The sequence below is a fragment of the Pavona decussata genome, unplaced genomic scaffold, assembly GCF_977016875.1.
Source record: "Pavona decussata unplaced genomic scaffold, jaPavDecu1.1 SCAFFOLD_386, whole genome shotgun sequence".
Taxonomy (NCBI): Eukaryota; Metazoa; Cnidaria; class Anthozoa; order Scleractinia; family Agariciidae; genus Pavona; species Pavona decussata.
The window spans coordinates 2,612,501-3,060,000 of NW_028145758.1; the positions used below are offsets into that span (position 1 = coordinate 2,612,501).

General features: G+C 38.2%; 42 protein-coding genes, 1 long non-coding RNA gene and 2 pseudogenes across 55 annotated transcripts in view; 19 read left to right on the forward strand and 26 right to left on the reverse strand.

Moving 5' to 3' along the window:
• LOC146451649 (uncharacterized) overlaps positions 1 to 615 on the forward strand; it is a 41,762-nt gene extending 41,147 nt beyond the window's left edge. The window contains exon 26 of the mRNA XM_085098919.1: positions 1 to 615. This exon is cut by the window's left edge and continues 566 nt beyond it. The gene's annotated coding sequence lies outside the window, so the exon portion shown is untranslated.
• Positions 616 to 7,320: 6,705 nt separating this feature from the next.
• Positions 7,321 to 8,248, reverse strand: LOC146451651 (2-oxo-4-hydroxy-4-carboxy-5-ureidoimidazoline decarboxylase-like). The gene has a single exon (XM_085098836.1). It carries the CDS (start codon positions 8,215 to 8,217, stop codon positions 7,690 to 7,692), a length of 528 nt encoding a protein of 175 aa, XP_084954962.1. The 5' UTR covers positions 8,218 to 8,248; the 3' UTR covers positions 7,321 to 7,689.
• Positions 8,249 to 8,322: 74 nt separating this feature from the next.
• Positions 8,323 to 23,265, forward strand: LOC146451652 (sodium-coupled monocarboxylate transporter 1-like). 4 transcript variants are annotated; one of them, XM_085098832.1, is made up of 15 exons: positions 8,323 to 8,707; positions 9,840 to 9,905; positions 10,788 to 10,839; positions 11,474 to 11,541; positions 11,920 to 12,071; positions 13,191 to 13,331; positions 14,169 to 14,298; positions 15,044 to 15,132; positions 16,230 to 16,342; positions 17,539 to 17,606; positions 18,074 to 18,321; positions 18,973 to 19,073; positions 20,863 to 20,999; positions 22,167 to 22,196; positions 22,610 to 22,799. In XM_085098832.1, exons 1-15 carry the CDS (start codon positions 8,366 to 8,368, stop codon positions 22,658 to 22,660), a joined length of 1,788 nt encoding a protein of 595 aa, XP_084954958.1. In that variant the 5' UTR covers positions 8,323 to 8,365; the 3' UTR covers positions 22,661 to 22,799. The 4 variants fall into 4 exon arrangements, with proteins under 4 accessions (XP_084954958.1, XP_084954959.1, XP_084954960.1 ...); XM_085098833.1 differs by having other exon boundaries at positions 22,170 to 22,196; XM_085098834.1 differs by lacking the exon at positions 22,167 to 22,196 and having other exon boundaries at positions 22,610 to 23,265.
• A 622-nt stretch (positions 23,266 to 23,887) lies between these two features.
• On the reverse strand, positions 23,888 to 28,960 carry LOC146451653 (proteasome maturation protein-like). The gene is made up of 6 exons (XM_085098959.1): positions 28,940 to 28,960; positions 28,311 to 28,396; positions 27,613 to 27,673; positions 27,009 to 27,110; positions 26,476 to 26,569; positions 23,888 to 24,541 (listed from the first exon to the last, which is right to left on the reverse strand). Exons 1-6 carry the CDS (start codon positions 28,949 to 28,951, stop codon positions 24,474 to 24,476), a joined length of 423 nt encoding a protein of 140 aa, XP_084955085.1. The 5' UTR covers positions 28,952 to 28,960; the 3' UTR covers positions 23,888 to 24,473.
• Positions 28,961 to 31,479: 2,519 nt separating this feature from the next.
• On the reverse strand, positions 31,480 to 34,013 carry LOC146451654 (uncharacterized). Its single transcript, XM_085098967.1, has 2 exons — positions 33,881 to 34,013; positions 31,480 to 32,552 (listed from the first exon to the last, which is right to left on the reverse strand). The coding sequence occupies exons 1-2, from the start codon at positions 33,909 to 33,911 to the stop codon at positions 32,047 to 32,049; spliced, it is 537 nt and encodes a 178-aa protein (XP_084955093.1). The 5' UTR covers positions 33,912 to 34,013; the 3' UTR covers positions 31,480 to 32,046.
• Positions 34,014 to 48,752: 14,739 nt separating this feature from the next.
• Positions 48,753 to 50,883, reverse strand: LOC146451655 (homeobox protein Hox-C4-like). Of its 2 annotated transcripts, XM_085098796.1 has the most exons (3): positions 50,265 to 50,883; positions 49,725 to 50,146; positions 48,753 to 49,492 (listed from the first exon to the last, which is right to left on the reverse strand). In XM_085098796.1, exons 2-3 carry the CDS (start codon positions 50,038 to 50,040, stop codon positions 49,209 to 49,211), a joined length of 600 nt encoding a protein of 199 aa, XP_084954922.1. In that variant the 5' UTR covers positions 50,041 to 50,146; positions 50,265 to 50,883; the 3' UTR covers positions 48,753 to 49,208. The 2 variants fall into 2 exon arrangements, with proteins under 2 accessions (XP_084954922.1, XP_084954921.1); XM_085098795.1 differs by having other exon boundaries at positions 49,725 to 50,883.
• Positions 50,884 to 62,028: 11,145 nt separating this feature from the next.
• On the forward strand, positions 62,029 to 67,392 carry LOC146451656 (uncharacterized). 3 transcript variants are annotated; one of them, XM_085098907.1, is made up of 2 exons: positions 62,029 to 63,051; positions 65,168 to 67,392. In XM_085098907.1, exons 1-2 carry the CDS (start codon positions 62,685 to 62,687, stop codon positions 65,467 to 65,469), a joined length of 669 nt encoding a protein of 222 aa, XP_084955033.1. In that variant the 5' UTR covers positions 62,029 to 62,684; the 3' UTR covers positions 65,470 to 67,392. The 3 variants fall into 3 exon arrangements, 1 of the variants encoding a protein (XP_084955033.1); XR_014859986.1 differs by lacking the exon at positions 62,029 to 63,051 and adding an exon at positions 63,060 to 63,916 and having other exon boundaries at positions 65,168 to 65,307; XR_014859987.1 differs by lacking the exon at positions 62,029 to 63,051 and adding an exon at positions 63,923 to 64,239 and having other exon boundaries at positions 65,168 to 65,305.
• A 4,248-nt stretch (positions 67,393 to 71,640) lies between these two features.
• Positions 71,641 to 76,426, reverse strand: LOC146451657 (histone PARylation factor 1-like). The gene is made up of 6 exons (XM_085098805.1): positions 76,264 to 76,426; positions 75,911 to 76,036; positions 75,252 to 75,441; positions 74,312 to 74,410; positions 73,279 to 73,517; positions 71,641 to 72,683 (listed from the first exon to the last, which is right to left on the reverse strand). Exons 1-6 carry the CDS (start codon positions 76,370 to 76,372, stop codon positions 72,379 to 72,381), a joined length of 1,068 nt encoding a protein of 355 aa, XP_084954931.1. The 5' UTR covers positions 76,373 to 76,426; the 3' UTR covers positions 71,641 to 72,378.
• Positions 76,427 to 77,587: 1,161 nt separating this feature from the next.
• On the reverse strand, positions 77,588 to 84,929 carry LOC146451658 (cysteine-rich hydrophobic domain-containing protein 2-like). Its single transcript, XM_085098896.1, has 6 exons — positions 84,738 to 84,929; positions 84,526 to 84,580; positions 81,889 to 82,044; positions 81,565 to 81,621; positions 81,414 to 81,473; positions 77,588 to 80,371 (listed from the first exon to the last, which is right to left on the reverse strand). Exons 1-6 carry the CDS (start codon positions 84,863 to 84,865, stop codon positions 80,321 to 80,323), a joined length of 507 nt encoding a protein of 168 aa, XP_084955022.1. The 5' UTR covers positions 84,866 to 84,929; the 3' UTR covers positions 77,588 to 80,320.
• Positions 84,930 to 88,813: 3,884 nt separating this feature from the next.
• LOC146451659 (melanopsin-like) lies at positions 88,814 to 92,246 on the reverse strand. Its single transcript, XM_085098810.1, has one exon. The coding sequence runs from the start codon at positions 90,667 to 90,669 to the stop codon at positions 89,773 to 89,775; it is 897 nt and encodes a 298-aa protein (XP_084954936.1). The 5' UTR covers positions 90,670 to 92,246; the 3' UTR covers positions 88,814 to 89,772.
• Positions 92,247 to 94,276: 2,030 nt separating this feature from the next.
• Positions 94,277 to 102,221, forward strand: LOC146451660 (spermatogenesis-associated protein 4-like). Its single transcript, XM_085098939.1, has 7 exons — positions 94,277 to 94,438; positions 94,563 to 94,692; positions 96,108 to 96,226; positions 96,891 to 97,053; positions 97,918 to 97,978; positions 99,524 to 99,640; positions 101,675 to 102,221. Exons 1-7 carry the CDS (start codon positions 94,362 to 94,364, stop codon positions 101,794 to 101,796), a joined length of 789 nt encoding a protein of 262 aa, XP_084955065.1. The 5' UTR covers positions 94,277 to 94,361; the 3' UTR covers positions 101,797 to 102,221.
• A 1,396-nt stretch (positions 102,222 to 103,617) lies between these two features.
• LOC146451661 (arf-GAP with Rho-GAP domain, ANK repeat and PH domain-containing protein 1-like) lies at positions 103,618 to 145,404 on the reverse strand. Of its 3 annotated transcripts, XR_014859957.1 has the most exons (46): positions 143,782 to 145,404; positions 142,763 to 142,944; positions 141,247 to 141,318; positions 140,218 to 140,255; positions 139,302 to 139,377; positions 138,774 to 138,842; positions 138,363 to 138,429; positions 137,048 to 137,100; positions 136,068 to 136,121; positions 134,846 to 134,895; positions 133,147 to 133,195; positions 132,927 to 133,039; positions 131,907 to 131,991; positions 130,119 to 130,179; positions 129,026 to 129,079; positions 127,963 to 128,048; positions 127,164 to 127,252; positions 126,451 to 126,544; positions 126,172 to 126,240; positions 125,751 to 125,790; positions 124,106 to 124,146; positions 123,882 to 123,909; positions 123,728 to 123,774; positions 123,056 to 123,124; positions 122,139 to 122,195; positions 121,620 to 121,726; positions 120,033 to 120,102; positions 119,349 to 119,439; positions 118,960 to 119,040; positions 118,289 to 118,423; positions 117,285 to 117,390; positions 117,063 to 117,147; positions 116,382 to 116,465; positions 114,775 to 114,804; positions 114,632 to 114,679; positions 114,160 to 114,240; positions 113,526 to 113,637; positions 113,052 to 113,158; positions 112,859 to 112,972; positions 112,651 to 112,751; positions 111,890 to 111,937; positions 109,045 to 109,108; positions 108,170 to 108,211; positions 107,060 to 107,086; positions 106,705 to 106,746; positions 105,945 to 106,092 (listed from the first exon to the last, which is right to left on the reverse strand). XR_014859957.1 is itself a non-coding variant. In XM_085098717.1 (45 exons), the coding sequence occupies exons 1-45, from the start codon at positions 145,229 to 145,231 to the stop codon at positions 105,988 to 105,990; spliced, it is 4,731 nt and encodes a 1,576-aa protein (XP_084954843.1). In that variant the 5' UTR covers positions 145,232 to 145,404; the 3' UTR covers positions 103,618 to 105,987. The 3 variants fall into 3 exon arrangements, 2 of the variants coding, with proteins under 2 accessions (XP_084954843.1, XP_084954842.1); XM_085098717.1 differs by lacking the exon at positions 107,060 to 107,086 and having other exon boundaries at positions 103,618 to 106,092; positions 143,797 to 145,404; XM_085098716.1 differs by lacking the exon at positions 107,060 to 107,086 and having other exon boundaries at positions 103,618 to 106,092.
• A 2,776-nt stretch (positions 145,405 to 148,180) lies between these two features.
• LOC146451662 (ubiquitin-like protein 3) lies at positions 148,181 to 156,091 on the forward strand. Its single transcript, XM_085098785.1, has 5 exons — positions 148,181 to 148,435; positions 151,233 to 151,341; positions 153,050 to 153,136; positions 153,744 to 153,821; positions 155,616 to 156,091. Exons 1-5 carry the CDS (start codon positions 148,385 to 148,387, stop codon positions 155,669 to 155,671), a joined length of 381 nt encoding a protein of 126 aa, XP_084954911.1. The 5' UTR covers positions 148,181 to 148,384; the 3' UTR covers positions 155,672 to 156,091.
• LOC146451663 (uncharacterized) lies at positions 152,018 to 152,849 on the forward strand. The gene has a single exon (XM_085098784.1). It carries the CDS (start codon positions 152,154 to 152,156, stop codon positions 152,724 to 152,726), a length of 573 nt encoding a protein of 190 aa, XP_084954910.1. The 5' UTR covers positions 152,018 to 152,153; the 3' UTR covers positions 152,727 to 152,849.
• A 5,090-nt stretch (positions 156,092 to 161,181) lies between the features above and the next one.
• On the reverse strand, positions 161,182 to 164,234 carry LOC146451664 (ras-related protein Rab-9A-like). The gene has a single exon (XM_085098928.1). It carries the CDS (start codon positions 164,128 to 164,130, stop codon positions 163,513 to 163,515), a length of 618 nt encoding a protein of 205 aa, XP_084955054.1. The 5' UTR covers positions 164,131 to 164,234; the 3' UTR covers positions 161,182 to 163,512.
• Positions 164,235 to 167,610: 3,376 nt separating this feature from the next.
• Positions 167,611 to 168,300, reverse strand: LOC146451665 (histone H2B.1). The gene has a single exon (XM_085098823.1). It carries the CDS (start codon positions 168,293 to 168,295, stop codon positions 167,924 to 167,926), a length of 372 nt encoding a protein of 123 aa, XP_084954949.1. The 5' UTR covers positions 168,296 to 168,300; the 3' UTR covers positions 167,611 to 167,923.
• Positions 168,301 to 168,610: 310 nt separating this feature from the next.
• Positions 168,611 to 169,020, forward strand: LOC146451666 (histone H2A pseudogene; annotated as a pseudogene).
• A 1,515-nt stretch (positions 169,021 to 170,535) lies between these two features.
• Positions 170,536 to 170,982, reverse strand: LOC146451667 (histone H4). The gene has a single exon (XM_085098906.1). The coding sequence runs from the start codon at positions 170,845 to 170,847 to the stop codon at positions 170,536 to 170,538; it is 312 nt and encodes a 103-aa protein (XP_084955032.1). The 5' UTR covers positions 170,848 to 170,982.
• Positions 170,983 to 171,384: 402 nt separating this feature from the next.
• Positions 171,385 to 172,474, forward strand: LOC146451668 (histone H3). The gene has a single exon (XM_085098831.1). It carries the CDS (start codon positions 171,395 to 171,397, stop codon positions 171,803 to 171,805), a length of 411 nt encoding a protein of 136 aa, XP_084954957.1. The 5' UTR covers positions 171,385 to 171,394; the 3' UTR covers positions 171,806 to 172,474.
• Positions 172,475 to 175,639: 3,165 nt separating this feature from the next.
• On the reverse strand, positions 175,640 to 181,149 carry LOC146451669 (protein THEM6-like). The gene is made up of 2 exons (XM_085098899.1): positions 180,648 to 181,149; positions 175,640 to 177,764 (listed from the first exon to the last, which is right to left on the reverse strand). The coding sequence occupies exons 1-2, from the start codon at positions 180,962 to 180,964 to the stop codon at positions 177,353 to 177,355; spliced, it is 729 nt and encodes a 242-aa protein (XP_084955025.1). The 5' UTR covers positions 180,965 to 181,149; the 3' UTR covers positions 175,640 to 177,352.
• Positions 181,150 to 182,264: 1,115 nt separating this feature from the next.
• LOC146451670 (protein THEM6-like) lies at positions 182,265 to 185,207 on the reverse strand. The gene is made up of 2 exons (XM_085098900.1): positions 184,895 to 185,207; positions 182,265 to 184,048 (listed from the first exon to the last, which is right to left on the reverse strand). The coding sequence occupies exons 1-2, from the start codon at positions 185,164 to 185,166 to the stop codon at positions 183,610 to 183,612; spliced, it is 711 nt and encodes a 236-aa protein (XP_084955026.1). The 5' UTR covers positions 185,167 to 185,207; the 3' UTR covers positions 182,265 to 183,609.
• A 1,666-nt stretch (positions 185,208 to 186,873) lies between these two features.
• Positions 186,874 to 190,825, reverse strand: LOC146451671 (DNA-directed RNA polymerases I and III subunit RPAC2-like). The gene is made up of 5 exons (XM_085098751.1): positions 190,670 to 190,825; positions 190,482 to 190,582; positions 189,904 to 189,980; positions 187,626 to 187,705; positions 186,874 to 187,491 (listed from the first exon to the last, which is right to left on the reverse strand). Exons 1-5 carry the CDS (start codon positions 190,763 to 190,765, stop codon positions 187,423 to 187,425), a joined length of 423 nt encoding a protein of 140 aa, XP_084954877.1. The 5' UTR covers positions 190,766 to 190,825; the 3' UTR covers positions 186,874 to 187,422.
• On the forward strand, positions 190,732 to 201,112 carry LOC146451672 (vesicle-associated membrane protein 7-like). The gene is made up of 9 exons (XM_085098749.1): positions 190,732 to 190,854; positions 192,617 to 192,771; positions 193,190 to 193,247; positions 193,803 to 193,852; positions 195,524 to 195,611; positions 196,606 to 196,699; positions 197,334 to 197,401; positions 198,902 to 198,994; positions 200,087 to 201,112. Exons 2-9 carry the CDS (start codon positions 192,626 to 192,628, stop codon positions 200,159 to 200,161), a joined length of 672 nt encoding a protein of 223 aa, XP_084954875.1. The 5' UTR covers positions 190,732 to 190,854; positions 192,617 to 192,625; the 3' UTR covers positions 200,162 to 201,112.
• A 529-nt stretch (positions 201,113 to 201,641) lies between these two features.
• On the reverse strand, positions 201,642 to 207,969 carry LOC146451673 (cyclic GMP-AMP synthase-like receptor; the record flags this gene model as incomplete). The annotated part of the gene is made up of 3 exons (XM_085098748.1): positions 201,642 to 206,114; positions 206,826 to 207,019; positions 207,821 to 207,969. Coding segments are annotated over 3 exons (1,311 nt in total), but the record flags the coding sequence as incomplete, so codon positions are not given.
• A 4,509-nt stretch (positions 207,970 to 212,478) lies between these two features.
• Positions 212,479 to 213,638, forward strand: LOC146451674 (histone H2A pseudogene; annotated as a pseudogene).
• Positions 213,639 to 213,882: 244 nt separating this feature from the next.
• On the reverse strand, positions 213,883 to 218,902 carry LOC146451675 (anaphase-promoting complex subunit 15B-like). 2 transcript variants are annotated; one of them, XR_014859981.1, is made up of 5 exons: positions 218,726 to 218,902; positions 216,915 to 216,986; positions 216,639 to 216,758; positions 213,963 to 214,687; positions 213,883 to 213,920 (listed from the first exon to the last, which is right to left on the reverse strand). XR_014859981.1 is itself a non-coding variant. In XM_085098883.1 (4 exons), exons 1-4 carry the CDS (start codon positions 218,852 to 218,854, stop codon positions 214,661 to 214,663), a joined length of 348 nt encoding a protein of 115 aa, XP_084955009.1. In that variant the 5' UTR covers positions 218,855 to 218,902; the 3' UTR covers positions 213,883 to 214,660. The 2 variants fall into 2 exon arrangements, 1 of the variants encoding a protein (XP_084955009.1); XM_085098883.1 differs by having other exon boundaries at positions 213,883 to 214,687.
• Positions 218,903 to 220,722: 1,820 nt separating this feature from the next.
• LOC146451676 (uncharacterized) lies at positions 220,723 to 228,669 on the reverse strand. The gene is made up of 4 exons (XM_085098897.1): positions 225,938 to 228,669; positions 224,954 to 225,052; positions 223,756 to 224,448; positions 220,723 to 223,383 (listed from the first exon to the last, which is right to left on the reverse strand). The coding sequence occupies exons 1-4, from the start codon at positions 228,246 to 228,248 to the stop codon at positions 222,686 to 222,688; spliced, it is 3,801 nt and encodes a 1,266-aa protein (XP_084955023.1). The 5' UTR covers positions 228,249 to 228,669; the 3' UTR covers positions 220,723 to 222,685.
• A 2,348-nt stretch (positions 228,670 to 231,017) lies between these two features.
• LOC146451677 (ubiquitin carboxyl-terminal hydrolase 38-like) lies at positions 231,018 to 243,008 on the forward strand. Its single transcript, XM_085098889.1, has 7 exons — positions 231,018 to 232,019; positions 235,151 to 235,252; positions 235,991 to 236,149; positions 237,300 to 237,487; positions 238,272 to 238,365; positions 239,470 to 240,873; positions 241,222 to 243,008. The coding sequence occupies exons 1-7, from the start codon at positions 231,090 to 231,092 to the stop codon at positions 241,378 to 241,380; spliced, it is 3,036 nt and encodes a 1,011-aa protein (XP_084955015.1). The 5' UTR covers positions 231,018 to 231,089; the 3' UTR covers positions 241,381 to 243,008.
• A 3,180-nt stretch (positions 243,009 to 246,188) lies between these two features.
• Positions 246,189 to 256,440, forward strand: LOC146451678 (PC3-like endoprotease variant B). Of its 2 annotated transcripts, none has more exons than XM_085098878.1 (5): positions 246,189 to 247,175; positions 252,098 to 252,501; positions 252,951 to 253,130; positions 254,444 to 254,705; positions 255,701 to 256,440. In XM_085098878.1, the coding sequence occupies exons 1-5, from the start codon at positions 246,257 to 246,259 to the stop codon at positions 256,042 to 256,044; spliced, it is 2,109 nt and encodes a 702-aa protein (XP_084955004.1). In that variant the 5' UTR covers positions 246,189 to 246,256; the 3' UTR covers positions 256,045 to 256,440. The 2 variants fall into 2 exon arrangements, with proteins under 2 accessions (XP_084955004.1, XP_084955005.1); XM_085098879.1 differs by having other exon boundaries at positions 246,191 to 247,175; positions 254,444 to 254,689; positions 255,688 to 256,440.
• A 6,146-nt stretch (positions 256,441 to 262,586) lies between these two features.
• LOC146451679 (PC3-like endoprotease variant B) lies at positions 262,587 to 268,933 on the forward strand. Its single transcript, XM_085098830.1, has 2 exons — positions 262,587 to 263,676; positions 265,859 to 268,933. Exons 1-2 carry the CDS (start codon positions 262,692 to 262,694, stop codon positions 267,004 to 267,006), a joined length of 2,133 nt encoding a protein of 710 aa, XP_084954956.1. The 5' UTR covers positions 262,587 to 262,691; the 3' UTR covers positions 267,007 to 268,933.
• Positions 268,934 to 270,332: 1,399 nt separating this feature from the next.
• Positions 270,333 to 277,200, reverse strand: LOC146451680 (uncharacterized). The gene is made up of 7 exons (XM_085098947.1): positions 276,964 to 277,200; positions 276,694 to 276,720; positions 274,485 to 274,681; positions 274,213 to 274,297; positions 273,809 to 273,874; positions 273,117 to 273,262; positions 270,333 to 272,159 (listed from the first exon to the last, which is right to left on the reverse strand). The coding sequence occupies exons 1-7, from the start codon at positions 277,177 to 277,179 to the stop codon at positions 272,060 to 272,062; spliced, it is 837 nt and encodes a 278-aa protein (XP_084955073.1). The 5' UTR covers positions 277,180 to 277,200; the 3' UTR covers positions 270,333 to 272,059.
• Positions 277,201 to 277,289: 89 nt separating this feature from the next.
• On the forward strand, positions 277,290 to 288,917 carry LOC146451681 (DNA-directed RNA polymerase I subunit RPA49-like). The gene is made up of 12 exons (XM_085098817.1): positions 277,290 to 277,435; positions 277,755 to 277,879; positions 278,899 to 278,972; positions 280,625 to 280,710; positions 282,201 to 282,268; positions 282,498 to 282,645; positions 283,038 to 283,121; positions 284,181 to 284,277; positions 286,434 to 286,573; positions 286,968 to 287,043; positions 287,792 to 287,914; positions 288,640 to 288,917. The coding sequence occupies exons 1-12, from the start codon at positions 277,366 to 277,368 to the stop codon at positions 288,797 to 288,799; spliced, it is 1,251 nt and encodes a 416-aa protein (XP_084954943.1). The 5' UTR covers positions 277,290 to 277,365; the 3' UTR covers positions 288,800 to 288,917.
• Positions 288,918 to 290,230: 1,313 nt separating this feature from the next.
• Positions 290,231 to 293,093, reverse strand: LOC146451682 (telomerase RNA component interacting RNase-like). Its single transcript, XM_085098818.1, has 3 exons — positions 292,782 to 293,093; positions 292,100 to 292,213; positions 290,231 to 290,926 (listed from the first exon to the last, which is right to left on the reverse strand). Exons 1-3 carry the CDS (start codon positions 293,055 to 293,057, stop codon positions 290,819 to 290,821), a joined length of 498 nt encoding a protein of 165 aa, XP_084954944.1. The 5' UTR covers positions 293,058 to 293,093; the 3' UTR covers positions 290,231 to 290,818.
• A 986-nt stretch (positions 293,094 to 294,079) lies between these two features.
• Positions 294,080 to 306,521, reverse strand: LOC146451683 (scaffold protein ILK-like). Its single transcript, XM_085098997.1, has 13 exons — positions 305,968 to 306,521; positions 305,434 to 305,599; positions 302,638 to 302,733; positions 301,685 to 301,781; positions 301,058 to 301,105; positions 300,909 to 300,938; positions 300,200 to 300,288; positions 299,359 to 299,468; positions 297,789 to 297,910; positions 297,096 to 297,217; positions 296,494 to 296,593; positions 295,766 to 295,896; positions 294,080 to 294,993 (listed from the first exon to the last, which is right to left on the reverse strand). The coding sequence occupies exons 1-13, from the start codon at positions 306,054 to 306,056 to the stop codon at positions 294,847 to 294,849; spliced, it is 1,347 nt and encodes a 448-aa protein (XP_084955123.1). The 5' UTR covers positions 306,057 to 306,521; the 3' UTR covers positions 294,080 to 294,846.
• A 450-nt stretch (positions 306,522 to 306,971) lies between these two features.
• Positions 306,972 to 311,206, reverse strand: LOC146451684 (methylmalonic aciduria type A protein, mitochondrial-like). The gene is made up of 3 exons (XM_085098998.1): positions 310,548 to 311,206; positions 308,718 to 309,034; positions 306,972 to 308,237 (listed from the first exon to the last, which is right to left on the reverse strand). Exons 1-3 carry the CDS (start codon positions 311,077 to 311,079, stop codon positions 307,920 to 307,922), a joined length of 1,167 nt encoding a protein of 388 aa, XP_084955124.1. The 5' UTR covers positions 311,080 to 311,206; the 3' UTR covers positions 306,972 to 307,919.
• An 84-nt stretch (positions 311,207 to 311,290) lies between these two features.
• On the forward strand, positions 311,291 to 318,797 carry LOC146451685 (kelch-like protein 5). Of its 2 annotated transcripts, none has more exons than XM_085098994.1 (4): positions 311,291 to 312,194; positions 314,296 to 314,635; positions 315,042 to 315,241; positions 315,814 to 318,797. In XM_085098994.1, the coding sequence occupies exons 1-4, from the start codon at positions 311,333 to 311,335 to the stop codon at positions 316,170 to 316,172; spliced, it is 1,761 nt and encodes a 586-aa protein (XP_084955120.1). In that variant the 5' UTR covers positions 311,291 to 311,332; the 3' UTR covers positions 316,173 to 318,797. The 2 variants fall into 2 exon arrangements, with proteins under 2 accessions (XP_084955120.1, XP_084955122.1); XM_085098996.1 differs by having other exon boundaries at positions 314,317 to 314,635.
• Positions 318,798 to 321,354: 2,557 nt separating this feature from the next.
• On the reverse strand, positions 321,355 to 324,233 carry LOC146451686 (uncharacterized). The gene is made up of 2 exons (XM_085098999.1): positions 324,017 to 324,233; positions 321,355 to 323,921 (listed from the first exon to the last, which is right to left on the reverse strand). The coding sequence occupies exon 2, from the start codon at positions 323,878 to 323,880 to the stop codon at positions 323,176 to 323,178; it is 705 nt and encodes a 234-aa protein (XP_084955125.1). The 5' UTR covers positions 323,881 to 323,921; positions 324,017 to 324,233; the 3' UTR covers positions 321,355 to 323,175.
• A 1,589-nt stretch (positions 324,234 to 325,822) lies between these two features.
• LOC146451687 (uncharacterized) lies at positions 325,823 to 334,318 on the forward strand. The gene is made up of 7 exons (XM_085098756.1): positions 325,823 to 326,229; positions 328,811 to 328,940; positions 329,070 to 329,150; positions 330,659 to 330,768; positions 331,901 to 331,947; positions 332,313 to 332,418; positions 333,438 to 334,318. The coding sequence occupies exons 1-7, from the start codon at positions 325,876 to 325,878 to the stop codon at positions 333,540 to 333,542; spliced, it is 933 nt and encodes a 310-aa protein (XP_084954882.1). The 5' UTR covers positions 325,823 to 325,875; the 3' UTR covers positions 333,543 to 334,318.
• Positions 334,319 to 337,238: 2,920 nt separating this feature from the next.
• On the reverse strand, positions 337,239 to 344,826 carry LOC146451688 (uncharacterized). The gene is made up of 2 exons (XM_085098754.1): positions 339,751 to 344,826; positions 337,239 to 338,194 (listed from the first exon to the last, which is right to left on the reverse strand). The coding sequence occupies exons 1-2, from the start codon at positions 344,645 to 344,647 to the stop codon at positions 338,172 to 338,174; spliced, it is 4,920 nt and encodes a 1,639-aa protein (XP_084954880.1). The 5' UTR covers positions 344,648 to 344,826; the 3' UTR covers positions 337,239 to 338,171.
• A 14-nt stretch (positions 344,827 to 344,840) lies between these two features.
• LOC146451689 (major facilitator superfamily domain-containing protein 8-like) lies at positions 344,841 to 366,343 on the forward strand. The gene is made up of 13 exons (XM_085098755.1): positions 344,841 to 345,060; positions 346,804 to 346,992; positions 355,677 to 355,739; positions 356,226 to 356,345; positions 356,939 to 357,018; positions 358,519 to 358,786; positions 360,081 to 360,154; positions 360,472 to 360,555; positions 360,789 to 360,841; positions 362,021 to 362,100; positions 362,987 to 363,106; positions 364,494 to 364,624; positions 365,442 to 366,343. Exons 1-13 carry the CDS (start codon positions 344,985 to 344,987, stop codon positions 365,547 to 365,549), a joined length of 1,446 nt encoding a protein of 481 aa, XP_084954881.1. The 5' UTR covers positions 344,841 to 344,984; the 3' UTR covers positions 365,550 to 366,343.
• A 1,800-nt stretch (positions 366,344 to 368,143) lies between these two features.
• LOC146451690 (syntaxin-binding protein 4-like) lies at positions 368,144 to 391,869 on the forward strand. Its single transcript, XM_085098720.1, has 22 exons — positions 368,144 to 368,381; positions 370,101 to 370,176; positions 373,668 to 373,738; positions 373,861 to 373,953; positions 374,434 to 374,503; positions 374,700 to 374,774; positions 375,181 to 375,317; positions 376,004 to 376,183; positions 376,278 to 376,648; positions 379,367 to 379,473; positions 381,230 to 381,903; positions 384,035 to 384,345; positions 385,104 to 385,200; positions 385,580 to 385,713; positions 386,594 to 386,776; positions 387,158 to 387,262; positions 388,000 to 388,068; positions 388,305 to 388,421; positions 388,552 to 388,589; positions 389,304 to 389,464; positions 389,774 to 389,831; positions 390,265 to 391,869. The coding sequence occupies exons 2-22, from the start codon at positions 370,130 to 370,132 to the stop codon at positions 390,365 to 390,367; spliced, it is 3,201 nt and encodes a 1,066-aa protein (XP_084954846.1). The 5' UTR covers positions 368,144 to 368,381; positions 370,101 to 370,129; the 3' UTR covers positions 390,368 to 391,869.
• Positions 391,870 to 395,557: 3,688 nt separating this feature from the next.
• Positions 395,558 to 397,021, forward strand: LOC146451691 (uncharacterized). The gene is made up of 2 exons (XR_014859962.1): positions 395,558 to 395,695; positions 396,346 to 397,021. It is a non-coding gene; the product is annotated as an uncharacterized LOC146451691 (long non-coding RNA).
• A 527-nt stretch (positions 397,022 to 397,548) lies between these two features.
• LOC146451692 (uncharacterized) lies at positions 397,549 to 398,214 on the reverse strand. Its single transcript, XM_085098769.1, has one exon. The coding sequence runs from the start codon at positions 398,212 to 398,214 to the stop codon at positions 397,549 to 397,551; it is 666 nt and encodes a 221-aa protein (XP_084954895.1).
• An 11,448-nt stretch (positions 398,215 to 409,662) lies between these two features.
• On the reverse strand, positions 409,663 to 437,903 carry LOC146451693 (rho GTPase-activating protein 26-like). Of its 2 annotated transcripts, XM_085098752.1 has the most exons (27): positions 437,623 to 437,903; positions 433,550 to 433,645; positions 430,823 to 430,884; positions 430,655 to 430,726; positions 429,356 to 429,457; positions 428,933 to 429,043; positions 427,521 to 427,563; positions 427,352 to 427,413; positions 426,461 to 426,523; positions 425,901 to 425,973; positions 424,846 to 424,943; positions 424,255 to 424,295; positions 422,558 to 422,614; positions 421,664 to 421,742; positions 421,374 to 421,413; positions 421,193 to 421,255; positions 420,366 to 420,531; positions 418,959 to 419,017; positions 417,841 to 417,946; positions 417,192 to 417,351; positions 416,440 to 416,749; positions 415,138 to 415,248; positions 414,697 to 414,736; positions 412,889 to 412,954; positions 412,028 to 412,186; positions 411,160 to 411,239; positions 409,663 to 410,121 (listed from the first exon to the last, which is right to left on the reverse strand). In XM_085098752.1, the coding sequence occupies exons 1-27, from the start codon at positions 437,774 to 437,776 to the stop codon at positions 410,030 to 410,032; spliced, it is 2,565 nt and encodes an 854-aa protein (XP_084954878.1). In that variant the 5' UTR covers positions 437,777 to 437,903; the 3' UTR covers positions 409,663 to 410,029. The 2 variants fall into 2 exon arrangements, with proteins under 2 accessions (XP_084954878.1, XP_084954879.1); XM_085098753.1 differs by lacking the exon at positions 412,889 to 412,954.
• A 9,554-nt stretch (positions 437,904 to 447,457) lies between these two features.
• The window catches only part of LOC146451694 (uncharacterized), a 2,857-nt gene continuing 2,814 nt past the window's right edge, over positions 447,458 to 447,500 (reverse strand). The window contains exon 3 of the mRNA XM_085098887.1: positions 447,458 to 447,500. This exon is cut by the window's right edge and continues 1,027 nt beyond it. The gene's annotated coding sequence lies outside the window, so the exon portion shown is untranslated.

Genomic DNA, 447,500 nt, shown 5'->3' on the forward strand with positions numbered 1-447,500 from the left:
TATTTTGAGTTGAGTTTTCCCACGCCCTACCCCCCCCCCCCCCTCCCCTCCACAACCTAGACGATCAGGGTTTTTCTTTCATTCAGGGGCAGGAGCATTCTGCGTTTCGTCTAACCTCGTTACCAGGCCGTCACCTTTTACTACTGTCGCTCACTGCAGTACGATATGAAGGATATGTGACGAAAGATGACGTCACTGGCAAGGCCTAGCTCGCACAGAACTTAAGAAAAGGACGGGAATGATCACATTCAGATGCGTGAAAGCATGTCAACAGGATGATTTTAATGAAAAATAACCACTTCATTAGGAAAACAGACGGTAATTACGAAGCCAAAAGCCGTCTTCCTAAATGCTTAGAACGGTTGACCGTTCAAAGCGGCTTTTGTGGTCAAAGAGGAAAAAGATGAAACTGGTTTTATGGCTTATTTAAATTCCGTCTTGCTTAATTTTGCGTAGAGTTAAAGAAAAGTACTGGCTCCAGTTGTTCCACTTTATCCAGTGGATGAATCGCTGGTTGTAATTGAATACACAGTAATGTAACTTGCTACTCTCTAAATTCGAGTTAAAATAAATATGATAAAGTCTAAACAAAGAAACAATACAATGATTGCTTCACTCAGTCGCAGGAGTGCTCGATGCAAAAACATGCAGAGCGAAATATAAATTTAAGATAGAAAATGTAACAGAGTTACTCGAGTTTCACGCACTAAGCGATCATCAGATCATGCCTGCATTTTGTAATTAACTCAGGACCATTTGATCGTGTAACCGGTGCCATTATCCTTCTGGTCCCAGATGTATTTGGAGAGAACAGTGACACTGCAACCTATCTGCTGACAAATCTACCCTCCTCAATAAACGATCTGAGTTAATTACAAAATGCAGGCATGAAAATAAATTCTACGCAGCCAATCAGAAGCAAGATCGCTCCAACCGCCCTCCTTAAATTATAACTCTAGAAACTCCAACGGTACAGTCTGATGATCGCTTAGTGCGTGAAACTCGAGTAACTCTGTTACATTTTCTATCTTAAATTTATATGATAAAGTCTATGTATGTATGTATCCATTGGATAAAATGCATTAGTATATACCAACTCAACGACCTTGGCATTTTACGCATTCTGATTTGGACCACTCACCCTCGAGCTCGAAACATTCACTCCGGGCCGGAATTGTCCACCTCCTAGGAGGAGGGTAGCCAATAGGGTTCTTCAATCGCGCCATCCCGGACAAAATTTCCCCTCAATCTCGTAATCTCGACCGCTGTTTGAGCCCAATCCCGATCCCGGTCAGGTCATAATTTTTGTCAAGCCCCTTTCCTCGACGAAAAATGGCATTTTTAGTTGGATGTAAATTTCCACTGCAAATCTGAGCACTGATCTTTGTACTGGTCTTTGGTCACGCGAGAAATTAGCTGTAAGATTATTTCTTCTATTTTTTCTACCATATCGACGACATCGTTCATTTAAGGACGGTGCCTACTATTGTTGCGGCGCATACGTTCTGCACATCTCGAGATACTCGGGTTTCCTGTGGGTAGTGCTCACTGAATACAGGGATATTTTGCGCGGTTTAAAACTATGCGGAGAAAGCAGAACTTAGCAAGTGCTCTTGGTATCCAAAAAGAAAATTTGGGGTAACCAAATTTTCGCAATATAAGTAATAAATATATTTTTTTTTTCAGAGATAATTAAGCTTCTATCTAGGAAAGACCGCCATACATTGCTTTATATTTTGGCACTTTTTGGAAATATTGTTGCTTAATTATCTCTAAAAAAAATGCGTGGTTTCAAGAGCCCTTGCTACGATCTGCTTTTCCTGCATAGTCATAAACTGCACAAAAATACTTCTGTATTAGTAGGCACCGTCCTTACGACTTTTTCAAAGTTTCCCACGAATCACGTCAGTCAAAAAGTCGTTAGCAATTTCTTTTAGAGCTTGCTCTTCTTTTTTCCTAATTGAATGGTGAGGGCTGTCTTTCTCATCACATTGATCCTGGGAAAACGTTTCAGTCAGGCATAATGGCCATCAAAGTCTGAAGAGCATTGCTACTCACGTAACACAACGTAGGACTGCAACAGATATTTGAAAAGGTGACAGGCCAAACACGACTCTCGCTGGTTGCTTAATGTACCTTAGACTTTTGGATTAAGCGCTTTCCTGAGTACGTTTCTGAGAGATTTTTTCTTTTCGATCAAGATGTGGTGAGGTCTCTCTGTTGACCTTTTGATTTTGATCATGAAGGAAACTACTCAAATTTACCGAATGGAGGTTTTCTTATCATCCGGAGCCGTTTGAATTAGTTCCTTTCTGCCGTTGTGTACGCTAGCTCTGTCGCATTTGTTTAGATCTATCGGCTCAAGTTAACTGCAAGGTCTCAGGGAGCACAAAGAAATTTTATCTGTAAAGACATAGGACCTGTAAATTTATTTTCTCGTCCAGGACGGTGACAACTAGATTTTCATTGTACATTTTTGACACTGGACTTCCCGGATCTCGTTTCTTTGTAGTAATATTTCCCGCATCCCGCTTCTTAAAATCGTCAAATCCCGCGTCCCGTCCTTAATTCTAATCCCGAATATCGTCGCTCTTTTCCGCTAAAATCCCGAATCCCGATCTTTAAAAATGCCAAATCCCGGATCCCGAAAAACCTATTGGGGACCCTCTAGGAGGTGAATAATGCTTTTAAATTTGCTCACGTTTCTGTCGCACAAATCACTAAAATTGAAGAAGAAGGCACTCCTAAGATACAAAGAGACAACTATCTTTTAGCAGCTTTTACCAGAAAGATCTTAGTCACTATTTTCCGAAGAAAATCGGCCATTCTGTTAAGGGACCGTTCATTTTTTATGAGCATGGGGGGGCTGGTGGGATTTGGTTAATTGCCACTACGAAACTGTATGACCCCCCCCCAAGCATGCAATTTTTTTCCACATGGCTCCCCCCTAGCAGAACTATTTTTTTCTGATGACCCCCCCCCCCCTCCCACCCAATCAGAAACAAATCATACTCCTAACTTTAACAAAACGCTTATGTGCTGTTTATATCAAAGATAAACGTAATTGTTACTGTGATTTCTTTACAGTACTATTAACAAGTAACCGTTCTCTACTTAATTAAAGATTTCTCTTGTTCAAAAAAACGTTTTATAGATAGAAACACGTTTACGGCAACGACAAACCCTAAATTTCCATTTAGATTCTCAAAGAAACTATAAAAATTAATCAAGCAAATGGTTAACGTGAAATTACTCCCCTTCGAGTAGAAACAATTAATACACGTACAGATCTGACTAACAAAATACGGATCAAAGCATACCAATCAACGATTACGAGTCATATTAAACAGAAAAAAACAGCGGACGCACAGATATCAGTCGCGTAGGTAGGGATTAGATAGGGATGTTCGTTGAGCCCCAAATCTTGCTTACTAGGGGGGTCCGGGGGCATGTTCCCCCCGAAATTTTTGAAAATCTAGGTTCCCAGAAACCTCATTTCCTGCATTTTGAGACCTATTTTAGGCAAATCACAAATTTGTTTTACAGCAGCTTTTTGAGCTATATACATCATTCCTACGGCATAATTGTTTCAACTTAAACAAGAAAGTTCAATGTACATTCCGCGCCCTGTCGAGTTCTGATAGCTATTCGATCTACTGATAGTCATACACCAAGCTGGTAAACTGCATCATTCTCGGGTGTAGGCCTTCGAACAAATTGACTATCTCGTCAAAATTGACAGGCATATCATATTTGATATGCATTAGAACCAGGGCAGACATTCTACTCTCTCGCATGGTACACCTCATGTAATTGTTCAACCTCCTCATTAAGTGCTTTCTCTTCCGCCATTACTGATCTGTAAAGGGGGTTCGTTCGAACCCCTCGAACCCCCCCTCCTACGCGCCTAGATATTAAAGTACTGCTATTAAAAATGACAGTTACAAGCTTTTCTGAAGATGGCTTACGGCTCAGATTTACCGTCAACTGAAGTCACCAACAACAGTTCTATTATTAAAACTAATCTGGATGTTCACACTAGGCATACTACTGAGTCTACTGATACTCCTGGGTTCAAATAATTTACTAATCAACAGTCTTTATAAAAGTGAGTACTATTAAAAAAAACATTAAACAATCTATTGATATAGTTCAGAGTACAACCACTTTGTAGAAAACTACTCCCCCAAGGATGATTCAATAGTGAGACTGATACGTTTTTATATTAATTTGAACTTGTACAAACATAGGTGTCTACCTCAGTTTATATTCATTATTGCTTTTCCAACAGATATGCTTCATTTCCTCAGTTGTTTTTAATATAAAATGCAGATTTCGACCTCAGTATGTAAACAATAAAAGTGGTTAGGAAAATCGCATTAAATAAAATTGAAATAATATTCAATTTCTTCATCTGTTTCTGTGTTGAGCCACTTTCAATTTCCCCTACTAGCCAATTATTTCTGGTGACCCCCCCCCCCCCCCCTCTTTCACTCATTTTTTTTTTGGTAGCCCCCCCCCCCCCTTTAGTGCCATTTTTTTCTCGTGGTCCCCCCTAAATCCCACCAGCCCCCCCATGCTCATAAAAAATGAACAGTCCCTAAGTATAAACGAACTAAAAGCATCCGTACGAGGTTTAACAAGGTTTGATTAAGTATTTTCCAGGAAAATTAAACTTAAAACTTGTCTTAACTACTGTTAAGTACGAGGAACATGACGATGGATGAACTCGAAGAAGAAGAAGAAATGTTGGCAACCACAACTGTGTTTCATAAATCAAACTTGCTCGATGTCAGTGAAAGCACCATTTATAAATTACTGGCCATAAAGTCAAGTATCAATGACGGTGGCTATTTATGTGTACTTTCCGTTAAAGACATCCTGTAACTTGTGTCTCATCCGTGATCAAAGTGAAAAACAGTTGTTTACCGGGCACAAATAAACGCAGCATCGGCCTCCATAACGGTCAACTAGCTGTATTAAAAAAAACTTCTTCTTGTGCGCGCTCGCTTGGTTTGCTTGTTTTATGAACCCAAAGAAAAATAAAGGACCGCTCATAGTCTACTATACGCTGGGCATCAGAAGTTTCTCTTGCGTACGTACGTAGAAAAGTCCTTGGCCGATGGCATGCTAGGATTGCACCAAGTCATTGGGTTTCTTTCTTGAAGACGAAAGCAATATTTTTCACGAGGACGCGCGCCCTGAGGGCCACATTCACCAAGCTTTCCAAAGTTGAGATGTATTCTAAGTATTCTTAACAATAGTCTATTGTCATCATAACAGTAGTCTATTGTCATGTCATTAAAACAATAGTCCATTGTCATTATAACAACTATTGTTAATAAGCAATACTTATGATACATCAGAACTAAAAATCTGGTCCCAGGATCGGAACCCGCTATCATTTGAAGAGCATTATTTGCTGCAATGTGGTATCAAGGTACCTGTGACATGTCTGTACCGTTTACTCTAATGTTACATGCAAGATACAAGCCAACTATCGGCATTTTGGTTAATTGAACTGAATAGAAACTTAAGTTTTACATTTTTATTTTACCTACATTCATAGTGTTCATTTAAAATCAAAGCGCTCCGTGAGCGAGTCAGAGCGAACTCGTCCGAATTAAACAGGTGAATGAAATGATAATTCGGATCATGGTTTTTGCTTCTTTGATTTTTATACCTAAGTATGAGCAGCAGTATTGCCATTCAATTGTTCGCCAATGTAGCAAAGAAACTTTGCTTTGGCCGAGCTCGATTGCTCGAAATTTCGTTAATCCTGCTTTGCAGTTATTTTTTATACATATATAAACGATAAATCAGTTAAAAACAAAAAGGTTGAAACATCCTTACCCTCTGGCTTCAGTCTTTCTTCAACAGTCCAGCCGGTAACTGTTTTGGAGGCGCTGTATGTATTATCGGGAAAACGCACGAAGCTCTATGACAAGCATTTCATTGTACTTGCTCCAATTTGTTAACTGACTTGCTGACAAATTAATCACGTGCAAGGACCTTTATACCGAGGGATTTGAATTCAGTCTTCGGGAAAATGCGGCGGAATGCTAATTAGGATTGAACATTTTACATAAAAACTGCTAATGAACATCCTAATGAGCAAATTCAGAGAGCCCAAAAAAAAGGAAGAAACCAACAGAATGCAATGCAAAAGTCAACCACAAATTCAGCGATTCTGCAGTCATGTTGACGATTTTTGTGTCCAAACTCTGCACTTTTTCTTTGTCAATTGCGAATGAGCAGCTCTCTCTGAGAAGTTGTGTCTTTGTTGATTCTCCCAATTTGCCACTCCTTCGCTCCTTAAAAATTGTAAAGGTCCATTTAGAAGCACTTTGGGTGGATTTGGGGACACTTTCCTCAAGCATCTTTCGTTCTTCTTCTACAGTTTTAACGGGCCGAAAACGTCTTTTAGCTGGCGGCATCTTGGAATACAATTTTCCAAACCGCTTGACGTGACTGCTTGGTGTTCTAGAATCTTTTGCACAACTATAGTTCACCATCCTTTGTTATTTTGACTGCTTTTCTTTAGCATTTTTCCATCAATCACGTTTTAAAACAAAATTACATGAATAAACAATGCAATGGAAAGAAAATACTCAGGGAGTAGTCATTAAAGCTGTTGAAAACACTCACAGCAAGTGTTTTATCAAGCCTAAAAATTATCGCGCATTGTGCTCGAATTTTTAAACTTGATAAAATACAGCTGTTCGTACATTTTTTTTTCTTTTAGCACAAATGTATTGCCAAACTAACATTGCTACCAAAGTAAAGGAATTCTAGACCAAGATATTAAAAAGGATCGTGTATACAAATGCAGTGATGTTAAGGTTCAAAACGTTGACTTTCCTCAATGTATTTTTTGAAAAGAGCTGGAGACTGTGGAATATCTATTCTTCTGTAGTACAGAAGTGTGTGGGTTTTGGGACGAATTAAATGAGTTACATAATTTGTTGAGTAAAGCTGTTATATTAGACCATTTGGTATCAATGAACCTTACTCAGTTTCAAACACTACAAGAGTCCTGCTCCACTATATTATCCTTGAGAATGATGTATTATTCAGCGAGTGACACCAGCATACTCAGAGAAAAGGAAATCTGAGTGCTCCTATCAGGAGTCGAACGTAAGACCTTCAGATTACTAGTTCAGATGCTCTACCACTGAGCTACAGGAGACTTGTGGAAGCTAAGGCCATTATTCACTTGGTTCTTACGGAAGGTTTTTTTTTCAGTTGTGCTTTGTACACGTATCACATTAACCTTTAACCATACGAAAGTAAAAGAGGCAAGATACATCTAACGTTAGAGTTTCGAGTCATTATATTCAACCATTCACTGAATTCCAGCTGTCAAATAAAGTTCTGTTATTCGGATACAAACACCTTTTTGCTAATACAATTATGAGATGTGAATAATCAAAACAAGACCTGCCCCTAATGCAGTGCATTGTATTTCCTGACCCACCCTTTTTGATATGTTGAAAAATAGTGACCCACCCCCAATTTTTCATAGCCCCCCCCCCCCCTAAACTTTATACGTGCAAACTCTCCTCATCCCCATTGATTTTTGTTCATTTGTGTCCCTGCGGGAGGATTTTTTTCAGTTGTGCTTTGTGTACCTATCATATTCATCTCGATCGTGCACAGGGAAAAATAACAGAGGCGAGATGTAGAATGTTAGAGTTTTGAATCATCACATTCAACCAAATCTTTCATCCTGAGATGCATTATCTTTTTAACCTCTTCAATCCCGCACTTTAACTCTTGATCACCAGAATTGCTCAGGCGCGCTCTGATCCCTGATAAAATTGCATCCTTGTTATTCAATCGAGCACATATCACAAAAGGAAACCCAAACTTCTCCTTGTAAAGTTTGTTGTAATGCTTCAGCTGTTGAATTTCCCCAGCGTTGAGTGTTGTGATTCCAGCTTGTGTCTGTTCTCTTTGGGATTCGGGTGTTAGCGACTCCAAGCGATCTGCGAGATCTGGATGACTTCGCAGTATCTGCGTCCTTCCATCCTCGGGAAGATTGTCAATAAACTGGCACATCGCTGCGACGAAACCATCAAAGGATGCAAATGGCCTTTCAGAGAATACACCAGCCGCACAAGAGGGCGTCATCTCGACAACATTGCCAAAGTTCTGGACAAATTGATCATAGTCGAGCTTATTAACAGCAGACATACTAACCTTTGAAGCAGCCATCTTGAATCCGCGCAACCTCGTTTCCAGGGTCCTCTCTTCCTCCCTCGACGGGGAAAGAGAGAGGATCCTGGGAACGAGGTAATATGGTACGCTGACAACGGGAGAAGGAAGGCTCAAAAAGGAAAAAAAAACAAAATCTTTGTTCAACATGGCACTTCACGCACATTTCACTGCCGTGGATTTCGTTGTATTTTCTTTAACCTTGCTGGCTTCCATGGGTATTGGAATATTTTATTCTAGATCCGGAGGAGCACAGCAAAATAATAACGAATATCTAATGGCTGGTAGAAGTATGGCAAGTCTTCCAGTGGCGGTCTCTGTTCTCGCATCGTTTGTGTCATCAATCGCGATTCTTGGAAATCCAGCCGAAGTTTACACGTTTGGATTTCAGTACTGGACGCAGTGTTTTACGAACTTTGTTTCTGTGCCTCTTATGGCATGTTTGTTTTTACCCGTGTATTATAACCTTCGTTTGACGAGCAGTTACGAGGTAGGTGAGATGAGAACGAATGAGTCAATATTATATAAGAAGATTTATATCTAGTCCCGTGGGTCGATTTTCTTTGTTTTTTTTTTTTGTTTTTTTTTTTTGTTTTTTTTAAGCTAATGTGAGAGAAAAAGGTTCAGATACTTTATTTCGTCCTCTCAAAAGTGGGTTGATCGAGTCGATTCGACGATATCGGTCATAAGCTTAAAATCATTAACTTTTAAGACCTAATCATTTAATCATTTAACCTTTAAATAATGCTTATTTAGTCAGCTACTCGTTTTTGAAATAAAATGTCTCGGCACTCATATCTTCAAATAAAGTATTTGTCATTTACAAGACCATATAGGAAATTTTGATTGCAAGCAATTGTGGAAATATTGAATTAATTGCTGCCATTTTTTATTGATACCCCACAAGGAGGGTTCTTTAGTCATCAAACGTACCAATGGGCGAATCGGTAACCTTGAAAGGCTACCATCCAGTTAAAAAGCACTGTTGTTGTTGTCAACTTTGGTTGGGAACAGATCAAAGAATCTCAGAGATGTTTGTCAGAGGTTACATACCAAATTGTATACACCTGGTACACATACCAGAACCCAGTTGTTCCTGGGTGAACGTGAACTTTTATTCGAGTTTAAAAATTTACAAATCAATAAATTTCCTTCAAATTTTATTTTATCCCCCAGTTAACATTAGCCTTTAAAGACAATGTTAACGAGTGAGATGAACACCTTGGTTAACAAGTTATCATGGATAATTACTGTTAATCAGCTTTCAAGCAACCCGGACCATTATAGCACCTGAGTAACCTCTGATCACTGAGTACAGGATAGATACAATCCAACCAAAGATTGTTCAAGTGATTATGCAAATTGGCAGATTAAACTGGTTGTTAATAAAACAGGTGAAGGTGCTCTGTTTTATCATTTTATGCTTCTTCCAAAAACTGTAGAGATAGCATAAAACTATATCAATGTTTTTTTACATGTTGTTTTTTATTTATTTATTTATTTGTTGTATTTATGGTATTGATTCTAACAGTGGAAATTAATGGCCAATAAGACTTTAATTGCAGAAATTCCCCATTATTCATATAAAACTATTTTTTAAATCATACATTTATACCTTGCAGTATTTGGAAAGAAGATTTTCCTTTAGTGTACGGATGTTAGGCTCTGTAGTATTCGTAATACAAACGGTAGGTATAATTTTAAGAGAGCCTTTTGCATTAACACGATCAGATGGATATTCTGAGAGACTGCATGTATGTTTTTGGTTCTGATTTTTTATTTTCTTTTGTTTGAGATTATAGTAAATGAATCTGAGATGAAAAGAAACAAATTTGAATGACAACATCCATGCCCTCTGTACTACAGGACACAAAAAAACCTTTCAGTGATTTTATTAGTAGCTAAAAATTTAGCACTGTTGTGAAAAAAGGCTAAAACAGGGTTCATTGGGGTCATGGAAAACCTGGAAAGTCATGGAATTTATAATTTCAATTTCCAGGCCTGGAAAGTCATGGAATTTAATTGAGGGTCATGGGAAGTAATGGAAAAGCAATATGCCTTGTGAGAATAAAATTTAAGAAAACGAAACTGATAAGAAACTGAAAAAAATAACACGAGTTGGAAACAGACTTTAATTTCAGTAGAAAAAAACACAAGCACACATTTTATGCATTTTAATGTCAGAAAATACTTTAAATAAATGATTGTTTTGACAATACTGTGAGAACAACTACATGCTGTACTTAACTTAGGTTGTGGAAAACTCGGAAAGGTCATGGAAAAGGTCCTGGAAAGTCATGGAATTTTAAAAGCTCAAAAGAGTATGAACTCTGTAAAACAAATAACCAGGTTTGATTAAGACAACAAGTACTGTAATAGTTATAGTACTTGTAACCAAACGAACAACCCAAAAAATTGCTATTAATAATAACCAAAAAAGATGCCTGATGTGCACATACATAGTTCTCTGCAATTAATAAAATGTAACAAAAATTAACTCTTTTAATTTCCCATGTTTTATGAATGAAAAATCTCGCAATAAAAATTTTATGTTCCCTGTCTATTTTCAGGTCCTCTACACTGCTATTGTTTTGTATGGTCCTTCTCTAACATTAGAGTCAGGTAAGAAATAAAAAGGCATGTTACATGTATATAGCAAGGTTATACAACAGAAATTTTAATAATTTGTAGCCCTTGTTAGATTTTAATTCCAGGGGGGAACTTGACTTATGTTTGGATGTAGGGGGGCCACTGGGGGTTTAAAACCCTGACCCAAAATACATGTACCTTCCCTGTGTAGGACAACATGCTTGGTTTTATGACCCTGTTTGGGATAAAGGACAAAATACAGGTACAGTAGGTATCCTGTGATGGACTAGCATCCCATCTAGGAGGGAGTACTGTAATAGCTCCAAGGTACTTCTTGTTGGTACATGCTGTGATAGACTAGCATCCCATCCAGGGGAGAGTTGTAATACTATTTCTAGTCACTTCATGCAGGGTATCCTGTGATGAACTAGCATTCCATCCAGGGGGGATGGGGAGGGCAGAGTAGCAACATTCCTAGTCACTTCATTCTGGGTATCCTGTGATGGACTAGCATTCCATCCAGGGGATTGCTGGGTAGGAGTAACAATACTCCTAGTTGCTCCATGTTATAAAACTGTGCTACGTTCCAACAGTGTGGGCTGCCTGTGGTTCATGTGGAACTTACACATTATTGTATTGTTTAACATGCTATATTTTTACTCTTCAGTGACAGAGTTTCCACTATGGCTGTCCACAGTTGTAACAGGACTCGTTTGCACTTTTTACACCACAGTGGTAAATATAGCAATTTAATAATTATTGTTGATAAAAATGTTTAGTTTAAATAGCCAATTGGTAGTCTGGTGGTACTTTTTTTTTTTTTTTGCAGTACAAAAGTGCAAGAGTTTTAGTCATTTAGAAGTTCTTTTAATATTACATGTATAAACAATCCAGCTTGAATTTGTATTATGATAATGGTGTTGTAGACAGTGGAGAATTCCCAGATTTGTTATTCAAAATTTCTACATGACTGTACACTGATCAAACAATTTATTAAAATCCTTCTCCCCATGCCACCTGCTACACTTGATTGACTTTACAGTTACTGAAAGAATACAATGCTAGTGTAGTGATTAAATTAGATGTTACTAACAGTGCACTGTATCTCCTCAGGGTGGAATGAAAGCTGTCATTTGGACAGATGTGTTCCAAGGTGTCGTTATGCTGGTAGGCATGACAACAATAATTATCGTTGGGACTGTGAAGGTTGGCAGCTTTGGCAAAGTGTTTGATATCGCATCCAAGGGACACAGACTTGACGTTGAGTAAGTTTGCTAACATGCACTGTGACATGTTTCTTAATTATACAGCAGTGTAAACATCTATATGCTGATGAAGCTAAAAAGGCACTAAAGGGTGCTATAGCGTAACCTAAAGGATGTTGGGAAATTTCTCCAGTGAAAAATTTAAAATTACTTGATAGATAAAATCAACCCAAAACCTAATAATTGGTTTAAAAAAAGTCCTTGTAGCACATGAAATTTATAAAATGCTAAAACAATAATAGTCCCATCCCTAGTTAAAATAGTTGTATCATTGTTTCTGACTAGGGATCTGCTGTTTATGGGATAAAAGTATTATTATTTTTATTTTTTATTTTTATACAACTTGCAAACTGTCCTGTTACTGATGTAGATGTTAGATGAAAGGCTTGTTACATAACCAACATATAATAATAATATTAATCTTTGTCATCTTGTCTTTTCATTTGTACACATTGTCTCCCTCCACCCAATACATGTACATAGGAACTAGCAAACTTTAGGGGAGCATGATAAAATGATAGGGAAGTTTGTGATGGATTTACCAACATCCAGTGGAAGTGCTAATAAAATGCATCTTAGTCACATCAATTCATCCAGAAGATCTGATTAATCCTAATAGATTTTATACTAGATCGATATCACATGATTGTACAATTAGAGTTATTTTTCAGCGATAGGATTGGCCACTTTAATTTAACAAAATTGTGTTTGAATCTAGTCCAAGTTACAAATTTTCAGCATAACCTAAACTGCGTGTAAATGTGTGTAAAATTCTTTTCTTCAGAGAAAAAGGTTTTAAATTTAATTTGGAGCTTTTATTTCTATCACAGAAGCCTCATCAGTGAAATGAAATGTACAAACACGGCTTTAATTTTTTATATCCTACGTCTCAGTTCAGTTCACATTGTTTTGTCCTAATTAAGATCACTTCTTTAACTAAATGCACTTGAAATAAGTAGGCTCTCTGTCGAGGGTAGATGTCTGTTCCCAGCAAACTGAGTATCCCATCCTGTCCAGGTGTTCGTGAACTGCCAAAGAAAGAATTTACACACGTTGATATATATACATTCCATAGATAAGAATGAATTTTGCCGCTCTAATAACTGTGTTTGTTTGTAGTCTCTCCATAGATCCAACTCATAGAGCAACGTTGTGGACATTTTTAATCGGTGGTGTATTTCAAATGCTGCCAGTTTATGCAACCAACCAGACAGCTGTTCAAAGATTTTTGACAACTAGATCTTTCAAATCAGCAAAGAGGTAAACTTTAACTCAAAACCCATGATTATTACATGTAAATTAAGTGTTAGAAACCTGCTGAACCCTTCAGAATGTTTTAAAGTAAGGAAAACATGGTGTTCTGCACATTGTTCCAAGAGAAAACACTCCAAGTGTAATTTTGGATAAAATGGAAACCAGTCGCAGATCAAAGTATAGGGTTTTTTCATACCTGACTGTTGTTAACTGTATATTTGAGCCTTGTAAAAACTTAAGCGTTTTATTTCCAACTCAATCCAAAAGCAGTTTTCCATGCTTTGTTCCATTACAAAATGCAACTCTAGGTAATTTAAAAGTGTCCTCTGATGGTTTGAGTTAGGCATAAGCAATATTTTATTGTTGGGATTCTGTTGACTATGTACATTGTTGTGGTTGAATGACTTGTGTGTCCTGTAGACAGCGAGAGTTCTTATGCTGGGCTTTGACTAGTTATCATGTAAGTTTCAGGGTGAGGGGCCAAGTGCCACGAAGGATCTAATAAACTTTACTGTGGTCTCCTTGTGCTCCATATTGGGTGTCCTGTGGTGGGTATTGCTACGGGAACCAAAATGGGATTACTGTAGCTATACATGTACCTTCAAGATCTCATGGCAATTCCAGCTAGAACTCTAGTTGTGGCAGTACATATGGGTCTAATATGGACAGAAACCACCCAAGGATGGTGAAAGGTTGCACAGCAACTCCTTGTGGCTTTGAAACAAAGATGATTGTGTTTACTTAGCTTAAGCATACTACTTTTAACGTAGTTTGGCATTCTTATGAGAATCTACTGGTACATGATGTTATGGATACTAATATGTATGTGGTGATTTCTTTCAGGGCTGTATGGATGAATATCCCACTTAACATCTTCAGCACAACTCTTACAGTTTTAACAGGATTAGTTATCTATGCATTCTACGCATCCTGTGACCCTCTGAGCACTGGAGAGATAAGCACAGATGACGAGGTACATCATGTGATAAGAGAGATCAGCATCTTGTTCGTCTTTGTGATTTAAATACAAGATCAAAATTTTAATATACAATTCATGAGAATAAAGGGAAATTCTTCGTCAACTAAAGTAAATTGTTTTTAGTTGATTTTTAAAGAGCTTCTCTCAACTGCAGCTTTAAATATTTAAAATCAGGAGAATTTATATGATGACATTGAGACTTCAAGCATTGCTTCATTCTGGGAAAAAGAGAAACTTAATTATTAAAACTTTTTTTACCCTGCTTCAGGAAGCTGGGATAAGCTGTTTCAAGGGTTGTTTAATACTGTTAATATTTAGTATTTCAAATGGTTTTAAACTGTTTTATGGTCAAGCCCAACCAAAAAAATAAATATAGATCCGGAAGGGGTTCCCCCCCCCCCCCCCCCTCAAGACCATGAAAGCCTGCACGATTTGCAGGGCAGTGGCAGATTCAGGGAGAATTTTAAGTCAGTTTCCATGATTTAAAACCTACTTCATCAAATGTTTCTGTTGTTGCATGTCCCTTAGTCTCCATGAAAGCTCACTTCAGCTGATACCCCCCACCCCTCTCTCCTCTCTCTCCCCCACCCCCCCCCCCTCACAAAAATCCTTGATCCGCTCCATAGAGCGCATAATAGTTTCTGCGGCATACTTTGTGGTTAATGTATTGGACTCAGCATTGCGGCTGTGCTTCCTTTAAATTTCAACTTACAGAAGTCCTGACGCTGTTTTTCTGCAGATCTTACCATACTTTGTTATGGAGGTTCTAGGCAAGTTCCATGGGGTGCCTGGAGTATTTGTGGCTTCCCTGTTCTGTGGCACTTTAAGGTAATAGTTGGTAACTCATTCAAATATTATTGTCCTAAGTGATCTTAACCAATTGGTAAAATCAAAAATATCTGATGTGTATGAGGCTGCTGCATAAGAGAGTTCAACATTGATGACGTCGCAATTGTGGGATTTGTTGAGATATTCGAAAAGAGTTTGATGGAAAATGTCCACCTGCCAAAAATCAGCATCTTATTTCAATGTGCGGTTCCAGAAAATATCCATACTCCCCCTATGGAAGGTGTTTTTGTTTTGCATCCCCCCCCCCCCCAGGAAATTCGAGTTTAGCTTCATACTTTGCTTCTAAAATTTTGACTTTTAAGACTCCCCTCCCTGTTGGAATTTCCAATGACCTTCCATGGGGTTGGTGTGGATTTTTTCTGGAACTGCGCAATTTGGGAGTGAGATGTTGCACTTGATACAGATCTCTCTAATTTTTTCTCTTAGAAAAATGAGACAAAATTGGAATGATTTGTATGGAGTGATTTAGAGCAGAAAGGTGCCAATATCTCACCCCCAAATTGCAATAAGATGCTGATTTTTGGCAGGTAGGCATTTTTGATCAAGATCTTTCCAAACGTTTTAATAAATGCCGTAATTTCAAAAATTGGAATGTTTGTGATGTCACACTTTAGGACTCAATGTTTGAACCATCTTATATCAGCTGACATATGGGTCCTTTCATGTTGTACATGTGGCTTCCACACTTTTCCCTGAGGGTCAACAATATACACTTAATGTATGGTCCTGAGGGAAACAGTTACTTTTGTTTTCCCGAGAGTCCATCAGGGCTTGAGGGAAAACAAAACTAACTAGTTTCCAGAGGGACCATAATTTATATTACGTGCTTTGTTATATATTTAGACTTTCCCTTCAACAATCACAGCAAAACAAGCAAACAAACAACTGAGAGGACAACAACTGCGGAATTGTATCCCGGTCGGGATACATTTGTATTTGATCAGGGGCACGTGACCAAGAATCAACCAATCACAGTGCTTATTTTGTTGAGTCTAGGTATATAACAATGTACATAATTTGTATGATTGTACACTGCTGTAATTAATATTATGATTTATTTCTCCTTTTGTCCTTAGTACTGTGGCATCAGGACTTAATGCTCTGGCGGCAGTTACAGTGGAAGACTTTGCTCCTTTAGTGGTGCGGCACATCCCAACTGAAAGGGAGGCACTGGTGTCCAAATTGCTGGGTAATAGTTTGAGAAATACAATCAATCATTTTATTTCAATAATTTAAAATTTAACAAATTAGAAAAATGTACAACCCGCATATAGCAAAGCTAATCGAGGCGGGTTGTATAACTTAAACTAAATTAAGCAAAACAGCTTATTAGTAAAACCAAGTAAATAAATAGAATAAATAGGTATACACATGCGTTCAGAGATAGTTACTAAGTATTTACATGAAAAGGACGTAATAGTTATAATAGGTAGAGTTTGGTTAATAATAATTAGTAATTTTTAACATTAACGTAGAGACATCAACATAATCATCCTCATTATCAAGTATAGCAAGTAAAAATTGGTGAATTTTTAAGTTTACGTAGATCATGCTTCAGGGAATTCCACAACCTAGCTCCAAAATGGAAACTGAATTAACTTGAATACTCAGTCTTGATTTATTGACATATAGATTGCCAGCATCAGAAAATCTAGTGTTATATGTATGAACGTCAGATGAACAGGTAAAAAGATCACAGATAATCATATTCTGAGGCGCATTACCTATTATCATTTCAATGAGCAATGCAGAAAGACATGGAAATTGTTAATGCTTAATTGACAAGTAACTGACCTAGTTGATATACTAAACTTTGATGTACAGTAATACCAAACACCAGGAAGAGTTTTTCATTCTATTTCCAAACACCGAGAAGTGATTTTTAAGGGGTTTTTTTTAATCAACTTTGAGTTGTTTGGAAATCAGATGAGATGCTCTTTAAGTGTTGAATAAACATGAATTGTTTCCAGCCATCAATAATTCTTGGAAAAATTCAAAAGAAAAAATTCACCAGATTTTATGACAATTAAGATCATGTTCCCAACAGCTCATTTGCGTTAGTGATTTCCTTTGTCTTTCTCTTCATGAATTGTTAATGAGTTAATTGCCTAATGGCAATTTCCTTTCCCTGTTCAAAACAGTTTATCATCACAGGACTCATGTACAGTTAATACTGACTAGATGCATGGTAAAAGTGTCAAAATAAACTAGATTAAAATTATTAATATAATTATTTACAGTCAATTATCTAGTATAAATTTATAGTCAGTGTGCATGTCAAAGTTTATCACATTTTCTCTGGTGGCTTGGACACCTCCATTTCTACTTCCACAGTTCAGTGAAAATACATGTCAAATTAACATCTTACTTTGCTGAAATTCACAGTGTGTGTTTATGGACTCATTTCTCTTGGACTGGCTTTTGTGGTGTCAAAACTTGGGATGATATTACAGGTTTGTATCATTATATATTAAATAGATATTAGATTTATAAATGGGAATTTCACTGGCTTCTGCAGAGTGGCTCTTTCATCCACTGTTTCCAGGTCAAATTGGAATTTGGGAATGTTGTTTTTTTGTGGAGGGAGGAAAACCATTAGTACCTGGACAAAAACCCTTGGAGCAGGGAGGAGAAGCAACAACAAACTCAACCAACATTTGGCATCATGCAACACTAGGAATCTAACCCAGGACACTTTAGTGGGACGTGAATACTCTCAACACTAGTACTGCGCCATCCCTGCTCCTTTGTAGTAAGCTCTCTCCCAAACTAAGTTGCTAAAAGAAAGTCCAAGGACCTAGTATATTATTTTGGAATTTATGGTTACAGCATTTTAACAGTAGACAGCAGTCCTCCTATCTATTTAAGTTTTAAAGTTGTTGGTATTTTAAATAGCTACATTCTTGTAAACACTTTTCAGATGAGTGCAACCATGTTTGGGACCACAGGAGGCCCAATGTTGGCTCTCTTCTCGCTTGGTATTTTAACAACCCGTGCTAATGCAAAGGGTGTATGGATTGGAGTTGTTATTGGCTTTTGGACAGTCACTTGGATCAGTATAGGAGCAATGGTACATCCTCCCAAATATCCCACTCAGCCGATGTCAATATCTGGGTGTCCCAGCAATGTAACAAATTTTAACATGTCTTCAATACAACCTGCAAGATAGTAAGTTAATGTATGACTGACGTTTGTGTTCAAAAATATATGAACAAGAATATAATTTTGTGGTAAACAATCAATTAAAGGTCTACCTCTACTTAAGAGGGTAGTGATACTGTGCATTTTTGGTCTTGAAAACTGAATTCTTCCAGATCAGCTCTTTTTTTTTAACTAGCAGACTTTGCATCCTCGCTTGACACACATTTACACCCCTTGTATGTGCTGTAAGCCTTCAATGAAAAATGGCGGCCCAGCATTTTCAAGTTTATCTCAATTTGCATGAAAGTGTGATCTGTAATGTTCAGAATTCATCTTTATTTCTTAACATGTGGCCTTGATTTCATCAATTTTATTAAGGAATTTTGCATCGCCATTTTCACCTTTAGAGCCCATAATTAATGAAAATGCACACAATTGCCCAAAATACCATACCAACGACCTAGCCCCTTTAAGGGATGGCGTCACAATCAAAATCAGGGACAATGATGCCACATTATATGTATATCTCAAAAAATTCAAATTTCAATAAATTTTGTACTCATTTTGGACTGTCTTAAAACCCTTATGGGCCCACCCTGATTGGTGAGTTCTCTGGCAAACCAAGACCTTACAAACAGTGACATGTTGTTCATAGTTGCAGTGTTGTTCTTTCCTTAGCGCTGCACCTCATTCTGTGTACGCCATTTCATTCTTTTGGTATGGACTAATTGGCTTTGTTATCACCTACGTCATTGGTTACTTCTCTAGTTTTGTTTTCGGTGAGTATTGTATTTGCTGCGCTGCATTTTGTGTGCATTATATAATCATGGTATTTCGCATGCAGAGTTTAAGAAAATTAAACAAAACTTCCAGAGTAACCTTGAATTTTATCCAATCCAAAATTGTGGATTGATGAAACATTATTTTGGTCATGGCATGCATGCATGTGCATGTGCGCAAACGTCCCAAAAACCCCTCAAAGCCCTGATATCGGATTCACTGTAAGTTGTCTTTGTATTTCTCGTGATACTAATGTACACCCAACTTATACCTGCCAACTTTTTCTGAGTCAAACGCGTGAGATTTTTGTCTCGTCATGACTGGGATTTCCGAAAAAGTCTCAGCCACTTCTGAAGATTTTCGACGATTTTAAATTAAATTTTGAAATAAATTCCCGCTATCACGGACTCTCAATATCAAGGACACTAACTTACGGTCCCGAGGTTGTCCGCAAATGGGAGTTGACTGTAGTTGGAAGAATCACCAGCATAGACCCCAAGTAACTTGAGAACTCGAAATGCTGGTCATATGTGTTGTTAAGAGTGCCACAGGCGCAAGCAGCGAGCGCCAAAGGCGCAAGCTTCTAGGGGGGTCTGGGGGCATGCCCCCGCAGCAATTTTTGAAAATTAGGGTCTCTAAAATGGCCATTTCGTGCAATTTGTGTAGTTTTTCAACATGTTTTACGAGCCATTTATTTGTTATTTGTAGGAATCACGGCATGAAAATTAAGATTCTTTTAGGAATTGGCTGATTTTATCAAAAATTGAACACAAATGCGGGTTTTTACTCAGTCGCGGCGGGTCAGCGGGTTTACACATTCAAATGCGGGCCAGACCAGCCTGGCGCGGGTCACTTGGGGTCTATGCACCAGCGCCGGTCAGCCATACTCAGAGTTATAAGCACATGCTCTGTGAGCCCGAGCTTTTGGCCTTTTCCCATGTGTTAGATTTCGCTTGTTTGTACTGGTTGTATCGCAGATCATGTCATCAATTTACCGAGCTTTTGCCTAACTGGCGAAATTTGTTCAAAAATCAAGAAATTTCATCTTTGGTGACAATCATTTCCTTTATTCTTTGATCAAGTAGTGATATAATTGTAAGGAGAAATTACATGTATGCTGGTCGCTAATGGGGCTTATTAAAAGAATATTTATTTAAACATTCAAATGATAAAATTGAACGGCATTTCAGAGTACAGGTGTATGACACCCTCTTCAAGTTCAAAATGATAAAAATAAACTGGCTGTCATAAATAGTGCAATGAAGATTAACTATCATTAATAATTATAAGCAACATTAATGTTGCTAGTTAGAGAATTGACAACGTCTCTTAATGTCTTGGAAACTATTTTTGACATTCTATTCTTATCATTTTGGACTTGAAAAGGGTGTCATGACAACTTCTTTGTGAGGTCGTTCGATTTTATAGTTGATTTTGTACTTGCTTAGTATGTATCACCAAACCTTTGCTTATAAAACTAAACGTAAATTCCACAAAACCAAAACATCATACCAGCAAGATAAAATAAGCCTGTAATGTTTTGAACCAATTATTTAACTATTACTATAACTTAGGGAAATAATTGCTAGGAAACAAAAAGCAAAACTTGCTGGGTAAACTTGCTCACATAAGCTAATTAAAAACCCTACCTTAATCCTTATTCTATATTTATGATTTTTACCAAAGGTGGCTTTAGCTTCTCATTTTTGTATAGTTCCTCTTTACCAAAAAAAAATCACTTACATTGTAGCTATTGAAAATTCAAGGTTTTTTTGTCTTTTTTCTCAGCAAAACATGACAGCGAGAGAATAGACCCTGGTTTGTTGTTTGACTATTCCAAGGTGTCAGAATGGTGTAGACGGTGTATCGGCAGATCACCCAGTTATGTGACGCTTAGCAGTCACAGCCAAACAGATACCGCAGAGGTAATTGGCTTACTGTATGAAAGTTTAGATTTTTAATTTTAGGGATTTCAACACCAAATGTTACTTTAACCCCCCCCCCCCCCCCCCCCCAACTCTGGAAGAAGTTCTAACTCAAATACCATACACGCTAGTATCACTTTTTTAAGTCTTTTAACATTGACATCTCACCTTTAAGCGGGAAAAATCAGCAACACAAAGTAAAGATGAATGTATAATATTAGGTTTTTTTAACATATTTTGCTTAAGGTTTACTTTTAATTAATAATATATTAACACCTGTAAGATTGAACGAGTTTTTCACAGTGATTCTAGTTTTTTTTTACTTTAGTTATTAATTGCAATGAAAAGTCACAGCAATTCAGGTTTGCTGCACTGAACACAAATTTGTACAAGAGCACTCTCTTCAACTGTATTTTACAGTAGTTAAATCATTTTTAAGACTTGGATTTTGTCTACTTCACAGAACAAACAAGAACACAACACCCAAACTGAGACAGACTGACTGATTAGACTCAACAGTTAAAGCAAAATATGACAATAAGAAAAGGTTGATTGAACCTACATGTTAATATAAATGGGCAAATCAGTGACATACCACAGTTCTGAGTTACTAACAATAAGACTTATTTGTATGTAGATATATAATAATTATAATTAATTTTATTAATATAACATTTACAATAAGACATACATGTAGAAATAATAATTGATCAATTTTATACAACACAGTAATAATAATAATAATAATAATAATAATAACAATAATAACAATAATTATAATGATTATTAATTTTATGAACATCACACTTTACCAGCTATATATGTACTAATAATTTTATTAGTAATAATGGGTGTCTTTCCAGAGAATATAAAACTTTTAAACTTGCAAGTAGTGTTTTGCTGTCAACATTGTCATTTTTACATTTAAGATGATTTTTTTTTACCACACAATAACACATTCTGATTGATCATAAAACAAATTACGCATGATCATGCGAACATGCACATAGATCTTGACAATTGTTTATTTATGCCCCAAGAAAAAAGAACAAACAAACGTGATACCAAGCGACAAAATTATTGAATTTATTGTTAACTTGCTTTGAGCCTAAACGATGTAAAGCTGTTCTCTAATGTAAGTGTTATCACTTTTCTCATAATTGACAGCAGTTTTTCGCTCTACAAGACTTAAATCAGGTCAGTGAGACTCACCTCAGAAACACCATAAATTGAAAGAAAAAAACTTAATAAAGGCGATAAATACTGATGGAACTAGTTAAGGGGAATCATGTTAGGTGAAATGCCCACATAAGTGGGTCAGTCCAAGTATATCAGTATTAAACATTCTTCATTATTTGTTAAAAAGTTTGTAACATTAAAGCAACTCGTGGCTTTTGGGTATCTGATGTTAATAGTAGGCCTGTATTATCCACCCAGAAATCCTCGGGTTCCTTATCATTTCATTTTTATCAAACTGGCTTTTCGTTTTTGTGGACAGAGTAAATGTATGATGTCCCAGCCCCAGTGTAACATTGTCAACATTATTTCAGGATTTATCTTTGAGCCCAGTCTAAGATTGTTGTTTATTGTTTGTTTGTGTTTTTTGTCAGGAGCACACCCCATTTATTTCAAACCAAGATGGACAAATCCAAGAGACTTAAAGAGTTCACAGGAATGAAAGATTATTTTTACACATTTAAAGACAAATGCCTTATAGTATATTTTACTGTAGTGGGTATATCAAACCCCTTGTTATCCCAAGCCTGTTTTCCATGGATGATAAGGAACAGTAATTTACTGAAAGGCTATCTGATCAATGAACATTTCCATTTAGCATCTGAGATAGCAAGAGTGTGCTATTTAACAAATTGACGTCAGTCTGTCCTGTTACTGATCATGAATTTTGTCATAACATTGTCAAAGTAGCTGTATCTGCAGCTACTTTGATCAATAACAGGACAGACAATGAAAAACTGACATCAATTTGTTAATTTACTATAACAAAAAGCCAGAAGGGACAAAATGACGTCAAAACATGGCATAAAAATGCAACAAACTTAAATTTTATTAAATCTGACGCGACCAAAATCAAAGACTTGTCTCGCTAAAGCTATTATTGGTTAATGGAAAAAGGGAGACTTCCTATTGGTTGAAAAGTGACAGATTAATGTTGTTTTCAAATTCCCTGTTCTCGTTCATTGCGTCAACATCACATAAATTATAAATTCATCTGAATCTGAATTTGTAAATAAATTGTTGTTGTTGTTGTTTTGTTGTTTGTAAATTCACATGTCTGTCCACTTACTGACAATTAAAACTAGCCAATGAGTGCACAAGAATTTCTGCAGTTATTGTAAAAATAGCATTCCATGTGTCCAGATAAATGAGGTTCAACAGCATTTACTTTTAGATAAGGGGGCCAGTTTCTAATTAAAAGCAACTGTGATGCTGCTCCGGTTGGGGGGTGAAAGCGAATGGGCTGATTTATTTGAGGACGTGAGAGCGCACGGAATAGTCTGGATGCGAGTTTATTTCGACTCTATATGAGCATTCTTGATGCGTGGGCCGTTGTCATATGACGTTCCCGTTCTGTTGCTAAATCAGCCGAATATTTGGCGTTATCAACAAGGTCAACAACACAATTTTGAAAGAGATTTGAGGGCTGACGTTTCAAGTGTTTCACACAGAACCTCTTTATAGTGTCCTAATTCCCTTATCGACGTAGTTGGTAAAACAAAATGTTGTGTTTACTTTTAGATCATATCAAAAGATGAAAACTAACTCAAGGCCAATTTACGAGCTTTGATTTGTCACGCACACAACACTGACAACAGTCTTCACCTAACACCTTAAATTATGGAGATGAAACATGAGTTGTCCAGCCTTGATGACACTTTATAAATATTTTATTTATTTCAAGTGCCTAGAAACATTCTTTTCAGTCTCTATCATACATGTACCGAATCATTCTCTAAGTGCTGTCTTGACTATACGTGTACACAATACACTCGATTTCTGTTTTACAAAAAAGGAAAAAAAAAGATGATTCATGCAGAGCACTCTCAATCTGCTGCTGGGAGCATTATGACATAAACAAAACTGGGGTTTTCTTATCTGGAAAGCTCACAAGAGAGGCATGAAATTCTACTACTCCTGCTAATCTCACTCTTTGTAGTCACAGTCACTCTACAGTTTATGTTTATAAAATGCAGAACTAATAAACTATTCATATTCTCAGAATTGAACTGAAACCAGCTTGCACAGGAGGCTTAAGTAAGGGAATCACTTCTCATGCAAAAATGTTTAATATAATTCCCCGCAAGAGCCTCCATTGCAAGCTATATCCAGTTCAATGTTCACACAGAAACAGAGACTGCCCCTTCTCTCTGCCTCCCACAAATGCTCACAGTATCAGTTTGGGTTGCCTGATATTCGTGCTTAGAAAACAACGGAGATAAATAGAAAAGTGGCAACTTAATGGAGGCCAAGTTTGTGTTCCATAGTGAGATGTGGATCACAGGTGGTCTCTGTATCTCCAGCAACTGAAATACAACGAAAACAAAATAAGCCTTATGTCACAGTTTACATGTACCAACATTTTTTCCCAACCCCTCCCAAGTAACGTATCAAACACAGGGAAGTGTTTCATTGGATTTCCAAACACTAAGAATGGATTGAAAAACAAGGCACAGCCAAGTTCATTTATCCAACTTAGAGGTGTTCTGTAACTTGGATGAAACACTATTAATAATAAGCTTTTATTACCAAGAGAAAAATTTAAAATCTTAATTTACAACATAATTTACTAAATACAAAAATAGGTAAATTTACTCAGTATAACTAAAAAGCTAATCAAGCTGTGTAATAAATAATAAACAATAAATACTTTATTAATACTGCAACGATAGATCAGTTAAATTAAAAGAAAAACAACTGGTATGAACCTATGTGCAGATAATAAAATACTCTGTACTCTCAAACACTCTGTTGAGTGATTATTATCTTCTCAAACCATAAATAATTCTTGGAGAAATTCAAAGCAAACATTCACCATGCTTATGTCAAGTCTAGCACAATCTGACCAAATCACTGAATTTCTTCACAGTCATGTTCAATTACATTACAGTAACAAAAAGAATAGTCTGTACTGAATCTGGAAGCAATCTTATAGTCAAGAGAAATCAAAGCTTTAGTATATATGCTGGTGGGTTTTTAGGCTTGGTTGTCAAGGCTAGAGGGTTTTTAGATACCATTAAACAATTTATCCATTTATTCCTTTGTAAAAGATGCATACAGCACAGAAAAATATAATTTTATATAATTATTAGGAAGACTGTGTTTTGATTTTTCCGCATTACAGTGCCCGATACATAAAAGTAGAGCGTAGTACATGTATATTGAAAATATCGAAAAAACTACACTTTCATCCCGACAAGCCTGTTTTGTGACTTCTCACTCTTCAGGGGATTTTAGAGTATGAAGAGCGAGAATGAAGAGTGAGAGATCACGAAGAGAGAGAGAGAGAGAGATCATGAAGAGTATGAAGAGTAAGAGATCACGAAACAGGCTTGTCGGGATGAAAGTGTAGTTTTTTTCTATATTTGCAATATAATTTTATATATTATATAAATCTATACATCATGCATTTTCCTTAACTTTATTTTATTCCTCAGGCATCGCCAATGCACATAGTATACATACATTATGTTAGTATAAGCACTGTTCAATGTTACAAGTATTTTTAATAAAAACTGGGTTTCCAACAAACTGTTTTCATCTTAGTGTCTTCACAATGAATTAATTTAACTGGCCAATTTCTTACCGTGTATCAACTCAAAAAAGTGCCATAGTCCACATTAAATTTTGGAATTTTTTCATACAATGCTCATTCGGGAAGGCCTTTAGTAAAACTGGTTGAATCTATTAAATGAAACAAGACTAATCTTTTTTTTACTACAGCTTAACAACTCTAAACACAGTTTAAAATGTCAAAATCTCACCATCCCTTTTGAACTTTCAGAAAAACCATACCATTTTACACTTTCACTTGGAAAAACTTCAAACAAACATTGGTCTAGAGCTAAAATGATTGCAGCACTTTTTCACAGGTGGTGCTAATTAGTAGTCTTCTCATGGGAGGCTTATATCGAGCAGGACTTTATCAGGGGAGGCACTTGTTTGACTAAATACAGTTATCGGGATTTTCAGTCCAAAAAATTGACATCAAATTACACATTGGCTAAAACTGATGGACGCTTAATAAGTTAAAAAAATAACTCATTGGCATAACAATAGAATGCATAGTGAATTTAGCAACTACACATTACAATAGACAGCTAAGCATTGTACAATTTATCTCTAGCAGAAACAATTTTTTAAACCTTGTGTAGTGAGGGCCTTTGCCACCCATACAATCTTAACAAGAAGACTACAGGAAGTAAATTTTGCGTGAAAATAAATTGTGTCAGTGACATACCGTTCAAAAAGTCTTCAAATCCTATACTCTCATCTGTACCCATTAGAGTATCTAGGGCAACCATGGAGCTTGGCAGACAGGGTAACCGCTGGATCTGCAAGAAGAGAGGGGTTTGAATAAATGTTACACTTATTGTGTTTGAGGTAGAAATAACACACTCCTAACAAAGATTGGAGTCAAGATTGTATGGGACAATCAATCAACAAATGAATGGATCTTGCGATGCGTATCTGGCATTCCCTGGAGATTTTGCAGGGGCGGATGACATCAATCATCACCAACTTGGCAAAGGAGAAAGCCTGGGATCAAGATCATCGAACACACTCCCTGATCTTTGGTTATTACTAGTCTATTCAGAGTAAGGATGAAATTCTAAAGCGAGACCATTCAAATGAAAGCTACTGAGCAGTTATGTACAGTTCCTGTGGTGCTGACGATTACACTTTACAGGTCATTTACATGTACTGTGAGACATATCACTTTTCCTGTATAATTTGACAGAATGCATGACCATAAGAGCATTTCCTATTTACCTTGGATGTAACAGCTCGTTCCATCTGCAGTTTGAGTGGAGCCTGTAGTCCTTGGGTATTTCTAAGCATCTTGAAGTCAAGCATTTCTTGATTTTTTAGAAACTATAATGTCAACACAGTGTTAGTGATCCAATACTGCAGTTATGTAACTCATGACAAGACTGTTCATAGAAAACCAGCTAGTTAGTTAATATTTGAGAGCACATTTGCAATGATAGTCATGGTTGAAGAGGAATTTCTTTGCAATGGAGGTTCACGCAATCTAGAGGAAGAATATTGGTTTTAAAAATGGAAAAAAGTACTCTGACTGCTCTCAATAACTTTCTTATCCTCTGTTACATTACTGTACACAGGTGTAACAAGATGGTGCATGGCCTAGGAGAATTCTTTTCAATTTGTTACACTACATATTGCACAGCATCAAAAGTCACCAGTGGCATCTCATTCAAGTGCAATGGGTATTATATTTAACTGAGAACATGTCTGACCATCAATCCCAGAATTCAAGCAAATACCAATAACTCAATAAAATAAAATGGGGGCTTGTTTCATAGTTGCAATAAGAATGCTGTGCAGTGACCTCCGAACACAAAAGGAGACTTACATTTTGCTCAGTTGCTTGTAGAGGATGACTTGATGTTAATCCACTTTTGACATTAGAAAACCTATACCACACAAATTTACAAAGCAGAATTTAATTAAGATAATTTTATCACCAAAATAGACTTTTGTTTCTAACAATCATAACCATTCTTCACAGATCAAAATGAATTTTTTTGCACTGAAACATACTCACATTGCCATATTCCAACACACGATTGACAACAATTTAGAACATGATGTTTAGTTGGCTTTTGTGCATCTTATGTCGGCAGCATTACTCAATATTTTATTATGCAAAACCAAGCTCTTACACATATGATTAGTGTACGTGCAGGTGCATGCCGAATGTGCAAATTATTACACGTGCAACAACACCATGAATTAAATTGTTTGCACAACTTGTATCAATGCCTTTAAAGGTTGCGTGATATATTGCACAGTTTAACATGCTTGGCAACAGATCAACCTGCTGGGAGTCACGTCACCACAATGGTTAAGGCAAGCTGCAATGATTTCTACAACTCATCTCATACCGGTAACTGATATTTCTATTACAAGGTATGTTACATTGCATACTGTACAATGTAACATACAACTTGTGTATCAATGTCATTACAAGACAAACGTCACAAAATATTGTGAAAATATTGCACTGTCAGTAAGCACTGTACTTTGAGTGCCAAGTTGTTAAAAACTTACCCTGTCCTCATGTGGTCGGGAACACCATAATGACCCACAGCAGAACTCACTTCAGTCACAGGCTGAACTTTACCAGGAAGTGCAGACTAGAAAAAGACATTAAAGTTTGATGTTGTATAATTTCACACTACTATTGGTTTATGCTAGTTTTCTTTTCTTTCATGCAAAAAATTGCAACTTTACTACAAGTTAAGTAAAATACAAACGCTATAAGGTTTCGGATAACAGATCACAAGAAACATGTGTCTAAATGGTCATAAAAGTGAAAAGAATTGGGAAAACACTAAATTAATATTCAAGACTTGTTCTCGTAAAGATTCAGTTGGACGTTAACAGTTATTACCCGCTTTCCCCATGGTTCAAACTCCCTTTTTTGTACAACTTCGATCGCAAGTATTCAACCAGCTTTATCTTTTTGTTCGCAAAACTTGCGGTTCCTGACAGCACATGACACAGCAAAATACATAACGGATCAACAAAACACAGCATAAAGAAGCCTCATAAAAGTCTGATACATTGAGATACGTTAACAAGTATTTCTTTGCTCTATGGAATTCATTAAAAACATGATTTAGAACTACCAAGAGCAAAGCTAGAATGAGAAAATATCGCAGCGAAATTTTACTTACAAAGTCGGCCATCTTGATTCTGCTAATGAGTGCGCATGCTCAATACGTACAAGACCGCACGACCAAAGGAACGTCAAACACGGGAGATGCACGGCTTTTATTTTTGTTTTTGATTGTTTGTTTGTTTGTTGATTTGTTTTTCTTCTTTCTGTTAGGACCCAAACAAGGGCTTTAATATAGAGTAATTTTTACCTCAAAAATTCTGCCTAGGGCGCAATATTTGAGAAAGGCTCCACTAAACAGATAAACACAGCCCCCTGACACAGCCCCATCCGCGCGCAATGTTCAGCTAACGGTCACGTGATTACAAAATCCACCATGCTGGAGGAAAAGCTACGCACTGGTACATTTAAAACAAAGGAAATTCAAGTTCGATTGTCACTTTGAAAGTAACTTTGTTTTTGATGTGCCAGTTCGCAACTGGCTATCCAACATGGCGGATTCTGTACCATGTCACCGTTAGCTGCAAAGTGCTCATTGCACAATCTTTGAAAGAAGTAAAGCGCATCTCGTCTGTTTTCTTGGTTTTTGTTTCAACTGTACTCTATGATGTTGTTATGAAAGTAACTTCTGACGGTTGTCATAATTTTGAGCTGTAATCAATTCACAAAGTTCTTCATCGTTAGTCCTAGATTTGTTGAAGCAATTATTTTTCGTTCAAACTTGCATTTCAATACTGATCGCATTATTTCCCTTTCTGTGTTCGAATCTTGCGACAAATATGCGAAGGGCATTCCATTAGCAAGCTGTCTTTTTTCATGCCGTTGTCACAACATTTCGCTAAAATGAAAGTTTTTACTTCATAATCAGCTTATGAATATTTTTTTTGAAAACAAAATTTAGTGAAATGAGTTGGTGAGCGGTTCTACCCATTTTTCAATCTCGTACCCAGAGTCTTCAGGCTTTTTGGTCATGATTTCAAAAAGAATTTGGGTACATACTTATCAAAAGAAAAAGTGGGTACATACTTATCAAAATAAAAAGTGAGGACATAATAATTACCATATATGAAGTACCTACCCGGGAAGACTCTGGGGACATCGAATTTTATTACCGCAGGATTTCTGCGGTAAAACAATGGAAACCGTTACGGAACAGCCAATCAAAAAAATTGAAATTTTTCGATGTCCCCAGAGTCTTCCCGGCGTTGCCCCGCTGACCAAAAAGCCTGAAGACTCTGGGTACGAGATTGCCCTTTTTTTTTCTCTTGGCTGTTCAGGTATGTTAGCAGTTAGTGTAACTAGCTAAACTTTGGATCTGTTTAAGAACCATGCAGTCAGAAGTATTCTTTTCATCGCTTTTAACACTCTCGGGGAATAGAAAAGTGGCCGCATAATAGCAAGCTTGCAAAAACAAAATTACTTTAAAAGGCGTGGTGGAAACTTCACTTTACTTCATTAAGTAAATTTAAGACAAGGACTTGTATTTTCTTTACTAACACAAAAACTACAGGAACTATCGCTAATCTTGGTATAAAAACGATTGTTCTGTTGGTTTTTTAAAGTAAGTGTTTTAATGTTGTGCCGGTAGCACTAAAAACACCAATGATGGATCAAAGAATTAACTCTACAGTGTATGTTAAAGTGCTAAAGTGAACCCATGCGTTCACTTTAGCATGCAGAGAATTCATCTTTTGTGCCATTAGCCATTTGCTAGCGGCACAACATTCGTTCGTTTTAATAATGTACCCATTTAAAGGTAACATCCCCAGCTACCCGTTCCATGTTTTAATTTAATAAATGCGCATTTGACATCAATGCATTTATTTACACTTGAGTCTTAATTATGGCTTATATCTGCACGGACGTCTTTCATTCGAAAGAGTGCAAATGAATCTTGTGTCGCTAGCACTTAAAGGACACAACGATGGATCAGATAATTAACTCTGCACTAAATGTTAAAGTGTTAAAGTGGACCCATGAATTTCCTACTGAGTGTGTAAGGTGGATTTCCACTGTTGCGTAAATTTTGCGTGCGTATGGACATCAGTACACTGGGCTGCTTTACCTACGTAAACAAAAGAAGAAGCGACGAATGAACGGCTTGCGTAAATGTAAAAAGTTTAGCACTGTTCAACTTTTTACGTTTGGCACACAGTTCGCATAGCTCAATCCACAACCTTACGCACGTAAAGTTATTTGCGCGACACTGGAAATCACCCCTTATCCCTAGTGAGGAGAATGGGAGATCAAACGAGGCAAAGAAGAAATCCTCCTAGCTCGGCGGGAATCTTTCATTTGGTCGAAAAGTCAAATTCAGTTCTTGCTTGCTGTTTAATGTCAAAGAGGTTTTGTTTACTGTTAACGCACTGACAATGTCTTCGTGACTCTGGCAACTGACCGATTAAAAGAAGGTGGTCGTTTAATAATTATAGTAGAACCCGCCAAGTCAAGGAGACCAAAGAAGTGCAAGAAGTACTGACAAGACGCATTGCATTTTTGCAATTCGGTTACAACGTTTTGGCAATGTTGCTAATGGCTTAAAATTTGACCTGCACACAGCCGAATACATCCACAACGCTCCCTTTCAACACAAACCAGTTTGGTTCTTGTGCTTTTCCAGCCAGAGGGGAAGGGGTGTTGGTAAATATAGACGCTTATAGACCGACTGGTCACCCACACCTGTGCTTCAAGGATGCATACGTCTGCAAGCGTGACCTCAAGGCAATAGACATTGGGTTCGACTCTTGGGAACACCTTCTCGCAGACCACAGCAGCTAGCGAATGACCGTCCGAAAAGGGATCACCGTTGCTGAGGAAACCCGACAAGAGCGCTTAGAACGAAGCTGAGTAGCCAGCGAAAGGAGAGAGCATCAGACCCCCAGACCTAGAGTTTCATTTCACAGATGCCTTCTATCATAGATGTGCGCCATACGTCCTTGCATAGTCCCCTTACCGCGCGGCTTTCTCACAGGCTGTCACGATCAATTCGTTTCGGTGACGTAACTGAGCCAAACGGGTTTTTTTACACTCGGATCACGTGGTCCGAAACGATTTGACCGAGATGAAAGACAGAAAGAGGCCTAGGAACTAGGCAAATATGCCCTGCGTTGGAGCAAGCAGTATCTATCATCTCCTGATTGGGGGAGTTTTGCATTGTTCACTTTTTTATCCCTGGCAATACTTTCCAAGGTGCATTCTACAAAGCGGGCATACATGAATCACATCCTTGAATGAGTTTAAAAAGAAAGGTATCAAACAACATCCAAAATGACATCCAAATGCACAAAGCAACCCTGCTAGTGCCCAGTTCACGCTGCTAACGCGATATTCGATGCACGTCAAAACCTGGGTACCACAGTAGTTACAATTTACCAAGGTGGGGACATTTTGTAGAGTGGCTGCAATTGGTTGTGAATCAAAGATTCTGAAACTGGTTTCTCGAGAGCTGCTGCTATTACTCGCCACTGAATTCGAGGGCAAACAAATTATTTCTGGTGTAGTCCTCTTGAAGCCCAGTCTACACTTTTTCACACAACGCTCCTTATCATGGTCAGATAGGTTGGCAAATCCGCTATCAATCCCAGCTGAAATACTGATTTCAGAAATGCTTGAATCAGAAGTACGGCCTGCTGTTGGTAGGTACCTAATGGGCGTTTCCTTGGGTTTAGGCCCTAGTGATAAGAAATTAATTAGTACGATACGTTAAAATATTTCCCACTCGTAGCGTTACATGTTTCTGGCACTTAAGGACGTTCGTGTCAATTGTTTTTTGGGTGGCTGTTCAGATCTCCTATCCCCGAAACGAAGTCGGAGATCCCCACCCCCCACCCCTTTTTTTCCCCTTTTTTTTGAGGGGGGGGGGGGGGTTTCTCAGACACGAATAACTCATTACCGAGCGTTTGTTATATTCCTTTTACAATTTCCCAGTAATGTTATTTCTTCTACATGAAACAACGATATGACAATTGAGAATTTTATGTGGACTTGGTATGGGAGACTAGCATCCCTCGTGTACTTTCCATTTGCCAGGACTGGCCCGCCAGAGCAGCCACTCTGTAAATCGAACGAGGCATTTTGAAGAGATGGTGTTGCAATTCTTGAAGATACCTATGTTGACGTGCCTACCTTGATCTCTAAACAGTTGCAATATTCATAACTTACAACCACAAACCACCCGTGTATATCATATACAGATAGTGGTATTTACTTTTATTTATTTATTTATTTATTTATTTACTTATTTATTTATTTATTTATTTATTTATTTATTTATTTATTTAAGTAACCACTTTATTCTCTTAATATATTCTACTCCCTTATTTCTTTTAGTGTCTCTTTAAAATATTGTATATCTTCTTCTTGTCTTACTCTTCCTAGTCTGTGACGACCCTAATAACGGCTGCGAAGGAGACTATACTCTGCCCGCTTCGATTAGTTTTCGCTACCCGCGGTCCAGTGTATTTAGAAAAAGAAGTTGCATTTCTCTGTATTTATACATTTAACTTATTTATAAATTTAATGTAAACTGAATGATGAAATAATAAAGATGCTGATTATTTGAAAAAAAATCACTACGAAACTGGTACGCGCTATTTTGAAGAAATTCGAATGACTACGATAAAACTCATCCTTCAAATTGGTACATACGCTTTAAGTCTGCTTACGAACTGATGGTCTGGCAGGTCATTTCTGACAAATGGAAAGAATCCTTCGATTCATTCTGTGCTAAGCTAAAGAAAAGTGTCCTAGACAGTTCACACATTAACGTTCATACTTGGCAGTCTAAAATATCGGGATATATCGATGTACAAAGCCAATAAAACTGGTGTATATTTAGATTTAATACTCCCATCTCGTGATCTAATGCCGAAAAGTTATTTAAGAGTTAAGTAAAACGCAAGTAGCAAATGCGATTCAGTTTGTAGGCGGGTACTAGCGAGTTATAACACTCAACAATTCGCTTATTAAAACAACAACTCGTTAAACGCAATGTCCTTACCGTCAAATGAACATCCCTGGAACTCGTCCATTAGCCAAAAAAAAAAATGAAATTCAGCAGGTTAATTGTTGGAAAAAATGAAAAAACGGATATCTTCTAAATTTTCTTTTAAACGCGAGCTAACGAACTTGGAAAATATTTTTATCTGATCACTAAAAAATTAACTCCCTTATTCCCGTCAGTTCACTTTGTAGATACCGTGTTCGGTATGCTAATTTTTGAGATTCTCGTATGCATTTGACGCGTCGTTTCATTGGATTACAATAACCACAGGTAGCCCAAGCTCGAAATATGAGCGCTAGTTACGCAACGGTTGAAAAATATAAGGATTTGTATGGGAAATAAACGGTTTATTTCAGAGGCTAAAAATATGTACGAATTTTTAAATAAAAATCACCCACTTTATTTCTCTTATGTATGTCTTGCCTGCTATGTGGTTTTTAGGGCGATTTAGCGCGATTCCAGTGAGTTTTACTACCATCGCTCTCTGTCTATATATAGAGAGAGAGCGATGGAACTAAAACTCACTGGAATCGCGCTAAATCGCCCTAAAAACCACATAGCAGGCAAGACATACACAAGAGAAATAAAGTGGGTGATTTTTATTTAAGAATTCGTTCATATTTTTAGCCTCTGAAATAAACCGTTTATTTCCCATACAAATCCTTATATTTTTCAACCGTTGCGTAACTTCGAGCTTGGGCTACCTGTGCAATAACAATGCCTGATACAAAATGCAGCTAGTATGTTGCTAGTTTCAATCCGAGTTTTTAGCGGCCAAATAATTAGAGTTTTTACCCGTCAAAAACTGTAGATCAGGTAATTGAAAGCTTAGGATTTTATTTATAAACTTTTTTTTTCCCAACCGGAGGGAATTTCAAATTTTATTATGACTCGTGCGGGCTTCGGTCCTCTTATATTTACAAAATATGTTAATTAGTAATTAATGCATAAAATGAAACATTTCGCTAATCGCGCAAAGTAGCAAAAATTAATTATAACTAAAGGACGGTGCCTGCTATTACAGAAGTATTTTGCGCGGTCTATGAATATGCGGGAAAAGCAGATCTTAGCAAGGGTTATTGGAATCTAAAAAGAAAATTGGGGATAACCACGCATTTTTTAGAGATAATTAAGCAATAATAATTCTAAAAAGCTATAAAAAATGTATGGCATTTTTTCCAAATTGAAGCTTTATTATCTCTGAAAAATGCATGGTTACCCCCAATTTTCTTTTTGGATACCAAGAGCGCTTTCTAAGTTCTACTTTCTCCGCATAGTTTTTAACCGCGCAAAAATATCCCCTGTATTGGTCTTTATTAGTAGGCACCACCCTGACCAAAAGACCGTAGGCTCTGGGAACGAGGATGGCACCACCCTATTCTCGACTCCATAGCTCTTCTTTTTTGCGCATGACTGACGACAGGAAGGGCTCTGGGAAACTCTGACGACGATTCCTTGCACTGATTGGTTTTTGGTTAAAAAATAACGAAAACCTTTCTAATTGGTCAATTCATAACGCGAGGAAATTTGAATTTACGGTGCGCGTTGATGGTGCCTTCATTTTGTCCAATCATTTGACACTTCGACAATGGTAATGGCTGTCGGGTTTTGTTCCTTGTAAATAGAGGAAACTTCATTCTGCTTCGATCGATTTCTTCCTTTTAAAGAGCAATCCAGTTCATCATTTTCAGAAATCGATAAGAGGACTACCAAAGCAAAACATGATCCTAAGCGAGAGGAAAAGTTCAGGTGAGCCGTGAATGGCACGTACGAGCTGAGCTGATAAAGATAATACAGGTAGACGGAGATAGGGCTTCTCCATTTCATTTTGAGCAAATACCTGAGGTCTTTATTGTAGAAGTGCCATATTCCCAGGAATGTTACCTTAAATGTTTTGATTGAAAATATTAAAATATACTAAAAACTGCTCAGTTCAATCAGCTGTGCTTCAAATTTAAAAATAATCTTAATTTATTTATGTAATCTCCGTTGTTCATTTGTTTTAGTGACTATGATAAATGCGTTCACTGCGTGAAAAACGAAAGTGGCACCTTTACGGTTGACCGCGTATCGTTTTAGCGTTATTCAGTCGTGGACGATCTTCGAGTGCGAAAGTAGTGATCGATTGATGGTTTTGAGACAAGAAAAATCCCTTTTTTAAGTCCTAAAAACAAGAAATTTCCCGAAGTCTGTGAGTACAATACATCCTTCTTTCCGGAACCATAGCTCTCATGATCACCCTCCTTTCTGATTTCGTCTGAAAGTTCGAATGTTTTGCACCAAATTCTGTTCCTCCTTCTAGTAGCTCCGCCATTTTTGTTTGGTTCTGACGAGCATGCGCCCTGAGACTCAAATAGCCAGATTATGGCTACGACTGCGTAGAGTTTCCCAGAGCCCCTGCGCGTACGACGTAGTCAAGCCGAGAGGCTCTGGGGTCGAGAATAGCACCACCCATAGGAAACCCGAGTATTTCTCGAAATGCGCAGAACGTATGCGCAGTATTAAAACGGCCAAATAAAGAAATATCAGGACGGAACATTTTGGCAAAAAAAAATTATCCGGTGGATTTTCGCAAATCTCCCGCAGATACTCTTTCATGTACGCGGCACCTAATTCCACGTCATGAAGTTTGACATGTTGCCTAGTAACGACTCTGTCGAAAACCGCTGGCTCTGCAATTCGAGAAGCTATCTATATCTTGTACAGTTGACAGTAGCACTCAGGAGCATTGTTGTGATATTTTCAACCAACTGTAGTTTTTATCCCTTAGTTTTAAGGTGATGCATATCCAAAAGAAAGGCGACATTTCCGTTATTTAATTAGGGAACTTAAGCAGCGATGACGGCGACGGCAACGAAAACCTCACCTGAAAATATAACTTCATTTCATATGTGCAGAATTCGCGATCATTACAGCTCGTTCAACTTCTACAGAAACAGCGAACTACCCAGGCACTAAATTGAGTAGAGGCGTTCATGGTAAGAAAGAATTGAAAAGTTCACAGTCGCGATCGTGTGTTCACGTTCTCCACAAAACCTTGAATTTCGTCACTTTCACGTTGATGTTTTGCCGAGGACGGCAAAGAAATGTACCAAAAATTTAAAACGAACGTGCAGAGCGATTGTTCTTGGTCATCAGTTCAGTTAAACCTGTTATTTTGCGGCGTTGTCGTTGCCGTCGCCGTCGTCGTTGGTTTAAGCTCCCTTAAAATTAAGTGAAAGAAGCACACGATACCAATTCAATTCAATTCAATTTTATTTACACTTATTACAACGAAATACAATATATTTTACAGTAAGAAAAAAATTAAACGTACAGAGCAATTTACTTGATGATTTTACTTTCTACGGAAGAAGTGCGTAGTGGCCAAAGGAGCAAGGCTTTCGTGTTGGCCACTACCTCTGTGCAGTTGCTCACATATATACTACTAACATTTTCCTTAGGTTTCAGTGGTTTCCATGGCATGAAGTGAAGTAGGTCCGACACCCCGTACAGAGGGGATGCGAGTTTGTAACAGGTTTACCCCTCCCCTCTGAACTTAGTTGAGCAGTGTGAGCACCAAGCGACGTCTAGGTAAGCAATTTCGCCGAAAATATTGCGAAATTAAGTGAAGAGCGCGAGTATTATCTCAAGAATGTTTGGTTTATCAACAGAGTAGATGACTCACAGCGGATTACCCGAATCTCTTTACAGTGTGGCCAGTTTACCTTTACCGTGGGACCCCGATTTTACGATCGTCGATCTAACGATATTCCCGATTTAACGATCAACATTCTGTGTCCCGGCAAAAGTTATTTTTAAAACGGGAGTTCGTTTACAATGATATCCCGATTTGACGATATGATTTTGCTGTCCCCTTCCCATATCGTAAAATCGAGGTTCCACGGTAGTTGTCAACTCTGTTTATAAACCAAACATTCGTTTCTCTGACTCCCCAGTCCTCCACCGACGCAGCGCCGCAGTTTCTATAGAAACTAACTCCCTTCTCCATTAATTATCTCAAGAGCAATAAGGCGAGTGGGTCGGAGCCTGGGCAGTGTGTTTATTGTCCATTCCCAAAGCTTGACTTGGAAATTTATTAACTTGATGACGAAACGTGTTCCTGCCCATATATGTCAAAATCCTAAAGCGTGGACACTAGTATTAACGAAGTCTACTCAACAGTATTAGATAGCCTGAATTTCAGCCGCCTCCTCCGCTCGCTAAGTCACTCGGCAAGAGAGGCGTCTGAATGCTAGTATTAAACTGCAAAATAGTCCGAATTTCGTTCAGTTCGGAAAACATGGCTGCCAGAAAAGAGCGAAAAGTTATACATAAGCAGTGGGCCTTCCTGTGGTACTCAGTTTTACTATAGAGATGTTTATTACACCGTTTGGAGGTAACGATGCTAACATGTGCATTTGTAGATGACATTTACAGCGGAACCCTGATTCAAATAAACCTATTAAGCAGCATTTGTTTGCAGTCATTTTTGCAACTATTAATTACATTGACAGCGGAAATAAACCTACTGAGCATCATTTTGTTTGCAGTCATTTCTGTTTGCACAACTGTTAATTGACAAAATCGCGAAGTGCAACCATTCAAATGAGTGCATACTGATCTTATACTTTCCTGAAATGTCGTTTGCTTTTTAACCATTTTGCTAAATATCACGAGGCACTTTGTTTTGATCCAGAACACAGTTTGCAAGTTAACGGAACTCTGGGCATACAACAGCACGTGCCAGCAGGTACCAGAGGAACTTTGCTCACATTTATTTATCACATTGTTTAATCCTCGTTACTAACTGATACTGGGTGTCCTCGCTAATAGCTGATCGCTCGCTCCTACACGTGTCTGCTTTAACACCAGTCAATTTGAAGAATGTTCTAGCTCGTGTTCTGTTGTTGCGCGTCAACAACACTTGTTCCTAATAATCCGTGAGACGTTAAACAACCCGCACACTGTTTGAAAAAAATAGGGGACGTTGTCCCCGGTGTGGTGGTCTATCTCTATCTCTAATTTCATCTTTCTTTCACATTCATGAGTGGGTTGGGTGGTTGGGTGAGATCAAACTATGCGGGACTGATAGCGGCTGCCAGTGGCGCCTTTATATGCTGATGTCCGATCTCACCGCTTCACAGAAGAATTGTAAACCATGCACCACGAGACTGTGTGCAGTATATAAATACATTACAATTAATCTTTTCAATCTCACGAGGAGAAAGATCAAAGTATTAAAACCCGAACAATACGGTGACCAGAAGAAAGAACTGCTAAACGGCAATTGTTTAATTTTAAATGGTCACACTTTGGGATCTTCTCGAAAAACCTACGACACCAGGCTTGCAGGAAAGTAATGCCTGATAGCCTTCAATGGGAAAATCGCGTTGCGATCCTCACAAGTGAAAACCAACCTGCACAGCAGAATTAACAGCGCCAAAGGAAAGTACAGCTCCGTAGCTTTTAAATGTTCACGCATCAGGATCCACAGTCTCAAAGGTTAGAATCTCGTTGTACAGCGTAATAAACTGCACCGAAGGAAATCCGGAAGAAAGTTCTAGTTCTTTGACAAACCTCCCAAGTTGTCTCTAGAGTTTATCACGGATTGAAATCGGCAGCCAGCTAGTCTACCCTCGCTAGTAATTTCATTGTAATGGTGATAATTTCTTGATTAAAAACAAAGCTTTTATTTATATCTTCTACAAATTGCCGTTCTATTCCGAAGCTCTTTATCCCTTGGGAAGCATAGTAAAAATAGCCCTTTCCTTGTTGACATGGCTCCTGAAATTAATTAGAATTTGTTTTTTTTCCTCACACAAAAGTTATCCATTAATCTTCCTGTCAGTGAAACTACAAAAACACTAACTTTTTCGCCAGAAAAATTTTGAAAAAGTTTGCAAACGAATTGGGGTTTTGTATCTCAAAGAAAGCAAAGTAAAATGGAGCGATCCCAATTGAGCACGTGGTCATGACGTCACGGTTACTGAACGGGAACATAACAAACACGTGCGGTCACATGTTATCATAACAGATGCAAGATAACATCGTGTATTTAATTGTGTTTTTACGAACGATCAGTCACTGAATACACAAATCAAAAGACTAATTGTTGCAAAACGTCCACGAGTTCAATCATTCACATTCTAAAGCAACAAACGCCGGGAAAACATGCCCTAAACTTTAAAAGATCAACTGCCTAATACAAGGGGTCAAACGCGTTTTTGTGTTATTTTAAGTTTTTTTGTTTTCTTTTCTACTGAATTAACGGAAACAATTAACGAGTGGAACTGCGAAAAAAAATACGGTATTCTTTTTATCGGACGGCTTTCGTGATAGTAGTTGAAAGGATGAAGAATGGAAGCCTACAGCAACAGCGCTAGAGACTTTGAGTCACCTGGGTGTATCTTGTGTTTGCGATCAACCCCTAGACTTTACGTCGCCTTAGTTTGAATCTCGCTCGCGAAACAATTGTTCTTTTTCAAGCGTTAGGCGCCTTGTTCTAAGGTTCTTTTGTCCAGTTTTGTACCACTTTTCACACCTTACTGTCGCAGTCATTTCAATACAAAAGTGTTAAGATACGGGTTTAATCTCAAGGGTATCGCATTTGAAAGGTTTTTAACCAATTTAAGAACTTTTGAGTTCAAATTTCTTGTGATTTTAGCAAAGAATATATCTTTTTAACCACGATCATGAACTTATTAGGAGATAGATGTCCAAAAAAGATACCTTTCTAGACGAATTCTTCTTGTACAATTATCACTTCAGCCTTAAAAATCGTACGTTGTACAGCCATCTTAAAGTGTATTTTCTTTTTTAAGATAGAGATTTCTCCCAATTTTTACTTTTAAGTGTGAAATCACTTAACACAAGGAAACGAAAAGACCTGTTAATTGCACAGATCCGCGAGTACACTAAAGCTAAGCTCCGGGGCTTGAGAGGTGTTAACCAAGTTAAAAGTTTTAGACAGACTGGCTATAGGAAGATAACAGGTGCTCCCAAGGTAATGCTTGACTAATATTCACTGTTGTTTGAAGCTCGAACATGTGTGAAACAGCTACAAACTACTGATTTTGCCGGTAATTAACAGTCAGGAAATGTTTATTTTTCTTCCTTCCTACCTGGTCTCTTGTTCTGCGCCACATGACGATCAACCGAGAAAGCGACGAGGCAACTTTAGACGTACTCTGACACAGCGTACAATAGTACAATGTTTGCATAACTTTTATACACTTTCGGTTAAACCACGAGGATAGTTCACAACAGGAGCAGGCGATCACAAGTTATGTTTTTAAAATAAAACAAAACCGTCCAGCTAAATCTTCTGAACCGCCCGCTCGCCCTCCCGTATAAATTATAATCTCAGTTTGGAATCCTCCTCATAAAAATTTTTCCCTTAAGCGTGGATTCTCCCCTCTTTGATAAGTTTTCTTTATTCGGTAGTGTACGCAGCCCAACTATCCGTAACCTTGCTTCGAAGTGTGCTCGTGATTTTGAATGAAACCAAAACAGCAGCCATAAAAGAGTAAGATCTTCATCCGGCGCGAAAAAGACGGAGTAAATCTTCAGAAGTCGATTCCTCATGCTGAAATCGGGCAAAAGTCGAACTTCGCTCATACAGACGTCCGCAGACTTTCTTTCAGTCAACAGTGTGCATTTTCAAGGAGAGGGCCTACTATTATTTGCACATTGTTAACGAATTGCAACAATTAAACTACGCAAAAATAAATTCACGGCAAGGAAATGCACTCAAGTGCTAATTGTTTGCAAGTCATAACACAAATGTAGGGCAGTAACAATGTCGATAAAGATTTGCTCCCACATCCTGTTTTTGGTCATTGTGTGTGTCTACTGGGCGATAAAATTACATGTTTTGTGCTAGATGTTTTTTCATTTCTCAGTTTCTTGTACTATTATCAACGCATGGTGCCGAAAAATTTAACCGGCCAATTTTTCACGTTCAGTTTGTGAATTCTAAACCTTGCGGTGAAAATAACCGTCAACTTGCATATCCTCGTCAATGTCCGCCACATATTCCTTGCTTCTCATGATTTTACCTGGCTGTTTAATCAACCACTGATATTGTTAGGAGAATTTAAATACTAGTCACTGTTGAAGTTTAAGGGTTAAAGGCATTAGAGTAACTTAAGTAATCATTTGTCTGCGAATCCAATGTACTAAACAAGCCAGCGAAAGCTCAAGGCAAAAACTTAACTTAATTCGTCAGTTTTCTGGCATGAAACGACTTGTAGCTTTACTAACTCACTGGATGGATTGCGAGGGCTATTCCTTACTCCCCCCCCCCCCCCCCCCTAGGAGCATACGAATTCATTCTGTAAACAAATTATCCTATTTTATATCCTTGTACAATCTCGTATTTGATTGGATGATGACAAAGTTTCTACACCCTTACCAGCCAATGCAAAGCCAAGAAGCTCGCAAGAAAAGGAGTCGGTTTGAAATTATCGCAACGCTGAAGTCGGTTTCGATTGTCAATCAGTTTTTGTTTCCAAACCAGGTGAGAAAGAAACAAGAGTTTGCGTCATATGAAATCCAGCGAACCAAGCCGAGCATAAGCGCCACTCAAGTAAAATAATTTATCCTCGTCGGCCGAGTTTTGAGCTTTTTAATTGAGTCCTCCCCGTCTTCACAAGGACTCTTGTTCTCATAAAGGCTTTTAGCCTGCTAAGCGCAGTTCAAATTGCTAGTCAAATATTTTTTCATACAACGGCGTTAATACTAATACCCAACGGACAATGGACAAGTTATAGTAATTCATAACTGATAAATCCCTTGTAAATATTAAATGGAAATCTGAATTTACAGCGGTCGACCTGGATCAGCGCAATCGTTCGGTCGAACGTGAAATCATAGCCTCGACACAAACCGGGTTATAACCACGCGAGACACACTTCCACTGGAAAAAAACAACAAAAATTAAGTTTATGAATGTGTAATTTAATTTCTAATGCTGTTAATCCTGACTGACACGGTCGAAAATAGACTTACAGAGAATGGAAACACTAGTGGAAACATATGCGATCTTTAGCAACTGAAAGATATTTTTAAACACCATCTCAGTTTTTGCTTTTCATTATCTATCTCTTCGAACCAAATGCGGCTCTTGACGTTTTTCCAAAACTTAATTAACTTTATTACATGATAATTCTAACTGACAAAGTTAGTCAACGAACGGCTTTCTTGTTTATCTCAGTCAAGAGGTAATTTGGCTTCGTCGCCGGCCATTCGTGTGTTTTTGTTTGAGCGCAAGATTGATACCTTAACTTAGAGCTACGTTTTGTTTACAATCCCAGACTCGATTTAACCATTAAGATTCATCGATTCAAGTTCAGAAGTTGCATCGCTTTCAGGACAACGTTGCAAAAAATCTGTGGAATCGTTATTCGGTATAGAAGCGAAAAAAGTAAACGCAAATTACTTCACAACAATATGCCATACAATATGTTGTACATTTGGGCCGTAGCGCTGTTTGCGAACAACACCAACAATCATTAAAAATAACAAAGTGTTTAAAAACGGTTTTTGCTAGTCGCTATGGAACAATCAGCTTTATTGGTTTTGCTCACTTTTTTCGGGTCTTAGAAACAAAGAAAGACAACCGTCAAACAGAGCGCTCGCGAGCTTACATCTGTTTCGTAACAAATGCTACCGTGTGTTTATTTTGTGTTGTTTTTTTTGTTTCATTCTTCGTATGTTTCTTTCCAAGATTTCCTTTCTACTACAAAGGGCGGTGCTAACAACAAACAGTGAAAGAATGAAGTTATTCACGAAGGCAAAAGAGCTGTTTCTTTGTGACTGATCCGAACGAATTGTCGAGTAAAACACAAAGATTATAATTAAAACAAGCCGTGAAGAGGAGCGATGCAACTGAAATGAAAACAACATGTTGAAGGGCAGAATTGCTCATTGTTTTAATTCCACCTGCTTGGAGCTCGCCTTTTGAATTAAATCTCAACCATGACACAAATAATGATATTTTTCCTTCGAAAGAAACAGAACTTTGAAACTGAGACAACAGCGTTTACATCAAAACACATATCTCTGTGGTCAGTTTTTTGTCCAAGTAAGTGGAGCAAACGGCTTAGGTTTGCTCGCTTTATTTGTGCCATTTACCATCGATCAGTTCATTTGTTAACACGGCTAACTGTTTGTCCTTCAATGACGGTTGCGCGGTATTGGCAGAAAAAAGAGTAAACAGAATTACTAAAAACGATTTCAGCCAGTGCACACGAACAAATGTCAGGCTAACCTCATTTTAAAATTGCGTACAGCTTCGCCATTCAATTAGCGTGAGTAACATCTCTTGAAGGAAAGAAATAAAACACGCGAGAGGCGTGGAATCTTGTTCGTGGCTATCGCGTGTCTCGTGCAGGCGCGAGGCGTGCGCCAAAGTAATCAGTAATGTACTAAATAGCCATTATAACTGTTACCATGGTTACACCAGGAGATTTTTGTTAGTTTCCTTTATTTTTTTCCTCGTCGGCATTTAAAGTAAGATAATTGTTAGAAGCGCCTTCTAGCTTATTTTAGTCTGAATGGTTGATTGATTCAAGAATCATTCTTCGAGTCAACACGCCGGACTTTTTTCGCAAACAAAAAAGGAACTTAGCATCCAAAGCAAATGATTTCCGTAAAAGCTATCGCTTGTTATATTACTCATCTATTTTTAACAAATTTGCTCTAATGTAGTTGAAAGCCTGTGTGCCCGAAGGCGTCTTAAACTTTCAATCATTATTCCGATAAGGGCGGATTTACCTATGACACAGGAAGCTTGTGCCGGCTTCTTAAATACAAACAAAAAAGGATACAAATTAATTTTCTCAAATTACCAAATTAAATAAATGTTCTTTGATAGCGTAAATGGCCCTCAAAGATGCAAATTTGATACCTTTTTAACTCGAACAATGCGCAGTTTTTAAAAGGAGGTTGTTTTGAGGCCTTCCGAAAGGACGCACATTTTGCTATTTGATATAATCACACCAGCCGACATATTTCAATGGATTTGGCACTTAAATTCATTTCCGATTGAACATCATTCTATAATTAAAATCTTGAATTTTCATAAGCAGTTTCGAGCCAAAAACGAATTTGTTTGCCAAGGAGGAATAGTTATTTTACCGGAAATTAATATGTTCACATTTATTAGTCTTCTTTTGCGAATTAGAAGCCGATTCACCTGTCGCAAGCGCTTGCTCGACGCTCATAAGCAATTCATTTATTTCGAATGAATCCTCCACTACTAACGATGTTCACTTTCAATTGATATATTCTTGTTTTACCAGTGATGCGATATATTATCGCTGTTTGATCGCTAGAAAACAGACATGGCATAACCGGAATGAGGAGATAAATTGAAGATGGCTTTTGTTTGGGCAAAATAATAGCATACGCCCCTCGTCTTTCTTGAAAGACCGTGCACAATCACGAACGGCCCATGTAGATTTGTGATTCATTACCCAAGAATATGGTAAAAAAAATAGTAATAATAATAATAAAAAGATGAGCTTAAAAGTTGAATCAGGGAAGGATTAACGTTTTTTAAAAGTTACAGCTTGACAAAGGGAAGTGTTTAGCAGATTCAAAAATGATTTTTACATGGTTCTGAGAATTGACTAAACCTGTGGCCCGGCTTCTCTGCCATTTGAACGTTTAACTGGTTAATTATAGCAAAAACATGATTGAGAGTTGAAGGTGCTATTTTTCGCTGTTACTAAACCGTGAGAGAGAACGATTTCAGTAAAAAAATCGCCAGTAGATCACGAGCGAGGAAAAAAATTGCGCATTCACAGGGTCCAAATCACTCGTTTTGGGTGTTAAAATTGATTCGAATATCTTCCAGGCCCGAAATATTGTCTGTTAAGTGTATGCTAAAATCAGAAAATAGCTTTTCTTTTAGTGAACAATACGGAAATTAAATAATTACTACCAGAATTAAAGGTCTTTAGTACTATTCTTTTTCTGTGCCTTTTACAAAACATAGAGCTGGCTAATTTGAATTGCGTCTGGCCGTACCGGTAATTCGTGACTACAAGGTCAAAACACGCTTTCAAAACATCCAAAGCTGTTTCCAAATTAATTATCAATATTTAAACACGGAGATTCGCTGTACGATACCTACAGTGTAAAATAATGACACGAAGCTGAGTTAAAATGCTGAACGATGAGTTTTTAATATTCACTGCCATTTTACTTCTTAAAATACATCGATCATGAATTAACATTTAAAAGCCATTTTTTGTCATGAAAAATTTCCATAGAAAGCGCAATTTTGGTTAACATTCGCTCGATGAGCTTTTTTAAAGGATAACTTTCTTCCAACAAATTCGTAGAATGAACGAACTAACACGAAAATTCTGGTGTAAATACATAGCGAACCGTTTTCGTTTCATAAATGAACTTTAAATTAATGACTTCAAGTTTGACAGTAAGTAATAAGGCAGGTGTGACGCATTTTCTTTGCCAAAGCTTGAGCTTAAAATACAGGCTATACTTTGTATCATTTTGCGGCAGACCTTGTCAAGTGTAATTACCTTAAAAGATACCATCTATATACAGGCGTGTTTTTATCAGTTTTTTTTTTTCTCTGCATGTTTGAAATGACAAAAAAATCCGCCTGAGCGCACGCAATGAAAAAACCAAGCGATTTTCCACTAGCAATTTTCTCCCGAAATGACTGCACCTATCCTCATTTCTTTGAAACGAGATACTTTTCTCCATTAATATCAATTTTCTAATCCGCAGAGGATTCGGTAGTTGATACAATAATATAAAACCGTGGTATTTTAATTTTTTCATGTTTGTAAAATTTCAAGGGCCTTTCTGACTGTTGGCAAACAGCCTTGAAACTTGAACTGGGTTTTCGCTCTGTATTGGCTTACAGTCTCAATAGCTTAACAAGTCGACGTTTGCGGCGAATGTCAAGGATCTTTTTCAAGGAAATGTTTTATCCCAAATCCAAGGAATTCATTGTGAGTAAGGCTGAAGGATGAATGAAGATTATTCGGGATTTATCCTGTAACTCGTTCGGCTCGAATAAACCGACTGACGATGGCTAGAAAACGCACTAACTATTCTATCAAAAATTGGAAAGTTTGTTCACACCTCAAGGTGAAACTATGAGGTATGTTTTCTTTTGGAGCGGGGAATTTTAGTTAACTTAAACAGAATAAGGTAATAATGTTTTCAAATTAAAATTAAAATAAGAGGGCGGCTTGAAATATGCCTGCTACGATATGCTAATTTGTTTTACAAAATCTTAATAAAATAAAAATACACTACTCCTTTCAAGTCTCTGGAGTTTTATTCTCAACATTTATCTTCGATGTTCCAGTAACCTTTGCCATAAAAATCTCTAGCCATGGACTCAAAATGAAACGCCTACTTTCAAGAGAAGATTATAAACCTTGCATGACACGGTAACGATTCTTCGAGATATTTGAATCGGGTACGGAAAACCAAAAATCAATATTTCCTGGGTTTAAAACCTTTTTTGTGTATCCTTGCCAACCGAGTACCTGAAGGAAGTTATACATCTTTTACGGTCACGTTCGCGAAAAGTCAGGACGAATTTTGAGGTTGTTCAAACAAGCGTTTAACAGGAAACATGTTTGTCTGTCATTTCGAACAAGACGTTTGCAATTTCAAGCGAGTTTAAAGCAATTTGGTAAATTCAATATTTCCCATGATTTGAGCTCCCCTAAAAACCCATATTGCCTGCCTGGGAGTTAACAATGTTATCTGCTCAGTGGGGCGTCTTTAGTAGCGTCAGAACTGAAGAATTAAAACTGCTGTTTCACTCTTGACATTGTTCCCATACCCTCGCTGAGCCAGAAGACTGATTCGTAAAAATTGTATCCTTTATTATGGAACATGGAACGTGGTCAGTTTGAACTAACTGGAATTGTCAAGACGTACGAACGCCGAGAAAAGATTAGCGAAGCACAATACTTGCCTTACAACCGCATTTCATTCGTCACCATCAAAGTACCAGCCCGTAAACAATCTTTGTGGGCCATTAAATTGATATTTAAATGCGCGCAAACGTTGCCCACGCTTATAAAATGTCATTTAGGCAATGCCAATTGTCCAAGATACGATATTGATGAATTACCGAAAGCGAATTGTCGTTTCATATCCTAATAAAGAAAAAATAAAAACTGCGAAGTGACAACACGCACAACGAAAATTTGAATTCAGGTTTGCTTTCTTGGCAAGCGAACACACTGGATTAACAACTTAAGATACATTTTCTGTCCAAAAAGAAGGAAATCCATATCTTAGTAATGAAACCGATACATACAATTGCGGTTTCAAAATCTACAGGTGGAAATGTTAACAGTTTGACTTCGCGAAATAATTATGTTTCTTTCGAAGAAAAAAATATTTCCTCCTCGAATAAACGCATAAGAGCTATCTTCGGAATTCTTGGGAATTTCTTTTCCTTCTGTATTACTTTTATGAAAATAATAAAAATAAATTTCCGTTTAAAAAAAGTGTCTCGACGGAGCGATGTATAAATGATGATAAATGAAATCGCCATTTTGCGTTATGCTCAAACATGAGATACAACAAGTTTGGTTGATTTGATCACTCCGGGCGTGCGGTCTCGGAAAGTCAAACTAATTTCTGCTAATTTTCGTCGCATAATTAAGTCCTGTACACAAAAAGTTATTTTCGCCCTTAAAAAGCTTTTTAACTTTTTAACAAAATCGGTCGCTGCTATCCGCCAATTGCGACAAATTAACCCTAATTTAAGACTTCAAGTTCAGTGCCAAATTTACGGCAAAAATTAATACCGATAAAAACGAAGTGAATAAAATTTCGAGAACACGATGCACAAAACCTTTAAGAGTAGCACACCTCTCACTTTCTTTTTCAATTATTTCTTTATTTATTTGAACCAACGGTCTTTCTTAAAACCTTCGTATTTTTTTACAACAATTAAGAAGAGCATATGTTTCAAACTAAGTACTTTGTACAAGCTTTGCTTGGCGATATACCAATGAATACAGCTACTAAAAGAAGCTAAGATTACTCGTTCATATATTTACAAGTTCTACCTCAAGTCTCGATCGACCATACTTCGCATCGACATTTCATTTCTAAATCTCAATCGTTTCGTGTTGCGGCTGAGAATTATGCGATGAATTAGCCAAGAAATTAATTAGCCTTATAATGAATTATCCGATTAACGCGGCCATTTTGGCCACCCTTTTTGTTTGGCACAACTATTGTACAAAAAATCTATTCCTTATTCTACAATTCTCTACATACTAAATGTACAAGGTTTGTTCTTGACAATAAATAAGCATTTACAGGTTCTCTAACTTGAAGGAGAGAGGGGGCTTTGCGCGCTGTCCGTCACCTGATGTTGGGCAGCTTTTTTATCCTTTTTCCATTTAACTCGTCGATTCTGGAACCAAATCTTAACTTGCTTCTCGGATAAATCCAACAGCGCGGCGATCTGTATTCTGCGAAGTCGAGAAAGATATCTGTTCTGGCTAAATTCCTTCTCCAGCTCTAATAACTGCATGCTCGTGTAAGCGGTTCTGATGCGCTTTGACCTCGAATTGCCTCTGTTGACGTTGTTAGGTTCGGCACGGGACACTGTTGAATAAAGATTGAAATACATAGAGGTGAGTTTTAATAGTTTTATCGCCAAACAACATCAGGGGTTTACACAGATAAGAAATGAAGTTTCAAGATTCGAAAGTCGGGGAGCGTTGCAGCCTTGTCAAAACACCTGTCGTTATGTGGAGATTAGATAATGTGGCTTCTCCTTACGTTTCCTGACTTTAAAAGGTATCAAGTTGAGAATAAAAAAATTAAAGGTAATTACCGTATGACACTAAACGTAGCCGATCCTCCTCAGTACTTGGGTAGTGCGAGGTTAAATGAGCGTGTTCAGCTTTCAAGAATTCCTTGGAGTACAAGCTGCTGGCATCAGGAATAGTCGCGCCACGAACGTGTAAAAACGGGTGGACGGCGCTACTAGGAGGGATGCATAACTGACATAATCCCGAAGCTTCAGATTGGGAAGGCGTCCAACAGCAAGAACATGGCACTGCAGGTTCGAAGCTGTGTCTTGTCTCAGCAATTGTAGTTTTAGGCTTGGTGCTTTGGATTAGCGACTCGATGTAAAACGACGAGCTCATGGTGATGTGAGCGGGTTGAGATCTGGCGAGTTGTGTCACTGGCTGGGATATAATAACTCATATATAGTGTTACGCGCACGTGGCCTGTATTGCCAAATTATGTTCACTATTGTGTGAAACATAAAGGAATATCATAAATAATGGACGAATTTTAAAGCTTTAGAAAAACAGTTTAAAGCACGCTTAATTACTGATACAGCCATTCAAACGCGACCAATAAGTACCTTGACGGGGGCGGGGTGGTTCCGATGCTATTTTCTACTCGTCTTGTTTATTTTCCCAAGCAAAAGATTTCCCTTCTAAAAAGCTCAATCTTTGATCGACAAGCGGTGTTCACCTTGGCTAGACGCGCGCCTGCTAACGTCCACCGGCAAATTAATCACAAGAACGACCCCATAATGTTCTTTTTAAAGCAGCCTTTTGCCAGTGTATCACCTGCGAGCCCATGATGACATTTCTATTTCCAATTGTTAACCATTCACTCGGCCTTTTTGGTGTCATTGTAATTAACTTTTCATCTATGCTCTTGCAAGCACCATTGTGGCAAAGTTTAGCTTTTCCCGATTGACGTTCGCATATCCTGTATAATAGCAAACAAGAGCTTTTTTCTGAGAGTAAGGTTCCGGCTTTTGAATTAAGCCTAGCGTAGGAAGGCAAACAACTCGAATTCATTTATTCTTGGATATTCCCTGTGTTTTGCTTCGACCAAATGACTAATGATTACTGTTGCCGAAAAATAAAACGCATTGCGCCACTCAATTTAATCAAAATTGTTTTTCAAATCCTTGCTTGTATCAATCATTTCACCCGGAATTATTTGCTTAACATTCGCAAAATAAATTGAATTTTTTCAAATAAAGTTCCGAGCACAGTAATTGTTTAGCAAGCCTTTATTTTGTAGTGCTGGAGGCGAAAAAGTTAACTTTGTTTTCGCGTTAAGTGTTTTAATTTCTTGAGCGCATCGAAATTGCTTTTCTTTTCACTTTGATGTAATATTTCGGGTGCTAATCTTTCCCGCAGTTGCAAATGTAAATTTAAATTGCAAAAATTCTAACTCGCAGAAAGCAAACGCTGTTTAATAGACCTGGCAATTATATTTCTGGCAAAATTAAAAAATCAACCTGCACCTTGCGAGGGCAAAATGAATATTAAAAATGAGGTATGAAAAATTGGGGGCTGGCTTTCGCGTTAATCGAAGTAAATAACATCCGTAAATAAAGCTACGCGCGCTAAATTAACATAAGATTTTTGTTTGGGACCAAAAGTTTGCGATGTTTTTCAAAACGCTAAGCAAACTACCTGTAAAACAAAAAACAAAAAGTTCCCCACTGGTTTGGTTTATAGGGGCTTAGCTCGGAATAATAGCGAAAGATGAGGTTGTAAGCTTGTGGTTATTAGAGCTAACAAGTGCGCAAAGCCGTTCCTAATAAAATGCCTAAAAGACTACACGCTGTTTAAACAGATAGAATCAAATAAACTTGCACGGCTTATTATCCCGTATTAATCATTCAATGAGCTATACTGTATTTTATACCACAATGAGTTTTCAGTATCACTTTACGCGCTAGCTTATATTCAGTCACCCCAGTTGTACAAGTGATTTCCAAAAGTACAAAAATATCGCAGGGTGAAATTCGCCAAAATTTAATTTTGTTGGGTACATAAGTCATTAGTTTCTCTGTTTACCCATTTAATTACCTTTAGTCTATCCGGAAACTCGTTTTTCGCGCTAACTACAGGGAAATAAAGTCAGATTTTGCTTCCCTCTTTAAAGACAAGTTTCACAGGAAATTAGCTTAGTTAGTGTAAACAATATTTAGATAGAGACTTCGGCTTCTAGTAACACAGGAATTGTCGATTATATAAAAAAAGTAAATACAGCGGATAATAATCTACGACTGAGGCAAATAGAAAACGTTATTTTTTTTTTTGTTCGCGAGCCCCATGTAAAGCAAGTGCATTCAGTTTCGGCCGAAAACTAGCCATAAACTCAGTTGCCATGGTTGTTGAACAAGTTGTACCATGGAAGCAAAATCAGAGAAGTGGAAGCACTGACCCGGCGGGAGAAAAAGTTTTGAGTTTCCGTGACTGCCGCGCGTAAAAGTAATTATTCGTGGATGGGACCGAGTGATTTACGGTTTCCATGCGGCCTTTTCTAAACATGTCCCACAGTAATTAGTTTGCAAAGTGTGCCCGAAGCGTGCGGAGTTAAATCATTTGCTCGCTAATAAAAACACATATTGAATCACGTTGTTATTGCCAACTGAGAGAGACTCCCCTTTACCAGAACAACGTCAATAGACAAAATATAACGATGATGAACAGCAGAGAGAAAATTGCTTTAAAAAGGTATAATCTTTAATTCACTGTCAACAGTTAGACTTTATTTGTGGCCTGTGGGGTCAAAAGAAAATATTTGGAAACGCTCACCTCACTTGGAGTCGAAACCCTGACAATAACCCACTAAAAGAGAGATCAAAAATTCTTTAAATATCCCGGTTATGGTTTTAGGGCAATTTGAGCTTAAAATCGGTGGCATAAAACTTCTTAATTAAGGGATTGTTTTTTCACGCTGGTCGATAAAAACAACTTGACACAAACTTAAAAAACTACATGCCGTTTGATTCAAATTCTAATTGCACTGACCGTGTAAACTTACGAAGGCAAACCGTTAATTAAAGTTGGTTATTTTGCTATCCGCCTTCAATTTTCTCGTTGAAAAAAACTTACAGGCCAGTACAGGATAATTTGCAAACTTATTTTTCACGCAGATATCTTTCATACATCTGTCGGTCTGACGTTAACTTCAAAATATCCCGAAATATTGACCTACTTAACTTAGCTACAAAATGTCGAGCGCAAGGCAGATGGTGATTACACCTTTTCAATGGAATCGCGATTGAAAGTATTCATACATGAGAAAAAGCTATAGAATAACTCAATTATCTGAAGTAATTACCAACACAGCTTGTTAAATTGCCTAATCTACTCCGAAACTGATTTTTTTTCTCAAAGTTCATCGCGCGTGCATCTTTCGTGTTCAAACTGAAAAGAAGGCTTTAATATAAGTTCAGCAATGTTTAATTCCGTTTTCCGTCTGTTGTTTTCTCGAGGTGCTTGTGCCTGCCGAAATGACAGGTATAATTGTATTTTTAATAAATGCAAGGAACGATTATTTAGTTGAAAGTTTATAAACGCCAATTCAATTAAATTCAGAAGGGAGAGTAGATTTTTATTACTCACGGCTCGTGCGCTGCGCACACCTAGCTCATTAAATGAAATTGTTTCTTTTGAATGGGGCTAAAGAATAAACCAAAAATTGAGTAATATAGAATTTAATTGAAGCTGGACGAAGCAATTGACAACCTTTGAGTAAAAGCATAATGAATCATCCTTCACTGCACCGATTCATCAGTGAAACATGAAGTGAGTTAAAAGCGCAAGAAATATTTGATGAAAAACTCATCCTTTGCCTTCAATTTCTGTTTTGACAGACATTTGAAGCTATGTCCTGTCGGAGAAAAACAAATTGTGTAAACAACGGAAATTTGGCTCTCAGTAGTAGCTTTCTACCATTTAGCAGGTGATATTAGAAGTGTGTTATGAATCTCAGGGCAAAGCCAGTCCACGAACTGTACATTACGTTTTCAAGCGAGTACAATTCAAGCGACTAAAATGATTTTGGCGTCCGCCGCAAACAAAGGAATCAGCGTGCAAATTACACTTTCAATAAACTACTTAATGAAATTTTATCAAGAATTTCACCATCATGCTTGTGTTCAACAAGAAATGGAAGCGATATTAATATTTTAATAAGTGCTGATGAGAGTAAATTCACAAATAGCCGCAGAATTAAAACTTTATCATCTTTCTTCAAGGGAGGGTTAAAGAACTTGTGAAAATTCTTTTTTGGTCTTAAAAAAAGCTGCATCGGGTTTGTTCAAAGTGAGTTAATTTTTGAAGAGCTAAAACTAAACGTAAAGAAACAACTTATCTTATGAGTTCGCTAACTTCAACAACTGATATCTTAAATATTAATGAACAGACGGTAAGACTCGTTGAGAATAATTAAGGGAACTTTGAAAAAACAGAATAAAAATGGAACTCAAGCTGTTGAATATTTTGGCACCATAGAAGATTTAAGAATGAATTTCCTAACTTGAACGCGAACGAACCGTGTAAAAACCGCTAAGGGTATTAAAAAAAAAGAGCCATTTAGGAGAGTTGTTAACACACGGCTTTAAATCTGAATTTTTGTCGTTCATGTATATAACAAATAATTCAGTGAGAAAAATCGTAACCCCATTTAATGAACAAAGTAGCACAAGATTTATCATTTATCGTTAATTTGAGGTCTATAACAATAAAGGAAAAATGCTGTATAAATTGAATGTGAACCTCATCATATAATATCTTGACTCATTCGTCTTATAAATTAAATAAGTACCCTGCTGATCGATCTTGGGGTAAAATGTATTTTCAATTTAAAAGGGAGCATCGTTCACGGATACTTGTTGTCAACGAAGACATTTTGGAGACACTTTTAAATATCCCGGCATTGAAATATAGGAAAGTAACCTGAACTGATTTTAGCATCTTTGGGAGGAAGATGTATGTAAAATGTCTGCGGAAAGGGAGGGGATGACAAAACAAATCTAACATAGAAGAAACGGAATCTATCTTTCATTCGAATCAAAGACGAAGGGATCAGAGAGAAAACGCAAAATAAAAAGATGATTCCTTGAACAAACTCTTAAAATAACCCGAAACAGTTTCAGGATGCGAAGGTTGTCAAAGCTGACAACAACTGAATCGAAACAAAAAATAAAGCAGGAAAACAGGAAGGAAGGAAGGAAAAAGCGACAAAAATTAGGTAAATAAAATAACAATTTTTAACCATACAAATCAAACGAGGATGATTCGAGTTGTGCAACTGCGAAAAAGCTAATTCGGAGACGAAAATATCCTACAAACCGTAAATAAATTGAATGGCGTATTAGGCCGCTTACAGTCATTGTCATCACAACTTAGAAAGACTTCACTCTGTCGTTTCAAACGCGTTTTACTACAAATTTCAGTCGTCAACGAGCGGAAAGTTCAGCTTAAGTAAAAAAACAAAACAAAACAAAACAAAAACAGCCCATGAGGTGATTCCATATTCATAGTTGTTATGACCTAAATAATAGGCGATAAAATTACCTTGTTGGGAATTATAATAAACCAACGTTCAAGTTCATCTCTGCCATTTCGAGGAAATCAACTACTCTTTATTCAACACAAAAGAGCAAACAAGGTTTAGTCTTATGTTGAAAAACTAAACCTGTGTCAAGACAGTTTTCAGTCGTCGCTAATCCACTGAAGCTTCTTTGTGTACAGAACGAAAACAAAACAGTGTTTTACCCGCCGCGGCGCGGGATGCCTCGAGCGTACCTGCCAGTAATCGCTTGATTCCACGTGTGAAGCTTATCAGCGATCAAAAGTCGTGAAGCTAAATTAGCGGGGTTAAGTTTGTACCTGTAAAGAATTGTACTAGATTTGGCTACTGACCATCACAACAATTGTACACTTAATTACCCGTGTTTGAATAAAACCGTTTGCTCTTAGAAGACGAAAATCGTAGCTCGCCGGCGAATGGTTGAGACCGTGCGCTTAACCGCAGGTCCGTTAAAATCAAACACGGCCAATCTCCGCGATCAACGTTTTAAATTATACCATTCTATAGTTTGAAACATTTGCGGTAGATTACAGCTCACAATCGCAATCAAATGTCTTTGTTTTTTGAATGCTTTTTGAAGGCGCAAAAAGAATATCCCGCAAGAAAAAGAATCGGAAGCACTGGGATGGATAAAAGGTTTTCCATTTCATTGAGCCAGTAAATTGTCTAATATTCTTTTGTTCCTTGTTTTGTATCTAAAGGCGCCGCGGATCAGAAACGTGTTTTTTGTTTTGGCCACAAAACACAAGTCACACGCGATGTGCTTTTTGTTGGTTGTACCGCGTTATTAGCTGGTAGAAAATGGAACAAAACTAACTGAATTACATCAGTCTTAATGCGTTTATGCCAGCACGTGCCACAGATATAAACTGGCTATTCGCAAATGCTAAAAGAAAATTAAAACGAGCGGAATATTCACACTTCTTTCAAATGTATCCGTTTTGTTAAAAACTAATTTCTCTGACAACTGTAGAAGAATGAAGATTCCGAATGCTCCCTCCAGCCATTTGAAGGCAGCGAAAAAATTATTTTTCAAGCGCTGGATCAGTGAACTAGCTCGTATATTTTAAACTTTGTGGCTCTGTTGAAAATATCGCTAATCCTTTGTATTTACAACTAGCAGTGAAACAAGTACTGTTCAGAAAAGATGTTCAAATTTAAATACCAAATATTGACCTTATGAAATGTGTGATGATATGAAGCAGCTTGTTTGACCAGGCGCCTGAAAGCAAATATTGGCGAAAGGCACATCAATTTAATCACGGCCGACGCACTGCAGTAACTAAAACGGCACTGCCAAAAAAACCTCGTTCTTTGCAATGTTTTCTTGTGAAAAGTAATGACACCACAACACTGGTAATGATAAATTAGGTGATCGCAAACAAGAATTATACAAAGGTGACAAACGATTTTCCTTTCATTAAAAACTTCATTGAGAGCTGAACTCTCGTTTTACACGCGGTCCAATAATTAGCGCGGACAATGGTACACACACACTCTCTCTTCTCGCTGCCAAGCTTTTCAAATTCTTTTAAGAAGCCATCTGCTTTGATTTGCTGGTGTGTGCTCTAGCGGCTGAACGGCAAAAACAACCGAACAAACATTACCCGCCATAAGTTAACACTGCCGTGACGAGAATGAATTGTTTAAAGAACGGATTATACTGTGACCTGCTGTAGACATCTGCTATGACAAAAAAACCTGTTTGAAAACCCCTTCAAAACACACTTCTATGTTTAGCCGAGTTGCCCTGGCTCAATTTGTTCGCAAAAACATGAACAACGCAGATCATGTATTAGCAAAAAAGGCAAATGATGTGAATAGAATGCACACCTTTCCTTGTTACAAATTCTTTCATTTGAATTTTTGTTTGGCCCGACTCGATTTACCAGAAACTTTTGGACGCCATTTTTTCAAAAACTAAACTCTTAAATTTTATACTTGCGCATGGTAAATGTACACAAATGTCTTTACTCTTTTCACGTTTAATATTCAAATCATTTAAGAATCCTTTTACACGTTCAAGTATAAACTCAGTGGAAAACCTTTCAGACAAAGCAACTGTATTCTGATGAGAGAAAGCAGAACAATTTACTGACATGTTGCTTATCACCAGGTACGAAGGCGATCAGAGTCCGTGTCTAATAGCGGAAAAACTCGCCTTTTCTATTTCTCTTCTACTTAGAGTAGCAAAGACAATATATAAAATTACTTTCAGTCAATGCGCGCTCTGATTGGTTAAAAGTAATTTTTGGACGCGCTATTATACATTTAAAAAATTAGAAAGCATTTTGTCCGTGTTTCCGTAAAAGTAGTCGAAACCCTCGTAAAAGTTTAGCTTCACCGAAGCAGGTAGTAGCGCCTACGACTCGAGTCTTCACACAGGTCGTCATTCTCCCAAATTAGTACAAGAACTTCTCTCTAACATGGGTCTTACGGCCGGATGCGGGAATCAAACAAGACATGGTGTTTGGCCGGGTCAAGAAAAGGAACCATTCCTACCTAAAAAGGCGAACAATAAAATCATATATTTTGTCTGAAGTCTGCTGACAGCGTTGCATTGGAGCATTTGTCAGCCTCAAAAGTTTCCAATGTGCTTGTTGTCCCATGAATTTACGGCTGAAAATGGTGTAGGTAAACTTTAGGTATCCTTGGAAAGATAAAAGATAGTTCCGTTGGCTTAGAATCTTATCAAGTGTGCCACTATACCACTGAAGATAACAAATGTATTCTGTTCAACTGTTGTCACCGTATACTCAGTTAAACTTTGTCCTTACAGAGCTGGGCGGTTAGTAAATGGGTCTTGATCGCCGCAATAATGCTGCCAAAGATCTAGAATTTCGTCTAGATCCACTGGCGCCCTTGGCATTAGCGTGGTTAGTCATAGTGAGCATGTTCGGTTGACGTCCCTCTTTATGTCAAACCCCGAGCCAAGGAGTTTATCCAGTCGCCTTTTCTACCTTTGAGCAAGTTCTTCGCATTTAGAGCCCTGAGCTACTGAACGAGTTTATCTTCATTATCGTACTGAACATTTTCTGAGAAACAGAAGCTATAGTCGGTTTAACAATGATCACTGGCTTTGCCGCTAATACCACTTGACTTGTAATGTTTTTTGACTGTAGAAAGGTTATTTCAGTAGAGGCTCTTTTTCTTGATCTAATTACAATCTGCACTAAAAGAAATTAACACTTTTTGTTATCACTCGGACTAAGAAAATTTACACTCTGTACTGTTTCTTCAGTGCCAAATGTCTTTCATCTCCTTCTAGAGTTCATGGCACGGTCAAGTTGTTTTGTGTCCCTATGGCATGGGAACGTGAGGGGGTGAAGTGAAGTGGAAATCATGTCGGAATGACAGGGTAGGAGATTTGACGGTAGTCTGATTCCAGGGGGGTACTCGGGTATAAACGTGACAGGGGGGTCCGACGGAGCCTAATATTTTGCACCCAAAAAAATACAAGACAGGAAATCACGCTTTCGGATCTTGCGGGAACTTTGGCTTGAATTGTGTAAGAACTATTAGCTTGGGAGAAATTCAAACCCAAAAAAGTACGCGCAGATTTTTCAGGCCCAAAAAAATACACGGTTAAATCTTCAATCTTCAACCCAAAAAAATACAGGAGTTGAAAATTTTAGACCCAAAAAAATACGTCGGACTCCCCCCCCCCCCCCCCCCGTCACATTTATACCCGAGTATTCCCCCAGGGAGTCTGATGCCAAAAAAAGTGGTTCTAACTTTATTTTTGAGTCTGTAGACAAAATTCTTAAGTTTATCCATTCAAATGAAAGCTAGCTTGGTGACCCCCATTTTTACCGTCCAATTGGAATGAGCTATAATCACTTAAGCTAAATTTAGGGCTGTTCTTAACAGGTTTTATTGTTGCTATGGTAACCTATAAAGTCGAGAAATCAACTCAGTATCACTTGTTCATTAATGTTTAGTTATTTGTTTGACATCATTATTGTAGCATCTACTGAGACGAAAGTGGTAGTGATGATCGATCAAATTGTAACTGAAAGAACCACCTTAAGTATAAAGTTAGACAATTGTTTGACCGAAAAATGGGATAGACTACGTTGCACTACCCGTTTTAAGTCGATCACAAGTTCCCAATGTGGGGTTCGACTGTATACATGTAAGCATATCAATTTGTGATGACCTTTAGGGGGTAGTTTTCTAACAGGTTTCCTCGAGTTTGGAATAGGATAAAAGATATACAGAGGATGGCTTTCACTTTCACAAACCTGTTACTATGCCGAGCAGAAAATTGTGTCAGTTCCGTAAAGTAATGGTGACGTATAATAGTTTAATACTGCCCGGCTGCATCGAGCTTCCACATTCAGGTTGAAGTTCAGTGTTTGAAGTAACGCAGCAGCAAGGCACTGAGAAGAAATGTACTGTAGGTATAAAACCAAACTAAACTCAAGAAGACTTTCTCTGGATGGGATAATTTGGAAAAATGCTTTTAACTTTAATTTAATTGTCGCGAGCGGTGGCGACCTGCCTTGAGGGCAAACCAGTAATCAGACTAGACCAGGACTGTAGGTATTTTATTTTCCGTCTGATATCTTGTGATATAGGGTAATATGAGATGGTATCTGTCTTGATGTGAGCCTTTAACTCGCCTAGGCAAGCTCACCCGAACGATTGCACGATACAGACTCAAGAGACCATTAAGACTAAATTTAGTTTGTAAACTCTTTTAAAATTGTAAGGCATGCAAAAGAGAGCTCGGTGACCCCCCATTTTTTACCATCGAATTGTGCGAATTGTAATGAGTTACAATCACTTAGAGCTAAATTTAGGGCTGTTTTTAAACAGATTCTATTGTTGCTATGGTAACCTTTCATCATACCTTGTTAGCAATATTGTAACCGTTTGTTTCCATTTTCACATAGCATTTCTGGCCCTTGATGAAGGTTAGTTTTGTCTTACCGAAATATTAGGCAATTTTATAAAATACTAGCTGTTCATTCAAGTTGATACATAAATGGTCAGTTTGCTTGAAAGAAAGTTACATACTTCTCTTTTACTGCCTTATCCGTGAGGGTAATGTACTGCATTTCGGAAACCCCGCGGTTAATACGCACGGTAAACTCAAGCCTACTTCGTAAAACATTGAAGTGGGACCAGCTATCATTAAGAAGAAGAAGGCAAAAAGCTATGATGATGTTTAAGTCCCTCAACGGGTTAGCCCCAGTGTGCTTGCATGAATTATTCAGTGAGCGACACACAGACTATGACTTGCGTGATTCTTTCCGTAAGTTAAACTTACCCAAGCCGCGTCGTAACTATTTGAAACGTAGCTTTAGCTATAGCGGTGTCTTACTGTGAAATTCTCTTCCTGAAAGTATAAGGGCGATCAGATCAATTGGGCAGTTTAAGAAGGAAATCAAACGCGCACTTGAAACATTCGATTCCCACTCGGCAATCTTGTAAATCAGTTTTTATAGTTATTTTAATTTTTACAAACGATTGTAATTAAAATACTATTGTCATTACTGAAGATTTTTAACCGAGTTTAAATAAAGAACTACTACTACTACGGTCTGTAGCCGCTATGATATCCGTCAGAGTTTTGCTGTATAGGGAAGTGGCCCCTTCCCCCTTCCCTTTTACGCATGCGTTGTTATCTGTACAAGAGGTTTTTTCACTAACGGAAGATAATTTGCTCATGGCTGGCTCACACAGTTATCGCCAGACACCAGCCTCGAGTTCGTTAATCATTGTTTATACTGTGCTGATGATAAATGCTGTGACTGTAATGTTAGATAAAAATCATATCAGATTAAAGTTACCGCGGCAATATTCTACTGCCAATTACAGAATTATTTATTTTTGTTCGATTTTGTAGACATTATATTGCAGGGCGTGCCATCGCGCACTTTTCAACACACATCTTTATTACTGGAAAAACTGTCAACCGTGACATCATAGGACAAACCAACACCCCATGAATTATCCCTCATAAAATTCGCGATTCACACCGGAAAATAGCCGCCTCTTCCAAAGATAAATTGATGAATCGAATCCTGATGAAATGAAAGGAAAAAGAAAAATTCACGGCGCAAGAGTTTAGGGATTAGAAAAATGCGGACTAAAATTCGCTAAAATTTGTTAGTAAGATACGGTAAACAGTGCCTAGTGCTTCAAGCAAAGTGGTTTATTAATATACCTCTTAGGCCAATTTTTGTGCCTAAAGTGGAAACGCTTCTGCACTACACTACGCGCCATTTGGTAAGTTTCCCTCCTAACTCACCAGCAACCAGTTACGCAACGGAGTGGAAGAAGACATTATGGAATATAGGATTCATGCCCAAGGAATCAACGCTATCAGAGAGTAAACCACAACACCATGCACCAATTTGCTGAGCTTGAAACCATGCACCAATCAACTGAGTTTTAGACCCACGCTGGATATTTTTCGTTACTTGCGCTAAAGTCACGTTAAATTTCTACAGAAACGTCAAAAAAAGTTAAAACAAATCAAACTCATTAATTCTTTGCGCTTGTGACGGAACAGGAAGTGCTGGAATTATGGCAAATTAAACGTTGTTTTTCAGCGCTTTTTTCTAAAAATAAAATAACTTATTCACGGAAGCTCCAAGAGAAAGAAAATATATTTTAAAAGTACATAGTTAGTATTTATGAATATTTTGAGATCCTTAAGGCAAAGAATGGCAACCAAAATGAAATAAGAGTGAAAGAAAGCGTAAAAACTCTTCCAAAAATTATCCACGTTTCTCATCTGTAATTCATTCTCGTATAAGCTGTCAAAGAGAATAATTAATGTCCTATGTTGGATTCCACGAGACACCACTATAGAAAAAAACACTGTATAAATTTGTAGAAGAGAAATTCAATGATTAGTTACTTTATTCAAGGAAGGATGTACTGAAAAGTAACCAAGTGTTAATTCTAATTGTTTTTGTAAATCCAAATGACCACTTTTTCACACCATTTTGTTTTTGAATCGCTCTGTTCCACAAACACTTGTACGCCCCCTTCTAAAGACTGCTATCTTGCTGTGCAATCAGAAAAAAACGTTAGAAATTTCATCACCCGGTGTTTTTTTCCCCGAGCCGGTTAAAATGCATTTAACCTTGTTGATGTTGAATATGACGATATTCACCGAAAACATTGTTTTTGGCAGAAAGTTTGCGGAAACAAATCGTTCAAGCAAGGCGCGTCTACCTGCAAGGCCCGCCCGCACTTCAGACTTCTGAAGTGTTTCAGGAAGCAGAGTTTATTTTAAAATATCATGTTCTCCGGCGGCATTTTAGAGTCACTTGGCGGATTATTATCACTTCATTATTTCTAACGTCTGAGACGATTCACGTAATTGGATAACAAAGTGTGACACGTGACCAACCCCTGAAAGCAAATAAAAAATTGCTGTAGTTCAATTCAAGAAGGACAATGTCATGCCATGTACAACGTATCCGTAACAAAAAACATGGACCGGCTCTGCAACAATGGCCTTACTTATCCGATAAACTCTCAGTCCGCGCTGAGAAGGAACAAGTCGTATTCTCAGATCTGCAGCAACGGAATCAGCCCTGCAACGAATCAGCATATTCCTATTCCTCGCCATGGCCAAACTTCGTGCCCGGAACAGGTCCCTTTTGACTGGAACATCCCATTTCTCCCCGAGCTTTCCAATAGGTACTCCGTTACCCCTCAATCTTACTTCCAGGATCTGAACGCAGCTCTGCCATCGCACACCACAAGAGCAATCCAGACCAGTGCGCAAACAGTCCCAGGAATGGATCCACTATCCCGCAGAAATGTCGCAGGTGAGTTTTACACATTTAGCCCTCCACCTACACAACAGAGTGACATTTCACGTTTGCGTGTGTTTTCACACGCGCTTATAATAAGTCCACTCGATCGTTACGAGAAATGTTCTGGGTGGCGCTCACATCGTTTGTTTAAAAAAAAATGGAAAACTTGCAAATTAAGTGCCTTGCCCTTTGCTCCTGTCGTAAAAAAATTCGAGTCTTCCTGTCACTCCTAAGATAAATAATAAAGCTGATCTGTGCGTAACTAATATATAAATTAGCACTTTACACATACACTAGCTTGTTTGCCTCTTGTTTTGAGGCGGTAAGGCCCGCCATGCAGGACTGAAAACTGTTAACACGCGTTTGTTGACAGAGCTGGGTGCAGGGAGCGGCGCCCGTTGAGCTCTTTTACACGAGACAAACAAAAAACAACCATGAAACAAATCCCACGGAATTTGTGATCACCGCGTGAGGCTCGCTCACTCTTCAGCATAGTATGCGTGAAATCTTCCCCGAAGAACGCCGGTTATACTGAACGGATTGGGTATACGCCAAGATCACTTAACTCAAGTCGGAGCTTTTAACGGATGCCTCCTGTGTACGTTCTGGTACGAGCTTGCTGTATTCTACTGATTTGAAATCCCGGCAGAGAAAAGTTGGAGACGTTCCCAATTTACACCATATTTCCCCGCTGTATTCCGTTTGAGAGTTCCATTCCGTTCCTTCTTCTTGCCCAGCCCTGGTGTTTCAATGGTAGTTCGAAGAAACGATACACGATTTCGTCCGCCGCTTGTCAGGCACCTACTTCAAAGTTCATTTTTCAATATCAATAGACTTTGTTGACAAAGGAAAGAAGCAAAAAGGATCGTAATTGGAGGTTTGTATTAAGTCCTATTAGAAGCCCTTCTCGATTTCTGTCACTAGAAGCGCGCAATTGGGTGTGACTTAGTCATGTAGTGAACGGCCGAAACTCTGGCTCACCAACTTATTGAGATAGAAAATTTCAACGATGTTTGTTGTTCCGATCAACGCTTTAGAATTAATCGCAACAAGTGAAGGTACCGATCCTGCTTGAAGCGTTTAACGATGATTGTTGAGCGAGATTAGTCTCCCAGCATCACTTCACTGTTGATGAAGAAGCGATCTGTTTCACACATGATTTATGGTTTTTTGGATTGATTTACGTTCGTTTAAATAGAGGTATGCTGTCTTCTTATGTAAGAGCTTAGCTACTTTAGAACTAACAGCAAACATCCTGTCGGAGAAGCCTTGTTAGTGCACTCGATACAGCAACGAGAAGACCACAAATCCTTCCGTAGATTTACACTCTTAGCTTCCATGAATACTGAATCAATCAAGGCCATACCTATGATGTTTCAGCGCGAATTAAAACTATGCGTTCAACTAATCATTTCAGCTAACTTAAAACCCGCTTTTGAAGAGAAGAAATCTGCAACTACGTCACTCTTTCAAAAGAAAACGAATGGATTTATCAAGTTTAATGAAACAACAATTTACTTCCATGACACAAATAGAGAGTGAAAACACAAAATGGAGGACAAATTGCGTTAAAAACTAACCATTGTTTTAACTCGTCAGGAAGTCTTTAATAGTGGGCTCAGTGAACAATGTAAAGATGGTAATGTTCGTTTATAACTAAACAGAAAGCTTCTAATTAAATTAATTAGCCCGAGAGAGGCGGTTTAGGGCGCGTTTTTGCAAATTTTTCAGAAGAGCTATTCCTGCTGGGAAAACGATTGGAAGGGTTGCAACAGATGTGAAGCGATAAACAAGCGCCTTGAACAAGCGTTTCTTCAACTGGCTCTTAACTGTTGATTTAGACTTGGTATTTTAATCCCCGATTGATTTACGATCCGTCAGAAACTGAACCGAACGGATATGCTTTGTCAGGGAAATTTCTTTTAGCGATTTTAGTCATCTCTTGATCGTTGTTTTTTCGTGAATTAAACGGCGACACGATGATTGAAAATGCTAGTGCGCGGAGTGCCAGGTTTCACGTCAAAGGCATGCAACTTCCAATTAATTTGTGGCAGTTTGTTCTTTATAGTCTTGTATTTAAAATTAACTCTTAGAAAATTATTTCAATGATTTTTTTTTTCTTTTCCAGCTGAAGAAAGGCCCAGAGGTCGTGGACGAGAATCTTGGAGTTCTGCGAAGGTTCGTTCGCGAGCGAGGACAGCGTACACAACCAGACAACAAGTGGAGTTGGAAAAGGAGTTTTTGTTCAGTCGCTACATCACTAGAGCACGCAGAATAGAGCTGGCAAAGTCGTTAGGTCTTTCAGAGAAACACATCAAGATATGGTTCCAAAACAGAAGAATGAAAATGAAGAAAAGCGAAGCATCATTCGAGAGTGGAAAAACAAGCCCCAATGAAATACGAAGACTGTACAACATGGCGGACGATTGAGTAATCTTTGACACTTTCTTAACGTATATATTTGTATCATTGTATCGAACATTTGAACTACTGTATATTGAAGTTGTATAGTTATTTGGAGAAAGCTTGAATCTTATTAGACTCCGATACATTAGTATTTATATCTTTCGCCCAAACTCGAATTTCATCTCAACGGATTTAGCAACTCGTTCCAGTTTTACAGTCAAGCACATTTTTTTCTTGTAGACAGCTTTTCCAGCAAAATCGCTCCAATTTTTGCATGACTTTTAGGAATTTCTATTGAAAATGTCTTGTGGGATTTTAAGAGTATTCTTACAAACCCTTAGGAATTAGATCTCTCGTTCGCGCGCACTACAGCGTTAGTTTGTTGTATATTTTGTAATTATTCAATTAGTTGATGGTTGACGATTACTCCTCTAAGCAGGGTGCTAGTTTTTATTTTTTTACTAAACAAGTTTTTCATCACCACGAATTTTACATTTTCTCTTTCTCCCCTGGACACAGAATTTTGCTACATCGAAAATACTTTGTAACAATCTCAGTGTGGTCTTAATTATATTTTAAAACTGTTTGGTATAAATCACAATTCAAGTCAAAATTCAAATGGTTTCAGTTATTGAAATATCATTTTATCATTATGGCAATGTATAACGAAGCAAAGTTTCTGAATTTTACACAATTAAGAAACTGAAAATGAGCAACGAACAGTGCCATAGGAATTCTGAATAATGAAAATTTTTCATCAGTTTGAGTGGACGCCTCATTATAACTTTAAGATTTCATCCGGCCACAAATCAGCTGACAAAATCATAGGTTACAAACCACCTTGAATTGCTCGGAAAGTGCAGCACAGCAGCTCTCATTTAAATCAGTATGGTTCCACTTAAGAATCTCATCCAAACACTAAAATGTGAGAATTACCTTGTGCAGCATAATCTGAACAGCAATACAAGAACGTAGAGATCAGCAGCTTTCATCATTTAGGATTTCGTCTTCAGAGGCTCAAAACTATAAACCGCCTTTTAGAGCAGAATAAACAGCACCGTATGAAAGAATTACTCAGTAGCTTCAGATAGCTCGTTTCATTCGGATCGTTAAACCTTAAGATTTTATCAACACAAAAATCAAACGAAGACATTTTAGATTGTATGTCTCGTTATTTTAACAAGTAAGAGGAGAAAGGGATTTCTAAGAAACGTGCGGTTGGAGGGGAGAGTAATTTGCAGGAATGTATAAAATTGAAAATATATGAAACTCCACTCATTTTGTACGTTTGACTCCTTGCAGAAAAGGTAAAAATAATGCCGTTTGATGTGATTTCTTTCTAAAATGCAAACTGTACAGTAGATCAACTCTTTCATGTCTAGGTGACTACACTTTCTTATAAATTTAAACCGGCTTACCACGACGTTGAAAAACCACTGTTTATGTAAATTATCCAACACTCGAGAAAGTTCATTTATACAGATGCGCTTGTGAGCCTTCTTCATTAACCTTTCCTATTTTAACTTGTAAGAAGCTTATTTCTCTCATGTTCAATTCCTAAGGCAATATTGGTTTAAGCTTGAACAACACTGTGCTTGGCACAGATAGCACTACCAGTCTTCAGCTTGAAATATTTTAAATTTCTTTGGTGCGATGTTAAGTATTGCACGGTCTACAGTGTTTTTTTTGCGAGCCATTTGTTCAGCATTTGTTTAACTGGAATCAAATCGTAAGATAAAAAATTGTTATTGAAATTATGAACAGTATGGCCTCAGCATCAATAAATTCGTTTCCATCCTTTTATAACTTGAATTTGACACACATCATATTCATCTAGACATGTAGAGTCTGCGACATGTTTGAGCTCACTGGATTAAGTTTGATTTGTAATAAGGTGCGATTCATGTATTAAGGAATACATACACATACATAGTTTGGTCTGCAGTACACTTTCGCACAAGGATAAGTTTCATCATTAATTAAACACCTTGTTCGATCGACTCGTCAGAACCTAATGCGTCCTCACAGAATTTAACTGTCACAACAAAGGGCGCATTCATATCTTGCGGCCCAGAAGACGTCCTCGGTGGCTTGCACGACTCTTGCCTGACTTTACAAATGTAATTAAAAGGAAAACTGGATAATTAAATACCAGTTACGCAGCCACTTCCGCCCGACCTACTTCCGGAATTCATAAGTCTAGTCGGGAGTATCATTTGACAAAAGAAAGAATGTCTCCTTGATGCTGTTCATTAGACAAAGCTGGGGTGGGGAGGGGATGCGTGTGCAGTTTAGGGGGGGGGGGGGGAGACGTGCGCCTTCGAAGTTCACGACAAGCTCATTACCCACTATAGAGTGATGCATTACTAGCTACTTCATGGCGTCCAAAACACCTGAACATTTTGCTAACTTTCCCTACCGGCCAACTGGTGCCCTGTTATCGGATAATACATCTGCATTGAGAGAGGCTGTTTGCTTTGTCTAAAGAGACGTCACAACTGCAGCCTTCAGATCTATTGAACGAAGAGAAAGTAGACTTGGGTGGGATTGAATTAGGGTATGGTTTCAGAGACCAAATATGAAAGTGGGGTTAAAGTTACCTGAACGTTTTTAATATAGGTCTAAATGTTAGTGAGTCGGACGGACTTAAATGATCATCGGACTTTCGGTCGAAAGATCGAAGGGCCAGTGGTTCCGACTTTACGGCCTCCCTATTGGTTTGCTTCCTTATAGTCTCTGTTCACCCTGGTGAATAAACCGACGATATGCTGTTGAGCGTCAGCCCGCGATGGAGTAGCACATAGCATCCCCTCCAAGGGGAGGGGGGGGGGGGGTAGTAATATTCTTAAATGCCCCATGCCACAGAGACCGGTTTAAGCTCTGTCGTGCGACTTTTAACATGGCCAGGTGCAACATCCCACACCCCTCCCCTCCCCCTCTGGGTGAAGCAAGTATATCGCTTAGCGCGTGAACCTAAACCAACAAGATTGGTCTTTTTTCCCCCATTTTAAATATTCGCTTTAACATGCTTGAAGAAATCATCACTCTTTCCGATTATTTTCTGGAACGGATTATCTCATACATGAGCTAAAGCTCTATTCAATTTGAACAACATATAACCGACTTATACGTTATATATACCTAAGGAATTAATTTTTTCCGCTGTAAGTTAAATAAATGGTGACTTGTTTAAACTCGCTATGAGCCTAAGAAGTTTTGGTTCTGTTTTGTCTAGCGTGTGTTTATCAAGCTTTGAACTTTTATCTCCACCAACACACCGTCTTGTAGGAGTCTCATCGACGCCACTTTAAGCCTTTCGCGGCGGGCCATACTAAGTAACTCGACCCAACTGTCAATGACAATAGCAATTAATAACTGTCTACTTAACAAATCTCTTCACCTTTTGTGATCCTTTGTAAACCGTGAGGTCTCAATAGTGAGCCTCTGCCCCAGTCCCTCACTGCTGCGCTTCAATCGAGAAAACCTCGTAAACGTCGAAAACACTTAACAGCGCTCAGAACTGATACGTCTGAAAATAGTCACCATCTTTCAACCAGAAGTTTCACGTGCTAAAACAAGGCGTAAACATATAGCTTGGTTTTCCCAGTAGTTTTCGCATAAGTGGCGCTCGTGTATTTAATTTGCTTCCAACGAGAATAACTGAATAGTAAATGAATGGTCATGAATAGGCAAGACGCTATTTCAAGCACTATAAAAGTTAGTTCTATATACCTCTTACTAACCTCGTTTTCTCGGTCCGTACAGTAAGTCACGGACCGAGTTTTTTCCCGTTGATTTACGCGGCCCAAGCGCGTAAATCAACGGGAAAAAAACGAGCATCCGTAACTTACAGTACGAACCAAGAAAACGAAATTAGTAAGATATTTATTATATCTATGAGGCTAATCGGGCTCGCGGGGAAAGGAAACTTTTAAATTTAGTGGGCCGTACAGTGAAATACAGCCAGCAAAATTGACCAATCACATTGCGCTTACTAACTGAGAGAAGTGATAAATCTGTATATTCTGTATTCTTCTTTTGTGTATTGCAATTTTGTTTTCATTTAGTACTGCCATACAGGACTTCATTTAAATTAGCACTCTAGTAAACTGGATGTTCCTGTTAAAATATTAAATGAAATGAAATAAAATTAAAACTTTTTGTTGAAGACCACCAGGGTTTCCTGTCTATCGTGAAATGCTGATTTGAACACATCTTCTAATAGTCAGCATAAGGGAATAGAGTAGGCGTCAAACCAACTCACTCCTACCACTTGTCAAGCGATCTTTTACCGTCTGAGGATGATCTTTTTGCCGTAAACCACTCGAGGAGGGATAAAAGTCGATAGCCGTGAGAACGAATTGCGCCTAGGTACACTGATGTCCAAACAAAGATCGGACTAATTGCCTCAATTTAACAGAAAATGACATTTCCGGCCATGTCGAAAATGATGCTTTTGATTATTTTGCTGCAATTTGCCAAGATAATGGCCAAAAGACGACATCGGTTACTCTAAATTGTCATTTTTGGAAAAAAAAAAAGTCACTGAGGTGTAAATGGGCCCCCACACAGATGCATTTTCGTTTGAAAACGCAAAATGAAGTTCTTTTCCCGTTTTCAGACTATTCATGTTTCGTTCACACGAAAACGCTTCAAAAAAGCAAAAATTCGGAAACAGGCTGCAGCAATCTTTTAAAAACGGCAGCTTTTGAAAGCACACCCGTGGGGACAGCGCGAAAGCACAAACTTTTTGAAAACGTGTTTTCGTTTTTCATCCATACATAACACGCTTCGAAAATGGCCCGTTCAAGCCCGATTTTTGTTTTCAGGCTTTCTTCTTGCAACTGCTTAAGTTACGTACTAACTGCGAGGATCTTTCATCTAATTAAGTGTAGCCACTTTTGAAAATGCGTCCGTGTGGGCAACAAAAACACAAACGATTGGTAACGAGTTTTTACCGTGACATAATGAAAATGTGCGTTATTGGAGTAGACTGCAAGCAGTCCCTTTCTGGATAGTCGAGAGGTCGCGCGAAATAGCAGAGCGAGCGGAGGGGGCTTCTCCCCCAGTCTCTTCTCGTTTATTTCTCCTCGCTCCAGTCTCTCTGCGCTGTGAGCGCATCCTCTCGACTGACCAGAAAGGGACTGCTTGCAGTCTATTATTGGAGAGATTTAAAGTTACATGTACGTTCACGACAACTGCGTCAAACGGCAGAAATGGCCACGTGACCATGTTTATCTTTCATTTGCCGCTCATTGCTTTCAGTTTCTCAGTAAAATTGAGTAGTTTTGCTTGTACCATTCTCATCTATGTATGTTTTTTCACGAAAACATATCGCGAACCTCACGTTTGCCGTTTGACGAAAACGACTCTCTATTGATTTCATCTAAGTCGCGGGAAAACGCAATGGATGTCGGGCAGGTTGGTCTACATTTTTTCCAGAAAATCACGATCATGAGTGGCACACGTCTGTATAAACTTTTTAGAAATAAGACTTTGGAGAGTATGTTCAAATATCTTATCAGTCAGTTCAGAGATTTTGGCACAAAACGTAAGTGACTACGTGCAATCACTGGTGAGATAGATTAACTAAAACTTCCTTAACCTCTTGATTCCGCTGATGCTTTATTACAAAGAGTATAGAGTTAAAATGGTTTGAATCTCTAATGGAACTCTGCTTTTTCAACTGTTTGGGAGACCAACCGACTCCCAAGTTAGAAAGATCAGTACAGCTTCGCATGACCATACGAGGTAAACTTTGTGTTTGTATGCGTTGATATTTCTGTTAACTATTATGTGCTATTTTTTGTGCACAAACGCACGATTTTCGAATAAAGCTTTGAAAGTTCCTTTCTGCTGGAGCCTTACACTTGTTAACTCGTTGAGGGAACATCAGTTGGAAAGTGCCAAAGTATGGCAGGAAAGAACTGGAAAATACCGCCCTGATCATCCATTTGTTCTTCATCACTAAATTTTCAACTCATATATACTGATGTAACCTTAAATGGAAAGCAATCCAAAAACACTGGTGTTTCTGTTAACTTGAGCCGCAAAAAAAATGTCTTTACAGTGCGACGCGCCTTACCGTGGCCACCCAACAAGGCCACGGTAAGGCGCGTCGCACTGTGAAAACACCGTTAACTAGCATTACACAGTATTTGCAATACCCTGTTACCATGAAACAGAAACAGATCGTTCGTTACTCCATAGACAGCAGCGTGCAGTCTCTTTCTTCTCTTAATAATTTTAACTGAGTACAAGCGTCGGCTACATTAGATTGAGTGAGCAGTGTCAATTTACATGATTTTTACACTTCTGCTCAAGTTCAGGATCTGAGAAAAAAGGCTGACAGCTTAAAGTCCTTCAGTTCATGACCTACTATGCAGACCTTTGGGGGCAACACTGTAGGGGGGGTACTCTAAGAATTGATGGGTGGGGAGGTGTCCACTGGGACTGTGAAACCCTTACCCTAAGCCAGACCAAGTTCAGCTACATTTTGTAACCCTATAATAGACTTAAGACCAAAATTCCCTACCCTATGCCAGACTCGCTATTTTCCAGAAACTCGGTCACTATAACAGTCTAGCCAAAAAAAATCTATGTGTATAACAACAACCAAAACACGCTTTGTAAGTCATCAATTCCCAGGAAACCTAGTGTAGACCAAATTCTTCAAGCAATTGATCAGTTTCCTGGAAAATGATACCCTATTCTAGCCCAAAACCCTCAGATTTCTATACCCTCTACAGTCCCCAGACTAAACTGCTTGAAAACCACACCCTTCAAAGCGGCACATACCCATATAGCTTATATATGGGAGTACCCTACCTGGGGGAGGGGGTGGTACATCACACCCTCCATCCTCTCAAGTGCAAAACGAAGCCAAGAACAATAACAAAGGAGACTAGTCAAATGTCTGTCCTTATCACACACTTAAGATGGCAGCTGGGCAAGCTGTGCTCTAGTTCGGTTATTCACATGAATCTCTACTATCTCTGCAAAGAGGTCCCTACCAAGCAGCCTGTAAGCGAGCGGCATCAGTTGTAAGATGGCATTATGGAATCGCTCGCTTCCAAAACAGAACAGATCCAGGCCTAATTCAAGCCCCATCCCATAGTCACACTCATCATTAGCAAACTGAATCAGTGTCATGATTTCCTGAAGATCTTCTGATGCTTGCTCCTTAACTTTTTCATTTTTCCCTTCTGTAATCTGCTTCAGGATTTTCTTCAGTTCACCTACAGTATCATTTTGGAGCGAAAAAAAAAATAGGCATGAGGAATCTTAAGGGAATCTTGGGGAAGTGCGACCTCTTTAAAATAAACTCATATAGTTATTTTCCTGGAGACAGAACTCAACGATACATGTAGCTTTCAGGAAATTTCAGATCAAATTATATGGCTTCCATTTCCTCCATTATAGTGATATAATTTGATCTGAAATTAGTGGAAAAGCTACATATTTTGGTCTAAAATAGGGTCAGAGTTTGGAGGATCAGGTGACACCCCCACCCCCCCCCCCCCACGCCAAAAATTCTGAGGAGTATCCCCCTCCCCCAGGTAGCCCAGTATCCACCCTTAAATAACCTGCAGAACTGGCACTTTATGTTTTTCAGCTGAGCAGAGGCAAGGGCAAGGTGAGTGCGGAGCGCAAGCGACATGCAGTGGGTGTCTTTTTTTTTGTGCCCCTCCTATCATGCATGACTTTCACTGTGTCATCATCTCGCACTTGCCTCCACTTGCCTGAAAAATGCAAAAAAAAAATAACATCTGTTTTGCAGGCTACCCTTAAATTATATGCAATAAGGCAAGCTAAGTTCCATTTTTCACTCACTGTCAGTAACTGTAAGAGGGCGGTATCCAACATCATTCGCATCCACCGGAACAACAATTCCAGCTTTGTGAAATGTCTTGCTCACAACCTTCTTGTTTCTGGCCTTGATGGCTGGTGTTCCTGTGTCAAGACTGTATTTCAACTCCTTTGCATTAGAAACAAGGAAAGTTTGAAGAGTCTTCAAAGCTTTCTGTTTAGATTTGCCACTTGATGTCTTCATGAAATCACCAAGAAATTTGCTAAAATTAAACAAAAATGATTGTTATGTTACATTTTGAAAACAAAAACCTTAGCAGAAGGAAAAATTAATGGATGACAATAAACAACTATCAACTCAGTACTGGTGACAGATATATGTGTGTACAAACAAGTTAAAGCAAGCCTCCTTACCACTACATGTATTTTAAAGTTTAGTATGTTTGTACAAGTGGCAATGTAAGTAAAGGAAGGAAGTAAAATAAATAGATAAGACCATTTTGGTCTGAGCTTGGACCAGCAGCCCCCCCACACAAATTACCAACGATTCTGAAGATGGATTGAAGGAGGTTCCACATATGGTGGAGGGACTGTGGAACAAGATACTAGGCTGGCTAGAGTTGAACAGGACTTGGAGTACTTGGAATTAGCCAGATCACACTATTATGGTGGGTCATGTTCCCATGATGACAATAACGACAATGATGATGATGATGATGATGGATGATGATGATGATGATGATGATGATGGATATGATATTAGTCACTTGGGGGGTTCACTGTAGATCTGTGATCAAATTTAAGGAATTATAGATATTTTGCATAACAGGATTTTAGAATGCCAGCAGATGAACCAAAATGAGTGTACATATGAGACAACATTACAGACCACATAGAACAAATACTATGCAAAGCCAAAAATGAAGGATGGCACATCCTACATACAATAAACAATTCATCCAACAGAAGGTTGTGTAATATAGCTTGGTATTTTTATGAGTCAGTTTGATGGTTTTACAAGTTTCGAAGCCTTTGACAACCTTTTTAAATTCCTTACTTGACTGCAGCAAAGAGGTTTTCCCCAAGCACTGTCAATTCACAACTCTTCTCAGCCTGGTTAGATGCCACAAATACTGGAGGACTTTTGGGGTCATCCCTGTAAAATACAAATTTTTTTAATCCTTTCAACTAACAGTATACATGTAGGACTCTGGTTATTCCCAGCCACCAATGACTCCTCAAGGGAGTTGTGAAAGCATATTAGCCAGTCAAACTTTTGGTCTAACAATCAGTGGTTCGGTCCTGGTTTCTGGGTATTTCCCAAGACAAGAAACCTAATCATTGTTGTTTTTCTTCATCCAAGTCAGCGGCAGATGCAAACCTTTGTTAGAGGTAGGATCCAGTGAAAAAATTGTAAGCCCAAATAGAAAATGTATCAGAACTTTAACAATTTTGGCCTGCTGGGCCAAAACTTTTCTGGCAAAAAAAGAGGCAAGGGTTGGCTCACTGAAATCTCACTGCAAGTATATAAATGGGTTCTGGGGAATCTTTAGGAAAACCTAACAGGGGAAGCAGTAATACTTCCTAAGTTAAATTAACATACAGTACTGGCAAAAGGAATAGCAGCACCTACAGGCACATAAAATGCATGCAATATGGCAAATTTACACACATGATATGAGTATGTAATGCTGTTATTCGTTTGGCCAGTACTGTAGACCATGTGGGCTGGCCACCTAGAAATTATGAGAAATTGGTGTGCAATCTCTCAAACAACTGTAGAAGGTGATATGCCTGCTGACATAGTATTTCATTCAGCTATGTACAAAGTCTGTTGCAGGACCCTTTATGATAAAGAATATGGAGTATTGAATTATCAGCCACATAGCAGGCTCACTGGGCAACTGTTTTATTTTCTTGATTCATCAACAGTACACACATGGACATGCTTTTAAATTGCAGTACAGCAAGATGACTTGAAGATAATTTGAATTTACCTGTAGTATCCCAAGTGGTTTCCTGTCTTGTCATCTCCTTTTATGACCGTTAGGAACTCTGGAGGATCATAGAAATATCTCCAATGCAGGTGATATGAGGTGATATCTGACTCACTGACATCATCAAAACTTCCTGATAAAATGTCATATGGTCCAACTAACTTTAAGCCAAGGGATTCATTCAAGGCCTCTAAAGGCGAAATCAAAATAAAAAAAATACAGCAAGTGTTACTTCTTTCAGCTCTAACCTCAAAATGCTCATTTGTCTTACGAACCAGTCAATGTAAATCATCTGTTCCAGTTCTTGACCACAAGTAGCCAAGCACTTGAATGAGATTTCACTTCCTCTGTGTTCCGTCTGGAAGAACACTTTCTAGAACCTTGGAACACAGCAGAACAGAAGCAATCAGTGACATAGGGCAATAAAACATTCACCCAGCTGAGGACTGAGAAGAGTATTGCTCAGCTTTGACTAATATGCCAAATGACCCCACCTACCCCCACCCTCTTTTATTTGGTCGAGGATGGGGGGTGGTGATGAATTTACATTGATTGATTAATGCACTGCTGACAAACAACTCACATCAAATAATAATATTTCAAAAAACAATAATTAAAACAATAAGTGAAAATGCAACACACAATTCAGATCTACTTACCACAAGGATTTCGATCATTTAGCTTCTTGCAAAATTCCCAAAAGTCGAAAAAGTCTTGAGGAAGATCGACTTTGAAAGTTTCTGCCAGTTTCTCCTTTACAGCTTTGTCACCGTAATTATCTTTGGCTGCAAAAAGGCAACATCGTAAAGTTAGGCTTTTGGAGATGCTTGGTCAATAAAGCAGATCGCCACCGCAGATCTTAACGTTCGCCTTTTACAAGAGAAATTAACGCCAATCCAAGGTCTTCCAGGAGCACACCGTACCATCCAAACATTTAGACAATAATTTATGCAAGAATTATTGCTTCTTGGCGGCTGATTCACGCGAATACTGGTTAGCTTGTTAATCTTACCTTTTGATTTCACCGATTGCTGTTGTGTGTCAGACTCTTCCTTCTGATCTAGGCCTGTTTTATCTGTCTTTATTCGCTTTTTCGCAGGAGAACGAGCTTCGTCCGCCATTTTGAAACAACGATTTCGCCGATTTCGCGGGAAATTATTTTCGTTTCCAGACTTTTCACGGTCACATAGTTTTTACCGATACATACATGTATACTTGTGATTTCTTACTGGCGAGAATTTGCTGAATGTGAAAATGCAGTATGATGTCCAAAACAGTCAAGAAGAAACTGGACGTTTGATTTCGTGTGCAAATCCCAGCCTGCTTCTTTGTTGTTGAAGCCGTTGGTGTGTTTACTTGCTTTTCTGTTGTTATTATAAAGTTCTTATAAAAGGCAGTGTAAACTTCTGGATGCTCAGAACCTAAGCAAAAGATGGTTGGGCGGCCAACCGTAGCCAACCTCGCGAAGACTAAAACCGTAACAACTTAGTCACTAACTTCTAATCAAACCTCTAAATAATTATCCAAATGTTCACTTAGAAAAATCATATACACTGAAGTTCTAAAAATAATAGTGATGATGATGATGATAACTATTATTATGACAGTTGTAAAAACTTATGTATGCCATAAGATTAATTATACATAGACTGGGGCGTTAAACATGGCCCAAACTCAAGTAGGAATAGCGAATCTCTCTAGACTTTGTACAAAATATATAATAAAAGCTAAATAAACAAATAAAACTTAGTGACTAATAATCTCTAAAAATCATGAATGTGAGTTCCTTAAAAATTTATTATTATTATTATTATTATTATTATTATTATTATTATTATTATTATTATTATTATTATTATTATTATTATTATTATTATTATTATTTGTGTAGCGAGTCTCAACTTTCCTGTGCTCAACTAAATTCGCTAATTAAGTTTACTTCGCCTAGCTTCTTCCAATTTCCGTGTCCAATTGATTATAAAAGTGACCGAAAACTATTGCACATTTTTGGGAGAAATAAAATTTAGCCCGAAAACATTGGTAAAAATTGGACAGCAAAATGTCCTACTGCACCGTGGCAAGACCCTTTCAAACGGTCTCAAAACTTAACAAATGTCAGTTGAGTGAATGATAACGTGAAAGTTGATGCTGTAACTCTACACATCATGTAAGAGGCAACAAAATTAACTCCGGAGAAAATTTCGATGTTTTCAAAGTCATTTTCATTGCCTGGGGTTTTTGTTTTTTTGCATTTCTTGTCAAATGTTAAAACAAGTTATTACTGTGAAGGCCATTTAACAAGAAGTCAATAAAGAAACAAAAATTAACAAGAAAAATTATTTTCTGACCACTTTATTAAAACCAACGCAACAACCAAGTCATAACCACAAGCCATAAATTAATATCAAAACCTTACCAGTTTAGAAATAAATTGAATCTAATTTAAAATAACTTAATGCATTTTTCCATTACTGGTGCCTGCACCGATTAACACATGCCTGCACGTGCGAAGGGAAATATGAACTGAAATAAAAACAATGGTAGAGCTTTCTCGTAACAAAGTTGTACAGTAAAGATAAACACAATCAAGATTTAATTTATGAGTGAAAAAGTTAATTCCTTATTTATTTTTGTCCAGTGATCATTCCTCTCTCTCTTTACTTAAGAATTCAATTATCATACTGGGTAAAAAAGAGAAGACATAAAATAAAGCGATGAAGTTTGTAAGTTGTACAAAAGCTACTATTTTAAAACTGATTCTGATTCTTACAGAAAAGAACCAGGTTTAACATAGCAAAACTGAGAAGAAAAGATTATAGTAAAAATCTTTGTCAGGTGTGACTAAAACAATACCTAACCAGGAATCGGGTTAGCCATTCTAAAATTTGTCTTAGAAAAAAAATTCTTAAGTTTTATTAAAGGAGAACAGTGGTCTGGAGTCACTTCACATCTGACAGAATTTTGAAAAATTCAAAACTACAGTGGAATGTACCAAAAAATCATAAGGGGTTGAAAAGCGTATCCCTCGCTTTGAAACATGTAACCTTCGCTTGCAGGTCTTGAAATCTGGTATTTGGAAAAAATGAATATTCGTACGCTGTGAGCACACGTTACGTGTTTCAACCCCTTATCAGTTTATGGTGAAATGAAATGAAACATTACTACTTCAGCAAAACAAAATATATAAATAAATAGAGTATTATTTACTATTTTGAGCCTCAATTGACTGTGATTTGTACATGAAAAAAAAGCATGCAATAATTTTTTAGTCATATTGATGGCACTTTACATATCTTGATTGAAAAACCAAAAATACTGGAAATAACATGAACTAAAATCGAGCAAAATATAACTAAAGAATCTTTTATATGACAACAACTGAGCCTCAAACATACTCACACCCAGTGGAAAAATATTTTCAAGTTATGTTTAACCACTTTTGTTATTAATTTTGTCTGGAAAAAAACCAACAGTTCACGTACAAATTGGAGAAATTATAGTGAAATTTGGGGAATACAAAATTACTAAGGGCAGGTAGGTGGGGATGAGCATGGCCATTCCTTCACGCTCCCTCTATTGTCGAACTCCATTAAAGTGAAGGAAAACTAGAGGGTTTTGAAGTAACCCTATTCTGGTATTCTTTACATGATTGTGAGCATTATGGCCAAACAGTAACATGAAAATATTCTCAATGCAGCATAACTTTTAGTATCCTTTATAAAATGTAATTTTAATTTAACCTTAACAGAAATTGTTACAACTTGCATCATGAAATCTTGTGTGTTTCTGTATCACTAGGAATATTGGACTGCAAGCTTTATCTGGTTTCTTTTAATAGCCATTAAGTGAGTAGTAGCAGATACGAGACCAACTTCTAATCCAGTCTTGTTTTCAACAAACAGTCTGTAGTATAGTTCTTTAGTTCATTGCTACCCCTTGCCAATACTATTTTGAGGAAACTAGGAAACTGTTCACAACCTTCTTCTAATCCTGGGGCCACATTCACACTAAGCCTTCCTTAGTTAAAATGTACAGTCTCTTAATATTGTTTCTTACAATGGCCTATTGTTGGAGTAACAATAGACTATTGCACGATACTGAAACAAGAAGTTCCGCTATAAAAGGGCACGCTTCTCCTTCATTTCACACTTTTGTGGGCGTGAGATGCAAATTTAGACGCTGTTCAGTCATGGCAAGTTGTTGACTCAAAAGTCCTCTGAAAAATATGCCTCAAAATATTTTAATATCACTACAGCAATATAAGATATCAAGTTCTGATATGTTTAACAAAGGTTATTCTGAAAACTAGGCTGATTTTATCAATAAAAGCTGAAGAAAAAAAAGTGTTGTTTGTCAGTTGTTTATGCTGATGGTTGATTGACAACTGAAGGCGAGAATGGCCAGGCCAGGCACCTTTTATACCAGAACTTCCTGATCAAGATATATTTTATCTCAGCTGGGCTTTGTGAATCTGGCCGCTAGATATCCTTTGAAATTATCTAAACCTCAACCAAATTCACGCACTGGTGATTGTGTTACTAGAACAGGGCAAAAAAGGAATGTTATCCACAGAAGCCATCATCTCAAACTGGAAGGTAGTACTGACGCTTGACAAGATGCAACTGTGAGATGAAATTATGACTGATCACTGTAATCTCAACTTTCGCAGTGACATGCTCAAAGATATGGTGATCACATGAGAATTTTTGAAAACTGTGGAATGAAAGCAACAGCAGTGACGTAAAGTGGACTGAATTTCAAGCAACTTCAAAGGACGTCTGGAATCATCAGTAAAGACCCCTATGGCTAATTTGTTTTGGTATAAAAATAAAGTCATTTAAAATTCACATACTGGTGGTATTCATCCACATCAGTGACAGTGACATCAGGCTTGCAAAAAAGACCTGAAATCACTCATAACAAAGCATGCAGGAGTTCAATACTATTATCTTAAATTTGCATTTTACAACCGTGTATCTTACAGAAGTGTTTTCTAATTTTCAATACAAATTATCTTAAGAACTATACAATAATACATTTTCTATACACAGTAATGAAGCATCCAGATATCAGTCAGGGCGTAAAATTTGTTCCTTGGGCAAGAACTCTACAATTAAAACCTAAAGAAAAGAATAACAACAAACAACTTTAAAAAAGCAGCTATTAGGACAGTACTTCCTAATACAGAAGTATTTTGCACAGTTAATGACTATGCGGGAAAGCAGATCTTATTATGGGCTACTGGAATCCAGAGAGAAAACTGGGGGTAGTGGGGCATATTTAAGAGATAATTAAGCAACAATTATTCTAGAAAGCAGTAAAATACAAAGCAGTGCACAGCGTTTTTTTTCCAAATTGAAGCTTTATTATCTCTTTAAAATGCATGGTTACCACCGGATTTTCTTTTTGGATACCAAGAGTACTTGCTAAGTTCTGCTTTCTCCGTATACTGTAGTTTTAAACCGCCCAAAAATATTCCCGTATTAGCAGGCACCACCCATAGGAAACCCGAGTATCTTGAGGTCCGCAGAACGTATATGCATAGTAACAAAATTAGGCACTGTCATTAAATTGTGAGAAAAACAATCAACTAAGCTATCATAGTAAATTATCCACAATGACTAACACTTTTTATGAAATATAACGTCTCGAACAGTACACTGTACCACTCAAAGGTAAGCTACCAGTCTCATCCCATTTCTCAGGAGAAAGGATTCATGTCTCAAGAAACGCAACTCTCTTATGGAGAGACAAAAGTTGCATCTCTTAAAACAAGACTTGAACTTGTGTCTTAAAAGAATCATAAGTTATCGGGACATTCTAGAAACAGGCCCCTAAGCAAAGAGATTTCTTTCTTGACTTGTAAATCTATTAACAGTGCTCCATGGATGACTATCCAGTGTTGACAACATAGTGTCCAGAATGAAATGACTGGCACCTAAAGCCTTTCATAGTGTGGATCCATAGATTTGTCATGCAACATGACTCATCGAGTTGAACAGCAAGACAAATTTGTGGTACAAGTTAAGGGTTAAAAAATTAACTTGAACAACAAGCCCACCTGATATTACATGGAATGTTAAACTCTTGTAAAGCAACTACTAGTAAGACCTTTCCTTGTTCAAAGTAGTTAATGACCAGTCAAGTAATATTTGTACTTACATATTCCATCATGTTACTGGAATTGCATCGCTGTTTGTTTAAGCGCCAATGTAGCCCAAGCTGTGAATGAAAAATAAAACTTTATTGTCTGTACTTTTTTAATATAATTCGCTGTCCAAATAAAAATGTGTTATGAATACTTTGCCTGTACCTTATGATATAGGTGGCAGTTTTCAGCATCTAATACCTTGTTAATTGAATGTCTTGTCTGTGAAAAGAGAAAAAATATTAATAACCCACTAAGGAGCCTGTTCAAAGGCTAAGGCTATTAGGCACACAAAACATTGAGTCAAATCAGAGAAAAAATTAAAAACAAGCTAAACTCAAAGTAAGATGGCTACTGTTATTGTTCATACTTTCCACTGTCATTATGTACATATCCGGGTGGTTTGCGTAAATGGTAAGCACCCCAGTTGAACTAGAGACCACAAGATTTTGCAAGGTGTTCTATAGGACAACCAAGAGCTCTACTCACCCTCTTATTGAGACAAACAACAGGCCACATAGACATGCCAAGAGTGCAACAACAACAGAGACAGCCACAGAGTAACCAGCGCACATTAACTGGCATCGTTTTACTGAGCACTCTGTTAACTCTTGTGACAGTCGCTTTGTACTCTTCAGGGGCTACCTGTGCACAGGACAGGAGAATAACTTTTTAGCAACAAAGAGACTAGTATGTTTGCTGTAAAGAATAAAGAAAGACATTGTAAAAAGGGGTCCAGAGCCATCTTTAATTTTCACAAATTTAAGGTGGCTCTGAACCCCTTTAACTTGTTTTTTAAACTTTGCAAAAAGTTGTATCTGAACATGCTGATTACAGTTCCATAATAAATAATGGGGTCACCAAGCTCATTCTTGAGTTATAACCACTTAAAGGTAAAATTAGAGGTGTTTTTAACAGGTTGTACTGTTAAAAACACCTCTCACTGCATCAACATTTTTCATAAATCTACAACTGCTCTTTATCAGTTGATACAACAAGAATGGTATCAGAAACATGCCGAAGCATTGGTGAACAAGGTATGATGTCACCAGGACTCACATGTAGTTTCATGAATGATGTGTGAAAAAATGTGGTTTGTTTTTGTGGGTAGTGCACTGTATAGCTGGTGCTCTACCCACTATGTCGTCAGGCATGTAAGAGTGAGTGAGTGAGTGAGTGTCCGTAAACAAACAGGTCTGCAGCTCGTGCACAGCACTACCCACATGTACACAAATATGTGTACCTATTTTTAGTACTATGCAATAAGCCACTGATGATGTAGTGTCGAGTAGATCAATAGACAATGTTTCAATGCTGGAGATTGTGATAGTTAATAATACAGCCATAAAAATGCGTGAAAGAACTACAATCTCCTTCCTCTCTCTGTTGTACGATCCCTTTCCTTGTAAACATGGGTATTCTTTTCCATTTTCTGATTGGCAAAACAATTTAGTTCACTATTTTCTTGTGTAATAGGCGTTCTCAAGCCTAACTGACAAAACAGATTATGCCTCCATTTTCTATGGATAGTGACAACTCAAGGCAGAATGCGTTAAAATATAACTTTCAACTTTTTCGACAAAATTCTAAGAAGAGATAAAGTACTTTTGGCATGAAGATGAACGACTCCTGATAGGAGCACTCGGAATTTCTTTTTCCGAGTTTGCTTGTGTCATTACTGAATAATACATCATTCTCAATTGTTCACCAGCTGACTTAAAATATTACATCACATCTCCTTTCATTGTGCATATGCCACTCATTGACATTCCAATCCTAGCAGTATGCAGGATGTTTGTTCCATGAACCTAGTTTAATGGCCTTAGCTCCCACGAGTCTCCTGTAGCTCAGTGGTAGAGCATCCGAACTAGTAATCGAAGGGTCTTAGGTTCGACTTCTGATAAGAGCACTTGGAATTTCTTTTTCCAAGTTTGCCTGTGTCGTTACTGAATAATACATCATTCTCAAGATGTCATTATCTTTAAAGGGGAAGTGAGACAGGGATTTATTTGCCCTTTTTTACTTCAGGAGACTATACAAGGATGGATAACATGAAAGATATAAGCCCTAGACTGATCTCCACGACAACTTTGAAAATTACAGGCTAAACTTAAAATTTTAAAATCACTGAGTGGCATGATGGGGTGCTCTGCACATGACTGTGTCCCATTAAATTAACGAAAAAAATACAGAGCAATGTTTTCCCATTAATTTGAAGGCCACATGCAAAAATTCAGGCACTTTTGACAAAAAAAAAAATTTCAAGCAAATTTTCCACTTAGCATAGTTTTCCACCAAGCCCTTCAATTATAAAACACCCAAAGAAAGAAATCACTTGAATTTTTGAAAGGTACAACTCATGATCTGTTCAAGCGCATTTTGGAGATGATGAAAATGCAAGAACTTGAAAAAGGTAGCCTAACATTTTTCAAGAAGTAATCCATGCCAATCCAGTCCATCTATGGCCAAAGACAATCAGGACAGTTTTAGTACCCTGGGATGGTTATTTATAGCAAAACTGTCCAGATCATTTGTAATATTTTTAGGTTCACGTTGTGGGGTTTTTGAAATGACACCAAATCTCTATGGCACATCCTCTTTAATTACAGAACTCAATAGCTTACAATAGTTCCCCAAGCTAAGAGAGTTGTTTACAAAATTGTGTGACTGCTGGTGGTTACTTTATCAAAGGAATTAAGCGAAATTAAAATTAACGAATATTCATCATAAAAAAACGTTCCTAAGCTAAGTTAGCTCGTGGTTTTCGCATGAAATTATAAATAGAAAGTCAAAACAAGGCAGATATTATGAAAAAAGTCCTGTTTTTTTAGGACGGAGAGGTGGTCAGTGAACAATGAAAGATCACGACTTCATACAAGGATAACGTTGATATATATAAACAAAGAAAAACTGAAACATATCATAATAGAAAGAATTATTGTTCTATAATTTAATACTTTTCCTCAAGAAAAAATTTGCCCGCAGTCCTTGAACCCTAAATCTTTTGTAAATAAAGACGGGAAATACATTGAAAAGCAAAATAAACCACACAGACAAGTACAGTCCCTTACAAAACGATCGACCACACGATTTCCTCGTGTGTTCGCTATGAAGTAACACGCTTACCTTAGCGCTCAAGCCTTGCTGAAATTCTACATCAAATTTGCTATTTAGACCGAACCTACAAGCCACAAAAAAGCAACAAGAAAAGGCGATCAATTCCTGAAGTTCTCATATACAAAGCGATTAGTTGGCAACAACGAAAGCGACTTGTAAAAGAGCCGCCAATGTGAGCTATTCGGATGAGAGAGCTTTTAAAAATCGTAAACACAACTCACACAGTCATGTGTCCAACACCGCGTATGACCACCGGTTCTGGGGTCACTCGAACATGTTCGTCAGAAGCACGCGAACCTCGCTCGTCTTCTTGAAGATTTTCATCAAAAATAGCGTCAAAATTCGCCATTCACAGCACGTTTTCGAAGAAATTTTACTGCAGAGAAAGAAAATCGGAAGTGAAGAGATATTTACTACGACCCGCAAAGGCCATTGGGAAGGAAAGAAGAGGGAAGTCTGGTTAAGAGTTCTGTATCTTTCGTCACCAGTCTCTCGCTGTAAATATGAAAAACAGACAGCCAGGTCCTACAAAATAATAAGAATAAAAAAATGGAAATGGGAATGGCCAAGATGCAGGCAGTTGGCAGTTGACCATAAGGAAAAAACAATTAAAATTTCCTGCGATTTAATGATTACTGTGTGAAATAAACACAGAATTCAGTTACCTGGCTGGCAGGCTATTACTGACAGTGGTTTCCTCTTACAAAGTGACTGTTTAAAATTAGGGCAATTAAAGACATTAAAGGAAGTAATTTTGGGACTTTAGAGGCAAATAACTTGTTTAGGAGATCTAAAACTCCAAAAATCCCACTGGAAATACACAGTCCGTCTGCTTTCCAAATCATAGCTGCTAGACTTGCAATCACGATCGCAATAGCATCAACATGGCAGAATTCAGGGCCAGCGATTTAGCCTCGATTCACGGCGATTGTCCGACCCGATTGTCCGCAAGGCCGTAGCTCGCGGAGGGGCAAGGGGGACAGTTGCCCCCCCCCCCCCTACCCCCCCCTCCAAACAAAAATGGAGATCGTTTTAACTTTTTCACTTTAATAATAATAATAATAATAATAATAATAATAATAATAATTTGTTACTTATATAGCGCGCGAATCATAAACAGATGCTCTCGCGCACTTTACAATATAGATAGCCTTAATAAATATAATTTAATGTTACAATGGAATTACAAGGTCAATGGCTAAAATACAATGATCAACTTCATTCATAAGGAAATAAGCTATGAATAAAATATTTATAGATGATTCCTAATAGATAATTATAATTTTGATAAAGGTCAAAGGCTTGTCGAAATAAATTAGTTTTCAACCTGTCCTTGAAAGATTGAACCGCTTTGTGCGCAGCGAACTGCGTTGGGTAAATCGTTCCAGAGCGCTGGTGCGGCTACGGTAAAGCTACGATCACCCAGCGTACGCAGAGTCTTGATTCTGGGCGGTTGAATGAGCCGGACTTCGCCGGACGATCTAAGACTATATCTAGATACGGTCTTTAGGGTGACTTTCTGAAGTGTTAAGTGTAGATAGTTTAAACGTTACTGTGATTAGTTTACCTTTGCAACTTTCCACAACTGACTCGCTCGAGCTTGATGAAACAGCAAACAAAAGGAAAGCGATTCAAAGACAAAAGCCCGTTTACAGCCCCCTATTTTTCTCCTTGTGATTGTCAAGTTGTGGGAGAGTTTATGGTTCCAGATAGAGACAATTGCTCAGGCTTTGGGAACCAAGATCATAAAATCACGTACTGCCAATATCCAGCATCATCGTTCTAATGCAGGGTGCAGCTCTAACCAGATTACAAATAATTACCAAAAAGTGAATGTGCTCTTTCTTTCTTTCTCTTTTGTTGACCATGTAAAACAAGAAATTTAGGCCAGATTCTGACGATGTCATCAAGGCTTGATGCTTGCAGACAGGCTATCAATGGCAATGAGCATAGCCGGACCCGTGATCAAAACTGAAATACTAAAATTTTACAAAAAGTTATTCACCTTTACGAATCAACCTATTTCTCAGTAGAGATTGCAAAGTGGAATTGTACTATGAAAACATACCGTTTGAAGAAAGACCTGCAAAGGTAAATTCAGCTTTGTCTGCCTGTGACCCTCAGACATTTCCAGCCATTCACAAGATCCTCGCCATTCTTCTTACTTCACCCGCGGGAAGTATCAGTTGTGGCGGTGAAATTCCACAATGAGTGAGGAATGATTTTAAAGTGGCCTAGAGATGCTACTTATTCATCGTGGAACAGATTATAGCCTGAACCTGAGGTTATTTATCATATGAAACAAAACTGGGGAAAGTGGCGGGACTTAATAAATACGTTTAGTCTGAGTTAGGGCATTTAAAAAAATGCTTTTTTGTTCGGTACAAGACTAACTGGAAATTTACGAAGGCTTGAAAAAGATTTTTTTGAACGAAATTCAACTGAAGACATCTTTTACACACGGAATATATAGATTAATTTGGTTAGTTAGCGATACTTGTTTTCGGTGTACCGAGGCCGAGATATGTGTATCAACTTAACAAAACCTCGGAAATATTGCTGTATACTCTAAAATTACCTGTCATTTTACACTTGATCGAGATTGATTTTTTTCACGAAATATCTCGTGGAGAATGCTGAAAATAGCTTTTCCGAACGTCTAGATTTCAGACCTCCAGACCTCCACCACCCCCCCCCCCCCCCCCCCAAGACGCTCGCTTGCCTGAATGTTACTTGTGATTTACTATGTCTAAGGACAGCTCCTGCTAAGGAAGACAAAAATGAGATGGTAGATCCATAATACAAAAGGTCAGAAATAAGACTTATCTGAATTAGCTTTGATTAGAATGATGGAAATTATAAGGTCCAGAAAGGAAGACTCGCGTGTACCCGCTGTATAGATCAGAAAGACGTACGAAAGTTTATGTTATTTTAAGGACGGTGGCTCCTTTTACTACTGCGCATGCGTTTTGCACATCTCGGGATGTTCTAATAACACTAGATACAAAGGATATACAAAGCTGTCTTTGGGCGGCTTATGACTATGCGTGAAAAGAAGATCTTACAAAGGTTATTGAAATATAAAACGAAAATTGGGGGTAACCACTTTTGTTGCAGGGATACTTAAAAATGCCATACATTGCTTTGCATTTTAACGCTTTCTAGAACATTGCTGTTTAATTATCTCTGAAAAATTCATGGCTACTCACAACCTCGTTCCTAGGGCCTCTCCTCTTCTCTCGCTCCCTGGGACGTGAAGAGGAGAGACCCTGGGGGACGAGATTGGGCTACTCACAATTACTTTTTTCGATTTGAACAGCCATGCTAAGATCTTCTTTTTCCGCCGGCATGGTCATAAACTAGGAAAAAGTACCTTTGTATTACATGTAAAAGGGACCGTCCTTAGCCTATCCTGTTGCAATGAAAAACGCGAAATACACGGCTGACCTTCAAAATATTTACAGCTACCCATACTACATTTTGGTCCCATCGCGTAAGGTCGAGGCTTTGATTGAAATAGCACTATGCCGGTCGACGAGCCCGGGAATTTTTTCCAACCGAGGGCAAACGAATTGATGCTGAGGCGAGTGCTCTGACTACTGCGACTCCCTGCTCTCCGATGACACCGTAAGACCAGGGTTTTCAGTTGAGACCGGAGGCCAGACGAAAATTCCGGTTGCTTGCTATGCTATATGATGTCCAGTACTTTGGTGTGATGATTCAGCCTTTGAGACTGACGAGGACCTTGATGAAGTCCCAGCACACCAGATTTACAGTATTCGCTCTTCACTAACGTGCAATCAGAAAAACATTTCGTTATCTCTCACACAACCGAATGATATAGTTTAAAACATGGCTAACAAAAAGGATTTCTTATCATAAATTATTTCAAGAAATGACCAGAGCTAGGGATAGAAAACTACTTCTCCGATCCCAGGAACGTCGAAAACAATGTTTGAGAGCATGGGTGCAATCGCAGCACTTCCCAGGAGAGCATGCGCCCGAACCTCCCAAGCAAGCTCCGCACGCCTTCGGCGCTCGCTTCACGCTTGGGCCCCACGACGTGAACGTCTATGTCCGAGGATTTTCAGGATAGATCCGGTACTCTCAAATACTACCGAAAGCTCTGTAGGACCCCCGCTACTCTAATTAAAGGAAAAAATGGGAGAAAAACATACCAGCCGATTAATTAGTGTAAGTCGTGGACTAAGCCTGCGTAGCAGGCGTGCATATGATCGGGGAGGGAGGCAGGCGGGGGGAGGGTGAGCGAGAAAAAGTGAGCTACCTTGGATTCTAAAATATTAATCTGTTATTTTAATCAGTATTCTTTCATTTACAAACTGAGAGGCAAATTATGAAACGACGGACAACCAAGCCGTGCAACAAATACGTACTTGACAATATGTTCGGCGTTAAGACAAATTATGCCAAGCCAAAAAAAAATCTTACTTAATTCCTACTTTTTCCGAGTACAATTCTCCAATTCCTACAGGATGTCTTGATCAACTGTGGCAAAACTGATCATATTATTTGCGTGAAGAACACATTATGAGATCATTAAGACCCGTTAAGCTATTGGCAACTCTCTCCTTGTGCTATGTTGTCAATTAAAACTGAACTATTGGATATCCAAAAATATTATTTGACACCTGTGTTAGCGACATGACGCTTTATCTGCACAGTCTCGTTTAGTTTCTCCTGACCAATATCCTATCGTATCTCTGGCGGTGACAATTTTATACAATAAATTAAATATATTTCCCATTTGAAATGATGAACCAATGGTGATCATCTTGAAAATTCAATTTATTTGACGAAAAGTAAAATATATTTTACATAAGAGTAAGATCGATAGAATTCTTTTTAATTAGAAAGAAAATTCATTGCGTTCTGACTAACTCTTTCCGCGCTCTTTTGTGCCTCCTGCCCTTAAACGCTATTAATTCCTTTGTTTCTATATTTTTTACATTTTAATAACCTGCATGAGCAGACAAATAATTCCGTCTTGTCGTTGAGAAAATATAAAATTTAAATTTATTACACTGTAACAATTAGCAGTAGGGATAATTAACATTTCTTGGCCAAAAATTATCCATCTGAACAAGTCAAGCCGCGCTTGTAGTTCTTTCAATAATGCTTGCGTTTAAATCCTCCAGAGGACCACTTACAAGAAAGCTTTTGACCAGTACTTTCCAGGAGTGCTGGATCCACAATATTTTGCAAAATGAAAACTGTTTGTGGAAGTAAGCGAAAGATTTAGCAATTCTGAACGTACGAAACAGCAGGGTATAGTCTATCTGCTTCCTTCTTCCACTTAATGTACCACAGGGGAATAAGTGTGGTGGTTACGATTGGAATAAAAGCGCACACAACTCCGACGATGTTTGGGACTTCGGATGAGTACGTGAAAAAACTTTCGACCACGTACGGTGACCAAGTGAGCAAGAACACTGTGATGGCGAGCTGCAGACGGCAGTGGGCTTTGTCTTCATCGCTTTCCTCTTCTCCGCTTTCCATCTTGGCCAACTTCTCCTTTTCGCTGGAGATTTTCTCCTCGGCGTCATTTCCAAAGAAATTGTATATCAACAGCGAGACGGGGATGAGAAAAATGCAAGATGTCACCAGGGTGAAACTCAACCCGGAAGGTGGCCAATCAACTTCGCAGAAGGCTTTTCTGCTGATAAACACGTACTTGCTCCATAACAAAGACAGCGAGTAGGAGAGAGTCGTGTGCGCGATGATATAACCCAAAGGAATTGAACGAGGAGACCTTCCCGGGCCTTTCTGTACCTCGGTCATTCGGAAATATTGTTCGGTTGTGATTGTCACGAGCGTTGAAATCGAAACGATGATGTAGATGACATTTGTGAGTCCATAGCTCCGGCACCAGTGCTCTTCAAAGTACCACCTTCCACTTGTGCTCACAGAGATCAAGAGAGGCAAATCCTTGATTGAAACCAAAACATCCACAGCGGCTAAGTTTGCCACGATTAGTGCGGTGCAGGACGTTCGTAGACTCCTTTTGCGGTAAATGAAGTAGCAGACGAAAATATTTATCCCAATGGTCATAAGGCAGTAAAGTGCTATCACTGAGGCTACCGGCGAGTAGGAAGTAATTTCCAGGCTTATTTTTGCTTCACCACTCAAATCCATTTTCACTGCTTGATGTGTTCAATTGATGTTTCTTTGAGATCGAAATGATTGTGGATTGCGAAGGTTGTTTCCCTTTCGTCCCCTGCCTTTTCAATCTGTGTTGCGCACTTCTTTGCCAATAATAAGTCAATAATACGAAGTTATTTCCCAGCGGAAACAATGCGCTTTTCTACTGTGATGAAGAAAAGAAGTGGGAAATAGTCTCACCAGAAATATCAGAGGAAATCTTCTTTGCAAACTTGCGATCCAGCACCTCCACTCCGGAGAAACGTTTTAGCTAAAACAAAGTTTGATTCTTTGAATTAATTTGCCTGCCCAACAAAGAACCTTTCTGACAGCGAGATTACAAAAGACTTTTTTATCACTGCAGAACCTGTTACTTAGGCAGAAATAATGTTAAATTTATGATCAAATCTTTGACTGTAGTCCACCTGTTAAAGGGCGATACAAACTACGTTTTGATTGGCTAGCAGGTGGTTTACTTTCTTTTCCGCAAAGTGATTGGCTTAAGTCTTGGGGGATTTAATATTTCGCGCGAAAACCACATATTTCCTGAGTATGACATGTTGCCTCGAAACCGCTTATTTCAGTTCGATTTTGATGTAAAATTTCGGCACTGCAAGCACAAATACAAGTTTATTTTGTACTCCTTCACAAATAAGTTGTTGTTTAAACTGGTCTCATTTTGCACCTTGCCTTTTAGAAGGCTTTTCATTGACAAATGTAAAAGGGTTTTGAGCCTTTTTGTGCGTTTCACGCCTGAGTTAACAGCTAACAACTGAGCAACGACGAAACAATAGCAAAGAACAAAGCAAGAACTGTCCAAACATGTGCGACCCCTAGCAAACCACGTGTTTAAACGCCATAATGAATTCACTTTAAAATTCATAACGACAAACTTTTAAATCTTTTGTCTGCATTGCCCTACCGCGGTGAGCAAATAAAGAAAGCTAAAAGGCCGTATAGCTGCCTCACAATAAGGTGCTCATGTTGCCAAGATCAGGAGTCTCGTCAGAAATATGAAATTGCACTTTTGATGGCACGTGCAGCGCTACTGGGTTTTTTACTGTTCGTTCCAAGACAGCGATTCCAGCTGAGGTTAATGTTTATCTTGAAAGGATCTCGGCCGGCGATTATAACCTTCCAAGAGCGAGCGCAGGTAGTTTACTGGTGGCTTAAGTTTTAATTCGCCCAAATGTTTTGATCACTGAGGTCATCTAAAAACAGAACGGCTTGTCAGTAGAGTGCGCGCGAGCAGTCTCTCATTTGCTCGAAAATCTGCGAGGAAGAACGAAAAAAACTGAGTGAGCACAATATTCGAGGGGCGAGCGCTTTGCCGCTCGCCCCTCGAATATTGTGCTCGCTTTGCAAGAAATGCGTTCTTCTCCGCGGGTTTTCGAGCAAAAGAATGACTCTCGCAGTCTAGGCTGCCTGCTTCTAAAATTAATTTCTAATTTGATTGAACGGTGCTCGATTGTTTGCCTTAAACAAGTAAAAAGTCTCGATGTATTTCCTTCCTTGCTCAGTGATTTTTACGAGCAAAGTAACTAACAACCTAACGTGGAAAGCATCGCTATATAAGCGCGCGAATTTGTGGCGGACATTTGCAAACTTTTCAAGTGAATCGTCTACAGAGCAGCTTTCTGATCTTCTTAGAATTCAACAAAATCCTCTAAGTTTATCACGGAAAAAAGAAGATACAGATGGATGTGCCTGGGAAGAACTTCTGTTTTTATATCCTGACTTTCAATACTTGTAACACCTCCTTTGTTCTTTTGTAAATAGTTATAAAACTTGACTTGACATCAAATAAGTTGTCTTTTCCGGATTCGGATACATCGCAGAACAAGTTACCAAGCGCTTCGAACGTAAACACATAATTTCGCGCAGTCGGCTACTCATCGATCGGCTGTCCATGAATCTTCGATTCAAGACACAACTTCAGTTCTCATTCAAACAAACTTTGGAAAACTGGGGCTGAACAGAGAGCTACATTGTGTAGTTTAACTGGAAAAGACAGAGAGGTTGCTGTAAAAACAAACAAACTCCGTTTAGATCCGTTTGTAAGCAGAGTTTCATTTCCAAATTCACGCATTTACTAACAATGGACTGCCTGACTTTTCGAACAAATATGTCAGCAATTCTAAATCTTTGAACAAAGCATTTAAAAAAACTAAAGGCAAATGTTTCACATCTGCCGACTCCCATCTCCCCTCCAGTGTGTTACCTGTTCCCTTTCCTTACCACTAGCCCCTCAGGACAAACCTTCCCCCACCCCCACAACAAGGAACAGTTTGCGGGGTTGCCGAACCGTGCGCTGTGCTTCTGCGTGGTATTATGTAGCCACTCGTATTACCTCCTCCCCACAAACGCCTGCTTACCCAAGCGCCACATTCCTTTCCCATTGTTTTACTCCCCAAGCACCCTAGCCAATCACCATCGAGTCATTGTCTGATGATATCAAATCAAATTGCTGGTTACAATGGCCGCTTCCGTTTACCGCGAGCTTTGTACAGTCTCTGGTACATGTGAGTCTTGAGAGATGAGGGAACCAAGTTGGAATATATATATTTTTTTCAGTTCTGAAATGGCTGGTCATGACTGAAACGCCAAAACAAAGATCGAATTTGAATACAAGCGCTTCTTGTGCGACGTGTTCTCCTGGGAGACTCAAAATCTTGGGGAAAGTGTAATCGATCTCCCCCGACTGATTGAGTTGACAATCGGTGAAGATATCGCCTCTTACGGGTGCGGAAACTCTGGAGCAGATTTGTTTGTTTGTACGAAGTGCCACGAGAGACTTACCTGATTCGAGAAAGCAAAGAAGAATGTAGAAGGTATCAAGGCGAGATCTGCAGTATTTTAATATCAGTCCATTAAAGACTATTAAACGGAAAGTTAAACGACAAAGAGCCGATCAACTTGTGGTCTGGTCCTTGTGGAAAATGTCGCACGTGCCCCCGAACAAATTGCTACAACAAAGCGAGTTTCAACTGCCAAATCTTCAAAGTTTACCGACATATCGGGTAATATTTCGGTTTCCTCCACACCGACAAGGTCGATAAGATTGAAGGCAAAGCGTGATAAATATTAAAGCGACTTGGCGTAACCAGTCGGCAAATTGACCAAAATAAAGCTAATTCCCGTCCTAAATTATTTGATTGCAGTCAGTTTATAGGCATTTAAACGAAAAATTTTGAACGTGTACTCAAAGCTTACGTAAGCTCGGTCAAGTTCTGTCTCCGCCGTGATGTTTTTCACTGTTCCCGCGAGAGGCGTTCTGACCTTCCAGATTTTAGAAGGTTCACTGTGATTGGCTTAGCGGCGGAAAGGAATTTGGCGCTTGGGTAAGCAGGCGTTTGTGGGGAGGAGGTAATACGAGTCCCTTAAAAACGACTGCGTGGGAGGCTAGGTATTATGGCGCTGATCGTTTATCGTCTACAAAAGAAACTGTACTTAAGCAACTATTTAACTAATTCATCTATAAAGGAATCAAAATTTTGTTTTTCTGGGTATTGAAAATTTTTACAACAGATCCCAACCACCCCTCCCTCCCCATCACTCTCTTGCCTGTGCGCGCCCGCGATTGTACAAGAAAACGAGAATCATGGGTAATCATTCCCTTGGAAACGTAAACCTTCGGTTCTTGTCTACTTCGATATAGCTCGAGTTTACTTGCATTTTACACAAAAATGAGCGGTCTACCAAGGGAAATATTGAAATGGATACAAAGCTTGGACCTTTCTCATCCTGTTAGGAATACTAGGAGGTAAAGCTTACGAGCATTTTGTTTTCCCCGAAGGGATTTTTGATGTTCGATCTTTTACACTCACCGAAAGTCATGATCTCCTCAGATCAGCTCAAGGTTACATTTCTGTTTATATTTCAAACAGGGATTTCTCAAATGGATATCTCGTGGCAGAGATATTCTCTTGGTATTTTCCACAGGAAATTGAAATGCATTCTTACGATAACGGAACATCATTACCTAGCAGACAGGGAAACTGGTCTCAACTTCAAAGGGTTGGTGTTATTAAGTATATTTTCAATTCAGCTCAGACAAATATATCACGTTTATCTAGCAAAGAGTTGTGGATACAGTTTAAATTCATGAATAGGGAGACTACAAAACTAATAGATTTATTCGTATTAAGGATCTAATTCTCGCTATTCTGATCACTTTGGTCAGAAAAATAGTACAATTGTTGCCAAACAGACTCAAACCTCAGCACAAATTCCACAATTTTGGAACCGTAGAGGTGTTTGGTCTACTGCAACCAAGGCAGCACAAGTTGATGTTAGTTTTGCCTACTTTCATTACATGACCTTGCATCTGAAGCCACAATGAAATTCAATTTTGTAAATATTTTTACCAGTATATTATCTGTATTAGTGTCTCCTCAAATCCTTGATTTAATTCAGAATTAATTTGTCACTTTTATTCTTTGGGCATTTGATTTTGAGATTTTCCTTTTTAAAGTAAGTTTTATTTGATCAATCATGCTATAAAGATAAAAATATGCTGGAATCTGATTTGCTATCAGCAGCCATGATATGAGCGTTAGTATATGTGTCATGACTTTAAAAAGTAATCATGTGTGTTTCCAGAGAATATCCTTACCTCCCCCATGAACATCATTATAAATTCTACTAGGGAGGGGGGCTTGAAAGGCAAGTACTATTAAAGGAAAGTAGGCAGTTGATTTGGAATTACCAGGGGGTGGAAGATGTATGGATGCTTTCTGGAAGTGTAACACAATTGGGCAGTTTATGCGTCACTTGACTGTAGTTGCTTTACGCGACATGTCTCACCTTTTCATTCTCCAAAAAGTTTTCAATGATTAATTGGTAAATTATATAATATAATTTCAGTTCTTGTCAACCAGTTTAATATGTCTTTAATCATACTTGTGATTTAAGATAAATCAGACTTGCACTATATACAGATGTGGTCATCTGATTGTGTTAACACTAGATCACCCATCAGATTACATACCAACTGCACTCTATTCAGTCCTACTGCCATTACAATCATTGCTCCAGTCCAGTATTTGACTTGCATATTTTGTTTACAGTTTAACTATTGGGTTTGAGGGAGGCTCCACTTGTGGACAAGGAAACAAAATAAAATGAATGTTTGGTTTAGTAATAAATGGCCATCTTAAAGGGATTCCAAGTGCTGACGTTTGCAGTAGTAGTCCTTCATCAGAACAAAGGGCTAACACTTAAACCGTCAGAACTTGAATCTCATATTAACAGCAGGCCAAATAGCCTTTGTTATATTTTCTGTTGATAAAACCAAACATTTGTTTCTATTTCCCCACTGGCACAGTACCACATTTTCTTTAGAAATGAACCCCCTTATCCAAATAAAATAAAACTTGTCTTGGAAATTTATCTCGTATGTGGCCTAATATTAGTACATATTTGCGAATTAGTTTTTTCAGCGACATGAATTTGACATTCCTAAAGAGGTTATAGAGGGCACCATTCACTGCAAGCCAAATGCAGCATCCCTGTTGATGGAAAGGATTTACAGTCTTTTAACAAATAGGGAGTAAGTAAGACCTTTAAAATTTGATTTGAGGCGTTGTAATCTCTAACTAGATCTTGTTGTTTTTTGCTGGAAATATTTTTTTGTTAATGATTAATACTAAAATTAAATTCTAATGAAAATCTTCATCACCACTGAAAGTTCACAAAAATAGATGTTTTCATTTATATTTGTCTTTGTTTTAAAAATCTTTTAACAAGTTTTATGTCCTTTTTTCTATGTCTCATTTATTTCATTACTAAAATCTGGTATAAAGGAAAATAAAAATAGAACTGTTTGGAAAATTTCGGACTAACAGAGTGCAAAGAAAATTTTTAGTTTTGAAGAAAGTAATAAATTATTACTTTCTAACGGCTGTTGACAATTGTTTCCAGACAATAACCTAATGTTCTGCAACTATACTTACAGGTTCCTGTAATCTTAACATGATTAATGCAACCCAGTAGGGTGCCTAAGGGCCTAAGTCGACGCACTAAAATATTCTATTACTACTAGTTATAATATTATTCCTTTTTCCCTTCATTTGAAAAACAAAATGGATGAATGAATGAGTTAATAAATAGGCAAATAAAGAAAAAGTTGCATCTTCTGAGCTTCCCTTGCCTGTAGCCCATCAAATTCCTTAATTAAAAAGTACTATTAATTTTCAATTTTATTCATGATGTAGAATTAAAAGTTCACCTGTAGAAGAAGAGTTTGACTTCACTGACAGCAGCTATCAAGAGCAGCTGCCTGCGCATGCAAGATCCACAGCATCAATGGCCATCAAAAATAATATTGCAAGTACAGAGCTATCAACTGATCCTGATCGCATTCTATGCCGACAGAAGGTAACGAACATGTTGTTATACAAATGTGTCTAAAGAAACTGTGGCGCTGCGTCGGTGGGGAGCAGAAACAAATGTTTGGTTTATCAACAGAGTTGTTAACTGAAGGTAAATTTGTCACCGTAAAGAGATCTGTTTATGGTGGCCAATTTACCTTTAATTTACTCTTTGATAAACCAAACATGTTGTTATACAGTCAAACACCTGCTTGCACACACCTTCCTTAGGTGGATGATTCTCCTTAGTAGACATGCAGTCACAGTCCCAGACACACAGAAAAACTAAAAAAATTGTGGTCCCCAAGATCATTCACTTATTAAATTTTAACTTTGTTCTATTCATTGTCATTACATGATAAGTTGCAGGCAATTTGCTTAACCCTTTAACCCCTAATATCAAAGAAATCCACCAATCAATCAATGAATTTTTTTAATGCGGGTTACTCTTACAATGTAACAGTCTGCTGCAAGTGACAAACCTGTGGCCCTCAGATGCTGGATTGAATTGGAATTTGGAAATGCTGGTTTTTGAGGAGAGGGGGCTTCACTGTAAATTGTGACTCCTTCTGCTTTGCAATTATTACTTGAAATTAGCAGTGGAAGTGATTTTCAACAACATAAACAGGCAGCACTTGTTGACGTTTAATTCTTAGCCTGTGAACAGGCTCCCAAGTAGGGTATAGGGTGAAGAGCCAAGCTCATTTTGCCAATTTTTAATCTTTGCCCATACCCCATTGGGAAGGCTGTTCACAGACCATTAATTCTGGGTTAATGTTAACTATCTTTCAAACAACGATAAAATTATCTTTTTTTCTTCTTTTTTTCAATACTTATAAATGCTGATGACAAAGTTTTATTTTTCTGTTAGGCTCAAAATATCATAAATGTTCATTTGGAGCATCGGCGACAAGAAAGAGTCGAAGATCCACGTGAGTAAAATAAAAACATACTTTTTTTACCTCATAAAAAAAGAGAAACAATAATAAATAGTCAACTCTCTCCTTGCGGACACCTCGCTAAATTTACGGACACCCCGATTTAAACGGACGCCAACTTATCCCCGGCCCAAAAATAATTACAGACGTTTGACTGAAAGGAATTCCTGCTATTACGGACTCTCGCTATTGAGGACACTAACTCGCGGTCCCAATGGTGTCCCCGATAAAGGGAGTTGACTGTTCGAAGAAGAGAGAGAAAGGAAAGAAAGAAAGAAAAACTGGAAACAAACGAAAGAAAGAGCAGAAACATGAAATGTTGAAACCTACCAAGAATCGAGCCCTCAACTCATCTGTGCCAGAAGTCTAAATTTTTAAAACAAGAATGGCATCACAGATGCCTTAATCGATTGACTTGTGCACGTGACAGTAATTAATTGATCATCATCAGCAATGCTAAATTTAGGTTCGCCTGCATAACTAGCTGGGAACAGTGAAGCCGCGATACGAGTGACTAGGAAAAAGGCGATTTCTTGCAACTTGCGCTGTTCATTATTGTGGCTTATACTGGTCATAGCGGCTCTACCGCGAAAACCTAACATTCGCGCACGGACAATAACACCAGCTACATAGGCTAAATTTTTGTAGGCTTGGTGGTCAAGTAGATAGCGTTTTAAGTGGTTCAACTTTGAGTCCTGGCCTTTGCGGTCATATTGTTTACCACACATTTTCCTTCTTTATCTTAGAAACCGAACCTGTGATGCATGATTTAGCCTCTTATTCTAGTCACTATTGTAGAGTTGACTCGGTTTCCTTTGTAGCCTTAACATAAGATATTGCTGGTACAGTCAGGGTAGTGCCGTGTGTGATGGTGTGTTATGAAAAAGGAATGTTTTGAAAAGGAAGATGCCGACTTGATACGTGTTTGTTTATTTTTTGAATATGGTGCGTTCTGAAAAGGGATTTTATTGAAAGGAAGATTGCAACGTGATACGTGTTTTGATGGTTTGTTATGACTAAGGAATGGCGACTTGATGGGTGATCGTGGTGAACAAAACCTTTCACCGCAGAACCAGCCTTGCAATAAGTTTGGTTTGTTTCCATGTGAAGCGACGTTTGCCACGTGCATCTCTACAGATCCGGCATGCAGCAAAGTATACAGAACAGTATATTTGTACGTTGTGTGGTCCGGGTGTGGTCCTCTACATTCAAACGTTTTGATTTGAAACATGTCGTGATCGCCTGTCATTGAAAGGAAGCGTTGTTAAAAGGAAGCTGATAACTTAAAACCTCTTTCTGATAGCTCGTTATTAAAAGGAAGTGTAATTAAAAAGGAAGGTGGGAACTGGATACTTGTTTGTGTTTTTTCGTGTTAGAATTCAGTCGCAACGAGAAGTGGGAATTTTTTTGAATACGCCCATGTGCTGACTCTTCCTTCCCGTGTCTGTCCTGTCCCGTGTTTGTCCTGTCCCGTGTCTATCCCGATCCCGTTTTTGTCCTCTCCCGGGTCCTAACTGGATTTGTTCATTTATTTTCCAGGTCGTTTTGGAATTCGCCCAACCCTCGGCCAGTTGTGTCCAAGAAAAGTTCCTCCATCAAACTACAATGAAGAAGGATCTTTACAAAGACATCGAACACAAGTAACCGGACATAACGGTCAGTAGACAATTCTAGTTTATCAGGTTTCATTGGTCTGTGCTGTCTGTAAACGGCCTATTCTACTGGAAACTTGCGACAACTTACGACTTTGTCTGTCACGGAATTGTATGATTTGGGTTTACTACTCTATGTCTTATGTTCACTTTCATAAAATACACGCGAAAGTTTGCGGAAGCCGGCTCATCGCTATTTGGCCGCCCTATAATCCAATCTAATCTGATTAACAAAGATAGGACAGATAGAGTGCTATCGAAAGCTCATAATCTTTTACAAATCATTTCAACCAGAGACCACTAGTCTATCTTTGTTATTATGAATCCTAGTTACGGTTCTTCTATTTTCTTACTAATCTGATTAGTTTATCTGCAAAGATCATAGGACCAAACAATGTCGTTTTCTACGGTTTAAGCCGACAAGGTTGCATTGAAAATCACTTTTTGTAAATTATGTCCAGCTTCAAATGAATCTTGTGCCGCTAGCACTAATAACACAAATGATGGATCAGAGAATTTACTCTGCAGTGTGTGTAAAAGTGTTAAGTGAGTAAGGAAATGGGAGACCACCACGTTTACCACCATAATAACATCCATTTTGAAATCACTGGTGATCCTTGGAATCTGATTGGTCCAAAATGGTGCAATTTATTCCCAAATTGCACCATTTTTTGCTCTAAATCGCATCCTTTCTTTAGCCTATCAAAATGGAAATGAAGTAACACAAATAGAATATTAATATTGACAATGATACTCTGTGATTTCAAAATGGATGTAATTAAGTGGTAATTGAACTTCGTGTCGTGCAATTTTGGTCTGAAATCATACTTGCGATTTCAAATCAAACTCGCGCTGCGCGCTCGTTTGATTTTGAAATCACGCGTATTATTTCAGACCAAATTGCACTCCACTCAGTTCAATTACCAATATTTATCACCTAAAACTTACTCCCGACAGGCCTCGTAACTCAGTCGGTCGACAGTCTCATTCTCGGCGTATGAAGAATGAAAAGTTTCATTTATACGTGTATGTATGCTTTCTGTCGGTAGACTACGAACAGTTTCTTCTGTCAACCAAAAGAAAAACACGTAAATTGCCCGCAACGCGGAAACTCAGCGCGCGTTGAACGATTTCACGGGCTTGCGTGTTTACCCGCGCGCCCAACTATTTCTGAGCGAAACCAAGCTAGGCCTAGTCAAAGTCCAGAAGCAAGGTAATTCATGGCTTCACTTTAGCACTTGAAGGATGGTGCCTACTTTTGTTACTGCGCATCTCGAGATACTCGGGTTTCCTATGGGTGGTGCCCACTAATACAGGGATATTTTTGCGTGGTTTAAAACTATACGGAGAAAGCAGAACTTAGCAGGTGCTCTTGGTATCCAAAAAGAAAATTTGGGGTTTTCCGAGATAATAAAGCTTCAATTTGGGGAAAAAACGCCATACATTCCTTTGTGTTTCACTGTTTTTTAGAATAATTGTTGCTTTATTATCTCTAAAAAATGCGTGGTTACCCCCAATTTTCTTTTTGGATTTCAATAGCCCTTGCTAAGATCTGTTGTCCCCGTATAGATATAAACCACACAAAAATACTTCCTCATTAGTAGGCACCATCCTTAACTTACACACTGCAGAGTTAATTCTCTGATCCACTGTTCATTTGTGTCCTTAATACTAGCGGCACAACATTCATTCATTTGTACCCTTTACATTCACATTGCCGCAAATACCACCATAATCATCCACCACTTGCTCCCTTCTGGCTTCGTAAGTCAGTCGGTAGAGAAACGGACGATCATCTCCGGAGGTCGTGGGTTTGATTCCCGCCATGATCGGATAGTTTTTTTCTTTTCCTCGTGCGATCTCCCATTTCCTTACTAGGGCCAACGCTCAGTGGGAGATTCATGAGTTCACTTTAGTACTTTAACATACACTGCAGAGTTAATTCTCTGATCCCATCATTTGTGTAATTATGGATGCTGTGTCTTCTGTTTCCGTTTTTCTTAGATCAAAAGTTAATTCGAACTTTTTAAACTTTCAGATGAAGTTGAAGCCCAGCCAGCTCATTACACAGAAATACAAGTAAACCAGCTTTCAGACGCAGGGGATGGCTTTCTTCCACCCTTACACACTACAGGGATGTACTCGATGGTGCATTCATGAAAAAGAAAACTTGGATTTTATTTCAAATTTAGTCAACTATCCTCGCCGTCACAGTACTTTAGATTTTTCGGTCTCCATGACGATTTTCTGTTCAGCCGTTTCTGCGCTTTTATATCTAATTTATTAATCATTTAGATTAATATTTGAAGGCTTTTGTCTGCCTTAAAAACACAGAAATCTAAGAACGTAAGAACTCGTAAATGCAGTGGATAAAAGACAAATTAGTAGAGCAAACCAGAGTAAGATTGATGGTAGAACAAGTCCTTGTTTCCACCTGTCAGAAACTACTGTGCAGATTTGCTTGGAAAGATTCGCCTTTTCGTCGTTAACCCGACAAGACTAAAATGTTTGAAAAATTTATCATATATGGATGGGTTTTAGTTTAGTATAATCAAAAGTATCATGTAAATAAAAAGTTAAACCTATCTACTTGGGCTGTTTGCTTTCAACGGCTGTGAGGTAAATATCCATCATTGTCTACCTCCTGTTCGGTGGATTATTATACACTTAATGTATGGTCCCGAGGGAAACAGTTAGTTTCGTCTCGGGAAACATCAGGACTCTCGGGAAAACAAAACCAACTAGTTTCCCGAGGGACCATACATTAAGTGCTTTGTTATATATTTAGGCTTTTCCTTCAACAATCACAGCAAAACAAACAAACAAACAACTGAGAGGGCAACAACTGCGGAATTGTATCCTGGTCGGGATACATTTCTATTTAATCAGGGGCACGTGACCAAGAATCGACCAATCACAGTGCTCGTTTTGTTGAATGAAAGTCTAGGTATATAACAATGTTAATTATCCGATGGCTGAATAACGTATCAGAGCACACGGCGAAAAACACGTTCCACCGTTTCGTATACAGCTATTTCAATAGACCATCTTCGTATTCTGGGTATTGAACTGGATCTAACTTGCAGTGGAGGCTTGCGAGGAAAGATCAATATTTGCATGCCCATTTCAATATTGAGAATATTTCTGAACCTCAAGAGATGGTATCTTTATTGGCTAGCCACCCCTCTATCCAGCAGTAAAAAATGACAATGAGATTCAAACCTCACTTTTCTTGTTTATCTAGCTGAATGCTAACTCTTGCTAGCTGAATTTTAAAGCCACTCAAATTATGTCGGTAATGTTCACGAGATAGGTAGCGTCTTCTTCTCCCTGCCTACGCTAGACAAGGTGGGTCCTCTTGGAACGGGCCACGAGCTTACGAGACAAGACCGAAAAGTAACATGAGTAGTTTTTAATCTTTGTAATTCGACTGTAATTTCACGGTTGTCAGGAACTCAGGATGGGTCAAAATATCACATTTTTTTTTCTGTTCCCGTGATTTCTTTTCTGCAGGGGTGAGCTACAGTTGAGTTTGGTAAATATATTAATAGACTACCCATATCCTTTTGCGGTCTTGTCGCGTAGACTTTCTGGACAACGTTAATAGCCCATTTCCGAGTTGTTTTGAACCTCGATATGAAACCAGGCTAAGTGCAAAGCGTTTCACATGAAAATAGACCCTTATAACTCGGCGGCCATGTTGAGTCTCGGGGGAATAAAAAGCTTTGTTTTCGTACGGCAAGCCTCGGCCTGACGTGAATTCAGTGCGAGGCTTGCCGTGCAAAAACAAAGCTTTTTATTCTCCTGAGACTCAACATGGCCGCCGAGTGATAAAGGTCTATTAGTTTCGTTTGCATATGACTGAAAACTAATTTTCACAATAAAAAAATGCACGAAGCCTCGCTTTCATAAGCAACTCGGGATGGCTGTGTGGTCGTTCTTGCTGAGAGCGTTTACTTATGGACACAACAAACTGGTCAATTTTAAAATATTTCAGTCATCTAGCATTTATTGCAATTTGGAGAATATACAGTAAAATAAGCTAACCATTGACGGATACAAATCCTTTTCATTTATCTTTTAAATTACTCATTAAAATTTTTGTACAAAAATATCCAAAAATATAACAAAATAACCAGACGAAATGTCCAAACTTTTAACCTATTTAACAGCTAACAAACAACATAAAATTGGATTAATGTTCGTCAAAGATGGTACTCAAAAGCTATCTACTTAATTCACGTTTCTCCAGATTTCTAAACATTCCTCGATTGTGCTGATAATTAACCTTTCGTCTGCTTTCTTTGATGTTCTTTAATCTTTGATTCAAGTTAGGTGGCTTTACTTTTTTGAGTCTGGATGAAACGTTTAAGTTTGGCAGTTCATGTCAAACCTATCCTAAAACATCAAGCTTAAAGCTTCATTAGGCATCCTTGTCACTTTTACTGATACGTAATAAACAACGATTCTTGTTCGACCTGTTTTATATGCTGTTTTGTGTGGGTAACTAAATAAAATAAAATTTTAAAAAAGCTACGGGGTGGTACTTTCCTGTGGTTCTAACTGTGTCCAAGGTGGTTCTAACTTTTGAGTCTGTGAATGAAATCCTAAAGTTTGACCATTCAAATGAAAGCAGGACTTTCCAAAGAAGCTGTTTGTTGTGAAAATTAGTCCATGTTGTACTTTAGCGCTCTCTGGAGACAAAGGATTACCTTTTATCGATTTTTAAGCAGTCGCTATGAAAAATGGGTAATCCGAGTTATATCTTTACAACCGGTCTTCAATTGAGTGTCAAAAGTAATTCCGTGTTTGCTTTGGCTTTACTTTGCTACACTGTGATTGGTTGGTAAAACTCGCGCTACTTTCACAACCAATAAGAATTAAAACCAATCGTGACTTGTTCGCATGCGCTTTCCCGCGCTTGACGCCACTTGTAATTGGTTAACGTGATGTTTACGTTCGCTGTGATTGGTTGGAGCGATAACTTTGATTTTGGTTTTAAGACACTCAACTGAAACCGCTCTAACTAAGTAAGGTTATTAATGAATTTATTTTTTTTACTATTCATCTTATCATCTCCTAGACCTATTAAATTGCCTCTTAGTAACAAGAAGTATCTATCTTCTAGCTAAATAAAATATGTTTCAGTAAAAACATACTCCTGCTTCAAGGTCTCTACAAAACGGTGCCAGCAATTGCACCGAAGCCCACCTTAAGAGGTGCGACACAAAACCTAGAAGTACGTCATTTGACGGCGCTAAGTGTTTTGCAGAAATCGACTAAGAAATTTTCCGGGCGATGTAGCAGCTCTCCTAAGTCTTAGTGATTGGCTTGTAACCCTTCTAGAAAACAATAGAACAAAAACGCTTGCGAGAGCTGCTACACCACTGAATTTCCTGAGATATATGAACCACATATAGAGCCATTATGCTGCTCATATGACCCTTTGTTCTGGTCGCTGTGGTGGTTGTTTAAATGTGCTATTAATTTCCAGGTAGTTGTGAGAAAATCGAACTATAAAATTTGTTTTAATCTATTCTATATACATCGCGCACTTTAGTGTTGCAAAATGATATGATTGGCCGCTTAAACCCAAACTATTACTTTTTTATGACATTCTTACAATAAAATCCATGATGAAATTTGCTAAGTGATGCTAATTAAGAAAATATTTTTAATTATGAAAAATTGGCACGCATGGCGTGCAAAGTCATTCGCTTCCACCCCCTTCCCCCCTCCCCCCCCCCCCCCCCCTTCCCTTCTCACAAAAAAAATTGAATTCAATGACAATTTTTACTGGTTTCTTCCAAATATATCTTCCGTTTTATTTGTGAGAATATTTTGTTCCGACAAGAGAAGTTCAGTTCTATTTCGGTCGTAAATTCTTATTGTTGTAAGTTTTGCTACTGTTACAGCACAAAGCGCCAAAATGCGATCAATTCCGCTACTTTCATGCGAATTAACTATCCAATCAGATTACGGAGAAGAACTCAAGACTCAACTGAACCAACTCAGGATTCCCTTGGACCATGCAGCCAAGAAACATGAACAGAAGTTGTCAAAATATGGCACTTTCCGTTTTAATGTGCTGCAAGGTTTCATCAAAACATACCTTCTGCTACACTCGACAGCCAATGAACGCAGCGAGTCAGAAAAGTCTGGACTATTTTAGCTTACTCCATTGAACATCTTAAAATTCTCAACCGAAATGTTCTAACTTTAGGCAAAGTTCTTTGCATTGCAATTCATCACATAATGTATTTTACAATTAACTCCTTATTTTTATACTAATGATAATATTATTCCTCTTTCTTTTAAACGTAAACCAACAGCACAAAGACTCCTTGTGTCTTATCTTTTAGGATCTCGGTGCATAGATCGTCTTAAAGATTTCTGCTTTACTTTCAGTTCCTCCATAATCCCTTTTGAGGAGCCTTTTCGTCGAAGAATCGTTGACTGTTAATGTAAACAAAGTGACATACTGTAATTTGCTGCAAATAAACCTACAGCACATGAGAATGCTTGTGTGAACTTCAAAAATGCATTAATAATTCATAAGCCCATTGACCTATCAAATGGTCGATAAAACATCACGTGCAGTGGTTTTAAAACCTGATAAAACCTCCTCCTTATTAGTATGCGGTGTTTAATGTTTTTCTCGTATGCTAATTTCCAACGTTCACAAAAGCATCATTGTTATTAACTCTCTTGACACACGCTTTTCCAGGAATGTTTTTGAAGCCGTTCAAAAAACTCACAGCTCGTCTTTTATCGGGTCTAAATCCCGATAAAACACTGCTGCTCGTGTTTTAAACATTACATAAATTTTAGATATTATATTTGATGGTGCAACACAGTTCCCCTGAAAAGCTCGAGCGTTTCCATCATACACAACCAACATATCACAAAAGGTTGTAGACAAAAACGTGAAAAAAAAGTATGCTGGAAAGTTCATTCAACCAAATAATCGGATTGCATCAAAAAAGCGAGATTAAAGGAATATGGTGGTTGCACTTTAAACTATATAGTCATTAAACAACTAGACGACGAAACGGTTTAGCAACACACCTGTCTGCCAAGATACATTGGTAACTCTTCCGCTTGATGTCCCTGTTGAGAAAAATCGGCAATATGCGCGCAATTAACGAAAGAAAAGGGAAATCTACTGCAAGTAATGTCATTTTTGTTCTGGGCCAGTTGTCGGTATTTTCGGTTTTAGAAGTTTTGATTTGAAATCAACATATTTTCCAATTACATAAACATGGTGCAACCCACTGGCCAAAACAGCTTAACGAAATCTGAAAAACATATACTTTTTTTTAATTCTTTTTTTTTTTTTAATTGAACTATTTGTATACAATACAGCCAGCCACATAACTTACACTACGGATACTTACACAACTAGAATACAAAGAATTTTTAACTTTCTATACATTGTTTTTCAACGGGGCTAGTATACATACAAGAGTGAGAAATTATAACTAATAAGCAAGACAAATAACATGAAAAAGGAAAGTAAAATAGGAATGGCACATCCCTCGAGACGAACATATTTATCGCAGCTCACGCGCATAGTGCTGTCCATTTTGCTGTGAACTTCCTCAGTGTGTTATTGTTAAAAGCAATTGTCCATCCACAAAGGATCTTCTCATTAAGCAACAAGCTGAAGATTTCAAAACTGGGGTAGGCTTTGTTTAACCACGAAAGAAAGACGTGATATTTTGCAATGATGACATAATGATTGAGAACTAGACAAATATTTAATTCTGGCTTATAGCTATATAGAATATCCGTAGCGTTTAAGGTGACATTTTCCGATCTCTTTTCGTTCCACCAACTGATTACCATTTGCCAACAAATTTGAGTACTGGGGCATTCATATAGAACGTGAAGTAAATTTTCATGGGGGTGGCTACAACGATCACAGCTCGGAGATGTTCTCAGCTTCATTTTGTTAAATTAAAATATTTGATAGCTAGGGTTTGACCGACCAATGCACACTTGCATCGCAAGTTTAAACCTCTCCTCAATTAAGGACGGTGCCTACTATTGTTACTGTGCATACGTTCTGCACATCGCGAGATACTCGGGTTTCCTATGGGTGGTGCCTACTAATACAGGAATATTTTTGCGCGGTGTAAAACTATACGGAGAAAGAAGAACTTACCAAATGCTTTTGGTATCTCAAAAAAAATTGGGGGTAGCCATGCGTTTTTCAGAGATAATTACGCTTCAATTTAGGAAAAAATCCCATACATTGCTTTATATTTTGGCGTTTTTTAGAGATATTAATGTTTAATTATCTCTGAAAAATGCGTGGTTACCCCCAATTTTCTTTTTGGATTCCAATAGCCCTTGCTAAGATCTGCTTTTCCTGCATAGTCATAAACCGCACAAAAATACTTCGGTATTAGTAGGCACCGTCCTTAAGAATGTGAGTCAACAAAATGGTTTCCATGATTAATATTTCTACTTCGCTTAAATAGTCTTACGGAAAAGAAGTAAAAGAAAAAGAAGAAAAACATCCTGTTACCTTAGCTTCCTGCGTAGGGTCAGACCAAATGCCTTCAGGGTGCTAAAATAAACATTTTAGTTTCAATTTATCCGCTGGATAGCGACTTAGCCGCGGAATAAAGTTATCCGCTCTTTAAACGACCAGGGGCCCGTTTCTCGAAAGTCCCGGTAACTTACCGGGCCCGATAAGCGTCTTTGGTGAAAAATGTTTCTTAATTTAAGTCATTTTATGTTAGCTTTTAATACTAAATTTTAAAATCTCATAATTCTGTGAAAACATTGGCCAAGTACCACGTCTGTAATCACTGTGTAATCGGCGAAAAAACATTTCAAAATATACTTATCGGGCCCGGTAAGTTACCGGGACTTTCGAGAAACGGGCCCCAGGGCCCTAAAATGCAGGACCCATGCAGTTGTTCATAGCATTAAGATAAACCCACGATTAGTGAGAATTTTTATTCCAGTTAAACTACATCATTGAAGTTTTTGTTAAAAAGATGTTTGTGCTTCAATTTTGAAACAGACTTCCCTCTATTTTCAGCTTAAAATATGCCTTCAAAGTTATTTTCAAAGAGCGAGATAAAAAGCTCAGTTAACTTTTAATAGTGGATTAGCGTTTAGCAGCTTCCGAATAACCTGGCCCAGGTCGCGATGTTAGTTTATATTACCCTTACACAGTCATACCAAAATAAAACAACACTTAGGTCAAATTATGTCGTCTTGAGTTGAACGACTAAACTTTAGAAACTTGCATCTCGTTGTGCCTACACGTGAATTTAATCAAGAGTACGTGCGTCACGAAAAGAACACGAGTCGACGCGAGCTCAGAAATGGCGTCGTATTTGCGTCCGTTACTAAGTCATATAGAATAAAAACAACGATCATATTGTTTACCTTCATGTTAAGTATTGCTGCCAACCACCGATGCATATCTCTCTTTTCTTTTACGCAGAAATACCTATTCACACAACCAAAAGGATATCAGTGACTGAGTGGGTACAAACGCGAGGAGAATAATTGTTTTATTAACAAAACAAAAAAAAAACAACAACAACAACAAGAAATTGCTCGATCTTGATGATTTTTGCTTTGCAAGAACAACCGGAAGACATTATCATGGCAACGGTCTCTTTTTCTCCGGCATGGTATAATGGCTCATATACCATGGCCGCTAAGCCAATCCAATCTTTGGAATTGTATTTTACAACGATTCAGTTTTTAGTAATTAACAGCGCGCGTTGGATATGAGATGGTAAATAGCCAACGAGGCGCGAAGCGCCGAGTTGGCTATAACCAATCTTATATCCGACAAGCGCGAATGGAAAAATTGTTTTATTAAATTCTCCCCGTTTGGATATTGCTGTTGAAGTTTACTGAATTTTAAGTAAAAATTTCTTTCAAATTAAAACGACCGGATGTTGAGGCAACTTCCGACCAAAGCGCGCGAAACGTAATGATCACATGACACGCGCAGCTCTTTACGAACGGAGTTGAATGAAAAATCGAAAGCGAAGTAGATCGGACACAGCCGGACATTTCAAATTCAAGAAACGTTCAAGTGTACGAGTAACAACCTTTCTGAGACAAGCATTCAAGTGCTTTTGAAGTTTCCGCTCATCGAGAAGCGTAATAGCTGTGCGCATTTTAGCAAATGTTTTGCTGTGTGGTGCCGAGCGAAGGAACGGATCAAGGGCGGCTTTTTTTATGCTGAACTGAATTCCTCGCAGACGTTTTAACACACTCAACGCAAGCCGAGTCCAAGTGTACGAGGTACAATCTCACTGAGACAAGCATTCAGTGCAAGTTTTTAAACTTTAAGCTTATCAAGAAGCGTAAGAGCTGTGCTCATTTGTACAAATGTTTTGCTGAGTGGTGCCGAGCGACGGAAACGAACATTATGGCCGCCGCTCGTACGGATTTCATAGATGAACTTTTGTAACTGGAGTCCTCGTACACGCGTACAAACAGAAAGGCAGGCATTAAGCTCTTCTTGAGAAATTTCTTCGATCGAGTTTAACCTCTTACCACCACTGAGGATTTGCAAGCCATCCTGAAATTTTTGAAGGTAACCGGTTGTTATTGTTGTTGTTGTTATGTGATCTAAATCGTAAAATCGTGCAATTTTTTCTGATTTTAAAGGAAACTTCAGAGATACGTACCATTAAATAGTGTCATACCGAACTTTGTGGCTTTTATTGTTGTTATATTGAGATGGCATTGTCTGGTATTTCTTTCTTTTCTTTTCTTTTCTTTTTTCTCCATTTTTCCGAAGAAACTTTCGCTTTCCGCCGAAAACATTTTTTAGCTTAGCGACACCTGGGGCAATCGTTTTCCATATAAGGTCAAACTACAGTATATGAGCTGATAACCGGGATTTAGTGAACCAATCAGAACGCTGGAAATGCAATATCCGAGGCTGAGAATTTAATAATACATGTTATTACACGACATCGACCCTTGGTTGCGACTCAGCTTAACATACAAGTTTCAACTATCGGCATGATAAACAAAAATTAGGAGAACGGAAAAACCCGCAAGGGGATTGCCTGTACCCTCGCAGCGGAGAACAATCTCCCGGAATGGCAGCTTGTTCACAGACAAGCAAGAGGTGCTTCATTTCCCTAAGGCACCCCCACCCCCCCCCCCCCCCCAACCTCGTATCCAATTGTGTTGGTATGTATGCAACACTGAATTTTGAGTCCGTGGATGAACCTGTAAAGTGTGATCATCATTCAAACGAAAGCTTCTGAGCAAAACTTTCCAGTAGTTTATCATGCTGCACAAAATGGTTCTATCGCTTCAGTCTGTGAATAAAAATCATTAAGTGCGGACACTTAAATTAAAGCTACTGAGCAGTACTTTCCTGTGGTGCTGTTTATTATGTTGTACTAGGTGGTTCTAAGTTTTGAGTCTGTGGAAGAAACCCTAAAGTGTGATCATTCAAATGAAAGCTACCGAGCAGTACTTTCCTGTGGTGCTGTTTATTATGTTGTACTAGGTGGTTCTAAGTTTTGAGTATGTGGATGAAATCCTAAAGTGTGATCATTCAAATGAAAGCTACCGAGCAGTACTTTCCTGTGGTGCTGTTTATTATATTATACTAGGTGGTTCTAAGTTTTGAGTCTGTGGAAGAAACCCTAAAGTGTGATCATTCAAATGAAAGCTATCGAGCAGTACTTTCCTGTGGTGCTGTTTATTATGCTGTACAAGGTGGTTCTTACTTTTGAGTCTGTGGACGAAACCCTTAAGTGTGATCATTCAAATGAAAGCTACTGAGTAGTAATTTCCTGGGGTACTGTTTATTATGCTGTACAAGGTGGTTCTTACTTTTGAGTCTGTGGACGAAACCCTTAAGTGTGATCATTCAAATGAAAGCTACTGAGTAGTAATTTCCTGGGGTACTGTTTATTATGCTGTACAAGGTGGTTCTTACTTTTGAGTCTGTGGATGAAATCCTAAAGTGTGACCATTCAAATGAAAGCTACTGAATAGTTCTTTCCTGTGGTGCTGTTTAATATGCTGTACAAGGTGGTTCTAAGTTTTGAGTCTGTGGATGAAATCCCAAAGTGTGATCATTCAAATGAAAGCTACTGAGCAGTAATTTCAACTGATAACTGCCAAGATTATAAGTCAATATTTCATCACTAAGTAATAAAGTCGAAACCTGTATTTAGCGGTCACTTAGCCATTCCCCGAGGGTGACCACTTAACACAAGTTAGACTGTTTTTCATCACTAACCTGATGATTTCTTCTTGGTCTGTTTTCACAACAACAGTGAAACCGCAACTGGCAAAAATAAGACGACGAAACGTTAAAGAGAGGGAGAATAAAAAAATAAAGAGAAACGCAACTTAACCACCATACCCTCCTTTTTAAATTGAAACAAGCATTAGGAGGACGGAAGCATAAGTGGTAACACTGGTAGAAATCAGAGATTAGGGGAGCGCGTTTGACGACACGTACGACTTGTTGACACAAATGCAAGCGTTACACGAGTCAAAGCCTTGGCGATTGCGTGACTCTGCCCCTGCAAACAACAAAAGAATCTTCCAGGCGGGGGAGAGAAGGGGGGACAGTTCCGACAACAAAAACTTTCAATTTCTTGTGCATGAAAGACACAAAGCAACCAACACGCATTTAGGATTGCGTTCTTTGAACGCAATTATTTTCACATCAAAAGAACTAAATTCCTAGGATGCATACAATTGTCAGACAAACTGGCAACACCACTCAGTTCAGTTGCCATTTGGAAACCAAAGAAAAAATAAAATTTGATCATAGATTGAAAAGGTGGTGTAGCATGAGGGAAATCGAAGCAAACCTTTTATGCGAAAGCTTAATTTGAAAAGATCCACTCTAAGGCCAAAAAAACTGTTGCCAGCCTCCTTAAAATAATGCATGCAGGAGCACGCCGGCTATTTTAAAACTGACAAGTCTAGTCAGCCAGTCCTGGCAAACTCTCGTAGTGTAAAATTATGTAGGTAAAAAAGGCCGGCTACCTTGTGTCCACTCCCTTGGTAGCTTTCTCGGCTGGTACACCCACGTATAAAGTGAGCTTATGTAGCGGCCATTGTTCTGCTTTGGTAGCCTTCGAAATCAACTGATAAACAAAACAGAAACAACTTTTAGTTGAAACAAAAGTTTGTAACACTGCATCAATAAGTAGGGTTTCTCTGAGGAAACCAGCCGAAAAGAAAGTGTTGATACCCCTCTCTCCTTATTCACCAACAGATAACCATTCTTCAAACAAACGTGGGACTGCTTCCAACTTTTTTTAGGTTCCCGGATGTGCAGTGTGCCTTCCATCGAGAGCCAGCCGACCTGGAACGAGATCAAATATTCACATCACCAACTGCAAAATCCCTTTTGTAAAAAGAAAAACGAGTATCATTATATTTACATGTGGCGCAATCTGCTCCGCTATGTAGTTCTCTTTGACGACAAGGTAGTTTAAGCTTCCAAACTTGGCAGCTGTCAGGACTTTCTCACGGACTTGGAATGCACGTTCTAAAAAGAAGATATTTTACAAATAAACACACACATACTGAAAGATAGGATGGGAAGGTTTACAAGACCCCATCAAAGGCATCAGCCAAACTCTGAAAATAAACAATGACTGACCGACCGACCGACCGACCGACCGACCGATCTCACTCCACAGAAGAATTGTAAACCGCCACGAGACTATGCGATATTTGCGGTATAATTACATCTTCATTTATTAAGCTGTACAAAGGTCTTTGAGTATGTGGATCAAATTATTAGGTGTGACCAATCAAAAGGAAAGCTCTTAAGAAGTACGTTTCTGTGCTTGCTTGTTTTCTGGTATGTTGAAGATTTTTCATTTTTTGTGGTAGCGAGCTGCAGCACTCACCCATAGCTCCATCATCAATTACTTCATACAAAACCCAGTCAATGTTACGAGGTAACTTCATCTGCGATACTATCTCTGCACACACCCTTCCTGCCGTCATCTCATCAGAAACCTGGCATTGAAAAGAAAATGAGAAGCTTTTTATAAGAGCTGTTTTCTGGCTCTGTTTTCTATCGACTTCTTAAAATCACCCCTGATTAATCATAACACACGCAGCTAACGCGGTGAACCAATCAGAATTCAAAGCAAATGCTTGCAGGCGTTGTTAAGGGCGGGAAACACAAAACTGAGGCAAACGCGGGAAACAGGTCACCGGTGGCAAGCGCAGGGAAATGTGCAACCGGTGTCAAGCGCGGGAAAACGAGAGTCACGGCTGGTTGTGGTTTTACTTCCGATGGGTTAAAAAGGACATGCTTGTCGCAGGGTTTTTTTAAACCAACCACATTACTGAACAAGCGCCAAAACGTAAACTAAACCTTAAGATAATCTTTCAATAAAACCGTAACTAAAACTCTAAAACCGATATAAAACCTGTCAGTCCCAATTCAAAGAAATTATTTTCCTTTCATTCACTTGACAAAACAAAAAAAATCTAGACAACAGAACAGAAACAGCAAAAAGTGGTAAGAATTACCTTCAGTCGACAAGGATTGTCATTTTTTTCTTTGACGTATATATCCAGGGTGAATTCTCCCCCTGTGCTACTATTGTTTTCCTGTAAAGAAAGATAAATTTATTGGAAAAAGATGCTTTCACCGCCCCCAAGATAAAATTACTGCGCCAGGGCTACATGCCCAAAACAAATCCAAAGTCTCTATAGGGGCAGTGTCACCTATTTTTTGTGTCACTTTGAATAGGAGGAAAACATATTTGAATCTATGGAATCAGTAAAATGATGGTTCAGTCTTGATAACAATAATTCTACTAATGCACTGAAGATAGTATTAATTATGTTCAGCAACGGATGGCTAAGATGATAATGGATTGCAACTTGAAAAAATTGGTAGGATAAACATGGTTATGTGACGTGGTCGCCTCTGCAGTTTGCCACTCTAAATCTCTCTATTGAGGTCACTGCCGTTATTCTACTTAAACGCCAACTGCACCTTTGCCTCATTCAGTTCTCTTAACTTCTTCTTGGCTAATTGGAGAGCCTAAACAACAGGAAAACAGAAGTTACGTTACTCTCAGCAACAAACAACGAAGGTAATTCAGAATATAAAGAAAACAATCAACCACCAATTTGTACCTGGTCTTTCCGGAGGTCTTCCTCGCCAACCTAGTAAGATAAAAAAAAAAAAGACACATTAAGGACGGTGCCTACTAATAACGAAGTATTTTTGCGCAGTTTATCACTTTGCGGGAAAAGCAGATCTTGGTAGCGCCTAATGAAATCCAAAAAGAAAATTGGGGGTAACCACGCATTTTTTAGAGATAATTAAGCAACAATAATTCAAAAAACCAGTAAAATACAAAGCGATGTATGGCGCTTTTTTTCCAAATTGAAGCTATATTATCTCTGAAAAATGCATGCTTACCCCCACTTTTCTTTTTGGATACCAAAATCACTTGCTAAGTTCTGCTTTCTCCGCATAGTTTTAAAGTGCGCAAAAATATCCCTGTATTAGTAAGCACCACCCATAGTATCTCGAGATGCGCAGAACGTATGCGCAGTAACAATAGTAGGCACCGTCCTTAAGGCTACGTTTCTAGGCACTTGTCAAACTTGTGCTAAATTTGTCTCACAGAACAATATAGGGACAGGAGTTGAAAAAAAATACTCTGGCGTAGAACACTCTACAATGGAGATTTGCAGCAAATTTCTTTCGACAAGACTGTTGAAAGAAGCACAAATCGGCTTTACTTTTTCGCGACATTTCAGGCAACAGAAAATTACGCTACGAATGCAGAATCAGCCAAGACAGTATAATTAATAATAAATTAATAACCACATATTATTACTGATATAATTAATATATTAATAATATTATTGATATAATTAAGAAATTACCATAAACAATAAAAGAAGCAACGTCGCTATCTAATTTTAAGAACCCTCTTAAACAACGTTTTACTAGATTTTGTCGTTAGTTTTAATCCTTCATCACAATAATTAAGTTACTGTTTTCAGTAACATGTAATGTTTAACTATTATTTGCTTTTTACTTTTATTGTACATAATTTAACCTTTTACAGTCAAACCTGTATTAAGCGGTCACCCTTGGGAATGGCTAAGTGACCGCTTAATACAGGTTGCACAGAATACATGTCAAACACAATAAAAACATTTTATATATTATTTGATAACTTGGTGTACAGTTTATGCACCAAAGCGCTCAAAAAAAGCCCCTTACTTGGTTAAGAAAGTTCGGCGATAAAATGGTATGACAAAGGAGATCATGGTACAGAAACGGACTAAGAAAACATTAACGCCACGATTGTGCAGCTCATTAGAAACTCAATTGCCTGGCACGCTATTTGTTACCATATTTAAGTGGTTTGCTTTGTCAAAGTGACTGTTTAAAACAGGTCAAGACAATAGAAACAGCTTGTTGGGACCTTGTATAGGGTGACCGCGACCGCTTAATAGAGGTCAGGATTACAGTAATTAAGGGAAGTAATTTTCGGGACTTTGACAACTGACCACTAATATAGTGCCGCTTGATACAGGTTCGACTGTATTTTGTAGTAGTCATAAATTACACAGGGCCCCTGTGGATACCCGCCTAGTACAGAAAGGGCCGCCCTGCTTAAATAAAGCCGGATGACTTGACTTGAGTTGGTTAGCCGTTTGAAGGCCACAATCGCCAAATGTTCCCAGCACCAAACTCAGTCTGTAATCAATTCTGTACTTACATCAAAGAGCCAATGATAATTCTCGATCATCTCTCCAATTATAGAGAATTCTTGATTGATTGAAGCGTCATCCATTCTGCCAGTCTGTTTAAAATAAAAATTTTAAATATGGAATCTGTTAGAAAGCTATCGTATTTTTCATGGAATTCGTTCTATTACTACCCAACGAAACAAATCACCTTCGATTGTGAAAAGAATCTGACAAATCTTTGAGACCCCCCCCCCCCCCCCCCCCCGCCCCTACAGCTTAGCGAGGGTTTGAGTGGGGTTTCAAAGAACAAGGATCTTTCATGTTCTGTACTGGACCTACACTGTATGCCTGTTTACCGAGTCTCCAAACACTGACAATTCATCCCTCGCGCGAAGTTGGGGGTATGCTTCCCCCCAAAACCTTTTTTATTTGACCCTTAACATACCATTAATATTTTGCAAGGCTCGTAGGACCAGAAAATAAGTTGCCAACAACAGAACATAACATCTATTTGCATTGTTAGCACATCGTTAGGTCCAAGATTTTATAACATAACTTAATTGAATAGACTGTCAATGCCGAACACTACATCGCTGGAAAACAACAAGACATTTAAGGTCGGTCTCCAGCTTTGAACAAACTCGTGCTCTTAAGAGCTCATACATTGTATATACTGACACGGTAATGTAAAAGAATGATTGAGTGTTTACGTTTTCATTGGACATCAGAGTTGGTCCAAATATCATGGCAACATTAGGCACTCCCATCTTATTCACAGACACTTGCTCTACCACCCTGAAAAAGAGACAAGGGAAAGCTCTCAAAAAAAATGCAAGGTAAAATAATAAAATTGCACCAAGCGCAAATGCCAGCCGTGCCTAGCGCGGGAAATCATGCCAACCGTGCCTAAGCAAAAGAAAGCCCGTGCATACTTGGTCAAATGAAAGATGATTTCTTTCAGTGTATCGTGGTTCACTTTGGGAAGTTGGTTGGTCAGATCTTTCATTGCCATCAGTCTCGTGTCACGGTCTTGATTCACTAACAATAAACAAAACAAGAAGCGTTCAAAAACTCATCAATAATTCATAAGACCATTGACCTATCAAATGGTTGATAAAACATCACGTGTAGTGGTTTTAAAACCCGATAAAACCTCCTCCTTATTAGTATGCGGTGGTTAATGTTTTTCTTGTATGCTAATTTCCAACGTTCACAAAAGCATCATTGTTATAAATACTCTTTGACACACGCTTTTCCAGGAATGTTTTTAAAGCCGTTCAAAAAACTCGCAACTCGGTCTCTTTTGTCTGTGCTCTTTATGAGCATAGGTTTTGGCCATTTTATCGAGATCGTGTGTCATCGGGATCTTCACCACCTCAAATTTCTTTAAATAAAATCAACACGCGTCGCTTTGTCAACTGTCTTGTTGGTGATGGCACACGCTCTCTCTCTCTTGTTTGATATGGTACTTTGAAAAGCAGAGGCCAATTACAGAAATACAAGGGTGTGAAGGGATGCCTTGTAAAATAAATATGTCTTTTCTTAAGCACCCACAAAATGTCTCACGATTTTTGATAACTGCAAAATTAATAATGGTATTTTTTTTTTTATTTGACTTATTTTTGCACTGTAAAGTGCATTGCATGGATCATTTCAGTTATGGTTAATGCGCTATATAAGTATTTTATTATTTATTTATCTTGTTTCATAAATGTCCTGTAATAGGGAAATGCTCAAAGTCGTAGGAATTCAAGAGAGTGATTTACGCTGTTGTAATTGAAAAAGACAGTTCTAAGGTAACAGAACAAATGCATAGAATTTATAGATTAAATATGTGGGCATCTGAAACATGAACAGGATTAATAGTTTTGAATTTTATCCAACATACTCTTCGTACAACGTGAAAGCTGATTTTGGACACTGAAACGGTACTCACTGCTAGCTGCAATGAAATGTCTGTACATGTGACCGGGGATGACTGGGTCGGGAAGCTGTCTGAGGTACTGCTTCAGCACTCCTGTGACGTCATGAACACCACACTCGTCCACACTCAGCAGGACTCTGCCGGCATCTGAAAAAAGACAAGTGTTAATTGATTGGTAACTGTTGACTGTAATATGCATCTTGGGATGCACGCGCGCAAGTCAAAAGTTTGCTTGTGTATTTATTTTGCCGGGTGTAGAATCCGCTAAAATAGTACCAAATTGGACAGTACGATTTTCGTAAAAATATTGAGAGGCCGTGGCCAGGATGAAACATAGTTAAAATTTCAGAAAGCGATCTCTCGCTTAAATGATTAAAAACTACGAGCTTTCCACTGCCCGAACTGCAGTCTTCAACGGGTAAAAATGGGTTTTTAGATTTTCGCTGCTCGATTTGTTTTGCTATTGGATCTATGCCTCGGACATTAAAAATTAATCCAGTGTTTTTCGAGTGGGGCCGATACATGTAAAACAAGCATATTTTCCGGATTGTTATCTATTGATGATTCCCTCTGTAAATTAAGATAATTATCACGATTTTGGTTCATTTGAGAGCAAAGAATCAAAGACAAAAATGACCCAAAATACCTTGATAAAAGAATCTAAAAGCATCTAATGGATTTACCTTGATCAAAGGAAGTTTTAAGTTTCTTCATAGTCAGCTGTCCTCCATTCACTCGATAAACTCCTTCCATCTCAAGACCACCTTAAAATGACCAGTAATATGTGAACATATAAAAAAAAGTCACAAATAACATTGGTTGTCAACATGGTTCTCTCTCTTTTTATTAAAAACCTGAACATTTTGATGAGAAATGCATGTTGTTAGAGAATGAAATGTCAGTCTAACTGGGGTCACCATTACTCAGAAAGGAAGAGCGCCAATGTACACATTTAGCAGCAAAAAGATCCATACAGAATGACGTGCTTACACTATAGTTGCCTTGAAAACACGTTTCTTGGAGGGGGAACTTTAACTTGAGATTTCACGGAATGTACACTATTTTAACATACCATAGGTTTCGACAAACTGCAGGCATTTTGCCACAAGATGAGGAATACCATCTGATCCTAACTCCTGCTGACTCAGCAAAACTCCAAATACCTTGAAAGAGAAAACACAGAACACATGTGTCAAGGATTCGGGACTCAGCAGGAACACATCTGGCCCCAGTTGTTCAAAGAGCGGATAATAAAATTATCCACTGGATAGGTTGCTATGCGACCGATAAAATGCGTGCAAGAATTTCCTTATAGCTCTATAATTTGTGAATAGAGTAGACGCGTGTGTCTAATTTAAGTTTGGGATTGTGTGGAAAACTTGCCAAACACGTTTGTTGGAGTACATTTGCACCGCTGGATAGAGTTATCCGCTCTTTGAACAACTGGGGTCTGGCTAACTCTGATGACTGTAGCATGAAATCCCCAGAGGAATGCTAGTTCATTTCCGTCACCCCTAACACCGTTAGCTTTCCTTCATGGAGGGACAGAAAGGACAGGATCGTTGAGACTAAGTTTCAAAGCATCAAACTTCAGTTCTGCATAAGTCTGATTCTGACCCACTATGCTAACTATACGTTGTTGTGACTACAGCAATTACTGTGAGTGAAGTGAAGCGAAGACTTTAATTACACAGTGACAAACATGGTACACTTTAGTGAATTCACCGAATCCATTGATTCACAACCAAACTTATACCTGTTTGTTTCTCAGAGCCGAGTACCAGGCCTCGAGTTCCCCCTCTGTATCTGCCTTGAGACTGTGTGTTCTAAAGATAAAAACAATACATTTACTTCAGCCATTAAATTGACAGTGATAAAAACAATAACCTTGCAGCCTATAGATTCAGCTTTTCTGAAACAGAGCAAAGCATATGTGCATATGTGAGAATCTCAAGTAGTTAGAGTCTAACCAAATGCCTGCCCCCACCCCCTCCCCCCACTTTGAGTGGGATGATAAGTTTCTCTGAAGGTTTGTCAATACACATTTGGTTCCCAGTTACGTATAGGATACGTTTTAAAATTCTACTTTTAACTTTTAAAGTACTAAATGGTATGGCACCGGCTTAAATTAGCAATTTAATTAATGTAAGAAAGCACGCACGCCATTCACTGCGCTCTAATTCAGGCACTATTCTATGACATCCAGCAGGGAAAATGAAAAAAATCCTTTGGTGACAGATCTTTTAGAGTAGCTGTGCCTATATTGTGGAACACGCTCCCAGCAAGCCTGTGCAATATTGATTCTATTTTAACTTTTAAATCTTTTCTTTAAACATATCTTTTTAAGTACGCTCTTAGCCTTTAGCGCTTAATTTACTTTATTATTGTTAAATTTAGTTTATGTACATGTTTAGTATATTCTAATATTGTAGTGCGCTTTTGATCATTGCATGTCAAAAAGCAGAATATCAATTAATACATTATTATGATTATTATTATAATTGTTATTATTATTATTATTATTATTAAATTTATTATTATTATTATTATTATTATTATTATAATTATTATTATTATTATTATTATTATTAAGAAGATATAACGAAGAGACAAAATTCTCTGTTACTCCAAGTTTCGTGCTCACGCACTCATAGAATTTTGTCTCTTTGCTATATCTTCTTATTCAAAGCTCTACACTTAAAAAGTGTATTGAGCACTGTTTAACGGCTTAAGCCACTTTATTACACCTATTATTATTATTATTATTATTATTATTATTATTATTATTATTATTATTATTATTATTATTATTATTATACACATGGCAGAAAGTATGGAAAATTGGGTTGCATTCGATTGACCATATTCTAGAATAAGAACAAGAGGAATAGCTGTTACATTATTTATTTTCTCCTTTTAGGTAAATTTCTGCAAACTTTCACTGACACATGATAACTTTGTATTCCAGTTTACTCCAAAAACCTCATCATTGTACGTATTCCTATTACAGTAGAGTCAATCAAACGCTCCCTTATTATATTTAACAATTTATTATTCCACAAGCGTGCGTTGGATATGAGATGATAGATAGCCAACAAGGCGAGTAGCGCCGAGTTGGCTATAATCATCTCATATCCAACAAGCGCAAGTGGAATAATTGTTTTATTAAAAACAATCAAGGAATAGAGCTAGATCTTACTGAAGGCAATTTAATGGTCGCCATTTCTCGGCTATGATATAATGGCTCATATACCATGGCCGCGAAGCCAATCAAATCCCTCGAATTGCATTATACAATGATTCAGTTTTTAATAAATAGTAATTATACTTTGGAGCTTCTCACTTGTCAGATGTTACAATATCCATCTGTAGCAGCTCTCCCTTCGGGCACTTCACCAGAGATATCACAGTCGCCAGGTCAATCGTAGCAAGGTCATCCTTCTCATGAGGCTACAAACAAACCATGAGCAGTTAGAACAAACAAACTATGTTGAATATTTAACGACGTAGGATGTAAAAGAACCATCAGGGACGTAACAAATCTCTGGCAGTGACCACCCCTAGTGTCTATCACAAATTCACATTCACATTAGCAGGCATTCATAACTCATTACTTCGTTAATTGTAAACTGCGCCACAAACAGTCTGGGAAAGTCTCCCACACAATGTTGAAATTATCCCTGAAAAGCCCTGAGGGGCGTGGGTGATAAAATATTTGATATTTGAACGATCAGGAGTAAGGACACCAAGCAGTGAAACTTTCAAGGCTTCTCCCTATTTAAGACTCAAAACTTAGAGCCACCTTATCTTACAGTTCACCTCAGACGTAGAAGGTTTAGAAACATTCTAAAACTCCACTCACCCCTCTCGCATACTTTAAGTGCCTATCTTTCAGCAGGAACCATTTTTTCTTCCAGGTCTAAAAACAAGTCAAAGAAGCTTGACGTCAAAGTTCAAAAAGATTTTAAAAACTAACCTGCTACTGCTGGCCTTTTTTCTAGTAGGTAATTCATAAGAATAAACCATTTTGAAATACATAAATAATTAATGCATGAAATTGTCAAAATATGAAAAAGTATTTGGGATGTATTCCTGTGACTTTAATGAAAACACACAAATTTAGTAGCTAATTAGTATTATCCCTAGGACTTTTTTCTTAAAGAAGGCAAAGATTTCCCTAAGGCCCAGTTCAGATGCCGTACTTCACATGAGCTGAATCTAATTCAATGAATGAAGTTCATGTGAAGTACAGCATCTTCAGGAATCAATTCAGAATGGCCAATCTAATTTGGATCAGCTCAACCGTTTTTGCTGTCTGGCTCAGCCAGGAATAACAGCTGTGGACCAACTTTGATTCAGACGCCATACTTCACAAGAGCCGAATCAAATGCATAAACTGACCCAAATGCCCAATTTTCTTCAGTCATAGTATGCTTCAGCGAATTAATTTTGGCTGCATTAAAGTTTGGCATCTGAATCAATTCAGCCAGGACATTAATTAATTTGGGTCTATGAAGGACAGCGTCTGAGCCAGTCTAAATTCGAATTTGATTCAGCTCATATGAAGTAAAGCGTCTGAGCTGGGCCTAAGGAGATAATTAATTTTACTGCCTATTCATCACAGGAAGAATAAACCAAAGCACCAAAATTGTGATCAAAGTATTATATCAGACATTGCCCTATGAAAAAATACATCCTAGGAAATCAACTTGTCACAAAACTTTCAAGCCAGCATAGCTGGTGGTATGGTTCAAACTTGTTAATGCTGTCGGATCTTACCCCTTCCTTCTTGTACAAGAATCCCTCCTTCTCATAAACCACTTCAACAACAGGAATGCTCTGTGAAGTCTGTGAAGTAACCAGAAATTCTGATCAGCACCACAGTGATGACACTGATGAGTAACCTGTCACCACAGACTCCTTTCTTCCCATAATGTACTTGAATGACAGGGTGGGGTAGGAGGGTGCACTGAGATCTCAGTTCCCTGCCCCCACCTTCCCCACTGCCCAAATCTCTAACTTGGTGACTCCTGCCACTTTTAACTTTTGCTATTACACCATAATAAGCAATATTGAGCAACTTTTTACATTCTTGCCACTTCCCACCAACTCACATGGCTTTTTCCCTGCATAACCTCCCTTCAAGTTCCACCCTTCCTCCCCATCTCTCACATCCCAATTCCCACCACCTGGCTTGCCCACCCCCCCCCCCCCCCCACCAATCCCTCTAAAAAAGGGACCAACAAGCTTCATGGTAAAATGAGTACTGCTTCTGTTCTGAACTCTGATTGAAGTGGGATTTTGGACTAAATACTGCAGGGAAAGAGGAAGGGGAGAAGCATAGGATTTAAGTTCCTACAACAACAACAAAAACATAGATCAAAACAATATTAATGATATCTTGATTGTAGTGCAATTTGTCAATGGAACAGAATGGAATATGATCCTCACCTCGCTGCTAACTTGTTCCTCACTGGAATTCTGCATTTCCAGTTTACCTTAAAAAGAACGTGAAAGGGAGAAATGTCAAACATATTCTCTAAAAAAACTCTTGAAAAACCTACAGACACAAGGATAAAAATATATATAAAAACAGATAGCTAACCTTCCCCACCATTTTGACGAAGCAATTCCTACAGCAAAACAAAGAGATTCAATCAGGAACTGCAATTAATACAAGTTATTTTGGGTCTGAATTCATTAACATTTTTCATTTTGATTGATCTTCAAAATATTAATTGTTATATTTTCCATCCACACACTCACAAGTTAGAACAACAAGGTGAGCAAAGATCAAACTCAGCAGAAGGAAAGGTAAGCTGTACTTACTGCTTGAAGGGTTTGTCCAGCTTCTTCAGCTAACTCAAGGGCTGTGAAAATTGGTAATGACCAAGGCAATAAAAGAGTAATTTGATTTAAAAACGACAAAATAATAACATTCTCCACATCCATGGGGGGGGGGGGGGGAGGAAAGGGGGGTAGGTAGTGTACTCAACCCAAGGTTGGGTAGCGGTTGGACACCCAGGCTTTCAAATCTTAACGAATGTTTGGTTTATAACAGTAGATAACTAATGGGAAATTGGTCACCGTAAAGAGCTTTGAGTGACAACATTTCGAGCGTTAGCCCTTTGTCTGAAAAAATTGATTCGCTCTGATGAAGGGCTAACACTCAAAGCATCAGCAATCTCTTTATGGTGGCCAAAAGACCTTCTCCAAAATGGCAGCCAAAAATTCAAATAAGTTTAAATTAAAAACGTATACCAGCACTGGAAAGAGCCCCATTACTTTAGTGACCCTGCAAAGTTTCAGCATATCAGATGTAATATCAGCTGAGAAAAGGTAAGTTGAAAAATTAAAAATTTACAGACGTTTGTATGACTGGGGGTAAGACGTATACCCCCAGTCCTACAAACGTCTGTAAATTTGTCAAATTTCATCTTCCATTTCCTTAGCTGATATAACACCTAATACGATGAACCTTTGCAAGGTTACTAAAGTTATGGTGCTCTTTCCAGTGCTAGTATGGCTCTTTCCAGTTTTTCATTCAGTTCAATTTTAACTCATTCAAATCTGTTGCCACCATTTTGGAGAAGTGTCTATTTACCTCTAGTTATCAACTCTGATGATAAACCAAACTGTTTCTACTCCCCATCGATGCAGCACCACTTTCTTTAAGAAACTAACCCCCTTACCGATTTCAAATCTTAATCCTGATAAGGACAAAAATTTTACACTTCCTTGGTCACCATTCGGGCTTAAAGGGCTAACATACCAGACCACAGTTTTCCAGGCTAGGTGGTGAGCCCAACTAGCACAATCATACTGTCTATAAGCTAGTTACTGTATTTTAAGACACTGGTTGGTGACTCTGCCAGGATTTGAACCTGTAACCTTCTGCAGTCTGGACCTTACCAACCGAGCTGGCCAGCTACACAGTAAAACAATATAGCAAAAGCTAACTGCTAACACTAAGTGTTGATCTGAATGCATTGTTGTCAGCTGATTGTGTGCTACATTCTCACCCACCCTCCCCCCCCCCCCCCGGGCCCCGGGGGGTACAAAAAAATTTAATACAGGGAGGCTCCGCCCCGAAGTCCGACCCCTTACCCTTTTATATACCATTTTTGGCAGAAAAGGTACCTCTTTCGTATACCTTCCATTGAAAAATGGTACCCCTTTCGTATACCTTCCATTGAAAAATGGTACCCCTTTCGTATACCTTCCATTGGAAAATAATGAAACGCCCTTTTAAATACCTAAATGACAGATTTCCCTACCCTTTCATATACTTCAACTCGTGAAATCCCTACCCTTTCATGTACCTGAAGCATGAACAAGGTACCCCTTTCAGGCGGAGCCTCCCCATATAGGCCATTATAGGGAGTACCCCCCCTCCTCCTCCCAGAAACACATGATGCAACTGTCTTCTCAAGTCTCTTTTGTTTGCCTGAAAATAAAACCTTCCCACACTTACGTGTTTTTTCATCCTCGACATCAGATGGAACATACCGTACCTAAGCAGTAGATAAATTGCATTATTTTAGGATCAGAATCGCCAATCAACTGCAGCGAAGGTGACTTCAAATCCTACTAAGCTTAGCCTGGGATCACAACAACGATGATGATGATGATGATGATGATGAAAGGGCGGCTTACTATAAATAAAGAAACAATCTGAATCTGCGCACTAAGCAAAGAACTGTTTGCACGACAGATTGCAAAGAATTTGTGGATTGTTGCAACTGGTGGATTGGTGATTTCAAACAGGGCAGCAGAATTATACAAACTGTTGGTTCACATATTAAGATCATGTCTTGGTGTTACTCACAAATGAGATACTAGAAAACATCAATTTCGTTCAACACACTCAAGGGGAAAATGGGGCATAGCCTTACATCAACTTTGTTGAGAATCAATTCCATTGTAGTCAGAACATCATCTGTTAGAACTGTGTCCCGCAAGAACTGAAAGGCAAAAGGAATATTATATTCAGGAGAAGAAGGTTGAACAGGGTTCCTCTGTTTGTTTGTTTTTTGTTTTTTTTTTTATTTAGATTTCCTAAATATTATACTCCTCAATTTTCTTGCCAGATAACATAATGAAAAGGTACGAAATTAGCTTCAAAACCACAAACTTACAATCATGATAAAAATCGGCACAATACTTTAATTTACCTGTCCTAAAGTGTCAGCATCTCCAAAAGCCTGGTGGTATTTGCTATATTTCTTTTCCCAGTATTTTGAATAGATAAACTCACGTCTTGCTGAGCTGCAGTACAAAAAAATCACAGGTTCAGTGCAGGTCATTTACAATATGCTCGACCTCAAAATTAGTGAATGTGCTCATATGCTCAACCTCAAAGTTAGCAAAATTAAGGTCAAAATTTGTTGAAATGACTTTGGAAGCTACATAGCCATGTGGTTTAGAGGAACTGGCTTGTAATCTGGTTTTCCCTAAATCAAGACTGCCTCTGGTGGATTTGAAACACAGTTAATATAATGTAGCACTAATTACAAATTGCTAGCCACCTCAATAAAGAAAATACAGGTATATTGGGCAGTCCAGAAAAATCCATACCTACCCCAAGGAAGTTCATCGGAAATTCCTAGGGGGAGGGGGGTCTTAAAAGTCAAAATTTTAGAAGCAAAGTATGACGCTAAACTGAAATTTCCTACGGGGAGGGAGGGTGCAAAACAAAAGACCTTCTGTGGGAGGAGTATGGATATTTTCTGGAACCGCACATTGTAAACAGCTTTCCATCAGTTGGAGTTCCTTACAGAAATGTGAGATTCCTTTCATAACATTGCCCCTAGTTAGAACTGCCACATGACATAAATATCTGTAAAATCACCAATTAAAAATGATTTGACTTTAAAATTATACATACCTATCAGCGTTAGGAGTTATTTTATCATCTTCAGGTAACTTGTGCTCCAGAAGCTGATTTGCTTTGTCATTTCCAATTTTTACCATCAGCTGTGTAAGTAAAGGAAAAAATCTAAACAGAGAGTCACAGAAAAAAGAGAGCAACACACAAAAGTATGAGTTGAATGACCATGAATGGATTGGCAGTTGAGTTTAAAAGTAAAAAGGTAAGATAGTGAGAAGAAAGTGGATGGATATAGTGCAAATGTCAAGTGCCAGACATAACTAGTTGATGACATCAATGAAATCATTAAGTAATCAATGGGTAATCAGTTGTTTAGTCATTGATTAGTGCCGATGAATTCAGTTACTTTCCCTGTTTAACCATGCATGATGAGTACAACTCTCCTCTGCATCACGTGCAGTGGTTTTTAAACCCAATAAAACCTCCTCCTTATTAGTAATGTTTTTCCTGTATGCTAATTTCCAATGTTCACAAAAGCATCATTGTTATGAACGCTGTTGACACACACTTTTCCAGAAATGTTTTGAAGTTGTTCAAAATAACTCACAGCACGTGTTTTATCGGGTCTAAAACCATTCGGCAAATCCCAATAAAACACTGCTGCTACTTAAAAAGTGTTTATGATTTTTTGTTAAAAGCAAAAGGAATTCACCAAGGCTAAAACTGATTTGTCAAACATTAAAAGTGACAAATGAACAATATATGTGGGGTATTGAGTAAACATAGGTATATGAAAAAAATATTTAAAAAATTAACAACTCTTCAACTTTGTATGGTAATTTTTTAAAAACCCTACCTCAACAAGCGCTGGATTCCAGATCTTTTGATCCATAAGCAGAGAACGAGCTCTAGAACAATGCACCCCAAGGTTTCGATGTATTCCTTCAATAAACACAATCAAAACAATATGTAAGTGGAAAAAATCTTTATGGCAATAGAAAGAAATTTTAAGTTGTGCAGCAGAAAAATTCTCCCCAGTAACTTTCAGAATTTGATCTCATTAAATTAATTAAGACGTCACTTACCTTATAGTATGTGGAACATACAGTTAGACTTAACAATAATATTATTAGCGTGTTATTTAAAGTTAATTTTACCCAGACCTTTTCGCAGCTGCTTAAGTTGCGTACGAACTGCGAGGATCTTTCTTCTATTTAATTTACCCAGAACTGTAGCTCAAAATAAAATTCCTTCAGGAAATGTTGTCTCAATGTTTTATCCATTGCTTTGGGCTTCATTTGCAATAAAAACCTATGATTATTGCCTGATTTCATACCGTGGGGGTCTGGGTACGAGTCTGTGTATTATGGGTTATGGGACTCAACACCCACATAGCCGGAAAGAGCACATCGAACTTTACAACATCCTCAAGTTTGGTGTCAATCAAGCTAATATTAGGCGAGATACAGCCATTCAAAAACTTAAAAATTTACTAAGAAATGTATGGAACGCCGGACACACGTCCGGCGTTCCATACATTTCTTAGTAAAATTTGGAGTTTTTGAATGGCTGTATCTTTCCTAATATTAGCTTGATTAACACCAAACTTGGAAATGTTGTAAAGTGCGGTGTGCTCTTTCTGGCTATGTGGGTGTTGAGTCCCATAACCCATAATACACAGACTCGTACCCAGACCCCCACGGTATGAAATCAGGCAATGGGCAAGATTTCCAGTTTTATTACAAAACCAAGCTCAAAGCAGTTGACAAAACATTGGGGGAATTGAATGACACGTGCAAAAAGTCTGACTAAACTGAGCTAAAAATACAAGTGCCCCAAGCGCTTCAAACAATATTCACCTGTGAATTAAGCAAACCACCACTTACAACATTAGCAATAGCATAACTGTTTCAACTTACCAATACAGTTTGCACAAACACACACACAGAAGTTGACTGATGCCCATACTGGATCTAAAAATAAAGAGACTAAAAATCAACAAAAAAATCTTTAAATTGCATTTGAAAATCTTACAGATCTCATTATAGTGACAATACAGCACAGGGTTTCCATTATCATAAAGATTTTGCACTCACTCTGATAATTGTCAGATTCCTTTAACCCTTTAACAATGATCAGCATCAAATTTCTCCTTGTAATATCAATGCTTATTCAACCTCTGAGGTCATGAGAATTAATGATATGATCACACAAGGTGAATTTTCTTGATATTTCAATAACTGTCTCCCCAGTACTTTTATAAGAATAGAATGGAAACAAGATAGGAGAATTTGTTCTTTGATATTACCAGTAAGGATTAAAGGGTTAACCATTCAAGCGCAAATAACTCATTTGTAACCACTGTTAATTAACTTCCAATCAATGGATGTTTTCACATGTACAAAATCAGAAGTTAAGAATGCATCTATCATGAATGGGCATGCTGTCTGAACACCTAACGTCCATTTTTGGGACGTAGATGTTAATATGAAGCTCATGTCCATGGGCAGCACAGATTTTAAACAGTCATAGTTATCAAGCTCACAGATGCCCCGTAGAAGGGTTCGAGAGTTGCAGCTGTGGCCAGATAAGCGGGAAAATTGTTTGTTTGTGTGACAGTGAAGAATTATAGTTATGTAGCACTAGTGAATTTTGTGTTTACCATGGCTGACAAACACTGCTGGCAGAAATTAAACTTAAGTTTCATTTACAATGGTGCCACCCCTTGACAATGATTATTATAAAATTCAAATTTATGGATATTCAGTATCCACAAAAGTATACATGTTGTGGTTTAATTTTTTTTTTTTTTTTTGTTTAAATGTTTTCAAATCAGTTTAATTTATTATTTTCCTTTGTACAGTATTCATTACCATAAAGTGAGATAAAGGGAAATAAAAATCAGACTGGTTTGAAAATGTTCAAACTAAAAAAAACATATGAACCACAACATAAACACTTCACAGTTCTCCTTTGCTTTCATTTGTATCCTGTCCAGAAATAGAACAATACCTTTCATTCCACAGTCAGCACAGTATCGATTGTTGGGATTTTCCCAAACTTTTTCAAGAATCTGTAAGAGACCAGAATGTGTAAAGCCAAAGAAAAGAGTCATGTGAAGGAGGGGTTGGAGGGGGGGGGGGATGCTCCAACATTTTGGAAACAATAATAATTTGATCCACCCCTAGACCTGCTACTGACTGTAAACTAAGGATGGTACCTCCTTCTGTTAACATAACATACACTTTATTAACATGTCTTGTCGTTCTAGCTATAGTTTATTTATTTTATTTTTTATTTATTTATAAACTTCGCCGGAGGAGAAAAAAGAAAAGAAAAAAAAAAACATGAAAAAACCTCTGACAGGAGAGAACTCACAGAACTTTAAGTTCCAACAACGAGACTCCTTGCATGAATGAAATTACAGCATAATAATTAAGTATTGATAACTATTTAACAACACATTTTAACTAAAAATACAGGTAATGATCTGCTTTGATGACATTTTATGAAGACACTTTTGAAAGTTTGGGGTACTGCGGGATCGTACACATTTAAATTCAAATCTAGGTAGTATGCCCTCAAATTAGTTTTAAATACATTCTATAGATTTTGTATTGTCCCTCAAGAAGTCTGGAAGTGTGTTTAATGCTCTTGAGGCTCTTAAGTAAAAACTGCTCTGGAACAGTTAGCTTAAGGTATATCTAGGGCGCGTTTTTTTATCCACAATTCTGGAATAAGAATGGTTGGTACCAAATGCTAGGAATAATTCGGATTGTCTGCATAAAAAAACCCCGTCGGTCCTGGCCGAGTAAACATTCCGTAACAAATATGGCGGCCAACAAAGAGGTTGCCATTGCAGCCGTTATCGCAGCAATTTTCCTTGTACTTTTGGTACAATGAAATTAGAAGGATTGTTTCATTTTGTCCAAAAGTGTAACCTGATTTTTTCCCTTGTACAGACGTACTTGAATCCGCAGCGCTCATCTCGTCGTCCGCCATCTTGGATTTTCATTCGCAACATTCTGTTCATTCTGCTCCTGGGAGCAGAATGGATGGAATGGCATTCTGTCCACTCCGGAATAAGAATGCGGAATAGAAAAACGGGCGAATTTCACATTCTGTCCATTCTCATTCCAGAATTGTGAATAAAAAAACACGCCCCTAGTTAGCTAATTGGGGACACATGTAGGTGTACTTAAAAATTAAAAATTACTAAATTCTAAAATGTACAAATATCATAATCTAAAACAAGCATCACTTAAAATAACAGCCTTAAAATTGCCGCCTAAACCTTACTGTGCATATGCTCTGCACCTATGGTGGAGGGGGGGGGGGGATATTTTGCATCAGGTCAAGCTTGTGATCACTGGCTTGATATGGTTTTAGCAGTCGTTAAAAGCACCAACAATAGATGAGCTTGGGAGCTGATGCCTAGAAGGTTGGTGGAGCCAGACAGCAATCAGGCACGGGGAGGGAGGTACCATGGCAACCCTGCGAGCGGCCACCACCAATGGCACCATCACACTGAACCCAATCAGTGGAATACTTACCAGACCCAATACTTACCATCAGGAGGGTGGAGAGGGGTGCTTGAAAATAAGGCATGCAAAATGACTTATCTCGCAGGCCAGCAAGCAAGCAAATGTGATGCAAACCATGGGGCGCCGCCCAGCAGAGAGCTCAAAGGTCGCCCCTGTGCCATGACGAGAGGCGACCGCTGACCAGAATTGAGCTGAATTTAACCTTGCTGAATTACATTTAGCCGCATAAAAGGTTGTATCTATCAAAATGTCTTACCGCTCTATCACCAAGTCCAATCTGTATTGCTGTTTCAATGGCAATAATCCAGGAGGCTGCATCGGATTCACTATCTCCCTGAAAACTGAACAGAAAAAGTTTGTTACATATTAAGCAATATCATAGTGCATTATCTGTCTGAACAGCTGGTGCTGTACACAGTAATATGTGTGCACTACATTCAAAACTGTTACAAGTCTCAGGAAAAAGAAAAACCCTGAGTCATTAATCAAAATCAAACCCACAATCTTCTACACACTGATCAGATGCTCTAAGCACTGAGTTACAGATAGATGTGTGATGAGCTACAATTCCGCATATAAACCCTGAAACAGTTTGAACAGATCTCATCCCCGTTCCCCTTTCCAATGTTGTTTCCTCCACAAAACAAACAATGGTTATGTACATTAGGTCAACATTGAGTGGGGGAGAGGGGTGTTTCAAAGAAGTTTGACCTGGATTGTAGAAGAAGCCACAATTTCAGACGATAGCGAGTTTTAGATCCGAGTTTACCTCGAACCTCTAACCACAGTTTGCAGTTACCCATTTGCAGTTCGACGTTCAAACACAATTCGATTTAGTTCTTCTTGCAAATTAACAGCCACAAGATTTTTGTATCATTATGTGAGATAAAACAAGAGTTATACGTTAAAAGCTTTCAGGTAAATGACACATGTGAAAACCTTCCTCTCCACGTTGAAAACGCACATCGAAAACCGCAAACGTGACGTGAAAGACTGGTCATGTGACCTCCAGCAGTTCGCGGTAAACTTGGATCTAAAACTCTCTATTAACAGAACTGTCATTAACGGCCATAACCCATAGCACCTGTTTCAGCTAAAAGGAGAACTTTGAAGTCACAAGTGATCTTATCAGTCATAGGGTAAGTGTGAAGCTTAATGCAACATGTAGCTCAAAACTGAACAACAGCCACAAATAAAATCTCTTCACTGCCAATCTTTGATTGAGGACCAAACAATAAAACTTGATTGCATAAAGTAATACCAAGAATAGACCAACCTGTATGACTTGTTGAATGTTATAACGTTAAATCTGCTTTTATGTCCTTCAACAGTTTTTACTTTGGCAAGTGCAGCATTGATACAGTTAATTGGCGTCGCATAAATAAAGTCCTATAAGAAACAAATATTACAAGTAAACATCTCATGAAAGTACACTGCACCGCAGGGACCTTTTGTGAATAACTCTTTGCAAAAAGATGGAAGAACTTTAAACATACTTCATGTGTGTCATAGTAACAGATCTTGTCATCTTTGACAGCAACATATCTAAAAATAGACAAAATTTACAAATGTTATACAGGCTGATGTTTTTATTTTTAAACATGCCTTGAATTATATCTGGCAGCAAAAATAGTTAAACTAGAAATACGTGACTCGCAGAACCTCGCGAAGCTAGGGCTGGGTGGAAAGCCCTCTTTACTCGTATTGTAGCATCAAATGAGGAGATTAAAAGGTTTCTGAACATGGCAACTATTTTGATGAGCATGGCGTTTTCGTAGTTCCACAGGTTAGTTTGCGGTTGAAATCTATTTCTGACACAAGGAAATGTACAACAGACGTGTAGCGCTGTCGCGTTCAATGAATTTATTTCCTACGGAAAATTATTTTACCGCGGCCACAAAACGTGAAATTTCTTCAATGCAATCTTTCAAAAAAAAGGAAAAAGATTTCTAGAACAAAGGGAAAAGATTCTGCAGAGATGTTTCCATCCAGTGAATATTGATGAAAAAAAGTTGAAAATTGATCCGGCAATAAAAGCAAAACTTTCCCGATGTATGCAAATTTTGCTCCAACAAAGTGCGCCTGATGCTAGTCTGTCTTGCAACCTGTTGCTGCCTAGCAACCTTCCCTTTTTTCTGACGTCATTCATACTTTGTTTTTCAATGTTACCTGGCAACAGTGCAGACACCTTCAATGATGTGTATATATATATAAGTATATTTTCGCTCGAATGTGCGCGGCTTAGCTCGGCTTGGCCCGACAAATTTATTAACCTCGCTTCGCGAGGAATAATAGTAATAATTAAAATTTATAGAGCACAAATTATATGAACATGATTAATTGTTGTTCAACACATGAAAATGCTACCCAAATAATTATGGTCATGGCGAACTCAATATTCGTCGACCATACACAACAGATATCCTGCGACAAATGTAATTTCGTGTGTCAGGGAGAGAAATGGCAAAATAAAGATCAACTCCAGCTCTTCTGCAATAAAACTGTGCTTTGTTATCAATGTGTTGAATAATAAAAAACTATAATCCTGCTCAATCTTTCAAAATACAGTAGAACCCTGGTAACTCAAACTCGGAAAACTCGAACTCCCCTGCTAACTCGGACTGAGTCTCAATTCCCTTGGATTTGACCAAACTTTTCAGTCATTTTTACTCGGTTAACTCGAACTCAGATAACTCGAAAACCCCGCTAACTCGAACTAAATTTGGTTTCCCTTCATCAAAATTTACCCCGATAACTCGAATTTCTGGTTCTTATAATTCGCCACGGATGCTCATTGAGACATCCCATTAGCTTTTCTTATCGTTGATCGACTTCTAACACTAGATCAAAGACTGGGGCAATTTGATTTTAATTAGCGAACGACCAGATACAAAGTGTATTACTTTCTCGTGAAATAAGTTTAATTTGCACTGTATTGTATACCGAAGTGCTGAAAATCAATAAACTATTAATTATTAACCTGGAAAATTGAATATTTTAATCGACCCCGATAACTCGAAACCCCGCTAACTCGAACAGTTTTTCGTTTCCCTTCAGAGTTCGAGTTACCGGGGTTCTACTGTATCCCCTGACAACTTGGCCTACTGGCTCATCAGCTAAGCATCAGGCAATATCCTGTGTGATTTTGCAGGATAACTGTTCAATGCAAATATGATATTAAAAAAGAATATTTACCTTTTCTTCCAATCTGCAACAACATTATGCCCCTGCTTCTTGAGCCATCCCTGAAATGGATTTCAAACCACAATTTACTTTGATCGTCCACAGGTGAGCCTCGATTGATCCAAAGAAGGACCTAGCCCATGTCCCTTGATAACTTTCACTCACAGCTCATTTCTGGCAACTTAGTTGTAGTACCCCAATGTGTAAAGCAAGTGCTGTTAGTTAAGGTTACCGTATAACTTTACCTGTAGTTACCTAAACCCCTATATCAAATTAAAGCTTACAGAGCTTGCTATAAAATTATACCAAGAATTTTGAAATAAAATAAATTACCGAATTTTTAGCACTGTTTTCTCAAATTGAATTTTTTACTTGGAGGAGACACTTTTAAGAGCTAAAACTCAAAGGGAATTTGTTTGTTTGCCTTCAAATTTGGACAGTAGCTAGTTTAACATATAAACAGCAAACATGTGTCTGTGTATTTTTTCTTTCAAAATATTTTTTCTCGGAGAGCGATTTTTGTACGATCATTCCACATTGTTTTATCCTATTTCCAAAATGTCCTGTAACCTTTCACTGCAATTGAATATGGCAAAACGCAGACACATTTTTTTAGCGCTTTGGGTCCGGAAACTGAGGAGCAAATTAAATTAGCGAAAAACAAAACTCGCTTTGACTTGTAGCTTTCAAAAGGTGATCCGGCCGCTCACATTTAGAGGTCACGAAAAATTGGACAATTAATTTTATTTCAAAATTGATGGTATAGTTTGATAGCCATCTCTATAAGCTTTAATTTGATATGGGGGTTTAGGTATCTACAGTTTAAACTGGACGCGCTACATCGCTTGGATGCGAGACACCTCTGAAGGTATACGGTAACCTTAAGGGTTAGCAGAGTTTATTTTGACGTGGAATATATGAAATTCATGTACTTGAACTGTGATTTTAAGATCAGGTCAATTGCAGTTATGAATGAAACTTAAGCAACAGTAGCCACTTACAGCATCATAAATTCTGCAGCTGAAATGACAGAGGCTTTTAACGATTTTTCGGGCTAATAACAAAGGCTCCAGCTCTGGGAAATCAAGAAATCCAATAGCTAAAGGACAAGCTTGATAATTAAAACACAGATTATACATGCCATCTATAGCACTCATTTTAAATCTCAAAGAAATGAAGCACTCAATAAGGGATCCCAAAAAAGAGTCACTAAAACCATAGAGATTATTTCCACCTCTTTATCAGGATCACACATGTCACCGCCACTCTTCCAGGCTTTGTCATCTCCCTACAAAATAAACAAAATTAATTATTTTCTTACTTTGGTCTTATGGCTGCTGACATCTATAATTATCATCTCGAAAGTTGAATGTAACAAGTCAACATGTACTTTTTGGACTGACAGGAGTAAATCAAAATTACACCCAATCACCATTTCAGTTTTGCCTAAAAACTCAACACCCCTCAGCTGCACATTTTTTCTCCATTTATATGTGAACTAAATTTAGTTAAGTCTTCTTGCTGTCACAATTTGCTGTTAGAGAACAACTATCCAGTGTTGATGTCAATGGCACAGAGTGTGCCAAGGGTGAACTGCACCATTTGCAAAGTCTTACATGGTTAGTAAAGAGGACAAAAGAACAAGCAATGGCCAGCCCTGAAAAACAATGCAGCTGCAGGTTGAAAACAGAGCTTTTGAAAGGTGCAGAGTGCTGCAGAGTGTCACTTCGAAGGCAATATTTCCCTAAACAAACTGGGAGAAAAGTGTGGCTCACAGTATAATGGGGCTTGACATTTTGGCATAATTTACTTGCCTTTTTTCCCGATATATTTACAATTTATCCATAGTTTAATGTATGGCGAGGTGACCTCTAGAAACCACCAGGCTTATAGTTGAGGCCACCTTGATGTAACAATATGCTTACATAGATAGTGCTACAAGTGTGCAGCTTTGCCAATTAAGTAATAATTTTACTGAAAACTCAGTTTTTTCTTAAAGTTGGGAAAACTTCACAGAAAAGTGATTGTAACAGGAACGGAATTCCAGATCTTTGGACCTTGGTAAAGAATTGGGAACATACATACAACTTAACACTTAGCATGTCTAAAGAAAAACTCCCCACTGGCTGTTGGGTGAACTGAACAAAGATCATAATGGGAGGGAGGGTAGGTCTTGCAGTTGTCAATGGTTATGTTGCACTATTCAGATATTACCTTAAAAACAATAATTGCCTCCATAAGAGTCTGCGACCACAGATTCATTTCAGCTGTTAAAAGAAAAAGAACAAAAGAAGCAACCAGATTAGCTCTTTACCAAATAACCCAGGGTTCTTGTTAAGATTAGTAAAAGGAGATAATATATTTGCAATAGCAGGTGGACACCATCTTGTTAATGTCTCCCAGGGAATGATGAGAACGAGAATGGAAACCAAAAATGGCAGAGCTTGAAGTCAGCATTGTTTTCGACGAAATAAAATGCTCAAACCAAGAACGACATCTTTACAGGGAATGGATTTCCAGTGTGATGTTATCTGCTGGATGTTTTACATTATTTATGAAAAGGAAATTCCCAAAAACAAGAACAAGTTTATTCAAAATAGGATGAGTTTTGAAAGCAGTTTCAATAATTTCGGAAACATTTTTTTTTTCACCATAGCTGGTAACATTTACGTGAACAGATGGTAGATGGTATGTTCAGTTCCTGAACAGCAAATAGGCCCCTTGCACTAAGAGATCACATGACCCATGCCCCCTAAAGAAATAATTAGTTCAAATACCGATGATGCTAGAAACAGAGAGAGAATATCAAAAACTGGTGTGCATTCTTAATTTCAAAGGAAAATCACCAAAGGGAGATATTTTACAGCAATTTGAGTTTTCAACAGATTATAACGATGTTTAGCCCATAAGTTGGACAGCCTGACTGGCTGTGAATAAATTTAATTTTTGTCAATAATTGACATTGAGTTCTAATTTCTGTGAACAATACCAATGAAAGTGCATTTCAAGCATGATACAAGCCTGTAACATTTTATTTTGAAAAGATTATTGTATAATTCAATAACTTGTACATTTAAGCCATAATTTGACTTAATTAATTTTGAAATGGATATCCTATTATAATCTTAGTTTATAACATTACCCCCTAATCATTTTCTGGCGTCAAAACATCATAACTTTCATCTTAAGAAAAACAACGTCCGTCAAGTAATCTGTTAATGCAGTGGCCAATTTTATGGAAATTTGACAGGTCATTTAATTTCAGGGCCTGAAATTATGTCTTGTTTAAATACAACCAGGTTTTATAGATTAGCAAGTATATTATTCTTTTATTCTTAAGCTTACTTCTGTGGTAATCTTATTCACACCTAGCCAGCACAGTCAAACTTTGTCTGTACGAGTACGACCTGTACTCTTCAACATTCATCCATTTTTTTCTGACAGCCCATGCATATTTCTTACAAATGGCAGAACATATGCCCACTGACTCACTGCAACAGTTAGAAATAAACAACAATGAAAATCTTACTGGTGCTTTCAGATGCTAGAATAAAGATCCTGTTTGGGGTGATGACCTTAAATGTTGGACGTTTTGCCTGAAAACAAGAAAAAGAATGTTAACAACAGAACAACAGGAAAAAGCCTTGTACAGTAACTGTGACTTCCTTCTGGCCTGATGCCATGTGGAAGCTGATGTGGCTCTGTTGTAGGTTAAAATGAATCCAGGTTAAAATGATTTTAACCTAGGTTGATTTGTATTTTCCTTTGTTAAGGTTGGGTAATTTACAACAGAAAATACAAATCAACCTAGGTTAAAATCATTTTAACCTAGATTAATTTTAACCTACAACAACTCAACTTCTGTTCATGAATTTTTTCTTTACAATAATAATTGTCTGTTTAACAATGTGGTAAAACTGTTTTGAGAAATTAGACTTATGTCTCTGATCGGTTCAATGTCTCGTATTTGACTGACAGGAATAATATGAAGAGATTCATTAAGATTGTTCTGAAAGAAAAGAGCAAATTAAACATGTTAATTTTGAACTAGCATAAAGAATGCCCTCTAAAGTAATGTCTTAAAACAAAGTTGATAACTAAAGTTGACTTGACAGCAGTCCACCATAACAGTGTGTAACTCAAAATGTCAAGGCCTTCATAAAGTTGTAAAATAACAACACCTCAAACATTCAGTCATTATCCTTCCTTTGATCATGGACAAGGTCTACCATATGATGTTCTAACTGTTCAAGCCACAATTAAAATAACTCCATAATTATTAGCAACTACAGGGGATTGTTTTAAAAAGAAAATTCTCATTCATTTTTACTGCAATTGATTTTTGTCAAATTAAGACTCTTAAATTAATAATTATTGGGTATAAAATGAACACATCCATGCCAGAAATGAAAGCCCTATAATATTTTAATCATACAGTGAGCTACGGTCAATAAAAACATTAATTTACCTTGTCTTTATAGTATCTTAAATCTGTCCCATTAAAAACAAACCAACGCTTTCTCCATCCTTTGTTGTTTTGCTGCCTGAGAGGAAAACAAACAAGTACTAAAGTAAACAATGAGTTTCTTTTTATAAATTACATTTAATTTTTTTTGTTTGTCACACATCACGTATTTTGAATGAGCTTTTACCTCATTAGATGTAACGTGGATAAATAAATAATTGATTGATTGACTGATTGATTGATTGATTGACTTACTGACTGACTGACTGACTGATTGATCGATCGATCGATCAATCGATCGATCGATTGATTGATTGATTGATTGATTGATTAGACATACATTGAGTGTACGCCTAAAAAAAGCAACAAATAAAACATGGTTTGAGAATTAGGTGACCACAAATTTTTACGTAATTATTGGTCCAAAGTTAAATGGAACATCCTCCCTTTCAAATATATTAGAGAAATGAACAACATAAACTGTCTTCCCCTGTTCTCATAAACTCTCAGGACCACAATTTAGTGTCATTAACAGCAAGTCTGTGTTGTAATACTAGATGCGTGCAGAATGTGTGAACCACTCGGAATAATTAAGCTATGAATAATGCGTGCAGAATGTGTGAACCGCTAGGGATATTTAAGCCATTCATTATTATTCAAGTTCAGTTGAGTTTAACCGTCGTTCGGTTATAATAAAAAAGTCTTTGTGTCGGTCACTTCGCGTTCGAGTAAGTAAAACCTAGAGAGTCAAATAGCATGAGGGAACAGTCTGTAAAAGCAGGGTGGGCCAAAAATAACATAATGATTAACAGAATACAATTAGATATATGCAAATAGAATCACAAAGTTTCTGTTAGTCATACCATATAACTCATGGTTATGAGGTAAAGAAACTGAATCAACAAACAACAAAACCTACCCTCCTTGCTTCCAGAGGAATCCATCACTCTTGCGAACCTACAGGCATCAACAAATGGAATGCAAATTTATACTCAACAATGGCAACTTGTAGTGCATATCCCTTTAGTATTTTCTTAGTATTTTCTTGTAGAATCTTTGTATCACATTCAGCTCTATCTAATGTAGAGGAACAGCTCTACCTGTCCACCCTAGAGAGGAACGGTGGTCTCTGCCTGCACCCCCTCCTTTCTTCAACCTCAAAAGATGGTATCTTTATTGCATAGCCACTCCTCTATACAGCAGTAAAAAATGACAAATATGAGATTTTAACCTCATTATTCTTGTTTATCTAACAATGCTTCCTGTTGCTAGCTGAATTTGTGTGTCAACTCAGATGTGAAAGCATGACATATGTGATGTCTTCGATAACCTCCCCTACTCCAGACAGGGTGGGTCCTCTTCAAACAAGCTTGTTACAAACAGTTCCCTAATAGACATTTGTACCCTTGAGAATTTATGCATCACTAGCTAATGATGGTAGTATTTAGGAGGGGCAGAAGGTTTGCATATAAACTACACCCCTCCTGCCCCTTGGTTGATGGCTCCCTCAGGACTCAACCCATTTTCTGATGCAAGATTTGATTTGATTTTAATTAGTGATACTGAAACTCTTTCTATTTTTCCTACCTCACCGACACCTCCATAGAAATCCCACTTTCCACCTCACAATATGTCACATTCCACAATCTTTCTGCCCTCTTTCCTATCTATCACATGTCCCCTTAGTACATAGCTCTTGTTGTGAATCTGATTGGATAACACTTTGGTGAGGGGGTGTGAAAAGTGTCCTTAACATTGAGATTTGGAGGCAGAAGAAAGAGGAGAAGACCCAAAATGACTTGGTGTCAAAACTTTTGAGGATGAGTGAGTGGAGAAAGCTTGGCTTTAACTTGTGGAAGGAGGTAGAAGACATAGCAAAGGATCATGCAAGGTAGAAGGTCACCTCACACAGTCATGAGGATGATGGAGGAGGTGTTCATATACATACCCTAGGGCTAAGAATGTTCATTTTAGATATTCTGCATTCGTCAGTGCTATCAACACTGTCACCTCTTTGCACCTGAAAATAGAATAATATTACAACACACTAAGACAAACTCAAACTCAAGTGGTTACACCTTTAGGTACCCAGAGTTTTTGGGACTCTCAAAACTATGCCAGATCAGTGTTCTAGATAGGTTTTGACTCTTTAGGCCTGGTTAACACTAATGACGGAAGCAACAGAAGCTATTCTGAATCAGAAGAATCTTCCGACCTAGTATAAAATGGAAGCAGGAACGGAAGCCTCACTTTTGTTCAAAATGGTAGAAGGCCGCCGTGTTTTCCATTCTAAATCTCGCATGTAAAGGGATTGGGAATGAGCTATGTGATTGCTTGATTCTTCTGCTTGCACTTCCAATAAACCAATCCACACATGATCCCATGCGATCGAATCAGAAGTGGAATAGAAAGATAAAGGAAAGGTTCTGATCCTTGCAATTACGATTCTCTCAAGCTTACAAAAGCGATTCCATCTCCATTTTTATTCACAATGGAACGGAAGGTTCCTTACGTTTTCAATTCCGACTCCACTTTCAATTTTCGCCGCCATTGTGAACCAGCCCTTAAACCCCAATATCAACTTGTTTATGTTGTAGGTTAAAATGAATCCAGGTTAAACTGATTTCAACCCAGGTTGATTTGTATTTTCCTTTGTTAAGGTTGGGTAACTTACATCCGAAACAAACGAAAATACAAATCAACCTAGGTTGGATTCATTTTAACCTACAACATATATTCTCCACACTGTTTTCTCTCTATTTCTTATAGTACTAGTAAGGAGAAATTGTCTGTTGAAAACCAAAACATTTCATTTTTTATGATCATTTCCCTTATTCTTGTGACCTTTCATTCAATCAAGCGGTGATATTGTAGAGAGAAATTAGATCCTGGTTACTACTGGGACAAAGGGTTAAAGGTAGAAATTATTACACAAAATCAATAAATGTATCTCTCTGTAAATCACAAGACATTTACCTTGTCAGACTGTGTATCTAAATCTAAATTGCACTTTGAAAAATCTAGGGATTTGTAATTCTAATTCTAAATTTGTAAGTATTCTTTAGGAAGTTTTTAAAAAGGGCTAACCTCTAAACTTTGTTTCAAGATGCCTTTCCTTCTTCCTTTCCTTTAGTTTTATATTTATTTTATTTTACCTTGTACTCCCTTTCAATGTTTAGCTCCATGTCCTATTTCCTCTGATTTAAAAGGGGGCCCTCCTTAAAATAAATCAACTTTGTTTGGTGACAACAACACTCAACATGCCAACAACCGACAATCGTAAGGCCATCGAATTGGAATTTGGAATTGCTGGTTTTCGAGCAAAGGGGAAAACCAAAACAAGGAGAAAACTCTCAGAGCTACCATGGATAAAAACAAACAGAAAACTCAACCCAAACATGACACCGCATCTGCACCATCCCTACTCCCCTTGGACATGTCAATGTAACACCTTATTTTTATACCTTACTAAATTCTGGAAGATCATCTACAAGTCCATCCAAAGAATCATCACTTGAATAATCAGCATCTCCTGATTCTTCTCTTGAATAAACAGCTTCATAAATGGGAGGTTCCACAACTGGTTCATAGTCTGACTCAGGTCCCGGCTTCACTGAGTCTGGGCTAGGCCGCACTTCATCTGTTCCTAAAAGAATAAGTAGGATCCTTTGCCATACTCAGTTGTTCATGTGTTGAATGCCCAAATTTTCCAAGAGGCTTATTTTGAAAATTACCAATATGTTGAATAGAAACTCCATGATGTGGGTTTGTTTTACCTGGTATTCAGTAGAACTATTTGCTTAACTCAGTCGTGCATGCATGGTATACCAAAGATGCCAACGACTGCAGGGCTGTCACTAAGATTTCAAGTTGCTGGATAAATACAACAAGTAGACGGGGAATCAAACAGCTAGGAATTTCTTTTGGTTCTATTTTTCTTCTATTTTCGTATGAAAATAGCCGGGGCCACGTTCTTAGTAACCGGGGGAAATCCCCGGCCCTTGCCTCTTAATAGGCTGATTTTGCAACAGAACGGGAATGTCAGTTGACAATGGCGCGCGCATCAAGAATACCCACATATAGTCGAAATAGACTAGCATCCAGACTATTCTGCGCGCTCTGGCGTCCTCAAATGACGTTCCCGTTCTGTTGCTAAATCAGCCTGATGACAGCCCTGCGAGTGCCACAATGTTTGCATCAGCTTACAAGTCTAAATGCAATAAGTATGTCATGCTAAAAATTATGTTCTAAGGGAACAAGTCACAAAAAGATGGTGTGACTGTTTGCTAACCTTCCGTTACGTTACTTGGCGTCATACTGGAAGTTGTCTAGGAGGATGTTTTGACTGAGTGAGACAACAAGATCTGGGCTAGGTGACCAACACAAAAAATGCCACAAAAAATAATAGGTCTTACTAGAAGCGGCATGTCACACACGTAATGGATAGGTTGTCCTGCAAAAATTATCATTAGAGACACCATACCTTGGTGACGATTACCATCTACTTCATCTTGCTGTTTTTTGACACTACTCTCCGTTGGAGGCAATGGTGGTAACGGCATATTTGGAAAACCTCTTTTATCTTTTAAACTTGAACTTGTTTGCCTGGAGGGAGGGGGAGGTGGAGCGACTCTTTTAACAGCTGGGTATCTTGGCAAGGTTGATGGTTTGTCTTCTGAAGAAATCTTTTTGTTCCCAGGTGTTGAAAATGAATTTGTTCTTGGTGGTAAAGAATGGTTTAATTCCTTGTCATCATTTGTGGTGCTTCCATTTGCTCCGAAAGCAGTGACTAGAATTCCATCCTCTGACTTCCCTCTAGCCCTTGGCGCTGGTACCGGCTTTTTTGAACCAGCTCTTGTAGGCAGTTTTGGCACTGGCCTTTTTGGTTCAGTTGTTGATGCAGAATGACTTTCTATAACCTCGGTGTTTCCATATATAGCATCCTCAGAGACAGCTGGTTCCTCTGATGTTTTTGAAAACACATCTTCCGTCAAAGGATTCGGCAAGCCTGGAAAGCGTGATGTAAAATTTACATCAGCAGGAGTTTCGTCAGCTTTCAATGGATCAAAAATGGCAACACTATCATTACTAACAGAGGCAGCAACTGGTTCTTGGGCATTGTTACTTGCACTAGTCTGTGGGCTAATACTTGGTGTAACTCCTGGTTTACTCTCGGAAGCTGCTTTGATTATTCTTCTAGGTGGTTTAACGGGTACCTTCTTTTTAGGGGGCATAGAAGGCTCCGCAGAATGTGACTGCTGTACTAAATCTAGTGCCTGAGTGTCTGATTGTACAGCTTCACCTGAAGAAGGCTGTGTAGAATATGATTGAAGAACAAAATCTTGTGATTGAGTGTCTGATTGTACAGTTTCACCTGAAGAAGGCTCTGCAGGATGTGATTGCTGTTCTAAACCTTGCGCTTGAGTGTCTGGATGTACAGTTTTATCTCCACTACTCCCCTCCTCTAAGTCTCTCCTTGGTGGTATAGGCGGCGGACGTCCTTTTCCTGAAGACCGTTTTAACACTTTTGGTGGAAGTCTTGGAACATCGTCTTCAACGTTGACGTAAACTGCTTTGCTATCGTCAACATCCTTGTCTTCGAAAACGCTATCGAATCCTATTAACGATTTTTTCTGTTCACTTCCCTCTTCAGCTCCGTTGCTTATTAATTCCGTATTTGAGATGTCACCATTGTCATTGTTTGTGAAATTCATGCCGAGTTTTTCTCTAAGCTTTTCAACAAAACCCAGAAGTCGTCTCCGATGGTACGGCAACACTATTCCAATCTTATCGAGGGTATTTTCATCGATATTACAGCAAATCTCCAGGGAAATATAGCCATTCGACACGAGTTTATCTGCATACCTCTCAAGCTTAACTTCGTTGGCTAACCAATCTTTCACCGCCTCAAAATCCTCGTTTTCGGCAGCCATTTCAAGCTACAGCCTAGCAGTTTTCCAAAGATCCATCATCGCGGAATGATGAAAAATTTTACCTACTTCGATTGAAAGCCGAAACCTATCACAAAACCATCTTGCAATCCCCCAGTTCAGAATGTGATATGTTTTCGATAGTACAACTGTTTCCGGGACCTCCGGAATGCGCACAATCGTGACTGAAGAATGCTGACCACCTCACGACCGCTTCAGCAGTCACGGGGTATGACACAGGATACCCAGCCGAATTGGAAGAGATCGAGCAACGGTTAATTTTAATCAGGCTAATATTTCAGTTTAATTTATTTAGACGTAAAGTGACGTCTGGCACCTGCATCTTTACATAAAGAGATCCGGAGACAGAAACTATCTGTACAGTTTATTCGTGCGTTGTGTGGGCGACTGTATGTACAGCCCCCGAAATTATCTCCAACCCCGAGCTAATCCCCAAATTTACCCCGAAATTAAATGATCCCCAGTTTTTATCACACTGACCCGAAATAATTTACCAAAAATAAGCAAAACTGACAAAATTTCCATGCATTTCTTAAATTAACGGTAGAATATTAACACTCTCAATGTATTCGTTTTTTTTCTTTCTTCTTTGTCCTTTTTTCGACCATATAAAAGAAACCACTAGTTCAATTTTCAATAAGTATAATATTTCTATAACATGTTCGGTTGCAACTAGGTACATGGAAACTCAGGCAGCATTACAGGAAGTCACATCTTATTAGTTTGTTGCTGTCCTCTGGCCCGTGAACGAAATTTCCGCAAAATACATGCATGCATTATAGATGCTATAGAAAATGACTGTTACTGTGTATTATATTTTGTAGTTCAGTTTCTTTATTGATCATTTAGTCGCTTATTATTACCGCTGTTTATTCGAATCATTAAAACAACTCAAACTTTCGGGTAAGGGTACTTGGATCGAATTCGTCATTTTAGGCGTTTTGAGAATTAATTCAGTGTCAGCACTGTAGATTTCCATCCCGGAACTGGAATTAGATCCTTGGTCCGTCTTTCCTTTCTTTTTGTGTGTCACGACTTGCTACAGGGAGTCATTTCTACTACAAGATATCCGGCAACGGAACGTGTTCAGAACAGTTTATTTTGCGTCGTGTGGTCCCCTGCATCCAAAAGTTTCGAGTCTAGAAGCATTGAAATTAAAGGCCAAATCCACTGTCAAACGGTCGACTTCCTTGTCTTTGTCTAACGAAAGCTTACGAATTATCGGTTTTCGAGTAAAAGGGGGAGGGGGGCGGGCCCCCCTCCCTAGATACCCCCACTACATAAATGAGCTGGAAGGTGATTCGTGCCTGTCTAAGGTGTTTCACATGGATTCGTGACTCAGTCTGGGATCATGCAACCAAACTCCGGCGTGATAACGACGGTATATGTTGATATCACTTACGATCCAGTAACATGATGCGCCAGCCAGTTTACTTTCGTTATTTTTTGTTGGTCGGCTTTTAGAGTCAGTTTATTTTTGGCTGATTAGGTCTCTTGTAGATCCTACGTCAACTAGCAGCATTGTCGTTCGCGATCCTTTGCAGTTTTCACGTCTAGAAATATTGTAGGATAACCACAGCAGATCCAGACCGCAACTAAATGGGGACTCGCTCTCAAACGCTCGACTTCCTTCTTTTTGTTTAACGAAAAATTTCATTTCATTTTCGTTTCCATTTTCATTTTACAAATTCGCCCTGAGGGAGATGGGCATACAATAGAACCCTAGGCTCCCTGCTGGGTAAACCCACCGAACCATTCCCGATCCCCAACCAACCATGAGAGTATACACACAAAGACCAGACCACAACATCGGGAGCTACGTCCCCTACACTCGCCCAGATCTCTCGGCCAGATCTCGGCGCCTCAGCCCTAACGGGGCTGGATTTTGGTCTAAAAAATAAGTTGGGGCGGTGCCCCCACCCCCCCCCCCCCCTAGATTCACGACTCAGTGTTGGAGACCGACTAAACTCCAGCGTTATAACGAGTATATGTTGCGTATCACTTACGGACCAGTAACGATGCGCTGGCCAGGTTACTTTCGGATTTAGCAAAATTTCGCTGTCGTTATTTTCTGTTGATCGGCTTTTCGAGTTTATCACGTGTTTCACGAGGTCACTTTTTTTGGAGACCTCGTTCCCATGGTCCTCTCTTACTCAGCCCTGTGGGAACGAGGTTGGGATCAATCATGTGTGCGTCATTCTGATCTACGCGGAAAAACACGTAGTTTTGCATCATGACATAACAGTGCTCATCTCTGAACTAGGAAAAATAAGAGACCCTTGGTAGTCTATACTTTTCATCGTAGAGCCAGTGATACACTGTAGTTTTCAACAATAACCTCTACGCCTTTCTGAAATTTTGCAATCAAGAAATTGTTCACATATATAGGCCTTGTAATTACAGACCCGTAGACCTCTCAATTTCCCCATTATGTAAGCGCCGTGACGAGGAGAGGTTGGACGTGACGCGGAACATGCCAAACGCTGTTAGTTGTCAAGATTGCTTCTAGATTTACTGTTTTCGCTCTTTTATTTTAATATCCCCTTCTTCTTTGAGCCCGCCTCGATAAGTTCAAATGCTGTACCTGCAGGTCCACAAATTTCTTTTTTTCAAGTACGTGCTAATGAATGGCCGCGTAAATAAAGTTGCTGAATTAATTACTTTGACTTCTGGTACCGCCGGACATGCTGGCACAAGGGAAAACTGAGGAAAAAAGAGTGAATTGTTTAGAAATCTGTAATAGCTAACTTTGTGTTAAAAGCCAGCGATCTCAAAAGAAGAATAATCCGTTTAAACGAGCAACGAGCCAGCAAAATCAGGTCTATTTTGTTTGCCATTCTTGTCTCCACAAAACAAACACTCGACACTCGATCACTTCTTTGACGTCACGGGAATTTCCCAGATCACCTTGCAGCATACGTAGTTTCATAGGCGAAGGCGAATATATCTTCATAGAAGTGTAGCATCTGATGGGAAGATTATCGGTGAAGAAGACATGTAAATCACGGTTTTCGCGACAACCTTACAGTTTTTCTCTTCGAAAAAGTATCAAAGATTGTTCTTAGTGGTTATTCGTCGAATTTTAAGGGCTGCCTCTGTTGCGAAGTTGATTTTCTTCGCACTGGTTTGCCCAGTATGGGTGACAGTAGTGTTACAGCAAGGCATAAAACGATACCGGACGACAAGGTAAGCTGTTCTCATTACCTCTGTCTCGCTCGATTGTTGTTTTAAAACCTCTGAGATTTAGTTAATATGGTGTTTGGTGATATTCAACTAATATGGGTTTGCTTAGAGCGCCAAGTAACTGGTTAGAAGTGTTCACATATACATACGCTTATGCTAAGTCCTGGCCATACATTATAGCTTCCGTTTTTGAACTTCACAGCAACCGATAACCGAATTAAGCTGTCTGTTTACGCTGTAAGGATTGATGGAATGATACATTTTAAATTGAAGTTTAGATACGCTTTTTTAGATAGAACTGCTTCATGGTAACGCATGTTTGTTTTCAAACTTTTGAAGTTGTTTTTCATTTGCCAATGCGAAAAAAAACTCGTGCATTCGGATAAAACCTCTCACGTGCGAAGTGGTGAATTTTTGGAGGCGGTTTTACACTCCAAAACATGCCTGATATGTTCTGAAAAGTGTTGCGATGCAGGGATGTATTCCAGGCGGAATGATGATGAGAAATATGTAAATCAATGGAGTGGAAACTTCATTTGGGAAAGAAGTATTCTTTCATCGGTAATCGTAAATAGAAATCCTGCTGTTTAAGCTTATATACATCAAAGACAAGTTAAAGTTGAAGATTAAACAGTAGTTTATCTGGTTTCATCAATCCGATTTGTAAATGGTACTATAAAACAGCTTCTTGGAATATGATTTTCTTGATACTTTTGAAGTATCTTTTCGACAATCTGGCGAAAATGTGGACGAAATCAGCAGCTGCGACGACAAACAATTTACATGGTTGCGTGTTTGTACCAGAGACAACTTCTGATAAGCGACACGAAATAGTCCTATCATTTTTAGGTTCAAAATGACACAGTTTTCCTTAATGATCATTGATGGTGGCGGATATTTTGATTGAACACCTCTTTCCACAGCTATAAAGAAGGAGTGATTTTTTATTTGAACTTCACAATGTTTAATGGTGAGTCCCTGAACAATTGGTGATCACTGCTCATCCATTTTGTAAACAAATCATAGATAGGATAAATAAATATTGTTTCTGAGAAAAGGAGAAAAGTTTACTCTGAATTGAAAATCAAGACAATTTATGGTAACAAAAGAAAATAAATCATAAACAATTAAATTCATTTTTCTAGGTTCCCAAAGTGATTGCTGGACTATTGACCGTTTCGTAAAGCAGTTTTTTTTTTTGTATTATACCCAAAGTACTTCTGCCAATTTTCAAATTGCAAATATGCTTTTGTTGTTATACATATTTACAGCATACTGTTATGAATTTTTGAAGTGCATTTTGGCCAATCCACCATTTGATTGATTTTGTGATAAAAGATGATAATGACTTGGTAACAAGTTATCTTTTCATTTATTTGAGGTCAATAAATAATTGTTGTCTTCCAATATGTGTTCATCCTTGAGTTCTGACCATGTGTTCCGGGCATGCATTATCTTTGAAGAGTGAAGACCAGAACTTTATTTCCGTAATATGGTGCAAATGGAAGTAAAGATTCTCGCAACTCCAACTGTGTTCAGTGGTCCCAGATATTTTTCTTTCTTATTCATTTGGAAGTGAAAAAAAATTCTTTGTAACTAAGGGTAGCGTGTGATAGTCACTTGACAATAATTAGAGAACTTGTGGCCCCTCTGTCTCAGATCAAATCAGAATTTATCACAAATTAATTATGTTAGTTTTTGAGAAGGAAGGAAAACTGGAGAACCGCGAGAAAAATCCTTGGAACAAGGACCAAAAACCCACACATGGCGCCAAACTTACTCTTCTCACTGACTTTTTTTTTTTCTTTTTCTTTTTTTTTTTTTTTTTTTTTTTGCCAAGAACAGCTCTATTGAGTTAATCTTTCTATTCATCTGAAGTTTTTCAAAAAATTAGCACCAATAGGATACCTAGTGAACATGCTCCTGGCCTGCAGAAAAATTGGCCCAATTATAATATAGATTGTGTTTTAAGTAAAAGAAATATCCATGGAAATCTGAATTAATTTTTAGCCACATAAATTAACTGGAGAATCATTTTTCATGACTTAAACATTTAGTGAATTGCGAATCTGAAAGTGTATTTCTATTATTTTTACCCGAAATTTCTGGAATCCTACACCATGTCAAAAGAAATATAGATGTTGTGGTTCAATTTTTTCCTTGGTTAAATTTTCCTTTGTTTTTTTGTTAATGTCTGATAATGAGTATAAAACAAGGGAAAATAAAAATTGAACGTTGAGGATGAAATTGAACCACAACATAGACATTAATTTAAAATTAATTTTATTGCAACTTTATTTTTTAAGCACAGCAATCTTAAATGCACCACTTATAGTACTTAAAATTAATTCTCACTCTCAGTGTATTTTTGAAGAATTGTCATTGAAATCATTAACATTCACTTCCTCAAGACAAATATTAATTTCCTTTATTTGGTAATTTTACCTTCTCTTTTGTATTAATGTTCTTTATTTTAAAGCAATTTCCCCAATCAATTTCCGTTAATTGAGTCTGTTAGATAAAATGCCTTAATAGAGATGAGCGTTAATTTCCTTCAATAATGTAGCTGATAAGATGTACATGAAGACGAAAAAGCTTCATGATAATCTCAAACACAGGGCTCAAAGTGCATGACCAGGTGGACGCATATATGTGACTGGATTTTTGACTGTGTGCCTGAAAAACTGATGTTGTATCCTGGTTTAAGATTTAAAGGTCTTTTTGAGAAAAACCTTGTGACTGTCATGACTATATGAAGGTACTAAGAATTGGTGTTTGGCCTTTTTTCTTTGTTTTTTAGATTTGTCTACGTTTGATTCTAGTTTCTGGCAAGACGCATGAATTTATATTTTCACCTAATGACACAGTATATTATATAACTCAGCATGTTTACGAAAACTGGCCAGAAGGTAAGTAAAGCGTTAAACCTCTTAACTTTAATTTCACTCTCACTTCAACGAGAAAAGAAAAAGAAAAATAAGACAGTGAATAAATCTAAATTTTTTATTAGGATCAAATAACTCAGATAGATGGCTGGCAAAAAATGGCGATTCATTGTTAACCCTTTCACTCCTGGACCGGCCAAAACTGGCCGATCTGAAACGCCCTGGGCTGAGTTGCTCGGAGCACGGTTAGCGCTAATCATTGGTTAAGAGGTAGTAAAACCTATAGGTTGTCATGTCATTTAACCCGGGTTAGGGCTAACCATGCTTTGGGCAACTGGGCCCTGGTTTTCCTCAATAAACCAATTTGTGAACTTGGCTTGGTAAAAAAAATTCCCTCAAGTCTTTGTTTCCTTGTGAAATTTTAGCTGATGAAACACTGTCTTTTGAAATCAGCCAGTGACATTGGCATAGTCAGGCATATCCTATCTTCACAGGTTCTACATCTAGTATTTCAACAATCATCCTTATAACATGTATTTTAAAGATGTATCCAAACCAGTTGCTCGACACTTTAACCTGCCTAACCATTCCTACAAACACATGGCAGTCTGTGGCATTTCTAGTAACACAGAAAGCCGCAAAAAAAAATTCATCTTCCAAATCAACTCTTAATCCCCTCTGAATCAACAAAGCTTTTCATTCCATTATTTAGTCCTGTTTTTCATGTTACCATGCTCCCACCAAAAGCATAGCTCCACTATTCACTACAATCCACAATTCCTTGATTCACTCTGAGGAAGGGCTAAAGCTCAAAATATCAGCAGTTGAATCTCTTTATGTTGGCCATATCATCTTTAGTTCTCAACTCTGTTGATGAAATGAAACATTCATTTCCACTCCCCTACCAACGCAGCACCACAAGTTCTTTGTTACCGTTTAAGGCGCGCATCCTTTTTTATAAAAGCCTTGTTATGCCCTTATTTGAGTATGCTGATTTAGTTTGGGGAGACAAACATAATGTAACTTTAATGTCTAGCTTGCAAGTGCTTCAAAATAAGGCGGCTAAAATAATATTAGATCGACCACTGTATTCCTCTGCGTCTGATGCGTTAACTACACTGAAGTGGTTAACACTAGAAAAAAGGCGCTTCCAGCGCCGATGCGTACATGTATATAAATGTCTTAATGGTCTCACGCATCACAAATTAACATTAGTCACTCAGCAAGAACAGCATAGTTACAACACAAGAAATAAAGCAAACCTCAAAATTCCATCCATTAAAAGAAACTGGGGTAAACAAAGAACTGGCTATCATGCTGTAAGTGATTTTAACTCGCTGGACAAAACTATACGAGCCTCTGATAATGTAAATATTTTGAAGCGTCAGATTTTTAATTCATTGATTTAAGCATGGAACAAAGAACTGGCTATCATGCTGTAAGTGATTTTAACTCGCTGGACAAAACTATACGAGCCTCTGATAATGTAAATATCTTGAAGCGTCAGATTTTTAAATCATTGATTTAAGTTTTGTATTACACATAAGATACATTAGTTTTTAGTAGCATCTTTTAGCATTTTTGTTCATTGTAAATTTTTAATTTTTAATTTTCGAGGTCCTTTTTGTAAACCACTTTTTAGTGAAAAAGTTTCCTCATTAAAGATTGTCATTATTATTATTTCATTATTATTTAGAAACTAACCCCTTATCCATCTTTCCTTTTTTTTAAGATTGGAAGGATGAGGCAGTTAGTTCCCACAACATATTAAAACTTATCTATCATGGTCGGTTTTTACATGGGAATGTTTCTTTATCTGGTAAGTACTTTCAAAATGTTTTACTGATGTTTAGCAATGTACAGTTAATGCATTTCAAAGCATGGAATTTCAATAAATTTTAAACTACAATACTATTTCTGCTTATTAGGCAGTTTATTTTATAAGACTGTGCCTATGCTGTTTTTTTGCCTGTCTTGTTTATGGCTCTGAAGTCTTTTGTAGCAAGTTGCTCATCAAACCAACACTTGATCTATAAAATAGCTATAACAGGCTGTGGTTCCACGCTACAATATTAGTCAGTCTCAATGTTACAGACACTAGTTTGCCAACCATTAATCCTGGGTGATGAGGCAGAGCTGTGTGTATGTGTTAGGTTAAAACAAATCCGGGTTAAAATTATTTTAACCTAGGTTGATTTGTATTTTCCTCTGTTAAGGTTGGGTAATTTACATCTGAAACAAGGGAAAATACAAATCAACCTAGGTTGAAATCATTTTAACCTGGGATTCATTTTAACCTACAACATGTACACCAATTACTTAATTGATGCCAAGACATGCAAACATGTCGTTTACCACATACAAATGCACATATGTATTTAGTAAATTTTTAACATGTAACAAATTTTTTGACCTTTCTTTGATAGCTCTTAATCTTGAGACTGGTAAACGGAGTGTCATGCACCTTGTTGCTAGGGAGAACCTACCAGAACCAGCCACTCAAGGTACTGATATGGCATACTGTTTTTGTTTTTGTTTCTTAATTTATCACCACTCTAAAATACCCCCCCCCCCCCCAAACACCCCACCCCTCCAGAAGATGTTCTGAACCCTTTCCTGCACAAGGCAAAAGCCAAATTTTTCTAAATCGCTAACTATGAACTGGGAGACCACATGTGATATACCATTTAAAAGGTATTTTCTGGGGTGTGCTATAAATCACACCAACAGAGATGGAGGAGGTCACATATTAGAGTGAGAAAAGTCCAAAACGAAAGAAGGAAAACGTTGAAAACTTTCTTATTCGTTGTACATATTGGGTATCCCCCAAACCATAGCTTAATTTACAGCTCTCAGTGCATTGCTTGTTGTAAGATATCAACTGGACCCTTAACGTACAAAGGAAAAAAGTTTCAAAAGTTTGAGGGGTGGTAAATCAAGTCTCATATAGGAGGGGGGCATGATTTTATGCCTTCAATATGTAGATCTTTCCACGATCTTTTGGTTGTGCAAATTTCACACAAATTGACAAAATACTGAGCTCATAATTTGGTCATGTGTCATATTGCACTCTTGGGCAGGAAAGGGCTGAGCACTTATTATTTCCTTAAAAGTTACTTGTATGAAGCAGATGAAAAGACATTTTATACAGACCAGAGTACAATTTTGTTGTAAGTAACATGCTTCCAACAAGCCTTTGAAAATCACCCAGTGATGGAGCTTTCTGGTAAAATATTGATAATAAATAAATTCAAGTTACTTCATGTAAATCAAACTTGAACCTCATTAGTATTGTTGTGCAGGAAAATTTTATAGGATTTTGAAACATGCTAAACACCCTATGACTGTCATAGGTTCAGACAAATACTGCAGTTGTATATGATTTCTGGAATAAAGTGAGCAGTGTGGTACAGGGGCTAATTGGTCCCAAAACCAGTCAGGGGCACAGCAACCAGTGAAAATGTTTTTGTAGTCATCCTGGGCAAAATATATACCTTATTATCACTTATTTTCACGCGACTTTGATTTCGCGAATTTGGAAAAGGAATATTTCGCGGGACTTAAATTTCGCGATTTTGACGAATCACCAATTTTCAAGGTAATCAAATTTCGCAAGTCAAGTAACTGGTGCTTGTTTTTTAACTTCCATTTCTGTATTTTATCTAACCATAACGGAATACAAGGTCGAAACGCAACAAGCAACTGGCTGAAATTTTCATCAATGTCAGCAACATAACATCTTTTCAAGAAGTACACTGATATAAGCAACCGAGGCACTATTTAACTCGATGGCGCTGCCAATTAGCTTTAAGAAAAGGATTGCCCTAGGGTTTTCAATTGGATCTTCAGGTAATAAGGTTGTGTTGCAGGAACTAATTCAGCAAGATGAGTCAGATGATGAGGAATAAGGGCATGCGTTGAACTGAAATTTTGAACCCTCCTACTCGTATGTATACTCCTAGCAGACGGAAAACTGAAACAAAGGTTTTTATAAAGGTCACTAAATTTCGCATCTTTAATTTTTACGGCACCTTTTTTTTTTATTTCACGAAAATAAGTGATAATAAGGTAGTTACTCAGCTAAGGTCTTTCTCCCTTATTAAAATGTAATTTAGCTAGTATCAGGTATTAAGTGGTAAAACGGAAAGCACCTAGTTTAGAACAAATAGCGGAGATGGGACTATCTGCTTTCCAAAGGTGAAGTTAATTTGCTCATTTCTTGGAGAACGGTAATGGCATGCATCAAGTGCATCACATGAGGATTTTATATTCTAATATTACTTCCTACCATTCCACAGGCCAAAGAAATCGTGAGAAAATAAGCGAACAAAGTTGCTGTTGCTGTATTGTTTGACTGAGAGTTGAACGCCAGGTCTTCGCAGAGATCATCTGCTCTAAATATTCTTTAATTTTGTTTTTTATCTTAGTATATTCAATTATAATATTTTGGGTTATGCCCTGCATGAAAATCAAATTTTGCTCTTTGTATGCTCAAGAAAGTAAATAGAGATTACCCTTTAAACAGAACTAAGGAAGAAAGTAAAAAATAATTGTTGTTAATAGTGGTAAATATTTCAGTAAGTTCTACAACATTATCATGATGAATACCTTATTACAGGCAATTTTTGTGGCATCTTAACCTCACAAAGTTTGAAAGAAAATATTTTGTCAGGCTTGTTTTTCATAAATTGGGAGAATTTATTTTAATGTTCTGTTACCAGAAGAGAAGCAGCTTTCTTTTTTCATAGCATGAACTTTTTCGTGACTTAATAAAATCACAGAAACGAAAATTATGTGGCAAGAATTTCCTGTAATAAGGTATTGTTTTTCAACTTAAGTGGGTGATTACTATCTATGCGAACCATCTGAGTGTTATCATGTGACATTAAGGAACTTGAGTAACCATGACCACTACAGTACGCTTGCCAGAACAACACTTTGAAAGATTATTCCAACTCGTTAATTTGCTTATTTAATAAATAATGTGGCTGAACTGTCCAGGAGTTGTATTTATAAGTCCAGGGCACAAGAATACAAAGAAACATGCCACATTGTGCATTCACATTCTCTATGAAACTTGAATTTGGTCATTTCATGCTGTTGTTTTGGAGAGGACAGCAAAGAAAAATTAGAAATGTAACATATGCAAAGTGATTGTATGTGCCGGCTCATGCTGTGGTCATTGTTGGTTTTAAATACACTTAAAAGTTCGGCAATGAAAAGGTACAGAAATCACCTGCACCAACAGGAAATGATGTGTACTTATGCATAGAGCAGAAAAAGTCAATCACCCCATTTAGTGACTCATAATTTATAAAATGCTGATTTGACATTTTTTTACCATAAGTTTCTTTTTTTCTCATGCTAAATGGAAGAACCCCCTTCTTCTTCTTCCATAAAGAAACATGGCAAGATGAAAGGGATCAAATTTTGTTTGTGTCATAGTCAAGTGTTCGTAAACTTCTAAGTGGGATGTAGGCTTTTCTTTGGGGCCTTAACTACTGAATGAGGTTTATTTGGTTGGCTGTTGGTAATCATAAACCATGGTAAGCTGGAACCTTGGGATGAAGATTTTGAATGACAGAAACTCTAGGAGCATGAAACAGGTTGGATCTTTGAAAATTGTGCAATACAGTCGACTCCCGATAACTCGAACCCTCACTAACTCGAACCTCGCGCTAACTCGAACCAATTTTCCTTTCCCTTCAGGTAATTCTTATATAATTTTACCCTCGAAAACTCGAACTCCCGTTAACTGGAACCTTTTTCAATTTCCCTTGAAGGTTCGAGTTATGGGGAGTCGACTGTAGTAATTTCTGGTTTAAATAAGTAGCACTTGTGTTAGGCTTGAGGATACAAAATAACATATACCTCCCACACAGAGCTGTATGTTAACCACAGTCAAATGTAAAAACCTAGAAATTTCTGTTAAAGATCACATTTTCACTTTGAAAGCTCAAAAAGCCTATCAGCTTTGAGTTGTCACAGTGAAAACCTTATCTTTAACCCTTGTTGTCCCAAAAGTGATCAGCATTTAAATTCTCCTTACAATATCACTGCTTAAACAAACAAACAGGTCAGGAGAATACAAGAAATGATAGCCAAAGATGAAATGTGTTGATTTTTAATGAAATTCTCCCAAGTAGTACCACAAGAATTATGTGAGAACAGTGAGGAGAATTTGTATGTTTATACCGGGTTAACAGACTTTTCTTATTTTTTTACGTTTGACCACGGTTGAGAGCCGTATGCATATCTTTGGAAATGAACCCATAAGTTACTCGATACCCCCATGACAGCTGCCACATTGCTGATCAAAAAAGGTATAAAACAGTTAATTCAGTTTTAATGTTGAAGTGTTCATGAGCTTAATTGTTTCTGGCATTTAATGTAACTTTTTTTTTTCTGTGCTGTGGTGGAATTACTAATAGCATGATCAAATTTGTTGGAAATTCAAATCCTGGTGAATTCAAATGAAATTTATCAGTCTTTTCTGCTTCATTACATTGCAGTAATTTAGCGGAAGATAGCTCAAACTTTTCATAACATGACTATTCCTGGAATTACCTAGCTCATTTCAATTATTTTCTCAGCTACATGTATTCTAAGCAATTTTCAGAACCATAATTAAATGAATGTTCATAACATATAATCGTTATTAATATTCAATTAAAGTTTACCAATGTATTTTCTCCATCCAGTGATGATTTCATATACTGTTTTTGATATATGTTGATTAGAACCAAAGATTAGTTTTTGTTTCCTTGGTAATACGAGAATTCAAGCATTAATTTGAAGTGCTCACTCAAAAAAAATGCCATTAAAATTGCTCCAAATTAGCTTTAATCTTACAGTCTCATTGTCAGATATTTAAGAAAGATTTCACATCTCTGCTAATTAAATAAGTAGAAGCAACAAAATTCATCCTTAAAATTCTTACAAGATAATCTATCTGAATGCCAAAGTAGAACTTTTTAAGAGCAATTTGCATTTTTGTGTTAAATATTAAATGTTAATTATTTTTTTAAAACCTAAATTTAAGTAATTTCATTTTGTTAATAAGTAGAGAGAAAGCACTATGCAGGAAAGTGTTTCAGCACTGAAAGAGGATAGTCAAATATCTAAAAAGTGGTGTTTCCCTGAGAAGAAATTCAGATGAGTAATTTGAGTAGGTGGTCGCTAACGACAAGATTAGCAAGCATTGCCCTAAACAGCATGACTTGGCTGTCAATAAATTGGCATAGCTTTATTATTGGAGCTCTAGCTGCTAATGAAGTAACTCAAGTTCACTTGATTTCATCAAAGCTATTGTCAAGTTCTGATTCACTCCCAACCATGTAAAAATTAATGAAAAATGGGCATCATTTTGTGTTGTTCTGCAAGGGTGATGGTTGCTTAAGAGGGTAGTCATAGGTTTATCTCAATCATCTCTGAAATTCATCTCTCTCTTTTTTTTGTTTCTTAGTATGGTAAAATATATTATCATTGGGTTAGATTTATTCTCCACATTTGTGGAGTAACATTTTTTTACTTGTCAATAGCATTTATCTTGTTTGAATAATATTAGACTGTAAATAAGATGTGTGGTGCTATGCTCTACTTAAAAAGGAAGCACTAAATTTGTCTGACCCACAAGATTAAGGGTCTGATTTCTTACAGACGTTTTAACAAAACAGCAAAAGTTTCCATTTAAATACCGTAGGTTAAACAGTGCACTTAATGAGAAGGCAAATGGCCGTTTTTTAATTATTTGCTGATTCTTTGGGAAAGTGGACAAATTTAGTGCTTACACTTTGAAGTTGTTCTGGCATAGCATCACAAGCATGTAACCGCACTGGTGTTTTACAAATATAAATGTCTTTTTCTTGGGTTTAGCCCATGTAAATACATTGCTAAAATAAAAAATCTTTTGGCATGTATACAAGTCTTGCTAGTATATGGCCCGTATATTTTCAAGTCAGATTTCTGTATGGCAGAAATCAACAACGAAAATGTTCATTCCATGGAACAAGGTCATTTAGGCCTCAGGTGTTCACTTGTGACACATGCGCAAAGCCCCATTAACATCGACAAAACATGTTCAATTAAACCAGGTTTAACAAAATGAAAATTGGTGACAGAAAGCTGAACCATTCGCTTTGACATAGGATTCAATTAAACTTTAATTCATGCTTTCATTTGTGTTAAATCTGCTGTCGTCAACAAAAAATCCGAAAGCAGCTTTTACGAAGGAAACAATTTTAAACTGTGTTTAACTAAACAGCTTTTAAATGTGTTTAAGGCCCGGGTTAAACGCCGTACTTCACATGAGCTGAACTCAATTCAACTAATTGACACGAGTTAAGTTCATGTGAAGTTCGGCGTTTGACCCAATTAAGTTCGGGTAATTTTATTTGAATCAGCTGAGCCGATCTTCACGCCTGGTTCAGGCGTGAAGAACAGCTGAAGATCAACTTTGGGTCAAACGCCAATCTTCACATGAGCCGAACCGAATACGTTAATGTATTTCTGAATATAACAGGGCCAGTGATTGCCTGAATACCCTTGGCGTAAAATCAGTCACGCAGAAAACCTGAAGTAAATGAGGCAACTTTGAATTCCAACTGTTTTCGCCTAATTCAAAACAGGCCATAAAAAGACACGAAAAACGTTGACCTATAAATTTTATCGCTTAATACTCAAGAATCAACATTCTTGAACTCATTTTACAACCGTTAAGTTTTTCATCGTTTTCCTTTGGATAATTAATCTGAACAGATAAATTAACATTAAACAAGCAAAATTTATTGAAGAAATTTGGACGAATTGGCAAGCCTTCATTATAATTTTTTTTTTTTTTTTTTTTGCTGAAAGTCGCATATTTTCAATATTTTTCTGTAATTTTCTTATATCCTTTACAGATATTTCTTGACCACTTTGCTTTTTATTTGATCTTGCAGTTAAGTTCGACCTTTGCCTCAACCGGGCGAACTTAATAAATCTCGGCCGACCTAAACTGTAATTAGGTTTGGCTCATGTGAAGTACAGCGTTAAACCCTAGCCTAAGCCTTGGTGTGAATGTGGCATTAGGCCCTGTCCAGACTAGGTGACAATCTAAGGGTTTTCACCATGTTCTCCAGTTTTCCTCCCTCCACAAAAACAAACCACCTCCAACTCCTAACTAATACCGAAGTATTTTTGCACAGTTTATGACTGTGGGAAAAGTAGATCTTAGCAAGGGCTTTTGGAATCCAAATAGAAAATTGGGGGTAATGGGGCAATTTTTTAAGAGATGATTAAGCAACAATTATTCCAAAAAGCTGTAAAATACAAAATAATGAATGGCGTTTTTTTCCAAATTGAAGCTTTATTATCTCTGAAACGTGCATGGTTACCCCCAATTTTCTTTTGAGATACCAAAAGCACTTGCTGAGTTCCACTTTTTCCGCATAGTTTTAAACCGCGCAAAAATATCCCTGTATCAGTAAACACCACCCATAGGAAACCAGAGTATCTCCAGATGTGCAGAACGTATGCACAGTAACAAAAGTAGGCACCGTCCTCAACCTTGGTGCTACACTCCCTAAATATTGTTATTTATAGAAGTTGAAATCCCTGCGAACAAGAAGTACCAACCCCTTCTATCTTATGGACACCAAACAATGATCGTGAAACATGCTTCATAGCAGTAGTTGGCTGTACTTGTTTACATGTTCATGTTCCTATTGTGGAGAGGGAAGGCAGTTGGCCATATCATTTAACAAAAATTTCCATTGAGGAAATGGCAGTTCAGATAACCACATCTCAAGTAACCAGACCAGCTGTCAAAGAAATCTTTAGAAAATGCAAATGGAGATCATTTTGTTACATAACAGCAATCTTAAGTCACTTGGTGCAATCAATGACTTTAATCTTTGTTACATTAATTTTTATTCTTTAGTTTACCGTTAAGAATTATTTTCGCCTGATAAATCATATAATGACCACAACATTCTTATTTTATGAACTACAAATAACTATTTAACACTATATTTATGCTAATGTCATGCATTGCTTTATTTCTATCTCAAGACCAAGGAAAAGCAATATCATTACTAACGTGGACCAATCTTGTATTTCTCTTCAACCTACTTCATTACTAGGAATTTTTCAAAATGAAAAAACAACGAATCCAAGTCATTGTAATATTGACCTTGCTTGGTTGGTTTAAAATAACATGATATCAATGCCATTGTGATACTGTACATGTGCTAAACAACAAAATAAGGTTTCTATTTTTGACGTTTTTGGAAAATGAACAATTTCCAAGACAAAATTAGTGCTTTCATGCAACTAAAATTATAAGCAAGTTTCAACCGTGCTATTTATACATTAAACAAATTTAACAAGCTATTACTGATTAAAATGTGAAAGCAAATTTATGGTCTGTTTCTTGCCATCGTTTTGCTTGACATCAAGTTTTCAAGTAAACAGCATTCAAACAGTTACTGTAATGTAACCTTGTTAGTGTGTAGATGTTCTTAAAACAAATATTTCTTCGATTCTTGGTCTTCACACTGTCCAATGTTGCACATGTGGTCTCTCATGCAATAGGCCATTTTACAGTTGTGTGCTAAGTGACCTGGTCTTGGATTCTAAGCGAGGCTGGGGTTGACCTTGTTCTGATACAGACCTCACTGCTTTTCATATGTAAATGCAACTAGTTAGCATAAGAACAGCATGATCTACATATGAAAAGCAGTGAGGTTTGTATCAAAACAAGGTCATCCCCAGCCTCGCTCAGAATCCAAGACCAGGTCACTTAGCACACAACCGTAAAATGGGCTATTCAATTAGGCTGCAAGCAATCATTGCTAACACATTGAGAGGTAACAGACAACGAGATTTCACTAAAACAATGCTGCAATATCACAAACAGTTGAAAAACAGCAAACAGACAACACATGCAGGAATATTCAGCTCTGTCATCATTCCAGCCACACACAAATGCTACATTTTTTTTATAACATCTCATACGTGAAAACCACTCTGTGGACCTTGAAGGCAGCCAGAGGAGGTTTTCCTGTAGGTTCAATTTATGAGGAACAAGGAAATTATATATGGTATATGGCTCAGTCACTTAAGTATAATTACATCATGTAACAAAAATGTGACAAAATATGCTGTGCAAGTAAGACAAACTCTGATTCAAGTTTTGAACATATATATGCTGTGATAGTATGATAAAATCTGATTCAGATACACTACCACTGTCTCATTACTGCTGTGCCATTAAACAAACAAGGACTATGATACCAGGGGCCTGTTTCTTTTAAAGTGGTTTCAAAGCACAATTTTACTTTTGAAACTTACAGGAGCATACAAGTCGCTTCAAGTTACCGGGCTAGTAAGTTTAGAAAATCCTGCGATTGGAAATAAGAGCAGATCTAAAACACCAAAGAGGTTTACCAGAGACTTCCTGAGAGACTCATCCATCCACACTGTACTGGATCCCTTCTGGATCTGTACCAGGGGCCTGTTTCTCAAAAGTCCCGATAATTAACTGGCCCGAAAAGCTGTTGTTGTTTACATTCAAGATCAAGTTTTCAATAGTTTTGCAGATAATATGATAAAACAAAATAGACTCGATTGTTAGCTAGGACCCTTGCTTTTATTCGTTAGATTTTGATTTGAATATTTGATTTTGGGCCCAAAAAGTTACCGGACTTTCAAGAAACAGAACCCTGATCACAATGTAGTACTTGGCTCACCAATCAGTGTGTTTCTTATAAAACTAGATGGGAGAATTTATTAAAATATCACGACATTTTATTACTAATAATTTCCTGTATTCTCACAACTGGTATGTTTGATCAAGTTGTAATGTTATAAGGAGAAATTAGATCCTGATCACTGCTGAGGTTAAGGGGTTAAAAGTGAATGTTTGGCAGGGGCCGAGAAAGTTTCACCATGAATCCAAGCCATGCTGGCTCAAAACTTGCACAGATCCAAAGAGTACCAGAACAAATTGGAGCCATGTATTTTTTGCACTAGCACAATTCATATCCATGTGTGTTCTGTGCTGGTGCAATGTGAATATAGCCTTTAACTCGAGGGTTTCGAGAGACATGCCCCTGATCCACCTCTTGCTAGAATTAATGCCGCACCTGTAAACACACCCATTACAAACACCCCCAAAATCAAGGCAAATCAAATGTCACTACATTAGTGACATTATTATTCACAGCAACCTGATGATTCTTTCTTCTGCACTTTGGATAAATTCACTCCTTCTGTAGCAGAGAAGTCACTTTTAGCTCTGGATTTTTCCAATTCATTTAGTCTTTTTACTGCTGCATTGAAAGCAACGTTGACATTGGTCGAGTCCTTAGCGCTTGTTTCGTAGTAAGGTATTCCTCCGATTTCCTTGCAAAAGTTATGCGCTTCTTCCTGCGACACTACTCTCTCATTAACGTCAACTTTGTTCCCCAGAAGAATGAAAGGAAAGTTCTCTTCTTTACGAACGTCTGCATAATACAGAAACTCCTTCCTCCACATGGCCAAATTTTTGAAGCTTTGTACATCATCCACCGCAAAGACTAACAAACACAAGTCCGATCCTCGATAAAAGGGTGTCCTTAAGCTTTTAAATCTTTCCTGACCAGCTGTATCCCAGATCTGTAGCGTGTACGATTCTTCATCGATGACAACATCCTTGTTCAAGAATTCCACACCGATTGTGTGGTAAGACTGGTTATCGAACTTGTTACTCACAAATCTGTTCATAAGAGACGATTTTCCGACGCCACCATCGCCAAGCAGTACGACTTTTAAAAATGTTGTCTTGTTGGACATTTTTTTCCTTCTTGCTCTGTGTTTGAAAGTTATCTGGTTATAAAAACTGGAAAAAACATGGCCACCGATCTGCGTAATAAACCTTCCTGTTAGCTTCTCACGTGACACCAAGTAGCTGGCCGAAAAAGGTCATGGGATTGGGGTCAGGTTAGGATAGCTGAGTTTTTAATTTTTTTTTTTTTTTTTAACTGATAGCTGAGAAATGCTAAGAAGACTGTTAGCTGAGATGTCTAAACTTGCCGGAGTAAAGTGTGAATTTTACTGGCAAATAACTTGTCAATGACTGTGTAGTATAATCAGTTTGCTAACGAAGAAAGCTCGGCGATCCCGCGCTCATAAGTTGTCTCTTGAAGTCGTAAGAACAATAACTGAAGCAATGTTCGTTAAGTCTCAAAAGAGAATGGAATAATGCCAAAGCTCTTCAGAAATCTTCTGATGATACTCGACACAACAACAAGCTTTCCAGCTTTGCATGACCAAATAAATTGTTACAGTATTGCAAAAGTGTGAAAGAGTCCTAAAGTTAGTTCTGCTAACTAACGGAAATTTTAAATACAATTGAAAGTACTTACTACAAAAAAAGGAGGCAGAGACTGAGATTCATCAGATTATATTATTTGCGGCAGAGGAGTTTATCAATGCTACAATAAATTCTGGGATTTGTAAATGTTTGAAGTTTGGAAATTTAGTACCTATTTTATCATAAAAGTCATTTCTAATGAATGAAATGAAGTAGGACAATGAAACAGAAAGTGAATTTCATACTCGGTACGATTGAGCTTGAGAGAGACACCGTTCAGATGGTACAAAATCGCAATCTGGGAGGGGGAGGGGAAGCGAGAAAATGCGGGACTGGGGAGAGGGGAGAGGGAACTGCTCCCTTTCCCCAGTCCCCCCCTCTCCCTCTCCCCGATTACGTAATTATACTGATTATTCCTGCCACGCTCGCTCCTGCCATACGGAGCTTGAGCCCGCAGTACGAGCGGCAGTCAAAACTGGTTATCCTACGTCATTAGCAAGTGACACTTCACTTGGGACTAAATGACAATACTATCGAATTTGTAGTTTATCACCGCTCCAGTCGCTCTAGAGTTCTCGAAAATGGCCTATTTCTCCAACGTAAAGCAAACGGGAAACCACTAGATACCTTTCCCCAGCATTCTGGACCTTTCCACACAGCCACTTAGCTTCACTTAGTGAATAACACCTCACAGCGTTAAAAAGAAGGAGAGCGAAAAACCTTGACAACCGCGGCCGTCCGACACGGGCAGTGCTTTTAAATGAGGTACTCCTTAAACAATTTGCGCTATTCTATGCGTTTAAATAAAAAATGTAGCACTAAATAAATTAATAAATATGTATACAAGTATACAGAATAAAATTATTTACACTACTGTATACGCATGATTTTTATTAAATTTAGTTTGCGGCTTTATGATGTATCCGCGAAAAAGTTTCAATTTCTATTTTTCATTTGGTTGTAATGGTTGATGGCATGCATTACTCACTTTTTTCGAATCACCGCCCCGAGCTTGTTGTGAGTTATCAGCGAGTAAGCCGTCAGTATCTTTTTTAGCTGAGAACCCGAGTTTCACAACAGACATTTCCAGGCCAGATTTGGGAACTGAGTTCGCACAACATGTACCTCTAATATTTGCTAAAATATTATAAATATCTACCTCTTGCTCTGAGTTTCAAGTTCAGATTCAAAAATCCAACCAAGAAGAACAAGGTAGTGAACTGGCCCGCAGGTAGCGAGTGGTAATCTAGGCGGGCCAGACTTTCAAATCAATCTATTGCTAGTAGTTGTTAAAATTTCACCTATTTACATTTAGACATTTCACCTATAAATTTAGACGTGATTCCTGTTCTTGTTATTCAGATTTATGAAGATAATCCAAACCCCGATTCAAAACAGTAATAAGTTTAAGCCCCAAATTCGCATCATTTCCATTATTATTAAAACTTTACGTGCATTTCCTTCTGATATTTTGTCTGGCTTTTTACTTTTGCTGTTTCTTTGTTACCCTATCTAAAACTCGCCCTACATGTTCTTTCCACCTCTTGCTCATGGCATTCACTAACTTGATAAATATGTCTGATGTTTGGCATCCATAAATTCTTACTCTAGCTCACATGTGGTGGGGGGGGGGGGGTCTATTTCCCCCCTTTCAATCTCATGTTTGGGGTTCCACCAATTGAAAGCATTTTATTTCAAATGCAATGGGATACCAAGAACACTTGCTAAGTTCTGTTTTCTCCACATAGTTTTAAACTAAGCAAAAATATTCCTGTATTAGTGAGCACTACCCATAAGAAACCCGAGTATCTCGGTGCGTACTATTGTTTGCGCAGTAACAATAGTAGGCACCATCCTTAAAGACATTTAACATTTGACACTCTCCCACCCACGCACCCTGTCTAAGGGGTGATGCATCCGGCTGGAAATACATTAACCAATGTTATTCAATTTATATAATTTCTTTATTTATAACAATTTAATGGCACAAATCGGTAAATAAAAAGTAAAAAATATCTAAAATAGCCATAAGGATAATCTGTTAAATTTTAGGGTAAAAGCACCTCATACTGAGACAGATCACCAATTACCAAAACAAAAAATGTAGGGACAATAAATGACAATAAAACTACCCATAAAGCTAGTAAGTTAATTAATGAAATTATTTAAATTATAATGAAATCACATATGTTGGTCGGTGAGCGGAGAGTCCAGTCCACAGTTGATCGATATAGCCTTCTTATTCCGTTCCGAGCTATTGCTGGGCTGCGTTTCAACATTTTACAGACACTGACAATAGCCGCACACTTTAAGTGTCTTTTTGAGCTTTAAACACAAGTGCTGCAGGAGGATTGCAAGCAGAGGACGTGGAAAACTCTCAAAGATTTATACTCGTTGTTACCTAGCAGAGAAACAGGTCGGGAATTTGTATCCCTAAACACTACAGTTCCCACCCGGCGAGATCAGTCTCTCCGAAATGTAAGAACAATTTGAAAAGCATATTCCAAAACCAGAATGCAAACAAAAGCTGTCCATAAATTGTACGACGAGTCGGCCAAAGCGTCGGAGTCGGCCAAAGCGTCGGAGTCTTCACTGTGAACCTCACGCGGCGAAGATCACTATATACTGGTCATTCAACCGAAAACAAAACAACGCAGTAAATCGATCAATACTTATAGTCGCCGTGCTATGTCGTGAACTTGGTAAAATCAAAAGCACGAAACAGAAAACAACACTTCAGGCCATGCTAAATATTTTTCTTGCGCTTTCAATAAGCACTTCATGTAATTTCTCTTGCTTGGCACAACCAATCACAGAGCGCAGATATCAATGACGTATGAAAACTCAGTTTTGACCCGTTGCTGAAATCTGATTGGTTGATTTAAATTTCAGAGGCGCGGACCGTATGGCAGGCTATAGCTTGTAGAACAGGCGTTATTTTTTTTTTATTTGAGGCGAGCGCGGAGCGCTCTTTGGGTTTATTTCGGATAGGGATTACAATCAGCCTGTTTTTTCATTAAAACGCGAAAGTTTTGTTCCTTCTTTGTCTCGAGGCTGTTCCAGCGAGAATAAAAGGATAACACTTATGCGCGAAATTTTTTTGCGCGAAGTCTTTGAAGCAAAAAAAAAAAAAACATTTGATTTGGTGAGGACTATCGAATATGAATTAATACTTAAAATATACAAGGTGAAAACAGATTTGTTGATCATTGCTTTCACAAAATTTGGTGGCTCCTAAAGGAGCCGTTGGTTTTGGCGGTAAACTCAGCGAGTTTACTTGCTGCTGGTGTACTTGGTCACAGCCTTGGTGCCTTCACTGACGGCGTGTTTGGCCAGTTCACCGGGCAGAAGCAGCCTGATGGCGGTCTGGATCTCGCGCGAGCTGATGGTTGATTTCTTGTTGTAGTGAGCAAGGCGGGAAGCTTCGGTGGCGATGCGCTCGAAGATGTCATTGACGAACGAGTTCATGATGCCCATGGCTTTGCTGGAGATACCGGTGTCAGGGTGAACTTGCTTCAACACCTTGTAGATGTAGATAGCATAGCTTTCCTTTCTCTTTCCCCTTCTCTTCTTCTTTCCTTCAGCTCCGGCCTTTGCCTTTCCGGCTCTCTTCTCGCCTTTCTTTCCTGCTACTTTGGGTGCCATGTCTGCGATCAGAATGGATTTGAAATGCCTGAAATCTCGATGAAAATTCTATTTATACTAAAATCTGAACGAGATCAATTACCATACGGATCGAAATTCCCGAACACTGATTGGACAGTATAAAGAAAAGCTTGTTTTGTGTTCTGTGATCCTTAAAATAAAGATTGTTGTCTTTGTTAAGACTATCAGGTAAACAACACAAACGCGCGACACTGATTGGTGCATTTAGATCCTCTCTTTATTCTTAAAAAGCTATAAATATTGTATTTGCGCTTTCATGCCCATCATTCCACTATTTCGTCTGAATAGCTCCATCAAGAATGTCTGGTCGCGGTAAAGGAAAAGCTAAGGGCACCAAGTCCAAGAGCCGCTCATCCCGAGCAGGGCTTCAGTTCCCTGTTGGTCGTATCCATCGTCTCCTTCGCAAAGGCAACTATGGTGAGCGTGTTGGCGCCGGTGCTCCAGTGTACTTGGCTGCTGTGCTCGAGTATTTGAGCGCTGAGATCCTTGAGTTGGCGGGCAACGCTGCTCGTGACAACAAGAAGACCAGAATCATCCCCCGTCACCTTCAGCTTGCTGTCCGTAATGACGAGGAGTTGAACAAACTGCTCGCCGGTGTCACCATCGCACAGGGAGGTGTTCTTCCCAACATCCAGGCTGTTCTTCTGCCCAAGAAGACTGAGAAGAAGGCAAAAGCTTAAATTGCCTTTGCTCTCTATACAAAAACGGCTCCTTTAGGAGCCACCAAATACTATAAAGTCCTGACCAACATATTTATACTTGATTATTTTTTTTTTTTCTCGAAGTTCGCAATCCCCACATTTTTCGACCTGTCCTGGTACTTCAGTTATTCCCGGCGCATCGCACATGTCTAAATTATTTTCCGAAAAGATGTCATAAGTTCACTCGTAAACGGGTTGGCAATTTTAAACTTATTCTTTGCATAATTGTAATTACGAACGCAAACGCTAACCATATTGAAAGCAAATCTTAAGTCATCTTGTTTAGTTTTCACTGAATAGTTCGCTCGCTCATCATGTCTACTTTCACAGTCGCAATTGCGTGGCCATCCGGTTATTCGCCATTATATTTTGAAAAGAGAAGAGATTGGCGCCAAAATTTGTATGAACTACCCAAAAGTATGCAGATAAAATGTGCTTTTGAAAGAGTCTTTTGCTTCCACTACTGATAGTGCGGTATTTCAAAGACACAAAGCACTTTGCTTAGCAGCTATGATTTATGCGTACGGCATAAAGCGAATTTTCAAACAATTATTTGTTATGTAAATTCATGCGTTTGAAAAATGGCGCTAAAAGTAAAGAGAGAGAGAGAGAGAGAGAGAGAGAAAATAATTGAAATTATCTTTGCTGTTCCTTAAAAGTAGGACACTTTCAGTTCATAGATATAGTCGAAACTAGTTTGCCGACTACATAGCTCATTTGATCACTGGGAATCGAAAGATTTTTCGGACGTACCAGTCGAAACATTCAAACCGTTAACTATGACTGGATCGATCCGACAGAATCAGCAGCGTAATTTTACCACGCTTTGAATTCACAAGAAATCTCTGCCTGGTCTCTTTTCAATCTGCTTTGAAAATTCTGGATATTCAGTATTTTAGGTCCATCAAAAAATGACCGGTGCGTGCTCCATGTGAGTAATCTAAAAGCACGGCAAAGAGTGGATTCTTTCCTGCGCCCGACATGTGCGCGCTAAAGCCAGCCCTCACCTCAACTTAGAACTTTCTTTATCAGGTAAAATTGAAATTAGGCAGATGCGAGGTCAGGGCCCAGAGACTTACGACTGAAACATATGAGGGGGGTTTTTCCATCATTTTATATGCGATGCCGTTTGCTTCTGTAATGTGTGATGCGCCTTTTTGTTTCATGTGCAAATTTGCCAAACGGAAGAGCACAAAAAGACGCTTATTGAAAGAAATGTGGCGCTTATTGTTCAGATTGCTAAGCTGTGCATCCTCAGAATACTAAGAGCAATCCACCCCTAATTTGGTTCCATCCTAACCTAAACTTCTGTCATAAGTTCACCCTTTGAAGAGAAGCCAGATCCCTTGCCAAAAAAAGCTGGCGAAAGGGATCAAAATTACCCGGCCAAAGTTTACACTGAGTTTAGAGTTGCTGGGATGGCGCGTTACTCTAAACGTTTGATTGGTGATGACTTTTAAGAGATATGGTGGCTCCTAAAGGAGCCGTTTGTTTTAGTAGAGCAGGTGATAACACACTCTAACCGCCAAATCCGTACAGAGTACGTCCCTGGCGTTTGAGAGCGTACACCACATCCATGGCTGTCACAGTCTTCCTCTTAGCGTGCTCGGTGTACGTCACAGCATCACGGATCACGTTCTCAAGAAAGACTTTGAGAACACCACGAGTCTCCTCGTAGATCAGGCCAGAGATTCGCTTGACACCGCCACGGCGAGCAAGACGACGGATGGCTGGCTTGGTGATGCCCTGGATGTTGTCCCGAAGGATTTTTCGGTGACGCTTGGCGCCTCCTTTTCCTAGACCTTTGCCTCCTTTACCGCGACCAGACATGCTGAATGAAAAAAATTTGGTATCTGAGATATGCCGGAGTTTGAGCTTTTTCTGCCTTATATAAGGGCAAGGTTGACCTCTCAGAAAACACGGTAATATTTCTATTGGTTATAATATGACAAAGGTTCACAGTACAAAGCCGTATTTGGATAACTTTCCATTGTATTTTGCGCGTGTAATATATGCGCATGATTATGTAAACTTCAGTTTAAGTGTGCTCATAAATTGTAGAATTTGAGGTTTTTATTGTAAAAAGAAGATAACAATGTGACGCATTGCTAATTTGTGGACTCTTTTATAATCATACGAGTATTTTTCAGCAAGAAAACACTTAAAACATCAAATTACGGTGAATCACTTTTAAGCTCTTCAAAATACAATGCGCCACATGTGAAAACATTCAATATTGTAGTGTGTTTTTCAAAGTTACCGCCATGTGTTAGTCCACCAATCAGAGAGCACATCATTCAACCAATGAGAGTAAAACCTGCAAAGTATAAATATTTTTTACAGTGAAGCTGGTGAAACTATCGATTGCACAACTAACATGGCTCGTACAAAGCAAACCGCTCGTAAATCAACTGGTGGAAAAGCTCCACGCAAACAGCTCGCAACAAAGGCAGCTCGAAAGAGCGCGCCTGCCACTGGTGGAGTCAAGAAACCTCATCGTTACAGGCCTGGTACAGTCGCCCTTCGTGAAATCCGTCGTTACCAAAAATCTACGGAGCTGTTGATCCGCAAGCTGCCTTTCCAGCGCCTTGTGCGAGAAATTGCTCAGGATTTCAAGACCGATCTGCGTTTCCAGAGCTCCGCTGTGATGGCTCTTCAAGAAGCTAGCGAGGCTTACCTTGTTGGTCTGTTTGAAGACACCAACTTGTGCGCCATCCACGCTAAGCGCGTCACCATCATGCCAAAGGACATTCAGTTGGCCCGCCGAATCCGCGGAGAGCGAGCATAAGTGAATTGCATCTCTCACAAAACAAACGGCTCCTTTAGGAGCCACCAAATCAATAAAAGCAATGACCAATTAATTACTCAAGAAGTTTAAGGTCTGGGTTAAAGGTTTTTAAGAGGAAAAAAAGTTTATTTGAGATAACTTCAACAAAGTGAATGACACTGAACCGAAATTTGGCCGGATAGAAAGGCCTTATCTTCCTTAACGTTTCTAAGCACAATAAGAAGTGCTATAGTTACGTCTCACGTTTTCGTGAAAAAAGCAAAGATTTGAGAAGTAGGCGACGGTTTTAAGAGAAAATACCAAACAAAAACGCTTTTCTAATAGAGATTAAATATCTCCAGCTCGATCCAGCTTTTCACGTTTGGAATGATCGTCCATTGATCTCTAAAAAAAATTAACAGGACAAAGGCCATTTCTCCGTCAAAATTCAACCTTTGATTGTTTATTACTCCAATTTAAAAATTTGAGGACAGTCATTCCAAATGTAGAATGTTCAATAGTTTAAATCTTCATCGGAAACGCTTATTTATTTTTCTACATAAAGAAAATTCACAGCCGTATCTCCGATTTACTTTTCATTTTTTGACGTCACGTGATCAAACTTATGCGTTAAGGCAAAAGAAAACATCGAGTTTTATATTCAGGGAAAATTTCATCCTGTTCTAGGCCGTCAAACCGAAGATATTGGGGATCATTCATATTTTCCGAACACCCTTCAAACCCAGGCCTTAATTTTCAGCTACCCTTTTCCCAAAGGTTTTTTTTTACAGTCGAACCAGGTCAAGCGTACCCCCCTAGATTCTATTAATGAATCTATTATTTGAAAATTGAACCCGTTAGTCGTTTCAAGTATTCAAATCAAAATTAGATTTCTGATTGGATTATACGAACCAGGGTACAAATAATGCATGAAACCAGAAAACCAGAAAGCCCGCGGGAAAAACCCCTCTCAATATATTCAGAGCGGCAATTCTTGATTTATATAACAGTGGATTTTCCAAAAAACAGATTTCTCGTGATTTACAGCAGTCAACGCGTACTGTCAGAAAGAAAATTCGCCATTTTAAACCGGGCACGGTGGGTCCTGTCGCGTAAATTTAAACTCACTAATGATCACTAAATGAACATTTTACGTTTGTGCACTTGCGTTTTTTCCGTTAGTTATTCAGAAACAAAAATGAAAAAGGACTGGAAGCGTTTTATTATAACAAACGGTTCTCTTTCTGATGTATATGCAAATTAATTTAGCGACTCACAGTGAAAGATGTTCATTTCAGTTGACCTTCGACAATGGCAGCACATGTGTTGCGCTATTCGTCGACGTATAATGGACAGTCTGGTGAAATAATAATATATACCAAACTTTTTCATGCTACAAGGTAGGTAATGCTATACATGAAAGATAAATTGGAATTTTTCAGCCCGACTCATTTGCAAGCGCTTGACTTTGTGCTCTTCAGTGCCATGACCAAATTTGCATAACGAATTATATGAATGTGTCAACAACATGCAGGAACAGTTTGAACGAACGAGCTGTTTCAAATGTACTGTAGTTTGAATTTTACAGGCTATTGCTTTTACTGTTAGCGCGCATCTATGTTCTGCGAATTTTAATTTGATCATTGATCCGCGTTAACAATGAATAAATGAATGCATTCTTTGAAACGACTAATGGGTTCAATTTTCAAATAATCGATACATTAATAGAGTCTAGGGGGGTACGCTTGACCTGGTTCGACTGTAATTCCTTTTAATCAATAAAAGAAAACTTTAAATTTGAGACCAGGGGGGGGGGGGGGGGGGGCGTTTCTCGAAAGTCCCGGTAACTTACCGGGCCCGGTAAGTGATTTTGGTGATAAATGTTTCTTAACAGAAGTCAATTTTTGTTAGCTTTCAATACTAAATTTTAAAATCTTATAATTCTATGATAAAATTGGCCGAATACTATGTCTGTAATCACTGTGTAATCGGCGAAAAAACATTTAAAAATATACTTATCGGGCCCGGAAAGTTACCGGGACTTTCGAGAAACAGGCCCCAGGGTAATATTCAGCAAGCAAAATCAAAAGAATCACCGAGATGTGTAATTTTATACAGTAAACCGAGATTGAAGGACCGTAAATTTGAATGCCATTTATAACACGGATGTGGAAGAAATTTTGCGTTTTTAAAGACGGTACTGAAATTGAAAACGCCTTCTGGCGCCGTCTTCATTCTCGTCCCCAGAGCCCTCGCGGTAAACAAAATCCCGCCAAAGATGAAAAATAGGCAGTCTCAGACTGCATGTGTCTACTGCAGCACTGGTGTAGAAATGTGATATAAAACAATTGAAGAAAAGGGAAATAAGACTGAAAAGAAAACGAAGAGGGAGGAGTGGAAATAGGATAAAGATAAAAAAATGGTTGTAAAAATGTTGCACAGAATACTGGTGAGAAGAGATTAAGCTGGTATTGTTTACCACAAACATTTTGTTTGAAGAGAACTGTAACTTTATTCTAACATAAACAATATATATAATCTTACAACGTGAACCACAACTTTGTACTGAAAGCAATGCAGCAGAGTTCTAAACATAAAGTACTGAAAGCAAAGTTCTAATCTGAAACGTAGGCATAAAATGCAACAGAAACTATTAATTAATCTATACTGAACTTATGTGTGGCAAGTATCATTCTTTGACTCCTGTTGTGTTTCCATAGTTTTCGCATAAATTAACTTTTTCCTAGAGCGGTTAAAAACAAATGTTTTCTGACGTAAAATAATATGGTTACCTATTAATCATTTGCCGAAAAACACACTTGAACGCAAAAATTGCTAAAATTCACGGCGTGTTGATGAAGACCTTCGGCATATCAAATTTCAACCCGCTTATGCAAATTGTCCTTGATTGCGCTTCTAGCATCTGTCGCTTTTCAAACGCATATGTGAATTGACAAAGACACAAAAATCAACAAAAAGCTTTTCCAACAAAACATTTTATTGAAATAAACGATGCATTTGTCATAAGAGGCAAAAAACTTTCAGTTTTTTTTGCGTGCGTGCAAACACGCATGTAAAATTTGAAGACACTCCGTGTTTGTTCAAAGCGATCACTCGCAGTAAATTCGGGTATGTTTGCGATGAAAATTACAGAAGTTACAGAATTCTGGTTCAAATCATCACTTACAGTCAACCCAGGTCACGCGTGAACGATATTTTTGAAATTTGAACGGAGTTTTGAAATTTACATGTCAGTTTTGAAAATCGCAAACGAGATTTCAGAATTTCCCTAGCTTATTGACGGTATAAAGCTATGAATTTTTCTTTACATTGCAAAATTGAATATTTCAAGAATAACAATTGTTTCCCAAGTATTTTGAATCTTTTTTCAGTTAATTCGTCTTTTTCAGAACGATTTCCAGCGAAATGTCCAACATTCCATTCACACGTCGGACATTACAAAGAGAAATTCGAATGTTTATTTCATTCTTGGAAATACTGTTCACGCGTGACCTGGGTTGACTGTAAACTATTTGTAAAAAGCAAATCAACATCAGAAAACATCATTTACCGTATTGTCGCCATTGTCCTGATCCGGAAATACAATCGCTTAGATCTCGGTCAGTCGAGGATTAGCGTCGGCTTTCGATAGGATTCCATTTGGGCTTCCTGTGGCATTTACACTCTTACACTCTTTCACTCTTTCACTCAACCCGATGACATAGTGTCTACGCTTCTCTAGAAGCCGTAGACACAAAAATTCATCTTGTACCTAAAATTTGTATAAGAATGACAGGAATATCCTTTCCATGAAATATGTAACTGAAAAATATTGACTAAATGAATTGCTTCAGACAAAGTTCTGTACTGACTTTTATTTAAATAGAGGTATCAAAGTAATAATTACTGCATCAGATAACAGGAGTTATAACCCACTGATTAATTTCCAGGCACTCTCATATTTGAATGAAACATGTCACATGGTACAAAATCGGATGGCGGTTATCAGACGATAACGGTTGTCTAATTTTATATTTGTTACCCAACTTTTCGACAAGAAAAATAATAATTATTACAATAATGGTATTTGAAGAGCACATTCGCTATATAAATATTCTAATAATTATTATGCACTTTACAAATTTCACAAACATCACCTTTTTTTCAGTCTTGTCTTGTCTAATCTAATCACTGAATAATAAAATCGACTAAAAGCTAGTCAACTTGGATTTGTTTGCCAGCAATCATACTTTCACCATCGCTGGCTGTTCTGTGTTTTTCCACAGTAAAGTGTGTGCGTCTCATAAATTAATCGGAGGGTTATAAAATAAATAAACCCCAATGATCCAGCTTGCTTGTATATCAGATGACATCTTGATTGTCCTGAAAATTTAAAAAGTGCCCTCGAAGCCCGGCTTCTCAGTCATCTGTTCATTTCTGTGGACAATCATTTAGCCTTGGGTTTTATCATCCAATATACCAGCCGCCTGAAGGAGTTAATTTACTAAATAATGTTATTTTTATTAGTTAAATAAATCTTTAAAGGGACAATAATAATAATAATAATAACAACAATAACAATAACAATAACAATAACAATAACAATAACAATAACAATAATAATAATAATAATAATAATAATAATAATTATTCCAAATCCAGCATGGCCACAATGCAGTAGTGGTATAATATTCAATAATGCACATGTGGGAACACAGAATTATTTCAAACTTTTAACATTTTTTTTCCATTCAAGATGTAGAGAATAGGCAAGAAAAATTATCCATTTAAAGAAAAATGATGCCACTGTACATTTCTAACTCAAATCTACACAAAGTAAGTGAGGTGCTCTGACCAATGCTGTATTTATCTCCATTTTCTACCTTACCAATACACACTCAATACATGGCATGGTCTGACATTGTGAAACTAAAAATAAACCTTGTGAAGTCCTGTTTGAATCAGTTCTCAGTCTCTCTATTTAGAACCTCTGAAAGAACTCTGGGGGTGGTTGGGGTAGGGATAATCCTCTGAATTTTTGGTAGGATGTGCAGCATGGTTCTCAAAACCCTGAGCCAATTTCAGGCCAAAATATGTAATTTTCTGGTACCCTTTTTCAGACTTGGCCTCTAAAATCCATAACCATTTTCAGATCAGGGCCTAGTTGTTCAAAGAGCGGATAATGCTATCCACTGGATAAATCAGCGGATAAAATGTACTCCAACCAATACATTTTATCCACTGGATAGCGATTTATCCACTAGATAAAGTTATCCGCTCTTTGAACAACTGGCCCTTGGTCTCTAGAATCCATACCCATTTTCAAAACTTCACTAGAGACCAAAACGGTTAAAATCTATACCCTGTTTCACACCAAAACGGCTCAAAAACCAAACCCTGTGGTGCCACACATACCTATATTAAGATTGCACAGGGGAGTACACCCCCCCTCCCCCCCCCCCCTCTCTCTCTCTCTCCTAGAAAAGAACCCACCTCCTGTTATTGGAAACCACAAATAATCTCAGATTTCAAAGTTGACTGCTTACTTGATAATCAAAAGTATTTTGTTTACAGAGCATTTTTCATCATTGCACTTGAAGCACTGTTGTACTGTATCCAGTGATGCAAGTCATGTGATATTGTGGGACTTTGTATACTCCATCCACTCAGTGACTGTACCAATTCAGCTGGTGAAACAAATCTTTCAGTTTTATTTGCTTGAACCACTGTATTCTTTGTCAGGACAATTGCATAAATGAAGCCATCTATATCAGCAAATTTCTGCTCAAGGTAGAATGCAGTTTCATCCCAAGCCAATACTCTGGTCTTAAGAAGTACTTTTTGAAAAAGTTCCAGTGATCTGCGATAGCGCACACAGGAGGCAGCTATTGTGACACCACAGTTGTTCTTTCTCATCTCATTCATCATTCCACTTGTGATCCAAAAGTTAATTCTCCCAAAGTCACATTCACGAAGGTATCTGTAGAGAAAAGGACAATTGTATTATTTTTCTTGATATGTTTTCTAGTTCTTTCAGAAAATAATAATATTTCTATTAATACCGTTTTAGAACAAGCAAGTTGAGGGACAACACTCACTTTCTAGGGGAAAGACCAAACCAAAAGCTACCGTCATTTCGCCCAAAGGCATTTGTAGATAAGTGAGTTAAGGATACTTCCTGGGTTCGCGGGTGTCCTTTGGAAAAAAAATCGCACGCGCGCAAGTTTTAATAAACCTCTAACAAACTATATATCATTATAAAGCTTAATAAATGTAGTTTCCTATAAAAAATATAATTGAGCGATCTTTTCCTTTTTTAAGTGCCAGGAGCCAGTAGAACCTCGAATCGACCGATAGTCGTTCCTTTGAATTAATCGGTCATCGAACGCCGCGCGAACAACGAAATCGCTGCACAGTGTTATTCACAAGGCATCAATCAACAAAAAGGTGTCAGGCTTTTTCGAAACTCTGATTGGTTATTTAGATATCCACGTCTAAAGTTTGAGTAGCAAAAAATATTTGAGTCGTGTTGCGTAAACAGTCGCCACGGGAAAAATATTTTGAAAATCAAAATTCCCTGACACCTTTTTGTTTGTCATTATTCCTCGAATCTTCTGGCCAAATTTCACGACAATCCGTCAAAACCACATACCCTATTAATTCGTTTAAAGTCGACATACTCTGCCAAAATTCAAGTGCGAGTTTTCGCTCGATAAAGGTTTGCAAGAAAAACAAGCCTCCACAGGAGATTATGACACCTCATTAGGTGGCGAGCCAATCGAGCAACAGGACCCCATGGCGTCAACAACAATAGCACAGAATTTCGCGGAAAAAGTATCGCGTTGCAGACACGTTTTAGACTCCGCTGTTGTGATCGAGCGAGATGGGGAAAGTAGCGAAAGGAAAACGTAAAAATCAACCAGGAAAACGGGGAAAAACCAAGGCTAACGAAACCAGAAGCGCGTCAGCGGCAAGTTTGCCAAACTGTGCACTCCTCGGAGGAGTGCACTGATAACAGAGATGAAATCTATTGGGTAGGTTGTTCGTTTTGATTGCGTGTAATGTAATTTACACTTCAAGCTAAAGCGATTATTCATTTCGTATCAAAGGAAATGCATAATGAAAGAAAATCGCATTTTTACTGTTATTTAGGTACGATGGTGATTTCTTCGTAAGAATATTCAAGATAGCGTGGAGCGGAGCAAAAAGCGAGAGAAAGGGCCACGCAGAACGCGCTATCTCCAGTATTACACGTGGGCTGATACGCTTCTGGTGAGTTCTATTTAATCGGTCTAATTCTTGCTGATTTTATTCCAATGTTTCATTTATTTACAAGCGCGCAGTAAAACGTTATTTGGTTTTATCTCGCTGCAGATGAAAGAAATCGGCCCTGAGGATACAGAATATGATATTTGATATTTTCACAGGACGCTTACAAAGTTACCCTGCAGGACTTTTGCACGGCAATCGACCTCTGTGTACTTGATCCAATAACAGTGGATTAATTTGAAGGCCGCTGCTCCAGTTCTTCGTGATCACCTTCGACAGAACCTTCAACGTCGACTAGAGCTTCTTGGTCGAACCAAGAGCCTTTGTTGCTCTCTGCAAGATCACGTTTTCGATCTTCGCTGAAACCTATCTTTCCCTTTTTCTTAGGCCCTAGCTTCTTCCGAGATTTTATCCACAGGCTCTTTTCGTTTTTTGATGACTTTTCCATGTGGGAAGCGCCGGCAAAGAATATAAAATTCGAAGTGAGAAATTTTCTGCAGGCGAGATGTAAACAAAATATGCTTATTTCTGAAATAAGAGCTGCCGGATGAAGCGTTTGCCGCGAAAATTCCTCTGGGGCGTCTCGCACTGAGAAGATTATGACACCTTTTTTATTTGTTTACTTTTAGATGGAAATACGTTTTCCTAAATATCTCGCGCGCTTTTTAATATTTTTCAATTTTTTTTTCAGTAAATATTAGATAAAATCCTCAAATTCTATTTAGTTGAAAAAAATGTTTTTTTCCCTTTTTTACCCTATCGAACCCAGGAAGTACCCTTAACAATGAAAACGTTTTTACAACCAAAAAGGCTTCAAAAATTGTACAAAACTGTAGATTTATCAGTTCTCCAAAGGCTGACCCTATTTCTGTGGCCTTTGAAATTCATACCCATTTTCAAACCCATAATAATAATAATAATAATAATAATAATAATAATAATAATAATAATAATAATAATGATAATGATAATGATAATGATAATAATAATAATAATAATAAAACTTTATTAAGCACAGAAATAAAATTATTCAAAAAGTTAACACTTATTTTCATTGAAGCTGTGCAGATATGTCACAATAAACTGGATAACACCAGAAACTACTACGTTATACATACAGTTATTATGAATCAACTAAAATATATAAATTCATAACGAAAAAAGGTTTCACATCACAGTTTACATTCAAATACAGTTTACATTAACCCATACATGTTTCTATAAAGTTCTTACCCATTTTCAACAAAAATGGTTAAAATTTCTATCACATTCCAGACTAAAACGGCTCAAAAACCCATACCCTTTGAAGCTGCTACCTATATAGCTTATGTAGGGAAGTACTCTGCCCCCAACCCCCTCCCTCCACCCCCCTCCAGCCCAGATTTCTTCCAAAGGCAGTTATTAACTTATAGACAAATATGTTAGAGGTTAACAACATAAACGCTAGATTTTGATACTGTTTTCAACACCAACTCCCATGCCATATTATTTATTTATAGATGATCTTAGCTTAACGGACAAAAAGAGGATTTCCAGGCTTTAATCTGCTTTAATTCCCCCGACAATTAGCTAATCTTTCATTATTTTTACTCACCTAGCATTATTCATGTGAAGATTGAGGTCCATATCAGAAGGCAGAACGACAAAAGTCGTTTCAGAAGTATCAAGAAAGCTGCCATTTGCTTTTCCACCAAAAATCAATTTCTTCAAAACAATCCATGTCACGCGTAAACTCCAATTTACGTCGAAAAACATGTAAAGAAGAGGAACAATGATGGCAAAAGTTCCTAAAAGTCTCCTTAATAAAAGCATCGTCAAAATAATTCCCACAAAAACCAAGAGTAAATTCTTTGCACGTCCCATTTTCAAGGGTCTATCTGGACCTGTTCTCTGCAGATTGCTGCAAGGCATTCTTTTCTCGTACAAAAGACTGGGTACTGATAACCAGAATTCCGCTTCCGCTTCGTGAAGTTTTCACATCCGCTTTGTACAGTGTACCGACAGGTGCAAACCAGCCCGATGCGTTCCTTAATCTTGGAAAGTTCTTCACGTTTTGGCTTTCCATTTAAAATATTTGTAAAAATCGTACTTCTGGTAATGCACATAATTTCTACAAGGCCCAAAGGACCTGTAGGCTCTGCCCCATGGTCCAAACTCTTTCCCTTTCATATACCATTTTTGAATGAAAAGGTAACCATTTTATACGCCCTCCACTGAAAATGGTAGCCGTTTTACAAACCCTACGCAAAAAAAACTGCAACTCTTTTTGGAAGGTCTGTTGGTCTGTTTTGAAAGGGCCTTTTTTTAGAAACTAAAATGACAGTTTTCCGGGAAGCACTAATCTGTGGAACTGCAGACCGCGGAACCGCGGAACCCGCGGAACCTAGAGAAATAACAATTTTTTTTTTTGCAACTTATATACCAGGTATAAGGTTACAACTGATTTCATTGCTGTGTATAGACCCGGATTTTTTTTACATGATTTGACCGAGAGAAAATGAAAAATGAAAAGGTTCTGCACAAAGACTTGAGGTGGCGGGTGATTTATCACGGGAGCTCGATAAAGGAAACAGCCATTGTGGTACTCGGCAACGTGGCGAGGTGATCCTTATCTATGCTTTAGCTCTTGAAATCCCTAACCTCCAGCCTGAAAAATGCACCCCTTTCGTTGGAGCCTCCCCTTATAGTTCTTTATAGGGGGAACCCCTGAAATTAGGAAGGGAAGCTGGATGGTGACCAGAGGTCGCCTTGAGCTTCCTTGATCATTGTAACTGTTGTCTAGCTTAGTATTTATGGGAATATTGCATTCTGAGAGAGTCAGCTGCAGATAGTCTGGAAATTCAGGAGGAAGATATATTTCGAAGGCTATTAATATCATGTTTGTATCAGTGAAAGTTTACAAGCTTACTTCTACTAATTTTGCCCACAAAACCTTGATATCATCCCATCTTGATTATTTGCAGCTGGGTCTCCAAGGACAGGATTATACTTACTTGCAAAGGGCAATTCAACCCCACAAAGTTTACAACATCTCACCCTACTGGTCAAGAAAAAAAAGAACGAAAAGGAGCTACAGGTTATCATGTTTCAGAGAAACTAGAGCTTAGAACAGGCGCAGGCCAATGAACTCACAAGACCACATTTTTCTTTCTTCTATACAAAAATGTGAAAATGTCGACTTAGTTCAATTAATTATTATGAAAGACCAAGCTTGTCTACACTAAGGAAGGCCAGCACATAATTTCTCCTTCAACATCACTGCTTTATCAAACAAACTGTTCATGAGAATAAGGGACATTATCACTAACAATAAAATTGCTTGATATTTCACCAAAATCTCTTCATTAATACAAGAAGAAATACACAGAGAACAGTAAGCAGATATTGGGCTTTATCAGGACTAAATGCTTCTTGGTGCTTTTACCATAATTAACATGTCATAAAACTAAGACATCAGCTACTTTGTGTATTTTTTAACAGGCTTCTCTGAACTCTTTAGTTAATTTACTTTTAATGTTTTCACAGCTAAAATGTATTTAATACAGTAGCTAAAGAAAAGGACAGAAACAGGAAAAATGTCCTCACAAACTGCTTACCCCTTTCACTAACAAATAACACAAAACTATACTTTTACTTAAAATTAAAAGGAGTTTGCAAATCATCCAAGAAAACATAACATTTGCCTCATGGCATTCAGCATTAATTTGATAACCTAACAACATAGCATTCCACTGAGTAGACTTTGCTGGTTTAGAGTCAGATTTACTATTAAAGGTAAAACATTACTCACTTAAATGCAACAAAAATTATGGGCTTCTTATGAACTTACTCTGTACAATGACAGCTTGTACATCATCCAACTTTCAAGGTCTGACTGATACCACATCAAATACGGGTCTAACCGATCATTTTTTCTATGGGATTGGATCCTCTAGTTTTATCCTCTTGTATTGAGCCTGTCATTTTCAATGAAAGATTAGCTACCACAACAAGTGATAGGGACCTTAAGATCTATGACGGCAACGTCAATGAAAACATCACAAAACAGTAGGATTTGATGCACAAACAATCACCCAACATATGTGTTAAATGAATTTTGGTATATATTTTTGCCCTGTTCTGCACATCAACAATGTAAATTAATGACCAAATCCCAAAGTTTAATGGAGAACATTGTTTTTGCCAATTCAGTTCCAAGAGAGTTCAGCTATGTTGTACAAGTTGTATGAATTGGAAGAGTCACCAAGAAGTTCAAGTAACAAAAACTCATATTTCGAAGTGATGTTTTTTTTTGGCATTGTCATCGTGACCTTAAGGTCCTTAATGCCATCCATGTAACCTAACTTTTCTACAACTTAATCATCTGACTGATACATGGTTGAATTCACTGTTCACAATAAATTCCCTGATATGAGATCCCAAACAAGAGTACAATGTTTTTTATATCCCATTCTTTTACTGATGCAACAATGTCTGATCTTAAAATTATGAAAAAACAAAATGCATAAAATGTTCCTTGAAACTGGATTGATGGTACTATCTTCAAGAGTCAAAAATCAGTCTTGTTTCTCCTCAACAAATGTTGGGATAGCAATCTTCATTAGTTCACTTGATTTCTTGTTGTATTTGATCCACAGATCCAGATCTTCTGGTTTTTTAGGGCATGTTACATCATCTCCATGGAGCAAAAACACCAGGTCCTCTGGTCTCCAAAATCTTTCACACTCTTCTCCAAGAATAATATGATTTTTTGTCAGCACAACAGCATAAACAAAACCCTCTTCATCAACAAATGTCTGCTCCATGTAAAACGCTTTTTCATCCCAAAACAAGATTCTGGTTTTAAGAAGTACTTTTTGAAAAAGTTCCAGTGACCTGCGAAAACGTATGCTGGAGGCGGCTACAGTTAGAACTAAGTTGTTCTCTATCATCGCATCATATATTCCACTTGAGATCCAAAAATTAACTCTCCCAAAGTCACATTCACGGAGGTATCTATCATAAGGGAAGAGGACAAAAACTATTAAAAGAACTGAGAGAAAGAAAAAGTGTGTACTTCTTTCACTAAAACAACATGCTGGTTGTGCCTTCCCCAGGACCTCCTTTCCTCAAGAAGGATAAACTGTAACAGTTATTAATGGCCTGCAGTCAGGTTAACCCCACATATAGGCCAAAGGAACTGAAACACTTCTTTGCAGATTTCATTCAAAACTATCAGACATTTTACAATAACTGTCAAAATTTTCTGCATGCTGATTGGCTCGTAGCTATTGTCTATATAAGAGTTTACATAACAAGCTGAATTCTACGCGCATTTTGATTGGTCCTTACTTATGATCTATTGGAAGACAGTCTCTATGCATAGATGACATAACCATTAACAACTTTTGCTTCTTATTATATAAAACAAATAGATTCCATGTTGCTGTACGTCTGTTCATTAAAAGACCACAGAAGATGTCAAAATGTTGTAAGAACAGCAGTGACACACCAGGCGCCACTTGTTTGTTCTCACCACATTTTTACGTCATCTGTGATGTATTACTGAACAGGCGCACAGCAGCATGGAATCTATTTGTTAAACAGATAAAGACAATGACATCAGATGTAAAGCTCATATTTTTTCCATGTTATTTAAAAAAAAAAAAACAAATCGAAGACATGGATTTCTATGGTCTATACTCCTTCAGACGATGTTGGATGATAAAGGAGAATTAAAATAATAATAATTAATAATAATAATAATAAAACAGCTAGGAGATCTTAAAGGAATCAAATTTGTGTTTTAATCTTTTGATTTTACAGTGTGCAGCAGCCAATCTTATCATGATTTTCACTCACCTAGCATTGTTCATGTGAAGATGGAGGTCAACATCCGAAGGTAGAACGAAGCAAGTCATTTCCGAAGCTTCAAGAAAACTGTGATTTTCTCCCCTGGCGAAAGCGAATCTTTTCTTCAGGGCGATCCATGTTACGCGTATAAAGCCATTAACGTCGAAAAATATATAAAGAACAGGGAATATGATGCCATAGGGTCCCAGTAGTCCCTTTAAAAGCACCACAGTAACAACTATGGCAAGCAAAAGCAACAACGAATTCTTTACTTGATCCATCGTTTCACTCTCCAATATATTGGCTGAATGCGGTCTGTACAACTGCGCGCACCTCGTTGCCAAGAAGTATGTCGTGTTAGAACGCACAGAGCGTCACGCGTAACACAGTAGCACCAGGACTCCTCGGGCAAGTATCTGATAATCAGGGCTGTCAACTCTCCCGGATAATCCGGGAGACTCCAAAAAAAAAGCGTATCTCCCGATCTCCAGAGTTAGGTCTGCGATCTCAAGATTTTTAAGTGTAGCTCCCGTTCTCCTGGTGAATGTCTGATAATTGCCGAAGTTTTGTATTAGGAGATGAAACTCTTACAGTGCAACGAACTCAACCGGGGCCACCCAACATTGATCAGCCAATCACAGTCTGGCCTTGGTAGTTTGTAAACCAATCAAAAACGAGAACGTTTCGTCAAATTTCAAAGTGTAGGATTTTTCGGTGGCCCCGGTTGAGTTTGTTGCACTGTAAATGTTTATTTAACATACTTAGAATATTCTGTTTCTCTTTGCCCCCCCCCCCCCCCCCACCCCCTTGAAGCCATGAATGTAACCTTGATGCCACGCCCCTGTAAGGCGCTTTGTTCTTGCTGGCTGGGAATTCATATCTCCATATTTTAAGACGTGCTAGGTTGACAGCCCTGATGGTTCCACTTTCAGACCATTCAGTTTGACCATTTTATGGCGTCTTTTAGGGAGATTTAATTGATAATTTGCACCGTAAGGAGGGGGAAATATTAATGCAAGGTTTGTTTTCTTGTACAAAGTTTTCATCTCACTTTAGAGCTAATTTCCAGCTAATGGTAAAGGAAAGTCTGAGTCTGAGGGACAAAAATCTTTGGGAAAATCGTTATCGATTAGTAATAAAACTTAAAGCAAAGTTCGTGTTCACCTCCTTTGTCTTTTCCCCACCCACCCCCCCTCCCTGTTACTACCTGTGACCAGTCTCTGTCCATGTCACTGTTACACATACATTGCCCACATATGCATTACCTTCCCCTGTTGCTTACCCACTTACCCTGTTGCTTCGATACAAAAAACTCTTATCTGATAACAGGTGTAAAAGAGTAAAAAAGCTAAGAGAAAAGGCTTTTCTGAGATTTTGGAAAAACATGTATTTGTGTCACTTCAGCTGTATGTTTAAGTCTTGAAAGTGTGCATTCCCTTGCCAAAAAATTGCTGTCACTGGTAACATTAAACACTCATGTCCAATATACACAAGCAGATATGATTCATCAAAACACCCTCACAAATCATACCATTGGTAAAAGATTACGATTTGTCAAAGAATCCTTAAGATTCATACCATCCAGAGGTCCTGGGTTCAAATCCCACTGTGACCACTAGGCTGGAGTTGTTCTCAGTAGCCCCGAATTCAGCTGGGGTGGGGGGGGGGGTACTTCCCTGAATAAGCTATATGGGTGTGTGCAGCCCCAAAGGGTATCGTTTGGGAACTGTTTTGGTCTGAAATACAACTTCTGTATCATGGGGTGTAGATACCAACCATTTCGGTCTGAAAGTCTGAAAATGGGTTTGGATTTTACAGAAACAAGTATGGATTCTAGAAATCAGGTCTGAAAATGGATAAGAATTTTTAAGGCCAACCATGTGTTTCTCAAAGCTCCCAAAGCCGCTGTAAGGCCCAAAAAGTTTTTTTTTTTTCTTATCCTGTTTTCTACAGACTGCGGGTAGTTTTTTGTACAAACTAACTCAATGTGTTTCTCAATCTTGGAAAATGTTGAATGCCTTTGCTTTCAAAATAATCAAAAATTGAAAAAATTGAAACGTTACACTTAGTATGCAGGAGACAAGATATCTAGCTCGAAGCAGTTTACTGTACAACAGTTTCAATGGAAAATGGATTTCTAATTTTGCATAAAACTGACCAAGAACTTCACAATTCATATAACTATTTCAGATAGCAAATTGGAGACTGTTAAGTGTTAATTAAACACCAACAAAAAGCCATTGCAGTCACAGTATAAAACATGTTTAGGCTAGTCACCAAGCAAAACAAGTTGAATCTAAGTTTCTGTCCAAGTACTTTGCAGCTTTTCTGTCCCAATACTTGAGATTATGCTCTGCTGTTGTCTATGGCTTTAAGAAGCTCTTCTTAAATGTGTTACTTTTCTCTCTTCCAGAGCTCTCATGATCCCAATAACTCCATTGCTTTGTCCACAAAGCTCCTCCAACATTTCTGTCATCCTGAAGCCATTCCTTTCATGGTTTGCGATTTTGTCAACTATCCACGCTTGTTGAGAGTTTTTAGTCTTCTGTGGCTGACATGTCAAAATCACCATTTTGTGTACCTTCCTTGTGCTCCTCAACAGCCGTCTGTTACAAAATATAAGTTAGAACAGAAAAATTCAACAAAATTCCTGTTAACAGGACTTTTGAAAAACAAACCAAGCAATATATATAATGAACATATTTCACTTAAAAAAAAAAATGTATCAAGCAGTGAAAACCTCAAATGTAGCCAGCATATGTTCACACAATGCAGTCAATTCTGATAAACCTCTTCTGAGGACATCTACAGCAGGAGGACCTACAAAATCAATTAATAATAATTTTTTACCTATTGTTTATTTATATTTTTACTCAGGACAAGCCTGAAAACCACCTGAGGGTGAAGTTGCCTCCTGACTAAAGATATTTGTTATTATTATTATTATTATTATTATTATTATTATTATTATTATTATTATTATTATTATTATTATTATTATTAATGTCGCAGTTCCTATTACCATAAAGTTAACTAGAGGTCTCAACAGACAAATAATAACAACGTGATGTTTGGCCTAAAGGGGGAACAACGCTCCGCGATCGGCGTGACAGACAACTCCCATAGCGTGACCATAAAGCCTTACTTATCTCCACAGCGCTATTAAACTGTATTAATGACCAGCGCTGGATCGGACAAGTTGTAGGCAGTTTCAAAACCAAAACAATCTAATAGCCTAACTCTCCACGGCACTACGAACTGAAACCTCCGGCCAGCATAGTGCAAAGAGTATTGGCATTTTTTTAAAACCAGCTCGAGCCTAATATTCCGCAGCGCTACCAGCCGACTCTGCCGGCATGCGCTGGATAAAAGCATATAACGAGCTTCAAGGTTATAGAGCTAATAATAGCCTAAAAACACAAAGCGTGGGGAAGTCGCTGCGAGACTTAACCGAACGCGAACCTGAGAGGTGAACCCAAATTTATTGGAAAAAACAACAATCAAACCTCCAAAGGGAGGGAAGGGTGGGAATTACAAAATAGAGACACTAAAGGTAGACCTTACAGTAGGCAATACAGCAAGCGAGTGATACTCGGACTTTTACTGGACCTTTTATAGTTAGACATATGTCTAGGACTAAGCCAATGGCAAGTAAAGTACCATCCAATACAAGAGATTCACGTAGAGCTGAACGAGACATGAATAGAGGTATTTATACCTTTTAGCCATACAAAACGAAGGATATAAATGTAACAGACGGCATCACAACATGCTAGAAGAAAAGGTATTGTACACGGAGAGTAAAAGTACATCCATGACCAATTTGCATTACGTAATGCTAACTGTTGACACAGTAACAACTGAATTCAAGAGCGTCACGCTCCATTAACTGCGTTTTACAATTATGTTGTAAAACTTTATTATTATTATTATTATTATTATTATTATTATTATTATTAATTTTATTATTATTATTATTATTATTATTATTATTATTATTATTATTATTATTATTATTATTATTATTATTATTATTATTATTTAGTTGCAAAGAAAATCTGCACTTTTTCTCTGCAAAATGTCAGCACAAAATTTTGTAACCCTGGAAAACACTTCCATTTTTGAAGGAGGTAATATGTTGTTTGAAATGCAAGAAAATGTCAGCTAGCATTTTTGGAAAAATAACAACAGCTAGAGAATTTGGGAAACAAAATTCCATTTTCTAAAACTTTCTGCTACTTAATTTTTGAGTTAAAGCATCCAAACAGATCAATCTGTATTAGCTTACACGAGTATGTCTTAAGAAGGGCAAAAATGATCTGGGGACATAGGGGACAACATTTAAAGTATTTTGCTTAGAATAATGTTCTTGTTGAGGGCTCCTGAATTTTCAATGTACATGGAAATCAGTACCAGCCTGATAACACTTGAAAAAAATCAAAATTTTCTGAAGTTATATAATTTAACATATTTATAAAAAGTAATAAATAAAACCAGGTTTGGCTCAAACTCAACCCGCTCCTGCACCACCACAAACTATTGTACACAAATCAAGTTAACCAGGGAGCTAGATTTTCTCATATAGAAAAACAAACGAAAACAAAGTTCTGTAACAACTTTCTAAAAATAAAAAAATATGAAATGTTGGGGAAAAACATCCTCAGAAAATGATAGCATTATTCTCAAGTTGGTTTCCTTGTCCTTGCCCAACCCCCTCCCCCAACCCCGGGGGTACTCCCCTATATTAACTATATAGCTATGTGCTGCCCCAAAGGGTATGGTTTTTGAGCAATTTTGGTCTGAAAACGGGTATATACATTTCATCTGTGGGATACTGACCTATCCAGTGGATAAAATTATTCGCTCTTTGAACAACTGGGGCCAGGTCTGGAAACGGGTGTGGAAAATGGCATGCTTTAATCTGAAATTGGGTCAGCATTTGGAGAACCGGGCGGCACACCCCTACCGAGAATTCCGAGGAGTAACCCCCCCCCCCCCCCCCCCAAGCTCAAACCTACCATTTGTTTGTATCCGAAGATTTATCTTGTTCTCAGATGGGTGCGGTACACTGTATCCACAGAATACAACATCAGGGCTTTAAAAAGCAAAAAGCAAACAGTCAGGATAATAATTGAAGGGATTGGGGTATAACCAGCCTATGGTGCATTTCAGATCACTTGTTGTTGTTTTAGCTCGTATTCACCAGAGCTTTTGCATGCGGCCTTGAATTCCGTCAAGAAACGTTGCTCTAATGTTTACTGGAGTAATCCGCAGCCTGCTTTGCGCTTCGTTTTGAAATAAAAATGGAAATCTTGTTCATAATCATAGAGTTTTATTGCACCCTTTTTTCACTTATTTTATTCTATATTGTTCAGCCCCGGGGCCGGACAATATGGAAAATGCCTCACTTATGCCAAACCTCCCCGGGGGGGGGGGGGGGGATGTGATGGGCATTGCAAGAATTGACTAATGCATTACAGGTTCTGTTAGGTTTTCTTAGCTTTTCCACTTAGTTTAACATTAATCCGATGCCCCTTACTTGAAGCCTTTGTTTAATTTAAAAGTCAGTGTGGCAAATAAATAAATAAATAAATACTTTTTCATGATGATATATCTTAACGAGTTCCCAAGGGTGTGATCTTCTTCGTGCAAAACAAACGTGGCACATGTCTCATCGTCTGGGTCACCCGTGGCAATCTGCAACACAACCGGTCAGATGAAATTTACCATGGCATAATAAACATACGATATCTAACAAGAAGGTTTATCATTAATCCCACATACCACTTCCAATCGTCGTTTTAACTTCTTCTCTGCCGCCTCGCCGGCCGCCATGTTGGATTTAAAATTAAAGATACGATGAAAGTGGTCAGCGGTCATTTTGACGATGACGTCATGTCAGTGGGATCAATGGCGTAGATTGAAGCTGTACTGAGCAAAGCAAGAAGATTCCCTGTTGAAAACGAAAGGTAACGCGTATGTTTTATAGAAAAACATCTGTAGGTTCTTTAAATCATATTTCAAACTAGCCTTTAACAAGACTTTGTTCTAAGTTGTTTCGTTTGTGAAGTTACGATCTGCAAGCATCAGCTTGATACATTTAAGAAGCGTCTGAAATTTTGCTCACAGGATGATAAGCTAATTCATTAACTCGAAAGTTGTTCGCTTTCCTGTTTTCAGTGCAGAAGTAACTGAAATCAAAACTAAGCTGAAAGTAAAGCCTTTTTTAGCCAGATCTACATTATAGTTTCAAATTTAATTTCACAAGCAAATAATAATTGTATGAATATTAATGTCATCGCCTTTTTGATAAGTAATAAGCTTATGACGTAAGATTTAAAATTATATCAAGCTCATTGCAGAAGAAATGATGCACCAATCAATGTTAAGTCGCAGGGGTGGGGAACCTAGTTGAGAATTTTTGTTCAAATCCCGCACTGCAGGACATTTGTGGGTGATGAAAAGAGTCAGCGATTCTGCGTTTACCCATTCACTGCTACAAGGACGTACTGAGTATGTGTTGTAATGGATTACACATGTGCTACAAGGACATACTGAGTATGACCTATGCATTCAGAAAAAATTTAAACTTTTGGAAAACCCAAAAGAACTGGTATAGAGTAAGACAATTTGTGAGCCATACACAATGGTAGAAACTGCCTTTGCTTTCCTCGCACGAGCCAGTGTATTGAATATATTCAAGGTGCTGATGAAGATGTTTCCACACAGGCGTGAAATAATGTGCCATGGCAAAAAGGTTAACAATGATATGTGCATAATCCTCTTTCTCTTCCTACTTGGCATTTCTAACCTTTTTTTCATAAGTGAACTGAAGTTCACTTATGAAAGTTGGTTGTTGTTTCACTTTCCATGACACCACAGGGACACAATTCTATTGGAGGGAAGGCACTTAAATTGGAGATGAATACTTCATCAGAGAAATGCACTATTTTATGCAATACAGTCAAACCTCGATTATCCGGACCTCAATTATCCGGACTATTCAATTATCCAGACTTTTTTCTCTGGTCCAAAATTTTTCATGAATATTAATTAGTTGTGATCTTGAAAAGTCAAAGTTGCAAAAAGCTGAATAATCTTTTCAAAAGACTGTTGAAACAGCATATTATCCTGTGCGCTTTTCAAAATTAAAATGATGTTTCTTTTGCTGTAACCTTTTGTTTACATTTCTATCTCATTAATATTCACATTTTCGATTATCCGGACTCTCGATTATCCGGACTATTTACCAAGGTCCCGACAAGTCCGGATAATCAAGGTTTGACTGTAATGCAGTATGACTGGGCACACCATGAACACTCGAATAATTTTTGGAATGTACATGTATATTGTGCTCTAAAGAAAACTAATCAGATACAAGAGGACTAAACCAAAAACTGCAAGGATTAAATGTTTCTGTTGTTTCTTCATGTGATTCGGCCTTAAAGCATGTGATTGGTTGAAGAACATAAATGTTCATGGTTTTCAAAGTCACATTGTCACAGAAAATTGAAGGGGTGCCTGGAAAAAAGCCCTTAGTGACTTCTGATAAATGGCTAGATTCTCCTTCCAATTTTCATTGTATTCGCTTGTGAAACAAAAGGAGAATTTCACCTTACATCAAAAGTCATATAGGCCTTATTCCACGCACCCCTTCAATTGTTGCATTTGATGTCAAATAGAGCATGTCTTTGTAAGATTAATTTTGTATTTTGTGTGATTTTGTCTCAGAAAGAAACCATGCCAATCCTATACAGTGTGGTAGCCCGAGGAACCACGGTGCTGGCTAAATTTGCCTCTTGTGCTGGAAACTTTGCAGAGGTCACAGAGCAAATTTTGAGTAGAATTCCACCTGAAAATTCCAAACTTACTTACACACAAGGAAGGTATGCCACTTCTAAAGCATTTTATAAAATGACCTTCAGTGATCATGCACTCTGAGTGGTTGAAAGCCATGATTCCAAAACTCTATAGAAACAAGGCAATGTTATTTTAGAATGGAAATTCAAAAGACTGGGAGAGCTCAAAGGAGCATTGGAAACAATGTTTTCAACTCCTACTATAAAGTTGTCAGTGTAAGCCCCCCAAATCCCAGATGCTTAAATCCGTTTAATAATAAGTCGCTGCTCATCCCCCCTCTCCAACTGAGTCAGTGACACTGTCTTAAAGTGTCATGGTACCATTGCTAGTGAAAATCCTTAGCATAGGTCAGAGCAACACCATATTTCATCATGTTAAAATATTAACTCTGCAACATGGAAATGTATTTGCTGTCCTGACACCTTTCTCTCAATTTATTTGCAGCTATTTGTTCCATTACATATCGGAAGACAGAATTATATACCTGTGCATTACGGATGATGTAAGGCAATAACGTAGCTTTTAACCTGAGTGGTAGTGATTTGAGATGGAAGCACTGTTATCATCTTAGTCCATAGACAGTTGATGGTGCTGAATTTTTAAATATTCTTAATATTTGTGTAAATAATTATACAATTCAGCCTTTGGGCTGCTATATGATTATCCATAATAAACTATCTCTATCTCTATCTCTTTCTCTATCTCTATAAGACGAAACTTGACATTGTATGACATTGTCTCTTTATGTCAAGGTGTATAAATACCATGTGTGAAATGTAAAATTGTGTATTTGGAACCTTCCATGTTCGTTCCTCTCAAAAAGGGTTGGGGGGAGAGTTACTGAGGTAGGGAACAAGGTGTACTAAACCCGATGTTTGATAGTCCATGACAAGAGAAAATTTGATTTGACTTGTTTTTGTTGCTTTAATTTTTCTTAATGTTCATCACTTCTGAATTACTATCTCTGTTGATTTGGAGAACCACATTTTAACTACAGTTTTGGAGGAGTTGTTGTTCAATATTTTTATGGCTGTTCTCTATTGTCTTTTTAACCAAGGGTTTTGAAAGGTCAAAAGCATTTTTGTACCTAACAGAGATTAAGAAGCGGTGAGTAGCTGTCCCATTTGTGTTGTTCAATAAAATATCCCTACCCCAACCATGCAGGGTTTTTTGGCTTGGACTCCCTGCCTAGCCCTCTGGAAAACTTTAGCTTTGGAGGCTTCTTTACCATCAGAATTTCCTTTTTTTTTTTGGGGGGGGGGGGGCAGGGAGGGGAGAGGTGAGGAGGGAGAGTATAGATGTTTTCTGGAACTGCACATGTTTTGTATTGTTTTAATTTAAGGACGGTGCCTACTTTTGTTACTGTGCATACATTCTGCGCATCTCGATATACTCGGGTTTTCTATGGGTGGTACCTACTAAATACAAGGATATTTTTGCGCGGTTTAAAACTGTGCGGAGAAAGCAGAACTTAGCAAGTGCTCTTGGTATCCAAAAAGACAATTTAGGGTAACCATGCATTTTTCAGAGATAATAAAGCTTCAATTTGGTGAAAAAAATGCCATACATTGCTTTGTATTTTACTGTTTTTTAGAATAATATTGTTGCTTAATTATCTCCACAAAATACATGGTTACCCCCAATTTTCTTTTTGGATTTCAATAGCCCTTGTTAAGATCTGCTTTTTCCGCATAGTCATAAACCACACAAAAATTCTTCTTTATTAGTAGGTACCATCCTTTAATTATCCAGAGTTGATGTGGGCATTAGAAATCTTGCTTTACACCACTATGACCCAGGTTCAAAAATATCTGGACATGACTGTCACACCAGAGATCAGGCTGGAGACTACCTTTTTAAGTCACAATCCTCAGTTCGTTAATTCATTTTACAAAAAGTATAGGGAGGGTGGTCAAACATTTTTTATTACATATGTAACATTATAAAATAGCCAGGGTCAAGCAAGCACTGTGATTGGTCAAACTGAGTTCTGTATAACTCCACAATGCACGAAGCATACGTATGGTGCGTACATTATAATTGTACATATGCACGGAGCACACGTCAGATTTTTTGCCTGTGAAAAATCTGAGAAATTCAGAGACAGAATGCGCTGTCACTCCAGCGATTCGCAAAGAACAGTCTCTTGTACTGATGTTTCCAGACTTTTAATTAACTTGAACTTGTCTCTCAACTCCTTAAAACTTAAACTTGACTTGTAGTTAACTTCTTGAACTTACTTACGACGAGACGAAAAACTAAAACAGTTTGACTTTTTACTTGATTGCGCGCGCTGTCGCGTGCCCTGTCGTGATTGTGTCGTGATCGGCAAGAGCACGCGCTATTAAATTATGCGTTATCTCGTGTAAGGAGAAACTTGATGTTGATTCATTAAAATTCGCACTTGTCTGAGGAGTTGCGATTGTTTATATTTTATAAAAGAAATAAAAAACTTGTTCCTCGTGCATTGTTGAGTTATATAAGCACTTGGGAATTTTTAGGAACACTCGAGAAGTGCAGAGAGGCACTCGCCTACGGCTCGTGCCTCTCTGCACTTCTCTCGTGTTCTTAAAAATTCCCGCGTGCTTATATAACTCAACAATGCACTCAGCGCGTTTTTTATTTCTTTAATAATTGTTAAGGAAAAATCTCACACATGCAGTCAGTATGGATCCACTGCTTATTCCACATTATTTTTAACTAGTTATTTCTCTGTTGATTTCACATAAAAACCATGCTCCAAAATGGATGACAAATTGTGTGGTTGTCTTTTGCCAGGTTTCAGACTGCTTACCATGGTCGTGCTCAGACAGCTCTGCCTTATGCAATGAACAGTGAATTTTCAAGAGTTTTATCTACAGAAATGGTGAGTTAATGTACCATGTATTGGTGATGATACACTCATAAACACTCATTTGGGGAAACAATTATTATTTCTTTTGATTTCCAAAACTGGCTGAACTCACGACTTACAGCACAGACATTGTTAATTAGCTAGTGTGATTTCCCCTTTAGTTATTAATATTTCCATCCCATTTCAGTCTATTTTTCCATGTTGCCATGCTCCCACCAATACCTTAGCTGTACTGCTCACTACATAATAATAATAATAATAATAATAATAATAATAATAATAATAATAATAATAATAATAATTTATATAGCGCAAACCTCTATATGGCTATATTCAGTTGCACTTCACAATATTGTTGAAATACATGTAGAATCAGGTCAAGAGCAACTAAGAACACAAGAAACTATTAAAAACTAAAAGCCCATACAATCAAAGGCAGCGATTACCTAGTCAATTAACTAGTTAAATACAAGACATGAATAAAATTTAAAAAATTAGTTTTAACAGTGGTCAGTCTTGAAAGTGTCCAATGTCAAAAACAAGTGTCAAATAGCTGAAGGTAATGCATTCCACGTACAACTTGAACAATAGGGCCAACACTCGTAATGTCAGGACTTGAATCTCTTTACAGTGGCCAAATTACCTCTTCAACTCTGTTTATAAAACCAAGCATCCAGTTATCTTCTATACTCACCGCAAGCAAAATTACAATCAGGATTCCTTTATGTGGTCATCCATGTGATTCTTGAATGAGTGATTAGACTTTGCTGTATCTGATCATGATGTTGTTTAATTTTTTTTTTTTTTTTTTTTTTTTTTGGGGGGGGGTTAAAATTTTTCAAAACCAGTGTAATTTTCATTTTTCTTTGTGCAGTATTCATATTTACCATAAATGATCTGAGACAAAGGAAAATAAAAATCAAACTGGTTTGAAAATTTATAAACCAAAACAACATATTTTTGAACCACTACATATCCCTTACATTTCAAATGTTTTGTTTAACAGAAAAGGTTTTCTGACACTGGAGTTCAGACGGACAATTTGACAAGGGTACAGGGAGAGTTGGACGAACTTAAAGGGATCATGGTAAAAAATATTGGTAAGATTTTGTATTTGATGTGTTGTTTCAGTTAGCCCTAGCACTGACAATGGACTAACGCTGAAAACATCAGCACTCAAATCTCTTTACGGTGGCCAATTTACCTTTAGTTATCAAATCTTTTGTTAAACCAAACATTTTGTTTCTGCTCCACACTGTTGCAGCATCGTAATTTCTTTAGAAACTAATCCCCTAATCATTAAGAGTTCGCTCATTGTACGGGTCAAGTTCAAGCCTGAGCCAACTTCGAGTCAGTTCCCGTTTCTTCTATTTTCTTCTTCCGTTTGCTTCGTTTTTGTCTTGATCAAAAGCTGTGATTGTGATTCTTGCTTTCATAATGATGTGCCAACTGATGTTCAAAGCATTAAACATGAACGAGATATTATCTCCAACGCAATCACGAGAATTCATTGTTGGTAGCAGTCCTCATTCATTCTCGCCATCTATAAGTTTCCTGAAAGGGTTTGTCCAATGTTGTTGGTAACTAAAGCTTCAGTCACTTTGCCTTGTGAAACCCACACGTTGGGATATCCACATCAAACTTGGCTCATGACTCGAACTTGACTTGGGCTCGATCTTGACTCGTGCTACGTTTAAACTCTATCATTAAACTCCTTTGTATTTTTCCTTACAGACACCATTGCACAAAGAGGAGAGCGCTTAGAACTGCTCATTGACAAGGCAGAGGACCTGAATACCACAGTGAGTTTTCAATTTTAGTGCCATCATATTGGCTGCTCTCTGTTTTTGTAAATTGTGACAGGCACAGTCAAATATGTATAAGTTGGCTAGCATAACAACAGAGCTCCAAAAGACATAACTTGTTGTTGCAAAGAAAATCATGACCTTTTAAAGCAACTTGCTTTAGATACTAATGTGTTGAGAGAATTCAGAGATTCAAAATTGATTCAGTGATAAAGTCAAGGGTTTTTTGCAAGAGAGGCACCTGTGACTTCTTTTTTTTTTTTGCCTTAAAATCGAGCAATTTTAGCAATTATTGCTAAAAAATAAGCCCTATTTTGGTTCAGTCCTGTATACAAAAGAAATCAGGGCTCATCTCCGATGTAATATAATTTATTCCTCGCAGCTGAAGTAAAACAAAGGAAACAAAACATCCTCAAAAATAACCTAACCCTGACTATAGTCAAACAAAGAAAACGAATAAGTTAATTTATTAAAAACTGCATCATTGTATAATGCAATTCGAGGAATTTGATTGGCTTAGCGGCCATGGTATATGAGCAATTATACCATGGCCGAGAAATGGCGACCATTAAATTGCCTTCTGGTCGTTCTTGCACAGCGAAATCAGTAAGATCTGGCAATATTTCTCGGTTGTTTTTAATAAAACAATTATTCCACTTGCACTTGTTGGATATGAGATGATTATAGCCAACTCAGCGCTATGCGCCTCGTTGGCTATCTATCATCTCATATCCAATGCGTGCTCGTGGAATAATTGTTAAATATTACACCGTGGATAACCCGAAATCAGTCAAGCATCAGTATCTCTTTTTTGTAGGTCGCTTTTGTTTTCTAGAAAAGTAATAACCTATTTCTTGTGTATTTGTCATTTTGCACGCAACTACCAGTAAGTTTCTTACATGAAATAGGGATTATTTGAAGTATTTTTGATTTCAAACCATTTATTATGCTGTGCAAAGTGGTTCTACCTTAAGCTTGAGAATGTATTATAAAAATCCTTTTGAAAGTTTGGCTGTTAAGAATAAAAATTAGGGGGTGTTTATGTGTGAAAACTCGCACCAGTGCGAGTTTGATACCGGTATGACATTGTGGTTTCATACCATGTTTACATGAAGGGACACTTCATGTCGACCGACATGATTGTGACGCCATACTGAATTGGATATCGAAGGCTGCACATGCGCTTCCCATTCCAGACTCCCGGGAGAGTGATTTCATGCTGGAGCGAACAGCCATACCGCGTTCACATGACATCGGAATGAGTTTTCCTACCGGAATGAAAATCTCGCTCTGGTACAGTTACTGGGGTGAACTCGCACCGTATGACTCGCTCCATTATGAGATTTTGTGCTGATATCATGTAAACAAATACAGAGCCACAAGAGGGAACTGGAGTGAACTCGTACCGGAATGAAAGTCGTGCCGGTATCATGAAAACACCCCTTAAAATAGGCCAGGGATAGGAGTAAAATGTTAATGGTTTTTGTTCTTCCCCAGTCTCTCACATTCAAGAAATCCAGCAAAGGCCTGGCCAGAGCCATGTGGTGGAAGAATGTCAAAATCACAATCATACTTGTTATTGTGATCATAGTAAGTGTAAAACACCACATATTGCAGAAATTGGCCTGAAGGGCAGCTAGCCAAATGCACACTAGAACTTAGGTGACTTTTTATACGCACCCGATCTGACACCAGGTGCATTAACCCTTTGAGCACTAACAGTGATCAGCATCAAATTTCTCCTTGTATATCAATGCTTATTTAACCCTGAGGTCATGAGAATTAAAGATGTGATCACCCCAGGTGAATGTTCATGATATTTTAATAACTTCTTCGCAGTACTTTTGTAAGAAAAGTATGGGGACAAGATAGGAGAATTTGTTCTTTGATATCATATAATTAGAGGTTAAATGGTTAAGAGTGGGTGGCGAGGAGTACCTTTAACCTATACATTTTGTTTGGCGTTCTAAGGTGGTTCTTAGTGGAATGCAGCTGTTGTAGTTCCCAGAGGGATGGGGGCTGGACCATTTCATTTTATTGATTTATTTAGTTTTCTTTGGGGTTGGGGGTGGGATTGGGCAAATAAAAGATGACCTGCAAAGCTTTTCTGGAAGATATGTAGAGTGAAATGAAGCAAAAAGTTGAAAAAAGTGTTTTTTTCAGTCAGTGACTCAGGTGAAAATCTGAAAAAACCTGAGGTTTCCCAACAGGAGTTGAACCTGAGCTGAGGCCTTGGTGGCCTTTCCTACAAGTAGGCTTGTTTCGCTGACTGAAAACATACCTCTATCATTTATTGACCAGGCTTAAAACATAACATCACACAATTTTAATTTCTTTCGCAAAGCAAACTCTTTCTTCAAAGTTAGCGCCCTTGAATTGCATAATGCAACTGGTTATTCTGCTTGGTTTGAACTAATCAGCATAGCAGGAAGGAAAGTGGCCGAGTTGTCTGAGGCGCTGACTAATAATCCCTTCTCTGACCACTAGCTGGATTTCTTTCATGTTAGTCCCCTGTTTCAATCCTTGGTAATGCTTTGTAAATAGTCAACTGGTAAGCCTCCCGGCCAGTTGGGATTTTTAAAGATACTTGTGTTTAGTTTGCATTATTTAGCAACTCAGTGTTAAATAAAAGTTGTTATTATTATTATCTTTCATTTATTGTTATTTTCTGTTATTTTCCAGCTTGTTCTTTACTTCATCATATCAGCAGCGTGTGGTGGATTGGACTGGGGAGGATGTGTACACAAAAAGGATTAGATAGTGCTTTAATAATATTGATATCGATTGCAGTCTGAGGGGGTGATCTATAAAGTTCAGATTAATCTGTTTTTCAATTCCCAAATGTTTTCTGTAACAAATATAATTATGATAGATGAATTTTTAACTGAGTGACACAGGCATGCTCAGAAAAAGAAAATCCAAGTTCTCCCAACAGGAGTTGAACCTATCACCTCCTGATTACTAGTTCAGATGTTCTTCCACTGAGCGAACTAGTACTCAGAAGGTTATCGGAAGGTTTGACTCCTTCCTGTTGAGAGAACTTAGATTTTCTGTTTCCATGTATGCCTGTGTCAGTAAATGAAAAAAAAAATACATCCATTATATATTCACCAGGCTTAAAACAATATTATCACATTTCTTTCAAATATAATTTGGAAAGAAGTCTCAAGGCTTTATGTTTAATCATCCACACAGACCAAGCTTGTTTTATAATTGAGCCTCTCACTCCCAAATCCTAAAGTGTGACCTTTCAAATGAAACCTAATAAACAGTAGTTTTATTTTGTATTGTTTATTATTCTGCATAAGATAGTCCTGTGTCAATGACATCCGTGCCCAACATAGACAAATTAATAATTGTTACAGTTTGTCAAGACAAACAGTCCATAGATTCTGGAAAAGCAGTAGCCGGTCCATTGAGGGTTCGTTAATGGTCAGGGCCTGTCAGAGTTTGATGATCTGTAAAGTTTGTGGTCATCAAAACTTTGCAACCGCCACAGCAAAACAATATATTCCTATTCCCCTGAATGAGATGCAATTTGCAGCCTGTATGTGGACTGACTATCCATTTCCCTGTGTGTACCGACCATTCAGATCGTGAACTGGCTTTGACAGACTGTATCAGTTTCTCTATATTGGACAACCCTCATCAATGAAGCTTCTTTGTAGTACTTTCCTGTGGAGCTATTAAATATGTTCTACAAAGTGATTCTAACTTCTGAGTCTGTGGATAATACCCTAAGGTATGAAAGGTGTCCAGTGTCACAGGTGGCCCAAGAAACTTTCACATGCACCAAATATTCAACTTTGGCACCTAACATTTCACAACCTGGACTCCTTGGAATTACTCAGAGGCAAAAAATCTGAGTGCAGCAGACTCTCAGAAGCTTGACTCTGATTGAAAAGAGTATTTTTACATCCAGTACATGTAGTAAAGTTCAGTAAACTCAACACTAAAGTAACAAAAATTGTCTCTCACGAAATTCTCATTACCTACATTAGAATCAAATGATTAGCAATCAGTAAGGAGAAGTATTAAGGTCATTTCAGGAAAGAAAGTTCTGGGGGAAAAGGTGTTGGAATCGTCCAAAAATTTGATGTGTTCATCCAAATATTTTGTCAAATGGTTTCCGAGCCAACAACCGCAGTAACACCAGGTTGAAGCCTCCTCATGGAATATTAAAATTCAGCCTGAAAGAGGCTGAGTCAACTGATGCAACAAGTTGTTGTTGTTGTTGTTGTTGTTGTTTTTTTTTTGTTTGTTTTGTTTTCTTTTTTTTTACCTTGAGGCTTTATTGTCAAGCAGAAGTTTTATTTATCAAAAGAAGTCTTTTTGGAGTTAAAAATTTAGATCCTGGCAGTTTTAATCTCTCACGAAGGACAGCTTGTTCAAATGTTGAAATTTCTTATGCTGTACACGAGGGGCTGCAAAACTGGCATCTGGCGTGCGTTTCTCAAACTCCCAAAGATTTCGGACCTGAAAAACTATTTTACATACACAAAATGCAGTTGTTGACTGTTTTGAAGGCAAAGACATTTTTAGTTTTCTAAGATTAAGAACACATTGAGTTAGTTTGTATGAAAAACAACTGGCAATCTGTAAAAAGGGATAACAAGAATACTTTTCGGGCCTGAAAGTTCTTCGGAAGCTTTGAGAAACGCTTGCCTATAGGAGAAAAGTAAAAGGTTTTGTAAAGAAAACCGTTTTGGTGGACACATCAAGTTCTGTAACACAACCTCCAATGTCAAAAATAATTCATTTATTTAATGTCCTTGAAAATTAACAAAAAGAACAAAACGGTAAAAAAGGAAAATCGCAGAATAGATTTTACAAATGTTCTATTAATAAAAGTAGTTTTAAACCGAACGTGGTTTTAGTTATAAAAGTTAAGCGAATGTTCTTTTCCATAAAAAAAATGTTGTGTACCTAATGAACACTTTTTTCTACATGGCATGATGTCATTCATTTCATGAGTTACATTCAATTGACTTTCAAACTTTGTGGAACTTGTGTAAAGAAATTCAACATATACAACTAATTTTTTTTTCTTTCCAGAGCCATCTTTTTACCTAGTTTGTTGTCCAAATACAACCTTGCAATGTAACACCAGGTATAGTTTAAAGGAATGAATAATGTTCAATAATTTAAACTTGCGTTTCTAGCAGATGTGATTGTTGACAAAATTATAGATATTTTTCAATGACTCGCTTCCTAATCACACCCACCCTAATCTCGTACCCAAATCTCCCACGGTCAGACATTTTCACATTTCCAAAACTGCAGAGTGAGATCTGGGTACGAGATTATTCCCACCCTTCTGGACAAACACTCTGCTACTGTCCCAGCCACACCCAAGTAATTCAGTAAACCCAAAAGCACATGCCTTTCCTCAGTAAACACCACTTTATGGTACCAGGAGTACAACCTGCGTTGGACACCAGGGGCCCGTTTCTCGAAAGTCCCAGTACCTACCGGGCCCGTTAAGTATACAGTATTTTTAAATGTTTTTTTCGCCGATTTCATAGTGATTACAGACATGGTACTTGGCCAATGTTTTCATAGAACTATAAGATGTTAAAATTTAGTATTCAAAGCTAACATAGAAAGTCTTCTGTTAAGAAACATTTATCACCAAATCAGTTGTCAGGTCATGTGAGTTACCGGCACTTTCGAGAAACGGGCCCCAGTACCAAAAACTGTTTTTAACCACCCGTTTCAAAGAAGACTGCGAGCAGTCGTCCTATTTTCCTCACATCGTACTTGCCAGCTGAAATGAGTGTTTTTTGAAAATAAACGGCCGCTCGCGTTTCTCGACTTCGTTTGATCAAAAATAATAGAAGAAAGAGACTGCTCTCGGTCTAGCTGTAAAGCAGACGCGAATGAGAGAATTTTGACCATACCTCGCCCCGGCGACCTATAAGTGTAGCAGGTGTTCCATAAAACGCTTTACAGCGCGATCGAAAAACAAAAAGGAAAACAGGAGAACCCTGGACGCTGTTCCAGGGTTCTCATCCCTAAACGCTTTCTGCAAGACCTATGATGATCCACCGTAGGGAAAAAGGTGACGATTCCTTTTGAACCTAACACAACCAACAAACAAGAAAGCCGAAATTATGGAGAACTACTTCGTCCTTCTACTAACGACATTATAGTTTGAAGGTTTTAGAACTTTTCTGTGCGATTTTAGTCCCCCATTTTATGGGCGTTTTTAGGTTTTGCGTACGCTAAGGATTATTGGTATATGCACCAGTCGCCATCTTCTTCGGTACAGTGGACTTACAATAAAAACTAAAAAGTATCAGTTGTTCTCAAATAAACGACAGCAAGAGGCAACCAGCGTTCCATGTCGATGGATATCTGTTCAGAAGGCCTAAATCTCCTCAAAAATTTGCATGAAGTTCTCACTGAGAAAATCATGAAGTTTTCTTCGGTAAAATGTCTGCTCCAAATTTCAAGACACTGGAAAACCAATTCCTTTCGTTTTCGAAGGATCAGTTCAAAATGCGAAAAAAAAAAGGTCAGCTAGCATTTTCGTTAAAACAAATGAAAGGTAGTAAATTTCGTCGGGGAATAATATTCCGTTTTCTAAAACGTTTTCTAAAACGTTCTGCAACTTAAGGACGGTGCCTACTATTGTTACTGCGCATACGTTCTGCGCATCGCGAGATACTCGGGTTTCCTATGGGTGGTGCATACTAATACAGGAATATTTTTGCGCGGTTTAAAACTTTACGGAGAAGGCATAACTTAACAAATGCTTTTGGTATCTCAAAAGAAAATTGGGGGTAACCATGCATTTTTCAGAGATAATTAAGCTTCAATTTAGGAAAAACTCCCATACATTGCTTTATATTTTGGCGCTTTTTAGAGATATTACTGCTCAATTATCTCTGAAAAATGCATGGTTTCCCCCAATTTTCTTTTCGGATTCCAAAAGCCCTTGCTTAGATCTGCTTTTCCCGCATAGTCATAAACCGCACAAAAATACTTCGGTATTAGTAGGCACCATCCTTAAGTTTTCAGCTAAGGCATCCAAGCAGATCAAACTGTGTTAGCTTACACAAATATGTCCTTCAGTTTTAAAGCGGTTTCCAATTGAGTGTCGTAAAACCAAAACCGAAGTAATTACTTTGGCCAATCACAACAGATGTAAACAACACAACGAGCCAATCAGAATTCGAAGCAAATCCATGAAACAGGCGCCAAGCGCGGGAAAACGCGTGCGTGGCGCAAGTTTTGTTAACCAATTACAGAGTGTAGTACAGCGAGACTAGAGTGGTTTCCAATTCAGTTTCGTAAAACCAAAACCAAAGGAATTACTTTGGCCAATCACAACAGATGTAAACAACACAACGAGCCAATCAAAGTTCGAAGCAAATACATGTAACTGGCGCCAAGCGCGGGAAAACGTGTGCGCCAAAAACACGATTGGTTTTGGTTTGGATTCCCATTGGTAGAGAAAGTGGCGCGAGTTTTGTCAACCAATCACAGAGCGTAGTAATGCAAAACCAAAGCAAACGCGAAATTACTTTCGACACTCAATTGAAAACCGCTCTAAAGGGCACAAAACGATCTGGCAACACGGGAGACAGTAATTCAGTTTAAAACGTTCGATTTGGATGTCCCTGTGCAATTACCTGTAATTCTCATGTACATGTGCCCTCGTCAACTTTCAGTTATGCGAAAATACCGGCCCGTACCTTCGTCACCGTTTATGGATGGAGAAGTTAGACCTCTTACATTCACAGTTTCAAACTTCTCAGAAAATTTTCCGCATTTTCAACGAGTGGTTTAACAAGAACACGTCTCAGCTTTTCAGCCAAACGTACGGTGCGTTTGTTTTGAGCCATCTCTGCAAAGAGATTCAGATTTCGGACAAAAAAGTGTGGCAGCCTACCTTTTTCTAAGCGATCGATCAAACTTTCAAAAAACTTCACCACACTTTCTCCAAGAATGCTGTCGTTGCTTTTCGCGCGTGGATTCTCATAATGAAGGTGAAGAAATAACATCTTCAAATGGAACGACGTCAGAGGTTTGAAGCGCTCTTTCATGGCCTCGAATATTGCCTTTGTAATTCTGAAATACTTCTTCTCACTGCCTGATGGCCTCAAGAGTGTTTTCTCTGCCACTGAAAAGGAAATTCGCCAATACACTTGAGAGTCAAAGGGAATGCCTCTCTCAGAAGGACAATGTTTCGCTACAAGGTGAACCTTTGGCTCTCTCATCTTGATTTCTTCAACTTTTCCCTGCGTTGGCGATGTCTTGTTTGTCGCAAAGTTTCCCCACGCGCTTGCGCATTTAGGCCATTCCAACACCTCAAGGCTTAAGACGAGATCCAAATCAATTTTCCCATCAATGGTCAGCGTAACAGCAGGACTTTTCGAACTTGCATTTCCATTTCGAATATTCGAAATCCTTGTCCGCTGCGAAGTTGTCATCGATTTCACTGCCTCACGCACCAAACGGTGGAAACGGTTGACTGTTTTCCGAGGCGACAAGTATTTTCCATCTTTGGTGAGAAACTTACCCCAGATCTGTCGCCCTTCCGTCACATGATCCTTAAACTTAAGTTTAGCGAAGCCTACACTCGGGTCTCTTAACCTCACTGGATACTCAATGCTGAAAAATGTTCTGAAGCGATGCGCTTCAAATACAAGCATGACATCGAACTCACGAGGGTGTGAAACTTTTAAATGTTCATAGTAACTACCTGGAATAGAATGAACCAAATTAATAATGTAGTAAGGGAAAATGGAAAAGAAAAAAATTCTACCAAGACAGGAATCGAAGCCACCACCGCCGGATTTGATCAACCGTTGTTCTATTACTCTATGACCTCTATCGACTGGGCTACGAGGCCGAGGTGCGGCAAGCTCGAACATTCTTGAAACTATAATAGATAGCGGGGTTACTTCCTAAAAAACCCTATGCTGCTGTGTCAGTGGCACCATGGACGACGGCCTTAGGATATTCCGAAACAAGTTATATAAACTGAAAAACGTCGTTCTTTACCGTACCTGTGATTGGACACATTTTTTGAGGCGTCAATTACGTGCATTTAAATGGGTTCTTTCTTGCTGTCTCTGTAGTGTTTTGCAAAACTGTTTGGATAAATTGCTGACATTTTCACTAAAAAGAGTTTCTCTCAGACTTTCTGACCTCGACTTTTGTTATTAAAACTATTAATTGGTAATGTGACCTCGTGTAGTTCAATCCAGGAGTAATCACGGTGCTCGTAAAAGAAAAAAATAACTCGCCCGATCAATCCCTGAATTGCATTCCGCTCAGTCCAATTGCCATTACTTATCATCATCATAATCATCATCATTATTATTATTATTATTATTATTATTATTATTATTATTATTATTATTATTATTATTATTATTATTATTATTATTATTATTATTATTATTATTACCTGAATTGAGTATTTCCAAGGCAAATCTTTTGTCTTTCTTGCGTACTTCTCCCAAAATATTCTGAAGGATTCCTTTTACAGTTTCCGAATTCCGGCTGATTTCGTTTCTGCGTAGAACAACTTTGTCTTTGAAAAATGTTTCGAATGGTCCACTTGGAATTACTGCAGCAGCTGGGGAAGCCTTTTTTAAAGGTCTGAAAAGGAAGAGAGGTCAGAAAAGTCAAAATCTGCAGAGTAATTGTTACTGTACAAAACAATAGTTCAATACATCAGCCATGCAACCAAGAAATTTAAGGAGCCACAAAACACATCTCTATAATGATCTACACGGCTATACGCATGTGCAGTGGATGATATCTGAAGTGCTAGCTGAAAAGCCGAATTTCCCACTGAGTGTTAGCCCTAGTAAGGGCCTTTAATGTAAAGACTGAATCTTACCTTGAACTCATGAACCGTTCACCCTTGCCTTAGACGTCTCCAGGGTATCGCAGTATAAAGGATATCAGACTCAAAGAACTCGCTATTTTCTGACTCAATGATGCGTGTATCGATTGTGACATGTGATTTTCATGATACTTGATTATTTTGACTGTTATTTTTACATTTTTTGGCGATTGTAAACATTGTGAAAACTTTTTCATACGGAATCGAACCCACGACCTCCGGATTTAATCGTCCGTTGCTGTACCGATAGGAGCAAGTGGTGGGTGATTATGGTGATAATTGCAGCAATGTGAATGTAAAGGGTACAAATGAATGTTGTGCTGCTAGCAGTAACGACACAAATGATGGATCCGATAATTTAAGAAGTAGTTAATTCTCTGATCCATCCTTTTTGCCTTAGTGCTAGCGGCACAACATTTTTTTTTTTAGTTCATTATGGTAAAAAAGTAGATACGAGTTGCACGTTAATGATGGGGGACGTTTTGGCCAGCACGTAAGCACTGCGGACGTTATGATAATGTTATTAAACACAAACAGAAAAGTTCCTTTACCTCTTAGTAGGAGAACGAACACTTGTCTTTCGAATCAGACGCTTTGGAGACGGGATGATCTTCCCAGAGCTTCTGTTTCTGCTAAGAGGGCTCACCGGCCAATGTGGCACATTACCTCGACGTCTCGGCGGCGAAACAACGTTTTTACTTTTCTCCCCACAGCCTGATGCTTCAACAGATTGCTCTCCTTGATGGCTTGAACGGCCTCTACGATCCCTGTGGCCTGTAGCTTGAGGTCGATAATGTGCCGTTTCCCTGGTTTTCCGAAAATTTGTGGCAGGAAGTCGAGGGCACCTTCTTGTTTCACTGCTTGGATTGTTTGGATTGTAAGTAGGCTTGCGGAGAATACCCTTTAGATCCTGGTGGATATTTCTTGCTTTTACGTCTTCTGATCGTTTAGGTTCCACTCTCAAAATACCTTCTAGTGTCGCCGGTGACCTGTCCCTTTTTATATGCCCAACTTGAAATCGTAACCTTTTCGGCCTGTGTTCATGCAACTGGACTTTCGAACTTATGACTTTAAGTTTCAGCCTCTTAGTCACTGTTTGTTTGATATATTTCGTGGAAGCATAAGAAGCGCACATTTCAAACAAGAGATAAAGTTTCGTTGAATTTCTTCTGGTCGATCGTTAAACTTTTAAAACAGCTGTGTACAAGGGGGATTCCCAGGACCTCACTTCTCTTTTCCCGGAAATAATGCGGACCGGAACTTTGTTTGACGACAGGAAGGCTTAATGGGCCTCACCCTGAAAAAGAGAATAACTAATTGGTCAATCATTGTTTACTTATTGTCCATTCTATTAATATATTGAGGTGTGGGGCCCTCCCAAGTAAAAGAAGTCGGCTTGGCATAAGATTCTGGGAAAAATGACGTGGTTTTGACTTAACTGCCTAGTAACGGAAGTAACCTAAGAATTTTCCATGAATCCGTGAAAGAACTTCCGGTTACTAGAAAACATTTTACCCTTCGATACGGTAAATTTTAAACTTTCCCTGCATTCGAATCAAATAAAGACTTAAAGTTTGCGATAAAAACCTTAAATAATTAACAAAGTTGTTGTACTTGAAAAGAAGGAAAAGAAACAGTTTTCACTTTTACAGTTTGAGGTCATCCGTGGGCCGTGACATGAAAGTTTTCATTTCCTCAATTTAATATTTCGGTGAAATAAGCAGCTATCCGATCACACAAAATTTTTATTTGGAATTGAGTGGTGTCTTAATCTCTGAACTAATATATCATACTTCATTTGCCGCTCATTCATTCGTTCATTCATTCATGATAACTCGTTAGAAGAAAATCTGGACAGTAGAAGTATTTAAAATCACAACTATACTGAACTGAACATGAATAAACTTTACACAAGAGTGAATCAGAAATTCGTACCAATTTACCTGTGTATTGTGAATTCCTGACGGGTACCCCGCCCAAGACGATTTGATCTAACTTCTTCCGCTAGATATCACAGCTGATTCGAGATATCATAAACAGTGCGGGAACAGCGAGGAAGTGTGTACCCTACGAAACTCGTCTAGTAACGAGGTCGATCTAAGGAAATGTTTTCTGTCTCTAACACGTGGTAGCAATTTACCGAAAACCAGTAAAATCCTACTAAACGGAAAAAGGGCTCCGTCTTTCGTTCTTTCGTGCCGAACAGAGGAGGATGAGGTGAAGTAGAGAGCTGTCTATTTTGGTTTTGCTTTTTAAAACCTATTTCAGTGAAGTAATATATACACTCCGTCACATAAAAGAATTCCAAATAATGTACCAACCTTTCGTCCCATCGATGAGAAGTTAAAGGCGACTGGCTTCTGTCGTGAACGGGGCTATTAAACTGATGATCAGTTTTGTAAACTACTAAAACAGGAACTCAAGTAAATAAGTACGAAATCGAACCTTATTTCTTTTCCTAAAGTTTAAGTTCAGATCCTCGCTGAATGATGCCTTCTTATAGAGCAAGTGACAGGAAAATAATTTCATCACTTGTCAAGAGAAACCTGCAAAGCTTGAAAGCTACCTTCGTTTTCTCCATCATTGTCTCTCAGTATCTTTCTTTTTCAGCCGATTGCTGCGTTTATTAATTATACATACACTGAAATGAGACAATAACGCCCTCAAGTAGTGCTGACATAAATCATAGTTATGTGCGTACGCGTGTCGTGGTAGAAAATGAAACAAGGAAAATTTCTTCTGAACTTTTTTTGTTTTCTTGCTTTGCCGGGCCTATGACGATACTTTCAAAGAGCCGGTGGCGTCAAGTAATTAAGGTTTTTTGTTTCTTTTGTTTTGTTTTACTTATTATTTTACCTGATTAACTTTTATTTATTTATTGTAATAACGCCTTACAAAGTTAAAGGGTAGTCATGGTTTTTTTTTAACTCTTTTGTTAAAAATGATGAAATAAGCTGAGAGCTTCACTTTATAGCTACAAAATAATTCTAGAACAAAGAGAGGAAATAAATCATTTCAGTTCTTGAAAGGAACAACTCGCGATCTGTTCTAGCGCATTTTGGAAACGAAAATGCGAGAACTTGAAAAATGTCAGCGGAACATTTTTCAACTTTCAATCCATACCGACCTACTGGCCAGAGGCACTTATCGACAGTTTTATTGCGGTGGGGTTAAAATGTATAACTAAACTAGATAACTTTTTTTTGCTGTTGACAGACAAACATTATTGGGTTTTTTAAAATGACCGATCATCAGTGCCAATATTCGCGTGATACTTCCCTGTAAGTACAAAACAAAATAAAAGTCATGAAAAGTCGATAACAAAGTCAGTGGACTTGAAAAACAAACAGATAAAAAAAAGGAGAAAAAACATTGCCAACTGCAACAAAATGAAAAGAGTGAAAAGGACAAGGGCATGCAACGGTTCGTTTCGGTGAATCCCTCGTCTGGAAGGTAAGGCCTCTTAATATTTCGAATTAAGTTTCGGCCGTTTCGTGACACTAGAAAAATAATTCCTTTCGCTTTCGTAGAGGCAAATATCTCGATAAATATGCCAAATGAGTCAGCTTGCCCAATAGCAGCTAGTAGATTCGGGAAACACGATAATTCCGTTCCCTAAAACTTTTTTTATGAACATAAAGTTTTCAGCTGAGGGATCCAAACAGATCATCAAACTGTATTAGTTTATACCAAAACGATCCGCCCCCGAAAGGAACAGCGAATCAATTTAGTTCAGTAGTTGGGGTTAGTACCCACAATTTCTTTTCTTTTCTTTTTTTTTCATATTTTCTTTTAGCCTTTCTCGTTGCTCTTATCTTACTGTTCCAAGTAGAATGACTCTTCCCTGTGCGGATGTTCAGGAAAAGGGGATTCCGCCAGAAGAGGACATCCCTACTATCTGTTCCGAGAGTGCTGGAAACTAGTCTAGGAAAACTGTGAGTTATGAAGAACAAAGTATCCCAGTATCCCGAATGACGTAGGAAAGTGGCTGAGTAGTGCGTCCGAACCGGTGAAAGAGAAGTCCCAAGTTGGAGATCGTCAACTGAGATGGGATCCTCAGTCCGGGGGGGGGGGGGGGTACTTCCTTATAAGAGGCTAATGGGGATAAGCCGCTGGATGGGGTAGCATTTTCACGACTGGATTGACTAGAATGGGGTTGCATTTTCAATAGAGTTACTAGAATGGGGTCGCACATTTTCGGATTTTTGGGGTAAGAAAATTCTATTAAGTAGGGATTCAAAATGGTCTCGGTTAAAAAGTTCAGAAGTTGTTGTTTATTAAATGTAACAATCAATTCATTTTAGGATGACCTATTTAAAGGATTGATAAAGTAGATGTATAAATAGAAAGTGACTTAGTTGGGATCCCGAAAATTACGTTTTCCCAAAAGTGACTAAGATGGGGTCTATAACTGGCTACAAAATAGACTATAATGGTGTACCCTCCCCCCCCCCCCCCCTGGTCCTCAGTATCCTGGCCCGGGTATCCTGGTAGTGGTAACGGTGACTGTAGCTTGGGCAAAGCGCACAGAAGAGTCAAATTTGATCGTAATCCTTGTGAAATTCGCAGTGACAGTACAAACTATCTATTTTTAAAAAAAAACGCGACCAAATAAAGATCTTGTTTATACGCGTCACAGTTGGCTGAGTTGACATTCAAGATCTCGTGATGCTTTCGCGATAAATATAGAGTGAAAAAACGCACGCTATATAACAAACTGGGTCTGGATTTGTCTTCTCTGGTGATTTTCTGCTTGCAACTAGCCATGACACCATAGAAGTCAGGTCAAGTCAAGAAATCATCATAGCCGCGAAGAAAAAAAGTTATTATAATACATATTGGAATCTAGCAAGTCAAATTAAATATGATGTAATGTTAACCTTTAATGACCTTAGATTGAAGAAAGTTTTGCGCGGTAAAAGTAACCGATCTCTATTTAAGTTAAAAGTTGCTTACTTCACATGGCAAGCAGACGATATCGAAAAGTAGATCGAGTTGGTAAGGCCTAAAAATAATTTGATTTTGCCGATAAAATTAAAATCCGAACTTGTCTTTGGCTGTGAATTTGGCAATGTTGTTCACGTGCATAATTAAGAGTGCGGACCTTCGAGGGAACAAGAATACATTTCGATTGGCCAATTGCAAAATAAAAGAAGAAATTTGATTGGTGCATTTCGATCCTAGTCGCTGCTATAAAAACGAAAATTCCTTCACTTGCAACATCAAAACTTCCTTACTTGCTACGACTTTGTAATCGAAATCAAGATGTCTGGACGCGGAAAAGGTAAAGCCAAGGGAACCAAATCGAAGAGCCGCTCATCTCGAGCAGGGCTGCAATTTCCAGTCGGGAGAATCCACCGTCTTCTGCGCAAAGGTAATTACGGCGAGCGAGTTGGCGCTGGTGCTCCAGTTTATCTCGCTGCTGTCCTCGAGTACTTGTCGGCCGAGATCTTGGAACTGGCGGGTAATGCTGCTCGTGACAACAAAAAAAGCAGAATCATCCCTCGCCATCTTCAACTTGCGGTTCGTAATGACGAAGAGCTGAACAAACTTCTCGCTGGAGTTACCATCGCCCAGGGAGGTGTTCTTCCGAACATCCAAGCTGTTCTACTGCCCAAGAAGACTGAGAAGAAAGGCGGAAAGGCTTCCTCACAGAGCCAGGAGTATTAGAAGAACCGACAAAAACAAACAACGGCTCCTTTAGGAGCCACCAAATCTGTATAAAGTCATATCCAACAGTTATTTCTTAGCGAAAGGAAAATTGGTGATCTCGTGGGTAGAGAGTTATGGCGGTTACTGTTTTGGCGCCAAAACCTCGTAAAGTTTTAAGCGGCGGTTGATGATAGTTTAAGACTTTATAATTTCAAAGCCCACAAGAAGTCAGCGAATTTGAATTCTCATCGACCATTTTCAGAATAGTCCAAATTATGGTTTGAAGTAAGCAGTACATGCAGCAACCGATTAACGCTAATCTACGAAGTCAATCGAGGTTTCATCTTGCTCGTTTGTAAGGAAAGTCAACTGGGGGACAACAATCGTTATTGATCAGGAATTACTAACTAGAATCAAAGTTCACATTAATCCAGAGTGGCTTATTCTGGACTTGAGCAACTGCCTCGTAACGTTTCCATTTTCATTGTGTTAGGTCAATGACAATCATTTTCCCATGGCAGATTTTGCTTTGTATGAACTTGGAAAAGTGGGATTTTAGGAAACATTGTATGAACCCTGCAGTAAACGTGCAGCAGTTCAAAAATTTGTCAGCCGTATTTTTTTACAAGTAGCATTTTGTCAAGTCTTTTACCCATTTACAGCCATTCGACATGTAAACAGTATTTGTCAACACAAAATTAAATAGTAGTTGGTCAAGTATGTTTTCAGTTTATTTACATTCAACTTTTAAACGTTTTACAAAGCAATAATTTATTATTTTGCTGCTAAAATACCAAGGACACATTCTTCAGGGCCCGGTTGTTCAAAAGCTGATTAACGCTAATCCACGATCAAAAGTTAACCGAGGTTTTCATCTAGCTCGTTAAGAATTTTTTAAAGGCTAATTTTAAGCCAGTGGGAAAGGAAAGTTTAAGACAAGACTGAGGGACAAAATCTTTCGGAAGAATTCATGTTGGTTAGTAAATAAACTTGAATCAACTGGGCCCAGATGCTACACAACGTGTGCATTAACATGGCAACTGGGAAAGAAGCCTGGGGATTGCCCCTGAATGTTATTTTGACAATAGATGTTGATTCCTGCCTGATCTAAAATACCCTTATTCTTAAAAAAGCAGGTCATTCAATAGTCTGTCAGGAAGAAACTTGATTTTAGTAGAGTATACCATATCCTAGCCTATCTGATAAACAATGGTAATCACTATTAACTGATAGGAGTTGATATCAATAAGAATAATTATTCTTATATTGGTTTTTACATTTTACATCTTGGGTGGTCGTTTACAGGAGGCTTGACTGTATTTTCTTCTCGATGTTGTAAGAGCAATTTCATGTTACAATACAGGCCCATTGACAAATATGTGGGGAGTTTTGACCAAAAAACAAGATCACTGTGACAGTCCTGGGTCTGGGTCAAACATCAAACTTCATACAAGACAAACTAAACTGAGTAAATGAACTGAGTTCATGATAAGTTTTTGGATCGACCAACACATTCCATCCATCTGATTCTGATGTCACTAGGCACCTGACTCCTCTTTCATAGTACTGCCTTTAAGGCCTGGCTGAACTAAACTTGAACCATAGCCGAGACAATACATTGCTATACTCAAACTGGGCGAGCTATAAAGCTATTCGGGAGCTGGCAATTGCCTCAATTTCACCAGCTGTCTCCTCTTTCAGTTCCCGTAGGATCTCCAAGGATGAAGATAACGGGACAACTAAATAAGGCTGGATTCCATCTCAACCTGTGGGATAAACAATGAGAAAAGGATATAAACAAAATTTGTCTACTACTGATCTGAAAAGGTTGTGTTTTTGCAACATCATCAGTGGGTTACAAAAGATAAGGCTCCTGGGCACTGCACACATTCTGAAGCCGCTGTTTCACGTTAAAACTTTTAGCTGAAACTTGTGTGCAACAGCGCTGCAAAGCAAGTTTCAGCAGGCATTGCACCATGTAACATAAAATGTCTAAACCTGTTTGGCAATGTTGAAACTGGTCCAATATGTTGTTACCATGAATCATGGCCGACTTATTCCAGTTTCTGATTGGCTTATGCAGCCTAGCGTGACAAGACGAACAAAACCAGTTTCACAAGTGGTGTTGCAGGGTGATGCTCTTGTTTTTTCACCACTGCGACCGTTGCAAGACATTGCAGAAGTAGAAAACCGTTCTACCTTTCGTGAAACTTGTCTTGCAAAGAAAGTTCGAAAAAGTTTCACGAACCTGACCATGTAACACGGTGCAATGCCTGCTAAAAGTAGTTTCCCAGCGCCAAAAATATGCACAGAAGTTTCAGCTAAAAGTTTCAATGTGTAACGATGGCTTAAGGAAGGTTCTGTCTACAAAATGAACTCGTTAGTGCCTATTAAAAGATCATGGCTTGGTGCCAGTAATTACCACCATTGTCACCCAAGGCTTACTCCCATCTGGTCTCATAGCTAAGTTGGTAGACCAATGTACGATCAAGTCCAGAGGTCGTGGGTTCAATTCCAGCCGAGGTCAAATAGTTTTTCCTTTGTCTCATGTAGCTTCCCATTTCCTTAGTTTTGGGCTAATGCACAGTAGGAAACATACACTAGAGAGTACAGATCTACCATAAGATTTGTGTCTACAGTGATAGCAGCACAACATTCATTTGTACCCAAGTGATGAAGACCTATCATTCCTTAGAGTAGACAACCATTTACAAGCAGAATTAGTTGATGTGTGGGTAGAAAAACAGGAAAAGTTTTAACTTCCATAACATTTTTGCCATTTTTGGAGGCACAAAAAAAGATGAAATTCTGGCAAAATTAACTGCAATGCCCCTAAAATGTTTATAATGCACTCAGGACATAACTTAGTGTGACAATGCAACACAAATTGCATATTGCATGCCCTGTAAGGATGTATATCAACAGCCCAAACATCCTGGTTGTAACTTGTCTGGGTATACATTCAGTTTTATGCCCACACGCTGAAGAGTGGGTTTGTTTACATAAATGAACTCCCAAATGTGTTTTGAAAACACAACTGAGGCAGAAGAAAAGAAAATCCAAAATGCTAGAAATGATCAATAGTTTTTCACAAAAGTGTAGGTTTGATGTCTAAAAAAAAGGTCAAAATTTGGCTTGTTGTCAGACATTTAATGTCCCGTTACGAGGTAAATCCCAGCCTGCATGGCTGTTGTGGCAAACCTCGCCATGAAAATGTTACGTCATTTTCCTGCAGGATTCGGCCTGGGAACATGTTGTTGAAAAGAGAAAAGGCGAGTCCACCATGTTTGTTCTGCCCAGGATAAAAAAATGCCCAACTCGACAATGGCAGGTGCTAGTAATGGGGAGGATTAAGGGAAAGGAGGATTAAGGGAAATTGAGCATGCTCACAAAGTAGTGCCTGCCACGAAGGCTAGGTAAATCTAATGGCACTCCTGACATCAACTTTGTGCACAAATTATGTCTAATGCCATTGTTCCAAATGTGCAGCTCCAGAAAATATCCATACTCCCCCCATGGAAGGTTTTTCATTTTGCACCCCTTGTCCCCCCAGGAAATTCCAGTTTAGCTTCATACTTTGCTTCAAAAATTTTGACTTTTAAGACCCCCCTTCCCATAGGAATTTCTGACGACCTTCCATGGGGTGGGTATGGTTTTTTTCTGGAACTGTTCAATAGCATCAGAAACCCTTCTCCTAAACTATCTATTACTGGTTACCTCTCCTTCAACAGACTCCACATCAGGAGTGCCGGGGCTTTCATACTCATCAGTTTCATCTTCAATTTCTTCAGCTGAGTCATCCTCGTCCTCCATCTCATCATCCTCTTCATCAAGCCTCTATCATTTGGAAGAAGCCAAACGTATAAAAATGAAACACTACTAAAACTTAACAACATCGGAAAAAGTTACGGCAACAAAACCTTCAGAATTTTAACTTCCTTCAGGCAAAAACAAATAACTCCTATTAAATGGAATGGTGTAAACCCAGCTCACCTCTTGTTTGTCTTTGCTCTTAGTCGTCCCTATTGGAGAAATGTCACTGCCTTTATCCAGAATCTTCTTGAGCTGCCAAAAAAAACATATCTACTTGACAGGATTCTAACCTCAGGGCATCCCAATTTTTAGGCCCAAAATCTCGATCAGTCTTTGAAAATGGTTAGCAGGAAAAAAATGGGAAGACCTTCGATCTCTGCTCGAAGGGCATGTATGAGAGGATTTAAATGATTAATAAAAAACTTAGGCCAGATGGAAGTCTTTGCAGATCGAATAAAAAATGAGATCTTCATGACTTTCAAATGCTGATAATAAACATTTCCCAGACACAACTGTAACATCCAAATACCAAGAAAAACCTCTCTGTAAATTTAGGTTTAAGCTTTGTAATTCGCACTGTACAAGACTTTAATTTAAGAATTAAGATTAGCTTTTTCCTATCACAGTGGCTATTCGTACGGCACCCGTACAGCGACTCCTATTTGCTATTCGTACGGGAGTCCGAAGATTTCATAGGATTTCTCTGTAATTCCTGATTCTCGCTTATCCAAATTATTATATTTACCTTTAGAAGGATTAAGCAAATCCAGTGAGTGCCCTTTCTTTGAGCCAGATAAGTTTGCGTACTCTCTGCTCACTAAGCGAACGAGCCACTCGCGACACTTCAAACTTTTTCCGAGCTACATAAATACGCACATGTCACGCAACCTCTTCTTCACAGATCAACTGGCTACAATTAGTACACTGAAGGCTAAAAATGAGCGAAAAGAATTTCTTATACCTTATAAATAGTTTTAATACACTGGCTTGGATCGGGGGGTAAGTGACAACTTGGTAATTCAATGAATTAATTTGAACGGCACATTGGTAATCCCGTACGAATTATTCGCATTTTTGCTATTCATACGGGAATTCTTCTTCCTTCTATAGTAGGCGCAGTTTCAGTCATTGTAGTGAAAATTTATACCTTTGTCAAAAGGAGAGGTGTGTTCTGTTATCTTCAACATAATTTCTGTACGGAAATGCGAGTGTCCAACAGGTAAATTCTTCCAATACGTGTAACTCCCATTTCGCGGCTTTCTGGCTGTATGAATAGCATCACGCAGGTTGGGAATACGGGAGTCCACGGAACTGCTTAAGTTCAGTATACCACCGGTCAGGATCAGTTGTCTGAATTTCTCAGCGTTAGATTCTTCCTTTCGTAGAAAGTCAGACAGCTCGCGTTTAGTTTGTTCAAGGATGGATTCTTCGAACTTAAATTTTCTCCTTCCCAATAAGGTGACGAATGAATCTTGACGGAAACTGTTCCACGAGAGTATGGCTGGACAAGTATTATCTAAGTGTTCAACTATAACATTCAAAACCAGGTTAGCGATTCTTAAATTTAATGATAACTTTTACCGCCGATACTCATAGGAATCCCAAATGAATAGCAAATACCAGTCGCTGTACGGTCTCTTCTAATCGCGTGACGTGTGCGTGAATATTGCGCAAAACAATTTTTAAAGTGTCGCCAGTGGCTCGTTCGCTTAGTAAGCAGAGAGTACGCAAACTTATCTGGCTCAAAGAAAGGGCACTCACTGGATTCGCTTATTCGTTCTAAAGGTAAATATAATAATTTGGATAAGCGAGAATCAGGAATTACAGAGAAATCCTATGAAATCTTCGGACTCCTGTACGAATAGCAAATACAAGTCGCCGTACGGCTGCCGTACGAATAGCCACTGCGTTTTCCTATATAAATAAGCTAGTACTCTTATGTAAACTAAATGAACAAGATTTCAACAGACAAATAAGAAACTAAAACACACCAATGCTGCGTACTCTTCCTCTTCCTTAGACAGAGCGGCATCATCGTCTAACCTCTTTTCCAGAGTGAACCAAAGATCATCAGCGACCCGAGGAAGAAGCGAAGGAAAAGTTGTTGTAGAAGTCGCCATCTTGGAAAATTTGAACTTCCCACAGTATTACCGCTGACCGCTACTGATCTCCAACGCTTCACCGACCCCACCCTTTGCAGAGTCTGGTTTAGGTGGGGGTACACCTGAAAGCCGTTTTGACGCCGCTTAAAATCGGTCAAATGGAAATATCTTGTTTGCATTTCAAGCAACACAAAAACCCTCCATTCATAACACAAATCAATGATTTGGGGTGTTTTATGAAGTTTTGGGTGATTTTTAGGTATATTTGGAAGGAAATAATTTTTTTTGAAGGATTGGTAAAATTAAAAGAAATAAGAAATGTTGAAGATTTAGTGAAGTTTTAACATTAGAATTTGTAGTTAATAATTAATAGACAGAGACCAAGTTGGTCCACTAGCAACCTGGGGTGCTCTTGCGTGGTTATCGACTGTCTGTTAGTGTTCCAAAAATCATTTTCTTTCTTCTATCCATTCTTAAAGCCTCTTCAAATTTCACTCAAATTCAGGTAAAGCCCCACCTTAAGTAGAGGGTACACCTGAAAGCCATGTTCACGCCGCTTAAAATCGGTTAAATGGAAATATCTTGTTCCTGTTTCAAACAGTACAAAAACCCTTCACTCATTACACAAATCAATGTTTTGGGGTGTTTTATAAATTTTCGGGTGATTTTTAGGTATATTTGGAAGGAAATAGTTTTTCTTGAAGCATTGGTAAAATGAAAAGAAATAAGAAATGTTGAAGATTTAGGAATGTTTTAAAATTAGAGTTTGTAGTTAATAATTAATTAAAGTTAGTCCACTATCGACTGTCTGTTAGTGTTCCAAAAATCATTTTCTTTCTTCTATCCATTCTTAAAACCTCTTCAAATTTCACTCAAATTCAGGTAGAGCCCCACCTTAAGATTTTCGACTGTAAGTATGTGAAAGGGGTGCAAATAGAAGATATATGAATGGGTTACCTTTTCTATCAAAAACAGTATATAAAGGGGCAAGGGGTTTGAATTCAGGGTGGAGCCTGTCGGTATATTTGTTGAGTACTCCCCCATCTGGGCTTTTGGTCTGGCAGAATTTGCGAGTGGATTTTTTTAGGGTGGGTGGGGGGGGGGGGGGGAGGGTTAGAGGAGCTTCCTTTGTGAGCAAATGGTTCACTCTATTAGAGGGGCTTCAAAAAAGTCTGGAGCCCATGACCCCTAAGCTTCCGACAAAGTATAGCCTCCCTCCAGACGCTTTTTTGGCTCGTCATGCAATTTTTAGGAAAGATTGTGTGACGAGCCAAAAGAGTGTCTGCAAGGGAGACTAGACTAAGTATGGACAGGAAACTGATTAAAGATGAAAATTAACAAAGCCTGCCAATCTGCAATGGCTTTTATGTAATATATCAAACACGAGGGAGAGTGTTTTATCTGATTTCCAAACACCTTGAAGCTGGTTTAAAACAAAAGACAGCTACACCTTTGTTTCTCAACCAACTTCTCAGTGTCTGGAAATCCGATGAAACCTTCCTCATGTTTGATGAACTACATAAAAGTCATTGCAGTTTTGTTTGAGTATTTGATATAGCTTCCCAAATCATTAATAATTCTTGGAGAAATTCAAAGCTCCTGAATTATTGAGTTTGAAAATAATTTTAAAATCTCTGTTCCTTCAAGACTTTCTTTATGGCCAGAAATAGGCATCAAGAAAGCCTGTAACTTCTTAGTCGACTATTCAACATGTTTGTTTATTTAAAACTGAGCAAAAAAATTTCACTTGTATTAAATTTGGGTTTACACGGACAGAAGAATTTCCCAAAATAATTTTCTTTTACCACAGAGGTGTACTTCTCAATGAATTTCATTTCTATGGTTGTAAATTTGGGTTTCATTCACACTCAAATAAGGACGCATACTCAATTTTTTTCCTTTCTTTTTTTTTTTTCCGCTTCCTAAACTCTGAAAGATCACAGGAAGTTCCTGCTTGCCTATGCCTGTCTACAACTGGAATCTAAACTAAGCTAATTTATTATTGGGCATTTTAAATTCAATTAGGCACTAATAAGAAAATTGCTACACATCTTGAAAAAATGTATATGTATTATATATTGATCCAAAGTTTAAAATTCAAGTATTCAGTTCAATTATTCTTTTAGCAATACTTCACCACACAATGACAATGTTGCTTTGAATAATCAATCACTGTAGCACAGGTTATAATTACCCTGTGTAGTCTAATTTAACTCTGCCTTGTCGGAGGGAACCTTCACTCTTGATAAATTGATGGTTAATGACTAGAAATATTGTCCAATTTTCTTTGGAAAACAAGGAAATATTTCTTTAACTTTGACAAGCAACAGGTTGTGATTACCTTTTAAATTTCCCACGCATCACCATTTTGGAATTCATGACTTTTACGGTTTTGAATTTCTGCGTCAAGAATTTTTTGCTTCCCAAAAGTAGCCGTAATCATGTGACATCACAAAATCCAAAATGTGGCTCGTGAGAATTTCTGAAAGTGAACATAACAGATTCTCCTATTCAGTTTTTTGGCACGTTAAAATCAGTCCTTTCTATGTAATAAAATTGAATTTTCGCCTTTTTTTCCAACAATTTACCACCATTCCATTTAAGTTAAGAGTGGAGGTTCACTTTAAAGGACCCTAGTCAGCCTCCGCCATATTCGATGCCATCGAAACCATTGATATTACAAGGTGAAGCGATCTTATTGTTTAACTGTAAGTTGTGTTCCGGAAAGTATTTTTCATCATCTTTAGTAGTTTCACAGTGATGTCGTTCATTTCGACACGCTCCGAATAAAATATAATAGCAAAACTCTTGCATATAAACAAAAACAAAGGTGTGGCTGATTAGGGCCCTTTGAGGAATATACACCCACCATGGGGCAATTTTACATAAGCCATTGAGCAAAAATGACCAAAAATGTAATATCATACTCAAATAAACAATTTAAGTAAATAGAACAGTTAAGGAATTTCACTCTACCATTGATAATTTAAATGACAACACAATAATTCTTTTAATTTCTGAACAAATTGTAACAAAAGTTAAACAGCAAACAATAATAAATTACTGACATTTGTATTTATAGTTTTGCTACTTTGTTGTTCAGATTTAAACCCTTGCAGGTATATATGTGTATAAATAAAGTTTTGCATATTGATAGCACAATAACATATTCACAATCAAGGGTGTTGCCAGGTATTTATTATATATTCTTAGCAAAACTTCATAGCAGAGTAGAAAAATATTGAATTCCTTAAAAATAAGAATGTCTCCTCATTACCTTAGTGACTACAAAAGTCACAGGCATTTTAAATTGCACTTAACTAATATTTATATACCAACACTATCTAACCTAAAAAAAGTTTTCTGTAGTTGGAGGAAGGACAAAGAGATACCAACCTCTGAAACCATAAAATCTGGCAACACCAACATTCAGAACTATCATTTTCAAATTTAACACATATTTGGTCAATCTATTAATACTATTGAATGCTGCAGCGGAACAAGCCACTTTATTCTCAAGATGTTTATAAATGTGCGAGTTTATTTCCAAGTACAGGTACATGTACTAACATTCAATTCATTCTGTCAGTCAATTAAATGGGTCAATAACAATTTTGACAGAAAGCCCTTTTCTGGTGTCTGAAACAAGAACCACAAAAGCTGTGTTTGTTCTCACAGGATAGCAGAAAGTGCATTTAATCCTATCCAGATGAATATGACTTTTCAGTTCTGTCAACAATTAACCGCATTCTTGGTTTAAGTTGTTATATAAAATTAATTTACATTAGTACCACAAACAGCAAAACATATAATAACAATCAGACCTCTCCAAAATCCACAGTTATTTAATTATATTTTTGTTTCTAATGCCTCCTTTGAGCCTTTTGGATTGCCAGGTTTACCTTCACTGGATTTTGACGAACCAGCACTTTGAGACGAACTGACACCCAGCTTTTTGATACCAGAAATAAATCCACGTTTTTCACCTTGACCTTTAACCTTACCCGGAACTTTCCCGCGTTTATCTTGACCCTGAGAGCTGCTGGAACCAAATGCACTTTTGCCCTTCTGCTTCATTTTGTGCAGCAAAGAAAACTGCTTCTGTTTGCCCTTTGGAGAGGGCTTGCTAGTGACCACATCATCTTCAACAAAAGAAGACCTAACAGGCTTTTCTGTGTACGGCGGCGGTTCTTCTGAGGTGTAAGGAGGGCATGCTGCAGTCCAAGGTTCCTTGAGAGACTGAACAGAGTGTAAGTCACGGAAGCTAGCTGAGTAGCGTCTCTCTTCTAATAACTCTCCACGTGGTCCGAGTTGAGGGCTCCCAGGGACTTCAAGATCTTTTCTTGAAGTTACCAAAGAGTCAGAGCTGTTTGATGACGAGACGCTGTCAGATCTTGGAGGCTTTTCTATAAGGCTGCTGTTTGATACTGTACTGCTGCTCTCTGATTGCGCTGATGACAACTTTCTCTTCAGTGTACTAGTGAAGTTTCCCTCATTTAGTCTCATTACGCTGAAGGCTTCCAGCACTTTTGTTACCCTTGTATGACCTGGTCACACAAAAAAAGAGGAAAAAAAAAAGAAAGAAAAAAAATCTGTGTTAACTGTCCTGTGAATTTTTCTTTCCTTGCCCTTCACTTGACTGGTACATGTAGAAGCACACTGTTATGGCCACATTAATACCATAATAATTTAATCCTATCCAGATGAATATGACTTTTCAGTTCTGTCAACAATTAACTGCATTTTTGGTTAAAGTTGTTATATAAAATTAATTTACATTAGAACCACAAACAGCAAAACATATAATAACGATCAGACTTCTCCAAAATATAATATGACAGAATATTTAATATTCTGTCATATTATATCTTGCAATCCCATGTCAACACAAACAAGCATGACAACAACATTTAACTTACCTGCTTCATAAGCAACTTGCATTGGTGTTCTCCCAAGTTTGTCTGCATGATTCATGTTAGCTTCATGTTCCAGTAAAATCTGCACAACCTCATCATGCCCTTCCTGAGAAGCAATACACAGGGGTGTGGCACCTTCATTCGACATCTTATCCACTTTGGCACCTCTTTGAATCAATAACTGCACTGTCGAGACGTGACCCTTCCATGCAGCTGACATTAAGGCTGTGCGATCTTCGCAGTCTGCATGGTTAACTCCGGCACCCCTGTCAAGGAATAACTCAACAAGCTCATAAGCGCCTTTCCATGCCACCGCATGCAGTGGAGTCCGCCCTTCGACGTCCTGGCTGTCAACGAAAGCGCCAAGGTCTAACAGAAGCTCAACCATGTGCTTGTTTTCTTCAATAGAGACTGCAAACAGAGGTGTGCGTCCAAGGCTGTCTTGATGATTGACGTCACCACTGAGACTCACTAAGTGTTGGACACAAGCATCATGGCCCTCCATGGCTGCAAAATGCAGAGCTGTGCGTCCATCGGCTGAAGCCTGCTCAATTGGGGCACCATGCTCAATAAGGGCTGATATGACATCAACATGGCCTTCATGTGCTGCAAGCATCAGTGCAGACCTACCATCAGGGTCCAGTGCATTGACAAGAAGATTTGCTTCTAGGAGAGACACAACAACATCCTTGTGCCCTGTTAAAGAAGAGACAAATTAAAATATGTGGGCTGAGGGTGGCAAACACAGGCAGTACTTAACCAGGAAAGATATTTCATCTAGCATGATCATTTTATTGATAAGCTCAAGTCTGCAAGGCACTACCCAAGCAAGAGAAACAGCTTCTATTTTGACATCCCAGTTGACAATGTGCCAAGGCCCGGTCCAGACGTCACACTTTTCATGAGCCAAGTTGAAATCAATGAATTAAGTTCATGTAAGGTACGGTGTGTGAATCAATTCAGATCGGATCAGCCGTTTTTTCCCGCCTGGCTCAGTCAGCCAATTAATTTCAACTGAATAAGGTTTGGCGTCCAAATCAATTCAGCCGGGATTAATTAATTTGGGTCGGTCTAAATTCAAATTTGATTCTGCTCGTGTGAAGTACGGCATCTGAACCAGGCCTAAGACAGGCAGAGTCGACTATAGGATTTTATGTCAAGTATTTCAACAAAACAAGAAGGATAACAGATCTCCTGTTACCTTGATTTGCAGCAACCATCAATGGATTCCATCCATTGTGGTCAGGTCGGAACGTTGAAAACTTGGGAGATGTCCAGCCTGAAGGATCTGACTTGCGATCTGACATAAAACATAGTAGCCTTCATAAATGTGGGAATGGCAACACCAAGATGTCTCAGAACAGTGTTTCCACAGATTTTAAAAAAACGTCAGTGCAGTTCCTTGGGAGAAAAGGCTCTTTTCAATGTCTCCTGATGGATCTGTTTAAATTTTATCAATGATTCACTTACAGTGTAACTATCTCTCCCAAATTGATAGGTTTTACAAGAGGGCTCCACATTATGCCTATACCATCAAATATACACCTATAACTGATGTAATTACCATCAAAGATAGGCTACTAAGGGATAAGAAAACTGCTGATAATACTCATCCCCTTCATATGAACTGCTTCCACCCCAGAGATCAAGAAGCCTTAGGGAAAGGGGACACCCTTACATCCTGCCACGTGTCAGAACTGATTGTCATAAACGCTGTTTTGTGAATACATGCCTTTTCAATTTTATCTAACTGTCTTTGCACATTTGTCAATAGTTTGTGATAAGTTCTTTTTTATAGTAGTTAGTTATATGAAATTGTAAGTCCAGACGTATGACTCTGGGCATGTTTCTTTTGGCATTTGTTAATAAAGAATTCATTCAGTATATTATATACCATAAAATGCCAGTTATAAGCCCTGGGCTTGAACAGCTTCATAAAGGGTTTGGAAAAAATACATTCCAGAATGAACTGATAAGAAATAAGTCATAAGGGTGGAGTACTTTTCTTTTTACTGATGAAGTCACAAAGAGCCACCATTCAGATAAGGGTCGTTGCACTGCTTTATCCTCCAGTACTCTTTCTCTTTCAATTTATCCCTACAGGCATTGCCGAAGTATAACAAATGTGTACTAGATGCTTTAATTTAGTGTAATCCTAAAGGCACTGTTTTTAACAAACACCAACCTTCTGCACTTGCCAACAGCAAAGATACAATGTCACTGTGACCATTAGCAGCAGCCGCAAACAGTGGTGTCCTTCCATTCCGATCCCAATGCCCAATATCTGCGCCAGCTTTTATTAACAGCTTGGCAACATTGTGATAACCCTCCAAGGCCGCAACACAAAGTGGCGTTACACCATCAAAATCAGGGTGATCGACATCAGCGCCACGTTTTAAAAGAAGACTAACAACAGCTTCATGATTCTCACTCGACGAAACACAAAGTACAGTCACAGCTACAGCAGTTCTACCATCATTGTCAGCGTGATTTATTTCAGCCTTGTGATCAAGAAGGATTTCTACAACTTTCCTATGACCCATGTAAGCTGCGGCAATTAGTGCAGTTCGGCCTTCTTTGTCAGCAAGATTTGGATCAGCTCCATGCTGAAGAAGCTGCAAGACAACATCACTGTGTCCACCCCACGACGCTCCACGAAGAGCGGTGCGATGATCATCGTCCGCCAGATCTACTTGCGCTGAATGTTCAAGAAGAACAGAAACAACGTCAGGATGCCCTCCTGATGCTGCAGCTCGCAATGCTGTGCATCCATCATCAGCACAGTGATCTACTTTTGCACCACAGTTTACAAGAAGGTACACAATTTCATTATGTCCTTGTCTGGATGCCAGCATTAACGGTGACTGACCAGACGTGTCAGAGAAGTTTACATTTGCACCATGTTTGATGAGGAGACGCACAACCTCAACATTTCCATTGAATGCAGCATTGCATAGCAATGTCCGCCCAGAACTGTCAACACGATCGACAGATGTTCCCTTCTCTAATAACTCTTTTACAGATTCAGCTGTCTCAGGAGCAAAAGGAAGCTGTGATGCTTGTTCCTCAATCTCAACTTTAGCTCCTGCATTAAGCAAAAGCTGTGCAACTTCTTGATTCAAAGCATCCATGTTGAGCTGTACGTCCGTGATTTGCATTCCACTCCAAAGAAGCCACAAAGCAAGATGATCTTGTGTAAAATACTCCCTGAATGATGCTCGGCTCAAATGAAATGCAAGCTCATGAGGATTTGCAAGCTGTTGTCTCTGTGAGAGTTTTGTGTAATGCAATGCTAACATTGCATGCCCATCTGCAGGATTGCATAGGAACTTTGGTGTGCAATGTTTTACATCAAGCAACCACTCTGCAAAAGATAAGTGAGATATGCTCTTTGCACCATTCTCCTTAGTCAGGATGTGGTGCGACATAAGATCAAGGGTTTCCAGAAATTCCTCTATGACTAATTCAGTGTCTTTTGTCCAGACTGCTTCAAACATTTCTGAGTCAGTAAGAGGCCTTTGCGCCGCCAATATAACATTGAGAACAGACCGAATCTTTTCGACTTGCTCTTCAGTAAACAATCTATTACAAAGCCATAGGTAGAGACCAGATAGTGTTCCTGGAATATCTTGGGTTTCATCCAGGGTGAAAAATTCATCCACAACCCCATCCAACAATTTTTCCAGGTAAAGAAGACAGCCATTACTTTTGATGTGCAATTGGTTAAAAGCTTCGGCCGTTTCCCTTGTCAGATGTTTCCTTAGACTCGGTTCGTCATCCAAGCGATTTAAAATGTACTGTTGAATGTCTTTGACCACATGTGCTTTTCGAAGGTCGTCCAAAGTTAACTTTCGAAATCCTGTGAACATTCTTGTGACTGTTTTCGACTGCTTTCTTGCACTGACAACAAGAAATAACCAAGGAGGGAGAAGGTCGTGATGAGAAGCCATCAACTCAGCAACAGTTCGGCTTCCAGATGCAACGCCGGAATCGAAAGAATGCAGGAAAGATTCATCTATAGCATCCAACACAACGAGGAACACGTCTTGTGGAGGAGGCAGGGAATTCAAAGGAAGCAAAATTCCTTCTTTGAAAGAACGGTCAGGGTTTCTAATGCACTGTTCAGTTTTGAGGTGATTTTGAATTTCGGGATCGTTGAATTTTGCAGCGTAAGCTTTTAGCGGCTCTGCTGTAGCAAGTTGCTTTGCAAAGCTTGAAATGAAATCAGCGACCGAAACAGAAAGCGCGTTCTGGGCTTTGCAGAAGTGTGAAGCCACCACCTTCTTCGCTAGTTCAATCTGGACGCCCTCTGTCGCCTTTGGAGATACAAGCTCACGTAGAATTGTGGTTTTACCTGAACCTGGTCCTCCCAGAATGAACGCTCCTTTCGTCTTTATATCTTCTTGTTGTTGTCTTCGTTCAAGACATGTGTGAATTTTCTCGAACACCCATTCGCGGCAGTAGAACGGCCTTGAATCACGACCAGTCCGCGCCATAATTCAACACTCGCCCTGCCTCAAAACAACGCGAACTTGTAAAGAATGCGAACCATTTCTTCACGCTACAGGGCAAAAAACCAGAGTTCAAAATTCTTTACACGCGGGTCGACGGTTTGCCAGTCGTGTGCGTCCCCAGGGAACAGATACGCATTATGAAAATTTGACACGTTCATTTGATTTGTTGTCATTTCTGTTCTGCACCATTGCTTCTCCTTATCAGCCCCGGGCGGATTTGACAAGATTTCGGCTGTTTGGCGTCCCTAAATTGGCTTCAAATTAACAAAACTTGGCTCTTTGTTATCTAATTAATGCTCTCCTGGTAAATCTCTTTGCAGTGAGAATGGATTAAGGGCTGTTCTTATACGGGTGTTATTACAGCTTGGGAGTTTGCAAATTCATGTGATAATGGCAAATGGCACACCGCGATTGAAGAGTTTTAATTTCAGAACAAGTGATCTGATTGGCTAACAAAGGCGAGGCCCTTGTGTACAAAGTAAATGCGACATGACAGTCACAAAAAACCTTTGAGAGTGTTGATTTGTAAATATTGCCCCAAACTGTTCACTTTAAACTGCGTTTTTGTTCAGAACATTACCAAGTATGAATCCGTTAAGTTTATTAAAGCAAGTAAAAGGCTAATTATTACAATCCAGAGGGTGACAGAATGTAATTGAAAACTTCAGATAATTTAAAGGGGTGCCGGTATTTTAAGAACTCTAAACTCCCGATTGATATGATGTTTAATTTTGTCATTGAAGCGCCTTTGTCCGGTGCGATTTTCTGGCGCCAAAAATGACATTAGAAAGACTGAATCGAGTTGATGTCACTCGAGTTTAAGAGATGTCTCAAACAAAAATGCTTTTACTCTGCCTTTTATTGACATGGCACTTAAATTTACCCTTCTATATTAACCTATACTAGGGCAATACTGGTACCATTGTGTTGATAAAACAATCCGACACGAGCTGTTGCCTTTATAACATTGTTCTTTTAAAACATTTCGAAGCCTCCTTTTCAGAAACACATCCTTCTCATCCGGGATAAACCCAGGGTGTGCCGGACCTGGGAAGGCCCTCAACTCTAAGTGAATAAATCTGTTCAGGCATAAAAAATATTCAGGGCGAGGCACTAACATAGGAAATTACTTCCAACAATTGCCTGCGATAACAAAAAGGGATATTTCAGAAGCATGAAAGGAGGAATACAAAAAAAATAACGACCAAGTAAAGAAATACGGGGAATTTTTCTGGCTAAAATTGTCCGACTACAAGCAGAAAGAAAAATAAACTTGAATAAATTAAATTAATCTCTGCCCATCGACGATTGTTTAAATCTCCCACAGATATTTTAAAATAGTAAATCAGGTGGTAATATTGGGTGTGTTAGGTGCCGCCCAGGGCTAAACTTGGAAACATCGTTGCGGACGCTTAATGTTTCCTTATTACGCGTACGCTGAGCGAGGGGAATTCGTTGCGACAAAAAAAAAATTACTCACAAACATTTTGGCTCGGATCGGACACAATCTTTGCTTCCGAAACCGCAACAATGTTTCAATTCCCAGAGGGCTTGTGTTTGAAATCGCAGTATTGAATATCGATTGCGGCCGGTTGCAGACTACGTTGCTGAAAAGCTTTCTGGGCTAGGTGAAAAGGTTTAACCACAGACTGAGTACAATAGGTGGACCAGGCATAAAATCTTGACCACGGAATACAGACGAGGGATAACTTGGGAGGAAAAGGTCAAATTTGTCTATTATAGGTAATCCCGAAACTTTAGAACCCAGAGGACCACACAACGCTCTGAAATAAACTAAATACTTTTGGTTGCTTGGTCTCCTGTTATGGAGATGCACGTGCCAAACCTAACTCGACGTGTACAGCAAAGGCCGGGGGGGGGGGGGGTATTCCAAACAAAATTGGGTAGGGGTGTGCGGCCCGCTTCCCAAAACCCTTACCCTATTTATGACCAAAATCTGCGATTTTCCCTACCCTATTTATGACATGAAGTAGCTTCTTCTAAAAAAAAACGAACCCAGGACTAGAGTGCAAAAATCTATACCCTATTTATTACCAAAATGGCGGCAAAAGGCTAAAACTGATACCCTATTTAAGACCAAAACAGCCGAAAAACCATACCCTTTAGCGCCGCACATACCTATATAGCCCATATAAGGGAGTACCCCCCCCCCCCCCGAGAGCAAAGGGCAATTTTATTTTAGCTAGTATAACATACAAACCATCCAGTAGGTAACTGGTGAAAGTGGAAGCACGCTACCTTTTATTTGTAAGATCGCCCTGATCTTCTCAAACAATTTTTGAATGGCTAGATCAAAGAAACATTTTCGTTCCAAGCCGCAAATTTAACTTATTTCACTCAGTCTGTAGTCCGCAAAAGTCTTCAACTTCACCCAAAAACTCATTTAAAATCATTCAGTTTCCTTGAATGATTTTAAGGCTAAATTGAGACACCACAGTTATAAATAAGATTTTAAACACGGCTTCCGAGAAAAACCGTTTTTATTGATTTATTATTTTTTAACTTTTATAAACCTGGTTAGGTAGATAGATAGTTAGTCGATAATGGTAATTATGTAGCTGATGGAAATACCGTGTATAAATTAAGTTGTCCTATCCTATCATATCCTATCCAACATAACATTACTCGGGGTGGCGGGGAGGGGGGGGGGTCCCGCTAGTCGCTGTGGTGGTGTTGGGAAAAGCAGGAATTAGTCCCAGGCCACCTCAGCTGGCGACATCCGGGTATGTGCGATGTGCTCAAAGTTTTAAAACGATGGGGATGATGTAAAGGTCTAAATTTTGACAAGTGTTTTGCACAATCATGGAGCAAATTTTAAGAGGTATCGTGGCTTCTAATCATCCTGAAAATGTCAAGAAATCTTTGATTCAACAACTGATTTCAAAAGCTGGCAGTAACGCAGCTGATGATCAAAACAGATCCGTGTTTGAAATTGGGACTGAGTGGATGATTGAAGAGAAAGCTCAGTTTCTAAACGAAAGTGGTAAACTTGTACTTACAACGTGGGCCAAGCGCCAAAAGGACGTCTTTCAAAAATATTTTACTGAGGAGTTTGTGTTGTCTTTCCTCGGTGAACGCGAACAAATGTCTTCGAGTTGCGTTGAATATCTACGGACTTCATTTGACCTCATGCAACACGCATCGCAGGTTTTCTCTTTATACACAATTGTGCGCCACAGGGCACACATCTGGGTTGAGAAGAATTCAAACACAGACTTCTGTGCGGCTGTAGCACGGCTTTTGATCGAGTATAACCATTGCTGGCCAGTCGGCGACAATTTGCTACAGTTCAACTTGTCTTTAATTAAAGCCTTGAGCAAAACTGAACTCCCTAAAACTTCAAAGGAGGAAATGAAGGCTTGTATTCAAAACGGTGCTGTAATAGGGGCCTTGTTGAATAAGATGTGGACGAAAAATCAAGGTCTTATCTTCCCTGTTTTAACTGAGATTTTTAAGATTGTTTCTACTGTGGGTCCTAATCCTTCAGTCGCCATTGCTTCAGTGGTACAATATTTTTCAAATGATATTATTGGCACAGCAACAAACTTAGCAGCATTCAATCCCTCTGTGCCTGATGAAAGTCTGGCCTTTTCACTCAGTCGTATGATCAACTGGCTTTCATGGCCTGGAGCAAAGAAAGTAGACCAGTGGATTATTGGGTTTTTAAAGGCTTTAGCAAGTGCACAGAAACATTCAATTCTCATCTCTGTGACAGTCAAGGAAGTATCCCAGGTAGGAGGAAACAAATACACATGGTTGGCTTCACTGATAAATATATTTTGTGGTTCAATTTTACCCATGGCTCAGTTTTTAGTTTTCTTTGTTTTATACTCCTTAGCATACATTGACATATACAGAAACAAAGCAAAATTGAACCAAGGATAAAATTCAACTCCCTTCATTGCGGACACCCTCGGGACCGCTAGTTAGTGTCCTTAATAGTGAGAGGCCGTAATAGTGGGAATTTATTTGAGTCAAACGTCTGTAATTTATTTTTGCTGGGGATTTAGCTGATGTCCATTATAGCGAGGTGTCTGCAAGGCAGGAGTTGACTGTATACTCCTGGATGTTTTACAAGTTGTTGTTTTTTCCAACTGTCTGCAAGGCGAGGACATTGTGCATATTGGGAAAAATGTCCAGGAATTTTGTCAGGGAAGATAATGAAACAGTGGTGTTTAACATAATTTACCATTAATCCTTGACCCCCAGGGGGTCAAGGAGGCAGCGTGGGGGGTAACGTAGGGGGCAGCGTGGTCGAGTGGTTAGGGCACCGCACTTGAAATCAGGAGATCCCGGGTTCAAGTCCTGCTCTGACCGCTAGCTGGAGTTGTTTCTCGGTAGCCCAGAGTTCAAATTCTCGGCCACGCTTGTAAATAGCCAGCTGGTCTGCCTCCAACCAGTTGGGATTTTTAACCATGTTATTTTCAATTTATATTATTTCTTTACGAGGTTTAATGCTCGGCCCCACTAGCACTTGTGCTATAAACACTGCCGAGGGTAAATAAAGGTTGTTATTATTATTACAGTCGAACCTGTATATAACGGCCACCCTCGGGACTTGAGGAACTGGCCGCTTACTACAGGTGGCCGCTTAATACAGGATCACTAAAAATACTCACTTGGCGTGGTCTAATGTCAATAATTATTTTAATGGCGTATCATTCAAAAACATTTCATGCAAAGAAAACAGTAGGACAATCAACACTCTTTCAAGCGATCAATACTTTAAACAAAGTTCAGTGCCAGCTTGTAACAGCTATAATATACGTAACATTCTGTAAAAGCTCTGTGCAATAAATTGTCCTCTACTCTTCTACGGCATACAGTACTGTATTTCTATGACTTACAGTTCACAATAAAATAACTCATTCCGTCATTTCATAGTTGTTACATTCGAAGTGGAGTTGTAACCGAAATGTTGCTAATTAAAAGAAGTACAATAGAAAAAAAATTCTTCAAGTTAAAATAGAAATAGAGTAAGAATTACGGCGACTTAAAAAAGTCGGACACGTGCGTTTGGCGCTTCGGCATTTGAAACTTTTGTTTGTAGAGCAAGTTGTTAACTCTCGACACTGCCAGCGACAATTCCTGTTATCCATGGTACTGCGCAAACGCCCGTAGTTGTTCTGCATGTTCTATAGCATCTGACAGTGATCTTTGAAGGTGATGATTTTTCATTCTCCATCACATGACAGAAGAACAAGCTAATTAAAGAGGAATTTCTAGCTAAAGAGTGAAGCATATTCAAAACAAACTTGTTTTAGCGTTAGTGATATGGTACTGTACTTCAGCACATTGCGGACATCTGAAACTGGACGTTAACGATACTAAACTGCCGACTTATCAGATTACAGTAGCTTTGTACATGTTATTTCGTTATTGTGACGATGGATCGCATTTTAAACGCAATAAAATACCGCATAAAAAAACATATGGCTTAGTTTCCATTCAAGGGTGGCCGCTTAATACAGGTAAAAATAACAAAGAAAGACAGACATAGGACTGCTACAGGGTGGCCGCCTTATACAGGTAACAAATACAGCGTTTGTATGAGCGAAGAATCGGGACTTTGAAAATTGGCCACTTAATAGAGGGTGGCCGCCTAATACAGGGCCGTTATATACAGGTTCGACTGTATTGTTATTATTATTATTATTATTATTATTATTATTATTATTATTATTATTATTATTATTATTATTATAGTCAAAAAAAGTGCTTTCCTATGGTCAAACCTTTCAGCCCAGCCAAACAGGCTGAAAAATCTCATGTAAATGTAATCAAATTTCAGTGCAGCTAAAACATGAACCAACACATCAAAAAAACAATGGTTTTGAATGGAAACATTTCATCTTGAGTTTATTCCTCTCCTTCCCACCCACAACATATATTTCAATTGTACCCGAGCTTAAATTCATATAATTGCAGCAAAATCTCAGCCCCCAAACTGCACTAAAATTTCAGACCAGGATGAAATTCACCGTGTTATTGGGCTCTTTGTATGTTGGGTATTGCAATAAATTTGCTAGAATTTTACTGGATATTGGACCTTTATATATGTACTCCCTATATTGTCTGCGTATTGGTGTTGTTATGATTCATCAACTCTGAAAAAAAAAAGTGAATTTCAGAAGTTTTTTTTTTCTCTTTTTCTGCCTTTTCATTTTATCTTTCTTCCAAAACTTTTCCTTGGCCCTAAAGCTTAAGGGAATAATGAGAAAGAAATTAGTGATTTAGTAATAATAAAGGCGATTCATCTCTGAACTTTGATTTGCTTTATTTGTTTTATCCCCTTGAGCCTTGGGGTGACATAATAATGAATGATATTTTAATATGTTACAATAGACGGGGTTTTTTTCTCATATTGCTTTTCTAATTTTAGTTTCGTGTGTGTTAGATTTTCTGTTGTTGTGGCCCCGGTTGTTCAAAGAGTGGATTACTCTATCCGGTGGATAAATCACTATCCAGCAGATAAAATGTACTCCAACCAGTAAATTTTATCCAGCAGTAAAATGCATTTTATCCACTGGATAGCAATTAGCTGCTCTTTGAACAAGTGGGGCCTGATAAATAGCTTACTATTTTCATTGGACTTGTTAGTAACTTTCCTCACCCCCAAATAGTGCCAAAAATGCTTACATACCTACTCTTGTCATGAACTATCTCTCTTTTATCAACTGGGTTAACATGCTTTTCTCATACCTTGTTTGTGTATTTTCTCAGCTTCTCAAAAATTATTCAAGTTAAAGGGTGATTTTGAGCATTTAAGCCATGCTTTCATAGTTCTAATGAACAAAATGTAGTTAACATACATAACAACAGATCTCTACATTCAATTTGCTATCTTTTCTTCCTGCCTGCAGGTTTTCAGTCGCTTATTATTTCCTGTGGTTCGTGAGAGCACCATGGTTGTCCTGTCTCATATGCTACTCAGCTTTCAGCACTCTCCACAAGCCTTCCATGAGGTAAAGAGTTTGTTGCTCGGGATTATTCTAAAACTTTTTTGGTGGGGGTGTGCCACTGGAACTCTGAAATCCTTACCCTAAACTAGAGCAAGTTCAGCTGCATTTTGTAAAGACCAAAACCCTGTACCCTATCCCAAACTCAGTGTTTTCCTGAAACTCAGTCACTATCACAGTCCAGCCAAAACAAAATCTTCTAGGTGTACAACAATAACAACAATAACTAAAACACGATTCCAGGGAAACCTAGTCTAGACTAAATTCCTCAAGCAATAATTTTTTCATTGGTTTCCTTGAAAACAATACACTGTTAAAGAACAAAACTCTCTGATTTCTCCACCCTTTCCCAGACTAAACTGTTTGAAAACCATACCCTTCACAGCCACACATACTTATATAGCTTATATATAGGGTAACCCCCTCCCCCCCTCCCCCCACTGGGGGCTTGTTTCATCTTTCTTAAATTAAACCAAAACTTCCATAATTTCTCCAACAGTAAACTGTTTCTCATTTAGGGATGAATGATTTTGTTTTCACTGAGCTCAGTGAAGAGTAGATAGGGACTGTCTTTGTAGTGAATTTTAGAAGGGTTCATCTGTATGATTGATTGAAATAGCCATGGGTTTGTCTTATGTAATAAAGAACAAAAACATGATAACTGTATTAAAGATATGGAAGGTTTAAATTGCATTACGTTACATTTGCTTATACCATATTGTTTATTCATTCTTGTTTTTCTAGATTGTTGAGCATATACCAGGCCTTGTGCAGAATCTAAAGAAAGAGAACAGTGTATCCTCACAGTCCACATTACAAACCCTTGCAGAACTCGTGCACTGCCTCATGTATCAACACACAGGTTTTCCTGAACTATATGGACCAGTTCTGGATTGTCTGCAGGTAAACTCTAGCATTGATGAGTACAATATCTGAATCCAGACTTTTTCAAGCAGTAATTATTTCAGTCACACAATAGTTCTTTAGTGATGACATCACAAAAACTAAATTTGTGAAATTATGGGATTTGTTAGTATATTCGGAAAGAGCACGACGCAAAATGCCTACTTGCCAAAAATCAGCATCTTATTGCAATTTGGAGGGGAGATATTAGCTCTGTTATGCCCTGGTGACTCCACACAAACCCTTCTAATTTTGTCTCAGTTCTTAACGTTTGGAATGCAATATTTAAAGGGGCACTGTCAGGACGATCTTCCTGTATTTTGGTCAAAACTGCTCAAGTGTTTGACAAAGAACCTGTTTTGTAAAATGAAATTGCTCTTACAACACCGGGAAGAAAATATCAAAGCTTTTCTTGAAGGAAAAACAAACCATAAATCAATTTTTAGCGACTTCTCTAAAATACACCTCTAGGAAGAACTTGAAAAAATTGGCCAATTTTTTCAAGTTGCAATCCACTTCCATCCTGGCCATCCACAGCCAAACATAATTAATTAAAAGTAGTTTCTGTGCACTAGTAGGGTTATTGTTATCAAAACTCTGCTATTATTTTAACAATTCCATTGAAACAAATACCCTTTTTGGCTGTTCATAGTGACACTAAAAATAGGTGACACTGTTCCTTTAAGGACCGAGAGCATGACCATGCTGTGTCAAATGTTAGGTTGATTTCCATTTCTGTTCATATTTGCCTCATTTTTTACTGATGTGTGACATACAATATAAGTTTATTTATGCACAAATCCTATCCTTCTATCTTTTTCCACCTCTGAGAGTGATCTTCATTTTTGTGAAAGTTCCATGCATAAGTGTACAGTTTGTTTTTACTCTCTCCATCTTTGTCTTCAGTCACAAAGGACTCCATTTGTCTTTCCAAGGAATTTCTTCTCAAAAATAACAACCAAAAAGGAAAAACAAAATGTACGGCAATGTTTTGAGAAGAAGAATTATTATTGTGGACCACGTGCGACAAAATGAGGTAAATCTGATGAAAAACGAAAACAAAAACAACCTAAAACTCAACGTAAGACTGTCAGCTGTGCTATACATAAGCCTACATTGCACGTTAAATAACTCTGTTTTCCTTCATTAGGATTTGCCTAAACCTTCAGAAGTAATGATCCGGAAGTGGTTGGCTCAGAGTGCATGGTCAGCACGGGCAGTTTCTATTCCATTGACTGGCTTCACTCCAAAATCTGAAACCGGGAAAACTGGTTTGGTAAACTTGGGTAACACATGCTACATGAACAGTGTATTACAGGCACTCTACATGCTGGAGGAGTGAGTTGCTATTCATGTTACATTTATTACAGTCAATCCACATCACGCGCGACCGGTATTTTTGAAATTTGAATGGAGTTTTGAAATTTACATGTCAGCTTTGAACGTCACCAACAAGATTTCAGAGTTTCCATAGAAATTTCCCTAGTTTATTGACGGTATAAAGCTATGACTTTTTCTTTACATTACAACATTAAGTAATTCAAGAATAACAATTGTTTGCCAAGTAATTTGAATCTTTTTTTCAGTTGTGCGTCTTTTTCGGAAAGATTTCCAGAGAAATGTTCAACATTCCATCCAAATGCCGGACATTACAAAGAGGATTTCAAATGCTCATTTCATTCTCAGAAATTCTGGTCAGGTGTGATGTGCATCAACTATAATCATGTCAATGTCCTCTGCCTAGTTGTCACCAAATGAAATTTATGCAAAGTTAATGTAGCAAGCTGTTCTCCTGGTATGTGGTATGGAGCTTTGCAAGATTTTTTATGTTGCATTTGCAGCCCACATGAGCTGGTCTTCAAAGCTCAACAATGATAATTTTATTGCTTTGCTGGCTGGCTAATATTAAAGGGAGATTACACTTAGTACTTGTTCAACAACAAACAATGATCTGGCCTTTAGATCCCAGGGTGTTTATTTTGCGATGGAAAAAAGTCAGAAAATAATTCAGTAGGCTCTTCACCATCCACAATTTTATTGAGATAACTTTATCCATTTTATTGTAATTTGACATTGCTTATTTTCTGTAAACTGAGAAATTGAACATTTTTCATAATTTCAGGTTCCGTTATATGATATTTGGATATCAGGCACACTCTCGTCAGTTCTTGTTGCATCATCTTCAGGAGGTGTTTGCATTTCTTGCGCTAACACAGGTACTGTTAATGTCGAGAAATAGGTTATTGTTGTTCATCGTGATCGATACAATAACAATAAGTTTATTATCGTTTGTCTCACGATGTAGTCACTTTGAGATGTAAATCGCAACGTTTTGACTGCTTACTGCTAGTCTTCATCAGGTGATGTGGTTGACTGGTCACGCGGCACCGTTTATATCACGATGGTTGGCTGTGCGTGATAGGTGCATTTCGATTCTCACTGTTGCGGTGAGAAGTTGCTCCCTCAGCGGTCCGTTGTTGTACCACTCTCCTGTTGTGTTGTCAACAGGGATAGTGGAATTGAAATTCCCAATGCCTACGATAAAAAAAACTACATCGTGAGACAAATAACATACACTTATTGTTATTAGGTACTGTTTATGTTTAGATCATACTTCTCATAAACATGATAAAAACAAGCTAATAGACTCTATAGTGAAGCTACAGCCCTCGCCAAGTTTACATTTTATTCTTGGCTGGAATGCTTGACCTTGTACCACTGTAATAATTTAAGTCTATTACAATAATTATGCTGGGTTGAACTGGAAGTAAAGTTGGCAATAACAATTCTTGGATTACCTCACAATATTTTTTTCAGAAGCGATCCACAAATATTTTATGTTAAAGTAATGAATGTTGTTCAACTTTGTTTGTGAGATAATGGGAGACTATGGTTATCACATGTAACTTAATGACAAAAATTCGTATATTTAAATGCATGGTTTTACATAAACAAACCATTAATGAAATAAAATGCACGCCTCTTTTCTGTTTAAAGTGTGAGGAAACACTGTCTTTCGGTGTTTCACATTCATTTCACTGGAAAGCAAATCTTCAGACAGAATTTCACCAGCTCATTTCTACTTGTGGTTTTCAGATTCTGTTACTCAATCAAACAAAAACAACAGTTTGTAAAACTTTCTTTTTCAACCTGTTGTGGCCCATGAAGTTTGTCAGCTTTGACACTTGTGCTATGGAATCTTCTTTTATTCTTGCAAAATAATACTTTTCATGGCAGCTTCCACTGAGTTCCAGGTTAGTCACGAGAATCCGAATTATTTGACAACGATTTCCTTGCTTTTTTTCTGATTATTTCAACAGAGATCAGCGTTTGCTCCTTCAAAGTTCCTCCAGATAGCCAGGCCACCATGGTTTGCCCCAGGCACCCAGCAAGACTGCTCCGAGTTTCTGAAGTTCCTTCTTGACCGAGTCAGTGAAGAAGACAAATCTCTTAATGATTGCAGTGACAATGAACCGACTCCAAAAACCTCACTTGTAGATGACACATTTGCTGGCAAGCTCTTAGTTTGCCTTTGTTGCCGCAGTTGTAATAACACTTCTTGCAGGGAAGAGGTGTTTACAGATTTGCCGCTGGCATTCCCTCAGGCTGGTGAATTGGAAGCTAGGGTCGACCAGGTGGAAAAAGATCATCCTCTGTCAACTAAATTACCCGTTGAACATGCTGACGGGACTGCAACTGAGAGCTCCACTGTAAGCTCAGAACGAAGCCTTAAAGGAGGTGACATTAGTCATACAACCAGCACATCTGAGTTAGCGGCAAAGCCTATCGAAGATAACGATGCTGTAGCAACATCTTCAGCGCATGTCCCTGCCTCTGCAGACGGCTCAAGGTCAAAGTTTCATGATCCAGGATTGCGGGCTAATGCCCCAGACATTTCGATAACTGAACTACTAGAGTATTTTTTTGAGCCGGAGATTCTTGAAGGGTCGAATCAGTATCACTGTGAGCAGTGCCACAGTTTACAGGATGCAGAAAGAACTGTCACGATTTCAAAGGCATCAGAGTTTCTTGTGCTCACACTTAAGAGGTTTGCATACAATGTTCAGACGCAGCAGAGGTCTAAAATTTTACAGAGTGTATCATACCCACTTCATTTGAGACTACCTAGTGTACATCTGAAGGGAAATGTTGCCACAAGAAGGAATGCAATGCGTATGGAAGTTAACGACTGTACGACAGAAATTTTTGAAGAGAAAAGTGAAGATATTATCAACCAATCATGCTTCAAATCTAAGAGAACCAAACAAGAACATGACGGTGGTAACGACAATGCCAGCATTAATACTGTGACATCGTCTTGCGATGAAAAACCAGCCTCAGACATTGTGTACTCTCTGTGTTCAGTAATTGTCCACTCTGGGACTTCCTCAGAAAGCGGCCATTACTACTGTTATGCGCGCTCCTCTGCACAACTGATTAACGGGGGAGAAAATGATGATGATGTTAGCTCTAGAACAGCTGATCAAGAAGCTTGGTTTTTATTTAATGACAGCCGCGTGTCTTACTCAGCGTACAGTTCATTTGCTGATGTATCCAAGCGTTTCCCAAAGGATACTCCATATGTGTTGATATACAAGCGTGTCAGCAGTTATGACACAGTCACGCCTGTTAGCAGTAATACACAGAAGGATAACTTGGTTTACACGGAGATCAGGCCTGAATTGGCCGATGTTGTTAATCGTGACAATCTTTTATACTTGCAGGTGAGTTCATCAGGGGTCTTATTGCAAAGTTGTAAGTAATTTGCAGGCAATCACGGCATAATGTTGAGAGTGCTTACCTCCCACCAAAGCACCTCAAGTCTTACATCAGACTGAGCACTTTAGGGGGGTGGGTTTTTTTTTTGTGAGTGTGTGTTGAGGTAGTTTTCTGATGGTTCTCTTCCTTGCTCTGAGAGTTTTGCGTGCCCTCAGCACCACTATGGACCCATGTCTTCTTTGTGCATTGGTACATTGGTTAGGATTTGTCAAATTTTGCAGGTTTAAACATCATCATAAAGGCACTAAGTTTAGAACAGTGTGGTAATTAAAATTTTTATCTCTCATTCACAGGAACAAGAACGTCAAGCAATGAATGCTGCCAAACGAAAAGCTTGGTCGCACAGTTATCAACCACCCGGTGATGACGACGACGATAATAACCGGGGTCCCCCTGGGAATTGCGGCAGTGGTCCAGGGTTTACCACCCCGTTTAACCGGTTTGTCTTCTAGTCAGTCCGGTTATACAATCCGGTTATTGTCTTCTAGTCAATCTGGTAGTGGTTGTTATTGTATTTATAGAGACATGCTCTCTTGTAGTTAGGAAGATGGTAGATAAGCAGAATTTATTTTAGAGTTCGGGATTCTATCAATTCAAAATAAATTAACACAAGCACGTCAGATGTAGCTCACAAAAACTTCATTTTCTTAGGCAGCCCGTTGGAAAGAAGCATGACATTTTACGGCTTCTTGAACGGGATCATTTACCAACCGTTTTGTGAAGTAGCTCAACTACAAACTGAATCTACAACTGGACCAACTAAACATACCTTTGGTTACTTTTCATGAGCATAGCTGCTCTAAAATCGGAAAAGTGGGACCATTGGGATCTCAAGCCTATTTCTAGCCTAAACCCCTGGGGGACCAGTTGCTCAAAAGCCGATTATCGCTAATCCACGATTAAAAGTTAATCGAGGTTTCCGTCTCGCTCGTCAAAAATGGTTTTAAAAGCTGCTTTGAAGCTAAAGGTAAAGAACATTCTACGTAAAAACTGAGGGACAAAAAAACTTTTGAAAGAATCTTTATTGATTAGTAATTAAACTCCACTCGAAGTTCACGCTTAATCCAGGATTAGTTTAATCGGGGTTTGAACAACCGGGCCGGGTTGTTGGAAAGCCGATTGACATTAATCCACGATTAAAAGTTAACCGAGGGTTTCTGCTCGGTCGTTAAAATTGTTTTTAAACTCTAATGTTAAGTTAGTGGTAAAGAAAAGTCAACGTCAAAACTGAGGGACAAAAATCTTTTTGAAAAATCTTTATTGTTGAGTAATTAAACTGGAACCAAAATTGTTGTTAATCCAGATTAGCTTAATCGGGCTTTGAAAGCCTGGCCCAGGTCCCTGGCGTTCTTCAGTGTAAATGGCTTGGCATTTTCCCTTCTCGGTCACCAACACTTGAAAAAGGCTTTCAACCAAAGAGAGAGTGGTCTACGTTAGAGGAACAAACTCGGCTTAGTCCCTTAGCGTTTCCGCCTCGTGTAGGCCTGGATTCTACCTTCGCGTGGTGACGTCACTTATCCGCTTCCTTCCCAGGCTTCCCGCAATAATCGAGGACCTCTTTCAGAGTTCGCGTTCAAAGAGGCAACAAGGAACGCCAAGGGACCAGGCTGCAAGAAACTATGAATCTATATTACGTGTGAACTGAAAGAGAGTTGTAACATAAAAAGAAAAGAAATGGATGTAAAAGGGGGTTAGTTTAAAAAAGAAAATGCGTTACTGCACCTTTGGGGAGTCAAAACGAATATTTGGTTTATCAACAGAGTTGATAATTGAAGGTAAATTGACCACCATAAAGAGATTCGAGTGCTGACGTTTCGCGCCTTTGCCCTTTATCAGAGCGAATCCTCTGTTTGATAAACCAAACATTCGTTTGATATCTGTTGATAAACCAAACATTCGTTTGATATCGGTTGATAAACCAAACATTCGTTAATTGATGTAAAGTTGTAATAGTAAATAGATTCAGCTCCCTGGGGATTTTCCGCGCACTTGTAAAAATATTTAGAATTTAAGTTCAATAATTTGCGCACAAATAGTCTAGGTTGTGTTTCATTTATTTCATTAAAGTGGTGCAAATGCCTTTCCATGCTTTGTCGTCTGTAGACAGATGGGTGTGGCTCTATAGCCCTCAACACAGACCTGCATCGCATGGAAAGAAAGCATTCTTTTTTTTTATAATTTGTGTATTCACTTCATCACGGCAGTGTCACGACTTCAGAACTAAGTTCTGTTATTGTTCGTCACTTTTTTTCCTGTGTAACATGAGACGTGATAGTCGATAGTTTCGAAAGCATGAATTGTTGATCCAGAAAGGTAACTTCTTGTCATTTTATCTAAGTGCGATATTTGGTGACCTGCGAAGGGAAGTTTTTGGAACTTACACAACTACGCAAGAGAAAATGCGCGCGTTGCCAAAATTGAGCAACAATCGCTTGTGACGTTTCCAAGCTTTGTTTCAGTCGCCCTACCAGGCAACGTTTGGTCATGGAAATGTGTTTAATAGGCCTTTTCCGAGTTTCTTTGAACCTCTTTGTAAAAGCGAGGCTACGTGCAAAGTTATTGTTCTGAAGATTAGCTTTCATTCATCTGCAAACAAAACTCATTTTCATATGAAAAGCTTCGCAATTAGCCTCGCTTTCATAATGACTTTCACAGCAACTCGGAAATGGCCTGTTGAGAACTGATTCAAAACGAATGTCATAAAAGTTATGCTAGCAGAAGTTTCCCTTATCGTTGACCAATCCGGTCGAATAACCAGAGAATTTATACCATCTGCTGACGAACCACAATTTACTTTATCTTGACTCTGATGTTGACGACCTCTGTTCAGGTTGTCGAAACGTCAGTCAAATGTCTCCTAAAACAGACCTCAGGACCACACTCACACAGATGATCATAATTTACATAAGAATGATGTATTATTAGTGACACGGGCATACTGGGAAAAAAATCCGAGTGCTCCTATCAGGAGTCGAACCTAAGACCTTCCGATTACTACAGTGGAACCTCTCCACAACGGCCACCTTGGGGACAGAAGAAAGTGGCCGTTATGGGGGGGTAGGGGTGTAATATGACACTTTTTTTTCAGGAAGTACAACATGTTTATTGTGCCAAGTTCATGCTTACTGTAGCCTAAAATGACAATCCAATCTTAAATAATATATATAGATAAATTACACGATAAAAACGTAAATAATGCTTTGAATCAAAATGCTAAAAAGACGAAACGAGCAAGGTTCGCAACATTCGCTATATTATTGCAGAAAAGTTATGCTTACTGCAGAATATAAATGAAACACAATCAAAATACGTACATCATTAAAATGGATACGGAAACGTAATGTTCTGAAGACAAATGTCGATTACTGCATCAGTTTATAAAAAAAGGTTTTTACAAAAAAAGAACTGTACTGGCCGTTGTCGAGAGGTTACTTTGGCAGTTGGGGACGCACTTTAGTGGCCGTTGCCTTTGTAGAGAGGTGGCCGTTGTAGAGAGGTTTAAACAAGAGCTAATGTATGGACTGTCCGCCAGGACAAAAAAATGTGGCCGTTGTAGAGAGGTGGCCGTTATGGAGAGGTCGCCGTTAGTGGAGGTTCAACTGTAGTTCCGATGCTCTACCACTGAGCTACAGGAGACTCGTGGGAGATAAGGCCATTAAACTATGTTCATGAGACAAACTTGAAACGTTTTTTCTTTTTTCTTTTTTGTTTTTTTTTTTTTTTTTCATTTCTTATATTTTTGTCCTTTCCTGCTGTGAAATAAAACAGAAGAGTAAGACAAAAACTGACCTGCACTGAGCAAGAAGAAACCTTAATACTTTTACCCCTTTTTCCACTGAGTTCAGCGCGATACCACAACCAATCAGGTCCCGTCCAGACATATCCGTTTACTTAAAAACACTTAGGTTTTTTCCGTTTCTGCCTCCCATCCACCCGAATCCGATGAAAACGGTCACCGAAAAACGGGTTTTCGAAAACAATGGCCATTGAATTCGACCTCGCAACGTCGTCGTTTATTTTTCGAAAAGTTCCGCAACCTCGTTTCCAGGACCCTGGGAACGAGGTTGAAAGTTCCGTTTTCATGCCAGTTAGGTGTCCACACGAGAACAAGTAAACGGCGTTTTCAAAGCCAACACTGAATTTGGAAATGAACGGAAAAGGTCGATTACCTGCGGATGTCATCCGTTTGTTCGGAAACGGATGACATCCGCGCCCCATTTACATTTCAATCGGTCAGTTGAACAACAAAATTTTCGTAATGCCGTTTATTCTCTTCAAAGTGTGAACGAAATCCTAAAGTGACCATTGAAATGAAAGGTTTGGAGTAATACTACTGTGGTACTGTTCATTATCTTGTATAAGGTGGTTCTCAAATTTTGAGTCTGTGGATGAAAGCTACTGAGCAGTACTTTCCTGTAGCACTGTTTATTATACTGTATAAGGTGGTTCTAACTTTTGAGTCTGTGGATGAAAACCTAAAGTGTGACCACTCAATGGCCCCCATTCAATAAAAACTACTTCCAATGGCACTGGTTGTTATGCTGTAGAAGTTTGTTCTACCAACTTTTGAGTATGGCCATTCAAATGAAAGCTATTGAATGGTACTCACATGGGTACTCTATTTATTCTGCTGTGCAAGGTAATAATCATATAATTGGTGATTAATCCTTTAACTTTACCTTCACCTGTCATATCAAATCTCTACAGGAACGGCCGAGAAAGGTCATTCTTGAGAATATGTGAAGGGTTACTCTCGTGCGTAAATCACCCTCGCGAAAATCGGTGGAATTTCGCGCGTGTCTCCACGCACCTTCCTTGCTGTATAAAACTGAGGGGAAAAGGTAGATTTTCGATTTTGAAAAAGAAGACCTTCTGCCGGCGGTCTTTCGTGGAGAGGTCGGATTTTATGCGCGAATGGATGATCAGGAAAGCCTTGTCAGATAAACTGTATTCATTATAAAAATATTCCATTAATTTTCCGCCCCGGCTGGAAAACAAAAGGCATATACCTTAAGAGATCACCAAGTCTAATTAAGGCTAAAACATACCAACCTTAAATGCAAATGTTCAATGATGGAAACAAATTTACCATCTTTGCTTATTTCTTTTCAAAGCAATACTATATTAGCCCGAATGATTCTGTTTTGTTGTGTTCCTGTTCTGTGCATGGCTGTCAACTAAATGCTTCACTGAATAACAAATTATTCATATTTGTAAATCAAATGAGCAGTTAACGTCAGTGCATTATGCATAGTTATTAAAAGTTTTCAACTCAAGCCGGTTGTCTTGACAGTGGGCGATCGGCTCTGAGGAGACAAGAAGTCGACTATGAGTCTCCGCTGTATTCTATATGGTTTACTTTTGTGGCTAGCAGTTAACGGCGATCAAAGCTTCGAGAACGATGAAACTGACGACAAAATCTACACTAACTCTTGGGCAGTTCAGCTCGATGAGCACGATGAGGGATTGGCAGATGAAGTGGCCGCGAATCTAGGTTTTGAAAATCGCGGCCCGATCGCCAGCTTGCCAGGATATTTTAAATTTGAACACCGACAAACTGAAACTCGTCACAAACGGAGTGCTGAACATCATACTCAACCGTTGTTAAATCACCCCCGGGTCAAATGGGCCAAACAACAAACACAGCTCTTCAGATACAAACGAGGCTTCGAGTCGATAGCACGGGCCGCGAGATTCGCGCGAATAGAAGAGAACATTCGGCAGTTTGATGACCCAGAATGGCCGAAACAATGGTACCTCTACGATAGTGGTTTTATCGGGGCTAGCGGAAATCTGGGAGTTTTGGAAGCTGTTAACCATGGTTATACAGGAAAAGGCGTTCGTGTTGCTATCGTTGATGACGGCTTGGATCACAGGCATCCGGATTTACATGCAAACTACGACAAGGACGCTAGCAGAGATGTGAACGATGATGACGACGATCCACTACCTGATGATTCAAAACCGGACAACGCTCATGGCACGAAATGTGCAGGGGAGGTGGCAGCTGCGGCCAATAACGGCATCTGTGGAGTTGGAGTCGCCTTCAATGCCTCCATCGGCGGAATAAGGATGCTAGACGGGACCATCACGGATGCCGTTGAGGCTGACGCTCTGGGCTACAAATGTGACTATATTGATATCAAAAGCGCTTCTTGGGGCCCAAAAGATGATGGAGAGACGTTTGGCGCGCCAGAAGAACTTGGTGCAGAAGCTATCAAGAATTGCACACTTCACGGAAGAAATGGTTAGTGTTTATGGTTTTTCAGTTTTATATCAAGGTCTTTCTTAGGTTACGTCGCGTTTTAGTATTAAGATCGTAAAGCTTTTTCCGGCATTTCTTCAGTTTTATTGTGGAATTTTTTGTTAGGAGTGGCGTGTTTTGTTTTTGATCAGGTTATATTTGAGATTTTGGCTTTGATAATGTGACGGGTTATGCATTTTGTGTTTGTTTACTAAGTTATGCGCATAGTTTAATTTTTGTCCTAATTATCCTGAAAGTTAAAACGACAGTGTCATGGAACAACAACGTAATTATCTTCACCTGATCTTATACGCGTCGAATAGTGAATAAACTTCCTTTATTCTTCTGCTCCAATTATTTTCGGTCCAAACGAATTAAAAAAAGAAGAAAATAACACATTGAATACTAAAATGAATTTTTTTCAAAGTTCCGTGTGATACCGATTTTCACAAGGGGACTCACAAAGCCGGAATGACAGATTTTAAACAAAAAAGGTTGGAAATGTAAATATGTAAAACTGTCGTTTAAAAGCAAGTAAAGGCTCTTGTTGTCGATGAGAGAGAGAAACGTACCTTGATTGTCCAATTGAAAAGTCAAGGTTTACTGCTAGTTTAATAAGAAGACGTTTTGTTTTCTAAACAATCTTTAGATAGCGAAATAATCTTCTGATGTTATCGTAAAATTTTCATTTCATTCAAACAGACGCCTCACGAATTATTTTTACCCATTTTACGACAGCTGCACATTTTTGAAAATCAACACCTGTGCTTTTTCATCACGTGCGTTATATGTGTTCAGTTCTTTTAAATTCGAAACCTTGTCGAAAATTAAGCTAACGATATAAGAGGGCGCCGCAAACTGTAAATGACAAATGGCAAAATTCAATACCCTATCTGAAGACAGTTTTATGGGATCGAAGATAATCTTAATGTGTTTTTTGAGTAAATATCAATTCAAATGAGTGAGGAACAGATAAGGTGTTTGAAAGGACCGCACCGTCTTTAGACGTAAAGTAGTTTAAAGTTGAAATAGAAATCACCAGAAAAACAAAGCCTGCCGCGAAAAAGCCAGCCCGGTGTTCTGCTTTTATTAAAGTATTTTACGCACTCTGAACTCTCGTTTATAAATTTAATTCTCACCTCGCTGTAAACCACATATTATGCACATATTATGCACCTGAGAACGCTCCATCAAGCACCTCGTTTGTTTTCCATTTATTTGAATTTCTCGAAATGTCAGTCAAGGCAATGTATTTATTCGGATAACCTTCCCGGCATTTTGTCAATTGTCAAACTATATACTGTCAAATGAATTTACTCGTAATTTCTAAAGGACTACAATTCACGATTTAAACAACTGTGATGTTTTAAGATAGTCCTGAACCAAGTATTATTCGTTTTCAAGAAGTTATGTACATCTTTAGTTTATTATTAATGTGCTCGTCACGTCAGTACACAGCTGTGTTTGCCCGGCTGTTGTGTGCTTTCTCGATTGAAAGCTTTAATGTCGCTGGTACGGATGTTTTTTGTCGATTTACAAATGACGATATCCAATTCGCGAAATGTTAGTGCTTTTGAGTTCAATTTCGCAATTTTGGGATTAAGTAACTGCTAATATTAGTAAGGTACTCTGACAGGGGGTTTTCTTTCAGGGGAAATATATAGTTCCTTCCGTATTTTTTTTTTTTTTTTTTTTCATGATTTTCCGTCCACGAAAGAGGTTTATGGCCGTCACTGTAAACTATGATGGCACGAAACACAGTTTTCATTCAATGTCAGAAAACCGGCTTTCGTCGAGTTTTATTCTTAGGGTAGCGCTGATAACTATGGGTTTTGAAGTTTTACGTTTTCAAACATTTTTTTCCTCGGACCGTTTAAGCGGGATTGACAAGCGCGTGGCAGACTCACCAGTGGAAGGCCTGAAGAGGGCGCAACCCAGTCATGAAGATTTGAAAATACAGCGAATGCCCTGGTCAGTTAAACTGGATTTTCTGGGGGCCTTATTAAGGAACAATGAGAAAACCCAAATAAAAGAGAACTCCCAAAGCCCGCTTTTTGACAAGGCCCATCCCTTCTCTATTAATATTGCAGCTTGTCCGTCACCTTTAACTTCACAACAGTTTGATGTCTCTGAAACTTTCACCGCTTATTCCATGCGGCTCTTGCGGTAGTGGTGTAAATGAGTCAGTTCGCCTCATGGTATAAATCTGATGTCCGTGAGTTAAAGGGGAAGTATCGCGCAAATTTGCTGCCATTTCCGAAAACCCAAAAATGTTTGTCTGTCAGCAGAAACAACGAAATAATTGTCAAGTTTGTTCTAAACTATCACCCCAGTGCAATAAAACTGTCGATTATTGCCTCTGGTCAGAGACAGAGTAGGTCGGTATGGATTGAAACTTGAAAAATGTTGGGCTAACGTTTTTCAAGTTTTCGTATTTTTGTTTCCAAAATGCGCTAAAACAGATCACGAGTTGCTCCTTTCACGGATTGAGTTGATTTCTTTCCTCTAGTTCTTCTAGAATTATTTTGTAGCTAAGTGAAGGTCTTATTTCTCTATTTTTAACAAAAGAGGTTAAAACCCCATGATACTTTTAATAAAGCAACAACTGTGCTTCTCTCATCAGTACTCATTTTAGTTCCTTCATTCAATTCAGTTGAACTGATCACTAGAGGACAGATGCGAAGACCGAATTTCTATCAGGTTATTTTTCCCTCAATTGAACCTTTCGTAAGGCGACTCATTTGTGTTCATGGAAATTACAAAGATTTTCTCAACGTGTGAACGGCTGTCTAGAACATAGCAACCATTTGGTGTTTTCTTTTTGTAATTAAGAAGAGAAATATATATACACGAATCAGTATGGCGTCAGAGAGAATTCATTCATTTCTCGATTGAAATTCTACGGCCATTGGAAACTACTGATATGCTTATCAATTAGCCGTTTTCAGTAGAAGCCACTGTTGTTAACAACGCTTTCATTTTTTAATCAGCACCTCACTCACACTTATTTCTACCAATACTATACACAAGTTGACTCATCATTAACGGTGCATAGAAACAAAGTTTCATCTGCCAATACCTTATAACTTAGAAGGCTTAAAATTCATCCAAGCTTGCCCAGTAACAATGAGGCGATACTCGATGAGTCACCATACAAATACAAAGACTAAAACTACCGATCGATTATCTCTTCCAGTTTTCGTGGGTGTGTAGATATACGATATGTAATTTATTATGGAAACCTTTTAATGATGTGTGGGCCTCTAAGATAAAACCCCGCACAGTATTGAGTGACGCCCTCGCCGCTAATGTTTGCAGGTTAACAAATAGAAGCCTAAAAAATTGACTTGATAATTGAGTATTAATAGGTATGGCAGTGAAAAACGTTTCAACATGATGCCGAAAATGAGAGAAAGACGCGGGTGTTTTAATGATAATTTTGCGAAGTCTAAAACTAGACAGATTAATTTTTCGCGGGTGTAAGTTTTTGCGTTTTTCCTAAAACTATGAAAAGCATGTACCGTAATGATTCGATTTAGCGCCCTCCTTCCAATAAGCGCCCCCCTTCGAATGTGTTTTTGTTAATAAGCGCCCCTATTCTAATGAGCGCCCCCTATTCTAATATTATTGCAGCTTCTTCAGAGTACGTATCAAACGCGGTTTATCTTCCTTTACCGTACATGTATATTTGTTACTGCTAAAATGAACAATTCTTTTAGAAGTAACTGAACGTTCAACAATTTGTTACTGTTACGGTTTCTGTTATTGTTAGTTATTTTAATGTTTAGAACATTAGGTTGTTTCTCAAAAAATTAAATAAGCGCCCTCCCTTGAGGTACCAAAAGTAAATAAGCGCTCCTGGCGCTAAATCGTATCATTACGGTATTTTCATAGCTTAATATTCATTACTTTTTAACGAAGCACGTAAAAGGCATTTTAGTAAAATTTCAGGTATCCTCCAAAACGTTTGGAGTGATTATTATTTATGTATTTTAAAATGGAGCAATCTTTCCGTGGAAACTTAAAATCACAAAAGAAAGGTCATTATATGAGGGGGCGATAATTCGGCCGGGTCTTAGGAACAAAGTATTTGAAAACTCTGAGGGGTAATAAACGAGAATGCTCCCTTCTAATGACAGTTCAATCCTACAATGAAATATAACTGTTAATCACAAGTTTCTTTGGTAAAGCATTACAGTTTTTGGCAACAAAAAAAGACTTAGTTAGCTGTAGAAACTTGACTCTTTCGGAACAGATTTTTCCAAGAATTCGTTGACCAATAACCGGTCGCTAAAAGATGATTTGTGTCAGTCTAGTGTAAGAGGAGATTGGATTTAGTGTTCTGCCAATACTGGAATATGCGCACTCCTCATTTCATTTGTACCTAGTCTCCCCTCGATTGAAATTCATCCAAACTGGGACTGGGCCCAAGTCAGAATGTTGATTGCTCTGATCCTTACCAGAAGGCCAGTCCCCAGCGCGGCTGTGTTCGTCTCGGTCGGCGGTGCCTACTGTTGTTACTGCGCATACGTTCTGCACATCTCGAGATACTCGTGTTTCCTATGGGTGGTGCCTACTAATACAGGAATATTTTTGCGCGGTTTAAAACTATACGAAGAAAGCAGAACTTGCCAAATGCTTTTGGTATCTCAAAAGAAAATTGGGGGTAGCCATGCATTTTTCAGAGATAATTAAGCTTCAATTTAGGAAAAAATCCCATACATTGCTTTATATTTTGGCGTTTTTTGGAGATATTATTGCTTAATTATCTCTGAAAAATGCGTGGTTACCCCCAATTTTCTTTTTGGATTCCAATAGCTCTTGCTAAGATCTGCTTTTCCCGCATAGTCATAAACCGCACAAAAATACTTCGGTATTAGTAGGCACCGTCCTTAAAACTGACATTTTCATTTTTTGCTCACAAGGTAAAGGAGCCATATTTGTTTGGGCAACTGGGAATGGCGGAGGTTCACTTGATGACTGCAGCTGTGATGGTTACACGTCAAGCATGTACACCTTATCTATCGGCTCTATTAGCCCAGGGGGATTCTGTACCAGTTATGACGAGAAATGCCCCTCTACCATGGCTGTGGTGTATACAGGTGATGTTGGTTTGGGCAAGCGTGAAGCATATGGCAGTCTCGTGACCACTACATTACATAATCAGTGCGTTGAATCGTTTTCTGGAACATCATGCGCCGCCCCCTTGGCTGCTGGCGTCTTCGCGCTGGTTTTAGAAGCAAAGCCTGAACTTACCTGGCGAGATATGCAGCATTTGGTTGTTCATACGGCCTTAAAAAATGATCCCGAAGGTTCGTCGTGGAATACGGTAAGGAAGGCTTGGAAACCAATTTTAGCCGCCTAAAATTTGATCAACAACTTTATCTCTTGTTTCGATACCTATTGTAACCAGACAGCTTATAAAACTCTAGTATAAAATGGAAAAGTATTTTTATATTTTGTTGAACGATCAAAATTCGATTTATCATGCATTTCTCTTATTTCTAATTTACGAGACAGCTCAGAACTCCATACAAACGCGAGGTAATAAAGTTTACCCATAAGACTCCTTCTTTTCACTAAATAGGATCTGTGAACCCGCGTTGCGTTTCTTGAGAACGAGGTTGCAACTTGGCTTGTTTGGTAAAATACACTTTTTCTTTTACGTGGCTTTTGCAACTTTTACAACCAAGTTTACTTTCGACAATTCTTAATCCGTTTTCTCTAGAATGTTCAAATCATGGTGGTATATTCTAATTTGTGCTTGTGCAATTGTAGAATGCCGCTGGACATAAATACAGTAGATGCTATGGTTTTGGCGTTTTGAACGCAATGTCTTTAATAAACGCGGCCAAAAACTGGAGACAAGTTGGGCCACAACTGCGTCATGAAGTGGTGGGTACCTTAACTGGTGAAAACAGGCCGGAGATAGAATCAGACGGAAGCTTAACTTTGAAGGTAAGAATACAGATACTTTTATAGTCGCAGTATGCAGTCCTTTTTCCCACCCACATGACTTGAAGCCAACCTCGTTCCCAGGGCTTTTCCCTTCGCCCGCCCCCCAAGAGAAGGGAAAAGCCCTGGGAACGAGGATGACTTGAAGCGTTAATTTATGAAGTCAAACTTGGTAGTAGAGCGGTTTTCAATTGAGTATCGAAAAAATTAATTACACGTTTGCTTTGGTTTTACTTAACTACGCTCTGTGATTGGTCAACAAAACTGGCGCCACTTTCTCAGGGAATTGGTCGCACGTGTTTTCCCGCGCTTTTACACCGGTGACATGCATTTGTCTTAAGTTGATTCATTGCGCTGTTTACGTCTATTGTCATTTTGGTTTTGGTTTTACGACAATCAACTGAAGACCGCTCTATACCATACCGATTACCTTGTCTTTGCTTGCTCGTCCTGTTTGCGCGAGAACAGCCATTTCCAATTAAATCGGTGCGATACGAATTCGGTAGTTACTGACCTCGATCGCAATACTATAACTTCACGTTTGCACGTGCGTTATAAATTTTGGTACATTTCTTTTCCGTTCTGTGAAAAACTAAACAACATCACAAAATCACCAAATTCTAGGTTTTAGAGAGCATAGGGGCACCGCTTTTTCCATTCTCTTCTTAACTTGAACGCCACCCGTTTCTCCCGATTAGACGATTAATTTCTTAGATAGGGAGATTGTATTTTGCAAGTTCAACGAGTTGGAATGATCACGAATAAGTTTCAACAACGTAAATTCATTTAGAATTTTTTTCAGACAGTGAAAGGAGTCAAACCTATGATCTTCCGATTGCTTGTTCGGATGCTCTACCAATGAGCTTTAGGATACCAGTGAGAGCTGGGATATTAAACAAGCTTCATGAGAAAAAGTCCTGCATAGTGTTAGGATTTCAATACTGAGTAACATCACATTTCTTTCACAGCGTAAACTCATATTTTCACGTGAAGTTTTTGTTGGCGTTGTCGTCGTTGCTTCATACTCATGATCAGTGTTACGTTATACCGGAAATTCGAGTTATGCATCTTTTTATTATTATTATTATTATTATTATTATTATTATTGTTATTATTAATTTGATGTCCATCTTTCACTCTCTCCCAGCCGAGCAGCTACACAGGTTACACGACAGTACAATACTGAGATTTTTAAGATCACCTCTTAATTCCAACCATATGCCATGGCTACCAATAAATAAATGTATTTTAGTTTGTTTCTAGATTAACGGTTTTGTTCGTGGCAATTGTGATCGCGTTTTGCTTGCTATCAACAGCTCACAAATAACGATAACTCCATCAATACCTTGGAACATGTTCAGCTGGTTCTGTCGCTGACGCATCGTCGCCGGGGGGACCTGGTGATTCAGCTCACCTCCCCCGAGGGGACAACTTCAAAATTGCTGGCTAAAAGACCGAGGGATGACTCCACTCGTGGTCTAGACAAATGGCCGTTCACGTCCGTGGAATTTTGGGGAGAAAAACCACAGGGAGAGTGGACAGTGCTGATTAATGATGAAAGGGTAAAACGGATTTTTTGTGTTTGTTAATTAGATAACCTTTCAATTACAATATGAACAGTAAATCAAGATGCATGTCTTACTCCTGGTTCACACGTACGACACAAACGGGAAAGTAAATGCAAGCGCTAGCACAAGCCAACACCTTTTCGACACCTTTTCCTCCTTTTCTTGCGCATGCGTTTCGATGTTTGCGTGTATGTCATTGTATTACATTTGCGCATGCGCTTGCGTTCGCATTTGCTGACTGGAGGACCGGAGCGTTGTTTTGTTAGTCACAAATCTGTGACGGAAAGTATCCGCCATCTTGAAGTGGGCGTAAAAAAAAGAAGAAAGATAAGAAATACCCGGTCCGGAGACATCAGTAGCGCTTTCCATTAAGCCAAACATTTTTGGTTTAACCTGTTGAAACGCAAAGGAACGTGCAGATCAAACCACAATTTCACGGCAAAAAATTAAAGCACGACTTCGAAGGTACTCCATATTTTCCGTTTCAACCGATCAAACGAAAATTACCGTTCATTTGCAGAAACTGATTTCTATGTCCACTTTGTTGTCTTCTTACGCCATCATGGCACCATCGCGTGGTTTTTTTAATCTACCAATAAGATTGCAAGAGGGGAACGAATGGAAAAAAGGCCTTTACATTTGACGTGAAAAGTTTCCTAAATTTCCAACCCGAATTTTTGGCTAAATGGCAATCACCCCGCCCAGGCGTCCGGTCATTTCTAAAGGATCCTGAGGACCTGGAAATCAGGGTTTTTTTTAAATCCATTTTCTTTCGATTGGTGGCAGTTTTTTTGCGAGCGTTTGAATTAAACTGAGCTTCCTTTTTTTGCTTAAAGTTGTGATTTCAAATGAATTGTTCTTTATGGAGGAATGTTTTTATTCTTATAGCTTCGAGTTCTTACATTGGCTCACTGTCTAATATGCTTTCATAAACTGCTTTTATTAATTTAAAATTACACAGCAGCTAGTTACTCACTGTTTTCTTCTTCTAGTATGAACGCGAAGACAGCATTTACTCTCCGAGGTATCGTCAAGACATTTTATTTGACGAAGAAAAGTCGCCACAGGAAGATGAACCTATCCTTCAAAACGACTTCACTCATGGACGCTTCAAAGAAGACTACATGGAGTTATCGGCGAGATCAAAGAAAGAGATCTATGATCAGAACGACGAGCCCAATTTCCCGCGCGAGTTGAGTCATGGACGGTTTAAGGAAGATTACATGAAGTTAAAGGCGGATTCAAGCGAACCAAGCAATGTCGAGAGTGACGAGCCTGAGTGTTCGCCATCAGAAGATGTAGCAGGCTGTATCACGGAATTTTCTCTCGTGACTCATGGTACTGCATAGTGTCACCGATCTGGGCCATGACTTCTCAAACTCATTAATAATTCAAAAGCCAAAGACAAAGAAATCATGCACCGTGACGTGTTTGGATATCTGATGAAAAACTCCTCGTTTTTGCATCCTTAATTTCCCCTTCAAAATCAGCTTGTTTGAGAAGTTATATCAAACACTTGTCACAGTGTTTCATCACACTATCAAAAACCTCGAAGTTTGTCAAAAATACTCCGCTACGCGTCGTTTTTTCAACTCTCTTCTTGGTATTTGATATGTGATGAAACACTGTGTCTCGTGTTTGATAAATTGCATCAAATTAGAAATCTTGATAGTTTGCTTCGCGAAGTGGCCACTGTAGTGCGAGGACTAGAACCGATTATATTAAACCATTGTAGGAGACCACGACCCAGAGCCTCTTTCTCTCGCACCAAGCCTTGTAGTCAACCCTTTCCCGAGTAGATTTATTTTTAGAACGGGTCTCAGGGGACCTTTGGAACCCAATCAAAGAAGAGCAATGACAATTAGTCATACGTAATAACCCAAGAAAGGGTTGAATCAAGGAATTAAAGGCTCCTAGCCATGGTCTCTTGGGCCGGGTTGTTCGAAAGCCGATAAACGCTAACCTATGATTAAAAGTTAATCGAGGTTTTCATCTCGCTTTTCAGAAAGTGGTTTTAAAGCCTAATTTCAAGCTAAAGGTAAAGAAATGTATAAGTCAAAACTGAGGGCCAAAAATCTTTTGGAAGAATCTTTACCGATTAGTAACTAAACTCGAATCAAAGTTCACATTAATCCAAGATTAGCTTAATCGGGCTTTGAATAACTGGCCCCCCCCCTGGCCATTGTCAGTTGGACCGTTTGAACCTATATGTAAAACTTTCGTTTTGATCAGTTCTCAATCTCCAAGATCGAACGGACCCCCAAAATTTCGAATTTAAAGGTCTTTACAAACGAGAAATATTAAGCGATTATCCACTGGCATGGCCGCTGATTAAGTAAAGAAGCTCTTATTCAGTGATTTTTAATTTGATGTAAGGGCCCGTAGTATTAATAATATAAATTTATTCTTTGATAATTCACATGGACATGTTAAAAACATCTTATTGGTCATTATCAAATGTTTAGGTTAACAAGGAGTCTCCACATATCTAGCTTTGGGAAAGGCCCATTAGGTTGGCTAGGAGGGTACTTTTAGTCCTGGATTTCGAAGGGATATCAATATCGCTGGCAAAGACGCCGAAAATCTTAGCACCCACCTCATGTTACAAATCAGTTAAACGGCGCAGCTAAACCAAGTTTAAAGCTACAGTTTTGTCCCTTGTTCGGAAAAAAATGAAAACATGAAGTGAAACTTGAAGAAACAATAAGCTTCCATGAACACTCGGCTGTAAGATAGCTGTGGAACGTACGAGTTGCACAGTGAAACGGTTAAAGCAAATCAGTGCGCCCATCACATTTTACCAAGCTGGTAGTTACTGGTTTGTGGGAAAAGCCTGTTTCTACAAATCATGATAAGCCATAATCACGAATCTGATGGCCCGTGATCCAATGTTAAAGACTGAGGCTTTCTGTTATGGAAACCGTACTTTTAAAATTGAAAATAATTAATTGAGATTATATTCTTAAAACTTCCGAAGATGACCCTAGTCAAGCATTTTGAAAGAGATGCGAACGTCGTGATGACTGACTGGCGAACCCACTAGCATTGGCGCATCTAGGGAGGGGGCCCGCGGGGCCGGGGCTGGCTCCCACTCTTCCCCCGCTTAGTTTTAAGACCAAACCAAGGCCTGCTTTGAAGTCCTTCGATTTCTGAAAACATGGCGCAAGCGCAACTTCGCCAGCCTTTTTGAACATCAGAGTATATTTATTTATTGCAAAATATGTGATTCCTATACTCACTGGAGCCTGCAGCAAGGAGCCGCGACCCTTGCAGGCCAGAATGCTTTGTGAGTTGGGAACATGAAGTCGAGGCAGTTTGTATTGTACTATGTGTTTTGGACGAAACTGGGTTCTGTATTAACCTCGTTTGTGATGAGTGAAAGAAATTTTTGCTTTGCTATTTTTCAGATATCGAATCAAAGATGTCATTGTTGGAATGAAAAAAAAATAAAATGGAATATATCTTTTCCTGTTGATGCACTTTTTTTTGTTTGTGACGCCGACAAGTAAAAAAGCAAATATCAACAATGGATTTGAACTCCCCAAAGTGGCAATGGAAGGAAGGCGATTTTCATCGTCCTTATACATTGAATGTTTTTAATATGGTGAAACCTCGATTTAAAGAACCTCTATATAACGAAGTCCTGGGTATAACGAACGATATTCTCCAGTCCGGGCTTTAAAACATATGGGACAAGAAACTCGATATAATGAACCAATTTCCCTAATCGAGGTTCCACTGTATCGAATTTTAAAATGGAAGACAATTTTAAAAAGGAACTCTTATTGTCTGAATTGTTTCCCTGGTTGGAAGTTTCAAGTGTTACAGTCTTTTAACGAAACGTTAAGAGAGCTGGTGGTTTCTCGGCAAACCCTCTCGCAACACTGATTTTCAGTCATCTTACTTTAGGTCGAACTGCGATTGTATCCACTGGCTTCAGTTTGCAATATACGTTTTATGAAATACTTCAACTAAATCTCATCCTGGGAAAACTGTCCTTGCTTATTCGTTCTCAAACTCATTAATAATTCATCAAGAGAAAACAAAGAAAATCACTACCGTGACCGTGGTTTGGATATGTGATCATAATTACCATAAAAGTTTGCCAACTTTAGCCTTGAATTTCTCCAAGAATTATTGATAATTTGAGAAGCCATATCAAACACTCGAGAGTGTGTTTCATCAGATATCCAAACACCTCGAAGTCGTTTAAAAAAACTCGGCTGCGCCTCGTTTTTTCAACCTACTTCTCAGTGTTTGGATATCTGATGAAACACTCTTCCACGTGTTTGATATATTCCGTAAAAACTAGTAACTGTGTTTGGAAGGACCACCGCGACAAAATAAAAGTACCTGATCCTGTAGTAAAGGATCTAATAAGCAACAAATTGTACAACAAATAATCTAAAAGAAAAGAGAGAGAGCAAGGCTGATTTCACGGAAGTAAACACTCTTCTTTACCACAAAAGGGTTGTGAACAAGCTTGCTAGCTCAGGGGAGCGTTTTTCGTTCAATTTCTTTCTTTGTTTCGATAACACTCATGAAAACTTGGGTGGAAACGACAAACTGACAGCTGTGAAAGAACAGAGTTTCTCATTCCGACACTCTTTAAGCTCTTTCGACTCCTGTTAATTACATAACTGTTTTCAAAACAAACTGTTTTTGTTGTTTTTGAGAAAGTTTGGCAGACTGAAACAGTTGAGGAAATACTCATTCCTTTATCAAATTCCCGTGCCTGTTACCATGATTCAGCTGTTAGTTAAACACTGAAAATATGTTTTACATCTGGCTCTGACCCAAATCTCCTTGTCTGATGTGGCAAATCGATCTGCGGTGTAGTATTCCTGTTGTCGTTCAGTTGTAAAAACTCTTCTGACCCCCCCCCCCCCTCCCCACGTAAGTCTCAACAAACCTTACAAAGCCGGGTAGGCTTAGGCTAATTCTGTCAACATGCGTGATTATGGCTGCACAATGTATTCTCGCAGTTTATAGGCCTTCTCTTCAGATCGATCCAAGTTTAAGTTCAAGTTTATTTTTGCATCAATAAAAAGAATTACAAGACAGTATAATAATGTTAAAATAAAGGTATCGAGGGAGCCCATGAGAAACCACAAGGCTCTTTTCCAGCCCTACTGGGGAAAGACAATACATTGTAATTCATAAAAGCATTTAAGGGTTTCAAAAACTGATTAATAATTCATAAGCCCATTGCCCTATCAAATGTCGACCAATGGTCGATAAAACTTCACGTGCAGTAGTTTTAAAACCCAATAAAACCTCCTCCTTATTAGTATGCGGTGTTTAATGTTTTTCTCGTATGCTAATTTCCAACGTTCACCAAACAATCATTGTTATGAAATCTATTGACACACGCTTTTCCAGGAATGTTTTTGAAGCTGTTCAAAAAACTCGCAGCACGTGTTTTATCGGGTCTAAAACCACTCAGCTGCGCCTCGTGGTTTTAAATCCCGATAAAACACTGCTGTTCGTGTTTTAAACATTACTTCACTTTTCTCAGTCTACAAAAAGCGTGATAGTTAGTTTTCATTTCTTGCACGTGCTAAAAAATAATTAATTGAAGCTATATATTTGATTCTTCTCCCTATATAAATATATTATTAATATGGTGCTTGAAGTTCACGAAATAATATGAGGATAACTGACATTTTCTCGGTGAAAGCCGACTATGGCAAGCTGTCTTCATTTAGATATAATTAAAGCTTTAATTTTTAGCTGGGTTTAAACGTGATTATAGGTCAATAAAAGTGAACACGAAGATACCCGTGGCATTCTGACGATCGATGACGATGTCACCAAACAGATCTATAAGTCATGTTAGATATACAGCTTATATTTGCTTTTATTTCTTAGCTTATACGATCAAATTAGATAGCGGTTTTCATTAGTCGCTGATTTTTAGACCAGTTTTGTACAAAGGAATCTTTTACTCTCGTCCAAAATTGTCGCAATTTCCTTATTCTGAATGTGATATTGATGTCAGTTTTACTTGAAGTGAACGGCCCGCAAGACGAAGACGCCCGACACAGCTGAGTCGTGTATTGATTCGAAAATAACCATGATGACAACCACCTTTCCGATCCTTTCCTGCAAATACGTACATACTAGTTCAGTTTATTCTACTGAGAACTCCTACGGTTTTTTTTTTTGTCTATCTTATTTCTTAACCGGATATCTTCCCTTGTGCAAAACACGTGGCAAGCAAACTGCTGACACTGCTAGTTTAGAACTGTAGCGACCGTTCGACTTAAACAGAACGAGTTATGAAATCTCTAAAAGCCTAAATCAAGTGCCGCGAGTGTCAGACTTAATTCTATTGACTGGGGTATGCTTTTACTTTGCTTTACTCTTCCCTTTGTCAAGGGTTTTTGACGAAAATGATAAAAATTAAATATTCAAAACATCACTCCTCGAACGAAAAAGTTACGAATCTACGTAGGAGTGGTGCTCAACAATTATCATTTATTTTTATCACGGTAACGGCGAAAAAATAATTCACCACCTTGCATGTTTATTCTAGCTTACTTGGCCGATGCCAAGCGATGATTTTAAGCGGCACCGCTCCCGGATTTATAAAACTGGACGACTGATTGACAAAAAACAATTTCGCGCCGGGTTCAGGGGGAGAATGATTGTAAATCATTGTTACACATCTTTGAATTTACACGACATATCGAAAATTCAGTCAACAATAAAATTAAAAATAGCTATCCAAAGTCCTTTTGATTTTAAAAGCCTTGAAACTTAATTAAACTTTCAAATGATGGGAGGTCGACTACATGTTTCTCTGCTGAGTGAAAAACAAAATACAGTTTTTACATTCAACAATAGAACTTGAATCGGGTGGGATGAAGTAAAGTACATCCCTTGCTGTTCGTTTATGCTTAAAAAAGAAAATCATTCAATTCCTTGAGGCGGTAACTCGCTGTGCTATAGATCCTTCGTGGTGAAAAAGATTCCAGTTTTGAGTCTAGAACTATCTCAGTTCAAGAAAGAAAAGTTAGTTTCCTTGTAAATGCAGACCAAGAAATTTAGTGCTATCTTTGTCACATTACAGGCATTGTTTGAACAGGAACAATTTGGACAATACTGCACAGCCCACAGATTACTCTACTATCCGCTGTTCTATTTCAATTAATATTTTACTGAGTAAAAATTTGAAAATAGTGTTTAAAAGTTTTGCTCAGGTATGATTAATGACATGGCAGTCTCTTCTGGAATTGAAATTATTCTAAGATTTGTGTGATATTTGCCTTCAAACTATATGAAACGTTGACATTAAGAAATCTATTGCGCCAATTCACCGACAGCTGCACCATTATCCATTTACACCTTGAATTTCTCTTAGAAAATGGCTATTATTTTGTATTAAAATTAAGTTAAACGATTTTGCCACAAACAGTTTCACGATGTGTGATTTTGGTAAAAAAAAAAAAAAAAAAAAAAAGGAGAAAAAAAAAAAAGTAATACTGTCGAGTGTATTTTTGAGGTTGTTTCGTGTCCGCGATCGCGGGTTGGCTGTTTCTATTTGGATTGATCAGGATTTATCGGTAAAATTTCCGGGCTCCTTAAATTTTAGCATCAATTACATGCACCATGCTAGCCAATGAGATGAAAGAACGAAAACATTAGGTTTTAGTATGGGAAGGGTGGATACATAACGACGGTATCAAAAATTGTTTATTGATTTGACAAATCTCCGATATTTTTTATCCCGATTGTCCCATTATTTTTATCTTGACGCTAAGTGAGGGTATAAAACAAGCTAAAAGGGTAACTTTGGGTCCTTGATGGAAAAAAACAGAAACAACTGTTTCTTACCCTCCCACCCCCGGTTAATCATTTTGCGCGGTGTGGTGGGTAAACGGTATCAGGAAATCTTCGGCATAAACAGCTTGACACTCTATAAAGAGGTCGGTTTCGAAGCAGTTCGGCACTTCCTTGTTAGTTAGGAACGGAGAGTGCCGACTTCTTTCAAATGATTATCAGAATACTGACATTAAAACTGCTACTTTTTGTGGCAGTTTTAACAATCCCGGTTTATCAGCATGAAATTGAAGAAGAATACCGAAGCGACCACCTTGGGGAGCTTCTCGAAGATGGCGAGCCCGTCTACACGAATATTTGGGTAGCGGAACTCTACGAAGACGACGACGATGTTGCCGCTGAAATAGCAAAGAGTTTTGATTTTAAACATAATGGAAGAGTCGCGAATATGCCCGGGATCTTTGAATTCGTTCACGAAGGAACGAGTTCCCGTTTGAAGAAGAGGTCGTTAGGTAGAACTCAACAACTTACTGATCACCCGAAGGTTAAGTGGGCCGAACAACAACGCGTACTAGAACGATCGAAACGAGACTATCTCTCGCATGAATATTTGAGAGAAGAAGAATTGGAAAGAAAGGCTCGCGAGGAACGGTACAAGAGGATTTTTAACGATCCGGGCTGGGAGAAGCAGTGGTATTTGTTCAATTGGGGACAGAACGACGAACACTTGATCGGCGCAGACATCGGAGTTCTAGATGTTTGGCGTCGCGGGTACACGGGGAAGGGAGTTGTTGTCAGTATTCTTGACGACGGATTAGATCATACGCATCCTGATTTGAAGAGGAACTACGATCCGAAGGCAAGTACTGATTTAAATGACAACGATGATGACCCTTTTCCGAACGACAGCGATCCATACAATGCTCACGGTACGAAATGTGGCGGTGAAGTCGGAGCACAAGGAGACAACGGAATATGCGGGGTTGGAGTTGCTTTCAACGTAAATCTTGGAGGCGTTCGTATGCTTGACGGAACAGCTACAGACAAGCTTGAAGCGAGTGCCTTGAGCTTTCAATCTGACTACATTGATATTTACAGTAATTGCTGGGGTCCGAAAGACGACGGAAAAACGTTTGGGCGGCCCGGACCACTCGGGAGAAGAGCCTTTGAGAATGGCGCAAAGAATGGCCGTGGAGGTAAACATTCTTCGATATTATTTATTTCTTTTATCCGGACTTTTTTTCGTATTGATGTTGAAAGGGTAAATCTTTTCTAGTTATCTTTCTACAACTGTGAGTCATGCCTTCAAGTTTATCAGTGAACTGATCGAGGTTCGTGTTCAACCTGAAAACCATCAATGAAAACATAACCAAATGTCGGCCTTAGTATTCCGAATGCTGTGGTCTTGATTTTCATTAAATATTCAATATTTTGACCAAGGAATCAGGTTTTGCTTTCAATATGACATAAAAAAATCGTATCGGCCTAGAAACCAATCCAGTCTTAAAAGGAAAAAAAATCGACCTTAGTGAGAAATAATTTAAGGGTGAAGTACCAAAAATCAACGTTGTGCATGAGGCTTGAAACAGGAATTTTTTTTTTTAGCTGTTAGTAGCTGATTTACATTTGCGTAGGAGTTTAACGCTTTCCTGACGTATTTTATTTCGTAGGTTTCCCACTTGTTCCAATATGCTTTTTCAAATGAAAGAAGAAAAGTTTTGCCAAAAAGCTTATTTCCTGACGTTTGTGTAAACTTCAGTCCCAGATAATTTTAGATAACTGAAACCTTTATAGGGAATATTAAAAGTTATCACTACGAAAATAAGTTCCTTGCAAGCTTTAAATTTACATTTGAAAAATAATTAACGATGAAAACCAGATTTACGAGACCGGTCGGCTACCAAAAAGTTGATTCATAAAGTAATCAATTCGATTTAAAAAATTACTTTTTATTTAAAAAAAAATTAACATCGAGGGATTTTTGTACCATGACAAAAAATTCTTTAGAATCTTTCCGTGACTTTGCTACGACAAAATAAAATAAAAACTGTAAGAGTTTGTTTACCCTGTACTCCCATTGGAAAAAAAGAAAAAGAAAAAGGAAAAAAAACTAATTATTTAATTTTGGCAAGCCTTGATAAACAAACAGAATTTCTCTGTGAATTGGCGACCAGACATTTATTGATTGCACTCTTATTTCTGGGACTAAAAAGGGTTAGAACATTTAGCTGTCTAGGATATTTTATAAAATACCACAGGCCTTATTTTTTATGTGGTTTAACAGTCTAGACATAATGTTTCCTTCGGAGTCTGCTGTAAAACTTAAATATCAGCAGCTGACAGGAATGAAAAGTCATATCAATATAAGCAAATTACACTATGATTGGCTGTGTGCTTCAATGCTAAGGCTATTTTCATTTGGGTTTGATTTGTAATGTCGTGCCAAACCAAATGTATCACTGCATTAAATTCCACCTTGACACAATGTGATGTGCAAAGTATATTATGCACAGTGTTAAATGGTAAATTTAGGATGACTTGATTTTGAATATCTTCCTATTACTGTGCCCAACTGAATAAATAAATTACAATATTAACACATGTTAATAAATTTTGTTTTGGATTTATTTGCACAACTTCAAGTAAATGTTTTGTTTTTGAGTTGGTATTTATTTCAACATTTAAAAATAAATAACAACAGTTGTGATATTATTTTGTCAGGTTGGCACAGCAGTAACATGATGCTTGAAACCCAACAAATATGTTATAAAGCAGGAGTTTTAGGAGCCACTAGTACACTTGTGCAATCTGTGAAAATATCCAAGTTTTGGCTTTTGTTTTCCTTAGCTACAATGAACGACAAAATGTTGCTACACTTGCATTTTGAACTCCTATTTTATGTTACATACAACAGAAATCATGTCCTGCTGACCCAGATATACTGTCCTTCCCCCAAAGAAAGATGTTACAAACCATTCCTCAAAAACTGTCTTCCTTGTATAACAACATTGAGAGTGAGGAGTTTTGATGATTGAAAACTACTTTTGATAATAAAGACAATTTGCACGAAGAACGGGGCAGTTTACAATCTGTAGCAACTATTGCTGTTGATCATTGTTAGTTTAGCCTAGCAAAATGAAAACCCGAAAATTGTGTTTCTTTGCATGCTATCACCTGTGCAGCCGCATTAAAATTTTAGGCGCACAATCAAAATTCTAGTTGTGTTGCCTCATACTTAAACCCTCATCTTGTTAGCTACTGTTTGGTCATTGTAATCAATATTTTAGTCATTCCCTGTATGCATGTTTTGAGTTGGTCACAAAAAAGAACATAAAATTTTGTACAAACTAAAAAAGTTATCACTTTACATTTTCACAGGTAAGGGATCAATATATGTGTGGGCAACAGGTAATGGAGGTCTAGCTGATGATGATTGTAATGCTGATGGATACACGTCAAGTATTTACACCATATCAATTGGTGCCGTCAGTCGATATGGCCTGTCAACTTACTATGATGAGCAGTGTTCTTCCACTATGGCTGTGACCTTCACCGGAGACACCCATCTTGGGGGTTCCAGTGAAGCTGACTTAGTCACCACTGACCTCAAGCACAAGTGCACTACAAGGTTCCGTGGTACATCTTCTGCTGCGCCGTTGGCTTCTGGCATTTTTGCTTTGGTCCTTGAAGCAAACAAAGATCTGACATGGCGTGATCTGCAGCACCTTGTCGTAAAAATGGCACTGAAGACCAGTCCAGAAGATGATGGATGGATAAGGAATGCAGCTGGTTTGTGGATTAACCACAAATTTGGCTTTGGTCGTCTCAATGCTAAGGCGCTAGTGAATGAAGCACTCAAGTGGAAGTCGGTCGGTGAGCAACATAACTGTACAGTCATAGGTTCATTCGATAAGGGCAATATTATTCCCCTTGGCGGCACATTGGAGCTAACAGTCAAAACAGATGCTTGTAAAGGGACCAACAGCTATGTCAAGAAACTGGAACATGTTCAAGTCACAGTAAGTTTTAGACTGTCCAAGGCATTCCGTGGTGACATTGGCATTGATATCATCTCCCCAGGGGGAACAAAAAGTCAACTGCTCTCTCCTCGCCGCAATGACAAGGACTCGTATGGACTCAATGACTGGAATTTTATGACAGTGCATCTATGGGATGAGTCAGCTGAAGGAACATGGAGACTACGGTTTCACCACAAGAAGGCAGATGTTGCTGAACAAGTCAAGAAGCAAGACATCGAAGAGCGAGAGAAAGTCGAGATACAGCATGATTTGCTGAAGGCCCGCCGAGACGAAATTGTTGACGACTACAACAGTTATCATGATGAAATTCACCATGGACGCTTTGGAGAAGACTACATGCGTGATCAAGTTTTCCCGGTTTCCGAGGATGAAGGTGAGCTCGATAGTCTATTAAAGGAAGAAGATGGAGTTGCTGATCCCGAGGATGCACATGCCGGCAAGGTGACAAAATGGGTATTGACGTTGTATGGAACTGGGGAAGATTAAATCAATACAGAGTGTTAAATTATAAGACAAGTTTATATGTGTTTGTTGTATAAATTTTTTTTGGAAGAGTCTAGGTCATGTTAGGTCTTTCAATTCTGCTCCTTTCTTTGTGTAGCAAAGAAGCAAGAGTTCTGTGCATTAATGACTATTGTAATGATGATCTGAAGGATTCAAATTAAGTTAACATTGATTTTCTTTGGGCAGACAGGATAGCTATTCAGTGAAACCAAATTTTAATTAATATTTTTTTGTGCAGTTTTGTCCATCTGTGTCTCTCTAGATATATGGTTAATAGTTTCTGGTTCTGTATGATTTGAAAATATTGTTTCAAAGTTTGGTTTGATTTTCAGAGCAGATAGTTGTAATTGATCAAAATATGCTTTAAGAAAGAAATAGCATGACCTAGGCTTTGAATGTCGTCAGAGTTAATCATAGTCACATTTTGAAGCCATGTTCACATTAAATTTCAATATATTTTGTTTATCAACTGAAGTTATCATCAGAATTCTATGACACTCATTAATTTTACATTGCTTGTCTGATTATATCACAGAATACTGATTCATTTGCACTCCAAGATTTCAGCAATATTGAACTTAGATGTAGGGTTAGTTAGCAGAAGTTTAGATGAATTCATGTTGTATTATTTTCCTTTCATTACATTGCATCTGATGTGAACATGCCTTAATAAGAGGATTTTGTTTTCATGAATATATCTTTAGAAAGATTTTTAGCTGTGTGTGTTGCAAAGAATATGATATATCCACTTTTATTTTTCAAAGAAGCCAATAAGTTATTATTAATTTATTAAAAATGACATTTATTTTCATACTTTGAAATTACTTTATGCTTATTGTCAGTAAATGATCATTGGTCTCAAAGACTGACTCTCATAGCCTCCAAGAGACACTGTCATCTTGTGTGGTGCATGCCTAACACTCACAAATTGCTTAAGCGAATACCTTGTGTATTATGAAAAATATTTCGGAACTCTAATCCAGGGTACCCTGCAGAGAAATTTCAGCAAATTATTAAAATACCTGTTTTCTATTTTCGCATGTTATTGTCATTGGAATGTTGAGTATGTGCATACAAACTCCATGTTTATCATGATATTGCATCATGGTTTGGCTTCCTAGTACCTTACAGAGTGTTCATACTTGTTGTTCCAAATTAAAAGCTATTTAAGTTGAAAAACAGGAATTTTTAATTATTTGCTCTGAGCTATATTACAGAAAATATGGGTTTCTGAAAATTATGAGTCAGAATAACTCCAACATTTCCCAGCAGTAACAGAGACATCACAGTATTTTTGTGAACTACATAATGCATTATGGTATGACAACAAGCTTCAATACGCTTAGGCTGATTCTCAGATGCTCCAGGCTGCTCACAGCCATGTGTGTGGCAGCGAGCGACCTAGACCATCTAAGAAGTAGGCTACGATAGACTAGGAAAATGTGCATGTAAGTGACACTTCTTGATGCGACTCAAAATTTTCTCAGTGTGGTGGCATATTAATAAAAAAATTGCCATGCCTAGATCTTTTTGCATCAACTTCCGACAAGCTCATTTCCTGGATTTTAAAAATTGAAACAGAAGACATAGATATATTTCATAACCTTGCAGTGCAAGGTAGATTATGATATGAATTTCTGTTATTGATGTAAATTTCACTACAAAGTTAAATTGTTTAGGGTTGTAAGGGTAAAAAAAATAAATAATAAAGAAATATACATGTAATATAATATTGGCAATTCAATGAAGCATTTCAGCAACTGAAATGAAAATTTCATTTCATTCAAATTTTCAACACTCCTGGCTCTTGTTTGCAATGTTTCATTGTTGTCACAATGTAACCTTTAAGGTATTACTAAATGTAGCACTGTATTCTTGGAATGGTAGCATTAAACGTCACCTCACCTCATTAATTTGTCTTCTTTGCCTATAACATAATTATTATGTATTCAATTGGACTGCAAGCAATCTCTCTTTTGCTTTAGAATCCATGGGGTAGAACGCAAAAAACTGATATTTGAGTCCCATAGTTTTTGCGTTCTTCCCTGCAGATTTTTGAGAGCTTGCTTGCAGTCTCATATTCAGTAGGACTCCTCAACGGCAGCCTTTCAAAGTGTCTGCTAAGCCAATTTGGGAGTATGTGACCACTTCTCATTGGGGGAGGGGAGGTACTTTCCCACATGAAAATGACGGGGGTGGTTATCGTACCCTTAAGTAGGGAAAATTTGTGGAAGATGCTGTTACACCAAGGCAATTTTTCTTGGAAATTCTCTCACACTTTTGCTGTAACAAGTTGCACGAGTTGTTGACAAGTGTAACATACAAAGAAATCAACATGTCTTCATCCTTTAGCAGGATGGAGTCTGCAGACATTAAGTTCAGACAGGATGCTAAGCAACAGGCAGCATTACACGCACCGGCACAGAAGCTTCTTGGGGTTCACTTAAAGAAGTACTTAGGGCAAGATGGTCCTAGAACTTTTATCCTGTGATGCACAAATGAACAACACGTCTAGCAATTTTCCTGTTACCTCAATCATTGCAAGAAGTACATGTAGAAGTTGACTCTACTTTATTCAACGGGGACTGCAACAACAAAAATTTTGCGAGCTATGTTCATTTTAGGGCATGTTACACAAGTCTTGTCTCCCGAGTCTCCAACTAGTCTCCTGAGAAGCTGTTTCATGTGTCCTTGCATGGCCGATATTTAGGTCAGCACACTACTCTGCATTCAATAATTATAACCCAGCTGTGTTGGTAAACATTTGTGTGAATTTAAGAGCCTGACAGGTCACACCCAACAAGCTATCATATCATTCATAGGAAGGGGGGAGGGGGGAGGTATATTAGTGATGGGGGAGGTGTGAAGACCTTATGTGGGGTTTGAAATTAGTGCTGCAGGGGATTTTTTGGGTGAGAATTTTTCTGGTGGACTTTTTTTAGGTGGAAAGATAAACTTGGGGAAGGACTTTTTTCAGAGTTTTATGTGGTGGTGGAGATGACATATTTTTTTTTTGGTGGGGGGGGGGGGGGGGGTCCAGTTTTAGCCTATCAATCTGACTTTTTTTTTTTAGGTAAACATCTTGGCTTCATTTGCACTTTTTTATCAATTACTGGTATATACCTGGGTACCTATCCTGGAGGTACATATTGACCTTTTTTATCTAAATCTATACCATTGTCTTTGTGGACTTACAACAGCAGAGATGCAGGACTAAAAGGGGAAGTATCACGCAAATTTCTGTCATTTCAAAACCCAAAACTGTTTGTCTGTCAGCAGAAACAACGAAATAATTGTCAAGTTTGTTATAAATAAATATTATCACCCCAGTGCAATAAGACTGTCGATTAGTACCTCTGGCCAGGGACAGAGTAGGCCGGTATGGATTGAAACTTGAAAAATGTTAGGCTAATGTCTTTTAATGTGCTAGAACAGATCATGAGTTGTTCCTTTCAAGAATTGAGCTGATTTCTTTCCTATCGTCATAATTCTAGAATTATTTGGCGGCTGATTAAAGGTCTTATTTCATCATTTTTAACAAAAGATACCAAAAACCCCATGATACTTCCCCTTTAACCAATGACCTTGAGGTCAATGATCTGATGTGCAAACCACTTGACTAACACAGTGACAGCAGTACTTGGAGCTGGAGTCATTGAAATGTCTGAAGTCCAGGAAGAGCATTTAACAAATCAGAGTACTTCAGTTTTGTCTGTTTCGGTTTTATTGTTCATGATCTGAGGTGCAGCATTGATTAATGCCAATAATTCATTACAGTCAAATAGTTTTAATTAAATAAAGAGTAAGTGAAAAAATTCAACAGTAAAAAAAAAAAAAAAAAAAAAAAAAAAAAAAAAAACTTGTGTAAATTGTAAATACCTTAGCAGAAATACAATTCTTTGTTTGAAACTGTTTGCTCCATTAAGTAAATACAAAACAGAAACAGAAAAAATTACTGAACACCAACAAATTTGGAAGAAAGTTCAACAGAGATTTTGGAGCTCATCCAAGTCGTTATGGTGATGAGGTGATCACTATCCATCTGCATCAGGCTGCAATGAACTGGGACCAAGGATCTGGATGAGTTCTGAAAGCTACATGTCAAACTTGCTTTCAAATTTGTTGGTGTTGAAAACTATTTTCTGTTAAAATTATGTTATCCCAACAAAAGAATTATTCTTCACGCTGTTACAAATAGATACATTTTTTCCCTCATGTTAACCTCAAGACTAATATTGCCAAATCGTGTATGACAGAGTCAGTATTCAAACAGCGAATCCTTTGGTATTTACTTCTAGACACAGCAGAAAATAGTTCCCCTAAATAAATAATTCTCTATTTGTGGGTCCTATTAAAAAAATTTAATAAATAAATAGTGTGGAATAGTATTTTTCATGTATTAAATAATAATAAAAAAAAATCACAAAAACATTACTAAAAGTCAATTAAAATCATGATAAATGACAAAATTAATTGAATCACTTATTTAAAACCACTTATTTTGACAGCATTATTTTGTTCCCTGATTATGATCTTCTTGGAAGATGTAAAATATTTGTTTCAGTCTTCATAAATTTATGCTGCTTATGGCCATGCAGAAACCACATCATCGCAAAAAAGGCAATTTATTTTGAACTCTTCACATGCACAAAATTGTTAAATATGCCTCAATGTAGGAAATTAATCGTTATCATTGAAATTGTATACTACTACATCTATGTTAAAATGCGTTTTAAAATATTCTGTGAACAAAGATTATACTTATGCCCCAAATACACCTTACGTTTTTACTTTTAGTATTCAATATTTTCAAGGCCATTACAACTATCTTTATTTTCAATTTATAGCTTCCCTTTTCCCTTTTAGTTTTGAGGAAGAAATCTTTGCTAAAATCTATTTTATTGCTCTGATTAAAACAAATTTTTGTAGATAAATAAAATGCTAAAACAAGAAAAAGGTTAAAATAAATTGTGCATCTGACCAAGAATGTGACCAAATTTATAATTATGTTAAAGAAATGGCCATTCTAGATTGTTTAGAAAAGAGGTTTGGGCAAAACATCAAGAGGAATGTACTCTGAAAGATGCTCCTCATTCTTGATAAAAACGATTTTGCTGGACGTGACCTCATGTAACCTGCAGCAAAATTAATCTCAGGTCAGTATATTACAGCACATAAAAAGACTGACAGTGTTTAATATGCTTACAACTTCAGTTAAAATTAAACACTTGTACATGTATGTCTAGTAATCATTAGTTTTAAACAATACTTGGGACATAGACGCCCATGATTATTCCCAGTGCTAGCCGAGTCTGCTTTTCCATTGCTTTGAAACAGGAAAAAAAGGAGACTTGCCTTGACTCTCTCATTTTATTCCTGGCTCAAAATAAATTAAGGAAAAGGTGTCCATGCTAGTTGGGAATTAAATAAGTTATGGGTATCTCCAAAAAAATTTCATAAAGAGCCATTACTGTCCCTAACTCAATTGACCAGGATTGTAGTCCATAATTTGCAGGGTTACCCCTAGACTGCAAGCAGCCCCTTTCTGGATAGTTAAGAGGTCGTGTGAAAATTATAGCCGAGCGCGAAAAAACTGGAGCGAACAAGTGGAGGGGGCTTCTGTCTCTTCTCGTTTATTTCTCCTCGCTCCAGGCTCGCTGTACTGTGAGCGCACCCTCTCGACTAACCAGAAAGGGACTTGCAAGTCTAGGTTACCCCAGAATTTTGACTCTGGAACCCATTTTGTACACCTGGATGGCGCGAGACAATATGGCAAAAAATTTTCTTGTCTAAGGATTGAAAGAATATGACAATGCAGAGACCAACCCATCCACAAACCCTTGATATTTAAAGCCTGCGTAATTGGGGAGGTGGGCGCCCCGGTGCCCTCTATTTTCTCTCACTTTTTGTGGTCCTCTCCCACTTCCCCTCCCTTATTACCCTGATATACATGGATCTCCAATTTTCAACCAAAACATCAACATCAATTGAAAGTCTTAAGTACTAACTACAGTTACAATGCCATGTTTCCACTTCAGCAGAGTTACATTATTTTGTATAGTATCGAAAAGTTACTGGTAGTTGTAACTAACCACAATCTGATGAGGGCCCAGCATCCTGTGAAAATAAATGGTGAGTTGACAATCAGGCATTTGCCAAGTCGTTCGGGATATCTCCTGGACAGAAGCCAGATCAGCTGCTTCACAAATCCATAGTCCATGTTACTAAATGAGAAGCCCTGAATATGAAGTGACAGTAAATTATCTCAAATATTAAAAGGTTTACAATCAAACTTGCTCACAAGGCCAGAAATTAATTTTAATTTAGGTTTCTGTAATAAGGGTTAAATTAATTTTAATTTAGGTTTCTGTAATAAGGGTTGAGCAGGGTAAAGTCACTTTATGAGCCTGTGGCATGAAGCAGCTAGGAGTATTGCTACTCTCCTCTGGATGGGATGCTAATTCACTGCAGGGTTTCCCCAATAGTATGTGCTGGCCGGTATCCATTTATACACCTAAGTGAAGAGGGACAATGTGAAGCAAAGTTTTTTGTCTAAGGAAACAACACAGCAATGAAGAGACCTTGAACCTAGCCTCGAACTACCGACCCTCCGATCGAAAGTCTGATGCACAAACCACTACTAACACCATCACGGCTCCACATTGTCTGTAATAAGAAGTGGCTAGAAATAGTTACAAAGGCTAATAGGAGTAACGTAGCTACTTACAGTACCTCTCCCCTCGATAGTATGTGTAGAGCACTATGAGACTAATCAAGAACATACCTTTAAATCAAAGGTGATGCAAAGGTTGTCAATAATGTCTTCATCACATTTCCGAGTTGCTTCCTCCTAAAATGGAAAAAGAAGAAGAAGAAAAAACGATATCAGTGAGTTTAAACAATTTGCTGTTCAAAGTAGGTCATTAACCTGTTATGCAGAATCACTTCTGTCAATCATCATCATGATCATCATCATCATCATCACTCCTGATCATAAGTAGTAGTAGTATCATTGTTAGAGAAACTGAAAGTGTCAACTTTGCACCCAGCTAAATTCATTACTAATCGATCAGATTTTACCCATGCAGACATGTTTTGTCCCACAGTTTTTTTTTTTTTACCAAAATCACTAATTTTCCAAGATCCATTTAAAATTTTTAACTGAAGCTACTTTAGGTATTTACTTACCAGGATGTAAATGATGAACTTGGTGATGACGTTCAGATCTCTGCTTCTGGCATCATGATTTCTGACTGTCACCAGGACAATTGGTCTAAAGACATGAAAACAACAAAAAAAAATGTGTTTAAGGTACAATTAAGTAATGGTGCAGCAAATTTCACTACTAACAGTAACTATAACCTTACAGTATATTGTCTGAAGAAACTTCATTAATAATTGAATCGATAGTGAGCTTTCGTTACTTGTGCTCAATTAGCTGATATACATTTAAAACTGACCTTCCTGCATGATCAGGGAAGTCCAACACTTCAGCTTTCCCCAAAGCCAGCTGCTCATCAATATCATCATCCCCTTGGCTCAGACAATTCACTCCATATTCCTCTCTCCAATTAATATACTTGATCAGTGCACTGTATGCCTCATTGACGTCTTCAAAAGCACGAAGAAAGCGCCTCAGGCAGGCATCAGTCTGAGCCTTACAATAAACAATAAATCCAGCATACCATCAAAATATTATCAAGATTGGAAGTTAAGCTTTCTACACTCCATCTCTGTACCCTTCCTCTGTGTAAAATATTGTTCAATTTCATGCCAGTGAATAACATGATTATATTTATTTACAGGTAATCTAATGGCTGTTCCTTTTTCATTATTTCTGTAGGCTGTTGTCATATTTATTGGTCAGTGCTACTAAAAACTGGACTTTTGAGTAATGATTTTCTAACAGTCCTCTAATGGCTACAGAAAACAAAAGAATATGTCAAACTTCTGGGCTAAAAAGTAGTTATGTTCACATCAATTTGAGGACTCAAATTCACCCAACAAGCTCATGATTGAGAATGATGTATTATTCAGTAATGACACAGGCAACCTCGGAAAAAAATTCCGAGTGCTCCTATCAGGAGTCGAACCTAAGACCTTCCGATTACTGTACTACAGTCGAACCTGTATTAAGCGGTCACCCTCGGGGAATGGCTAAGTGACCGCTTAATGCAGGTTGACCGCTTAATACAGGTTGTACAAAATACAGGTCAGAACACGGCGAAAATGCTATTTTATATTACAGTTAATGACGTAGCTAGTGTACAGCTAATGCATAAAAGCGCTCTAAAAAAATCACTTACTCGGTTAAAAGTAACTGCAACAATAACATGGTTTGAGAAAAATAGAACATAGAAAGGGAGTAACAAAACAGAAAGAGACCATCGAAATCAGGAAAGGCCATCATTAAAGGTAAGCGCGTAAACAGATGAGGTGGCTATGGTCTAGAAGTGCCATGTGAATACCATTTTCAAGGGGATGACTTCTCGTGCACTTGGCTTAAACAGAAATTAATGAAAGAAGATTTCGATCCGCAGTGATGGCAAGACTTTGACCTCAAGGCAGAAACAGTAATGTTCGACTAATGTATTCGGCAATTTAATGATTTGTGAAAATATACAAGGAAATCAATTACCTGGTGTGCTATTTGTACTTGTTTGAACTACTGCAGTATTTGAATGGTTTTCTTTTCCAAAGTGGCCGTTTAATACAGGTCAAGACAATAGAAACAGCTCTTCGGGACTTAGCAAAGGGTGACCGCGACCGCTTAATAGAGGTGACCGCTTAATAGAGGTCAAAATTTCAGTAATTAAGGGAAGTAATTTTTGGGACTTTGACAACTGACCGCTTAATAGAGGGTGGCCGCTTAATACAGGTTCGACTGTAGTTCGGATGCTCTACCACTGAGCTACAGGAGACTCGTGGGAACTAACGGCCATTAAACTAGGTTCATGGGACAAACATCCTGCAAACATCTAGGATTGGAATGTCAATGAGTGGCATATGGGCAATGAAAGGAAATGTGATGTAATATTTTAAGCCTGGTGAACAAATGAGAATGATGTATTATTCAGTAATGACACAAGCAAACTTGGAAAAAGAAACTCTGAGTGCTCCTATCAGCAGAATAGCTTTTAGCTTTAAAACCGAACCAACAGTTAATTGATGCTTGAAATGATTTCTTTTCTTCTTTGGTTTAAGCTATCAAACAAAAGTTCTAAAAAAATGTGATAGCAAGTCTAGATCTGTAGGCTCTACTTTGGGTTATAGAGATTTGTTATCACGTCAGAACTTTTGTTACCAAATTAACAAAATTTTATATTTCACAAAAAAACAGATTTTAATTTTCCTGACATCTGTTATCCCTGGCAATAAGCTTTTATTTGCCTTTATCTTAAAGACCAGAAATTTAATAAGACTTTGACTGTGTTCTCACATTTATCAATATTGAACTGTCACAGACATCCAGATTTCAGTTTTCAGAACTTTTCAAATGCAAATGACTTTAATGACAGCAGGTAAGCCAATACTAAGTTTATATTTAGTTATTTAGCTTATCCACTTGCGCCAAAATTTTACCCACGTCTTGCTTTGTAAAAGTGCACTTATTCGAAGTGTATTCAAGAGGAAAACCAGAAAAAAATATTTAAAAATAAGGAAGCTCACCTTCAAAGGCTCTGCGTCGAAGAGTGGCTGAAACGTAACGCAAAAACATTAAAAACATTAACACCAATTTCGCCTCAATAAGCTCCAGATTGTGGTTTCTAGGTTATCTTGATTTGACAAGATAAAGCTGAATCTTGTCATTGTACCGACAATCACAACAAAATTTTAGATACCTCGAATTGTATAGTACATTATTCAATTTCAAGCGGCGACTATTATAAATGCGTGACTGTAAAATAATATTAACAACTGGGCATTCAGTGCAGTCACCTCAAGCCGATTTTTCAACTCCTGGAAATCCTCATCAACTGACTTGCCTTCAATCTCTATAGACATGCTTTGTTGAATCACGTCATTTTCCAGCCAGTCTTCTATTTGCGAGCAACGTAATAAACCCAAAGGTATCTGAAGCCGAACAATTAATAATTCATCTAGAATTGTCAAGGGGAAACTAGTGCATTGCGGATTACACCCAAATATAAACATCGAAATTTTAACGACACAGCCGTTCAATAGCCGGCAAAATAAAGACGCCCGCAATACCACCGCGGTAAGTTGCTAGGATATGAAACGAAATCTGATTGGATGGTAGAAAAAAGAAGCACCAATCAGATCACTTGTATCACTTGCATAAAATAGCATCAAAATACACGTGAAAAGAACAAATCAAAGATGGCGACCGCAAGGCTGGAATACGTTGCGAGTGATTCTGCTTCTTCTTCTGATGTTAAGCCTTACATAGGTTAGTCTCTTGGATAACTGTTTTGTTATCAGTTTCAAGCGAGTGCTGGGCAATTTCAGAATACCTGGCTGCTCCACTGTCAGCGTGTTTAAAAAAAAAATAGCGAGTGTTTTTTCTTGTGGTATTGACAATGTCCAACCACAAAATGACAAAGTATTCGGTCCGCATCCAGTTCTATTCATATTTTAATTTATCTTCTTGACTACACGATACGCAATAACTTACCTTCTCGCTTCTAAGCCTTTCTTGACCCATCTCAAAATGTATATTCTCCTAAGCTTGTTGACATCAAGTTGTACTTGTGTTGTTCCTTCTTTAGTCCATTTCACCAATGCAGACTTGAAACACAGCGTTCACGACAAACCCTATAATAAAAAGATAAAATTTGCCTGTTATCGATGGGCTGACCAGGAAGATGCTGCAAAAAAGCATAGAAGAACTCTGGTAGGTTTAGGAAATACGTGTAAATTCATCCCTCTTGCACAAAGTCAAATGTGATTTTGGTTTTTCACACAATCTTTATAATTTCCCCTTGAAGAACAGTCAGATAATGTTACATCATGTACTATTTTGGAAAGAAATAGTTTGACTCTTGAGCAAGGATCATGGGGTGTTGTGAAATGAAAGACTGATTATTTGGAAAGTTTGATACTGGGATTTGGAAACTATGCAAGGAGAGGTTGACATGTGTTGCTGTGAAAGGAAAAACGGACGTGTGATGATATGAGATGCTAGGAAATATTGTGAGACACTGAAAATATCATTTTGTTTTAAGGAGGTTGATGCTGGAGTACCAGTGAGTTGTGTGCCTGTGAACAACTCTTTATTCTTCCTTATTATCTTTGTTAGAAGAAATAAACTGGGGCTGGAGGATGATTCTTGAAAGACCAGTAACTTACCGGGCCCAAAAACTTAATTCTGTGCACAATGTTATCCCTCAGAGATACAAATTTCACTGGTTTTAAAATCATGACAGTTACATGGAACACATTGAACAAGTTGAGCTAAAAATTGCCAACAATCAATATTGAAATAAGTGTTTGAAAAATTCCTTTTCAGGCTCGCTTTACAAGTCATCAGCTCTTTTTCAATTTTAAAAAATGGGCCCCTGGGTTGTTAATCAACAGCTTGATGTAATATATCAAACACGAGACACAGTGTTTAATCACATATCAAACACCAAGAAGAGAGTTGAAAATATGATGCGCAGCACAGTATTTTTGACGATCTTCGAGGTTTTTGATATTGTGATGAACACTATGATGAGTGTTCTATATAACTTCTCAAATGAACTGATTTTGAAGGGGAAATTACGCAAAAACGAGGAGTTTTTCATCAGATAGCCAAACACGTCACAATCATGATTTCCTTTATCCGTGGCTTTTGAACTATTAATGAGTTTGAGAATTTGTTTTCAAAGTTTTCACTGATGGGTAAAAACAATAATTTATTGTTCTTGTAAGATTGCAGAGACAGATGAAATGGAGTACATTGGTCGGAACTATGGAGAATTTGCTAACACTAACACAATGTGCAAGTAAGTACAAATAGTTGTTATTTAGTATATTTGTTGCTTCCAGATCAAAACATCCAAAAGTATGGTAATCTTTAGCACATTTTTATGAGAGTCAGACAGATGGGTGTCACTTTCCATTCAACCAAAAATTCTGGAAATTCCAGGTGAGGCATCGAAGTAGCAGAAGGTTTTGGAATATAATTTTGAAAATTTGGGTATGCCTTGTGTGGTTGTACTAATTATTGGAACCACTGGAAAATTCCTCTCCATTCAGCCATTCCTACTCAGGCCCAGTTTTTTCAACATAACTTTTATGTGAACTATTATATAATGACCTTTAACATGGAATGTGTGGTCAAATGGAGTGCCCAGTGGGTAACTGAAAAGGCTAAATACAGTGTATTAAGCGGTCACCCTCTATTAAGCGGTTAGTCGTCAAAGTCCCAGAAATTACGTCCCTCGATTACCATACGGTCACCTCTATTTAGCGTTATTTTACTTGAAGTGCCAACAAGCTGTTTTTATTGTCTTGACCTGTTTTAAATGGTCACTTTATAAAAGGAAACCACCCAAATATGGTAACAAATAGCATGCCATGTTTTATTAGTCTGTTTCTATACCATGTTCTCCTTTGTGATACCATTTTATCGCTACAGTTTCTTAACAAAGTAAGTGATTTTGTGAGCGTTTTTGTGCATAAACTAAGCTATCAAATGTTGTATAAAATGTCACACAGTTCAGGTATCATACATATAATACATACAGTTCAGGTATCAAGTTGCGGAGACCTATTTTAAAATTTTATTGATTGCACTTTGAAAGATTAATAATTGTTAACCATATCCCAATACAACAATATTTTTGGTTGCTTTTTCTCCAAATCATCATAAAATTGGGAGTTCGTTTACAACGATATCCCGATTTTTCCTTGCGTAGCGAGGTTAATAAATTTGTCAGGCCGAAGGCCTGCGCTCGGCAGCTGAGCCGCGCGAATTCGAGCGGAAAATGTATTTATATATATATATATCTTTAAAGATGTCCATGCTGTTGCCTGGCAACAGTGCGCAAACAAAGTATGAATGATGTCAGACAAAGGGAAGGTTACTAGGCAGCAACAGGTTGGAAGACAGGCTGACGTTAGACAGAGTTTGTTGGAGCAAAATTTGCATACATTGGGAAAGTTTGAGTTCAGCTCTGGATTAAATTTCAACTGCAATGTTCATCTATATTCACTGAATGGAAATATCCCTGCAGAATCCTTTCCCTTTCTTCAAGAAATCTTTTTTTTTTAAAGATTGCATCGAAGAAATTACATGTTTTGTGGCCGCGGTAAAATAATTTTCCGTGGGAAATAAATTCATCGAACATGACAGCGCTGCATGCCCGTTGTACATTTCGTCATGTCCTAAATAGATTTCAACCGCAAATGAGCCTGTGGAACTACGAAAATACCATGCTCGTCGAAATAGTTGCTACGTTCAGAAACCTTTTAATCTCCTGATTTGATGCGTCAATACAAGTAAAGAGGGCTTTCCACCCAGCCCTAGCTTCACGAGGTTTTGAGAGTCACGTATTTCTAGTAACGATATGATTTTGCTGTCCCCTTGCCATGTGGTATAATTGAGGTTCCACTGTACTCATTGTCGTCAGATTATACTCTGTTTCATTTCTAGGTATCTGCTTGGAGTTCACAATTCAAAAACAGGGGTCATGAAGATGTACGATACAGAGATGATTACTATGCAGCCTAAAGTCCTAGGTATATTGTATGCAGCCTTTAGCTGGAAAATGAAAATTACACAGCCAAAAAGCAGATTTCCCACAATTTTTTTTAAAGATTAAATAGGTAAATTTTCATTGATTTGTTTCTGTCAAAACGTGTCTCCAAATTAGGACACCTTGATGCTCTCCTGACTGAAACTTGTATCATGTTCAGTGAAAAAATCCAAACCTCCTCATGGAAGGCTATAGTAAATGCCGATGGGGGTGGGGGGGGGGGGGGTGGGTACTCAGAAGCTATAGTTTTGAAAGGAGAGTATTGAAATTTCCAGGAGGGTGGAGGGGGGGGGGGGGTGGGGTGATCCAGTCCTAAAACCCTTCAATGAGAGGCTAGGGGTGTTACTTGCTAATGACAAAGTGTGGTGAGGGTGGGAAAATAATAGTTCCCCTCTGTAAGATATCTGCACACATTGCTTTTGAGCTGACTCAAAGTGTCTGGTTTATATATTTTGTCGTATTGGTGTAGAAAGGTTGTAAAATACAATGATCAATCTTTATAAGAAACTACAAAGCAGTGCAAATTTTTTTGTGGTTGTCGTGTGTTTACCTTGAAAGAAATGGAACAAAGAATTGTGCAAAAACAAAGTGTGCATTTTAGAAGATTGAATTTTAATAACACTTAATTAAAGTGAAATGAGTTGCTTATCATAAATTTTATTAAAAGCTGGGTGAGAGCCATGCACTACATGTACAGCAGTGTATTTATTTGCTCCAGAAATTAGCATCATTTGCACAGGCGCAGTCTGTTTTTAATTTATTCTTATGGAGCAGGGGCTTTATGGAAACCCTTGTGGATGGTTTAAGATTTACTACCAATGAGACCTTAAATTGTATCATTACCATTAAGTAAACATTACATACTGTAATAGGCCTTATCACGGTTTTCGACGCCATTTTGACGAGTAGGCAAACGGCTTAAAATAACAGTGTTTGTATGGAAATCCGATGTCAAATAATTTTCATGAAACATGGCTTCTGAAAAATTCATGAATTGGAAACTTTTGGCATTAGGAAAAGGATTTTAATTAAAAAATTGGAGGGATGTAGCTGTGCCAGAAAGCGTCCAGTCGTGTTTTGAACTTTCCATACATTTCCCTGTATTTTTTCCCGTGAACTATTTTTAGTAGCAGTTCACGGCTGGTTCGCTTTACAGACAAATGTATGGAAAGTTCAAAACGCGACTGGAAGCTTTCTGGCACAGCTACATCTCTCAAATTTTTTTCCTAAAATCCTTTTCCTAGTGCTAAAAGTTTCCAATTCATGAATTGTTCAGAAGCGATGTTTTATGAAAGTAATTTGACTTCTGATTTCCATACAAACACTGTTATTTCAAGCCTGTTTGCCTACTCATCAAAATGGCGTCGAAAACTGTGATAAGGCCTATTCTTGCTATAGGCCATTTACCTTAATGGAACACAATCAAAATGAAATGTCATTTTTAATATTTATTTTATACTTTTTGGGTTGTAGTTGATGCAGATTTAAACTCTACTGGGGAGGATCCAGAAAGTAAGATGGAGCTTTCCTTCAGGGAAAAGGTGAACAATTGTCCTGCACGTTGTCCTCACTACTCTCCTTATTTTTCTTATGGTACTACTTGGGTGAAACTTTGCCGATGTCAAAACTTTGTATATTTTGTGATCATTGCTTTTGTTCTCATTATCTTTACAGTTGATCAATTACTGATGTTGTTAGGAGATGCTGCTCACTATTGGGGTTTTGAGAATTAAAAGAAAAATTTTTTATCATTGTTTCTGTTCCTGTTAGAATGACCTCCTAACGGAAGCTTTTGGCAGCAGCAAAAAGAAAAAAGCCATGACGTCTCGACTGAGAAATCAAGTTGATAGTACAGATCTTGGTGACACAGTTTCAGATGTGGTGCAAGCACTGTCATCTGAACCATTGGATAAAACAGGTCTGAAAATGTAATGTTGTGCAAGGGTTGAATTGTATCCTTAGTCAAGTTTTGTTTACCAATAATATCTTGGTTCAACTTCTAGCAGTATAAATACCAAGAAAAGTAACACACACAATTTTGTAATGTTTGAAAAACAAGCAGGAGTGTTTTATCGGGTTTAAAACCACGAGACGCAGCCAAGTGGTTTTAGACCTGATTAAACATGTGCTGCAACTTTTTTGAATGGCTTCAAAAACATTCCTGGAAAAGGGTATGTCAATAGAGTTCATAACAAATTATTATGCTTTTGTGAACGTTGGAAATTAGCATACGAGAAAAACACCACATACTACATACTGCGCATGTCATCTTTCCATTTAATTGATATAATTATTTTGTGTCGATTGCAGATGGTGCAGAGGAACAGCTTTCTTACATTCCTCCATTTAATGCCAGTGCAGCGACACCAGCTGATGTGTATAAATTAGATGACAGTATCCTTTAATGCACCATTGCATACAGTGCAGTGATAATCAAAGGACTAGTTTCTTGCTAAAAGCAATCAACCAGCCTGTCTACAGGTTTACTGCTACTTACAATAACATGAAAATAAATGAACAAATACATGCAAAATTATTACAAAATAGAGGATAAAAGATTTGTATCCTGCTTCTTGAAGGCCTGAATTCCATCGGAGGAGATATTTCAGACAACTGCTGCGGGAGGAGGGTTCCAAATTGTGATTGCTGCATGAAAGAAGTTCCTTTTATCTAGCATGCTGGTCCTTGTACATGATAATCTGAGTGCATAGGGCAGCAGCGATTGAGAAGTTCTTGCGGTACACCTTCTTTTGTATGGAGGTGGAAGCAGAATCTTGATCTTTGCATGAAGGTGCTGTGGTATGGTGGTTGGCACATCAGAATTTTGATTATTCTTTTGCTCAGGATTGGTCAAAGCTTTACCTATGGACATCTCAGGTAGCTAAGTAGACAACTCTGCTAAGGTTCCAGCTTCATACAAAGTTAATATTATTAATATTGCATTCTTTACCTGCCATACTGTGCAGACAGATTTCCCAAGCATACTCTTGGTCCCAAGGGTGTCCATTGTGGGGCGGTTATCGTTTATTAAAAAAACCACAACTTGCAGCTATAAGCTGAATTACTTGCGTTACATACATCATGTTTAAAATTTCAAAATATAAAAACTTTAACTACACTAACTACAATCCTAACAACACTAACTACAATTGCTGTTTACTTGCAAAGTGCATCATAAAATTGTCTCCAAACCTCTTTGTTTTCATATTCAGGATTGAAAACATACGCCTAGTCCTGAAATTATATCTCCCACTGTCATTGTGCGCGGGCAGCAGGCTAGCTAGTTTCTGCTGGTCACTCTCTACTATTTGTTGAAATAATCAACTTAACTTTGGTTTCTGTACTGTGCAGAGATTTACAAAAACAAAAATTCACTTCCCAATACTTTTTTCTAGATCAATACAAATCATTAAGTTTACTTTACATCTCTGAATTTTCTTTGACTCAGGGAAGTTATTACACCTTTGGAATATGAGGTTTTACAGAAAGCATCTTTTGAATTGAAGAATGCAAATGGAGACAAAATAAAAGAATGGAAAAATGAAAAAAGGTATACTAAGTGATGTAATTTTAGTCTGTAGTTATTTCCACTCTGGCATTGTGCTATTATCAATCATACTCATACTGCTTAAGCTCAGGGGTCATGGGTGGGGGGTAAGTATGAGACTCAGGGATCATGGGTTGGGGACAGGTGTGGGACTCAGGGGTCATGGGTGGGGGGTAAGTATGAGACTCTGGGATCATGGGTTGGGGACAGGTGTGGGACTTAGGAGTCATGGGTGGGAGACATGTGTGGGACTCAGGGGTCATGGGTGGGGGACATGTGTGGGACAGGAGTTAAGGGTGGGGAACAGGTGTGGGACTCAGGAGTCATGGGTGGGGGGCAGGGTGTGGGACTTAATGGTCATGGGTAGGGGATAGGTGTGGGACTCAGTGGTCATGGGTAGGGGACAGGTGTGGAACTCAGGAGTCATGGGTGGGGGACAGGGTGTGGGACTAAATGGTCATGGGTAGGGGATAGGTGTGGGACTCAGGAGTCATGGGTGGGGGGCAGGGTGTGGGACTAAATGGTCATGGGTAGGGGATAGGTGTGGGACTCAGGAGTCATGGGTGGGGGGCAGGGTGTGGGACTAAATGGTCATGGGTAGGGGATAGGTGTGGGACTCAGTGGTCATGGGTAGGGGACAGGTGTGGAACTCAGGAGTCATGGGTGGGGGACAGGGTGTGGGACTTAATGGTCATGGGTAGGGGATAGGTGTGGGACTCAGGAGTCATGGGTGGGGGGCAGGGTGTGGGACTCAGGAGTCATGGGTGGGGGACAGGGTGTGGGACTCAGTGGTCATGGGTAGGGGACAGGTGTGGAACTCAGGAGTCATGGGTGGGGGACAGGGTGTGGGACTTAATGGTCATGGGTAGGGGATAGGTGTGGGACTCAGTGGTCATGGGTAGGGGACAGGGTGTGGGACTAAATGGTCATGGGTAGGGGATAGGTGTGTGACTCAGTGGTCATGGGTGGGGGACAGGTGTGGGACTAAATGGTCATGGATAGGGGATAGGTGTGGGACTCAGGAGTCATGGGTAGGGGACAGGGTGTAAGACTCAATGGTCATGGGTGGCAGACCGGTGTGGGACTCAGGGGTCATGGGTAGGGGACAGGTGTGGGACTCAGGGGTCATGGGTAGGGGACAGGTGTGGGACTCAGGAGTCATGGTGGGGGGACAGGGTGTGGGACTCAGGGGTCATGGGTGAGGGACAGGGTGTGGGACTGGGGGTCATGAGTGGGGGACAGATGTGGGACTCAGGAGTCATAGGTGGGGGACAGGGTGTGGGACTCAGGAGTCATGGGTGGGGGACCGGTGTGGGACTCAGGAGTCATGGGTGGGGGACAGGTGTGGGACTCAGGAGTCATAGGTGGGGGACAGGTGTGGGACTCAGGAGTCATGGGTAGGGGATAGGTGTGGGACTTTGCTTGTTACAACTTGTGTTTGTGTGTACGTTTTTTGTTGAAATGTAAAACTACAAATTGTAATCTTGTTATTTCCAATAAAGATTTGCATTAGGTGTGGGACTCAGGAGTCATGGTGAGGGACAGGGTGTGGGACTGGGGGGTCATGGGACAGATGTGGGACTCAGGGGTCATGGATGGGGGACAGGTGTGGGACTCAGGGGTCATGGGTGGGGGACAGGTTGTGGGACTGGGGGGTCATGGGACAGGTGTGGGACTCAGGAGTCATGGGTGGGGGACAGGGTGTGGGACTCAGGGGTCATGGGTGGGGGACAGGTTGTGGGACTCGGGGTTCATGGGTGGGGAAAAGGGTGTGTGACTCAGGGGTCATGGGTGGGGGACCAGTGTAGGACTCAGGGGTCATGGGTGGGGGACAGGTGTGGGACTCAGGAGTCATGGGTGGGGGACAGGGTGTGGGACTCAGGGGTCATGGGTGGGGGACCAGTGTGGGACTCAGGGGTCATGGGTGGGGGACAGGTGTGGAACTCAGGAGTCATGGTTGGGGGACAGGGTGTGGGACTCAGGATTCATGGGTGGGGGACAGGTGTGGGACTCAGGATTCATGGGTGGGGGACAGGGTGTGGGACTCAGGGGTCATGGGTAGGGGACAAATGTGGGAATCAGTGGTTAAGTTAGTTTCTTTTCTTTGAAAAAAGTCCCAAATCAGTAACTTTTTTAAATATCTTTTTTTTGGTCTTCAGGTTTCCAAAATATATTTTACAGCATTTAAAGGTGATGTCAGTGAATCCCACCCAGAGGCTTCATCAATCATGCTGTCTGCTGTACTTATCATACATGATAACTCTGTATGGTCTTGATTACCGGGACTTGAAAAAGAAAGGTAAAGAAATACAAAGCACCTTCTAGCTGTACTCCTCTGCCAGTCAGAATTGGTATAGGTCTTATTGGTAATACTAATGTTCTTGTAAAGCACCATGGACAACCAGTGGAGTTGCTAACTGGGATTCATACAACTCGCCTGGAGGAATTGCCATCAGGACTTGCCATCTAGAAAATTCAGTCAATACCTGGGGAATTTAAAAATCTGTTTTTAAGGACTCATGCATTGTGCCTGCACCCTTGACGTTAATTCTTCAAGTTGTGAATCCATAAAACCACAGGGTATATTTTAGCAAAAGATGCCATTGCAGATTTGTAGATTTGTCTGCTCAGTGATCTTATCCTGCCACATTTTGAGGTCTGTCAGGCTGATGGAGCTGTGTTGTGCTCTACAGATCCTTTGCATGGGATGCCAGAAATGATTCAGAAAAGACTTTTGTCCATGTTTTCATTAAAGAAAGGAAAATTCAGGTGAGATCGTTGCTCTGATGACATAGCAAAGTCACATGGGGTATTATGATGGTTCTCATACCAGGCCCCTGTTGCTCAAAGACCAGATTTTGAACTCTATCCAGTGGATAAAATGACTCCAACCACTACATTTTAGCGACGTACATGTATCAGCTGTCTGTTTTTAAAGAACTTGAGCAAGATGGGTACAAGGCTGAAACTTATTTGTTTTAAGTTAACTTAAGTTCTGTTTTTAATAATTTATTTACAATTCAATAGTAATAACAAATATATAAGAAGAAATATGAAAAAAAAAAAACAAAAAACAAAAACAAAAAACAAAACCTAGGCCAAGAAACAAAATACCTTGTGTTAAATATAGTGTATACAGCTATTTCAATTAACGTTGTCGGACTAAAATCAAGCTAAAAGACAAGACCGCAATGTTTTGTGGGAATATTTTTTATGAATAATTTCATCAAAATCATCTCTGCACGTGCAGGTCATTGTACTGCTAATTACAACCTATTGATTTTCCCAGGCATGACTGATTTTGATGAATTTATTCATAAAAATCCCACGTAAACTTTCGGTCTTGTCTCTTAGCTTCATGCTTTGAACCGACAACGTTAGTTGAAATGACTGTTAGTAGTGTATAGTGTACTTTTAGTGTATAGATCATGAAGACTACTGAAGATTATTTATTAATTACTATAATTTTGTTTTTTATTATCATTATTGTTAATCTTTTTTGTGTGTGTGTGTGCAGGGCAGTTCCCAAAAGGCTTAAGGATAAACTTGTATCTTACATATTAGTATTGGCTTTGATTATCGATGAATTCACCTTGGAGTGTAAAGTTTTGATGGAAGATCTTGGAATGTCTGAATCAAGGTAAGTAAGCTTATCTGCAGAATTATATATATTTTTTAGATAAATATGTTAGCCCCTGTTTATGGCTCCTAGTTGTTACACCTAGCGTAATAAAACATTTAATATGTAGTGTGACTTTAATGTTGCGTAGTCTTCATATTATAATCTTTTTATACACAATTTGTTTTTGTATTTCAGTGCTCATAAAAATTGTTAATTAAAAATATGTTATCCTTTACCATCTGTTGACAGATAAAATTTTCAATTTCTTGGTTTTTTGCCTTTAAATCTTGTCATGTCAACTGCAGCTTTTCTTTGATTCACATCCACCAAAACACAACTTTATCCAACTCTTTTCAAGGCAGTAGGTTGTGTGTCATCAGTAACCACTGTAAACACCCATATCACCAAGGCCTAGTTGTTCAAAATCCAATTAAGCTAATTCTGGGTTAACGTGAACTTTGACTCGCGTTTAATTACCAATTTTAAAAAGATTTTTCCAAAAGAGTTTTGTCCCTCAGTTTTGACATAGACTTCTCTACCATTAGGTTGAAATTAGCTTTTAGAAACATTTTTTAACAAGCGAGTTAAAAACCCTGGTTATTTTTTAATCGTGGATTAGTATTTATCGGCTTTCGAGCAACCAGGCCCGAGGCTGTACTCTGGTCACAGGTATAAACATGATGGTTGGGTCTTGTGCTGTGGAATCAGTGCACTTCAGTTTACATTTTTGTTCCACTTGACAGGTTGACAACCCATTTGAAAGCAGTAGGCTGTGTTGTTAAATCATCCAACATCCAGAGGAAACGAAAGCTTGAAGATGACAAAGAAAGGATCTCTCCAGCAAAGACAGCAATTCTTGAGGTCCCTTTACCACCAGGCTTTCCAAATGTCCTAAGCAGATAGATACCTTGTAAACTGTTTTTCTGTTCTGAAATATTGTTAAATAAGTGAAACTATATGAAAGTGTTTGTAATATGATAAAATATCGATGTTGAGAAGTAAATTATTTTTTTCAAGGTTATCAGTTTCATTTTGTGCTGAACTGTGTCCAAGAAGGGACTATAGATCATTTTCATGATGGCGTCATTTGACCACACTGAACTACCAGAAATCATTTAGTTTCTCCTTTCAAATTCAAATCTTGTAATCCCAGTAGGGAGCAAATAATAATTAATAGCTCTAATTGGTATGGGAAAGATAAGACTGCAGATTCAGGAAGTTGTAGTCAAATGAAATCATAATGACAATATCCTATTTTTACGGGGTTTGTTCTTAACTTGGCTCAGGGCCCAGTGGGCTATTTTTGGACATTTCAGTGGTCCCGTTTTTTCATGAAAGAAGGTGTTACTACATTTTGCGGTTTAACTTGTACAGAGGGCCCCTTGAATACTTGAACCTCTTGTATACAACTTTAGACCGGTTGTGTAAAATAATATTTTGAATTTTAAACGTTCCTTGCTCTAATAATGGATTAATATCCTGGGTATATCTTTCAATCAGCTTCATGGATGACATCAGTCACATTTGACTGCACCACAATATCCAGGAGAGATTTGAACAATATTACATTTTATCACATGAGAAAATAATTATACTGGAAACAAACACTCTAGACTCCAAAAATTAATTACCAGACAAGTTTATTTACAAATAATCAATGGTATTACCAGTTCATTTACACTTTTCGAGTTTCAGTGTACAAATGGTTAAAAAAACAACTGACCAAGAAAGCACCACAGAAGGAAATGTTTCCTGACAAGTTTACCAACAGAAGCACATCTGGTACCTACATAACCCTTTAAAGCACAATGGTGATCGTTATACAATTTCTCTTTACAGAATCACTACTTGATCAAAACCAACAGGTCACAAGAATGAAGGAAATGATAATCAAATATAAATAGGCTATTTCTGAGTTGCTGTAAAACTCACTATGAAAGCGAGGCTAAGTGCAAAACTTTTCATATGAAAATTAGTTTTGTTTGCAGAAGAATGAAAACTAATTTACATAACAAAAATTTTGCACTTAGCCTCGCTTTCATAATGAGGTTCAGAGCAACTCGGAAATGGTCTATTGTTTTGATATGAAATGTGCTACATCAATGGGGGTGTGAAAATTAAAACAAATAATTCATTTTATCAAACGAGTTGAAAAGGTAACTTGACCACCAAAAAGATTCAAGTGCTGCCTCAGTTACATGTAACAACACCAAATATTTAGTTATGACACTAGTTGACGGAATTGGTTTAAATATCAATGCATTTTATCTTTGACAATCGTTTTCTTTATTCTCATAACCTTTTTGTTTGATTAAGTGGCGGTCACTACTGATCACTACTGGGGCTTAACAGGGTTCAAAATTGTTCAGATTAATTTTATTTCAACCGATCAGACTAGTTAATTACAGCTCAGTCATCATACAAAAGAAACGGCTTAGTTTCTAAAGAAACTGTGGTGTTGCATAATTTGGTGGGGGAGAAGAACAAGTGTTTGGTTTATCAACAGAGTTGACGAGGTAATTTGGCCACTGCGAAATTCAAGGACTGACATTTTGAGTGTTAGCCTACGTCAGAGTGAATACATGTCAGAGCGCATACATTTGATCTAACATAGGGCTAATAATCAAAATGTCGCCTGGACTTGAATCTCTTCACTGTGGTCAAATTACCTTATCAACCCTAATGATAAAACCAAACATTCATCATACAGAAGGACTTAGTTATATATAAATAGTATTGGGAAATGAAAAGGAGCACTGATACTTGACAATATAACTTGCAACAACATGGGTTTTCTTGCTTGTTTTATGCTGCTAAGAAAAACTGGAGCATGAAATTAAAAGCGAGAAAACTGTACATTATTACAGGCTATTTACAATAGTGAATAAATTCAAATTGTTATTCCTAAGTTGCTATTGTTGGTCATTTTACAAGAGGTCGCACTCTGTCGCCGTCATCTGAGCAACTCATCTCTTTGTATCTTTGAACCTCATCCATGTAAGCCTTCCATGCCGATGACTTAGCCTCAGCCTGATGGAAACAAAAAAATTGGAATTTGAGACAACATTACGGCTTTATTGTGATGTCCAGTTGGGGGACAATAAGCCCTAGTATGGAAATGGGAAACCACACGAGGAGAAGAAAACATCTTTGACCTTGCTGGGAAATGAAGTTACCCATGACCTCCGAATTTGATCAACCGTTGCTGTACCAGCTGATTGATAAAATCTGGAGGCAATCTTGTATCTAGAGTCTCAGGCTCTTTGGCCAGCAGTTGGTTGCCAGGAGAGACTCTGGGGGCACTGGAATTTTTCACAGTAGAAATCCTGCGGTAAAAAATGCAAGTGAAAGGCAGACCCATTAACAGGGCAACCGACAGTTGTGGGTTTGATTCTTGTCCTAATCAATCAAAGATTTCTTTACTTTCCCTCCTGTGCTCTCCCATTTCCTCACTAGAGCTGATACTCAGTAGGAAATTCATGGCTTTCCTTTAGCACTTTAATATACCCTACAGAGTTAATTCTCTGAACCATCATTTGATTGAAAGAAATTTTGTGAAGTACTTGCATTTAACAGTCATATACGAGAATCTGTTCAAGTAAGTGCATAAGGAGGAAACACAGTCTAGTAAAGGTTTTGGGAACTTTGGAACTGGACAAAAACTCAAACTTCGCAAATCAAACTGAGTACTGTGGTGCTAATCATACTTTTTCAACCAATCACAAGCCAGCATTTGAGAAAACATTACCACTTTCTAAAATCACTTCAAATGCAACCTAAACAGTCCCTGGACCACAATACTTAATAACCTACTGGTAAAGAAGGCTTAGTAGCCTGCAAACTAGGCTCAAGAGTTAATGTAGGACATATCTTTTGGAATATGTCTTTTCTCCTTAAGTTCACTGCACGCCCTCAAAATCATGCCTAGCATCAACTATTGCAACTGGTCAACAAGTTGGTAGACTGAGGTAAATTTGTGGAATTATTATTAACCCTTATAAACATTTAACATTTTTAAAACCTCTAATGGGGGTCAGCATCAAATTTCTCCTTGTAATATGAATGCTCATTCAACCCCCAAGGTCATTAAGGATATGATCACCCAAAGTACTTCTCTCCAGTACTTTTATAAGAGAAGTATGGGGACAAGATTGGAGAATTTGTTCTTTGATATTAGGGGTTAAAACATTAACACCAACATACATCTTCCTCTGCCTTTTTTGCTGCTTCAACAGCCTCTTTTTCTTTTTTCATTTTCTTTGCAAGCATCTGTCTTGAGGCACCGCCCATCTTTCCAACAGCAAATGTCCTCTTTCCCTACATTTGTTAGATTAATACTAACACCATAAGATATAATCACATCTATTTTGATGTTGAACGCCTCTTGAACTGTGTTCCTTGTAAGTGAGAATGAGTTTTGATATCTTTCATCATATACAAAAAATAGTCGCATAAATTTGTATATTAAAAAAAGCAAAAATGTATGTTTTTTGTAGCCCTTTATGATATTCTAAAAGGCCTTTTTATCAATCAATTTTTTGCACAATGACTAAGCTTAAGCTTTTTTTGCATAAATAAAGAAATTATATCTATTTTATAAACGTTTGAAACAAAAAGGACTAGTTTTTATAAATTTGGTGGACATATATTAAACATCTGTTGGAATCAAATAAATGCAGTCCAAAATATATTTTTAGTCTACTAGCAACAACTCTGTTTCTTTTGGTGAATAACTTTCGCGTCTTGGCTTCTCAAAGCTTTTCTTGCATAATCTTGAATTATAAGCTGTGATTCAAGTTTACAATTAAAATTAAATTGAATGCTTGCTTTATCTTTCCCAACAAAACGGGAAAGTCTTATCATTCTCTTTCTCACTAAACCAGACCTGCTGTGTCAAAGAAGGTCCAAGAGCTTTTTTCTCGCTTTGTTTCTCGTCACAGCCGGCGCCACCTTTCGTTTCACCGTCATCTTTACGAACTGATTCTTGTGTCGGTTTTATCTTTTGTGATTCTGCCTCCATTCGTTTCTTAAAAAGTTCTAGAAAACTGCCATCGTTAGCGAACGTATTTACAACGCTTGGAGCGCTTGAATCCTCTCCCCTCGTACTAGAAATGGTTGAAGAACTGGACTCTTTCTTGGCAATGTTCCGCTCGGACGCCATATTGATGATTGAAGTATCTGAAGAAACGCAAGGATTTCTGGGATTCTTTTAAAGTAGCGCGCGAGGCTCTCACGAGACGTTCGTGTCTTTTCCGGTGCGTTTCTCGACAGTCCCGGTAACTTACCGGGCCCGATAAAAAAAACTTTATAATGTTTTTTCGCTGATTGCACAGCGATTACAAACATGGTACTTGGCCAATGTCATACTTACTTTTGTTCTTGGGCCAACGTAGCTTGATCAGAAATAAAATACAAACAGCGGTTTGTATTTTATTTTTGGACAATGTTTTCATAGAATTATAAGGTTTTAAAATTTAGTATTCAAAGCTAACAAAAATTGACTTCTATCAAGAAAAATTTATCACCAAAGACACTTTAATATCGGGCCCGGTAAGTTACCGGGTCTCCTGCATGCATGAGGAATGGCAGGCTGGTTCGTGCAAGGGTTTTATGCACCAATCAACCTCAGGCCTCCTCCCCCGGGGCGAAGGGGCATTTGACTCGGACCGTGTACCATGCTAGGGGAATGCGAAATTTAATTTGATTGTGTGGGGAATTTGAACCAGATTTTTATTTAAGTCTAAAAGAATTCGTGCGTGGGTTCTCATTGGTTTTTGGAACTATGGAAGGTGTGTTTGCTAAGACTGAACAGTGACAGGAGTCATAAGCTCCTGACAGTGACTGATTGAAGCTGAAAATTTGTTGTCAAAGGAGAGGCCTTGAAGCACTAAAAGATAGGGAAATTGAACGGCTTTTTGGCCCCGGGAGATGGGAATTAGAACCACTTAATTTTCAAAAATTCAAATGCCTAAGGGTTGGGGAGGGGAAGGATGTTGAATTTTCAAACTGATCAGCACATTAAAGAGTTTCCATATTTCCAGTAGTGCTCTCCACACATGCACCCCAAGGTCATATGCGACAGATCTCTGCCATGACAGTTGTGAGTGGTGGATTCATTGAAACTCTTATAAAATTCCAAGAAAATACTTGCATTTTACCATCAACAAGTTGTGCTTGCCCAACTCAAAAGGAAAAAAAAATGTTTTATTGACAATAAATCTGAAAGTTCTACAAAGATTAAAATGCAGTTAGTTCATGCAGTAGAGTGGTTAATAGGTATGCGTGTTTTTAAAAGAGCCCATGATGCTGTAGCCTCTGTCCCTCATACTAAGTAACCTACAGAGCAGGTACCGGTATAATCAGGGGAGGGGAGGGGGAGCACCTCCCTGATTTTGCGTGCTACACAGGCTAATAGCCTGCATAATAAATACCTGTGAAAGAAAATACAAGGGAGTGTGTGAAACACTTCACTCTGTGGATAAAATTGTATAGTACAACCATTCAAAAGAAAACTGTTTATTTTCTGACATATTTCTTCTTTGTCCTATCTTCGGAATTAAAAGGTTAAACTAGTGAGGAAATAGGACAAGTGAAACATTGCATTTTCTTTCAAAAGGTTGATAATACTCTAATTCCAAAATTTTAATAATTTTACATTTTTTGATGGGAGCAGAAATTTTTTTATCTCTTTCTTTGCTGTTTGTACAAAATTAAAGTTAGGTGTAATGATTATATTAGTTACACTTAACAACTGCCGATACAAAAATAACTTATTACAAAAAATATCTGATAGACACATAGCAAGGGAAAATATCTGACAGATTTACTGCTAAAAATAGTCAACATCAAAATAACCTTCTACGACTAATGCCTTGAAAGGCCAGATACCAGATTCTACATTTATAAAACTAGGGAAAATTATATTAGTTTATCCATGCTGGACTAATTTTTCACTGTGCCATCTTGCCTAGGATTGGCAGGATCTGATCAAATCGGGGTCTTTTAGTTGGATCATTGTTCCAACAGATTGAGACCAACTTTGCCATTTGGGAAGATACACCTGGTGGAACCGAAGGTCTTAAACCTTCTAAGGCAACCTGCGAGAAATAAATAGACAGTCATTCTTTCAACTTTTTTGGAGCAAAAATTGACTAATTTATTGTCCAAGGAACATAGTTTTCATAAATACATTGCCTAGTTAAACAAAGGTATTTTATACTGTTTATGACAAAGCAGGAAAAGGAGGTCTACCCTAGTAATTGTAATTGGAATCTAAGAAGAAATTAGGGTAACTGTGGATTTTAATATGGAAAAACTGAATACTTAACTTTGCTTAATTACCTCTGAAAAATGTCTGGTTACCCCCAATTTTCTTGTTCGATTCCCAATAACCCCTACTAAGATCTGCTTTTGCAAAGATGGTTATAAGCTGTGCAAAAATATCTCTGTATTAGGAGCCATCCTTAAGGCCAATTAACTTAAAGTAACCTTCCCTCTCTATTTCCTGCCTGATACCAAAGAATGGGACAAATACAAGGCATCACTGTTGTAGTTTAAAATGAATCCTAGGTTAAAATGAGTTCAACCTAGGTTGATTTGTATTTTCCTTTGTTTCAGATGTAAATTACCCAACCTTAACAAAGGAAATACAAATCAACCTTAGTTGAAATCATTTTAACCTGGATTCATTTTAACCTACAACATCACCACCCGGGATGCTATTCCACTCCGAAGTTACCCCTGGTATATGTGTACAATAAAACACAAGATGGTAAAGACCCAGGGTTGTTCAATAATCTACTCTAGTCTTGTAGTAAACGAACTGAGCCTACAAGCACACATAAAAACAAGTGCAGAAAAACAACAAACCTTCATGCCGACTTCCATAGGTGACAGGTGTCCGAATGGAACTTCTCTCGTCACAAGCTCCCAAAGGATCATGGCGTAACTCCACATGTCGGCTGAACGCTGGTCAACCTCCTCTGGGCTTTTTTGTAAAACTAAAAAAGAACACAACAAATTAAACTTAACCTTTACAACAGGAAGAAGTATAAAGGGCAACCAATGAGACCGTAGGCTTAATTCTCAAACTCGATAGTAATCCATGAAGAGAAAACAAAGGAAATCACTACAGTGGAACCCCAATTTTATGATTGTGTGATTCTGTGTCCTGGCAAAAGTTATATATAAATCAGGAGTTCGTTTAAAATGATATCGCGATTTAACAACATGATTTTGCTGTCCCCTTGCCATATTGTAAAATTGAGGTTCCACTGTACTGTGAAGGAGGTTTGAAAATATTGTTTTAGTTATCCTAAAATTTGAATTTCACCAAGAATTATTAATGGTTTGAGAAGGTACATCAAACACTCAAAAGAGTATGTCATTCAAATTCCAAAAACAATAAAAAAAAACTCAGCCTCGTTTTTCAACCTACTTCTCGCTGTTGGGGAAATCGGATGAAACACTCTTTCTTGCGTTTGATACATTACTTCTCAAATTTCCTGTTGGAATCAGAGTATCACCACTGAAATGTAACATTAATTTGTTATTAGTAAAGTTGCACATTTAAAATTTGCAGTAGACAACATTCTTACCTTCAGGGGCCATCCAGTTTGGACTTTCTATTTTGCTAAGATTCATGAATGAAAATCTATAATCAGCCATACTGATTCTTGCTGTAAGATCATCATCAATCTGGAAAAGAAATGTTGAGAGTTAGACCTGACTGAAAAGGAAGTAAAAGGAAGGGGGTGTTGATGCCACCTCCTAAGCCCAATAAGGTTTTAATCTGATTTTTTTAAAAGGATTTTTTGTCAGTACCCTCCATTTTCAGTAGGTGATTATTTATCCCTCACACATATTACACACAGCAGTGACAACCACACAGCAAAACCCAAGGGTGGGGTTGCAAGCATCCCACCCCCTCCCCCATAGCATGTAGTGGGGTGTTCTGTATTTATAAAGGTTAATGGGTTAACCTATGAGAAAAAAGCGCTATTTCAAACTCATCATCATTATTGTTAAGAGACTGGTGAAGCAAAAAACAGTGTGATCAAATGCTGTGATGGTGATTACACAATCTCACAGGTTCAAATGTTTAGTAAGATAGTGCTTGAATGAGAGTTTGCAGCTCACTTTTCAAACTCCCATTTTCTTTATTGTTGTTTCTTTACAAGAAAACTGGCTCAGTACCTACCATAATGTGTGTACTTTTCAGGTACAGTCGTGGAATGAGTTGCTCTAAAGAATGCAGATACTCCATTCCTTTTGCGATATCTAATGCAAACTTCATTCCTTGTTCATGATCCACAATGATACCTATGAATCAAAGTAAAAAATGAAACACATTAGTTTGGCTCATTGGTCTTACTGTGTGATGGTTCCTGAACCTGCGGTAATCTGACTGCATTGAAGGTTTCACTACAGGCCGACATCATGCAATCAAAACCTCGTTTCTTGAATTCATCATCATCAATTCTCCGCGCACCAATAGGCACATAAGGCCGACAAATTCTCTGAGCAACACTCTCTGTTCCATGCCGCTGCCTTGGCTACATTCCTGCTCCGATTGGGGTCACCACCTTATCGTGTTGGGGCAGTTTGCGTGTCTCAGTGACCCCTAGAGCTATGTTGGCAGGAGTCTTGCACTCCTGATAGGGTCACCCATGCCGAACACGTCAAAGGGTAGAGACCTGACAGAGAGTGACCCCCTGGTCTTCCAGGTTGGGGGTTGGACGTAGGTCTAACAACCCTGCTCCATAAAAAGCTTTATGTTACAGAAACCGGAAACATTCCTTCTTGAATGAGTACATTTTAAACTTCTATTGTGACAATATATATCCTGCTAAAACAGTGCCTTGAGTTACCATTGACAACTATTGAAACACACCTGTTCCTTCATGCAGTACATTGTAAAGTGAGCCAAATGGCAGATACTGAGAAAGGACTATCAGGTGTTTGGAGTCATTTACTGCACCAATCACAGGCAAGACATTTGGATGAGAAAATATTCTGAAAATGAAAGAAAAGATCTCTCATAAATTTGATTGACCAATTGCTGAGAACAACAGAACATTTATTTTTCCAAAAACACATCCACACCCTTCTCCAGAGGACACGCACGCGACCTACGTAAAGGAGATACAGCCCCTTGACTGATTTATGTTGCTCACAAATGCTAAGGCTTCGCTTGACTTGGTTAGGTCTTGTGTGCAAATAAAAGAAATCTCTAAAGCAGTGCTGTCAATAAGTTTTGAAGTAGACATCCCCACGGGGAAAGTAAGCAGCAGGCTACTTTTTGAGCGCCAAACGCGCGAGCTTCCTAGGGGGGTCTGGGGGCAGAAAATTTTGAAATTTAGATGCTTGGAAATGCTATTTTCAACGCTTTCCAGACGGTATTTGGGCCTTATGAACAATCAAAATTAAGACTATTTTAACCATATTCTATGTTTATTACAACCGTTCTTTTCCTCAAAATCTCAATTACTGGTTTTTAAAAAAGAGTGAAATGATAAATCTTCAAATGCTGATTCAGAAAAACAATACATTCAATGTTTTAGTTCATGTTTTGGCACATGCGAAAGCCTGGGATCTAGTCCTGTGAACATGTCCAAGGCGTTCCACGACCCTTTGATCACTTCGATCACCTCACCTGCTTCAACTTTTTATACTTCCACCGAAACGTAAACACATTAAAAACTCCTGAAATGTGCCTTTACTTAGACTCAGACGTTTGAGCCGGATGTTTTACAATTATTTTTGCAGGATCTTTTCATTATTTTAAGCCGGTTTCTTGCTGGATCCCGTTCTCTGAAAATGTCGCAGGCGTTCCACGACCCCTTCGATCAATTTCCATCGCGCGTGGCAAAGGTAAACACGTTTAAAACTCCTGAAATGCACCTTTATTTCGAATCAGACGTTTGAGGCGGGTGTCACACAATTATTTTAGTTGGATCTTTTCCTTCTTTTAAGTTTTTTTACTAAAATTAACAGTACAATGAGACGAAAGTAGCCGGCCGAAGATTGGCCAGTAGCCGCTGTTTTGGCTGGCTACCGGCCCTTATTGACAGCACTGTAAAGCTATCTATCCCAAAGCTATCTATCTATAAAATTTTGACTTCTAAGACCCCCCTCCCCCTAGAAATTTCAAATGACCTTCCATGGGGTGGGTATGGATTTTAAAGTGTCTTACATGGTAACTGCCCTCTGTGCCAAAATAGGGCTTATTTGAAGCAATTTTGATTTTTAAAAATGCACTTAAGTCTGTCTTACCAAAAATCCTTCATTTATTAATGAAACCATTACAGTCTAGGAAACCCACCCAGCATCAGACCCATAGTTGTGTCCCAGTTGGCTGTGACCAAACACAGTCCATTAGCTTAATTTTCCTCAAGTCAAGTCCGTTCTTGTTAATAGTTATAATCCTCATTATCTTGGACTGAAAGTAGAGTGCTACAAACCTTAATTTGGAATACTCCTCACTGAAATCTCTTGATATTCTTTTGTTCACCATTTTTATTGCAAGTTTCTTGCCAATAATATTAATGTCATTCCATTTTCCCTTCCAAACCTGAAACATTGAAGCAGTAACAATTAATATGTAAATGAGAAGTTGCAGAAAATATCCATACACCCTGCCTGCAACAGAAGGTGATTCCAAAGCAATTTTGAGGGGTGGGGGGTCTCAAATACACAAGTCAGTTTTTAAAGGAAAGTTTTAATCTTAATTGGAAATTCCAGAGAGGTGGGGTGGGGTGTCCAAACCAAAGATCCTTCATTAGGAGGGCTACAGACATTTCCTGGAACAATTGAAATACAATTGAAATAACTAATGCCTTTAAAGTAACTGACATTCACAATTCAAACATACTATTTTAATGGTTTTTTCACAAAATTCCTTTTTCACTTTCAGAGTTTATTTTAACCACTTGAAAGATGGTGCCTCATATGACGTTACTGCACATATGTCATACGCATCTCTGGATGGTCCAAAAAACTCTAATATCTTCAAAGAAGGCGCCTACTAATTTGAAGGTATTTTTTGCGTGGTTTATGACTATGTGGGAAGAGCAAATCTTAGCAAGGACTATTGAAATTTAACCACACATTTTCAGAGATAATTAAGTTTCAATTTTGGAACAAATGCCACATGCGTGTTTACCCCAATTTTGTTTTTGGATTTCAATAGCATTTGGTAATATCTGCTCTTCCCAAATAGTCATACAAAAATAAAATAACATAAAGTTAAATAAAACAATTCTCTTTTAGGAGGCACCATCCTATAAAAGTAATGTTCTATACCTCGCCAGTTACTGTTTTGCCAATTTTGTTTGTCAAATCAATCTCAGATGGTTGAATCCATGAAAGTCTAGATTTAATGTCCCGCAAATCTGTAAAGACAGAAAAAAAATTTTAACGGTGATTATCAATATTATTGACAATAAGTGACAAAGTTAGCTGGCTATTTTCTGCAAAGAATTTCTTTCATATTTTCTCAATTTTCTCCTGAAGTCACAGTTTGATGGTTCATGGATTTTGGATTTGCACCGAGAATAAATTAAAACAAGTCAAAGATCTTGGTGTGTCTAATAGCAAACCACAGAATCACCTACAGTCAATTCACGTCACGCGTGACCAGTATCTCCGAGAATGAATTGAACATTCGAATTTATCTTTGTAATGTCGGACATGCGAATGGAATGTTTAACATTTCTCTGGAAATCTTTCTGAAAAAGACACATTAACAGAAAAAAAAGATTAAAAATACTTGGGAAATGATTGTTATTCTTGAAATACTTAATGCTGTAATGTAAAGAAAAATTCATAGCTTTATACTGTCAATAAACTAGTCAGAGAAATTTCTATGGGCACTCTGAAATCTTGTTGGAAATGTTTAAAACTGACGTGTAAATTTCAAAACTCTGTTCAAATTTCAAAAATACCAGTCACGCCTGTTGTGGATTGACTGTAAGCTTGTGATATACTTCTGCAAACAGTGAATAATATTTACCATCTTTTTTTCCCATCTTTGAGTGGTAATCTACAAGAAAAAAAAGAAAAAGAAAATGTTACAAGAAGAGTTGACCTCAAATAATTTAGAAAAAAATCAGTACACTAATTTTATCATTTTTCAAATAAATGTATAATCATTATGATTACCTTTGTAAGGTATTCTTTTAAGGTCTTGTCCAAGTTGTGCTGCAAGATCTGAAGAATAAATTTAAATGAGCAACTATAAATTGCTTATTTTAAGATAACAGCACAATTAAGTTAGAGAATAAATAGATCATTTAAGTTTGACAACAACAATCATTATGTGATCAACATTATCATACCATATACTACCAAAAAATTCGAAAAGAAGCCCCTCCCCCAATCTCTCCCCAATATGTATTACTTTCAGAATTATTACAAGACCCAAGGGACTCCAACTTTTAGGCCGTTGGCCATTAATTTTGGGCAGCTAAAATGTGTGAGTATTTGAAGACCTGGAACAAGCATAATGCCATTTTAACTCTCAAATAACTTTCTCAGCCTTTGATTGTTTGGCATTCTCGTAGGACAGTAAGTGGTTTCATCTGCACTGTGCTCAGGTGAACACAGTTAGATTCACATCACTGTATATGGAGCTTGAAATGCTTGCTTCAGTTCATTTCACTTCCATTTTACTCTATTTAAGAGACATAGTAGGGAATTTTTGATTGGACTCTTACTTTCATGAATCATTAGAAAGGTCCCAAAATAGACCTTACTGTTGGGCACTTAAGCCATTTTAAGTCTCCTCACCTCTCAAGATTTCTGCAAGATAGGGTTTACATTTGTCCAGTGGTGTCTCTCCGTACTTATTGCACTGTGATACTAAACCACCCCTTTTGACAAGTTCCTGTAAAATTAAATTATTTTAAATTAAATTTAAAAAAGCCTTTAGTCAGTATGTCCTCTGATCAGTTGAAGTTCTCTCTCTGTTCACAAATACATCAAGAGAAAAACAAACCAAATTTCCAGAGGGATAAATGTACCCTTTTTTTTTCACACAAGTATAATAGAAAACATTTTGCTCTTATTGTTGTTGCTCGTGAACATTTGCAAGAGGTTGAAACAGCATTGAAAAAAGCTCTCCCATAAGGCTTTTTTCCACTTTATATATTTTGCAAAAATTTGATTAACTTTAAAACTGTAAATGGTTTGAAATGAACCCAGGAGTCATATTGTAAGTTTGTAAATCATGATCATCCGGGTGAGTGTAGTCCTGAGAAGGACTGTTTGAGGTGACATTGACTGACATAATTTTCGTTCACGTTGTTGAAACATCAGCCAATGTCATCTCAAACAGTCCTTCTCAGGACTACACTCACCCGGATGATCATGATTTATGTAATGAAAATGATGTATATTCAGTGAGACATGACAGAGCCATACTTGGAAAAAGGAAATCCAAGTGCTCCTCTCAGGAGTCGAACCTAAGACCTTCCAATATTACCAGTTTGGGTGCTCTACCACTGAGCTACAGGAGACTCGTGGGAGCCAAGCCCATTAAACTAGGTTCATGGGACAAACATCCTGTATACTGCTAGGATTTGAATGTCAATGTATGACTTACGTGCAGTGGAATAAATGTGATGGTATATTTTGAGCCTGATGAATAAATGGGAATGATGTATTATTCATACATAAATTTTATCACAACTGTTTAAAAATACATTAAGCGACAACATGTATGTCCCATTGGACATTCCTACCTCAGCACTTTCCTCTGAATTCCAGAAGCAAGCATAATGAAGGGCCGTATTTCCATGTTTGTTGACTCCATTCACAGGACACTTGTATTTTAACAGCTGCATGAGAAAATAGGATATGAAATATTTTCCATGCATGTCCACAAAATTATATAAATATTGTATATTATAACAGATATTTAATAAAATTTATAATTATTATTAACTATTGTAATAGGATTCATAACTTTGCAGATTATTGTGTTATTCCAGAAAAAATCTACACCCCCCCGACGGATGGGGCCGTTTTTCAACCCCCCCTCTCACCTAGATTTCCTGAAGCACAAGACCCCCCCCTTCCCGCCTGGATTTCTGGAAAAAAATATAAGGCTTAAATTTAATTTATTACGTGGGATGCCTGTGCAGCCCACGTTATAAAATGGGGGCCGTTTGTTCTTCTTGGTATCCACAAATACGCATCTTTCAATTAATAACTCGTTTTAGATGTATCAAATTCAGTTTTCTCCTAGAGGGGATCTTTTTGTCTCCTATTGTCCTTATTGTCTTCAACAAAAACGGTCCAATCAGAATGCAATATCTTAGTGTAGGTCAGGAGGGATCGGAGGGGAGTTAATTACTATTGTGATTATTCAGGTCCTAGTGGTCTCTCAGTGGAACTGAAAAGTCTTGACTTTAGTGGCGTGGCCATATTGTTTTAATGTTTTAGATTCCAATGTGCCGTTTTCAAAAAGAAAATTAACCATTCTGAAGCGGTACATCGAAAGAATAACTTCTAAGAAGCACTCGACAGTAAAAACGGTGGAAATCGGAGAGTTCAAGGCGAAGGAATCATGCTTCTGTTTGACAGTTGTAGAACCATCCATGGATCCAGAATATGCGGGGGAAAGGTCATTGGTATTAAGCTAAAACGCAGATCGCATCACTTTGTCGAATTGATGCTTAAACGCAACTGGAAATCCACTTTACAAAAAGATTAAAGGCTTGATTGTCCATTTGTACTAAATGTTTTCATTAAGGAAAGCTTTTTACCCGTGTTCTTTCCGTTTTTTTTTTTTTTTTTTTGGTGAAACGAAAACAATTTGTAATCTTACACTTTTATTTACATAACCAGAAACGTGAGTCAGGCCACGTTATTGTAATAGAAATTCCGGTATAACGATAAGACGTGTAACACAAGGGAAACAACATAACGCTATCTTTGTGACTCAAAATATTCCATTAGCTAGCCAGGATAGTCTGCGAAGCATACAATTATAAGAATCAAGGGGCATCACACGTAAATGCCAGTATAGGCATCTTGTTTCTAATAGAAAATACGCACAATCATGTCTAGAGGGTGTTCTTTTTTAATTTCTAAAGCTTCGGCTAATATTAAAAACTCTATCGCGTGAAACTAAAAAAAGAAAGGAGCAACAATGTGAAAAAGCGAACGAGTTCATCCTTTGTGCCCAATGGACAATACCCATGGAATCTTAAACTTGCACGCAGAAAACACACTGGCTGCTTGTTCAACTGTAATGCGGACGATGGAACTTCAGCGAGGTTACCACTGTATATGTTGCAGGAACCCGACCAAGAACTTCCTCCTTCTGTTGCTTTAGCAATAACTTACGTTTCCAAAAGTTTTTTCGAGGTACAGATGGCTACAAGTTCCTCTCGAGTATTTTCGACGAAGAGGGAATGTTTGGACCAAAATTCTGTGAAATTATCTTCTTCAGCTAATAACTCTGCATCCTTGCTTGCACAAGTAAAAAATTCTTCTGCCTGATGCAGCGGAATCCATGCTAAGAATGCAATGGCGGACCAAACAATTACACAACGATAGAGCGCTGGGTCTGGTACGAGTAGAAATGTGTCAGGCGTTTCAAACTCTTTGTTGCAACAATGTTGCGATGGCTCGTTCTTTAGTATCTTGTTGTTCACGTTTTCTGCTATAAAAGGACCTGCGAAGGAACTTAGATTATCATTTATTTTAGGTGAGAAATATGTGAACAAAATATTTCTACCATTTTCAGGGTCTGAGAGCGCTGAAGTGTCACCAAACTAAACGTTTGAATCACGTGAACTATCGGTCGAAATGACCCCTGCAGAAGACTTTCTTAAGTTCAATCCCCCCTCAATTTCCAGAGTCTTTGACCCCCCCTCCCGCGAGAATTTCCAGAATCCCATCCGTCGGGGAGGTGTGGATTTTTTCTGGAACAACCCATTAATGAAAATCTTCAAATTCGTGGATGTGTGGATGGTTAAATAAAACAACTTTACGATAACAATTTATTATGAGCATTTTGGGCTTTTGGGGGCTGATTACATGAGCCTGCAGGTTTGCTTAGTTTGCCAAGATCTCAGAATGGAACACACCAAATCTTCACAATAGCCAGTTGCTGTTTCTATTGACAGCCATATGCATGGCAATCCACTAAATTACATTATTTGTGCTCAGAATTTGTCTTCCTTGGTCGGGTCCTTAATCACCGCTTTAAATAGGGCAGAAACATTATCAACAAATCTGTTAACAGTGCCGACCTATACCCATATTTCAACTTTTAATAATAGCTACAGATTAGCATATCGTAATAAACATTTTGCGAAATAAATTATCATGCAGATTGACATCAAAGCTATTGTTTGGTATTGTACAATACAAACAAATTTTCTGTGAAACACAAAAAGAACAGCTTAATTTGTTAACACCATCTAAATTTACATCACAAAACACTCAGCTTAATGAATCTCCAGATGTTTACTTTAATTAAACAGTTCTCGAGTTATAGGACCTCGCTAGCAATGTGACATCCTTACCCGTTGTATAATTTCCTTGTTCCCTTTGCTGGCGGCCAAATGTAGTCCATTATCACCACCATCGTTCAGAGTAGTAACCCGCGCTCCTCGCGAGAGAAGTAGATCGAAGACCGCTGTTTGCCCTTCCCTCGCAGACCAAAGCAAAGGAGTGAAGCCGTGATCATCACTGGAACGGAATCAAAAGATCAATCGATCTGACACTAAAAGGCTCATAAAAGATTCCTCGAGCATGCAAACTGGGTCGTTCAGTGTCAAAGGATCCGTTCTGATCAACTGCAGAACACATAGACAGCTGTTGTCTCAGCTGCTGTATTGAATGCGACGTCTGGCTGTTGAAAACAGTCGACAGAAACACCAAACGATACATCTATAAAATTCGACAGTAGAAAAAAACTTCCGCTGCCGAAATATTGCTTAGCGATGAAGTAGAGACGATTCTTCAGAAAAATTCTGAGCTGTGGGTTATCTTTTCCTCGAATTAACCTGACAGATATTTCAGTTTACTATGACTGTTTACACTACCATTGCACTCACCCTTGGTTGAGGTCGTTCGAGGTGTTCTCAAGCCATGTCTTCACAAATCGAAGGTTGCCGTCGCGCGAAGCCGAAAAGATATCCTCCATTGCCCGAATGCCCGGAAATTACTCCTATCCGAGCAAAATCAAGAACTCGACTAACTAACTGAACGGAAGCAGTCCAAAATATGCATGATAAGAACACAACCACAGCTCAATGGCAGAAATGTCTTGGGCGGTGAGATGTAATCACTTCAAGAATGACAAATATTGTGTTTTGGGGTGGGAATCCGCTGACCGGATAAGGAGGAGAGGAAAAAGAGGACAGGCGTGGCTTCAGCGTGGAGGGCCTAGGGTCATTCGCTATGGGATACTCTCCTATATGGCCTATAAGGGGACGTGTTATGGTTTTTGGTCCCTCTGCCCTGAACAGGGTATATAGTTTCAAGCGAGTCTGTCCTAATCAGGGTTTGGACCTGTCCTCAACAGGGTTTGGCTTGAAGGCTGTCGTCAAGTATTTAGCAATCTGAATTTAAAGACGTCTATCTGTATTTATTTAGCAGGTCATCGGATCATTTTCTTGAACAAAATTAGAAAAGACCTTGTTTAGATACTGAAAACAATAGCGCTAATATCTAGTCCTGAAAATGATCGATGACCTGCTAAATAAATACAGATGAGCATCTTCAATTTTTATCTTAAAAGATAGAGGGATGGTCGTACAAACCCCCAACCTTGGAGATCCAGGGGCAGTTAGCTGGGTAGCACGGATTTTCGTTGGCAAAAGTTTCCCTGCTCCCCGACTAACTGCCCATGGGTCTCCGAGGATGTCAAACCCCCAGCGGCTCCCCTATACCCAAACTCGAGCCAAGTACCCCCAGGCTTCAATCAATTTTGCACTAACGAGGAAAGAAGGTGGAAAGTGAAAAGAAAGGAGGAAGTTTCATCTTGTGGTTTCAATGAGAAACACAAGGGAAATCGCAAAATTATCTTTACAACAAGGAAAAAAGAAATAGACAATAACATAATAAGTAGAATACATTTGATTTAAATGCACCCCTATTTCTCTGTCTGAAGATCAGTCTGTAACTTTCACCCTCTGATTCATGCTCAACTAATTCACTGATCCAGGACATCAGTTAATTATTTGGTTTATTGTTTAGTTTTCAAAATTCATATTCGCGTCACTGAAGGAGAGAATTTGTGTGGATGATAAACATTTTATCTTTGGTGATCATATTGTACGGTTTTGTGCAAAAGGGGTGTACTGAACGCTTTTTAGGTCAAAAAGTCAGAGACACTCCAAACTTACCGAGTTATAGTATGCACTACCGATTTTGTATGTTGAATGTGGATCCATAAAAATTAAATTTTGAATGATTTGATCAAATGAAACTGGCACATGACTACCTTAAAGCAGAGGCAAAATTCCTAGCAAATTAGCCTGAGAACAGAAAATTTAACACCTTCTATGGTTTACCTAGCCTGTGAACAGGATCACAAGTGGGGTATAAGGGGAGAAAAAATCAGAGAGTCGGGTGAGCGGAGTGCAGTATGGGGGCGAGAAAACTGGGCAAGTTTGGAGTGTGTTTCTGATTTTTTTGCCAAAGGAGCAATATACGTCTCTATTGCACTAAACCTTTTATTTTCATCATTTGTACATTTGATCTAGAAGTGACGTCAAAAAATAAAATTCAACTCTAGTCACTACTGGGTCTTACAGGGTTAAGTAAGGATCACTCCCTGTCTTTCTAATACAGTGTTGTCTGTGAAGATGTAGCCTCCCTCGCAGATGTTCTTTTGGCTCCTCATGCAGGAGAAAAGATTGTATGATGAGCCAAAAGAGCATCTGCGAGGAGGCTGGTGAAGACGATGCTGTCATCTTAATATCTTGGTCTCTTGTTCTTAAAGCCATTTTTAGTGTACCAGAGACATACACCTTTGTTTTGACACAATCCTTGCAGGGGAAACTTAATTCGAATCATCAGCTTGAATATCAGGAGAAGATGAGTGGGTAAATATTTTCAGAAGGACATCAGCCGCCATGCCAGGAGTGACAACACCATCAGCTACAAGCTTCTCATAATAATGAAGTTCTTCTTGAACATCAGGATTGGATTTAAATCTTCCCATGATTTGTTCTTTGATGTGATTCCACATCCATATAACATGCTGACTACAACGTCTTTGTTCAAGTTCCCCATTTTGTAGCATAATGTTATAATACTGCTGCATGTTTTCCCATGCTTTTTCAATACCATCACCAGTATGAGCAGATATTCGCTTCACCTGTCAGGATGGCGATCAACAATATTAAATTATTAGACATTTCCAGGAGTCCATGACTAGGATCCTCAACCTTTTGCAAGTAGAGTTATTTTTAGAGCTGTTTTTCCGGTGAAAAGGCATGACGTATAACAATGTAATTGTCATTGCTCTCCTTTGATTAGGTATTTGAACTCTGGGTGTTCCAAAGGTCCCCTGAGGACCATCCCAAAAATAAATCTACACATATGTCGAAACATTGTTTCTAAAGCAGGTCACCATTTGCAAAAGCATGCAACACTTATTGTGGGATTAAAAGGTTGGGAAAATGATGAGAACCATAAGAACCATGAGAGAAGGGGGCAGGAACTCAAGAAAAAATGTCCGTATAATTTGAGAGATACGAGGAAGCAGAAGAAACAGGCATTATTTTACAATTTTACTTCATATTATATGTTATTTTCATAACAACAGGGACACAGTGTAACAATGTGGACAACATACCGATGGATTCCAGTGCTGAGACTTTTTTCGTAACAGTTTCAAAGCACTTATGTACTCTGTCTGAATTCTTTGAGCTGGAACAATGAGCTCTCCATCAGCTTTATTAACCAACACCAGATCAGCCATCTCCACGATGCCTTTCTTGATTCCCTGCAGTTCATCGCCACCAGCTGGTGGTATCAGAAGCACAAACATGTCCACCATGTGTGCAACAGCTATTTCTGATTGTCCCACACCAACTGTTTCTACCAGGATGGTGTCATAACCAGTGGCTTCACATAACAGGATGGCTTCATTAGTGCTACGATTCACACCACCTAAGAGGAGAGAGATGCTATAAATCTGAGTGAATCAGATTTCAGTCAGTGGCGACTCATTTCCTGAACAGCGGCTGGTAATTGAACCTACCCTTTATTTTTAGACCAAAACTGAGGCCCCTAGGTCCCAGGTGATGCGAAATTTCATTTCATGAAGAGAAGCAAGCCAAAAGCGGGCCCCCACCTGTACCTGAAGGCCTAAGATCTACCACAGGGATCTGCCGCTGCAGGACAAATTATAGCTTTGGCTTGACTTTCATGAGTAATGATAATAACAACACATGGCTCTCAGCTGTTTTAGAGATTATCTTCCATGTGACATGGAAAAGACTAAGCATCTTATGCCAGCCAACGATAGCTATCACGAATAAACCACACTACCATCTTGACTTACTTTGTATTTGTTTAGTTTTATTTAGGAGGTTTTTCTATTTTGGTGGATTACTGAGTTTTTTTTTTCTGTGGGGAAGGTATGCTTTTTAGAAATGTGGTAGAAGGCAGGGAATCTACATCTTTATATTGTAAATTTATTGAAACATTTTGTACTATTTTGATTAATATCCAGCAGTAAATAATCAGCTTTCTTTTGTCCTGAGTATCTGCTTTTAGAACTGGCAGCTCCAGACCTTCAGGTAAGTAGGAGGCCAAATCTGGAACCCTTGAATTGCTTCTCTTCATGAAATAAAATCACTCATGCCAACTCTCCCGGATTATCCGGGAGTCTCCCGGATACGGAACGAATCTCCCGGTCTCCCGTACGGGTGACTAAACCTCCCGGATAAAAGCGACTTGGCGTCTTATTTGTATAATAGGCTAGTATTTCAACTCAAATGTTCCCTAAATTTAAGAAATATTGTGTCATGGCTACATTTGCATACCTGTTTTACCCAATCTGCCACAAACTTTGACGGAAACCAAAGAAAATACGCTTTTTGTCATCATTGCAATATAAACGACTTTCTGATTGAATAAACGTTCAACCAATTAAAGGGCAGGACGGAAAAAGCTCTAGTGTTGTGCAAATTTTGTGCCAACAAGGTGGGGGGGGGGGGGGTGCGTGCATCAATTTTGCTTAGGGGGGAGGGTAGGGTAATAAGGGAGGGGGGGTGCTCAGAAGAAAAACTCTGCAGATTTCAGATCTTCAGAGGTTGGCATCTCTGTAAGATACAGTATCTTGGTTTTGGTCATAAAATAAGGTAAGGGCCCCAAGGCCCCCCCACCCCCCACTATTTTTGGTGTCTGAGGATGTTCACCAGTACAAAATTAACATGGGTTTTATATAGACCCCAAGCAAAAATGGCTGACATATAATAATATTATTCTTTTGTTTGCATCAAATTAGCGGTACTAACCGCGTTCTTGAGTTCAAAAATCAAAAGGATATTTTACCTTGAAAGAGGCTAGTAGGGCTAATTTGAATGCAGACAAAAAAATTTTAAAATGTCAGCCATTTTTGCATAAGGCCTAGGTCTATGAAGTATTAAAAACGGTAACCCCTTAGCTAAAATATTACCCAGGGTTCCAGAGGAGGGGGACGGTCTGATGTATGCATGAGGGTCTCGTGATAACTCAGTCATGCGAGTCTTGTCGCCCAGAAGTGATCCTCCAGTTGTGGAAGATGACGGGTCTACAGCCAACACAGCTACTCGGTGGTTCTTGTTCGTTAGAAAGCCCCCAAACCTCTCAATAAACGTAGATTTTCCACCTCCAGGCGGTCCCGATAAACCAATACGAAATGAACAACGCTGTCCATTTGAAAATGGAGGTGCATCTTTTGAGTATTTCGCCACTTTTGACAACAGTTTTTGTGCTTGGTGATATTTTTTCGGATGTAGAGTTTCCACTAAAGTTATGGCTTGTGCCAAGCTCCCACGTTGACCTTGAAGAATACCTTGAAATAGGCGATCAACTTTTAGGTCGTCATCTTCAATTTTGGTTCCAGTATTCGTTAAAAAGCTCCTTTTAGTCTCCTTTATTTTAAAGAGGGGTTTGTTCCATGAAATGCGAGTGAACCCACAGTAAATAAAACGGCGATACAAACACATTTTAGAACTTCAAGTCCGCCATTTTGAATTTAGGGATGCTAAAAATAGCTTAAATGGAAGCGGAGAGTTGGGGCGAGTGAGTAGGTGTCGGGCGATCCGTCACGTCCGAGCCGATGTCAGCCGATATATAAGTGATGTTTTTGTAGGATATGCAACTATGCATTTATCAAATACTCAGATGTGACGATGCTCCGAGGCATCTGGAGTGCTAATAACTCACAGGAATTGCATTGGAGAAGACTTTGCTTTTGAAATGGAAGAAGAAGGGGACGCGATAATTTTCACCTGCAACGACCATCTCATCAAGACCTTCAAGAAAATGAGTGGCTTTCGGAAAAATTCTAAACTGTGCGACATCGTTTTAGTGGTTGGAGAGAAAAGAATAAGGGCTCATCGACTCGTCCTTGCTGCGTTTAGTGATTATTTTAGCGCAATGTTCACTAGCGACCTTTCGGAAAATGGTCAAGCAGTTGTGCATCTCACAGACATGGACCCCCTTGCTGTAGAAGCTTTGGTTCAATATGCCTACACTTCTAATATAGAAATTCGAGTGGATAACGTCGAGAACCTTCTTTCAGTTTCTTGCATTTTACAGATTGATGAAGTTAAAGAAGCCTGCTCGGAATTTATGAAGCATCAATTACATCCTTCGAACTGTTTAGGCATCCGTGCTTTTGCTGACGGTCACGGCTGCAGCGAACTTTACAAAATTGCCGATGCTTTTACAAAAGAGCGGTTTGTTGAGGTTGTCAAAAGTCAGGAATTCGTGCTTTTGAACTCCGAATGCGTGGCACAGCTTCTTTCAAGCGACGACCTCAACGTAACTTCTGAATCGCAAATATTTGAAGCCTTATGCGCTTGGGCAGAACACGACGAGGAAAATAGGAAAAAATTCTTGCCTAGATTGCTTAGCTTCGTTCGCCTGCCCTTACTCACGGCAGAATTTCTTGTTGATAAAGTCGAGATGTCATCACTGTTTCGCGATATGGGCCCCTGTCGAGAACTAATTATCGAGGCCATGAAATATCAACTTCTTCCAAAAAGACGTTTTCAATTACAAAACTCAAGAACGACGCCACGAAAGTCAACTGTGGGAAAACTTTATGTAGTTGGTGGTAAGTGACATGCAGAACGTAAAATTAACCTTTGATTCTTTTATCAATAAAATCTTTTGTTCTCGAGTCACAATATTAAAACGTGAAAGCTATCGAGAAGTGCCTTGTCAAATCGTGTTTTAAGTCCAATCCTGTTTCAATTGTACATTGCGGTGAAAGGTTATAGACTCAACTTGATTTCTTGTTGTCGAAACTTGTAGGTCACAGATTAAACTTGTGGGGAATGAGTGAATTTCAAAACTAAAACAATGCCACTTTGAAAACCGTGATCGTGAAAGGAACTACGCTTGAGTAACATTCTTTTTCATGTCATAATGGAAGTCTTTTGTTTGACGTTATGTGGAAAACATTTTAAGTGGCTTATCCGGGCGGGGTGCACTAATAAGCATTGGATTATTCATGAATAGGCACTTATGAACTCTGCATCATTCAAGTGATTGAGGGCAAGAATATTGTAGTCTGTCACTGCTAACGTTATTTTGTAGTAAAAAAGTAATAATAATAATAATAATAATAATAATAATAATAATAATAATAATAATAATAATATTAAAATAAAATCTTTCTTTATTATAATATTCCAAGCAAAATTGATATTTACAAGTTAAAAGTAGAAAAAAAGAGCTATTAAAACCTATTTACAATTCAATATTTAAAATTCATTTCGATTAAAAAAAAAGCGACTATTTCCAAGTACAACAGAGCTATTTTCAAGCACAATTTTTTAACAATAGTAAGACTAAAATTTTGATGAAATAAAAAAGTTGTTAAAAAGATCCTAAAATACTAATTTACAACGTCACGCCATCATTCACTTTCTAAAATTAGCGGAGACACGCTTGGCTAGCGTTTAAGCGGCAGTCATCAATGAAATCCCCAAATGGAATTTTGTGAAAAGGTGTTCTGGAGCCTCGTACGCATGTGTGTACCGACTTTAAAATCTCAAAAGAAAGCAATGTTCTAATCCAAGTGATAGTAATGTGATAAGGTTCCTCATTCTTTTCTGAGAGCTTCTCGGCTAGGCGTTTGAGAAAACAATTGCAGTCGGCTCCCATCCCACCGTTGGTTCCAAAAACTAGGGGAGTGAAAGATCCCATTTCAACGTCCAGCACCCTCTGTTGGTACTTCCGCTTTTTCTCTTCTTCCTGCTCTTTAAAGATTGTCGATGTTGCTTTTCCCTGGTTACACTTGGAGTTAACATGCGTTACTCTGACATCGAAAAATGCTGTAACTCCTCGAGACCAAAAGCCCCCTGCCTTCATGTCCAGTCTTGCCTCCGGACTTGTCACCGCGCTTCTGAGGTTGAATTGCTCATTGTCGAGAGGTTGTAGTTGTGGTTCGACTTCAACGTTGGTGCAAACCTTACCAAGAAAAGAGGTAAGTAGGTTGCGGACGCCATCATGTCTCTGCGCCACGAACCCTCCCTTATTTTATCAATATAATAATCTCTTTATTAACATATTCCAAGCAAATTGCTAAACCAGGAAGAAATAATAATATTTGCAAAATTAATAAAAATTCCAATAATAATAATAATAATAATAATAATAATAATAATAATAATAATAATAATAATTTTATTAACATTACTATAGGTGAGTGCAAGCGTTTCTGGTTGTTTTGCTGATTTAAAAAAAATGTTTTTATTCAACAACCATCTTGACTGGATTCCATCCACGCTCAAAAGTTAGGAAAAAAATTATTGATGAAAGTAACATTAGAAATTGAAAGTGAATCACGATGATGGCCAGTGGAATCAATGAACACAAAATTACACAGCTAGCATTAGGGGAGTGGACAAAAACCAAGAAATGGTGTCTCTGGGTTGAAAATGTTGTTTTAAAACTTTTACAGTACACAAATCATAAATACACCATGGTTCTGTTTTAGAGTAGTTGGGATGTGATACATGTTAGATTCATGATCTTTAATAATAATAAATTTAAATTTTTACCGTGCAGTTTCTATAAAAATATTCAACTGCGCCTTACAATAAATATTAAATTAAAAATAAAATAGAAGTTCAAAATTACAATTCTAAAATTCCATAAATAAATAAAATAATTTGTCAATGAATGAATATGCTATAAAGGAACAAAAGGTTCTTTTCTCCCAAACTTAGGTATGGATTCCTCAAAGGGTGCAATACAGATCGAGCATTATGACCCTCGCGGAAATCAATGGTCTGTGGTGGGTCCAATGGCAACCAGAAGGTTACAGTTTGATGTAGCTGTAGTGGGCAGTAATCTGTATGTTGTTGGTGGCAGAGATGGATTGAAGACTCTTAACACCGTGGAGTGTTATAATCCCAGGACAAAACAGTGGAGCCCTGTCCCATCAATGAGTACTCATCGTCATGGTTTGGGCGTGGCCACCTTGGATGGTCCCTTGTATGCTGTAGGTGGGCATGATGGATGGTCTTATTTGAGTACAGTTGAGAGGTAGGGAACTTGCATGTTTATTTTATCGGTATCTTTATGAAGGCAGGGTTCTTGTTAGGGTCAGTAACTGGTTATTTTTACTGTCTATATTTCACGTAAATGTTACGTGCTATCCGGTACAAAATCCTGGTTAAGCTCTGGCTGTGTGGGTCACTTAGGCTCATAGTGCAACTTTACCTTCAATTTTCTTTTACCACATGCATTTGTGGAAGCCAGGTTAGGGAAGTTGTTGATTAAGCTTTTTCTCAGCACTTGAGTGTGTGATTGTTGTGTCTTGTCTAAAGGAGTTGGTAGTGAGCCATCTCCTGTCAGTAAATGGACTTTTTGTTAGTCAAATTTCCTTGCTGAGGGTAATTAACTATTTGTGGTTTTAAATAATAATTATCAAGCATCATTTCTTCCATAGATTTGATCCAGAGACAAAGCAGTGGAGCTTTATTGCGCCAATGACAACTGCTCGCAGCACTGTGGGTGTTGCAGTTCTCAATGGGAGGCTGTACGCTGTTGGAGGGAGGGATGGATCGGCTTGCCTCAACTCAGTGGAATGTTACGACCCGCACACAAACAAATGGAGAGTAACTTGTCCCATGCTAAAGAGAAGGGGAGGTAAGGATTGGAGAAATTGTGTGGCCCAGATTGAGCAGCCAAGTACAGTTAAAATTGCGTGTTGCTTGTTTAGGAGAAGTGTCCGCAAAGTCATTTATTTAGCTTTTGCAAAAACGAAAACTATGACCCTGGTTAAATTATAAAACTGATGAAATAAGGGGGTCCTAGATGTTGGTCTTAGTTCTTAGTTTTCGGTGGCTCTTAAGTTTCTCAACAACCAGGGGCCCGCTTCTCGAAAGTCCCGGTAACTTATCGGGCTCAATAAGTGTCTTTGGTGATAAATGTTTCTTAACAGAAGTCAATTTTTGTTAGCTTTGAATACTAAATTTTAAAATCTTATAATTCAATGAAAATATTGGCCAAGTACCATGTCTGTAATCGCTGTGTAATCGGCGAAAAAGCATTCAAAAATATACTTATGGGGCCCGGTAAGTTACGAGGACTTTTGGCAGGTAACAGCTCCGTTTTGTTGCAAAATGTACTCTGCAAATGACACTAAACAGTGCAAAATGTTTTCACACTTTGAGGGGAGCTCTGATTCACTAACTGTTCATGAATGTGTTATATGGTAGGTGTTGGGGTGGCAGTCCTTGATAACTTCCTGTATGCCATGGGTGGTCATGATGCCCCTGCGAGCCAGGACAGCTCTCGCCAGTTTGACTCAGTGGAGAGATACAATCCTAACACAGACCAGTGGACAATGGTTGCACCCATGATCAACTGCCGAGATGCTGTTGGAGCCGCTTGTCTTGGTGACAAACTGTATGCTATTGGAGGTTATGATGGAAACAAGTATTTGAGTGCTGTGGAATCATATGACCCCGAGAAGAATAAGTGGGAGGAAGTGGCTTCATTAAACTCTGGCAGAGCTGCTGCTTGTGTTGTCTCTGTGCCCAGTAATCAGGTTATGAATACGAATGTTTCAGAATAAAACCCTTATGTCTGTTTCTCAGGCTTAAACCCTAGTTGTTTGTAGTATGATTATGCAATTTGTGAACACTGACATTCAAAGTGCTACATTTCATGTACAATTTGCTATCATCTATTTTTGTACACATTTCAGGAAACTAAATGCTGAATACACTTTAATAGACAGGTTATCAGTTGATGGCAATTTTGTTTTGTATACAGTGTACATTTCTGTATATATTGTTAATTTATTTGTTCAAGGGGGGCTGTTGTTTTTACAATAAGTTGTTGTTCATTTACAATTGGAAAATATATTTTTGTTTATAAGGACGTATCACTAATAAGGTGCAGTACCTATACAGACACTTATTGACTTAGTGGGTGTGTATGTGATGGGAAAATATTTGGCACAGCGTCATGGCATTTGGAGCAAGCATAGTTACGTAAATCCGTTATTTTGTAAATTTTGCCATGAAGGGGAGCCTGATATTTCCCATCCAGCACAGACTACTCAAAACAAGAATAATTAATTAAAATATTTATCATTAATGACACCCTTTAAATATCTTGCTATTGTGTGCATGGTGAGATCTCTCATTAGTGTGTTATGGATGAGATCTTGTTATTAAATACATACATGTGCAGTTTCTGGATATTTGTCTGGAACAACACCATAAGTAAACTCTACACATGGAAACTTTCAGTGTTGTTTTCTGTACGATTCATATGCTGGTGATATGATGTATAGCTGTGTGTTGTGGTTTTCATTGTGTAGTTCCAGAAAGTATCCATTAACTCACCCATGGAAGGTTTTTTATTTTGCAGCCCAGTCCCCCAGGAAATTTCAGTTTAGTTTCATACTTTGCTTTGAAAATTTTGACTTTTAAGACCCCCCTCCCCCTAGGAATTTCCAATGATCTTCCTTGGGGTGGGTGTGGATTTTTTCTGGATCTGGACATTTGCATTTCTATGAAGATGAAGCTACAGGTACAAAGATCATTTCTGATCAGTCTTTATTGTTTATTATTTATTATCATTAACACAGTGCTGTTTTTAGCATGGTTTTCACAATTTGGAAATCATTTCTGAGCAGTAAAAAAGGTTCAAAGAATATTGGAATAAAACAGAGTTGACGAGCTAATATAAAGCTAAAAGTATCAAAAATATTAAAGCTTGACGTTGTTTCTTTTGTAGCAACACAGAAGTTTTAGTTAAGAGTTGAGATTATCTGATGACATACATTTAGGGTATTTGGATATGGTTATATGTGGAAATGATTAGAAGAATGTTGCTTTTAAAAAATATCATATAATTGAGGTAGCTTGTTAGTGATTACAAAATCGTTAATCTTTTGTGTGTTTGCTTATTGAAGAGCCCAGTGGAAAACAGGCGCAAGTGTTGATTTGGGCTCGGAATCCAACTTTCTCTAAATTCACTCTAATTTGCCAAGAATACAGACTGATTATTATGTCAGAAACGTAGTTCCATATTTGCGTTTTGATTTAAGGTCCCACATTTGCCCAACAAGCTTACGGCTAGCTTAGAAACTGAACCAACTGAAGGACTGAGAGCATATCCGACCCAAATGACTTTTTAGATCACTTTTTGTTGTTTTAGCTCAGATTAGTTGGAGTTTTTGCATGTGGCCTTGAATTCCTTCAGGAAACGTTGCTCCAGTGTTTTATCCACTTCGCATTTTGTTTTGTGATAAAAAACAGAAATCTTATCCATTTAATCATGGGTTTTTTTTTTTCAAATAAAGCATAACGCAGCGAATAAAACATTGGAGCAATGTTTCCTGAAGGAATTCAAGGCCTCATGCAAAAACTCTGGCAAATCTGAGCGAAAACAACAAAATGTGATCTGAAAGGTCATTTGGATTGGTTATGCTCTCAGCCACTGTTAAGTGATGCTTGAAATGATTTCCTTTCTTTTCTGTTTAAGGATACACAAACCTTCTAATGTGATAACGAGTCTGTAGGCCAAACTTCAGTGTTTTTCAGAGAAATTATGGCTTCTAAAAGCCAATTTGTCACTTATGCCCATTTTCCACAGGGCCCTTCAATTTGATACGTGCTGTATGCATAGATTAAAAAGAATCATTTTGAATTTATAATTAAGTAAACGTTTAATGAGTTATATCATATTTAGGGGTCTAATATTAGGTACAAATTATATACAACTGACAAATGTGGCCCGTTTTTGGCCACTCACATAGGCGTAGAAGTTTGCATATAGTTGTTTTGCTGTACAAGTACATTACTTCCTCTAATTTCTCTCTTTTTTTTATTCTATACATTGCTCTTTTTAGTTAACATTGTGTTGCCATGGAAACATTTCTGGAAACATAGAGACATACAACATGTCGACTTAAATATTTAACACTTAATATTACCTTATATTGTTTCCTTATATTAATTTATCTTTTAACATATAATGAATTTACTTTCAGTCATTTTTTTTCTATTTTTTTTTTTATGAAAACGCGTCATTAAAATGAAAAATTATTCTTTAAGTATTACGCACAGCCACTACCTATTCTTGTAAAAAAAATCGTTGTATAAATTTACCTTATTATTCAACACCCTTCACTCTTATATTTATCTTTATCAAAAGTTGCTTATTAAACTTTATTTTTCAGCAGCGATATGTACATTCTTTTCATTTATAGTTTGAATTTTTTCGCTACAGCTGTATGAGATATTTTATTCTACAATTCTATAATCCATACTATTTCCATCTACACCTCTACAACTAAAATACCTTTTGACAGCTGTAGCGAAAAATTCAAGAGGTAAATTAAAATGGCATACATATTGTAGAGGCGTACAGGTGTAGCGGATGTATACATGCAAATACTATAATTATAATTCTATACTTCTGCAGCACTACACTAAATGCAGGGCTGTCACTAAGATTTCATGTTGCTGGATAAATACAACAAGTAGGTGGGGAATCAAACAGCTAGGAATTTCTTTTGGTACTATTTTACTTCTATTTTCGTAAGAAAATAGTCGGGGGCCACATTCTTAGTAACCAGGGGAAATCCCTGGCCCTCGCCTCTTAATGACAGCCCTGTAAACGTAGCGGATATATATGAAAATACTAGTATCGTACAGTTGTAAAACTCTACAAAAAATTCTATGCAATTTTCAGTGTCCAAATTTGGGCCAGGTATAACAACTGATTTCACTGAGTCCAAAATAATATCGCAATAGTGGGTAATAATAATTTTTATTGGTGTTGTCCTGCAAATTTATCATAACTATAACAGAAGTCTTGAATCTGATTGGCTATCAGCAGCCATGGTTTGAGCTTTCAATTGATAGTTAACTATTATTCACCTCAGTGGAGGTGGATAGTGATGGATATTAACCAAGCCGCTTGGCTGCTCTGTCCATTTCTGTTCTAACAGACAGAACACACCATTGCACATGCTGTAGTAGGAAGTTACACTGTGTTAAGTTTTTTTTTTTTCGTGCTTCTTGCAATTAAAACTGTTGTCTGCTGTTCATTCTAGCTTTCTAAAAAGTTTTCCTCCTTTTCTTTCTTGATTTTTATTACAGAAATGATTGATTGGTAACAGGCCCTTCTGTCATCCAATTCAATCTATTATCATACTCATGGTTAAACAAATTAGATTCCCGCAATTTTGTTAATCACTTGTGTGGTTGCTGGCTGAATTAGACTCCACTCAATCCTATATTTACAATCGTTAATATTTATGTTTGTAGACCGATAAGTTATTGGCTGGTAAATGGGAACCCATTACCATCCACCAACAGCTTTTATAACAACCTGGCAACAACAGCAAAGGTGAAAATAACTTGAAGGTATAAGATCATGGAAGCCAGTTTCTTAAATGCTTAACTTGCTTATCGTTGCTATTTATATATATTTTTTTCTTATAAATGATTATAAATTATAATAAATTATAATAAATATATAATTTAAGTATTACTAGTTCGTGCCATTACTTATTAGTCTTCATCATTACAGACCTTTAGATTTGTTCAAACGTTGTTCAGGTTATGTCCTCTCACAATAATCTCATTCCTGGAGTCTCTCTCTTGACCTTCAGTCGTTTCAGTAGCAGGAAGGAGAGAATACTCTAGAAATGCAACTGGTTTGAAATGAAAATTGCACTTGTGTTGTTCTCATGCCTGACATTTGGTTGAGGCACTGTCATGTTGTGTTGCATATGAGATCTGACAAGTACGTATGATAAGTATTGTATGTCTTAAAGTATCGAATTTAAATGTTCTTAAATCATAGCCAGTCTTAACGTCCTATTGATGCGGACAGTTTCGATGACTGTCAGCCATCTTTATCAAAGCTTGAAAAACATGAAGAGTGTCAGAAGCCTTAAATAGACTTCCGAAGGTGCTGATTATTACGATAAATGCGCAAAGTCACTCTGTAGACGCTCTGTAGGGAGCCTATCAGCTTTCTCCCATATGGACAGAAGTGATCGCCAACCCCAAACCAGGGGGGCAGGGGGCGTCTACAGAGTGACTTTGCGCATTAAGACTGGCTATGATTTAAGAACATTTAAATTTGACTGTTTAATTTCACTAGCCTGATGAATTTCTTCAAGAATGTCTTAAAGTATGCTGGGGTTATAGTCAGTACAAATAGTATGTCCTGTTAATGTCAGTATCGTAACTGTTATAAGTAGTCTATGTAGTGTTTATTATTGTAAATGTTGGTGTTGTGAAAGGCTAATAATAATAATAATAAAAAAATCTGTTGCATAATAAGTGGTGGTTTGAAGCTTTAAGTCTCTGTCATATTGTTTCCTTTAATAAGAAACTTTGTTTCCCACAATCTCTTTTCACACAGGGCTCGGTTGTTTGAAAGCTGTTTAATAATTTATTGCTAATCCCTGATTGAAAGTTAACCCAGGGTTTCATTTCACTTGTTAAGAATGTTTTTAAACTCCCAAATAAAAGTTTCAGGGGTGACCATCGGAAATTTTGAAAAGAACCCCTAGAAGGTACCAGAATTCTGTTTTGTGGGCGTGGTCCAAACATTTTTTTACCCCTAGGAGGTACCAAATTAGTTGACAAACAAGATTAGTTCCTCTCATATTTTTTGGCTCAATACCCTAAATGGTACCACCATATCTCTGACAGAAGTCATTTTGGACATTTTAAGCTCTAGTTGATCCTTGTTTTAATTTCCCCAGGTTTTACCCCATTTCAGGCCAAGGTATGGTGTTGCACACCTGCCTTTTTCAGACCTTTAACATGTTTACATTATTTCAGATGTACATCAAAACCCTGTTTCTCTCTATGCCCTCGCTCAGACAATCAAGACTGGCACTGGTACTAGTAAGTTATGGTGTCTGGAAAAATCTGTATGTAATTGTTTTTTTTTGTTACTTTTGAGTTTGCCCACTTCAAGATGCTGCAAGTTACCATATTCATAAATGCAGGCCTGACAGAAAGAAACATTTATTCAACAATGAAGAAAATGAATATAATTTGCAGGAGACCCAGCAGTTAACTTTTGCTCCCGTTGAGTTTGTTCGCTTTATTATTTGAAGGGGTGCGTGAAATTACGCCCCAAGTGACTGTTGATGTAAATTCAAGTTGTCCTTTTGTTTCACAAGCGAATACAAGGCAATTTGGAAGGAGAATCAAGCAATTTATCAGAAGTCACTTGAGGCTTTTTTTCCTGGCACCCCTTCATTTTTACACCCAAATTATAAGGCTCAATTTTGATGACTCAATCTCTCAACTGGTTACTCACTACAAAATAGAATGGTTTTGCGTGTGCAACTAACAGGAGTAAAAGATGGTTTGATAGAAAAAATAGTAATAATAAAAAAAGAAAACGAGGTTTGACATAAGATGACTAGGGATCAGTGTTTTCCCATTGTACTATTTAACATGACAACCAACAACTAATACTGTAGCCCTTCTCTCAAACCTATCAATTTTACTTTCTTTCAAAGCATTCAGCCAAACAAAGAGTGTACAGCATTTCATTTACAAGCAAAACGTATGCAATTTTTGGATTTATGTACAAAATTTTATATACGTCTTAAGAAAATTATATCCCTTAGCATCAAATAAACAGTATTTAATTCCAAGAGAGTGGGAGGGCTTCCTTATAAAGGAATGAAACATATAAAAAGTATGAAGAAACCCTGGAAAAAAAAAAAAAAAAGACTTGGATCAAATTTATTTTCATCCCTTAGAGATTCTGACAAGCAGCTTTCAATCCCTAACTCTACTGATGGTCGAAAACACCCTGACAGGTACTAAAACTTTATTCCTTAAATTATCACCTCATCACTGTTATATGAGTGTACCCCCCCCCCCCCTTGCCGAAGTACCAAATCCACCAAAGTTGTTACAATACCATAAAAGACATAATATATGTAATAGTGCGCATTACTTGAAATAAAAGTCTCAAACTTATTCCAATTTATTAAAGAATGTACAGGAGACTCTTTGAAAAAGCACATTTATTTAATGTACACAGTTAGATTTAAAGCTAGAAGCTTGTGAGACCGTGTACATAAAAAAAAATATTTTTAAACAAACAAAACATAAACATCTCAAAAATCCCAACTGGCAGGGAGGCTTACCAGTTGGCTATTTACAAACTGTGGCCGATTTGAAACATGGGACTAACATGAAACAAATCTAACTAGTGGTCAGAGAGAAGACTAAAACTTGGGGCAAAAGAAAAATGTTATAAAGATGACATAGCAACACAGCTAATGAGCAACAAAATTGCAGAAACTACCATATTTCCTCAATTCAGCTAACTGTAAAATACTCAGATTGTTTAATATATCCTTAAGCTTTTTTGTGGAGGTGATTCCCACCCAATAATAGGGGGTTTGTTGTGGGAGGTGTGTGTGTGTGTGGGGGGGGGGGGGGGACAACCCTCTGCTAAGATAAGGTGTCAGGTGGTCGGCTATAAAAGATAAATATTTACTGCTATATATAAGACAACAGTTTTATGCAGAAACTATTTCCCTCACCGCAATTACCGTTCAGTTTTAGGTCTCAGCATTTTTTGTCCTTCTTATCGTCGAGGGATTTAAGGTAGTCTTTAAGTTGTTGCACCTCTTCTCTCAGTTGTCTGTTCTCCTCTTCCAAAGATTCAGCTCTCTCTTTTACGCTCATTTCTTTCTGCCTCTTGAGATCGCGAGACCTTTTCGCAGCTTGATTATTTTTTCGCCGTCTCTCCCAATATTTGTCATCCTTAGAAGCATCGTCGACCGACTTTCGGGCATTTCTTGACATAACGCTTCCTGCTCTCTGCTTCACGATTTCCGCGGCCGTCCCTTTATCACCCGAAGTCTTTCTCCTTCTTTTTCTCGGAGCTGCTCTTTCTTTCTCTGTGCATACGCTTGCAGATTTTTTCTTTCTCACCCGGGGAGTTCTATCATTTTCGTTCAGTGAAATCGAAGACTCGCATGAACTCGAGGAAGCAGGATTCTCAGAGCTGCAGACGCTCCCGCCTATACCCTCGTCTGTATCGGAGATGCTGACGGCGCTTGGTGACGTTAGCGGAGTGTTGTTTATGTTGAACTGGGCAGGCAAACCACATTCTGATGGGATGTCTTGCTCGTCAATAAAGCTGACAAGGTCCTGATCCATTTCATCTTCGGAATAATCGCTTTCCGTGCGCGAGAGTCCAGAGCACAGGTCCTTCACAGCTAAAAACTCATCGAGGTCCATGTAATTCTTCAAGAAATTGGTATTCATGTTTGGTTGCTGTAGTAATTAAACCTTCGATTCCAAGTGCTCTAACAAGAGGGAAAAACACCACATTTTCATACGCAACATTACGATTAATTCATCAGTTGTTATAAGTTTGGTTGTTTTATGTTACTTGGCTTACCTCACAGCCTCGGAGCTACATTCGACTCTTCTAAATGCCTTTCTCGGAAGAAAAACTACAAAAACAGAATAACCTGGTGATAATCTTACGTTTTCTAGACAAACGTTGGAACTGTAACTCTGACTCTGTTCGCGGAGCATAAATAATATTTTCCTGGCCAACTTCACGTGTAAACAGAGAAGTTACCGGCGAGAACCTCATCCGTAAAATCTGAGCAAGTGGCTTGCTACTGTGTGATTGGCGGAAACGATCGAACAATCGAATCCACCTCACGTGCGTAATTTATTTGTCACCGCTGGAGTCACTTGGGAAGGCTCCTTACAGGTGACCGGCTCACGTTTTGTGAGCACGGCTCGTGTATTGTACATGTGTATAGGTGTAGCACGCGAGGAAAAAACTGGCAAACGACAGTGCATTTCAAAGAAAAAACAGAAGCTAAGAAAAAAATGCCACCTGCTTAATATTTCTTAATTTTTCTGCGTAATCATTGCGTTGATTCCCTTTTATACAGAGATTTAGACTTCCTTTAGACCCTAATACACTCACTCGTATTTGGGAAATCTGCGCTTTGTTCAGATAGTGATTTTGACTGGACTGAACTTCAAATCTAAGGTTCCTGGGTTCATTTTAGTGGATATTGTCAGCCCAAAATTTCGTAAAACTAGAAAACTAATAAACTCTTGATGGGAGTCTTAAGTCCCTTTTCATTTTTCTCGCTCCCCAATCACGCCTGGAAAAACATCATTGCTAACAAAAAGATGAAATAGAAAATAACTAAAAGCGCCGTCAAGTAGCCCTGTGAGGAACTCAAAACATGCTCATACATGTTTTTTTCGCTTCAGCAAAACGGGAATACAAAGTGTAAGTAAGCTGTTCGCTAACTCGTGTGCATGATACGCGTGACGCGTGACCATCAAAGGAAGAATCTCACGTGCAAATAAACATAGTCAACATACTCTCCCCTCCCCAGTGCGAAATGGCTGACCACATCGATAAAAATCCAGGAAAACTGCCCCAAAAGCAAAAAACATGAACAAGACAAAAATCCTCATGGTATCCCAGAACAGAGAATGAAGTCCGTCGGATGAAACATTAGCCTGTCGTAAGACAGGCCTTTGCCCTGGCGGAGTTGGCGCGTTTCGTCCGATTTTGGCGTGATGTGTATGCTATAAAATGTGACCCTGATACCTTTGGCTGGTTTGGCTCGTGAAACGAAAGACACTGCTAAGCGCTGGTTTCCTTTCTTTCTTTGACGCCAATACCAAACTGAATGTCCGTTAAGTATCCGTAGGTTTCAGTCCATGCATTTAATTTTAATTTCGTAATCTTGTTGAAGGTCTCGCAAGCCGATCATTCCATGATTTTTGCAAGGCGATTAAAAAAAAATCATGAAGAACTACAGAGTAGCTTTCGTTTCAGGGAAGGAATTGAGAGATCGAACGTCCATCAAGCCGGGAGGGGGGACTCCCGTGTAAAATACCTGCTGACGGAAGTCATTTTAGACTGCGAGCAGAGCCTCCTTTTGTCTTTCTCTTTGCCAAAATCGAGCAAGCAAAAGAAAGGCTCTGCTAGCAGGGTGCTTAAGGGGTACCAAACCACGAATTTTAACCCCTAAAAGGTACAACAATCACCCCATTCACTTTTATATGGGAGTCCCCTTCAGGCCATCAACAACACCCTCCAAGACAAGATAGACAAGATGGACGTTTTTCACGCGTGATCATGAGCAAGATTCCCTTTGGTGCCGCGTGACTTCTCACATGGGTACAAAATAGCCCTCTCCCTCCCCTCCCCGACGAAATAGGCAATGCCCCGGCTCAAATCCAAAATGGCGGGAAAGTTTTTAGATTGTAGTTGAGATGTCTTTTTCGCCTGATTCTCGGGGAAGTAAATGTTCTTATGACGATGAAAGTTTTGAGACGACAGAAGAGTCATTGCTAGCTGATGGAAAAAGCTCCCCTGTGGTGTTGGGTAGACAAGAGAGTGTATTTCTTGCAGAGTCAAGCTCTTCATCTGTGGAAGAGAGTTTTAGACATGGGCAAAATTCTCAGCAGGAATTAAGCGGAGCGTCTATTTCTGAGGGCCTTGAGATAATTTTAAGCGAAAGCATAGCGGAATCAGAAAATATCACAGAAGAATGTGGATATTCTGGTCTGTTTGATTCATTAGCGAGTGAAGGCAGTGAAGAGGCAAAAGCGGAACTCTGCACAGAGGTAAGCTTGTGAAGTTAAGCTTATATGCTTAACTGCTCATAAAAGACAAGTTTATTAGCTTGTGAGAGCAGATACCTTTTCCAGCTTTTGTTTCGTGACCGGTGAAACAAAAGCCAGATTACACTGGTGTCTGCTCTTGCAGGCATATTTTTATAGGCTATTGGTGCCTGCAAAACTTTTGAAAAGTGCCATGGCTAGGGCAGTATGGAGGTTAGCCTGAGTAAACTGACGTTGTTTTGTGGTGTTACAACCAGGTTTCCTTGCAAAATATGTAACGTCTGAGTAATGGCTGTAATTCTGGCCCCAGTTGTTCAAAGAGCGGATAACTTTATCCACTGGATAAGTCACTATTCAGCGGAGCAAATGTACTCCAACTAACTCTCTCAAGGCAAATTTTCCACACAATCCCATACTTAAATTTTACATATGCTCGTACTCCATCCACGAATTATAGGGCTATCGGGAAAATCTTGCACACATTTCATCTGCGGTATAGCAACCTATCCAGTGGTTAAAATTATCGGCATGTACTAAACTGAACCAGGAACACCAGAACACTGAATTTGACGGTGTTGTTTTGTTTTCCCACTGCAGACCATGTAAAAAATAAAATGTCAAATAATTTGTTTACCCACGTATAACGAAAGAGCTTAGAGCTTGTTATAAAGTGTACGTGTATGAGATCGAATTAGAATTTAGAAGAGTTGGTTTTAGGGTTAGGGAGGAAAACCGGAGAACCCGGAGAAGAACAAACAACAAACTCTACCTTCGTATGACAGCGGGTCCGGGGAGCGGGTCCGGGGAGTGAACCCAGGTCACATTGGTGGGAGGCGAGCGCCATTCCACCATTCCAGCTTTCCCTATGTGATCATAGTCTTTGGAAATTTTCAAATAGTCGCGTGAATATGAATGGATAATTATTTTCTCCAGAGAATATCATGCGGTCTGTAATGGGTAAAGAAAGATCAAGCGAAAAAGGTTGATAACTTGTAACCGGCCAGTACGTAACTCTTTCATGTTATGTGGGTAAACAAATTACATGTGACATTTTATTTTTTTACATGGTCTGTAACGGGAAAACAAAACAACACTGTCAAATTCAGTGTTCCGGGGTGTTCCGGTGTTCCTGGTTTTAGTACCTGCCAAAATTTATTCACTCTTTGGACAACTGCAGCCTGATTGGTTGAAATGAATTTCCCATGTGGTGTACAAAAAAAAAATGCACCTGATTGCAGGTTTTATGTGCATGTAAGGTGCTCTTCCTGTACATTACAGTACAGCTTCGGGACTAGAAGAACTTATTTTTTGCAGAGTAACAAGTAATGAAATGTGGTTGAATTTTTCCTTCATTTGTTTTCTCTCATTTCTCTCACAACTTTTTTCTCATTTGGAATTGGAAATTAGATATAAGACAAATGAGGCAGAGTATAAAATATCATTTAATTTTAGCCCTAGTGAGGAAAATGTGGGACACTCCATGAGGTTTCCCACACTTTAACTGAATGAATGATAATAATCTTTATATTTGAGGATGCCAACTTCACTAACACTAGTGATTTACAGAAGGGTCCTCTAAGACCAAAAATAATAATTAACATGATAAAAGTTTAAAAAAAATAGAAGCACATCAACAAGGAAAAAGTTAACGAATGAAGAGTCTACAATTACTGAATTTTATATGCACATGATATTTAAGAACAAAAAAAAGCATGTAATAAAGGAAATACACGGAATTCACTAATTAAAAGGTAATTTAAAAACCACTTTGGAAAGGCTTCATTTAAAGCGGGGTAAACTGGTGGCTCCCCTCAGTGATAGATCAAGGGAGTTCCACTCATTTGCAGTAAAGTTAAAACTGGTCCAATGGCCCCACCTTCATTTGGCTGCCGTTTTCCTTTCATTTTAGAGTGGCTGATGTCTTTGCAATTTATCCTTCTATTGTGCAGTTCCAGAAAAAATCCATACCCACCCAATGGAAGGTCATTGAAATTCCTAAGGGGAGGGGGAGGGGGGTCTTAAAAGACAAAATTTTAGAAACGTAACAAAGTATGAGGTATAAAGCTAAACTGGAATTTCCTGGAGGGAGGTTGATCGGGTGCAAAACAACTAAAAACCTTTCATGGGGAGAGTATGGATTTTGTCTGGAACTGCACATTTCACTTTGTTCCCCATCTGGGCCCAGTTGCTCGAAGCATGGTTAGCACTAACCCCGGTTAAATGCCATGACAACCTATAGGTTTTAATACCTCTTAACCAATAGCGCTAACCATGCTTTGAGCAACTCAGCCCTGGATGTTAATTATGTTTCGAAATTAATTGTGCATATAGTTTTAATCATGTATATGTTGTGGTTCAATGTTTGTTTGTTGAATCTTATCTTAGTTAGGTGTTCCCCAGTTAGTAGAGGGATTATTTTCCTCACGTAAGTTATTATTATTATTTTATTTGTTTATTTCTCTGATTTACCATGTTTTAACAGGGCTCCGAAACATTATTTTAGATAAGTACAGTGTTAATTTGATTTAAAATACTGTACATGATCTTGAATTGTGTTGAAATGTATTTCAATGGTGTTGCACAGGATGAAATCAGTACTGAAGGAGAAGAGAATGAAGGACAAGATTCCTTTATCGAGAAGAAGTTAGCTCTACTGTCATCTGGCTCAAGAACACTTACTTATGAAAAAAAAGATGACAGCAAAATGACAGATGGTAGGTTTCAATAATGTTAACTCAAACTGGCATGGAATATTTTACTGTTTTCCTTGGATGTGGAGGTGAAAAAGTGTTGGAGAGTGATTATGTGATTTGTTATTGAATTTGTTTTTTATTTTATTTTAGATAATGATGAAATGAATAACTTCTGTTCAGGAAAATTAAAAATGATGGCAATGAAAAAACACAAGACTGACCAAGAATGCCGTAAGTACATTGCCTTTTTTTAGCTATTTTGTTTTCAAAGTTCTTTGTGTTTTTAATCTATTATGGCGGTTAGAATATTTTATTTAAAGGCCCACATTCACCCAAGATGTGCTGCGCGCCGAGGAACAGTTTTCATATATGAACCCCCCCCCCCCCCCCCATTTTATTTGAGCGGGAGTCGAGTGAGAAAACAATAAACGATCACAAATATTCTTTCCTTCCAGCACGAGTCGTAGAGGAAACCCGCATGAACCGCTTGAGTTCGTACAGCCAATAAGATCACGCGTTTGGACAATACAGCATTTCAAAACAAAAACAAACCACCACAATGACTCTTGGGTGAAGGTGGGCCTTTAAAATAAATGGAAAAAATGTACATTGGTCCTGGTATCTACAGTAGATACTCTCACGTTAGGCAAGTTTTGTTATATACTTATTATTATGTTTTGTTATAAACATATTCACACAGTATATTTTCTATTTTCCTTATTTTTATGTATTGTAAAGTGCCATGAACTGTTGGGATTTGTTGCGTTATATAAGTACTTGTTAATTATTATTATTATTATTATTATTATTATTATTATTATTATTATTATTATAATTATTACAATATAGGTAGTGCCTCCAAATGCAGATATATTTTTGTGCAGTTTGTGACTATGTGGGAAAAGCAGATCTTAGCAAGGGTTATGAAATCTAAGGAGAAAATTGGCGGTAACCCCTCTTCTTTCAGAGATAATTAAGCAACAAAAATTGTAAAAAGCTTCAAAATACAAAACAATGTGTGGAATATTTTTTCAAAAATATTGACGTTTAGTTATCTCTAAAAAATTCCTGGTTACCCCAATGTTCCTTTTAGATTTCAATAACACTTACTAAGATCTTTCTTTCCCCCCCATAGTCATACACTATGCAAAAATTCCTTTGAATTACTGGGCACCATCCTTAATAATTTAGATTTTCTGAGACCATCCCAAGATATATAGAATGTATGCACAGTAGCAAAAGGCGTTACCATCCTTACATAATAACTTTTAATTTGTTGTCTCTCATGTGGATATTAGTATACTGATGGGAAATCTAAAAGGCTTGGGATGGACTAGCATTCCATCTGGTGGGCTGGGGGAAGTAGCAATTCTCCTAGACACTTCATGCTGGGTATCCTGTGATGGACTGTCATCCCACCAAGGAGGGAGTTGTAATACCCCTAATCAATTCATGCTGGGTTCTCCTGTGAAGGACTATCACCCCATTCATGCCGGGTATCCTGTGATGGACTATCATCTTTATCCAGGCGGGAGTAACTGTGGTAATACTCATGATCCTAATCAATTCATGCTGGGTATCCTGCGATGGACTAGCATCCCATCTGGCACAAGGGAGAGTAGCAGCATTCCTTGTTACTTCTTGCTACAGAAACCACAGTTCAGTTTCTACCTATCTATGCATTGCACTTTTATTACTTTGCCTAATATTTAATCGTATAATATTTCTGCTTGCAACAGCTGAGCAGACAGTGAAGACTGTTGTACGACCAGTTGATCAACCAGTTGCTGGCAATAAAAGGAAAATTGAAAGTTTAAAGATTGAAAATTTAATGAACAAAATGGAAAAGGTCAGTGCCATTTTATGATAGTAATACAGTTTCAGAAAATATCCATAACCTCCAAAGTGGAGGGGGATTCAAAAAACAAAGTTTTTAAGTGAAAGTTTGAATTAAATTGGAATTTCCAGCGGGGTGGAGGGAAGGATGAAATTTGATGCATTTTTTACCCTTCCTTACTCATTGGGATCCAAATATTAAAATTTTGGTGTTCAAAATCTATCCAAGTTTTTTTCTGTTTTGTAATGAATGCCCTTCAAAGGCTGAGGGCACTTCTCTTGGTAGTCTTAGTGTTTACATTGGTAACACCAAGTTTTACAGACACCTATTGGCCAGGTATGATTTTGGCTGTCAATCTTTCAAAATTTCTTCTTTCTTGATGAAACATAGTGAGATAGGTTGTTTGAACTCACAGGTGTATTTAGTGCTACGTTCACTATTCAAGTTGCTTTATTTAACTGAATGATTGGTAATTAAGATAGTAATATACATGGAGGGTGACTCAGCATGAGAACTGCACCTGCATGGTGTCCTATTACATTACATAACATCCTTCCTCCTTTGAGAAAGTAGTGCTGGATCAAACATATCACATAGTACAAAGAACAAAAAAATAAAAAAAAATTCAAACTTGCAGTAGCTGTATCAAATAAAGTTTTTTGTTTATCAGTTTCTTTTTCTCTCTCAGCATTCCAGTAGTGTTTTGGGAGTTTAGAGCTCATTTCCTTATGTAGTGTTTCAAATAGGCAGGTTCTCTGACAGCTCTCTTGGGTGTGGTTGCCTCTGACAAAGGAGTCTGGTTTCTTCTAGCGTCCAGGTTCGGAGTTCTTGGGTGTTGATATTGGAGTTGATTGTTGTGTAGAGTGGGGTGATTCAGTTGTCTTGTTGTTATGTCCTCATATGCATCATATGCGTTTAGTTTTAGGTTGGGCAATTTGTTGTGTCTTTCGAAGATCAATTCTGTTCCGTCTGTAAGTTGCATTTAGTGTGATCTTAATCTAGGTGAGGTGTTCAAGTTTTTTTGGTTTTGCTGTTGTTTCGAATTTCCAATTGCTTGTTTTAATAGAGCTCTTTAATATGGAGTTAGATGTAAACAGCTACACTACTTAGTGGCATACTCACTTAATTTCTGAATTTTTAACAGAAAAAACAAAGTGATTTCCATAATCCAAGACAGTGCACTGAGTGCAGGTAATCAATGAAATCGTTACCTTACGTGGATGAAAATGCATTAGTTTTGAGATGGTTGGGGTTTTCTTAAGACCCCATAAGTTGGCAGGCAAGATCTCCCCCAGTCAGGCACCCATTTTCACATTTCCAAACTCGCAGTGAGATCTGGGTACAAGATTAATAATTTAGCATACCTACATTTTCCATGGGCTCGCCAAACCTTGAAGAGTGTGCAGTGAAATGCAGACAGACACCCTTTGCTGTTATAATGATGATGATGGTGGTGTCAACTGATGAAGTGAACTCGAGAGATTGTGACGGTGTTGGTGTTGATGTTAATGTTTGGTAGTTTTCTTTAAGTTGTTTGTGCTTCTTTCTCTTTCCAGGAGCATGAAATCTAACATTGCAAAAAACACATTCTTAAAGAGAAAGTTGGAGATTGCAAAAAGAGCAGAATTTGAAGACAGGCTTCAGACACACCTGTATCAAAAGGTATGGTTATGTCATTCAAAATCTTTCCAAGTTTCTGAATTATCATGAATGTCCTTCAAAGGCAGGGCACTTCTCTTGATAGTCTTGGTGTTTACATGGATAATTAAACACCAAGTTTTACAGAAACCTATTGGCCAGGTATGGTTTTATAGTTTCTTTTAAGAAATGATGGACTTGTGCTGTTGTTTCAATAGCAGTATAATGATGGTTTTATTAAATGGTTTATGTGCTGTAAATCCCAGCGTAATCAGACTTCTGTCGTGTTCATGTCCAGTCATTCAACAGCACAAAAGCAACAGACTAATTAATGCACCTATCATCAGCCATCAGGGGGAGGGGGGGGCACGGGCAAGGAAGGGGACTGGTAAAGTTACCTCTCGAAAGTGCTAATCCTCCCCCCACGCTTGGAAGAGGATGTAGAAAGATCAAAACTAAGTGCTCTGACAACAAAAATTCTTTCATGGTACAGTAAAAGTACTTGTCAAATATTTTCGCATTTTATACGGAAACACAGCAAAATATCTATGACAGTGTCCCTTTTAAAGTCCTCACATGACAGCTCTGATGCTCCTACAAATATGTCAAAGATGTATCTGATCCTTGGGAGCCAACTGCAGGCAGTTGTAGGTTATCTGTCAATAATTTCTGATAATTATGGACCTCTAGAGACTTTTTGCATAGGCTACGAGTAGTCCCCCATTTTTCCTCAGGGATAGTAGGGCGAGCGATACGCGAGCGCGCGTGAAAATCACCCCATGCAAGAAAAGGGGACACGCGGCGGGGAAAGCGCCGCGTGTCGCCTTTTCTCACGTGGAGTGATTTTCACGCGTGCTCGCGTGTCGCTCGCCCTACTATCCCTGGGGAAAAATGGGGGACTACTCGTAGTCTACTTTTTGCAGTCCAGGCTCATGGTACTTATTCTTTGACTAGCTATCCTCCAAGTTGTGTCAGATAACCAAATAATTTCTGGGTTTGATAAAAGTGAACTGGAATAAGTAAGTGTTTTGTTTATCTTTCAGGATTCTGCTACCCTCATTGCCGAGATAGTCAATTGTTGTCCCAAGCCTACTGCATCGGCCAGTGAAGTTTGGGAAAAGTTACTTCACAGTGGAGGAAACAAATAATCATGCCATAGTACATGGTGCAGCCTTCAATCAACGTGACTATGAACTTATTGACGTGTAACCTTGCAAGACAAGTTACATTGACTGAAACAATATAAAAAAGTTATTGCAACGAAAACCACACAAATGAGAACTTAATTCACTCAAGGCACGTCTCATGAGTAAACAGCAACTTGTCAAAAAGAACAAATTATTCATGAATTTGAGGAAATTGAAGGACTGAGAGCATAACCGACCCAAATGACTTTTTAGATCATTTTTTTGTTGTTGTTATTTTAGCTCAGATTAGCTGGAGTTTTTATATGTGGCCTTGTCAATTCCTTCAGGAAACGTTGCTCCAATGTTTTATCCGCTCCTTTGTGCTTTGTTTGCAATAAAAACCTGTGATTATGGGCAGATTTCTGTTTTTATCACAAAATGAAAAGCAAAGCAGCAGATAAAACATTGGAGCAACCTTATTTGAGAGGAATTCAAGGCCACATACAAAAACTCCAGTGAATCTGAGTTAAACAACAAAAAGCGATCTAAAAAGTCATTTGGGTCGGTTATACTCTCAGCCCTTCAATTCTAGTTCTACCGCAACAGAAAAGCAAAGTTAATTCATTACTATTTCTACTCTTTCTGATAAATACTTAGGAATTTAAGGTAAAGATTAGCAAAGCTATTACCGGTACTTGAAACATTACCTGTGATAATTTTTTGGATGATGAACATTTATTTTTAAGAGAATTATAAATTATTTCAAAGTGTTTATTATATTTATAATAATAATTTAATAATTTATTATTTATATAGCGCGCGAATCATAAACAGATGCTCTCGCGCGCTTTACAATAAAGATATCCTAAATAAATATAATTTAAAATTAATTAGGCTTGACGAAATAAATGAGTTTTTAACCTGTCCTTAAAAGATTGAACACTTTGTGCGCAGCGAACTGCGTTCGGTGAATTGTTCCAGAGCGCTGGTGCGGCTACAGTAAAGCTACGATCACCCAGCGTACGCAGAGTCTTGATTCTGGGCGGTTGAAGGAGGACTTCGCTGGATGACCTAAGACTATATCTAGATACTGTCTTTAGGGTGATAAGTTCGCTAAGATATGCTGGAGCGAGTCCATGGATAGCCTTATACGTAATTAACAATATCTTGAAGTCAATACGATACTTCACTGGGAACCAGTGCAACATTTTCATTTATTATGAACATTATATTTTTTGCACCATAGAAAGGGATTTTTACAAACCATAAAGGTCACTCTTTGTTAAAAAAATAAACAGCTACTGCAGTGAAAGCTTGGTGACCTGGTGGCTTGTACCCTCAGTACCATTTTCAAAGTTAAGTTGTATTCTCCAGGAATTTCCCCCAACAAACTGAATGCCCTTAGTGCTTCTGAACACCCTACAGGTCAAAAGCATTACAGCCCCATGGCGATCCTGTTCATTGCAAGAATTGAAGGTCTCGGTGCATAAGTAACCTATCATGCTTTTTACTGGTAGATTGTTTTTGTTTTTTTAGCTCAGATTCACTGGAGTTTTGGCATGTGGCCTGGCAATTCCTTCAGAAAACATTGCCACCATGTTTTAGCTGTTGCTTTGTGCTTTGTTTACAATAAAAGCCCATGATTATGAGCAAGATTTCCATTTTTATCACAAAAGGAAGCACAATGCAAAGAAGTGGATAGAACACTGGGGCATTGTTTTCTGAAGGAATTGAGGACCACATGCAAGATTTCTGGGGAATCTGAGCTAAAACAACAGAAAGCAATCTAAAAAGTAGACAACTTAAAGTGCCCCTAACCCTTCAATTTGTTTTCTTTTGGTAGATTTCCATATCTGTGAAGAACTCATTTTCGAAATTTTTTTTTGGAAATATTGAATCCTTTTTTTTACGAGCGCTAAAAGTTACTGAAATTTCTAAATTTTTGCGCGCTTTAAGCCCCGCTGGACTAATTTTTGTCTTGTGGGCTCATTAGGAACGAGCCAATGAGAAGCGTCCGATATTTGACACTTTCTTAGCTGACGGAAGAAAAGGACACCAGAAGGATTCTGAAGGAATCTTGTGCATGCTGATTCCTTTCTCTACATTTCAAGAGTCGCTGCATCCAAAAACCACACATTTTTCAACCATTTTCTCTGTTTACAATTGAAACATCACCGCGAATCTTCGCATATTTTTGCACGGTGTCCTTTTCTTACGTCACGCTCCATATTCGGACACATTTGGCCGAAAGGGGGACTAATGCGAACGATAGGTGAAAACATCGACAAGACTTCCTTCACTTCTAGCACTTGTAAAAAAAAAAGGATTCAATATTTCTCAAAAATTTTTTTGAAAATGAGTTCTTGAAAGATATGGAAATCTACCAAAAGAAAACAAATTGAAGGGTTAGGGGCACTTTAACTTGAGAGGTATTGGGCTGGGTGGGGGTTGGGAACAGCAACAGGGATTGTTTACAGATTTTGAAGGAAAACCTTGAGGTTTCCCCTGCACTCTCCAAAGTTGCCACATGCAACCCTGACCTATTGACCCTAGGGACTTAAAAGGATTAAGCTGGTCATAGTAGTAATGCAGTTGTTTTAATAAAAGTTGGGGGGAGGGGAGGGGGGCACTGTTAGGAACCTGGGGGAAGGGGGACAGAAAGGATTTTGGGAAGGCAGGGAAGTGCGATAAAATTTTCATGGTGGTGTGAAACAGTTATAGGTCCCTTAAGCAAAAGGTTGAGAGGTTTGATTTACTAGGGAAAGAAGTCTACAAAAGGACAAAGGAAGAAGAAAAGTTCTTACGTTCATGCCCCCCACTCCACAACAACCACTGCCTACCGCAAATCACAACTCAGGCTTTATGTTACAAGAAACTGTTCACTGGAACTAGTCCTTAAGGATGGATACATGAACCTCTCCTAAGCTTAAATGGATGCTAAGTATTGTTCTTAAACAACAGACTTTTGTTTTTAAACAATGCTTAGCCCACATCTTAGTCTAAGATAGCTTCACGAATCCAAGAACTTGTTGTTCACAGTAAACTGTATGTAATTGAGTGAAAACCTCCCTTGACAATGTTTAAGAATCACCAAACTTGAGTTTAAGGACGGTGCCTTCTGCTACTGTGCAAACTAAAATGCTATAGACTGCTATGTATCTCCGAGCTTTTTAAAATTGTTGTTACTTAATGATCTCTGAGAGACACATTGTTACCCCTAATATTCTTTTTGGATTCCAAGTCCTTTGTCAAGATCTCCTTTTTCCGCATAGTCATAAACTGCACAAAAACAACTATATTATAAAGGAAGCACCATCCTTAAAAGAGAGAAAAATTCTCCCCTCAGTACTGGGAATGGAAGGGAAGCTAATATCACTAAATGCTTTGCACAAATTTCAGGTTACCATGTAGGTCATCTATACACCTACTAGCTACACAATAAACACTACAGTAAAGAATACTGTACAGACAAAGATTCAGTAATATATTGCTTATTTTCCATAAATTATGCATGCTTGAGGTCAAGATCAATACTGCTGGTGAATGTCAGCGCAATATGCAAGTGTACTTTAAATTTTTTCTAAACCTAAAAATGGCATTTCTTTGCAAAGAATGTAAGAGACTATCCTTTCTTTATTTGGAATACAGAAAACATTTGTACAAAACCTAAATTGAAACGTCTCAGTTGCTGTGGCTATATTCATTTACATGCACTCTCTTGAAGGGACTACAAGTAAGTTAGATAAATGTTTAAACATTCTGAGTATTTAAGAAAGAAAGTACAGTAATGATTAGGAGAAATGTCAAAACAGGATAATGACTAAAGCCTTACATTTGTTACTACACTGACTGTTATTGCACTCAGACTAGCAATGCAATTTTGTTGCATGGAAATTTTTACACAAAACAGCCCAGAGGGACACCTACATAATGGCAATTATGATGTAAGAAAAAAAAATCCTGTTTTGTTCTCATCAGGCTCAAATTTTCACCCCTATGAGGTAAAAGTTGACTAGCAAATAGCTCCCTGTCCTTTTTAGCTCAATTCCTTATAAGGTACTGCCATGGCTCTAACAGTGGTAACTTTAGATTTTAGTTCCCAAAGTGGTACCAATCTACAAATTTTCCCTGACTACCAAAAGGTATAATGATCGCTTTCATAATTTTTACATCAGTTCCCCGCAGGTTAAACAAAATTGAATCCTGTGGTAAACTCTAAGACATTAACCAGTTAAATTTAAAAGTTGCACATACTAAACCTTATTCCAAAATGGTTTCCATTTAATTAATACTCTTTTGTTTGCATTGAAATTGGCCCTTCTTGCCTCATTCGAGGAAAAATATTCTTGTTAGTTTTGAGCTTAAGAATGAGGTAAGAAGGGCTAATTTGAATACAAACAAAATAATATTGTTACATCAGATCATGTGTCTTGGCATGCAGACACAGAATTTGTACACAGTTATATCATATGTTGATCAACTCAGGTAAAGCGCACCCAATCATTCCGTTATGTAGCATGCAACATATACATTCAGTTCTGGAAAGAGCACCTACACTTAACAGTCATTAAGAAGGTAATCAACATGTATTAGTTTTTGTGAAGCATCACTCAGTGATCTTTACTCTTATTCCATTGCCTGAAAAGGACATCATCTCTTAGCCGAGGATTTGTCTGTGGAATAGCAATTCGAAAATAATAATAAATGAACATAAAGTACTGTAAACAGAGGGAATTAAATATTTACATTTTAGAATACATAGATCTAGTTCCTGTGTCCTGTTGGTAAGTGGATTAATTAGCTCCATTGTGAAGACTCTTAATCCTTTGAATTTAGGGGGGGGGGGGGGGGGGAGAGAGGGACTTATGGTTTAATAATTATGCCATTGCAGTCTAAAAAGATGTTGCCCCAATTTTTTCAGGCCAGTGTGACAAATTATTGGAAAACAGATCATTATGTGACTACAAAAGGGTTCTACAAGCTTGTTATCACAGTTGAAGACTCAAACATGAGGTTTTCATCTGCAGACACTACAGTTATAACACATACACACCAAATGATACTGAATTTTGACAAGTATGATCATCTCTATCTTATCTAAACAAAACATAATCAACCAATATAATCGCAAACTGTACCCCCCCCCCCCAAAAAAAAAAAACAAAAAAAAAAAACAGCAATGATTCCTGACATAAGGTTGCAATGAAAGATAGAGTTAGGGGTGGGGGAAAGTTGGTGGATTCTGCCCATACAGACTTTAAATGCCAAACTTTGTGACTTTTGTTATCTGGGAACAATCTGTTATGGTAGGTCGATGCCACAGAATTTGATGTTACCATGGCAACCAAATCCCTACCAATGTTCACAAAATTTGATGTTACCACAGCAACCCGACGGCAGGTTTTTCAGAAAATAGAATATTCTAACTTGTGAAATAAACGAAAGAAATGTGATGTTGTGTTTTAAGCCTGGTGAATAAATAAATGATAGATGTATTTTTGCAGCCAGTGACACAAGCATACTCAGAAAAAGAAAATCCAAGTTCTCCCAACAGGAGAAAATTCTTGTTTTTAATGAATAAGTGACATACTTTTATATCATTCTAAAGTAAATTTTGGTTGCTTTCTGAAGTTTAGGGGAAATCTAGAAATCCAAGATGGAAAATCCAACATGACCAACACTTGGAAATCATGCTGTAATTCGCATGTCATATGACGCCATCACTACCTGTTACAGACCTCAAAGGAAACATCCATGAAAGTACTGTTCACTGTCATAGCTTCCCCCACCCCAAAACCAACTCCAGAAAACAATGAAAAAAGACTGAGTATAAATAGAGTTAATCAAAAGGTTCATTTACACATAGGCTCAGGAACATCACTCAGCCTTGTACCTGGGTGCTCATACCCAGTAAAATACATTTTCAAATTACAGCATGAGCTCTGCAGATGTTTATTGGAAGTAAGACAAATAGGAACGCATTGTGTGATGAGCTCAAACAACAGCTGCAAAGGAGACTACCTGATACAACCCCCAGATTGATAATATCATTGTGTATCACTGTCTGGCTTCTTGGCAGCACCAAAAATGTCATGCAGACATTTTATCAAAAAACCCTTCTATCAATGCGAACACACCATGAATAACAGTGACCAACTTTTTGCCACCTACAGGTGTTTGTATTAACAGTGTGTCATTGTATGCTAAGGCTTGAATTGGTAAGGCTCACCTTTCTTGAAATCCTTTACTGCTACTTTTAATGGGCTGGTCAGCTTGTTTGCATCAACAGAAGAGCTGCGCAGAGAGTATGTTGGTAAACTGGATTTTTTTTCTGAGCCGACTAATGAACCAGAACCAATTAGGCCAGATCCATCTGGGATTTCTTTGTTGGCATTACATGAAGGTTCCGTGGCAATTACTGTGTCCATAGCTAATGTGTCTATTTCAGCTAGGTCAGGGAAAACATCCGCCAATGGAAGCTCTGGTGGATTAAGAAGCATAGATGACACTCCTGGATTTTGCTGAATGCCAGGTATTTTCAGCATTTCTTGGGTCAAAACTGTCGAAGAACTGGATGTTTCTGGTTTGAATACATCTAGACCAAGCGAGAGGCTCTCAGTGCTTCCTGATTCTTTCTCTACTTGTAAACTGCTTGACAGCTCAGAAGAGACTGTTGGAGTTGGTGCTGCTAGTTGTTCGGGGATGAAATTAAAGGGATCCAGACAAGGATCGATGAGCGGTGGAACAATTGTATCAAGATCACAACCGATACTGGTGCCAGATGAAGACACAGGATTACTGACAGTTGACATTGTAAAACTGGTGTTAAGGGAGGTTGAGGTAGGAACTGAAATAACAGGCAACACTGCGGAAGGTACAGATGTCCCAGGTGATGTTGACGAAGGCACTGATATGGCAGAAGACATTGTAAAACTGGTGTTAAGGGAGGTTGATGAAGGTACTGAAATGACAGTGGATGGTATGGATATGCTGGGTGTTGTTGACAAAGGAACTGAAATGATAGGCACCATTCTGGAAGGTACCGATATCTCAGGTGATGTTGATGAAGGGACTGATATGGCAGGTGACATTGTAAAACTGGTGTTAAGGGCTGTTGAAGAAGGCACCGATACAGCAAGTAGCATTGAGGAAGATAACGATGTTACTGGTGATGCAGAAACTGTCGAGCATAAACTTGGCACACCACACTTCTCTTTCAGTGCATGACTTGAAGACAATGTGACAGACGTTTGGCTGGTTGTAGCTGCCTTTAATGATGCTCCCACGGAAATGATAGGATGTGCTTGCTGTGGTGTTGTAGACTGCACTTCAGATTCTGCCGATCCAACTTTCATCACAACATTCTTTAAGCCAATTAGACATCCAGCCACAGGATTTTCATTAGGAACTAATGGATCAGTGACTGTTCCCGTAAGAGGAGGTGCAGGCTTGTTAGCTTGTAATTGGTTTAGAGAAGCAAGTGCTCGCAGTGCCACATCTGCACTTGCCTGACTTGTACTTGGTAGCCCTTGGACAAGGCCTGTCGCTGGTATCAAATTGAGTTGCGGTCCACTAAAGACAACTTTAGGCGTAGATTTAGTTGTAGTCAAAGGAATTTTTGATAGCAGTACTGTTCTCTCGGAATGCTTTTGTGGCAATTGAGTCACTGCACTTCGCACCTCAGGCTTCAGATCCCCGCCAACCACTGACACAACTTGTGGTGTTGAAGTCGTTACTATGCGTTTTTGACCACCAGCCACAGAAGGAATACTCTGAGCAGATGAAGTCAACATAACAGGTTTTTGAGAACCTGGCACCGAAGGAATTTGTGGTGTTGAGGTCAGCACTATAGGTTTTTGACTGCCACCAACAGAAAGGATATTCTGAGGAGCTGATGTCAGCACTATGACAGGTTTTTGAGCACCAGGCAACAAAGATATTTGAGGTGTTGAGGTCAGGACTACAGGTTTTTGACCACCAGCGACAGAAAGGAAACGAGTGGTTGAAGTTGGCACAATATGGATAGGTTTTTGACCACCTGCCACTGTAAAGATTTGAGCTGCTGAATTTGGCACTACAGGTTTTTGAGCACCAGCCACAGAGGGGATGTGAGCAGTTGAGCTTGACACTCTGGGGTCTGGAGCTTTACCCACTGAATTCACACCTGGATCTGTTTTCATGTCTGAACTAGGCTGGGTCACGGTTGATGTCACAGATGCTGTCCCTGCACTGTTACCACCAGTATCCAGATTTTTAAGGGTATCATTTGTAAGTTTGATGTGCATAACATTCTTGCTGTCCAAGCTTTTCATTAGCTGACCGCTCCTGATGATGCAAATCCTGGATGGTGTGCTGGTACTAGGCTGGGTGCTTAATCTGGACAGGTTACAGATAATCTTGTCACTTGACGGCTGCTTGATCTGCCCCAGGGACTCCATGAAGGCTTTCTGTTGTGTGGGATTTAGATGGAGAATTGCTGGCTTGGGCAAAATCTTCACTAAACTTGGCTTTGGCACCTCCTGGCTTAATTGTTGGCCAACAGATGTATTTTTTAGTGTGATATTGTCTGTCAACAAGGGCTGTGACTGTGGTGAGGTTTTTGATCCACAGGATTTTGAAGAATCATTTTGGATTTCTTGTGTTTTACCTTCGACTGGTAGAACGGTGATTTTGGCTGTTGATTCACCTTGTGATGACGTTGATGTGACTGTGTGGAGCACTTTTGAGGAATTCTCTGTTAAACTTGGCTTGAGGCCTTCAGTGAGTGGAGCACTTTTAACTTCATTGTTACCTAACAGCATCTGAGCTAAGGTAGAATTCTCTAATCCAGAGGATTTTGAAGAACCACTCTCCACTGCTAGTGTTTGCACTCCACAAGATACATTGAAAGCTCTCTCTGAAGGTGAAGACTGTGTTGATGAAGTACCCGTCTGGATGGCTTTTGGTGTTTCAGGTACGCACTGCGGACCTGACTTCCTGGCCACATTAGCAGTAGATTTGCTTAAATCATCTTTGCCTTTCAATCCTGGTTTGAGTAACCAAGGGGGTAATATATTTTTGTTTACTCTGGGACGACCCTTGGCTGATGGCTCGACAACAACAACATTGGACTCGCTTCCACTTTCCTTATTGATGGTTGCATCTTCTTTTTCTTGAGGTGCACTGTCATTTAAACATTCTTCATGTACATCATCTACATCAATATTGAGATCTTTTAGAATAGCTCCAACTTTAGCGTCATCTACGTCAACAGACACTTTGCCAAACATCAATGTGTTTCTCTTCTCTTTCAATGCCTTGTTTTGTTTCAACATTTGCACCTTGGCATTGGTCAAGTCACTGAGTTCCTTTTTGAGTTCTTCAAGGGTATCTATTGCTTTACTCAGTATTGCTTGCTTGCTGAAATACAAATCAGATTCATAGATGTCTGTGAACACCTCCACCTTTAAATCACGGAACAAATCCCCCAGGTGATGGCGGCGTTTCCTTTCAGTGGCACTTCTGGTTGCCTTGACGGTGTTAGGATCACGGCCACTTTTCTGTGTAAAGTGAGAATGCAATTCGTAAGAGTCGTCTGGATTAATTATCTTAATCATGTGCCCCTCTTGCATCCTGGCACATTGTAAAAAAATATCAATCTCATTTGGGTAGGCTTGAATTGATGTATCTATGGTTCCTTCTTTGGTCATCCCAGGATGATAACTAAAGTGACCTGCTTCAACGCCACTGACCACAAGAAAGTTTTTCTTTGCCTCTTTCCCGACCGTTTCAACATCAACATCCACAATTTCTTCTCCCTCCTGGAATTCCTCCTTCTCAACTTTATCAATCTTACTGTTTAACAGAAAACAGCTGTTAGGATCAAAGAACTCGATGTCAGAGGAATGATCACTGAAATCTGAAAGCATGCTGACGCTTCTAGTGTCGTCACCAATATCAATTTCACGATCGCTACTGTTGAGCATACAACCATCCAGGGAGCTTTTGTCATCATTTTTCATTTGCGGCAGTTCAACTGCCGAGTTATTTGAACTACTTGATAAACCTGATCCTAAAATTCTACTTTTGAAATAACTGCCCCTGTTTGGCACTTGGTAAATGGAGGTACGAGCGCATTTAGTTCGCTCAAATTTGGGTCTTGACAGTGATGTATTTGTTTGTGCTTTTTTATCATCACCTAATTCACCATCTTTGAATGATAAATTGTCGACATCTTGGAATGCCGTGTCTGAAATTTTACCAGTTTTCAACTCATCGACAGCCATATTGCGTGATCCTTCCAAATCTTGAACTACAGTAACTGGTTTCTTCTTTTTCTTTATCCTAAACTTGGTTTGGCTTGTCTGATCACAATGTTGCGACTTTTTCTTCTTCTTTTTCTTCTTGGGTTTGGAATCACTGGTCATGGCACTACCTTCAACAACACCAACATCATCATTAACATGTGTGGAAAAACTTGCTGCGAAGCCACCCCAGGCATCTCTGCTACCAAAAGCATTCATTGATGTTTCACGACCTTCTTGCTGCAGAATTTCTTCCTCATCCCCTGAATCAACAGTTTCGGAGCACAGGAGCGAAATTTCTAAATCAGCATTTGGAGATTGATGAAGCAATTCACTCCCGCGACCACAAACGTCGGTTTCCACAGCCTGAAAACGCTCGCGTCCGTCTTTATCAATGCAAAGAAGCGTGCTTTCTTTTGGTTTTGCCGCCAAGTCGCTTGTCAATGGACCCGAAGTCTTCTTCGCCGTTTTTTTCTTCGAACTGACCACTTTCTTTTTGTTTGGTGGACAGTACAGCTCAGAGCTGTTTCCCTTTGGTTTAATGGAACTCTCAGCTTTCCTCTTCTGTCCAACATCCACGCTGACACAAGCAAACTTCGCCGGTTCGTTGTGCTCGATATGCGTTTCAAGCTGACCAAGAGTTGCAAACGACAAGAAAGCAAATCCACTGATTAAGTCCAAATCGGGCTGCACATGCACGCTTGTGGACGGAAAAGCAGGAGATTTACCCTTAGATCCGCCCGCTGGTAGGAATCCAAACGTTGCATTCGACAAATTTGCAGATAGCATTTGAGCTTGGGGCCTGAACGCCATAGTCTTCTGCTTGCCCGATTTGTTGGCCATACTTCCGTATTACGCCTTGCCCAATTTCTCGTCTTTATGCAACAGATCGACCTCTTAGCATTTAAAGTATTAAGTGAACTTAATCCTTGACCGAATTACGGCAAATTCGGCAGCAAATAAGCTGGAAAACTCAGCCACTTTGCAGTTGTTTTGCTCGAGTTATAATTCCACGGCCACGTGCCTTCCCCCAGAATCCTCCACCCTAATGGTCGCCATTTTAAATTCCAAATAAAGTTCCCTATTGTGTTTTCCACCAATCAGATGGCTTCTTTGCCGGCAGCATAAATTACTCTTGCCGATAACTGTTCTCAGATTTTCGTACTGCATTTCTGTAAACATGAAGCCTGAAACCAAGAAGAAGTCAACTCGAGTTTGTGTTGGATTGTTTTTCTTGTTCGGAGGAATCGAATACGGTAGGAAATGCGTGTGATTTTTTTTTCCGGACTCGTTTAATTGGGCGGCAAACTTTGTTCCTCTTCGTAGCTTCTTTGCAAAACATCAATGGTTACTGTTGCCTCACTTTGATCGACATTTGCTAATTATAGTACAGTCAGAGTAAACTTTCAGTAGGTCCGGCTACATCAATAAACTTATAGACCACTGAACGGGACTAAAACTGACGCTGTTTTAACAGCGTTCAAATTTAAGGTTGACAAGTTGTTTAAGTCTACGAAGTTCATGCCATTTCGTCATAAGACTAGCATATAACAGATTGGGTAACTTTACACTTGCTAAGCTCTGTTTGACTCTGGTGCATTTCATTATCGTGTGCATGTTACATTAACCATTGTACCAGTGACACATTATCAGTGTAAATAACACTTTGTAATGGATACATTAATTTGTTTATTTTGAGCATTTGATGTTGTAGTAGTTTATAAGATTTTGTTAAGAACTTTGATTTGTTCATCAATATCTATAATAATAATATTATTAATAGTTAATATTAATAGTTTGGCTAATATTAATATTAATATTAATAGTTTGAAGTCTACTGTCTTTGCAGCTGATGCTTGTGACATTATATTAATAATTTAATGAAGTGAGACTGTTATAAGCACACCCCATGACTTTCATGCAAGTAAACACAGTCAAAAGCCACACTTATCTGAAGTGTATCGTTAGATTAATAAAGAAATGGAACGTTATCAAGTGAGGGATAAATATTTCCAAAATGCAATACTATTAATAAGTATTAATAATAGTATTGCATTTTTGAAATATTTATAATTAATAGTAATGCATTTTTGAAATATTTATCCCTCGCGTGATTATGTTCCAATTCTTTATTAAATTATACACTTCAGATAAGTGTGGCTTTTGACTGTGTTTACTTGCATAAAAGTCATGGGGAGTGCACACACTGTATCTCTAATGCAGGGATGTAGTTTAAATATTAAAAAAAAACAGCTTTAATGTTATTAGATAATGGGGGTTAGTTCTTAATGAAACTGGGGTGCTGCAGCAGTGGAGGAGTGGAAATAAATGTTTGGTTCTACCAACAGAGTTTATACGGTATACTTGCCACCATAAAGAGATTCAAGCACTGACATTTTGAGTGTTAGTCTTTGATCAGAGCAAATTTGGATTCACTCTGATGAAAGACTAACACTCAAACAACATTTGGACCTGGAGCACTTTCAATTTAGCTAAAAATTTTGGTTTATATGATTGCAGAACTTTCCATACCAAATGGAAATTTGGCTTTTTTCTGTCCAGGCAGAGAGCCTTAGGCCTTCAGTTCCAAACTTGTAATTCTCATTCATATGGTATCTTGAATGTTTACATGATCATGACTCATGGAACTGAAAATTGGAAATGGCAATTCTGTGCAACTGGAACTCTACAGTACCTCCAACGGTGTTCCATTTTGTTCCAGAATATTTCCCTTATAGTTGCAGGTACCATTTCCATTTCAACTGGTGTAACTAAAAAAAAAAATGGCTTAATGGATAAATGTTCCAGGTGCTAAAATGTACATAAGTTATGCTGTACGACTATCTTGGGATTCTGGCTCATTTTATTCTTTTCTGATGAACTAAACTGATTCAGATGCACTGGCATGGCCAGTTCTCAAGTAACAAAAAGCTCCCTTTGAGAGAAACATGTTAGTATTGCAGATTTTGAGTTTCACTTTTTTGTTCTATATCTTGCAGCTGTTATTCTTCCTACACTATGGCTGTATCTTGAACACAGATTTGATGCAGAGCAGTGGTTTTTTGGAGTGGTCTTTGCTGCATTCTGTTTCTCAAATTTATTGGCAAGTCCCTTGTTTGGTTTTTGGGTAGACTACACACAGAAAACTAAAGCTGCTATTTTATTTGCGAATCTATTTGAGATTGGAGGTAAGCTTATACAGCTTTGTATATAAATTAAAGGGCCGTTTACACGACCGAAAAAATTGGAACGGCTCGGATAAAAAGACGAACGGCTCCAACAAAATTTGACGTGTAAACGGTACTTGACCCGTTCCAGTCTTATCCGTTCCGTTCCTAAAAAGGTCCATAGGCGGCTATGGACCCCTTTCGGAATGGAACCGATAAAAAACGGTTCCGTACCCACATTTTTGTTGTCTTTTCAACGTGTAAACGCTCGCCCTCTTTTCGGTACCGCTCTGTTGCGTTTTTTCTGAGCCCGTAGTACTTCACGTCAGTTGTTTAGCATACCATTGATCGGTAGGTACTTTAAGTAGGGTTATTAAAGTGTATCATAATTATAATAAAATAGTAAAGTGTATTATAATAGTTAATTAAATGCCATATACAGCCATTAGCCGTGTATAGCCATGTATAGCCATGTATTGCCATGTATAGCCATGTATGGCCATGTAATGCCATGTATAGCCGTGTATAGCGATGTATAGCCGTGTATTGCCATGTATAACCGTGTATAGGCATGTATAGCCGTGTATAGCCATGTATTGCCATGTAATGCCATGTATAGCCGTGTATAGCCATGTATAGCCATGTATGGCCATGTATAGCCATGTAATGCCATGTATAGCCGTGTATAGCCATGTATTGCCATGTAATGCCATGTATAGCCGTGTATAGCCATGTATAGCCATGTATGGCCATGTATAGCCATGTATTGCCATGTATAGCCATGTATGGCCATGTAATGCCATGTATAGCCGTGTATGGCCATGTATAGCCATGTATTGTCATGTATAACCGTGTATAGGCATGTATAGCCGTGTATAGCCATGTATTGCCATGTGTTGCCATGTATAGTCGTGTATAGCCGTGTATAGCCATGTATAGCCGTGTATCGCCATGTATAGCCGTGTATAGTCATGTATTGCCATGTGTTGCCATGTATAGCCGTGTATAGCCATGTATAGCCGTGTATCGCCATGTATTAGCCGTGCATAGCCATGTATTGCCTTCTGTAGCCATGTATAGCCATGTATTGCCATGTAATGCCATGTATAGCCGTGTATAGCCATGTATAGCCTTGTATTGCCATGTATAGCCGTGTATAGCCGTGTATAGTCATGTATTGCCATGCACTGCCATGTATTGCCATGTATTACCATGTATAACCGTATATAGGCATGTATAGCCGTGTATAGCTGTGTATAGGCGTGTATAGCCGTGTATAACAGTGTATTGCCATGTATAGCCATGTATAGCTGTGTATAGCCATGTATAACCGTGTATAACCGTGTATAGGCATGTATAGCTGTGTATAGGCGTGTATAGCCGTGTATAACCGTGTATTGCCATGTATAGGCATGTATAGCTATGTATAGCCATGTATAACCGTGCATAGCTGTGTATAGCCGTCTATGGTCATGTATTGCCACGTACTGCCATGTATTGCCATGTATTACCATGTATAACCGTGTATAGGCATGTATAGCCGTGTATAGCCATGTATTGCCATGTATAGCCGTGTATAGCCGTGTATAGCCATGTATAGTCATGTATTGCCATGTATTACCATGTATAACCGTGTATTGCCATGTATAGCCGTGTGTAGCCATGTATAACCGTGTGTAGCCATGTATAACCGTGTATAGGCATGTATAGCCATTTATTGCCATGTGTTGCCATGTATAGCCATGTATAGCCGTGTATAGCCGTGTATAGCCATGTATAACCGTGTATTGCCATGTATAGGCATGTATAGCCATGTATAGCCATGTATAACCGTGTATAGCCGTGTATAGCCATGTATAGCCGTGTATAGCCATGTATAGTCATGTATTGCCATGTATTACCATGTATAACCGTGTATTGCCATGTATAGCCGTGTATAGCCACGTATAGCTGTGTATAGGCATGTATAGCCATGTATAGCTGTGTATAGCCATGTATAACCGTGTATATATAGCCGTGTATAGCCGTGTATAGTCATGTATTGCCATGTACTGCCATGTATTACCATGTATAGCCATGTATAGCCATGTGTAGCCGTGTATAGCCATGTGTAGTCATGTATTGCTATATACTGCCATGTATTGCCATGTATTACTATGTATAGCAATGTATAGCCATGTATAGCCGTTTGTAGCCATGTACAGCCGTTTATTGCCATCAGTGTATAGCCATGCATAGCCGTGTATAGCCATGTATAGCTGTGTATAACCGTGTATAGCCGTGTATAGCCGTGAAAAGTCATGTATTGCCATGTATAGCCATGTATAGCCGTGTATAGCAATGTATAGCCGTGTGTAGTCATGTACAGCCGTGTATTGCCGTATATAGCCATGTATAGTCGTGTATTGCCATATATAGCCGTGTATGGCCGTGTGTAGCCACGTATAGTCATGTATATCCGTGTATGGCCATGTATAGCCACGTATCGCCATGTATAGCCATGTATGGCCATGTAATGCCATGTATAGCCGTGTATAGCCGTGTATTGCCATGTATAACCGTGTATAGGCATGTATAGCCGTGTATAGCCATGTATTGCCATGTGTTGCCATGTATAGCCGTGTATAGCCATGTATAGCCGTGTATTGCCATGTGTAGCCATGTATGGCCATGTATTGCCATGTAATGCCATGTATGGCCGTGTATAGCCATGTATAGCCTTGTATTGCCATGTATAGCCGTGTATAGCCGTTTATAGTCATGTATTGCCATGTACTGCCATGTATTGCCATGTATTACCATGTATAACCGTGTATAGGCATGTATAGCCGTGTATAGCCATGTGTATAGGCGTGTATAGCCGTGTATAACAGTGTATTGCCATGTATAGCCATGTATAGCTGTGTATAGGCATGTATAGCCGTGTATAGGCATGTATAGCCGTGTATAGCCATGGATAGCCATGTATTACCATGTGTAGCCACGTATAGCCGTGTGCGGCCATGTATAGCTGTGTATAGCCGTGTATTGCCGTGTATAGCCATGTGTAGCCATGTATTGCCATGTATTGCCATGTGAAGCCATGTATAGCCATGTATTGCCATGTATATCCACTGTATAGCCGTGTATAGCCGTGAACCATGTATAGCCATGTATTACTATTTATTGCTATGTATAGCCATGTATAGCCACGTATAGTTCATGCATTATCATATATAGCCGTGTATAGCTGTGTATAGCCATGGATAGCCATGGGTAGCCATGTATTTCTATGTATTGCCATGCATAAACATGTGTAGCCATGTATAGCTGTGTATAGCCATGTATAGCTATAGATAGCCGTGTGTAGCAATGTATTGCCACGTTTAGCCGATCGGCCAGTAAGTATATTTGTGTTGACGGTAAGATAGGGTACTGCTTAGATTTTTAGTTAGTTTATTAAAATTAAATCTTTTAAGTTTTTTCGTTAGAATCTAAAGCAAAGTAGTTTTCAGTTATTTCTTTTTCTCCTTTTTCTGTGAATCGGGATAACCAGTGTTTCTTTCTACAGTTTAGGTGACGTACCAGACAAAAGCGGGTTATTAAAGATCTTACATACTGATGGAGCCAGTTCTGATGCGCATTCGACCAGGACACGAGTAGGCAGACTGTTAGGGCCAAGTTTGGTTTTTTTTTTTTTTTGGAAAGACGTTTTGGAAACGTTATCCGAAGATTATGGCAAGACGATTATATCGATTATTTCGCAGTTTGTTATGTTGCATAAGTATTCCGGACCATCAAGGCATCTATCTTGAGTAATTTCTCCTGTTAGATTGCCTGACAATGAGTACGTCGACTTTCTTCATTTCCATTTCGTAAAACAATTAAATTCTTAAGCATTATTATAAAAATGCATTTGATTGGCTATGATATATTGGCTATGATTTCAGACTGATACGGAATCTACTCAGACTCTCCCCATTTCCAGTAAGTGATTTCCTTTCCAAATATCCTCACTTTCAAAACGAGGTAAAATGCTAAGCCTTTGTTGTGAAAATGAATTTTCATTACAAAAGCTTGGCACTAACCTTCGTTGTAAAACAGAGGCTTAGCTCAACCAGGAAATATACTATTGGAACATGAGATTTTTTTTAGGAGATGTCAAGAAGAATTTACAGGGTTTTTTTTTTCTTTTTTTGCATTACAGAATTAAAATTTACGCAGAAGTTTTCTTTGTACGTCGATCGAAAGGGAAAAAAACGTTTTAAAGACGAAATGAAAGAACTATCCTGCGGGCAGACATCTCGATAACTTTTCGTACCCGAAAAGCCATTTCTAAAACTGCGATCCGCTTATTCTATAAAGCTAACCTTTTACTATGATTTCAAAATGGAAAAGGGGAAACTCGTTGCAAAATTTTATGCCTGGAAACGCCTTCGTTATTTGAGATACCTAGGAAATTATTGCACCCTAAATAGACCGGAAAGATTCGGTGGTTTGTAGAAATTTGCCCCTGGCCATTGGCAGTTGTGTGTTGGCCTATCCATGGGAGGGGTAGTTGTCGGAATATTTTTTGTGCTTCAAATTTATTTCGGTTGATGTCTGGAAGGGAAAATGAAACAATAAAGAAGCCAAGATGTAATGAAATGAACGTCATTCTTTAATCAGTCATTATCTGAATGTCGAAGCCATTCTCGTCCAAACATGCGAAAACGCAATATTGCAAAAGTGTCATCGCTCAAATTCGGTACGTGATTGGCTTAATAAATGAACGTCATATCTTCCAAATTTGGAAAAAAACGGAATCAACGCAATTTTTCTGTGAATTTTTGAATTTTATGGGTGAAAATCCCCCCATGGTCATTGATCCTGCCTGAAATGAGTTGAAGTTTAACAGATGAAATTATACGAAGGTGAATAAAGATAGAGAAAGGTTAATGGAGTTGGGCGAAGTTGGATTATAAATGAAGATGGACAACACCAACAACAACAACAATAACTTTATTTTTACAAACTGAAAACAAAAAAGGCCTTTGTAGCCCGCAGTTAGCAGAGCTATTCTAGAAGGTGCATGAATTTCCCCAGGCGACACAGGAAGACGACTAGGCGGCAGATTCTAAGAACAACTTCGTGATGTCGAAAAAGAAGACAAAGAGATCCCCAAACCAGCGCTCGACATTTTAATCTCCCTTAACATTCCAAAAAACACACGTAGACCTGCGGCCTGTCCCTACATCGCTTAGACGCGAGACACATCTGAACGTATAAATTATCGTGTTTCACTACCCAACTGAGATATAGAAACAAACCCCTTTATATGTGTTAATACATGGCTATACATGGCTCACGGCTATACACGGCTATACATGGCAATACATGGCAGTACATGGCAATACATGGCTATACACGACTATACATGGCTATACACGGTTATACATGGCTATGCATGGCCAAACATGGCAATACATGGCAATACATGGCTATACACGGTTATACATGGCTATGCATGGCCAAACATGGCAATACATGGCAATACATGGCTATACACGGCTATACACGGCTATACACGTCTATACACGGCTATACATGGCAATACACGGCTATACATGGCTACACACGGCTATACATGGCATTTCATGGCAATACATAACAATACATGGCTATACACGGGAATACACGGCTATACACGGCTATACACGGCTATACACGGCTATACATGGCAATACATGGCTGTACATGGCAATACACGGCTATACATGGCTACAAACGGCTATACATGGCATTATATGGCAATACATGACGATACATGGCTATACATGGCTATCCATGGCAATACATGGCTATACACGGCTATACATGGCAATACATGGCTATAAATGGCAATACACGGCTATACAGTGCTTTACACGGCTATACATGGTAATACATGGCTACACATGGCATTACATGGCAGTACATGACAATACATGGCTATACACGGCTACAGACGGCTATACACGTCTATACACGGCTATACATGGCAATACACGGCTATACATGGCTGCACACGGCTATACTGGCATTACATGGCAATGCATGATAATACATGGCTATACATGGCTGTATACGGCTATATATGGCTATACATGGCTACACATGACTATCCATGGCAATACATGTCTATACACGGCTATACATGGCAATACATGGCTAAAAATATCAATACACGGCTGTACATGACTATACACGGCTATACATGGCTATACACGGCTATACACGGCTAGACATGGCAACACATGGCTATACATGGCAATACGCGTCTATCAGTATATGACAGTACACGGCAATACATGGCTATACACGGTTATACATGGCAATACATGGCTATACATGCCAATACATGGCTATACACGGCTATAGATGGCAATACATGGCTATAGACGGCTATTCATGGCCATACACGGCTATACATGGCTATACAAGTCTATACATGGCTATTTAACAATTATTCCACGAGTGCGCGTTGGATATGAGATGATAGATAGCCAACGAGGCGCGTAGCGCCGAGTTGGCTATAATCATCTCATATCCAACAAGCGCAAGTGGAATAATTGTTTTATTAAAAACAACCGAGAAATATTGCTAGATCTTACTGATTTCGCAGTGCAAGAACGACCAGAAGGCAATTTAATGGTCGCCATTTCTCGGCCATGGTATAATTGCTCATATACCATGGCCGCTAAGCCAATCAAATCCCTTGAATTGCAGTATACAATGATGCAGTTTTTAATAAATACGGATATACATTGCAATACATGGCCATACATGGGAATACATGGCAATAGATGGCAGTGCATGGCTATACATGGCAATACACGGCTATACATGGCCATACATGGCAATACACGGCTATACATGGCAATACATGGCTATACATGGCTATACATGGCTATACATGGAAAAACATGGCCAAACACGGCTATACATGGCAATACATGGCTATACACGGCTATACATGGCAATACATGGCTATACATGGCAATACATGGCTATACATGGAAATACATGGCTAAACACGGGTATACACGGCTACACATGGCTATACATGGCTATACATGGCAATACACGGCTATACATGGCTACACATGGCAATACATGGCTAAACATGGCAATACATGGGTATACATGGAAATACATGGCTAAACACGGCTATACATGGCAATACATGGCTATACATGGCTATACATGGCAATACACGGGTACACACGGCTATACATGGCTATACATGGCTATACATGGCAATACACGGCTATACATGGCTATACATGGCAATACATGGCTAAACACGGCTATACATGGCTATGCATGGCAATACACGGCAATATACGGCTATACATGGCTATACATAGCTATACATGGCAATACACGGCTATACATGGCTATACATGGCAATACATGGCTATACATGGAAATACTTGGCTATACATGGCAATACATGGCTAAACATGGCTATACATGGCAATACATGGCTATACGTGGCTATAAATTGCAACACATGGCTATATAAGGGTATCTATGGCAATACATTATATAATTATGATACACTTTAATAACCCTACTTAAAGTACATACCCATTGATCGTCAGAGTAAGTGCTGTATGCAAGATCAGACCAAGCGCTTGTTCTTGGAATTTGCCGAAGTTCCGTTCGACTGTGAAGTGCGATACAAGGGCTGTTAATAGGAGAACCGTAAGCCTTGTTTTTCTCCTAGTTCGGTACATTCTCTCAAAAGCATTTCTTTGAAGAATCACTCGCGCTGTCAAACGTGAATTTCGTGTTCTCCTTTTCAGAAGAAACAGGAAAAGTGCTTGTAAATCTACGATACAGGTAGTCGGAGATATGCACAGTGTACTGTATGTGTTAGCGCATATGAACAACTAATTGAAGCAGTTTTGTTTAATTATTGCGGGCTCTATCGTTACCGGTCTCGAAGAAAACAACGTGTAAACAGTCTAGTACCCGTTCCAAGGGGCTCTCAAGTACCGTGCCTTTTTCTGTTAGGTACATTACAGAATTTGTACGTGTAAACGGGAGATTTCGTCTGGAACCGGTACTTGTTTCTAATCGAGCCGTTCCTTCTCTTTTAACGTGTAACATGGCCTTAAGACAAGCTAGCCCCTCCTTTTTGAAGTCAGAGTTTGTAACACGTCTCTACATTAGAATAAAATTTTATTCTAATTATTTCTTCAATCATTGAAGGGCTCGGTATATGACAAACCTATGGTGCATTTCGGATCGCTTTTTACTGTTTTAGTCCAGATTTACTGGGAGGAGTTTTTGCATGTGGCCTTGAATTCCTTCAGGACACGTTGCTCTAATGTTTTCTATGCTTCTTTGCACTTTGTTTTATGAGCATGCAAGGATGAGAACCAATTAAAAATAAATTAAAAATAATACATGACAATGTAAAGAGAGTTTTAAATTTATATGGTACAATTGTTGGTTTAAAGTAGGTTGTTCCCATTGGATATGAATATTTATAACTTCTTTATCTTGAGCTGAAAATAATATTTGTTGTTGTTTTTCTTAAACTTTTAACTTGCCTGCTGTTTTCCAGACCTTTTGGCTTAAATTGTCATATACAACCCTTTTCCATCAACCCCTTTTTTCAGTTTTAGGTCCTTTTCTTTTAGCTGATATGAGATCATTATTAAATAACTACCCATGAATTAACTTTCTCCTTTCAGGCAATTTCTTGTATTTTGTTGCTTGGTCCAAGTACTGGGTGCTTGGTGCACGATTAGTCGCAGGTTGGTTCTTTAACGATTCGCTCTATATCAATCATGTTTTTGTGCTCTGGGCCCACTTTCAAAATGTTTTGAATTGGTAAATGCTCACTGTTTGGAGAAGCCCCAACCCCATCTCTAGTCCTCCACTCCAAATATCATTACACTGCGCATTTTTGAATATAGTTGAATATATTTTCACACTCCTATATTTATAACTTAATTATATTATTTAGAGACATTTTGTGTGGTTTATGGCAATGTGGGAAATGCAAGTGTTATTGTAATCCAAAACAAAAATTGGGATTAACCTTGCATTTTCAGAGATTAAGTTTAGCTTCATTTTGGAAAAAATCATGCTTATTAATGTGTTGTTCGGTCCCCCAATTTTGTTTTTGCAGTTTTTTGAAAGCCTTTGCTAATTAAGATCTGCTTTACCCATGTATTCAAAAGCTGTGAAAAATCATATGTAACATTATGTTTAAAATGATTCCAATGTTCATCTAATAGGCATTGGCGCTGGCATAGGAGGGGGTATATTTGCCCAAATTGCAAGGACAACAACTGAGGAGGAAAGAACTGGAATGTATTCTATTGCAATGGCCTTGAGACAATTTGGTTTGTTAGTAGGTATGTGTAACAACTACAAGTCTGAAACTTTGTTGGCTTTGCAAAAGACAAAGCCAAGAAAGGACTAGTAGCAATACCAAGGTTGAGAACCAAAAGACATGCGAACTCTTTTATGGTGTGGGCAGCAAGGCTCCTTTGTTTATGATTGTGTTTTTTTAACTTTAGATCCAATTATGTAAATCCATTGTATATTTATTTTTTAAGATGGATGAAAAAAACTTTAAAAATATTATTATTATTATTATTATTATTATTATTATTATTATTATTATTATTATTATTATTATTATTATTATTATTATTATTATAAAAAGAAATGAAGTCTCCAAAACAGCTTTATAATTTTTGGGTTGGCCCATCAGAAAAAAAAAACAGAGGAAAAACATGTCCCTTTAACATTTTGTTTTATGCTTTCTTGTCAACCTTTTATATGCGGATAAAAAGTCAGGCTCACATTGCAGCCTTAGTGATTGAATCACTTATCCACTCCTCTTACAAATCTTATATACCGGTAACCAGTGTTTACAGAATGTATTGTGTATTGACCAAGTCTGGGTTGTATGAAGTCAGTTTGTATCCCCTTTCTATCCTAGGTCCAGGCTTAAACCTTTTTCTGAGAAAATTCAATATGAAATTAGGACCATTCAAGCTTGATGCCTATACCGCTCCTGGGGTAAGTTCAGACTTAAGTAAATTGTTGGTAAGCATTGGCTGTGTTCAGAAACCCGGCATGGACAAGCATCCCATTCACTGCTTGACACTTCATGCTGGGTATGTGGTGGATCAGCATCCCATCCAGTGGGTGACAGGTATACCATGACAACCCTGTGAGCGGCAACCACCCAGGTACCGTCACACTGAATACTCAGTGGAATATTGAATACTTACCAATACTTACTCAGAGGGAGGGGAGGGATGGGAGCAAAGCTTTTACCTGCGATTGTACACGCCGCACAACACAAAATGGTTGACATCAACAGGGGAGCTGTAAATTTACTGAGGCCTTGCGAAACCCTCGGGCCACCCCGCCTAAATTAAGGGAGTAGACCGCTGGCCAGCATTGTCTTGAGTTTAACCTCGCCTAAATTACATTTAGCCCCATATAATGTACTTATATACTGTGGGATGTTTGTCCATTGTAACAGGGCTCTCCTTACAACCTTCCAAGTAAAAGTTTTTGTTCATATTTGGCCATTATTAACTTTTTGGCTACTAGCAATTTTGACAACTCCCAAGAACACCTTGCCCAGGACCAACATTTTAGTTGGCATGGTACCTACATGTACATGATCTCAACTTGGAGGGATGTATAAATGAACATTTTTAATTAAACACAGTATCAAATCATTAACAGTGCTTTTTGAATTAATAGAGCTGTGTGTTTACCTAAATTTTAATACATCAGTTAAACTTTTTAACTTCATAATTTGTTAATTAACTTTAGCACTTACAAAATTTTGTTAAGACTACAGGTTGAAACCATTATAAACTTAGATAGGCTTTAGATAGGGTAGCTTCAATAATAAATTACTTCACATTGAATTGGACTTATTATTGGAAATACTATATTAGGACAAGAACCAACAACAAACTCAACCCATTATGACGCCAAGTCTGGTAATCAAACCCAAGCAAGTTTGCACACCATCCCTACTTCCTGCTAATGCCAGCAGTATAACTTACAAAAAAACTGGCTTCTTTGATTTTGGGGCCATCTACTTTTCAGGAAAAAATAAGGCAGCCTTTGTAGTGTGTCATTTACTTACTATTAGATGATTGGTAGTCGTTACAGTGCGACGCGCCTTACCATGGTCCCCCAACAAACTTTTTTTACAAGTTAGCCAATCAGGATATGCGAATTTGATTAACGGTCACGCCTCCTTGCAAAGTCCAGCAGGCAAGTGATGCAACAACGAATTATTGAAAACATGTCGTTTTGTATTTTAAGGCTAACTTTTAAAAGAAAGGTTGTTGGGTGGCTACGGTAGGGCGCGTCGTACTGTAAACTCAAGGCAGTTTGTTGTAGGATGTATGATAGGTGTTTGTTTTGTTGTAAAAAGTTTTTGTAAAGTATCTTAGTTCTAGTTTTTACTAATTATTGTCAGTATTTCACTTTTATTTATGAAACTATGCATGACAATATTGTTACTTTAATTTCCTTTTTTTTTGTCAGATCTTTATGACTGTTGTGTGGTTTATCTTGGAGCTGATTATGCTGTTCTTTTACTTTGACCTGCCAAAAGTACATACAAACAACAGTGAGAATGCATTTGATGGCAGTGTAAACTGTGACTCAGTTGAGAAGAAACAACGTTTTGGTGATACTTGCAGTATCAACACTGCTGATGGCGAAAAAAGCAAACTTGTAAATGTCAATGGAGCAGGTTTTCGTAAACGTTCAAGGACTTCTTCAGTAGTGGAAAACTGGCACTTGGCTAAAGGTTGGTTTGGTGCACTTTCAATCAGTTGATTAACAATTATTCCACGAGCGCGTGTTGGATATGAGATGTTATAATCCATCAAACATTTTCGCTCACGCGTGATTGGTCGAAACGCCTCACGTGACCGAGTATACCCCAACTAAAACTGGGGAATACAGTGGAACCTCAATTTAACGAAGTCCTCGATATAGCGAACGATATTCTATGTCCTGGCCAAAGTTACAGTAAAATGTATGGAATAGAACCTCGATATAACAAATTCTTCGATATAACGAACATAATCCGGAAGCCTAAACGTAAAATCTACCGCGATAGGACGAATTACAATGTCATTAACACGCGACAGAAGATAAATGCTGAACAGATCAACACTCTGAAAGTGTCGTTTTTTTTGTAAATAAAAGCTGTGCGTCTGCTCAAAAGTGACAATAATTGCTGAAGCCACCATGCTTAATGAATTGCATCTCAAAACGCAGCACTTCTGGGTGACGAAAATTGCATTGAATTGCATGACAAAAGTCACCTATGTTGAAAATCAATCATTAACTATGACCTAGGTATAACGAACATTTTGGTCGTTTCCCCTCAAGTTCATTATATCGAGGTTTTCGATATAATGAACCCTCGATTTAACGAACAAATTGTAGCCGGTCCCTAGCGACTTCGTTAAATCGAGGTTCCACTGTATCCGGTGATATTCCCCAATTTCAAAAACTTCAGAGGTGCGTCTTCTTTGCAATTAAAATTAAAAAATGGTCAAGATGGGGGAACGGTTTGCTTTTGTGACAGAAAAAGAGATAAACCTGCTGGTCGATAAAGCAGTATTAGAAAACAACATACGCTCTAAACGTTTTTGACGGTAAACTGCTCTTAAACAAAATGTTCAAATACTCAAGCTCGTTGCTACATGTTGCGAAAAATATATAAATTGAACTTCTTTGTACGGTCTATTCAGAAGCAACTCATAGAAAGTACAGAATATGAACACAGAAACAAACGAAGAAGCAGTAAGAGGCTATAAATTTTGAAGTTTAGAGTTGCGATCATATCAATTTTATCGTCAGTGATGTTTTCGAATACTTTACTTCAGAAAATAAATACTTATTCTTGGGCACAATTTTGTGCACCCCATTTGATGCGCCAATTGACATAAATTTTATGCTGCATTTTTTTCAAATTGAGGAAATCCCACGAAGACGCAGCGCTCTAGAATAAAGTTCCCTGATTTTATGTAGTTTAATTTTCATGAAAAGATGTCGTTGTCATGTCATTTTCACATTTGTTGTTTTGATAGATCTTGTCAGGGAAGAAGTCATTGTTATCTTAGCATCACAGTTCATGATGTTTTTCAATGAAACTGCATTTGAGGTTTGTGGTGCAATGTAGTTTTACAAGTAGAACAGAAACTGTCACTTAATGACACTTAGCATTTTATATAGGTAATTAATTCCCATGTTTTACCAATTGAGCGACAAATGTATCTCATCAGATATCATCTGGTGACTTTCTTTCTAAAGTTTAAAGCACAAAAGAGATCTTGTAATGTCTTTTATCATACAAGGTAGTTAAGCAGGCAAGGCATTTTGGCATTGTTAGTTATATTTGAATATTATTATTATAGTCCTCTGCTATTGTGTAGGTTTTTATATCTAACAATTTTCTTTTCTTTTCTTTTCTTGTCGCAGGCTATAGTTACCCCTCTGTCGGAACATCTTTTAGGTTGGAGAGAAATTGAAAACAGTATTGCTTACTGTCTGATTGCTTTAGAGGTGAGTAATATAACTATTTGTTTGTATTTTATTATCATTGATGGGCTTGGAGAATAACTGATCTATAATGCTATAGATCTCTTTGTTATTTTAGCTCAGATGTGCTGCTCAAGTGCTGCAGGTTGGTTATGCTCCAAGCCCTTTTTAATGGTAATTTTTTCACAGTCAGCTTGAAAGCAACATGCATTTTTTTGTAGATGTTACAAGTTTACTTCCTTTCTGTTTTCCATCAGGCTATTTTGGTATTTGTTTTGGTGAGAAAGCTTAGTCGCAGGATGTCAGACAGGTAGGTGAGCCTGTTCACTAAATGCATTTTACTGAAATGTATTTAAAGAATGCTGTTTCGGTGTTATAACCGTCCTGATCCCAAGGAGTATTTCTCCCTAGTTTGTCTTCCCTTGTTTGTGTAGGTGAATTCAGTCTTTGCCCTCACGATGCACATGACGTTACACCTCACTCCACAATACCTTGCTTCACCCAGGTGTATTTGAGTCAGGAATAATAAATAATATTGGAGAGCTCAGAGCTTAATAATTGCCCTATGTGGAATTTTGCCGACTCAATATTTTTTTGCATCGTTTTTCTTGAAAACTAAGTGTAAACCAGCGCAAAAAACCACAGAGCAATTTTCCCTGACTAAATTGAAGGCCACATGCAAATGTTCAGACACTTTTGAGGAAATGAAATTAAATTTGACTTTAGACGGTTTTGCTCTAAGCCCTTCAATAACTAATAATGTTGTGTACAGTAAAAGGAAACCCACTAAATTACAAGGCCGAGTTGTTCAAAGCTCGCTTGAGCTAATCCTGGTTTAATGTGAACTTTGATTCAATTTTAATGACTAGTCATTAAAGATTTTTCGTAAAGGTTTTTGTCCTTCATGTTTACCTTGGCCTTTTCTTTTTCATGACCGGTAGCTTAAAATAATAAGCTTTCTAAGAAATTTTTGGAGAGCAAAATGAGAACCTCGGCTAACTTTTAATCAGGGAATTAGCGTTAATCGGCTTTCGAACAACCAAGCCCAGTTGGTTACTTAGGGACAGATTCTTTTGCGACAGTTCTCACTTTTGTAAAGTGCCTTAGAACATTTGGATTTTTGCGCTATATAAATTGTCATTGTTGTTCAATTAACCCAAACATCTTCCCAAAAGAAAGCAATTTCTCTGATTTTTCAGTAGACTGTATTCCATTTGTTCTGTTTACAGGGGAATAGCTCTCAAAAGAACATGATTACTGCTTATATTTCCATTTATTCTATTTTGGAATAGTCCCAAAAGAACACACCTTTCTTTCATCAAGAACATTGAAAGTAATAATTATCTGTGATGCTCCCTGCTTTCTTCTTCCTGCTTCATGTTAGATGAAACCAAAGTGAAGCTTTGGTATTTTAGCTATACAGACTGAGTACATTCATTACTGGTCTCTTGGAAGTGTCCTTATTCATGCCATGCCCTTCTCTTTGCAGATGGCTGATGGTTGTTGGTATTGCTTTTGAGGGTTTTGCCCTGATCTGGTATCTTGCACTTTTAGCCAATGCAAAGCCATGTAAGTGTCCAGATTATTATTATTATTATTATTTAAACATATTTATTGGCGAAATTTGCCCCAAGAGTAACAAAGCTCATCCAGAGTGCTCCCTTCAAAAATAATCATTCTTTACAAAATTAACAGCAATAAATAGGATTAGCCCAGAAAAACAACAATAATGTTCAACAAACAAGAAGGTGAAAACGAAAGCCAACAGGTAACAATTATACATTTAGTCAGTATTTTGAAATCTCATCGATTCACTTATGAAAGACTGAACATGAAAACATAAATCATGATTTTGCTCCAACGACAATAACGGCGTACCAAACAGAAAAGCTGGTTTTCTCGTCATTTTTAAATTTTTTGTTGCAAAACTTGAATATATTTTGTACTGTAGATCCATGTTTTGAGGTCTGTTCCAAATTGTTTTTAAATTTTATATTTTATTACTTCCACGAAGAATAGTTTTCTTTACTTCGCACATGGGCTGTTGCCGTTTTTACAAAGCAGTAAAAATGTTTACAAAATTCACAAAATTCCAGTTAAGAATGTTGTGCATCAGCTTCAAGCCATGACTTTATTAATCTTGACGTGACTAAAACGAGCTCAAAAGGTTCGCTTCCTTAACTGACAGACCATTAGGTAAAACTTTTTCAGGAACTATAATTTTGTGAGGGTAATCTTTAATGAGGAATGCCAACATCACAAAAAGTGGTTTACAGAAGGGTCCTCTAGAAAATTACCAAGAACAAATAAAAACCTAATCATAGAAACAAGAAATCAAAAAATGTATACACAAAAGTTAAAAGTAGAACTAAAAGAATCATAAAATGGCTTTTGACAGAAGGTTACATCATGTCACTGAAGTCATAGGTCTGTTATCACTGTGTATCTTTTCCAGATGACTCAGTTGTTCTTCCTACCATCATCGTTGGAACCTTGCTTATTGTCTTTGGTCTACCATTCTTCTCAGTAGCAAATGTATCGCTTTACTCCAAAATCACTGATGAACAAACACAGGGTAAGTGAACCATTCCACTGCAAGGCCGCCAAAAAGCTAATTTTCAGATTTTGCTTGGCCATCACTGGACGGCTCACCCTGCGAGCAGAGCCTCCTTTTGTCTTTTTTTTTTTTTTTTTTTTTTAAGGACGGGGTCTACTATTGTTACTGCTCATACGTTCTGCGCATCGCGAGATACTCGGGTTTCCTATGGGTGCTGCCTACTAACACAGGGATAATTTTGCGCGGTTTAAAACTATACGAAGAAAGTAGAACTTAGCAAGTGCTTTTGGTATCTCAAAAGAGAATTGGGGGTAACCATGCATTTTTCAGAGATAATTAAGCTTTAATTTAGGAATAAAATCCCATACATTGCTTTATATTTTGGCGCTTTTTGGAGATATTATTGCTTAATTATCTCTGAGAAATGCGTGGTTACCCCCAATTTTCTTTTTGGATTCCAATAGGCCTTGCTAAGATCTGGTTTTCCCGCATAGTCATAAACCGCACAAACATACTTCGGTATTAGTAGGCACCGTCCTTAAGAAAGGCTCTGCTAGCAGGGTGTGGATGGCTAACAGTGCAACAAAGAAATGAATTTTATCCTTACGCTTAAAATTAGAACCACTTTGCACAAAGAAAATTGCTGCTTGATTCTAATGATAGCATTCATTTGGATGGTCAGTATATATTCAGAACTACGTCACGTGACTCGAAAAGCACGGTTTAACATTGTCTTGACTAGAGATCTTTTGTAGCGGTTATCGACATGACTCTGATAGTGAAGAAGAAGACCGGTTGGTTTACGGTAAACACTTGTTACTAGCTTACCGTTACATGTAACTTGTTACAAGAGAGTTAGTTTCTATAGAAACTGTGGTGCTGCATCAGTGGGGAGTAGAAACGAATGTTTGGTTTATCAACAGAGTTGATAACTAAAGGTAAATTGGTCACCGGAAAGAGATTCGAGGGCTGACGTTTCGAACATTAGCCCTTCATCGTAGCGAATCGCTCTGACGAAGGGTCAAACATTCGCGTAACAAATATGACAAGGATCAAACGCGTTCCTTGTCATGGTTTATTTGAGACGTCCGTTGCTCTTTTGTAAAGCATTTAATGGACAAATAGTCGATTATTGGGTTACCTATTTGTCAAGGTTTTGAACAAAACCTCTGCCTATGCGACCTTTTGGTTGGGGTTGAATGACAGCATTTGTTTTGAGGAGTCAGTTTTATGGCAAGAGGTGTTTGATATATAAAGTGGAAGGCTTTATGACGTAAATACTGGAAAGAAGTAAAACTCTGATAATTTTTTGGAGCAACTACAGAATACAGGGCCACTTTGGTCCACACACATAACACAATAGAACGACATTTTTCGTATTGTACCTGTTTTCTCTATTTTTCAGGTATTGCTCAAGGCATTCAGAGGTCCGTGACAGGTGTGGCTATGATCCTGGGTCCCTTGTGGGGCGGTGCACTCACCCGGAGGTTATATCTTATGTTAGGAGTCATGACAGCCCTTGAAGTCATCTTAGCTGTGAGTACATGAAGGCAAAAACGTAAACTTAGAATCGTACGACCTGCTTTGGGTTGTGAAAATCTGCAGTGACGTAACTTTGACTTTTCACGAGAAATGCGCTAGGGCGAGTTACGAGTTGCCTCGGCTTTGCTCTCGGCCGGTGGAAAAATAAAATAAATATTACAACTAGTCTGATTCGCTATTGTAGTCGCGATGGTGACTTTGATAACGTTCAAATATTGAGCTGTAAAGGCCCGTTTACACGAACGATTTCAGTTTTTAAGCAAATTTTGTCGCGGTCAAGTTACAGTTTCAAATCACCAGTGTAAACTAGAGACGATTTCATGCGTGGTTTGTCGCCACGATATCACAGAGGTTTTGAACCTGTTTGAAACTTGATTAACATTTGCAGAGTTTCTCAGAAAACGTACAGCGATATCGCGCAGAAATCGCACTGAAATCCCAGCCGCTTTACACGTGCGATTTGAAGTTGCAGCCTTGCGCGAGAAAAAGTGCATGATGGTGCGACAATAGTTGCATCATATATCGCACTTGTAAATGGACCGAAACAATGTTCAGAATGTCGGACGTACAACTATACGTCTTCAGCTAACAGACGTTAACATTGTTAAATCCTTTGATCGAAACTAAAACATTTATCAGACAAGAAGTAATGCTAAACCGGTACGTAGTATTTTTGAACCATCAAAATGTTGGACAAGAATGTTAGTATGTTTCTTCACAACAGTCGTTTCATAGAAAACTGTTCCGATAATATCTTTCTTTTCTGATAATATCTTTTCTTTTCCGATAATATCTTTCTTTTCTCCCACAGATTATGATGTTCTTGTCCTTTCATCGACTAAAGCAACCAAATAAACAAGTGCCTACACCGTACGATGAAATAATCACCGAAAGTGAGCGACGACCGTTACTGTCGTAAAGCAGATCAGTGGTCCTCGAATTAAATGCACCAATGAAAAACAATGAAAAGACTAGGAAGTAATGGTCTATTGATTAGGGAACCCTGGACGAAGAAGCTCATTAAAGCATTGATCTACCGATTGATTTTCGTCGAAGCCTCCTCCAGCCGCACCAGTACACAAAACATGCACCCTCGTACCCGCCCCGTCTTCCCCCAAGAGGACAACGTATTCGTTCACAGGATAGGGCGTAAAGAAATGAAGCAGACACACATTATTACAATATGACTTCAGCAATAGTAGCGTAAAAGCTTAACTGATTGTGCCGAATTTGCAACTGGATAATAGTAATGACATCACATTATGGAAAATGTCAATATTTTATTTAATAGTAATTACGAATAGAAAAGTAGCAAAGGCGAAGTTTACCTGCGATTAGGCGCCTTTTTGTTTAAAAGGGGAAACGGCGCCTAATTGCAGGTTAGAAAGAAATCGCATATGTTGCGTCGAGTAACATGAATTTTATACAAATATTCAAATTGGAGTGTTTGACGACTGGAAGCAATTAAAATTGTTCCAATGCGCCACATATAATCATTTTTGGACAGAATTCGCAAAATTTGGTGAGATGGTTTATTATCCTCTGTGGCTTCCAGTGACTGAAAAACAGATCTAAAGAAATCACACATAACTTGTTAAACAGAAAATATACTTGCTAAGCAAGTTAAGTGTTGGAAAATGTCAGAAATATCCAAAAAATGTAAGCAGAAAAAAAGGTCTTTAGAGAATAAAACATTTTTTCATTACTACCAAAGGTACTAAAGAAACTTAATGCGCGTTTACAGAACTTAGTGTACAAAGGAAAGTGCGTTTGGTAATCTGCGTAGCTTGCGGTATTTGAGGCTTCAGATTTAACTACGCGTGCAAGATTGCGGAGTACGACTTTTCAAATCTAGTTTGCGTGCTTAGGTAATCACTTGTCACGTTAATATTGTCTCTAGAGACTCCTCATCTATTGGCCGTGAGAAACAGGAAAGAGCGAGAGTTCTAGAGATGTAACTAGTTTGAAAGTTGCTCATTCTCTTACTCGTGGTCAAGTCTGAAGCCCTATTGTCCGTGTGCGAATATGCCCAACTTTCGTTTTCGCCCAACAATCCTGCCATGCAGCTACGCAGGCTGGGTGGTTAGTATTAAGACGTGCTACGAGCACCGAGTTTTCTTCCTGACACAAGGGTAGTCGAGAGAATAGAATTACGACAACGTTCATTGATATTTTCACTGAGACTGGCTTACCGCGCTAAAGTTGCAGTTGCTAGAGAGAATCGCGTCAGGCGATTATACGTACACTTGCGCAGCGTAATTACTCGAACAAGCGCTTCGGCGTTTACATTTTTTTAAGCTTTTTGAAGCGTTGCGGCTGGTTAAGAAACAAAGGGCATGCATAAGCACAAGGAAGTGTACTCGTGCGGTACAAGCCTCCGGGCCCACGCAGACGTTCTTTGGGGTTCGTCACGCGTTCCTGGGCAGGAACGCGTGACGAACCCCAAGGAACGTCTGCGTGGGAGTCTAGTGCGGTACTGGCCAGGGTGCTTTCCAATTGACCAAAAATTTCGGTTCAACCTGTTAAAATGCAAGTGGTACGCGAAGATCAGACGGAAATTTTTCGGAACAAAAGGACGACCTTTAAAAGTATCCCAGTTCTTCCGTTCCATTTCCATTTTGTCGTCTTCTCTCGCCACCACGTATATTTTTTGATCTACTGATGAGATTGCAAGTTTGGAATGACTGGACAAAAAGTGCTTTCTACCTGAAATGAAAGGTTTCCGGAATTTCTAACCGAAAATTTGAGCTACTGATGGAAAGCGCGCCTTCAGTTCACATAAGCGCGAAAAGCAGAGGCATTAGAAAAATCGTGAGTAAACCTGCGTGAGACAAGCGCAAGCACAAGATTTTTTATTTATTTTTTTTTATATGCTCGTGCCTATGATAATCACCTTGATGTTAAAAATAAACTCCCAACCAGTACCGTGTGAAATATATGGAGACGCTTTTAAGAACTTGAAAGAGTTTAGATCTGGGTGATACGAGGCTTTACAATGTCCTTAATGCTCTGAGTTGGATCGAGGTCTTGGGCGCAGATCACTTTCTGAGAAGCTTTCTTTTGTAGCGATTCCGTTCACTGCTTGCAAGACTCCTTGATCCATGGGCTGAATTAGGGAGGTCACATCCTAATATTAATATTCATGAAAAAACGGGGCCAGAGAAGCAAGTCCCGATAATCGAAGTTCGACTGTAGTTGACTCAGCTGTTGACTACCGACCTCAGAAGCCAGCTGAAGCCAGCGGAGTGCGACAGCAATATATCAATATGGACCCAATATGTAGTCGCGATACATGATTGCAATAAATAAACTATTGTAAAAACATCGGCAAACAGTTGTATTCTTCCTATTAGTATTTCTTTAAAAAAAATAACATAATATCGTTCCAGTTTTTGAGAGGATACTCTGAGATCGATATCGGGTACTTACAGTTACCCTAGGATGTAATACTAATCCCTGGGATAAACTTTGTATCCCCCGTTGCTAAAGAACAACAGAAGCGCGCATGTTACGTTTGATGACTGGTATGCATGCATGCAGTGGAGCCTAACCTTGCATATGTTTACCTGAAGATAACAGATCTTGTTACACACAGCGTACTGGATGATATTGCACTGTATTTAACCGTTGATTATCCACACCAGTTAAGGAAAACACGGTTTCTGAGGAAATTTTATGATATCGACAGTGGACGTTTGAACCGGCTGAGCTGAGTCAGTATTGTATGTAACAATTCCGTGCGACGAAAGCGGTAAGCCTTTTTCGATCGAATTTTCTAATGTTGTACTAAGATTACGATAAATTGCGGCACAAATCAAAAATAAGTTTTGTCTCAAAGACCAATGAAAACTTTACGATGTTGAGCCGGTACTTTTTGTTGCGAATGTTTAGGTGAGCATGCAGTTAATTTTAAACCGGAGTTGAATCGGCGTCTATAAACCTTGACTGGTTGTTTTAACCGCAGTGTTCCACCACCAATGCTTATGACAGCTTCTATTCATGGTTTACTCTCAATCGACCTCTGTCGTTAACTTGACATAAAGAAAATTATTTACCATTAGCCAAAAATTTAACTCGCACGTTTCGTTAGCGCCTGCTGGCGTTTTTCTCACCCAAGTGGCTTTCGTCGGGAAATCTTTTCTCAGTTGAATATCTGTTGATCAAATTTGTTGTTTCCTATGCGTAAATTCTGCCGTAGTTTTTCATTAGTAATTGCCACGAAGCGTCATTTTATTTCAATCTTAGTGTTTATTTTTTGACAATCGGATAGGCCATTCGTTCTCGAGCGTTTCGGATATTAGAAATATGAATATGGTAACTGAGTGAATTCATGTTGCGATTTGAAAACAGCTGAGATGGAAAATGTAATTTACCCTCCTGTAAGGAAACTAACTCGTTCGGTAGTTGACAACAGAAGGCAATTTGTTCGATGGAAGTTTCAACAAAGAAAACTTAACCTGGAATATATTCCGAATGTGTTTGTTGGAGGCAAGAAGATTGCGAAATGAAATCTGTCTCATGAAATATTGTACTTTGTTTACATTTCGACGCTGACACGCTTTTATAGTTGGATCCTTCTCAAGCTTTGAGCCGTCTAAATGTCTAGAAGTAGTCGTAAGTGAAATGTTTATAACCGGAATATAAATGATCGATATTTAAAGTAACTTTTGACGTATTTTTATCGCGTGGAAAAGCGCGTGCGGTGAACGTAGTGTCAGCACTGGAATAGGCTTGTTTCGCCGGCAGTTAATTTAGGATAAGCTCGAAACAAATGGCGGCCCGCATGGAGCTTTATACTTGAATTTGTCGATCGACTTCTTTTCTAAGTTTTTACGTTATATTTTCATCTTTCTTATAGCACAGGTTTAGTTTAAGCGTTGATGCTTACATAAGTTTTAAATTCGTTTGGAACTGGCGGAAAATGGGAAGAAAATTAGTAACGTTTGCAAGCTATTAGCATCTTAGTAAGATGACTTACGGAATATATTTATCCTTATGTTTATCTACAAGTACGCACTTAGCCTTATTTTTGTTCGATACAGTCAGGCTGTAACTTTCACTAAAACTGTAATATATATATTAATATTTGCTGCCTGGTGGGAAAGTGTTAATAATAAATAAGTTTGTGCGGCAAGTATATAATATAGTGCATGCAAGCCATTTTATTTTGATTGATTTCAAAGTAATTTTATATTTGCAACTCTTTTGAGAAATATTCAATCGGTGAGCACAAAGTTAATTTCAATTTTTTTCAATTATGAGTTTGTGATATGATTGTTTCTTTTGATCGCTCAGATAGTCGATAATTTTTACCTTTTTATTGTAGAGTGAAAACTATCATTTGATTTCATTGTAAGTTGTAAAATCTCATTTAAAAGCTATAAACAAGAGGAGCTTGCTGAATGAAATACACCATCAGCAAAAATTACAGTCCATGGTACACTGATGGTGCATTAATTTTTTATTGCAGTCATTTATGATGTAGAAGAATTGCTGAACATGGAAAGCCTGTCAGTGATGACAACAGCTGACTCCATCTCCCCAAGGTGGGTCATTTCCCTTTAAAAATCAGGGTTTATTTTGCTACATCGAACCTGCCATAAGTGACCATGCAAAATGTCAAGATTTAGTGGTCGCTTTTGGGAGCTGGTCGTTTACAAGAGTCAAATTTCAGGGAGTCTCTTCCGGGAACAGGTCTGATAATCTATTTATTTGAAGAGGGTTTATTGCATATGTTTTCCTCAAGTTATGATACGAGCAGTGCTAGGTTGACACTAAAAGTTCCTCGTAAATTCTGAGTACCATAGCACATCCAGCAAACATGGAGATCAGACCATGCATGTGTCAAATGGCCATTTACAAAAGGTTACAATCAATGAAAAATTATAATGCCATCACTTCAAAAAGTGGTGGCAGTCGCTTACAAGAGGTTCCATTTATAGAGCTTTGACTGGGAAAGATTTTGTGTGTTGAATAGTGGTCGCTCATGGGAGGTGGTGGCTTGCAAGAGGTGGTCGCACATGAAGGTTCGACTGTATTTTCAAGGGGGGGATCAATGGGCTTGGTGTCCTGGGGGCCTGTTAGGTTTCTTTTGAGAATTACCATAATGTGCACAGAAAACAGTTTTTTTAAAATAAACAGGCCCTCTCACCCCTTGCAAAATTATTTGTTGTATTTAAAAGTGTAGCATTCAATTTGGATTAGATGGACAACTTTTCGTTAATTTATTAGTAATTTTGTTTTGCAAATTGGCTATTAATTTTGTGGTTTAGTCTCATTGTATTATTTTGTAAGGTGTTGTTGATGTTGGTGTTGTTTCGTAATTTTGATGAGAATCCCATTTTCATCTGCGGTACTAAGAATAATGACAGCAATGACAACATTGAGAATGCCAGAAAACAACAAGCCTTTAATTACATTTATGTACTGTTTTTGTTACTTTCTGCCTGATTTACTAGATGTAAAGAGTAACTGCAACATTTCAAAAAGATTCATTGCAGCTTCTTTTTGCTGGAAGGTCCCTTTTGTTCAGCCTTGGCAACACCAGGGCCCGATTAAGCTAATGCTGGATTAATGAGAACTTTGGTTCGAGTTTAAATACACAACAATAAAGATTTAATTTTCAAAACCCTTTTCGTCCCTCAGTTTTGAAGTTGACTTTTCTTTACCACTAGCTTAACATTAGAGTTTAAAAACAATTTTAACAAACGAGCAGAAAACCTCAGTTAACTTTTAATCATGGACTAGTGTTAATCGGCTTTCGAACAACCAGGCCCAGGCTTCTAAGCATATATACACGTTTGCGATTTTCCCATGATTTTGGCAGCTCACTTCAGCTTGTCAGCACCATATATTAAGTTCAAGTCCTGTCAAGATCTGTTTGAGTGACTTGCAATTGAAGGGCTGGGAGCATAACCGACCTATGTCGAATTTCAGCCCGTTTTTCGATGTAGCTCGGATTTGTCCAAACTTTTGCATGTGTACTGCAATTCGATTGAAAACCATTGTCCAGTATTTTTTCACGCCGCTTTGTGTTTCGTATTAATGCCATTGAGAAATTTTACCATCTTGTAAAGATATATCGGTAACATTATAGACACTGGATGACCAAAAGGACAATGCACTGAGGATTAAATACTTGTATTCAATATACACTCGTTGTCTTTGAAACACGGCGAGCAAGGAAAAGAATGCTGTCACGCTTTTATTTGATTCTGTTACAAACTACTACGTACGTGACAGGAATGTCCCAAATGTAAACAGTTACATTCTCCAAGAGAAAATGTGTCCATTTCCTGGCGTAAAATCCAGCTTTGTCCCGTTTGTCGACATATCACTCTTGATAACGCAAAATACTAGCATTCTACACGATTAACAGGAAGACATGTAGCCATTTCAACGATTAACAACGATTAACAGCAGTTCTATTAAAAAGGTAAAGACTATCTATTCTTTTTACCACCAGTCGGTGTTAACCGTTGAAAATGTATGTTAATCGTACTTTTATTGAATCATTGCCTTGAAATTGTCAAGTTAATCGTTACATACCGAATTTCAAGCCTGGCAAACCACAACTAAGGCTTGCAAAACACCTTGTATATGGCGGGATTTGTCTCTGATGCTCCCGCGGGATTTGATAATCGAATTGAAAAATTCGCCACGGCACAGTCATCACTACCAAGGAGGGATTCTTTGGACAACATTTCCACTAGTTCCTGTGAACTGCATTCGTCAATTTCGTAACTTTTCAAAAGATCCATAGATGTCGTGCGTTTACAAACTTCACCAAACAAAAGCGAAAGCAACTAGCCAGTACGATACGCAAGTTGTTTATCCCGACTGCCTTGATCTATTTTGGGCTTGTTACAACCCGCAAAAGCAAACCATGATATCATCTCAAACATTACTTATAGCAACAACAACTGGTGCGACTAAACATGGCTCGTGGACAGTGGAAACTTTTAGCCTACCGATAATTTGGAAAACGAGTCTGACGTGGACAAAACCTATAATAAAATTTGCCTTCCAAGCGCGTTCACTTGTAGACAAGCAAACTACCAAATCCCCCATCCCCCCCACCCCCCCTGACTTAATGTTGTCTTTTGGGTCACGAACAGTTTCCTGGCAAGCATCGCTTCCCACATCAACATTGCATAAGGGGGAGGGGGGGAGGGAGAAGTAACTGTGGTAGAATCATGAAGGGAGAAACAGTAAGTGAGTGGTTTTTTGGCTGTCTGTGTTCGGTTGTCATTGCATAGGGGGAGGGGGTGAGAGGGAGAAGTAAGGAAGTGGTTTTTGTTCTGTTCGTGTTTGGTTTTCTCAAGGAGTTTTGTCCACGATTGTAAAACCGCGAAATGTTTTCCAAACCAGGGAGAGCCAAAATTCGGACAAATCCGTGCGAAACCGAAAGCCCCTCTAAAATTCGACATAAGTCGGTTATGCTCTCAGACCTTCAATTTCTGTATTAGGCTTCAGTCTTAAGCCTGTGATAAATCTACCCAGTAAAAAAAAAAAGGCAAACATTTTTGTTATAATAAGGTAATGTGAACCTGTCTCACTACCCTATATAGGTACTACAATGTTATTTAGTCATGTCTTGGTATGACCCTCATATGAAATTAATTAAATTATGAAAGGCCTTGATAAAGTGGTAATTGGCAGTTCTGTTTTTGAAACTGTTGACAAAATGAGTTATTTTCTATAACGTTTATTTGAGCAGTTTTGTAACAGCTGGACCATAATAATATACATTGTTTTTGGCAGATTTGCTTCAATTTCTACCTTATTTCATATAAAAATATGTCTAATGTTGTAGGTTAAAATGAATCTCAGGTTAAAATGATTTCAACCTAGGTTGATTTCTATTTTCCTTTGTTTCAGATGTAAATTACCCAACCTTAACAAAGGAAAATACAAATCAACCGAGGTTGAAATCATTTTAACCTGGATTCATTTTAACCTTCAAAATCTATACATCGTAATTATCATTTGTCAGGCAGTTAACTTATAATTATTATGTTCTTTACCGTGCTTTCAGATCCCATATTAATACTGCAGATAGGCATGAAACTGAAGTGATAAATATTAAAAACTGCCACAGTGGCTTGGGTAAGTTCCTTTAAATTTTGAATACAGCCAGAACATTAGTTGCGTCAACTTTCATTCTAATGTTCAAATTTGAATTAATGCAACAATATATTAATGTAAGATCTGCAATGTTTTGTTACCAGGAATAAAGATAGCCGGTGGAAGATCAGCTCTTGGCGCAGATTTTGGGATATTTGTCAAGAAAGTTCTCAGTGGAGGTGTGGCGGATCTTGATGGTAAGCGTAAACATTAAACTTCAGATGTCTGTTATTAATCTTAAAAGGGCAGTGTCACCTATTTTTAGTGTCACTATGAACAGCCAAAAAGCGTATTTCTTTTAATGGGATCGTTAAAATAATGGCAGAGTTTTGTTAACAATAACCCTACTAGTACACAGAAACCACGTTTAATTGTTTTTGGCTGCGGATGGCTAGGATGGAACTGGATTGCAGCTTGAAAAAATTGGCCAATTTTTTCCAGTTCTTCCTGTGTATTTAGAGAGGTTGCTAAAAATTGATTATGGTTTGTTCTTCCTGGGAGAAAAACCTTAGTATTTTCTTCCCGATGTTGTAAGAGCAATTTCATGTTACAAAACAGGCTCATTGACAAATATTTGGGCAGTTTTGACCATAACACAGCAAGATCGCCATGACAGTACCCCTTTAATTATGCAGTCTTAAAGTGGCATAAAATAATGTCTTATTAATTTTAATTAGGGCGACTAAGGGAAGGTGACCAACTGTTAGAAGTGAATGGATGTAGTCTTCTTGGAGTGTCAAATGACAAGTAAGTTTTGATCACTTAGATTGATCAAGAGATTTAACCTTTTTCATTCATGTTTAGTAGCTTGGCAAGTCCTAAATTGCTTTTCCTCCAATTTAGTAGATGGGTGTTATTGTTTTGTTGACAGTGACTCTAGTTGTATAATTTTTTGACCTTGTCATTTCTTTTTCTCACTTTTATTACTGGTATTTTAAATCAGGGCTATGTCACTTCTGAGGAATGCTGCTCAATCAAACCATGCCAAACTGGTGGTGAGCAGAGATTCCCATGCCAGGTAGGTAGATCTTTGCAAATTTTACCCTGAAATACATATTGAACCCTGGAATAGGTCAAGGTGCAGTGATCAAGTGGTAAATAGACTAGAAGCTTTATTTCCAGACAGTGATGTCTGCATGTATGTAGTCCTTTTATCTACCCCTTTAATGTGTCCTTATGAAAGACTCCTTTCTTCACATGTCCTCTTATCCACTTTGTCTTGTCACTTAATTTGAAGAACCCATTGTGTGAAACTGTTTGATAAAATTTTACTGTTATATGTATTTTATTTACTTCATTTTATGGTCTACACTGTCACCTATTATAGCCAAAAGCCAATCAGCATGTGAAAATTTAGACAGTTATAATAATTAATTGTAACTTATTGTTTTATGACTAATAAATTTCACTTCTTACTGTTTTAGGCAAGAATTCACTAGCTTGATGGAGGCTCTTAATGGTGGATCTGTGGCATCTGGTCTAACCAATGGAGCCATGAATGGCTTGATGAGAAGTGGCAGCTTTGGCAGTTCACGGATGTCCACTCCTTCACCAACCACTGGTGAGTGAACTTCCTTTCTCAAAGTTTAGGTCTGGATGCAACTTCATTTGCAGATCATGACCTTCTTGTAAGGTGGTGCTAAGAGTATGAAAGGAGTTACATACATGCCAATCAACGGAGTTCAAAAATCAGGAGACGTCCAGAAATCTTCAGGGGCAGCCAGCAGAACCGTGTCAGCAATAGCGAAGAGCCTCCGAGGGCTGTGGAATTAGGGCTATATTTAGGCCTTCAGTGGGGGGAGGGAGGGAACTTCACCGTTCTACCGTAATTTCAACATTTCAAAAAGCTGTAATCAGCATTCAATCTTTCACTAAGTATTCAATAATGATAGTCGACGTAAAAAGCAGGAAATGAGGCAAAAAAGCGTAAGTCTCCCGCCAAAAGCGGGAGAGTTGGCATCACTGGAGTTATTATGGGGTGGAGTGAAAGCATTTTGGTTAAGGATGACCCAGATTCCAGGTTGTTCAGAAGGCCATTAAATCCAACATCAAATTTTGTTTCAGTCTTTTTCTGTGATCTATACCTAGGTGACACAATCCTGAGACAAACAGTTAATTTTGAGCTATCATATCAACCCCCAATGACTAACAGCTTTCATTATATTAAATTTCTTCTTGCTTTGAACAGCCCAGATGGGAGTGTGGCTGTTCTGCTGTTATTTACTAGATCAATTTCTTTCCATGCAGGGAAGCGTTCTTGGGTGGTGACTGCAGGTCAGATGTCACCACTAGCTGGTGGCCGTCATGGCAGTCCTGTCCTATCACCCACCTCCTCACTTGACAGGCCTTCTGCAAGCCTTCAGAGAATGTACTCCATGGACTTGCCCACCCTTCCAGTTGGTCCTATGGTGGTTCAACATCCTCCTGGTAAGTCTGTCATGTTGTGATTCTTGAACCTTGCACCTTATCTGACCCACCTACCAGATGTAAATAACACAATGACTGTGTTTATTGCTGATAGGAGCACATGAACCTCCATCATACAACTCCAGCCTTCAAAAGCTCTCTACACCATCAGCTGGAACACAGTATGCACGCCACTTAAATGGGGATTCCCACTCCCCTGATAGATCCCCAGAGTACAATGGCCACAGTCACCTGACGGCAGAGCAACAAAGTGTTTCATCAGAGGTCACTAATGATTCTGGCTTGCCGACGACAGACAGGCATTCACAAAGCTCTTCTCCAACTTTTGATCACCCTGGAGAGCTGCAGAGCATTCAGATTCGTTATTCAACGGGGCTTGGTTTGTGTATTGTTGGTGGGACAAACAGATCAGAGGGTCCGCATGTTTATATTGATGAAATTATTGAAGGTGGAGATGCCCATAAGGTGAGAGTTTTGAGTTCAGTGTTTTTGTGATACCGCATCTGTGTTACAGATGGAACCTTGCTTGTTACTGTATGTTTTGAGAAAAGGTCCATTCCATTGAAGAGAATTGACGAATCAATGAATTGATCAATGAATCAATGAGTTGATCCATCCCATTTCCATCCATCCTTCCATATAATCAATTCAATCAATCAATCAGTCAGTCAAATATTTTTGTATATAGTGGCACAGGCCAGTAGCTTTACAAAAAGAGCATATACTTTTCTTTAATTACTGGTTTCAATGCTAAGGATGTACGTCTTAAGGTGGTTTATCTCAGTTTTGAGTAATAATAAATTTCTTTACACGTGGGTGTCACATAAGCAATTACGCGAGAGCAAATATCACTCAAGTGATCAAGGAAAACAAGCAAGCAGTTCATAATGCACATGTATGCACACACGCAAGTGAATGGGTTTCCCCAGAGGTGTATGCAGAAGTACTCATGCTCAAGGAGGTCGTACGAAATGTTTTTTGATCATTAATTTCTTGAAATCTAGCTGTGCGACCTATGCTCAAGTTTTAATATTTTTAAATAATGTCAACATCAATCTTCAGACTATTTTTTTTTTTTTCAAAATCTGTAAAACGTGATTTTAAGATATTTTCAAAATTCCCTGATTTTTGACATTTTCATTAATATGCAAAAACCTCTCTTACAGATTTTTGTGTTAACTTGTAAGAACATGTAATTTGATCCAAAATTTAAATGGTAAGATTTTGATGTAGGGTCATCAGGGTTTTCAAAATGAAAAAAAGTACCAGAAGGAAATGTGAAAGTAGGTGGAGGACAATTGAACCGCGTCAGCGGTGCTGTGTGGCTTTTGCTGCACTGGGGTGGGGGGTGGGTGTGTGAGAGGGGGATACCCCCTCCTGCGGGGGGGGGGGGGGGGAATTCACGGCAAATTTTTAAATTTTGCATTCCCATAGATGCATTCTGGTGCATTTTCAGGGCAAAAAAGTGTTTGTTTGGCTTCGCGGAACCCCAAATAGTTTCCGGTTCATGTTAAATGTCATTAAAAGAACCCAAAGACAACACTGGATAGTAGTTAATAAACATGAAGAAGATGTATATAACTATTAATTATAACAATTGGACTTAAAATCTGGGCAAAAATATCCACGTCCATAATCAGCTACGTTACTGACATAAATTCATACATTGGCGACAAAAAGTACCCGGCGCAAATGCTATAAGTAGCTGGTGACTTGCGTCGGGCGTCGGGTGCTTTTGAAAACCCTGGGTCATACAGGTGGCTTTTTAGTAAAACATTTTCAAAGAATTAGAGCCCAGTCCTGTGACGGCTACTCAGCCACTTGTTTTGAGCCACTTCTAGCAAGAGCATGGTAAAATAACAAACACACATTGCCTTGTATGATGGTTTTGACTTTGGATTTGTTGTTTGTTCCCTCACAATGACACCAGCGATCACATTGAAAGCATCTGGTGACCCCCATTAACTCTTGTAAGCCACCTTAAAGACAACCAATACACAGTTCACAAATTTAAGTTGCCTTACAACAGAATAATTTAGCCATTGCTATAATTTGTAATTATGGGAGATGAATATAATCTTTTTCCAATTGAAATTACTTTTTCTAAAGATAAATTATCCATACGCTGTAGTTCTAACTATTATTAATAATAATTATGTGCCAAGAAATTTAAACATTTATCTGATATGTCATCACTTATTATACGCAATGATAATGATTATATTCCCAAGAAACTGCAGTCATTAAAAGGTCCACTTATTGAAATGTGAATTTGTATCTGGCATAGAAACATTAATATTAGTAGCCAGATTTGAAGTATTCTAGGTAATCTGTATATAACAGTGACTGAGTCAAGAGTTTTAAAATACAATTCTGCAGTTCAGGTCAAATTCAGGGTCTAAAAATTTTAGGTGATTCTTACACTTTCTGTAGTTTTATTTTGAACTGTTCCGTTCATTAGTGTTACATACAAAGGTTTGAGATAAATTTGGTGATGAAATTGTAATCATGATTTGCAAAGTGCGAATATTCCAAATTTGAAATATTTCTTTCTATGTCAAGAGTGTATTCAGTGTATTTAGTCTGTAAATATTGGATGCTGCACATTAACATGTGGTTTAATTGTGGGAATTAATTTACATATTATATTTTTTAGAACTAATGGAAAATCCATTTTCACCCAGCCCAGTCACACATCGTACTGTTTTGGATTCATTTAGTATTTGTGAATTATTTTGCGATGTCAAGTTAGTTTCCCTACATGTGGTGTTATCAACAAAGAAGAGTAAGCCCGCTAGGTGGTTCTACTTTTAGTCTATTTAAAACAGCAATAATTGTTTTCTTTTGTGAAAAACAATACTCTACCTGTTATTAAAATCTTTTTAGAGCATCAAATAGCAAGAAATATTTTGTTGTTGTTTGTTTCAACCACAGATTCACAATTTTTCACCTTTATTTTTAGGACTCCTTGGTTAACCAACAAGCATGAATGAAATTTGCATTTTTAAGTTTCAAATTTCATTTTAAATTCACTCTCAATTCTAGGTTTTTCCAGACACCTGTCAGTACCTGCTTTGTGGTATAAACAATGGAGCACAGCTAGAATCTTGAAACTGACTCTTGTAGTAGTGCCATAACATTATTGAAAATCAACTTAAGCTAGAAAGTTTTATTCTTTTGCAGGACCGAAGACTCAAAAGAGGTGATCGGCTTATGTATATAAATGGGGAGACTCTTGTTGGTGTTACACATGAGCAAGCAAAATCTCTCTTAACTAGACTCAAGCTCAGGTAAATATTAAGCTGAACGTTTATATAATACCGCAATTTGTCTTGAGTATATCGAGTAATATTATCTTTTTAGCAAACAGGAAATTAATTTGAATTTTGGAAAATTGATATGTATTATGTCTGTCTATGGCAGACATGTTTTTAGTTCATTTTAGTGCCTTAAAAGCTGCATGTTTATATTTGGTGAACACCTGTGTTCTGTTTACTAAATATTTTCAAGGCTCATGATGGATTGAAAATTTATTTTGTCAGTTGACACAGCAACAACAACAAAATCCCAAAGTATTTTTGGTTTAAAATGTTTCCTTCTTCAATGTTAATTATCAATGTAAATTGTTTTTTCAAGAAACTTTAAGAGGCTGTAAAGTGCATTTTAATTTGTTGCCTGATGCTTTTGAGTGTCTTGAATTACAATTTAGCTAGTAAGGGTAATAGTGAATTTGGTATTTTAAGTAACATAGTTACATAACATCTCTACAGTATTTTCTCAGTTGTCAGAACAAAATAATGGACTTTACAAAAATAACAAACCATTTTAAAAAAAAATTCTTTCAGCATATAGACCATTAAAAACTATTTCTTATAATGGTGAAGTGGCCTATGGTTGGTGTGTTGAGTGAGGTTGGATATTTATTATTAAATAAATAAAGTGTTGTGCTTGTGGTCGAATCATTTTTCTCCCTATGCTTTGCATCACCCTTGAAAAGTACTGTACATTAATGGTACCTGTGAATGGGCAGGAACTTGTCTTTTATCAGTAGTCCCTTAAATAATGACAAACCTAGAGACAAAACATGACTCTATTGTTTGAGTTGGTTTATGGAACCCTAGAGTGTGACCGTTTATTATAATAAAAGCTATTGGGCAGTACTTTTCTATGGTGCTGTCTATTTATGTTGTCTATTAAAATTAATGTTGTAACACTTGTAGCAAACCTGGGCAATGCGGTTGTCTAAGAAAAATTTTTAAAGAAGCCCACAATGCCAAAAGCTGAAAAGGTAGGAGCCCAGGCCAGCATGTAAAGTGTTAGGTCCTGCTGCAAAAAAGTTTAGGCACCCAGAGCATTTTCTTGGGCACCCCAGGCTACCAGCAGGCTCCTGTCACCCAGCAGCCTTGCTGGGTGACCATTCAAATAGACCTTTTTCATAAATGGCGGCTGATAAATTATTCTTTCATTTTCATGAAAATTAGCCCTACTAGCCTCATCAGCATGTGCAAAATTCAAAAGAATTTTTACTCTGAAATGAGGTTAATAGGGCTTATTAACATATATTGAAAAGAATGATAAATTGGCCGCCATTTATGAAAAAGGTCTATGAAACCTATTCACACACAGTTGGTACTCTCGTGTGGTGCTGTTATATGGTTAATTTTCAAGTAGAAATTTTAATTCTAATGCAATACACTGTATTTGACATTTTATTTTTGTTTGTTTTTTTTGTTTGCCTTTTCAAGCTAACAGGCGGCAATATAAGCACTGAAGAAAAAACATTTTTTAATGGTTCTTGACGGAATAGGGAAGATAGGGGAGTTGGTCTCCCAGTTCTCACTTCTTCTTTGTAGGGCCTTGAATACTGCACTTGGGGGAGCAGGGATGGTGCATTCTAGTTCTCTGTCAGCTCACAAATATCCCTTTTCTCCCAGTTCCAACCTCCATTCTCGTATTTTTCCATCACTGAGTACTCCCCTCCAGCCCTTTCTCAGAGTATAGACACTTAGTTTTGAACACAAGGATTTTTTGCTAAATTTTTAACAGGTGTCAAGACGCAGAGGTAACATTCATACGAGGAGGGCTCAGACCTGGCAGCCGGACACCTAATGGATCAACCAGTCCTGTGCAGAACAGCCCAAGGAGGGGCTCAGAAAATGGATTTGCTCCAACACAACTGAACCTAAACAGAATTGAGAACTCCAGCTCTTCTCAATCATCAAGTAGATCATCTCAAGTTAGTGAACCAGACTTAAGCAACACTGATATTTTTATGCAAGAACTCCTGGCTGGCAGTGGTGCATCGCATCCAGCTGGCACAAACAGTTGTGGAAGTACTCCAAGTGTGGAAACTTTTCAAGGAAGCCCTCAGTCTCAAATATCGCCTCCTGTCATATCAGACACTCAACCTGCTGTTTTACAACCAATGACACATCCACTACAGGGGGTTGCTAATGCTATGAACCATTCAGGTATGCCAAGCTCTCATCCACAGCCAGTAAATGGCTTCTACCAAGCACCAACAGCAATACCACAGAGACTCTTAAATGGTGGTTTTCAGCCAGCTCTGTCGTCAACGCCTACAACTGTTGATAGTGCACGTAATGGATTTCAGGTTGTGAATCAACAGTATGCCGGTCCATGGACAAGTCAACCATATGTTAATGGGGGTTTAGGAAGCCAGTCCCATGTAAACCAATCTAGTTCATTTATTGGAAATGGTGAGTTCCATGTTCAGAATTTTGACTTGTAATGTAGCATGCATTGTATGTAGCAGAGCTTCCTGTGCAGACAGACTACCATGCTCAGCAAATGATGATCCCCTTGCATTCAAGTGATGTTTTGAATTGTAGTGGTGGATCTAGGGGAGGGGTCTGCCCTGCCACCCCCACCCCCTGTTCTTTACACCAAAATTGAGGCCAGTGGGCTGAGCCACCAACATATTTCATTTCATGAAGAGAAGCAAGTTGGGCGTTTGAGGAGTGGGCCTTCCACTTACATACCTGAAGGTCTGATATGTCTTGATGTGTGTGCGTATGTGTAGCCGTGAACAGTGCTGCAGTTATATGTTTATTTAGCAGACTATAAGTATATTGACCAGGCAGTGTGATGTTTGCATGCCTGCTTAATTGTACATTGGCCAGCCAAGGGTTCCAGTCTACTCTCTGAATTTGTTTTCTGAGCATACGTCCCAAATAAATAGTCTCCTTGAATGGTCACAATGTTCTGTGCTGCAATTGACGAGTTTGTTAAAGCCCAACCTAGCATCAATAATTTTTTTTATTATTATTAAACTGTTCTTACCAGTTTGAGTCTGATTAGATCCTTCACCTTTTCACTCTGGTGGAGTCAAGTCAAACCACTGTTTAAGAATTAGATTTTAAATTTTAGTTATCAAGTCTGCAGTCTGTTGTTAGAATGTTTCAATTAGACTGTTTATTCCGACAAAACAAGTTTGTGCACTACAACCATTTGCTTAACATTAGCTTTCATTTAAAGAAAGCTGTTGAAAAGTAAACCTTTAGCTTGTCATGATTAGTCTACTTTTTTGCCTTATTCAAAATAATATTTTTATTGGCAACGCTTTGAATTAAGTTATGTTCTTTTCTATAAATTTTCTTTTAACCCCACTATGTCATCTTATTCACTCAACATAGTTGTTAGACCCTTCAGCTACAAGTGTTTTGTTTTTGAGTTGGTTATTGAAATCCTGTTTGTTTGTGTGTTATTTTTCATGCCAAAAGTAATGTTAAATTAATCACTTCTGTTACAGGTGTGTTTTGACATCATTAATAAGGGGAAATTAGAACATCAAATTCCTTACACTTTGAGATGTTTTTATTCTTGTAGTATACATATCTGTATAAAATTAAATACTGTATGTGCTATGTGGGAAATTACAAGCAGATATATAGCACATTTAAGTTATATGTTCCCAGTCATTTGAAATTTTGTTACTACTCTTTCATTCAAATTAGTGATGTTTACAATAGATTAAAAAAGATGAAGACAGTACAATGTAATGCCAACTTTTTATCTTCCAAACGGCTGAGATTGAGATTTTAATTGTTAAGTGTTAGAAATCTATGATTTGCCAAAGGTAGGCAAAACGGTGGGTAAATCTGATTTAATTATTGATGATGGATTTTTATCTTGCTTTGTAAGTGGCACAATTATTTCTTGCAAAACAAAACAAGTGTGAACTAATCTAAAAAATCATTGGCCAGCTATTTGCATACACAATAATTTATAAGCTGCTGAAACAAAATATATATAATTTCTATTTCTGGTCTGCTGTTCTTTGATAATATAAATTTCAAAATGCCTCCTATGGGTTTTAGCTGAAGTGAAGATTGTACTTATAACATGGAAATAAGGTATTAATGGGAAAAAGTTTTATTGTTTATGCTGTGATCATGAGAAATGTCTGGCAGTGTCAAACTATTTTAAATGGAGTCTGTAGTTATCAATTATTCCTGAGCAACAGTATATTTTTTTTAGCAGCAAAAGAGTTGAAATTTGTGATTTCACATGTACATGAAATCTTTGTGGAAGTGGCTTAGTTATTATTGAAATCATATTTCCATGTAATCATCTAAAACATTTAGAAACCTCTAGGAGGTAAGGAATGCCCATTAATTAAATAATGCTGAAAGAACAGAAGAAAGTCTCTTAAAAGTATGTTCTTGCACACAGGAGAGTCCAGGACAGACAGGCCTCGCTAAAAAAATTAAATTATAGTGTGTTAATTTTGTATAGACACACCAAAGTTGTAAAAGAACTAGTGATAAGTTGAACAGTTTGGTTTTTGTTGTCTTTGTTGCGATCAGACTTTTTCTCGTCTATTTTCAGGAACTGGGCCATCTGTGCTAGGCACACAGCCCCACCAACTGCCCATAGGATCTCTTCATATAAGTCCCGTACAAACAGCATTTGAACCTTCATCAGTACCGTACTACTTACAACAGGATCTGGAAGCCTTGCATCGAGTCTCGCAGCAGAATGCATCGCCCCCTCTGAGCCAGCCGTCTAGTCCTGGTGGTCAAGGGTCACTTTTAACAACACAGTCAGCGGGTGGCTCCAGGGCGAAACGGCATGGGCGAAACAGCCGACGGCTTTCACTTGATCCACATACCAGGCTGAGAGTGGAGAAACTTGAAGTGGTTAGTTCAAACTGGCTTTTGCTAATTGTCCACCCCACCCCCTGTCTGTGTACATACCAAAATTGGGCCTAGACTTGCCCACATCTGGAGCCCAATAATTTTTTCTCAGGGAGCTAAGAAAACAAATAAACGAAAAAGCACAAATTTCTTGAGAACTTCTGCTGGTTGCCTTTGCCAACATGTAGATGTGTGACTTGCCCGGTATAGGCTAGAGGTTTGACACGGGTAAAATTTGCATTGAAAAACAAAATAGTTTTAATAGGCTACTCAATGAAAATTGAAAGCATTAATTCAAATATCCCTATAGGGAAATCAAACCTATGTAACAGAACTATATATGACACGATTTATTTAAAAGCCTGATAGAACAAGCGCCGTTTCTGTTTTTGTCTGAAACAAACGGGATTGAACAGCTTGTCGAGATGGCGAGGTTAACAAAATACTGTGTTGTTTTTCTTCCATTCACTCTGCAGTTTTTGAGTTATGTAAAGTTTTCCTTTACTTCCAGTTCTATCAGATCTTTTTCTAAATGTAACAAGTCTAACTTTTCGGTCTCGAACCAATATACTTTACGAGCAAAAAATTGCAAGGTTTTCTCTATATGGTCCAGCTGTGTAATCATGCATTGTTCAATCTGATGCTTCTATTTTTGTTTAAAGCTCATGATTTCAAAACAGTTCCATTTTTGCATGATTTACAGATCAGTGGCTTGCGTCTCTTTTGATGCTGATAAAATATATTTTCAAACTTTTCTTCAGGCGCTACGATATTTGGGATTCAACCCAACAGAGGAACAACAGCGAGAGTTGAGGCGTAGATTGCCTGGTGATCAAGGTGGTTTTGTGTCATATGGAGGTAAATATTCGAAGACATAAATTGAAGCCATTTACGAGATAAATTGTACATGGCTTTAAGGACACCCAGTAATTCATTTTGGATGAACAACACTCAGAAAGCTTTCATTTGAATAATCAAACAGTAGGATTTCGTCCACAGGTTAAAAAGGTAGAACTACCATGTATGCACACTAAGGGAAAGTACTGCTCAATATCTTTCTTTGTAATGGTTACGAAATAAACCGAAGTTTGAGCTGGGAAGATCGCCGGCACTTTGTGACACGATGGTCTGATGCTGTGATGCAGACATCGGGCAGGAGGGAGTTAATTAATGTAAAGCCTAGCCTTGACTTGCGTAGATATCCAGATCTATTTATGGTTTTGTTTTTGTATTTCAGATTTTGTGAATGTTGCAAGGCACGTATTTTCTTTGGAACTGGATGATCATTCACTGAGTAACTCAGCTGTTCAGTTTGCGATACAAGATGTTAACACCGCTGCTGTCTCGGCTCAAAAAGACGCATTTGAACAGGTGTGAAATATGTTTAGTTATGATGATGATTATAGTCATTTAATAACATGTAAGTCATTCAGTGGTTGTAGTTTTCGGGAAGGCGAGTTCTGAATTAAATTCGTTCTTTTCTTAGCTGCCATTTTGGATTTGCAAAACATGTAGTTGAGAAGAGTGAAAGAGGACGGGTTCTGAGGGTAAGGGGTTGGGGGGTGGGGGAGGCGATTTTCGCTCGCGTGCCCAAAAGCCTCTGCTATAGTGCTGGATGAAGTATACATGTGCTAGTTGTGGTTAGCAGTCAGTTGTGTTGATGTGCTAGGAATGGGTGATTCAGAAAATTCTAGTGAGTTTGCCGTAGCCTGATAAACGAAAGCTCTCGTTACTACAAAAATTGAAAATCGAGAACGCTAAAACAGAAGTTGTATGAGAAACAGACATAGCGTATGGGGTTGAAAAAGTAGATCAGAGTATGAAGCAACCATATAAGGCTTCCCTTTGCTTGGAAAAGAACAAAATAGGCAGGGAGTTAGCTTCCCCATTTCCTCTTAAAGGACCCTAGTCAACCTCCGCCATTTTTGATGCCATCGAAACCATTGATATTGCATGGTGAAGCGAAATCTTATTGCTTTACTGTAAGTTGTGTTCCTGAAAATATGTTTCATTATCTTTAATAGTTTCACAGTGATTTCGTTCATTTCGACATGCTCCGAATAAAATATAATAGCGAAACTCTCACATATAAACAAAAACAAAGGTGTGGCTGACTAGGGCCCTTTAATAGTTCACTCGACGAGATCCTTTTTACCGCAGACTGAGTTAAAGGTGTTTGAAAAAGATTGTTCTCGAAGATCTACATAACACAATAGTCTTTCACGATTAAAAGAGCTGTCTGTGTCTTTAGATGCAGCAACAGTCGCAGTTAGCTTCATTGGAGGCCATGGCAAAACAGAGCGCGGAAAATGCCGAGCGAATCAGACGGGAACGTGACGAGGCATTACGAGAAGTACAACATTTACGAAAATTACTGAAAAAGAAAGAAGAAGATTGTCTAACCGCTGAAGAAGAACTTATGAAAGCAAGAAGGGTGAGAATGCTGTGTGGTCAGATACATTTTTAATCAAACTTTGTCAAACTTCGGAAAACATTGTCTCAAAATTAGGGACCGCATGTGCACAGCGGCTTTCGTGAACATAAATTCTCTATGATATGTTAAAATATTTATAATCTAACAAGATTCATTGGGCTGGTTTTCATTAAGGAAAGTTTTATCAATCAAGAAAAAAATCATGTCTTTTCTTAAATTGTACAAAGTTGATTTTCGCGTCCTATGCTAGTCGCGTCTCGACAATAAGCCACAACTTTTTCCTCTGTTATTTGATTACAAATTTAATTTCTATCGTACGAACCTGTTTACTATGTGTGCTTTCCACTGACAATCCTATCTTGTTATTTTGATTTGTGTCAGGACGCTCAAGGTCTTCTGGAAGAAAGTCAGTCACTTGAAAGAAAAGTTCATTTGGCCTCGGAAGCTCAGAAAGCCGCAAAGGACGTGGAACACGACTATGCCGAGGTAAGCCAACAATAGTGTGCTTTAAATATACAAATTTCCTTTAGCTTGAGCTAAATAAATTTAGCAGACTTACCGAGTTACCGTTTTTCTTCAGAGTCCGTGTTTCCTTGTTGCATGTTGACGGTGACTTCCCGCTCTTTCCCGCGTTTATTGCCGGTGACACTTCCCGCGCATTGCGGCACTTGGCACCACAGACAAAAGGGCGGGAAAATGTTACAAATTTTTCCCGCCGCTTGCAATTATGATGTTTTCCCGCGCTAAGCGTGTGGACGCGTTCTTTTGGGACACGGAATTTTCAGATGGGATTCATTTTCTTTTGGGACCTATTCTGTTTTCGGAATGAACAGAATAGTATTCGGTTTATTTTACCCTTGTTTGCCGAATGAACGAAATACAATTTACTCAGAATTAAAAGAATTGCATTCTTTTGTGAAGGTTTTCATGTTAATGGGAATAATTTAGTAGGAGGAATTGCGTTCGTTTTGGGAAGTGATCTTGTCGATCCTGTTATTCCTGCAAGTATTTTTCCGAGCTTGGCACGGTACACTAGATATACCGACTTTCGCGTGCATAAATTCTTTTTTTTTTTCACAAGCATTTTCACCAGTTGAGTATTTTTCACTGCATGGCAGTGATTGGTTCATCATAGTATTGCCGTTTGTTGCATTTGGTATTGATGTTGCAATCATAACTTGAGGACATTTTGTAACTAAAAGGTATTTTATTCTCTTCCCCAGGTTATAAGACTTCTAGAACAAGAATTGGATTCCTATAAAGCGAAAGAGGCGGAGCCGAAACCTGATGTGGTAAGCGTTTGTACTCTGCAAATCGACGCTGTATGCTAATGTTTTAAGATACCGGTTTCTTTGTGTCTTCTACAGTATTTTAATACAGCAGAGAGACATCATGGCAATTTCCTCGCCATGACTTGACTTTTTGGCCATGGCCGTTTTGCATTAATGAGAAGTGAGGTGATGATCTCCCAAAAGTGGTTTAATTATTTGTATGATGTCAACCGAAGTTGACTTTTCTTTTTTCGCAGAAGGAACTTCAAGAGTTACAGAAGAGACTGGTTGTCCTCGGTTGTCAACTTCGGAAAGCCGAAGTTAGTAAACGAACGTACGAAGTAGCGACGGAAAAACTGATTCGCTTTGCTGAGGTATGAGAAAGCTACAGTTTCGAAATATTTCCTGTACAAAGTTCCGAGAAGTTCCCGTTAATTTTTTAAGACCTGCCCTTTCGATTCTTCATTTCATATCGATTGATTTTTGTTTCCTGTTAATTTTCAGATGGTCCATGAGAACTTAATGGACGGAACCTCGGGAAAGTAAGTAAACTCTTAAGTCATGTGACATATCAGAACATTTCCTTAATACTTCTTTAATTTTCCCGTATGGCGCGGTGGTGTAGTTATTAGCGCGTTGGACATTCAATCGGACGTTCGGACAGAAGATCGGAGGGTCGGGGGGGGGGGGGGTACCCCTAAAATGGATTGTACGGGGAGGCTCCACCCGAAAGGATTACCTTTACAGGATAGAGGTATATACAATGGTAAGGGTTTCACGTGCCGAATTTTAGAAAAAGGGAAGGAGGGAAACTGTCATTTAGGTATCTAAAGGGTGTTTCTACAATAGGTTTGTGAAAGGGGTACCATTTCCTATGAAAGGTACATGAAAGCGTTACCTGAAAGGTTTGCCTGTCAAAAATGGTATACAGTAAAAGAGTAAGAGTTTGGACCTCGGGGAGGTGCTTCTCCGTATTAACCTTCCTTGAGTTCCCTCCCCTTGCTACGCGGTTGGTCGCTGGTTCGAGGCTAGGTTGGTCTCTGTATTGTCTTGTTGTTTCCTTTATAGTCAAGAACTTTACTCCACATCACCAGCGTCATACTATTGCGGATGATTAGTATCCCATCCACGGGGGACTAGCAATACTCCTAGTTGCTTCATGCGACAGGAACCGGGCTAAGCTCCGGCCTTGTGGGTCACTTAGGCTTGTAGTGCGACTTTACCTCACCTTGAGCTCTCCCGTATGTTGTTTCCAGTTCACGACAGCGCGGTAAGGTAGAGACAGTGCGTCGTGAAGGAGCTACCAGTCCCAAACCGCCTGCCTACCTATCCCGTCATGCCAAGATCACGCCAGCTTCTCTTGCAAGAGAGGCTCGGGAAACCGTCAAGTCAGTCAAGTCGCTGATAGAGGAAGAACGTAAGTTAAAAACGATGTCATAGGGAGATTGTTTGGGGAGGCTGAACTTTGGTTGTAACTTTTTAATTTTGGGGTGAAATCGTAAAGTTTGTACACTGCTAGTGCTTTCTTCAGGCTTTGTTGTGGTACAGTTTATTTTGCTTAGTAATGTAGGACTAACTTTTTTCTCTTGATGGACATTTAGATGAAAGAAGCAATGTCGCTTTTTGCTACAAACTCTTTAATCAAAGCTCAGAAATTAATTCCGGCAATGTTGAAATTCCGCTTGTCTTTGGTTCTTCCTATTAATTTTCTCTCTTTGTCAATTAGCTCTTCCGTTTGGTTGGGAAGAGGCTTTTACCACAGATGGAGTCAGATACTATATCAAGTAAGTGTAATTTAGAAACTTTAGTTTCCGTGAGCTTGTTCGGCGTATTGACAACACATGTATTGAGGCGACCCTAGAGAGAGAGGTCTGGAGCGAGTGGGAGCACAGGGATGAGACGTGCATTGGCAAGCTATCGAAATAAATGTGACTGTATCTTGGGTTAAAACTTTTTTCAGGATAAAGAGAAAAAAAGAGTTAAAATCTACTCGATGACTTGTTTAATTGACGCTAATCGCTTGTGTCTCGGTATTTCCTCATGTTGAATTAATTTACACGAATGTTCCTTCTTAAAACCCCAGTTGTCTTCGTTTCTTTGCGACTAATCCAGATACAGCATAGTTAAGCGATCGTTAGCCAGGAAACAGCCAGCGCTACTTTGTGATGAGTAAAGTGAAACGTTACTTTCAACGCTTTTGTTCTTGTTGTCTTGCAGTCACGTGACACAACAGACGTCATGGCTTCACCCAGTAAGTCAAGTTCAGCATCTCCCGCCAATCAAAGAAAGCGAAGACGGCGTTAGGGAGACGCAAACGTGACGAAAACTGTTCACTTGTTCCAGATACAGAAACACGTGATGAAAGTATATCGTCATTTCGGGCGCACGTGATGTCCACGTGGCAATAGTATTTAAATTGCTCTTAAAACACAAAGTGTACCGAATGTGTATACATAATGCTCGCGTGTTACTAGTGTTATGTCACGTTTTTTGAAGTGAGAGGATGGTAGATCACAAACCAAAACCTCAGTAGAACCACATTCAGTTGCAGATTTAGGCTAGAATATAACCCTTTGCCACATGTCTTATTTATAAAGCAAATAAACACTAATAAAATAGCATTTTTTATGGTATTTTTTTTACTATGACTTGAAGGAGGAGAATGGAGAATAAATTAGTCAATAAGTACAAAAAAACGGAAAACCAGTTTCAAAAATACGAGAAAGGAAGTATGGTTTTGGATAACGGATGCTTACATTTTAGCGTTTAGTGTGAAGATTGTTCGTCCTTTGAAAGACAGTATTCATGAAACTTTACTTACGTTTGAAGAAAGCCAACAAGGTCCTTTTGACTGATTCTCAACATCTCTGCGTTTCCTTTAAGCCACTAATTAAAGATGATTTAGCGTATTTATTCAATCCTAATTTTTCATGTAAAGAACTATCACAAGTGATGTTAATTGTAAAATACCTCTTTGGTACACTGAAAGATAGTCGCCATTTACATACGAGTTAATAAGGGCTACGAACGTAGCTTTTCAAAAAAGACAGCTTGTATATCGAGTGTGTAAAATTACGTAGGATAGTTGGAAGTTCTAGTCAGAGTGATTAGTGTTTTTATCAGCATTCTAAGAGCTATATTAGGGAGCTTTAGCATCGACGACGGCAACGAGAACTTCAAAAAAGCAATAGACTTAATAACCAAAACAAAAACTCTGTATGTGCATTACACTTTTTCATTGGTACATTTCTTCGCCGGCGCCACTGCACGACTAGCCGTCGTGAATTTTCCTGGAGGGACGTTTTATGGAGGACGTAAACACACGACGACGCTTTTTTCTTTCTCTTTCAAAACTTGGATGGATGCCGTCAGCGATTTCCAAGAATTCAACTCCAGGAAATTTCGCCTGCATTTGACATTTAAAGCGAGTTGGAATAATCGCGATGACGTTTGAAAAAACGCGAATGCTTTTTTGATAGTGACGTTGTCGCTGCACCTTTAGTACGTTTTCACAGGCGTGGTCTCGTAATGACACTAGAAAGCATGTAAATAGTCTAGGCCATCATGTAATCATTTATTCATTCTCAATGTAACCATTGTAAATATAACTACCATTCAAAAGATATTCCACTTCTCATCATAGGTACAGCTATATTTTTGTGAATTAATTATTCAGTGACGTCAGAGTAATTTTGACAGCACTGGTGTGGGTGGAACATGTCACGTGATCAATGCTGTTTGTATCCGCTCTCATTACTAAAGATATATTTCTTTTATGATGAAATGAAGGAAAACACCTGAATAAAATGAGCTACCACTCTATACTTTCCTGGTGTCGTAGTATTTTTATTGCGACTTCTGTTCAAGAAATGCTAAACAGTGTATCTTGCCACGATGTTGAATGTTGAAAGCGACTCACATGCTTCCTGGAAAATAATCCCCAATCACCTCGTACACAAACACGGAAGCTTATCCTTCCTAGCAAAGTGCAATTATACGCAACAAACACGCTTGATCTCAAAAATCTTCCCACATTCTATAAAAACATTTAAGACTATTGGTGCGAGTTTCAAAAGTCTTCAGGCTACGATATCACAACACGCCTTAAAAATGAAGTACTATGGTTTAACTGTAACATCCTCGTAGATAACAAACCTGTGTTCTACCAAAATTGGTTCGACGCCGGGATTGCCATGCCCAGGAACACTGTTTGGGCACAGTGCACAAATTTTGCTTGGGCACCCACAAAAAGCTATGTTCAGACTTATAGGGCCCATATTTCCTGAGAACCGCACATGGGAGCTGATCTGAACAGGCCTAAGTCCGAGAAATAAGCAGCCATGCGAACATGAGCATCAATTGATAACTTAATTCAATAAGCCAGTTAACTAACAAAAGATTAGCAGTATTTAAATGAGAAATACAGTTTATTTGACTTCAAATATACAGTAATGAACCAATAAAAATAGTATTATTTCAAAATGGACACTTTGAATTTGTAATTTTCCACTTAAATTCACTTCATTCGTCAAATGACCATTGAGTTTACAAATAAAAAGTCAAATCAATCAATAATAATAAAACAAACTCTACTCCCTACGTTCTAAAGTGTTATGGTGATTGTTTTAGCTTCAGGAAGTCTTGACCCAAAAAAGAGGGTTTCAATGGGGTAGCTCTAGTCAACAAACAGCTAAAAATAAACCTTTGAGTGAAGTACACTGGTGGAAAAATGGATTTTGGCAGTAATTAAGCCACATGATTGAAGCAAAAACAACAAGTTTGAATTCTTGAAAATAAAATCTATCCAATGGTGATATAAACGGTTACTCCTGCAAGTGATACTCAACACTTACAACCAAAAACCGTTATCAGGGCTGTCAACTCTCCCGGATAATCCGGGAGTCTCCAGATTTTGAACCGTATCTCCCGGTCTCCAGATTTATGTTTGTAATCTCCAGATTTTGGGCCGTATCCTCTCATCTCCAGATTTATGTCTGTAATCTCCCGGATAATTGACGAACCTTGCTTATTTCCCTAGAATCGACTTTCTGATAAGAAAATCTGAAATGTATCGCGTTGTTTCTGGTGGGTTTCTGGTACTATTGAAGCTACGTCCCCCCCCCCCCCCCCCTGAAACGTATAGCGTTGTTTCTGGTACTGTTTAAGCTACGTTCCCCCCCCCCCCCCCCCCGCCACTGAACCCGTGAATTTGGCCTTGATGCGAGGGCTCTGTAAGGTGCTTTGTTATTGCTGGCCGAGGAAGTTATGTTCTCCATATTTTAAGACCTGTGAGGTTGACAGCCCTGCGTTATAGTCACAATTTGCGATTGGTTGCAACACAACAAACATTGCCAAAATTGTGTTCAGCTTTTCATGATTTTGGATTGTAATTTACTGATTGGGTCTGCTATAGACCCAAGTGTAACAGGGCAAGGAGAGAGAAAAGCCTGGAACTTGTAACTAAAACCATAGACAAAGTGTAGGCTTGGAACTAACTAAAACTGCTGGTTTCAACTAAAACTTGGGATGGAGGCATGGCTGGCTCCCATGACTACCAACCTTTGATTTTTGTACCCTTAACCTGAGACAAAGCACCACATTTTGAGACCCACTTGTTCTACTTGTTGTAAAGGTGGTTCTTGTCCCATAAAGTTCTGCCTATTTAAGAATTTGCTGATGTTAAACTTGAAGCAATTCCAAACAAGATACCCTGCTTAGCTAGCCAATAAGATAGAAAAATGGATACCCTATTTCTTACAAAAAGACCCATATACTCTGTCAGGCTGGACATCGGTGTTATAACCGTATGACATCGGTAAAAGTTAATTGTTTACAAAATTACATTCTGTTTGAAAATTCTCTACGTATTTTTATTTGCCCCTTTGGTGATTTAGAAATTCACGAATGAGAAAGGTTTTCATTACAGTAAAAAAAAAACAACAACAGGAAAATCACCAATGAAGTTTCCCAAAAAGGAATGAATATAGACAGTATGCATGCATTAATCATTGGATCTCCAGGTATTGGTTGCATCAGAAATGTGTAACGTGAGCTCACAGTGTGCAAATATTCATTTTTGCCATGTATCATATTTGAAAAAACTGGCCATTTAATTTTAAGCAAAGTGCAAACATGTAGCAGGAAACTGCACCACAATTTTCTAAATATGATACACACAAGAGTGAATATTCATAGCTACATGTTTCTATGCTTAAGGCACTGTTACACTGGGTAATTTTTCTTGTATCTGGTCTCGCGATCTCATTGCATCATTGTGACAAAAGTTGCGTGGATCATTGCAGAGTATAATATACCCTGAAATCAACATGTCTCGCAATAACGTTTTTGTTGCAGTGGGCATTGCACGAAGTAGAACCGACTTCTACCTCTTGCAAGGTTGCAGGAAACAAAAACATTGCAAGACAAGTTCTTTTTAGGGCATGATACACTGGCATATATAGGCAAGGTGTCACATCAAAATAATTATTGCAGAGTATGTTGCAAAGGAAAATAATGTGTTGCCCAGCTGTGCAACAGCTAGCGCCTTTGGGGGTTTATGTTCCATACTATAGGTTGATTGCATTCCCCCCAGGGGGGGGGGGGGGGGGCACTTCCTTATAAGAGGCTAATGGGGATGTGCTGCTGGATGGGGTCGCATTTTCACGACTGGATTGACTATAATGTTAACTTCCTTAACAAACTCTCTAACCTTGGAACTCTACCTAGTAACGCTATGCTTGTCACTCTCGACGTTTCATCATTGTACACCAACATTCCACACAACGAAGGAATTGATGCTTGCCGTCATTTCCTTGAAACTCGTACGGACAAACACATTCCTACTGAGACACTTTGTGACCTTTTACGCATAATACTGACCATGAATAACTTCACATTTAATCAGCAACACTATCTTCAGGTCCATGGTACTGCCATGGGTACTAAGATGGCTCCTTCATTTGCTAACCTTTTTCTCGGCATTTTCGAAATTAACGCTCTCTCTAATGCTCCTTTCCATGTCCATACCTGGTGGAGGTTCCTTGATGATATTTTTATGATTTGGACTGAAGGTCTAGATCATCTTAAAATATTCATCGATTACCTCAATAATATTCATCCCACTATTAAGTTCACTAGCAGTCACTCATTAACTAACGTTCCTTTTCTCGACGTAATGGTATCTCTACATAACGGCACTATACAAACTGACCTATACACTAAACCTACAGATAAACACCAACATCTTCTTAGTTCATCATGCCATCCTCAACATACTAAAACATCTGTTCCATTTAGCTTAGCTCTTCGCATCCGCCGTATCTGTTCTACTAACGCTACATTTCAAATCCGCATTAATGAATTAAAAGCTTATCTCCTAGCACGAGGATATCACAACACCTTCCTGGACTCACAATTCCTACGAGCTGCTAATATTTCTCGCACTGACGCTCTGCAAACTAACCGTAACGACTCTATTAACCGCATACCTTTTGTCGTTACATATAACCCAGCACTTCCTCACCTCTCTAATATATTACGCAAACATTTTAACATATTACTTTCCTCCGACCGTTGCAGGGACGTTTTTAAACACCCACCTATCGTCGCTTACAGACGCACTTCCAACCTTCGCGACATTTTAGTTAAGGTGATTCCGCTGAATTGCATTGCGCATCCTTGCTGCGCATAATTTTTCGCGTCATTTAGCGCGCGCACGAGCGCGCGCACGCACAACATTACGGGATTTTCTTGAGGTTAAGCTGTCGGCAGGAAAATAAATGGTCCTTTTCTTCTAAACGAGCACGGTGACCCCCATTTTTTAATGCATCAATTTAAATGTCATACGGGTGACTACTATATATCGCAATTTAAGGAAAAGTTTAATACTCTACTTTGAGATATTTTTATTTGAATGCTTTAAAAAGCACGTATTTAGGTAGTGCTGCTTACGTGCACACGCAGCAAAATCTTTAATTTCTTTCATAATCTTAATTCCAGTTCAATGAAAATAGTTTGTTGTGTAAGATTAAAGTAAATTTTGTTGAACTGCTTCGATATTTTAATGCAAGAAATTAATTTTTCTAAAAATGATAGTTCCCTTTTCTGATTACTAGCGGTCCTAATATAAACCTCGTGGGTCATCTATTTACTATAATAGCCATCCAGGTTGCACAAAAACGAGCACGGTGACCCCCATTTTTTATTGCATTTTTGTAATGCTCATAACATAGTCATGAACTGGAACAAGTCTTAGACAATTTTAAATACTCCTTCTTTTTCAGCGGAATCACCTTAAAGCACAGCTACCGACTGTCACCGCTCCTAACAGCACTAATTCACCACCAGGATCTTTCCGCTGTGGACAAAATTGCGCCACTTGTCCATACATTACTAACGGTCTTAAACATTACACATTTTCTTCAACAGGCGAAACCCGTAACATCACTTCACACATAACCTGTAACACCAAAAATTTAATCTACATGGTACAATGTAACCGCTGCCATTTACAATACATAGGTGAAACTAAGCGACGTCTCAAAGACAGATTCAACGAACATAGACGCCCAGTTGACAAAACTAACATTTCATCCAAACCAACCACTGTTTCTGAACATTTTCTTTCTCAACCTAACCACTGCCACACTGACATGCAACTAATACCACTTGAAGTTATCCACTCCTCACGTGATTCAATCAGAAAAGCCAGAGAATCTTTTCTTATAGATTTAGCGGGGACCTTGGAACCCCACGGTTTGAATAGACGTGATGAATTGTAATTTTTTTATTTTATTTTACTTATTTCCTCATCCTTTGGTACCACCTTGTAAACGTCATTTCCGCTGCTCCCATGTATTGCAACATCCTCCATGATATATATTGTAATTTCATTTATATAATTTAGTAACATCTAAACCTGAAGAAGGCTGGTTTGGCCAGCCGAAATATTGTTTTAAAATATATTACGTTGTGTCAGCTTTGCAGTAGTCTTTGGACTTCTCATCGTCTATAATGGGGTTGCATTTTCAATAGAGTTACTAGAATGGGGTCGCACATTTTCGGATTTTTGGGGTAAGAAAATTCTATTACATGGGGAGTCAAAATGGTCTTGGCTAAAAAAGTCAGAAAGTTGTTGTTTATTAAATGTAACAATCACCTCACATTACATTCTGTTCTTGAAACCACAACTTAACCAGTTACGCAATAGCACAAAACCACCGGTCCAGAACAAAGTAGATGCATAAATAGAAAGTGACTTAGTTGGGATCGCGAAAATTACATTTTCCCAAAAGTGACTAAGATGGGGTCTATAACTGGCCACAAAATAGACTATAATGGGGCAGGGGCTATGAGAGGCCGGCGGCACATACCCAGTAAAACTGAACCCAAGTTCCCTAACCACCAACATATAAATAAATTACAAAAAGTTAAAATAACATAAAATACGTGGGGGCATTCCAATTTTTCCATGTTGGAAGAATGACAATTCTTTATTAGAACTTACAAAGTGTAAGTAAGTATTTCTCCATTTGGGAATTTTTCCAATAATGGTCGTCCATAATATTTGAACAAAAAGTGCCTGAGAAACACACTGTGTGAGAATACCACTATATTGGATTCACTTCGGTTCTGCAGAAATTCACGAAACCGCTCCAACCTTTGCTGAAAATGCCCATCGGTTTCACCCAACTGGAAAGTTCCGTTGTTCAAAACCCACTGATAGCATTTCCTTGGATCCGTTAGCTGACCCTTGAACTTTTCATCAACATACCACCAAACATTTGGAGGAAGATTGCTGAAATCAATCGTCGGGTACATCTTCTCGAGAGTGTCTTTAGTGCTTCCGATGTCGCAAATCGACTCTCCTATTTCGGCACACCAATGTGTAACGACAACATTTTGTTCTCCGTAAGTTCGAATGCATGTCTCGATTGCTCTTTTTAGAGGCGAGGAGATGGCGATTTGAGCATTCAAGTCCTGTATTTTCTGTTGTGCTTTCGCAGCCTGTTCTTCGCCGAAAGCAGTCAAAGGAGCATCTATATATGCCTCGGATTGAAGTTCCTTATCTTCGTGCTTCAGGTTGAAAGTTTGTGTCGCCTCGTTCCATGTCGATTGGCAATGACGAACGAAATGTACTGTTTTAGTTCCTGATGGCATAGCTTGCATCTCGATCCACGGAAACCCTCACACCCTTTTCACACGGCGGCCATATTGAGTCTCGGCACAGGATAAGACTCGCGCTAGTCTCCCTCGCAGCCGTTTTTTAGGCTGTCACGCAAGTTGCGTGACAGCCCAAAAAACGGCTGCGAGGGAGACTAGACTCGCGCTAGCCTGAGTATCAGGCCTTCCTAAGGGGAGGGGGGAAGGGAAGGGGGAGGGGGAGGGGAAGGGGGAGAAGCCTGAGACAAAACCTTTCAGAAGTTTGTGTCGAACGTCCGAATTTTGGACGTTGGCGCTGATTGGAGGAAACACAAAAGGTAACGTTACACCGCCGAAAACAAAAATTATCATGATAGACTAAACAATGCAACTGTCGCATGTTTTGTATTTTGATATCAAAGGTCATTTCTGTCATTTCTGGGTTTATACGAGTGCTGCGTTTATCGCCTGTTGAGCAACCGTCGTTCTTATACCCGTTGAGGCATTTTATTTGGGTTTGGTACGTTTGGCTTGTTTCCGAGTGCGTCCGGTGACAGTACAGCCTCTCTAGTTAGGATTTGAACTGTTTAATAATCTTTATCCGGCCGCCTATTTGTTTTCTTCCCTTTTCCTCTTCCTCGTCCAAAAAATATTGACCCTCAAATTTTTACTTAGACCTTTCTTTACCTTAAGCTCGAAATTAGCCTTTAAAACCATTTTTTTTACTAGCGAGCTGAAAGCCTCGATTAAAATCTAATTGTGGATTATCGTTAATCGGCTTTTGAACAACCCGGCCCAGCTCTCGAAAAACCATACCCTTTGGGGCCGCACATACCTATATAGCCCATAAAAGGGGGTAAACTTCCCCAAATTCACTGGCCATAGCAAAGGAAGAAACTTTAACTTGGTTTAAAAACTAAATTATCTAGTTAATCTGGTTAACCAACAATTGGTGGAAATGCTCAACAATTCTTCCCATTGTTTGCTTCCATTCTTTATCAAGTTCACTGTCAAGTTCTTAGCTGCTCCCAGTTCAACCTGAAAACAGAAAATATACATAATCATTAATTTCTTTTTTCTTTATTTGTTGCTAGCCATTATGTTTCGCAAAATTTACAAAATAACAATCAAATTGAGATTGAAGTTAAAGTATCCAAGCTTTAAGTGGGGAAGGTTAGGATTTGTCAGTTGATATCGTCTATCGATCGTTTTTTTTTTTTAGTTTCATTTGTAAGCCAATAAAAATGGCTCTTTTTCGTATCTTTTTATTTTTAGATACATTTTTATAATTATGCCTATTTTCGTGCTTTTGGTAGAAAATACTGCCGTTGCTGTTTCCAGTGTACCACTGAGAGCAATTTTTGGTGTATACAAAACATATCAAATGAAATAGCGTTTTAACCATGTTTGGACCGCTAACCTCAAAATAAGTAAAATTCCCTTTCACTATATCACTGTTTGGTATCAAAAGGAATGAGTTAACTTTAATGTGTATAAATTAGGGCATAAATTCATGTTAGTTAACTGAAGTTTTTTAAAATTGGAAAGTAATTCGTTCCAGATACTAAAGCCATCATATCGAAAAGAATTTCGTTTAAATGCGTGAATATGTGAAATATCTTACATTTACTGCGAATTAAAGACTTTTAAATTACTTTAAAAAAGTCAGGCCTTTTGGGGTTTCATTTCGTAAGTACAATAAGACATCTGCAAGGGAATTTCAGGTATGAAAAATAATTTCTTTACATGAAAAGAAAAAAAAAAGACATCTAAGATATAGCAGAAGAGCAAACAGGGAATTTGAATAGTTTTTTGTTTCAGTATTGATTCTGTGCTAGCTATCAGTCACTAACCTTTCGCTCCATTTTTCAATGTTTCACACACTTTTCTTCGAACAACGCATTATATTTACGTCTTACATAGCATAAAGTCCTAGATGTCGATGAGATTGACATCGTAGCGGCTGATCAATTCACCGTCTTTACTTATTTAGAACAAAAATTGGTCAACTGCTCAGAACTAATTTGCAGAAATACAAAATGGCGGCTTCTGTTTCTTGCATTTTGCATTTGAATTTGCTGGGGAAATGGCTGCCTTAACTCTTTTATAAGATAAATGTCAAAACTGTCTACGCACATCTCCGCGCTAATGAAATATTACAGAAAGACGTAAGGGTGTTTTCCAGAATCGAGAATAAAATTTCTTCCACATAAATTTGAATGTTTTACACCGATTTGTATGCTTGCCTACCAATGTAGCAGTTGAAAGAGAAGCATAGATTTCCTCTGTTAAAAATTAAATGTATCTTGAAATTTTATTCATGTGTCATCCTCACAGCCTGGGTTTTCATGTGAAAATAGTGCTAAAATGTTAAAAAAGCCTTTAGATGTTTTTAACTATCAGCAAGCGAGAGATAAAAAAATGAAACAAGTAGTATTCAATTTCACTTTAACAAATGTTATTTGTGTTAGTCTTCCTTTTCATTAATGTGTTCCTTCCTTTAGTTTTGCTGTCCGCCTCGATCAGCAATTTTCGCTATTTGCGGTTAGCAATAATTTTATGTAAAGCTTTAGGTGGATTTAAAGGGAAGTATCACGCGAATTTGATGTCATTTCAAAGCCCTAAAATGTTTGTCTGTCAATAGAAACAAAAAAAAAATTGTCTAGTTTTCTTATCAAGTATCACCCCACTGCAAAAAATCTGTCGATTAATGCCTCTGGCCAGAAGCAGCGTAGGTCAGAATGGATTGAAACTTGAAAAATGTAAGGCAAACGTTTTTTCGAGTTTTCGCATTTTTGTTTCCAAAACGCGCTATAGGGTTGCTCCTTTCAATTGAGTTGATTTCTTTCCTCTCGTTGTTCTAGAATTATTCTGTAGCTATGTGAAGGTCTTATTTCATCATTTTTAACCAAAGAGGTTAAAAACCCCATGACACTTACCGTTTAATGTTGTCAGTATAGTGCTTAGCGATGATAAATAAAATTTCTCTGTACAAGATGATCCGTTGTCAGCCAGGTTGTCCCGTGCTATAGTTTCATGTTCAAGCGAAAAAATGCCTAGTCTCTTTCATTTTGTACTATTTTCATATACATATATTTTTTTAAAATCACGCCCATTTTCGTGCTTTTGGTAGAATGCACTGACGTTTCTATTTGCAGTACACCGGTTGGCAGCCATTTTTAATTCAAGGAAACCCAGAAATCAGTCAGATAGCGATATAACCATTTTCCCTCGAGTTGATTCGTTAATTTCCGAAATGATGTTCCCCGCCACCAGAGTAACTATATGCCATAAAAAATTAAATTCTGCGCTATTTATTGGTTCAAGGTCGAATGCTATTTGCGCAAGATTGTTTTGACTTTCAGACCTTCGAACAATTCCGAAGGAAAGCGATGATCTTCAAGTTTTGAGTTCTTCTCTGAACGGTGCATTGTGAGATGAACAGAAAAATAACCGAAGATGTTTCGTTACTGCAATGGTTTACAACAAAGTGAAACGAAAATAGATCCAAGATTGAAAGTTTGATAAACTTATTTTCATAACTATAGAGACCGGAGCTAGCACAGAAAAAAACAAGGATCTATATTTAACGATTATTTTTTAGTGTACTGAGTTTCATTTACAGGAAATGTTTTACACACTTGTTAGGTCGTCTAAGAATACCCGTCTTAAACAATATTCTGCTAACAAAACCATATTTGCATCATCAAAAAATTGTAAATTTCTCTATACGACTGTGTGATGTTTACTACTTTATACTAGGGTATGAAAATCATGCCTGCCGGTTTGACCGAATAACCGAATATTATACAGGAAAACTTAAGTATTTTGACTGGCTAAGTACAAAGTTCGGCCAATTACAGAATCCAAGTTTAAATCAATTTTTTTGTTTTTGGAAAAATTAATTTACATGATTCTAATTTAATATGGTCTGTAAAAAAACTTGAAAAATCACAAAGGATAAACAGTTCATGCAAAGCACAGATAAGTGAAGATTGGTGTGCGAAAAGAATTAGCAGTGCAAAGGTTAGCAGACATTCTAACTGAACTACGAGTTAACTGCAGCGTAAGTCCTCGGAGAAAAACATCGTCTTATTGAATAATACGAATATGTTCAGTGGCTTAGGTTTAGCGCCAAAACTAATCGACAACTTGAAAGTAACTCGAGTTTAAAACAGGAAAACGCAGATCATCGGGTCGTATATATTTCAGCGCTACAGTTATTGCTTTGAAACAGCATTTTCGATTTATCTTTTGTTTCAATATGGAAAATACGCGTGAAATACCAAAATACAAAGATATCAAAGCCTGGAAAATAAAGATTTATTCTTTCTCTTCCACCTTAAAGCCCTAACAGGGTAATTTCAAGGTAACATTATAAAGAATGAAGAAACTACCAAGCAAGTGAACTGCTTCATGGTGAAAACACAGTAAAATCCGCCAACGCACCAAAAACGTTGTTACTATTGTTTTTGTCCGACAAACAGCCAAAAAAATCCGACTTTGCTGTGAAAACGGAGGGCCAAAAATTGCACTTTTCAACCTTTTTTTTCCCGCTACTTTAATTCCTATTAGTCTCATACGCAATGGCATATTTATTTAGTCCATCATCAAAACTGACCACTAAAAGAAATTAACAAACGAAGTAGGTCAAGGCATGAAAATTTCCTGGTTCTAGTTTTCGCGATCATGTTCTTGTAATTATTTTTCACAAACTACAAAAATATAGAAAGTTCCCACGAAAACTTTTTTTCATATTTTTTTCGCAAGCATTTACTTCACCACAGGCGTATCCAGGATTTCCATTTGAAATCAGCACCACCATTTGGTACTTATTGTGAGGTCTCTTTCCTTTAACTGTTGACTTCGAAGGAACGCGCGAAGTAGAAAGGTAAGAGAAAGACCTCGTTTGGTTTGTGTCTGTTTACAGCTTATCCTTTGCAGTGCTTCACGTCACATTTAAATTTTAGTTTCTTATTCCATCGAACATCCCTGTGTGATCTGCTCTAAACTTGATTGAAAGCGATCACTTTTTCGGCAAATTACAAAAAGTATCCCAGTCAAATCATAACTAAATAGAACTTCTCGCAGGTGAAAACAGCCAATTACCAAACGCTTATTTCCTACTAAACGAATAGCGTGACCAATCTTATCGTCGATTTTCACTTAGTAATTAGAAATATTTTGGGTGAAAGCTGCTCCATAGCGTGCTTCCCTGACAGGAAAATTAATCTTTAATTGCTACTTATGCTTCATACACTCTATGTATAACGCGTTTTGAAGTTCCGCTTTATCTACTAATATGAATCCAGAACCTACCAGTCATAGCAAAAACTGATCAATAGACTCATAAGTGGCTCTTTCGCGAGCACGATGACCTGTCCTTTACGTTGCTTTTTTGAAAATAACACATGCTAGTAAACGGTCTGTAAAAGTTTGAGGAAATGTTTACAAGGGCCGACAGTTTGAGTGGTTCTGTTGGAAAAAAAAAATAGTTCTTTAATTGCCGAAGACGTCAGTCAGTGTGCAAATCGAAAAAATTAGTTCTACAAATCACAAATTAAAAGGGCCAAACAGGGCAAAAATTTCACGTCAAACGATAAATATTTTTCTATACGAGACTGAGAACAACGTTGCAAAAAGTAATATATTGAAAAAGGCATTCGCAATTAACTAATATCTATTAATTAGTCCTGTATTTTAGTTACTGCTTTCGAAAGGAAACATGGTTAGAATCATTCTAACCGCATACAACGGAATATGATTATCAGGAACCAGAAATTAAACAAAAGCTATAAAAGATGGCAATACGATGATGCAGATGGCGTAACAAGTTTCACTCTTCTTTGCGGTTATTTTAACTTATTTTGCAAGTTCGGTCCTGTAAATTTGGTGCTACAGAAAAGTACAGTTAACTTGTTGAACATTCTTCTGCCTGCTAAGTAGTAAATTATAATAAATTACTCTCCTTAACTTTTTTCTGCTTTCGCAAAATTCGTTGGGCAATCAAACCGACCTCCGACATTTTATTTAAATTTTAGAAACCTACAAAAATTTAATATATGGTAACCTCGACAGCCAAGTTCAAAATAATTTTATATATTTTAGTCTCCGTATCAACCGAGGCGCAAATTCAGTATAAACAAAAGCCGACCCCAGACTCAAATGCTAGTAACCGCATACAAGGGGCATGCACCACCGACGTTAATTTGAAGCAGTTTTTTTTTCCTGCAACTGATAATTTGGCCTAACTCCGGTTAAGTATGGTGTACTTCATACTGAATGGAAAAGACAAAATGTTTGCACTCATCTGAATTAGCCAGCGCTGGAGTCACAGAACTTGAATATTCTTGTGCTTTCCGTTCTTCATTTGGCGTGTGTCTTTTAAACTCCTCCCAGTTAATGACCTGAACGAAAACAGATACACTAACTCAATGAATTCTTAACCAAACAGAATTATTACATATCAAAAATAGAGAAGGGATTGAGCCATTCCTTAAACTTAATTTCGAGTCCTTGCAAGAAGTATTATGCAGTTATGCTGTATACACGTTGTCGACAGCGGCACTGAGACAGGGATATACGATTGAATCACGCTCAAAATGACGTATATCATACAAAAAGCAAATTAAAACATTACTACATCAAACAAATCTCACCTTCTTAAAATCGACAGTTGACCGAACTTTGCCTTTGCAAGCCGAGGTCCATCCACCCCTCTGTCCATCGATTCGGTTCCTTAATCAAGCAGAAGAATAAAACAAATTAACAAGCATTAGTTACAAATGACTGTCAACTTAATGTCCAGCGATCAGTTTGTCGTTTGGGGCGAGAACTCCAGCAACGTGGATCGATGCCAGCGTAAAACTCAAACTTAGTAAGAATTCAAGAAGGAACGAACCTGCAGGACTTCTTATCTCTGAAGGGGTGCACATGTCATCAGGCCAATGACTTGAACTTAGCTCTTACATCAGACGGCGAGCAACATCATCATCACTTTCCTTTATACTGTGACAAAAAAATCATAATGCAATCTACAATACAAACTATTTAGCTCAACCAAAGAACAATAATTAGCATGTTGCACAGTTCACTTGTCCGAATCCGCTTGCGTTGTTTCATACCTTTCGTCATATACTTGTGATTGGGCATTCGGCAACAAGACAGTGAGAAAGGCACGCACTCGCTGTGATAAAAAATTCATAATGCAATCTACAATACAACTATTTTGCTCTACGAAAGAACAGTAATTAGCACGTTGCACAGTTTTCTTGTCCGAATCCGCTTGCGTTGTTTCGTACCCTTTGTCATATACTTGTGACTGGGCATTCGGCAACAAGGCAGTGAGAAAAGCATGCACTCATGACATAAGCTAATCAGTACATTATTTGATCATGAATGCATTTGCCATGTAACATTTGTGCATCAACACATAATTTCCCTTGGGCTAAAACATTTTGATGTAAGTATTCAACTTGAAACAAAATAAGAAAATAATTTGGTACGTTCCTTTGCATCGCATTTTTGCACCTCTTCGAATTTTTATTGTGACCGACACACAAAACAATAAAATAAATAAAATAATAATAGTGTAATAATAAAACGAGCCATCATTTCAAGCCACTGTGAAGGGTATGGTTTTCAAGCAGTTCAGTCTGGGAGAAGGTTTAGAAATCAGTTGAGTTTTTGTCTAGAATAGGGTATCGCTTTCCAGGAAACTGATCAATTTAGTGTAGAATAGGTTTCCTGGGAATTGACACTTAATAAAAAACTGTTTTAGTTGTTGTTTTACACTTAGAAGATTTTGCTTTGGCTGGACTGTAATAGTGACCGAGTTTCTGGAAATAGCAAGTCTGGGATAGGGTTGGGATTTTTTGTCTTAAGTTTGGTATAGGGTTGCAAAATGCATCTGAACTGGATCTGGTTTGGGGTATGGGTTTCCGAGTCCCAGCGGACCCCCCCCCCCCACCCAAAATTTGTTTAGAGTTTACCCCCCTCCCCCCGGGGTCTCTTGATATTGGTTTGGGTATCCGCCATTCATGTTGGTGTCCCTTCGCGGGCGATTCCGTGGGGTTTAATACGTTTTTCACTGAAAAGGCGAGGAAAAAAAGCTAGTATTCGGAATTTTACGATGCGCTGCTTTTTTATAATTAGTCCCGTCATTACGTAGGTATTGCTCTGCTTTCAGGGAGTGTGGTACGAATTTTACGTTCCAAAATTGGTTGGATTTTTAACTTAAACCCAGCTATTCTTAACAGTTCGCGGGCTAAAGTATTTGAGCGTCTGAAATTGGGAGGATTTGAGGTGAGGGGTGGGGTTTGTGAAGAGCCACGATCGAAGTCTCATCTGGATTGTGCTCACCAAACCCTAACAATTAAGGGGGGAAACTGTTATCTAACGCTGTTACCCAAGCCTTGTCCGAGTCCCAGGGTATAGTTAAAAGTGCTGCGTTGACCGAGATTGCACTGAGTTGGGAGCTCCTGTTTAGGGCAATTTTTTTACAAAGGCACACATCAGTGAAATTCGAAATTTTCAACCGGGAAAACGCACCATCTTTTCTTGAAGGAACAACACAGGTTGGGTTACTCATCAATTGCTTTTAATTATCTACGTTCTTTTTACAAAGTACAAGTTACACCAAGGTGCGGTAAAAGCGATTCTTATATATTTTCTTTCAACTCTTCTTCTTCTCTACATATACACAGTATAATTAAATCTGTAATTGTTCATGAGTCGTTTTCTGCTTAAAGCGAGCTGATTTCAGACCTGAACTCAGGTAACTATAACATTCACGCCCTCATAGTCTATTAATTTTAAAATCAAATCCATGAAACTTGTACCTACAACTTGGAGTAATTAAATGTCAACGACGTGGTACGATAGCTCAATATACATAACCTACTAATAGTCATTTACCGTCTTCCTCGAGTGAGTGCCCTCCCTCTAAAAAAACGCCCTGTTGAAACAGAAATTTGTAATAAGCTCCCTTCCCCCACCAAACCGCATAAAGACTAACTCCATTCAAAGTATTGAACAGAACTATAGAAATCAATGACTTGCATCCGCCTCAGCGAGTCTCAATTCCTTGGTTTGTCTTCAGGACAGTTAATTCTGATCAAGTTTGTTTTAGTCCCGTGCACCTCCCCAGTAAAGCCGAAATTTGAAACAGCGCTCTCTCGAGGAAATACGGTGCCTTTCTTTTGTACTTAATACTAAATGCCTTACACATCTACAGGGTAACTATAGCAACCATAACCAAATGCAGTTCCTAACTTCCTTTGTATATAATCTGAATCACTGCGACTCAAAGGACTTTCGGCTGATTAACACAAGAAGCCAGCTTCGTGTCATAATCAGAATCAAAATAGGCAAAGGATACTAATGTGAAAAAAATTACATATTAAAAAAGTACTTAAACTAGAGATGGAAATGATACAAAACAACAAATCTAGAGAAAACAAAAAAAAGAGTAGACACACCGGATCAGTTCAAATCGTGATCACAAAGTTCCAAAACTTACCAAACACAGTGACGCGTAACGTTCTGATTTCAACCGGAAATACTTTCTTGAATCCTAAGTTTTCCCGCCACTGACAGCCGCCTGATGACGCGGCGCTGGATGGTGCTTGTGATTGGCTCCTCATTGTTTCAGATTTATTTCAACCAATCAGATGTGCTACCCAGATGTCAGAAGTTCTACGTAATCAACATTTGAACTGGCGGTTGCTCCCTCTCACAGTAAACATATCCACGTCGCAAATTCATTTTCCTTCGGATAAATTATCAAAGTAAAAACTACAGTTCGGGTAGCCGGCTATAAATCAAGAAAACTGATAAGAAAATTAATATTCCAAGGACTAAAAACTACTATAATTGAGAAAAAAGTTTCATGACTAGCAATACACGAAAAATGAGTAACAACTGAATGTTATTTTGAAATCAGTGGATGAAACCTTTTACGGCAGCATTGCCATTTAATATTCTGAAGAAAGAGATGCTTCTTTCCACCGGGAAAAAAAAAAGCACAGCAATCGGCCACCGCATCGTGGCACCTGTCATGAGGCATATTTACATTCCGAACTCTAACCTAGCAATAAAATCAAGAAACGTGGGCCATGACCCCAAACAGGGCAACCAACATTTCAAACAAAGCGCACACGCTTGAATCTTGAGGAGCTGATGTGATAATCTACCATCAATTTACAAACGTTTCGTGGAAATTTCACAGGGGAGACAATAGTTGAGAGAATCAATCAATCAATCAATCAATCAATCAATCAATCAATCAAACAATCAATCAATCAATCAATCAATCAATCAATCTATCAATCAAAAGTTACCATTGTTTACTTTCGCTTTATTTTCTGTATGTCTTCATCCACCATCCACAAATGCACACAAAACAAAGCGAGAGTAAACGAACATAGGTTGATAATTTCATGTACTCCATGTCTTTTCTCAGGATAGTTCCAAGATAACCGATCTCGATGAAAGCATGCAAATTACTTTAAAAGTCACCACAGGCCGACATTCCTTGTCTGTAAGATATGCAGCTAGACTTATACAGTTGTTAGGCTCGTGAAGTCGAAAAGGAAGCTTTCATTGACTGTTGTGCTCGCTTTGAAAGCAAACAACTGCTTCGCAGGCTAAGACTAATGGCTGTATCGGTTTTTAAATTAGCCTTTTTTAAAAAGTGATGTTTAGGGCTTTTGAAACAGATTCAAATGACATAAAATCCGTTTAAAAAGACATTAACACAATGTTGTACTTTGACTACTGAGTGATGTCAAACATCAAGTTTGGAAACTGCTCTGACTAGCGTTGGTTCAACACAACAAACAGAACAACAAAAGTACAACATTCTGTTAATACCTGTACCGCTTTTACTTCATTTTAGATGAAGGAGTTAGTTTCTAAAAAAAGCTATGGTACTGCGTCGGTGGGGAATGGAAACGATTGTTCGGTTTTATCAACACAGTTGCCAAGGTAATTTGGCTGCCGGAAAGAGATTACAGTGCTGAGAGTATTCGAATCTTTTTACGGTGGTCAAATAACCTTTTCAACTCCGTTGAAAGCCCTAAAAATAGCCTTTAAAGGGGCTAATTTAATTCACCAACACAGCACAGGCCCCACACAAAGGATGGTAAGCCTGTGATCACACATTGTTTCACATAACTTCATTGCAAAACGCAAATGACTTACTCCAGCGTTGAAAAGTTTCAGAACACGAAACAACAAAATTCATAGTTGGTCCCCTAAACAACTAAACGTTACCCAGATTAGTTGCCCAGCAACGTAAAAACAACTTTTAAAAAACCTGGCAGATAAGAAATGTGTGCGCTCACTATCCACAAATTTTAAAATGTCATCCAATTGCTTCTTTGTGAATCCAGTACTATTAAAATCTCTCGTCTCTCCTTGGGAGAAGAATAATGAACTGCATTTCTGCCACCTAGAACACCACGACGCGAGTTGACTTATTTTACACGCAATCTATTAAATGCAATTAGGAAACTACGCGAGATGGTTAAATTAACTGCTCATAAAACAGCAGGCAATGTTGTTCATCAAGAATTTCATTGGCCAATCAGGTAACAAGTGCTTTCTTATTATATCCACGTGATAATCACGCACCTAACGTACTTCACGTGACCCATAGCATCTCTATCTTCTTCATGTTATAAACCACAAAATGATTTCTAAATCTTTCTCACTTCTGGTTGGACATTAGAGTAGGGCTATTGACAGTTACGTGTATTGCTAAGTAGAATTTGTAATAGAATGAACTTCGTTATTAATAAGCAATTAAAATATCCTAACTCTCTAACAGTTTAATACATAGCTAGGTTACTGGCTCAACATAATTCTCCGGGACAAGGCCTGTTCTGCCATTTAATGTTCCCTCCAGCCAACCAGGTTCCTTGGAAGGTCGAACTGTGGAAAAAATACAGCAAAATGCATTATAAGAATACGACATTGACATCTGTTTACGGTTGTTGTAATGTCTGTGATGGATTGGACCTCTTTGGGTCTGCAGTGAATAACAAGTTAATACACCTCAAGACATATTCTGTTTATTGTTGTTTGTATATTTCTCAGGGTACTATATAGAAGAGTGTTCATCAAGGCATCTAAGTTTGATGTAATATATCAAACACAATCATTTCCTTTATTCTCATAACCTGACTGTTTTGATGAAGCAGTGATATTGTGAGGAGAAATTAGATACTGATCAATATTGGGACTTGCAGAGTTCTAAAGTGATGACATCACAAAAACTAAATTTGTGAAATTATAGGATGGTTAGTATATTCGGAAAGAGAATGATGAAAAATGCATACTTGCCAAAAATCAGCGTCTTATTGCAATTTGGGGGCGAGATATTAGCTCTGTTATGTCCCGATGAGTCCATACAAATCCTTCCAATTTTGTCGCAGTTCCAAACATTAAGAACTGAGACAAAACTAGAAGGATTTCTATGGAGTCATCACGGCATAACAGAGCTAATATCTCGCTCCCAAATTGCAATAAGATGCTGATTTTTGGCAAGTAGGTATTTTTCATTCTGCTCTTTCCGAATACACTAACAAATCCCATAATTTCAAAAATTCAAGTATTTGTGATGTCACACTTTAGAACTCTATAAGGTTAAAAAAAAAGACAACCCACAAGAGACCAATGGGCTGAGCATGTGCTCACCACCATAATACAGCAGGGATGGCGCAGTGGTGAAAGCATTCGCCTCCCACCAACGTCGCCAAGCTTCGATTCCCAGACTTGGCGTGATATGTGGGTTGAGTTTTTTGTTGGTTCTCTGAAAGGTTTCTCACTGGGTTTTCCGGTTTTCCTCTCTCCTCAAAAACCATTATTTCCAAATTCCAATTCGACCTGGCGAGCGTTCCCATACTGTAAAGCGCAATTGATCCTCTCATAATTGAATTATGTGCTAACCCAAAATAGCATCCTACTCACCATTAGAAATAATACAGCCAGCGTCAAATGAGAGCTCAGAACTGTTTTCTGCCACACAAGGATATATTGTCTTTACTTTCCTGCAGTGAATAACACATCATCATCATCAACCACAACTTTTTTGTTATTATTTTGATAATAAAAACATTCACAGTAACCACTCCACCCTCAGGTAACTATAGCTAAAGAAGTCAGGAAACGTCGAACACAATCCTCAAGTGGCCAACATGGACGAAGAAACAAGGAGTATTGCTACCCCTCCCCTCCCCTTTCCCCCAAGATGAGATGCTAGTTCACTGTGGGGTTACCCTCCACAGTATGTCGCCGGTATCCATTTTAACACCTTAGTTGGATTCAATTATTTTATTTATTTTCTTCATTAAGTGTACATTAAAGATTCATAAATACATTAAACGTATAAATACAGAAAAATGCAGCTCCTTTTACTAAATACACTGGACCGTGGGAAGCGAAAGCTAATCGAAGTGGGCAGAGTAAGACAAGAAGATATACAATATACTAAAGAGACACTAAAGGAAATAAGGGAGTAGAATATACTAAGAAAATGAAGTGATTACTTTATGAAATAAATAATTACATAAATAAATAAATAAATAAATAAATAAATAAATAGATAAATAAATGAATAAATAAATAAATAAATAAATAAATACAAGTTTCTCGTGTACGGCAGAGGCTAGAGTTCAAACCACTGTGACCTTCAGAACTGAAAAACTGAGGCAAACTGAAAACCACCACACCAATACATCTCCAGAAATCAGTAAGTTAACTGATCATGAAAACAAGACTACAACAACAGCTTAATCGACATTCAAGTAAAATCATGGAAACGTGTGATTGTACTTACTTGGGTGTTTTTGTTTGTGGTGATGGTGTCGGTTCCTCTTGCGGGGGAGGTTCCCGTGGGAGTGGGGGTGGACGTGTCCCCCAGGACTGCATCCCCCTATTAAGACTACCACCCTGGCTGCTAAAACGGCGAATGGCGGGCACAGAATCTTTGTCATTCCTGGTAATACCAACAAAAGGCAAACAAACATGGCTTACACTGGGGACCAGTGACGAACTGATTGCTCGGTTGGATTTCAACTTGACAAGTTAAAAACAACTGAATTATTTACATAAGTTTGTGCAGTTTTAAAGCTGTGCAAATCATTTATCCTTTTAACAAAACAGCAGTATTGCATTGCATCGCGCACAAGTTTCAAACGACAGTTGCAGCAACAACAGCAACAAAAAAAAAAAAGAAAATGCAGAAAAGAGATGCTCTTCAAGACAAAGCGTTTTATCAGGGGACATAAACCCACAAAGTTATCATAATTTCAAAGAAAATGGCCGGCTTTTTTTTTGTCTGGGACAAACAACATTATATGGCCAACAATTTATTTCTAAAAGATGGTACTAGATAGATTATGCATCCGTTAGCTACATGTTTTTCAAAATGGCTAACAAGGTCAACCTAGATGTCTTCGTAAGACTGATAATACATCTCTAGTTAACATTACAAGATTGTGATTTCAAGTTGGTCATGAAAATAACAACAATTTTCAAAAGTTCTGCAGATTTTAAAGGACTTCTTCTCCTGTCTTGCAGACAACCCAATCTGCTCTTTGTTAGCTACTGTAGCTTGAACAGGAAAATGGCCTGAAATATCAATTGTCTCCAAAAGGAGGCAACTGATGCTTTAAGCTTCCTAGAACCTAAGACTTACATGGGATCATCAAACATAGAAAATGGTCTTGAAGAGCCTGTTACTTGTCTGTTTTTAAACTCAGCACTAAAACAAATGAGCAAACAAGCAAAATAAAAGCATCAAGCCAACAAAACAAACACACTACGAATGAACAGCTTACAGTGAATTTAAATGCAGCTACAACCAAATGCTCGTTAGCTGTCACATGCTGCCATTTACGCCCTACTTGGCTTACTTAGTCACAGTACAAGCCTAAGCAGCCCACACGACTGGAGTGTATCCTCCAGAAGTATTACCACTCTACCTGGAGGGGATGCTAGTCCATCACAGGATTACCCCCAGAAGCACATCCAGGTGATCTGGTGACGTGATTTGGAGGACTGGGGAGAGAAATTTTAATGCCGTTTCCCACAACCGCGCGAGGCCTTTAATGCGGCTTAGTTCAACACGAAAAAAAGACATTTAAATACCAAAGTGCGAAACAAAACGACTTGACCAGGGTTTAATTGACAAAACAACATAAATTTAAAGCCCAGGGTCAAGGCAACACTGCCGACCGGTCGGCGTTCCCAGCAAAAGCCTGCCAAAACTGTGACGCCCGGATCTTTGTCGAGTTCAATTTGCAAAATTTTCTAACAAATAGCACTCTTGCTTAAGCTAAGAACATTTAATAGACACACAATCAAGACGTTCTGCAGAAAGCATCAGTTTTAGTAGTGACACAAAAGTAAAATAATAAACACAGTTCAAGGTAATATTAGAAACCAAATTATTCAAATAAAACTTGCAGATTCGTGCTTACGCGTCAATCCGTCCTCAATCGTTTATCGTATCAGATGTCATTCTCCAATAACTCGAAGTGTCAAAGTCTTTGCCTCCCAATTTCCTTCAGTAATTGCATTACATAACAGATCATTTTCCATGCATTCTACATGTCCTGCGTATCGTGCGAGGTGAGTAGACGTTCAAATTAAACCGACGTCGTGTTGAACTACGCAGCCATTGTAAAAATCGAAAACAGTATTGAAGGCCGCGCGCGGTTGTGGGATAAGGCATTAAAATTTCTCTCCCCAGTCCACCGAGTTACGTCACCAGATCACCTGGATGTGTGAGTAAAGAGAGACAAAGTGGAGCAATGTTTCTTGTCTAAGGAAACAACACAGCAATGAAGAGACCAACCTGGCCTCAAACCATCAACGCCAATCTTTCAACGGTTCATTTCGAAGTCTAACGCACTAACCACTACAACAAGGTACCTCCACACTAAGCCTCTTTAACGTCATTTCTAACAAAAGATTGAGATGTTCAAACGAGTGGTTGCTGTACACTTCCCATGAATCTACCAATGCGCATTTTGTTGTACACTTTTTCATCTTTACACAAAAATTATTGTGCTTTTCTCAACCCTTAAAGTAACAACTCTACTAAAGCAACAACCTTAAAATTGTATGTGAAACAAGTTTTTTTTTTTGCCTCTCCGAGTGTCAAACACAAACAGACTAGATTATCTTATGATGAAAGATTTCCGTTGTGAACCATATCATCTGCCAAACCATGCATACCCACCCATAAAAGACAAATAGAAAAAAATGTTACACGGTGGTAACTGGTAAGTGCAATTAGCTCAGCAAAATAACAGCTAGCATGTGGTTAAACAGCTTACAGTACGATAAATTAAAAAACAAAACAAACTTGGTTGTACATGTATTTTACATAGAGTACTTTTTTTAATTTTAATGCCTTATTGACTAAACAAACCAATTAACAGAAAATCTACATATACTCAAATTAGAAGAAACAACAAAAAAATTAGACAGTGTACTTACACTACTTCTGGCTTCTTAGGAGGTGGTGTTGGTTTTCCAGCTAAAGTAAAAGAGAAATTATAATTACAATCCTTTGTTACACAACAGTTGCATTCATTTTGTCAAATGTCATTCTACAATCCTGGCCTAAGTGTTTGGGGCAGAGGCCTCTGCAGGGCCAATCTAGACATGGTTCCACCCCCCCCCCCCCCCCCCCACCTCCCCATTACAATGATGATGAACAAAGACGAATCTACGAGTGGGAAACCAGAATTTGTTTTCGATTTTGGTGTGAGAACAATGTGAAGATTTGATCAAACAAATTAAAAAATTCTGTCATATACACTTTAAACCTTGATAGAAGAAAACCTTGCCTGCCAACATTTTCTACTTACCTAGTTGCAGACGGCCTCCTTTCATTTCAGAATTTGAATGGATTAAGTAAGTAACAGAATTACTCACCTGCTTTTTCCTTCCAGAAATCCCTTGGTGAGAAAGGTTGTTTGCCTTCACTCTGAGGAGTTGAATTGACACTTGATGCATCTGATATACTACTGGGATCCTCTTCAGAATCTGGCAAAAAGAAAAGTTACACATTAATTAATCCTTTCCACAGAAATAGTGACAGCCATTAAATTAAGTTCAATTAAATTTGTTAAATTGTATACTGCATAATTCCATGACAAGATGATCAAATGCGCTTTACAGTATCTTGACAAACTTTGATCAAATTGGAATTTGGAAATGTTGATTTTCGCGAAGGAGGAAAACCGGAGTACCAAGAAAAAAACCTCTCGGAGCAAGGACGAGAACCAACAACAAACTCAACCCACATATGACACCGAGTCTGGGAATCGAACCCGAGCCACACTGGTGGGAGGAGAGTGCTCTCACCACTGCGCCATCCCTGCTCCCCTAAAGCATACAATTTCTCCTCATAATACTACAACCTGATTAAGCATTCAGCTTATGAGAAAAAAGGAAATGATCACCAGAGGCAAAAGGTCTTGAAGTTTTAACAAATTCTCCTAACTAGTTCCATAAGAAAAATAAGGACAGTGTGGAGAATATGTATGTTAATAGGTGACTTTTTACAGCCTCGTCATATTTGTTAACTGTAAATAATTGCACCATCTTGATCAATCTCCTGTGTGACTTGTACCGTATAAGCCCCTGGCTTCGGCATCTCAATATCAATTTATTACTTACTACTGTGCATTCTCTCATATTATTATTATTTGATTATGAAAATCATGGGCAGAATCATATTTACAATGTTTCGGTGTCCTCATGACACCATCATCAGGTCAAAATAGTTCAACAGATAACAAGAATATTAATGATGGTGTCATGAGGACACCGAAACGTTGTAAATATGATTCTACCCGTAATTTTCATAATCAAATCGATCACTTTATCATGCTTGATAGGAATCATTATTATTATTATTATTATTATTATTATTATTATTATTATTATTATTATTATTATTATTATTACTATTATTATTACTATGAATAAAAAAGCATTAAAAAAAAAACTTCTGCATGTATAAATCTGACTATCTGACGTCACACCTGAATGAACAAATCCCAAGACATCACATTCCACACCAGCATCAATTAGCTGTGTTCTCTGAGCACATAGGGGGTAACAGGGGTGGTGAGAAAAATACAACTTTACTGACATGTCATTGGCTAGTTTGAAGGATCTACAGTAGAGCTCTAGTGTTTTAACAATTTTCTACCTTGCAAGGCAGCTTACCTGACACAATAATGGCCTTCACTCTTGGCCGAGCAGCAGGAACTGGTTTGTTGGCAGGTGGGGGTGGTGCGCGATATCCTTTAGCTGGGAGTAGGGGCTTTGTTGGTGTAACATTTTTGTTGTCATTCAGTTTTGTTCCAGAGTCGTCACTGTTTCTTTTCTTAGGAGGCGGTTTTGGCTTCTCATACGTGTTTGAGGAGTTGTCTTCTTCATCATTCTCATCATTTAAGAACGGATTTGTATTGACTGGCTCAGAATTTGTGAGCTTGGGTGAGTCTTTGACACTATCTGGACTGTCTGGCCCAAATATCTGTAAGAGAGACAAAGAAACTCAACAAAAATATACAAGCAGGTTTCGTTTTTTAAATAATCATAAGTCATTAACTGAAGGGTTGAAAGCGAAACCATTGTACAGTGTAACTGTTGGGTTGTTATAGATTCCGATTGGGCAACTCAAGTGAATCATGAGTGAGTTTTTTACTCTGCAGCCAAGTATTGGGTTCTCTTTTGCCCTAGTTTTTTTGAGTTTCTAACAAAGATCATTGGTTAATTCTTCAAATTCATGCCTTAAGGTTTAAAAAGAAATAACGAACCATGTTTCTGAAATGATAATTTCTGTTACACTGTAAATCAACACTTGTACCCATTATCTACTGGGTCTTTCAAATAAAAACACAACTATTTCCACAGCACTTTCTTGTTCTTACCCTCCCTCTTGGCTTTTATTTCCTAAATAGTTACTCCATACTTACTGTGTTAAATTCCTTTATGAGAAGTTCAATAACTACACTCTGGTACTTCAAGTTCATGATTGCAGCCATAGACTCTTCTCTGGACTTCATCAGTGTTGGACCAAACACAACACCAAGGTTACTTGCAGCCATCAAATTTTTATTGGAATTTTCAGCAACTCTGGAGGATGAAAACAAACAAGGATAACCATGTAGATGTAAAACTGATACCTAGGGTTTGTTCCTCCACAAATTTTGTCGTGTCCAACACATCTTGTCAGACATTTCAAGTAGCTTAGAAAATACAGATCATGCATACTGTAAATATGGTCATGGTTTGTCTCACAAAAATGTCTCTACAGAGATGTACAGTGTACAGACAGTGACTCAAAATCCACTGACCTCAATACCCTGATGAATACAAGTAGTAAGCAGTTGTCAAAAGCTTTGCATGAAGCCCCACTTTTAATATGAGGTTCAAAGCAACTTGCAAATGGCCTATTGATTAGACTCTAGATACCTTCAACAGTTATTTGCACTTCATGGGGCTCCAGTGCTGGCAGCAGGCTAGAAATCTTGCTACATTGATTTCTCAACTCCTTAATTTCCAAGCTGTCAGATTAGAATGTATTCACGTCATTGCTTATAAACAGTAAAGCTTGCTTCTCACCGAGTTAAATGCCTCATGATTGTCTTGATTAGTTTTCTGTTTTCCTCTGATAGACTGGCCACAAGAGATGTCAATGCTTCTACTCTTTTCTCATAGGTGTCTTTTTCTACAACAACAACAAAAAAAATAATATTATTGACAAAAAAAAGAAAAATTGTCTACATTCAATCAAACATTCACAGATAACATGTGGTCTGTAAAGGAGACTATCCTTGCAGTGCTAATTACATTGATGAAACCATGAGAAATGTTGAGGTGGGAATCAATGAATGTTCAAACTCATTCATGACTCTGAAACTGCCATTAACTACGTGAAAATCCATCCCATTCTTTTAGTTGGCGAATACTTTGTACAGCCCAATCTCTTCACAAGTGCAAAATAATTATTGAAGGCTAAATATCCAACAATGGATCCCCAGTCTAAAAAAAAAAAAAATTCATTCTTACATAGTGAAACTGTTCCCATAGAGAATCAACTAAAGCATATACAAAATTCATGCAGCAGACAGTCAGTTTACCCTGAACATGACTTAATTAGTAAAACAATGTTCGGTTTGTTTTCTTTTTAAACTTTTCAGCCTTGTAAAATAGTTTTACAATTAACATTCATTTTAACAGTTACAAAAACAGTACAGTAATAGGCCGTGTATAAGAACCTGGGTTTTAAGAACCTGTTGGGCTATAATTTTCATTTTAAGCCCCCTCCACATACGAACTTATTTAGGCTAAAATTTTAAGTTAGGTCCTTATCAGTGGGGTTGCTGTGAAAATGTATAGGTAGAAACTGCTGAATTAAGATCATCATCTATTTAAAAGTAACTTGACATAACTTTTTTTTCTTTCAAGCTTAAGTACCATGTTGTATGTCTATTGTGTTTGCCATTATACTGTATTATGAGATGATATTTATAATATATATATAGCATATTCAGATGAAATTCATATGAAAATATAAGAACCTATTTTAAGAACCTTGGTAGCCTAAATTTGCTTTAAGTACCATTTATATAAGAACCTATTTAGGCTAAATTGAAAAATTCAGGTTCTTACGCGCGGGCTATTACTGTATTAGGCATTGGTACTGCATTTTCTTCACAAATTACTAAAAATGCACTTACTGACTGCATCCAGGAACTGCTCATGGAAATCGTAAGTGAACAAGGGCTCCGGCATGTTCCTGAGGATAAAAACATGGTAAATTAACAGCTAGTTTTATTTGTTTGAGATGTCTTAACATCATTATGTTCCTTCGGCCACTGAGGGCAACAACTCAAGAGGAAGACAACATAAATCCTTATCATGAACATGGTTAAGGAAACAGAATTCTGATGGGCTTTAGTTTTGGGATTCATTATTTTTCTCAGAAACATTTTAGGACTTAACAAGGACTCACGCAAATTTTCAAGGGCTCCAAATTAATCCAAAACTAACTGAATTTGTGGCCAAAGTCTCTGATACCCATAATTTTAGTCACTTGTTTGTACATCTTTACAAGAGTTGCCAACAGTAGCTGGGTGCTGGCAAAAATCACTGCCTCCCTTGCATGCAGTGTAGCATATTGCATTTTCATGAATAAACAGCCCATTACTTTAAAAAGGCAGTTGTCTACTTTGGACTTTTCTGACAACCCTGTATACAAACTTTATGATATCCAAGGACTTTGCAGTACCAGTAACACAATATCTACTTCAAGTCTACAACAAAATTTCCATATTTTTCTTGATATCCCGCTCATATTAACCCCGTTGTTCTCAAGCATGTTACAAGGGCTGCTGTAATAGGGACCTTCAGAACAGCGTACGTGAAAGAGATTGAGTACAAGAACGACTTTTAAACTTCAAATCAGTCACATCAACAGAACTATCGTTCCTTTATGTTGTTTACCAGCAGATAAGAATACCCTAGAAACAAGATTGGTGTGACAAACGGTCATCTGAACCATGCAAACTAGATTTGAAGAGTCATAGTTGTGGTCAATCTTGTACTCGTAGTCAAATCTGAGGGTCCCTGTTAACCCTTTCCGGTCCGAGGGAAACGGCGAATTTTCCTAAATCCCTAACTATGAACTGGGAGACTACACGTGATATACCATTTAAAAGGTATTTTCTGGAGTGTGCTATAAATCACACCAACAGAGATGGAGCAGGTCACATATTAGAGTGAGAAAAGTCCAAAACGAAAGAAGAAAAACTTTGAAAATTTTCTTATTCGTTGCACATACTGGGTATCCCCCTAAACTATAGCTTAATGTACATCTCTCAGTGCATTGCTTGTTGTAAGATATCAACTGGACCCTTAACGTACAAAGGAAAAAAAATCCAAAAGTTTGAGGGGTTGTAAATCAAGTCTCATATAGGAGGGGGGCATGATATTATGCCTTCAATTTATAGATCTTTCAAAGATCTTTTGGTTGTGCAAATTTCACACAAATTGACCAAATACTGAGCTCATAATTGCGTCTTGTGCCATATGGCACTCTTGGTCGGGAAAGGGTTAAGCACAGAGAGACAGCATCTGCCCCATACCTCAAGTACTGCTTGAGTGCGCTGGTGATGGTTTTCACTTCCCACTCACAGTCTTCATCTTCAAGGTCAATTGATGCAACTTTCTTCTTGTCAATACACTGCAGTAGAAGATTTTGGACTTTGGACCCCACACCTACTATTCTGTAAAGACCCTGGTCTGTGATACCTGGAAACAAGGTGTTGATTAGATTAAGTTTTTTTAACCCTTTAACCCCCAATATCAAAGAACAACTTCTCCTATCTTGTCCCCATACTTTTCTTATAAAAGTACTGAGGACAAGTAATTAAAATATCAGGAAAATTCACCTTCGGTGATTAGAAATTTCATGCTGATCACTGTTTAAGGCTTAATTAAAGGGTTAAGCAGTAAATCACCTAGCCATAAACTAACTGCAACTAACTCCACACCTTTTTGGACGGTCCTGTTACGTCCTCAATCTACACTGATATCGTGAAATGGTTCAATAATGGGAGTAACTTAAATCTTATTCCCGTTTAAAAAAACTCGGCCGCGCATTGTTTTTTCAACCTACTTCTCAGTGTTTGGATATCCGATATCCTTCTCATGCTTGATATATTACTTAATCTACATGGATATCATGAAAGATCTCACATTTGAGGAACACACCACAAGGGTAGGGGACTGAGGTTTGTTCTAGAACAGTAATTACAGTTTGTTGGTAAAAGAATCTTGACTCAGGCTGGTGAAAACATCTCTTAGTAGGGAATTCCATTCCAGAATTGCATGTAAAAGAAGTTTCATTAACTGTTCAGTACAAGCAGAGAAGTGTTTGCTGAGTTAGGTCTTGGTGTAACCTGAAACTAACCTCTTTTCTCCACTGCTGAAATACACTTTGTGATAAAACTAAGTTCCAGATCTTTAGTTTCCTCTAAATAAACAGATGAAACAAATAATTCAATTTCATTCACTTCATTTCCTTTCTTAGAAAACAATAATTGTTATTGCCTCACATGAAGGCAGCCTTCAAGACTTATAAATTCACTTACTATCTTTGAACTTGGGAATGCTGTTGGAATCTACATACAGCTGAAAGAAAGAGTAAAAGGTAACAATTAAACACTGACACTAGTAAAATTAATACGTAAACATTCATTACTTAGTAAGTTAAAAATAATTATAATGGGTGACGCAGGATCAACTGATCCTTTCTTGTCTCTCTGGCTTAATTCTTCTTCTGCTAGAACAAGAGCCTCACTGGAAAGAATACAATTATATGTACCAGTTATGGTACTTTGGTAAATGGCAATGTTGTGGAAACTAATTTACAGAAACTTACCGGTTCCTTGCCATCCATTGCTTCCAGCCAGGATTTTCTGTCCTCTTCATCTTGTGCTTGTAATAAGATTGGTTGAGACCTGATCATAAGACGTTTAGCAGTGAAAAGTCAACTAAAAGTAAAGTGCAAAATAATTTATTATTTCTTTACATACATTACAAGCGTTGGGGCAAGAGAGACATACACTGCAAGTGCATTTTTTTGCTTTCAAATTGAAACCACTCCAAATTGAGAACGGTTGTTATATAAGAAGTAAGTTACATTTTTAATTTTTAATTTTCTTTATTTAACATTCTGCTCAAAAATTAAATACATAACTAAGCTTCTTATATAACAACCAATCTCTGTGCGAAACTAGCACTTATTGTGAGCGACTGCATGTGCATGAATCTAAATGCTTTTTTCTCTTTCTTATCAACTTTATGGCCTTAAAAATCCCACTCACACGTACTTCAGTAATCACATTCTATAATTAGTCCAAGCAAAAAGACTGATGACCGAAATTCACAGAAAATGCTAGTGGATTGTACTCATATTGTCGATATCGAATTTAGTGTTGACCCGTAGGATTTATTCCATGGTTTATGTGTTTACAGTTATTTGCATGCCAAATAACGTAATCATATGAAAAAAATACCACCCAAGTTACCTATTCCCTTCCGAATGGTTCATAAACGGCGAATTAAATTAAACAGGCTTGGGTCATAGCAAGCAAAGATGAAAAAGTATTTTGATTCATGGACATGTGCAGAGCTGTGAACCCGTCCCTATAAGGCAAAAAAGTCTTTTACACCTCTCTAACCCAAAACCTTCAATAATACTGAAACAGGAAAACAATAATAAATATTTTACATGTATGTGTACGATCTCAGCGAATACTTTAAAAGGTTTTACCTTTCAAGGGCAGTTATTTCAAAAGTAAATCTTCTATCAATAGAGTCTGTCATTTTTCTGCAACAGATTAAAATAATTCAGTGCTTACAGCTCCATCCTATTATCTCACTGGCAACCTACATGTAGATAGCTCTAAATTACTCTAGTACTAAATAGTACTAAATATATTGACTTTGCCTTTTAACCCTTTCCCGCCCAAGAGTGCCATATGGCACAAGACGCAATTATGAGCTCAGTATTTGGTCAATTTGTGTGAAATTTGCACCACCAAAAGATCTTTGAAAGATCTATAAATTGAAGGCATAAAATCGTGCCCCCTGCCTGTATGAGACTTGATTTACCACCCCTCAAACTTTTGGATTTTTTTTCCTTTGTACGTTAAGGGTCCAGTTGATATCTTACAACAAGCAATGCACCGAGAGCTGAACATTAAGCTATAGTTTAGGGGGATACCCAGTATGTACAACGAATAAGAAAATTTTCAATGTTTTTTCTTTTTTCGTTTTGGACTTTTCTCACTCTAATATGTGACCTCCTCCATCTCTGTTGGTGTGATTTATAGCACACCCCATAAAATACCTTTTAAATGGTATATCACATGTGGTCTCCCAGTTCATAGTTAGCGATTTAGAAAAATTCGCCATTTCCCTCGGACGGGAAAGGGTTAAAGTAATGTATTTATTGCGTGATTATGTTAATCTACTTCTCAGCTCTCAACATGTACAGTTTGTAGTTTGTATTTACAGTTTAATGAGAACAGTGTAACATTTATTGCTGTTTCCTGGTTAAAAAACATATTACAATCAACTCTCTTTATTGCAGACACCCTTAGGACCGCGATTAAGTGTCCTTAATGCGAGAGTCCATAATAGCAGGAACTAATTTCAGTCAAATGTCTGTAAATTATTTTTGCCGGGGATTTAGTTGCTGTCCGTATTACTGGGGTGTCCATAATGGCAATGTCTCCAAGGCGAGGGTTGACTGTACATTGTTAACCCTTTAACTCCAAAGGCAAAACAACATTTTCTCCAGATCTAGGACTACAAACTCAATGTCCATGTATGATATACCATTTTAAAGCTTATCATGAGTGTATTTCATAACTGATATAATTATAAATGAGAAAAGTTATGGCTTTAAGATAAATAGGCTTTAAACATAAAAATTTAAAAGTTCAAAAATGTCCCAATCCTTGTGTATATTAGGTATACCCCTAAACTATAGCTTATTTTGCAGTTCTCAACATGTTCATTGATGTGAGAGATTTATGAAGACCCATATCCTCTAGGGGAAAAAAGTTGAAAAGCTATGGGGGTGGTCAACCATATCACATATGGGAAGGGGTTAAGTTTTCATTCTTTTATGAGTAGATCTTCACAAGACCATCTTGGTGTCACAAATTCACAGTATGGTGTCAAATAACAACAACAACAATACTTTATTCCACCCCATTATGGAAATATATGAAAATATGAAAATAAATATGGAAAAAGGTATAGCATTATGTGCCAATTGGCACTCTTAGGGATGTGTTGGGACAGTGGAATCAGGTTGTCTCTGTAGATGGTAACTACCTCAAACAAATACCGATACCCATCTATTTCCTAATGACAAGCTTGAAACCCCACTGCTTCAACAAAGCACTATCTCAAGCTACCATTACATGTAAGGATCTTACATGCACTTAAGAAATTTACCTGATACAAGATGTGACGACCATTGTGTCTGTGGATGCATTCTGAAACAAAAAAGAACAATACCATATGAAACAAGGGTTACAGATAGAGGTGACCTGCAGGCACAAACAAATGCCATAGTATAACTTAACAGCACAGTGTAGCCATAAGCCAAAGAGAGGAGATAGGGTAAGGTAAGGTGGAGTAGAGTAGAGAAAAGGAGAGGGGAGGGGAGCAGAGGAGAAGGGAGAGGGGGGAGGGGGGAAGGAAAACAAATGAAGAACAGAAGAGTGGGGTGGAAGAGAAAAACAGAGTAGAGTTGAGTAAAGTTGTCAATTTGATTCACCTGGAGTGGAATGGGATCAACAAAAACAAAATTGTGGAATGCAAATGTTGAATGGTAGGATGAAGGGTTTCTGTTTGAAAATTTCAGGGTTCCTTCGAGCAAAGTCAAACACCTTAATTACATGTATACTAAGTAGAAATCAAAGTAGAAGAGCTTTATTTTCCACCAGCAATTTTTTTCAAGAAATGGGCCAGGTATAGCTTCAGCGACTGATATTTAAATGAAAGAAAATAATATTAAACAGCAACAAATTTCAGCACTCTTACCAGTCGGCCCTGTGTCTGTGTGTAGGGGATCATCGTAAGAATCTTGTTTTCCTTGGTATACATACAATAATGCTTGTTCCACGTAGTGCCAAGGCTACCTAAACAGCCAAGTTTAGATCTGATCAGTCACTGATAAGGAACAGCTTAATGTTTTGCTGATAGGAAACAAACCCTGCAGGCTCTGTTGGAAGGGAACTGGTCAGTATATACAGTCAATTCTCGCCTGGAAGACACTCTGCTATTACGGAAACTCGCTATTCAGACAAAATCCAGATTCCCAGCTGCTAAAGTATTCGACTTAGAACCTCTTCTCTAACATGAAATAATATCGCTATTAGAGCCGCAGTCAGGGGAAAATATGAATACAAATGATTTCTCTGTGCAAGAATAAACTATAACACGTTTTTAGCCATTTTTGGAAGATACATACGAGGAACTTGAAAAACTGGCCAATTTTTTCACGTTGCAATCTATTTCCATCCTAGCCATCTGCAGCCATGAATGAGTGATATTAGTTTCTGTGCACAAGCAGGGTTATTTTTCACAAAATTCAACCATTATTTTGACGTTTACATCCATACAAATATGTTTTTTGGCTGTTCAAAGTAACACAAAAAATAGGTGACACTGCCCCTTTTACACTAAAACAGAATGCTGTAATGCGATAGGGGCCTGGACACTGTATGATAAACCTGACAGCGGCCTGGCACTTGTTTATTGCACCATGTCCTTGTTTTGTTTCGTTTTTTCTTTTTGTCAAGAATGATTGACTATATTCATATATGTCTTTGTAAAATGGAAGAATTCCTATTTATAATGAGACGAAAAAACAAGGACAACATGGTGCCACAAACTAGTGCCAGGCCCTGTTGGGTAAATCAAACATAATGACCAAGCCTTTGCCTCATTTCAGCATTTTGCTCTAAACAAAACACAAAACATCATTATTGATAAATAAATGAAACTAATTTTCATCAGTTCTTTGCATCAACTTCCTCAAAGAAGGGTAGCTTTGAAAGTAACTCAAGACATGTACATTTACATCGCAAGCTAACCTTTCTTTTGGACTCCAAGATATCCTTGTCTTGTGTGCGCACCATGGTACTGAAGTTCACCACTTTGAGCTTTCTGTAATTGAAAACAAAAACATGTTTTTTTTGCATTAACTTTAAATACCTGAACCCAACCCAAAATAATGATTTATAATAATAATAATAATGACAAATTAATTCAACTGATTACATATACGTATGTTTCGTGCGATCACGAAAATAGCCATACGCGATACTGCGCATGTGTGCATGAGTAACAATTTGCATGTATCATGGCTCAAAATCATGTAATTTGCATATACTTGAACTGTTCAGCTTCAATGTTGTAATGACGAGATTCCTTGCTCTATTACAAGGGCCACAAGGTAAATATCGTTTACTTAGCTGTCGCAACATGCTTAGAACTGAATTTTTCCCATTTTATAATCATTTATTGTTTTCTAAATAATGTAGGTTTCAAAGTCAATCTTGTTGTGAATAAAGGAATTGTGAGACTTGGATCACACATCAAGTCTTTGGTAACGGTGTAATGGTAGACAACTACAGCTAGTGAATCAATGTACCTGTTGTACTCGACTCATCAGGCTTTCAGCTTCTTCTTTAGCAGTGTCAAATCTTTCTCTTGTCTACAAAAAAATAATAATAAAAGACAATGATCACTCTAGAAAATCTAAGAACAATAATTTTTTTTGTTGGAGCCATCAAATTTTAAATCGAAGAAATACCGATACTGCATGGAAAAGACTCCTAAGTGACTTTTGGATTCTTGGCCTTATAGCCCACTTTGAAAATGAGTGATGGCCTGGGTCGAGAGTAACTGCCCAAGTGATTGTGGGATTGTTTGGGGGGACGCAAAAATGCGAAGATAATAGCCAACCTCCCCCCAAACCTTCCCACAATCGCTTGGGCAGCTACTCTCGACCCAGGCCATCACTCTTTTTCAAAGTGGGCTATAGATTCTTGGCCTTATTGATGATGATGATGATGATGATGATAATGATGATGATGCTGCTGCTGATGATGATGATGATGATGATGATGATGATGATGATGATAATAATAATATATATTTTATATTTTTAGACTATGGCTTTTATATATTTTTATATATTTTATATTTTTTATTTATGTACATATATTATATTGATTTATACACGTACTATTTTAAGTTTCGCTTGGCTCACAGGTTACGCTATGCGCCCTGTGGTGCTTTCTTATACTGTGCATGCAGATAGTTTTACTGCGCATAATCATCATCATCATCATCTTTAAACAGGGTGCGTTCTCGCAAAAGTGGTTTTCAGAACGGCCCTGTATACATGTACATGTATGTGTTGAGTACTTGGTTTTCCTTGAAAAAACCGCTGATGAAAAATCTTGTTAGTACCTCAGTTTCCATTTACATGTATTTCCCCAAAATGACAAACAAATTATCATGCAACAAAGTAGCTTACATTTTGAAGTCTTAGTTGTAGTTCCTTCATGTACTCCATATAGTCATTAAATACTTCATGGCCTGAAGCAAAAGCAAAACACAGATATTAATGTCAAAAATTGACTTTAAAAAGGATGACTAAAATAATATTACAAGTTATGAAAAAAAAAAACAAAAAAAAAACTCACCACTATGAAAAAAGGTCATGTGTCCATACATAAAAGATAAAAGCTGAAAACAAGATGGAAAGAAAAAAAATAAGCTACAATGTGCATTTCACAATGCCTTTATGTTTTAAGTCTTAAAAAGAGATACTGTATTCAGCTTGATGTTGATACATGACAGTTCCTGCATGTATATGCACATACAGAGCATGTACTTGGGGAAACCACCTTGTTGCTCAGTGGTTTGGGAACATGATCATTAAGGAGTTCTTGGGTTCGACTGGCATCTGGAGCTCAGTTTCACACTTTTGACAAAGTGAATAGCACAGTTTACCACGCATTTATAGAATTTAGAATCATCAGGACGTGCACGAGAAGATGAATGCCACTTGAAGGCAACAAGCTGAGACTCAGAGTGGCTTTCTTCCAGTCCACTTCACATATTAACTCTTAGCTATTTTTTCAAGTTATTCTTAATGTCTCAGAACATATAGATTTCTACACAAAAATATATATAAAATACTAATTAAGGTGGCTTACTACAGTTTTCTGGAGTGAAAGAAGGCCTTAAATCAAACTTAAGAAAAATGCCAACAGGAATTTTCTTGGACATTTTTCCTAGTACAGTACATACAATAGACATAATTTTGAGTCAGAAATTAAATTTGGAATGCTCAAAAACTGTAAAATACAAAAGAATGAGTCTTAGTGGGGGCCTGGAAACTACACCTTTTAGAGTTGTCTGGCTCTGAATCTAGCCATACGACCCCACTTCAAAATTTCAGGATTTGGAAAGTGGGCAAAAATAAGTATTGACAGGGAAGAACACGAAATTTTGTCGGGGAGAAATTTGGCAAATGACAAAATTGGGAAATTTTGCCTTATTTGAAAATTCCTAAAAAATTTCTGACAGATTTTTTTTAAAAAATGTTCACATTTCGATTTTAGTGTTTTCTGTCAACAGCAAAAATTTGAACATAGGTTGTACTGCTAGTTTTGGAGAAATTAAGCGACCAAAAATAGTTACAGTGAGAAGACCATTGCGCATGCTTGTTCTGGGAAAACCCAGGTTCCGGCGCGCGCGCGCTCCAACTGGTGAGTGCATGCTGCCTTTGTGTTCAAACATTTGGTGCAAAATCACAACTCTGCAAAGGCTTTAAGGCTGTTAAGGTAATGGCAACCATTAGACAACACATTTTTTCAGTTATCAAGCCCAAACACGATCTAGCTACTGTAAACACACCTCTGAAACCCACCTGGAATACCAGGAAATTTTTCCGCGAGCCGCCATTTTGTTTTTGTGCTCGCGGGATTTCCTCAGCAAGCTTGCGTGATTTTCCTCACGCGTGATGCTTTCGCGTGCTTTGGGCAGCGCGCGCGCATATCAAAGAATCGCACAGTACAAAAACTGTAGTAAGCCACCTTAATACACTTACAGTTTCCACAAATTCAAACTTCTTTTTCTCATTGACCTCCTGTAGTTTAACAACATAATCCAGAGCTGTCTGATGAAACGAACGTTTCTCCATTTGCAGCTGAGTGTCTGCCTGCAGATTGGAAAAATATCTTATTAAAATAAAGAGCTGCAGTTGGAAAATTTCTACTGACATCGTATTCCAAGGGAGAAACCAAACAAGTCTTACACAAAAGTAATTCTAGGAGAGTTGAATAAAGTATTGTGCTGACCGGCTGCAACATAATAAAAGTTAATAAAAAGCTCTGTTTATGGCTTTTAACTTTTTGAGAAAGCCTCCGATGCATCACTTAACTTTATCTGGTGTACCTTAGACAAAAGTTGGGAAGTTCTAAAAATAAAACAAATATGAATATATGATCCACAAATGTGTAAAACATCTTACCTCACTCAGAATGGAATCTTTCTTTTTTGAAGAAAGGTTTAAGTAGTTTTGTACCACTAAACAATACTTCTCTGTTTGCTTGTCAAATTTCTTCTTTTCCTCCTGCAAAAAAAAAAAGGGTCACTGACAAACTGAACCATACAAGATGTTTGGAATTCTGTTAATCATGAAATCTGATTGGTTCCGGCAGCATGCAGAATTTTTTGATCCTGTCCGCAAATGCGGACGGATTTGTTGCAATACCTGGTCTTGTTTTCTTGCAGCAAAAATAAAAATGTTATTCACGAGCCTAGGCATGAGGCCATGAATTCTTTCAGGAAATGTTACAAAAGAAGTGCAAAACAGCAGATAACCTTCAGGAAATGTTACAAATGAAGGGCAAAGGAGTAGATGACACATTGGACCAACATTTCCTGAAGGAATTTAAGGCCATGTACAAAAGCTTCAGTGGATCTCAGCTAAAACAACAAAAAGCGACCTGACATACACCATAAGCTGGTTATGTACTGAGCCCCTTCAATTCATATGCGACAGATGCATGGGAAAAGAAGCTACCTGTTTTAACTTGGAATGAACTTCAACTTGTTAATTATTTCAAATAATAACAGTGTCAGGGTTCACACAGAAACTGAGAAAGAAAATTCCACGACTTCTCATTGATTTTTGGTCCAATTCCATGACCTCAAAATTGACAGAAAAAGTGAACCGCTGACAAGAGAACTGGTGAAACAGTGACTGAAATGCACCATTGGCTGAACATCCTGATGCTCTAGACGCAAAGTTCCCTAAATCTTATTACTTTACAACCATTAGTTAAAAACAATTTTGGAAAAAAACTGAAATTCCATGTCTTTTCTATGACCCACACAAATATACCATTTCCGAGTTGCTTTGAACCTCATTATTAAAGCAAGGCTAATGGAAAAGCTTTTATTATGAATATTCATTTAGCTTTCATTCATATGCAAACAAGGGTTGCCTGGAAAAAAGCCCTAAGTGACTTCTGATAAATTGCTAGAATCTCCTTCCAAATTGTCTTGTATTTGCTTCTGTAGCAAAAGGAGAATTTGACCTTACATCAAAAGTCACTTAGGGTCTTATTCCGTGCACCCCTTCAATTTCCATACGAAAAGTTTAAACTTAGCCTTGCTTTCATAATAAGGTTCAAAGAAACTGGGATATGACCTATTTTTCCATGATTCATCCAGGCGTGGAATGCAAATGTCAAATTCAGTGACTGTCAGGACTGTGTGAACCCTGAGTGTTTAGTAATACACTCTATTGATGTGCCTACTGTACCTTTGCTCCGCCAATCTGCTCCTTTCTGAATGTCTCCAGTGGTATTATAAGCTGAGAATTTGCATGGGTTAACTGGAGAAAAATGAGTTTATTAATATGCATTTTAATATTAATTTTCTTCATACACGTATTTAAAAGAGTTGAGTTTTCAAAACAAAGTAGTCTTACCATTCTGTCCCGTTCATCTTCCACACTGCCAATCATACTGCCAAATTCCTTAAGTGCATCAGCTAAAAGGTAAAAGTAGAGTAAATGTGTTCTTAATTACTTGTAATCAACATGTGCCTAATGGAAGACAGTGCCTACTTTTGTTACTGTGGACGTTCTGCACATCTTGAGATACTTGGGCTTCCTATGGGTGGTGCCTAATAATACAGGGGTATCTTTGGCGATTTAAAACTATGCGAAGAAAGCAGAACCTGGCAAGTGCTCTTGGTATCCAAAAAGAAAATTGGGGGTAACCATGCATTTTACAGAGATAATAAAAGTTTAAAAAAACAACATACATTGCTTTGTATTTTACCGTTTTTTTGAAAATAAAATTATTGTTGCTTATCTCTGTGCCCCGCTATCTCAAATTTCCTTACTGAATTCCAGTAGTCCATGGATACTACATGTAAGATCTGCTTTTACCGCAAGGCCATAAACTGTGCAAAAATACTTCTGTATAAGGAGGCACCGCCCTTAATTAACAAGAAGCTGTTTTCAGCTTATACTCGGGCCATATTTGACTGCGTGGTGCGTAAGCTTACAATCTTTTGGCAGTGATAACCTCCACTCCCTCCAGCATCACTAATTCCCCCAAATCGATACATACAGAGATATAGTGAGGCAATAAGTAACCACCAGATAGAATTGCCTTTCTTGCAGTCAGAATGAAATACAGGGAAAAACGACATTTGTCATGTACAAAAGACACTATAAAAATAGACACATAAACAGATTAAGTTTCTTCGCGTCTGTTCATGTGACCCCGGGTCAAATGACTAAAAATTTTAAGACTTTAGCATTCAAGAGAGAAGTTTCTCGGAAATTCTTAATGACTACTTTAAATCATTTCTATCCAAACCTGTAAATATCCAGACTTGAACAATGATGACGGAAAACGCTTGCAAACTACAATGCCAGTGATCACCACAAGATTTGGTAGAAAGCACAGAACACTTTTAATAATTGAATGTGGCCTTCACATGCACACAACGATCATGCTGGAAATTGCTGTTACATGTAGCGTCATCAATGCTCAGGGTCACACAGATATTTATATGATTCTCGGTTCGTATTGAAACATAATCAATGTACAAATGGTTTCTGCCTCGAAATCAAAGGTAAAAACGTAAGGATTGAAGACCAGGAATTAAAGCATCCCGGTACGAAGCACAAGGTATTCTACTTAACAAATGTTTTCACCTGTACTTTACTCGTACTGCAAATAATGCAATTTTATCTGGTGGTTACTTATTGCTTCACTATATCTCTGTATCTATCCATTAACGCATAAGACTTTGTGTCACGAGTTACGTTGTCGGTCGCATTCTTTGTAGTCCAGCCGTGAGGTGCCCAGTTATAATTACGTGGGATGCCCTAAGGAGCATACCATGTCTAAAAATGGGTTCCCGACCATCGCGATCCACCAAAAAATAAAAAGAATTTGAAAACGTGACCAAAAACTTAACTCGTGCTGCCTGAGTACAAAAAAAGAGGCCGATAACTTAACTCATGGCCCGGAAGTCTTATCTCTCGGCCCATCGCGACAAAAAAAAAAATAAAAAAGAATTTGATGACGCTACCGAAAACTTAACTTGTGCCGCCTTACGGCCCGAGTAACAAGTAAAATCCTTTCACTGTGTAAACAAAAAATGAAAAGATGTTGACAGCATCTAGGCATCCCATTACCTGTTTAAGCCCATTTATTAACACAGATATTCTTGTTATTGCTCTCTACACATCTCCTATGCTTCTAGTAAGGAGAATGTGTTTCTTTATCAGGACATATTTTTATCTTCACCGGGGATAGTTTCCTTTATTCTTATGATTTGCATGTTTGATCTTGAAAGCAGTGATAATGTCAGGAAACATTTATACTTGTCATTATTATCAGAAGAAGTACCCACCCTACCCTGTCTAAGGGCTGCCCTCTCTACCAGCCAGCTGATGTTTTATCCAGAAGGGCGTTCATGTATCCTATACACAACCCCTTCCCCCACCCCTTAGGGAAAATGCATTCAAAACATTATTCACCTGATTAATCTGTTCAACAATTTACAAGGATCATGCTCCTTGAACAGCAAACTTTCAATTTTTGGCTAAAAGCCTGCAGCTGTCTCATGACATAAGCTTTCATGATTTCAAGAAGTAAACACCCTCCCCTCTCCCATGAGCTCTCCGGACAGCTCGACATTACATTGACTTCTCCCTTGGGCATGTCAAAGATCTTTCAGACAGATCAACAAAAACAAACATAAGCTCATTAAAAGAACCGCAGGAATGAGGTAAAAATTAGCATTAAGTCTTATTTAGGTTAACCAGGCTTGTTTTCTAACTTTCCCGACAGAAATTGGCAATGACTGTAGACGTTCTTCATCCTTTAATTGGACTAGTCTCAAATTAAAACTAACTTTACCAGACAAAGTCAACTTTTAATCCTGGAGGGATCGTAATATTAGTAGTGAAGAAATCGTGTACTAATAAAAAATTGAGAATGATGTATTATTCAGTAATGACACAGGCAAACTCAGATAAAGAAATCCGATTGCTCCTATCAGGAGTCGAACCTAAGACCTTCCGATTGCTAGTTTGGATGCTCTAACACTGAGCTACAGGAGACTCATGGGAGCTAAGGCCATTAAACTAAAAAATTAAACTAAAAAATTATTCATCTGTAACTCAACTCACCAATAAGCATTTCATCGTCAGTTTCTACTTCACCAATACACTCAAATCTAAAGTCATTCAGCACTTGCGCAAAACTCCTTTGGGCTCTGGATAAATCTAACAAAGAGAGAGATACGCAAAACAGTTTAAACCAATTGCAAACAGGGATACATATAATGCAACACGATGATAAGGCTGATGATAAATATGATGCCGATGATCTTGATGGAAGAAATAATGAAAAGTTTAGATACTGGTCGAATGAAGAGAGGGCAAGAAGACACACACTGTGATAATGATGATGATGACGACGACGATGATGACGATGACAGAACAGATAAACACACTTGATACAGGAATAACAACTTGCATACAATAAAAAGAAGGCAAGAGTAATCTACACTGTCAACTCAAAGGTCACCTATTGTGCGGGGCTTTACACTGAAACTAAAATGAGGATAAACAGAGTTTAAATATTTTGAAATCAAAACAATAGTGACCAATCAAAATTGATGAAAGTTATTGAACAATAGCCCTTTGATACACTTTTAAATTTGATCATTCTGCAGTGTTTGTGTCTTATTTTGTAAGGAAGCCATCCCCCTTTTCCCTCTGTTTACTATCACCCTTGAAATGAAAACCTGATTTTGGCCATTTCCATCTAACAATTTCTCAAATAAAACTGTTAGACTATAAAATTCAAGTAACTTGAATTGAAACGGAGGAAAAATGTCCAAATACCAGTACTGTATATATAATTAAATCAATGGATCAAAAAGCTACATCAACTTGACATCAGTGATTGAAGCAGTTTGCTACTTCATTAAAAAGTGATCAAGAAAAATTTGAAATACAACCACAAAACAACTCAGAAAAAAGGAATTTCTGTAATTTTGATCATAGATGGTAAAATCAATTAAAAAGAAATTAATTAACCCTCCCCACAAATTTGTCTATTGTTATTGAAATATACTTTCATCAAGGTTATAATAAATGTTAATTCTCTGCTAATTTTTGTACTTCACATTACAATATAAAATTAGCAACTATGGTGCAGTAATCTAAACAGTGAATCTGAAGGTTTTCTTACTTTGATCAATGGTATTTTTCAATTCAAACATTTGAAACAAATCAACCTGATTGAGAAAAACCTAACATAACCCTTTGCACAAAGTATGTAGCTATCTGCAAATACTAATCAGGATTTATAATGTGGTGGATACATTTCAAGGCTGACATGAGGGCATCTGACTTTCTTTGAAGAATTTTTGATTAATTTTTAAAACTTCCTCCCTAAGACCAAAAAAAAAAAAAAATGGGTCAAACAAGATCAAATCTGCTAATGAAGAGGAATTTACTTCTCTTCCAAGCACGGTAAAAAAGTATACTCTTGCTCCATAAGGTCATGAATTCAACAGTTCAATGCCCCTGGGTGGAAATGCAAAGAGATATCAAATGTCCCACATCTGCCTTGGTTGCCCTCCCCACCCATTCACCCCCCATCACTCAAGCTTAATACTGCAGACCGGCCAACAGGAAGGCCATCTGGGCAAACTATGGACAGCAATTTCTGCAAGAAGACTAGGAAAATACACTGGGCTATCCAATGTTCCAGATTACTTTAACAGTCAGGGGTAAATGAAGAATTTTGAGAGGTCAATAGCTCTGTTTCTCAAAAACTCTTCTCATATTCACCATTCAATTTGTTGGGTCAGGTAGCCAGCTTTGTCGGGGGTTTGACCTGAGACCCCTCTGTTATCTGGAACACTGGCTATCTACAATTTTACAGTATTTCTAAAACAGCTATTGTTGTTGGAAAAGGTTTATTCAAGAGCTGCAGCATTGCAGAATTATTGCCAATAAAACTACAGTATACTGGCACATCAAAATAATTGCCCACAGTACACAAAGTTTGTCATGAAAGGCAAGGCCTATCACCCTTTTTTGAACAGATGTTAAAAAAAGAAGATTTTTTTTACATATTGCCCTTCTCTCCCTGTAAAGTAGAAATGCCTGAAAGTGAAAGGGCAACATCATATTGAACATCATGACCAAAAATGATTGTTTCAGTTTGTTTTTTGTATCTTTTCTTTAAGTTAAGCTGAGATATTGAGAAAGGCTGTAGTAAAATACCTGACAACCATAAAGCATAACTGACTTGATACAGGAAACATAGAATTTGACCGATTAACTAGGTGGTACATTATATGCTTGGGTTGCACTAAAAAATATAGGCAGTAAATAGTGGAGTGCACTTAGCTGCCCCTGAGATGTTTCAATAAAATCCTGAAATACAGCCATGTACAATTACATTATATACAAATTCATGCTGCCAATGAGAAACTTACAAAAAGCGCTTATATCTCAAAATAACATTAATTTTTACACCACCAATGTATTGCTAACTTCAAAGCCGTGATGAAAAGCTCAACTATCTTGGGCTACTTTTGTGACAAAAGGACCCTCTAACATCCCCAAAAGTGGCCTACTGGCCCCGCATAAGTCAATTTCTACAAAAAATCATGTAAAATATATACTTAAAACAAGCTCCGACAACTCAATATAAATAATATACGTAACTAATAAAACCAAACACATCAAATGTATTGAAACAATAGTATTATCAACAGAGATAAAGTGTTGCATTGCTAATATTTTGGTAGTGAATTGCTTTTTAGAAGTGTTTTGATCAGTTGCAGTTATAAAGTAATGAAAATGATCTTTATTCAAAACTGAAAATTATGTGTACTTCCAGCTGCATATCATATATCAAGTACATCAAAATAGCTATGCCTCAGAACTGAAACAGACAAAGAAAATCCCTGGCAGTGCACAGCCATGAAACCACAGTAATTCAAAGACTATATCTTCATCCAAACCAAACCAATCCTTTACTGTCAAACTGTGTTATGCTCTGATTTTCTTTAAATTCATGCAGATATCTTGGAATGCTCCACCAGTCTGCTCCAACTGTCTCTCAGGTATCGATTAAAAAAATAGATGTTGATATTAATATTACTTTTCCAAAGTCCAAACTGAGGGAAGTCATAATAACCATTACAAATTCCTCATTCCTTGAAATTTAAAAGGGATAAAATTTGAAGAATGTAGTCAAAATAAGAAGGTCATGTCTCAAATATTCAACAATAAACAAGTAAAACAAACAAAAGAAAAGGAAAAGTGATGTGACGCCAGGGGTGGTTTTGTGCTCTTGCAGAAAAGAAAAGCTAAATTAGTCGGCAATAATTTAATTCACTGCATAATAGAAACAAGAGACAAATAAACTCAGAAATAATTCCTACATCTTAGTCACGAAAACCAAACAGCAGCCAGCTTAGCGTTTTTAACAACTGCTCTCCTACAGCTTTGCCGGTAAATATTTACACTGCTAATCAGATATACAGATTCGAACTAAAATTATTCCCCACTTGAACACCGGGTCAAAACTCCAATATATAAATCTACATTACATTTAGGACGCAAATACAGCTCACTGTAGTTTAAAATATAAGCTAACATGTATACAGTTATTTCTTCAATATCTGTAGAAGTTTAAGCTCAACTCTTGAAATCACCGTACACGTAAAATTTGGACGTCAAACTAAACTTAACCTATCCAATAAATGCGAATTCATTAACTCCATAATTATCCACTCAAATCAGTAAAGACCGGGTTAAAAAATGAAAAAACTCCGAGAAACTGCTCCCAAAAATTTCACGAAACATGCATAAGCCTTAAGTTTATTTTTACATCAATTTATTTCAACTTGATTATTGAGACGGTCTTGAAATGGAACTTTATTTGACAGCAACCTCATTTTTTCTTATTTTACTTTTCAGATCACTGTACTAATGGAGCGTATCTTTCAAATGCACAAACAAGTAAGATGATCGAATGATCAAATTCTATTCCAACGAGTTGTGGCATTTCTGTAAAATTCATTCCATTTTGCAGGAAGTCGATTTGCCTCGGGGTTCCTGTCGCACTCAGATCAAGTAGCATTTACTCCAAAAGATCTCAGCAACTTTGAAGCACCCCGAAAGCGTGCCACACTATGCACAAAACTAGATTTTCACAGAAAAACAGCACTTACTTTCAATGGCCTTCAGAACAGTTTTACATTCCTTGATGAGCCCTTTGATGGCCTCGTTCGTTCTTTCGAGCTCTCGCTCATGTTCGTGAATATTCTCGCGAAAGTACGGACTATCCAGAATACAGTCCTCGAATTCCAGAGGCTTAAGCCCCATTGCTGAAGGTAAATAGCACCCTTGTGCTATGAATGGCGTGAAGATTTCTCAAACCAGATCGGAAAATTCATAAACAACTCCAATGTAGCAAGTACAACCTCAGCTTTTCGGCTTGTAAGTTTTGATTGTGATTGCGCATGTGCGGACATGTGACCAGCTATCCGTGACGTAAACGACAAGGCATTAGCAGCCCCGCCCCCCTGGGATATTTCATCGATCCAGTAACAGGGGCGGGGGAGAACACTCCATAACGCCTGGCACTTTTTTTGTATCTGAATCATCCAACAAAACTTGACGTCACATCCGGTCAAATTGGCGCCCAGCAGCCTCTCTCGGCGAAGTCGAATGATGGCGTCCGGGTCAGGCATGATTTCTTCGGATTTTTGAGCCATCAGTATCAGGAATTGTGAACTGTGGATATGAAAGATGTTGTAAAGATATTGCTTCGAACTCATGAGCAAGGGTTTTCCAAAGGAGTGATTTTTTTCTATTGTTTGTACGGAAAATACGAGACAGCTAAGCGTCGTGTCATGGCGAAAATTTCACACTCTCAAAACGAGTGGCGTTCAGACTTTTGGCTCTTGTGGCTTCTGATCGTTCGAAAGCTGAAATTTTAATAGCCTATCCCGTGAACAACATAATGGAGGAGACATCGTCAGTCATAATTTGCAGTGTTAACATCGGGAACCTAATTATCACTCGACGTGAAGTGTTGGAAGCCTGTATCATTGAAGTGTTCCAATTGTCTTCGTTGTCAGGGACTCGTAATCTTCGAGGTGAGTAAATGTAGTTATCTTCATTTCCAGTTCTTTTCTGCCGACGTGAGTACCTTTACATGCGGGCTTCAGAGTAATAAGTCGGTTTTGTGCTTCGTAGTTCTTTAACAAAGACGCAAGTGACGTTTAATTAATAAATAGTTCATATCATGTTGTCCTGCAAGTGCAGGCATGAGGAGGGGCTTGAGTCAGAAAATGTATCTGCCTGGCCTGGTTCATATTGCTACAGCTATTGTGAGACAGTTGTTAAAGTTATTGATGTCAAGCCATCTTAAACAATAAATTAAATAGCATTATTGCGAATGACATTATTTCTCAAGTATTGAAAGAAACAACCCCTTCACCCTTTACTTCATCTGCACTCTCACCACTTGGGTGCTCATGGGTTAAGGCTTTTTATACATTTGTACTATAATTATGCACATGTGACATCAAACTATGGTAAGAACAAACAGTATGCCACAAGCCACAGATAAGTGGCATGACCAAAATGATCTTACCTTGTTTTGATGTCCTCTTTGGGTTATCAAAGGACACATGGAAGGCCAAATGGACTTTGAAAACTCTTTATGGCTGACAATGTCATTTGTACATCATATAATTATTTACCAGTTATTGCACTTATGTTAGTTGGTGCCCAATATTTAAGGGTGGGGAATTGTCTTTTTCTCTGTGTCCAAGGTTGGGTAAGAGAACATTGGTTGTGTTTTCACTAGGACAATTTTAGCTAGATAAAGCCGGAAAAGTCCGGAAATACGGTGAAAACAGTTCGTCTTTTGTTTAGCGAGATAAAAATGCAAGCTGTTTTCACGAGAGAAAACAAGAGATTATCTTGCCTTTAAGACCGGAAAATCACGCAGAGTTATACTACCTCGCGAGATGGTATAACTTGCCCTGGTAAATACTGCAGCCAATCACATTGCACGTAGTGACAGCCGCCTGTCAAGTAGTTTAGCAATATTATTTACTAGACGCTAGTCTTGTGTTTCAGTTCGACTCGTGGTTCACTTTGCGAAACAGAAAAACGACAGATGACTTCAACAATACGTCAAAACCAAAACTGTGGTCTTGCCGGATAAGCCCACACGGCCTTGCACTTACAGCGATGAATGTAGTCTTGGCGTTGGATAACATTTCGTCGCATCCTCCTCATCTGTAGAGACATTAACCGTATCCTCTGAGAGAAACTCCTTCTGTTCGTCATAAATATAGTGAGAATGGGTTATTCCAGAAAAAATCCACACCCCCCCCCCCCCCGACAGATGGGGTCATTTTTTAACCCCCCCTCTCACCTGGATTTCCTGAAACACACGACTCCCCCTTCTGTCTGGATTTCCAAAACCAAAGACCCCCCCTCCCGCCTGGATTTCCGGAAAAATATATTAGGCTTAAATTTAATTTATTTTTAATAGAGAATACGCACAATCACATCTAGAAGATGTTCTTTTTTAATTTCTAAAGCTTTGGCTAATATTAGAAGCCCTATCGCGTGGAACTAAAAAAAAGAAAGGAGCAACAATGCGAAAAAGCGAACGAGTTCATCCTTTGTGTATGGACAATACCCATGGAATCTTAAAACTGCACGCAGAAAACGCACTGGCTGCTTGTTCAACTGTGCTACGGACAATGGGACTTCAGAGAGGTTACCACTGTATATGTTGCAGGAACCCGTCCAAGACCTTCCTCCTTCTGTTGCTTTTGCAATAACTTACGTTTCCAGACGTTTTCTCGAGGTACAGATGGCTACAAGTTCCTCTCGAGTGTTTTCGATGAAGAGGGAATGTTTGGACCAAAATTCTTTGGAATTATCTTCTTCAGCTAATAGCTCTGCATCCTTGCTTGCTCACGTAAAAAATTCTTCTGCCTGACGCAGTGGAATCCACGCTAAGAATGCAATGGCGGACCAAACAACCGAGAAAGTGAAATTACACAACGGTGACGCGCTGAGTCTGGTACGAGTAGAAATGTGTCAGGTGTTTCAAACTCTTCATTGCAACAATGTTGCGATGGCTCGTCTTTTAGTATCTTGTTGTTCGCATTTTCTGCTATAAAAGGACCTACGAAGGAACTTAGTTTATCATTTATTTTAGGTGAGAAATATGTGAACAAAATATTTCTACTATTTTCAGGGTCTAAGAGCGCTGAAGTGTCACCGAACTAAACGTTCGAATTGCGTAAACTATCGGTCGAAATGACTTCTGCAGAAGACTTTCTCTCGTTCAACCCCCCCTCCCGCCTGGATTTCCAGAGTCTTTGACCCCCTCCCCTCCCCCGAGAATTTCCAGAATCCCATCCGTCGGGGAGGTGTGGATTTTTTCTGGAACAACCCAATCAACATAATTCGCCTGCTGCCATTTTTGAAAGTTGCTCGCTTTTGTAAGTTGATTATTTAATTTAGCAGCTCAAATTCCAGGTTAAATTGCACAATGAAAACAGATACCATGTTTAACTAGTTAATGTCAGTCTGTAAACAACTACCAAGAAAGAATGTTTGGCTAGTAAATTGACCTAGTGAAAACACAACCATTAAGTAAAAAAATATTGCAAATTCCTGGAGGTTATCTAGCAGCAGAAATTGACCCATACATTAAGTTCTAATAATATGGTCTCCTTTGAACCAATGAAATTTTTTTAAGCGAAACATGTTTGCCAGGGTTTTTAATTAACCCTATCGGTAAGACTTTTTGTAGTTTTACAGTGTAGCGTTTTTGCTTTTATCATTTTTTTATTTTTTATCAATTTGAAGTTTTTAACCCCATCGATGATATCTTTGTAGTTTCAGCTTCTAGTTTGAATTGCTGTTTTTATCATTTTGTAATTTTGTCTCATATATTGTATTTTTTTAACCTTTTGTATATTTAATCTTTATAGGACCTTTCTGAAAACCACGTTTAGTGAACAGAAGCTTCCTAATAAAAGATTATTATTATTATTATTATTATTATTATTATTATTAATTCAAAGTTCATTTTGACAAGGAATTTTGAGTTCTGTTCAATTTAATGAAAAATCAAAAGTTCAATAACCACACAATCAGTTCAAAAACGACACATCAGTTCAGTGACAGTAGACCTCAATACAGTAAAAACCCACGTATAAGAACCTAGTGATTTAAGAACCTACAGGCTGAAATTGGGCATTTTAATACCCAAATATATAAGAACCTATTTAGCCTGGCAAAGAAAAATAGGTTCTTATACAAAAAAAACACTCTTGACTTATTGTAAGGCCAAAATACTGGATTTTGTTAGAAATTGTGAAATTTCTTAGAAATATACCATGAAAATTATTTGTTTAATACAGTATGTAGTACAATGAAGAAACTTCAAAATTGAAAATCTTTTAAATACAGAGTATAGAATAATTGTAGTTCTGTATAAAATTATACTGGTGTAGTCTTGGGACTTGAATCTGTATAGTGCCCTGACTTTTTGTATCACTATGACAAATCCTACAAATAAGAACCTACTAAGAACCTAATCAGCCTGACTTTGGAAAAACTACCCCAAAATATAAGAACCTATTCAGCCTGAACCCAAAAATTCTAGGTTTTTATACGTGGGATTTTACTGTATTGTAAGAATAACTATAGGTGAAAGGTTTTTTATTCCAATGGGGCAGATAAGAGGAAAGGGGAGGGGAGAGGGTTTTGCAGGAGCGTGGTCCATACAATTCAATAAAAAAAACAAAAATTCAATAACCACACAATCAATTCAAAAACCCACATTCGTTTAGTGACAGTAGACAATTGTAAGAATAACTATATAGGTGAAATGTTTTTTTATTTCAATGGGACAGGTACGAGGAGAGGGTTTTACGGGAGCGTGGTCCATATTTAGAGTAGGCAGAAAGTACAAGTGAAACTAATAAGTATTTATGTATTACAAATAATGGTAACAAACTTACACTGTACCTGCATTTAAAAATCTATTGCCTGCTTATCCATAACCCATTGTTTGTCTTTGTAATCATATTTGGCAACAGCTGCCCAATAATGTAGCTTTTTCTTGTACATAGTTCTACTTCCTTCTTGTCAATAATGCAGATTAGTGGCCCGTTGGTAAATAATTTTGTAAAACTGTAGAAGTCCTATGGTTCATTGAAAATCAAAAAGTCAAATAACCATAGCAACAGTTCAAAAAACACATATCAGTTCAGTGAGAAAAACTATAGGTGATGTGTTTTCAACTTTCTCTCCCTCATGCTTTTCAAGGATGCAAATGAGAGGCCTGCTTGTAAATTTCATATTAGTTCAATTCAAAGAAGGCTTAAAAATTCAATCACCACACCAAAACAACAAACCTCCCACCCCTCCCCCAAAAAAGAGGATTATATAAATGTATATTATTTATTTATTAACCACCTGGGTGATAGCAGACCTCAAACTTAAGAAAATTTACTGGTGTGGGTGTTTTTAGTTCAATGGGTCTTGCAGGTAGGGAAAGGGAAGGAAGTGGACAAATATGTTTGCATTATATTAATAGGGTTTAAATGTTATATTACCATGGTTTAGAATTTTCCTCACCAAGATGAAATTTTTAGGGATTTAATGTTTTTATTTTTTCGTTTTAATTATTTTATTTTTAGAGATTTAAACAAACACCACAAAGGAAAGAGACCGGCAAATCCCCCTGAGACGGCCAGAAAGGAAACAGACAGCGAAAGGAAGAATGCAACAAGACCACGAGTAACTGCAATGGCCGCTTAGCTATATGATTTATTATAATTTACTATGTGTCAAAGTCTAATAAATGTCTGCTGACAATAATTTTCACATTAGTGTACACCATCGTGTTTGATTACATTGACGTATTCGTATGATCGAAAATTTGGTCAGCCAAGCTGACCAGCCATAAGCCTTAGCTGGGCAGCCACCTGCTTGGCCTCCATTACTGTTTTTTTTTTTTTTTGTTTTTTAATTTTTTCGGTTTACTTTTTAACTGACTCTTCTCGTCTCTTGACTCTTCTCGCAAGTGCCACAATCCCTGTTTCCCTTTATGCAAGCTCCTTCTTGTCTTCTGCTAACTGCATGCAATTGCAGTTTCTTCCGGTCTTGGATTTTTTTTTTTTAATTTCTTTTGTTGCAAATTTCTTTAAAGGGTTATTTTATTTCAACAACGTAACAAGCACAAACAGTACATTTTATACTACAATATTATAATTACTAAAAAACAGGCTGAATGTTACGGTATTTTAACACACCCCATTTTTTTTGGTGTTTGTGTGGGGGTGTGTGTGTTTGTGTGTGAGGGGAGGGGGACAGGGAGAGCGAGGTACGAAAGATAAGAATGGGGTGTGTTAAAATAGTGTAACTTCCGGTCTTGTGGCTTTCTTCCCTTCGCTGTCTGTATCCTTTCTTGCCATGTCTGGGGGGATTTGCCAGTCTCTTTCCTTTTGAGTTTTTGTTTAAATCTCTAAAAATAAAAGAATTGAAATGAAAAATTAAAAACATTAAATCCCTAAAAATTTCATCCAGGTAAGGAAAATTATCAACCATGGTAATATAATGTATAAACCTATTAATATAATGAAAACATATTTGTCCACTTCCCTTCCCTTTCCCCCTGCAAGACCCATTGAAATAAAAGCACCCACACCAGTAAATTTTCTTAATTTGGAGGTCTGCTATCACTCAGGTCCCCGTTGTTCAAAGGCAGATAATTTTATCCACTGGATAGTTTGCTATCCAGAAGATAAAATGTGTGCAAGATTTTTATGATAGTCCTATAATTTGTGAATAGAGTAGAAGCATATGTCAAATTTAAGAATGGGATTGCGTGGAAAACTTGCCAAAAGCATTGATTGGAGTACATGTACTCTGCTGGACAGTGACTTATCCAGTGGATAAAGTTATCCACTCTTTGAACAACTGGGGCCAGGTGGTTAATAAATATATACACATTTATATAATTCCCCTTTCTGAATTTTTAAGCCTTCTTTGAATTGAACTAATATGAAATTTACAAGCAGGCCTCTCATTTGCATCCTTGACAACCATGAAGGAGAGAAAGTTGAAAACACATCACCTATAGTTTTTCTTACATTTAAGGTCTACTGTCACTGAACTGATGTGTGTTTTTTGAACTGTTGCTATGGTTATTTGACTTCTTGATTTTCAATGAACCATAGGACTTCTAGATTTTTACAAATTTACCAACGGGCCACTAATCTGCATCATTGACAAGAAGGAAGTAGAACTATGTACAAGAAAAAGCTACATTATTGGGCAGCTGTTGCCAAATATAATTACAAAGACAAACAATGGGTGATGGATAAGTGGGCAATAGATTTTTAAATGCGTGTGAGCCTGTTACCATTATTTGATACATAGATACTTGTTAGTTTCACTTGTACTTTTTGCCTACTTTCAAATATGGACCACGCTACCGTAAAACCCTCTCCTCCTACCTGTCCCATTGAAATAAAAAACATGTCACCTATATAGTTATTCTTACAATTTTTTTGTCTACTGTCACCGAACGAATGTGGGTTTTTAAATTGATTGTGTGGTTATGGAATTTTTGGTTTTTTTATTGAATTATATGGACCACGCTCCCGTAAAAACCTCTCCCCTCCCCTTTCCTCTTATCTGCCCCATTGGAATAAAAGAAATCATTCACCTATAGTTATTCTTATAATATTGAGGTCTACTGTCACTGAACTGATGTGTGGTTTTTGAACTGATTGTGTGGTTATTGAACTTTTGATTTTTCATTGAATTGAACAGAACTCAAAATTCCTTGTCAAAATAAACTTTGAATTTCATTGGTTCAAAGGAGACAATATTGTTAGAACTTAATCAATTTCTGCTGCTAGATATATATAACCTCCACGAATTTGCAATATTTTTTTACTTTATGTTCTCTTCCCCAACCTTGGACACAGAGAAAAAGACAATTCCCCACCCTTAAATATTTGGCACCAACTAACATAAGTGAAATAACTGGTAAATAATTATATGATGTACAAATGACATTGTCAGCCATAAAGAGTTTTCAAAGTCCATTTGGCCTTCCATGTGTCCTTTGATAACCCAAAGAGGACATCAAAACAAGGTAAGATCATCGGTCATGCCACTTGTCTGTCCCAGGCTTGTGGCATACTGTTTGTTCTTACCATAGTTTGATGTCACATGTGCATAATTATAGTACAAATGTATAAAAAGCCTTAACCCATGAGCACCCAAGTGGTGAGAGTGCAGATGAAGTAAAGGGTGAAGGGGTTGTTTCTTTCAATACTTGAGAAATAATGTCATTCGCAATAATGCTATTTAATTTATTGTTTAGGATAGCTTGACATCAATAACTTTAACAACTGTCTCACACTAGCTGTAGCAATATGAACCAGGCCAGGCAGATACATTTTCTGACACAAGCCCCTCCTCGAGCCCGCACTTACAGGACAACATGATATGAACTATTTATTAATTAAACGTCACTTGCGTGTTTATTAAAGAACTACGAAGCACAAAACCGACTTATTACTCTAAAGCCCACATGTAAAGGTACTCACGTCGGCAGAAAAGAACTGGAAATGAAGATAACTACATTTACTCACCTCGAAGATTACGAGTCCCTTACAACGAAGACAATTGGAACACTTCAATGATACAGGCTTCCAACACTTCACGTCGAGTGATAATTAGGTTCCCGATGTTAACACTGCAAACTATGACTGACGATGTCTCCTCCATTATGTTGCACACGGGATAGGCTATTAAAATTTCAGCTTTCGAACGATCAGAAGCCACAAGGGCCAAAAGTCTGAACGCCACTCGTTTTGAGAGTGTGAAATTTTCGCCATGATACGACGCTTAGCGGTCTGGTATTTTCCGTCAAAACAATAGAAAAAAATCACTCCTTTGGAAAACCCTTGCTCATGAAGTCGAAGCAATATCTTTACAACATCTTTCATATCCACAGTTCACAGTTCTTGATACTGATGGCTCAAAAATCCGAAGAAATCATGCATGACCCGGACGCCATCATTCGACTTCGCCGAGACAGGCTGCTCGGCGCCAATTTGACCGGATGTGACGTCAACTTTTGTTGGATGATTCTGATACGAAAATTTGACGAGTCTTCTGCCCCGCCCCTGATCCAGTAAGCACAAAATTTTTTTTAAAATATCAGGTTATTGCAAAAATAAACTCAGGAAAAACACAAACTAGCAAACTGATTATCAATACAGGAAAAAAATTGTTCAATTACGGTATGAATTTCTTTACGCAAAAGTCACATTTACGTAAAATTTACTTCAACGCGTCAACTCATGCAAAGCCATCAAACTAAACTCTGGAACTTTCGAAACTCCAATTAAATCAGGCGGCGAAAAACTAGATGATATTAACGATTTTTTATCCTTTTCTTTCACATTTTACTCAATTAGAAACGAAGGGGAAAACACCAGGATCATGAGAATTTGGATAAATATGTGAATAAAATGCGACAGGCTTGTCTGTGTTTTTGGCGCCAGGGAGAAGAAGGAGGGGGGATATTTGTGACCGGGAGAACTGAGCGAAGGCCGCCTCTCCGTTGTTTGTAATTAGCGATGCTTTCTGAGAATAGAAATACCATCAGTGGCTTGTATAAAAGCTTCCATGGAAATTATAGTTAATATTAATATTATTTCCGTTTAATTTTAAAAACAACTTGACGCAACCTTTGACATGTTTGTAACGCCTCACCGCCAGATTGAAAATAGGCCGCATACAAGCAAGTTAAGAAACGTACTATGTGACTTGTTTTATGGTTTGCCAGCAAGGATTCGAACCCCGATCATTACAGTGATGCTATGTGAAAATATGGCTGATTCACTTATTTAGGGCTGGTTCACAATCGGAAGCGTAAACTCGACAGAATCGGAATGGCAAGGAACGGAACGTTTCCTTTTTCTTCCAATTCCACTTCTGATTCCACCGCTTGCGATCAAGTGTGAAATGGTTGATC

Excerpts from the sequence above, each read along its gene's own strand:
- LOC146451663 (XM_085098784.1), top strand. The coding sequence starts at position 152,154 with ATGTTGGCCATATCATCTTTAGTTCTCAACTCTGTTGATGAAATGAAA.
- LOC146451690 (XM_085098720.1), top strand. The coding sequence starts at position 370,130 with ATGGAAAGCCTGTCAGTGATGACAACAGCTGACTCCATCTCCCCAAG. Across the intron at positions 381,904-384,034 it reads TAGTTCATTTATTGGAAATG|GAACTGGGCCATCTGTGCTA; the intron begins GTGAGTTCCATG and ends GTCTATTTTCAG. Across the intron at positions 385,714-386,593 it reads AAAAAGACGCATTTGAACAG|ATGCAGCAACAGTCGCAGTT; the intron begins GTGTGAAATATG and ends CTGTGTCTTTAG.
- LOC146451675 (XM_085098883.1), bottom strand. The coding sequence starts at position 218,854 with ATGGCGACTTCTACAACAACTTTTCCTTCGCTTCTTCCTCGGGTCGCT. Across the intron at positions 216,987-218,725 it reads AGGAAGAGTACGCAGCATTG|CTCAAGAAGATTCTGGATAA; the intron begins GTGTGTTTTAGT and ends TTTTTTTGGCAG. Across the intron at positions 216,759-216,914 it reads AGAGCAAAGACAAACAAGAG|AGGCTTGATGAAGAGGATGA; the intron begins GTGAGCTGGGTT and ends TCCAAATGATAG.
- LOC146451667 (XM_085098906.1), bottom strand. The coding sequence starts at position 170,847 with ATGTCTGGTCGCGGTAAAGGAGGCAAAGGTCTAGGAAAAGGAGGCGCC.
- LOC146451680 (XM_085098947.1), bottom strand. The coding sequence starts at position 277,179 with ATGTTTATATTTGGGTGTAATCCGCAATGCACTAGTTTCCCCTTGACA. Across the intron at positions 276,721-276,963 it reads AGTTGAAAAATCGGCTTGAG|CCACTCTTCGACGCAGAGCC; the intron begins GTGACTGCACTG and ends GTTACGTTTCAG. Across the intron at positions 273,263-273,808 it reads GCATCACCTTTGATTTAAAG|GGCTTCTCATTTAGTAACAT; the intron begins GTATGTTCTTGA and ends CTTCATATTCAG.
- LOC146451654 (XM_085098967.1), bottom strand. The coding sequence starts at position 33,911 with ATGGACGAGTTCCAGGGATGTTCATTTGACG. Across the intron at positions 32,553-33,880 it reads CCAGGGATGTTCATTTGACG|GGCCTAAACCCAAGGAAACG; the intron begins GTAAGGACATTG and ends TCTTATCACTAG.
- LOC146451678 (XM_085098878.1), top strand. The coding sequence starts at position 246,257 with ATGAGTCTCCGCTGTATTCTATATGGTTTACTTTTGTGGCTAGCAGTT. Across the intron at positions 252,502-252,950 it reads AAGGTTCGTCGTGGAATACG|AATGCCGCTGGACATAAATA; the intron begins GTAAGGAAGGCT and ends GTGCAATTGTAG. Across the intron at positions 253,131-254,443 it reads ACGGAAGCTTAACTTTGAAG|CTCACAAATAACGATAACTC; the intron begins GTAAGAATACAG and ends TGCTATCAACAG.
- LOC146451656 (XM_085098907.1), top strand. The coding sequence starts at position 62,685 with ATGTACAACGTATCCGTAACAAAAAACATGGACCGGCTCTGCAACAAT. Across the intron at positions 63,052-65,167 it reads ATCCCGCAGAAATGTCGCAG|CTGAAGAAAGGCCCAGAGGT; the intron begins GTGAGTTTTACA and ends TTTCTTTTCCAG.
- LOC146451682 (XM_085098818.1), bottom strand. The coding sequence starts at position 293,057 with ATGGCGTCCGAGCGGAACATTGCCAAGAAAGAGTCCAGTTCTTCAACC. Across the intron at positions 292,214-292,781 it reads GACCTTCTTTGACACAGCAG|GGAAAGAGGACATTTGCTGT; the intron begins GTCTGGTTTAGT and ends TAACAAATGTAG. Across the intron at positions 290,927-292,099 it reads CAAAAAAGGCAGAGGAAGAT|GCTGAGGCTAAGTCATCGGC; the intron begins GTATGTTGGTGT and ends TGTTTCCATCAG.
- LOC146451669 (XM_085098899.1), bottom strand. The coding sequence starts at position 180,964 with ATGCCTTGCAGCAATCTGCAGAGAACAGGTCCAGATAGACCCTTGAAA. Across the intron at positions 177,765-180,647 it reads CTTCACATGAATAATGCTAG|ATACCTTCGTGAATGTGACT; the intron begins GTGAGTAAAAAT and ends TTTTCTCTACAG.
- LOC146451655 (XM_085098796.1), bottom strand. The coding sequence starts at position 50,040 with ATGAGCTCGTCGTTTTACATCGAGTCGCTAATCCAAAGCACCAAGCCT. Across the intron at positions 49,493-49,724 it reads GCTACGTTTAGTGTCATACG|TGTCCCGTGCCGAACCTAAC; the intron begins GTAATTACCTTT and ends TTTATTCAACAG.
- LOC146451660 (XM_085098939.1), top strand. The coding sequence starts at position 94,362 with ATGAGCGGTCTACCAAGGGAAATATTGAAATGGATACAAAGCTTGGAC. Across the intron at positions 94,439-94,562 it reads CCTGTTAGGAATACTAGGAG|GGATTTCTCAAATGGATATC; the intron begins GTAAAGCTTACG and ends TATTTCAAACAG. Across the intron at positions 97,979-99,523 it reads AGAAAGAGTCGAAGATCCAC|GTCGTTTTGGAATTCGCCCA; the intron begins GTGAGTAAAATA and ends TTTATTTTCCAG.
- LOC146451665 (XM_085098823.1), bottom strand. The coding sequence starts at position 168,295 with ATGGCACCCAAAGTAGCAGGAAAGAAAGGCGAGAAGAGAGCCGGAAAG.
- LOC146451651 (XM_085098836.1), bottom strand. The coding sequence starts at position 8,217 with ATGGCTGCTTCAAAGGTTAGTATGTCTGCTGTTAATAAGCTCGACTAT.
- LOC146451662 (XM_085098785.1), top strand. The coding sequence starts at position 148,385 with ATGGGTGACAGTAGTGTTACAGCAAGGCATAAAACGATACCGGACGAC. Across the intron at positions 151,342-153,049 it reads TTACGAAAACTGGCCAGAAG|ATTGGAAGGATGAGGCAGTT; the intron begins GTAAGTAAAGCG and ends CTTTTTTTTAAG. Across the intron at positions 153,822-155,615 it reads ACCAGAACCAGCCACTCAAG|GCCAAAGAAATCGTGAGAAA; the intron begins GTACTGATATGG and ends ACCATTCCACAG.
- LOC146451671 (XM_085098751.1), bottom strand. The coding sequence starts at position 190,765 with ATGACCGCTGACCACTTTCATCGTATCTTTAATTTTAAATCCAACATG. Across the intron at positions 187,706-189,903 it reads TCTTCGGATACAAACAAATG|GTCCTCCTGCTGTAGATGTC; the intron begins GTAGGTTTGAGC and ends TTGATTTTGTAG. Across the intron at positions 187,492-187,625 it reads ATATGCTGGCTACATTTGAG|ACGGCTGTTGAGGAGCACAA; the intron begins GTTTTCACTGCT and ends ATTTTGTAACAG.
- LOC146451686 (XM_085098999.1), bottom strand. The coding sequence starts at position 323,880 with ATGAATACCAATTTCTTGAAGAATTACATGGACCTCGATGAGTTTTTA.
- LOC146451677 (XM_085098889.1), top strand. The coding sequence starts at position 231,090 with ATGGAGCAAATTTTAAGAGGTATCGTGGCTTCTAATCATCCTGAAAAT. Across the intron at positions 237,488-238,271 it reads GCACTCTACATGCTGGAGGA|GTTCCGTTATATGATATTTG; the intron begins GTGAGTTGCTAT and ends TCATAATTTCAG. Across the intron at positions 238,366-239,469 it reads CATTTCTTGCGCTAACACAG|AGATCAGCGTTTGCTCCTTC; the intron begins GTACTGTTAATG and ends TTATTTCAACAG.
- LOC146451653 (XM_085098959.1), bottom strand. Across the intron at positions 27,674-28,310 it reads CCCGACCACATGAGGACAGG|GTTTTCTAATGTCAAAAGTG; the intron begins GTAAGTTTTTAA and ends TGTGTGGTATAG. Across the intron at positions 27,111-27,612 it reads TACAAGCAACTGAGCAAAAT|TTTCTAAAAAATCAAGAAAT; the intron begins GTAAGTCTCCTT and ends TTGACATTATAG.
- LOC146451659 (XM_085098810.1), bottom strand. The coding sequence starts at position 90,669 with ATGGATTTGAGTGGTGAAGCAAAAATAAGCCTGGAAATTACTTCCTAC.
- LOC146451679 (XM_085098830.1), top strand. The coding sequence starts at position 262,692 with ATGATTATCAGAATACTGACATTAAAACTGCTACTTTTTGTGGCAGTT. Across the intron at positions 263,677-265,858 it reads CGCAAAGAATGGCCGTGGAG|GTAAGGGATCAATATATGTG; the intron begins GTAAACATTCTT and ends ACATTTTCACAG.
- LOC146451670 (XM_085098900.1), bottom strand. The coding sequence starts at position 185,166 with ATGGATCAAGTAAAGAATTCGTTGTTGCTTTTGCTTGCCATAGTTGTT. Across the intron at positions 184,049-184,894 it reads CTTCACATGAACAATGCTAG|ATACCTCCGTGAATGTGACT; the intron begins GTGAGTGAAAAT and ends CCCTTATGATAG.
- LOC146451676 (XM_085098897.1), bottom strand. The coding sequence starts at position 228,248 with ATGGCGCGGACTGGTCGTGATTCAAGGCCGTTCTACTGCCGCGAATGG. Across the intron at positions 224,449-224,953 it reads GATGGTTGCTGCAAATCAAG|GGCACAAGGATGTTGTTGTG; the intron begins GTAACAGGAGAT and ends CTTCTTTAACAG. Across the intron at positions 223,384-223,755 it reads GCAAGTTGCTTATGAAGCAG|GTCATACAAGGGTAACAAAA; the intron begins GTAAGTTAAATG and ends TTGTGTGACCAG.
- LOC146451689 (XM_085098755.1), top strand. The coding sequence starts at position 344,985 with ATGAAGCCTGAAACCAAGAAGAAGTCAACTCGAGTTTGTGTTGGATTG. Across the intron at positions 356,346-356,938 it reads ACAATTTGGTTTGTTAGTAG|GTCCAGGCTTAAACCTTTTT; the intron begins GTATGTGTAACA and ends TTTCTATCCTAG. Across the intron at positions 360,842-362,020 it reads AGTCGCAGGATGTCAGACAG|ATGGCTGATGGTTGTTGGTA; the intron begins GTAGGTGAGCCT and ends TTCTCTTTGCAG.
- LOC146451687 (XM_085098756.1), top strand. The coding sequence starts at position 325,876 with ATGTCTTTTTCGCCTGATTCTCGGGGAAGTAAATGTTCTTATGACGAT. Across the intron at positions 330,769-331,900 it reads TAATGAACAAAATGGAAAAG|AAAAAACAAAGTGATTTCCA; the intron begins GTCAGTGCCATT and ends AATTTTTAACAG. Across the intron at positions 332,419-333,437 it reads AGACACACCTGTATCAAAAG|GATTCTGCTACCCTCATTGC; the intron begins GTATGGTTATGT and ends TTTATCTTTCAG.
- LOC146451684 (XM_085098998.1), bottom strand. The coding sequence starts at position 311,079 with ATGTGTTTGTATCGCCGTTTTATTTACTGTGGGTTCACTCGCATTTCA. Across the intron at positions 309,035-310,547 it reads CCCCTCCTCTGGAACCCTGG|GTGGTGTGAATCGTAGCACT; the intron begins GTAATATTTTAG and ends CTCTCCTCTTAG. Across the intron at positions 308,238-308,717 it reads CTCAGCACTGGAATCCATCG|GTGAAGCGAATATCTGCTCA; the intron begins GTATGTTGTCCA and ends CCATCCTGACAG.
- LOC146451672 (XM_085098749.1), top strand. The coding sequence starts at position 192,626 with ATGCCAATCCTATACAGTGTGGTAGCCCGAGGAACCACGGTGCTGGCT. Across the intron at positions 193,853-195,523 it reads CTAACAGAGATTAAGAAGCG|GTTTCAGACTGCTTACCATG; the intron begins GTGAGTAGCTGT and ends GTCTTTTGCCAG. Across the intron at positions 195,612-196,605 it reads GAGTTTTATCTACAGAAATG|AAAAGGTTTTCTGACACTGG; the intron begins GTGAGTTAATGT and ends TTTGTTTAACAG.
- LOC146451681 (XM_085098817.1), top strand. The coding sequence starts at position 277,366 with ATGGCGACCGCAAGGCTGGAATACGTTGCGAGTGATTCTGCTTCTTCT. Across the intron at positions 282,646-283,037 it reads TGAACCATTGGATAAAACAG|ATGGTGCAGAGGAACAGCTT; the intron begins GTCTGAAAATGT and ends TGTCGATTGCAG. Across the intron at positions 287,915-288,639 it reads CTTGGAATGTCTGAATCAAG|GTTGACAACCCATTTGAAAG; the intron begins GTAAGTAAGCTT and ends TCCACTTGACAG.
- LOC146451664 (XM_085098928.1), bottom strand. The coding sequence starts at position 164,130 with ATGTCCAACAAGACAACATTTTTAAAAGTCGTACTGCTTGGCGATGGT.
- LOC146451658 (XM_085098896.1), bottom strand. The coding sequence starts at position 84,865 with ATGGCGAATTTTGACGCTATTTTTGATGAAAATCTTCAAGAAGACGAG. Across the intron at positions 84,581-84,737 it reads GGTGTTGGACACATGACTGT|GTTCGGTCTAAATAGCAAAT; the intron begins GTGAGTTGTGTT and ends TGTGGCTTGTAG. Across the intron at positions 81,622-81,888 it reads TTGTTTGTCTCAATAAGAGG|ACAAGACATTCAATTAACAA; the intron begins GTGAGTAGAGCT and ends CTCTTTTCACAG.
- LOC146451692 (XM_085098769.1), bottom strand. The coding sequence starts at position 398,214 with ATGCAAGCTATGCCATCAGGAACTAAAACAGTACATTTCGTTCGTCAT.
- LOC146451688 (XM_085098754.1), bottom strand. The coding sequence starts at position 344,647 with ATGGCCAACAAATCGGGCAAGCAGAAGACTATGGCGTTCAGGCCCCAA. Across the intron at positions 338,195-339,750 it reads AGTAAAGGATTTCAAGAAAG|ACAAATCCTCGGCTAAGAGA; the intron begins GTGAGCCTTACC and ends GCTATTCCACAG.
- LOC146451652 (XM_085098832.1), top strand. The coding sequence starts at position 8,366 with ATGGCACTTCACGCACATTTCACTGCCGTGGATTTCGTTGTATTTTCT. Across the intron at positions 9,906-10,787 it reads TAGTATTCGTAATACAAACG|GTCCTCTACACTGCTATTGT; the intron begins GTAGGTATAATT and ends GTCTATTTTCAG. Across the intron at positions 10,840-11,473 it reads TTCTCTAACATTAGAGTCAG|TGACAGAGTTTCCACTATGG; the intron begins GTAAGAAATAAA and ends TTTACTCTTCAG.
- LOC146451668 (XM_085098831.1), top strand. The coding sequence starts at position 171,395 with ATGGCTCGTACAAAGCAAACCGCTCGTAAATCAACTGGTGGAAAAGCT.
- LOC146451693 (XM_085098752.1), bottom strand. The coding sequence starts at position 437,776 with ATGGGGCTTAAGCCTCTGGAATTCGAGGACTGTATTCTGGATAGTCCG. Across the intron at positions 429,044-429,355 it reads AAGATTCCATTCTGAGTGAG|GCAGACACTCAGCTGCAAAT; the intron begins GTAAGATGTTTT and ends TCCAATCTGCAG. Across the intron at positions 419,018-420,365 it reads GCACTCAAGCAGTACTTGAG|GAACATGCCGGAGCCCTTGT; the intron begins GTATGGGGCAGA and ends TTTTATCCTCAG.
- LOC146451657 (XM_085098805.1), bottom strand. The coding sequence starts at position 76,372 with ATGGCGGACGAAGCTCGTTCTCCTGCGAAAAAGCGAATAAAGACAGAT. Across the intron at positions 75,442-75,910 it reads AAATGATCGAAATCCTTGTG|AGGCCTTGAATGAATCCCTT; the intron begins GTAAGTAGATCT and ends TTTCGCCTTTAG. Across the intron at positions 73,518-74,311 it reads AACCTCTTTGCTGCAGTCAA|CAAATTTCTTGGTGATTTCA; the intron begins GTAAGGAATTTA and ends GTTTAATTTTAG.
- LOC146451661 (XM_085098716.1), bottom strand. The coding sequence starts at position 145,231 with ATGGCTGCCGAAAACGAGGATTTTGAGGCGGTGAAAGATTGGTTAGCC. Across the intron at positions 139,378-140,217 it reads TTCCTCTGGAAGCAAGGAGG|GCAGCAAAACAACAAAGGAT; the intron begins GTAGGTTTTGTT and ends TTTTCCTCTCAG. Across the intron at positions 121,727-122,138 it reads ACTTAAAGTATGCGAGAGGG|CCTCATGAGAAGGATGACCT; the intron begins GTGAGTGGAGTT and ends GTTTGTTTGTAG.
- LOC146451683 (XM_085098997.1), bottom strand. The coding sequence starts at position 306,056 with ATGGAGGATATCTTTTCGGCTTCGCGCGACGGCAACCTTCGATTTGTG. Across the intron at positions 305,600-305,967 it reads TCGAACGACCTCAACCAAGG|TGATGATCACGGCTTCACTC; the intron begins GTGAGTGCAATG and ends ATTCCGTTCCAG. Across the intron at positions 300,939-301,057 it reads TAAAAGAATACCTTACAAAG|ATTACCACTCAAAGATGGGA; the intron begins GTAATCATAATG and ends TTTTTCTTGTAG.
- LOC146451685 (XM_085098994.1), top strand. The coding sequence starts at position 311,333 with ATGGAAGAAGAAGGGGACGCGATAATTTTCACCTGCAACGACCATCTC. Across the intron at positions 314,636-315,041 it reads TATTTGAGTACAGTTGAGAG|ATTTGATCCAGAGACAAAGC; the intron begins GTAGGGAACTTG and ends TTTCTTCCATAG. Across the intron at positions 315,242-315,813 it reads CATGCTAAAGAGAAGGGGAG|GTGTTGGGGTGGCAGTCCTT; the intron begins GTAAGGATTGGA and ends GTTATATGGTAG.